Here is a 567565-nt window from a genome sequence, read left to right as displayed (position 1 = left end):
GGAAGTGCCCGATCCTCCGCAGAGCTTTCACAGGGGCAACAGCGAATCAGGGCCGGGCCGAGGCATAGGCTGGAGAGGCTCCAGCTTCAGGGCGCAGTGTAGGAGGGGGCGCACAATTCATTTAGCTGTCATTCCTAATTGTGTATTAAGCAGAAAGAAATAAGAAAAGGGGATACATAGCAGTGACTGCAAGCCAAATAACCAGCTATTAAGGTGTTGGGGAGGTTGTGAGCCATGTAGCCCTCTTAGTCTAATAGCAATCAGTGTGTGACGGCTGGGGTGGGAGGGATGGAGGGGCGCACTTTGGTGTCTCAGCCTTGGGTGCTGGAGGACCTTGTCCCGGGTCTGCAGCGAATTACCGCCGGACTTCCATGACGGCGGAAATAATGTAAGTCAATTGGCGACACATACAATTTAGGGCCTGTACACACTTAGAACTGCAGAACGCTGGCGATTACCGCCGGCGTTTTGCGGGAGTGATTTTCCCGCGATTATCACGGAAAAATCACTAGACACAGCGGCGGTTTTGGAGCGATCGCGATTAGCGTGCTGTGCACGCTAATCGCGATCGCTAATCGCGGAACGCTCGTCGCCGGCAAACCGCTGCATGCAGCGCGGTTGCGGTTATCGCTAACCGCAACCGCGGCAGTGAGAACACTGCCACTCGCTACAATGTGTAGCGGTTCTTGCAGAACCGCTAGCGGTTTGCCGTGAGCGGGAATCGTGTGATTCCCGCTCAGGTGAGAACGGGCCCTTAAAAATGTTAGCAGCGATGTGCATGTGTGGAACAACAGAATACGACGGGGCTCCCTGGAAATCCCAGTGAAGTACTTCCTTTCCAGCAAGGAGTAGGTCACTGGGTGGGGGGGGGGGGGGGGTGCGGTGGTGCTATGCATATGACCCTGTCAGCCCACTCTGCCACAGGGTCATAGGTTTGTGACCGTTGTATGATGCCGAGGGGGACGAGGTATCGCACATTTCAAGTGTACAACCAGCCTTACCTATGATATAAAACAATCCAAAAGGTCCGCACACTCAATGAACCAAGTTCCAGGTTTATTCAAATATAGTGACACAGATCCACTCCATACACCAACGAATCGTTTCGGGGCCCCATGGGGTCCCCTTTGTCATGGCAACAAAATGCATTTTGTTGCCTTGACAAAGGGGACCCCACGGGGCCCCGAAACGATTCGTTGGTGTATGGAGTGGATCTGTGTCACTATACTTAAATAAAACCTGGAACTTGGTTCATTAAGTGTGCGGAGCTTCTGGATTCTTTTGTATTGCACACTGGCCCAGCACCTCCATGGTGGTGTGCGATTATTCATTGACTTGTGGAATTACCTATGATATATGTCACTTGTCGGGGATCGGTACCTGATCCCATTGGGGGACATTGCTGGGCAGGCCAGAACAGATGCATGTTAGCTGTGTAACTCACAGTCCCCCAACCCCATCCTGAAGGCCCACCAACAGTACATGTTTTGCAGAAAACCAAAAACATGCAAAGGTGAGGTAATTAGTGTCTCAGAGCTGATTAACTACCTCAGTGGATTTCTACAAAACATGCACTGTTGGTGGGCCTTGAGGACAGGGTTGGGGAACACTGTGAAAAACGCATTCTGTTGCTATGCGGGAAGCCGGAGGGATGACACATGGCGGGCGGGGAAGAAGCATCTTCCAAAAAGTTGTCCGCCCTAATTATTAATTCGTAACATATGGTAGTTATTTGGTTATGAAAATAGACATATGTCCATCGAGTTCAACTAGTAAATAAAGTACATCAGCCTGCTCCCTCACATATCCCTGTTGATTCGAGTTGATTCGCTGGGCAGATCTCTCACGGGTTGGTGGTCGAAGGCTGCCATACATACAATTGATAATTGGCTGAGGGAGTCGTTATCGGGTTCAATACTCACCACTGACTGAACAATAACTTAATAGCAAAGGAAGAAGAATAGATAATTGACAGATTCAACCCAAGTGGTAAAATGTGCCAATGTGTCTATTGCTACCAAGGCAACAAAACAGATGGTCATGCTACAGATTCACCATACCCAAGGTGGCATGTGACATGGTGAGCTAGACATGTACAGTGCTAAGCATACAAATAACTAGACTGTGTTCCTTTTTTTCCTTTTACCTTTTCTGCCTGGAAGAGTTAACATTTAGGTATTCAAGTAATAATTTCTCTCAAGTTGGGACTTAGTCAGACCATAGCATAACCCTCACTGATAAAGAGTTACAGCCATAAAACTCTTTCCTTGCTTCTGAGAGCAGGGGACAGATTCAAAAAAGGTCGATAGGTCATATATTTTAGCTTCTGGGACACTAAAAGACTTTGTCAGCATATGAAACAATACATCTTAGCTGATACACAGAAAATAAAATTACAGGATTTTATCAAATTCATTTTAAGGAGTAGGAGATAGATACCGTTGTTTATCTCATCAATTTATTTTCACCTTTAGTTTCCTTTAAGGATGGGATCATAAAATCTGCATTGCATTGTGCTGTGTTGCCGCATGTGAACTTGCTGGCCATAGAATTGTAAGGGCGTGTTTACATCTCTGTGTTGTAGCAGACCAGACACTTTTTACAGTGTGTCTGGATAATGTGTTTGAAAACATGGACATTATGTTTTAATGCTTTGTGAATAATGTGCAAGTTTTAGCGTGCCGAGTGAGCTTTGAGTTACACCAACGTTATAACCCGTAAATAATGCAACACACAAGGGGCTTGAGTCACTAAACCGTGATAACTCATATCATGGCCGTGTTAGCGTTTTTGCGTGCGCTTTCGTGCGCAATCAAGAATTGTATCAGCGATTGCGCGCAAATCTGCAAAACTGTGCGCAAAAACGCTAACACGACCATGATAGGAGTTATCACGGTTTAGTGAATCAAGCCCAAAGTGTGAGCTCAACCAAAATGTTGTTTTCTTATTATGTTAGCTCAGGAACAGCTACAAAATATTTACAGAGGGATTAACACAGAGTAAATTATTGAACTGTCCACAATGATAGTTTAATCTAATTCTGCCAGGAGTCCATTGAGGTCCCTTTCACACTTGTACACTTTTTTTTCTGTTGTGTTACCCTTTCTGCAAGCAGGGTAACGCAACAACAAAGAAAGTGTATGGGGTCCAATGCACTAACCGCGTCTCGTCGTGTTGCACCAGAAGCTTCCGATTCACTGCCGACTCACCGCTTCCGTGCAACTTCCGAGGCAGCGACTTCCGATGCAGCGGCAACAGAATTAATGGAAATCAATGAGTGAAGCAAAAAATTATAGTTTGGCAGCAGGGCGCGCTTGCGTGGAATGGCGCAAATACAACAGGGAAGCCGGGAATTCCAGTGATGTACTTCCTGTACAGCACTCTGACGCAGGGTCATATGAATCTATTTTTTGGTGTTGCGATGCAAGGGGGCGGAGCATCGCAGCACAACGCTCTGGCCAGGTATAAAAGCCTAAGGAGCCTCTAACTGATACCCTCTGACGAAGGGACCCCCCGAAACGGCGCTGTCAGGGTATTTCTAACCCCTATGGGACATTACTTTTCTGTATGTATATGCTACTTAAGTGAACTTTTCTATTGTTAAGCAATCAAAGCATCACGCTCCCTGTGGAGGCTGTTTATTCCAAGGGGAATCTTGTTGTTCCACCCCACTGTATGTCATTGTGTACACTGCTGTTTTTGATATACAGGATCTTCTCAAAAAATTAGCATATTGTGATAAAGTTCATTATTTTCTGTAATGTACTGATAAACATTAGACTTTCATATATTTTAGATTCAAACACACACAACTGAAGTAGTTCAAGCTTTTTATTGTTTTAATATTGATGATTTTGGCATACAGCTCATGAAAACCCAAAATTCCTATCTCAAAAAATTAGCATATTTCATCCGACCAATAAAAGAAAAGTGTTTTTAAAACAAAAAAAGTCAACCTTCAAATAATTCTGTTCAGTTATGCACTCAATACTTGGTCGGGAATCCTTTTGCAGAAATGACTGCTTCAATGCGGCGTGGCATGGAGGCAATCAGCCTGTGGCACTGCTCAGGTGTTATGGAGGCCCAGGATGCTTCGATAGTGGCCTTAAAGAGACTCTGTAACAAATTGTTTATCTTTATTTCTTCTATGCTATAAGTTCCTATGCCTTTTCTAATGTGGTCTGGCTTACTGCAGCTTTTCCTAATTGCACAGTAGCTGTGTTATCTCTGTTATATGATCTAATCTTCTCTCTATAGTCGGCACAGTCAGGCTGAGGCAGTCAGACTGGAATGTGCAGGGCTGCTTGTGATTAGCTAGAAGCTGTACACACCCCCTGCAGGCTCTGTGTGACTAACACACTCTGCTTAGCTGAGCCTATTAGAAGCTGGTTAGTTTGTTTGTAAACACTGCCTAAAACTGGCAATTACAAGCCAGGTTTGCAGCAGAGAATGGCAGAAACAGCACAGAGGGGACCAGGAGCACATAATGAATAGAATGGTATGCTTTTTATTGTAAGAATTTCAGAGTACAGATTCTCTTTAAGCTCATCCAGAGTGTTGGGTCTTGCGTCTCTCAACTTTTCTTCACAATATCCCACAGATTCTCTATGGGGTAAACATTGTGCTGGCGACACGCTGTGTGTCGCTAGCAGGTGCCAGGTCGTGCTGTAAAATGAAATCTTCATCTCCATAAAGCTTTTCAGCAGATGGAAGCATGAACCCACTTTTGAACCAGAAACAGCGGCAGAGGCGCCTGACCTGGGCTACAGAGAAGCAGCACTGGACTGTTGCTCAGTGGTTCAAAGTAATTTTTTCGGATTAAAGCAACTTTTACATGTAATTCAGAAATCAAGGTGCCAGAGTCTGGAGGAAGACTGGGGAGAGGGAAATGTCAAAATGCCTGAAGTCCAGTGTCAAGTACCCACATTCAGTGATGGTCTGGGGTGCCATGTCAGCTGCTGGTGTTGGTCCACTGTGTTTTATCAAGGGCAGAGTCAATGCAGCTAGCTATCAGGAGATTTTAGAGCACTTCATGCTTCCATCTGCTGAAAAGCTTTATGGAGGTGAAGATTTCATTTTTCAGCACAACCTGGCACCTGCTCACAGTGCCAAAACCACTGGTAAATGGTTTACTGACCATGGTATTACTGTGCTCCAGGGCCGGCCTTTGACCTGAGCGACCGGTGCGATCGCTCAGGGCGCCGGCTTCCAGGGGGCGCTCCTGTCCCCTGGCCGCATGTTTAAACGTGGAGGCTCCGCTGCGGCCCCAGCTGGGTCCTCCCGCTCCGCCCCCTGGTGCCGCTGCTGGGGGTGATGGGGGGGCAAACATGTCCGTGCGGCCGCCGTGATGGGAGGGGGGAGCCGCGGGGAGGGCAGCCCGACCTCTCCCTCCCTTCCTCTCCGGGCCACCCTCCGTGCTCCCCCCTCAGATGTAGCAGAGAGAACAACTCACCTCCCTGGTTCCGATCGCCGGCGCCTCTCACTTGCCGCTGGTATCTTCTACATTAGTCACTGATGCACACTAAACTTCCTGCTTAACAGGAAGTTTAGTGTGTATCAGTAACTATGTAGAAGAGAGTAGACCAGCGGCAAGTGAGAGGCGCCGGCGATCGGAACCAGGGAGGTGAGTTGTTCTCTCTGCTGCATCGGAGGGGGGAGCACGGAGGGTGGCCCGGAGAGAGGAAGGGAGGGAGAGGTCGGGTTGCCCTCCCCGTGGCTCCCCCCTCCACTATGAGGGGAGGGGAGAGGAGGAGGGGAGGGGGGTACCTACCTACCTACCTACCTACCTTATACTGGGGGCAGCTACCTATCTAGCCAATACTGGGGGCAGCTACCTATCTAACCTATACTGGGGGCAGCTACCTATCTAACCTATACTGGGGGGCAGCTACCTATCTAACCTATACTGGGGGGCAGCTACCTATCTAACCTATACTGGGGGGCAGCTACCTATCTAACCTATACTGGGGGGCAGCTACCTATCTAACCTATACTGGGGGGCAGCTACCTATCTAACCTATACTGGGGGGCAGTTACCTATCTAATCTATACTGGGGGGCAGCTACCTATCTAATCTATACTGGGGGGCAGCTACCTATCTAACCTATACTGGGGGGCAGCTACCTATCTAACCTATACTGGGGGGCAGCTACCTATCTAATCTATACTGGGGGCAGCTACCTATCTAACCTATACTGGGGGGCAGCTACCTATCTAACCTATACTGGGGGCAGCTACCTATCTAACCTATACTGGGGGCAGCTACCTATCTAACCTATACTGGGGGGCAGCTACCTATCTAACCTATACTGGGGGGCAGCTACCTATCTAACCTATACTGGGGGCAGCTACCTATCTAACCTATACTGGGGGGCAGCTACCTATCTAACCTATACTGGGGGGCAGTTACCTATCTAATCTATACTGGGGGGCAGCTACCTATCTAATCTATACTGGGGGCAGCTACCTATCTAACCTATACTGGGGGGCAGCTAACTATCTAACCTATACTGGGGGGCAGTTACCTATCTAATCTATACTGGGGGGCAGCTACCTATCTAACCTATACTGGGGGGCAGCTACCTATCTAACCTATACTGGGGGCAGCTACCTATCTAACCTATACTGGGGGGCAGCTACCTATCTAACCTATACTGGGGGCAGCTACCTATCTAACCTATACTGGGGGGCAGCTACCTATCTAACCTATACTGGGGGGCAGCTACCTATCTAACCTATACTGGGGGGCAGCTACCTATCTAACCTATACTGGGGGGCAGTTACCTATCTAATCTATACTGGGGGGCAGCTACCTATCTAACCTATACTGGGGGGCAGCTACCTATCTAACCAATACTGGGGGCAGCTACCTATCTAACCTATACTGGGGGGCAGCTACCTATCTAACCTATACTGGGGGAAGCTACCTATCTAACCTATACTGGGGGGCAGCTACCTATCTAACCTATACTGGGGGGCAGCTACCTATCTAACCTATACTGGGGGGCAGCTACCTATCTAACCTATTGTTGGGGGGCAGCTACCTATCTAACCTATACTGGGGGGCAGCTACCTATCTAACCTATACTGGGGGGCAGCTACCTATCTAACCTATACTGGGGGGCAGCTACCTATCTAACCTATACTGGAGGCACCTACCTATCTAACCTATACTGGGGGGCAGCTACCTATCTAATCTATACTGGGGGCAGCTACCTATCTAACCTATATTGCAGGTACCTACCTACCTATCTAACCTGTACTGGGGGCACCTACCTATCTAACCTATAGCTGGGACAAATGCCTACCTAACCTATACTGGGGCAAGTATACTGGCTACCTATACTGGGGGCACCTACCTGGCTAAACTATACTGGGGGGAATCTGTAGCTGGCTACCTTTACTGGGTCACCTATGCCTGGCTACCTATACTGGGGGGGGGGGGGCTTATAGCTATATGTCAGGAATCAGGATGATCGGAGGCACGCTGAGTCTCAGGCTGCTGCAGAAAAGCGCGCAGCACGTGTGCCACTCAGCCCTGTGACAATGTCCTGAGTGACGACGAGTCCTTCTCTCCTGCTCCCAGAATCCTGGCACCTACACTGGCACTAAGCCCCCCCCCCCCATTAGTGTATGTGTGTGGTGCGCTCACACGAGAAGAGGATGAATGTGGGGGGGGGGGGGGCAACAAAATCTAGGTTACGCTCAGGGCGCTGTGAAACCTAAGGCCGGCCCTGCTGTGCTCAATTGGCCTGCCAACTCTCCTGACCTGAACCCCATAGAGAATCTGTGGGATATTGTGAAGAGAAAGTTGAGAGACGCAAGACCAAACACTCTGGATGAGCTTAAGGCCACTATCGAAGCATCCTGGGCCTCCATAACACCTGAGCAGTGCCACAGGCTGATCGCCTCCATGCCACGCCGCATTGAAGCAGTCATTTCTGCAAAAGGATTCCCGACCAAGTATTGAGTGCATAACTGAACATAATTATTTGAAGGTTGACATTTTTTGTTTTAAAAACACTTTTCTTTTATCGGTCGGATGAAATATGCTAATTTTTTGAGATAGAAATTTTGAGTTTTCATGAGCTGTATGCCAAAATCATCAATATTAAAACAATAAAAGGCTTGAACTACTTCAGTTGCGTGTATTTGAATCTAAAATATATGAAAGTCTAATGTTTATCAGTACATTACAGAAAATAATGAACTTTATCACAGTATGCTAATTTTTTGAGAAGATTCTGTATATGAACTTGATCTATATGAGGTTGTTTACCCTATGGGGCTTTGTTACTCTATCTTAACCATTTCACCTCGAAGGGTTTTTCAAAATAATGAAAAAAATTCATAGAAAACAAAATTGTTTGAGGGAAAAAAATGGCATACAAGGAAAGCCTAGTTTGTCTTGAAAAAAAAAAACAATATATATTTCATTTCTGTGTCCTAAGTAGGGATAACGTTATTTCTGATTAAATAAGGACATAGCTAAACTGTCAAAACTGCTCTGGTCAATAAGTGGGGAAAAAGTCTGGATGCGAAGTGGTTAATACATATCTTTATGCAACTTACTCTGGCTGGTGTGCGAGTCATTACTTTGTATATGTACAGGTATAAAACTGCCCCAAGGGCCCGTTTCCACTAGAGCGAATCCGCATGCGTTGTCTGCATGCGGATTCGCATAACCAATACAAGTGGATGAGACTGTTTCCACTTGTCAGTTTTTCTGTGCAGGATTTTTCTGTGCAGGATTTTTCTGCACGGTAGGGCCTGCAGAATTCGCCTGCGTGAGGAATGCAGGCGATTCGCAGGTTATGTATTTAATAGGGAAAACGCATATGCGTTTTTTGCCGCGATTTCGAGTGCAAATTCGCACGAAAACTAATGCAAATTGAACCAGGCAGTGACATGGTTAAATTCGCATATACCCTGCCTATGCGAAATCGCATGCGAAATCGCGGCAAAAAACGCACGCGGAATCGCATCCGCATGCGATTTCGTCAGCGGTGGAATCTCGGTGATTCGCACCGCACTAGTGGAAACGGGCCCTAAAAGTAACACTTTAACAGTAACATATAGTAATAATGTATCATAACTGCTGTGTGTGTAATTCCTGAACTGGTTGATGCTACATTGTAGAGAGCAATGTAAACTCCATTCTGTTTGGCATCATTTTTTTGACTGTGAGCCAATCACCTAATGACTGCAAAATAAGAAAAGGAGGCTCTGGTCTGTAAGGGTCCAGAGACGATTGGTACGCAAGTAGGTAAAGGACCACTATCGCAAAAAGTTGCAAAATTTAAGACAACACATAAACAATGTACATTTCTCCCAGAGTAAAATGTGCTATAAATTACTGGCAGGTTTTGGACTAGCCCAGTGATCTGCAAACTTGGCTCTCCAGCTGTTAAAGAGAACCCGAGGTGGGATTTTATTATGTTAGTGGGGCACAGAGGCTGGTTGTGCACACTAACACCAGCCTCTGTCGCCCCATGGTGTGCCTCCAGGACCCCCCTGCGCGCCGCTATACCCCCCGCAGTGCTAGCGACACACAGCGTGTCGGCAGCACAATGTTTACCTATGCCGTGTCAGTCAGCGCCGCTCCCCCGCCTCCTCTGTATCGGCGCTACCCCGCCCACGTCCCTCCCCTCCAATCAGCGGGAGGGAAGGGACGCGGGCGGGTAGCGCCGATACAGAGGAGGCGGGGGAGCGGCGCTAACAGACACGGCATAGGTAAACATTGTGCTGGCGACACGCTGTGTGTCGCTAGCACTGCGGAGGGTATAGCAGTGGGCAGGGGGGTCCTGGAGGCACACCATGGGGCAACAGAGGCTGGTGTTAGTGTGCACAACCAGCCTCTGTGCCCCACTAACATAATTAAATCCCACCTCGGGTTCTCTTTAAGGAACTACAAGTCCCACAATGCATTGCAGGAGTCTGACAGACAGTCATGATTCATAAAGGCAAATGCATTGTGAGATTTGTACTTGCTTAACAGCTGGAAAGCCAAGTTTTCAGATCACTGGACTAGCCCATCTACTCATGGGGGATTCTCACAGTTTTCTTTATTTTTCAAAGAAGTTAGTGAATGGCAGTTGCTCAGTCCAACTGGCAGAATAGTATGCAAATAGGATGAGGTGTGTAAATAGGTATTTTTATATAGATCCTTTCCAGGGGAGTGCTTTTGTAAAGAATAAATGAAATGCAGAGCATCCCCTGAGAAAACATGGACTAGTCAAAAACGAACGTTTCGGTTCCATCAGATTTCCACTAACAACTGTAAGTGACCGCAACATAGGAGAGAAATAATTTATAGCTTATTTTCCTCTAGAAGAAGCATACCTCTTATTTGTATGTGTGTGCATGTATTTTACATTTTTCACGATAGTTGTCCTTTAGGTCCAGTTAGTTGTTTTGAGAATCAGACATTGGTGAGGAAAAGCTGTGCTATGTTAGGCCAACATGATTTTATTATTATTATTATTTATCATTATTTAGTATTTATATAGTGCTGACATCTTCTGCAGCACTGTACAGAATACTTAGCCTTGCCACTTAACTGTCCCTCAGAGAGGCTCACAATCTAATCCCTACCATAGCCTAGGGCCAATTTACAAGGAAGCCAATTAATTTATGTGTAGCTTTTTGGGATGTGGGAGGAAATTGTATTGCCCGGAGGAAACCCATGCAGACATGGCGAGAACAACAAACTCCATGCAGGTAGTGCCCCGGCTGGGTTTAGAACCGGGAACCTAGCGCTGTGAGGCAAGAGTGCTATCCACTACGCCACCATGCTGCCTGGCGATCTTTGCTGAAATCTAATTTCCAGTGGAATACTGTGGCAAGGTAGTAGTTAACCAATATCAGGCAGATATGATTTGTTTACTACATCTTGCAAGTATATGTCCGGCTAAAGACTGCTCGGATTTAGCCCAATTTTCAAGTTCAAGTGAGTTCAGTATCACTTTGAAATGACAGAGCTTGGTAATATGCCTTACTGTGTAAATATATTTGTGCCACACAGTGTAAATATTAGACTGGTACACGTGACCAAAATAACCTTTGCCCACTTTTATAGCTCAACCTTTGGTAGTTATAATGGGTTGTATAAATAGAGATGAAAGTGTCTATTGCTTACAGACAGTCTCATTCTTAGTTGTTTCAGCTCACAGGTAAGATGTCTCTCAAAGCTCTGTTTGTGGTGGGTAACCTTACTGTATAGCATGTAACTTCCAATGCTTTGTTATTATACAGGGAGCTTGTTAACTGATCAGGGATGCTTTGACTAAGCCTGCATGTCTGCATACAGCGAGTTAGAACAATGTGATCAGTTACAATGCAGCATTGTGAACAGGCTCATAGAATTGTATGGACAGTGCATGCAGAATTGTTCTGCAATGTAACTGAGCAGTGTGAACAGGGCCTCAAAGATTTTTATTTAAGTAGCAGGGATATTTCAGTGTACAGTTATATGAATTGTTTGTATAACATATAGATATTTTGTAAGCATAGTACAATTTTATTTTCATATCAATCATACCAACATATCACATCTTTATCAAAATATGATAATAGGATATTAGGACTAGGCCTAATTGCTGAAATGACAGTCATTTATGTAATCTAGACTCTAGATTTTTTATCAAACATTCAAATATAAACCCCAGTAAACAGGGTCTATAAACAGAACACGTATCTAAATAGAGATTACGTTTAGACCAGATCATCTACTTTCCATTATTTAATTTTAATCTTAATGCGGACCTGAACTCAACTTCCTCTCTGCTCTAATGCTAGGTACACACCATACAATTTTCTACCAGATCAATTATTTCCAACATGTCTGATCTGAAGTTTGATGGATTTGTCGATTGTTTTTTTTGATTGTTTTTTTAATCGATTTTCATTCAGTTGTATGAATATCAATTAAGAAAAGATCGAAAAATCGATCTAAATTGTATGGTGTGTACCTAGCATAAAAGTTACGCAACAGCATGATAACCTTTAAAGAAAACATTTCTTTGTTACAGATGATACAAATCCTAAAATAGATCACTGTTTCTACTTCTTGCTTTCATGGAAGCAGATATAATGTTAACACCCTGTGCTTTCAAATGAGCTTATCTGCCATCTCTGCCATGGCAGTCATGTGCCGCAGGGGAGAGATCAAATTACAACTAGTGATTAGACACACAGAGTATATTTCTCTGTGTTTTCCTCCTGTCCTGTGCAAAAGTTCAGGTCCACTTTAACTCTCTGCATGCAGGCTTTCTATTAACCACTTTACCCCCGCCCGTACGAATTTCTCCGTCCCTTTTTCCATCCTTTAACCCCCAGGGACGGAGAAATCCGTACTTTCCGCGCTCCCGCCGCTGCCCGCGCTCCCGCTCGTAAACACGCCACCGGCCGCTCGCCCGGAGATCAATGAACGGGAAAATCCCTTCCCGTTCGTTGATCTAAGCCCCGCAATGATCCGCTGCTTTGCCGATGAGCAGCGCGATCATTGTGAAAAAAAAATACATTACCAGCCTCCTTGTACTTCCTCCAAGCCTCCGTAAGGACGCTTGGAGGTCGCATTAAACAAAAAGTTACTGTTGCCATCTTGTGGCCAAATAGTAAAACTACACCCTAAACATTTTTCACATACAAATGAATTACTTATACACAAAAAATTAACTCATTACCTCCCACACTCCCCATTTTCTTTTTTTTTTTTATTAAAAAAAAAATAAAAAAATGTACAATTTAAAAAATACATAAATAGTTACCTTAGGGACTGAATTTTTTAAATATTTATATCAGGAGGGTGCAACACTGTTACTTTATAAACTATGGGCTTGTAATTAGGGATGGACGCAAAACTGAAAAAAATGCACCTTTATTTCTAAATAAAATATTGGCGCCAAACGTTGTGATAGGGACATAATTTAAACGGTTTTATAACCGGGACAAAAGGGCAAATAAATTTCATGGGTTTTAATTACAGTAGCATGCATTATTTAAAAACTATAATGGCCGAAAACTGAAAAATAATTAATTTTTTCCCACATTTTTCCTATTTTCCCATTAAAACCCATTTAGAATAAAATAATTCTTGGCATAATGTCCCACCTAAAGAAAGCCTAATTGGTGGCGGAAAAAACAAGATATAGTTCATTTCATTGTGATAAGTAATGATAAAGTTATAGACGAATGAATGGAAGGAGCGCTGGAAGGTGAAAATTGCTCTGGTGCTCAGGGGGTAAAACCCCTCAGTTGGGAAGTGGTTTAAGTGTATGTCCAGTCTCTATTGCACTTCAGACTCATTATAAAGCATACATTATGCAAATGACCGTGTGAATCCAGTCAGGGTCATAACTCCAAATCATGGGGGCTCCCGCAAAACTTTGATGGGGCCCCTTTAATGTTCACAACCCTTCTCTTGCCTTCCTTGGTGACTCTGACAACATGGGGGTCCATCATACAAGGGTCATTAAACAAGTGTGGCAATCAGGATCTTCTTACCCATAACAAGTGTAGCCACAAACACCCTGATCTGGAGTATCAGAGAAAGGGAAGGTTAGTAGTTGGGGCCCTCCCACACCTCTGGGCCCCCCCCCCTGCAGTCGCACTGGCTGCTCCCCCCTAGTTACGCCCCTGAATCCAGACTATGCATTATTTTTACATTATTTTTAACCACTTGCGGACCAGGCCCGTTGAATCAACGTCCAGGAGGTGGCGGTACCGTTCTGACCGGTTGTTGATTCAACGTCCAGCGCTAACAAACCGTCCCGACGCAATCGTGCGCACCCGGAGGGGGAGATTAAGCTGTCATATGACAGCTGGCATCTCCCCCGAGTGATCAGCAGCCATCGCGTATGGCTGCTGATCACGTGATCACTATGATCGCCGTCGGATCGTAGTGATCCACTGTGACAGCAGCGATGGCAGGGGGGAAAGAAGAGGATCCACTCACCTCCCTGCCGTTCCAGCGACGATCGGCGCCCCCCTCTGCTCTGGCCGGCATCTCTGCTCCGTCTGACGTCAGCGCCGGGTCCCGGCTTGATGACATCATCAAGCCGCGACCCGGCCTGAGCGTCATTTGGAGCGGAGATGCCGGCTGGAGAAAAAGGGGGCTACTGCGGCTCATCGCTAGAGCCTGGAAGGTGAGTGATGGCTGCTGCGCACAGGGGGGACACCTGGCCACACAGGGGGGAGACAGCCCAGCCAGCCACAGACGGGATCCGGCCGCCGGACAGCTTGTCAGAGCTGGCTGTGTTTATCTCTATAGTGTCAGTCTGCTGCTCTCCCCGCCTCCTGCAGAACTCCAGTCCCCGCCTGCATCCCTTCCCTCCCTGCTGATTGGAGGGAAGGGACGGGGGCAGGGACCGAAGCTATGCAGGAGGCGGGGGAGCAGCTGAGACTGACACTACAGATGTAAACACAGCCTCACAGCACGGCTGTGATTTATGAGGGATTGCAGAGTGCAGGGGGACCTTAGTGGGGTTTGGGATAGCAACAAAGGCTGGGCTGTGTAGGCAGATCCAGCCTCTGTATGCAGATAACATTCTTTAAACACACCTCGGGTTCTCTATAAGGGCGGCCGGCACACAGGCAGCTAACTGGGGTTGAAAAGGTTAATGCTGCTGATGGGTATTATGGGGTTAATGTCTGCCCTGCATGACTTTGCACATGCTCAGTAGCATTTGTATGCTATTCTGTCGGGTATGCTAAAATGTTGGAACACCGGTCCCGAAGTGGTTCACAGTGCTCAGTTATGGTGCAGAATAATTCTGCAAGTGATCTCACTGCCCATACAATATTTATACAGTCTCAAGATGATTACATGTAAATATATTAAGTACCAGCTAATAATCAGTGAAGTACAGTGGACCTCTGAAACATGAGATGCATGGTAATGATAATTTGCCTGCATTACATGTGAAATATATGCGGGTAAAGGATGATGGTTAACTAGATGCATGCTAGTTTTTGATTTTCTCATTAAACATGTATGAGAAATCGGCCGATTTATGATTATTTATTATTATTAGAAATTATTATTAATAGTAGAAATTCTCTGCAGTAACCAATCAAAAGTCAGCAGAAATAAAGTGTTTGTGTTTGGGTGGATGTTGTTGGGTGTGTTATAGGGTGGAGGGTAAATAGGGTGGAGGGGTAAAACTTTTGGAAAATACTCCAGCATGTTTTAATGATCTGTAATGTGAACATAGTTATAAGAAAGTACTTTGGGGGAAAAAAAAGTAAAACAAAAACACCCAAATCCTATTCCTTGTTACATTTCCTTAAACGACAATTGAAATGAGAGGGATATGGGGGCTGCCATGTTTATTTCCTTTTAAACAATACCAATTGACTGGCAGTCCTGTAGATCGTTTTGGCTGCAGTAGTGTCTGAATCACACCCCTGTAACAAGTGGGCAGTTTGACAGATTTTTTTACAGAAACATCTGATCTGCATGCTAAGTCAATTTTTTGAGAGCAACATCTATAGAGACCTCAAGCAATAAAGGAATCATCTGAAATTTTTCATCCTCTGAAACCTTCAAATAGGTTCCCTGAATCAGCAAGTTTAACCATGTGGAGACATCTTTACCAATGGTTTTTCAACTTTCTTGTGAGGAAAATACTCATTGTGAGACTCCCTTGATGTACCCCTCTTTTTCTTCTACTTCTCTGTAGTGTCCTTGAGAGTAATGGGCAGAGTCTCCCATACTAGTGATGTGAAACTGGGACAGATGGTAATTTCGAACCAGGAGGATATGGTCCTAGACTGCATGGCCAAAACTTCTGCAAGAAAATTACATGTAGCACCTTATACCAGTACTAAACAGGAGATTGGAGTTACGTAGTGCATAAGAAACAACATGTTAGGCACGCATATGGGAAGTGACATAACAGTATATCAAACTTAGGTTCTGAGACAAGCCAAACTCAGAAATGTCAAGAAAAATGAAAACGAGACCCCCCCCCCCCCCCCCTGCCCCAGAAGAAAACTCCTACCCAAATTCATCTTGGTGGGTCGGCCAGCACAGTCCTGTTTCAGTATTTCTGTACTCTATACATTATTCTACTGAAAAGTAGAATGAGGATAGATAGTGTTCATCCTCTGTGAAGGTGCCTACAGAACCTGTCTATGTGGTCCAAATTTGGTTAAAAACAGATTCCACTCTGTATTTACACCCGTTTCCTATAGGGCATGGTATCCTTGAGTATTTTTTCCTTTCCGTTAATGTTGGGATTGCCTCAGCCATACAGTGCTTAGCAATTTATTTATTTTTTTGCCTGAAAAAGAGTTTCATGCAAGAAGGTAGCGGGATATTTATCCACCTCAATGGATACAGAGAAACCAAGCAAACACAGTCTGGAGTCAGACATGGCAGGCACTCCCATTTCCTCTCTTATAGAAATGCAAGGACTTGCCACCAAAAAACACAATTTCCCTGTGTTGATACCTGGAAGTGTAGGTAGAGGGATCTCCCTGCCAGAGTACTGTTCAAAGTTACAAGCCTGTAGCTGTACATAGCAGTGGTGGCTGGATCAATTCAGGCAGGTCAGTTTATACTGTGCTTGTATGAGTCAATCAATACATTAGCTAAATATTGGATCTACTATCATAATTATTGGTTGGCAGACATTACTAAGACCTTTCATATTTGTGTTCTTGAAATAGACAGTTTGGCCTAGAGAAAAGCTGCTTTTTATATCTAGAAAGCTCTTATAGCGCTTATCTATGTTTGTGTTCAATAATTGATTTTAGATTTATTTTCTATATTTATATAGTGTAGGCATACTACTAAGTGTTTTCCACAGTACATAATAGTGTTCACATTGGTCTGTTGTTTTAAAGGAGCTAATGTTTTGAATCAGTTCTCTAGTAAGAGCACACAGGACAGGATTTGTGCACATGGAATGGATAGCAGGTTGACTGCTGGGCATTGGGAGTGGGACATGGAGTAGAATGGTGCACTTAGACTGGGCTGGGGTCCATTTGTGTCATTGTGTAACACAACAACATTACTTTTCAATTCAATTGTATTATCCTTTACATGCTATTCAACAAGAAACTTTCCAGTAAGTGTATATGTGTATTGCTCAGTCCTTCAACTGTGGGCACAGTCTGCACTATTGTTTCTTGTATCTTCTCGCCCCTGCGTCCGGGAAGCTCTAGCCGACGGCCTTTGGAACGCAGTGTGGAGCACAGAGGGATTGACGTCATATCCGGCCGCCGTGTTTGGATCTTACAGGCGGCGGTGAACTCTCTCCACGCGCGCGGCTTCTCCGCACCGATACAGGCAGATCCAGGCTCCTCACTGATTAATCCTGCTGGCCGTGAGTAAATTGATCTCATAGATCATTGCATACTATATGGATATCACTGCAGCAGGTATTGTGACTGTTCTTTGATGTGAGCACGCAGGATCTTAAACTTACTTAGCGCTGGGCTCTTCTGTTGTTATTGACTTTCCACCATTACAGGGCATTGGGACTGGCCTTGAAAAACCCTGAGCAGCTTGTTTTTAATGTGCGCCGCCTCCCATATTTTGTGGATGTATCCATAGGGATACATTGCAGCAGCGCCTTGCTGATCACTGGCAATCAGCAATGCGCTGAAGAATCGTCCCAATGTGAACCAGCCCTTACAGATATTTAAACAATTTGTACATAGTGTTAATTGTTTCAAGGAGTATTCAGAGGTCGATGGGAAAAAGCTGGTTTTCAGTCTGTTTGTATGGAGATTGATCTAAAATGTTTACCTGATGGAAGGTGCTCAAACAAGGTGTTTCCACTTGGAATGGCTGGGGGTGCACTTGGAATGGGCTGGGGGTGCACTTGGAATGAGCTAAGGGATGCACTTGGAATGAGCTGGGGGTAAACTTGGAATGGGCTGGGGTGCGTTTGGAATCGGCTGGGGGTGCACTTGGAATGGGCTGAGGTGCACTTGGAATTGACTGGGGTGCACTTGGAATGGGCTGGGGTGCACTTGGAATGGGCTGGGGGTGCACTTGGAATGGGCTGGGGGTGCACTTGGAATGGGCTGGGGGTGCACTTGGAATGAGCTAAGGGATGCACTTGGAATGAGCTGGGGGTAAACTTGGAATGGGCTGGGGTGCGTTTGGAATCGGCTGGGTGTGCACTTGGAATGGGCTGAGGTGCACTTGGAATTGACTGGGGTGCACTTGGAATGGGCTGGGGTGCACTTGGAATGGGCAGGGGTGCACTGGGAATGGGCTGGGGTGCGTTTGGAATCGGCTGGGGGTGCACTTGGAATGGGCTGAGGTGCACTTGGAATGGACTGGGGGTGCACTTGGAATGGGCTGGGGGTGCACTTGGAATGGGCTGAGGGTACACTTCAGTGTTCTCCCCAGATTGTTTTTCCAGCTGGGTGGCATAAAAAAGTAGCTGGGTGGAGCACAAGGGAGAATTCAGTGCCGGTGCAGCTCTGTTTACAACATACTAGGATTAAGTGGCAAACCGATGACAGCCAGGTGGTCACCCAAATCAGCCGGGTGAAGCACCCGGCTAAAAGAGCCTAGGGAGAGCACTGCACTTAGAATGAGCTGGGAGTGCACTTGGAATGGGCTGGGAGTGCACTTGGAATGAATGAGTTGCTGTCTGCTACATAAGGAGGGGTAAAGCTACATAATGATGGACGCCTTGTTTTATTGGTATCATTTCTTATCCACTTATGAAAATGCAGTAGATTAAACATAAGTACCTTGAGGCTGGCTATACACTTGTTTTTTGCTCTTGCCACATCACACCGCAAAAAACCTCTCTGTTATGTGTGCACAGTGCGTCAGGGTCATATGCATAGTATGCATAGTACCAGCCCCCACTCTGGGCAGGAAGTACGTCACTGGGATTTCTGTCAGTCCGCACAAGTGCGACGCACTGTGCACCATTGTTTACACTATGTGTGTCACCCATATTCTTCCAGCACCATGCGTTAAGGTGCTGCTGCCCTTGTGTGACTCAGATACTTCCAGTGGACCTCAAAGAACCGCAATAAGTGTGAAAGTCTCCATAGACTTTCATTGCTTTTGCAGCCCCTTGTGGTAAAATAGGGTTCGCAACGCAGGAATTAGCTGCAAGCGTAAAAGGGCCCTTAATTTTTTTCCCTGCTTTTTTCTAGGTGTAAAATTATGTTTTAAGTGTAAATCCTGTAACTCATCAGCTGTATATTTTTTATTTCTAATATCATGAGCTGGAAAAGAAAACTCCTGCATATCTGCACGTAGACAGCTTCCTCAAGACAATCCCAGAGAACGCCAGTGTCTGACCATTATCCTTCTATGCTTTCTGCTGAATAGCACTCCCTGGAGTTTAATATTAAACTTCCTGGAGCCGTCAAAGTGCTGTGTATGCATGCTAAATCACCCAAGGTTAGATTAAACTTGATTTATATGGTTATTGGCCTTTCATATAAATGACAGACGTTTGAATTGACATATATTAACAGCGTATTGCTGTAAAAGATACATTCTATGACTGCACAGATTTATTCTTCACTACTGACTTCTTACAAAACATGTTTACGAAGTCTGGAATCTGTGTTTATTCTTTTGCATTTTAATCTTTAAACAGAACTCAGGCTCAGGCAGTATAATTACAACACAGCAATAGACATTTCAATGTCAAGTCACTCTTTTCCAACTCTCAATGTTCCTTCACTTGACTGTGGCATGAGCTACAAGACCAGAGTAGGGTATCAGTGATGTTCCACAATAAACCATTTCCACTGTGCTCCTGTTTCGGGGAGGTGCTTGAGTTTTTGAAAGATACAGTATCTGGAGTTGATAGTTTATATTTTATCTGCAGTTATGTGGTAAAACAGGAAGCAGGAAATTTTGGCACCCATTAGCGGCAGAAATGTTGGCGCCCCATGGCGTGGGCATCCATAGAAAATATTGGTAAGCGTGTAAAATTTGGACACCCCACAGCATCTCATAAATATCTTCAGGGCCATCCACAATTAATAATGTGGCTACTAGTAGCAGGCTTGTTCTTGATATTTATCATTTTCGTGCAGCGGAAGGGGAGGGCGGTTAAGGTTAGCCATCCGTGGGGAGGGTTTTAAGGTTAGGCATGGGGGAAGTCTTTCATTTAGGCAAGGGGAATTTAGGGTTAAGCATCGGCTGGCGGGGGGGGGGGGGGTTAAGGCTAGGCATAGGTAGAGGAAGGGTTCTGTGTGAGAATAGGGTTAGGTTTAGTTTTAGTGAAATATCAATATTATTTACTGATACTTCACTATCGTAATTACAATTTAAAAACGAAGAATATCTGTAAATTTAACAATATTTTACTAGCTGAAATTGGACTCCCGAATTTCCCAGCGCCTCTTTTTCATGCATGCGGTATCACATTGCTGTGATCACTTGAGTCATATTGGAATACAATAGGAGTTGCAGAAACGTTAGTAAATTAGCGATTGAGTGATTGCAGTCTCAAAAAGTCACCCTCAGTGTAAACATTTTGTTTAACACACTGCCTCTATATATTTGTTGTATACTACCCCTCCTCGTTCCTCCCCAGTGGCGGTGCCAGGGGGGGGTGCTTGGGGGTGCTCAAGCACCCCCTAAATTTTTCCAAGCAACCCCAAAGCACCCCCTGGCGTGAACTGACTGTCAATTCACAGCGGCAGCCCGGAGCAGCAGGCAGGGCTATGGTAAGATGGCCGCCCGAAGCCCTGCTCTGCAGACTTGGAGTCTGCAGTGCAGGGCTTCGGGCGGCCATTTTCCCGTAGCCCTGCATGCCGGGTAATGCAGGCTGCTGCAGGAAGGAAGAGGATCGTGGGAGCTGAGCTGCGCGCCACAAGGAGGTCGGAAGAGGAGGAGGTCGGAACAGGAGGTCTTCTGACTAGGTGAGTAAATGGGTTTTTCTTTTCTTTTTCAGGTGGTGCTGCTGATTGTGGTCAGAACTGCTGAGCATTGTGCATATTGGGGTCAGATCTGCTGAGCATTGTGCATATTGGGGTCAGATCTGCTGAGCATTGTGCATATTGGGGTCAGATCTCCTGAGGATTGTACATATTGGGGTCATATCTGATAAGGATTGTGCATATTGGGGTCATATCTGATAAGGATTGTGCATATTGGGGTCATATCTGATAACGGTTGTGCATATTGGGGTCATATCTGATAAGGATTGTGCATATTGGGGTCATATCTGATAAGGATTGTGCATATTGGGGTCATATCTGATAACGGTTGTGCATATTGGGGTCATATCTGATAACGGTAGTACATATTGGGGTCATATCTGATAACAGTTGGGCATATTGGGGTAATATCTGATAACGGTTGGGCATATTGGGGTCATATCTGATAACGATTGTGCATATTGGGGTCATTGAACGTGTTTTTTGTTCAAATCTGCTCACATTACGTGTATTTTCTTGAGAAAACCTGCACAATTATGTGAATTTTGTGGGGAAAGGGTCACCAAAACTTGGGCCCTCTGTCTTTGCGTTGCACTTTTAAAGGGAGCCCGAGGTGAGAATAATATTGAGGCTGCCATATTTATCTCCTTTTAAGTAATACCAGCTGCCTGGCTGCCGTGTTGGTCCTCTGCCTCTAATTCTTTCAACCATAGACCCTGAACAAGCATGCAGCAGGTCAGGGGTTTCTGACAATATTGTCAGAACTGACAAGATTAGCTGCATGCTTGTTTCTGGTGTAATTCAGCCAATAGATCAGCAGGGCTGCCAGGCAACTAGCATTGTTTAAAAGGAAATAAATATGGCAGCCACCATATCACTCTCACCCTGGGTTCTCTTTAAATTACAGTTAGCCCCGCCCTCACCCGGTCATGACCACGCCCATTTTTTCGCCGTGGCGCACTTCGTGCGACGCAGGCTGTAGCCACACCCATTTTTTGCCGTGGCGCAGGTCGTCCGCTCCCCTGGAAATTGGTTCAGCACCTGCATAGCACCCCCTAAAAAAATTCCTGGAGCCGCCACTGTTCCTCCCCCATTCCCTTTAGATTGTAAGCTCACAAGGGCAGGGCTCTCTCCCCTTGTGTGTCTTGGAAATCATTATACATTTTATTTATCATGTTACTTTTATCACTGTCATGACCATTTCTGTATTTTGTATTCTGTATTTTGTATCATTTTTTTTATTTTGTCACTAATTATGTATCTTGTATACAGGGAGTGCAGAATTATTAGGCAAATGAGTATTTTGACCACATCATCCTCTTTATGCATGTTGTCTTACTCCAAGCTGTATAAGCTCGAAAGCCTACTACCAATTAAGCATATTAGGTGATGTGCATCTCTGTAATGAGAAGGGGTGTGGTCTAATGACATCAACGCCCTATATCAGGTGTGCATAATTATTAGGCAACTTCCTTTCCTTTGGCAAAATGGGTCAAAAGAAGGACTTGACAGGCTCAGAAAAGTCAAAAATAGTGAGATATCTTGCAGAGGGATGCAGCACTCTTAAAATTGCAAAGCTTCTGAAGCGTGATCATCGAACAATTAAGCGTTTCATTCAAAATAGTCAACAGGGTCGCAAGAAGCGTGTGGAAAAACCAAGGCGCAAAATAACTGCCCATGAACTGAGAAAAGTCAAGCGTGCAGCTACCAAGATGCCACTTGCCACCAGTTTGGCCATATTTCAGAGCTGCAACATCACTGGAGTGCCCAAAAGCACAAAGTGTGCAATACTCAGAGACATGGCCAAGGTAAGAAAGGCTGAAAGACAACCACCACTGAACAAGACACACAAGCTGAAACGTCAAGACTGGGCCAAGAAATATCTCAAGACTGATTTTTCTAAGGTTTTATGGACTGATGAAATGAGAGTGAGTCTTGATGGGCCAGATGGATGGGCCCGTGGCTGGATTGGTAAAGGGCAGAGAGCTCCAGTCCGACTCAGACGCCAGCAAGGTGGAGGTGGAGTACTGGTTTGGGCTGGTATCATCAAAGATGAGCTTGTGGGGCCTTTTCGGGTTGAGGATGGAGTCAAGCTCAACTCCCAGTCCTACTGCCAGTTTCTGGAAGACACCGTCTTCAAGCAGTGGTACAGGAAGAAGTCTGCATCCTTCAAGAAAAACCTGATTTTCATGCAGGACAATGCTCCATCACACACGTCCAAGTACTCCACAGCGTGGCTGGCAAGAAAGGGTATAAAGGAAGAAGAAAAACTAATGACATGGCCTCCTTGTTCACCAGATCTGCACCCCATTGAGAATCTGTGGTCCATCATAAAATGTGAGATTTACAAGGAGGGAAAACAGTACACCTCTCTGAACAGTGTCTGGGAGGCTGTGGTTGTTTCTGCACGCAATGTTGATGGTGAACAGATCAAAACACTGACAGAATCCATGGATGGCAGGCTTTTGAGTGTCCTTGCAAAGAAAGGTGGCTATATTGGTCACTGATTTGTTTTTGTTTTGTTTTTGAATGTATGAAATGTATATTTGTGAATGTTGAGATGTTATATTGGTTTCACTGGTAAAAATTAATAATTGAAATGGGTATATATTTGTTTTTTGTTAAGTTGCCTAATAATTATGCACAGTAATAGTCACCTGCACACACAGATATCCCCCTAAAATAGCTACAACTAAAAACAAACTAAAAACTACTTTCAAAAATATTCAGCTTTGATATTGTAACGATCGGTGTCAGCACACAGAGTGTATCTGATTATTGATGATCTGCAGTATCACCAATAATACAGATATTATACCTGATCATATGGTGATCTGCAGAATCACCAATAATACAAGTATAGCTAGACACAGGACAGCTATGTAATGTGAGTATTTGGTGCAACAGTAAGAAAGGTTATCTCCCGAGGAGCGGAAGATACAGACATTACTGCAGCCAAGGATTCCCTGAAGAGCAGGGAATTGGACTGCACTGCAGCCAGTGGACACCTGAGGAGCAGGTGGCCTCTGACGGTGTAGATATTAATCTCCTTAAGAGGAGGAGATGGAGATTGTACTGCAGCCAGGGATTCCCTGATGGGCTGGGTATCAGACTGTACTGCAGCCAGTGGACTCCTGTAGGTAAAGTCCCCTGACTGGACTGTAAGGAGACTTCCTGAGGAGCTGGTAGCCTTTACAGCTAATGGATACCTATAGAGTTGGTGTCACAAGGAGTACAGAGAGGCTGTGCACTCAAGGAACGAGTGACAGCCAGAAGGGTCATACAAGCCAGGCCGGCAACACACGAGCAGATAAGGTACAGAGACAGAAGGCTGATTCGGTGTCAGGGTACAGGCAAGGTTGGCAACGGGTAATCAAATATGCGAGGTACCGAATCAGAAAGCAGAAGAGAGGTCAGCAAAGCTAGAGATCATAACAAGTATCAATATAGCACAATCCTAGTCTAAGGTGTGAGGTCCTTGGTTTCGACACCCGGGAACTAATCTGAAGTATAACACAGTAATCCTAGACTTAGGTGTGAGGTCCTTGGTCTCAACCCCCGGGAACTAGTCTGAAGTATAACACGGTAATATCCTAGACTTAGGTGTAAGGTCCTTGGTCTCAACACCCAGGAACTAGTTTGAAGTATAACACAGTAATATCCTAGAGCGGAATCTGGCTAAGTGTGAATTCCCAGTTCCAACTGGTTCTAACACACTGTAAGATCTGACTGAGGTCTGAGTGCTCACACGTGAGTATTCGCAAAAGGCAGACAACCTACAACTGACAAGCCAGTCCTATATATACTTGCAGCGCTCCGCAGCACCGCCCCAGCCACTCAGCCATTCCGGAGTCCAGCTGGGATCAGCTGATCGGCCTGATCAGCTGATTCCCCTTCTGCTGGCATAAAGGTCCTGTCGCCTGGCGCGCGCGTAGCTCTCCATCTGTGTGCACTAGAAGAACCAGGCGAACCAGTGACATGTTGCTGCATGGAAAACGCCGCCGGCTTGAACGAGGAGACAGCGGCCCTGCCGTTTGCCCGCGCGGCTGTGTCTCTGCTATTCATTACAGATATTAATGAGTTTTTTGGGTTCATTGAGAACATGGTTGTTGTTCAATAATAAAATGATTCCTCAAAAATACAACTTGCCTAATAATTCTGCACTCCCTGTAATAGTGTACACCATTGTTTGTATTGTTATGATGCCCCATGTTTATTTCTTACTTTGTACAGCGCCATGGAATATGTTGGCGCTTTATAAATCAATAATAATAATAATAATAACACTGTCCTGGATTCATTTGGAAAATAAAAAAACTATTGCTAGGTATCTGCATGCAGCTGCATACTAATCCATAAAAGAGTTATTACAGATAGCACAAGTCCTAATAATAAATTGTCTGCGGTGTCTTTTAATTCTTTTGTTTTTTTCATGACAAAGGTTAATAAACCAGTGCTTTTATTCATGAAAATGAGGCAGTAAAATCCAGCCCCAGCTCTCTTGAAAAGTAAATAGCCAAAACAAGCCAAAACATTTCTATTTAGCTTAGAAAACAGTTCTGATAAGACAAGGGCTGTAAAGTTCAGACTGTTATTTCATTGACTTAGCAGCTGACTAAAACAAAACCAAGAGGGGGGTGGGGAGATGTGCCACGGCACACAAAGTTGTGGGACAGGTAAGAGAGAAAACAAAGGACTGTCTGTGCACAGCTGTGGTGATCCAGCAATATAGATCTCTCGGCGGCACATCAGTATTGACTATGATGGGGATGGGGGTTTGTGGGATGGGGCGAGTGATTGACACCAAAATGGAAGACTATCTTGCTGCGTATACAGTGACACTCAGATGAGGTCCTCAGTAGATGAATATGGGGATGGTGGGGTGTATAGCATCAGGTTAGTTAGAGGAACAAAAAATTGTGCAGTTGGGGTTTTAGACTGAAAATGTAACTTGTATTAGCAGCTAAATACTGTAGCATGTACATATCTTAATGAACTCTTAATATAAGGTTTGGACTGTTTTTACAGTCTTGGTCTTACAATTCTTGCCTGTAAAGTATGATCACTATTCAGTCTAATTACCACATCATAAAAAATGCAAAAAGTAGTGTACTATATTTCGTTTTGCATACATATACCCTTCATTATTTCATTATACAGTAGAGTCTCGGTTATTCGGCCCAGATGGGGATTGGCTCATACTGGATAAATGTGCTTTCTGGTTGCATGAGACTTAATGTTAAAAATAGGCCTAGATAATATACTGCTATACCCCACTCTATAAACATACCATGAATTCTGTATTAAATGTTAAAATACAGTATAGTAACCTTGGGGGAGCCATGGAACCCAATGTTTAAAGGAAAGTTGAAGCTAAAAAAAAAACAATTTACTGCAGTACCTGCTTGTGTTAGTAATCTTGTCAGGCTATGCCCCATTTTCCCCGTTCGCATTCATTCCGCTACTTTGATCTCCATTTTCAGGCCTTGACTAATATTAGTCATGACCATGAGTCTGGAACTAATTGCCCCATGCATGTGCAGTAGCGTCCTTTCAGTTGCACAGACAGTGCTGTGCTCACTCCCGGTGGCTCTTTTCCTCACAGCTGCCTGTAATGGTTTGGAGGCGTGGCTTCACATGCATTGCTTGAAGTGTTGTGAATGAGCCCTGGGCCTGGAGGCAAGCTGCCGGGAGTCAGGACATCGCTGTCTGCCTTTGAAGGGATGCTACTATGCATGCACAGGGGCAGCTAGTTCCAGATCAAAGGTCATGACTAATATTAGTCAAGGCCTGAAAACAGAGGGCATAGTAGTGGAAAATCAGAGAACGGGGGCAAACGGAGGCCACAATCTAAGAAAGTAGGAGATTTTTTTTAGTCTCAAAAGTCCTTTAAGCACAACAGAGCCAACAAACAGCCCAAGAAATTGGCCTTCACCACTGTAAGTACTGCCAGGAATTTGTACTGGTTGGTTGAGACTGCTTGTTAGTTGAATTCCTGATAAAACCGGGATTCTACTGGATACTTATTTGCAAAGCAGAAAAACTTTATACAGTATATTCCAGAAATACTTGTGCCCATGGGTAAAACAGAAAAAAAATAATAAAGCATTCATGGAAAGCAAATTAAAGGAATACTTAAGTCATGTAAAAAAAATGACTTTTACTCACCTGGGGCTCCCCTCAGCCCCCTGCAGCTGAACGGTGCCCTCGCTGTGTCCCTCCGATGCGCCTGGTCTCGCCGGCGGCCACTTCCGGTTTGGCCGTCACTGGCCGACAGGCTGTGAACGCGGCTGATTATCCGCGTCCCCGGACGCAATAGCATTATAGAGGGCGCTATAGCGTCCGGGGACACGGATAATCAGCCGCGTTCACAGCCTGTCGGCCGGTGACGGCCAAACCGGAAGTGGCCGCTGGCGAGACCAGGCGCATCGGAGGGACACGGCGAGGGCACCGTTCAGCTGCAGGGGGCTGAGGGGAGCCCCAGGTGAGTAAAAGTCATTTTTTTTACATGACTTAAGTATTCCTTTAACATAGGTACATCAACAGTGGTGTAGCTAAGCGGCTTTACGCTCACCAAACATTCTATGCATAACAACTCATATGGTGCAACTAAACCTGCCAAGGACATCTACAGTATAAGATGTGTAAGCAGAGGAGGGGACTACCACTATTCAAAGCATATACTGAAATGATCATTACCAGCATAGCACCATTGAAGAGCTAACACTGCAGTTGAGGGAGGGTCCCTAGTGGGCCCAGGGCCGGTTCTCTCATGAAGCAAGGTGAAACATTTGCATCAGGCGCAGAGATTTCAGGGGCAGCATTTTTGTACTGTGTCTACCTTCCTGAGGAGAAATGGAGTGGCTGAGGGTGAGCAGTTTGTTGGTCACAGACTCACAGCCAGCCAGTGTGCTATTGTGTTGAGCTGCAGCATGTCATGTGAGAACATTAAATGAAGCAGAGTATATTGTCGGGTGCTGTGTGATTATTCCAAAACGGGGTGCATCGTCACAAGTTTGCCTCAGGCAGGAAAAAAGTCTAGAACCAGCCCTGAGTGGGCCCCTCTGTTCCAAGGGCCTGGTGCGTTCGCAACCTCTGCATCCCCTATTGCTAGGCCACTGTACTTCAAATTATTCTGAACTTACATTAGTAAGTATTAGTATTAGTAATTATTATTATTTGAAATTACAGCCAGCCAACTTACTTTGGCCCCAAAGTGGTTGAGTATGAAGGGCGGGAGTGTCTTTGTATCTATTCTAACTGATATTCTATGAAATGAAAAGTTATGACTAATGATTCTTCAGTGGAACACAAAAAAAACTGGTCATGTGTGTGAAACTGGATGTTTGAAGAGGATGAATGTCAGACAATGGAGTCTGGTGTGGTTGCTGAGTACATGCTACCTTTGTACTGTATTCGTGTTCTACAGAATAATCTTTATAGAACATCACTAGAAAGTGATTTCCATGCTGAGAGATGAGGTCTGAACTGGTAGGCTTCTTACTGCTGATTATCTGTCCCCAGCTAGCAAACTTGAGCTCTATTGGTACAATTGTATTTATTCCACAAAACTTTTCCCATTACTAATGCTACACTAATGTCTGCCTTTTTGGACAGGTACATTTATAGATTTGCATTGTTCTTCATAGCATGGATGGAGCCATCCTGATTTCCATACACTCTGTAACTAGCTATAAACTGAACATTTGTATGTAATATATATATATATATATATATATATATATATATATATATATATATGGTAGAAATGTATAAGCCACATGAAAATATATAGACAAGGAGCCATGGTAGACACAGTCTTTCATTAGTCACACAGTAACAATCCGAAGTACAAGGTGCAGAGTTAAGACTGAAGGCTCTGAGGAGGTGCCAAGCAGTCTATACTTAGCAGAGATGACCCCGATTGGCTGTCATCTCTGCCAAGAATCTCTTGTGTGTACAACTGCCCCAATGCACTGTAAAGAAAAAAAAAACACAAGTGTCAGTTTATCTCAGCCAAGTGCATTGGTTTTTTTCCTTACTCCACCTGCTGGTACCCGCTTTGTCTTGCGCCATACCTTCACCCTTCTTCCCCTTCCACAGCATAGAACACATGCCTAGCCTACAGGCTAGCAACATCTCTGTTCAGCATTGGCTCGATCTGTTGCCCAAGGAACCTAATCCACATCTCTGCAAGCATCATAATTGTGCACCATGTCTTTGGAACTAGGCATATGAGCCCAATTAATGTGTTGGTGAATAGGTTATTAGCTACACTTGCTTTCAAGCAAATTAGAGAAACACTGAGTCTAAAGATATGTTAAGCATGTGGCATATATGCTAGTTTACAACACATACAGTATTATTTGTGTTATGATGACATTGCGTTGCCATTTTCTGGTGGATGACTGTCCTTGAGTATGAAGGCAATTGGAAGTTCATCTATATCCACACATTGGGATATATTCACCTAACTGCAGTAATCAGAATAAAATGCATAAAGTGTTACATGAGTAGAGCGTAATGTATCGCATATAATGTATTGCATTCTGCTCTACTCATCATCTACTAAGACTTTATGCACCCTTTTCTGCTTACCGCAGTTTAGTAAATATACCCCATTGTGGGAACTTTAGATACCATAAACTAGACTCATGCACTTTGCATTATGGCTTTTTAACTTGTATTGTCCCTGCTTCTCTTATCCTCTGCTTGTGCTGTCACTGTTGCTCAGATATTTGCACAGGGCAAGACAGAGTGGTAAACTGCCATAATTTTGACTTGTACTTTTCACTCAGGCTGGATTCACAGTGGTCATTTGCATAATGCAGTCGGTATAATGAGTATGTACTGCAGTGGAGACTGGTCATAGACATTAATACAAAGACTGCATGCAGCAAATTAGAATAACGCAATCCGTTACAACGCAGAGATGTGAACAGGACCATAGTTTGTTTGGGTAGTGAGTTGACATACATAATTATTCTGCAATGCAACTGAGCACTGTGAACTAGCCCTAAAGGTATTCTCTGTGCAGATGCTGAATTTCCATTGCTGGGTTTGTGACAGATGTTATGAAACTAGTTGTTACTGATTAACAAAAGGTTAATATTATTTTGCTAACTTTAATTTTTGCTTTTTAAACCCTGGAAAGATATTATATAGCTAAGGTAAGATTAGATAACTGTTGTGAACAGATGAATAAGTTTCTAGGGCCTCAATTCACGGAGCATTATCAAACGTTTATCAAACACTTTATCAAACGTTTGATAATTTACCTCATGGGTAAAATCTCATTTTAAATTCACTAAGGTGTTATATATTTATCTAATGTTTTACCGATAAAACGTTCAACAAATATATAACACCTTAGTGAGATTTTACCCATGAGGTAAATTATCAAACGTTTGATAAAGTGTTTGATAAACGTTTGATAATGCTCCGTGAATTGAGGCCTAAGTGTTATGCCAGGGTGCTAGTATATGCAGATAACGACATCCATCAGAAGAAATGGCTAATACTGTTTCTTTAGGCATCTCTCCAACTAATTTGATATTAGCTGGATTTCATACAAAAAGACTCTCCACAACTAAGATCATGTATACCACAACATCCTAAAAATTACACATCGGAGAAGACCACCTAGTTACTGGTTCAGTTACAAGGATAACTCATGTGAAGTCCTTTCTTTTACCTAACACATTAATTCAGTAAGTAACGTGTACAGTTTACACTGGAAGACACACAAAGCAACACATAAGCCCTCTAGGAATGTGTGCTACATGTCAAAGAGAACAAAGGTTTAGATATAAACATCTATAAGAAATCCACCCAGACAAAGCAGTACCTTCCTTTGATTTACACCACCCACTGGAAAATATGTTGGATGATATTATAACTGCTAGGCTGAGAACTGAGATAACTACCAGCAGAGAGGAGCAAAGAATAAGGATTCCTATCACCTCAGAGAAGCTTTAAAAGCTTGTGGCTATCCAAACAAATCTTTCATGAAACAAAAAGCATCAGACCAAGGGCAAGAGAAGCAAAAATCACAGCGCAAAATTGTGATTATACATCAAATCCTGTTTTCTTCAATCCAAGCAACATACCAAGAAGCGTCTCCTAAACACAAGCAAATCACTTTGGTGTCTGTAATGCAATGTACTGAGATGTCCCAAGATTTGTACATCTGGAAGACCAAATAACCCCTGAAGCAGCGCATAGCCCAACACAGTAGAACTAACTCTGCAGGTCAAGATCCGGCACTTTATATACATTTCTAAGTGAGAAACATTATTTTAAGGGTGACAAAGTCCTCATTTTCCACAGTGGAGAAAACTTTACTTTACTTTGTACAGTATATCAAAATGGAATAATAATCTCTAAATAGTAGAGACTTTGACTCAATTTATTTTTATTTATTTATTTATTTAAGTATTTATATAACGCTGACATATTACGCAGCGCTGTACAGAGTACATTGTCTTGTCACTAACTGTCCCTCAGAGGGGCTCACAATCTAGTCCTTACCATAGTCATATGTATGTATCGTGTAGTGCATGTATGGTCTAGGGCCAATTTTTTTTGGGGAAGCCAATTAACTTATCTGTATGTTTTTGGGATGTGGGAGGAAACCAGAGTGCCTGGAGGAAACCCACGCAGACACGGGGAGAACATACAAACTTCTTGCAGATGTTGACCTGGCTGGGATTCGAACCGGGGACCCAGCGCTTGCAAGGCAAGAGCGCTAACCACTATGCCACCGTGCTGCCCTATTTGTCATTAGCATACAATAATTTGGAGTCAGTACACACCTTCAACCAGACACATCATCTGCATTTAAGTGTCAATTAGCTAGGCTATTTGACTGAAGTAAGTAGATAGACTTAGACTACTTATAAAATGTCTAGGGATCTAGTGTCCAGTTAATGCTACTTGAATTTTTCTTTGGATATACCATAACGTGGATAAATACAAGCCTTCACAGACTGTATACCAATACCAATTGACACCTTGAAATCAATTGACAAACACAGAAGATCGTACATTGGATCCACTGTGACTGCCCACATTGTGGCTGTGGTGTAGTGAGATCTCTTGTTAAATTGAGACTGTTTTTATATACCAGGAAACCATAACTGCTGTACTAATCCGCCCACCCTAAGACTGCCCACAAATGTGTAGTCCACACTAAGCCACTGTCCACAGGTGTGTCCGTGCATACTTAAAGTGAACCAAGCACAATTTTTAGCACCCAGGCCATCTCAATAGCACATTCAATATGAATGTGGCTCATTAAAAAAAAACACGTAATTTTTACCTCTTCTTTTCACATTTAAGGTTTATCAGATGCATTTATTAGTATTAGCCTACTTTCACAGCCTGCCCAACCACAGAAGTTTAAGGCAGACAAGGACTAATGTAATTATTTTATTACACACATTAGCAGAGAAAAACGAAAGCATTATTAGTGTGTGTGTGGGGGGTGTTAGATAAAACACTGTGCTTCAAAAATGTTACAGAAGTCACAGATGCTATCTTCACACCTACCCTGGATAAATAATGGGCAACTAGAAAGGGGGAGGGGTGTAGGGGGCATGGCAGCTCCTATAGCTATTAGAAACCTGGAAAAAATGGTGGTACTTGATTCCCTTTAAAGGACCTCTGTCTCAAAAATCTTAAAATGTAAAATACATGTAAACATACACAAATAAGAAGTACGTTTCTTCCAGAGTAAAATGAGCCATAAATTACTTTTCTCCTATGTTGCTGTCACTTACAGTAAGTAATAGAAATCTGACATTACCAACAGATTTTGGACTAGCCAATCTTCTCATGGGGGTTCTCAGGGTTTTCTATTTTTAAAAGCAGTTAGTGATTGGCAGTTGCTCTGTCCAACTGCCAAAAAAAGTGTGCAGCGAGCAGGGAGGCTGGCCAGCATCTTTGTATAAATCTTTTTCAAGGAATGTCTTTATAAAGAATAAAGGCCTTGCTGAGAATCCCCTATGACGATATGGACTAACCCAAAACCCGTCGGTAATGTCAGATTTCTACTACCTACTGTAAGTGACAGCAACATAGGAGAAAAGTAATGTATGGCTCATTTTACTCTGGAAGAAATGTAATTCTTATTTGTATGTGTTTTGAATTTTAAGATTTTTGCAACAGTTCCTCTTTAAGTATACACCTGCAGCATATGCACATCATATCTGCCGCCCACAACTATGCTGCCCGCACTAAGCCACCTCCCACAACTATGCCGCCCGCACTAAGTCACCTCCCACAACTATGCCGCTCACACTAAGCTGCTTCCCTCGCAGGTTCTTCTGGGTCTGTGCATGTTTGCAACCTTCGCTTAATATATAGGATGACCCAAACCCTAGTTCAGCTGTTTGTCTTTTAGAAAATTATTTCACATTCTGCAGCCTAAAATGTTCATTACTTATGAACATTAACGTTTTCCATACACCAGAATACAAACATAAACATAATAGTTTTGTCTTTTTTTTCTGCTGTCCTTTTCCTTTGATATAACAAACAGAAGGCATTGTTGTATTTGGAACAATCAGTTTAGTGATGGCAAGGACATGTAGGAGTAATGTTTACACAGAGTGGGTTTTTAGGTCCTCAGCAATACTCTTTCTTAGACAATGGTATTTCTTCACTGAATATGTGGTACGCTGTGAGTTATCAAACTACATGATGATAATAGATTCATTATCTGAAATGAGTGCAGAGGTGTGTGTTTGTGTGTGTGAGTGATGTGTGTGTGTGTGTGTGTGTTTGTGTGTGTGTGTGTTTGTGTGTGTGTGTGTTTGTGTGTGTGTGTGTGTCCGTGTGTGTGTCCGTGTGTGTGTGTCCGTGTGTGTGTGTCCGTGTGTGTGTGTGTGTGTGTGTGTGTGTGTGTGTAGAGAGAGAGAGACAACCTCATTTTCCATTGTAAAATAGAAAAAATCATTTTTCCTTCTTACATTTTTACATACGCATAGACTCATCTCCTGAATTATCTAACTTTACTTTTCACTTTAACTATGAGGAGAAATTATCAATTCACTTTTTCTCCTTTCCTCCTAGGCAATATTTTCACATCTTATCACTAAATACCTTTTAAGCCATCAGCAAGCAAGAAAATATTCTGAATAATTTTGATGGTACTTTTTTCATCTTCTTTTTGGTACTTTTCCAATTGCAAAGTGCTGAAAAGTTATTTTAAAGAAAAGATGAAAAAGTATCTCCTAGGAGAAAACTCAGGAGAAAATGTTAATTGCAAATGGGCCAAGGAGATATATTTCCTTATATAAGTCAGATAGAGGGTCTGATGCAGAAAAAGGCCAGTAAATTTGGTACCTGCAGAAGGCAACATGGCAATTTGACCGGTGCTAATATTAGGGAGATGAGGCGCCAAAACCGCCCCAGCTTCCAGATCCTCTCCTACAGCACACTAATTTGACCTGAGGAAGTGGTTTGTGCTGTGAAACGCGTTGTCGGAAGTACTTATTGTCAAGTAATAAAAATATACTACATCCAGTTCCCTTCAATTTATTTATTAATGACCTAGTAGATGGAATACAAAGTAATGTTGCCATTTCCCAAATACTGTAGAATTATCAACATTCAGCAAGATAGTGATGTGCTACAGAAGGGTGAAGGAAGCATGGTTATATGGACAGGTATAGGGCAGATTAAATTTAATCTCTTGAGGACCAGAGGTTTATACCCTCCTAGTGACCAGGCCATTTTTTTACAATTCAGCACTTGGCAACGATTGCTCTGTCATACATCTTAGAACCAAATTAATTTTACCTCCTTTTCTTCTCACAAATACAGCTTTCTTTTGGTGGTATCTGATTTCTGCTGCTCTTGTTTTTTTTTTTTTTTATTAATAAAACCCCCTGAAATGTTTACATTTTTTAATCTTCCCCCTAAAATTGCCCTACAGTACACTAAATACACTACACTACACATACATAGACATATCACTATGCAAGGGATTAGATTGTGAGCCCCTCCATGGGACAGTTAAGAGACGAATAAAATCAGAAAAAGATGAAATCCTTCCACATATTAGGCATAGATTAATAACAGATTTCAGCATGATTACTAAGACATTTCAGCATAAAAATCTATAAAAATATCTATTGAACTGTAACATTGCCATATTCAATGCTGTGCAGCGCTATGTGCCATTGATCTGCCATGGGTTCCGACCCACAGCATTAGATATATTTTGTCAGGTATGATTGACTGGTTCCATCGATTTTTGGCCAAAATTGTTCAAATTGTGGATGGCACTTGGAGGCATAAATTTCCAGCAATCTAGATCTGAGTGATCAAATCTGCTGGGAATTAATGAGAAAAATCGATAAGAGTATGGCCACCTTTAGAGATGATCTATTAATATGTATAAATATATTTCTCTAAAAGTATGATAAGGGAAATCCTTTCAGCATAAATCCTTTGTTTTCCTTACATAGTTATAAATACTGGAGACTAGACCTCTGTAGATTATGCAATCAGCCTGACCGCAGGAGTAGAGAGCCACATGCTATATACAAACATACAGCTCTTGGAAGCATGAAGTTGTCTTAGTAGTGATAGAGTTAACTTCCAACTTGCTGCGCAGAAGATGTTTTTCTATTGGTCGGTTCCCCTCTCAGTCTGCTTTCTACACCCAATCACTTTCTCTCCAATGTACTGACACATCTGGAAACTTTGCACTGGCACGTCCTGTTTTTACCGAGCATGGATAAAGGTGACTGAGTAGAAACATAGTTCTGTTTTTCTGCAGCTGTTACTGTATTGTATTTTGAATTCTCTTCCTATTCCACATGCTTGGGTTGCGCGGATTGTGCTGACTTTTAAAGAGACAGTATTTATGTACCATGTATTTGTTTTTAGGGAGTGAAACAAAGATGTGATATGTTTTTTGTTAAGATTATCTTGTCACTAGTAGAGTAGTTATTGCTTCCATTTAGTCAGAACTAATCAGAATCAGAATCAAGTTTATTTCGCCAAGTACAACGTGAGTCCTACCTGGAATTGGTTTTGGTACAAACAGGGTCGGTGGTGGTACAATAGCAGCGTGGTGCATTTAGCATACAATATATACATACAGTACATACATAAATACATACAGGTTAGGTATATACAGTAAATACATACAGTAGGTACAGTGCAATACAAGGCATAGAGATATAGCATAGATAGAGTGATGTGTGAAAGATGAACCCAGGGGTAGGACCAGGGGGGGTAATCTGCTGTCGTCTATGGCAGTGTTTCTCAAAATTTCATGGGTATCTACCCCTTTTGAAAGCCTGTGCTGGCCAAGTACCCCCTGATATGGTAAAGACTATTTCAAGTACCCCTTGATACAGATACCCTTAATAGTGGTACATGATACTCGTTTCTAAACCATTTCCCCGTATTTGCTATAGTTTTTAATTAGCAGAAATACTAGTTTGGCTGTTTATATAGGATTTATTATTTTCTGAAACTATAAATGTATTTAACTTAATTAAATACATCAAGCCCAAGTACCCCCTAGACCAGGCATGGGCAAACTTGGCCCTCCAGCAGTTAAGGAACTACAAGCCCCACAATGCATTGCAGGAGTCTGACAGCCACAGTCATGACTCATACAGGCAAATGCATTGTGGGACTTGTAGTTCCGTAACAGCTGGAGGGCCAAGTTTGCCCATGCCTGCCCTAAACCCATCAGAAGTACCCCCAGGGGTACACGTACCTCATGTTGAGAACCTAGGGTCTATGGCACTCAAAATGCTTTGCAGCAATGTTTTGAATCAGATGCCCCCCAGTCTAACCCTAGGAAAAAGACAAAAAGAGGAGAGAGAAAAACAGGTGAGTCCCCTTAGGATTGTCGCTTAACCTGGTTGGTCAGTTAGTGTCCCACTGGCTGGCTGCGTTGCTTTGTCTGCTGTGGAGACCGGTGCCCGATGTTAGGGGATGTGTCTGCTGCGGATCCTGGTGGGCGTTGGAGTGGCTGGGGTCGATGCGTGGCTGCCTGCAATCGCTGGAACCGCTGGAATCGCTGGAACTCTCCCTGTGAGGCTGGAGGCTGTATTGGACCTGCTGCTAGGGCCCTGGTCTGAGAGTGTGGCTTGATGGAGTGCTGGTCAGTCCCCTGGAGCAGGCTGTGTGACCTGAGCAGCAGCGGATTAGGGACACAGCAGTGAGGGTGGACAAGATGGTGGCAGCAGGCTCCAGGCAGAGGGCTCCAGGATGGAAGCTAGGGCTCAAGCATTTACAGGCATCTGCCCCTATGCAGTGGTGAAGCAGTCCCTGTGCCTTTAATTGCGGGCAGTGTCCTTTGGTTCCCCTGGCAGCGGTGGTGTAGCTGCCCACGTGGAAGTACTGTAGGTGTTGTACCTCCGGTCTGCAGCCGGCAGTGGGGCGAGACGGCCCGGTCCCTGGCAGCAGCCAGTGCCGATGACACACTCGGCCGGTGGTGTCCTGTCCTCCCCAGAGCAGCGCATCAGTGCCTGACCCTCCGCAGCGGTTGAGAGGCCCCTGTGTGTGGTCCACGGGACTAGCCCCGATTCGGCGATGCGATGGCGGCGATCCGGGGTCCTTAGCCCAGTGTGCCCAGGCTCCCCAGGATGAGGAGAGCAGGGGGAACTCTTTCGACCTCCCGGCATAGGTGAGCCACAAAGGGAAGGGGGGAAAGAGTGTGAAGAGCCGGAGCCCTGTGTGCCGAGGCGTCCTACTCAGGCGCCATCTTGAGAGAACTGGTATTATGGTGTGTATGCACTAAACTGCGTTAAGTAGTGGAGCGTGCGCAAAGTCTTACCGCACGATGAGTAGAGCAGAATTCAATACATTACATGCAATGCACTGCGCTCTGCACATGGCGCGTAGCACTTTAAAGACGTAATTCTGTTTAACTTTAGTGCATACACCTCTAAGTCATCAAATTACTTTTAAAGCTGTTATGCAATAAAAAAGAGTGGCACCTTTAAATTCCCTCCGCTTGCAAAGTAGCCTTGTCTGAGAAAGTATTCGCCAGAGAACGGTATTTGCAGCGGACTTGAACTGCTAGATTATGTAAAGCTGCTCACTAATAAATCCCTTCAGGACTGAGGGCATTTCGTACTTTGGTGATGAGAATTTTGTACTCACATACATCTGATAATAACATTTTAGCTCCCTTGTGTAGTAACACAACACTTCCACTGCTTTTTTGGGGGGTACAGACATCTTTCATTAGGCCACACATTTTAAAAATTGGTATTTTATTATTCTGCAAAATTTGAAAAAGGTGAACTTTTTCAGGTTCTTCTACAAAATGTTTTCATCAGTATCACATATTTCCTTGATATGCTGTAAGTTTAAACATATTCCTTTTTACCTCAATTTCTGGGATAAAAAATACAGAATACCCATATAGTGCATGGTGACTCATAACCCTTAGGACAGTATAAGTGTGAGTGTTCTGAAGAACATGGGATAATTACGCCTTGCCCAAATGCTCATGAATATGCATGTTGTGTGCCTGTAAATGGTATCACTAGAAATATCTCAATATGTACTTGATTTACACCAAAGAACACCAAAATGCATGTATCTAAATATTCTATGTACGGTAGCTTTATCTTTTAGGGGGAATACCGCATATTCCGGCGTATAAGACGACTGGGCATATAAGACGACCCCCCAACTTTTCCAGTTAAAATATAGAGTTTGGGATATACTCGCCGTATAAGACTACTCCTCTTCCAACACACACCAAATAATTAAAAAAAATCGTATACTGGTGCTATGCATGAACAGATACTGGTGTTGTACTGTCTGTGGTACCCAGTATATAACAGTATATAGTCAATTGACTGGTTGGATTGGTTAACTCTCCCTAAGTGGATTGGTCAGCTCTCCTCGTCTACCTGTTTATCAGAACGGTATGGAAGAATAGATCGTGCTGTGCCCATAAAACATGCCTCTTTAACCTGTCTGGCCCACCTTCGTATCCTATTTACCTCCTTCTCTGCCACTCAGATCTCACACATGTGCGCCTGCGCCGCTTCACTACAGTACTCAGCAGCGAGATCTGAGAGGCGGTAACAGGATATGAGGTATCACCCGGCATCAATGACACCCGGCATATAAGACGACCCCTGACTTTTCAGAAGATTTTCAAGGGTTAAAAAGTAGTCTTATACGCACTGGTCTTTTTAATTTTTTTTCTATTTTTATTTTTTGTTAATTTTTTTAAGTTGAACCCTCTAAAAAAGTTATATTTCTTGACATGCTCTCCCTTTCTAATGAACCACAAAAGGATAAATGCACAGAAACAATGCTGTATGACATAATGTAGACTTCTCACATGCTCAGCCTGTCATTTGTTATATCAGAGAGCAAAAAAAGAATCAGCTGAAGCATACCTCCCAACTTCCTGAAATATGAGAAAGGGACATCTTAAGACACGCCCCTGACTCCTCCAGACATGTCCCTGCCCCACCCCTAGTCATGCATACCACAAAGAATCCATAAGCAAAAGATGTAGTTTTAAAATTTATACCACACTAGTCCTTTTTATTATCATTAGGTTTTCTTAATAATAATATTTGGAAATAAGAAATGCATCAATTTAAAAGATGGGAGTAACGTTTAGAGTCAATTAAATACATTTTTAAGTAGAAAAATACATATTCACATAGATCTTTACATCAGTCCTGAAAGAGGGATGAATGAGGAAGAAGTGCCCTTTTCCATTAGATGCAGATTTCAGCTATATTGCCGATCGCAAGAGCACTGCGATTGAGTCCCTGAACACAATCACTGGCTTGCATGATTCTCAGCACGGTTGCATTTTGTTCCTGACGGCTTCACGGTGCAAAAGCAGTGAGTGGAAATTGAGGTTTGTGTGCTATCAATCCAGCGCGATTGCAATTGTACTTAGCAGTGGAAAAGGGCCTAAAAGAAGGACAGAGGGATTTGGTTATCAATGAGGGACTGTCCCCTCCGGAAGAGTGACAGTTGAGTGCTGTGGCTGAAGTGGTACCTTTAACCTAAAGGACTACTGTATGGGGCTAGGGGGAAAAAAGTTGAACTTACCTGGGGCTTCTAATGGTCCCCCGCAGACATCCTGTGCCCTCGCAGCCACTCACTGATGCTCCGGTCCCCACTGCCGGCTCACTTCCGGAATTTGCGACTTTAAAATCGCAAACCCACTGCACCTCAGTGGCTGCATCCTTGCTCCCGCAACTGTGAGCAGACTGCGCACTAAGGACGCGGCCACGCAGGCGCAGTGGGTTTGCGACTTTAAAGTCGCAAATTCTGTGAACCGTCAGCGAGGACCGGAGCATCAGTGAGTGGCTGCGCAGGCACAGGATGTCTGCGGGGGACGATTAAAAGCCCCGGGTAAGTTCAACTCTTTTTCCCCCTAGCCCCCTACAGTAGTCCTTTAATGTTTTCATGTAAAAAGTACAGTGGCAATTATTAACCAGCTAGAGAAACTGTGCTGCGATGTTTATTGTGGGTGTGGGTAACTTTTTAACCACACCTTTATCTCATCAGAAGAATTACTGCCCTATTTTTCAGTTAATTGTAGTAAATTTGCATTCACATTATGCAAGTTGCATAATGTATGTGTAATTATTAAGGGCCCTGTTCCACCAAAAATTGCACAATGAAACCGCAAACACAGAGAAAGGGCTGGTGCACACCTAGGGCTCGATTCACAAAAGCGTGATAACTGCTATCACAGCCGTGTGCGGCGGTTTACACATGTAAAGGATTACTTTGCGTGGTAAATGAACGTTAAAACGCGCAAAGGTTCGTTTATCACGCAACGTAATGCTTCAACAGAACACTCCAAAAATTGCTAGGTATAGCTAGAAAATCGCTAGGCACATGCCTAGAATCGCTTAGAAAAACAATGCAGGGTAGAGGAACAGGCAGGCAGGCACTAGACACTGGCTGAACAGATACACTACGGACCACCCCTAATAAGAGCTGTGCTCACGTGTACACCAATCGAAATCCAATAGAAGAGGAACAGTCGGAACACCAGCTCATGCACATAAGGATTTATTGGAGGTCACATAGATAGACAGGCAATCAAGATAGGTAGCAAGGAGAGATACCGGCCTTACAGCCGTTTCAGGACAACTGCCGCTTCTTCAGAGACCAGACCTCTGGTCTCTGAAGAAGCGGCAGTTGCCGTGAAACGGCTGTAAGGCCGGTATCTCTCCTTCCTACCTAGCTTGATTGCCTGTCTATCTATGTGACCTCCAATAAATCCTTATGTGCATGAGCTGGTGCTCCGACTGGCTTAGAAAAATAACTTCTAAAAACGTGTTTGTGATTACTCTAGCGATTTTAGGTGTGCACCAGCCGAGAGAGAGAGTGTGAGAGTGAGAGAGAGAGAGAGAGAGAGTGTGTGTGTCCTCACAGACATGTTGCTGATGTCAATGCATTGAGCAACCACAGGGTGTGTGTTGAAGCAACAGTGGATTTTCACACATGCCTCTTTCATGCAGTGTTTGTTCCCCTGAGACATTATGCTCTGAGTACAGGTGTGCTGTAACTAAAGGCTTCTTTATGTTCTCTTTACTAAACTGCACAAGTACTGAGCTGTTATTATTTCATATATAAGTCACTACATTTTTTTTGCAGTTTGAGCTTTGCTTTCATTAGCTGCCCCAGGTACACACCATGCAGTGTATAAATAATTTGCTGCACAAGGGTGGAGCAATGTAAATTCCTGTGCCTGTTTAGAACAATCTTGCCCATTAGCATATACTGGAGCACTTAGTGAGACGTGTCCTACAAGCGATAAGTGAGTATTTTTATTTTAGTTTTGAAGACTGGACTACAGTATAAACTATGTGCAGGGATGTTACTTGCTGCTGTTTTCTGTGTAATGTAACTTTGTTCGTTTTTGAAACAGGATTAGGGAAATAATGGCTTGATATTGAAGAATTGTATGGGGAATTACCTCTTTCAGTAGGTTTATGTTATTTGTTGTGCAATACTTTTATTTTGTGTTTAGAATTATTTTCTTACTAATTTTTTTACCTTACAGGACCACTATCACAAAAAGTAGGCAGTTAACATCTGAACCAACATGTTTTGGGCCAGTCCATCTCCTCGTGGAGTAGGTATTCTCAGGGTTTTCTTTGTTTTCAACAGCGTTTTCTGAACAGCAGTTGCAAAGTCTAACTGACAAAATACTGTGTCAGTGAATAGGGAGGCTGGCTGGTATCTTACTATTTTGTCAGTTAAACTGCTGTTCAGGAAATGCTTTTGAAAACATATAACACTTTGAGAATTAACCATGAGGAGATGGACTGGCCCTAAACCTGTCAGTTCTGTCAGATTTTAACTGCCTATTTTTTTTCACAATAGTGGTCCTTTAAAGCAGTGGCCCTCAAACTACGGCCTGCAGGCTGAATGTGGCCCCCTGAGGCTTTTTCACTGGCCCCCCATTTACAAAATGTATTACTTATAGATCAATATCTTTAAATATTGGCAGCCGGCATGTAGAATAGCATCCACACAAGGGCAGATAGTATGCCCTGCAACACAGCAAGTGCAGATAGTATGCCCTAGTGATGAGTGAAAATGCCAATATTCTTTTTGCATGAATTTTCACGAAAATAATGTTAAATGAAAATTCCAGCAAAAATGTGTATATTTTTTGCGCTTTTTGTAAATTTTTGCAGCAAAAATATCTAATTTTTGCGGTTAAAATTGTTGCAGATTAAATATTCTTTTTCTGCGTTGAAGTACAAATATCAATTTTTTTTGCGGTAAAAATATCGCGGGAAACCACAAAAAAACAAGCCTGTTTTTCGTGAAAATTTCTTGAAATTAAAAATAGCATTTTTGAAAGTGAAAATGACTGACGAAGATTTGTAAGCAACACTGTTAACAGGTAATAGTTTATACTACCAAGGTTCAACTTTGTTTGAACCTAGATAGTATGTAGGTACTGTGTTATGTTTTCTACATAATTTCATGTATACTCTGGCCCCCCAGTAGTCTGAAGTATGTTGACCCGGCCCTTGACCGAAAAAGTTTGGGGACCCCTGCTTTAACTTATATTCTCCCATGCAAGGGATGAGCTACCCATAGTGACTAGTTGTTTGCCACATTTATAAAGGGTAGGGCTATTTTTGCCCATTTTGCCGCCTCAAGCAAGGCACCTTTTGTGTCCCTACCCCATTTTAGGGAATGGTAATAGCATTCTACATCAATTAGTTTTGTAAGAAATTGATGGTTTAGATAGAAATAATGTTGTTCCTGAAAATACATTTGTAAAGGATACACAACTTATTACCAGGCCATATACATCGCACTGGCCCAAACTCACTGAACCCATATAACAAACCCTCCTAATAATGGTTTTGAGGGGTGTGTATCCACCTTATAACATTATACTGTTTATGTATATCCTAGGTCTTTACAGTTTAGAATATATGTCATGGAAATCTAATCAGAGTTGCAAAAATCAACAGCAGTGCCTAGGTTTAGGAATTAAAATGAGTATCCATCCCTTTCTTAAAGAGGAACTGTCACGAAAATCTTAAAATTTAAAACACATACAAATAAAAAGTACATTTCTTATTTATGTTGCTGTCACTTACAGTAGGTAGTAGAAAACTGACATTACTGACAGGTTTTGGGCTAGTCCATCTCTTCATGGGGGATTCTCAGCATGGCCTTTATTCTTTATAAAGACATTCTCTGAAAATGATGGTAACTCAATGATAGAACAACAGTGACTGTCCAGCTGATCAAATTTGGTCTGTCCACAATGAAGCAACGACCTTATTATCTTCTTGTATGTAGGTAGGCATAGGTAAGTGCCCCAGTATAGGTAGGTAGGCATAGGTAGGTGTCCCAGTATAGGTATATAGGCATAGGTATGTGCCCCAGTAGTTAGCTAGGCATAGGTAGGAGTCCCAGTATAGGTAGGTAGGCATAGGTAGGAGTCCCAGTATAGGTAGGTAGGCATAAGTAGGTGTCCCAGTATAGGTAGATAGGCATAGGTAGGTGTCCCAGTATATGTAGATAGGCATAGGTAGGTGCCTCAGTAGTTAGCTAGGCATAGGTAGGAGTCCCAGTATAGGTAGGTAGGCAAAGGTAGGTGTCCCAGTATAGGTAGATAGGCATAGGTAGGTGCCCCAGTAGTTAGCTAGGCATAGGTAGGAGTCCCAGTAGTTAGCTAGGGATAGGTAGGTGTCCCAGTATAGGTAGATAGGCATAGGTAGGTGTCCCAGTATAGGTAGATAGGCATAGGTAGGTGCCCCAGTAGTTAGCTAAGCATAGGTAGGAGTCCCAGTATAGGTAGGTAGGCATAGGTAGGTGTCCCAGTATAGGTAGATAGGCATAGGTAGGTGCCCCTGTAGTTAGCTAGGCATAGGTAGGAGACCCAGTATAGATAGGTAGGCATAGGTAGGTGCCCTAGTACAGGTAGGTAGGTAGGCATAGGTAGGTGTCCCCGTATAGGTAAGTAGGTGCCCCAGTAGTTAGGTAGGCATAGGTAGGTGTCCCAGTATAGATAGTTAGGCAGGGCCTGGCTGGCACAGTAATAGCAGTTTACCAAGGTCCAGCTGTAACAGATAGGGCTGTATAAAGCAGTGTCAGTGGGCAACACAAAAAAAAACACATCAGGGGAACATTAGCTCTCAAAAGAGCTGTTGAGGGGTGCTATTTTAGCAATAACAATCAGCCAGGAGCAAGCTAACAAGCCTACAAGAGCCTAACTAATCTTTCCCTATGAGAGTCTGTCCCTTCACTAATTAATGCAGGCACACGAGTGAGTGTAAAAGCCAGCGCTGCCTGCTTTTTATAAGGGGGGGAGTGGCTCCAGGAGAGAGTGTAGCCTAAATGGCTACAATGTGCCTGCTGACTGTGATGTAGAGGGTCAAAGTTGACCCTAATGGCGCACTATGAGGGCGAACCGAACTTCCGTAAAAGTTCGAATTACATGGTGAACGCAAACCACCAGAAGTTCGCCTGGAACCGTTCGGGCAATCTCTAATCACACAGCACAACCAATGTGTACAGGCACTTACAGCCACTGATTCGCAGACACCTCTATGCCAGCAGCTGTAACAGCCACCAATTAGCAGACACCTCTATGCCAACAGCTGTAACAGCCACCAATTAGCAGACACCTCTATGCCAACAGCTGTAACAGCCACCAATTAGCAGACACCTCTATGCCAACAGCTGTAACAGCCACAGATTAGCGGACACCTCCATGCCAGCAGCTGTAATAGCCACTGATTAGCAGACACCTCCATGCCAGCAGCTGTAACAGCCACAGATTGGGAGACAACTCCATGCCAGCAGCTGTAACAGCCACCAATTAGCAGACACCTCTTTGCCAGCAGCTGTAACAGCCACAGATTAGCAGACACCTCTATGCCAGCAGCTGTAACAGCCACTGATTAGCAGACACCTCTATGCCAGCAGCGGTAACAGCCACAGATTAGGAGACAACTCCATGCCAGCAGCTGTAACAGCCATAGATTAGCAGACACCTCTATGCCAGCAGCTGTAACAGCCATAGATTAGCAGACACCTCTATGCCAGCAGCTGTAACAGCCACAGATTAGCAGGCACCGCTATGCCAGCAGCTGTAGCCAGAAATGGATTCAACTGAAATGTGGTCCCAGGAGAGATAGCAGTTTTTGCCCACTGCTGATGGTCATCTAGTTTTTTTCAGTAAGATTTGTTAGGGGCTAGCATCCACCAGGCCCCTAGACCCTTGCCATGCCCTAGGCAACTGCCTTGAATTGCCTTATGGATGATCTGGCTCTGGCTGTAACATTCCTTGGTTAGCAGCTGCCATTGTACCAGCAGCTGTGTGTCACAGAGATCTGATTGTTTGGCATGATGTATCACACGTTGTTTTTGAAATGTCCCATTTTTTTTTTAAATATGCTTTGGTGCCAAAACCAATATTTTCTCCTTTATTTCAAATTATTTTATGTGTGGTTTCTCAGTGCTCTCAGGCTGTGGCAATCTACTAGTCTGAGATGACTACTCAAGCTGCTTGCTTTTAAAGGACTGATGCTTTTACAAACATAAATTGTGATAGCTCTCTTGCAACCCAGTAACATTTAATGGATCTCTTTATATCACCAGCTTGCCCTTGCCTGTTATAGATGCTAGGTGAATATGGGCAGTCTCACTGGTGTGTGAAGTAACAAGAAGAAGGCTGGGATTGTGGGCACTGCAGTGAACAGGTTTGTGGCGTGTTGCAAGCTACCATAGAGAGTAGAAAACTGAAAGTGAAACTAACTAACAGAATCACTTCCTGGTTTTGTTGCTGAATGTATGCTGTGTGAGTCTGTAATGAAAACCTCCTGATTTTCTGATACTATGTTCGGGAGATGCATTTCATCATATTTGATTTGTGGCATAAGGTACTGTAGATTCTAAATCAAGTTGTATTGTTTGTGAACGTATTTGATGATTAGTGACAGCCTTACAGCTGAGCAGTGCAGTGACTGCTTTATTATATACTTCTACGGCTGTAAACTCAGGACACAAAGATATTTGATTACAGTTTGTCTTACTATGCATCAATGCACTTTGTATGTCAAACAGGGAAGGACCAGCACTCTTTACAGTCGTGTATAAAAATCTGCGTTATATTCAGAAATAAACATTACATCCAGTGATACTCTGTTTGCGCCAGTTCTAAAGCATCAAGTCCATAGATGATAGTCGATCCTCACATATGGTTGCCCGAAGCTGATTCAATATAAGCAGCAAAGCCAGTTGATGCATAACCATCACTGATGTGGATACAATTGACATGGTGGCAGCTTCCTGCCCCTTCTTAAAGAAAACCTGAACTGAAAATTAAAAGTCAAAATAAACATACACAAGTCATACTTACCTCCTGTCCTGTGTAGTCTACTTCTCAATCTCTTTCTCCTCTCCTGCGTCCTGTGTGCCCACTGTGATCAATGGGATTCTCCGTCCTCCATTTTGAAAATGGCTAGTACCCCATAACAGCTTCCTGGTCAGCACACTGTTAAACTGTAACATCGCCCACTTGAGCCATAGGGAAACATGGACACATCAGTTCTCCTCTCAGCTGTAACTGACAGCAACTGATATATAACTGACAGCAACTGATATATTTCAGTTCTGACAAAATGTTGTCAGAACTGGAAGGGATCACTGTAAGAAGAAAATGGTGCACTTCTGAGAGGAACTGATGGCAACGTAGCTATGTAATGTTCATTTGAAGTTACCTCATGTGTTTATTTTAAATAATTTTACTCAGTACAGGTTCTCTTTAAAGGACCATTATTGCGAAAAAAAAAGTAGGCAGTTAAAATCTGACAGAACCGACAGGTTTTGGGGCAGTCCATCTCCTCATGGGGGATTCTTAAGCTGGCCACTAACGGTCCAATTTCTAGCGAAAAATCGTTCGAGCGATCAGAAATTCTGATCGGATTGGTTGTAAATAATCTCCATTGGTGGACACAATAGATTATGAGCGAGTGAAAAAAATGTCGCCCGAATGAATTTTCGACGAACGAAAATTTGGATTTTCTTGGTGGTTGTGATAGATAGGAAGCAAAGATTGGTTAGTTGAGGGTGTAGTGAACGATTTTTCGTCCGATCAGAATTTCTGATCGCTCAAATGATTTTTCGCTAGAAATTGGACAGTTAGTGGCCACCTTTAGGGCCTGTACACACTGAAAAACGCAAGCAAAATCGCAAGCGCATGCGTTTTTAAAGTGCCTGTAGTTTTAAAAACGCATCCGCTTTTGCCTGCGTTTTTTGTGCGTTTGCGTTTTTCTTGTAATTGCTGATTGGCTAAAGAATCCTTTGTTTTTTTTCTAGTTTACATTTCAACAGGAATCAGGAGATTGCAGAGTCTGCTGGGATACTGACTTCTGAAAAACGCAGGCAAAAACGCAAGCGCATGCGTTTTTAATGCGTTTTTCATGCGCTGCGCTTAAAAAAGCGCAGCAGGCACTGCGATTGCGTTTTTCTAAAAACGCATCGCACCAGTGTGTACAAGTCATCACGATTTTCATTCTTTTTCAAAAGACCTTGCGTTTTTAAAAACGCATGCGTTTTTAAAAACGCAACGCAAGCGCAGCAGTGTGTACAGGCCCTTAGGGTTTTCTTTGTTTTCAATAGCATTTCCTGAACAGCAGTTTAACTGCCAAAATAGCAAGATACCAGCCGGCCTCCCTAATCACTTGCACACTATTATGTCAGTTAGACTTTGCAACTGCTGTTCAGGAAATGCTGTTGAAAACAAAGAAAACCCTGAGAATCTCCCATGAGGAGATGGACTGGCCCAAAACCTGTCGGTTCTGTTGGATTTTAACTGCCTACTTTTTTCCCGATAGTTTTCCTTTAACCATTTCTGCTGCTGGACGTGAGCCACACATCCACAGCGGCAGCTGCTACAGCTGCAGGGACACAATAGTCACGTCCCTGTAGTTTAGGAGGCTGTGCAGGCCATCGTGCGCGCAGAAGCCCGTGATCGCAATGTTGCCAGCAACAGAAGGGATTGGCTGCAGGGGACAAAAGTCCCCTGAGCCAATCTGTATATGTTCGCCGAGAATGAACACTGTTTTAGTTCAAAAACAGTGTTCATTCTTAAATAGAGCCACTGCGCTTCCTCCAGCTCGCCGATTTCCGCTGCTTACTACCGCCAATTGTTAGATTTATGTTCCCATTCATTAATGTCCTCTCTAGGCCACCGTGATTGAAGGCCTGCATCACTTCCCTAGTTACAATGTAGCAACACATTACTTCCTATAGCGTACCTATTGTACGCGAATAGGAAGTACTCAGCGGGGACATCTTGTGACCAAATAGTAAAATTACACCTACTGACTTTAGGGAATATTTTAATTTTTTTTATATATATATGTATGTCAAGAGGGCATATTATTATTAAATTATTGGCTAAAAGTTAGTGATGGATGTAAAACTGAAAAAAATGCACCTTTATTTCCAAATAAAATATTGTCACCATACATTATACTAGGAATATAATTTTAACATTGCAATAACCGGGACAAATGGCCAAATAAAATGTGTGGATTTTAATTATGGTATGAAATGTACACAGCAGCCAGGTCAGTTTGACAGCTTCTAGCAAAAATAAATAATTAGTTTTGAGCCTTGGAGAACTCTGTGGTTATCAGGGATTGTCGGCCAGATAAAAGTTGTTTGGGTTTTGTTTACTTTTCAGGAGAGCACAGGCTGAATTTCACTTGCTGTTTGACTGCCTCATTTTCATAGATAACAGCTTCAGATTTTTAACATTTTACCATGCAAAAAAGAGAGAGAGAGAAATAGATCTCAGGCAAGTTTTTAGATGGACCTAGTTTTTAGATGGTCTATGTACCTTTAGGTCACATGTCTCATCATGTCCAATGTCGGTTCTGCAGTGCAGTTTCTAGGCTAAAATGCACCCAGGGCGAGGGTGTAAAAATTGCGCCCCCCCCCCCCTAGGTTAGATAGGTAGGTGCCTCTCAGTATAGGTTAGATTAGGTAGGTGCCCCCTAGTATAGGCTAGATTAGACAGGTGCCCCCCAGAATAGGTTAGATTAGGTAGCTGCCCCCCAGTATAGGTTAGATAAGGTAGCTGCCCCCCCAGTATAGGTTAGGTAGGTGCCCCCCAGTATAGGTTAGGTAGGTGCCCCCCAGTATAGGTTAGATAGGTAGCTGCCCCCCAGTATAGGTTAGATTAGGTAGCTGCCCCCCAGTATAGGTTAGATTAGGTAGCTGCCCCCCCAGTGTTGGTTATATTAGGTAGCTGCCCCCCAGTGTAGGTTAGATAGGTAGCTGCCCCCCAGTGTAGGTTAGATAGGTAGCTGCCCCCCAGCGTAGGTTAGATTAGGTAGGTGCCCCCCAGTGTAGGTTAGATAGGTAGCTGCCCCCCAGCGTAGGTTAGATTAGGTAGCTGCCCCCAGTATAGGTTAGATAGGTAGCTGCCCCCCAGCGTAGGTTAGATTAGGTAGCTGCCCCCAGTATAGGTTAGATAGGTAGCTGCCCCCCAGTGTAGGTTAGATTAGGTAGGTGCCCCCCAGTGTAGGTTAGATAGGTAGGTGCCCCCCAGCGTAGGTTAGATTAGCAGCTGCCCCCCAGCGTAGGTTAGATTAGGTAGGTGCCCCCAGAATAGGTTAGATAGGTAGCTGCCCCCCAGTATAGGTTAGATTAGGTAGCTGCCCCCCAGTGTAGGTTAGATAGGTAGCTGCCCCCCCAGTGTTGGTTATATTAGGTAGCTGCCCCCCAGTGTAGGTTAGATGGGTAGCTGCCCCCCAGTGTAGGTTAGATACGGTAGGTAGCTGCCCCCCAGCGTAGGTTAGATTAGGTAGGTGCCCCCCAGTGTAGGTTAGATAGGTAGCTGCCCCCCAGCGTAGGTTAGATTAGGTAGCTGCCCCCAGTATAGGTTAGATAGGTAGCTGCCCCCCAGCGTAGGTTAGATTAGGTAGCTGCCCCCAGTATAGGTTAGATAGGTAGCTGCCCCCCAGTGTAGGTTAGATTAGGTAGGTGCCCCCCAGTGTAGGTTAGATAGGTAGGTGCCCCCCAGCGTAGGTTAGATTAGCAGCTGCCCCCCAGCGTAGGTTAGATTAGGTAGGTGCCCCCAGAATAGGTTAGATAGGTAGATGCCCCCAATAATGGAGGGGGGAGCCGCAGGGAGGGCAGCCCGACCTCTCCCTCCCTCTCCTCTCCCGGGCGCCCTCCGTGCTCCCCCCTCAGATGCAGAGTTCGTGAGCAGCAGGGAAGCGCTGTTTACAACTCACCGGCTGCCTGGCTCCAAGCGCTGCTCTCTCGCCGCTGGTCTCCCCTCTCTGTATACATACTGATACACGCTGCTTCCGGTGTGGTGAAATTTTTTGCAACTTTATCAGATTTTGCAACCGGTTGCACTTATTTATACGTATAGCTATCAGAAAGTGCAACCTAGCCATTGACTTTAACCTATCTGTATCAGAAAATGCAACCCAACCAAACCCTATTCTCACACAGAACCCTCCCCTCTTGCTCAACTAATAACCCCCCCCCTGGAGGGAACAATCCCCCCTCTTGCTCAACTAATAACCCCCCCTGGAGGGAACAAACCCCCCTCTTGCTCAACTAATAACCCCCCCCCCCCCCAGGGATCAATCCCCCCTCTTGCTCAACTAATAACCCCCCCTGGAGGGAACAATCCCCCCTGTTGCTCAACTAATAACCCCCCCTGGAGGGAACAATCCCCCCTCTTCCTCAACTAATAACCCCCCACCCCCCGAGGAAACAATCCCCCCTCTTGCTCAACTAATAACCCCCCCTGGAGGTGACAATCCCCCTTCTAGCTCAATGGGATCTGTGGTTGCAAAAAATTACAGGCGTGTTAACAGAGAGGAGCCACGCCTACACAGTCATACACTGTCCTCTATGGCAAGTTGCAAAATATGATAGGTAGCAAAAATTTTCACTACACCGGCTACAGGAAGCAGCGTGTATCAGTACGTATACAGAGAGAGAGAGGAGACCAGCGGCGAGAGAGCAGCGCTTGGAGCCAGGCAGCCGGTGAGTTGTAAACAGCGCTTCCCTGCTGCTCACGAACTCTGCATCTGAGGGGGGAGCACGGAGGGCGCCCGGGAGAGGAGAGGGAGGGAGAGGTCGGGCTGCCCTCCCCGCGGCTCCGGCTCCCCCCTCCATTATAGCGCCCCCCTCCCAACAGCGCCCCGGGCGGCGGCACGCTCCGCACGGGGCAAGAAACGGGGCTGCGGTTCTGGTATGCTTTAAAAATGCCTATGCTGGGGCTTCCTTGTACTGCAGTGGAATGCGTAGGACGGAAAGGGGGGGGGGGGGTGTATTCAGTTCCGGAGCCTGAAAAACCTTGCAGCACAGCACAGGCATTCTTACTCATTTTCAACAACATTGTCAATCTAGAGACTGGCAGCAAACATTGACACTTCTGTCTTTTCTGTTTTAAGCATTGTGGAATGGCTGTAGTTTATATGCACATATAACAATATAATGAAGTTGAAAACGTTTTTTTAATGAATTTTTGCAATATTAAGAACTGAACTTACATAGTTTAGTTGAAAAAAGAAATCCGTCTTTCAAGTGAATGGACTGTGTTTTTTGCAACAATCCTATTGTACCCTGACCCCTTCAACTTCTTTAAATGTAATTATGTACCTTATAACGTGGATACTTCTGATACTTCTGATGGGCAGCACGGTGGCGTAGTGGTTAGCTCTCTCGCCTTGCAGCGCTGGGTCCCTGGTTTGAGTCCCAGCCAGGGCACTATCTGCAAAGAGTTTGTATGTTCTCTCCGTGTCTGCGTGGGTTTCCTCCGGGCACTCCGGTTTCCTTCCACATTCCAAAAACATACGGATAAGTTAATTGGCTCCCCCTAAAATTGGCCCTAGACTACAGTACTTACACTACATAATATAGACATATGGCAATGGTAGGGATTAGATTGTGAGCTCCTTTGAGGGACAGATAGTGACAAGATATATATATATACACTGTACAGCGCTGCGTAATATGTCGGCGCTATATAAATACTAAATAATAATAATAATAATAATAATATATCGAGGTGGGATTTGGTACATCTACAACCTAAATGACATAATGCCTGCACATAGTCTGGAAAGATAAGTTCACCTTCCCCAATGCCCCCATATAGCCTAACCCTAACCTTGCCCCTTCACCAATATCCCTGTGCCTAACCCTAACCAACAATCTCTGCTGGGCACTACCCACACTCCCATAGCTCTATATTTAACTTAGAAACTTAGACTCGGGTCCCACTTGTTAAAAAAAACAGAGTAACCAAGCAGCTCAGGGTGACCCAAACTACTAGGAATGTATAGGGGGATGAAAGGAACCAAAAAGCCCTCCTACTAAAAAAGCAAAGCTTGGTGTAATTGCCTTCTTAAAACAGAAGGAAATTTGCAATAATTCAGTTATAAATGAACATTTGTGGTTACCCACAATGTACACCTACTAAATATGCAAATTATCCCTTTCCGCCCTTGTTAAGCCAAGCAAGCATCCAGAACCGCTGGTTTATTGCAAGGGATAATTTGCATATTTAGTAGGTGTGCATTGTGGGTAACCACAAATGTTCATTTATAACTGAATTATTGCAAATTTCCTTCTGTTTTAAGAAGGCAATTACACCAAGCTTTGTTAAAAAAAAAAGTACTCATTTGGTACATGTTTTGCAACCCCACTCAGTGCAGGAAGTGGATCCTATTGTAAAAAATAGGATCTGCTTCCACTTGTTAAAAAAATGGACCTGTTTGCATTGTTCCAGAAAACTGAATGCAAAGTTCTGACATGTACTGTTTTTCCAGATGAGCGGATGCGTTGCCCATAGCCACCTATGGTGTAATGCATGCGCCCACAGATGTGAACGGGACGCTAAAATGGAGCACAGTGGACGCTGAGCTGTCCACTACGCTCTGTACCGATCGGTCCCATTACGAGTGGGATACCTAGCCTAAGGCCCCATACACACATCAGACCATAGTCTTTTGAAAATGAAAGATCACAGACCAATCTTACCACCCTTCATGTAGTATGAAAGCCATACTCTACACAGTCTTTTCTATGGAGCTGAACTCCACATCAGAAAAAACTCTTTGCAAGATGCTGCACACACAGATGCTGTACAGACACAAAAGATCAGTATCTGCAAAAGATCTGTTCCTGCCAAAAATCCATTCCTGCAAATTGCAATGATAGTCTATGAGATCTGCAGAACATCATACACACATGATTTAACTGACATTCATCTGCAGATCAGATCCACCAGGATGGATTTTCAGATCTGCGGATGATTGCTTGATCTGCAGATGAATGTCAGTTAAATCATGTGTGTATGATGATCTGCAGATCTCATAGACTATCATTGCAATTTGCAGGACTGGATTTTTGGCAGGAACAGATTTTTTGCAGATACTGATCTTTTGTGTCTGTACAGCATCTGTGTGTGCAGCATCTTGCAAAGATTTTTTTCTGATGTGGAGTTCAGCTCCATAGAAAAGACTGTGTAGAGTATGGCTCTCATACTACATGAAGGGTGGTAAGATTGGTCTGTGATCTTTCATTTTCCAAAGACTATAGTCTGATGTGTGTATGAGCCTTTAGGCTCTAACCTAATTGTTGATCTTACCTGATGCTTTTCCAAAACCTTTATGTTTCCTATGTCTGACCTTAAAGTGAACCTTAAGCCAGGAAAAAAAAATGAGTTTTACTCACCTGGGGCTTCTACCAGCCCCCTGCAGCAGTCCTGTGCCCTCGCAGCCACTCACTAATCCTCTGGTCCCCCGCTGCCAGCTAGTTTCGTTTTTGCCGACAGGCCCGTCAGGACTGGCCACGCTTTTTCCGCATTCCCGACTGCAATTAGCGTTATTGCAGGCCGCAACGCGTACAAAAATATGCGTTGCCGCATATCTATGCATTCGTAATGCGGCAACGCGTATTTTTGTATGCGTTGCGGCCCACAATAGCTCTAATTGCAGTCGGGAAGGCGGAAAAAGCTACGCGTGGCCAGTTCTGACGGGCCTGTCGGCCAAATCGAAACTAGCTGGCAGCGGGGGACCAGAGGATTAGTGAGTGGCTGCGAGGGCACAGGACTGCTGCAGGTGAGTAAAACTTATTTTTTTTCTGGCTTAAGTGTCCCTTTAAGACCAGCCTTTTAAAGCAAATCTGTAGCAATAAAAAAGGCATATGTTTACCCAGGGAGAGGAAAACCTCTGGGTCCTATTGAGCCTTCTCAATGTTTTCATTCCCCCGCTGTCTCCAGGTGAAGTTACGCCACCTCCAGGAGTCCTTAGAAGGCTTCCGGAGCACTTGTGTCCCTGAGTGTTCCCGAAGATGTGCGACTCAGTACTAAGAGAGTTTACTTGTGCTTGCCCAGTTTGGAGCCGTCCATATTTGGGGGTGCTTGTGTCCCTGTGTGCTCCAGAACCTTCCAAGGGTCCCCAAAGGCGTATTCAACCAGCTGTTCAAATATGTACGACAGGGGTGACGGCGCTGAAATGAGGGGGCCGAGAGGGGACATGGAAGCTCAATAGAATCCAATGCCTTCTCTCTCCGTAGACAAGTATCAGATTTATTTTTCCTCGCTTCAGTTTTACTAATCGTGCCGTAAGACGTTCCTTCCACACATTATTCTGCTTAAAGAGAACCCGAGGTGTGTTTAAAGAATGTTATCTGCATACAGAGGCTGGATCTGCCTATACAGCCCAGCCTCTGTTGCTATCCCAAACCCCCCTAAGGTCCCCCTGCACTCTGCAATCCCTCATAAATCACAGCCGTGCTGTGAGGCTTTGTTTACATCTGTAGTGTCAGTCTCAGCTGCTCCCCCGCCTCCTGCATAGCTCCGGTCCCTGCCTCCGTCCCTTCCCTCCAATCAGCGGGGAGGGAAGGGATGCAGGCGGGGACCGGAGTTCTGCAGGAGGCGGGGAGAGCAGCAGACTGACACTATAGAGATAAACACAGCCAGCTCTGACAAGCTGTTTGTCAGCAGCGTGGCTGCGATTTATGAGGGATTGCAGAGTGCAGGGGAACCTTAGTGGGGTTTGGGATAGCAACAGAGGCTGGGCTGTATAGGCAGATCCAGCCTCTGTAAGCAGATAATATTCTTCAAACCCACCTCGGGTTCTCTTTAACGCAGTGCACCTCCTAGGACGTGATGCACTAAATTATGGTAAGTAAATTAGTGCAGAAGGAGCACTGGCCGTTAACCCATTAGCAGCATGCGCATCAGGCCCCTGGTCACATGTCATTTCAGGTTGATTTGAAACTATGCAAAATTAATTCTACTCTGTGTCTATGGATGTTTTATCCTGACAGAGTGTAGATTTAGTACACTGGCTTCATACGTTTACACTTAGCCAGCCGAGTTCTGTGCACTGATTGGATTTATCAGTGTATGAGATTTAAAGTTCTGCCAGTGTAAACTAAAGCATAACTTTTATGTGGTGCTAGATAAGGGAGACCTGTTTTTCCATCTTAATGTGTGTACACATGCACAGTTATTGTCAGGGTCATGAGACATCACTAGACTATAAACTCGCAAAATGTTCTGTTGCTATGCAGAATGGAGGAGGGATGTCAGCAGGATGCACAGTGGAGAGGCTCCTGGCAGGTGGGGTAAGGACGGTTACAATGTACTCTGCTGAGATAATCCTGCACTCTAGATACAGTATTTTGGCAATGCATCGGTTTGGTTGTACATACCGGACTGGCTGCATTGGCAAAGAACACTGTAGCATGTGTACTGGCATTAAAGGGACCCTGAGCAGGTGATAAAACAGAATTTACACTTACCTGGGGCATCTTCCAGCCCACCGTAGGCCGCAAGGTCCCCCGGCGTCCTCCTGGCTCCTTCCCTGGTCCCGGCTCCAGTTACATGATGACTTTGGCTACGCGTCATCACGCCATCCGGCGTTAGAGTCCTGCTCATGTGCGGTTCTGTCTTAGAGAACCGCACAGGCGCAGGACTCTCATGTTGGTGTAATGACAGATAGTGCAGCCCCGCATGCACAGTAGGAGCCTGTTTCCCATTTATTGTGCTGCCGCACTAAACACCCCAAATATCTCTGGTTCCACACCACCTACACTCCTGAAATTTTCAGGGTAGGGAGGAGACCCTTGAACTCCCCCGAACCAGCCTCCGAGCTCCGCTGGTTCCAGAGATAGGTTTCTGGAATCTATCTCTGGAATCAGCAGGGCTTGAGGGCTGCAATTTGGCACAGAGGTAGATGGAAGGTCCCCTCCCTACCCTTAAAAATTCTGTGTAGGTGGTGTGGAAGCAGAGATATATTGGGGAAATAATATTTAAGTTCCCACTAAGTACAGTGGTGTGAAAAACTATTTGCCCCCTTCCTGATTTCTTATTCTTTTGCATGTTTGTCACACTTATATGTTTCTGCTCATCAAAAACCATTAACTATTAGTCAAAGATAACATAATTGAACACAAAATGCAGTTTTAAATGATGGTTTTTATTATTTATTGAGGAAAAAAAACTCAAAACCTACATGGCCCTGTGTGAAAAAGTGATTGCCCCCCTTGTTAAAAAATAACTTAACTGTGGTTTATCACACCTGAGTTTAATTTCTGTAGTCACCCCCAGGCCTGATTACTGCCACACCTGTTTCAATCAAGAAATCACTTGAATAGGAGCTATCTGACACAGAGAAGTAGACCAAAAGCACCTCAAAAGCTAGACATCATACCAAGATCCAAAGAAATTCAGGAACAAATGAGAACAAAAGTACTGTAATTGAGATCTATCAGTCTGGTAAAGGTTATAAAGACATTTCTAAAGCTTTGGGACTCCAGCGAACCACAGTGAGAGCCATTATGCACAAATGGCAAAAACATGGAACAGTGATGAACCTTCCCAGGAGTGGCTAGCCGACCAAAATTACCCCAAGAGCGCAGAGAAAACTCATCCGAGAGGCCACAAAAGACCCCAGGACAACATCTAAAGAACTGCAGGCCTCACTTGCCTCAATTAAGGTCAGTGTTCACAACTCCACTATAAGAAAGAGACTGGGCAAAAATGGCCTGCATGGCAGATATCCAAGGCGCAAACCACTTTTAAGCAAAAAGAAAATTAAGGCTCGTCTCAATTTTGCTAAAAAAAAAACATCTCAATGATTGCCAAGACTTGTGGGAAAATATCTTGTGGACCGCCGAGACAAAAGTTGAACTTTTTGGAAGGTGCGTGTCCTGTTAAATCTGTCGTAAAAGTAACACAGCATTTCAGCAAGAGAACATCATACCAACAGTAAAATATGGTGGTGGTAGTGTGATGGTCTAGGGTTGTTTTGCTGCTTCAGGACCTGGAAGGCTTGCTGTGATAGATGGAACCATGAATTCTACTGTCTACCAAAAAATCCTGAAGGAGAATGTCCGGACATCTGTTCGTCAACTCAAGCTATAGCGATCTTGGGTGCTGCAGCAGGACAATGACCCAAAAGACACCAGCAAATCCCCCTCTGAATGGCTGAAGAAAAACAAAATGAAGACTTTGGAGTGGCCTAGTCAAAGCCCTGACCTGAATCCTATTGAGATGTTGTGGCATGACCTTAAAAAGGCAGTTCATGCTAGAAAACCCTCAAATAAAGCTGAATTACAACAATTCTGCAAAGATGAGTGGGCCAAAATTCCTCCAGAGCGCTGTAAAAGACTTGTTGCAAGTTATCGCAAACGCGTTATTGCAGTTATTGCTGCTAAGGGTGGCCCAACCAGTTATTAGGTTCAGGGGGCAATTTCTTTTTCACACAGGGCCATGTAGGTTTTGAGTTTTTTTCTCACTAAACAATAAAAACCATCATTTAAAACTGCATTTTGTGTTCAATTATGTTATCTTTAACTAATGGTTAACGTTTTTTGATGAACAGAAACATTTAAGTGTGACAAACATGCAAAAGAATAAGAAATCAGGAAGGGGGCAAATAGTTTTTCACACCACTGTATGTGTGATACTTGGTGAGGAAGCCTGCTTCCGGGCGGCACTATCTGTCATAGAATCAGAATATGTTATGAAACATGGAATTTGCAAGGGAAGTATACTTGGGAAATCTTTGAAAGAATCTGACCTAGGTCTTTCTTCCACTAACAGCAAATACTCAGTAAGAGCTTAGTAAAAGTACAAACAGTACTGCGCACATCTCTGCATGCCCAATGAGTAGAAGTGACTTCATTCACTATTCCTGCCAATTCTCAAAGCACAGACTGGTAAAGAGAGAGGAAATCTATACCCAGTCTGAGCATCTCCGGGCAGCTTCCTCGCTACTGCTCTCCAGGTAGGTCATTTTGTTGTAGTGGGAGTGTGTGGTGACACCTGACTAGTCACATTTTTATATCTGGTGTCATTCACAATAAAACCAATATATTTTACACACATATATCCATACAAGCTTTATAAACCTCCGGTATGTGCAGCCACATACTAACTTCCTAAATGGCTGCGTTGTTGATTCTTTGTGTAGTCAGCATCTTCAGATATGTTTTTATTAGACAATGTCAGTGTATTTAAATATATGGGCATGATGGATTATATTGCAGTACTGGGCTCTGTTAGACAACAGGGGATGTGTAACTTGGCAGGTATGACCTACAGAGGATGATTAAAGCATACAATGCTTGCGCATGTATGCTTCCTCCATGCGCTGACATGATCTGCATATGGAGGAAAAATGTTTTGAGCCATTTACTTAGGAAAGGGTTCTTTACAGTAAGAGTGATTAAAATGTAGAATGTATTGCCACAGGAAGTAGTTATGGTGAATTCTATATCTGTGTTTAAGGGGGGCTTAGATGCTTTCCTGGTGTTGAAAGCAGGCTCGGACTGAGCCACCGAACCACCGATGGTCCCATCGGTGGGCCCCGACTGCCCCTCCTCCTGGGGGCCCCAGAGCTAAGAGGGAGGGGGGCACAGCCTGGAAGGGGGGGAATTGGGCACAGAGCGGTGGGGAGGGGGGAAAGCACCCCCCCTCCCTCACCTAGGGGCCCCCCTTCCGCGCACCCCCCTCCTCCAGAAGTGCAGCCAGCAGCGAGCGGAGAATAGCTACAGAGATGATGCTAGCTCCGCTCCGCTCCGAGTCCGCATGCCGCTGCCCTGCTGGTCACTGTCTGCTGTAGTGACGCTGTCCAATCACGCTCTCGCAGTACTTCCTGCGAGAGCGTGATTGGACAGCGTCACTACAGGAGACAGAGACCAGCAGGGCAGCGGCATGCGGAGCGGAGATAGCATCATCTGAAGCACGGTAAGCTATTCTCCGCTCGCTGCTGGCTGCACTTCTGGAGGAGGGGGGTCCGCGGAAGGGGGGGGGGGGCCCTAGGTGAGGGAGGGGGAGGGGGGGAGGCTTCCCCGCTGATCTGTGCCCGCTGATCTGTGCCCTCTGCCCCCCCTTCCAAGCTGGGGGGGGGACTTGCATTGTGTGGGGTTATCTCTGCCACCAACCTGATTGCATTGTGTGGGGGTATCTCTGCCACCAACCTGATTGCATTGTGTGGGGGTATCTGCAGCCAACCTGATTGCATTGTGTGGGGGTATCTGCAGCCAAACTGATTGCATTTTGTGGGGGTATCTGCCGTCAACCTGATTGCATTGTGTGGGGGTATCTGCCGTTAACCTGATTGCATTATGTGGGGGTATCTGCCGCCAACCTGATTGCATTTTGTGGGGGTATCTGCTGCCATTTGACTACTTGATGAATTATCATGAGGCATGTAACTACTTGAATATTTTCTCTAAAATGTATCTGGTCAGACCTAATCTCTGTGAATAACACCGCTACTTATTTTGTGTTTTGTATTATTTTTTTAAGTCTGCCCATGACTCATCATGACCACGCCGATGTTCCAGTGCGTGGTGACACCCATTTAGTCTCGCTGCGCGCGCCGCATTTAGACATATCCCTATTGGAGACTGTCCTCAGAATTGCTCACAATCTATTCCCTACCATAAAGTCATGCAAAATTTCTAGAGTACATGTGTATGTGAGCCCAAAATGGGGGGGGGGGGGGGAGGAGGGAGGAAGAGAGGGGGGTGGGCCCCAGGCTGAAACTTCCTTGGCGGGCCCTTGGTGTCCCAGTCCGACCCTGGTTGAAAGACATTCATGGCTATAATTACTAGGTAATTCCCAGTGGTGTTGATCCAGGGATTTTATCTGATTGCCATCTGGAGTCGGGAAGGAATTTTTTCCCATTAGGGGCTAATTGGACCATGCCTTGTAAGGGTTTTTCGCCTTCCTCTGGATCAACAGGGATATGTGAGGATGCAGGCAGGTCTTGTACTTTATTTTCTAGTTGAACTGGATGGACGTATGTCTTTTTTACACCCACATAACTATGTAACTATGTAATTTATACATAACCAGTTGCCATTGCTTCAAGAATTGTGTTTTGTTGCCATGGTGATATTTTATAGTATCAAGACCAAAGAAGTCCTATACAAATGGACAAGGTAAGCAGGGGGTAATTAATACTTAATCAGTCAGATAAAGTACATTAACAGGCAGAGTGTCATAATTGATTCAAATATTTCAAGTGCATGCATCTTATCTAAGTACATCATGTTATAAAGAGCCAATATGTATACAAATGAAATATCAATTCTGAAAAGATTATTGCTGTGCATAACCTACTATTTGTTTTGTTCTGCAGGGGCGTTATAGTCAGGAAAATGCATGTGGCTGTAATAGGAGCAGGAGTGATTGGTCTCTCTACAGCGCTGTGCATCCATGAGCAGTACCACCGCACAGTGCACCCCCTCAGAATAGAGATCTATGCAGACAAGTTCACACCTCTCACCACAAGTGACGGAGCCGCTGGACTATGGCAGCCATATCTATACGACCAAGGAAACAAGCAAGAGACGTAAGGTTTTCTTATGCTTATTGTGCTTTTATAGGCATTCTATAAGTGGTGGAAATTACAACAAATCCAAAGAAAAATGAAATACATTATCTAAGACTACTTCTTTCACAAGAATGCATACTATGTGGTTTATGTGCTAAAAGCTTGGTTGCTGCATTGTGTCCCTCCTCTTACAGTGAAAATATATAGTATACCCTGTTCAGTGGCTTAGCTAAAACCCTAATTCATCAACTTTCTGTTTCAATGTACAACCAGCTGTTCCCAGAACTGACTGTGAGCACATACTGCCTTTAATTTTGTAGATCTTTATTTTGTGCTTCCGTATAAATGTCCCTGATATTTCCTCCTCCTGCATGAATAATCTGTTGCACAATCAACAGTTCTTGTAATTTTTTATATTTTTCACACCTCTGCTGAGCGGCAAAAACATGAGCACTGTTAAGTTGGTGGACTGTCTTAAAGAGAACCCGAGGTGGGATTTAATTATATTAGTGGGGCACAGAGGCTGGTTGTGCACACTAACACCAGCCTCTGTTGCCCCATGGTGTGCCTCCAGGACCCCCCTGCGCGCCGCTATCCCTCCGCAGTGCTAGCGACACACAGCGTGTCGCCAGCACAATGTTTACCTATGCCTGTCTGTTAGCGCCACTCCCCCGCCTCCTCTGTATCAGCGCTACCCGCCTGCGTCCCTTCCCTCCTGCTGATTGGAGGAAAGTGACGCGGGCGGGTAGCGCCGATACGGAGGAGGCAGGGGAGCAGCGCTAACAGACAGGCGAGAGGTAAACATTGTGCTGGCGACACGCTGTGTGTCGCTAGCACTGCGGAGGGGATAGCGGCGCGCAGGGGGTCCTGGAGGCACACCATGGGGCAACAGTGGCTGGTATTAGTGTACACAACCAGCCTCTGTGCCCCACTAACATAATTAAATCCCACCTCGGGTTCTCTTTAAAGAGTAACTGTTAGGCATGAAAAGCAAAATCAATTCTCTTTTTCTAGCTGTTGATCATATAAAAGGAATGCTAAAAAGGCAATGCATAACTTCAAAATCAATCTTACTTTTTGATTGCAGAGATTAATCCTCATGTCCCCAGCTCCTCAGTATGCAGCCAGTAATCAGCCGCAAAAGAGAAGTTGCAGTGCAGGCTGGGTGGGTGGGGGGGGGGGGGGGGGGGAGTTTCTGCACAGACACTCTCACTCCTTTTCCTCTCATTGGCTGCCTCCCATGACTGTCCTCTGTCTGCCCCCCTCCCCACACTCCAGCCCGACAGACATCTCAGCTGATTCATGTGGGCAGTGGCTGCCACCACTGCAGCGCATCGCATCCATGGGGGACACTGTCCCTGCTACCATTTCCTTAGGGATTCCCTGCATTTCCTTAGGGGGTTCCCATGGATGCTGGGGTGCCCTGATATTACGCTCGCTATTGCTGTGGGGAGGAGGGGGAAGTAAGGGAGGAAATGACCTCACCATTGGCTTCAGCTGGAGGGAGTAAAGATGGCCCCTGCCAGCAAACAGAATTCTCTCCATTGACCTTTTTTTATTTTATAAAGTTCACTGAAATCAACACTTGGACCATGCAATACACATGTTATGTAAGTAGAGCTAGTATTTATCTACTTATATACGAACACGCCGAATCCAGTGCAGGAGATTTGGGCGCAGCCTGCGCCACCATAGGCCATAATAGGAATTACGGCTATAGCAGCGCACAGGGAGTAACTTCGGCGCCATCAGAAGACGGAGCTGAAGTTACTTTTAAAACACTATAATTTGGCCTCCAGCAATTGCTGGAAGCCGAATTATTTCATTCCCCACCATCCATGGCGGCCTGGAGGGGGAATAGTATTTAACACGGCCGGGACTTGTGCAGCAGCAGGATCAGCCCTACCGGCTGTATCCTGCGCCCAAGTCTCCAGCGCCGATTCCTCTCCTGCGTTCAAGTCTCCCGAGCCGATTCCTTTCGTACGCCTTATATATGTTGTTTTCTTTATCTGGCATAGTATGGCTGACCGCTCCTCTTTAAGGCTCGTACACATCTTTAAGGCTTGTACGCTTGACTAAAGTCATCTGAGGCAGCCTATAATGACCGCCTCAGCCCAGAGTCAAGCATGTTTACAGATCCTCTCAACCCACAACCGATCTGCCCGGCGAATCAACTCACCCCTTGAGACAGTCGATCCCATTGTCTATGGCGCTCGTGTGACATCACTCATGCAACGCTCCATCGTCTCCCCACCCCCGGCATAGCAGCACAGCGCATCATCAGCTACACAGCTGACTCGCTCTGTGCAGATTGTCCCGATGTCGCCCCAGGGGATTGGTCCCAATTCCCAATAGGTGACATCCATTAATGGTGTGTATGCAGCTTTAGAATCCTGATGGAGGGACAATGATTTGGAGAGGGGAAGGTTTATCAGTGAGTGAAGCTTTTATCTGAATTTGGATTGCCAATAGGGGGAGCAGCCTGTGTGGGAATGGATTTCTCTGTGGCTGTATGCAGTATGTTATGTAAGGAACATTACATTGTTTTTGCAAAATAAAAATGAGAATTTACGCTATAGCACTTTATATTGTACATCTTCATCTCCCCCCTATCTACTTACAGCCACCTCCTTACTCTCAGTCAGTCTTATACACTTTGCCTTTAGTCACAAGGGCATGTGTGGGTGAGAGTAATTGCATTGTGTGCTTAAAGAGAATCTGAACTCTAAAATTCTTACAATAAAAAGCATACCATTCTATTCATTATGTTCTCCTGGGCCCCTCTGTGCTGTTTCTGACACTCCCTGCTGCAATCCTGGCTTGTAATTAACAGTTTTAGGCAGTGTTTACAAACAAATGACTGGCTTCTAACCAGAGTATCATAGGCTCAGAACAGCTTACTGTGTGACTCATGCAGAGCTTGGAGGGTGTGTGTAAAGCTTCTGCCAATGACAAGCAGTGCTGCACATTCCACACATTCCAGCCTCTGCCCGACAGACACGACAGAGGAAAGAAGATAATATTTATTACAGAGACAGTGCAACTAGAAAAGGTTGCAGTAAGACAGACCACATCAGAACAGGTATAGGAACTTATAGAATAGAAAAAATAAGGCTCAAAATTTTGTTACAGAGTCTCTTTAACGGTGAGAGACATCTGGAAGCTGAGATATTTTTTTCCTTTTAAACTATGCACATTGCCTGGCTGTCCTGCTGACCCTCTGCCCTTAATACGTTTAGCCATAGACTCTGAACAAGCATACATATGAGACAAAAGTCTTGATACAATTTACTGCATGCTTGTTTCACATTTGTGATTCAGACACTACGGACCAGCAAGATCAGCAGGAATGCCAGGCAACTGGTATTGTTTAAAAGGAAATAAATATGGCAGCCTCCATATGTTTCTCACCTCAGGTTCCTTTTAATCTCCAGCTGCTGTTACCCTATCATGGCTGCCAGTAGTAGTAGGGAGACCTAGCTTCAGGCTGAGTCGGGGGGGGGGGGGGGGGGTTCAACAGGCAGATCGGGGTTGTTGGAGAGGAGTTTTTTATTTTGCAAAAATTAAAACTTATTTTGCTTACAAAACTTTTGATGCTTAATTTTTTTTTAAATAATGTTCTGTTGCATATTAATAATTTAATAATCTGTCCCTGAAATTGGGCTTTAAACAAAGTTCCAGAGAAAACTCTTAGTTTTTAGTTGTAGAAACTGGATAGACCAGCACCCAAATGGGGACAGATGTGTGCTAGAGTGGATAGGCCCAGTAGCCCTAGGTGGGTCAAGTAGAATCCAACACGAAAGGTCCACAGCACCACGTCAGTGATATATAGCTCTTTTATTGATTAAAAAGACAAAGAGATAGCCATAACAGCAGGCTGTTATGGCTATCTCTTTGTCTTTTTAATCAATAAAAGAGCTATATATCACTGACGTGGTGCTGTGGACCTTTCGTGTTAGTTTTTAGTTGAGCAGGGATGTATCTCTGTTAGGCTGTTATTGCAGTCTTGAGTCCAAAACCCATGTTGAAACGAATTCCATTTTACTTTTTAACTCCAGTAAATCTTTATTACAAACCATGGGGGTCACTGGAAGAGGAATTTTAAGGGAACAATAAAATCCTATTCCGCTCTCTGACTTAAACCAACATTTTGCATAGACGGCCATTACCATATAGTGGTAAAATTCAAACAGAGCTGCCAACAATTTTTTCATGTTGTCCAGTTGATGGACAACTGCATTTTTTTTTTGTGCAAAACCAAATTAAATCCATTTGTTTGGGAAAGGGCTAGAACCAGGGGCATACGTAAAAACCATGCCCTTCAGCAAAATCTCATGAGATCCCCTCCCCCAGCAAGTGTGGCTAGTACAGTGATCTGCAAACTTGGCTCTCCAGCTGTTAACGAACTACAAGTCCCACAATGCATTTGCCTTTATGAATAATGACTGTGGCTGTCAGACTCCTGCAATGCATTGTGGGACTTGTAGTTCCTTACAGCTGGAGAGCCAAGTTTGCAGATCAGTGGATAAGTATAACACCTTTCTGCCCCTCCATGGCAAGAGTGGTTAACATAGTACCTATGCCTCACACAACACCCTCTCATAGCAAGTCTGGGCAGCAGAAAGCCCTTTCCCACTCCCCATAACAAGTGTGGGCAGCACACCCCACTCCCCTGACCCTAGCAAGTTTGATCAGTAAAGCGCCCCCCCCCCCCCCCCCCCACCACCACCACCACCACACACACAAGCAGGACTAGCCCATTCAGCCAGAAACCACCTCACCTTCCTAGTTAGCCCCACCCCTCCAGGCACCCCTTCCCTACCCCTAGTGCACGATAGTTCTTGAAAATGTGGTGTGGGTTTGTGACTAGTTAAATGAAATATATGATACTTTCCTTTTCAGCCGATGGAACAGGGAAACCTTTGATTATCTGCTTAAGCATGTCCATTCAGAAGAAGCGCAACCCATGGGGATATTTCTACAATCTGGATACAATATTCTGAAGGAGCCAGCACCTGTATGTACACAAACTTGACATTCAGCTCTATTCTTATACAGCATAATAACTATAGATGTGTGTGCTTATTTGCAGGATTACATGCATTCTCCATATCCAGTGAATACATGGCCTTTGGTATCCCTTTTCCTGCACCTTAATATTTTTACCTAGTCTATGTTTGCCTGCTAGCATTATCACATCAATGGAAGCACTATGATTAAAGTGCTCATGCATGTTTAGATTGCCACCCAATACGGCAAACTGATCAATCTCTCTCTGATCACCCATACACTGCGCACAGATTTCAAATATAGTTCACCATGAAATCTTGCAAATGGAATAATTGCTGGCTGAAGCTTTCTGAGGCATGTCTCTTCACTCTGCCGCCTCCGTTTCTGCTGCAGTGACACAGCTGTTGCCAAGGCGATTGGTCTATTCAGCAGAGGGAGGGGGCAGAGTGAAAATACATTCCTCAAAGAGTTTCAGCTGGCAATAATTACATTTGCCTTGAGATAACCAAGTTATCTCAACCAAGTTACCTGCTCTCTGCAGTGAAAATAAAGGTTCTTACAAACAGGGAATGTGTTGGAATGTTTTCAAATGTTCTTTTATGTAACTAAAAATAGTTAATGAAATTTTAGTTTTTGGCATATAATCCCTCTTTAACCTTTTTCCGAGTGCCTATTGGCGCATGCATACACACACCTCTGGCAGGTGTTCTTTGTTCTTCCGGCCTACAAAATCGATTATTTTAAAATGTCCTTTTTGCATTGAATAACCATTTACCGCCATCCTAACGTATTAAAACGTCATGCTTACCGCTATTAACAGCAACATGACGTTTTAATACGTCGCGCATTCCCGCCGCTGCTACCGCCGTGTGTCCGCCGCTACCGCCGCCATTACCGTCGGGATCCCGTGCTGGGCGATTGGGGAAGAGGACTGAACAGTCCTCTACCCAATCGCAGTGCCTGGAGTGAATGGACGTGACCGCGAACAGCGGCTACGTCCATTCACATAAACAGGAAATGTAACAGTTTAATAAAGTGTGTAAAAAAAAAAAAAAAAAAAAGTGAACACGTCCTATGAGTGTTCACCAGCGCCATCTTGTGGCCAAAAAGTATATTACACTTACAAAATACATACATTTTCAAGTATATACACATCATTAATAAAATTACACTTCCAACCCTCCCCCCCAAATAAAACACTTGTAAAAAAAAAAAATCAGCTTAAAAAAAAAAAAAAATAGTTGCCTTAGGGACTCAGCTTTTTTTATTCTATATTTTATGGGGGAAAATTAATTTTAATTTATTACATAGGGGCTTGTAATTATGGCCAGAACAAACAGAAAAATAACCACTTATATTTCAAAATAATATACTGTCGCCATACATTGTGGTAGGGACATAATCTAAACGGTTTAATTATCGGGACCACTGGGCAAATAAAACGTGTTTGTTTTATCCACAGGAGAATGTTTAATTTTAAAACTATAAAGGCTGAACACTGAGAAATAATGATTTTTTTTCTTTTTTTTTCTGTTTTTCTCATTAAAATGCATTTAGAATAAAAAAATTCTTAGCAAAATGTACTATCCACAGAAAGCCTAATTGGTGGCGAAAAAAACGAGGTATAGATCATTTTCTTGTGATAAGTAGTAATAAAGTTATTAGGGAATAAAAGGGAGGAGCGCTGACAACTGAAAATTGCTCTGGTCCGTTAGGATAAAAACCCTTGGGGGTGAACTGGATAATCCTTTAAAAATGGACACATGATCTGCAGAGTTTTTTTCTGGCTGTTTAAATTCAAAAAAGGTACATATTAGGGGTAATTAACCACAAAGTGTAATTCATATGTGTTAGGATTCAAAGGGATAAGGTGGCAGTTGTAATTGTTCTCTTTATGAGTAGTGGTATTAATTACATAATAACATACAGAACCTTATGTTTGAAACCACTTTGAGAAAAGAAAAGTCTCATTCATAGCAACTAGTGCAAGTTTTTTTTTTTTTTTGCAGTGAAAACATGAAATTAGACAACCTGTTATTAACAAAGCTCTTATCATTAGCAGCCAACGAGAATATGACAGATTAAGCAGATTCAAGTTCTAATTCCATAGCCCCATCTAACTCGTAACCTACTTTCCAAATCTAGTACACCATTAAATGAAGAGAGTTAAGAGGGTTATCCAAAATACTTAATTCATTGTCCACTTTTGCCATCATACCACTGTAATTAGAATTCTGCTAAATATAAATGTGTCTAATTATGTTTAGCATTGCTATTTTAGTAAGTGGTTCTGGCTCACCGTGACTTAACTGGGTGCACTGTATTAATCAGAAATAGAGTAGAATGGGACCAAAGGAGAGCATACACACAGGACAATTGGTAGCCAGTCCAGTAGAACAGAGTGATTGGTATATATCGAGCTGTTTATCAGTGCTTCAATATGTTGATGACTGCATTTCAGTATCTTCCGGCACTGCGGTAATGGCAGCAGTTTATCTCAGAGCAGTCCTTGGTGTTGCTCTATGTGCAGGATGATTTTGGAAAAAACATTTTGGCATAGATCTGTTCCCCTCAGCTCCAAGGGTTTTAGGTAAAATATATTTGTTTAATTAGTAATTAACTGAATATATTTTTCATGTCTTCCACACATTTAAAATTGAAAGCCACACTCAGAATTTTTGAAAACCTTTAACACCCCCCCCCCCCCTCATTTTCGTCTACAAATAGAAAAGCTTCCCCAACCTCCAAAGCCTCTTTCATATTCACTTGTGATGGGTTTCAGCACTAGCATAGCTTAAATGAAGTTCCTGCTTTCAGAGGTATTGTATTTACATAGTTACATAGTTATTTGGGTTGAAAAAAGACATACATCCATCGAGTTCAACCAGAGAATAAAGTACACCACCAGCCTACTCCCTCTCATATCCCTGTTGATCCAGAGGAAGGCGAAAAACCCTTACAAGGCATGGTCCAATTAGCCCCTAAAGGGAAAATAATTCCTTCCCGACTCCCGATGGCAATCAGATACTTAGAGACCATTTGAATGGAAATTAGAGTATCTATTGATGAGAGCAATAAGTTTTAAATCAGGATGATACCATACTACTGCTACTACTATTGATGAGAGATTGAGTCTTTTGCCGTTTTGATCAGGTTGTGTAGAGTTAAATTATGCTTTTTAAATGTACTTTTTATTTATTAGATGGGGAGTTTAAACTATGCATATTTGGACATGAAACTCATGTGCTTTTCAAGTCATATTTACAATTGTGAAACCATGCATTGTGAGGTGGGATGGTTAGTGTTAGTCGTTTGGTGTTTAGGGTTAGACATAGGAAAAGAGTGGTGGAGGGTAGGTATCAATATAAGAGAGTTAGAGTTATGCACTGCGGTTAGTGCTAGAGAATAATTAAAGTCAGTGAATAATTAAAGTTTACCACTTAGAGAGACGGTAAAATGTTAGGTATGGAGTGGTTTGGGTTAGGCATTGTATCAGGGGTTAGAGTTATGCAAAAGGGAGATTACTGCTAGGCACATATTATAGTTTTAGGTTAATGATGGGCATAGCCTGGAGTTTAATTTTAGAGCTAGGCTTTCCTTTCATGCAGGATGAAAAAAGGGGAAAAATGAAAGTAGAGGTTTGTTAAAAAATACAATACAGTTATGTTTTAAGGTCAAATGCAATCTTTGCTCTTATGGATGGGGTATGGCCTGCATTACCTTATGCAGGGCTGCATTTTTTTTCTTTGTTGCAATTAGTTGGATTGACATTAAGAGGACCTGTTTGGGCACTTGTGTACAAGATGGGCTGCCTGTGAGATATAAGGATCTCAGCTGCAGGAAAAAGTAGTGACCTAATACTCTTAATACTGCCCTGGCATCTTGTTAACTCACAGCATTCCAACCGAGACATATGTTCATACTATTTGTTGTATAAATCAAATCATTCTGTCATCTGGGTATGTCATTGTCTAATGCCACTTCCACCTGTACTGCGGTTCCTGTGAAACAGACAAGCATAAAACTCTGCTCCAAGTTGCTGAACTATATTTGAATCATCATTTTCACAAGTCCACTGCTTCTTCTGCAGCTGATTTATATAAGAGACTAATTCCAGTATCAGCCTAGCCAAGGCCAACCTGAGTTGACCCTTTCTTTTAATAAGCTGTGGAGTTAATTCCTGCATGCTGCCCGATTGGGTTCATGTTGTGTAGCAAAAGTAAAGAGCCTGTTTAACCATTACTTAGAACACAGTTCTGTATTTCACTTTTCCTTAGTCTACGGTGGTCATTTTGTCTTAAAGAGAACCCGAGGTGGGTTTGAAGAATATTATCTGCATACAGAGGCTGGATCTGCCTATACAGCCCAGCCTCTGTTGCTATCCCAAACCCCCCTAAGGTCCCCCTGCACTCTGCAATCCTTCATAAATCACAGCCACGCTGCTGACAAACAGCTTGTCAGAGCTGGCTGTGTTTATCTCTATAGTGTCAGTCTGCTGCTCTCCTTGCCTCCTGCAGAACTCCAGTCCCTGCCTGCATCCCTTCCCTCCCTGCTGATTGGAGGGAAGGGACGGGGGCAGGGACCGGAGCTATGCAGGAGGCGGGGGAGCGGCTGAGACTGACACTACAGATGTAAACACAGCCTCACAGCACGGCTGTGATTTATGGGGGATTGCAGAGTGCAGGGGGACCTTAGTGGGGTTTGGGATAGCAACAGAGGCTGGGCTGTATAGACAGATCCAGCCTCTGTATGCAGATAACATTCTTTAAACACACCTCGGGTTCTCTTTAAGGAGTAAAATGTTTGTACTGACAAATGGTAATGAGCAGGACAGCTTGAGCCAACCCCACACAACACACACTGGTAGGCAGAGGTCTTCTGCTCCTATCCCATTCAGTGCTTCTGGCAGCTGTGGGTTAGAGCTTAGAGGAATGAGGGGGAGAGGGGGGAGAGCAGGGAAAGTGTTTTGCTTGAAGCAGAAAGGGATAGAATGTTCTTGACTTTGATCCAGTTCACTCAGCATTCAATAATCGGTTACTACTTTTTTTATTATTGTTTAGATTTTAGAATTTGTTTTAGACTCTGTGCCAAAAACTTGCTGACATGCAAAACACAGAATAATGGGCCTGTTTTTATAAGCCAGTTCACAGAGCATTATTGATGAATACCCCCTAGCAACCAATCAGATTTCACTCCTTAGCAGGGAAGCACTTTTACAGCAACAACATGTGATTTCTAGTCTCCTTCTGTAGATAAGGTTCTCTTTTACCTTGTGCATTTTAGTGATGTGTTAAATGGGTTCATATTTTCTGCCCCTATAAACAATGTATTATCTGACCTATTAATTTGTCTGTTATCTTATTCCATTGTTTTGTAACTGTCCATAGTTTATATACTCTGTGGTACAGTGCCATGTAGGATACTGGTGCTATATGCATCTAAAATAATAATAATAATAATAGAGTTGTGGCTTCTAACAAACATTTAGACAGGCAGTCATAATTCAGGACAAGAGTCCCCACTTATATTTTCATAGTCATATGTACCAGGAGGAACCTCTGTGTAGACGTTTAAAGTTTTCCCCTTTGGCATTAGGGCAAACATTGTATCCAGATAGCAGAAGGCAAGAGTATCCAACAAAAGCACCAAGCAAATACTACCAATTTTTTGGGCAATTATACACTGGACAATTTGTCTGTCTTTCAATAGTACATACCGTCACACACACACCCTCGTCAGCTCATCACAGCTCTCACAGCTACATATAGATTTTCCAACATCCAGGACCACAATTTATGTACCAGCCAGCTGAGAGCAAATTAACAAGAGAATGGGGGGTAGGGGGTGCGCATACACATAATGTCACTGCCACCACATGTATTATATAGGAACACAACCTAAACCAAAGGATTATACTGAATACTCTGAAAAGTAAATGTTATAGAAAACAACCTTTTGTTTATACAAACGCAATCTATATGGTAACCTTCTTAGAGGCGATTTTTAGTTATTTAATAAATAAAAATATAGAATATGTTTTATATGCTTTCAAATATAGAAAAATAGCAAAAAATTAACAATTTAACAAGATAGTCCACAGTAAAATAAAGAGATTAAAAAAAAATGAAGAGAAATAGTTTTTGGTCCGTTCAGTCCTTTGGATTACTCAGATCTGTGTAATAGAGCACATTGGAAATGAAGAGTCAGATGGTTAAATGTCCTTCTGCGGCTCTGCAGATCGATGTGGTTACAATGTTAAATTAAAAGGTCCAGTACAAGCCTTGAGCATATTTTCTTATAGATTCGGGCCATGTAGGAGGAGTCGGCAGCCCTCTTGAACTGGGTGGAGACCTGCCGGTCCTCAGCATAGAGAAACAGTTTTTTAGACATAATAATAAATACGTTTGAAGTGTTCTCCCCAGAATTTTTTTCCAGCCGGGTGGCATGAAATAGTAGCCGGGTGGCATGAAATAGTAGCCGGGTGGCATGAAAAAGTAGCCGGGTGGGGCAAGATGAGAATGCAGGGCCAGTGCTTCTGTGAGCAACTTACAGCATAGGAGGAGGTGAGCCGATGACAGCCGGGTGGTCACCAAAACTAGCCGGGTGCAGCACCCGGCTAAAAGAGCCTGGGAAGAACACTGCCTTTGTTGTTTCCCCTGACCTGACCCTCTGTATATTAGCAAAAACATAATCTACACATATTTACGCATGTGTAGGTATGAAATATGAATAAAGTAACTAATTGCATCCCTAAAAGAAGAAGTAACCCTCCTTCCACATTGCCTGGAATCAGTTAACTAAAATCAATACACTCGTGGCATGATTCATGTATTTCCTTAAACAATTTAACCTTAAAAATCAGCAATAAATACAAATTACATTACTATGTATATAATATATATAAGCTGGATGTATCTGCTTCCCAGCTGTCTGCTAGGTGTGTATTACAAAGGAATGCAGAGTCAGCCTGTCTGTTATTCAAGGGAAAAAGTTATGAGGGTGACAAGTCTGCTATTCCTCATTCATTGTATTTCAATGTGTATTGACGCTTAGTGTTTCAGATACAGAATATATACAATTTACATATACATACGGTATATATAATATACATACAATATAAATAATATATAGAGAGGAAGTCTACACTGTTGCTTCAGTGGTTTCAGGATGCCATTTGTGTGAAGGCCTGGTCTCATTCTTTCAGTAGAGTGTCTCAGTCCTGTATTTTTAACGTTTGTTCGCATTGGAGTACTAGTTGGTTATCTACAATGGCATATCTGCTGTGTGTGTGTGGGGGGGGGGGGGGGGGGGCTGCTTAAAGGATACATGAGGCAGCTAAAAAAAAAATAGTTTGACTCACCTGAGGCTTCTACCAGCCCTTCTTATTCTCTGTGTCCCTCAGCAGAGCTGGGCAGTCAGCCAGTAGTCAGCTTTTCACCCCGTAATGGTCAGCGCACGCGCAGTGCTAGTGAATAAAGTGCATATGAAACATTTTAAATGACATCAGCAAATCTATAAATCTGAAAAAGTTCAGCAACTAATGCTGAATATAATGGAACAGCAAACAGTTGCAAGCAAGAAGATACTACACTAGTTCCGAGGTCCACAGAGCAGAGAAGGAACAATGGCGTGTGTGTGTGTGTGTGTGTGTGTGTGTGTGTGTGTGTGTGGCGGGGGGGGGGGGGGGGGTTGAGTAACCCCTATGACAGGCTCCACATATATCCCTGGCAGTGCGTCCAGCTTCCTCAAGAGCTGGAGATCATCATTATTTGACTATGTTTTAAAGCAAGTCAGCTCAGGTCAAGGAAATAACACATTCACTCAATCTGTATGTTAAATGAATGCAATACCTGATATTGCCACAGCTGCTCATCCTCAGTTTTTTTACCTTAATATTAAAAATATTTCTTCTTGCTACAGATGACCCCAACACCTGGATGACTACCGCAGCAGCATTCTGTGCCTGTAACTGATAGATCCCTGAGCATTGTCTTTTAGCTCAGTGAATGTAGATAGAGGGCAATATAGGGGTGTGTGGCTTGGCTGCCTTGGATAGAGATTTAGAGGGGATAGGAGGCGTATGGGAGGTACTGGGTGGATTAATTAGAGGATCATAGGCATCTTTTAGCCTCTTCCTGGGCAGTAATATTTGACTGGCAGTCAGTCTTATATTTTTTAACAGGGATTACGTGAGTCTGGAGGAGCAGAGTCGGGAATGGAGGACACAGGAAGGTATGCGAATGTCAAAAGCACATGCCTGTATATGTAGGTTTAATAGGTCCTACTCACTTCAGGTGTGCTTTAAATGAATTAATTGGAGTTAAATAACTAATCAAACAAAATAATCAGTACTCTCATTTAAGTTAAATCAAGGTAACTTAATAAAGTATAACAATATGAGGAAGTAATAGAGTATTGTTGCATGGTAACCATAAGTTAATGCAGAAAGTTTTGAATTAGGATGATACCATGTTCTAGCTAACTTTTAAAGAGTCAAATAGTAAGCTTTCGGTATACAGTATAGTAATATCTTCAGAATACAGTATAGTAATATCTTCTTCAGACGCTTACGTTGTGTACACTGAATGTACGAGCCTGAAGAAGACATTATTGTAAGGAAAGCGTAGTCTTTCATCTTAATGTTAGCCAGTAAATTATATCATTCTGATTCAAAACCTTCAGGCCATAAAAACAAACCCATAATTCTTTTTCCAGGATCCCTCATGGAGAGATGATGTCCTTGGATTCCGCCAGCTGACGCCAAGAGAGTTAGAGCTATTTCCTGGATATAGGTGTGTGAGCGTACCTCAGAAATACCTTCTGTGACTGAAAATCCAGAAGTGTCACCTTGCATTACACAAACACACTTCATGAAGAGCCACATCTGCTTCTGACATTTTTTTCCCATGGCTTCTTGAAGGATATTCATCTCTTTAATTTACTTTCCACCAATGTTTTTATAGTATTACTTTCAGAGACTTCTTCTGGCTACTATAACTATACTTTGCAATCATCATCGTTTTATGGAATGCTTTGTACAGTACATGCTTTTCTGTATGAATTGTAGTCACTTCCTTCTTTGCAATAAAGGTCTGATACTGGATGCCTGCTACACTGGGGAGTGCAGAGAAGGAACGGTTGCTGAGGCCTGAGCCTTTCACCTTATGTTTTCTTTTTCTTGCTTTTTTAACTTAATACACATTACTACTTGACTCCTCAGCTGACCTATTTACAGTAACTGAATTCCACAAACTTAGCATTTTTATGATTTTTTTTTTAGCCCCAATATACAGTACATTTCAACAATGTATTATTATTTATATCCTGCAAACCATTAACCTGTCTACCAAATCACACTTCAAGCTTTTCCAATCACCCTTCTACCTTCCCATTATATGTCACCACTTACCCCCACCTTGCTGAACTGCCCTTCTACTCACATTGGGGTTTATTAACTAAAAAGAGGTAACATGTATGAGCGCACATAGCACATGTAATTTCTGCCAGTTGTTGTAACTTGGCTTTCACAAGCAATGTATGTGTTGTGTGTATAACACGAGTTACAAATGCTACAAAACATAGGTTGTGTAATGCTCAGTAAAATGTAATTGCTCTTTTTGTGCATGTAAATATTTCTGTTTTTTAGTGAATAGACCCTGTTGTGTGCAAACTCCTGCCCTTCTATTCTGCCCTACCTTACCTCCTTACCCCACTCACCCATCCCACCTTCCCCCACAGTCTAACCAGATCTATGCTTAACAGGCTTCAAGCCGGAAGGAGGAAGTGCGTGGTGGTAAGGCCTGCAACGCGTCCAATAGGACGCGTGCAAGCTGTTTGGAGCGCAGGGAGGACGACAGACTTATGAGTAACTAACCCCTTCAGATCCAGTCGCACACCTGACCTGAGGCAATTAAGCCTCATTTAAATCAAGAATTCGTGTCCTTAGGGACTTGTAACTACTCGTGAGCCCATGCCTGTCCATCCGTCATTGCCATCATTTTATTTATTCGCATCAATAAATGCATAATGTTTGATTTGGCCTACTTTACACCCTCACTCTGATGTCACACTTTAACACAGTGTATACACGTATAAAAATTCCCAAGTGATCGGCTTACTACGGCGATTCAACAAATCCCCCCACATTCATTAAATGTCACTATGGCATGGGGTGTAGCTCACTATGCATACGGTCTGTAAATGTAAATGGCTGCATTTCAGTTGTTGGTCACCCCCCCCCCGTAGTTATGGGAGGAAGTCCATGTCTAATATCCGTGATAAATATAAATCTAATTGTTGGGTAAATGTGTGTGTGTGTATGCACCAGTGTACCGTTTGTCAATGTAGAAAAAGACAACAGTGTTAAGTACCCAGGGGCAGAGTTACACCTACACCAATATGTATTAACCTATAAATGAACACAATTCTGTACTTCCATGTAGATAATAAAATAAAAGTAAACAGAAGTGCATTATATACAATCTGTCAAACTCAACATGTTTCGCCCAAATATGGGTGTTGTCAGGAGCACAGTAGACATTAGTGTAGAGGTATCAAAAATAATAATCCCCCCAACAACACAGCATATTATCTACAGCATATAGCCAAAGTCAGAGCTAAAACAAATCTCTGACTTGGGCTACGTGCTATATGCTGTAGTGTAGATAATATGATGTCTTGTTTGGTGGGGAGTTTATTATTTTTGATACGATACCAGTATTCGGGCGAAACATGTTGAGTTTGACGAGTCCTCAGGGATTTGTCCTTAGGACCGTTAAATCTCAGTTGTCCAGTACCAGACTACAGCAACCTCTGATCACTCAGGGAAAACCGTGATAGAACCTGATTTTATGGCTCACACAACTACTGATCACTCTGAAATGATTCCCCCTTTTTTACCTTTTATGGTGGAGTCATTTATATTTTCTCTAGAGATTTCCTATGCAAAGGAACTAAAACAGAACAATACAGTAATGAAAACAGTTAATTTTAGCTTAAGTGATTCTGGCTGAAAAACAATTATTTGAAAATATTTAGATTGGGTGAGACATGAGTCATGTTCATGATATATATAGATTACAGCCTGTGATACCGATGTTGTTTTAACACAGTGTGTACTTTAATGAAGAGAGGGGGCCTCCTTGTTGCAATACAATTAACTACTTTAATGAAGAGAGCCTTTATTTTGTTTTCTCATTGTAGCTTTGGCTGGTTTAACACTGCAATCATGATCGAGGGAAAGAACTATTTACCTTGGCTGACCAAAAGGTGAGTTGTACATTGAAAACACTGCTTATCTTTAAAGCCCAAACTCAGGAATTTTGTTTTTCTACGTTTTGGTGAGTGTGTAGAGGGCCAGAACCTCCATGTCTGTGTTCCCAGTAGTGAGATTTTCCTTCACTTCCTGTATCACCTCATCTTAATCATCCAGCCATCTTAATATGAACCCTATTGAACCCAACAACAGTAACTAAGATATGACAATGCAACTCTTCCATAGTCTATAAAAGATTAGCTGCTGCTTTACCTGTTTCAGATGGAGAGAAATACTCACTTCTTTTAAGGACAGGAAATAAGGGATTCTGCATCTAGTTTCTCATCACATCATTCAAAACTAAAATATAAAAATATTCCAGAACTTAAAGATCTTGTTCAGCCGTCCCTTTTTAATGCATATGACTGTAAATTTACCTTAACAGGAGAGAAGCTGACTAGTGATAGCTGCCCTTTAACTGGGAACACACACTTTGCTGCCAGTTCTTTACTGCCAGAGGCATGTTCATGCTGGAGCCACATGCCTCTGTGCATTGCCCAGTACTCCTTCTCATTCCCTGTAATCACTCCTTGATAAATAATATTTTCGGCTAGTCAGATTTTCAGACTGGAAAAGGTAGGCTTGCAGTGACATTCCCTCCTATCACTCTACCATCTCCTTCTCTAAAGCCCCGTCTACACGAGGCGATCCGGCGGCTCGATTAGCCGCCAGATCGCCTCTTCCGCATCCCTGCGCGTACCCGCCGCGTCCCCGCTCGCCCGCGCGTGTGTCTGATTCGATCCGCCCTCGTCGCCGCGCCGCTTATTTTCCGCTCGATTCCCTGCCATTGTCCCCTCGTGGGGAACGAGCAGGGACCCGGCGGCGGCAAAATCGGACCTGACAGATCTTATCAATCGAGCCGCATCAGCAGCTCGATTGATAAGGAACATCGCTCTGTGTAGACGGAGCTTTAAGGGGAGTGAAAAAGACAGGGAAGAGGAGGGAATAGGATGGTGATAGGAGGGAACATCGCAGCACACCTGCTTCTTCATGACTTTAGCCAAAATTCTAATTTTTCAAGGGTTGATTATGCTTACCCAGGGGAACCAGGAGAGGAATGGGTACTGCACAGAGGTATGTGGATCCAGTAGCTTTGCCTTGGGTGAGGTGGCCATACATGTGTTAATTATGGCCCAATATGCCAAGCCACTTGATCCCTATTCAAATGTAGTTCAACGGGATAATGATTGATTCCTACCCCACATGGCAAACTCAATTTCAATGGATTTCAGCAGGACCCTGTCAAACATTGATCAAACTGCAAACATTAGACTACTCAGTGCAGTGCAGCGCTACAGACCATCGATCCGCCACCACTGCTGTTCTGCCCCAACGTAGGGAGATTTTCCAACATGTCCTATTAGACATTCAAGTAATAAACTGGTCAACATTGATTAACCCTCAATGTACATTGGAATAGCAAATGGGCCTTAATTAATTATACCCTACACTTATCTTTGCAGGCTAGAGGAAAGAGGAGTTACATTTATACACAGGAAGATTAAAAGTTTTTCAGAGGTAAGTTAGAAACCTGCCTGGGGTCCTTTGTGCACTGCAAAGTGAGACAGGTGTAAGGTCAGGTCTGTTGCAATCTTTGTAGTATTCTTGATCATATTGTCCTAAAGGGGATCTGATAGTTTTGAAAATTCATTTTGAAATATCTTCATTTGTCTGACTGATTCTGATTTTGAACAGGATTTGTCTAACTCCTTAACTGAGCACATTCACACTATGGGCTTGATTCACTAAACTGTGATAACTCATATCACAGGCGCGCTAGCGTTTTTGTGCGCAATCGCACATTTTTGTGATTGCATGCGAAACGGTGCACAAAAACGCTAGCGCGGTTTAGTGAATCAAGCCCTATGTGGATTGTGTAATGCATAAACACATAAAATGCACTCTGTACACTCTCTGCCTGTTGATCTCTATGGGCTGTGTGTCTTTGCTTGCATGTTGCCTGGTAACACACCAGTAGTGCATATGCACAAGACAAAGTTGGCATAAATGCGCATGTTCTACCGAATTCAACAGAGAGTAAGAGAACGTATGCATTTACGGCATGCAGTATGCCTTGCAGGCCTGTTACACTGCAACACACATGGGCTCATATGCAATTTACTTTTTCTACTGAGTTTTCTCCTAGGAAATAACTTTTCATTTACTTTATAATAACTTCAGTTCGCATTGCAGCTGAAGTACCATAAAAGTAGGTAAAAAGCACTATCCACATTATTTTGAGTATTTTCTTGCTTGTTGGTGGTTTAAAATGCATTTTATTGACAAGGTGTGAACATATCAACTAGGAGAAAACTAAGGAGACAGAGTTACTTGTATATGGTCCATGGTCAGCATGAAGCCAGCGTCTGTCCAACTACAAAAAGTGGTAGCTATGAAAAGAAATACTTTTCCTTTCCAGTTGAGTATGTTAAAATGTAATCACTGATGCAAATCTGCTTAGTATCAATCCTATTTAGTTTTTATCAGGTTGTACATAGCAGGAAGTTTTGATGATGATACCATTTATTGGCTAAATTAAAAGAAAGAGTAAGCTTTTGGCTAATAAGCCTTCAGACTCTATTCCTCTAGATGTGCAGATAAAATTTAATGTGTTCATGAATGTATTGTCACGCACCTTAGATCTACCAATGGAGTAGCACCTTATAAAATTAATGGCACACAGCTGGAAACATAAGCCTTTGAGAAGGGCTTAAAGGACCCTGAGCAAGTGATAAAAACAGAATTTACATTTACCTGGGGCTGCCTCCAGCCCACTGTAGGCAGTGAGGTGCCCTGGCTTCCTCCTGGCTCCTTCCCTGGTCCCGCCTCCGGTTACAGGAGGACTTTGGCTTGAAGTCGTCAGGTCTGCTTCACGCTTCCGTGGATTGCAACATTACATCGGCCAACTACGCGTCATCACGCCAGATCAGGGAAGGAGCCAGGAGGACGCCGGAGGACCTCGTGGTCTACGGTGGGCTGGAGGAAGCCCCAGGTAAGTATTCTGTTTTTATCACCTGCTCAGGGTCCATTTATGGAGCATACACTCCTCTCGACTTATGTCACCTATCGAGGATCAGGGACACGATCCCCTTGGATGACATCACTGGTGGACCTGTAAAGATGCATGTCAGCTGTGTAGCTGACAACACGTTCTAAAGCGATGCGGGGGTGGAGGGACAACAAAGCAGCATTGTGTGACGTCATGCTGCAGGAAGTGGAGCAGCAAAGACAGTGTGGTTGGCTGTTGCGGGGGTGAGTTGATCACATACGGGTTGGGGGTCGTCGGGGGCTGCTGTACACACAACCGACTATCGGCTAAGGTGGTTGTTATTGGCCGCCTTAGTGGATCGAGTCTACGGGCCTTTAGGAATACAGGTTGATTACAAGTTAACCAACCATATTCAGTACCAACAGCATTAAATATCTGTTATCTGCAAACAAAACTTTAAAAAAATAATATTTAGCGTTCCCACTTAAATCTCTTTAACTGTAAGTGTTGAAATGGGAAGGCATTTTCATTAGAGAGTTGTGGATATTTCTCTCAATACTTTTTCTCTGGATCTATAGTTGGCCAGAGAAGGGGCGGATGTCATCATTAACTGCACAGGAGTTCGTTCAGGAGAGCTGCAACCTGATCCAGACTTAAAGCCAGGCAGAGGGCAGATTCTAAAGGTATGTACAAGTGAGATGAGTACAGCATCATTTGTACACTTTGCTGGGGGAGGTTTTTGTTGTCTCTCAGGAAGTGGCATTACTAGCCACAGCAATTCCACTGAGGAAAAAGATTCAGAGTTCAGCATGATGCATGGAATGCAACACTTGCTTCACTGCAACATGGTAGTATTGAGTCTTAGCATCCCTACTTTACTGTTCATCTTTGATGATGTTTCATCATGTTTTGGAGGCTACCAGGGCATGCTGGTTTTACATGTTAGTTATCTAAAAAAATTGCACCAATTTAAGAGGAATTAGAACTGAACTTCATTCCATTCAGCAGCTGATACACCCTGTCACAGAAGAAATCTTTACCTTTTCTTGAATAGATCATTGAAAGGGGTCTGTGTGGCTGATATTGGGGATGATTCACAAAGCTTTTTCATCTGTTTTCACTTTATCTATGTTATTTTTTAAGCCCACAACGAGCAAAAAATAATATAATTAAAGTAAGAAAACTAATATTGAAATGAAGTTAATTAGGAACAATTTACTTTGAGTGATTATTTTGCATGTAAATGTGTTGAAAGGTTAAGTTTTATTAATCAGGAGAAAAGTCATATTTGAGATGTTTTGAGAATTGACTCCAAAGTGGTGAATCCCCTCACACAGTGTGATGTCATGACCATGGTTCTGTTTTGTAAAGATGGTAGGAAAGTGAGGGTCACTGAAGAGGAGTCTGCTTATGTTGGATAACACCTGGGCATACGGTAGATTTTCACATAAAATGGCCATGAACATTTATAGGTGTGTAATTAGCAAATTGGTGACATGGTATGCAGTGAAAGAAATGGAAGACAAGAGGGCATCTGGCCTGTAGTAGTCTCCCAAGTACTGAGAGATGCTGATCTGGCCACAAGAAGATGGATTATATGGCATGTTGTGAATTATTATATTGGAATGTAAGCATTTGGTTTACTGATATTGAAATGACATTTTATAATGATATGATGTTATTATACTTCCTATTCATCCATGATTAAAATTTATTTCTGAAATAATCAAATGAACATTGATATTTGTAAGTCACATTTAACAGCACTAAGTAAAGTGTACTCCTCAATCTAAGGAAGTAACCCTGCTACTAAAACTAGTGTGGATAGTCAAACATACACCTACACTTTGTTTAATAGAAACAGTACATGTCTGATCAGGTGTAAGCAGTGAGAAGTGTGATAGCTGTGCAAATGTATATCAAACCTGTGTATATTTTCAGGTACATGCTCCTTGGATGAAACACTTCATTTTGACTCATGATCTGAAGACCGGGGTATATACCACACCGTATATTATTCCTGGGTGAGTACAACAGGCTAGCCTGACATATAGAGCATGTTATTATTTTGAGACTATACTTTTTATTCAGGAGACCTGTCTACTGGGTGGCAGGACGACTGCTTATGTTTTCTGTAGCAAAACAGATAAAAAAAATTAAGGCCCGGATTCAATTAACTGTTTCTCTTAAAGAGAATCTGTATTGTTAAAATCGCTCAAAAGTAAACATACCAGTGCGTTAGGGGACATCTCCTATTACCCTCTGTCACAATTTCGCCGCTCCTCGCCGCATTAAAAGTGGTTAAAAACAGTTTTAAAAAGTTTGTTTGTAAACAAACAAAATGGCCACCAAAACAGGAAGTAGGTTGATGTACAGTATGTCCACACGTAGAAAATACATCCATACACAAACAGGCTGTATACAGCATTCCTTTTGAATCTCAAGAGATCCATTTGTGTGTTTCTTTCCCCCATGCACTGAAGTTTCAGGCTGCTCTTTTCTTCCTGCAAACAGCTTTGCCCTTGTTTGTAATTCCTCAGTATGTGAAAGCCCAGCCAGCTCAGAGGACGATTTATCCAGCTTGTAAAAGATAAGAGAGAAGAGAGAAGCTGCTCTAATCTAAATAACACACAGGCAGTGTGCAGAGAGGGGCCTGGAAGGGTGAGTTCATAGCAGAACCACAACACTGAAGAACTTGGCAGCCTTCCAGACACAGGCCGACAAGTCTGACAGGGGAAAGATACATTGATTTATTACAGAGATGGTGATAGTAGAAAGTGCTGCAGTGAGCCAGAACACATTAGAATAGCTTTTGGAACTTGTAGGATGATAAAAAACAGGATGCAATTTTTGTTACGGAGTCTCTTTAAGTTTTCTCCTACGATAGAATTTTTCATCTACTCTTTAAAATAACTTTTTAGCATTCTGCAATTGCAAAAGTACCAAAAAGTAGGTAAAAAGTACTGTCAAAATGATTCTGAGTACCTTGCTGGTGGCTTAAAGAGAACCCGAGGTGGGAATTACTTTTACTATTGGGGCACAGAGGCTGGTTGTGCGCACTAAGACCAGCCTCTGTTGCCCCATCGTGTGCCTCCATGTCCCCCCTGCTCGCCGCTATACCCCCCGCATTGCTGGCTGTGTCGCCAGCTCAATGTTTACCTTGCGCTGTCAGTCAGCGCCGCTCCCCCGCCTCCTCCGCATCGGCGCCACCCGCCGCGTCACTTCCCTCCTATCAGCGGGAGGGAAGGGACACGGGCGGGTGCGCCGATGCGGAGGAGGCAGGGGAGCAGCGCTGACTGACAGCGCAAGGTAAACATTGAGCTGGCGACACGCTGCGTGTCGCCAGCAATGCGGGGGGTATAGCGGCGAGCAGGGGGGACATGGAGGCACACGATGGGGCAACAGAGGCTGGTCTTAGTGCGCACAACCAGCCTCTGTGCCCCAATAGTAAAAGTAATTCCCACCTCGGGTTCTCTTTAAAGAGAAACTCCGACCAAGAATTGAACTTTATCCCAATCAGTAGCTGATACCCCCTTTCCCATGAGAAATCTATTCCTTTTCACAAAGAGACCATCAAGGGGCTCTGTATGGCTGATATTGTGGTGAAACCCCTGCCACAAAGAAATTCTGAGTACGTACTCTTGGCAGTTTCCTGTCTGTGAACCTTGCTGCATTGTGGGAAATAGCTGTTTATAGCTGTTTCCAACTGCCAAAAAAGCTTGCAGCAGCTACATCGCCTGCCAGCAGTAAAAATGTCACCATGTAGTAAATGTCAGAATGTGAATCGGGATTTAAAAGATTTTACAATGGGCAAACACTGACTAAATCATTTATACATAATTATTGTAAAAATGAAGCACTTTTTTTATTACATTATTTTCACTGGAGTTCCTCTTTAAGTTAAAAGGTATTTTATTGAGAAGTGTGAAGGATAGCGGAATAGCCGCCGCGTGCTCTGACGGCGTGGCGGCTGTTTCCGCGTCTAGTCCGGCAGTTTACGCGCGGCGACATGTGTCTGATCTAGTGCAGCCGTCCTGTGCACATAGGCTGAGGAATACACGCGCGCGGAGAGGCAGAGGCTTTATGGGAAACAGAGAGGGATCAGCTGACTCCCTTGGTCAGCTGATCCTAGGATGCATGCGGATTGGCTGGAAGGGACTGGGCGGCGCTGATCAGCGCTGCACTATATAACCACTCGTCCCTCAGTCTCACGTTGTCTGCCGTTGCAAATGCTTAATGTGTTAGCACACAGACCTCAGTCAGATCCTACAGTGTGTTAGAACCAGGACGGACCTGGGAAATCACACTGAGCTAGATTCTCTCGCTTTGTCATGCTATGTTATGCTATAGACTAGTTCCAGGGTGTTGTGACTACGGACCTCATCCCCAAGCTTAGGAAACTGTCTCAATGCTATGTTATGCTATAGACTAGTTCCAGGGTGTTGTGACTACGGACCTCACACCCAAGCTTAGGAAACTGTCTCAATGCTATGTTATGTTATAGACTAGTTCCAGGGTGTTGTGACTACGGACCTCACACCCAAGCTTAGGAAACTGTCTCAATGCTATGTTATGCTATAGACTAGTTCCAGGGTGTTGTGACTACGGACCTCACACACAAGCTTAGGACCGTCTCAATGCTATGTTATGCTATAGACTAGTTCCAGGGTGTTGTGACTACGGACCTCACACCCAAGCTTAGGAAACTGTCTCAATGTTATGCCATGTATGCTAGTACTAGGGTGCTGTAACTACTTTCCTCACACCCAAGACTAGCACTGTGTATCCTTACTACTTTAGCCCGCCACTAGGGTGTAGAGAGCCAGGATCTCTCATCCAGTAGGGCAAGTTGGTTCATTTAGCAGCAGGGCTTCCTGCAACCTAGCCCAGGCCCCTCTCCTAGGGAGCTGTTGGGCTTATAGGGATTCACCCACAGTCCAGGGTGAATTTCCTTCATCTTCTGACCTCCAGTTCCTCTGGTGGTTCTCACTCAAAGTGTTACTGTTACACCAAACGCTCACATATCTATAGGTGTTCAGAGGTTAGCAATATATCTGATTATCGGTGATACTGCAGATCATCAATAATCGGGTATATATCTGCATTCTTGGTGATACTGCAGATCACCAATAATCAGATTCTCTCTGCATGCCGACACCGTTCATTACAAGAAGGTGTTGAAATATCACCTAGGAGAAAACTTTGGAGACAAATTAAAGTGAACTGAATAAGGGTCTAAGTGTGCATGCATTTGCTCATGCAGAGACAACCAATACACTAAAATTCAGCCCTCACCAGGAAAAGTACCTCAAGAACAATCGTCATAATAGTCACAAACAGGTCTGGAATCTCTGGAATTTTTCTTGTCTAGGCTAGTTAAGTGACCACTAGGACTTGTTCCTGATACACATGATTCCGTTTCCCAGGCATATGCGTTTTGCCAATCACAAGGACACCAATTCTATAATGGAAGTCCCTGAACTCCGTTACCACTAGTTCAATGCAGTTATAGCTAAATTGGAAACGCACTTCAGTTCTGCATTTCCGCATCTACTATATGCAATAAAAGTACAAGCATTGCGATTCCACAATTACATTTTTCTAGATTAGTCAATCAGATCAATTTTCTTCACACAGAATGCAATCATAAAAACAAAAAGCGCAAAAACAAAAATGGAAAATCGCTAGAATTCATATGGTACAAAATAGGGGAAAATGCATTGCATTATGGCTTTAGCCATGGGGTCTTCGCCAATTTGGACTTGGGAGCTTGATGCTCAGACATATATGTAGCAACTTAGAGGAAAATTTCAAACTACAGTATTTGCATACTTTTGCTAATTTGATGTCTGCTGTCTGTCAGTGCTGCGCTTATTATCTTTTTTAGAGGTAGTGGGTAGAAAAATCTTGCTCTGATTAGAATCAAGTCCCACATTAAGTACATTTGCCAGAATGCAATACAGATCAGGAGAGTGACTCATCAGCCATGTTTTATGTGTAGTAAATTAGAAGGAAGAATTCATAGCCTTCATTTTTAATGAAAGGACTGAAGTGTGATTACACAGCATGCCTGCTTTCTCCCATGTCATGGTCCTGTATTAAAGAGGCACTGTAGTGACATATTGTATAATCCTAGTTTCATCATCAGAAACACTTCCTATATCTACATATTGCTATGTATTGGTATGTAACCGTACCCTCTCAGTGATGTCCTAGCCATGTCTGTTTAGCTATGTGGAATACTCCCCCTCCACTGATTGATACTTATGATATGTATGTGCAGGTCTCAGATGGTGACACTGGGAGGCATTTATCAACTTGGCAACTGGAATGAAGAAAATGTCTCAGAAGATCACAAATGGGTTTGGGAAAGCTGCTGTGAGTTAGTTCCAAGCCTTAAGGTGAGTATTGCAAATAGATATAGTGGAACATGTAATTGTACAATAATGCCTGCTAAATACCAATTAAACAAAGAGAGACATAGTCCAGCTTCAGCAACATGTGGTGTGCAGCAAAGTGGTAACCATTGGTATATCGTGGTTGCCATCTTTATGGCAACTATTTATTTATTGTATTTATAAAGCGGCAACATATTACGCAGCGCTGGACATTAGTTAAGGTTACAGACAATATTTAGGGAAAAAGAAAATTGTGGAGCGTCCCAGTTGTCAAGCAACGTTTCAGGGTTATCGCCCCTTTGTCAAGCTGGTGCTGCATCAATGTTACAACAGATAATCACCATGCACATGTTATATAGTATTGCTAATCAGTCAAAGCCAATCATTTCAAATCTCACTCTAGCCAATCATGATAGTCCTACAACACATGGACCTGATGGGGAAATATATAGCTATACACTGACTGGGTGCAGACGCAGATACACTCCCACTCCCACGCCCCCTCCGCCCTGCCTTACATCTAGTGACGGATAGCCGCGGGCGGGTCCCGCAACTGCGTCACACAATGCCCGTCTACACGTACGGTAGCTGTGCAGTAGCGCTGCAGCCGGTGTGTTGCTCTGTGGGTTCCCCATCAGGTCCGCCTGCGGCGACCTGTATTGTGGGAGCGAGGGAGCCAGACGGACAATAGGGGCGGAGGAGGTGAATCATAGTGGGAGTGTACCTGCGTCTGCACCCAGTCAGTGTATAGCTATATAGTTCCCCATCAGGTCCGTGTGTTGTAGGACTATCATGATTGGCTAGAGTGAGATTTGAAATGATTGGCTTTCACTGATTAGCAATACTATATAACATGTGCATGGTGATTATCTGTTGTAACATTGATGCATCACCAGCTTGACAAAGGGGCAATAGATCTAAAACGTTGCTTGACATTGCTGTATTTTTGCCGGATATTATGCATTAATATAGAATAAAAGAACATTCAATTAACTTGGATGGTGCCGGCTCTACTCTCTACTACAGACAATATTTAGGGGTGACATACAGCAATAAGACAATACAGGAATGCATGCAAACCAGATCATGCAGCACACTATGAGTACGAGGTAATGCTTAGTCAGTCACTGGATGGGAGCATGAAGATTAGGCAAGTCGAGTTCACTCAAGAGTTCACTCAGATCCATAGGATGGGTGTATGGTGATTTGCAAAGTGCTACATCAGTGGAACCCTATGAGGGTGACTCAACTACGAAAAATGACAGCACATACGATTTAAGCCTTCTAATTAGCAACATGCCTGCATCATTTTGTAATAGTTAAAGGCTCTGCCTCTGACACAGGCGACCTGGGTTTGAATCTAGGCACTGCCTGTTCAGTAAGCCAACACTTATTCAGTAAGGAGTTCTTTGGGCAAGGCTCCCTAACTCTGCTACTGCCTACTGAGTGTGCTCTAGTGGCTGCCTCGCAAGCGCTTTGAGTCCGACAGGAGAAAAGCGCTATACAAAAAAAGGAATTAATTATTTTCAGAGCGATCACTTTTGAAGGAATAAAGGGTAAAATCACAAACCTTCAGATTTCTCTGAAAATTAAATCCAGGTTTTGGGGTTCTTTTTGCAAGTCACAGTTTCTAGGGGGTCCCAGTGACATTGCTAAATCAAGTGGTATAAAAAGTGGCATTATTTCTGGAGAAATATACCTTTTCTCTCCTCCATAAATGGGCTCCATAGCACAAGCTCCTCTTAGCACACTGAGCTATTCAAGCTATACAAGCTGGACACTCTAGTGCCACCCACTGGGGCTTTCTGGATCATTGCAACCACTCTGGACTTGCTTCCATACAGTAAATACATCCATCACCCCCCCCCCCCCTTCTAGCTGGTCCACAAGCTTTAGAAACACTGCATTTCCAGGGGCACACAGCCTGACCCTCAGCTGCAAAGTACACAGCAGAACCCATCCTGCATCCTGGATTATCACCAGGGCAGTTTCTAGGCTAAATAGCACTCAGGGCGAGGGTGTAAATATTGCGCCCCCTTCCCCCACCCTCATGGACTCGCGAACCCTTACTCTTTAGGGACATTCACACAGCCACAGGTCACAAGTAGATCTGCCTACTTACTAGTGAACAGCCGCTTACCTAGGAGGAAGCAGAGACCAGGAAAACACACAGGCGAAGAGAGCCCGGAAAGCCGACTCCTCCATGGGTGCCGCGCACTGACAGCCTGCAGTACCACTACAGGACATCCGATGTCATCACGCGGTGGTGACATGATGATGACTTGACGTCTGAAGCAGGCAGCCCAGGAGGAGACAAGGAAGGTGATCCCGCTGGTAATCTTCTTTCTTCTTCTATTTAGTTGCACCGTGCGTCACTAGCTCCCTAGCAGTTATGTACTTCTGCCTGCGCCCCCCTTCTTCTACTTTAGTGGTCTGCGCCCAGGGCGGTCGCCCTGCTCGCACTGCTCAAGAAACTGCCCTGATTATCACCGTCCATGATGAAGTTAGTCATATTACAGTAACCATGAGGCTTAGTGCCAGATGACTGCTGAAGTTGTACACATGAACAATACCTTTGCAATTTCACACCCTCTAATAAAAATAAACAGAGAAAGTGAAAATCACTGATTCAATAAACTTTTCTCCTGTGTTTTCCCACAAGACTCATGAGCTGTTTTTTTTTTTTTTTTTTTTTTTTCATTTTATCTACAAACTATGTTTTATTTCATTTAACAAGTGAAAAAGTACTAAGAATGGAGATCATAACAAACTTAAAATTAACTTGGGAAAATTTATATCAAGTAAATGTTTGCGTGCTGGAGGTCAAGAAGGTGTTTAATTGACAAAATGAGAAATATCTATTGTGAGAAAACTATGGAGAAAGGTTTATTGAATCTGGCCCATACCATCTAGCCAGTAGATGAGATGTCAAAGTGGAGTTTTCTAGATTGGATGTTCTAAAATATCCTTCCTCTTTGTCCTTGGTCATTTAAAGTGTTTGTGTGATCTGTAATAAGTGTAGTTATAATTAGGCAATTCTTTTCCATTTCTGACATAAGCTAGCATTCATTTGTTGTTTGCTGTTATTATGCCAGGCATCTCTGAACAGGAGTGGGGTGGGGACTGTGTGACAGCTTTGTAACACAGAATACACATATAGCTCATGGTGACCCAGAGCCACTTGGAGAATATAAAGGACTAAAAGAGACCAAAAAGCCCCCCTACTTTATAAGGTTTGCTAAATATAATTGTTCTTTCTTAAAACAGAAGGCATTTGCTTTCAGCTTTAAGTGCGCAAGTGTGGTTTCCCATAATGCATCGCTCCCAGATAAGCAAACCATCTTTGTATGCCTCGGAAAGGCAGACACACATTAGAACCACTGGTGTATAGTGAGCATGCTGCTGTTTTATGGACCGACGCCAATCCAACATGCATACAGCCATTTCACAGTCTCTGGTCCTTATCATTGCATGGCAGGGATTGATATGGATCTATGGGATAGGGCTTGGACCAATACTACAGAGTACTCAGATAGCTGATGGTGACCAAGAACCACTTGGACAGTATAAGGGGCTAAAAGAGATGCACTGTTTATGGGAAGGAGGAGTGATGTCTGCAGTCCGAGAGACACATCTCTTACAACAGAATTAAAATCTCTCCTCTAAAGCCATGTACACACATACTAGATGATTCTTGGTGAAGGAAGCCTTGAATGTAGCCTTTGTGCAGTGGCCCTGATCCCCATCGATGTGTCGGCAAGTGATCAGCCTGGTGGATCGTCGTGACCCTAGGCCAAGGTCATTGTCCTCCTACTCACCCCGGGCACTCTGCCTTGTGCCATACCATTGGCCCTCCTGCATAGCAACAGAACCCATCCCTCTTCTGCAGTCTAGATTTGTGTCTGTACAGAACTCTGCCTATGACTGTCTCCTGAGGTACCGATTCCCAATATTAGCGGGTGACCCTTGAGGATGAAAACCACTTCCTGCTGCACTGCCCCAAATATACTGCAACCAGGGACACTTACTTTAAGAAATTGATGGAACAATTCCAAGACTTTTTCACATTAGAGAATGAGAGAAAAACATACATGTTACTGGGAGAAGAGGAATCCACAGTGACAATCGCTGCACACTATGTCACAACATGCCACAGATTGAGAGGAGCATAACTGAACTGTAAACCTAAAAATGTTCACAGACTGCTTAGCCTTCCATGTCCCCCTTTTCCCCTTGCTTTGGCAATGCCTGTATGAATCTTGGTCATGCCAATAAAGCTATCTTTGATTTGATAGTACTCATCCATGAGTACTTCTTTGTCTGTGCACATTGGATAGCTATACTCTGCTGCACATTTTCTAGTTATTTGTAATTGGAGCAGTGAATTGTGAAAAGGCATATGCATCTGTCACTTTCCATACATGTTTGTTAATTACATTTTTTTTTCATTTGTTTCATGCTTTAGTTCAACTCTAAGTTAAATTTTTTTAATCATTTTCAGAATGCAACAATTGTACACGACTGGGCAGGACTGAGACCATCACGGAGTAAGGTGAGGCTAGAGAGAGAGCCTCTTGCCTGTGGATCTTCTAAGAGTGAAGTAAGTATACATTGCATTAATTGTACTTTGATAATCCCTCTGATAATTCTATTTAACTCTGAAATAAATGTATAATTTTCTGCATTATGTAGTTTATTTGTTTTTTTTTTCTCCTACTACTGCAATAACAAAACATGCCTAAAGGTGAACAGTTTAAACATTGATGACTGTGTGTTGAGTTATTTTGATGTGGCAGCAAATGTACACTGTTATACAAACTGTACACTGACTACTTTACATTATGTATCAAAGTGCTCTATCTACAGAGTTGTCCCATGAAAACATATAGTTTAATTAAATGTATACCAAAATGTGAGAGGTGAACTCACATTTGTAAACTGTAGCTTTAGATCAGGCTTTCTCAACCAGGGTTCCCTGGAACCCCAGGGTTCCTTGAGTACTCTGCAGGGGTTCCTTGGCATTTTCCCCCATTGTGGAGGAAGTATAATGGAGCACACCACAATAGGTGGTACTGTAACAAGAAGCCCTAAATTAGGGGCTTAGGAGGCAGTATAATGAGTGGCAGTGTAATAAGGGTAGTGAAATAAACAGCCACACATACTTTTAAAGACCACGCCTCCTGCAAAATTAATGCAGGGGTTCCTCGAGATCAAAACATTGTTTGCAGGGGTTCCTTGAGATCCAAAAGCTATTTGCAGGGTTCCTCCAGGGTAGAAAGGTTGAGAAAGGCTGCTTTAGATTGTAAACGTTTACAAGTAGGGCCATTTGGATCAATTTGCCTAATTTAGGGCTTGTTCACACTAAGGGTGCTTTCAGGATTTTTTAAGCGCTGGCGATTTTGAAAATGGCCCTAAAAGCGCTTGTGCAATGATTCCCTATGAGAGCGTTCATATCGGAGCGGTTCGATTACGATCCGCTCACCAAAGCGCTGCCTGTAGCATTTTCAGGACAATTTGCCTATAATGGCAGGTATAGGGAAATCGCAAAACACTTTAAAAAAGCACTTTGTATAGCGATTTCCCCAGTGCTTTCATGAATAAATACATTGTATTTATTAATTTCCGAGTGAAAGAGTGAACTTTCTGACTGAGTCGTTCTGCAAGAGGGATTAGAAACGCGTTTTATAAAAAAATTGCAATGCACTGGGAGGCGCAAAAAAGATTGCTCACGAAATCGCAAAACGCTGGCGTCAGCGATTGCGATTTATGATGTGAACAAGGTCTTAGGGCTTATAAAACCTGGAGCTTGTGCAGAGTTCAGAAAATGGTTCTACAAATCCTCTACCACGATACTGTTAATGCATTGTAACATTATGTTTATTTGTTGTAAACATTTCACAATTAATATTCATATTCATTTATCAATTTAAAGGGAAAATGAGATTAAAAGAATAAAAATTCATACATACCTGGGGCTTCCTCCAGCTCCCTCTGACCTGATCGCTCCCTCGGTGCCGTCCTCCACCTCCTGGATCTTCTGAAAGGGCTCCCGGTATCTTTGACCAGTTGGGGCTTACTGCACATGCGCGGCCTGGTCTCACGCACCCACCCCGCCGGGCTCCCATCACCAGGAGCTTTCTGCTGCTGCACAGTACTACTGAGCAGGTGCAGAACTCTCTTGGCCGCTGGAGTGAGACATGGAGCACATGCAACCACACTGCACATGCGCTGATTGGCCAAGATACCTGGAGCCCATATGGAAGATCCAGGAGATGGAGGACAGTGCAGAGGGAGCGATCAGGCCGGAGGGGGCTAGATCTCAATATCTCAAGTACACTTTAAGAGCAATTGTGGTCCTTAAAAATTGGAATGAAATGATGGCATGGCGTATAAAAATGACATATAGAAATAAATACTAAATGTGCTTTTTCTTTACCACAGCTTATACATAATTATGGTCATGGTGGATTTGGTCTGACCATCCACTGGGGATGTGCAATGGAAGCAGCCAAGTTATTTGGACAAATTGTGGATGAAAAAAAACGCAGATCTACCAAGTCTTCTTTGTGAAATGAATGACAAATGTTGCACTCACTGAAATGTGATGGGGCTGTTTTGTTCAAAAGAAGTTAAAGTGGAACAGTTGCCCAGAGGCCAGAGCAACTAATCAGAAAACTGTTCCACTCTTGCTCCAGTTTTCCTTGGAAAATCGTCACTTAGTAAAAATCTCCCTATTTCAAAGACTGATACAATGTTAATGACTAGTCAGAAGTATCTAAAGGATCTCACACTAAACCCTAACCTAAATAAAGAGCACGTCCATTCTTTATTTATTGTCTGTAGTCTGTATTACCAAATTACTGTATGCAAATAGATTAAACCTTCTGACCGGTTGTAGAATTGTTGCTGTACTGCAGCACTGATTGCCAGCATGGTTTACTGTAGATTGTGGCACAGAACATGAATACGCAGTAAGCTATATCTGAAGGTATCACAGAATTATCATACAATTTCAGCATGGCATACATTTGCAAGGTATGAGTTCCTGACAAAGTCAGTTATGTGAAAGCTTGCAACAAACAGTCACAGAGGACAATATTCTGTTTCATGTAAAAATTTTATTGAACATAAAATATTCAACTTACAGTAAAATCCAAGTCAACAAGGCATTGTGGACATAGGAGGAGATCATACAACAAGCTTCTTACACATAAACGTTCAAACATTGAAATGCATTCATCAAACGTCTGTACATTCAGACACACAAACATTCACTTTTCTTTCTGCTCTGTTGCATCTGCTGATGTCATACATACAGTGCCAAGCAGAGATAAGCAATGATTTCCCTCCAGGGCTCAGCCTGGGTTCAACCAACAGTATGAACTGGAAATGATATAATGGTCCACTTTTTACTTCTCTCATAAGACTAGTGCCTATTCTTTCCAGTGGGCTCATACTATCTATGTATTAACATTCTTCCTTTAACCTGAGCATCTGAGCACTGCTGAGTCTTAAGAACCAACAACTGACCATTGCCATTGTTGCTATTATATTTTGTAAAATGCTATTTTATTGGAATTAATCATATTTAAATGGGATGTATAGTGTTCTTCCTTCCATTTTTGTTGTATGTATCAGGTTTAGCACTAAGAAATAATTTGTTTTTAAAAAATATATTTTGTTTTTAAGAAAGTTTTCAATATTACAAACAAAACTTTGATAGCTCTTTAATTTCCTGCTGTGGTGAGTTGCTACCTCTCTATTGGAAAGTAATGCTAGGTACACACGATACAATTTTCTGACAGATTTACAGTCAGATCGACTATTTCCAACAGGTCCGATCTGATTTCCTAACGATTTTCTGATCGATTTTCCATAGAAGTGAACGGAAAAACGATCAGAAATTAGATCAGAACCTTTTGGAAATAGTAGATCTGACAGGAAATCTGTCAGAAAATGGTATCGTGTGTACCTAGCATAAGGCTGCACAGTACCTTACCACCTTTATAACAATGGCTTTTTTCACCAATGAGGCTCTATTGTGCTAGTGTTTGGTTGGACTTCCTGGTTTGGAAACCCAATGACTGCCTCACCCGCCTTTACCAATGCTAGAAGCTTTTTCAATAGAATGGGTTAACTTGAGTTGCTGATAAAAGATACAGATGATGACATTGTAGGGGTAACAGAGACGTAGATAGATGCTAGCCATGATTGGATGGTAACTTTGGAGGGTTACAGTGTCTTTAGAAAAGATAGACAAAATAAAAAAGGAGGAAGGGTCTGTATGCTTGTTTGTTAAATCCTCCTTGTCTCTGGTTGTGAAGGAGGAAATGTGACAGTGGGGAATCCGTATGGGTTCATGCTGGAAGCAAGAATTGTTCATTGCTTATTGGTGTATATTAACCCCCTTGCCGCTATGATTCTTTCCAGATTTTAGGGTCTAAAAGAGGTGCAATTTTTTTCCACTCTTTCAGATCCTAAAACCTGAAAAAAAATCATTCTGGCAGGGAGATCTGCAGCAGAATAAAAAAATTTACCTTCCTGGGCTCCAGTGCTGCAGTTTTCAATTTGTCCACTAGGTGGCGCTAATATACATATAAACGAACTTCTCTATATTTCTCTAATGTAGAGAAGTTTGTTTTACATATTAGTCCCGCCCCGATGACTTCACGCCGCTCCGATTGGCCGCCGGGTCCCCGGAAGAATAGCGGGGATATGGGGATCCCGGCGGCCAGGGAAAGACCCCACACTGCCGGGGAGAGAGGCTGGAGTCCCGCTGCGCAGCGCGATCGCGCGGGGGACTCCACAACTTAAGGTAAAGCGCTGCACTCCCTACCCCGACCTGAGCTCGGGATCACCGATAGCACCTCCTTTTTTCTACCCCGAGCTCAGGTTGGGAATACCGCCAGGGAGGTTAAACCTCCACGCATAAACAGGGAAGAAATACAATTACTGCAGCAGATTGAACAAGCAAAAACAAACACACACACAAACAATTTGATGTTTTTCCTTTATTTAAAAAGGGAAAAAGATCAGATCCAGCAAACTATAATAGACGTGTAAGCTTAACATCAGGTGTGTGTTAACTGAAGGTATTCTAACTGATGGTATACAAGACTTTATAGCACAGAAAAATCTAATTTCACTTAATTAACAGCCATTGTGTACTTGGACTTTGCAAAGACTTTTGATACTGTTCCCCACAATAGCCTTGTGCAGAAGCTGAGGATACAGGGGCAAGGAGAAAATGTTGTGTTTCTTAAGGGATAGAAGGCAAATAGTCATGGTAAACAGGTCATATTCAAAATGGGAAACTAGTGGGATCCCAGGTCAGTACTAGCTCCAATCCTTTTTCAATTGATTTATTAATGATCGAGCAGATGGAATACAGAATAACGTTGCCATCTTTGCAGACGATACAAAACTATGCAGAATTATAAACACTAAGCAGGATAGTGACACTTTACTCAGTAGTTTGCTCAACAGCATGTCTATATGAGCAGACAGATGGCAGGTGCACCTTGGATGTGTCAATGGTAAAGCACCATATTAGATAAATGGTATATAGCTGGGAACAGCAGACTTTAAAAAGATCTTGGTAATAGTGGTTGAAAACAAGTTAACCTCCCTGGCGTTCTGGACAAGCTAGGCTCGTCCAGAGACGCCGGAGGTCGCCGCTCAGGCCCCGCTGGGCTGATTTGAATTATTTTTTTTTAAACACTTTGCTTGCTGCGTGTTGTGCCTGATCGCCGCCGCACGCTGCAAATCTGCCGCTACCCGCCGCGATGCAGCCTCCCCCCCCCAGACCCCATGCACTGCCTGGCCAATTAGTGCCAGGCAGCGCTGAGGGGTGGATTGGGACTCCCTGTGATGTCATGACGTCACGACGGTCGTCACCATGGTGACGGGGGAAGCCCTCCTGGAAATCCCGTTCAGAACGGGATTTCCGGACGGGCCATTGAGCTGGCGGCGATCGGAGGGGTGGGAGGGACGCCACAGGGAGGGGGGAATCATGTAGCTAGCGCTAGGCTAGCTACATGTTAAATTAAAAAAAAATTGCAAAAAACGCTCCCGCGGCCGCAGGGCCGCGGGAATCAGAACGCCAGGCAGGTTAAACAACTGTATTCAATACCAAGCAGCAACTAAAACAAATACAATTCTTGGATGCATAAAATGGGAAATAAAATCGCGAGATGCTAGTATACTACTCACTGTGTATAAATCACACATGAGGGCAAATCTGAAGTATGAGATACAGTGTTGGGCACCACACTATAGAAAGGACATTGAATGGCCCAAAGAATGGCAACTAAATTAATCAGAGGGATGGAAGGTCTCATGAAGAAAGGTTGGACAAACTGGGTTTATTTAGCTTGGGAGAAAAGATGACTGAGGTGACCTGATTAGAAATACATCAGATACAAAAGCTTGGCAGATGGGACATGATCGGCGTATGGAGGAAAAAAGGGCGTTTTCCTTGCATTGAAGGACATCCATGTTTATAATTACCAGGCAATTCACAGCAGAGTTGATCCAGGGATTTTATCTGACTGCCACCTGAAGTCGGGAAGGATTTTTTTTTCCTTTAAAGGGTAAATGGCCCAAGCCTTGTAAGTTTTTTTTTTTTTTTTGTCTTTCTCTGGATCAACTTGAATATGTGAAGGTGCAGGAAAGAAAATTTTACTTATTTGTAATTTCTTTTCTCCAGGTTCGACTTGATGGTTGTACTCTGTCTTTTTTTCAACCAAACTTTAAATGATGGTCATGTCTAAGAGAACTTGTGGAGAAGCATGTGATGTGTTTGATCAGCTGATAGATTTGCAAAGCACTCATTTGCTATGATCACATCCTGCTTTAGCACATGATCATGACTAGCAAATTAGAGACTTAAAGGGAAGGTTCAGGGAGGAATAAAAAAAAATAAAAATCTGCATCCACTTACCTGGGGCTTCCTCCAGCCCGTGGCAGGCAGGAGGTGCCTTCGGCGCCGCTCCGCAAGCTCCCGGTGGCCGACCCGACCTGGCCAGGCCGGCGGCCAGGTCGGGCTTCTTCTGCGTTCCAAAGCGCTGACGTCATCGGACGGCCTCCGGGCTGTATTGCGCAGGCTCAGTAGTTCTGAGCCTGCTCAGTAAAGCCCGGAGGACGTCCGATGACGTCAGCGCGCCGCCGTGAGGTGCATTTTGGAACGCAGAAGAAGCCTGGCCGCCGGCCTGGCCAGGTCGGGTCGGCCACCGGGAGCCTGCGGAGCGGCGCCGAGGGCACCTCCTGCCTGCCACGGGCTGGAGGAAGCCCCAGGTAAGTGGATGCGGATTTTTATTTTTTTTCAACAGTCCCTAAACCTTCCCTTTAAATATCTATCACCTGATCAAACTGATCACATACTTCTGCATGAGTTCTCCTAGACACGACCATCACTACAAACTATGTAACCTGTCTTAACCTGTCCTTTGTCATACCACCACCTGCCCTCCTACCATCTTAGCCACACCTCTCTGATAACATTATCACCTGGCCACATCACCAATACAGATGATCACATGGAGATAGGTGGAACGTGTTAAAAGGCTAGTAAATTAACCCTGTGGGGGCTCACTGAGGTCAGCAGACTAAGTGAGCCTTACTACCAGATAAGGGGGTAGTGGATCATTACCGGGTCACTTTAAAGCTCCATCTGCTGCTTTAACTGGTAAGTCAGATAATGCATTAGGGTTTTGCGTTAGAGATACTGTACACACAAACCTTTACCTGACAGACTTGCGGGTGGATCTCATAAAAAGAAAAAGTTTTGCTTGTAATAATTCATATGTTCCGAATTAAAAAAAAACAACACATCAAAAATGTATTGTTTGAACTGAAACAATTAATAAATACAACAAATATGCTTAAACACTATACAGCACACGTGTCATGTGACACAAGCACAGAAATAAAGAACAGGCTGAGACTGTGGACAATTCTGATACTTTGTACATTTATGCTGCCAGTGCCAAGTAACAGCCATCCAGGGTGTTGTTTCCTTATCTATATATTTATGAATCTCCCCCATGTGTTGGTAGAGTTCAGCCTCCCAGCTTCATAGAAGCTGCATAGAGCTGGACTTCCTGATATCAGAATGGCAGTGCCCACTATTACATTGTTACAGTGATATGGACACTGATAAACTGTACATTTTTCTAAAGGTTGCTACAGACTATACAATCTTGATTGCACAAACTTGGAAGCGATTCTTTAGGGAGGTTCCCATACTATATAGATGTGGTAAGATTGGACAAGATTGTACAACCAAGATTGTATGGTGAATGACCAGTGGTGAACTGGCACTCATCCAACCATTCTTCTGTAATTTACAAATTCTCTTTACACTCAGTATCCAACAAATAGTTTTTCTTAGCCCCAAATATACAAAAAAAAAAAACAATTCTCCAATTGGTCCAGTAAAGGTCATCCTAAGAAATGCAGGATATGTGAACGACAACCTCATAAAGCTTAACACATCACGATGCCCTGAAGCCAGGCAGGCAAAGATTGTCTATAGTGGATAACACGCTAGAAAAAACATTAGAAATGCCCAAGTCATTTACAACATTGTACAGAATTTACCACTTGCTAGCATTAAGGAAAATGGGGCTTGGAGAAATCAGTGTAGAGTTAGATCATCTGCAGTTCCTGCAGAATTTTAGGCTTAAATATTTAAATATCATGAAAAGGGGCCCAGATTGATATCTGCATTGCTCCAAATTCCAGAACCTTATATTCATTCATTAGGAACGTCAGCAGGTGTTGGCATGACTCATGCTGCTCTTGTTTCTTGGAATGTGCAGATCTCAAAGATGACACCAGCATTCTTGAGAATGACACTTCCCGTGAAACTGGCTTATTTTTAGTGTCTGATTTCATACCCAATGCTGATACTTTATTTTTAGCTAAACATACAGGTTCTTATCTAACCCTTTGACTGCTGAAGATGGCATATAATAGCATACTCCTATATCCCTATTGCATTAGAAAAGTACATTTCTAGACCCTTTGCCAAGGCTAAACACACCATTATCCCATTACTTGAATAGTGCTTCTTATGTTAAGCAGCACTTTATCTGTCTATGACCTAACTTTTCCATGTAATGGTAGATGTGAGACTGAAAGCCTATCCATGTGCGAGTGTCTGTGTAGTGGGTGATGTGAGGGGTCACTCTTGTGAGCCAGAGTTAGAAGGAGTGACTCCAGCATTGTGCGCTCCTCTTCCCACCATCTCCTGCCCCCATTCTCTGTGGCTGGACTCCTGAAGACCACGCCCTTTGGTTTCAATTGGAAGGAAGCAGGAAGCCAGTGCAGCTAAAATACAACAGCCACTGTACACCAACACTGTGAGATATATAGACGATTCCAGCATCACCTGAAAACACAGAAAAATATGAATGCATGATATGTGACCACTCACACTTCCAAGTTATTCATTTATAATTAATCATAACAAAAATGATAGTTCTTAGGCAGATGTTCGTAATAGTCCAAATTATGTCAGTTGTAACAACAGGCAATGTTTGAAACATTCGTATATAAACTGTTTTACCTGACCACTTATTAATGATTCTAGTAAGCCACTTGTTTAGCACAAACATCTTTATGGAGACAGGAGGGTTACCACTTACCATTTTTTTCTTTTGCAATAATGTCAAATGTCAATGCATGCTTGTTTCTGGTGTAGTTCAGACACTACTGCCGCCAAATAGATCAGCAGGGCTGCCAGGCAACTAGTATTGTTTAAAAGGAAATAAATATAGCAGCCTACATATCACTCTCACCTCAGGTTCACTTTAAAGGGACCCTCAGCTCAGGCTAAATCCGAAATGTGGACTTACCTGGGGCTTCCTCCAGTAGCCCACAAGGTCCCCTGGCATCTTGACTCCTCTCCCGGTACTGCCGGCAACTCCGTTAATTGGCGAATTCAGACTGAATTCGCCCGTGAGCGGCGGGGGCGTGTGAGAGTCATGCGCATGCTCATGGTTCTGCGCATGATTCTCCAAGACTGAACTGCGCATGCGCATCACGCCGTGGTGGGGGCGTGCACGGCTAACTTCAGGCCAAAGTGGCCAATTAACGGAGATGCCAGCGTGACTGGGAGAGAAGCCAGGAGGATGCCGTGGGACCTCGCCGGCTACGGGGGGCTGGAGGAAGCCCCAGGTAAGTCCAATTTCAGATTTAGCCTGAGCTCAGGATCCCTTTAAACATGAAAGTCTGCACTTGCACTGTTTGAGTTGTTTTATTTAAAATTCATTGTGGTAATGTACAGAACCAAAATTAGAAAAAAAGTTGTCACTGTCCAAATATTTATGCACTTAACTGTATCTCCCCTCCACAACAAACAGGGAGTATGGTTGAGTTGGAGACAATGGGCCTTAGGCGGTAATAAGTACAAATCCAGCCCTGCAAACTGCACCGTCTGATGTCCTTGCAGATTACACTATGGGGTCAATTCATAAAGCATTCACGCATGCAGTAATGCTCAGAACAGCTGACTTTACCGAGCACTTAGCAAAATTTCAATTCATAAACGCTATTACCACATGAAAAGCTGAAATTCCTGAGCAGTGAGGTAAATTACCGCCTTGTGCGGTGATTATCTCAACACATGTCATTAAATGTCGATTCATAAAGATTAGAGCAGGCGGTATTGGGACAGAAAACACTGCTTGCTTTGAAGAGGTGATAAGGGTGCGGAAAACAGCAAAGTTAAAGTGGACCCAAACAAAACTTTTTTTAGTTCAGAATATTTAGTTGCACCACTCTGACACATACAAAGATAAATAAACACTCCTTCAAGCCTATGAGCATTTCAGTGCATGCTTTTCACCCTTCTCTTTTCATAACTAGGATTATACAGGTGGCAGCCATTGACAATTCCTCCATTGCTGGACACCACCTACTTCACCAGTTTGCCGGATTTTGTCCCGGCAATTTGAAAGGAAGGGAGGGGTTCCTCCAATAAATGTAAAGAATTTTATATTTGTCATCATGCAGCTGAAAAAAGGCTGCTATTTATTATTATAATTTAGAAAATAGATTTTATTTCTGAAATCTTGTATTTTTAATTTGGGTCCACTTTAATGGAGACAGACCTCCCATGCAGCAGCGGTGAGAGCAGAACATAAAAGGCTTTCCAGAATACCCCAGGCTGTGTTTTTTAACCTCTTGGGTACCTGTTTTCATATGTTTTTACATCAGAAAGCCTGCATGTGTAACATTTCTTGAAGTTCCTGAACAGTGATTCTGATTCTGAAAGTTCTTCTAAGCTGTGGCAATTAAATAGAATGTTTAGAAAGACTAATAGACTTCTTTAGCACAGATTCTGGGCAAACAGAGGCAGTTTAAAAAAAATGCACATCTAAAGGGAAGTTGGGGATGCCTCTTTTATTGTAACGCTGTCTCTGCATGGAGAAAATGTATCAACTCAGGCAGCACCGCCAGCTTAGTTCGGGAAATCCCCAAACTTCTATCGCAACTGTTAACATTTTTATGAATTAGCACACAAAAGTCTAAAATACTGAATGCGGTATTTTCCCGACAAGATTTTTTTCCCCGCCCAGTCTTTTATGAATTGACCCCCATGTGTTGCATTGTTAAATGTGCAATTAAGGCCCTAATTTAGTTGGGGAAATACTGGCTAATTATTCAAAGGGAGAGCTGGGGGGGGGGGGGGGGGGGGGGGAGGGGGATGCTGTTTCTGATGGCAGCCCTGAATATGGAACAGGAGGAACACAGGAGGACAGCCTGATATCTGTCAGGAGCTTCTGCATGTCAACCAGATGTTTCCGAGACCATGTAATGTCTTAGAGCTAGAACTGGATACATCCATTACTGAGCCCTGGGACTTGGTAATATATAGGTGTGAATGCCTAAATTTAAAGGACAAGGTTAAAGAGAACCTGAACTGAAAATAAAAAGTCAAAATAACCATACACAGGTCATACTTCCCTCCTATGTAGTCTACTACTCAATCTCTTTCTCCTCTCCTGCGTCCCATTTGTCCACTGTGATCAATGGATTTCACCGTCCTCCATTTTAAAAATGTTACCCCATAACAGCTTCCTGGTCAGCACACTGTTAAACTGTAACGTCACCCACTTGAGCCACAGAGAAACATGGACTTTACCTTGCACACTCAGTTATACCTGACAGCTGCTGATATATAACTGACAGCAAATGGTATATTTTAGTTCTGACAAAATATTGTCAGAACTGGAAGGGATCACTGTAAGAAGAAAATGGTGAGCCTCTGAGAGGAACTGACAGTCAAGTTAATATGTAATATTCATTTGCAGCTGCATCATGTGTTTATTTTAAATAATTTTCCTCGCTTCAGGTTCCCTTTAAGTCTGCAGTACACATATACGCTATTATGTAATGCAGAGTGTGCAGTTTTACCTGTGCAATAAAGGGTGTGATTAATGCCCCAACACGAGCCATCCCGCTGCATGTTCCCAGACCTAGCGCTCGCGTAGCTGTTGGATAAACCTGATGAAATATCACAAAATAAAAAATATTGTTAAATCTCCATAAAAGGAAGACTAAAAGAATAAACATATGGGCCCATATGAAATTCACTTTTTCACCTGAGTTTTCTCCTAGGAGATATTTTTAAATGTCAATAAAATGCCTTTTAAGCCACCAACAAGCAAGAAAATACTCAAAATAATTTTGATAGTACTTTTGCACTTCTTAGTACTTTTTCAGTTGAAAAGTGCTGGAAAGTTATTTTAAATAGAGGAGGAAAAATGATCTCCTAGGAGAAAATGTAGGAGTACAGGGGAATTGCATATGGACCATAATGCTTAACTTCAAGACAGCACAGATACTGTATCTCAAGAACATACTTCTATGTATGCCACATTCAATTCAGCCTCTTTTAAACCAGCTACGAAACCATCATTGGTGTTCATTAGCTGTTATTGCATTATTCTAGCTGCTTCTGTATGAATGTGATATTTTACACCATGCTGCCATATTACTGTATTCCATGCTGCTGAATCTGGGTGCCCACGTTCTTACCTCTGGAGTGTAAACATAGGCTGCTTGGAATCCACCTGAAATGAAAGCTCTTGCAATGAAGAGTAAGACTGTGAGGACATTTCTACGGAGGAAACAAGAGAATTAGTACTGGATGGTTATAATCTCTACAAAGAGAAACCTACATTATCCATAAAAGAGCTGGTTTCATACATATAAATAATATACTAAGTCGATCTTCAATCACATTTTTTAAATTCCTGTGGGAAGAAGGTAAAGTCTGGGGTGGCTTTGGCTCAACTACAATTCACCCAAATTCTGGGGAGGACATGTCAAACAACGGTGCACGTCTTATTGCCTAAACTGTACCTGTTTTTTATGTTTATTGTCTTCAGCAGGCTGTTTTATGGCTACTAAAGGAAGAAACTGTATTGCCTGTAGCTGGTTTGTGTATGTATGCACTTTAACAAACCTGTTTGATTAAAGAAAAAAAAATTCTGGAGAGGACCAGGAATCCCAGATTTAGGAACCTGATAGCTAGTCTATTTATTTAGGAACTTGAAGTGGAAGTAAACTCAGAACGCCCTCTCTGCTCTAAAAGATTAGCCACAGTGTAATAACATTTATGGGAAAAAAAATTAATTACAATTTATGGGAATCCTAAAAAACTGCAGTTTAAAGTGTACCTGAGCTGAAGCTCAGGTACAAATTGAGGAATTTACCTAAAGAGAGGAAAGCCTCAGGATCCTATTAAGGCTTCCCTCGGTGCTCTGATGTCCCCCCTCGCTGAATGTGGCCCCCCAGAAGATTAGCGACAAGGCATCTTCAAACTGCAAGAAGAGGAGCTGCTCAGCGATGGGGGACATTGGAACACCGAGGGTTATGTTACCATTTTATTTTGAACCCAAGCTTAGGCTCGGGATTGCTTTAAAGCTTTTAACTTGATTTCACTTTAGTTGGGAGCGCGGAAAGGGTTAAGCCTCAGTGTTTACTGTATGGAGGGAGTTGCCTTGGCAGAGCTCAACTGCAAGTCTGTTCACAGTTGCTGATAAGAACCAATTAGACATTTTGATCTGGCTAAACAAACACAGAGCAGTAAGTTTCTTGAGAAACTATGTGGAATAAAGACTTTTCAATGTGTGCTGTGCAAGAGTTCAGGCCCGCTTTAAGAGCCAAGATAAAATGTTACAGTACTTACTGCATATTGGAACTGTGGGTACTTTTTTGACTGCTACAGTCAAAAATTGACACTTTAATTTACCTCTATTCTTAAAATCTGACTTTGAGGATTGGGACCACTTAGTTCCAGGTGGTCAGCTATACTCCAGGTATAGAATAAATTACACTTTAATAATGTTGGGGAAAAAAAACATGCATAATCAGCCATATGCAATTACCTTCCAACACAGAGGAAGAGAAGAAGTGCACAAAAGGAGAAAACAAAAAAGCAGATGGCCATTGTCTTCTTCCGACCCAGTCGGTCAATGATCCATAAAGTCACCAGTACACCTGAAAAACAGGAAAAAGTTGTTGCAATAAATGTAATTCAATGAAACATACCTTGGTAGGGCAGAACTATCATCAACAAGGATAACTCACACAGAGATACTGATATATTGAGTTTCCTAAAGTTTGCTGAAAAGTATGCTAAAGGTTGCTGAAAATGTAACAAAGGTGCAGTTCTATAATCACAGTTGCATTAAACACAGGTGGTGCTAAAGGGAGTGTGGCCATTTGATGCACTATCTGCCCCGGAGAGAGGAGCAATAAGGGCTTTTTCAGTGGAATGGCTAAACAGTATATTAAACGGTCATTTGCACAGTTGCTGGAGGTTAAAGACCTTCCAGTTGCAAAATAATACAACCAAATGGGAGTCTTAGGGCCCGTTTCCACTGTAGCGTTACGAAATCGCCGGCTAATCACCGCAGGCAAATCGCATGCGGGTGCGATTCCGCATGCGTTTTTTGCCGCGATTTCGCATGCGATTTCGCATAGGTAAGGCTGTATGCGATTTTAACCATGTCACTGCCTGTGTGAATTAACATGGGTACCTATGCGAAATCGCATGCGAAATCGCGGCAAAAAACGCATGGGGAAAACGCATGCGATTTCCCTATTAAATACATTGTGTGCGATTCGCCTGCATTCCACACGCAGGCGAATTCTGAGGCCCCTACCCTGCAGATTTTTTCTGCACAGAAAAACGTGCGGGGAAACGCACAAGTGGAAACAGTCCCATCCACTTCTACTGACTGTGCGGATCCGCATGCGTTGCCCGCATGCGGATTCGCGATAGTGGAAACGGGCCCTTAGGAACCACAAGCATGTCGGCACTCAGCAGTTGACACCTAGTTCGGTTACTGCTGGGTAATAAACTGCAACATGTAGCGTCCAGGGTCAGCTGCCTACTGCTCAGATACACATGCAGAGGCCGCTGCAAGTGGTGCATGCTTGCAGCCGGCTGCGTAAACAGGAACTGCTGACAAGCAATTAAGTGTTCTGCTGTCAGCTGTTCGTCTGAAAGAGCAGTAAGGATAAGGCTGATTTATTGTATGCTTCCATGTTGCATTATGCAAGTTATAGGGCCCGAGTTAGGACACATCCTTACCCAGAGGTGCCTTTGTGTGGTGTATGTGACTATGCAAAATAATGACAAAAACCTCTGCTTCTTAATTAACTGTTGGGATAGCGGTTCCTTATCATTATGTTTGAATGAGTATTTGTGTGTGAGTGTTCAAAGGGTTAATTGGCTTCAAAGTTGCATTAACACACCTGCTGCCAGAATTGTTAAAATACTGTACATCTAGGCTGTTGTGGCTTCATAAGAAAAATATCTCAGAGTTAGGTGTATGAGGTTTGCTGGACCACGTTTGTTATCCAATAATCTCCAGCTCAGAAGATCACTAGTATAGCAGAACCAGTTGTGTAAACAGGTTATATAAGAAAAAAGCAATTTGATATGTAATAGTATCTGAAGTATGGAGCAATACATCATAATCATAAACATTTTATAGCGCTTTTCTCCTGTCATATTGTTACCACTATTTAAACTCATCTAGCCTTCTTTTCTTTCTTCTAATTAGTCACAGTTCCATTTTGCTTATCTGTGGTATATTATGTCCCCCCATCTCCCAGATGGTAGCTGAATTTAACAGGTATCCCTTCCCATTCTGTGCCATAGTTTTTACTTTTAAAAATAATGTTAACATTGGTATAGTGCTTTTCTCTTGTCGGACTCAAAGCGCTTGAGAGCTGTAGCCACTAAGAGTGCGCTCAACAGGCCACCCTGCAGTCTTGCCCAAGGACTCTTTGCTGAATAGGTAACTGACTGCAGCAAGGAGTCAATGGTGGTGTCTTTAACCAGCAAACTATCCAAGTGCCCCAGGTTCCTCAACCGCATAACCTGCTCATTTTACAGTGTAGTATAATATGTTGGTGCTATATAAATAAAAGATAACAGTATTTTATAACCGTGTATCTCTGTATTATGCAATTTACCTTTCTAAGTTGAAACCTAATTTATTTACTTATATTTTTGGGCTTGTTATACTGTATACCACTATAAAAATTAAACTGCAATATTTTAAATAAAAATACTGAAAGAGGAAAAAAATAACATTTTTTCCACTGACGTCAAACATTATAACTTGAAATACAATATTCTTCTTCCATAATTAGCAAGCTTAGACCATGAGCCATCCAATGGCAGATTACCATCCACTGCTGTATTTATACTGTAGTGCTGACAGTTCCAAACCTAGTCCTGTTCCAAACCATCCAGGAACCGCTATACTGAATATGCTTTCTGCATCTCACAGGTTTTATGTACTGTACAGATGGAGGAAAAATGTCCTATCTACTAAAATATACTACTAAAATATATCTTTCTACTAACCAGGAAATTCAGATAGTGTGGTCCATAACAAATCTGTATAATCTTCTACAGTTAAAAATTCACAGGATAGGCTGCACTTTGGCTTCACTGCCTTTCTCCGACTGGAAACTAAAAGACAGTTAAAAAAAGAAAAAAAAAATGAATATTAGTAACGTCCTCTTAATAATGCAATAAGCTCATAAAATAAAACATGAGATAGCATCATAGAGAAATACTGTTTAAAGTGGCCTTATAGTTAGAGGAATATAGCAGATGCCATACTTCTTTCCTTTTAAATAGTATATACTAAACTTGTGTACACAGTGTGCGGTGCTCCACAACTGACAGCACTCTAGTGCACATAAGTGTGAAAGGGCCCTTAGTTACTAACTAAAGCCTGGTACACACAGCCAATGACTGGCCAATATTACCACTTCCATGTAGTATGAGAGCTTATCAACATAAAGGGCTTGATTCACAAAGCGGTGCTAACCTGCTTAAGACTTTTAGGCGTGATAACCTTTGCACAGTAGGTTAGCACCGTTTTAAGGAATAAACTTGCGCGCAAACTTTTGCGCGCAAAGTACGGTGCGCGCGGAAAGTCCCATAGGCTTTAATGGGCGTGATTGCATGCGCAATACTTTGCACGCGACGGAAACTTATCATGCCTAAACTGAGTTTAGACGTGATAAGGGGCCTTTCACTGGTGTGCTAACAGTTAGCACGCTTTAGTGAATCAAGCCCAATATTTTCAAAGTATTCATAATCTGTTGGCCGTCATGCTACCTGGAGGAGGTAAAATTGGCCTGTGATTGACCAATCAAAATTGGTTGTGTGCACCATGGCTTAAAGCACCATCTCACGTGGGGCTTGATTCACTAAGACAAATAGCAGGCCTTATCAAAGTTAACACGCCTTATCAAAGTTAACACACCTTATCAGAGTAGCATAGTGAACTTATGCCTGCTAATTGGCAATGACGAGAGCTCCACTCGTCCTGCCCTGAGCCTCTGTGGGTTTGTAGCACTCGCTATGCTACTCTGATAAGGCATGTTAACATTGATAAGGTGTGCTATTTGTCTTATGAAAAGTGAAAAGATGCTGGAGACACAGTTTCACAGAGCTAAATAAGCCTGGATATTTGCCGGTGCCTGGTCTCTGCTGGATCGCTCACACAGCTCCAATGTCATACAAATCAAAAAGATTGAGACGACACACTACTGGCTGCAAAACTTTGCTGTATTGAGTGGACAAAAACACTACATGTTACGGATATAACTATCCTTCATCAGGTGTCAATTGATTTGTGTGCTATTTGTCTTAGTGAATCAAGCCCATTTCACTATGACAAGTGCTGCCATGGATGTATGTAATAACATAAACCATCCTCAAAAGACATCCATATTGGAATAAATTAAATGTAAAGATATGCAACATCTTGCAATAATCAATCTTTATTGAGTGCCATAAAAACAATTTAAAACATATTTAGTGGAGGAATGACAAGAGACAAATGTATGGCAGTATAATAAACATGTCTTACTTAGAATAAGTACAGAATCAAAGCAAATTTTGATTTCAAAAGGGTGACCTCTGAGGTGTCCTATTTGGGAATTAAGCTCACCTCTTCCTGCAAAACCCTGATACAAGCTAACAACCTACCTTTATTGAGATCTATACAAGGTACTCTTAATGGGGTTTTTCATTGTTTTTTTATGGCACTATAAAGATTATATCCAAATTTCATCACACAAATCCTCAGGAAAAAATGAGTATCACCTCCAAGTGCTTCAGCACATCATGCAGATTCACCACCTGGGATAATAACATACTCACCAAATAATGTGTGACCCAATCAACAAGGTCAGGTGTCTCTTCTCATGGACTTTCAGCATGGGGATGAACTTCTGCACACATTCCTGGACCTCATCTCCTCCAACAGTATAGTTTCTAGTATGCACGATTGGTGCATCATTAGTAAAAAAAAACCTCACATCCAGGATCCGTATGAGGTGACCTTTTAAATAGCAATGTGTGTCAATATATGTGTATATCGACAGTGGAGGTGTCGCCTCCCCAACTATACTTTTTGTTGGAGGAGATGTGGTCCAGGAATGTGTGGAGAAGTGTAATGCTGGAGGGGTCATACTTTCTGACCACCCAGCACAACAAGGCTAAGAGCTGGATAATGGAAGAGGTTACACAGGCTGCCCAGAGCAACTGCAGCTCTGAGCTTCCGATATCTCTACAAATAAAACACAATGCCTAGGCGATAGCAAGTATTCAGACAGGTACAAGACAGGACTATAGATTGGAGCGTAAAAGGTAGCAACCGCAGCTCACAGTCACGTCCACAGAAGCAGAGCAAGCTGGCTAACAACAGTCACCAGCAAGCATCCACCCAGGCAAGACTACAGGATAGAACGTAACTAATAGCAACTGCAGCCTATAGTTACGTTCCCAGAAACTAGAGCAGCAGGAATACTACCAGTCACCAACGTGGTGATGGCAGAATCCAAGCTATCTGGATAATGGACTTCACTGATCCATGCGGATGCAGCGAACGTCCATCAAGCATGGAACTAGGCAATACGCAATAATAAGAAAAATAACAAACAGCTCAATTAACGGATACATATATATTAGCAAGTCTGCATATATATTTATCAAGAACTAGCTAAAGCACAAGTAATAAGGTCGCATAGAACTACAATAACAGAACTATACAGAGTAACAAGGTGCCCAGTAGATTAGCGTAGTGACCACTATGACGGGCGGGGTACGAAATGGGAGGCAGACTTTTATGCCGGCATCAGCCAATGGATGCAGGTATGCAAATCTCCACACAGCTGAATGGTAATCACTCAATCCTGAGCTGGCTTGATTACCATTTGCTAGCTGGCTGTGAATGCAAAGGACACCCACAAGAAATACATGCAGAACTATGTAACAACATGCATGCAGGAAATCCAGGGCTCTCTGGCCGCAGCTCAGCTGCAACAAGCAATTGGTGGAATGATGACAGCATCCTGAGCTGCCCAGAACTGCAGAGCGATTGCAAATGACAATGAGACCCATTGCAAATGCACAACCGAATGCAAGCAGATAAGCCAGAACTGTCCGTTTGCAGCTCCACTGCAACGGACAGAACACGCTACAGGAGGGATCCTTACAAGAAGTTTGATGTCTTTTGAGAAAGGTTTATCACATGGTGTAAAGTCATGGCCATTCCTGTAGGGCTTCTGCATCCAGTGTTATTGGACACACCCACAACTGCCCGCACAATGTAGCCATGTCCACATATGTAATGCCCTGACAATGTGGAACTTGTGCATACAGACACTAGGGATTGTCAGTGAGATGCAAATCATTCCAAGCTGATTCAAAATTCTGCAATTTTGCATGCAAATTTATGCAGCATGAAAAGTGATCAATTGAATCCCACCTCAGCCTTCTTTGATTGGCCCATTTAAAGCTGCATACATTTGCACAATTGATTTATAAAATTCTACATTAACTCAGAATTATTTGCACCTCATTGGCCAAACCTAACAGACAGCAGTCCATGTCCTGTGTTAACCCCTACTGGGTTGCTGTAGTCTGTGTCAGACTCAACTTCTACTAAAATTCACACATGCATGTCACCCTTAAAGGGGAATAACTAAAACCTACAGCTCCCCTGTAAAAACAGACCCTCTCCCTCCCAGAGAGCTCAAATGTTACCTCTCCTATGTGAAATGAGACTTCTGCAGCTAAAAACCCTGTTTTGAAATGTTGATCACATGGCCAGACACTTGCAAGTACAGGCAGTGTCTTTCAGGTTTTGTGGGAAGTGGCTGCTACTGCTGTCTGCATAGCACCATCTTGCTGTTCAGACTTCAAGTGGACAAGCACAGACTCTAAGAAGATTGTAGTTTATATCACTGCCCCTCATACTAGACCTGGCCAGAGTCTGGGCTCCTGATCAGGTGCTTTAAACCTGAAATTATATTAGTAACTCTACTTCTACATGACAAATACAAGCTCTGTATATGCAGGTCTAGTAAAACACTTGTTCCTGGACTGAAACTCAAAAATGTCATAGATACAGTAGGAGTGGGTTGTCTCTTGAAAATGAAAACCTTCTTCTGGGTATAATGAATCCAAAAGGGGTTGCAGAATGTGAATAAATGAAGCAGCAACAATGGCGTATACTATTACTTACTACTACATACTACTTACCACTGCACACATCACCTGCTTGAAATAGTTCTGTGGTTAAGAGAACCAATCCATAGTAAGAAAAAGCATTGGAAAACCTGCAACATGGGAAAAATACTTTGTTAATCTGACCAATACAGTACAGTAGGTATCTTCACTAACACTGCAATGTAAAGTTATATATTTTATTGTACAGTCAAGGTCAATGTACTTTTCAAGTTACCAGTACTTTTCACGTGCACTGTACACAGCCTTTGCATCTCTCCTTTATCATGTCACTAAACATTGTAGATGCAGAAAGCCAAAGTTCATCTTGTCCTTTGTTGCCATAGCCCAAAGTGACATCTCCTGATCCATCAGCTGTCAGCTATATGTATGGCATTCTGCCTGTGAGTAGAAGACTTGTATATGAACTTTATGCTGACTAGCATGCTGAGTAGCTACCATCTTCATCATTATCCACATACCGCTGACGGCCTCTGGACCAGGACATATCACTTTCTGTTTTGAAACCAAGAGTGATATCATGAGATGGAAATAATTCCTGTTTGCATGCTAATTGTAAGTTATATTCAATTTACTTGCATGCAAGCCACAATTATGTACCGGTATATCTCCAGTGGTGAGATTTCCTTTCACTACCTGTCCCAGTGCCACTTTACTATGAACAAGGAGGGGATCTCAACAAAGGACTGGGAAATCCTGCCATGCATAATGCTTGTTGCCAGAGTAGGTGTCCCCAGTGTTGATTGATCAGCTTCAATTGTGGTGATAAATATAATATTGTGCAATTCGCCTCATTTTCTTAAACTTCATATTAACAGTGAGGGAAATCCTCCCCAATATGTACAAGAACAATAAAGACCAGACAGCTGTAACCCTACTACACATTTCTTAATAGAGAAGTCCAGCATATGCTGAATGCAACTATCAACCTGGGTTCATCAGTTATCACAATTTTCTTTATACTTTTTTCCCCTTATGTATAGTTATAGTATGCTTTCAAATACTAATGAAAATAGCCTTTCTACTACTGAAAACACTTCATGGAGTAAATAAGTATACATCAAACACAGAACATTTATATCGCATTTTCTCCTGGCGGACTCAAAGCGCCAGAGCTGCAGCCACTAGAGAGCGCTCTATAGGCAGTAGCAGTGTTAGGGAGACTTGAATAGTAGGTCTTCTACTAAATATGTGCTGGCTTACTGAACAGGCGGAGCCGAGATTCAAACCCATATTTTCTGAGTCAGAGGCAGAGCCCTTAACCATTACACTATCCAGCCACCACTGACACTATCCAGCCACTTTCAGAAAGTTTTTTTTAGTATTTCGTGATTTGGAATTCAGGGTGGTTGCCCCAATAGAAATACACAATGACACAGTTGCTTGCAAAAGTATTTGGCCCCTTGAAGTTTTCCACATTTAGTCACATTACTGCCACAAACATGAATCAATTTTATTGGAATTCCACATGAAAGACCAATACAAAGTGGTGTACACGTGAGAAGTGGAACAAAAATCATACATTATTCCAAACATTTTTTACAAATCAATAACTGTAAAGTGAAGTGTGCGTAATTATTCAGCCCCCTGAGTCAATACTTTGTAGAACCACCTTTTGCTGCAATTACAGCTGCCAGTCTTTTAGGGTATGTCTCTAACAGCTTTGCACATCTAGAGACTGAAATCCTTGCCCATTCTTCTTTGCAAAAAAGCTCCAGCTCAGTCAGATTAGATGGACAGCGTTTGTGAACAGCAGTTTTCAGATCTTGCCACAGATTCTCGATTGGATTTAGATCTGGACTTTGACCGGGCCATTCTAACACATGGATATGTTTTGTCTTAAACCATTCCATTGTTGCCCTGGCTTTATGTTTAGGATCGTTGTCCTGCTGGAAGGTGAACCTCCGCCCCAGTCTCAAGTCTCTTGCAGACTCCAAGAGGTTTTCGTCCAAGATTGCCCTGTATTTGGCTTCATCCATCTTCCTATCAACTTTGACCAGCTTCCCTGTCCCTGCTGAAGAGAGGCAACCCCAGAGCATGATGCTGCCACCACCATATTTGACAGTCGGGATGGTGCGTTCTGAGCGATGTGCAGTGTTAGTTTTCTGCCACACATAGTGTTTTGCATTTTGGCCAAAAAGTTCCATTTTGGTCTCATCTGACCAGAGCACCTTCTTCCACATGTTTGCTGTGTCCCCCACATGGCTTGTGGCAAACTGCAATCTGGACTTCTTATGCTTTTCTGTTAACAATGGCTTTCTTCTTGTCACTCTTCCATAAGAGCCAACTTTGTGCAGTGCACGACTAATAGTTGTCCTATGGACAGATTCCCCCACCTGAGCTGTAGATCTCTGCAGCTCGTCCAGAGTCACCATGGGCCTCTTGACTGCATTTCTGATTAGCGCTTTCCTTGTTCAGCCTGTGAGTTTAGGTGGATGGCCTTGTTTTGGTAGGTTTACAGTTGTGCCATACTCCTTCCATTTCTGAATAATCGCTTCAACAGTGCTCCATGGGATGTTCAAGGCTTTGGAAATCTTTTTGTAGCCTAAGCCTGCTTTAAATTTCTCAATAACTTTTTTCCCTGACCTGTCTGGTGTGTTCTTTGGACTTCATGGTGTTGTTGCTCCTAAGATTATCTTAGACAACCTCTGAGGCCGTCACAGAGCAGCTGTATTTGTACTGACATTAGATTACACACAGGTGCACTCTATTTAGTCATTAGCACTCATCAGACAATGTCTATGGGCAACTGACTGCACTCAGACCAAAGGGGGCTGAATAATTACGCACACCCCACTTTGCAATTATTGATTTGTAAAAAATGTTTGGAATCATGTATGATTTTCGTTCCACTTCTCACGTGTACACCACTTTGTATTGGTCTTTCTCGTGGAATTCCAATAAAATTGATTCATGTTTGTGGCAGTAATGTGACAAAATGTGGAAAACTTCAAGGGGGCCGAATACTTTTGCAAGCCACTGTAAATGAAGGAGGAAACTTACAGAGATGGAGGAAACAGGAACGGGTGGAGGAAACACAAAGAGGTGGAGGATACACAAAGAGGTGGAGCAAATGGGAAGAGGCGGAGGAAACAGGAAAGGGCGTAGGAAACAGGATGATGTGGAGGAAATAGGGAGAGGTGGAAGAAACAGGAATGGGATAAGAAAACACAGAGTTGGAGGAAACAGGAAGAGGTGGAGGAAACAGGGAGAAGTGGAGGAAATAGTTAGAGGAGGTTGGTGCTTAAAGAAAACCTGTACTGAAAATAAAAGTCAAAATAAGCATACACAAGTCATACTTACCTTCCATGTAGTCTACTCCTCAGTGTCTTTCTCCTGTCCCGCGTCCTATTTGTTCACTATGATCAAGTTAATTTTCCGTCCTCCATTTTGAAAATATCCATTACCCATAACAGCTTTCTGGTCAGCACACAGTTAAACTGTAACATCGCCCACTTGAGCCATAGGGAAACATGGACATTACCTAGTACATCCGTTTTCCTCTCAGCTATAACTGACAGCAACTGATATTTTACTGACAGCAACTGATATATTTCAGATCTGACAAAATATTGTCAGAACTGGAAGGGATTATTGTCAGAAGAAAATGGTGAGCTTCTGAGAGGAACTGATGGCAAGGTAACTCTGTAAATGTTCATTTGAAGTTACCTCATGTGTTTATTTTAAATATTTTTACTCAGTACAGGTTCTCTTTAAAGACCAATTGATTGCCTGTTTTATAAATGTGACAATTAATTAGCTTAACAATATTTAATAATTAACAACCTAGGATTTTGCAAAGGACACCATGAATCCAAAGAGCAGCACTGATCAAGGCACAGCTTTTACACCTAGGTTTACACCTATTTACACTAGAGAGCATGCAATCCTATATCTACTTACCATATAAACCAAAGCAACAGTGTTGTACACCTAAATTGAGGTGTAAAAAGATCTCGTATTCTACCACGGTCTTCCTGCAAAACAGACAAGATCGCATTGATGTATGAGAACAATAAGTGTCATAAGATAGGCCCATCTGTCACAATCATTTTTCCTAAGGATAAAAAAGATTTTCAGTACTATATGCCCAAATAAGCATTCATCGCTGCCAGCCAAATGAATGATTAGGATCATTGATTACAACTAATATTCTGCACTAAAGCATAGCAACAACAAGCAATAGTGAGCAGTGCATAGCAAACCCTGGGCTTGAGTCACAAAATGGTGCTAACTGTTAGCACGGCTGTTAGCACCGCTTTTCGCGCTTTTAGCACATTTTCACGCAAAAACGATTATCGCACGTAAAAATGTGCGTTTGCGCATTAACATTAATTTTTCACGCGTTAACGTTTGCATTTGCGCAATATTGTGAATATATCGCATGAACGTGACCATTAACGCGCACATTTTTGCACGCGATAACTGTTATCATGCAAAATTTCGCGCGAAGCACTTTTCACCGTGTGTTCACAGTTAGCACTGTTTTGTGAATCAAGCCCCCTGTCTGCCATTTGTTGTGAGTTTTCATGCAATTATGGACTGTTATAATCTTAATAAAGATAAATAAATGGAAGTTGATGTTCTTGTGAGTGCATGACTGAGGTAAATTTCTTTCTTAAAATGAACCCAATGTGAAAATAAACTGATAAGATAGCTAATTGAATCAGTCCTCTTACTCCTAAAAATAACTTTTTTTAGACATGTTATGGTTTTATTTTATGTGTAAACATTTACAAAGTAGATTTAATGGTTTATTGTCTCTGCTAAATTGCAGTGTCTGAGGCATCAAAGAGGGAAAATACATGAACTATTGACCTTTTTATCTATCCCTTTGCAGTCAGAAGCCCAGTTATCTGCTTAAGGGGCCCATACACCTAACGATTTTCCCGCCGATATACGGCCAATTCGATCACAGTGATCGAATCGACGGTGAAATCGCCGCACACACCGCTGACAGAACGGTCGATTTCCATCTGAAATCGATCGTTCCTGTCGATTCCCGTCGATCCCTCCGTGCTAAAGATTTTTCTCGATCGCCGGCGGGTCGGGAGTGCGTCGATAGCGGCGTTCGAATGCCCGACGCAATACAGCAGGTAAACATTACCTGTTCCGGCCGGCGCGAGCCCCCGCTGTCTTCTTTCCGCGCTGGGTTCCGGACCGGCTGCAGCTACACAGAACTTCCTGTCCCGGCAGGAAGTTTAAACAGTAGAGCGCCCTCTACTGTTTAAACTTCCCCTGGACAGGAAGTTCAGTAGCTGCAGGAACGGTCTGGAGCCCGAAGCAGAGAAGAAGGGGACTTGCGCCGGCCGGAACAGGTAATGTATGAGGGGGTGGGGGGGGCAGCAGTGGCAGCTCCACAGATTGTGATCGGTTTCAGGCTGAAATCGATTCACAATCTGTTTGTAAAGGTGGCCATACAATCCCTCTCTGATCAGATTCGATCAGAGAGGGATCTATCTGTTGGTCGAATCTGATGGCAAATCGACCAGTGTATGGCCACCTTTAGGAAGGTTTTTTTATAGCTGTAATTTGTCATTAGTGAGGGATGGCTATAGCCCGACTGGGTCCCGACTACAGAAAAACTATCAGATGCATAGCTGGATATTAACTCTTTCAGGCAGGAAAAAAAGAACAGCATAAGTGTTTGTGTTCTTGCCACTGTATGTTTGCGTCCATCTCATCAAATCACATGTCATCTCGGGTACGCTTTCAAGTTGTATGCATGAAACCTGTAATGTACTGTAAAAAATATACACACCTGTCTGGATAAGATAAGCTTCCCTAGTGGCATTGGAGCACCGTTCTCAGTTGCGATACGCTTTAAAGTGGCAAGAGCTTTCTCTTGGTTTCCAGATAGGACATCATACCTTGCGCTCTCTGGCAACCACTAAAAAACAGAAGGAGGCAAATGGACTATACACACAGTGATTGAAACAAAAACATATTACCGTAATACAGTATGATAAATGCTGTATTTAGATTGCTACATCAATTTCTTGTCATTTTTTAGTTAAATCAAGGAAGAAAAGATAGATGAATGTGGCTGAATCACACCTGTTTGTGTTACATTTTAGGGAAAAACACTGATGGCTACATTCTCACTCTCCACAAGGTTCATCCTCCCTTACTCAACCTATGGTGACTCTTATAGCAAGGGAGGCCATCTGCTAAGGGTCCTGTAACAAGTGTGGCCACTAAAAGCCCCTCCTACTGTATACAAGGCTGGATTTATACAATTTACGCCCCTAGGCCAACTTCCTTGTGACTCCCCTTCCATGCCATGTAGAGCCCCCACTTCTGCATATAGCATCCATGTGCTGCAGTCCTTCTCCTTCACATGTAGCTTCCTTGAGTGGCAGCTCCCCAATCAGTGTATTGCTCCCCATTTGCAGCCTCATGTTTCATACCATGTTCAGTTGCCCCCTTGGCAAGAGCCTCCCAAAGCCTGGGCCTATGTGGCCTGTCCTGTATAACAGTGAAGCCACCACAACTCCACCCACCCATAACAAAGGTGGCCACAACTGTACGTGTTATAATGGAGGCCCTTGTTTCAGAAAGAGCATCCCCCTCCAATCCTGTGCTGCCTACTGGAAATATCTGTTCTGCATACTAGGTTTTGTCTAGACAGAAGGATGTGTTATTGCTTGTATGTAGAAGTGGAGATGCCTTGCTTTCCACCAATCACACCTAAGCAGACAGCACAAGCAACATACAGTAACTGTTGTATGTGCTTATTAGGGGAATAAACAAAGGAAGCACTAGTGGTCTACTCTGCATATGTTAAGTAGATCATGTCTGATATTGATAAACACTTACAAAGCACATAATAGAAAACAGCATAAGTGGGAGGGCAGACAGTATGAGAAGCCAGCGCCATCCCAATGTGGGCATCACAAAAATAGCTAGTAGAACTTCAAACACTGTGCCAATGGCCCAGAAAATCTGCAATAAAATAAAAGAATGTTATAAAGCAATTAAGTTGGTATGAGAAAAATATATACTTATTCTATACATATAAAAAGTTTCAATAAACCTCAAAATACTTTCTACATCAGCTTCATATCTGCTATCTGGTTGTTGTTTTTTGTTTTGTTTGTTTTTTTACAGATGCTAAAGGTCGCATTCACAGTGGGGCGTTATGGTCGCACGTTATAAAGTCTTATAAAGCAGCTTACCGCACTGCAATGCTAATCCTATGGGCCGTTCACAGTGCGACTTTAAAGCTGCGTTAAAAAATGTTGCGTTGTGGTAGCTCACTGCTTGCAGTGCGTTCTCTTTACGCAGACACGTTGCGACTTTAACGTCGCATTGAAACGCAACATCCCAGTGTGAATACAGCCTAAAAGACTATGGAAATGCTGGTGTCAATGAGTGGTGCTTCTTATGGTGCTGCTGTCATATACAGGCCTTTCATCATCACACTTTTTTTTAATTATATGTGACTCAAAATATACACTCCCCTCTATCCCTACACTTCACCAAATCAAATTGTACCCTAGATAGTTAATGTTCTGTCAGATTGGACTGTTTTGCAAAATGTACCCTTTTTTTTAAAGTACTAGTTTACATTCTATAGTAGCTGTTTATGAAACCTGTACTGCAATATCCAAAGGAGATAGGCCTGAACAGTGCTATTTTAAGGAGCACTATGGCAAAATATTGTAACGTTTAAAATACATGTGTATGAGAAGTTAAATTCTCCCAGAGTAAAATGCACTACACATTACGTTTCTCCTATGTTCCTGTCACTTACAGTAGGCAGCAAAAATCTTATATATCTGACAAGTTTTTGACTAGTGCATCTCATCATGATTATCAGTATTTCCTTTATTCTCTACAAAAGCACTCCCTGGAAAGGATCTATGCAAAGATGCTACTCATTTGCACACTATTTTGGCAGATGGACTGAACAACTGATGTTCAATAAGTGCTTTTGAAAATGAAGAAAACTCTGAAAATCCCCATGAGGAGATGGACTAATCCAAAACCTGTGAGATCTGTCAGAATTTTACAACACATTGCAAGACACAGCAATATAACAAAAAAAAATTATAGTGCATTTTATTCTGGAATACATGCACATTTATACATATACATGCATTTTAAATTTTACTTTTTCGCCAGAGTGGCCCTTTAAAATATGAATGCACTTTTACACTAAGGTGCCCTTATCGATTTGGCTCAACCCCACTTCCAATTACTGAGCTTTTAAACATTGTGAATGGTCAATTACAAGGTTTGTCTGCAGTGACCCCACCACCTCGAAGTGATGGTAATGCAGATGACCAGTCCATGCGTGATCCAGGTGACCACTCCATGGGATATGCACTTCCCATCATGACCTTGCAGTGTTACTCTGCTCCCCTCTCACTACTCTCACCCCTCCCTCCCCTGACACCCGAACTCCTCCCTCCCCCACCCCTACCACCCGAGTGACCGATACACCCCATACTCTTACACATTCCAGACACCTTTCTTAACCTATAACCGACGAACTGACAAAGTGCTGGAATGATACAACTTTATTAAGTATCGGCCACGCACAAAGTGACAATGCAATACAAACAGTTATTAATAACCAAGAACATCAAAGAACAAATCATAATAAATACATACATATATATATATAAACATCAGGCAAAATATACATACATATGCATACAACGTTAACACCCAACCAACCTAAACCCAGAAGTTAATCCCTTTGCTAGGAACCACAAAACTGAGGGGCAGCCACCATGCAGAAACCAAAAGATTCCTAGCCGCGACCTGGGCTCAGAAGTCTCTATGGCCTTACATGCTACCAATTTGTCCAGATTTTCCAATCCCACTTGCTTTGATGGCTTCCCCGCAGAAGCCATCCTACCAACGTTCCTCAGTTGCCCCTCCCACCAGCCCAGAACCACCACCTCTAGCAAAGGCACTTCCGCCACCACTTGTACAATGTCCCAACCTGTTTATAACGAATGCATGTACCCACCAACACACCACGGGCGCCATGGCTTGCGGCAACTAACTGCCTCCACTAATTAAACCCCTATCTAAACCCCCCCAACTGACTCCTAACGAGTGGGTGGGACGTTTGTTCTTGCTGCCTTCCTGGAGGTAACTGACGCTACCTCCGTTCCCGCCTATCTAACCCCCCCCCCCCCCCCTCGCTCTAACTACCCGATCCCCTTCAGCCTGCTCTACATCCCTACCTAAAAAACCTCCCCTCTGGAAACAATCCCCAGCACAAGAGTTCCGCTTGAACTCGCAGCGGTCATGCAGTGCTGGCTAAAGGCTCAGCACTGTACTTTCTCAATAGATTGTGTGTCTACCATAGAGCACTACCTAGTAAACAGGTTGGTCACTCTTTATTGCTTTGCGGCTGCGACTACTCAGCACATCCCATGTACAGGTTGTCATAATCAATTTCAAGGATTTGAGAGTAAATGCGTAATCATTTATAAGTGCACATAATACGTATATTACCCATTAACTATACAATCTACTGTATGATCAATAGTTCCCAATCAGCAGCATAATCGATCGGAAACTATCGGTTGTGCCGACTAACGGCCAAAACCCACCCCAATGACCTGGTTTGCCAAAGCAGCCACTATAGCTGTTCTGGTTATTGCTATGCCTCTGGCTTTCAGTAAAGGCAGCCATACACTGGTCGATGTGCCATCAGATCGACCAGCTGACAGATCCCTATCTGATCAAATCTGATCAGATAGGGATCGTATGGCTGCCTTTACTGCAAACAGATTGTGAATCGATTTCAGCCTGAAACCGATCACAATCTGTTCAGCTGCTCCTGCCGCCTGTCCCCCCCCCCCCGTATACATTACCTGATGCGGGCTCCCGGGCGTCTTCTCTGCATCTTCTCAGCGCTGCACCCGCTCCATCCTGGCGCTTCCTGTGTCACTCCGTGACCAGGAAGTTCAAATAAAGCGCCCTCTATTTGAACTTCCTGGGTCACTGCAGTGACCCAGGAAGCGCCGGGATGGAGCGGGTGCAGCGCTGAGAAGATGCAGAGAAGACGCCCGGGAGCCCGCATCAGGTAATGTATTTTTCATCGGATCGGCCGCCGCTAGCGACGCGCACTTAACCGCGGGCGATCGAGGGTAATTTCCCGCACGGCGCGATCGACGGACCGATCCGATTTCGGGAGGAAATCGGATCGTCGGCGGAGTTTACCGCGAACGATTGGCAGCAGATTCGATCCCAGGATCGAATCTGCTGTCGAAACGGCCGGGAATCGGGCCAGTGTATGGCCACCTTAAGTCTTTCTTACTTCCTGAATTAAGTAACCTTTCCATAATGAAACATTGCCCTTTTATGCAATGAAAACTATGCAGTTTAACCACTGCACCTTCAAGGGTTTTTCCCCTTAAAAAAACAGAGGACTTTTCACCTGTCAGCGCTCCTTCTATTCATTCGCCTATAACTTTATTACTACTTATCATAACGAAACAAACTATATCTTTTTTTTTTTTTTGCCACCAATTATGCTTTCTTTGGGGGCACTTTTTGCTAAGAATTATTTTATTCTATCTGTTTTTTTATGGTAACTGTGTTCCTATCATTAAACAATACCAGCTACCGATCAGTCCTGTGTCTGAATCACATATATGAAACAAGCATTCAGCTAATCTTGTAAGATTTTTGTCAGAAACCTCTGATCGGCATACTTGTTTAGGTTCTATGGTTAAAAGTATTAGAAGCAGAGGATCAGCAGGATAGCCAAGCAACTGGTATTGTTTAAAAGAAAATAAATATGGCAGCCTCCATATCACTCTCTATTAAAGAGACACTGAAGCGAAAAAAAAATTATGATATTATGATTTGTATGTGTAGTACAGCTAAGAAATAAAACATTAAGATCAGATACATCAGTCTAATTGTTTCCAGTACAGGAAGAGTTAAGAAACTCCAGTTGTTATCTCTATGCAAACAAGCCATTAACTCTCCGACTAAGTTTAGTCCTGGAGAGGGCTGTTATCTGACTTTTATTATCTCAACTGTTTTCTTTTTCTCTGCTAGAGGAGAGGTCATTAGTGCACAGACTGCTCTGAAAGACTCATTTTGAATGCTGAATGTTGTGTAATCTGCACATATTATAGAATGATGCAATGTTAGAAAAAACACTATATACCTGAAAATAAAAATATGAGAATATTTTCTTTGCTGCTAATCTTCTAGTAATTATTCATAGTACACAACCAATTCACTATATCATATATTTTTTTTTCGCTTCAGTGTCTCTTTAAGTTTCACTTTAACAAGTATGGCCACTAAAGTATAGCTTTATAGAATGGGGAAATGCATAAAATGATCTGGAATTGCTTACCTCTATCAACAAGATGCACTTAGCTCGTGCTTTCATTGGAAGGAACTCAGCATAAAGTGTTACTCTGGTAAGAGACAAAAAGCACACATTACCGCACATATGAGATGCACCTTTAAACACTCAAATCACCATTTCCTGCAAATATAATTTAGGGTAAATCACAGGCGTCCCTACATAGGGCAAAATGGGGCATCTTCTCTCCCCTGGCCAGCTGCTGCCCCCCTAGCCACCTGAACCCAGAAGTGGCCCCCGCCCGCCCTGGGGTGGCAACGCAGTGAAGAGGGAGCATTGAGCACAGCGGTGGGGAAGGGAGGTTACGTCTCCCCCCCTTCCCTCACCTTGGGGCTCCCCCCTCTCTCGCTCCCCCCCCTTAAGCTATTCTCGCGCCGGGAGAATAGAGTAAGTGTCCCGCCGCTGCCTGCCGCACCAATGAATGCTGGACGGGGGAGCAAGAGAGAGGGGGAGCCCCAAGGTGAGGGAAGGGGGGGGGGGAGACATTCCCCAGCTCTCCACCGCTGTGCCCATCGCTCTCTCTTCTCTCTCTGCTGCCAGTGCCACCTCACTATAGACCTAGCTAACTATCCTAGTTGGGACACCTATAGATCTGGCTGCTTATACTGGGGACACCTATAGATCTGGCTATCTAAACTAGGGACACCTTCCCCACCGCTGTGCCCATTGCTCCCTCTTCTCTCTCTGCTGCCAGTGCCACCCCACTATAGCCCTAGCTAACTATCCTGGGGACACCTATAGACCTGGCTGCTTATACTGGGGACACCTATAGAAATGGCTATCTAAACTGGGGACACCTATAGACCTGGCTATCTATACTGGGGGCACCTGTCACTACCTGAACTGGGGGGCACCTGTCACCACCTAAACTGAGGGGCCCTATCACTACCTAAACTGGGGGGCCTGTCACTATCTAAACTAGGGGCTCCTGTCAGTACATACACTGGAGGGTCCCTGTCACTTCCTGAACTGGGGGGCATCTGTCACTGCATACACTGGGGGGCTCCTGTCATACCAAAACTGGGGGTACCTGTCACTAACTGAACCGGGGGGGGGGGGTACTTGTCACTACCTGAACTGGGGGGCACCTGTCACTACCTAAACTGGGGAGCTCTGCCACTACCTAAACTGGGAAGCCCTGTCACTAACTAAACTGGGGGCTCCTGTCACTACATACATTGGGGGGTCCCTGTCACTACTTGAACTGGGGGGCACCTGTCACTACATACACTGGGGGGTACCTGTCACTACCTAAACTGGGGGGTACCTGTCACTAACTGAACTGGGGGGCTCCTGTCACTAAATGAACTGGGGGCTCCTGCCACTACCTAAACTGGGGGGCCCTGTCACTACCTGAACTGGGAGGCTCCTGGCGCTACCTAAACAAGGGGGCATCTGTCACTACCTAAACTATCCAGGCCAGCCAGCCCAGCATTACCACCAGCCAACCAGCCCAGAATCACTGTCAAAAAAGCCACAGCATTACCACCAGTCAGGCCAGCATTTACTTCAACCAGCCAAGCACAGCCCAGCATCACCGGCAGCCAGGCCACAGCATCACCGCCAGCCCAGCCACAGCATCATCGCCAGCCAGGCCACAGTATCACTGCCAGGCCTTTCAGCCCACACATCATCCCCAATCCAGCCAAAAACAGTATTGCCAGGCACAGCAGCCAGTAGAGGAGAATTCAGAAGCCAGGTGAAAGATGTCTACCATATTAAGGGGGCATTCTGCCTAGTTATGTGAAATGCTGTCTATTTCTGTGCCTCATGACTGCTGAATTTGTCTTGTTGGGGGCTTCATGGGGACTGAATTTGTCTTGTTGGGGGCCTCATGGTTACTGAATTTGTCTTGTTGGGGGCCTCATGATTTGTTGGGAGCCTCAAGATTGCTGAATTTATCTTGTTAGGGCTCACATGATTGCTGAATTTGTCATATTGGGGGTCACATGATTGCTAACTGCGAGACTATGGGAAAACCTGAATCATCATCATATGAGACAATAGCATTAAACCTATTTTTGTTAGCTTTTTAAAACAAAAAAATAAAACTGGGAGGTTCTAAAAAAAATGAATACATTTTTCAGGAGTAGGATGGATGAAATTGTTTATCTTCACATTTTTTTTTCAACTTGGATATTCCATAATGTTCATGTATGAGTTAAAACGTTTGTATTTAGTTTAAACTGCTGTTGCCACTTTGCGATAGATAAGTGACTTTTGGGTTGCAGTTTGGGCACTCGGCCTCCAAAAGGTTCGCCACCACTCTCCTAATCTAATGTCCCACCATTGCTAAGTTCATTTAAATTTGTCTCCACCCGTGACCACACCCACATTCTGGTCCATGACCACACCCATTTTTCAGCGCGGTGTGCTAATTGCGTCGCACGACGTAACCCTATTCTTTGGTGCGCTACACATGCCACACAACATAACCCCGATCTTCGGTGCGTCACTTCCCCCCCCCCCCCCCTTTTTGCCTCCCCGCCCTGGAAAATTTTCTGCGGACGCCCATGGGGTAAATGATCCTTCCTGATGCATAACTTTAAAGTGTACCAGAGACATTAAAGTCTAAAGATTTGATACTTACCTAGGACTTCCTCCAGCCCCATAAGCTTGTCTAAGTCTCTCGCAGTCCTCCCATGGTCTGCTGTTCAGTCCTGATCAGCCTCTGGCCCAGTCTGGGTTTTCTGTGCATGCTGAACGGCAGACCGCCAAAGGACGGTGTGGGACTCAGACGAGCTTATGTGTCTGAAGGAAGCCCGGGTAACTATCAAATCTTTAGACTTTAACGTTTTTGGTTTACTCTAACTTACCTTCTCAAAGTATAAATGACCTGAGGCAATGTATAACTGACCTGAAGCAAAGCTATCTGTGGTAAGCACAGATGGATGTTCATGCTGCATTAACATACCTCTGTGCATTGTCTGTTCCTCTCCTGTTCCCTCCAAGTACCCATAATACCCAATTTTTAGACTCTACCTTTTCCCACTACACTAAATCTTAAATGATGCCTAACCCTAAGTGGTAAAACTTTTGTAGCCGACAATCACTTTCTGTTGTCTTCACCTCTAACGTCTAACCCAAGCACAGTGGGTCCAAAATAATCCTATCCGGCCCTTTAAAAGGTTGCCACCCAATCCAATGCCTCACAACCAAAATTACATTTCCAAAGGCTAGACTCTGGAAGTGGCTCGGTTATAGTTGAGTACTGCTGTCCAAATGTTATGTGTTGTGCTGAACTACTTCAATCCCTTTACCTAACATATCATGGTATTGGTATATGTTGCCTTACCATTTCTAGTATTAATACAGATGTATTATATGACCATAAATGATCTGTATTACCAAATGTAATAGTATGTATACATCAGCTGAACCAGAGAGAATTAAGGTGAAATAGGGCCTTAGGCAAGAAACAATTTTGGGCCTACCCTTGATGGTCACTTGCCTTTTTTTGGTAAGATTTGTTGGGAGCTAGCATATACTAGGCTCCTAGACTCGCTCCAGGCCCTAGGCACCTGCCTAAGTTGCCTTATGCATGATCCGGTTCTGAATATGGAAGACATTTAATGAAAGGAATGCAAACATGCTATGACATCTTTTACTGTGCTTTCTAGGAAAAGAAAGGTCTGTATTGAAGGAACTTACGACTGAGGGACACCACCGATGCCAAAACCAACCAATCCTCTAAGTAGCAGAATCCAGCTGTACACAGGTGCAAACGCACTGAGAATTCCATAATACAAGGTCCAGAATACGCTTATCTTTAGCCCCTAAACAACAGAGAGGAAGTAGATAGAAATTTTAATTAAAACAATGAAATGCAGAACTTGATGCCAAGTCAACTAATGAGAATGTCCATATATTAATCTATCCAGAGAGTTAATAGAATTACCAGGTGACACTGTCACTAACACTTACTGTTTTCCTGCCATACTGGTCTGAGACATTTCCCCAGAGGGATGAGCTAGACATCATTCCTATAAAGACGACCTGTGAGGAAACACAAACAAGCCACCTAAGTGGTTCTGATACTGCAGTATCCTTCAGTTTATGGGAAAAGGACTGGGAAACTTAAAGAGAACCTGAACTGCAAATAAAAAGTCAAAATAAACATACACAGGTCATACTTACCTCCCATGTAGTCTGCTCATCAATCTCTTTCTCCTCTCCTGCATCCTGTTTGTCCACTGTGATCGATGGAATTCTCAGTCCTCCATTTTGAAAATGGCCATAACAGCTTCCTGATCAGCACACTGTTAAACTGTTATATTGCCACTTGAGCCATAGAGAAACATGGACATTACCTTGCACATTCAGTTGTAACTGACAGCAGCTGATGTATAACTGACAGCAACTGGTATATTCCAGTTCTGACAAAATCTTGTCAGAACTGGAAGGGATCACTGTAAGAAGAAAATGGTGAGCTTCTGAGAGGAACTGATGATGAGGTAAGTATGTAATATTGATTTGTAGCTACATCATGTGTTTATTTTAAATACATTTACACAGTTCAGGTTCCCTTTAAAAGGCCGATACCTACAAGCTTAGCAGATCTACATAGAAAAAAGAAACCAGAGGCACAATCAGAAATGGTAGTTCTAGACGTAAAAAAAAAAGCTGTGTATCCTTATTCTAAATGTAAACCTGCCATCAGGGAAACGTAGAGGATGCCACTGCTAACCTGCCCCTAAAAATGTCAGTGAAATCAAATTAGGTGCTGTCTCTATGCTGACCAAACTAGCTGTCGTCTGTAATCAGATTCTCTTCCTGTTGAATGGAAAAACTGTTGGCTACACTGAATTTCCCCACATGAAGGAAGCTGGTGACTAAAGCAGGTAGAGTCTCTATACAGATCACCATCTAGCAAGACTTTGGGGGAGAGGTGCACACTGTTTTCCCTTAGTACATCAAGGCCCATCCGTCTTCTTTGTCAGCATTCTGTCAGTGCCCACTGGTCGTGTTTTCACTATAAATGAATGTATGGATTGTCTAAATGAGTGTAGAGCATGAAGAAGACCCTTTGTTCTGTGGATGCTGATATAACTATATGGTAAGATACATCTGCCATGTTATAGTATCTACCCCCCCCCCACACACACACACACAAACATTGGTAACCATCCAGTATAGATAGGTAGCCAAAGGTGACCCCCCCCCCCCCCCCCCCAGCATAGGTAGTCAAAGTGTCCCCAAATAAGGGTAGCCAAAATGTCCCCACAGTATAGGTAGCCAAGGTGTATGCCCCAGTATAGACAGACAACCCCAGTATAGGTAGTCTAGGTGTGCCCCAGTATAGATAGCCACTCTCAGTATAGGTAGACAAGGTGTTTCCCCAGTATACATAGTCAACCCCCATCCTCAACCCCCACATACCTGCAGATAAGTGGCAGCCTGAAGAGAGGAGAGCAACATACAGTAACTGTGTGGCACACTTCAGATGCAGGAAATGAACCATGACCTCACTTCCATATCTGAAGTGTGCTCTGTGGTCACTGCCCGCTCTCCCCACTGTTCACTTATGGTTGACCGGAGTTCTGTGTGTGAGTGAAGGGATGGCTGCGGTGGCCATACAAGTCACAGGCATGGCGGCTCTGGCGGTATGGGGGGCACCTGCTGTGGGTGAGGCCCCAAACTGCTACTTGGTTTGCCTGGGCCTAGCTGCACTTCTGAGATTCACCAGACTGCGGTAAGCCAAATAACGTGCATAAAGACTTACCGCAAGATGAGCAGAGACAAATGCAATACAGTCAATGTAATGCACGCTCTACTCATCATTCAGTAAGACTGTATGCACATTATTTGGCTTTCCGCAGTTTTGTGAATATACTGTAATGCTAGGGGGTCATACTTTCTGACCACCCAGCACAACAAGGCTAAGAGCTGGATAATGGAAGAGGTTACACAGGCTGCCCAGAGCAACTGCAGCTCTGGGCTTCCGATATCGCTACAAATAAAACACATTGGCAGCGCAGTGCGATGTTGCGCTGCCTTAGTTCGCACTGTGCTGCCTGAACGATAGCAAGCATTCAGACAGGTACAAGAGAGGACTATAGATTTGAGCGTAACTAGTAGCAACCGCAGCTCACAGACAGTCACGTTCACAGAAGCAGAGCAAGCAGGGTAACAACAGTCACCAGAAAGCATCCACCCAGGCAAAACTACAGGATAGAATGTAACATCCAGGATCCGTATGAGGTGACCTTTTAAATAGCAATGTGTATCAATATATGTGTATACCGGCAGTGGTGGTGTCGCCTCCCCAACTATACTTTTTGTTGGAGGAGATGTGGTCCAGGAATGTGTGGAGAAGTGTAATGCTGGGGGGTCATACTTTCTGACCACCCAGCACGACAAGGCTAAGAGCTGGATAATGGACAGTGGTTACACAGGCTGCCCAGAGCAACTGCAGCTCTGAGCTTCCGATATCTCTACAAATAAAACACAATGCCTAGGCGATAGCAAGTATTCAGACAGGTACAAGACAGGACTATAGATTGGAGCGTAACAGGTAGCAACCGCAGCTCACAGTCCCGTCCACAGAAGCAGAGCAAGCTGGCTAACAACAGTCACCAGCAAGCATCCACCCAGGCAAGACTACAGGATAGAACGTAACTAATAGCAACTGCAGCCTATAGTTACATTCCCAGAAACTAGAGTAGCAGGAATACTACCAGTCACCAACGTGGTGATGGCAGAATCCAAGCTATCTGGATAATGGACTTCACTGATCCATGCGGATGCAGCGAACGTCCATCAAGCATGGAACTAGGCAATACACAATAATAAGAAAAATAACAAACAGCTCAACTAACGGATAAATATATATTAGCAAGTCTGCATATATATTTATCAAGAACTAGCTAAAGCACAAGTAATAAGGTCCCATAGAACTACAATAACAGAACTATACAGAGTAACAAGGTGCCCAGTAGATTAGCGTAGTGACCACTATGACGGGCGGGGTACGACATGGGAGACAGACTTTTATGCCGGCATCAGCCAATGAATGCAGGTATGCAAATCTCCACACAGCTGAATGGTAATCACTCAATCCTGAGCTGGCTTGATTACCATTTGCTAGCTGGCTGTGAATGCAAAGGACCCCCATAAGAAATACATGCAGAATTATGTAACAACATGCATGCAGGAAATCCAGGGCTCTCTGGCCGCAGCTCAGCTGCAACAAGCAATTGGTGGAATGATGACAGCATCCTGAGCTGCCCAGAACTGCAGAGCGATTGCAAATGACAATGAGACCCATTGCAAATGCACAACCGAATGCAAGCAGATAAGCCAGAAATGTCCGTTTGCAGCTCCACTGCAATGGACAGAATACGCTACAGGAGGGATCCTTACATATACCCCATTGAGCCATGGTATGTTGTGTGCTGGAATGGTATGTTTTAAAACTCCTTCACATGTACTTTACGTTCCTCATAGGCATAAGACTGTAGTAAGTATTTTTGGCACTAGTCTAGTTTAGGGGACCTAGCAGGAAACCTCATAGGGAAATTCCACTAATGTGATTGGGTGGACAACACCTCTCTTGAACTTCTAGGTTGCAGATACAGTGGTTTGCAAAAGTATTCGGTCCCCTTGAAGTTTTCCAGATTTTGTCATATTACTGCCACAAACATGAATCAATTTTGGAATTCCGCGTGAAAGACCAATACAAAGTAGTGTACACGTGAGAAGTGGATCGAAAATCAGACATGATTCCCAACATTTAAAAAAATAATAATAACTGCAAAGTGGGTGTGTGTAATTATTCAGCCCCCTGAGTCAATACTTTGTAGAACCACCTTTTGCTGCAATTACAGTTGCCAGTCTTTTAGGGTATGTCTCTACCAGCTTTGCACATCTAGAGACTGAAATCCTTGCCCTTTCTTCTTTGCAAAACAGCTCCAGCTCAGGCAGATTAGATTGACAGCGGTTGTGAACAGCAGTTTTCAGATCTTGCCACAGATTCTCGATTGGATTTAGAGCTGGACTTTGACTGGGCCATTCTAACACATGGATAAGTTTTGTTTTAAACCATTCCATTGTTGCCCTGGCTTTATGCTTAGGGTCATTGTCGTGCTGGAAGGTGAACCTCCGCCCCAGTCTCAAGTCTTTTGCAGACTCCAAGAGGTTTTCGTCCAAGATTGCCCTGTATTTGGCTCCATCCATCTTCCCATCAACTCTGACCAGCTTCCCTGTCCCTGCTGAAGAGAAGCACCCCCAGAGCATGATGCTGCCACCACCATATTTGACAGTAAGGATGGTGTGTTCAGAGTGATGTGCAGTGTTTGTTTCCACATAGCATTTTTCATTTTGGCCAAAAAGTTCAATTTTGGTCTCATCTGACCACAGCACCTTCTTCCACATGTTTGCTGTGTCCCCCACATGGCTTGTGGCAAACTGCAAACGGGACTTCTTATGCTTTTCTGTTAACAATGGCTTTCTTCTTGCCACTCTTCCATACAGGCCAACTTTGTGCAGTGCACGACTAATAGTTGTCCTATGGACAGATTCCCCCACCTGAACTGTAGATCTCTGCAGCTCGTCCAGAGTTACCATGGGCCTCTTGACTGCATTTCTGATCAGCGCTCTCCTTGTTCGGCCTGTGAGTTTAGGTGGATGGCCTTGTCTTGGTAGGTTTACAGTTGTGCCATACTCCTTCCATTTCTGAATGATCGATTGAACAGTGCTCCGTGGGATGTTCAAGGATTTGGAAATCTTTTTGTAGCCTAAGCCTGCTTTAACTTTCACAGTAACTTTATCCCTGACCTGTCTGGTGTGTTCTTTGGACTTCATGGTGTTGTTGCTCCCAATATTCTCTTAGACAACCTCTGAGGCCGTCACAGAGCAGCTGTATTTGTACTGACATTAGATTACACACAGGTGCACTCTATTTAGTCATTAGCACTCATCAGGCAATGTCTATGGGCAACTGATTGCACTCAGACCAAAGGGGGCTGAATAATTACGCACACCCCACTTTGCAGTTATTTATTTGTAAAAATGTGTGGAATCATGTATGATTTTCATTCCACTTCTCACCTAACACCACTTTGTATTGGTCTTTCACGTGGAATTCCAATAAAATTGATTCATCTTTGTGGCAGTAATATGACAAAATGTGGAAAACTTCAAGGTGGCTAAATACTTTTGCAAACCCCTGTAGGTTGTAGTAAACTACTCCCACACTATTCCGCCAATCACGATGCTTCGTGTTGTAGACAGTGCTGTGATTGGATCGTGCTGCGTCTTCTAAACTAGACTAGCGATGACTTTTTTATGTTTTCAGAAAAGCATATTCTTGCGAAATTTTAGACTTATCCCAGGTTTTCAAGGTGCTGTGATTATACTTTATAAAATCTAAATTTAAGTTAACCGTACCTATAAAGTAATTCAGTTGCCAAGGGCATTGTGGTATAAATGAGATAAATGCAGCTTCAGCTAGCAGTTTAATATCCACACATAACTGAGCCAGCAAAACTTTGTAATTACATAAGATAAATGCGAGACCTTGGGCCGCAATGACGTTGCTGGAACACCTGGAATGTGATGAAGGCTTGGTCAGCACATCTGCTTACCGATGTGAGCAAGGCCACCTGCCAGCTGGGTAATCTCCATTCACAGTGGAGCTGTGGGGCCAGGATGCTAAGTATCATCATTTCCATGGCATCTGCCATCTGTACAGGCAAAGGATGACAGAGGAAGACAGCATGGGGGATAAAGAAAGAGAACAGTCACATCAGCTGCAGGAAATGAGACTACATTCAAATACACAGTTCAATGTCCAAAAAATTAATATAGGTGAAAATAAAAAGAAGAACTGACACTCTTCTAAAAAAAAAAAAAAATTATAGCGTCTGCTGATAATCGGTAGCCGTAGTTTGCACAGCGGGTAGCCTTGGTGAGTAGAGTTAGGCATCAGCAGGGAATTTTTAGGGTTGAGCGCCAGCGCAGGGGTCCTTATTGTTAGACATTGTGGGGGATCATTAGGATTAGGCATCGCCAAAGAGGTTTTAAGGTTAAGAATTGCCAGAAGGGTCTTAAGGTTAGACATCACCAGAGGGGATTTTAAGGTCAGGAATTGTCAGGTGAGTCTTAGGGCCCTTTTACACTTAATCAGTTGCTCTCAGTTAAAACGGAAAGAAAACTGATTTTCAAAGTAATGCCCATGTTTTCCTATGGCACCTTTCACACTTAACGCGTTTTAACTGAAATATTCTTCCCAATGCACTGCTATGGAAAAAACCCGTACCAACGCGCACTAATGCGTACTAATGCACACTAACGCATACCAACTGATTAAGTGTAAAAGGGGCCTTAGGGTTAGGCACCGCCGAGGGGAGGGGGGGTGGTGGTTAGGGCTAGGCATCGAGGGGGGGGGGGTCTTCTGTGAGGGTAAGGTTTGATAAGGTCATAGTAAAATATCTATAAAGATTACCAATATGTTAATATCGGAATTGGGTAATAGAGTATTGGTGATTTTACCAGTATTCTACTAGCGGCTATCTCCAGCATGTATGGCAGAAAGCACCAAGACCCAAACAAACCTGCACACATTAACATCAATATCATTCATTTGAGTGCAAGCATGGAGCCACTGCTGGAATCAGCTATGTCATAATATGATGCTTGCACTCAAATTCATGGAGCTAATTTTCTGTGTTTGGGTTTCTGTTGCTTTCTTAGCTTTCTTTCAGTTGGCAACGACAAAGAAAGGTGAGTGTTAATTTAGGTTAAAAGTTTGGCTAATGCTGGGAATACATTCGTTTTTGAGCCAGATAGATGGCTCGATAGATAATTTCTGACATGTCCGATCTCCCGTTCGATCGTTTCGCTGCTTGATTTGTGAGAGAAGTGAATGGAAAAAGATTAAAAAAAAAACGACTGCAGAATCGAGTGGCGAATTGATCGACTGGGAGAATCAAGTGGCAGAGACGAACCGTGTATGCCCAGCATTAGGCTTTTAGAAGCTTTAGTGACAGAGAACAGGGTATGAGAGGTTAACTTTATCAGTCAGGAGGTTAGAATTAGGCATTAGAAATGGAATTGAGCCCATATCAGGCTATGTGCTTACAAAGAGAATTCATCCTGCCAGATATGCAGAGCTCTGTCTAGAGAGTTGGGACATACTAAGGTGGGAAGGGGCAAAGTAAAGTTGGGATATTCTACTGGGGACTGTCAAATTCTCGCAAACTGTATTTGGCATGTGTGGCCATGCCCGCTTTTGGCTGCTGATGGAAATTTGATGTTAATTGCTTGATTTTTTTTTTTTAAGTGCTTCAGAAAATGTGCCAGGGCAAGATAAAATTGTAAATAAATAATCTGCAAATAGAAAAAACAAAACCAGAAATGAAGTGTACGCATAATAAGATACAACTGAATATTACTTGCCCAGGCCAGGCCAGTAAGGATGGAGAGTTTCCACTGAAATTTCCCAAAGCCAATAGCTTCCACAGCATCTTCCACCATAAAAGTATCTACAAGGTAAGGGAAACAAGCAGTCGATTATACCAGCATAATTGTGTTGCCTTAATATTGTTACATTTCACATACCGTATTGTATTTCATGTTATGTTTTATGTTACCCTACCTACAGAATTATAGGTAGTTACTGTAGTTAGAATTAGTATTGTTTTGTTTATTTTATACTTCTCAGTGTATCACCATGACTGCAGGGAGTTCCTTGATGCTATGAAGTGCACTGAATGTTACTGTGAAAATAATATCAGGACTGTATATCAAGTCCTGTAGAACTGTGGGAGCGTGAATGATCCAGCAAATCTGGAATGGGTTGCAAGCATTTGTAATTAGGTGGCAAAAGTTTGAAACCCTTTTCTGGGTCTTACCAAAATAGAGCAAGGGCTGTAGAAAGTCTTACCTACCCACACCAAGGAACGAATGTGGGACGGTGCAGATTTTTTAAAAAATAGTTCTTACTGTGGGTGCTGCTAGTGATTGTATTCTGTCAACTGCTAACTTTCCCTGATATGACCCAAGTGAGGGCTGCAAACTTTTTCCAGCTTGTAGAAAATGCATTTTAAAAAGCTCCAGTCCAGGCTTCTTATGATCACCTATGCCCAGTCCGGGCTTCTTATGTAGTAAATTTAGTCTGATTTACAAAACCGAAAGAATGCACCTTGTGTGTTAACAACTCCCCCTCCCTTATAAACGCCACTGGCCAGTTTCAGAGTCCTGGCTTTAAACACTGGGGGTTAAAACCTTTCACCTTGTCCAAATGTTCTGACCTGTCTCCGTATCCCTAATAAGCAGGTGAGGGTAGTACAATTACAATTAGGGAACTTCTGCGGCGATCTGGTCACCAGTTTAATAAGGGTGCCTATTAATGATACAGTTCCCCGGGCGATCCATCATCCAATTCGGTCGTAATGATTGATCGGAAACGATCGTTCGGGTCCACTAATAGAAGGCTAACCAATTTGATTACACTGATGGAATTGATCAGAAAAACAGATCACAGATGGCCAGGAATGACTTGATGAGACATGGCAGGCGCTTTCTTAATACCAGATTAGGAGTTTTTCCTGACTGTGGGATACTGCCGCTTAGCGCAGTGATAACGAATCAGGCTTTACATGTTCTTGTTTTTGACCATGTGATGCATGCAGTAGCTGTAATGTTACTGGGTGCTAGCTGCTAGTAATGCTTCTTACCATCAGTTGGATTGGCAAACTCCTTTGGCACTGTTGTTCCATCTTGCAGCTCAACTGCTTCCAAATCTGTGTGGACAGGTCCAATCTGTATCTCATGCTCTCCTGATATATTATCTTCTTCTGATCTGGCACTTTCCCCAGTTCGACGGAACTTGACAACACTGATAAAAGAAAGCATTAATTTAGTAAACAGTCTCCGAAGCCCTCATTTGGAAGCACATCTCGCACACATAATTGTCAAGAATACAAACACTGAACAAGATTTCTTGCATGGGAATTGTCATCTTGCTAGTGATGTCAACACTATGCGCAGTACAGGAATTCACAGCATTTTTCAGGCTTCTGTGTACAGTCACCTCAGTTTGTCATCTGAAACAGTTAACAGTCACAAAACAGTGATTTCCTATTACTTCCTTGTTTGTATAAGGAAGGCATCAGTCAGTCCTGAACAGATTTAGGGTAAACAGGAAGAGGCCATAAATGCCCCCAGCTGTACTCTTTTGCCCAGGACCTTGTCTAATGTTAATCTGTATTCAGTTTGTTATCATATCTGAAAAAAAGATTCTGGAACAAGGTGTGCTTTAAAATTACCCTGTAGCGATCAGGATATGGAGGCCGCCTTACAGTGTTAGACATTAGGAAGATAACGTTAGTGTTAGGCATTAGGAGGGGGTTAGTGTTAGATATTCAGTGGAAGGGCAGTGGAAGGCCCGGTTCACATCAGCGGTTTTTTATGGAGTTGGCCGTACGGATCCGCCATCAGGGTCAGGTAAAAACTGTCAGTTTTTACAGCCAGTGTGCTGTAAACTGTCAGTTTTCTATTTGTTCCTATTGCGCTGTAAAACCTTCCTTTTCCATTCCGCTGAGCAAAACAGTCCGGAAAATTGGGCTCTGCTGCTATAGCCACAATTCCTATTACAGCCTATGGTGGCGCCAGCTGCACCCAAATCTCCTGCGCTGTTTTTACAGCGCTCGATTCGGAGGTGGCTTTGGGTTAGTGTTAGGCACTAGGAGGGGGAGGTTTAGTGTTAGGCATTAGGAGGGGGTTAGTGTTACACATTCGGAGGGGGTGGTGTTAAGCATTAGGAGGGAGGTAAGTGTTAAGCATTAGGAAATGGGTTAGTGTTAGGCAGTAAGGGAGGAGTTAGTATTAAGGTACATACACACGTCGAATTTGCGCAAATGACCCGTCGTTTGGACGTCAAATCGGGCGTGTGTACAGTCCGTCGTTCAGCTGATAAGACCGGACTTGCGCGATCCGTTAGGTCTTATCAACTGAACGACGGACTGTACACACGCCCGATTTGAGGTCCAAACCACCGGTCGTTTGGACATCCAAACAATGGGTCGTTTGTGCAAATCCGACGTATGTACACACCTTTAGGCATTAGGAGGGGGTTAGTGTTAGGCATTAGGAGGGGGTAGTGTTAGGCATTAGGAGGGGGTTAGTGTAAGGCATTAGGAAGGTTGTTAGTGTTAGGCATTAGGAATTGGGGTAGTGTTAGGCATTAGGAAGGGGGGAGGGGGTAGTGTTAGGCATTAGTAGGGCTGTTAGTGTTAGGCATTAGGAATTGGGGTAGTGTTAGGCATTAGGAAGGGGGGGGGGGGTCAGTGTTAGGCATAAGGAGGGGGTTTAGTGCTAGGCATTTGGAAAAGTGTTGTGTTAGGCATTGGGGGGGGGGGGGGGGGGTTACTGTTAGACATTAGGAAGGGAGTGGGGTAGTATTTGGCATGGGAGGTAGTGTTAGACATTAGGAGGAAGGGTAGGTTTGGGCATTAGGAGGGGTGTTAGTGTAGGCATTAGGAGGGGGTTTCGTGTTAGGCATTTGGAGGGGGGGGGGGGTAGTGTTAGGCATTAGGAAGTAGGTTGGTGTTAGGCATTAGAAAGTGGGTTAGTGTTAGGCATTAGGAGGGGAGGTTAGTGTTAGGCATGGAGGGTGTTAGTATTAAGAGTAGGAGACAGGGTAAGTCTACAGTAAAATATTTGGTAATATTATATTAATAATATGTTAACTATTGTCATGAAGCGGCCCGCAGCAGGGCTGTGGAGTCAATACAAAAATCATCCGACTCCAATTCCTCAGTTTATAAAACTACCGACTCTGACTCCAGGTACCCAAAGTTGGTCCGTCTCCAACTCCTTAGTCTAATTTTTACAAAGGCTATGGATTTGGTTCAAAAATCATCCGACTCCTACGCCTCCTTTTATTGAAACCACAACTCCGACTCCAGGTACCCAAAATAGATTCCGGCTCTGACTCTTCGACTCCACAGCCCTGCCCCCCAGTTCACAATATGTACTCTGATAAACATACCATGAATTTTTTTTTAATGAAAGTTATAGACACATTAAATCAATTTGCTAATAGTTAACCAAAGAGGCTGCCTAGTATTACACTTTAAATTTGGAAGAATGGTTCTTCTGTTTCAAATGATCAAGTGACATTACTCATTAAGATCCTCCACTATTGATTCATTTTAAACAAGGAAATAACAGCAAATAATTTTCCCTTTCCTCCGTTACTTTGCTGTGTCTGTTGTTGTGTCAGGCAATTCATGGTTGTGAATATTTTATCTGTGTTTACTATGTTACATATGCCAGTGTGTACAATTCATGTTGTCGTCTCTCTTCCATTGATGTATTGACTACACATTTCTACTGACAAGGCTAATCCACAACACTTACACTTAAGCAATAAGTACATATGTAGCTGAAGGTGGTTCAATACAAAAGACCAGCTTACAAAAAATAGGGAACACACATTAGAACACAACATTATATCTGACATTTAAAGTGGTAAATGGCTTAAAAGTATTGGCCAGTTTCCTTTATCCATTCAGCAAGATGGGCCACTGATACGTTACATGAAGACTTTGTAGACTGATGCTTTGTTTTGACCAGAACCTTTGTCTATTCTATTTCTGGGTATGTGAAAATGAGAATTTGGCGCAATTGCAACAACCCAATGCTGGCCATACACAATACAATGTATGGTAGATCAGGTAAAAAAAAATGTATATATGTATATAATAATCTATAATAATCTATAAAAGGGCTGAAAAGGCAAGGCCGAAAACTTGAAAGACTGTGGCACTAATCTCAGTCCCCAGAAGACAAACATGCCTTAATCCTCCACTTGAAGAACTACCAAAAGGTAATCACTGAGAAATTCATCCTTTCTGTCACATGAGATTGCAAATGCAGTTAACAAACCAGCCCAACTGTTCCGCACAGTGGAAAAACTCTGCAACCCGGCATGTCAAAAACTTAATATCCAGTCTTCAAAGGATCTCTGTGACCAATTTGCCCATTTCTTTTCAGACAAAGTCTTCGCTATAAGGTCCGCCATACAACTTACATCATCTGAACCTAATATAGAGCCAAAGACCATTAGCAGAGACAACGTAACACCTTGATCAAACTTCAAAGAAATTGATGAAGAAGCCACATCAAGTATCCACCTTCACCTCCTCCAAACTACATGTGACCAGGATCCTGACCCAACACAGTTCATGTTGAACAGCTCCGACATGTTTGTACCAGTATTCCTCGAAATTGTAAACTGTTCCTTTACAATCAGGGATATTTCCTGCTTTACTGAAGGAAGCAATCATCAGGCCCCTCCCTGGACCCAGATGCAATGACAGATCTGTCTCTAACCTTCCCTTTCTCAATCTGGGTAAGCTAACTGAAAAAGCTGTATACCTCCAGCTAGAAGCCACAATGCTAAAAAACAACAGTTCTGACCCATTCCAGTCTGGCTTCAGGAAACATCACAGCACTGAAACAGCTCTCATCCAAATATGCAACCACCTGCTCATGGCAAGAGACAGAGGAGAGTGCTCCATCCTGATACTGCTAGACCTGTCTGCAGCCTTTGATACAGTTGACCATGACATCTTGATAAGCAGGCTACAGGAATACAGTGGCATTGATGGCATAGTTCTTCAGTGGTTCCAATCCTTCTTGAGCGGCAGAACCCAAAAAGTGTCTATGGGGCCCTTCCTGTCCACCTCTGTACCACTTAAGTATGGGGTGCTCAATCCTTTCTCCCCTGCTTTTCACGATTTACATCTTACCGCTTGAAAAAACTAATCCAAAAACATGGCCTAACATACCACTGCTATGCTGATGACACCCAACTATATCTTTCTTTCAAGCCTAGTGTGACAGACCCAAATGCAAATATAAACGCCTGCTTAGGTGAACTACAGTATTGGATGAGTGACAACTGGCTGAAACTAAATGCAGACAAAACTGTAGGGCAGCGCATGACAACAAAACAACTTAACTTGCAGTCTTCACCACTGCGAATAGGAGGCACGGATCTACACAGCTCTGATCATGTGAAATCATCCCATTTTCACCTGAACAACATCGCAAATATCAAGCGCCTCATCCCCCCAGAAGATCTGCCAACCTTAGTCCATGCGTTCATCACATCCCAACTGGACTACTGTAATGCTCTCTACACTGGCCTTCCAAATCTACAGCTGATACAGAATACTGCTGCCAGACTGTTAACCAACCAATCCCGTCACTGCCACATAACGCCAGTACTGCACTCCCTTCACTGGCTACCTATAAAATGGAGGGTCCTATTCAAGATCGGCCTACCGACATTTAAATCACTAAATAATCTGGACCCTGGATACATGAAAGAAATGTTACAGCTGCATAGCAATCCCTGCTTTCTCAGATCCACAGGTCCTAATAATCTAGTAATACCCAGAGTCCACTTGGAATCTTTTGGTCTCAGAGCCTTCTGTCATGCAGCTCCTACGTTCTAGAACTCCTTACCTCAGCAGATCAGGACAGCTCCTTCCCTGTACAGGTTTAAATCCAAACTGAAAACCCACCTGCTCAGTTTGGCATTTGCAGAAATATAACTTTTGTTGTATGAATACTTCATCCTACTACCAACAATCTGAGAGAGCTTAAGCACTTTGAGTCCTATGGGAGAAAAGCGCTATAGAAATGTTATTGTATTGTATTGTATTGTATATATTCCTGATATCAATTGTGTACCTGGTCCACCATCTTGCATCATTATCTCGCCTATGAAGCAGGAGGTTTTGTAGCGCCTGAGTTGGGCGCTGTTATAGCAGTAATGCTATAGTCCACAGCCTGTGCTCAGGTAATTTGGGATTCCGTTGATCACCCCAAATTTCTTCTACCTCCGAGTTGCTAAGATCTGAAGGAGGAATATTATTTACCGCCACCAGGAATTTGAGCGGCAGCAGAGTGAGCTGTCATTTGTCTTACCCTGCGCCCAACTCACCGACGCCCTACATTTACAGATGCCTCACCAGGGCCCCTATGTAATTACCTTTTCTCCTAAAATTTTTCCCAAGATTTTCATATTTTCTACAAAATAATTTTCAGCACACAACAATTAAAAGAATGCTAAAAAAGTAGGTAAAAAAGTAATATCAAACTTTTTTGAGTATATCTTGGATTGGATTATACCAAAAGGATCCATATTCTTTTTTAGAATGAGGTCAGCAATTTCAGCTTCCAAGTTTAACTCATGGTGAATTTACTGCAGGATTATTATTTCCAAGAATGTGCCTATAGATCGCTCATGTCTTCTGTACTCCTATATAAGGTGCCCATAGAGATAAGTAGATTGCCACCTAATTTGATTGTAATCAACTGGATTTGACCTTCACTTCCAGATTTTCCATGCCGATGTCACTGGCATGATGGTGTCAGGACAAAGAAACCAGGTAGGTAGGTATGGAAACCCTGCAGAATTACCACTATGAGCTCCGCCTATCCACTCCAACTTCAGAGGGCAAACAAATGCCACTAGCACAGGTTTTGCAGTCATCAGGACATAGCATGCCATTGGGGAGACTGTATAATATGTCCATCTTGAATAACAGGCAAATGGAGCTCTTAAATCCAGCATCTTACTGCCCTTTAATGCAGGCCAGATATTAAAACCCTGCAGAACCACTGCCAATTTAATCTAACACATTATAAAATTACCCACCCACAGATTCTTACTGCCAAAGAGAACATTAGGTAGAACTGTGCTACCACAGCATACATAGTAGTCTATAGAGATTTATTTATTCATTTTTACCATTTAATCGCTATTCATAATAAGCATGTCCATATTTTCATTTGGCCTGCAATCCATGTCAGCCCACGTGCTAAGATTCTGAAAATCCGCTTAGCATATTCATGCTATCCAGCTGTAATATCTATAGATTTTTGTAATTTAAGAAGGTGTTCGGTGTAAAGACCAGTGAATATGACTCAGTCAGGGAAATGCAGGGACCTCGCTGGAGCTGGCTGAATCATAGTGACAATGACTTTCAGGGCTGCACAGAGGGCAAACCTGCACCGATTGCAGTCTTACCACCTGTAGATTGTAAAAACACTGCTTTTAATGAGATCCTGAGATTCCATGGTTGCTTACTGTTTATAGATCTTTTTTACTTTGACACAATGGGCTCTATTCATAAAACATTTGCGGAGAAAAAAACATTGGAGGGAAAACACCGCATCGGTATTTTAGACTTTTGTGTGCTAATTCATAAAAATGTTTACACTTGCGATAAAAGATCGGGGAATTCCTGCACTTAACTAGCGGTGCTGGCTGAGTTGATACATTTTCTCTGTGCAGAGACAGAGTTACTATAAAGGAGGCAGCCCCAGCATCTTTTTAGATGTGCATTTTTTTTAAACTGCCTCTCCTTGCCCTGAATCTGCTCTGAATCTGTCTATTAGTCTTTCTAAATAATCTATTTAATTGCTGCAGCTTAGAAGAACCTCAAGAAATGTTACACATGCAGGCTTTCTGATGTGAAATTTTTCTGAAAGCAGGTACCCAAGGGCTTAAAAAACACAGCCTGGGTATTCCGGGAAGCCTTTTTTTTGCTCTGCTCTCATTGCTGCTGCCTGGGAGGTCTGTCCCCATTAGCTTGCCTGTTATCGCTGGCTTATCTCCTTTTCTAAACAGTCCGTATTCTCCGCTCCCATTCCGCTTGCTCTAATGAATTGACATGTAGTGACATGTGTTGTGATAATCACCGCACAAGGCGGTAATTTCTCTGCACTGCTCAGAAATTGCAGCTTTTCATGCGGAAACAGCTTTTATGAATGGACACGTTGCTAAATGGTCGGTAAAGTCAGCTGTTTTGAGCATTACCGCATCCGGGAATGCTTTATGAATAGAGGCCATTGTTGTTTCTTCTGGCATACGCAGAGTTCAGAAATGCTTGCATGCTTATTCTTCTTCCACAATATGAAGATGAGCACTCCACCATGCTTGCTCACATGGTCAGTCAGTTTCCAATAGCACAGACAGGAAGTAGAAAGAAGTTTTGCGTGCTTTATTGCCGACTGTATACCCATTGAAAAGAATACTCCTCATTCCCTATCCCCATGACCTCTACTAAACTTTGTGGCTTTAACATAGCTCCCAACTGTACCTCTTTTGGAGGGACAGTGCCTCTTTAGGAGCCCTGTCCCTCTTTCCACCTCATTTGTCCCTTTTTCAGGCCTTTTTCCCTCTTTCTATGTAAATATACATATATCCCTACTAAAAAATGTATTTGATTGACTCTAAACTTTATTCCCATCCTTTAAATTAATATAGTAATAATTTTGAAATGTTACTATGAAGGAAAATGAACCAGGATAAAAAAGACGAGTGTGGTTTGAATTATAAAACAACATATCTTTCTTATGAAATCTTTATGGTATGCGTGACTAGGGGTGTGATGGGGCATGATCAGAGGTGTGACAGGGGCGTGGCTTAAGTGTCCCTCTTCCTCATCTCAAAAAGTTGGAAAGTATGGCTTTAATATGAAAAAAAAAAACTAGTCAGGGTTTCTAACTCTTCCTCACAAAACAAGTTTAGTTTGTTGCTGTCTCTATCACTTTAACCTTCCTGGCGGTAACCCCGAACGTAGTTCGGGGTAAGCCGCGCAGGAGGTTTTCTCAGGCCCTGCTGGGCCGATTTACTTAATTTTTTTTTTGGCTGGACGCAGCTAGCACTTTGCTAGCTGCGTCAGCACATCGATCGCCGCTGCCCCGCGCTCGATCGCTGCTATCCGTCGCGGTGCGTGGCCCCCCCAGACCCCGTGCGCTGCCTGGCCAATCAGTACCAGGCAGCGCCGAGGGGTGGATCGGGACTCCCAATGACGTCACGACGTCGCTGACGTCGGTGACGTCATCCCGCCCCGTCGCCATGGCGACGGGGGAAGCCCTCCAGGAAATCCCGTTCTTTGAACGGGATTTTCTGATCGGAGATCGCCGAAGGCGATCGAAGCAGGCGGGGGGATGCCGCTGAGCAGCGGCTATCATGTAGCGAGCCCTGGGCTCGCTACATGATTTAAAAAAAAACAAACAAAAACTGCTGCGCTGCCTCCTGGCAGAATTTTTTATACCGCCAGGAGGGTTAGATTTGCCCACTTCCTATCTGGACAGGGAGCAATGGAATGTATACTGTACCGGATGAAAACACAGGATGGTAATAAAAATACAGAAGAGGGCCAACATCTAAACCACAATCTAAGTTGAGGGCCAAATTGTTTAAGATATAATATTTATTCAACAGTCACAAACTGTTTTAACCACTGTCACTCGTGTGCTCTTCTGGTGTTCTGCATAGAAGGCAGCTTACACCAACCTATGTTATGTACTTTATTGCACAAATGTGCTCACAACAAACCAGATTATTATTATTTTTTATTATTTGATATTTATATAGCGCACCGCCAACATCTTCTGCAGCGCTTTACAGAGTATATATAGTCTTGTCACTATCTGTCCCTCAGAGGAGCTCACAGTATCATAGTCATATTTCCCTCATAGTCTAGGGCCAATTTAGGGGAAAGATAATTAACTTATTTGTATGTGTTTTGGATGTGGGGGAAACTGGAGTGCCCAGAGGAAACCCACGCAGACACAAGGAGAACATACAGACTCCATGCAGATAGTGCCCTGGCAGGAATTCAAACCGGGGACTGCTAAGCAAGTGTGCTATCCACTACGCCACCCTGCAGATGTTACATTTTATATTGTAGAATGCCCAGGTAGTAGTATGATGGGATGGCAGCTCCAAACAGATGTTTTGTGTAAAACAAATGCTTGTTCATGCGCATTCACGCAAGGGAAAAAAAATAGGCGCGCATACAGTCAGTTTCCAATAGCACAGACAGGAAGTAGAAAAGTAGAAAGAAGTTTTGCATGCTTTATTGCCGACTGTATCCCCATTGAAAAGAATACTCCTCATTCCCTATCCCCATGACCTCTACTAAACTTTGTGGCTTTAACATAGCTCCCAACTGTACCTCTTTTGGAGGGACAGTGCCTCTTTAGGAGCCCTGTACCTCTTTCCACCTTATTTGTCCCTTTTTCCCTCTTTCTATGTAAATATACATATATCCCTACTAAAAAATGTATTTGATTGACTCTAAACCTTATTCCCATCCTTTAAATTGATATAGTAATAATTTTGAAATGTTACTATGAAGGAAAATGAACCAGGATGAAAAAGACGAGTGTGGTTTGAATTATAAAACAACATATCTTTCTTATGAAATCTTTATGGTATGCGTGACTAGGGGTGTGATGGGGCGTGATCAGAGGTGTGACAGGGGTGTGGCTTAAGTGTCCCTCTTTCTCATCTCAAAAAGTTGGGAGGTATGGCTTTAATATGAAAAAAAAAAACTAGTCAGGGTTTCTAACTCTTCCTCACAAAACAAGTTTAGTTTGTTGCTGTCTCTATCACTTTAACCTTCCTGGCGCGCAGGTTTTCTCAGGCCCTGCTGGGCCGATTTACTTAATTTTTTTTTGCTGGACGCAGCTAGCACTTTGCTAGCTGCGTCAGCACATCGATCGCCGCCGCCCCGCGCTCGATCGCTGCTATCCGTCGCGGCGCGTGGCCCCCCCCCAGACCCCGTGCGCTGCCTGGCCAATCAGTACCAGGCAGCGCCGAGGGGTGGATCGGGACTCCCAATGACGTCATCCCGCCCCGTCGCCATGGCGACGGGGGAAGCCCTCCAGGAAATCCCGTTCTTTGAACGGGATTTTCTGATCGGAGATCGCCAAAGGCGATCGAAGCGGGCGGGGGATGCCGCTGAGCAGCGGCTATCATGTAGCGAGCCCTGGGCTCGCTACATGATTTAAAAAAAAAAACGAACAAAAAATACTGCGCTGCCTCCTGGCGGAATTTTTTATACCGCCAGGAGGGTTAGATTTGCCCACTTCCTATCTGGACAGGAAGCAATGGAATGTATACTGTACCGGATGAAAACACAGGATGGTAATAAAAATACAGAAGAGGGCCAACATCTAAACCACAATCTAAGTTGAGGGCCAAATTGTTTAAGATATAATATTTATTGAACAGTCACAAACTGTTTTAACCACTGTCACTCGTGTGCTCTTCTGGTGTTCTTCATAGAAGACAGCTTACACCAACCTATGTTATGTACTTTATTGCACAAATGTGCTCACAACAAACCAGATTATTATTATTTTTTATTATTTGATATTTATATAGCGCACCGCCAACATCTTCTGCAGCGCTTTACAGAGTATATATAGTCTTGTCACTATCTGTCCCTCAGAGGAGCTCACAGTATCATAGTCATATTTCCCTCATAGTCTAGGGCCAATTTAGGGGAAAGATAATTAACTTATTTGTATGTGTTTTGGATGTAGGGGAAACTGGAGTGCCCAGAGGAAACCCACGCAGACACAAGGAGAACATACAGACTCCATGCAGATAGTGCCCTGGCAGGAATTCAAACCGGGGACTGCTAAGCAAGTGTGCTATCCACTACGCCACCCTGCAGATGTTACATTTTATATTGTAGAATGCCCAGGTAGTAGTATGATGGGATGGCAGCTCCAAACAGATGTTTTGTGTAAAACAAATGCTTGTTCATGCGCATTCACGCAAGGGAAAAAAATAGGTGCGCATACAGTACATGCTGTAGCTATGGTCCACCATCTCAATTAAAGCACCAGATGCCTCTGGTACAAACATCAGTGTGACTTACTATGATCTATTTTCCAGCTTGCTGTGAGCATGTATACAGCACAGGTTGGGTCTCCCCATTTCCTTTCCCCATTTCCTTTCCGTCTTTACTGTTTACGTTTATGCACATTTAAAGCTCGCAATATGTTTGTATACTTTTTTTGTGTGTCAGTATAAATAATTTTGTGTTTGCTTGTAGCTTTCTGAAGCTCCATACACACACTCAACAGCGGTCTTTTAAGCAGAACGATTGTCAAACAACTTTTGTTGTGAAACAAGTTGAAACAACTAAAAAAAAAAGTTGCTTGCTATTGTTCAAACATCTGATAAGAGTGCATTTTGAGAAAATATACATGCAGAAGTGCATTTCAAAAATAAAACAAGTATATGATTTGCAAACTACCGTATATGATTTGTAAATGCATATATTCAAAATAAAACAGGACAAAGTGTATTGTGTGAAAAGAGCCTAAAACACAAATGTCACAAGAACAAATAATAAGGAGAGAAATGCACATCAAAGACCCTGTTAAGAAAACGTGGCAGATTTATCTATATATGTTTATTTTTAGTTTCACAAATGTTCCCAATGGAGACAGCCAGATTAGTGGGCACTGTTTACATTTATGAAATGTATATATTGTTTTTTTTCCTCTCGATGTTTAAAATTATGCAAACAACAACAGATGACATGGGAGCCAAGTTCTGCTCATTCGCTTCATTGCAGCCAAGTAACTGAAAACATTGGAAAGAAAACCTCATTTATAGAGAGGGTTTACAATATGCCAAAAGCATATTAACGTAGGAGCTTCTGGATGATTGCAGGATGAGAAAAATCATTCATTTAAAAGGATTCCTCTACCAGCTTTTTGCCATTAGTGGAGTATTTTAAAAGGAATGATTATAGCAGTTTATCTCCTCTAAAAACGGCTTTATATCATCTACAAGCCAAGCTTCCGGGACTGATGTTTTACTAGCCCTGTATGGGCGATCACTGGCAAAACTTGCTTTCTATGGGTACAAGCACCTTGATTATCTCACATCGTATATCAGTTGAAAAAATATGAATGCCTTCAGTTGTGGTTTTCACTAAAACAGACATATGGTAAACGGGCCTTTACTCCCAAAAAGGGGATATGCCCATTTATACATTAACAAGTGACATGGGTAAATGTATACATTACATTGGGAGGTACAGTAATAGCAAATAATGCCAGAACCATTTTCCAAGAAGAGATTGTAATAAAGAGCAGATAAGAAGGAAAAAGACAAGGAGAGAACAAAAAAGAGGAAAAAGTAAGCAATGTATAGATCAATACACTCACTTGCCAAGCTCAAAATTCAAAGGCATCAATACACCACAAAAGTGGTGATACACTCATCCTGAGGATAGGAAATATAACAGTAACACAGCACAGTGAAGGGTCTAGGGCTAGGCAGTGGCGTAGCTAGACATTATGGGGGCCCATAGCAAAACTTTCATGGGGCCATAAAATGTAGGTTTTCTTGAGACATGCCACCTACCTCTCCCCTATGAATATAAGTTAACTGGGAGATTTGTATTCTCATGTGATCTATACTGCATATAGTCCATGGGCACTTAGATAAAATCATAGGGTGGAGGAACACAAGAAAGTTGGTGCAGCTGCTATGGCTGCTCTGACTATTGCTACGCCCTTGGGTCTAGGGGTTAGGGGAGGTTCCACTCGTGCAAAGAGTGTTATTACAGTAGTACAGCCAGACAGACCATTGCATAACAACTTTGTCCATCTATCTTGTCTTGCGCCAATAATACTAATTCTTCCATCCTCATGACATTGATAAATGTATCTACAAAACCTGTAACATATGGAGCGTAATTTGACTTCCAATGCTTGGCAATGAGGAGTCTTACTGAGGTCATAACATGTCGCAATATAGACTTTTTGGATTGTGAGATGGAGCCAGGGAACATGGACAGCAGTGCAATCTCTGGAGAATGTGTGATAGTACACAGGTACAGGATCTCCTCAAGCCATGTGAATCCTAACATCCACATTGGATGAAGCTTCCCATATCGCCACCACATCCTATATAAAAAAAACCTGCGTCCTGTCCCTGAAGTGGCACAGCGCAGCGTGCTATACGATTACTGTACCGGTACCGCTCTGGCAGGCTTTGGTATAGGCTGAATCCAGCATTAAAAAGTATTGCATGGGTATATAGCAGCTAATGCATTGTGCCACTATGATAAAATCTGCTCAGTAGAACAAAGTAATATTATTCCATCAGATGCTGTATCATTTCACATCAAAGCACTCCCACACTGCCTCGATAAATAATCACAAAATGCTGGTGTTAAAAGCCTTTTTTGTGAGCTTTGTGAGTTCATTCTGCATATTTTTGATTAGAGAATGCTTTCATTTGCATAGGCTGCTGATGCAACAGATTAGGAAAGCTGTAGGGGCCCATTCACACTTGAAAGCGCAAAACGCCGGCGCTTACCGCCAGCATTTTGCGTGAGTGATTTTTCAGTGGAAAAATCACTGAACACTGCTGCGATTTTTCCACGATCGCGTTTAGTGCTTCTATAGCACTGAAACGCAATCGTCAGGAAATCGCCTGAAAATGGTGCAGGCGACGGGCCCATAGGGTTTTATTACACTAGCGCTTTTAAAAAGTGCTAGCGTTTGAGCGTTTTTTGCCGAAATTGCGGCAAAACGCTCTAGTGTGAATGGGCCCTTAGGGCTTAAAGCTGACCTGAACTCAGAACTTTCTTTCTGCTGTAAGGGCTCGTTTCCACTATCGTGAATTTGCATGCGTTTTCTGCACGCAGATTCGCATAACCAATACAAGTTAATTATAGAGATGGGCCGAACGGTTCGCCGGCGAACGGTTCCACGCGAACTTCGGTGGTTCGCGTTCGCGTCCCGCTGGTGAACCTTTGCGGAAGTTCGGTTCGCCCCATAATGCACATGGAGGGTCAACTTTGACCCTCTACATCACAGTCAGCAGGCCCAGTGTAGCCAATTAGGCTACACTAGCCCCTGGAGCCCCACCCCCCCTTATATAAGGCAGGCAGCGGCGGCCATTACGGTCACTCGTGTGCTGCCTGCGTTAGTGAGAGTAGGGCGAGCTGCTGCAGACTGTCTCTCAGGGAAAGATTAGTTAGGCTTAACTTGTTCCTGGCTGGCTGCATACCTGTTCTGTGAACCCACCACTGCATACCTGTACTGTGAACCCACCACTGCATACCTGTTCAGTGAACCTGCCACTGCATACCTGTTCAGTGAACCCATCACTGCATACCTGTTCAGTGAACCTGCCACTGCATACCTGTGCTGTGAACCCACCACTGCATACCTGTTCTGTGAACCCATCACTGCATACCTGTTCAGTGAACCTGCCACTGCATACCTGTGCTGTGAACCCATCACTGCATACCGGTTCAGTGAACCTGCCACTGCATACCTGTGCTGTGAACCCACCACTGCATACCTGTTCTGTGAACCCATCACTGCATACCTGTTCAGTGAACCTGCCACTGCATACCTGTGCTGTGAAGCCATCACTGCATACCTGTTCAGTGAACCTGCCACTGCATACCTGTGCTGTGAACCCACCACTGCATACCTGTTCTGTGAACCCGCCACTGTATACCTGTTCTGTTCAGTGAACCCGCCACTGCATACCTGTTGTGTTCAGTGAACCCGCCACTGTATACATGTACTGTTCAGTGAACCCGCCACTGCATACCTGTTCAGTGAACCTGCCACTGCATACCTGTTGTGTTCAGTGAACCCGCCACTGCATACCTGTTGTGTTCAGTGAATTCGCCACTGCATACCTGTTCTGTTCAGTGAACCTGCCACTGTATACCTGTACTGTTCAGTGAACCCGCCACTGCATACCTGTTCAGTGAACCCGCCACTACATACCTGTTGTGTTCAGTGAACCCGCCACTGTATACCTGTACTGTTCAGTGAACCCACCACTGCATACCTGTTCAGTGAACCCGCCACTGCATACCTGTTGTGTTCAGTGAACCTGCCACTGCATACCTGTTGTGTTCAGTGAACCCGCCACTGCATACCTGTTCTGTTCAGTGGACCCGCCACTGTATACCTGTTTAGTGAACCCGCCACTGCATACCTGTTGTGTTCAGTGAACCTGCCACTGCATACCTGTTCTGTGAACCCGCCACTGTATACCTGTTCTGTTCAGTGAACCCGCCACTGTATACCTGTTCAGTGAACCCGCTACTGCATACCTGTTGTGTTCAGTGAACCCGCCACTGTATACCTGTACTGTTCAGTGAACCCGCCACTGCATACCTGTTCAGTGAACCCGCCACTGCATACCTGTTGTGTTCAGTGAACCCGCCACTGTATACCTGTTCTGTTCAGTGAACCCGCCACTGTATACCTGTTCAGTGAACCCGCCACTGCATACCTGTTGTGTTCAGTGAATCCGCCACTGTATACCTGTACTGTTCAGTGAACCCGCCACTGCATACCTGTTCAGTGAACCCGCCACTGCATACCTGTTGTGTTCAGTGAACCCGCCACTGTATACCTGTTCTGTTCAGTGAACCCGCCACTGTATACCTGTTCAGTGAACCCGCCACTGCATACCTGTTGTGTTCAGTGAACCCGCCACTGTATACCTGTACTGTTCAGTGAACCCGCCACTGCATACCTGTTCAGTGAACCCGCCACTGCATACCTGTTGTGTTCAGTGAACCTGCCACTGCATACCTGTTGTGTTCAGTGAACCCGCCACTGCATACCTGTTCTGTTCAGTGGACCCGCCACTGTATACCTGTTTAGTGAACCCGCCACTGCATACCTGTTGTGTTCAGTGAACCTGCCACTGCATACCTGTTCTGTGAACCCGCCACTGTATACCTGTTCTGTTCAGTGAACCCGCCACTGTATACCTGTTCAGTGAACCCGCTACTGCATACCTGTTGTGTTCAGTGAACCCGCCACTGTATACCTGTACTGTTCAGTGAACCCGCCACTGCATACCTGTCCAGTGAACCCGCCACTGCATACCTGTTGTGTTCAGTGAACCCGCCACTGTATACCTGTTCTGTTCAGTGAACCCGCCACTGTATACCTGTTCAGTGAACCCGCCACTGCATACCTGTTGTGTTCAGTGAACCCGCCACTGTATACCTGTACTGTTCAGTGAACCCGCCACTGCATACCTGTTCAGTGAACCCGCCACTGCATACCTGTTGTGTTCAGTGAACCCGCCACTGTATACCTGTTCTGTTCAGTGAACCCGCCACTGTATACCTGTTCAGTGAACCCGCCACTGCATACCTGTTGTGTTCAGTGAACCCGCCACTGTATACCTGTACTGTTCAGTGAACCCGCCACTGCATACCTGTTGTGTTCAGTGAACCCACCACTGCATACCTGTTGTGTTCAGTGAACCTGCCACTGCATACCTGTTGTGTTCAGTGAACCCGCCACTGCATACCTGTTCTGTTCAGTGAACCCGCCACTGCATACCTGTTGTGTTCAGTGAACCTGCCACTGCATACCTGTTGTGTTCAGTGAACCCGCCACTGCATACCTGTTCTGTTCAGTGGACCCGCCACTGTATACCTGTTTAGTGAACCCGCCACTGCATACCTGTTGTGTTCAGTGAACCTGCCACTGCATACCTGTTCTGTGAACCCGCCACTGTATACCTGTTCTGTTCAGTGAACCCGCCACTGTATACCTGTTCAGTGAACCCGCTACTGCATACCTGTTGTGTTCAGTGAACCCGCCACTGTATACCTGTACTGTTCAGTGAACCCGCCACTGCATACCTGTTCAGTGAACCCGCCACTGCATACCTGTTGTGTTCAGTGAACCCGCCACTGTATACCTGTTCTGTTCAGTGAACCCGCCACTGTATACCTGTTCAGTGAACCCGCCACTGCATACCTGTTGTGTTCAGTGAATCCGCCACTGTATACCTGTACTGTTCAGTGAAACCGCCACTGCATACCTGTTCAGTGAACCCGCCACTGCATACCTGTTGTGTTCAGTGAACCCGCCACTGTATACCTGTTCTGTTCAGTGAACCCGCCACTGTATACCTGTTCAGTGAACCCGCCACTGCATACCTGTTGTGTTCAGTGAACCCGCCACTGTATACCTGTACTGTTCAGTGAACCCGCCACTGCATACCTGTTCAGTGAACCCGCCACTGCATACCTGTTGTGTTCAGTGAACCTGCCACTGCATACCTGTTGTGTTCAGTGAACCCGCCACTGCATACCTGTTCTGTTCAGTGGACCCGCCACTGTATACCTGTTTAGTGAACCCGCCACTGCATACCTGTTGTGTTCAGTGAACCTGCCACTGCATACCTGTTCTGTGAACCCGCCACTGTATACCTGTTCTGTTCAGTGAACCCGCCACTGTATACCTGTTCAGTGAACCCGCCACTGCATACCTGTTGTGTTCAGTGAACCCGCCACTGTATACCTGTTCTGTTCAGTGAACCCGCCACTGCATACCTGTCCAGTGAACCCGCCACTGCATACCTGTTGTGTTCAGTGAACCCGCCACTGTATACCTGTTCTGTTCAGTGAACCCGCCACTGTATACCTGTTCAGTGAACCCGCCACTGCATACCTGTTGTGTTCAGTGAACCCGCCACTGTATACCTGTACTGTTCAGTGAACCCGCCACTGCATACCTGTTCAGTGAACCCGCCACTGCATACCTGTTGTGTTCAGTGAACCCGCCACTGTATACCTGTTCTGTTCAGTGAACCCGCCACTGTATACCTGTTCAGTGAACCCGCCACTGCATACCTGTTGTGTTCAGTGAACCCGCCACTGTATACCTGTACTGTTCAGTGAACCCGCCACTGCATACCTGTTGTGTTCAGTGAACCCGCCACTGCATACCTGTTGTGTTCAGTGAACCCGCCACTGCATACCTGTTGTGTCCAGTGAACCCGCCACTGCATACCTGTTGTGTTCAGTGAACCCACCGCATCAGTGCGCATACCTGTGCAGTTAAGTGAACCCACCTACCTACGTGAGTGCACGCAGTGTGATATACCACTCCGTGCATACCCGATATGGACAAAACAGGTAGAGGAAGAGGTAGTGCCAGAGCCAGAGGAAGGCCACCCGGCAGGTCTGCGCGAGGTCGTGTAAATGTAATTTCGTGTGGACCTGGCCCACAGTACAGTGCTCGGAAGAAGGCACGTCCCATCACCTCCCAAGATTGTCAGGACGTGGTTGAGTATTTAGCGACACAGAACACCTCATCTTGCTCAGCCACCAGCGCTACTACTAGCACCACTTCCGCTGCATTTGACACTTCGCAAGAATTATTTAGTGTTGAAATCACTGATGCACAGCCATTGTTGTTACAGCCAGATGAATTTTCACCAGCTCATATATTTGAGTTACCCGGCAACACTATGGATGTAACATGTAAGAAGGATGAAGGACCTACTGATGGTGCATGTTTGGATATGTCTGAGGCAAGCGAAGCTGGGCAGGATGATTACGATGATGATGATGATAGGGATCCTCTGTATGTTCCCAATAGAGGAGATGAAGAGGGGGACAGTTCAGAGGGGGAGTCAGAGAGTAGTAGGAGGAGAGAAGTTGCTGAAAGAAGCTGGGGCAGCTCTTCGTCAGAAACAGCTGGTGGCAGTGTCCGGCACCATGTATCGCCACCTATGTACAGCCAGTCAACTTGCCCTTCAGCATCAGCTGCTGAGGTCCCCATAGTGCCCACATCCCAGGGTGGCTCAGCGGTGTGGAAATGTTTTAATGTGTGTGCCTCAGATCGGACCAAAGCCATCTGTTCGCTCTGCCAATAAAAATTGAGCCGTGGAAAGGCCAACACTCACGTAGGGACAAGTGCCTTATTTTTTTTTTTTTTTTTTTTTTTTTTTTCTTTCTCTTTTTCGAACTCAGCTCTGTAACCATGCTACCAGACTCAGCACATAAGCTTCATCGCGAAACTCCTTATGTCCGGCAAATCAGTTTGCATCATAGTTCGACATTCTCTATATATTTTCTCTTATTTTATTAAATTCCGTATAAAAAAAATAAAAGCATATTTAAACTACAAAAATATATAGGCCAGTATAATCTCATACACCTCATCCCACACATTCAGAGCGACACCGGCACACCCCCATACACCCTACTACACATACAAACCCCATCTATGCCTTCATACACCCATACACACAAACTCCTATACCCTCATACCAACCATACCAACCTAACCACTCTCGTTTAGGCAAACATTTACACAATTTACCCAACTCCTTATTACTTCCATTCTGAGTAGGTGTCAATCCCATCTGAGCAGCCCGGTTTTTCCCCCAGCAGACCAACCATAACATGAGAATATGCTTCCTTGGCACCCACCATGAATTCCTACACCCCTATCAACACTTATCATATCCTGTATTGTTAACAATCTGCCTCTACCACTAGTTCCATCCAACCCTTTTTAAGTTTCCAGAGCCAGTTTTCCTCAAGCACTTTTACATTATATGTTTCTCCATCCGTAGGGGCCGCCTCTTCCCACAGGTCAAACATACCCGCCAGCCACTCCGATATTCTAATGGGGTCTTTACTTTTCCATTTCTGAGCTATAATATTACCAGCAACTAATGAGCCAATTTCTCTCAGTTCTTTTACTAGCGTATTACTTTCAGAATCAACAATGCCAAGAATTGCCTCAGTTCGGTCAATCTGGATATATCTTCCCAAATGACTAGTCCAGAAGATCTCTAATTCCCTCCACAGTCCTCTTACCATCGGGCAGCTCCACCACATATGGATCTCATCGGCACCCCCCTGGTCACACCGCCAACATTGATTCTTTTGATTCCCTGAGAACCTAGCCATCTTGGCCGGTGTAAAATACCATCTGGCTATGGTTTTGTATTGCGTCCATTGTAGTTTTCTAAAAGGATATTTCCATATTATATGTGTCACCTGGCTCCATCTATGCTCATCTAAAGGGATTCTTAAATCATTCTCCCATTTTTCTTGCCATTTAGATAATCTACCTCTGTTGTTTTCCTGAATATACTTATAGCATTTAGATAGAAACTTTTTGGGTTTCTCACTCAAAGCGATCCACCGTTCGATTTTGTTTAGCTGATTACTAATACCCTTTTTTTCCCTTATCTTTTTTATAAAATTCCTTATTTGCAACTTAGCCCAGGGTTTTGCCTCCCAGTTGGTGCCCAGTAACCCAGTTATTTTTAGGCCCATATTGCCTTGGATATCTAAGAGTCTAGTGTCAGGACTGACATTATTGACTCTAAACCAGTCCTTGTCCAGTGCAGGCGGGAAGTCCTATATCGGACATGGAACTTGAAAGGCTGACAGATAGAATTAAAACATTGGAGTTGGTAGACATCTGGAGATTGCAGAATTTACAGGTGAGAGATTATACTTTTGTCTCTAATAGGCACGGGACTGCCTCCAGGATCGATTTCTTTCTAATTTCCCAGAAGGATATTGGGAGAGTGGGGAGGACTGAAATCGGCGTTATAACTTACTCCGATCATGCTCCAGTATGGCTGACCATGGAAGTAGGACAAGAGTCCCCCACGGAGAGACTGTGGAGAGTGGACTCGGCATTACTGGAGGATGAGGAGGTTAAAAACAAACTGTCGGCAAGTATAAAAGAGTTCCTGGAACATAATGTGTCACCAGAAATCTCCCCAGTTATTCTATGGGATACTCTTAAATGTGCCATAAGAGGTACGTTGATTGCAATTAAGAGTGCTAAGATCAAAGAAAGGAAACGTAAGATAGATAGCCTGATTACACAATTGGAAGAGGCGCATAAAGTATTGAAGGTTTGTCCTTCGACTGAAAATGCAATAAAATTTAACAATATTAAAGCAAAGCTTAATCAAATATTAGATAAAAGATGCGAACAAGAATTTAAAAAAAAGAAATTCATTTTTAAGAAAGAAATTAATAGATCGAGTAAGTTTATGGCAGAGTACTTAAAGAAGGGAAATAAGAAAAACTTTATTGAAAAAATTAAGGATGATAGTGGGAACCTTTACACAAAGAGCGAAGAGATTGGCGCTATCTTCACCAATTATTACGAAAAATTATATAATCTAGAAAGTGACTCAACTCTGGACCCAAATGTCTTCCTTGAAAAGGTTGGATTACCAGTAATCAATGAGGACATGAGGTCGATGCTGGAGGCACCCATTTCTGAATCAGAATTTAAAGAAACAGTCTTAAAATTAAAAAAAGGTAAAAGTCCAGGCCCAGATGGGTACACAGCTGAATTCTACCAAGCAGTTTGGGAAGATCTAGCCTCTATATTCTGCAATCTTGTAAATTTTGAAGATTCCGATATCACCTTCTCCAGGGAATCTAACAAGGCCTTTATAACATTAATACCGAAAGAGGGGAAATCTACTGATAAATGCAGCCAGTTTAGACCAATTTCTTTAATCAATGTAGACGTTAAAATATACTCCAAAATATTGGCAACAAGACTGGAGAATATTATGGAACAGTTACTTAATAAACAACAAATTGGTTTTAGGAAAAAAAGATTAATACAGGAAAATGTCTACGCGGCTGTCAGTTTTATGCACGAGTGTAAAAAGGGGAATAGGGAGGGTATTTTGGTAACAGTGGATGCTGAGAAAGCCTTTGATCGATTATCAAGAGACTTCCTTTTTAGAACTTTAGAAAAATTTGGAATAGATACCTCCTTTGTTTCCAGAATTAAAAAACTTTATAGAAATCAATATTCGTGCATAAGGCTGAACGGCCGTGTGGCAAAAGAATTTAAATTACAGAACGGAGTGAGACAGGGATGCCCGCTGTCCCCCCTCCTTTTTAATCTGGGTCTGGAGCCAGTGATTAACTTAATTCAAAAGGAGAAGCTTATAAAAGGTATACCCATGAAAGATTATGAACTTAAACTTCTTGCTTATGCAGACGATCTACTGCTGACCCTGTTAAACCCCTCAATGTCCCTCCATAGAGCTTTGGAATTGCTGGATGAATTTGGTAAATTCTCTAATTTTAGAATCAATAGGGGGAAAACCATGATACTGGATATCGGATGCTCTGAAACAACAAAGTCTATAATAGGGAAAACTGGTCATCTTGCCTGGTGTAAAAGATCAATTAAATACTTGGGAATTGCGTTGTGTAGTGACTATAGGGATTTATACAACGTTAATTTCCCCAAACTGATTGTGGATTGTAAAGCTATTTTAAGATCAGCGGACCGCACATGTTTTGGAGCACTGGCCAGGGTAGACATCATTAAGATGCTGGTATTACCAAAGATACTCTATGTTCTTCAGTGCCTGCCAATTGCCCTCCCAAAAAGATGGTTCCAAGAATGGAAAAGTATTTTTCAAAATTTTATATGGGCAAAAAAAAAAACATAGGATAGCTTATGATTATTTGATGAGAGGAAAGAAGCAGGGGGGTTTGGGGGCCCCAGATATATTGGGATATTATAAATGCATCCACATTTCAAGGATAGTAGATTGGTGTTGTCCAACTGCCCGCAGTAGAATCTGGGTAAAGGTAGAGCAGGAGGAGGTAAGTCTAGAAACAATAAATACATGGATTCCGGACAATATAAGAGTATTATTGGATAAAACCTTACACCCTATTATTAAACCAACACTTAGAACATTATATGAAATGTTAAAAAGATGGACTCTAGACTCAGGAATTTCCCAATTAGTCACACTCAGACAAAATAGGGACAAGTGCCTTATGAAGGCACCTGGAGAAAAGGCACAAACAGCAATGGGATGGCCACCTGAGCAAAAGCAGCAGCAGCACACAAAAGCAAAGCCACCCTCCTTCTCCTCTTCCTCCTTCAGGTGCATCATCTGCTTCTGCCGCTTTCTCCCTTGCACCTTCACAGGCACCGTCCTCCACTCCGCCTCTGCCCTTGAGCGGTTCCTGCTCCTCTGCCCACAGCAGCAGTCAGGTGTCCGTGAAGGAAATGTTTGAGCGGAAGAAGCCAATTTCGGCCAGTCACCCCCTTGCCCGGCGTCTGACAGCTGGCGTGGCGGAACTGTTAGCTCGGCAGCTGTTACCATACCAGCTGGTGGACTCTGAGGCCTTCCGTAAATTTGTGGCCATCGGAACACCGCAGTGGAAGATGCCAGGCCGCACTTATTTTTCGAGAAAGGCCATACCCCAACTGCACCGTGAAGTTGAGAGGCAAGTGGTGTCATCTCTTGCGAAGAGCGTTGGGTCAAGGGTACACCTGACCACGGATGCCTGGTCTGCCAAGCACGGGCAGGGCCGCTACATTACGTACACAGCCCATTGGGTGAACCTGGTGGTGAACGATGGCAAGCAGGGTGCAGCGGACCAAATTGTGACACCTCCACGGCTTGCAGGCAGGCCTCCTGCCACCTCCTCTCCTCCTGCTACATGCTCTTCACTGTCCTCCTCCTCCTTGGCTGAGTGGCAGTTCTCCTCTCCAGCTACACAGCCCCAGCTCCGCAGGGCCTATGCTGCATGCCAGGTACGACGCTGTCACGCCATCTTAGACATGTCTTGTCTCAAAGCGGAGAGTCACACTGGAGCAGCTCTCCTGGCTGCTCTTAAGAAACAGGTGGATGAGTGGCTGACCCCGCACCACCTGGAGATAGGCAACGTGGTGTGCGACAACGGCAGCAATCTGCTTGCCGCTTTGCATATGGGGAAGCTGACACACATACCCTGCATGGCACATGTCATGAATCTAGTTGTTCAAAGATTTGTGGCAAAGTACCCTGGCTTAGCGGATGTCCTGAAGCAGGCCAGGAAGTTCTGTGGGCATTTGAGGCGGTCTTACACAGCCATGGCACGATTTGCAGAAATTCAGCGGAAAAACAACATGCCGGTGAGACGCCTCATTTGCGATAGCCCGACTCGCTGGAATTCGACCCTGCTCATGTTCTCCCGCCTGCTAGAACAGAAGAAAGCCGTCACCCACTACCTCTACAACTACAGTAGAATGAAACAGTCTGGGAAGATGGGGATGTTCTGGCCCGACAACTGGACACTGATGAAAAATGCATGCAGGCTAATGCGGCCGTTTGAGGAGGTGACCAACCTGGTGAGCCGCAGTGAGGGCACCATCAGCGACTTAATTCCCTACGCTTACTTCTTGGAGCGTGCTGTGCGTAGAGTGGCGGATGAAGCTGTGAATGAGCGTGACCAGGAACCGTTACGGCAGGAACAGGCATGGGACCAATTTTCATCAGACCCAGCTGTTTCCTCAACACCTGCGGCAGCACAGAGGGGGGAGGAGGAGGAAGAAGAGAAGTCGTGTGCAGAAGACGAGTCAGACTCAGAGGATGATGAGCAAGGTGTTTCTTTGGGGGAGGAGGAGGAGGAGGGGACGGCGGCAGGAGAACACCCGCAGCAGGCGTCGCAGGGGGCTTGTGCTGCTCAACCTTCCCGTGGTATTGTTCGCGGCTGGGGGGAGGAGGTTGACTTACGTGACGTCACTGAGGAAGAGCAAGAGGAGATGGAGGGTACTGGATCCGACTTTGTGCAGATGTCGTCTTTTATGCTGTCCTGCCTGTTGAGGGACCCCCGTATAAAAAACCTCAAGGGGAATGAGCTGTACTGGGTGGCCACACTACTAGACCCTCGGTACAGGCACAAAGTGGCGGACCTGTTACCAACTCACCGGAAGGTGGAAAGGATGCAGCACATGCAGAACCAGCTGTCAACTATGCTTTACAATGCCTTTAAAGGGAACCTTAACTGGCGAGGAAAAATTAATTCACTTACCTGGGGGCTTTCCCAAGCCTCCTGCAGCCGTCCGGTGCCCGCGCCGGTCCTTCGGTGCCCTCCGGTCTCCCTCCGCCGCTAAGTTTCGTTTTCGGACGACTGCCAGTCGTCCTCGGGCCTCTTCCGCATTCCTCGTCGTAAACTGCAGTAAAGCGCGTCCGCATGACGCCAAACGTGTCATGTGCATGACGCCAAACGCGTCATGCGGACGCGCTTTACTGCAGTTTACGACGAGGAATGCGGAAGTGGCCCGAGGACGACTGGCAGTCGTCCGAAAACGAAACTTAGCGGCGGAGGGAGACCGGAGGGCACCGGAGGGCACCGGAGGGCACCGAAGGACCGGCGCGGGCACCGGATGGCTGCAGGAGGCTTGGGAAAGCCCCCAGGTAAGTGAATTAATTTTTCCTCGCCAGTTAAGGTTCCCTTTAAGGGTGATGTGACAGCACAACGCCAGCAAGGTACCACTGCCACTAATCCTCCTCCCGTGTCCACGCAGTCAAAGACAGGACGCTCCAGCGATCTCATGGTGATGTCGGACATGCGGACGTTCTTTAGTCCAACGCCTCGCCGTAGCCCTTCCGGATCCACCCTCCACCAACGCCTGGAACGGCAGGTAGCCGACTACCTGGCCTTAAGTGTGGATGTAGACACTGCTGTGAACAGCGATGAGGAACCCTTGAACTACTGGGTGCGCAGGCTTGACCTGTGGCCAGAGCTGTCCCAATTTGCCATCCAACTTCTCTCCTGCCCTGCCGCAAGCGTCCTGTCAGAAAGGACCTTCAGCGCAGCTGGAGGCATTGTCACAGAGAAGAGAAGTCGCCTAAATCACAAAAGTGTTAAGTACCTCACCTTTATCAAAATGAATGAGGCATGGATCCCGGAGGGCTGCTGCCCGCCCCAAGACTAAGTCAGTCCCCGCACACACAGCATCTCTGCCTGCACGCCGTGTGATTGGCTGCCTGGCCTGCCCCAAGAAGACTAAGTCGCTCCCAGTCCCTCCACACAGCATGTCTGCCTGCAGGCCGCTTGACTACCTTCTCCGCCACCACCAACAGGGTCCGGGACTCCAGGCGGATTGCTGAATTTTTTAGGCCGCTGCTAGCAGCGGCTGCTGTAATAATTTTTCTGGTGCGTGTACATGACTGCCTAATTTTTCTGGCTGCACTGCGGGCAGCTGCAACAACAAAAGAAAAGGCATGTACATGCGCCCATTCCCCTTCGTGATCATTACCTTGCCGTGGTGAAGGGGCTTGCGTATCACAATGAAGCAATGACCGGCGCCTAGATGAGTGTCTCGGGGGGCACACAAAAGATAATAAGGTCGTTGCTTCATTGTGGTCAGACCAAATTTGATCAGCTGGACAGTCACTGTTCTGTCATTCAGCTACATCAGCCAGGCGACCATATGGGCTGTAAAGCCACCAAAACCTGCACTCTCGCCATGGTGCGCACCAGTCCAGCACGGCCATCACTACACAAACAGCTGTTTGCGGTGCGTTACACGGTGAGTTTGGTGTGTCAGTGTGAAGCAGTACCTTAATTACACTACCTGATTGATGTATACACATGCAAGATGTTTTAAAGCACTTTAGGCCTGTCATTTAGCATTCAATGTGATTTCTGCCCTTAAAACGCTGCTTTGCGTCAAATCCAGATTTTTCCCCGGGACTTTTCGCATGTATCCCACTCCGCCATGCCCCCCTCCAGGTGTTAGACCCCTTGAAACATCTTTTCCATCAGTTTTGTGGCCAGCATAATTATTTTTTTTTTTCAATGTTCGCATCCCCATTGAAGTCTATTGCGGTTCGCGAACTTTAACGCGAACCGAACGTTACGCGAAAGTTCGTGAACCCGGTTCGTGAACCTAAAATCGGAGGTTCGGCCCATCTCTAGTTAATTAGCCTGTTTCCACTTCTCAGGAACTTACCAGTGCAGTGGTGGTAGGTATATTGTAAGGGCCTGTTTCCACTTGTGCAGTGCGAGTTTGTTAGGGAAAATGCAAACACGCATACAGATGCTAATTTGCGCACGTTTTTGCGTATGTTAGTAAGTATGCAAATTTAACCATGTCAGTGCCTGTGTGCTTTTAGGGCCCATTTCCACTATCGCGAATCTGCATGCGTTTTCTGCACACATATTCGCATAACCAATACAAGTTAATTAGCCTGTTTCCACTTCTCAGGAAAACATAGCATTTTGCTGTGCAGAAAAAATCTGCACAGCAGAACCATCAGAAATTCCCCTCAAGCAAGTGTGCGATTCGCATATAGTGTAATTATTAGGAAATTCGCATACGGTTTTGCTATGTGAATTTTCATGCTAATTCGCATACGTTTTCGCGTTAAAATCAATGTAAAAGCACACATGCAATGATATGGTTAAATTCGTATCCTTACACAGGAACTGAGTGACGAACACGCTGTACTTTGTCTCTTGCATGAGCTTAGTGTGATATGCTGTCCTGAAGTTTTGCACAGCAGTGTAGATGATTGTGATGTTGCAAGGTGGGGAGACATACATTTAAAAGCATTATATGCTACTGCTGATTACAATTTTGCCAGACACTGAGCATGATACTGTAAACATGATATTGTGACTCAACATCAAACACTGTTCTCTGTTCTATTTAGCTTACTGAGAAGGATTCTGATATGCATCTAATTGACTGGCGGCTTGTGGTAATTACTGATGGACTGCCGCTGTGGATGTGCTGCAGTACGGCTTTTGGTAATCACTGATGGACTGCCGCTGTGCATGTGCTGCAGTGTGGCTTGTGGTAATCACTGATGGACTGCCGCTGTGCATGTGCTGCAGCTGTGGCTTGTGGTAATCACTGATGGACTGCCGCTGTGCATGTGATGCAGTGTGGCTTGTGGTAATCACTAATGGTATGCCACTGTGCATGTGCTGCCGCTGTGGCTTGTGGCAATTACTAATGGACTGCCACTGTGCATGTGCTGCAGTGTGGCTTGTGGTAATCACTGATGGACTGCCGCTGTGCATGTGCTGCAGTGTGGCTTGTGGTAATCACTGATGGACTGCCGCTGTGCATGTGCTGCAGTGTGGCTTGTGGTAATCACTGATGGAATGCCGCTGTGCATGTGATGCAGTGTGGCTTGTGGTAATCACTAATGGTATGCCACTGTGCATGTGCTGCCGCTGTGGCTTGTGGCAATTACTAATGGACTGCCACTGTGCATGTGCTGCAGTGTGGCTTGTGGTAATCACTGATGGACTGCCGCTGTGCATGTGCTGCAGTGTGGCTTGTGGTAATCACTGATGGACTGCTGCTGTGCATGTGCTGCATTTTTGGCTTGTGGTAATCACTGATGGACTGCCGCTGTGCATGTGCTGCAGTGTGGCTTGTGGTAATCACTGATGGACTGCCGCTGTGCATGTGCTGCATTTGTGGCTTGTGGTAATCACTGATGGACTGCCGCTGTGCATGTGCTGCAGTTGTTGCTTGTGGTAATCACTGATGGACTGCCGCTGTGAATGTGCTGCATTTGTGGCTTGTGGTAACCACTGATGGACTGCCGCTGTGCATGTGCTGCAGTTGTTGCTTGTGGTAATCACTGATGGACTGCCGCTGTGCATGTGCTGCAGCTGTGGCTTGTGGTAATCACTGATGGACTTCCGCTGTGCTTGTGCTGTAGTGTGGCTTGTGGTAATTACTAATGGACTGCCGCTGTGCATGTGCTGCAGTGTGGCTTGTGGTAATCACTGATGGACTGCCGCCGTGCATGTGCTGCAGCTGTGGCTTGTGGTAATCACTGATGGACTGCCGCCGTGCATGTGCTGCGGTTGTGGCTTGTGGTAATCACTGATGGACTGCCGCTGTGCATGTGCTGCAGCTGTGGCTTGTGGTAATCACTGATGGAATGCCGCTGTGCATGTGATGCAGTGTGGCTTGTGGTAATCACTAATGGTATGCCACTGTGCATGTGCTGCCGCTGTGGCTTGTGGCAATTACTAATGGACTGCCACTGTGCATGTGCTGCAGTGTGGCTTGTGGTAAACACTGATGGACTGCCGCTGTGCATGTGCTGCAGTGTGGCTTGTGGTAATCACTGATGGACTGCTGCTGTGCATGTGCTGCATTTGTGGCTTGTGGTAATCACTGATGGACTGCCGCTGTGCATGTGCTGCAGTGTGGCTTGTGGTAATCACTGATGGACTGCCGCTGTGCATGTGCTGCATTTGTGGCTTGTGGTAATCACTGATGGACTGCCGCTGTGCATGTGCTGCAGTTGTTGCTTGTGGTAATCACTGATGGACTGCCGCTGTGAATGTGCTGCATTTGTGGCTTGTGGTAACCACTGATGGACTGCCGCTGTGCATGTGCTGCAGTTGTTGCTTGTGGTAATCACTCATGGACTGCCGCTGTGCATGTGCTGCAGCTGTGGCTTGTGGTAATCACTGATGGACTTCCGCTGTGCTTGTGCTGTAGTGTGGCTTGTGGTAATTACTAATGGACTGCCGCTGTGCATGTGCTGCAGTGTGGCTTGTGGTAATAACTGATGGACTGCCGCTGTGCATGTGCTGCAGCTGTGGCTTGTGGTAATCACTGATGGACTGCCGCTGTGCATGTGCTGCAGCTGTGGCTTGTGGTAATCACTGATGGACTGCCGCTGTGCATGTGCTGTGGTTGTGGCTTGTGGTAATCACTGTTGGACTGCCGCTGTGCATGTGCTGCGGGTGTGGCTTGTAATAATCACTGATGGACTGCCGCTGTGCATATGCTGCAGCTGTGGCTTGTGGTAATCACTGATGGACTGCTGCTGTGCATGTGCTGCAGCTGTGGCTTGTGGTAATCACTGTTGGACTGCCGCTGTGCATGTGCTGCAGTGTGGCTTGTGGTAATAATTGATGGACTGCCGCTATGCATGTGCTGCAGTTGTGGCTTATGGTAAACACTGATGAAATGCCGCTGTGCATGTGCTGCAGCTGTGGCTTGTGGTATTCACTGATGGACTGCCGCTGTGCATGTGCCGCTGTGTGGCTTGTGGTAATCACTGATGGACTGCCGCTGTGCATGTGCTGCAGTTGTGGCTTGTGGTAATCACTGATGGACTGCCACTATGCATGTTCTGCAGCTGTGGCTTGTGATAATCACTGATGGACTGCCGCTGTGCATGTGCTGCAGTTGCGGCTTTTGGTAATCACGGATGGACTGCCGCTATGCATGTGCTGCAGCTGTGGCTTGTGGTAATCACTGATAGACTGCCGCTGTGCATGTGCTGCAGCTGTGGCTTGTGGTAATCACTGATGGACTGCCGCTGTGCATGTGCTGCAGCTGTGGCTTGTGGTAATCACTGATGGACTGCCGCTATGCATGTGCTGCAGTTGCGGCTTGTGGTAATCACTGATGGACAGCTGCTGTGCATGTGCTGCAGTGTGGCTTGTGGTAATCACTGATGGACTGCCGCTGTGCATGTGCTGCAGTGTGGCTTGTGGTAATCACTGATGGACAGCTGCTGTGCATGTGCTGCAGCTGTGGCTTGTGGTAATCATTGATGGACTGCCGCTGTGCATGTGCTGCGGTTGTGGCTTGTGGTAATCACTGATGGACTGCCGCTGTGCATGTGCTGCAGCTGTGGCTTGTGGTAATCACTGATGGACTGCCGCTGTGCATGTGCTGCGGTTGTGGCTTGTGGTAATCACTGATGGACTGCCGCTGTGCATGTGCTGCAGTGTGGCTTTTGGTAATCACTGATGGGCTGCTGCTGTGAATGTGCTGCAGCTGTGGCTTGTGGTAATCACTGATGGACTGCCGCTGTGCATGTGCTGCAGCTGTGGCTTGTGGTAATCACTGATGGACTGCCGCTGTGCATGTGCTGCGGCTGTGGCTTGTGGTAATCACTGATGGACTGCCGCTGTGCAAGTGCTGCAGTGTGGCTTGTGGTAATCACTGATGGACTGCCGCTGTGCATGTGCTGCAGTTGCGGCTTGTGGTAATCACTGATGGACTGCCTCTGTGCATATGCTGCAGTTGCGGCTTGTGGTAATCACTGATGGACTGCCGCTGTGCATGTGCTGCAGTGTGGCTTTTGGTAATCACTGATGGACTGCCGCTGTGCATGTTTTGCAGCTGTGGCTTGTGGTAATCACTGATGGACTGCCGCTGTGCATGCGCTGCAGCTGTGGCTTGTGGTAATCACTGATGGACTGCCGCTGTGCATGTGCTGCAGCTGTGGCTTGTGGTAATCACTGATGGACTGCCGCTGTGCATGTGCTGCAGTGTGGCTTGTGGTAATCACTGATGGACAGCTGCTGTGCATGTGCTGCAGTTGCGGCTTGTGGTAATCACTGATGGACTGCTGCTGTGCATGTGCTGCAGTGTGGCTTTTGGTAATCACTGATGGGCTGCTGCTGTGAATGTGCTGCAGTTGTGGCTTGTGGTAATCACTGATGGACTGCCGCTGTGCATGTGCTGCAGTTGTGGCTTGTGGTAATCACTGACGGACTGCCGTTGTGCATGTGCTGCAGTTGCGGCTTGTGGTAATCACTGATGGACTGCCTCTGTGCATATGCTGCAGTTGCGGCTTGTGGTAATCACTAATGGACTGCCGCTGTGCATGTGCTGCAGCTGTGGCTTTTGGTAATCACTGATGGACTGCTGCTGTGCATGTGTTGCAGCTGTGGCTTGTGGTAATCACTAATGGACTGCCGCTGTGCATGTGCTGAAGCTGTGGCTTGTGGTAATCACTGATGGACTGCCGCTGTGCATGTTCTGCAGCTGTGGCTTGTGGTAATCACTGATGAACTGCCGCTGTGCATGTGCTGCAGCTGTGGCTTGTGGTAATCACTGATGGACTGCCGCTGTGCATGTGCTGCAGCTGTGGCTTGTGGTAATCACTGATGGACTGCCGCCGTGCATGTGCTGTGGTTGTGGCTTGTGGTAATCACTGTTGGACTGCCGCTGTGCATGTGCTGCGGGTGTGGCTTGTAATAATCACTGATGGACTGCCGCTGTGCATATGCTGCAGCTGTGGCTTGTGGTAATCACTGATGGACTGCTGCTGTGCATGTGCTGCAGCTGTGGCTTGTGGTAATCACTGTTGGACTGCCGCTGTGCATGTGCTGCAGTGTGGCTTGTGGTAATAATTGATGGACTGCCGCTATGCATGTGCTGCAGTTGTGGCTTATGGTAAACACTGATGAAATGCCGCTGTGCATGTGCTGCAGCTGTGGCTTGTGGTATTCACTGATGGACTGCCGCTGTGCATGTGCCGCTGTGTGGCTTGTGGTAATCACTGATGGACTGCCGCTGTGCATGTGCTGCAGTTGTGGCTTGTGGTAATCACTGATGGACTGCCACTATGCATGTTCTGCAGCTGTGGCTTGTGATAATCACTGATGGACTGCCGCTGTGCATGTGCTGCAGTTGCGGCTTTTGGTAATCACGGATGGACTGCCGCTATGCATGTGCTGCAGCTGTGGCTTGTGGTAATCACTGATAGACTGCCGCTGTGCATGTGCTGCAGCTGTGGCTTGTGGTAATCACTGATGGACTGCCGCTGTGCATGTGCTGCAGCTGTGGCTTGTGGTAATCACTGATGGACTGCCGCTATGCATGTGCTGCAGTTGCGGCTTGTGGTAATCACTGATGGACAGCTGCTGTGCATGTGCTGCAGTGTGGCTTGTGGTAATCACTGATGGACTGCCGCTGTGCATGTGCTGCAGTGTGGCTTGTGGTAATCACTGATGGACAGCTGCTGTGCATGTGCTGCAGCTGTGGCTTGTGGTAATCATTGATGGACTGCCGCTGTGCATGTGCTGCGGTTGTGGCTTGTGGTAATCACTGATGGACTGCCGCTGTGCATGTGCTGCAGCTGTGGCTTGTGGTAATCACTGATGGACTGCCGCTGTGCATGTGCTGCGGTTGTGGCTTGTGGTAATCACTGATGGACTGCCGCTGTGCATGTGCTGCAGTGTGGCTTTTGGTAATCACTGATGGGCTGCTGCTGTGAATGTGCTGCAGCTGTGGCTTGTGGTAATCACTGATGGACTGCCGCTGTGCATGTGCTGCAGCTGTGGCTTGTGGTAATCACTGATGGACTGCCGCTGTGCATGTGCTGCAGTGTGGCTTGTGGTAATCACTGATGGACAGCTGCTGTGCATGTGCTGCAGCTGTGGCTTGTGGTAATCATTGATGGACTGCCGCTGTGCATGTGCTGCGGTTGTGGCTTGTGGTAATCACTGATGGACTGCCGCTGTGCATGTGCTGCAGCTGTGGCTTGTGGTAATCACTGATGGACTGCCGCTGTGCATGTGCTGCGGTTGTGGCTTGTGGTAATCACTGATGGACTGCCGCTGTGCATGTGCTGCAGTGTGGCTTTTGGTAATCACTGATGGGCTGCTGCTGTGAATGTGCTGCAGCTGTGGCTTGTGGTAATCACTGATGGACTGCCGCTGTGCATGTGCTGCAGCTGTGGCTTGTGGTAATCACTGATGGACTGCCGCTGTGCATGTGCTGCGGCTGTGGCTTGTGGTAATCACTGATGGACTGCCGCTGTGCAAGTGCTGCAGTGTGGCTTGTGGTAATCACTGATGGACTGCCGCTGTGCATGTGCTGCAGTTGCGGCTTGTGGTAATCACTGATGGACTGCCTCTGTGCATATGCTGCAGTTGCGGCTTGTGGTAATCACTGATGGACTGCCGCTGTGCATGTGCTGCAGTGTGGCTTTTGGTAATCACTGATGGACTGCCGCTGTGCATGTTTTGCAGCTGTGGCTTGTGGTAATCACTGATGGACTGCCGCTGTGCATGCGCTGCAGCTGTGGCTTGTGGTAATCACTGATGGACTGCCGCTGTGCATGTGCTGCAGCTGTGGCTTGTGGTAATCACTGATGGACTGCCGCTGTGCATGTGCTGCAGTGTGGCTTGTGGTAATCACTGATGGACAGCTGCTGTGCATGTGCTGCAGTTGCGGCTTGTGGTAATCACTGATGGACTGCTGCTGTGCATGTGCTGCAGTGTGGCTTTTGGTAATCACTGATGGGCTGCTGCTGTGAATGTGCTGCAGTTGTGGCTTGTGGTAATCACTGATGGACTGCCGCTGTGCATGTGCTGCAGTTGTGGCTTGTGGTAATCACTGACGGACTGCCGTTGTGCATGTGCTGCAGTTGCGGCTTGTGGTAATCACTGATGGACTGCCTCTGTGCATATGCTGCAGTTGCGGCTTGTGGTAATCACTAATGGACTGCCGCTGTGCATGTGCTGCAGCTGTGGCTTTTGGTAATCACTGATGGACTGCTGCTGTGCATGTGTTGCAGCTGTGGCTTGTGGTAATCACTAATGGACTGCCGCTGTGCATGTGCTGAAGCTGTGGCTTGTGGTAATCACTGATGGACTGCCGCTGTGCATGTTCTGCAGCTGTGGCTTGTGGTAATCACTGATGAACTGCCGCTGTGCATGTGCTGCAGCTGTGGCTTGTGGTAATCACTGATGGACTGCCGCTGTGCATGTGCTGCAGCTGTGGCTTGTGGTAATCACTGATGGACTGCCGCCGTGCATGTGCTGCGGTTGTGGCTTGTGGTAATCACTGATGGACTGCTGCTGTGCATGTGCTGCAGCTGTGGCTTGTGGTAATTACTGATGGACTGCCGCTGTTCATGTGCTGCAGCTGTGGCTTGTGGTAATCACTGATGGACTGCCGCCGTGCATGTGCTGCAGTGTGGCTTGTGGTAATCACTGATGGACTGCCGCTGTGCATGTGCTGCAGCTGTGGCTTGTGGTAATCACTGATGGACTGCCGCTGTGCATGTGCTGCAGCTGTGGCTTGTGTTAATCACTGATGGACTGCCGCTGTGCATGTGCTGCAGCTGTGGCTTGTGGTAATCACTGATGGACTGCTGCTGTGCATGTGCTGCAGTTGTGGCTTGTGGTAATCACTGATGGAGTGCCGCTGTGCATGTGCTGCAGCTGTGGCTTGTGGTAATCACTGTTGGACTGCCGCTGTGCATGTGCTGCAGCTGTGGCTTGTGGTAATCACTGATGGACTGCCGCTGTGCATGTGCTGCAGCTGTGGCTTGTGGTAATCACTGATGGACTGCTGCTGTGCATGTGCTGCAGCTGTAGCTTGTGGTAATCACTGATGGACTGCCGCTGTGCATGTGCTGCAGCTGTGGCTTGTGGTAATCACTGATGGACTGCCGCTGTGCATGTGCTGCGGTTGTGGCTTGTGGTAATCACTGATGGACTGCCGTTGTGCATGTGCTGCAGCTGTGGCTTGTGGTAATCACTGATGGACTGCCGCTGTGCATGTGCTGCAGCTGTGGCTTGTGGTAATCACTGATGGACTGCCGCTGTGCATGTGTTGCGGTTGTGGCTTGTAGTATTCACTGATGGACTGCCGCTGTGCATGTGCTGCAGCTGTGGCTTGTGGTAATCACTGATGGACTGCCGCTGTGCATGTGCTGCGGTTGTGGCTTGTGGTAATCACTGATGGACTGCCGCTGTGCATGTGCTGCAGCTGTGGCTTGTGGTAATCACTGATGGACTGCCGCTGTGCATGTGCTGCAGCTGTGGCTTGTGGTAATCACTGATGGACTGCCGCTGTGCATGTGCTGCGGTTGTGGCTTGTGGTAATCACTGATGGACTGCCGCTGTGCATGTGCTGCGGTTGTGGCTTGTGGTAATCACTGATGGACTGCCGCTGTGCATGTGCTGCAGCTGTGGCTTGTGGATATCACTGATGGACTGCTGCTGTGCATGTGCTGCAGCTGTGGCTTGTGGTAATCACTGTTGGACTGCCGCTGTGCATGTGCTGCAGTGTGGCTTGTGGTAATAACTGACGGATTGCCGCTATGCATGTGCTGCAGTTGTGGCTTGTGGTAAACACTGATGGACTGCTGCTGTGCATGTGCTGCAGTGTGGCTTGTGGTAATCACTGATGAAATGCCGCTGTGCATGTGCTGCAGCTGTGGCTTGTGGTATTCACTGATGGACTGCCGCTGTGCATGTGCCGCAGTGTGGCTTGTGGTAATCACTGATGGACTGCCGCTGTGCATGTGCTGCAGTTGTGGCTTGTCGTAATCACTGATGGACCGCCACTATGCATGTTCTGCAGCTGTGGCTTGTGATAATCACTGATGGACTGTCGCTGTGCGTGTGCTGCAGTTGCGGCTTTTGGTAATCACGGATGGACTGCCGCTATGCATGTGCTGCAGCTGTGGCTTGTGGTAATCACTGATGGACTGCCGCTGTGCATGTGCTGCAGCTGTGGCTTGTGGTAATCACTGATGGACTGCCGCTGTGCATGTGCTGCAGCTGTGGCTTGTGGTAATCACTGATGGACTGCCGCTGTGCATGTGCTGAAGCTGTGACTTGTGGTAATCACTGATGGACTGCCGCTATGCATGTGCTGCAGTTGCGGCTTGTGGTAATCACTGATGGACAGCTGCTGTGCATGTGCTGCAGTGTGGCTTGTGGTAATCACTGATGGACTGCCCCTGTGAATGTGCTGCAGCTGTGGCTTGTGGTAATCACTGCTGTACTGCCGCTGTGCAAGTGCTGCAGTGTGGCTTGTGTTAATCACTGATGGGCTGCCGCTGTGCATGTGCTGCAGCTGTGGCTTGTGGTAATCACTGATGGACAGCTGCTGTGCATGTGCTGCAGTTGCGGCTTGTGGTAATCACTGATGGACTGCTGCTGTGCATGTGCTGCAGTGTGGCTTGTGGTAATCACTGATGGGCTGCTGCTGTGAATGTGCTGCAGCTGTGGCTTGTGGTAATCACTGATGGACTGCCGCTGTGCATGTGCTGCAGTTGTGGCTTGTGGTAATCACTGACGGACTGCCGCTGTGCATGTGCTGCAGTTGCGGCTTGTGGTAATTACTGATGGACTGCCTCTGTGCATATGCTGCAGTTGTGGCTTGTGGTAATCACTAATGGACTGCCGCTGTGCATGTGCTGCAGCTGTGGCTTGTGGTAATCACTGACGGACTGCCGCTGTGCATGTGCTGCAGTTGTGGCTTGTGGTAATCACTAATGGACTGCCGCTGTGCATGTGCTGCAGTGTGGCTTGTGGTAATCACTGATGGACTGCCACTGTGCATGTGTTGCAGCCGTGGCTTGTGGTAATCACTGATGGACTGCCGCTGTGCATGTGCTGCAGCTGTGGCTTGTGGTAATCACTGATGGACTGCTGCTGTGCACGTGCTGCAGCTGTGGCTTGTGGTAGTCACTGATGGACTGCCGCTGTGCATGTGCTGCAGCTGTGGCTTGTGGTAATCACTGATGGACTGCCGCTGTGCATGTGCTGCAGCTGTGGCTTGTGGTAATCACTGATGGACTGCTGCCGTGCATGTGCTGCGGCTGTGGCTTGTGGTAATCACTGATGGACTGCTGCTGTGCATGTGCTGCAGCTGTGGCTTGTGGTAATCACTGATGGACTACCGCTGTGCATGTGCTGCAGCTGTGGCTTGTGGTAATCACTGATGGACTGCCGCTGTGCATGTGCTGCAGCTGTGGCTTGTGGTAATCACTGATGGACTGCCGCTGTGCATGTGCTGCAGCTGTGGCTAGTGGTAATCACTGATGGACTGCCGCTGTGCATGTGCTGCAGCTGTGGCTTGTGGTAATCACTGATGGACTGCCGCTGTGCATGTGCTGCGGTTGTGGCTTGTGGTAGTCACTGATGGACTGCCGCTGTGCATGTGCTGCAGCTGTGGCTTGTGGTAATCACTAATGGACTGCCGCTGTGCATGTGCTGCGGTTGTGGCTTGTGGTAATCACTGATGGACTGCCGCTGTGCATGTGGTGCAGCTGTGGCTTGTGGTAATCACTGATGGACTGCCGCTGTGCATGTGCTGCAGCTGTGGCTTGTGGTAATCACTGATGGACTGCCGCTGTGCATGTGCTGCAGCTGTGGCTTGTGGTAATCACTGATGGACTGCCGCTGTGCATGTGCTGCAGCTGTGGCTTGTGGTAATCACTGATGGACTGCTGCTGTGCATGTGCTGCAGTTGTGGCTTGTGGTAATCACTGATGGAGTGCCGCTGTGCATGTGCTGTAGCTGTGTTTTGTGGTAATCACTGTTGGACTGCCGCTGTGCATGTGCTGCAGTTGTGGCTTGTGGTAATCACTGATGGAGTGCCGCTGTGCATGTGCTGTAGCTGTGTCTTGTGGTAATCACTGTTGGACTGCCGTTGTGCATGTGCTGCAGCTGTGGCTTGTGGTAATCACTGATGGAGTGCCGCTGTGCATGTGCTGTAGCTGTGTCTTGTGGTAATCACTGTTGGACTGCCGTTGTGCATGTGCTGCAGCTGTGGCTTGAGGTAATCACTGATGGAGTGCCGCTGTGCATGTGCTGTAGCTGTGTCTTGTGGTAATCACTGTTGGACTGCCGTTGTGCATGTGCTGCAGCTGTGGCTTGCATCTGTAGCTAGATTTCAATTTTTAATTTTCAAAGTAGCCCTCAAGCTGAAAAAGTGTGGGCACCTCTCTGTTATGTTCTTCAGAAATCAAAGTGTAGCCTGTCTATAATGTTAATGTTCATTTTTATGACAAGACCATAATAAAAAGAACAAACACCAAATAGACCACGGTTTTGGGGTTGACAAAAGTGTGTGGGAGTTATTAATTTTGGTAAATAGGTGTTACTTTTCTTACATTTGAGTGTTGTGCTGGAAAAGGATGCTGTGAGCAAATCATTTTGCAAACGCACTTGGTTACCCCTCTAATCATATGAGAATGTGAACCTGGTGCAGGGCATCTTAGTACTGAATATTACAAAGGACAATACTTGTTTCGGTTTCCTGCTGACTCCACTTCAGTATTGTATCCAGATAATGGTTATATGATGAGATCAAAAACTGTTGAATGATAAATCCAGTGGATAGACATGTTTATAGCACACCAGCAATTCACAGAGGAGCTCAGAGAAAAATGTCAATTATTTGTGGTAGTGTAGCTTTAGTGGTGTGGCATTTGTATAAATGCAATGAAATAAAATTAGCTTAGACCGAGACATAGCAATAGTCATGTACAAAAATAATAAAACATTAAGTAGCACAGTAATCCCATAATATGACTTATATTAATGCCTAAACCCCAACACATAGCAGCCACAGCAGCACATACCGTAGCAGCCAAAGCAGTTGCTTTGGGGCCCAGAATCAACAGGGCCCAGTTGGTCATTCATGTGTTCACTGCTTTTTAACTCTTTTGTGCCTTGTGCTATTGATACAAGGACTTGCATTTAAATAAGTGCCAGAGCTCAAGGAGCTAAATGTGGTTATGTGTGCTATTGATTGGGGTAATAATCTGTCACTACTCAAAAATGCATGGGAGTGGAAAGGGGGGCGGTACTCTGTAGGCATGATTATTTTGCCATGTCTAATCCTATCTATGTGTATGTGGGCCGGGAAGAAGGGCTCCATTGCTGAGTGGGTCTATACTCAACACGAAAACATAAGGGCACTATAGAAATACAAAGGAAAATCACTTGATTGTATGCCAATCTAACGCTCTAAGGACAGAAACCCACTAGGAGCAGTTTCTAAGCGCTAGTGATTTGAAAAATCTCTTGCTAATGCAATGCTATGGGGGATTTTTATAAAATCAAATCGCTCAAGTGGGATCACACCCATAGCATTACATTAGCAAGAGTCTTCAAATCGCAAAACGCTCAGAAAATCGCTCCTAGTGGGTTTTTGGCCTAAAACCTAACCTTTGACTCCTTTTAAAATAATGCAAGACATTCAGACATTAAGGGCAATATTGCATATACATATAGACCTAAATGATTATAGTGGATCGTTGATGTAGGCTGAATTACGGTTCCTGGTGGGTATACAAACTAGTATCTCAAGAAATAGCTGCGCACAAAGCCACTAGCAATCTGCGTTCCACACTCCAAGTGGTAGGCGTTACTCCTCCTTGTCAGGGCAGGCAAGTTATTCCCCTTCAGTGAGACACCACCACCACACCCCAAGCAGTGGCCACTCACCTTTTAGTTAGATGGGTCCACAGCGCTTGTGGGGTCATCTGGCCGCCCCCTGCCGCTTGGAGAAATAGGTCTCTTCCTCACCACTCACTGTTACAGTTACTGGCTCTTTCACCTAAAAAGACATATACCAGAGCACCCATAGCGTACAATTGTATAAAAGTTTTATTAATTAAAAAAATGCACACTTACAAACATATCCAGGGTATTTTCGCATTGCATTTTTTTTTTTATTAATAAAACTTTTATACAATTTTACGCTATGGGAGCTCTGGTATATGTCTTTTGAGGTGAAAGAGCCAGCAACTGTAACAGTGAGTGGTGAGGAAGAGACCTATTTCTCCAAGCGGCAGGGGGCGGCCAGATGACCCCACAAGCGCTGTGGACCCATCTAACTGAGGGTCTTTTATAACGGTGAGTGGCCACTGCTTGGGGTGTGGTGGTGGTGTCTCACTGAAGGGGAATAACTTGCCTGCCCTGACAAGGAGGAGTAACGCCTACCACTTGGAGTGTGGAACGCAGATTGCTAGCGGCTTTGTGCGCAGCTATTTCTTGAGAATCTAGTGATTTATATTGTATACAGCAGCGCACCATTGAAAGTAGTTACACCCAGTATTGATATCAGCGCAGTATTTGGAGGTTTTATACAAATTAGTATGTATAAAGACCACTTTATCCCTTATTTAGTCACTAAACAGCATACAAGCGAGTCTACCACTGCAAAATGTTTGGGTGGGTGAGACCCAATCCCAGAGTAGGAATTTCTCTTGTGTAATGCCAACATACACTCTGTCTGTTACTAATATATCTTCCCAACTAAATACAAAAATTACACATAAAATTCCCCCCTCCTCCACCGTAAAAAAAAAATCCAACATGTTTTGCCTTTAAATGGGCTTCATCAGGGTAATAACATAACAGAGTAAAAGTGCATAAAGGTGTGACAGAGATTCGTGCTGTCTATAGCTCATGATGGAGACAGTCTCTACTGGATAGCCCCATTAATATACTGCTCTGGGCCCCTCAATGAGTTTGTAGCTAGGCCAGTATATTAACAGACCAACATAGATCTGCTCATACAGGAAATAGTGACAAAGACGGGATTTTGGAAGGGTGTGTTGGATTGTATTAAGAAACTATGGGAAGATTGAGGAGATTGGGACCCATTAAAGGTATTGCTGCACGGAACATCTATGTCTATTGGTAAATATAAGAGATCTTGTGTTCCTCAGCTCCTGAGTGCGGCTAAAAGTTTAATCCCAGTTAAGTGGAGATGCCAGGGTTCTCCAACCCTTAAAGAATGGGTCGAGAGGATAAATATGGTGAAGAGTATGGAGAATCAGATTGCTTTGCAGCAGGACAGATTGGAAGCATTTAATGTTAAATGGGGAAAATTGAATGAATTTCAAGATACTAAGGAATATGGAGATATGGTGGAGATGTAGGGGAAGGAGCTTTCTGTAATCTGAAAAAGAAAAAAGTGTTTATAATTTTTTGTAGTACTTTGGAGGGTAATGGAGGGAGGAGATCTTTAAGAGAGAATTCTAAAGCCGCATCTACACACGTAGATGCGGCTGCAATGCTCCTTATCGATTGATAAGATCCAACAGGATGGATCTCCCCACCGCCGATTCCCTGCTCGCTCCCCGCGAGGGGACAATGGCAGGGAATCAAGCGGAAGATAAGTGGCGCCAGCGGGGACGAGCGGGGAATCGAGTGCGGCGCACGCGCGGCGAGCGGGGACGCGGCGGGCACGCGCGGGTACGCGGAAGAGGCGATCCAGCGGCTAATCGAGCCGCCGGATCGCAGCCTCATCTACGCGTGTAAAAGTCCTAATCTACACGATACGATTCTTTGTACGATTCGATTACGATTCTATGTACGATTCGATTAAATCCGACGTGTCCGATAGGTATTCGATTCAATTCGATTTGCCATTCTTTTGCAATGGCAAATTGAATTGAATCGAATCGAATCCCTATTGGACATGTTGGATTTAATCGGATCGTAAATAGAATCGTAATCGAATCGTACAAAGAATCGTATTGTGTAGATTGGGCTTTATAATGTGGAATTTTTGTGAGATACGGATTTGAGGATGGGGAAGTGTAGAGGGTGGTTTTTCTTTTTCTTTATGAGTTTTTGTTTGTGTATTTGTAAAATTGAAAATTGAGGAAGAGAATATGATGATATTGTTGTATTGGAATTGAATTCAATAAATTATATATATATTAAAAAAAAGACAAAGACTTCAGTGAAAATGCAAGTTCATCTAACCTGTACATCTACTATTCAGCTCACGATGGATGAGATACAATGTCTATGAGAAAGCATTACACGGCATCAATTTATCTATCTCTATTGTTGCTTTACCAGCAGATATGAACAGATATGTAGACAAAATATTCCAACACATAGGAGGTGATTTGCTAATGGAAATGTGTGGTTATCTTTAGTATAATCAGTTATCTGTTTCTCTCTTCACTTCAGTCATCCAATTAGGTACTGAGGAGTTCAAAGAGAATAGACAAACATGTCAGTGAACAATTGTAATGTGTGCAGTGAAATTCTCTGCCTTTCTTCTTGTTTAACTCAACTCTATAGGATCTTTTGCTGAATCAATAACCACATGAATGCATATGTAATGCTGGATCCACACGGTGCGTTCGCGCACTCGATTTCCCGCTCGATTCACGTCGATTCGTTTATTTCCAACATGTCCGATTTGGATTTCGATGGATCGTTAGGTCGATTTGCATGCAAAGTTTGCCAAATCGAACGAACGATCCATCGCAATCCAAATCGGACATGTTGGACATAAACGAATCGACGGGAATCGAGCGGGAAATCGAGTGTGCGAACGCACCGTGTGGATCCAGCATAATACTGATTTTTGCTTTATCACTTGTATTAAATCACATATTTCTTTATGTGGTCACATTTAGAAGTGGTAGACAAAAAAAAGTATTCAACCAACACTAAGGTCATAATAATAATAGCGAACTATCTACAATGAAACAACCTCTTATTCACTAACTTTTTGGCAACCCCTATCCACTGTAATTTATTTATTTAAGTATTTATATAGCGCCAACATATTACACAGCGCTGTACAGAGTATATATAGTCTTGTCACTAACTGTCCCTCAGAGGGGCTCACAATTTAGTTCCTACCATAGTCATATGTCTATGCATGTATCCTGTAGTGCATGTATCATAGTCAAGGGCCAATTTTAGGGGGAAGCCAATTAACTTATCTGTATGTTTTTGAAATGTGGGAGGAACCCGGAGTGCCCAGAGGAAACCCACACAGACACAGGGAGAACATACAAACTCCTTACAGATGTTGACCTTGCTGGGATTCGAACCGGGAAGCCAGTGTTGCAAGGCAAGTGCGCTAACCACTATGCCACTGTGCTGCCCCACACACTGTAATGAAGCAAAGTTAGTAATATTATGTGGTACTGTGCTAGCCATAGACAGCAGAAGAGCAAAAAATGAAATCTTGTTGCACAGGCAAAATTGTCATTTGCAAATTAAATATCTGAAAGCCGCAATTCATGGGGAATGTCAACCTTTATAACAAAAGAAAGACATGGGAATACAAATGAATTCGACATTAGGCTTAATATGGAGTGACATCAATATTGATAAACACTTGATCTGTATTTATTGAAGTTATGTTTTTTCTATAATGCAGAGCCCTGCCCCCCACACACATGTTTCTAGATTGTACAGGCATCCTGATATTGCCTTTGTTTGTGTAGAATTTCCTTAACAAGCTCATGTCAAATAAATCACTTTAAAAGTAACCTGGTTAAGATTCCAGAGACTGTCCACTTCCTGGAAGCAAACTGTCAGTGCAATAGCCTGCAATGTTTAGCCAGGCTGTGTCTGTTCCCTAGGGGCTTGTTCACACTATCAGCATTTGCTGATTTTTTTAAGTGCTAATAAAAACGCTTGTGTAATGATTTCCTATGACAGTATTCACATTTGAGCGTTGGGATTTTTTAAAAATCGCAAACGCGCTAACTGTAACATTTTCTGAGTGTTTTGGCTCAATGGCAGGTATAGGGGAATCGCAAAGCGCTTAAAAAAAAGCACTTTGTATTGTGATTTTCCGAGCGCCTTGATGAATAAATACATAGAGCCATATGCAATTCACTTTTTCACCTGAGTTTTCTCCTAGGAGATAATTTTTCATCCTCGATTTAAAATAAGTTTCCAGCACTTTTCTACAAAAATAATTCCCCAAAATTAGGTAAAAAAGTACTATAAAATTATTTTGAGTATTTTCTTGTTTGTTGGTGGCTTAAAAGGCATTTTATTGACAAGTTTAAAAATATCACCTAGAAGAAAACTCAAGAGAAAAAATGAATTGCATATGGGCCATTGTGTTTATTCATTTCCGGGTTAAAGAGTTAAAGGGGAACTGAAGAGAGAGGTATATGGAGGCTGTCATGTTTATTTCCTTTTAATCAATACCAGTTGCCTGGCAGCCCTGCTGGTCTATTTCTCTGCAGTAGTATCTGATTAAAACCAGAAACAAGCATGCAGCTAGTCTTGTCAGATCAGACTTATAAGTCTGAACCACTGAAACACCTGATCTGCTGCATGCTTGTTCAGGGGCTATGGCTAATAGTATTAGAGGCAGAGGATCAGCAGGGCTGCCAGGCAACTAGTATTGTCTAAAAGGAAATAAACATGACAGCCTCCATATACCTCTTTCTTCAGTTCCCCTTTAAAGTGAACCTTAAGTCAAATGTAAAAAATGAGATTTACTCACCTGGGGCTTCCCTCAGCCCCCAGCAGCCAATCGGTGCCCTCGCAGCTCCGCTCCGATGTCCCAGGACCCGCCGGCGACGACTTCCGGTTTCGCCGTCACCGGCCGACAGGCATGGGAACGCGAGTGATTCTTAGCGTTCCCAGCCTGTATATCGCCCCCTATGCTGCTATTGCGGCCATGAGGCTGCAATAGCAGCACAGGGGGCGATATACAGGCTGGGAACGCGAACAATCACTCGCGTTCCCATGCCTGTCGGCCGGTGACGGCGAAACCGGAAGTGCTCGCCGGCGGGTCCTGGGACATCGGAGCGGAGCTGCGAGGGCACCAATCGGCTGCTGGGGGCTGAGGGAAGCCCCAGGTGAGTAAATCTCATTTTTTACATTTGACTTAAGGTGGCCACTAATGATCCAATCTTTTTCATCCAATCTTACCAAATCTATGTCGTATAAGGGTAAATTGAGTGAATATACTGAATGGATACTTCAGGTAGTTAAGATTGGATGAAAATGATTGGCTCATTAAAGGCCACCATTAAGGATCACTTTAACATCAGGGGGCCATATGCAATTCGAGGAGATAAGAAGCTTAAAACATGCGAGCTTCTTATCTCCTCACATCGCTCAGGATTTACCGGCAAATTCAATTGCCAGTTTTACCTGAGCGATGTCCTTGCGTAAAGAAGCATAACTCAGGCGAATACTAGGTATTCGCTGAGCGATGCTCCTGTGTAGCCAGCGATGTGGAGTGAGGCATTAGTGCCGGGGAGCTGTCCTTCAGCACCACAGCACTGCAGCCTCGCTCCCCGGGAGATGCGTGCGCATCGTCACAAGAGCCAGACTTTGCTCTTACCCGCCGCCCGTCGCCTCCTGCCGCTCATCGCTACCGCGGGACCCGGCAAAAAAACATACCTCCATCGTTCCCGTATCGCCGTATGTCCCACGCCACTCCTTCGCTCATTCTTCCTCCATCTCTATTTATTCTCGGAGCCGGCAAAGCATCTTTGAGTCTCCCGCCGGGGCTCCCCATTCGTCCACTAGGTGGCCCAATGAGAATCATCCTGATTCTAATTGGACCAATGAGAATCAGGATGATTCTCATTGGGCCACCTAGTGGACAAATGGGGAGCCCCGGCGGGAGACTCAAAGATGCTTTGCCGGCTCCTAGAATAAACAGAGATGGAGGAAGAATGAGCGGAGGAGCGGCGTGGGACATGCGGCGATACGGGAACGATGGATTTTTTTTTTTTTACATTTTAAATAGGTAAGGAGTCAAAACTGACTCCTTTACCTATTTAAATCCCTGGCATCTGGGGTTTCCTTAGTAAAGGAGGCTCCCAGATGCCTAAAATGGCTTGCCGACACCGGCGATAGGTCTTTTCGCCTGCTCAGAGCAGGTGAAAAGTTATGATCTATGTTTGGCGGGAAGCATCGCTTCCCTGGGGGTGCAAAATGCAATTGCATTGGGGGAAAGGAACTTGCTGGGCGATTATATCGCCCAAGCGAGTTCTTTTCCGCCCCGGGACTGGGGCAGACTGAACAATGAGTTGTAGGCTCTTGCTCTTTCCCTTTCATTTCTTGAATTCAATGGCTGTTACAATTGGCCTGCAACATGTATTGCTTCATCACACTACGGGTTATAGGAAACTGCCACATATTTTGTGTACTAGTGTGTGTGTGACTGTGTGGGAACATTAAGGCAAATGGGTACAGGATTCACAGCAGCAGTGTTCAAATCATAGCTAGGTGATCTGATAAGGTGAAAGGCCAGGGCTTGGGTTTATTTCATAAAAAAAAGTCTGTTCACAACACTTTACATGTTTTGAAATAATTCACAGGGGAACAGTACAAATGTAAAAATACAGGAGTTAAAGAGATTTTGGTAGCTGCCCTGCTTGGTCTCCTCTAGACATTTTCAGCCAACCATTAATGCGTATGTGTAATAGGGGCACCTGTAAAAATGGGCATAAGATAATACCCATAGTATAATATTGGTAAATTTACCTATATTCTACTATTCCCGATAGTAGAATATCAGTAATTAAACTGATATTCTACGATCACCCTCTGTAACCCCACACTAACCCTCCCCTGTCTGTTCCTAACACTAACCTCCCCCCACCTACTCCTAACACTAACCTCCCCTCTATTTATGCCTAACACTAACCCGTTCCCTTACCTACATAAAGCTTGGAGTTCAACTATAGTGCAGCCAAACTCTGGTGCACTACTGCTACCCGCTGTAGCCACTCAAAACCATACCCCACAAACCGATAATTTACTTGCTCCCCCCACCCAGAGGCCAGGTTAGTAGCGAACCCCCTGCCACAGCCTTATAATTACCGCTTCCAGCCGAGTGGAATGTACTCCAGCACCATCCTTGTAGCGAAAGCAGAGTTCAGCTATAACTCCACCACCCCTATTGGTGCTGTACCTGTAGCAGAAGCAGTGTTTCGCTACAACTCCACCACCACTATTTTGCTGTAGCCAGTAATTAATTAGCTTAACATGGGTGCCTATGGTGGCGCCCAAATTCCTAGGACCTGAATCACACCTGAATTCACTGTTTCAGTCAGTACACTTCCTGGTTCTGTGTAAAGCTCTTATCTCTCAGAGTGACACTTGGTGCCTAGGAAAACAATCTCTAGGTTGGAGCAGAGTCATATGAAAATATCAAATTCCAGATGTTTGGTATTTGCAAATAGGGTATTGAAGTCACTCTAGGCATAAAGCAATGGAACGGAGTGTAACGTGTCACCGGGTGCAGATGTGTAGTGGGAGAGATGTTCTTCATTTATCAATTGCATAATTGCATCACATCAATACTTTGTATACTATTATATTCAATGATTTGTATAATAAAAACATCCTTCATGACACTGTTCTATATATACTGTGTATACTGTATGTGTTTATGTATATATATGTTGATTGTAAGTATACAGAGGCACCAGTAAGGATAAAAACGTTTAAAAGGGGGAAGTATGGTGGACTTACCTCCCTCATAGAAAAAACAGACAGTGAAACGTTACTATAATTCACAGTTACATTTATTAAATACTCCAAAGGTGCAACGTGTTTTGCAGGTCGTGATCCTGCTTCATCAGGCAATGAATTTGGAGAATGCAAAACAGGTCTGTAAAGTGGCCAAGTGCCTCTGTCAATGTATATATATGTATATACTGTATATATATTATTACACCTGACACACACACACACACACACACACACACACACACACACACACACACACACACACACACACACACACACATAACTGACTTGCAGAGTCAGCAAATAGTCAAAAATTGGAGGACTTCTCAAGTCCTGGTCTAAAATATGTAGGCCATATTTATGGCGTTTGGCCCCCTTGGGTCAGCTTTCCTGTTCCAACGCCACACCCCTTAAACATGCGTAGCAACACACCTTCCTATGTCCCTTATCCCTCTGTTCAATGTGTAAACTCCATGTGTAGCAGCCCTCCGCCTCCATGTGTATCTCCCTTGGTCTGCAGGTGGATGTGGCCTTTGCAGAAATCTAGCCCCGAAACATGATCTGAACATCCCAGATCCATTTAAAGGGAAATTCAGCTTCATGTTTTTTATGTGTATATAAAACACAAACTGTTCACAGTGTGTCTAACAGAAACTGGTAGGAGTGTCCAGATTTACTCACATTCCATGGATCAGCCCAGGTGTCCAAAAATTATTTTGTTTCCTGCAACTAATCCTCCTGCAGCAAGGTGTCCATAGCAGAAGCACATATTACTTCTGCCTCTGAGTTGCAAAGACTCGAAGGGGGAATTTTATTTTTATTTCTTTAAAAGTTCTTATGCTGTTGCTTATCTTTTACAGAAGAGAGGAAGTGCTGAGATCAGGTCCACTTTAACAAAAGCAGAATGTCGATTTAAAATGCAGCTGAATGTATAAATGTAGTGGGATCAGCTGTGATCAGGGCTGTGGAGTCGGAGTCGTGGAGTCGGAGTCGTGGAGTCGGGCAATTTTGGGTGCCTGGAGTCGGAGTCGGAGTCGGGAAAAAATGCACCGACTCCGACTCATAATGAATTTGTAACTGTAATTAAAATAGAAAATATGTTCTATTTCTCAGATAATAGTCATTAAAAATAATGTATATATACAGTATATATACAGTAATAGCTGTGCTTAGTCCACAAAAATGAAATAAACCAATCAAAATTAGTTACTTGTGCTGCTTCAATAAAGCAGTCCCCGTATTTTTAAGGTCAGATATACATATCTGATTGTGACTGTATATATGATGTGTACACAGGAATCTCTTATACTGTATATACTAAATAACATCTATGCTGTAAGAATAAAGCCTGATGTGTAGCTGTGTCACTAATAGAGATGGTCAATGAGATGGAAATAATTCTGCACTGATGCTAATTTATGCAAATGTATGCACTCCCTTTGCTGATGAAATCAAATAATTTGATATGTTGTTAAAATTTGGTTTGGTGACTACAAATTAAAGGGTACCTGAGACGGATGAAAAGTAAAGTTTTATACATACCTGGGGCTTCCTCCAGCCCCCTTCAGGCTAATCAGTCCCTCGCTGTCCTCCACCACCCGGATCTTCTGCTATGAGTCCTGGTAATTCAGCCAGTCAGTGCTGTCCGGCCGCATGCCGCTCCCACAGCCAGGAACATTCTGCACCTGCGCAATAGTGCTGCACAGGTGTAGTATGCTCCTGGCGGCGGAGTGTGTGCATGCGCACTACGCCCGACTGGCTCAAGTACCTGGGCTCATAGCAGAAGATCCAGGTGGTGGAGGAGGACAACGAGGGACTGATTATCCTGAAGGCGGCTGGAGGAAGCCCCAGGTATGTATAAAACTTTAATTTCATCTGTCTCAGGTTTACTTTGTTACACAGTAGTACTATACTCTACATATGCACTCCCCACAGAGCTGCAGGGAATCCACTGAGAATGCTGTGCACATTGAACACAGAGGTGTTGTCTGTCACCCATAAACCTTGTTCAGATTGTGCATGAAGAATGTGTAAAAGAGGAAGTATCTCCTCATTGCCCTGCAGAGTACCTGCACATCATTCTTACATGTACCCACACTTACATTGCCTAGGGCCTGATAGATGTTCTTTGTTCCGGTTTGTACCTTTTACAAGTACTCTTACCAAGGACTAGTTTTAGTCTAAAGGGAATAAATATAGTAGTCTACATATCCTTCTCACTTCAGTTGTCTTGTAAAATTCCTAAGCGTTGGCAGTTAAGAGACGAATTTCATGTTACATACTTTTAATCAACAAAATTGTAATATGCAAATTAGAGGAGTCGGAGTCGAGGAGTCGGAGTCGGTGGAATCCTAAACTGAGGAGTCGGAGTCGGTGGATTTTTGGACCGACTCCACAGCCCTGGCTGTGATCACTATTTTATAATGGTGGCCAGCTTTAAATCGGAACTGAGTTCATTATTCGTGATTGGAGTCATTGTTGACTTCCTTTTGAAAAGGCTACTGGCCTCCCTATTGTACTGATCGCACTAAGTGTGATATACAGTAGGTGTACTGAACACCTGCCGTATATAAAACAGAAACTCAAGAAAAAATGATCAATGTTATAAATAGGCATCTAGAATTTAAAAAAATCTTTCAGATTTCCTTTAATCATGTACTTCAATGTGAGTATCAATGTATACTTGATATACTTTCAACACAGAGGTAGCAAGGTAAGCCAAACTTAATCGCAATGTGCAGATGCTTAATAAATCCATTTTTTTCCTTCTTCATGAAAATGTTGGCACCATTGACCAGACTTTTCCTCCAGTACATGCAAAGGCATTATATTATCAGACCTATGTATGCCATAACCCAGGAAACAATGTGCTGTATACAGAAATCCCAAGCAAGCTGAACTGTCATTCACAGGAAACTACCGAAAGAGGACGACTACTTGATCGCTATGAGATTGTGCACTTATTTGCTTTTTGCACGGATTAATTACTCATCACTCCCGACTACTTACAAAAATTATTTATCAGCCTCCAGTGGGGGAATTTTTTCTCTGCAGAATACACGTTACGGGGCTTTGCTTAGACTATTATGCGTCAAATGTTTGCAAAGAAGGGGTTAACAATCCGTTTTCTATCAGAACAGAATCCTGAGTAGCTAATTGCAGACACTGCATTCCAATGCAAATGGCAAACACAGCCAGCAACCCTCAAGCAAGGTGCAGTTCAGCATCAATAAGATGGGATACCTTTAGCAAAACAAAGGTCTCGGCGTCAAAACGTAAAGAAAAACAAAAACCCCGCAGGACATTATAAAAATCCCAGGGCTCTTTACACATCTATCATCTATGATCAACGTTATGCTACTCACGGGAGATGTCTTAACTGGAATAGATCATCCTCCATCTCCGCTGTGTTTGTGTTAGCAATGCCCCGCCGGATCTCATGGCCTGTCACATTGTGCTGGATTCAGGAGGTCTGCCTGCTGGACAGCTCCTGGATGTTGCAGGCAGGCGGCAGGAAAGCACAAACAGATGTGTCACACTTCACTAATGGTTCCTTGCCAGGAGTGCTGCCCACAGAGGCCCTCCTTTCTTTTCATGTGTAAAGCATCCCTCTATTGGCTCTTTCCCATTTACTCTGACTGTTAGCTGCGTAGCAGCCTCCTATTGGCTCTCCATTGTACCCCATCCTATTATATTTTGCAGGCAGTGTTGGTGAAAGATAATTGATCAAATGTCTGAAAATGTGTCCCCTCTAAAGAAATGGGCTTAGCAGTAATACTGGTTAGTGTTTTATTAACATTTAAACTGTAATGTCTAGCAGCATACTATTAGGAGAAAGTCTTTTGTTATTATTTCAGGCTCATTCAATAAGACAAAGAAATGTGTAGAATAAGGTATGGATTGTTTGTTAAAGAGAATGACAATAACTACAGGAAAGCTGTATATTTTGTAAAGGTTTTAGGCTTTTAGCAATCTTTATGTCTTTTATCCAAAGAAAAGAAACAAAAATACAGGTAGACACCATTTTGGTTTTAGTAGATGTTTTGTTGCTGGGACAAACAAATTCTTCAAGCTTCAAAGTCTTTCGATCTGAAGAAGTAGATAGTGGTATCAATGAAATAACTTCTAGAACATACAAAGGAGTTAAAGGAAACCTGTAATAAGATTAAAATTAAAGAGTTTTGCTTACCTGGGGCTTCTGCCAGCCCCCTGCAGCTAGGGTGGCCACTTGCAGAAGCTCAAAAAGGAGGACATCACACCCTGAAAAGGAGGACATCGTACCTAGGACAGTGGCGCACAATAGTTCAATATTCCCCACAAATGGAATCAAATTGGCAGCATATTTCCCCACAATTGCTATGAGATTGGCAGCAGATTTCCCCACAAATGCTATGAGATTGGCAGCAGATTTCCCCACAAATGCAATCTTATTGGCAGCAGATTTCCCCACAAATGCAATCTTATTGGAAGCAGATTTCCCCACAAATGCAATGAGATTGGCAGCAGATTTCCCCACAAATGCAATCTTATTGGCAGCAGATTTCCCCACAAATGCAATGAGATTGGCAGCAGATTTTCCCACAAATGCAATCTTATTGGCAGCAGATTTCCCCACAAATGCTATGAGATGGGCAGCAGATTTCCACACAAATGCAATCTTATTGGTAGCAGATTTCCCCACAAATCCAATGAGATTGGAAGCAGATTTCCCCACAAATGCAATTTTATTGGCAGCAGATTTCCCCGCAAATGCAATGAGATTGGAAGCAGATTTCACCACAAATGCAATTTTATTGGCAGCAGATTTCCCCGCAAATGCAATGAGATTGGAAGCAGATTTCCCCACAAATGCAATCTTATTGGCAGCAGATTTCCCCACAAATGCAATCTTATTGGCAGCAGATTTCCCCACAAATGCTATGAGATTGGCAGCAGATTTCCCCACAAGTGCAATGAGATTGGCAGCAGATTTCCCCACAAATGTAATGAGATTGGCAGCAGATTTCCCCACAAATGCTATGAGATTGGCAGCACATATCCCCACAAATGCAATCTTATTGGCAGCAGATTTCCCCTACAAATGCAATCTTATTGGCAGAAGATTTCCCCACAAATGCAATGAGATTGGCAGCAGATTTCTCTACAAATGCTATGAGATTGGCAGCACATTTCCCCACAAATGCAATCTTATTGGCAGCAGATTTCCCCACAAATGCAATCTTATTGGCAATAGATTTCCCCACAAATGCAATGAGATTGGCAGCAGATTTCCCCACAAATGCAATGAAATTGGCAGCAGATTTCCCCACAAATGCAATCTTATTGGCAGCAGATTTCCCCCCAAATGCAATGAGATTGGAAGCAGATTTTCCCACAAATGCAATCTTATTGGCAGCAGATTTCCCCACAAATGCAATCTTATTGGCAGCAGATTTTCCCACAAATGCAATGAGATTGGCAGCAGATTTCCCCACAAATGCAATCTTATTGGCAGCAGATTTCCCCACAAATGCTATGAGATTGGCACACAGGGGTGATGGCTGATTGATCTGAGCCGTGATCGGAAGGGAGACTGAGCCGTACCTGTGAGACATTTCGGAAGGTCACCTCGGCTGCCGCTTGCCGCCCGCTTGGTGCTCTGCCTTAGTGCTCTGCTCTGCCTTGGCGCCCCCAGTGAGTGAGTCACTCCACGAGCCGCTCTATGAGTCGCTCCATGAGCTGCGAGCGGCCGAGCCAGAAAAGCCGATACTTAAAGAGCCGGAATTTCTATCACTAGACTGAGTCTCAGTCTACTGAGACTCAGTCTAGTGATGGGAATTCCGGCTCTCTAAGCATTGGCTCTTCTGGCTCGGCCGCTCGGCTCCCAAAGAGCCGACTCGTGTTCGGCTCCCAATCGGCTATCTTCACTACCTACCTGGACATTTAAAAAAAAACCAGGACGCCCCAGAGTCCGTAGAGGTCGGAAAAGTGGACCTGTCCGGGCAAAAGAGGATGCCTGGTCACCCTAGTTAAACAATAAAAAATTAAAAAATAAGCGGTCCAAAAAGAAGGACAGGACGGAGGACCAGAAGTCCAAAAACCAGACTGTCCGGCCGAAATCCGGACATATGGGCACCCTACCTGGAGCTGACCTATGCCCGTGCAGTCCTGGAACAATCCTCAGATCTCCCGCCGCGGCTCACTTTCACTGAGCCGGTCGCCATCCACTGCGCCTCTGTGGGCCTGCACAGGTACAGTACGAGGGTCTCTCATACTGCACCTGTGCAGGACGCTACCGGCTACAGGAGAGCATACGAGGATGTGCGGGGCCAGGGCACAGTGGATGTTAACTTGAAAGTTAGCGAAAGCAAAAGTGAGTTGCGGCAGGGGACTGGAGGATCGTTCCAGGACTGTGCAGGCACAGGTCAGCTGCAGGGGGCTGGCAGAAACCCCAGGTAAGTGAAACTCTTTTATTTTAATCTTATTAAAGGTTTCCTTTAGCAGTGTTCCCCAACCCTGTCCTCAAGGCCCACCAATAGTGCATGTTTTGTGGAAATACACAGAGGAAGATAATGAGCTCTGCTGATACACTAATTGCATCACCTGTGAATGTTTGTGGTTTCCTGCAAAACATGTACTGTTAGTGGGCCTTAAGGGTAGGGTTGGGGAAGTGTGCTTTAAAGTGTACCTGTGGGGAAAAAAGTTATCTAAATCCAGGATGCAGAGACTTCCTTATACCAAGGTAAATATCTGTTTTTACTCTTTTTTAAACTTACAGGTTTTCTTTAAGCTGAAACTATCTTTTGTTTGGATACATTATGAGCTGCATACATGTCAACTTGCAAACATACATGTCAATTGTATTTTATCTGCAAGTGGAAGCAATTGCATGCTGTAATCATTCGATAAGAAACACCTAAAGCACACCTGAAAGGAGAGGGATATTGAGGCAGACATAGTTATTGCCTTTAATGCAAATTGCCTGGCTGTCCTGCTGATCCTGTGACTTCTATACTCTTAGCCATAGACCCTGAACAAGCATGCCGATCAGCAGTTTCTGACTATAATCTGACTGGATTAGCTGCAGGGCTGTTTCTTGGGGTGGGCGGAATGGGTGACCTCCTGGGGCGCGGTGAGGGAGAGTGAAGCGCAGAACGGGGAGAGGAGAAAGCAGTGGACCGAGAATAGAAGCATAGGCAAATGCAGGGGGGATTACAGCTGCCCAGAATCCCCCCTCAGACCAGGGTCGGTGCAGTGTCTGGGGGTAAGCACAAGTCGAAACACGAGAATATCTGCAGGCATCCTGACCCCTTTCTTTCCCTGCTACAGTTGACTTTGGATGGAGCTGCAGTGTGTGTATAGAGCATGGAGCAGCAGCGTGTGTACAGAGCATTGAGCAGCTCTGGAGAACTTAACAGAATCAGGTATGAGCACAGCCCTGTGCAATATCAGCTGTCCTCATTATTATCTGTATCCAAACTGCTCCTGATCAATCCCATTGTCGATCGGGAGCAGATCAGATATTTAGAAAATAATTGACAGATCCTGTCAGTCGGATGGGAAATTGCATTATATGTACCCAGCATGATGTCCTACCATATTATTATACTGTATTGTGGGTGGCTGAGGGAGACCTTACAGGAATACCCCCATTGGAAATCCTGGGTTTGCCCCTGAGAAGAGACACTGCACAGAAGAGAGACCATATCAGATAATGTTCCCACTATTGGAAATCAGTGAAATAATTTCCCCTCACCCGCTCGTTTTGCTCGCTGGGCTTCAGGCTTGGTCAAGCTTCACTCGGACATATATAAACTGTAACTATGTCCACTGGGATAGTGAACACTGCACACCAGGACTCTTGGGGGCTTGGCTTTGGGCTAGAAAGTCAACTTGCACATGCATGGGAGCACTATCTGATAGGGAGCACTATCTGATATTAGCTGCCCGACCACTGCAACATCCTGCTGTTGTAACTTTTGAAGTGAAGGTGCTCAAGGAGGAAGCCATTTTGTGTGTTTCTCAGGTAAGGGTCCCTGCCTGGATGGTGGTGAGTTCTTCCTCCTGCTCTTCCCCTCTCTGTGGCTGCAGTCTGCTACTACAACTGACACCTGACCATACTGACCTTACTGTACGAGTAGGAACACTAGACTATGAGTTCCTCGGAAGACAGTAATACATGTTATTATTTCTAGGTACTTTATAAAAGCAGGGAGCAATAACTTCTTGTAACACCATATTAAAACAGAATATCAAGTCAACTTCCCTTTGCACAACATTTTGTGATGTTTAACAGCTGGGGGGGGGCTCTCTGGCTGATGGGGTCTAGGCCAGCAAGGGGGCAACTGGCATCCCCACCTACTTGTATTTGGGGGGGGTTCTCTGGCTCATGGGACTTGGAGCTAGCAACAGGCAGGTAACATTGCCACCTTTACTGGGGGAGGGGGGGGGGGGTCCCTGGCTGAGAGGGTCTGGCAAGGGTGGAGGGCGACCTACACTCAAGCAGAAGGGGGCTCTCTGGCTGCCTATGCTGTAGGGGTCTTTCTTGCAAAGGAAAGGGGGGGAGGGCGAGCTGACTGCCTAGTACTATAAGCATATTGTCATACCTACCCATAATGTGCCAAGTACAGGGAGACTCTGACTTACAAGGGACCTGCCAATATGAACAACCGTCCGATCCTGTCACGTTGGGGCCTCCCCTTGTGCCTCTTCCCCCCCCCCCCCCCCCATCCTGAGACCACAGTATAGCAGCAGAAAACCCGCTGGAATCCAACACTGTGGCAACTTTCCTCTCTAATCACAACTCATTCTAGTGCTGGTATCACCTCCTTCATGTTGCTTGTAATTACACACAGGAGAAAATGCCGACACAAGGGTGAGCTGTGAGTAGAGACTAGCAGAGAAGGCCACAGCACTGGACTCTGGCGGGAGGTGAATAGCTTCCAGCTTTCCTAAGTGAGCCCTAAATCTCCGCTAAGCCTGTAGTCAAGTACAGCTACAAAATAGATTGTTGAATCGCAAAAGTTTAGTTCCAGAAGTAAAAATTATAATTTCCTCTAACTCTCTTGACAGCTGGGAGAATTTGCTTTGATCAGTATCAAGCTTAGTGGAGATGTATTAAATTATAAAGTAATCAAAAGTTACTTTAAGAGAAGTTGAAAAATTATCTCTTAGGAGAAAACTCAAGAGGAAAAAGTTAATTCTGCTTAGGGTCCATATATAGTTAACTTTTTCTCTTGCATTTTCTCCTTGGAGATAATTATTCACCTTCTCTTAAAATAACTTTTCATCACTTTACAATTGAATAAAATACCAAAACATACGGTAATTGAAAAAATACTGTCGAAATTATTTTGAGCACTTTCTTGCTTGCTGGTAGTTAAAAAGCATTTTATTGACAAGTTGTGAAAACATCACCTAGGAGATAACTCAGGTGAAAAAGTTGATTGCACTTGGGCCTAGGAGCCATATGCAATTCACCTTTTCTCCTGAGTTTTCTCCTAGGAGATAATGTTTCATCTTGTATTTAAAATAACTTTTCAGCCTTTTGGAATTAAAAAAGTACCAAATGTAGTTGACAAACTATCATCAAAATTATTTTGAGTATTTTCATGATTGCCACTGATTAAAAATGCATTTTATTTACAAGTTATGAAAATATCACCTAGGAGAAAACTCAGGTGAAAAAGTGACCGTCAGGAGAACAGGAAGGCTCTATAGGACCCAGAGCCTTTCCTCTCCTTAGGTGAGTATCTGTTTTTTATTTTTAAAGTCGCTTCAGACTCACTTGGTGAATGGTGAATTCAGATCATTGCCTGGCGACGGGCACTAGGCTGGCTGACAGGGACCTGCAGGACCAATGAACAAACCAAGAGAAATGCTTGCAAACAATTATCCTACACTTGTCATACAGGTTAATTATCTGCAGATTTGTTTCCATTATTATTATTTATTATCCATTATTGTTATATATTACATGGAGGCCTCAGCAGAGACATGCTATTATTTATGAGTGAATTTATGCACATACAAAAATGTTTTGGAAGATGAAAAATTTTCTTTAGGTTCTCTGACTCGTTAGGCTAAAAATAGCGAGTGATATTGTTTGTTAGCAAAAACATTACAGATGGAAGCTGTTGATAACATCCTGGAAATAGCCGTTAAATCCACCCACTCCTGCCATGTTCAGCTCACAACAAATGCCACAGTTAAATGTATCTCAAATACATTAATTTAAAGAGGAACTCCAGTTAAAATAATGTATTAAAACAAGTGCTTTATTTTTACAATAATTATGTATAAATGATTTAGTCAGTGTTTGCCCATTGTAAAAACTTTCCTCTCCCTGATTTACATTCTGACATTTACCACATGGTGACATTTTTACTGGTGGCAGGTGATTTCAGTGGAAGGAGATGCTGCTTGATTTTTGGGCAGTTGTACCCAGCTGTAAACAGCTGTTATTTCCCATAATGCAATGAGGTTCATTGAATAGGGAGGCTAGCCGAGATCCTTGTCTGTCCTTTCTTCCCTCTTCATGTCCTCTCTCACTTCTTCTCACGTTCTTGGTTCCTCTCATCCTCTCTCATCTCCCTGCATCCTTTCTCATCTTTCACTCTCATGAGTCTCATCCTCTAATGCTCTTGTCCTCATGTCTCCTTGCATTCTCTTATGTCGTTCACTTTTCTCTTCACGCCTTTTTGTCTTCCATGTCAATTTTGACACAAAAGTGAAATTTTCCTATAAGTACATTACAACTAAAAAGTCGCCCTTCCCCAAGTGTCATACTCACTTGGCTCTGCTCCATCCTCAGCGTCTCCTGTGTGTGGCCTTGTCCCTGCACTGGCGTCCTCTTGTCTTTACTGGCCGAGGGTTAACGACGGTGGTTAGGGGCGTGCGTACATTCGTACGGAATGGCGTCAGACCACACGTACACATGCGCAGGGCTTTGGCGGACATTCATACGCATGTGTGGTGTTTGAGATTGCATGCCAACTGCTGTCCTGCCTCTATAAAAGACCGCCCCTTCCCAGCGTCCAGTGCTGTTCGTTGTGACAGCTAGTCTGGTTATTCTGCAAATCGCTCTTGACCAGCCTGTTCCTGTTTGATCTCCTTTTGTGACCCGGCCTCTTTGACTAACCTGAATGTCTCCTCTCATTTGGCCTTCGCTCTGATTACTGGATTCTGCTATTGCCTGCTGCCTGCCCTGACTCGGATCGATTACTGGATTCTGCTATTGCCTGCTGCTTGCCCTGACTTGGAATGATTACTGAATTTTGCTATTGCCTGCTGCCTGCCCTGACTCAGATTGATTACTGGATTCTACGTACCTGGGGAACTCCACTGTGAGGCGTCACTGTTCTCTCAATCCAAAGTACATCGTGAAATGCTAGTGTAAGGCCAAGTGGATCCACCTTCTAATATCAGTCCCTATACCCCAATCTACACCACAGTTTTCACCCTGTGTGGCATGTCCCCACTCAGCCTTGGGAGACAAGTAGCATCTATCCAGCACATGGTTACACCCAGGCCTTAACCCTCCTGGTGGTTAATTTTTTTCTGCAACATAGGCAGAAATCCATTTAAAAAAATAAATAAAATTTTTGTTTTATGTAAAGCTACCAGAGTGGTAGCTACATGAAACACCGCTAGAGGGCGAATGTGTCCCTCTAGTGCGATCGTCGCCAGCATCAATAGCAAACAGGGGAACACGTATATAACGCGTTCCCCTGTTTGGCTTCTCCTGTCGCCATGGCGACGATCGGAATGACGTCATGGACGTCAGCCGACGTCCTGACGTCAGATGCCTCCGATCCAGCCCATAGCGCTGCCTGGAACTCATTGGTCCGGGCAGCGCAGGGCTCTGGCGGGGGGGCCCTCTTCAGCCGCTGCGTGCGGGCGATCGCCGCAGAGCGGCAGCGATCAAGCTGTGTGCGCGGCTAGCAAAGTGCTAGCTGCGCGCACAGCACTTTAAATGGAGCAAATTGCCCCACCAGGGGCAGAGATATCCTCCTGCGCGGCATAGCCCGAGCTCAGCTTGGGCTTACCGCCAGGAAGGTTAATGCGCAAAGTATAAGAACTGATGGCAGTGAGACAGTGGTACTACCAAGACACACTAGGCAGTGATACAGGCAAATATCATAGCAAAAACCTTATAGGAAGGAAAATGGAAGGGTGGATGGTACACACCAAAAAAGCAATAAAGCTAATTTACTTGAAAAACTGTATAAATTTTATTTATCAAAAAAGAAACATTAAAAAAAGCTTTGTCCTATAACCCACTCACTAAAGCCCCCCCCCCCCCCCCCTGGACTCCCATCCCATTCAAACCCCACAAACACTCACTACATTTATCTCCTCAGACACACAAGGCCAGTGATCCAGGTGCACCTTGATCTGATAGGGAAAGGCATAAAATATGTGATCACATATATTCACTGAGAGTCACCTCTGGGGACCAAGAGGTCACAGTGTTCGGTCACAATTCCACAGTATGGTATATGGGGGCAAGTGAAGTATCGACTTCCTAGTTATTCCTCACAAGAGTGTGGTGGTAGCAGTCCCTTACAAGATACAAGCAGCAGGAAACAAGGCACTTGTGAGCCACGGCAGACTATTACAGCAAAGCATAGCATAAGCCCATAATGTCCACAGCAACTAATCAGATTGGTCTTCTAAGCAAAGCATGAAGCAAAGATGCAGTGTGTATAAAGTTCACAGCTGAGTACCTTTCGTACAGGGATACATGCCTTCAGCTGTTAGTCTTGCAGTGAAAAGCAGCTATGCAATGGCTCACCATACCAGATGCCGGATCGTGTGTCCTTGGAACTCACAGGACGACTGTGCGGCCGTATACCACTGTGGCATGAAGCGTTTGATGGATTTGATCGAGGGTATCCGGGTGCAAAGGGACTTCCAGTGAGGCAAAGAGGTAGGGAGGGTCGGACAAGCATGCAGGCAAATATCATAGTCAAACAGTCCAGAATCATACACAGTAATCACATGGCAGTCAATCAGAGGAATATACAATATTGTAGCCAACAAGCCAGAAGTCAATACACAAACAGATAATACCAGGTACAAGCGTAATCACGCATCGTAATTCACTACAAATGCACTGTAAGCGTTACGTGTAAGGTTACGGTATTACACGTAATTAATTACGCGTAGACCGTAGGTTACGTTATTACGCGTAACAAATTACGCGTAAGACAGTAAACTCCTATTGAAATTACACAGTCTGCCGTAATCGCGTAATATTACGCTCCCGTATAATATAAAAAAGCTGCCGACTTTAAGCTTTAATAGCAAAGCCCCCTTAAGTGCTAAGAGCCTCAAATTTGGAGAATATATTAAGGAGATCAGAAGGAATAAAAGGGAATTTTTTTTTTCAAAAAGTCCTTATAGTTTTTGAGAAAATCGATGTTAAAGTTTCAAAGGAAAAATATATACATTTAAAAACCCGCCGACTTTAATGGTTAATAGCAAGGCCTGCTTAAAATTTAGGAACACCAAATGCCCAGGGTATATTAAGGGGATCAGTGGGAATAAGAAGAAATTTTTTTTTTTCAAAAAGACCTTATAGTTTTTGAGAAAATCGATTTTTAAGTTTCAAGGGGAAAAATGTCTATTAAATGCGGAAAATGTCAGTTTTTTTTTGCACAGGTAACAATAGTGTATTATTTTCATAGATTCCCCCAAGTGGGAAGAGTTTTACTTACTTCGTTCTGAGTGTGGGAAATATAAAAAAAAAACGACGTGGGGTCCCCCCTCCCAGACCTCTTTAACCCCTTGTCCCCCATGCAGGCTGGGATAGCCAGAATGCGGAGCACCGGCCGCGTGGGGCTCCGCACCCTGACTATACCAGCCCGCATGGTCCATGGATTGGGGGTCTCGGAAGGGGAGGGGCAGCCAAGCTTTCCCCTCCCCCTCTGAGCCCTTGTCCAATCCAAGGACAAGGGGCTCTTCTCCACCTCCGGTGGGCGGTGGAGGTGGAGGCCGCGGGTGCGGCGTAGTTACAATGTAACAAAGTTGTTACATTGTAATAACTTTGTTACATTGTAACTGATAGAACATTTCCGAGGCTATTGCGAGGGATCATTTATTTAAAGGGACAGGTAAGTATTAATGGTTAATTAAGAATATTAAAGGACTTTTTTCGTGGTTATGTTTTTTGTTCAATTAAAATACTTTTTCTAAGTGTTTGTGTGTTTATTTACTTTTAACTCTTAAAGGAAATGGGTAAGAGGTACAAGTACCCCTATACTCATTTCTCCTGGGAGGGGGGGGGGGGGGTGGGCATCTGGGGGACCCCTTTTTAAAGGGGACTCCCAGATGCCACCATGAACCCCCCCCCCCAGGAAATCGCGGCCTCCACCTCCACCGCCCATCGGAGGTGGAGAAGAGCCCCTTGTCCTTGGATTGGACAAGGGCTCGGAGGGCTCGGGGAAAGCTTGGCTGCCCCTCCCCTTCCGAGACCCCCCAATCCATGGACCATGCGGGCTGGTATAGTCAGGGTGCGGAGCCCCACGCGGCCGGTGCTCTGCATTCTGGCTATCCCAGCCTGCATGGGGGACAAGGGGTTAAAGAGGTCTGGGAGGGGGGACCCCACGTCGTTTTTTTTTTAATATTTCCCACACTCAGAACGAAGTAAAACTCTTCCCACTTGGGGGAATCTATGAAAATAATACACTATTGTTACCTGTGCAAAAAAACCTGACATTTTCCGCATTTAAAAGACATTTTTGCCCTTGAAACTTAAAAATCGATTTTCTCAAAAACTATAAGGTCTTTTTGAAAAAAAAATTTCCTCTTATTCCCACTGATCCCCTTAATATACCCTGGGAATTTGGTGTTCCTAAATTTTAAGCAGGCTTTGCTATTAACCATTAAAGTCGGCGGGTTTTTAAATGTATATATTTTTCCTTTGAAACTTTAACATCGATTTTCTCAAAAACTATAAGGTCTTTTTGAAAAAAATTTTTTCCTCTTATTCCTTCTGATCTCCTTAATATATTCTCCAAATTTGAGGCTCTCAGCAATTAAGGGGGCTTTGCTATTAACCCTTAAAGTCGGCGGCTACCTAACATTGATCCATGCGTCAACTTTTCCGCTTGGGAGCATTGCCTTAAACATTAATTGCTAGTAGGAAATTATGCGTAAGACAATAACATAACAACCTGCATTACAGTATTCTTACGCGTAATTGCGTAAGGGCCATGCGTAATTACAGACATGAACCATAGATAAATGTCTACGCCGTAAGCGTAATTCCGTAATGCGTAATAGCGTAAAATTACACGTAATGATCTGTAAGCGTAGTTTTTTCCACTACGCCCAGCACTAGGTACAAGGGATGAGACAGAAGAGTGGTCAAAAACTAGCAAAGTTTGGTCCAGGCAGCAATCATAGAGATAGTCAGGTACTCAGGCAAGAGACACCGAGATAACACCCAGCAGCTATATCCAGACATAATTGCCATCATGGGCAACTAACAGATCTGACAGCCTGGCTTTTATACTAACATCTGCCAATAAGATGGAGCCACCCACACAGCCAGCCAATGGAATGCACAATCCACCCCACAGTTATTGACTCAGAACTTAATGGACCACTATTGAAAAAAAAAGGTAAAATGTAAAATACAGGTATACATATTAACCACTTGAGGACCCACCCTTTACCCCCCCCCCCCCCTTAAGGACTAGCGTTATTTTTTGTGATCTGTGCTGGGTGGGCTCTGCAGCCCCCAGCACAGATCAGGTTTCATGCAGATCGATCAGATCGCCCCCCTTTTTTCCCCCTTATGGGGATGGTGTGCAGGGGGGGTCTGATCGCTCTGGTGGGCAGGCTAGTTGCGGGGGGGGGGGGCACCTCAAAGCCCCCCTCCGCTGCGAAATTCCCCCCTCCCTCTCCTACCTGCTCATCCCCGGTGATCGGGGCTGCACAGGACGCTATCCGTCCTGTGCAGCCAGTGACAGGACGTCCCCTGTCACATGGCGGCGATCCCCGGCCGCTGATTGGCCGGGGATCGCCGATCTGCCTTACGGCGCTGCTGCAATGTAAGCAATGTTACAATGTAAACAAAGCGGATTATTCACGGAGCCCCCCGCGAGCGGCTGCTTCCTGATTAATCAGCCTGCAGCTGGCGACGCAGTACTGCGTCGCTGGTCCTGCAGCTGCCACTTTGCCGACGCACGGTATAAGCGTGCGGTCGGCAAGTGGTTAAAATAAGAAATATGTTTCTTCCAGAGTAAAATAAGCCATAAATTAATTTTCTCCTATGTTGCTGTCACTTACAGTAGGTATTAGAAATCTGACAGAACCGACCGTTTTTGAACTAGTCCATCTTTTCATGGGGGATTCTCAGCAAGGCTTATATTCTTTATAAAGACATTCCCTAAAAAGGATTTATACAGTGATGCTGGCCAGCCTACCTGCTCACCGTACTCTTTTTTTTTTGGCAGTTGGAGAGAAAAACTTCCATTCACCAAGTGCTTGTAAAACAAAACAAATCCCTGAGAATCCCCTATGAGGAGATGGGCTAGTCTGAAACCTGTCAGTTCTGTCAGATTTCTACTACCTACTGTAAGTTGCAGCAACATAGGAGAAAAGTAATGTGTAGCTTAATTTACTCTGTAAAAAACGTACTTCTTGTTTGTATGTGTCTGCATGTATTTTAGATTTTACGATTTTTGCAATAGTGGTCTTTTAAGAGCCCTGGGACAATTGCCCCCTTTGCCTCTATGGCTGTGAGAATTGGACCATAAGGAAGTCAGAGTGCTGAAGAATTGACACCTAGGAATGGTGCTGTAGAATGCTTTTGATACTCCCTTGAACTGCAAGGAGATCCTATTAGTCAATACTTAAATAAATCAATCCTGACTGTTCATTGGAAGGAGGGAGCAATGCTGAAGATGAAGCTGAAATACTTTGGACGCACAACGAGAGGGCAGGACTCATTGAAGAAGACCCTGATGCTGGCAAAGATCAAGGGCAAAGAGAGAAGGGGACAGCAAAGAATGGGATGACTATATAGTATCATGGAAACAACAAACATGAGCTGGTGATAGGGATGCCTGGTGTGCTGTAGTCCATGGGGTCGCAAAGAGTCGGACAGATTGAATAGCGACTGAACAACAACAACAACCAGGATACTAAGAAAGTTGCAGAAATAATTGCATTATCTGTCCATTTTTTTTAATACTGATATGAGAGGTACATAGCTGTTCCATGACATTGATCACCATTTACCCAGCCTTGATCTGGAGACTTTGAAGGTCAACAAATGCTGTTCAGTGGTTTTATAGTGGTAAGTGCCTCTGGCTTATAGGAAACCAGAGATAAGCAGCTTTTATACTTACCCGGGGCTTCCTCCAGCCGCATGTCGGCTCAAGAACAGCCCGGGCCACGGGAGCACAACAGGGCACGACTGAGCTATATATCATAGGACACAGTGGAGGGACTGAGGGGCCAAGGAAAACGGCGATGGAGCACACGGCCAGCACGGGGCTGGAGTAAGTCCCAGCTAAAATATAAAAGCTGATCATTACTTCAATTCTGGTTCACTTTGAAGGTCCACTATTGCAAAATAAAATGCATTAATATAAGATTTAAATCTGATCCAGAGTAAAATGCACTATAAATTACTTTCTTGGTATGTTGCTGTCAATTGCAGTAGGTATTATTAATCTACTAGAACTGACAGATTTTGGACTATCACAGTGGTGCCCAACCTTTTTTTTTGTCCAAGGGCCGCCCTTTATATCAAGACAAATTTAGTGGGCCGGAACACTTACATACTAAATGTAAATACAAATCTTTTAACATTTTGCTAGTAACAGTTAACATGGTGTTGGAAAAGGAAAGAAAATGGTAAACCAAGAATGGTACTCACCCATGCCCATTTTCTTAATGCAAAGTTTCCAGCTATCTTTCAGAAACCAATTTCTGAAAATTTGGCTCAAAAGTTTACCTGGGTGTATGTGCAGAGGCACAGATTTCTGCAGCAATGTTAAGAGTCCAGCAGGGGTACCTGGGTGTATGTACAGAGGCTTTCTGGCTGATCCCCCCCCCCCCCCCGCCCAGCACAAGTGCTATGTGAACTGCGGGTAGTTGCGGCCTACTATTCAGCAGAAGCCGGGGTCTCAGTTAGTTGCTCTGGCCTAGCCACAAGTGAAGGTCAGCGTGGAGCAAAGTTTTTTTACAGCTTGACTGGCTGGTAGGGTGTGATGTCACACTGTCCCCTGAGATAAGAGGTCGGAGCAACAGCAAAGCATCTGGGAGAGGAGAGCCGGACCATGTGAGGAGAGCTGAAGCAAGAATCCGTGCTGAGGAGGAGGATCGGGGATTACGTCATAGGTTTACACAGCGTACTCGTGTTCTCTGCAGTAGCGCAGTGATAGTTAGAGACCCTCGCCAATTGGTTGCGGCAAGAACCTCCCTCTAATAGGAATAAGGCAGATTCCTATTGGAGGGTGGTTCCTGCAGCAACCAATGGACGAGGGTCTCTAACTATCACAGCGCTACAGCGAAGAATGCAAGTGATTATGCTGTGTAAACCTATGACATAATTCCTGATCCTTCTCCTCAGGACACTTCCACGGGCCACAAAAGTCGGCTTTGCGGGCCATAGGTTGGGCACATCTGGACTAGCATATCTATACAAAGATGTCAATAAGCCTCTCTTCTCATGTGCCACTGCTGTCCATGTACTGCTTTTGAAAGTGGAGAATTCCTAAGAAACCCCATGACAGGTTGAACAAGTCCGGTTCGTCGTATCTTGCATGAGGTCAGAGGGTGGTACACTAGTTTTATCAAAATTACCACTCAATCCTATCTACGTTGAACTAGCAGTTGTACATAAGAATTCCATAAAGTACAGCTTGCTAACAATAGCTATGTGGTGCCTCCATAAAGCACAGTGTGATAAGAATAGTCTTTTTTATAGAAGGTATAAAAGTCCAGTTTTCAGCACAGAGCTACAGTTCCACACATCTCAACATTTTAAAATAAGAAGGGGGGAAAGACACACCCCTGCCCATGGTTGAGGAGACCACAATAATAAGGACTATAGATGTAGGGATATTGTCTGTTAGGGAGGGAGGTAATATTAAATGTACCATATTTTTCGGGCAATAAGACGCTCCTGACCATAAGACGCAACTAGGTTTAGAGGACAAAACCAAGGGAAAAATATATATATTAATCCTGGTGCATTCATGGTGAAGGGGCATCTTCTGGATTATGCACCCTTTGTACCTCATGCCTCCTTGTGTCTTCCCGTGTCCATTTCTGTCCCCCTTGTGACCTCCTGTGTCCCCCATGTGTCCACCTCTGTTCCCCTTGTGTCTTCCTCTATGCCCCTTTGTGTCCCCCTTGTGTCCTCCTCTATGCCCCTTTGTGTCCACCTTCTGTCCTCCTCTATGCCCCTTTGTGTACCCCTGTGTCCTCCGTTTGTCCCCGTGTCCACATCTGCATGGTCACAGTACAGGGAGTCCTCGACATTGCGGCGGGTTGGAGGTTCATATTGGCAGGTGTTCACAAGTCAGGAACTCCCTGCATTTAGACTATAAGACGGAGTGACTTTTTTCCCACTTTTGGGGGAGAAAAAGTAAGTCTTATAGTCCAAAAAATACAGTAATTCAAATAGATACCAGAAATGAGTCCTAACCCACTTGAGGACCAGTGGTTTATAACTCCCTAGTGACCAGGCCATTTTTTTACAATCTGACACTTCACAACATTAGCGGTTTATTGCTCGGTCATACAACATAGCGCCCAAATTAATTTTACCCCCTTTTCTTTTCACAAATAGAGCTTTCTTTTGGTGGTATCTGACTGCTGCTGCAATTTTTAGTTTTTTTTTATTTATTTATAAAAAAGAGCAACATTTCTGTATATTTTTACCCCCCCAAACTACGATATACACACTACACTACACATGCCTAGACATATGGCTATGTCAGGGATTAGATTGTGAGCCCATCCAGTTAAGTGACAAGGCAGTACTCTGCAGCTTTGTTAGATGTCAGTGCTATATACTTATTTTTTTTATTAATAAATAAACAAAAACAGCCTGCCAGCGCTAATCAGCCACTGCAGCCGTCTGTTTACAATGACGGGAGCTTGCGCTTGTGCGAGCTCATGTCTAATCTCGCTCCTTGCCGAGATAACTCCATATGGCGTCCAGAAGGAACAACGGAGCCACTCTGAGGTAGTGATGTCGCGAACCTCCGATTTTCGGTTCGCGAACACCGTTCGCGAACTTCCGCGGGAAAGGTTCGGTTCGCGGAAAAGTATGCGAACCGCAATAGACTTCAATGGGGAGGCGCACTTTGAAAAATAGAAAAAATTATGCTAACCACAAAAGTGATGGAAACCATGTTTCAAGGGGTCTAACACCTGGAGGGGGGCATGGCGGAGTGGGATACATGCCCAAAGTCCCGGGGAAAAATCTGGATTTGACGCAAAGCAGCGTTTTAAGGGCAGAAATCACATTGAATGCTAAATTGCAGGCCTAAAGTGCTTTAAAACATATTGTATGTGCATACATCAATCAGGGAGTGTAATTAGAGTACTGCTTCAGACTGACACACCAAACTCACTGTGTAACGCACCGCAAACAGCTGTTTGCGAAGTGACGGCCGTGCTGGACTGGTGCGCACCATGGCGAGAGTGTAGGCCGTGGCGGTTTTCAAGCCCATATGGTCGCCGGGCTGTGGTAGCTGAATGATAGAACAACAGTGACTGTCCAGCTGATCAAATTTGGTCTGACCACAATGAAGCAACGACCTTATTATCTTTTGTGTGCCACCCCCACCTGAGACACTCAAATAGCCGGCGGTCATTGCTTCATTGTGATACGCAAGCCCCTTCACCGCGGCAAGGTAATGATCACGAAGGGGGATGGGCACATGTACATGCCTTTTGTTTTTTTGTTGCAGCCGCCCGCAGTGCAGCCAGAAAAATTAGGCAGGCATGTACACGCACCAGAAAAATTAGTATAGCGGGCGCTGCTAGCAGCGGCCTTAAAAATTCAGGAATCCGCCTAGAGTCCTGGACCCTGTTGGTGGTGGCGGAGAAGGCAAGCAGCCTGCAGGCAGAGATGTTGTGTGTGGGGACTGACTTAGTCTTCGGTCGTGCAGTAGCCTTCCAGGATCCATGCCTCATTCATTTTGATAAAGGTCAGGTACTGAACACTGTCGTGAGTTAGGCGACTTCTCTTCTCAGTGACAATGCCTCCAGCTGCACTGAAGGTCCTTTCTGACAGGACGCTTGCGGCAGGGCAAGAGAGAAGTTGGATGGCAAATTGGGACAGCTCTGGCCACAGGTCAAGTCTGCTCATCCAGTAGTCCAAGGGTTCATCGTAGCTGCTCACAGTGTCTACATCCACACTCAAGGCCAGGTAGTCGGCTACCTGCCGGTCCAGGCGTTGGTGGAGGGTGGATCCAGAAGGACTATAGCGAGGCGTTGGACTAAAGAATGTCCGCATGTCCGACATCACCCTGAGATCGCTGGAGTGTCCTGTCCTTGCCTGCGTGGACTTGGGAGGAGGAGGATTACTACCAGTGGTACCTTGATTGCGTTGTGCTGTCACATCACCCTTAAACAATGCATCATTGCCAGCTTGTTCTGCAAGTGCTGCATCCTTTCCGCCTTCTGTTGAGTTGGTAACAGGTCCACCACTTTGTGCCTGTACCGAGGGTCTAGTAGCATGGCCACCCAGTACAGGTCATTCGCCTTGAGTTTTTTGATACGGGGGTCCCTTAACAGGCTGGACAACATGAAAGTGGCCATCTGCACAAAGCTGAATGCAGACGTACTCTCCATCTCCTCTTGCTCTTCTTCAGTGACGGCACGCAACTCCTCTTCCTCCCCCCAGCCACGAGCAATACCACGGGAACGTGGAGCAGCAGAAGCCCCCTGTGATGGCTGCTGCGGTTGTTCTTCTTCCGCCGCCTCTTCCTCCTCCACAGAAACACCTTCCTCATCATCAGTATCCGAGTCTGACTCCTCTCCTTCCCCACACGACTCCTCTTCTTCCTCCTCCTCCCCCCTCTGTGCTGCCGCAGGTGTTGAGGAAACATCTGGTTCGGATGAAAATTGCTCCCACGACTCCTCCTGCCATAACTGTTCTCGTTCACGCTCCTCCACAGCTTTATCCACCACTCTACGCACAGCACGTTCCAGGAAGTAATCGTAGGGGATCAAGTCGCTGATGGTGCCCTCAGCGCGACTCACCAGTTTGGTCACCTCCTCAAAGGGCTGCATGATCCTGCATGCATTTCGCATCAGTGTCCAGTTGTTGGGCCACAACATCCCTATCTTCCCAGATTGTGTCCTTCTACTGTAATTATACAGGTACTGGGTGACGGCTTTCTCCTGGTGTAGCAGGCGAGAGAACATGAGCAGGGTGGAATTCCAGCGAGTCGGGTTATCGCAAATGAGGCGTCTCACCAGCAAGTTGTTTCTATGCTGAATGTCCGCAAAGTGTGCCATGGCCGTGTAAGACCGCCTGAAATGCCCACACAACTTCCTGGCCAGCTTCAGGACGTCCTCTAAGCCTGGGTACTTGGACACAAATCTTTGCACAACCAGATTCAGCACATGTGCCATGCAGGGTACATGTGTCAGCTTTCCCAAATTCAACGCGGAAATGAGATTGCTGCCGTTGTCACACACCACGTTGCCGATCTCCAGCTGGTGCGGGGTCAGCCATTGCTCCACCTGTTTCTTAAGAGCAGCTAGGAGAGCTGCTCCAGTGTGACTCTCCGCTTTGAGGCAAAACATGTCTAAGACTGTGTGACACCGTCGTACCTGGCATGCAGCGTAGGCCCTGGGGTGCGGGGGCTGTGTAGCTGGAGAGGAGATCCCGGCACCAGCCAAGGAGGAGGAGGAGGATGACGACAGCGAAGAGGATGTAGCAGGCGGAGAGGAGGTGGCAGGAGGCCTGCCTGCAAGCCGTGGAGGTGTGACAAGTCGGTCCGCTGCGCAGCCACGTACTCCCTGCTTGCTGCCATCGGTCACCAGGTTGACCCAGTGGGCTGTGTACATCCTGACGAAGCTCGCAAAGGGGAGGGCGCAACGCGTTGATGGGCGGGTGCAATTTCCGTAGCCTGTGAACGCATACACGCAGCTGCAACACTGACCACATGTATGGAGGCTGGCGTCCGCTCCCTGCTACAGCGTATGCGGAACAGGTTGAGCTGACTAGCCGACCACCAAGCGCGGAGGCCCCACGCATACTGGCTGCTGCTGACCCTGACCGTCTGTGGGGAACCTGTCTGGAACAGCCTGGCTCACTGGACGACTGGACGGAGGCATGCTGATGCGGTGAGACACATAAATACCCGCTGAAAACAGTTGTCATGTGCTTGCAAGCTGAAGACTAACCATTCACGCTTACTGCTGCTGCAATCCTCTCCCCCTCTCTGAAGAAAGGGACATTGGTACCGGTACCAGAAGGGGTGTATGAGTGGCTATGCATGCATGGTGAGTGGTTGCTGTGGAGCGCTCTGTATGGCTACTTTTAATTGTTTTTAAAGCTGTTTTGCCACACATTTGTCAAACCTCAATAAAGTTCATTTTCTATTTTTGATACCCAAGAGGGACCCAGTTATTATTTATCCAATTACAGATTCAGCACATGTGCCATGCAGGGTACATGTGTCAGCTTTCCCAAATTCAACACGGAAAGGAGATTGCTGCCGTTGTCACACACCACGTTGCCGATCTCCAGCTGGTGCGAGGTTAGCCATTGCTCCACCTGTTTCTTAAGAGAAGCTAGGAGAGCTGCTCCAGTGTGACTCTCCGCTTTGAGGCAAAACATGTCTAAGACTGTGTGACACCGTCGTACCTGGCATGCAGCGTAGGCCCTGGGGTGCGGGGGCTGTGTAGCTGGAGAGGAGATTGCGGCACCAGCCAAGGAGGAGGAGGAGGATGACGACAGCGAAGAGGATGTAGCAGGCAGAGAGGAGGTGGCCTGCCTGCAAGCCGTGGAGGTGTGACAAGTCGGTCCGCTGCGCAGCCACGTACTCCCTGCTTGCTGCCATCGGTCACCAGGTTGACCCAATGGGCTGTGTACGTAATGTAGCGGCCCTGCCCGTGCTTGGCAGACCAGGCACCCGTGGTCAAGTGGACCCTTGACCCAATGCTCTTTGCAATAGATGACACCACTTGCCTCTCAACTGCACGGTACAGTTTGGGTATGGCCTTTTGTGTAAAATAATTGCGGCCTGGTATCTTCCACTGCGGTGTCCCAATGGCCACACATTTACGGAAAGCCTCTGACTCCACCAGCTTGTATGGTAATAGCTGCCGAGCTAATAGTTCCGCCACGCCAGCTGTCAGATGCCGGGCAAGAGGGTGACTGGCAGACATTTGCTTCTTACGCTCAAATACTTCCTTTACTGACAGCTGGCTACTGCTGTGGGCAGAGAAGAAGGAACCGCTCAAGGGAAGAGTCGGTGTGGAGGAGGGTGGCTGTGAAGGTGCAAGGGAGAAAGCGGCTGAAGAAGATGATGCACCTGAAGGAGGAAGAGGAGAAGGAGGGTGGCTTGTCTTTTGGGTGCTGCTCCGATCTGAGACACACATGTTAAAAAATTTCCAAACCGCTGAGCCCCCCTGGGTTGATGGCGCTACGGTGGCATCAGCAGCTGACGTTGAAGGGCATGTTGGCTGGGTGTCCATAGCTGGTGATACATGGCGCCGGACACTGCCCCCAGCTGTTTCTGAGGACAAGCTCCCTCTGCTTCTATCATGGACTCGTCTCCTCCTACTCCTCTCTGACTCCAACTCTGAACTGTCCACCTGGTCATCTCCTCTATTGGGAACATATGTCGCATCCGTATAATCATCATCATAATTCTCCTGCCCAACTTCGCTTTCCTCAGACACCTCCACAACTGCACCAACATCAGGTGGTTCATCATCCCCCTCCTCACACGTTACGTCCATACTATCGCCACCTAACTCAGACGTATGAGGTGGTGTACCTGCGCCTTCTTCTTGTTGTTGCAGTAGTGGCTGTAAATCAGTGATTTCACCACCACCACCAAATAACTCCTGCGAAGTGTCAAATGCAGCGGATGTGGTGCTTGTACTAGCGCTGGTGGCACTGGCTGCGGGAGATGAGGTGTTCTGTGTTAAATACTCAACCACGTCCTCACAATTTTGGGAAGTGATGGCAAGTGCCTTCTTCTGAGCACTGTACTTTGGGCCAGGTCCGCACGAAATCTCAGCAACACCACCTCGCACAGACCTGCCGGTTCCTGGTGGCCTTCCTCTGGGTCTGCCTCTACCTCTTCCTGGTTTGTCCATTTTGTCCATCTCGGGATGCTAGGTATATGCAGTGAGGTGGGTTCACTGAACAATAAAGGTAGTTATATGCAGTGAAGTGGTTTCACTGAACAGTAAAGGTAGTTAGATGCAGTGAGGTGGGTTCACTGAACAATAAAGGTAGTTATATGCAGTGAGGTGGGTTCACTGAACAATAAAGGTAGTTATATGCAGTGAGGTGGGTTCACTGAACAATAAAGGTAGTTAGATGCAGTGAGGTGGGTTCACTCAACAATAAAGGTAGTTAGATGCAGTGAGGTGGGTTCACTGAACAGTAAAGGTAGTTATATGCAGTGAGGTGGTTTCACTGAACAATAAAGGTAGTTATATGCAGTGAGGTGGTTTCACTGAACAGTAAAGGTAGTTAGATGCAGTGAGGTGGGTTCACTGAACAATAAAGGTAGTTATATGCAGTGAGGTGGGTTCACTGAACAATAAAGGTAGTTATATGCAGTGAGGTGGGTTCACACAACAATAAAGGTAGTTATATGCAGTGAGGTGGGTTCACTGAACAATAAAGGTAGTTATATGCAGTGAGGTGGGTTCATGCAACAATAAAGGTAGTTAGATGCAGTGAGGTGGGTTCACTGAACAATAAAGGTAGTTATATGCAGTGAGGTGGGTTCACTCAACAATAAAGGTAGTTATATGCAGTGAGGTGGTTTCACAGAACAGTAAAGGTAGTTAGATGCAGTGAGGTGGGTTCACTCAACAATAAAGGTAGTTATATGCAGTGAGGTGGTTTCACTGAACAGTAAAGGTAGTTAGATGCAGTGAGGTGGGTTCACTCAACAATAAAGGTAGTTATATGCAGTGAGCTGGGTTCACTCAACACAAAGCTAGGTATATGCAGTGATGAGGTGGGTTAAGTAAACACAACAGGTACTGGGTATATGCAGTACTGGGTAGTACAATGTGCAGCTCCCTGTCACACACACAGGTAGTCACTGAATGTGCTGGGCTGCTGGCAGTGGCACACACACTATGAATTAGCAAGGCTATGTATGCAACAAAAGTGTCAGTTTGACACACAGAAAAAAAGAAACAAAAACAAAAAAAAGAACAGGATTAGCTCTGAAAAGAGCTGTTGAGGGGTGCTATAACAGCAATAATAATCAGCCATGAGCAAGCTAAGCAGCTAAGAACCTAACTAATCTTTCCCTAGGCGAACAATCTGCAGCAGCTCGCCCTAGTCTGTCTAATACCAGACAGACGAGTGAGTGTAATGGCTGGCGATCCTGCCTTATATAAGAAAGGGAGGTGGGGCTCCAGGGCTTAGTGTAGCCTGATTGGCTACAATGTGCCTGCTGACTGTGATGCAGAGGGTCAAAGTTGACCCTCATTATGGGGCGAATCGAACTTCCGCAAAAGTTCGCCTGGTCTAGGCGAACGCGAACCACCAAAGTTCGTCTGGAACCGTTCGCTACACCTCTACTCTGAGGCCGTCAATCTGGGTTAGGCGGTCACAGAGTGGTTAAAAAGGAACTTTAACCAAGGATTGAACTTCATTCCAATCAGTAGCTGATACCCCCTTTCCCACTATAAAGCTTTACTTTTTCTCAAATAGATAATAGTCTGTATGGCTGATGTTGTGGTGAAATCCCTCCCACAGTGCGATGTCAGGACCATCGTCCTGACAGTTTGCTCTCTGTGTACTGAGTTGCATTGTAGGAAATTGACAATTGCATTGTCAAGCAAGATCTCCCTCTGTGCACAAAACTTTCAGTAAACAAAAATTCTGTACAGATCACCTGGCAGAATTTAGGATGACACCACCAGTTATACATTTCAGAATGTAAATCAGGGAGAGGAAAATTTTTACAATGAGCAAACACTGACTAAATCATTTATGAATAAATATTGTAAAAAAATAAGTAATGGTATTAATTTTACCATTTTTACTACAGTTCCTCTTTAAATTCACAGAGGTCACATAAATTTGAACACCGTGTCAGCGCAATCGTATTAAATTATAATGTAAATCAGACAAACAAATGAGTCCGAGACTTTTATACACTGACTGAAACAAAAATATCAGTTGCTATAGCAACAAGTCTCAGGCGTCAATTGCGCACTGCGTTCGGTTTTGTGTTCTATGCGCAACTTCCTGGTGCTGTGAATTCGGTGTCGAAAGGAAACGGCAGAATTGACATTTGGTTCCGCTTTGGAGTGACAGTACGGGCGTGATGCTCAGCGGCTCGTCCCGGGCCTCAGAACGGACCTTTGGCGTGTCGTTACGCAAAGGGGCTGGAGTCAGGTCAGGAGAGGCAGCATGCAGGTCGGGAAGGGGCCTATCCTGTGGCTAATTGTTGTTCTAGCGACAGCTGCGTAGACCGAAGCTCTTCCCTTTCAGCAGTAGTCTTGTAGCAATAGCAAGCTCTTCATAGACTATCAGTCATGTGGGCGGCTGTGACCTTCCGCTCCCAGAGCAGCTAGTTCACCTGTAGCTGTCTGCACTGGCTGTATGCTGTAGTGCACTGGCTGCTTTATGTGCATGTTATCCTTTACAGCTGCTTTCGTTATGTACAGATCTCCTAATTTTACAGAGAAAGAAGTTTTGAGTCTGGATGATACCATTTACTGGCTAACTTTAATAGAAAAAGAGCATATCTCCCAACATTTTGTGATAGGAAAGAGGGACACTTAGGCCACACTCCTGGCACACCCCTAATCACGCCCCTGCCACACCCTAATCACGCCCCTGACACACCCCTAGTCACGCATACCATAAAGATGTCATAGGAAAAATATGTTGTTTTATAATTCAAACCACACTTATCCTTTCTATCCTGGTTCATTTTCCTTCATATTAACATTTGAAAATAAGAAATATATCAATTTAAAGGATATAAATAACATTTAGAGTATATTAAAGACAGTTTTTCAGTAGAAAAATACATATATTTACATATTTCTTTACATAAGTCCTGAAAGAGGGACAAATGAGCAAGAAGGAGGGACAGAGGGACAGGGTTTTCAAAGAGGGACTGTCCCTCCAAAAGAGGGACAGTTGGGAGCTATGAAAGAGTAAGCTTTCATCTGATAAGCATTCTTCAGACTCAGTTCCTGTATGTTGACAAGATGTTAGAAAACTCAGCTAATTGTACAGAGTGATCATGACCGTTAAAATTGTTAAATTTTCCCACTTTAAATGCACAGACTCGCATTCCTGAGTTCTGTGCTTTATCCTTAATTACAATTCTTGTTTATTACATTCATGCTTCCAAAAAGGAAGAGAAGCACATATATATTTTAGTTTAATGTAGACACAGATAAAGAAAACAACAGGCACTGCAATAACAGAAATTCAATAGGTATCATCAAATGGAATGCTGTAACACTGGCTGGGTCTGCGATAGTCAAGGATAGCGTGCTCTAATCCGCAAAAGATACAGAATATATATGTCACATTGGAAGAAAGTGCAGATTGGCACATGCAATTCTCCTTTGTTAAAACACAGCTTTATTATGTCCGGCTGTACATCGTTAAGAAACAGGATAAGTTCCTAGTATTGATAAGAAAATTCCTACCCAGTCCAGTATCCGGTGGGGTGAAGTGGGAGCGGTGGCTTGCCTGACGCACGTTTCGCTCGTAAGAGCGTCTTCTGAGGCTCTTAGTTTAAAATGTTAACATGTAGTAAAATGTAACCAAGAATTGAACGTCATCCCAATCAGTAGCTGATACCCCCTTTCCCTTGAGAAATCTTTTCCTTTTCACAAACGGATCATCAGGGGGCTCTGTATGGCTGATATTGTGGTGAAACCCCTCCCACAGTGTGATGTCAGGACCATGGTTTTCACATCACACTGTGGGAGCCTTGTTGCATTGTAGGAAAGAACAGCTGTTTACAACTGCCAAAAAAAAAAAAGCAAGCAGCATCTCCTTTCACTGACATCACCTGCCAGCAGTAACATTGTCACCATGTGATGAATGTCAGAATGTAAATCAGGAAGAGTAAAGATTTCACAATGGCCAAACACTTCACACAAAATAATTTATACATAATTATTGTAAAAATGAAGCACTTTTGTTATTACATTATATTTAATGGAGTTGTTCTTTAAAGGAAAACTAAAGTAATAAAAAGCCAGTTAAACTTACCTACGACTTCTACCAGCCCCCTGCAGCTGCCCTGTGCCTGCACTGGGACAAACCGATCCTCCGGTCCCTCGCAGCGACCCACTTTTGTTTCTTGTGACCCATCTAGTCAATTGGCACTGCACCTGCGCGGCCCTGGCCGCGCTCCCTTCAACGGGAGAGTCCTGTGCATGCGCAGTATTAGATAATCTTGTACTGTATATGCGCAGTACTCTCCCAGTGATGGGAGCGCGATCGAGGACACATGCATCCCAGGCTGCGCAGGCACAGTGGCCACCGACTGGCTGAGTCACCAGAAACAAAAGTGAGTTGCTGCGGGGGACTGAGGATCCCGACGCGGGCACAGAACAGCTGCAGGGGGCCAGAAGAAACTTCAGGTAGGTTAAACTTTTTTTTTTATGACTTTAGGTTTTCATTTGAGGCCTGGTACCCACTAACAGACCTTCTCTAGGGGCCAGTGGTTTGAAAAACTCTTGCTTACGTAATGTGGGATCACACACATTAGCAAGAGCTTTTCAAATCACAAGCGCTTAGAAAAGGTTTTTTTTTTCTTTTTTGCTTGATCGAGCCCAGCAGGAGTGCAGAGAAAATGTAAAAAAGGAGGGAAACTTACACAGACACACAGAACATTTATATTGTGCTTTTCTCCTGGCGGACACAAAGCTGCAGCCACTAGGGTGCGCTCTATAAGCAGTAGCAGTGTTAGGGAGACTTGCCTAAGGTCTCCTACTGAATAGGTGCTGGCTTACTGAACAGGCAGAACCGAGATTCGAACCCTGGTCTCCTGTGTCAGAGGCATTACAGCATCCAGCCACAATTGACCCCCTTAAATACTCTCTCATAATTGGATTCACCTGTGTATGTAGGTCAGGGGTCACTGAGCTTACCAAGCCAATTTGAGTTCCAATAATTAGTTCTAAAGGTTTTGGAATCAATAAAATAACAAAAGTGCCCACATTTATGCACCTGCCTGATTTTGTTTTAACAATTATTGCACACTTTCTGTAAATCCAATAAACCTAATTTCACTTCTCAAATGTCACTGTGTGTGTCTCCTATATGATATATTTAACTGACATTTTTGTTATCGTAACAACCAACAATTTATACTGGAAAATCATGATGATTAACAAGGTTGCCCAAACTTTCGCATCCCACTGTAGTCAATTTCTGATCTAGTAAATTACTTTTCCTGGTCCCTTGGCATCTACTATAAAGGGATTCTACTGTAATGCCCTAGTTTACCTGCTTCATTGCTGGGTCTGTTCTTCTATTGACTACATTTTGCAGTTGACTGCTTACAAACTGTCCTGTACAGCTCTTGAAGTTCCTGCAGGTCATGTGACGTACAGTACAGCTGTGGGTGTCAGCAGGGGGCTGCAGAAGGTAGTAGAGAGAATGAATCCAGCACTGGAGCAGGTAAGTATAAGCAGGCTACAAAATGTCTGTATGAATATTTTGTATAAGGATAGTCTGTATGTAAAGTGTTGGAAAGTTCATGTACATTTCTTGATAATGTATTGAAACAAACAATGCAGCTGTTACAAAGAGAAATAAGTCAGGCATTAATTGTTTAGTATACAGTGGACTACAGACCTTAGTTTGCAAATTATGTGTGTTTGTAACCTATGGCGACACCTCTATCTCTGTAGTTACCGCAATGTTTACATTAGTCATACAACTCTTAATCAAATTCTGTCCTTCAGATATAAAATGATGAAGAACTGGGGTATGATCGGAGGCATTGCTGCAGCTGTGGCGGCTGGAATATACGTACTTTGGGGTCCTATGACAGACAGAAAAAAACGAAAAAAAGGTATCTATCAGTATGTGACTGTCATACGATAAGAATGATTTTAAGGGAACCTTCTTAACTGAGAAGGCTATAGATGTTTCCTCTTGTCAGTCCTGCTGGTCTTTTTGGCTCCAGTAGTGGCTGAATCACACACCTGAAACAAGCACGCAGCTAATTCAGTCTGACTTAAGTCAGAGCACCTGATCTGCATGCTTGTTCAGGGGCTGTGGCTAAAAGTATTAGAGGCAGAGAATCAGCAGGAGAGTCGGGCAACTGGTATTATTTAAAAAGGAAAAATCCATATCCTTCTCAGTTTAGATTGCCTTAATCTCTGATCCAAGCTAATGAGGTATGCTTGCTTTAACAGTGTAAAAATATATTTATAGTTAATAATTCTGCAGTTTTGCAGTGCTCTGAGTAGAGAAGCACTGAGATGTGGTTAAAGCCGGGTTGTAAGAGATCTGTAGTAGATCAGGAAAACGATCGCTTTTCCCGCAGTTGTGGATGCGTGGGAGCAGATGCTAAAGATGTAAATGGCAAGCTGTGAGGAGCAAGTCAAATCATGTAACAGCCTCAAATTACAGTTTCATTTTATGCTGCTATGCTCTTGACACATAAAAGATTTATTTACCTGCCAACACCGTTCCTCGTCATAACCTCCCAAAACCATCAGGTTCCATTTTGTCGCCCTGCCCCCCTGCACCCCCCCCCCCCCCCCAAAAAAAAAACACGCTTTGGTGTTTTCCACACACAAGATAGAAAACTGTGGTTACGCCTTAAATCTGCACTTTATAAAAGAAAAAAAAAATAGTTCTGCCTGTGATTAATACTACTTTGCTTAACCAATCTCAAGTAATAATTTTTGACTTGTGGAGCTAAGCAGAGTCTGAAAATATTGCTAATTAAGCTACATAAAGACATGATACAATTGCTTGTGAATGTTTCAGTCACCTGTTTGTACAGTAATCGTCTATTATTATTATTATTATTTTTTATTTATATAGCGCCAGCATCTTCCGTAGCGCTGTACATAATACAAAGAAATAATGGGGAACAAATATACATAAGACATACAAGACACTGTACAGTCATGACATTGAATAGAATAAATATAGATAAATACATAGTTGATATGTAGTTGGTACATGTACATATGTTAAAATCTATCTCCTGTGCCCACGAAAACGTGGGTGGCAAGCAGTGGGTCATGGCATCTCTATCAGTGTTCTCCCCAGATTTTTTTTCATCTGGGTGGCATGAAAAAGTAGCTGGGTGGCATGGAAAAGTAGCCAGGTGGGGTAAGATGAGAGAATGCTGGGCCGGTGCTTTTCTGCAAAATTCTGCTTACAGCAGAGGAGGTGGTGTGTCGATGACAGCCGGGTGCTCACCAAAACTAGGCGGGTGAAGCACCCAGCAACAAGAGCCTGGGGAGAACACTGTATATATTTCTATTATACTCCTGTAAGGTTGACAAAAATGTTTGAGGGAAGACAGGATACATGTCCTAGATGTATGAAAGGGGTTGTCGATTTCATCCACATGATTTGGTCATGTCCTATGTTACAGGTGTACTGGGGTTGTATAATTAAAATTATGCAAATGATCTTTGATATATCGCTTACTATGGATCCAATTAAGCTGCTTCTAGGGTGTAGGGATGATATTATCACATCCAGAAGAGCTGTCCTTCTATGGTGTATATTATACTTCTATGCAAGAAAGGTTATAATTTTGCATTGGATTCATCCAATGCACCCCCACGACAGGTGAATGGGTCAAGCTGGTTAATTCCTCCCTGCAGATGTAAAACTTACATATATGCAAAGAAACTGTCCTGCAAAATTTGATTGGATATGATCGCCCTGGTTAACCTATCTTAAAGATCAAGGGATTGACTTTGAGATAACTGGCTCTTAGGTGTTGACATCTTAAGCCTCATCTACACGGTACAATTTTCCATCAGATCAACCGGTGATCTGATAAGAAATTGTATCGTGTGTAGACATCCAAATAGTTTCAGATTAATTTTGCGATACATTTTGCATTGATACGTACCCAAAATCTATTGTGAAATCTATTGCAATCCGATTGGACTGTTGGAAATGATCTAATAGATCCAATCTGTTGGAAAATTGTACCGTGTAGATGAGGCTTAATATTGAATAATCTGTACTTCCTCTTATGTATCTGTAATCATCTTATTGGTTTTTGATCTACAGTGGACCGGGGGGGGGGGGGGGGGGGGGGTTGGATTTGTTGTTGTCATTGTTATGTTAAAATCAAGTAAAATGTATTATTTTAAAAAAAATAATGCAAACCTCTCCTAAATTTTGTTTATAAACAAAATCTGGTATAATGCGACACAATAATGTTAGCAACCCTTCTCTGCGTCGACTCATAACAAAGCAGAGCAAAGATTAAAGGTAAAATAGTTTTGGAAACATGGTTCCACTTATGTATTCATATTTTGTAAGGATCACTTCTATTCTCCAATCTCTTGGTGAATTAAAGTGACACTGCCGCAAAAAAATAAATAAATTATGATATAATCAATTGTATGTGTAGTACAGATAATTCATAGAACATTCGTAGCAAATAAGAGTCCCATATTTTTATTTTCAGTTCTATAGCTTTTTTTTTTTTAATAACATTGCATCATTTTTTAATATTTGCAGTTTACAAACTACGCTCTGTATTTTAAACTATGAAACAGAACAGAGCTAATGACCCTTTGAGCGTTCCTGTAGTAAAACCTTAAACGAACAGGAAACAGTGAGAGACAGGTTGAGATAAGTGCTTCAGAAAACAGCACTGTAGCTGACCAAGCTTGGTCGTAGAGCTCAGAAAAGCTCTTTTGCAAGTTTCTTAACGCTTCCTGTACTGGAAACAATATTAGACTCTGTTCTTTGCTAATAATATTATCATTCTTAGCTGTACTACACATACAATTAATTATATTATAAGTTTATTCTCACTTCAGATTCCCTTTAAACCTGTTATGTCTATAGGCTAATATGGATGGTCAGTGAGATGCAAATAATTATTAGATGATGGATTTTTTGGTGCTAATGTTATGCAGCTTCAAAATGAACCAATCAAATGCAGCAGAAGCAAAAATGTTTGATTTGTAGGTGTTCAAGCTGTATAAATATGTGCAACATTTGCATCAACACAGAATTATTTGCATCTCACTGACCACTGGCATTGGCTAATATGTCATCTGAAAACTGAACTTCAGAAGCTTGTCAGAACCAGAATCAAAATCAGCTGCTTCCGATGTGTAATTGTATCAGCGTGGTGTTTTCTTTGAATACCAGAAGTTTGTTATTCTTATCATTGATAATATTGTTTGTATTATTCTGATTTATAGGACTGGTGCCAGGATTGCTGAACTTGGGAAACACTTGTTTTATGAATTCCTTGCTGCAGAGTTTATCTGCCTGTCCATCTTTCATTCATTGGCTGGAGGAGTTTACATCACAGTACCAGCTTGATGAAGGAGACCAGCGACCTCGTTACCTGTCTGTTACATTGCTGCAGCTTCTGAAAGGTAATAGGAAATATCACATATGGTTTAACTGCCATATAGTGATAAAGGAGGAAGTCTGTGTATTATGTACAGTAATGTACACATTGGGGGTATGTCACCCAGCTAATATTCTGTGATTATATCAGCTCACAGTTCACCCATTATCCTCTAGAGCAGTGTTCCCCAACCCTGTCCTCAGGGCCCAACAACAGTGCATGTTTTGTGGAAATCCACACAAGTAGTTAATCAGCTCTGCTGAGACACTGATCATCCCACCTGTGCATGTTTGTGGTTTCCTGCAAAACATGTACTGTTGGTGGGCCCTGAGGACAGGGTTGGGGAACTCTGCTCTAGAGATATGTTGCTCTACTCTTGGCTGACCAGCATGCACAGTCCTATAGAACGCGAATGATGGACGGAGAAGCAAGAGCTGCAAAAAATAGTCGCAATCGGCTAAATACTTCCTAACACAGCACATTGCTGAAAACTCTCCAACATTGGGTGACTTGTATGTACATACAGTAGACTGTACACAAAAGTCTATGTGTATGTATCTGTAATAATTAGAGGTGCACATCTGTACTGCAACATCTTATCCACAATTCCTGTGGACTTAATGGAAACTGTGCAGAAACCTAAAATGCAGGATCAATATCACTACCAGGTCTTAGTACTGCCATGCAAGCAAACATGATTATTTGTAATGCTTGTGTTTTATAGAGCTCATGGAAAGCATGTGACACATTTGATCAGGTGACTGATTAGTGGGTCTTGATCATGTGTGAAAGCAGGAAGTAACTGCAGCAAATCAGAGCCTTACAGGTTTATTACCTGATAAAACTCCTCATATACTTTGCTATGAGCTTTGGTACACACACGTATCATTAGTAATCAAGCCTGCCCTTCATTGCAGTGTTTCCCAGGAATTAGTGATATTGGTGGTTTCTGGGCCTTTCTGTGTCTCTTGTGCACATCTGGTTTCCATACAACTCCCATAATATCTGCAGGGATTGTACCAAGTAGTATCACATAACAGTATAGTCTATAGACTATAGAATTGTGCCATTACTTTTCTTTTAGCTAAAATGTGGTTATAACATCATGACTGTTTTATCTATTTTCTCATTTGATATTATAGCATGTTTGGTTAGTTAATATAGAAAATAGTAGATTGCATACAGTTTCAACCTCCGTTTACAGGGTACACAGCTCCTAGATAAAGATGGTCAAAGAGATGCCAAGAATTCTGTCTTGCATGCAAATTTAATCCAACTTGTATGCAGCTTGGGATTGGGCCAGTTAACATTGGCAGGAAATGGATTTGTTTGGCCTTAGTTAAAGATAAATACAATTTTCATTCACTTTGCATGCAAGACAGAATTATTAAAAACGTATTTACCCTCTCTGCTTTTGGATACTCCAGCTTCATTGCTTAATGAGAGAGATGCCGGTTGTGAGGGGACACTGTGATGCAGATGAAAAGAGATCTAAATGCAGAAAGGTAAGTAACTGCTCTATAACACTCCACTCGAGCCTCTGCCATGGCTTGGGGAGGAGGGACAAACCACACAGTATTCATGGGGCGGGGGGTTCTTGCTGCACCCACCCCTCACAGGAGGCGCTTCTCCAGCCTCTGCACGGTCCTGCTTTGCAATATTATATATTGTACATGCAGTACATTTGAAGAAGACTAGGCAGCTTAAAAATGTGTACCCCCTTATTAGATTGTAAGTCGTATAATCATGATCATGTATTTTGTACTCTGTTTGCCATGTATAGCTTTGTCCTGTTTTGTATAACCTTGTTATGTCTGTCAGCCTTTGTATCTTTGTATGTATTTATTGTCCAGCGCTGCGTAGTATGTTGGCGCTTTGTAAATGCAATAAATAATAAAACTAAATGTACAATATAATGTATAATATTGCCAAGCAAGTGTCTCCCCAATGACTTTGTTTTGTACTATAATTCTGGGAAATGCAGTTTCATCCTGTCACTCCTGATTGATTTACCCACCAGCTAAATCTAGAGATGGCAGGAAGCTAGTGATAGTGCACAGGCATGCAGGGAAAAGATACTTCTATCTGCACTCTCCTTGACAGGGGAACCAAGAGACTGCTCCTCCTACGTCTAAGGACAGGAAACAGTAATAGATATCTAGACATTGGCTCTGTCCCCCCACCAGACTGAGTTTAGGTGCCAAAACCTAGATCCAGGTTACTAATAGGCTAATAACATAGGAAGAGTCTTTCTTCTTAATACCATCATTTTTCAACCACTTAAATATGATTTCACTTGACATACAAAATCCTTTGGTAAAGCATGTTTTAAAATGGATTTTGTGGTGTGTTAATTGATAAGCTAATTGGAGTCACTGGCTCATATGCAATTAACTTTCTCTCCTGAGTTTTCTCAAAAGTATCTTTGCCATGGGAAAAGTACCATAAAAGTAGATGGGAAAAAGTATTTTAAAATAGTATGAGTATGTTTCTTGTTTGCTGGTGGTTTAAAATGCATTTTATTGACAATGTGTAAAAATATCACCTAGGAGAAAACTCAGGAAAAAAGTTGATTGCATATGAGCTACAGTGTTTTCTTAGTTTTAGTGAGGAAGTGTCAGAGTTGTGTAAGCTCTTTGCATAGCTGATGTCACATAAATCACCTGTATGGTTTGTGTGCTTAGCTGGTTTTACCACATTTTCAGTGCATTGCATTTAACAAATGCCCGTGCTGTACTTGACTGCATTTTAAAACAAGAATGAATAAAACCTTATACCACAAACATTGAACGCTGCAGTTGCTGCGTGTTAGTGTGGTTCGTGTGGGGTTTTATGTGTACACAGCCCCTTAAAGTGGATCCGAGATGAAAAACTAACTATAACAAGTAACTTGTCTATATATCTTATCTAAAGTTTAGATCGTTTACACAGCATATCTAGCTGCAAACAGCTTCAAATGTTTATGATGTATTATTCCTGTGACACAATGAGGACAGCCATGTTCTGTTTGTCACATTGGCACAGGCTGAGGGCTGGAGATGCTATCAGCTTGCCTGTGTGTAAATTCAGTCCCCTCTCTTCCTCCCTCCTCCCCTCTGCCTCTGAAATCAATGGCTAGTAACCTCCTCCTCCTCCTGCCCAGACTGAGCTCCTATAAACCCTTGCTACAGTGCCAAGGCACAAAAGGAGCTGTGGGCGAGGCTTGTTTAGTTTATAGGGAATTCGAGTATTAACACAACAAAAAAAAGTATTTGGCTTGAGGAATGCCCTATAAACTATATGAAAGGAACACAATTATGCAATGAGTAAAAGTTTATCTTGGATCCACTTTAACCACTTAACGACCAGCTAACGCCCATGGGCGGCGCCTGGTCGTTAGTGGTATAGCATGGCTTTCCATGCCAGTTCAATGTAAACACGCGAGGAAGAAATCCCCGCTGTTTACATCATAAGGCGCTGCTGCACAGCAGCGCCGTAAGTCAGATCGGCGATCCCCGGCCTCTGATTGGCCGGGGATCGCCGGCATATGATAGGCTGAAGCCTATCCCACAATGCGCAGGACGGATATCCGTCCTGCGCAGCCTAAGGAAAGGAGGGGATGGAGGTAAGCCGGGAGAGGGCGGAAAACGCTGCGGAGGGGGGCTTTGAGGAGCCCCCCCCCCCCCAACTACTCACCAATGGCCGGTGGCGATCAGACCCCCCCCCCAGCAGGACATCCCCCTAGTGGGAAAAAAAGGGGGGAAGTCTGATCGCCCTGGTGTAATCCTGATCGGTGCTGCGGGCTGTAGAGCCCACGCAGCACCGATCATTAGAAATGTGCCTGGTCCCTTAAGTGGTTAAAGTACTTGGTCTAGACCTACTTAGTAAGCAATTTGTTATTATTTAGTATTCCTATGACGCTAACCTCTTCTGCAGCGCTGTACAGAGTATATTGTCTTGTCGCTAACTGTCCCTCGGGGGGACTCATAATCTAATCCCTACCATAGTCATATGTCCTGCGTAGTCTAGGGACAATGATTATAGGGAAGCCCCCTTATCTGTATGTTTTTTAGATTTGGGAGGAAATCAGAGCACCTGAAGGAAACCCATGCAGACACAGGGAGAACATACAAACTCTGTGCAGAAAGAGCCGTGGCTGGGATTCAAATTGAGGATTTCCTACAGCACAGATTCCCAGAGCTTCAGCTTGCAGTCTTCTCTATAAGCTCTGTGTGTGCCCCACTTCCTTACAGTCAGGATAAGGGCAGCCAAGCAGCACCATCCTCATTTCTAAAGCCCAATAATATACAAAATGCTAGCATTTGCACATGTTTACAAAGCCAACAAATTGTATATTGTCTCTTTTGCGATGAGCAAAAAAATCGGTATACAGAGGCGCCAGAGTAGAGTAAAACGTTTTAAAAACCGCTTAAAAGGAGAGGGGGATGTTAAGGTGGACTCACCTCCCTCTTACAAAAAAAGAAAACTCACTTGAGTCTCAATAAAACAGAATTGTCAAATAATTTATTCAACTCCACAAATGCAACGCGTTAACGCGTTTCGCGGGCGTGACCCCGCTTCCTCAGGCAAAAATGGGAGCACAACTCAGTGGGTCAAGCAATAGGTTTGAGCGCCTCTGAGGCAGAGACTCACAGAGGCGCTCAAGCCTATTGCTTGACCCACTGAGTTGTGCTCCCATTTTTGCCTGAGGAAGCGGGGTCACGCCCGCGAAACGCGTTAACGCGTTGCATTTGTGGAGTTGAATAAATTATTTGACAATTCTGTTTTATTGAGACTCAAGTGAGTTTTCTTTTTTTGTAAGAGGGAGGTGAATCCACTTTAACATCCCCCTCTCCTTTTAAGCGGTTTTTAAAACGTTTTACTCTACTCTGGCGCCTCTGTATACCGATTTTTTTGCTGATCTTCTGGTCCACCCTGGGTGGAGGGGTGCATCCCCATCTACTATCTACAGAGAGCGACTTCTTAACCTGAGTGGGGTCAGGTCCTAATGCTCCCCACCTGCATTTAAAGTGGTTGCCTATGGGTAACCCGTGTTTGTGAGTATATATATATACATAAAATTGTATTGAACTCTTCATTTTACCTGACAATACTGCACCATATTGGGCTCTCGATTTTCTTCTGGTTTTTAAGCATACATCTTTTGCGATGGTTTGTTTTTGTATAGATTTTTGTTGATATTTACACTACTGTTTGTCCAGATTTATCTTATCAGGAGACTGCAGAGGATGAAGTCATAGATGCCAGTCCTCTTCTTGATGTCTTGAGATCTTATAGATGGCAGATCTCTTCTTTCGAAGAACAGGTTAGTGATTCTGAGACTTAAGTCTTGTACACATGTACGAATTCTGGCACCCCATAGGGATTGTGACCCAATCCTTCGTGCGACAGTTCAAGGCAAAAGTTATACATTTTCTATCACTATGGTGGGCAGAGGGATGACGTGTAGCACATGCCAGAGCAGTAGGGGTAAAAGGGGAGGACAATGGAGACACCAGGGCTCAGATGATTTGGCAGTCCAGGTCTTTGTGTGTGGGATCAGGGGCCGCTGTAAACATGATAGATTCTTGGCAGAGGCGTGTCCTGAAGAAGCGTGACATTCACGTGAAACAGCTGTAGACTGAGGGGCGTTTTTGGTACCTGTACTATGTGGCGTAAATAAAGAGAAGATTCTGTTGGAGTGCCGGAGTCTGCATGTTTTCTTCTAGAAAGAAGATTCTTGGCAGAGGCAGCCCCAAACAGCCGCCTCGGTCAAGAACCATCTACCGTGAGTAGGGAGGTTTAGAATACAGTGGTGTGAAAAACTATTTGCCCCCTTCCTAATTTCTTATTCTTTTGCATGTTTGTCACACTTAAATGTTTCTGCTCATCAAAAACCGTTAACTATTAGTCAAAGATAACATAATCGAACACAAAATGCAGTTTTAAATGATGGTTTTTATTATTTAGTGAGAAAAAAAAATCAAAAACCTACATGGCCCTGTGTGAAAAAGTGATTGCCCCCTGAACCTAATAACTGGTTGGGCAACCCTTAGCAGCAATAACTGCAATCAAGCGTTTGCGATAACTTGCAACAAGTCTTTTACAGCGCTCTGGGGGAATTTTGGCCCACTCATCTTTGCAGAATTGTTGTAATTCAGCTTTATTTGAGGGTTTTCTAGCATGAACCGCCTTTTTAAGGTCATGCCACAACATCTCAATAGCATTCAGGTCAGGACTTTGATTAGGCCACTCCAAAGTCTTCATTTTGTTTTTCTGCAGCCATTCAGAGATGGATTTGCTGGTGTGTTTTGGGTCATTGTCCTGCTGCAGCACCCAAGATCGCTTCAGCTTGAGTTGACAAACAGATGGCTGGACATTCTCCTTCAGGATTTTTTGGTAGACAGTAGAATTCATGGTTCCATCTATCACAGCAAGCCTTCCAGGTCCTGAAGCAGCAAAACAACTCCAGACCATCACACTACCACCACCATATTTTACTGTTGGTATAATGTTCGTTTGCTGAAATGCTGTGTTACTTCTACACCAGATGTAACGGGACACGCACCTTCCAAAAAGTTCAACTTTTGTCTCGTCGGTCCACAAGGTATTTTCCCAAAAGTCTTGGCAATCATTGAGATGTTTTTTTTAGCAAAATTGAGACAAGCCTTAATGTTCTTTTTGCTTAAAAGTGGTTTGCGCCTTGGATATCTGCCATGCAGGCCGTTTTTGCCCAGTCTCTTTCTTATGGTGGAGTCGTGAACACTGACTTTAATTGAGGCAAGTGAGGCCTGCAGTTCTTTAGATGTTGTCCTGGGGTCTTTTGTAGCCTCTCGGATGAGTTTTCTCTGCGCTCTTGGGGTAATTTTGGTCGGCCGGCCACTCCTGGGAAGGTTCATCACTGTTCCATGTTTTTGCCATTTGTGGATAAAGGCTCTCACTGTGGTTCGCTGGAGTCCCAAAGCTTTACAACCTTTATAACCTTTACCAGACTGATAGATCTCAATTACAGTACTTTTGTTCTCATTTGTTCCTGAATTTCTTTGGATCTTGGCATGATGTCTAGCTTTTGAGGTGCTTTTGGTCTACTTCTCTGTGTCAGATGGCTCCTATTTAAGTGATTTCTTGATTGAAATAGGTGTGGCAGTGATCAGGCCTGGGGGTGACTACAGAAATTGAACTCACTCAATAATAAAAACCTTCATTTAAAACTGCATTTTGTGTTCAATTATGTTATCTTTGACCAATAGTTAACGGTTTTTGATGAGCAGAAACATTTAAGTGTGACAACATGCAAAAGAATAAGAAATCAGGAAGGGGGCAAATAGTTTTTCACACCACTGTTTATATATTTTGGAAGATTGGATTTTCTTAAATTGGGAGTTAAAGTTGGACTACTTTAAAGTGGATCCGAGATGAAAATAAACAGATGAGATGAACAATTGTATTTATCCTCCTATTCCTAAAAAATTACCTTTTTTTTAGATAACCGATGGTTTTATTTTATATTCAAACATTTACAAAGTTGATTGAATGTTTTGTTGTCTCTGCTCAGTGGCAGCCTCGGGGTACACTTTAAGTATGTTTCGGGGATACAAATTGTGAATAGAAATGGAGACCTTTAAAAGGCAGGTATCTAGAAGTTCCTACATGAATCTTCAGATACTCTGCAGAGTGTTGCAGTGAGTCCTGGGACGAGTGACTTATGTTTCACAGTTGTGGTCAGCTCCATCCCATTTGAGTTCTTGTTCTAGTGCAGTGATGGCTAACCTTGGCACTCCAGCTGTGACAAAACTACAAATCCCATCATGCCTCTGCCTACCTCAGTTATGCTTAGAGCTGTCAGAGTATTGCAATGCCTCATGGGACTTGTTGTTCCATCACAGCTGGAGTGCCAAGGTTAGCCATCACTGTTCTAGTGGAATAATTGGAAGCACCTGATATTGTAATGGAGACAACAATCCATAAATATAAAAACTGTGTAATAATATAGTGTGTGCTTTATGGTTACACAGGATGCTCATGAATTATTTCATGTTCTGACATCATCATTAGAAGATGAGAGAGACCGTCACCCTCATGTACCACATCTCTTTGACATCCATGCTTTGGAGGTGAGCATAATCTCATTAAAGCTTGTTGCTTATAGAGAACTAAGGAGTAAAGGATTGCCTTTTCAATGGGAGCATATCATGTTTTTTAGTCAGTAAATATGTATTTTTATAAGCTGCTGTTTAAATATCTGTACAAAACAGTAATTTACAAATGTATTTATTGCTATTTCATGTAGTGTACTTTAATGATAGGTCTAACACTGCTTTCCTGGTTGGCAACAACCAGTATATAGCGGAATAAACCTTACAAATCAATCTTGTTTACTATACTTGGTGAGAGGTGGTGGTGTTGTGGAAGAGGCAACTGAATCTGGCAGCTAAGTGGCATCGGGCCAAGGTGCTCCAATTGTGTGTGTGTGTGTGTGTGTGTGTGTGTGTGTGTGTGTGTGTGTGTGTGTGTGTGTATGTGTGTGTAAACGTGTAAATGTGTTGTGTACGCACTGGGGTTACTGCTAGGACATACAGTATGTAGTATGGCAGCTTACATGGGAAAGGAAATTAAAATTGCTAGGACATGGAGGGGGGAAATAGGGAAATATTTTGTGTTGGGGGGGGGGGGGTACATTTTCAGTGAGGGAGACTGTTAGGACATAAAATAAAGTTCTTTACATTGGAGGGATTGCTATGACATGGGGGGGGGGGGGGAGGGGTGGCAAGGAGTATTAAAAGAGCAGAAATTATGTCTGGGTTGGTGAGTGAGTGATTGAAGGGGGGGCTGCAGTTGTGTAATTTGATCTCAGTGAATAAGCTGGTCTATGTCACCACCAGAACTGCAATTCCCATCTTGTACTTAATCATAATTAAAGGGACTCTGAGCAACTCTCATGGGTATGACTTTCAGCCAGACAACTTCCAACAAAGTTGTGCTATGACCCCTCTGGAGGAGCAATGGCCATGCGTGTAATTTCCTCTTCCTGCTTCATTCAGTGATGCACTTTTCTAACAGAGAAGACAGGGGTGGCCCAAAAGTTATAACATAGCCAAGATGGCAGCTGCGATTTTTAAATTGAAATCGAACAAAAGCTATTTGGTGTAGAACGGCGATTCAGGCATCAAATGAAAGAGTAGAGCACAAGCTACAGAAAGGTATGCATCTTTAAGTACTTTGCGTTACTGGTCGGAGTCTCTTTAAAAAGAACCAGAGATGAAGAAACAATAGATTTATACATACCTGGGGCTTCCTCCAGCTCCATAAGCCTGGATCGCTCCCACGCCGCCTTTCTTCGCTGCCTCTGTCCGCCAGTACTGGGTCCCGTCATTTCGTCCAGTCGAGCCATTTGATGCAAGCGCAGTGCGCTCCCTCCCTACTACGCAGGCGCATGCGTACAGAGCCGGAGGGAGCCCCTGTGGATGCGGAAGACTGGTCGCCTCTGGCGGAAGTGACGGGACCCGGTACCGGCGATAGAGGCAGCGGAGGACGGCGGTTTGGGAGTGATCCAGGCTTATGGAGCTGGAGGAAGCCCCAGGTATGTATAACATCTTTTTCCATTTTTAAGCTTTCCCTCGTCTCTGGTTCCCTTTAAAGGCATACCCATGAGAGGTGCTCGGCGTTCCTTTAACTATTTGCTCTGCTGAGCTCTTGTTTATGGACAGGAAGTTCTTTGAAACCTCACCAGTTGTGATACAGGCTGCAGATAAACAAACAAATGCTCTACCTTTCTCCAGCAATAAAGTTTAGCATTTAAGAACACCTGAACTCTGGTGGCTGGATAGTGTAACGGTTAAGGGCTCTGCCTCTAACACAGGAGACCTGGGTTCGAATCTCTTCCTGTTCAGTATGCCAACACCTATTCAGTAGGAGACCTTGGGCAAGACTCCATAACACTGCTCCTGCCTATAGAGCGCATCCTAATGGCTGCAGCCCTGGTGCTTTGAGTCCGCCAGGAGAAAAGCACAATATAAATGGTCTGTGTCTGAACTGAGAGGGATATGAAGGCTGCTGTATTTATTTCACTTAAAACAACGTTCTGTGGCTGGCCTGCTGAGCCTCTGCCTCAAATACTTTTAACCACAGACCCCGAAGAAGCATGCTGCAGTTCAGATGTTTCTGAGTAAATTATTACTATTACTATTTAGTATTTATGTAGCGCCGACATATTCCGCAGCCCTGTACAGAGTATTGTACCCTCCAATTCCTGTTCCCTTTGCCGCAGATTACAATTTATCCCTCAGGCCCTGAGGGAATTCTGAAGGCATTTAGCACATACAATTTTGGATTTTTTTTTGTGAGTCCACACACAATACAATTTTGATTGTATGTACAATTGATACATTCTGCAATCTCTTATAGAGATTGGGTAAGCTGCCACTAATTTACATTAGCGTGTAAGTATGCATTTCTAACCCTAGCTAGTCCTGTAGGAAAAAGGGTTATTTCAACAACCTCTCTAGGTATAACAATATATATACCAATAAAAACAGTTATGGTAACGTTCACCATGAAAAGCCAGGATTCTTTGCAGAGGAAATTCGGAACAAGCATTTAGACAAGCAATTTTTAATCGTTTATTTTATGATACAATAAAAACAGAAAAATTAGTACCGAATAATATCACAAATTGTCTAACAATGCACAGATTGATATAGTAAAATAATAGGAATAAAAAGTGAAAATGATAACTGGATACAGTCTGAGCAGTCTATGGAATTACCATGTCCAAGAATGTTGGTAGTAAGTCCTTTGTTAATAGTCCAAGATAAAAGCCCTGGTCCAATTGGGCTAGCAAATCCTTTATGGTATGGATTGGCATTAAAGGACCTCTGACAGCCTTTGCGTACACACATTTAAAGGAAACCCGAGGTGAGAGGTATATGGAGGCTGCCATATTTATTTCCTTTTATACAATACCAGTTCCCTGGCAGTCCTCTTGATCCTGTGGCTCTAATACTTTTAGCCATAGACTCTGAACAAGCATGCAGCAAATTAGGTACTCTGACTCAGGTTTTCCTGGATTAGCCATATGCTTGTTCCAGGGTTTTGACTCAGACACTACTTACGCCAGATATTGAACAGGGCTGCTGGCATTGCTTACACAGAAATAAATATGGCAGCATCCATATCCCTTTCACCTCGGGTTCCCCTTTAACCTTCTTTTTGCTAGGGTTGGAGAGTTTAAGGAAAGATTATCCCACCTCTAGCAACCTGACGTCGGGCTGGGTTCAGCCCCATTGCTCAGGAAGAGAGTTTTGGTATTTTTTCAGATTATGCCATAACTCTATGGCTGTCCAGCAGATGATATACAGTAAAAAACAACCGTTTATGCTCTGTAATAATTTGCTGAAATTGTGTTTACCAATCATGCCCTGTCTACCAGATTCCCTGTCTAGGGGATCAATATCTCAGGCTGTGGACCAGCTAGAAGAATTGTTAACCTCTTCAAAGGTGGACATGTTTTCTGTCCCACTATCTGTTTATTGTCATGACTGCATCAGAGAATGTATTGGGTCTGCTGCAGAGAGGTTTTATTGCTTTATTGCACCAAGAATATATACACCTTGTCGATTAGAGCTGCCCCCCCTCCCTTCCCCAGTAAACAGCTACTTCCTATGGAAAGGGCCTGGACTCTAATCCCTACCCTACCATAGTCATATGTCTATGTATGTATCATGTAATTCAATTCAATTCACTTTATTGTCATTGTGTAACACAACAAAGTTACTTTTCATGACAACCCCATGGTGCATACAGTGGAGGAAATAATTATTTGGCCCCTCACTGATTTTGTAAGTTTGTCCAATGACAAAGAAATGAGAAGTCTCAGAACAGTATCATTTCAATGGTAGGTTTATTTTAACAGTGGCAGATAGCACATCAAAAGGAAAATCGAAAAAATAACCTTAAATAAAAAGATAGCAACTGATTTGCATTTCATTGAGTGAAATAAGTTTTTGAACCCTCTAACAATAAAAGACTTAATACTTAGTGGAAAAACCCTTGTTTGCAAGCACAGAGGTCAAACGTTTCTTGTAATTGATGACCAAGTTTGCACACATTTTAGGAGGAATGTTGGTCCACTCCTCTTTGCAGATCATCTCTAAATCCCTAAGGTTTCGAGGCTGTCTCTGTGCAACTCTGAGCTTGAGCTCCCTCCATAGGTTTTCTATTGGATTAAGGTCCGGAGACTGACTAGGCCACTCCATGACCTTAATGTGCTTCTTCTTGAGCCACTCCTTTGTTGCCTTTGCTGTATGTTTTGGGTCATTGTCGTGCTGGAACACCCATCCATGACCCATTTTCAGTTTCCTGGCAGAGGGAAGGAGGTTGTCGTTCAGGATTTCACGATACATGGCTCCGTCCATTTTCCCGTTAATGCGATTAAGTTGTCCTGTGCCCTTAGCAGAAAAACACCCCCAAAGCAAAATGTTTCCACCCCCATGCTTGACGGTGGGGACGGTGTTTTGGGGGTCATAGGCAGCATTTTTCTTCCTCCAAACACAGCGAGTTGAGTTAATGCCAAAGAGCTCTATTTTGGTCTCATCAGACCACAGCACCTTCTCCCAGTCACTCACAGAATCATTCAGGTGTTCATTGGCAAACTTCAGACGGGCCAGCACATGTGCCTTCTTGAGCAGGGCGACCTTGCGAGCCATGCAGGATTTTAATCTATTGCGGTGTAATGTGTTTCCAATGGTTTTCTTGGTGACTGTGGTCCCTGCTAATTTGAGGTCATTCACTAACTCCTCCCGTGTAGTTCTAGGATGCTTTTTCACCTTTCTCAGAACCATTGACACCCCACGAGGTGAGATCTTGCGTGGAGCCCCAGAGCGAGGTCGATTGATGGTCATTTTGTGCTCCTTCCATTTTCGAACAATCGCACCAACATTTGTCACCTTCTCTCCCAGCTTCTTGCTAATGGTTTTGTAGCCCATTCCAGCCTTGTGCAGGTCTACAATTTTGTCTCTGACATCCTTAGACAGCTCTTTGGTCTTTCCCATGTTGGACAGTTTGGAGTCTGCTTGATTGATTCTGTGGACAGGTGTCTTTTATACAGGTGACTAGTTAAGACAGGTGTCCTTAATGAGGGTGACTAATTGAGTAGAAGTGTCTAACCACTCTGTGGGAGCCAGAACTCTTAATGGTTGGTAGGGGTTCAAAAACTTATTTCACTCAATGAAATGCAAATCAGTTGCTATCTTTTATTTAAGGTTATTTTTTCGATTTTCCTTTTTATGTGCTATCTGCCACTGTTAAAATAAACCTACCATTGAAATGATACTGTTCTGAGACTTTTCATTTCTTTGTCATTGGACAAACTTACAAAATCAGTGAGGGGGTCAAATAATTATTTCCTCCACTGTATAGGGAACATAGTGATAGTAACAAGGAAGAGAAGAAATTATACAAGTATGCCAGGTATTACAGATGTTTAAACAATTTGTACACAGTGTTAATTATTTCAGAGAGGATTCAGAGTTCATCAAGTTTATGGCGGATGGGAAAAAGCTGTTTTTCAGTCTGTTTGTGTGTGTGCGGATTGATCTAAAACGTTTACCTGATGGAAGGAGCTCAAACAAGGCATTTCCAGGGTGAGTGTTGTCCTTGATAATGTTTTTGGCCCTTCTCACGCTGCGAGTATTATACAAAAGTTCCAGTGATGGTAGTTCAGTGCCAATAATGGCTTCTGCTGTTTTAACAACTCGCTGCAGGGCTTCTCTAGTAGCCTTCGTGCAGCTGTTGTACCAGGCCGTCATGCAATTGGTCAGATCGCTTTCTATAGTGCATCTGTAGAAATTAACCAGCAGCTTCTGTGGGAGGTTAGCGCTCCTTCGTTTTCTCAGAAACTAGAGGCGTTGTTGTGCTTTGCCAGTTAGAGCTAAAGCATTGTCAGCCCAGGACAGGTTCTCTGCGATGGTGACTCCCAAAAATTTGAAGCTGGAAACTCTCTCCACAGCCTCTGCATTGATCATTAGCGGTAGGTGAGTGGTCTTTTTGGTGATCCTAAAGTCCAGAATAATTTCTTTGGTCTTCTTTGTATTTAATAACAGGTTGTTAATGTCGCACCATGCAGTCAGGTTCCTAATTTCTTCTCTGTATGCAGCTTCCTCATTGTCTGATATAAGCCCAATGACCGTCGTATCATCTGCAAACTTAACAATTATGTTTGAGGTATGGATAGGCTGGCAGTCATGGGTGAAAAGTGCATAGAGGAGAGGGCTTAATACACAGCCCTGTGGCACACCAGTGCTCAGGGTAAGGGTGGAGGATGTCTGTTTTCCTAGTCTGACAGTTTGAGGGCGATTAGTAAGGAAGTCCAATAACCAAGTACATAAGGAGGGAGCAAGACCTAGTGCATGGAGTTTGTTGGTCAGCTGGCCAGGTACAATGGTGTTAAATGCTGAGCTGTAGTCAACAAAGAGCATCCTAACATAGGAGTTGGGCTTTTTCAGGTGTGAGAGGGCAGCATGGAGAGCTACACAGATGGCATCCTCAGTCGATCTATTTGTTCGGTAAGCAAACTGGTGTTGATCTAGATTTGCTGGGATGGAGGCCTTGATGTGTGTGGCTACCAGTCGTTCAAAGCACTTGGCGATGACAGGGGTTAGAGCAACTGGTCGATAATCATTAAGACAGGTTATCCTAGGATTTTTTGGCACTGGCACAATGGTTGTAGATTTAAGGCATGATGGGACTACACCCAAGAACAGAGAGAGGTTGAATATTTGTGTAAAAACTTTCGCTAGTTGACCAGCACAGGCTTGGAGCACACGTCCTTGTACACCATCAGGATCTGCAGCTTTCCTGGAGTTGATATTTGTGAGTGCTTGCTGCACTTCATGTATGTGAAGGATTAAAGGCTGCGAGTCTGTAATGTATTTATCATAGTCTAGGGCCAATCTACAGTTGTGCTTTACAGTTGATGTGTTTTTTTTTTTTTCATAGATGCCCCAGACTACTGAACAGAACATTCACTGCAGGACACAAGGTGGGTTTGAGTAAATAAATCTTCTGTTTTACACATCATCCGAGGCATGCCTGCTTACTCCTCAATCTTTTACCATTTTATATCAAGTTGACATGGATTCGTTAATTTTTTTTTCCTTGTGAAGATTATCAAACATCTCTTGAGTCAACCCTATCAAGTCAAGAGAAGCATAAAGGTTTATAAAACCCCTTAAATGCTGCTTATTTTGTTTGTACATTAACAGATGTAAACCACAGCAATCACATGACTGCTTCTTGCTCTCTCTCTCCCTCTGGGTGTAGTGTTAGATTGATGCCTTCTGAGGAGTACATAGTAAAAAGGGCGCTCGGGTAATTATGGTGCAGGGTGAAAATGCTAAATTATTTCCAATAGTTAGAATATTGGTAATCGTTCTGATATTCAGCTATGGTTGTCCATATCCCATCTCTCACACTAACCCTGCCTATGCCTAATACTAAACCCTCTCCTCTTTACTTATACCTAACACTACCCCCACCGACTCCTAACACTAGCTGCATGTGAAAACAGGCCTGGGTAATTATGGTGCTGGGTGAATACAGTACATTATTGCCAATAAATAGAATATTAGTAACTGTAGCGATATTCAACCATGGCCTTCCCATCCTCTATCTCACACGAACCCTCCCCTGCCTATGCTTAACACTAAACCCACCCTATGAAAAATGTCCAGTGGTAGTTTAAAAATGACAGTAGAATTCCTTTATAGTAAACACCAAGGAACCAGGAAAAGTAGTTTACAATATCAGAAGCTTACTATATCAGAATTGGTCATACATTGTACAGAGGGGTGCGAAAGTTTGGGCAACCTTGTTAATTGTCATGATTTTCCTGTATAAATCATTAGTGGTTACGATAAAAAATATCAGTTAAATATATCCTATAGGGCAGTGGTCCCCAACCTTTTCCGGCCCGGGGACCACTTTCTGACCAAATTTTTCTCTGGAGAACGGCGGGGGGAGGGGCGCGGGTGTTTGCGCGACCTAGTGGACAGTGTCGTGCGCAACGGGTTATGGGGGGAGGGGGGCTGGGGTGCGGCTGCATAGCTAGCATAGTTGCCCCAGTATAGGAAGTTTAGTTGCCCCAGTATGGCTAGTATAGTTACCCCAGTATAGCTAGTATAGTGCCCCAGTATAGCTAGTATAATGACCAGTATAGTTAGTATAGTCCCAGTATGGATAGGTAGTGCCCCAGTATAGTGCCTAGTATGGGTAGGTAGTGCCCCAGTATAGCTAGTAAAGTGCCCAGTATAGCTAGTATAGTGCCCAGTATAGCTAGTGTAGTGCTCAGATAGCTAGTATAGTGCCCAGTATAGCTAGCATAGTGCCCAGTATAGCTAGCATAGTGCCCAGTATGGTGCCCAGTATAGCTAGCATAGTGCCCAGTATAGCTAGCCTAGTGCCCAGTATAGGTAGGTAGTGCCCAGTATAGCTAGTATAGTGCCCAGTATAGGTAGGTAGTGCCCCAGTATAGTGCCCAGTATAGCTAGTATAGTGCCCAGTATAGGTAGGTAGTGCCCCAGTATAGTGCCCAGTATAGCTAGTATAGTGCCCAGTATAGCTTCCTAGTATGGGTAGGTAGTGCCCCTCCCCCCTCCGCAGCCGCTGCTCCTGTTGCCTTATCATGAGCGGGCGGCCGCTTGTCCGATTAGATTCCCCCGTAGCCGCTCTCCTCAGTGGCATCTCCTATTACAGCAGCGCGCTCGGCGGCTGCTGTGATGAGCAGGAAGCGGTACAGCCGCTTCCTGTAGTGGCGATATGCATCGCCGTTACCATGGGACCCGCTGTACCGCTTCCTGCTCATCACAGCAGCCGCCGAGCGCGCTGCTGCAATAGGAGATGCCACTGAGGAGAGCGGCTACGGGTGAATCTAATCGGACAAGCGGCCGCCCGCTCATGATAAGGTAACAGGAGCGGCGGCCGCGGGGAGGAGCGAGAGGCCAGACCTGCCGCGGCCCGGTGGTTGGGGACCCCTGCCGTACGGCACACCAGGCAACATCTCGCGGCACACTAGTGTGCCGCGGAACAGCGGTTGAAAAACACTGCTATAGGGGACACACAAAGTGATATTTGAGAAGTGAAATTGCGTTTATTGGTTTTACAGAAAGTGTGCAATAATTGTTTAAACAAAATTAGGCAGGTGCAGAAATTTGGGCACCACAAAAAAGAAATTAAATCAATATTAAGTAGATCCTCCTTTTGCAGAAATAACAGCCTCTAAACGCTTCCTGTAGGTTCCAATGAGAGTCTGGATTCTGGTTGACGATATTTTGTACTTGTTGTTCTTCTGCATGAATGCCTTAGTGGATTTTGAGCAGTGTTTAGGGTCATTGTCTTGTTGAAAGATCCAGCCCCGGCGCAGCTTCAGCGTTGTCACTTATTCCTGGACATCACTGCTGATACTGAGTGGAATCCATGGTCCCCTTAACTTTGACAAGATTCCCAGTCCTTGCACTGGCCACATAGCCCTACAGCATGATGGAACCACCACCATATTTTACTGTAGGTAGCAGGTGTTTTTCTTGGAATGGTCTGTTGTTTTTCCTCCATGCATAACGCCCCTTGTCATGCCCAAATAACTCAATTTTAGTTTAATTAGTGCTCATCACCTTATTCCATAATGAAGCTGGCTTGTCCAAATGTGCTTTTAGCATACCCTCAAGCGGCTCTGTTTGTGCTGTGGGCAAAGGCTTTCTCTCGCATACAGCATCTCCTTGTGTAAACTACGCTGAATGGTTGAACGATGCACAGTGACTCCATCTGCAGAAAGATGATGTTGTAGGTCTTTGGTGCTGGTCTGTGGGTTGACTCTGACTGTTCTCACCATTCGTTGCTTCTGTTTATCCGAGATTTTTCTTGGTCTTCCACTTCGAGCCTTGACTTGAACTGAGAATGTGGTCTTCCATTTCCTCAAACTGTGGAAACAGACAGCTGAAATCTCTGAGACAGCTTTCTGTATGCTTTCCCTACACCATGATTGTGAACAATCTTTGTCTTCAGGTCATTTGAGAATTGTTTTGAGACTCCCATGTTGCTACTCTTCAGAGAAAGTTAAGAGGAGGGAAACCTACAATTGACCCCCTTAAATACTCTTTCTAATAATTGGATTCACCTGTGTATATAGGTCAGGGGTCATTGAGCTTACCAAGCCAATTTGAGTTCCAATAATTAGTTCTAAAGGTTTTGGAATCAATAAAATGACAACAGTGCCCAAATTTATGCACCTGCCTAATTTTATCTAAACAATTATTATACAGTTGGCACTGCTGAATATAATATTAAAATTGTGCTCTGTGATGTGCCAAAATTAACAGGTGGGAGTGTTTGGCATAATTACCTGTCTCCCTTCTGAGAGAGGAGTAATTATGGAGTGGCTGCCCACCACCACTTGCATAATGTTGGTTGCGGTGTGATCAAGCTGCTGCTTAACCCCACCCTTATTTGGAGGCGGGTATTTCTGACTGTGCTGTAAGGGGTAGGGGGGTATTGTCCCCAATGTACAGAGGGAAGTCTGTCATTCCACGTTTGAGTATAAGGAGCAGTAGTGGTTATGTTTGCAACTGCTTACATCTGAATAAAGGTGTTTGTATTTATTTATTTTTTGTTAAACTTTTTGAAACCTGCTAATCTTTTCTTGCAAGCTTGGTGGGATGGAGCCAGCAGAGTAAAAAACTGTCAAAATGGGCTTTAAAAAGTACATCTTACTTAGTCTCCATGGTAGATTTAAACGTATTCCCATTTTTTATTTTTAGGGGTAGTTAACCCAATACCTAGACAGTGGAAATCTCAGCACCCTTTCCATGGAAGATTAACTAGTAACATGGTTTGCAAGAACTGTCAACATCAGGTGTGTTTGCCTCTCTTTTTGCTACAGTTGTCTAAGTCTAGTGTATTTTAGTGTATAGCACAATTTGCATTATATGATTTGCATAAGAGCCTTCCCAAAAATACAATGTTTGTTTCCCTCTTAGAGCCCTATGCGTTACGACACATTTGACAGCTTATCATTGAGCATACCTTCTGCTGTTTGGGTAGGTATAGTGTTATACCTCTTTTAGATGTATTCTGTTATGCTGTGCATTGTCTGCTGTCATTAGATTTCCTCCACCACTGTACAACTAGTAACAGTGTATACAGTAGCTTTCCAGTTTCCAGTACTCTAAAATAATAAGTATTCTTCCAGCGCAGAATGTCACAGTGATGCTGAGACAAGCCTGTTGTATTTTTTCCCCTGGTACCAAAACTACATCTATTCTAGTGATGGAGTTGCCAATTCCTGCTATACACTATATATAAGTAATCTGTGTGGTGCAAGCAACATGTATATTGCATATAGTAATGCTAATTGGTACATCTATATATTTACGTAGTAAACCTAACCTGTTGTCTGTGGCTTATTTCTCTTTGATTGTTTCCTAATATCAGGGCCGTATTTTGACACTTGACCATTGCTTACAGCACTTCATATCCACAGAGAGTGTTAAGGATGTTGTCTGTGAAAACTGTACCAAAGTAAGTAGCAACCATGAAAAAGCAATCTATGGGGTGTGCATTCATATACCATTATACTGTAGTCCTGAAACTTGCATTTTGTTAAAATAACAAAAGTTGGTAATAGGTTTTAATGGCTGGTTTACAGATGGATAACAGCAGTGGAATCACCATGTGTCAGCTGCTCCTGTGTAATCTCCAGGAATGATTATCATCTTGCAAACCTGGTGTTTAATGGATGTCTTTTTATAGAAAACCTGTAACTCAAAAAAAGTTCCCCTGGGGGGTACTCACCTCAGGTGGGGGAAGCCTCCGGATCCTATCGAGGCTTCCCCCGTCCTCCTGTGTCCCGCGGCGGTCTCACTGTGCCCCTCCAAATAGCGGGGATGTAAATATTTACCTTCTCGGCTCCAGCACAGGCGCAGTATCGGCTCTCCGCTCGGAGATAGGTGGAAATAGCCGATCGCTGTCGGTCCGCTCTACTGTGCATGCACAAGTCTCCTGCACAGTAGAGCGGACTCGACGGAGATTGGCTATTTCCGCCTATCTCTGTGCTGAGAGCCGCAACAGCGCCCCCGCTGGAGCCAGGGAAGGTAAATAAATCAGTGCTTATCAGGCTTGTCGGAGGACGATTCTGGGTCGCTTCGGGGGAGACAGCGCTGGATTGCCTGCAGCTATAGGGATGGGGAAGCCTTATTGGGACCCTAAGGCTTCCCCGTCTGGAGGTGAGTACCCCCAGGGGATGTTTTTTTTTGTTACAAAGACTCTTTAAAAGAGTTCTAAATAAATGTGAGCTTTGATGATGCGGACCTTTAATGATTACTGAAGATTCCCTGTGGCTCCATCCAGGGGCGGTCCCTGCACATCTGACCCATTGGTGCAGCAACGTGGTTAACATGTGTAATCTCCAGGCATTTGCCACTGGATGCAGGCATTCAGTACTAGCCATTGCGCAGGTGTTTTAGCAGTGCTGTACCTCTTGTTTTACATGTGAGCAGCGTGCAATGCCTGTCTACAGCATAGTGACCACACCTCTTATCAAAGGTTCACTTTGAATAGTGCCATTTGGCTTCAGTATACAGCAACAGGATGGCAGCTAAATCCGTCAATCTGCTTTTTGTATCTACTAGTTCATCTGTTTATTGAAGCAAGTTAAAAGGGCACCCTGTCAAAAACGGTGCCGCCGTAGGCGGCAATGTTAAAAGCCTGAATTAGCAACTATAAATGAGTGTTAGTTAGACATAGGCAATATCCAATATGATGCATCTCAATTCATTTGTCTTATAAATATAAATATATTAAATTATCTGACACAGAAAAATTGCAGTTTGCAATAAGATTTTTCTTCTTTGACCAGGTTAGTATTAGCGTGTTATCTCAGAAGCTGTTGTTTTAATTATTTACTATTAAAAAGAAAATTAACTTCAAGTGTGCTGTGGCCAGTGAATAAGTTCACTATTGCTAAACATACAGTAGATACATTTCAATAAAAACACAATATATACAGTGGGATGCGAAAGTTTGGGCAACCTTGTTGATGTTAAGATTTTTTCTGTAAAAATCGTTGGTTGTTACGATAAAAAATTTCAGTTAAATATATCATATAGGAGACACACACAGTGATAATTGAGAAGTAAAATGAAGTTTATTGGATTTACAGAAAGTGTACAATAATTGTTTAAACAAAATTAGGCAGATACATAAATTTGGGCAGCACAAAAAAGAAATGAAATCAGTATTTAGTAGATCCTCCTTTTGCAGAAATGACAGCCTCTGAACGCTTCCTGTAGGTTCCAATGAGAGTCTGGATTCTGGTTGAAGGTATTTTGGACCATTCCTCTTTACAAAACATCTCTAGTTCATTCATGTTTGATGGCTTCCGAGCATGGACAGCTCTCTTTAACTCACACCACAGATTTTCAATTAGATTCAGGTCTGGGAACTGATATGGCCATTCCAGAACGTTGTACTTGTTCCTCTGCATGAATGCCTTAGTGGATTTTGAGCAGTGTGTAGGGTCGTTGTCTTGTTGAAGATCCAGCCCCAACGCAGCTTCAGCTTTGTCATTGATTCCGGGACATTGGTCTCCAGAATCTGCTGATACTGAGTGGAATCCATGCGTCCCTCAACTTTGACAGATTCCCAGCCCCTGCACTGGCCACACAGCATGATGGAACCACCATCATATTTTACTGTAGGTAGCAGGTGTTTTTCTTGGAATGCTGTGTTCTTTTTCCTCCATGCATAACGCCCATTGTTATGCCCAAATAAATCAATTTTAGTTTCATCAGTCCACAGCACCTTATTCCAAAATTAAGCTGCTTGTCCAAATGTGCTTTAGCATACATCAAGCGGCTCAGTTTGTACTGCGGGCAGAGAAAAGGCTTCCTCTGCATCACTCTCGCATACAGCATCTCCTTGTGTAAAGTGAGCTGAATGGTTGAACGATGCACAGTGACTCCATCTGCAGAAAGATGATGTTGTAGGTCTTTGGTGCTGGTCTATGGGTTGACTCTGACTGTTCTCACCATTTGTCGCTTCTGTTTATCCGAGATTTTTCTTGGTCTTCCACTTCGAGCCTTAACTTGAACTGAGCCTGTGGTCTTCCATTTCCTCAATATGTTCCTAACTGTGGAAACAGACAGCTGAAATCTCTGGGACCGTTTTCTGTATGCTTCTCCTAAACCATGATGGTGAACAATCTTTGTCTTCAGGTCATTTGAGAGTTGTTTTGAGACCCCTATGTTGCTACTCTTCAGAGAAAATTAAGAGAGAAACTTACAATTGACCCCCTTAAATACTCTTTCTCATAATTGAATTCACCTGTGTATGTAGGTCAGGGGTCACAGAGCTTACCAAGCCAATTTGAGTTCCAATAATTAGTTCTAAAGGTTTTGGAATCAATAGAATGACAACAGTGCCCACATTTATGCACCTGCCTGATTTTATTTAAACAATTATTGTGATTTGATCTACAGGGTGAACTATGCCACTATGGCTTGAGAACCTGTCCCCTGCATAACTTGCGTTCATTGTGAAGATAACTGTATTCATCCTGCTTGCTATTCTAATAGTATCTATGTTTTATATAATTCGCTACTGTATTTGTCTTATCTTATTTCAATAAAAAAATGATTGATAAACCATTATTGTGCACTTTCTGTAAATCCAATAAACTTAATTTCACTTCTCAAATATCACTGTGTGTGTCTCCTATATGATATATTTAAAAAGAGTCTGAAGCCATAATAAAAATGGCCTTTTACCAACTTGGTCGTGGAATGTGCTGCCCCTGTGCGCTTCCGTGTGAGGCAGGGCTATGAGCTGCAGCCCTGCCTCACACACGTCTGTCAGCGGCGGATCTCCGCCTCTCCCCCGCCCCTCTCAGCGAAGGCAGACTGAGAGGGGAGGGGGAGAGGTGGAGATCCGCCGCTGATAGACGCGTGTGAGGCAGGGCTGCGGCTCATAGCCCTGCCTCACACCGAATTGCTCCCCGGATATAGCAGGGGGGATTTGGGTAGTAAAGGACCCTGGTTATGCCGCGGGATAGCAGCCGCGGGATAGCAGCGTTTTAGTAGGGGCAAACATGCCCCTGCTGAATATAAGGTAAAAAGCCATTTTTATTATGGCTTCAGACTCTCTTTAACTGACTCTTTTTTTATCATAACAACCAATGATTTATACAGGAAAATCAAAACGATTAACAAGGTTGCCCAAACTTTCGCATCCCACTGTATTTAAAGAAAATTCTAAAAGAAAAGCATGTATGTTACAGATTTCTAAACTGTTTTTGGCAACATTAGTTGCAGTCTTTTTTTGTGTCACTGTAGTCCTCTTTCTGACTATCCTTGGTAGATCTTGTATAAGACTGGGAACTATAACAGGCTTTTTCTACTCCTTGCAGTAGTAAATGATTGGAATGGGAGTTTCTTAGGGCTGGAACTAGCCATTCCATTGTGTGACATGCTCAGTAATGCATGACTCCTGTTCTGTTCTGTTTAACCACTTCCCAACTGAGAGGTTTTACCCCCTGACCACCAGAGCAATTTTCACCTTTCAGCACTCCTTCCATTCATTCGTCTATAATTTTATCATTACTTATCGCAATGAAATGAACTATATCTTGTTTTTTCCGCCACCAATTAGACTTTCTTTAGGTGGGACATTATGCCAAGAATAATTTTATTCTAAATGTGTTTTAATGGGAAAATAGGAAAAAATGTGGGGAAAAATGTATTTTCAGTTTTCGGCCTTTATAGTTTTTAAATAATGCATGCTACTGTAATTAAAACCCATTAAATGTATATGCCTATTTATCCCGGTTATAAAACCGTTTAAATTATGTCCCTATCACAATGTTTGCCGCCAATATTTTAGTTGGAAATAAAGGTGCATTTTTTTCAGTTTTGCATCCATCCCTAATTACAAGCCCATAGTTTATAAAGTAACAGTGTTATACCCTCTTGACATAAATATTTAAAAAGTTCAGTCCCTAAGGTAACTATTTATGTATTTTTTTTTAAATTGTAATTTTTTTATTTTTTTTTTAATTACAAAAAAAAAAATTGGGGAGTGTGGGAGGTAAGGAGTTAATTTTTTGTGTAAAACAAGTTTATTTGTGTGTAAAAAATGGTTAGGGTGTAGTTTTACTATTTGGCCACAAGATGGCAACATTACCAATTTGTTTCATGCGACCTGCAAGCGTCCTTCCGGACGCTTGCAGGAAGTAGAAAGAGGCTGGGACTTTGTTATTTTTTCACAATGATCGCGCTGCTCAGCCGAGCGGCAGCAGATCATTGCGGGGCTTAGATCAACGAACGGGAATGGATTTTCCCGTTCGTTGATATCTGGGCGAGCGGGCAGCGGCGTGTTTACTAGCAGCGGGCGGCGTGTTTACGAGCGGGAGCGCAGACAGCGGCGGGAGTGCGCAGAGTACGGATTTCTCCGTCCCTGGGGGTGAAAGGATGGAAAAAGGGGCGGAGAAATCCGTACGCGCGGGGGTAAAGTGGTTAAAGCTGTCAGACAGTTCTGATATCCTCTTGAGGCGATAGATATTTGATTAAAGAGCCACTTTGGGAATTTTTTAAGTTTTTGAAGTTCCTAAAGAGAACACGAGGCGTTTGAATACAGAAAATGAGATGCTTACCCGAGAAGAGGGAAGCCTCTGAATCCTCCACAGTCTTCCCACATCCTCCTCCTGAGTAAATGTCTTTCAGTTTCACTTTGTTCTATGGTTATACTTCTGCCCTCAGTAATCATTGAATAATGGGCACCCACATGCATGGTAAGATATAGTTGTTGCCTTACTTGTAAATAAATGCAAGATAAGGCCACAAATAAAAGGCAGCCCCATTAGATGCCAGGACATGCCACTGCTTATTGTCACAGCCCCTCTGGAAGCCTGAAATCTGCTATGCAAATACTCTCTGGAGTGTAGATCGCCCAATTGCTGTGCATTGCATCCTGTGGAGGGTAGAGATGGAAATTAGGGCTAGACTTAGGGCTCTTTCACATTAGACAACGCGTTGTCTGCCTGCGGCGTGTCGTCGGGTATCTGCGGGGCAACGCAATCAGCGGCGGTAGCTGGTAATTAAACCCGACGGAAAACGCCGGCTTGCGGGTGCGTTGGATGAAAAACTGCGCCCGGGTGCGTCGGAACCGCAAAGCATCGAAACGCAGCGTCGGGTGTAAAAGGTAAAATGAAAGTCTATGGACTTTCATCTTACCTTGGTTAACGCAAACGGCTGCCGTTTGCGTTAACGCACAAAATCTGCCCTAATGTAAAAGAGCCCTTAGGGCCTGATCTGTGACAAATGATGAATGGGAACAGAGGTTGTCAAAGCCAATCAGCAACTAGTCAAACGTCATCTTTCATCTTACTGAAAAAAGAAACACGAATTTTGGTTGCTAAGGGCAACTTCTCATCCTCTCCTCTTTATTATTTTTACCAGTTTTTGTGAAACAGTCTGAGTGTCTGTTTTTTATGTTTTGTAGTGTTGGCCCTTTCATACCAGTGGGCCTTTATTTTCTTGATTTTAGGTCAGACTTTTTCATTATACAGTATGTTTTTCCTACTGTAAGATATTTTTAAATATGCACATGCAAAAGATGATACATTTTTCTAGTTCTAATATTGCTATGACTTGATGATTCCTGCTTATTTTTCCAGATACAAGCTCAAGAAGGACCAAATAGCCAGTTGATAGAAGATCAAAAAACTACATTTGTTAAGCAGTTAAAATTGGGAAAGGTGAGGTGCTAACGAAGCAGCAAATTCATGGATTACTAATAAGCACTTTAACAGTTCACAGAAACACCCATAATCCATTTTTTTCCTTTTAATCAGAAGCCAAACATGGTACAAGTGATTTTTGTTTGTACCATGACACAAGGAAGCTGATATAAGTTGGAAACCATTGGGTTTGACCATGTGTCCTTTCATTATAATAACATTATGAGAGTGTGTTTTAGTTTCTCACATATCCCACGATACAGAACAGCCAAAGTGGAAATATATGTGACCTGATTGTTTAGGTCTAGAGTTGGGATAAGAGCAATAAATGGGTGATGTGATGAAGGTAAGAGGTGCTTATTTTAAGAAGATTGTTATAGACAATACTTTTGCATACTGTATGGTGCTGCTGGAAATTTACTTTTTTTTTTTTTTTTTTACTGGCCATGGCAAGACTGGAACAGTTTTGAAGTATTTTCTTGCAGATAACTTTTTTATACTGGTATGTTCTAAAAAGTAAATACAGTTGCCCATGAAAACAGGTGGGTAAAGAAGGAGGGAAAAGTGCACCTAGAAGGTGAATGATAACTTCCCTAAACCGAAGAGGGTTGGGGACATGGTATTAGTGCTTAAAAAAAAAAAAGATTGAACTGTTAGTTTGTCTTATATGTTTTTACATACGTTTTCACATTTATTTTTCTTCTAGATTGAATTCCCTTTACTTCCTTGCCCATTTGCTTCTAAGGAACTTCCAGGATTACTTGACTGTTTATTTTTTTTTATTACAGATTTACATGCTGTCTATTTCCTTACCACATTGTCACATCTTCTTGGGTGGATATATATTTTTGTTGTGTGTCCTGTCTGCAGCTGTTTAAAGTGATTCTGAAGCGAAAAAAATAGTTAGATACTCACCTATGGAGAGGAAATGCTCTGGCACCTATATAGCTTTCCCGGTTCTGGCTTAGTGTACTGGTTCCAACGTTGTCACCCCTGTTGCAAGTATTTGGCCAACTGGTCGAATACACCTTCGGGGATCCTCAGAAGTCCCCGAGCGTTTCAAAAGAGGAGCAGCTCCGTACTGCCATAGCCCTGACATCACATTGTGGGAGTTGTTTCTCCACAATATCAGCCATTAAGGATATAAATATCCCTAATGATCTATTTCTCAAGAGAAAGGAGGTATTGGCTATGAAGTTCAATCCCAGGTTAAAGTTCAATTTCTGCATTTTTTGTGATACAATTCCTTTGTCAGTATGTTGTTGAAAATGCAGTTATCTAAATAACTGTAAATGTGTTTTTCACTACATACTCAAACCAGATGTCATAACTTAAAGTGGAACCTGTAGGGGGAAAAAACATCTCTGGGAAGCCTCCCGATGTTTCCCCCCCTCTTGTTTACTTTGCAGGTGTCCTCTCACGTGATGCCTCTGTGTATCACTGAAGATCGTCCAGTTGTGTCTTACATGCTGTCCCTTACAACTCTCCTCTTTTAGGAATGGACACAATGGGAATGTCAGGGGAATGACTTTTATTGCCAAGCACACTTTCCTTGTACTTTTCCTTGAGTCCTAGAGACCAGGAACAGCAGCCCTGAAGGAGTGGCCACTACTTGAAATGCCACTGATGTTAGGCAAGAGGACACTTTTAAGGTAGAGAGGAGGACGACTTAGGATTATTGTCATTTAGCCAGTTCAAGGGTCTCTCACCTGGAATTCCTCTTAGCAGTGCACAGAACAGTTATTTGGGAAAGAAACGGGACTGGGTCGAAGCTTACATAAACCCATGACTGCCCAAGTGACAATATGTGCTAGCACAAAATTTCACTAGTGTGTCACTGCTGAGATTACTATGGGTGGAATTTGCAACCCTACTAACAACTTATTAAAGGAAATACCTGCCACTGTTTCTAGGAGCATCAATTATGGTCAGGGCTGTGGAGTCGGTACAAAAATCCACCGACTCCGAGTCCTCAGTTTAGGATTCCACCGACTCTGACTCCTCTAATTTGCATATTACAATCTTGTTGATTGAAAGTATGTAACATGAAGTTCGTCTCTTAACTGCCAACGCTTAGGAATTTTACAAGACAACTGAAGTGAGATGGATATGTAGACTGCCATATTTATTCCCTTTAGTCATAGACTAAAACTAGTCCTTGGTAAAGATACTTGTAAAAGGTACAGGCCGGAACAAAGAACATCTATCAGGCCCTAGGCAATGTAACTGTAGGTACGCGTAAGGGAAGCAGGAGATTTGGGCGCATGAGACAAGTGGACAAAAAGGGCGCCCCATTCACTCCCATTATAAATATCGTTTAATGGGCACCGAACAGGGAAAAAAAGGCGCTGGAGATTATTAACGTTTTAACAAACGGCGCCCGGAGATTTTTAAGGATTTATAACTATGTGATGATTTAACTTTACAAAATGAGCCCGTGGCGAATAACGTTTATAAAGATACTAAATCACTATTTCTAAAACATTTCTAAAACATTATTATCCACCCAAAAAAATTATTTACATTTTTTTATTTACATTTTTTATTTATTAATGTCTGTAAAACATTATTATCCATAGGGGGTCTTAGGTTTAGGCACCAACTGGGGGTCTTAGGTTTAGGTACCAACAGGGGGTCTTAGGTTTAGGCACCACCAGGGGGGGTCTTAGGTTTAGGCACCAACACGGGGGTCTTAGGTTTAGGCACCAACTGGGGGGTCTTAGGTTTAGGCACCGACAGGGGGGTCTTAGGTTTAGGCACCAACTGGGGGGTCTTAGGTTTAGGAACCAATAGGGGGGTCTTAGGTTTAGGCACCAACTGGGGGGGTCTTAGGTTTAGGCACCAACAGGGGGGTCTTAGGTTTAGGCACCAACAGGGGGGTCTTAGGTTTAGGCACCAACTAGGGGGTCTTAGGTTTAGGCACCAACAGGAGGTCTAGGGATTAGGGATAGGTACAGGGAGGGTTTTTAACAAACGTAAATATAAGTTTCAGTTTACAAACGGAAGATTAACGTTTTAAGAATTGCCGATCTCATACACATTATTTAGTGATTTATAAATTCTTAAAACACTATTTGTAAACGAAATTCTACACAATATTTCTATAAACGATAATACTGTTTATCGTTTACACCACGCGCCCTTTTTTCCCGCCGCCCTTTTTTTATGTACGCACATGTAAGAGTGATGTCCAGGTACTCTGCAGGGGAATAAAGAGATTCTTCCTCTATTACACATTCTCCATGCACAATCTGAACCAGGTTTATGGGTGATAGACAACACCTCTGTGTTCAATGTGCACAACATTCTCAGTGGATTCCCTGCAGCTCTGTGGGGAGTGCATATGTAGAGTATAGTACTACTGTGTAACAAAGTAAACCTGAGACAGATGAAATTAAAGTTTTATACATACCTGGAGCTTCCTCCAGCCCCCTTCAGGCTAATCAGTCCCTCGCTGTCCTCCTCCGCCACCTGGATCTTCTGCTATGAGTACAGGTACTTGAGCCAGTCTGGCGTAGTGCGCATGCACACACTCCCCCGCTGGGAGCGTACTACACCTGCGCAGCACTATTGCGCAGGTGCAGAATGCTCCTGGCTGTGGAAGCGGCATGCGGCCAGACTGCGCTGACTGGCTACATTACCAGGACTCATAGCAGAAGATCCAGGTGGTGGAGGTGGACAGTGAGGGACTGATTAGCCTTAAGGGGGCTGGAAGAAGCCCCAGGTATGTATAAAACTTTTCTTTTCATCCTTCTCAGGTACCATTTAATTCGTAGTCACCAAACCAAATTTTAACAACATATCAAATTATTTGATTTCATGAGCAAAGAGAGTGCGTACATTTGCATAAATCAGAATCAACGCAGAATTATTTCCATCTCATTGACCATCTCTATTAGTGACATAGCTATACATCAGGCTTTATACTTACAGCATAGATGTTATTTCGTATATATAAGAGATTCCTGTGTACACATCATATATACAGTCACAATCAGATATGTATATCTGACTTTAAAAATATGGGGACTGCTTTATTGAAGCAGCACAAGTAACTAATTTTGACTGGTTTATTTCATTTTTGTGGACTAAGCACAGCTATTACTGTATGTATAAATTATTTATGACTATAATCTGAGAAATAGAACATTTTATCATATTTTCTATTTTAATTAGTTTAAATTCATTAGGAGTCTGTGCATTTTTTTCCAGACTCCGACTCCAGGCACCCAAAATTGCCCCGACTCCGACTCCACATTATGGTAAAAATAGGGACAGTGACTTGCTGCAGGGCAGCTATTTATCCTGATGAAGGCCGATTGATCAGGCTATAGCCACTGCACCGGAGCTGGCATTTGCTACATCAGTGTGTGGGTTGAGTGTCATGCTGGTGGCACATGCAGACCAGTTTGATCCGATCCTTGGGTTGAGTTTGGTGTTGTAAGAGCCCCTGCCGGGAGCACCATAGTAGTTGGAGGTCTTTGGTAGGGCTGGTTACAGTGTGTGGGTGTGGAGAGTGTTGTACTAGATGTTTTATTGCGGGTTTTAGGACCCAGTAATGTTTTGTATTTTGCCAGTCGGGTGAACACTGCTCAGTTTCTTTTGTAGGTTCTCCTATATAACTTTGCCATCTATTTGGTCATCTACATCCCATGTTTTCACAATGTTGTTTTCTAGTGAATATAAATGCTTCACATTACCATTCTTTTCATTCCAATAGCTTCCTCAGTGTTTGTGCATCCACTTGCAACGACTCAGCTGGTCTAATGAGGGAAGCCCACTGAAACACAATGAACACGTCCAGTTTAGTGAGTTTCTTGCATTGGACAAGTATAAGTACCGGCTCACTGGAAATTCCATTTCTCAGCATCAGGATGGTGCTCCGAACAGATCAGTTCCGGCATCAGCAGATAAATCATCAGGTACATGTATTAGAGAAGTAGAAATGTTGTTGTAATTTGGTGGCTCATGAAGAGTTTGTTTTAGAATTTGTTCCTGTATCTTTGGCGCTTTATTCTTGGTTATTGAGTCGGCTCTGAATTTTGCATTTCCAAGGAGGGAAAGAATTGCCTTTTTTCCATTTTTGCAGACCTGGGATTGATCCAAGTCATTTTAGCACACTGAAACTCCCATTTGGCATTTTCTGTTAGGAGGATATTGCAGTAGTTCTATTAGTTCAAGCACATCAGGAAAAAGTAAGGACCGGGAATAGTAATTGCTAAAATCCAAGCAATGTACTAACCTAAAGATGATTACTTTTTTTTTCTAAGCAAAGCATTTTTCCCCTCACAGTTCCTGGTGGTCTTAATAATTCCAAGGTCCAGTTGTTGAATGGAACATATTCTACATCATTACTGTCATCTCCTTGTACAAATTATACCTCTTCCTCACCAGATTGCTTGTAAGTACTAAACTATCAAAGTTAACTAAAGTTGCCACATATATTTCTAGTAATTATTAGCAAATAACCGTACATAGGCTTTTTTTCACCTTTTCATTTCTTATGTGGAGAAAATATGACTTTTACAGAGAACAGTTTTTACTGTGAGCATTACTATAGAGGACTGTGTCCAGCACATTCAGCATACAGAAATAGTCCTTACTGTCTGTAATCCTGTGACTGAAATGTCTTCAGAATGACAGAAAGCAGAGATATAGCATCAAAATAGTGTGTAAATAACCCATCGGCTGCAGCTCTGTGTGCCTCGGTATCTGCTATCTCTGTTTTACACAGTGTAACGGAGATTACAGCCAGGAAGAGTTCATTCTGAATGGTGGGTGTAAGCATCCAAGAACAGGAATAATGTAAGGGTCCTTATTTTTAGATCCTATTTCTGTAGTTAAAAAATCTCTCAACTGAACTCATATGATTTGTGAGACAGCAGTGTGTGTGGGCAAGGCAGAAACGAACAGTAAATCATTCCTCTGTGAATAGTGACAGGGAAGTGGCACCTATCTACATGGTACTTTTGAAGCAGGGCCCCGATAGACATTTCCTTCACACAGGATGCGATGAGATACTTCTTAAAAGCCTTCTATTACTGGCTAATAGCTGTATAGGTGTGTGGGCTTTACAGAATGACAGTTTATTTGATAGTTGTCCTTTAACAATAAATATTTTGTGATTATGGTGAAGATTGATTTTAATATTGTTTTTTTGTTTTCAGATGCTTGCTTAACCTCCTTGCCGGTTTTCCCGACCTGAGCTCGGGGTAGAAAAAACAAGCTATTAGCGGTGATCCCGAGCTCAGGTCGGGGTATGCATTGCAGAGCCTTACTTGTGGTTGTGGAGTCCCGCGCGCGATCTCGCTGCACAGCGGGACTCCAGCCTCTCTCCCCGACAGTGTGGGGTCTTTCCCTGGCCGCCGGGATCCCCCATGTCCCCGCTATTCTTCCGGGGACCCGGCAGCCAGTTGGAGCAGCGCAGCCGTGGTGGTGGCAGCAGAGCGATGGTGGCAGCGTGACGTCATCGGGGCGGGGCTAATATTGAAAACTAACTTCTCTATATTAGAGAAATATAGAGAAGTTCGTTTATATGTATATTAGCGCCATCTTGTGGACAAAGAGAAAACTGCAGCACAGGAGCCCAGGAAGGTACATTTTTTTTTTTTATTTTGCTGCAGATCTCACTGCCAGAATGATTTTTTTCAGGTTTTAGGGTCTGAAAGAGTGAAAAAAAAATTGCACCGCTTTTAGACCCTAAAATCTGGAAAGAATCAGACCGCCAAGGAGGTTAATAGGGTGTAGTTAAAAGCTGGGTAACCCTGTCACATATAATAAACTCCAGGCAGCTTCAGCTGGGATTGCAAGCTCATTAATGTGTACAGTTTTTACTTTTGCTTTATTGGTTGAAATCTTCTTAGCTGAGCGGCGCTATGCATATGACCCTGTCGCCTCATGGAGGGCCCAGTGTCATATGAAGGCTGGTTTCTGCAGTGAGATGCAGTGCAAGCACTGCAAACTTTAGATGTGCAACTGGCCTAAAGGACAGCTGAAGTGAGAAGAATATGGAGGCTGCTATATTTATTTCCTTTTAAACAATACTAGCTGCCTGGCAGTCCGGCTGATCTATTTGGCCGTTGTAGTGTCTGAATAATACCAGAAACAAGCATGCAGCTAAAATCTATTAACTCTTCGCACTCTTGCATGCAAATGTTCAAACAAATGCATTCACAGATTCACTCATCCAGGCACCACTGTTCTCCCCACAGCTAAATTAAAAGCCGGGGTTTTAGTTCACAGAAGAATGCATTCTCTTGCTTAGTCACCTACACTGCGCTGAATTACCCAGGTAAACATAGGTGTCCTAACTCTGGCCCTGTAACATGCATAGTGCAAACATTAATTGCATCAAACCTATCTAGGGATTAGGAGCACACATCCTGATGTCCTCTCCTGGGACAGATGGCGCATCTTACCAATCGCACAAGGGAGCTAACGTAACTAGAGGCGATGTGCCTGGATATATGTTTTATTCTTACAAGCATGCAGCTAATCTTGTCAGATCTGACAATAACGTCAGCAACACCAGATCTGCATATGCTTGTTCAGGGTCTATGGCTAAAAGTATTAGTGGCAGAGGATCAGCAGGACAGCCAGGCAACTGGTATTGTTTAAAAGCAAATAAATATGGCAGCCTCTTATCCCTCTCACTTCAGGTTCCCTTTAAATGTGGTATCACAATGGGAAATAAAGCATATTCCTAGAAAAGAACACAGTAACCACATATATAAAAGCATACTACTAGTCCAGTTTTATTGAAATATTAAGTTAGCAATCATCATTATTGGGTAACACAAATACCCCAGAAAGGATTTAACACCATTAAAATTCTCCCAAACACATACACCAATAAGAATAACTTCATGTTGTCACCTGTTGGTATCTCAAACCCCCTCAGGCAATATACTTATGTGTGTACATTTCCTGCACTCGCCCCCTTTGGAAAGTTGTGTCCAACATCTGTTGCAGTGCTGAAATAGCAATATGGTGTATATACACGGATTTTTATTTTTTTTTTAGATTTAGTTTCTTGCATGTTGAATTTGCAGGTTAGTAAACTTTACTGATCATCCCTTCTTATGGTAGGTAATCTGCCAATAGCAAGGCACCACTTGAGCTGACAGCAATCACTCTCCCCTCTGCTTGGCTGTATGATTGAAGGGGGCATGTATCGCCTGGCTGGGAGAGAGCAAACCAGCAGCTGCAGTTTACCAAGAAGGAGGCAGATAAGGATCCATTTTCCTTTTCACAAACCTTTCTTTGTAACATTAACCTCCTGGGGACCGGTAGCCTAACTCCGCTTAAAGAGAAATCGTGACCAAGAATTGAACTTCACCCCAGTCAGTAGCTGATACCCCCTTTTACATGAGAAATGTATTCCTTTTCACAAACGGATCATCAGAGGGCTCTGTATGGCTGATATTGTGGTGAAACCCCTCCCACAAGAAACTCTGAGGACCATGGTCCTGGCAGTTTCCTGTCTGTGCACCTTGTTGCATTGTGGGAAATAGCTGTTTCCAGCTGCAAAAAAATCAAGCAGCAGCTACATCACCTGCCAGCAGTAAAAATGTCACCATGTGATAAATGTCAGAATGTAAATCAGAAATTTAAAATTTTTTGCAACACACACTAAATCATTTATATATAATTATTGTAAAATGAAGCACTTTTTTTTTTATTACATAATTTTCACTGGAGTTCCTCTTTAACCACTTGCCGACCGCGCACTCATAACGCGCGTCGGCAAAGTGGCAGCTGCAGGACCAGCGACGCAGATCTGCGTCGCCGGCTGCAGGCTGATTGATCAGGAAACAGCCGCTCGCCCGAGCGGCTGCTTCCTGTCAATTCACGGCGGGGGGCTCCGCGAATAGCCTGCGGGCCGCCGATCGCGGCTCACAGGCTAAATGTAAACACAAGCGGAAATAATCCGCTTTGTTTACATTTGTACAATGCTGCTAACAGTAGCAGCATTATACTAGATCAGCGATCCCCGGCCAATCAGCGGCCGGGGATCGCTGTCACATGACAGGCAGGAGCCTGTTAGAGGCTGCACAGGACAGATCCGTTCCTGTGCAGCCTCTGATCTCCGGGGAAGGGAGGGAGGAGAGGGAGAGGGGGAATCCTGCGGTGGAGGGGGCTTTGAGGTGCCCCCCCCCCCCCCCCCGCCAGCCACACGCAGGCAGGAGCGATCAGACCCCCCCCCAGCACATCATCCCCCTAGTGGGGAAAAAAGGGGTGCAATCTGGTCGCTCTGCCTGGTGTTTGATCTGTGCTGGGGGCTGTAGAGCCCACCCAGCACAGATCATCAAAATCAGCGCTGGTCCTTAAGGGGGGGGGGGGGGGGTAAAGGCTGGGTCATCAAGTGGTTAAGGACCAGAGAAGTTTTACATGGGGGGGGGGGGGGGGGAGGGAGGGAGGGGTCCGTTTAGATAGCCAGGTAGTGGTATCCCCAGTATAGATAGCTAGGCATGGGTGTCCCCAGTATAGCCAGCAGCCATTACCTCCCAAGCTCCAGCGATGAGCAGCTCTACCCCACTCCGCTCTGCCTGGCATCCCTGCTTGCACTGCGGCTAAGTGGGTCCCGGCTTGATGGCGTCATCAAGCTAGGACCCGACATTAGAGGCAGAGCGAGCAGGCATGCTGTACGCAGGGGAGGGAAGATTGCCAGGGGATCGTTAGGAAGGTGAGTGCCGGTACTCTGCTTCCCCTCCAACTGCTGCTGCCTAGGTTGATCGTAGTGATCACGTTATCTGGAGCCAATCGCCATTGCTCCTGATCAGTGAGGGGAGATGTCGGCTGTCATATGACAGCTTAATCTCCCCTCTTAGGTCCGCACAATCTCGGTGGGAGCAGTGAAAGCAAGTGGCATTAATCCTACGACGCATCAGGCTTAGGCAGCCACAAGTGCGGCGTAGGGTTTACTATGCGCGGTCCCCAGGAGGTTAATTCAAGGGACTCAACTGTGAGGTATATGGAGGCTGCCACATTTATTTCCTTTTAAAGGGAACCTAAACTGAGAGAGATATGGATGTTTTCTTTTAAAACAATACCAGCTTCCTGGCAGTCCAGCAGATCTCTTTGGCTGCAGTAGTGGCTGAATCACACACCTAAAACAAGCATGCAGCTAATCCAGTCTGACTTCAGTCAGAGCAGCAGATCTGCATGCTTGTTGAGGGGCTGTGGCTAAAAGTATTAGAAACACAAGATCAGCAGGAGAGTCGGGCAACTGGTCTTATTTTAAAGGGGTACTCTGGTATGTTTAAAAAAGCTAAAACTGACACTTACCTGGGTACTCTATTGGCCCCCTGCAGCTGTAATGTCCCGCGCCATCATACTCCGATGCTCCGTTCCCCAGCGCAGGTAACCTGTTAATTATTCGTCTAACAAGATGAATAGAACTGCGGCTGCACGTCATTGAGAGCTTACTGCTCAGGCGCAGTACAAGAAAACTTCGTACTGTGCCTGCGCAGTTAGCTCCTGATGATGCATGGGCGTGCAGCCGCAGTGCTATTCGTCTAGTTAGACGAATAATTAGTAGGTTATCGGCGGAGGGAAACGGAGCATCGGAGGAGGACGGCGCGGGACATTACAGCTGCAGGGGGCTGATAGAAGCCCCAGGTAAGTGTCAGTTTTAGCTTTTTTAAACATACCAGAGTACCCCTTTAAAAGGAAAAATCCATATCCTTCTCAGTTTAGGTTCCCTTTAACCACTTAAGGACCAAGGGGGTTTCTAATGATCGGTGCTGCGTGGGCTCTACAGCCCGCAGCACCGATCAGGAATGTGGCCGGGCGATCAGACTTCCCCCCTTTTTTCCCCACTAGGGGGATGTCCTGCTGGGGGGGTCTGATCGCCGCCGGGTCTGTTCGTTCGGCGGGGGGGAAGCTCCTCAAAGCCCCCCTCCGCAGCCATTTCCGCCCTCCCTCCGCTCACCTCCCTCTCCCTCTTCATCGTAATGCACAGGACGGAAGTCCGTCCTGCGCATCCTAGGATAGGCTTTAGCCTATCATATGCCGCCGATCCCCGGCCAATCAGAGGCCGGGGATCGCCGATCTACGTCACGGCGCTGCTGTGATGTAAACAGCGGGGATTTCTTTACCCGCGTGTTTACATTTCGCCGGCGATCCGCGATCGGCGGCTCTCTGGCTGTTCACGGAGACAGCCTCCGTGAACTGGCATGGAAAGTTTCCATGCTATACCACTAACGACCCGCCGACGCCTATCGGCGTTAGGCGGTCGTTAAGTGGTTAAACAATACCAAGTGCCTGGCAGTCTCTAAAACTTTTAGACATACAGTGGTTTGCAAAAGTATTCAGCCCCCTTGAAGTTTTCCACATTTTGTCATACTACTACCACAAACCTGAATCAATTTTATTGGAATTCCATGTGAAAGACCAATACAAAGTGGTGTACATGTGAGAAGTGGAACAAAAATCATACATGATTCCAAACATTTAAAAAAAAAAAATAACTGCAAAGTGGGGTGTGCGTAATTATTCTGCCCCCTTTGGTCTGAGTGCAGTCAGTTGCCCATAGACATTGCCTGATGAGTGCTATTGACTAAATAGTGTACCTGTGTGTAATCTTATGTCAGTACAAATACAGCTGCTCTGTGATGGCCTCAGAGGTTGTCTAAGAGAATATTGGGAGCAACAACATCATGAAGTCCAAAGAACACACCAGACAGGTCAGGGATAAAGCTATTGAGAAATTTAAAGCCGGCTTAGGCTATAAAAAGATTTCCAAAGCTATGAACATCCCAGGGAGCACTGTTCAAGTGATCATTCAGAAATGGAAGGAGTATGGCACAACTGTAAACCTACCAAGACAAGGCCGTCCACCTAAACTCACAGGCCGAACAAGGATGATCAGAAATGCAGTCAAGAGGCCCATGGTGACTCTGGACGAGCTGCAGAGATCTACAGCTCAGGTGGGGGAATCTGTCCATAGGACAACTATTAGTCGTGCACTGCACAAAGTTGGCCTTTATGGAAGAGTGGCAAGGAGAAAGCCATTGTTAACAGAAAAGCATAAGAAGTCCCGTTTGCAGTTTGCCACAAGCCATGTGGAGGACACAGCAAACATGTGGAAGAAGGTCAGATGAGCCCAAAATTTAACTTTTTGACCAAAATGCTAAACGAACACACCATCCCCACTGTCAAATATGGTGGTGGCAGCATCATGCTCTGGGGGTGCTTCTCTTCAGCAGGGACAGGGAAGCTAGGGAAGCTGGTCAGAGTTGATGGGAAGATGAATGGAGCCAAATACAGGGCAATACTGGAAGAAAACCTCTTGTGCTACGTACACACATGCGACAACGATCGTTCGTTGAGAACGACGAACGAGCTTTTAATTGATGAAAGAACGACCTGAGTAAAGTTAGTTTTTAAATGTGTGTAACGATCTGATCGTTCGAACAAACGTTACATCAGGTAAAGCAACTATTGCGCCTGCGCATAAAAATGAGAAGTTTCAGGGAGAAATAGTAAAATGCGCATGTCAAGCCTAGTAGGAACGACCGTTTCCAACGATGTACTACTTTTGCAAACGATCGTCGTTGGTTAAAATCCGCCGAGACAGAACTTTCTTTTGTAGCGATTTGGCTCGTTCGTCGTTTGCCTTAATAGTTGGTGGTTCGTTTTTTGTAACGATCGTCGTTGGTAAAGATCGGGGAACGATCGTTACAAACTACTATAGTCGCATGTGTGTACGCACCTTTGGAGTCTACAAAAGACTTGAGACTGGGGCGGAGGTTCACCTTCCAGCAGGACAATGACCCTAAACATAAAGCCAGGGCAACTATGGAATGGTTTGAAACAAAACATATCCATTTGTTAGAATGGCCCAGTCAAAGTCCAGATCTAAATCCAATCGAGAATCTGTGACAAGATCTGAAAACTGCTGTTCACAAACACTGTCCATCTAATCTGACTGAGCTGGAGCTGTTTTGCAAATAAGAATGGGCAAGGATTTCAGTCTCTAGATGTGTAAAGCTGGTAAAGACATACCCTAAAAGACTGGCAGCTGTAATTGCAGCAAAAGTTGGTTCTACAAAGTATTTACTCAGGGGGCCGAATAATTATGCACACCCCACTTTGCAGTTATTGATTTGTAAAAAAAATGTTTGGAATCATGTATGATTTTCGTTCCACTTCTCACGTGTACACCACTCTGTATTGGTCTTTCATGTGGAATTCCAATTGATTCATGTTTGCAGCATTGTGACAAAATGTGGAAACCGTTAAGGGGGCCGAATGCTTTTGCAAACCACTGTATACTCTGAACAAGCATGCAGATTAGAGGTAAGCTGCACGCTTCCCTCAGGTGTGTGATACAAATACTACTGCAGCCAAAGAGTTCAGTAGGACTGCCAGGTATCCAGTAGGGTTCCTCTCGCGGTCCCCTCGTTCCAGCGCTGTCTGCCTCATTCAAATCTCCTGCCACGGGAGGCTTCGGAAGTCTTTGTGAGCTTGAGTGCTCCCAAAGACAGATGGCTGTGCTCTGCACATGATTGCTAGGTGTGGAGCCGCCCATCTTTGGGAGCATTCCCGAAACCTCCAGTGGTGGAAGAGAGTAGTAGTCGAAGACTGCTTATGGGGGGGTACATTGCAGGAACAGGGGGACCAGGAGAGGAACAGGAAGGCTCTAGGACTCAGAGCTTTTCCTCTCCTTAGGCAAGTATCTTTTTTTTTTTTTATTTAAAAATCACTTCAGGCTCACTTTAAAGCAATATTCTATAAAAAGCATATAAAAGCGTTGCCTAAATTGGTGCTTTAAAGGTGCCCATTAACAGTACAATTTTTTCACCAAATGCAATGATCAAATTGTATAGAAAATTTGCCATTTATGAAGGCAGTCAATAAGGAACGATTGTTGGTCCATTGCTAAATAGGATAAAATTGATCCGAAAGTTGGATTTTGTGATCGCATTTGAAGAAAGAATCGTTAAGTAAATGTGCACAACCGATAATTACCTTCTGATTATTTTCGATCGTAAAAATCGAAAGATCGCATTTAGTGAAAAAGTACCGTTAATGGGCCCCTTTAGTTTTATTTATATTACAGAACCCTTTAGACGTAACCTATCGTACTGTATACATCAATTCTGTGCACTGCAAGTGCCCAATATAAGCTGTACACTGCATACTTTGCATTCTCTTTCTAGATGTTCAAGTTAGTTAGACGAGATGACTAGAGCTGTCAGTTCGTGGTTATACAGACTTGCTTTTTGTTGCAGATCTTCCTCATACCTCTTTCGTCTGATGGCGGTTATTGTTCATCATGGAGACATGCATTCAGGACATTTTGTTACCTATCGACGTTCCCCTCCTGCAGCTAAGAGCCAAAAGCCTTCCAGCCAACAATGGTTGTGGGTTTCAGACGATTCTGTGCGCAGAGCAAACTTACAGGAAGTTCTGTCATCTTGTGCTTATTTACTCTTCTATGAGCGTGTCCTGCCAAAGTCACGTCACCAGGGGCTTGAGACCAGAGCAGAAGAATAAAGAGGACAAGGAAGATGTTCTCATCTTACATTTAATATGTGCAGTTCTTATGGTATATAGGCAATCCATATGGCCTGAACATGCAGATGGCTAAAACAATGCTAATCTGTTTTCAAGCCTACACTGCTGGGAATTTTAATTTGGATATAAGGTACATTGACTGCAGACAACATCCATCACAGTGAATAGTGAATGATTTTCAGCACTTAAGCTTGATTCAAGGTACATACAAAAAAAATAATTATTTTAGTGTGAAGAGTATGGAAACTAGGAAAATTTAAAGCGTAAAACAGTAAATTATTATCATTAACAATGAGAAATTAAACCGCTAACGTATTGAAAGTATGAACCACACATGAAGGCAATTTTACACATAGCGTGTGTAGCAAAAGGTAACTTAGAGTTAAGTCATTATTTTTAAATATTTCTGCAGAGTGCCCAAAGTAGACTTCAAACCCATCCCCCCCCTCCCAGGGGGAAAAAATGTAGATCTGGAAAAAGTAGAGAAGGATTAGAATTCGAAAGCTAGTCATCGGTACCAGAGTTTCAGTTGAGATTTCTTTTCCATCTATTTCCTGTCCTAGTGAGATGATCACAAAGAGCAGGAGGTGAGGTTAAACCTGTCCAGTGGGGACACAGATAGCAATAAAACCCTTTTTAGGCTTGTGCAAAAGAATGTGAACACATTTGAAGGTTACATGTTCTGTGTCTTAACTAAAATTTCTGCCACACGAAAACTGGAGCAGTTGCTTGGAGTAGCCGATTAGAATCTCTGATCTGGGCATCTGCTCCACATTTGCAGCAGTTTTGACTGATTTTTCCTAGCACTGGTTTTGGTGAATCTACACAGAGGTAGCGCACTGAGAAGATGAATGAGGACAGATGTAGGTCACCAAGTGTGGAAGGTGCCATGCAGTCTAGTAAATCGGATCCAAGAGTAGGTTGAGCACTGACCGATGTGATGAAACAAAATAGTTTTGTTTTCTGTGATTGTAATATGAGGAACAAATTATTATTTTAATTACATTGGTAAGTGTTCTGCCTATGCTTCTACTTGGCTTGCCAACAGACATCAATAAAAAGAAGAGGTTCTAGGCCTTCTATGCTCTATCGCAAGCTAAAATCAAAAGTTTTCATTCAACTTCCACCTTACTATTGTACTACAATCAACTTCAGGCAATGCTTGTATGCAGCTTATATTTAATAAGATTATACTAATAGCCATCCAAAAGGACGGATTGACAGTTGTTGGCTATACTGTAGACCTCAAATGGAAACTAAATTGCTGCACAGACTTTTCCAGCCCTTCAAGGTGATGGTTTTCAAGAGTTGCCTGTATGAGCCAAATGTTATGCTGTGTATTAGAGAGGATTATATACAGAAATACTATACCAGGCTCATGTTTACAACCCCGGGAATGTTAAGTGCCACAACAAAATGTTTTATTGCTGTATTAAAATGATTTTCATGTATATGTGTACATAAGAGATTATTTATTCTTATCTGGACAAATTGTGCTAAATGACTTGTAACTCAGTATTAAAATTAATATGTTGTATATCAGTTGTAATAAAGACATTTTGCTGAAAAAATGGTTACAGACTATACTGCTATTATACCATTTTATTTCTTAATGTTAAGTATGTGCATGCGTTGTTTTTCTTTGTAATTCAGTTTATCTATCTGTTGAGCAAAAACAGGTTTCACATTATGAAGGATGCACAATAGTGTGTTCCCAGCATATCTTGTATGGATGCGCTAGGTCCTTTGCAGCTGCTCAGGTTGCCCCTTTTGATGATGCCAGGGACAAGTGCTGCAATACCGAGGGGAGCCCCAGGAGAGGCATACTATAGCTCTCCAGTGATCTGAAACAAACTCAATAGGCATTCTCCCCCCCCCCCCCCCCCCCCCCCCCAAGCAGCATGCTTCTGCCAGGACTCCCATTGGTATTGCAGCGCTTGTCCACTGTTTTGCTGGCTCAGCTATTACCACAACAATCTGATTGTTACGCAAACAATTGTACTGCCAGCCATAGATACAGTATGTGTGAGGTCATTGACCCCTAATGAAATGCCACGACTGGAGCATGAAAATCAGAAAGAAATGCATTTGATTGGCCCGATTCCAAGAATGCATACATTTTGCTTGCAATCCAGAATTTTTAGCATTTCAGTGATCTTCTGTATTAATGAATTGGACTTTAAGTTATGGTTCCTTCCCCATCCAGGAGTGCCAATGCCACAGAAGCAGCCATTCTGATTTCTGTGTTGGCACCACGTCTCCCTAATGTGAGCATATTTTCAGCCTGCCTTCTCCACCAATGTAATTTTGTGCCCACACTGTGAACTGGTGTACAGTGGGTGGAGTGAAAATGCCCAGAGCCTACGGGGCTATGGCACTGAGTGCGGTGCGATGGGGCGGGCCCCTGTTGGGATAACGCAGTGGTTGCAGTGCATTTACAGGGTACATACATATTTACAGTGACAGTGAGGCATACTTGCACTGTACTGTATGCCTCACTGTATGGTCACACCCTTAACGCGCCATGCAACTTTTCAGAAATGTTTTGATAGAACAACTGCATCTCAACGTAATCTTCATTGTGTGATGGAGCCTTACAGCATCAGAATTTTTGATTGATGTGACATGGTCTCTTAAGGGCCCATTCAACACTTGCAAACGCAAAATGTTAACGCTTAGCGCTAGCGATGTTTCCTTGATTAACGTGAAAAAATCATTACACTTTTACGATTTTTTAGCAATTGATTACCGCTTTTTCGTGGAAAATGCTGCAGGTAGTGCATTTATCGATCAGTGCTAATCGCAAATTGTCGGCGATCGCTGCAGTGAGATCACAGCCATATAGTTAATATTGTGCTAGCACTTTAAAAATCACTAACCAGCGATTAGTGCCGCCTGCTAATCGTCCCAGTGTGAATAGGCCCTGACCAGGGCTGTGCACAAAGGGGAGGTGGCTGTTGAGGGGTCCTAAAAAAAAACCTCTAGCAGTGGGGAGTGCAAACTTTCATGTCCATCTCTGAAGTATTGGGACTATTCAATACCTATGAAACTGACGATGTGACTGGTGAATGAGATGTTAATAATTCTGGCTTGCAAGAAAATTTTATTCACCTGTTTGGACCTTGGAACTGGGACAATTTAATGTATGTCTCGAGGCCAGACGTACTTTTTATCACCCAAGGCCCACTATCTCCAGCCACCCCATGAATACAGTGGTGTTAAAGTGGACCCAAATTAAAAACACAAGATTTCAGAAATAAAATCTATTTTCTAAATTATAATACTAAATAGCAGCCTTTTTTCAGCTGGATAATGACAAATATAAAAAAAGATGTAATTTGATCCCTTAGCTGTGTCAGCTGACTGCCATGGCAGATAAGGTCATTTGAAAGCACAGGATGTTAACAATACAATATGTCTGCTTCCATGAAAGCAGAAACTCTGCAGATTTATTTTAGGATTTGTATCAGCTGTAACAAAGAAATGTTTTCTCTAAAGGTTATTATGCTGTTGCGTATCTTTTTGAGCAGAGAAGAAGTTCTGAGTTCAGGTATGCTACAAGATAGTTATCCAACTTGGGGGGGGGGGGGGGTGACCAGGCATCCTCTTTTGCCCGGACAGGTCCACTTTTTCCGTCCTGTCCAGGGCGACCTGGCTGGTTTTAGAAATGTCCATGTAGTACGAGCATGAAGAGCCGTTTGGGAGCCGAACGAGCCAGAAGAGCCGATGCTGTCTAAAGAGCCGGAATTCCCATCACCAGAGCCGGGACAAGGTCCTCCAGCACCCAAGGCTGAGACACCAAAGTGCGCCCCTCCATCCCTCCCACCCCAGCTGTCACACACTGATTGCTATTAGACTAAGAGGGCCACAGGGCCCCCAACCTCCCAAACACCTTAATATCTAGTTATCTGGCTTGCAGTCACTGCTATGTATCCCCTTTTATTATTTCTTTCTGCTTCAAACACAATTAGGAATGACAGCTGAATGAATTCTGCGCCCCCTCCTACACTGCGCCCTGAGGCTGGAGCCTCTCCAGCCTATGCCTCGGCCCGGCCCTGCCCATCACTAGACTGAGGCTCAGCCTCGGCTCTTCAGGCACGGCCGCTCGGCTTCCAAACGGCTCTTCATTGCAGGCAATCAATCCCTGGTGCTCTGCTCCGCCTCCAGGAGCAGAGGGGCGGAGTTAGTCAGTGAAGTCAGTTCAAGTCACGCTGGGCTGCTGTGGGAGCACTGAGCAGTAATTTATTTATATAAGCTGCGACACAGACGCAGTGCAGACTAGAGATGGGAAGTTCGGATCTTTTCAATGATCCGGATGATTCGAATCGGATCATTGAAGAGATCCGGATCTTTGATCCGAATCTCGGATCATTTTACTACTTAAGCATTCAGGGGTGAAATGAACAGCAGGACAGGTCTGTGGACAGGAGAAGGGGAGGGGGGTGGACACACAGAGAAGGGGAGAAGATGGACAGAGGGCAGGGAGTGGACAGGGAAGGGAGGAGGGATGAGCAGAGAGCAGAAATGTTTGCACGTAATACCCACATGCTGAAGTCATATGCTTTACATATATTTCACCTATATGTTCATCTGTACACTTTGAAAGAAAAGGTCGCACAGTGAAAGAAAGCATTCCCAGAAGATAAGTGCAGCTGTTTAGTGCCGAGTGCAGGAGGATTATATTGCCTTTCAATCACAGTGTCTGCAAAGTTACTGAGCTATGCTGAGCTGAGCCAAAAGCTTCCCATGTGATCACTGTGCACAACTATGGAACAGCCAGCCTATAATGGGCAGCACATTGCAGCCAGTATGTGTGCTCTACACATATCTGGCAGTGGCACCCATGTCCCCTCTCTCTCATCTACCTGTCTCCTTGCAAGGCTGCCTCCCTTCCAACAGAGCGATCCCTGCTTCCAGGACCCCGCTGACCGCTGAGAGGGGGCGTGTCGCTCCTGGCCCCGCCCCTTTTTCGATCCGAATCGTTCATTTTGATGATTCGGATGATCGACTCATAAAATAGATTCGGATCAAAGATCCGAATCGTTCATGATCCGGACAACACTAGTGCAGACTGCAGAGGCCAGGGATCAGATAGCAGAGAGCGACATGGACAGGGTGCAGTGCAGACTGCAGACAGACAGGCCAGGGATCAGAGCCAGAGCCGGGACAAGGTCCTCCAGCACCCAAGGCTGAGACACCAAAGTGCGCCCCTCCATCCCTCCACCCCAGCCGTCACACACTGATTGCTATTAGACTAAGAGGCACCCCAGGGCCCCCAACACCTTAATCTCTAGTTATATGGCTTGTAGTCACTTCCATGTATCTCCTTTTCTTATTCCTTTCTGCTTCAAACACAATTAGGAATGACAGCTGAATGAATTGTGCGCCCCCTCCTACACTGCGCCCTGAGGCTGGAGCCTCTCCAGCCTATGCCTCGGCCCGGCCCTGATCAGAGCAGAGCAGTATAGCAGGAAAAATGCCGAAGCGTAAGTGCAGCTTCACCGATGAACTGCAACGAAAATTTCCCACATACCGTCCCTGTCGAGACAAGTGGGAGGCGGAGTGCACCGGAGCCCATGCCGATCGTCCTCTTTTTTGGAAATCAAAATATGGTCACCCTACAGTCAGTGACATGACTGTACTCTGTTAAGTGCTGGGGGGGGGGGGGGGTTACAGAGTTCAAGATAGTATAGAAAAGAAAGGGGAAGGAACAGTAAATGGCAAAGAAGAGAGAGGAGGAGGAGAATTGCAGTCTCAGCTGTACTGTTCATGTTGGACATGCTTAGGGTAGGAAAGACAAGTCAGTAATCAGCAGCAGCCCCATCCCTTCTGTAAGTGAACTTATATTTATTGCAGCTATCTGACTGCAGATATCTTTATAATTGCTGTTACAGTACTTGCCTGTGACAGGTTTAAAACTTTTTTTTTTGTGGCATATTTACCACCGATGGCAGCTCTTCTTGAATCTCCCGGCAGTGAGACTGTGTGTGTGTGTGTGTGACGAGCAGGAAGGGGGCGTGGCTGCACAACACACATTCAGCCTCTGCATCAATCAGGCAATCAGAACAGCCAGGCTCTTCCTGCAGAGTTACTAGGAGGACCACACCAAATGTCCTGCACAAAGGGGGTGACAGCCTGGCTGGGGAAGAAACAAAAAGCTGGATTGCTGGAGCTAGTGCCTGATCTGTCTAATCCGCCATAAACAGCACTGTGCACACTTCCGTGCTGTGCTGACTGATCAGAGGACAGGCAGGGAGAAATTCCATTCACCCCCTCCTCCTCCTCCCGGTGCAAGGTGGGCAAGTCTAAAGGACTGGATGTCATGAGAGAAGACACTTCGGAGCTGCAGAGAGATGCAGCATGGGGAAGATAGTGAGTGCTGCTAGGTGTAGAATCGTGTGAGATTTTGCAGATGAGTGCTTTATGTGTGAATATATGCTCGTTGCATGTGTGTAATGTCCCCCTGGTTTCATGTGGTATTTGTGTGTATGTATGTACTGTGATGTAACTAAGGAACTTGGGGCCCCACTGTGAGTTTTACATGGGGCCCCTAGCATTCTATTGATATGGAGCCTCAAAACCTCCCAAGGACAATTGCAGTGTCAGAGAGATGTAATTAGGAAACAGTAAAAGGATACCTTAGCGGTAAATAGATTTTAAAAAGGACACCTAGTGTGTGTATGGGGTGTTCAGCGGAGGCAAATGCACCTCCCGTGTCCTGGCGGCTCCCTCCGTTCTCCTGTACTGATGCCAGTAGTCTTCTTCCTAGTTGGTGAGGTCAGTGACCTCTGACCCGGACATGCTGCCCAGGTGCAGTATGTCTGCTAGAGTGCCTTGTGACCGCGCTCCCCAGTGACGCCATATGACATCAGCGTGTTTGCGTATATGCAAGGTGCTCTAGCGGACATACTGCACCTGCGCAGCATGTCTGGGTCAGAGGTCACCAACCAGGAAGATTACTGGCATCAGTACAGGAGAGCGGAGGGTGACGCTGGGACACGGGAGGTGCCGTAAGCCTCTGCTGAACTCCCCATACACACATTAGGCATACTTTTTTAAATCTATTTACCGCTAAGGTATCCTTTAAGTAATACTGTACTATTATTCATTGCACATATAGAGGTGTTAATTATCAGCATAGCACTAATAAGATGAAGAACTCTAGCTCAGGGGCCCTGGTGTGGTCCTAACCTGTGCATCCCCTATTGCTACACTACTGTGTATATATGTAATGCTTGTGTGATGCATGATGCTCTTATGTGTAGTCTGTGTAAATATATGCTGGTAATGTGTGTATTTGTTTATAGTTATGAAATGTATGTGGTACAGAAGGGGGTTAAGACCGTCATAAGGGAGATTGGGGTTGAGACACGAGGCAGTGGTGGTATTGCTGTGTGCAGACAGTGCACAGAAATACTATCATTACTACCGCCAGGAGTGTACCTTGAGTTACACTATTAGCGTGGCTCGCTGTACTCAAGTAACGCCAGCGTAGCTACAGTCAGTAATAACCTAACTGGCCAAGGTACACTCAATAATGGTACATTTGCTGTGCGCTGTCTGTGTACAGCAATATTACATCTGCTTCGTGCGTTCATGAAGTATGCATGCATGAGGTGGCCATACTTGGGGTCCTTCAACTTCTCTAGGAGCGTGATCAAAGAGGGTGCATGGAGAGGATATAGAATGCAATCTTGCTCATACAGGTTCAGTCAGAGCTTTGAATGGGGACAGAGCTCAGAGGGGAGGTCGGCAAAGCTGAGTGACCATGGAGCTTATGTGGGCAATGAAGAATCCCCAGGTATGGCTATCTGGTATATTTAAACATAGTTCAAGTACCCTCTACAGCTGGTTCAGAGGCGGGCATCAGCACAGGATGCGCGTGTGTGTGTGTGTGTGTGTGTGTGTTTTTTTGGCTGTTGTCAGGCAGACTGTGCATTAAATGCAGACCCAGCCTCTGTGTGCTATTAGGATTCTTAGAACCCACCTCGGGTTCTCTTTAAAATCTATCACCTGATCCAACTGATCCCATGCTTCTCCGTTCTTCTAAGAAGGGCCATCCCTACCTGGCTGGAGATGAGCAAATAATTACAAATTTCCTGTAGACATGTAGGTGCATTCTGTTGCTATGGAGGTGGGATAATGGCTTGGCCGAGTCAATCTGGCTCACCGGATTCTTCAGCAATGCATCAAGGCAGGTTTACACACGTTAGATTCTCGACAGAGGCCGCCGGTCTGGCTACAAGCAGACCATTGCTCTCTGTGAGTGTAACCACTACAAAACTAGTATCATTGAAAGTAGGGATGGTCAATGAGATGCAAATTTATGCAGGTTGAAAATGGACCAATTGAATGTTACCTCAGCAGGATTTGATTGGTTAATTTTCAAGCTGCATATTTTGCAAACAAAATTTTCATTATGCTGCATCAACTCAAAATTATTTGCATCTCAGTGACCAACCCCAATCGATTTCAGCATCCACTTGCCGCCACCGGACATGTCCTCCATACCTCCCCCCCCCCCTTCAAGCCACCAAATGAAGATGAATACTTTATTTGTCGGTGTCCGCTTCACACGTGACCCATGTGGTTGCCTGCGTACTGCACGTGGGCGGGTGTGTGACGCCACACGTGCCCACGTGCAATACACGAATAGCCTTGTGGAGAGGGAGGGGGTGTGTGAGGAAGAGTGCGGAGACATTGGCTGACACCGACAGGCAAAGTATTTTATGCATCGGGGGGTGGGGGGAAAGGGCACATTTTACACGTCGGGGGACAGCGCCGGGGGTTTTGCCACTCGTCCGGATATCGAATGCTGCTACCATTGCACACCTGATTGAGCACGTCGGCCTGAGATTTTACAGGCTGATTGATTCAACCAATTATGGTCCGAAATTGGTCGCATCATCCATCAGGTATGCTCTTGGCAGCACCGATTTTCATCCAATTTGATTTAATAATCTAATTATATGGGTGATCAGCCTACAAGTCAAGTAATGTGTGGGAACCTTGACTGCCAAAAAAAAATGTGCAAACAAGTGGAGAGGTTGGCTGGTATGTTTGTATAAATCCTTTTCAGGCAATGGTTTGGTAAGGCTTAGGCCCCTTTTACATTTGCATTGCGTTACCCTGTATTACCGCAGGTTAACGCAATGACAGGCGATGGGGCCTAGCACACTTACCATGTCGCGCTATAAGTTTCTGATTCCCCACTGCAGAGTCAACAGCTTGTTACCGCCGGACTTCCACGGCAGCAGTAATGTAAGTCAATAGGCAATGCATACCTTTTAAAAAGTGATGTGCTTCCTGTCCAGCAGTGAGTATGTCACTGGGCGAGGGGGTCGGCGCTATGCATATGACCCTGTCAGCACACTCTGCCGCAGCGTCATATGTTAGTCATTTTTTGCTGTGGGATGAGGCAGGGGCATCGCAAAAATTAGAAAAAAAGCAGGGCTGTGGAGTCGGTCCAAAAATCCACCGACTCCGACTCCGACTCCTCAGTTTAGGAATCCAACGACTCTGACTCCGACTCCTCGACTCCGACTCCTCTAATTTGCATATTACAATTTTGTTGATTAAAAGTATGTAACATGAAATTCGTCTCTTAACTGCCAACGCTTAGGAATTTTACAAGACAACTGAAGTGAGAAGGATATGTAGACTACTATATTTATTCCCTTTAGACTAAAACTAGTCCTTGGTAAGAGTACTTGAAAAAGGTACAAACTGGAACAAAGAACATCTATCAGGCCCTAGGCAATGTAAGTGTGGGTACATGTAAGAATGATGTGCAGGTACTCTGCAGGGGAATGAGGAGATTCTTCCTCTATTACACATTCTTCATGCACAATCTGAACCAGGTTTATGGGTGACAGACAACACCTCTGTGTTCAATGTGCACAGCATTCTCAGTGGATTCCCTGCAGCTCTGTGGGGAGTGCATATGTAGAGTATAGTACTACTGTGTAACAAAGTAAACCTGAGACAGATGAAATTAAAGTTTTATACATACCTGGGGCTTCCTCCAGCCGCCTTCAGGATAATCAGTCCCTCGTTGTCCTCCTCCACCACCTGGATCTTCTGCTATGAGTCCAGGTACTTGAGCCAGTCGGGCGTAGTGCGCATGCACACACTCCGCCGCCAGGAGCATACTACACCTGTGCAGCACTATTGCGCAGGTGCAGAATGTTCCTGGCTGTGGGAGCGGCATGCGGCCGGACAGCGCTGACTGGCTGAATTACCAGGACTCATAGCAGAAGATCCGGGTGGTGGAGGACAGCGAGGGACTGATTAGCCTGAAGGGGGCTGGAGGAAGCCCCAGGTATGTATAAAACTTTACTTTTCATCCGTCTCAGGTACCCTTTAATTTGTAGTCACCAAACCAAATTTTAACATATCAAATTATTTGATTTCATCAGCAAAGGGAGTGCATACATTTGCATAAATCAGCATCAGTGCAGAATTATTTCCATCTCATTGACCATCTCTATTAGTGACACAGCTACACATCAGGCTTTATTCTTACAGCATAGATGTTATTTAGTATATATAAGAGATTCCTGTGTACACATCATATATACAGCCACAATCAGATATGTATATCTGACCTTAAAAATACGGGGACTGCTTTATTGAAGCAGCACAAGTAACTAATTTTGATTGGTTTATTTCATTTTTGTGGACTAAGCACAGCTATTACTGTATATATACTGTATATATACATTATTTTTAATGACTATTATCTGAGAAATAGAACATTTTATCATATTTTCTATTTTAATTACAGTTACAAATTCATTAGGAGTCGGAGTCGGAGTCGGTGCATTTTTTCCCGACTCCGACTCCGACTCCAGGCACCCAAAATTGCCCGACTCCACGACTCCGACTCCACGACTCCGACTCCGACTCCACAGCCCTGAAAAAAAGGTCATAAAGGAAATACTGAGAATCCCCGTATTAAGAGGTGGACTAGTCCAAAACCTGCCACAACTGTCATATTTTTACTACCTACTGTAAGTGACTGCAAATAGGAAAAATTTAATTTAGAGTGCATTTTACTCTGGCAGAAATGTTTATCCTATATATGTATGTGTTTACATGCATTTTAAATATTGTAATGTTTTTTTTATTAAGGGGCCCATACATTGGTCGATTTCAGCCTTCGATCAATAGAATCGATCTACAGAATCGATTGATTGGAAATCTGTTCTTTCAAATCAGCAAATTGATCAATTTGGCAGCAGATAGATGGCCCATAGAGTTGCATTGGGTGGTGCAATTATGCATTTAGATCGATTTCCAAAAGATTTAATTCTGAAATCTATTGGAAATCTGTTCCTAGTGTGTGGCGCACATAAAATAGATTCCTGACAGATTAGACTTCACAGGCATCTGACAAAAATCTATCTGATGGTCGAATCTGCTGCAAATCTATAAGTGTATGGCCACCTTTAGTGGTGTTTTTTTTAAAGGAAACCTGAGGTGAGAGACATATGGAGGATGACATATTTATGTCAAGTAATGTCCTTGTCTTGGAGACATGGACATTACTTGACAAAGGAGGTACGCCTCCGAAACGTTGTACCTTAATATGTCTGTTTGTCTTTAATAAAAGTAAAAGAGCAAATTGACATGGATGGTGCCGGCCTACTTTTCATTTGAAGACTATATTTATTTCCTTTGAAACAATGCAAATTGCTTGACCATAATCCTTTTAGCAATAGATGCTGAACAAACATGCACATCAGAAGTATCTGACAAAAATCTGACAAGATGCATGCTTGTTTCAGGTGGGTGATTCAGACACTGCTGACCAGAAAGATCAGCAGGGTTACCAGGCAACTGATATTGCTTATATAGTAGCAAATATATCGGCGCCAAGGGACAATGGAACCGCCGCTGAGAAGAACAATGTCCAAAAGTTCAGAAGTCAGGCATACATCAAAGGTCAGCGCAGGTTTAGAAAGTCATTGTATGTAGGGAATGGTAAATTCTTCACCACAATATATCAAATGCTCAGAGGTAGGTATCCGCCAAACATCAAAACTAGAAAAGGCTTACCAGCTCCCAACAACCCACATTATAAGGTTGTGAAATGGCTCATGTCACAGATAACGTCCAGGGAACATCAGACGTCGTGAAGATCCAGTGGACATCCGTGTGGAGGTAAAGTTTCAGGAATTTATATAGGAAAACAAAAACGGCAATATCTAAGCGTAACCCGTTTATTTAGATAAAATTTCTTTAAAAGGCAGTAGACATAAAAACGATAACTCACATACGGGGCCCATAAACAGGGAACCCCAGAAGATTAGCGCGCATGTAATGGTCAATCGAAGATCAATAGACAATGGTGCCGCCTGTTACCTTCCCTAACTGATATTGCTTAACTACTTTCACCTCCTGGACGTAGAAGCTACGTCCAGGAGGCCACGTGCGCTCCCGCGGCCATCTGCGCGCGTGCACGGATTGTTAGCCCAGGAATCAATGAATCAGGCCATGGTGCCCGATCACTGATTCCTCTCCCCCCGCAGAAAAAACTAGGCTTCTCTCGGAAGCCTTGCTTTTTCTGCCTCCTACGTCCCTCTAAGCCAGTGATGGCTAACCTTGGCACTCCAGCTGTGACAAATCTACAAATCCCATCACGCCTCTGCCTCCCCAAGTTATGCTTAGAGCTGTCAGAGTATTGCAATGCCTCATGGGACTTGTAGTTCCACCACAGCTGGAGTGCCAAGGTTAGCCATCACTGCTCTAAGCGTACATGTTACGCTTAGAGTGACGTCATGTGAACAAGCCTAAGGTTGCCATCTTGTGGCCAAAAAGTAAAACTACATCTACATTAACCACTTTATCCACCGCTACAGTATATCTATGTCATCTGTCGCACCCTTCAAGCCACAATGACGTAGATATACTGACTATATTTGCAGCCCTGCTGTGCACGATCGGGTGCGCTTCAGAGCGCACCACCGGCACTTTCAGCTGCATTACTAATTGGTAAAACGGAACATGTTCCCTTGTAGCCAATTAGTCCACCCCCCTCCCATGAACGATCGCTGCAGTAGTCAACTGCAGCGATCCTTCATCTGTCCCCCTCCGTGCACAAATCATAAAAAAAAACTCCAGCAAGCAGCCTCACTCACCTTACCTCGTTCCTGCGACTATCCTGATGTTCTCCGCTCTGCATTCAGCCGCGTAATGCCGAGTATCCGGGTCCCGGCTGGATGACGTCATCAAGCCGGGACCCCGGTAACCGGCATTATGCGTCTGACTGCAGAGTGGGGACCGGAGGCTCAGACTTCAGGATAGTCACAGGAACGAGGTAAGGTGAGTGAGGCTGCTTGCTGGAGGTTTTTTTTTTTTTTTTTTTAATGATTCGTGCACAGAGGGGGCTGTCTGATGGGGGGGACGGGGACATCTGGCTATCAATAATGAGGGCAGGGGGTAGGATATGTAAAGGGGGGGTACACATTTATTAGGGGGCATCTTATTAACTAAGGGGAGGAGGATTTAATAATTTGGCTCATCTGGGCACCTGGGCCATAATCAAATACTAGGAGCACATCTGGCTTTGATGGGGGCAGCGCTAATCCTGGGGGTACATCTGGCTATAATGGGGTGATCCTGATCCCTGGGACACATTGGCTGTAAAGAGGGGCACTATCCTGGGGGAGCATCTGTCAATCTATTCTGGGGTTGGCAAACACAGGGGGACACATCTGGCTATGCCGGGGGGGGGGGGGGATATTGGGGACAGATCTGGTTATACTGGGGGGGGGGGGGTGATACTGGGGACACATCTGGATATCTATACTGGGGCAACTTTAACTAGTGGCACAGTTTTTATGTCAATAGCACTTTTTATTTTTAAACAGAAATTTGTAAAAATTGAGAGAGAATGCATTTTTTTAAATTTTTTCCCCACTTTTTCCCATTAAAATGCATAGAGAGGAACATTTTACTTGGTACCAAATACCCGCCAATGAAAGCTTAGTTTATCTTGAAAAAAAACAAACCGATATATAGATCATTTAAGTGGCACGAGTACAGATGAAGTTATTGCTGATTAAAAAGGGACACCGCTAAAGCGTCAAAACTGCTCTGATCCATTAGGGGAAAACAAGGTCTGGATGCGAAGTGGTTAAAATATATATATATGTTAAAATATATATATATATATATATATATATATATATATATATATATATATATATATATATATATATATATATATATATATATATATATATATATATATATATATATATATATATATATATATATATATATATATTTACATTAAAAAAAAATTAATATTTACATCTCGCCCTCCCAAAAATACCCAAATAAAATGTTTAATAATAAAAAATAAACATTACAATAAAAAAAACAAATATTTACCTAAGGGTCTAAACTTTTTAAATATGCATGTAAAAATGAACTATTTCTATTTTTATTTTTATTATAAGCTTGTAAATAGTGATTGATGCAAAATGGAATAAATGCACTTTTTTATTTCCAAATAAAATATTGTCGCCATACATTGTGATAGGGACATAATTTAAATGGTGTAATAACCGGGACAAATGGGCAAATACAATACGTGGGTTTTAATTATGGAGGCATGTATTATTTTAAAACTATAATGGCCGCAAACTGAGAAATAATGCATTTTTTTCCGTTTTTTTCTTCTTACTGTTAAAATGCATTTACAGTAAGGTAGCTCTTAGCAAAATTTACAACCCAAAGAAAGCCTAATTGGTAGCGGAAAAAACAAGATATAGATCAGTTAATTGTGATAAGTAGTGATAAAGCTATAGGCTAATGAATGGGAGGTGAACACTGCTTGGATGCATAAAGTGAAAACGACTAAGGGCTGAAGTAGTTAATTAGAAAGTGCTGATGTTTTGCCTTACTGATCAGTACCAGGGTAGTATTGCACCGAGCGTTTAAAGGACCACTCCAGCGAAAAAAAGTAAGCAGTTAAAATCTGACAGAACCAACAGCTTTTCAACTAGTCCATTTCCTCATGGGAGAGTCTCAAGGTTTTCTTTTTTTCAATAGCATTTCCTGAACGGCAGTTGCTAAGTCTAACTGCCAAAGTAGTGTGCATGTGAGTGGGGAGGCTGGCTAGTATCTCACTGTCTTGGCAGTTAATCTGCCTTTCAGGTAATGCTTTTAAAAAACAAGAAATCCCTGAGAATCCCCCATGATGAGATGGACTAGTCCAAAACCTGTTGGTTCTGCCAGATTTGAACTGCTTACTTTTTTCGCTGGAGTGGTCCTTTTAACATCCACAATCACTGCACCAAAATTGATGTACCGAACCAGACTGTTGTTAGCATTAGAATGAAAGGGATTTATTGTTAACATAAATGTCTTCTCCATCTTTAAAGGTATGAATCATTTGGTCAGTTTTGTCCCAATGACTTAAAATCCTGAAGATAATTTGGACTATAAGATGGACGTTGACTGTGAGATGGACATCGCTGAAGATGAAAGCCTTCTTACATTATGGATGAAGGAAAATAATGCAATTGTCAAGCGATGCAAAGTAATGACTGTGCGCTTTATACATTTAATTGCTTAGTCCATACACACCTCCAATTTTTATCTGCAGATGACTGAGCAGTGTTACTACCTCCATGTAGTACGAGAGCCAGCAGATTTTAAATATTAATGCTGGGAATACACGGTTCGTTTTTGGGGTGATTAGATGGTTAGATCATTTCCGACATGTCCAATCTCCCGTTCTATCGTTTTACCGCTCGATTCCGGATAGAAGTGAATGGAAAAAGATAGAAAAATGAGCAGAAGATAAGAGACTCGAGTGGCAAAATTGATCGAGCAGAGAATCGAGCTGAAAAAACGAACCGTGTATGCCCACCATAAAGCTGGGTACACACGGAATAACAGTCTTTGAAAAATGAAAGATCAAAGATAAATCTGCAGATAATCTTTGAAAAAAAAGTTCACAAAAGACCTTAAAAGATACAGACGAAAGATATTTATCTCTAAGGCTAGTTTCACAGTGGTCAGTTGTATAACTAATGAGTTTATAATGACTGTGAATTGCAATTGAGACTAACCATAGACTTTAATACAATGGCCTCAATTCACTAAGCCTAACTCCTGTCTTTTATAACTCTTCTGAGCTGTTTTACAGTTATTACAATTATATCACCATGGTGATAACTGTAAAACAGCTCAGAAGAGTTATTAAAGACAGGAGTTAAGCTTAGTGAATTGAGGCCAATGCCTGCATGCAACGAGTTAGAATAACACGATCTGCTACTGTGCACCGCCCCATAGAATTGTATGAGCAGTGAGTTGACATGCAGAATTATTCTGCAACGCAACTGATGCACTGTAAACAGGGCCTCAATCTTTCAGATTCATCCCAGTGGATCTGATCTGCAGATGACTGTCCGTTAAACACACACACACACCTGATCTGCAGATGACTGTCCGTTACACACACACACACACACACACACACACACACACACACACACACACACACACACACACACACACACACACACACACACACACACACACACACACACACACACACACACACACACACACACACACACACACACACACACACACACACACACACACACACACACACACACACACACACACACACACACGTTTAAAAATCTGTCCCTCCACACCCCCTTTGGTAAAAAGTACGGCCAATATCCACCCATGATTATAAAGCTGGATTACATGAAATTTAATGAAGATGGTTTGCAGACATCATGGGTTTATTTTGGAAATTGTAGTCTCTTATGGCTTTAGTTAAAGGGAACCTTAACTGTGGGCCCAAAAAAAATTCACTTACCTGGGGCTTTCCCAAGCCTCCTGCAGCCGCCCTGTGCCCGTGCCGGTTCTTCGGTGCCCTCCGGTTTCCCTCCGCGGCTAAGTTTCGTTTTCATGCGGGACGCGCTTTACGGCTCTTTACGATGGGGAATGCGGAAGAAGAGGACGCTTTGCCGGAGGATGACTGGCAGTCGGCCGAAAACGAAACAGCCGCGGAGGGAGACCAGAGGGCACCGAAGGACCGGCGCGGGCACAGGACGGCTGCAGGAGGCTTGGGAAAGCCCCAGGTAAGTGAATTTTTTTGGGGGTCCACAGTTAAGGTTCCCTTTAACCTCCTTAGCAGTAATCCCGAGTCAGGCTTGGGATGGAAATCTGCAGCTCAGGGCAGTAATGCCGAGTTGGATCCATTGGAGGTGTGGATGTGCAGGGCTGCCGCAGATCTGTCAAGCGGTATGATTTTTACCGTCTGAAAGCTTATTGGGTCTCTTGAGCTTGTAAGCACATGACCCAACTTAGGTGGGCTAAGTGTAGGCCAGGTGTCACTGTTCTTCAGAAGCCATCTTTGTCAAACCAGAACAGCCACCTCTAAACAGGATTGAAGCAATTAGTCATCACTTATGAGTTTTTACCTGTTTACCCTTGAGGTTTACACCTTCAGCTATGAAACACAGAGGGCTCACAAAGCGGTGCTAACCCAGTAAAAGACTTTAGGCATGATAATCATTGCACCAGGCTGGTAAAAAAGCCAGTTTAGGCGTGATAAGTTTAGATAAGTTTAGATCGCGCGCAAAGCATCGCTATTAAACTCAGCGCAAAACTTTTGATCAGCTGTGCACTGCGGTGCGAACCCAGTTGGTGCTTAAACTTATCACGCCTAAACTTATCACGCCTAAGGCGCCCAGGTCCTGCTGGACCTCGCACTTCCCTCCTGTTAACCTTGGGCAGTCCAAACATACTACTAATTGGCCATTGTACTCGGTCACGAAGGTTCGCCTCATGGGTGTTTGCGGATCCCCACGCCATACGCAATTTTCCTAGACCTTCCACTATAACCGACTATACCATAGAACTGACCGTGCTATGTTTCTTATGTTTTTTCTGTGTTTTTGTTATAGCCACTTTTTTGCTTTCTAGAGCTGATCTTTCTAGAATCTAGAACGTAATTGTAACTTTATACTTTGTGTATTTTATGATCTCTGTTGCCCATGTTGGGCTAACACAGATATGCTAAGTTTTGTTATAATGTTCTCTCTGCTAATTTGGCACTTGACTGCCAAATAAAAGTCTTTGAAACTAAACTTATCACGCCTAAACTTATCACGCCTTTGTTGAACTTTGACACAGTCCGCTTCTGGCCTTAAACCCCCCCCCCCCCCCTTTTTTTCTTTTTACTTTCCCCTTGATGGAACTACCCTTTTGGTCTGGGCAGTGAATCCCCCTGCACTTACCTGCTACATAACACTACCCTGCCTTACGAGAACACACTGGAACTCTCGGGACGGATAACAGTGGCCTACCCCCAGCATGAGTGCCAGTTTTGTTGGGGAACTCTCTGCAGGGAGGGGGGGGGGGGTATGTCTTCTTTTGTGCTTATTTGACAACGCACTTGGGAAGATGCCGGTCTCTTTTTATATTATGGGCGTACCTGCCTAACCATTCGACACCTTTACGAACCGGCTGTTCCTTACATTACTTTGTCTATGCAATTTGGTCTAAGCGGGACTGCAGTTCTCCTAAATGCAATTTTGTGAAAGGGCAGTCGCATATGTACTTATGAATATGTTCTGCTTGTGTGTTTGGGACAAGGGGGGGGGGGGGGGGGGTGGGGGGGATGTAAGTTATGAATCTATGCTGCACTGGGGGCTCCTTGGGCTGGCACGCACGCATGGTCGTTCTCTGTAGTTCTGCGGGTCGGGAACCAAGCACCTTCGAGATTGGGTTGAAGCTGCAGGGAGGGACTGTAAGTATTAGGTTAGGGGAAGGGAGGGGGGGAGGATTAGCGTTTAAAAGGGAACATGGAGTCTGGGTCTCTTTCTCTGCCACTATAATTTCTATATTGATCAGCCGCACACTCTCTTACCACTGTGACTATGGCTAAGAGAACGGAACAGCTCAAAGTCACTTTATGGAACGTTAGGGGGCTGAACTCTGCGATCAAAAGATCCCTGGTTTTTAATTTCCTCAAAAAGCATGCTCCCCAGATTATCATACTAGTTGAAACTCACTTAATGGGCAGCAAGTTACTCGCGCTAAAGAAGCCTTGGATCAGCAACTGCTACAATTCATCTTACTCTTCCTACTCCAGAGGAGTTAGCATACTGATCAAAAAAGGATTACCCTTTCAACTACTTCATTTAGATTTGGATGCTTCCGGCAGATATATACTCATGCATGCTAAGATTCATGAAGTACTGCTAGTTATCGTCGGGATCTACAACCCCCCTCCAGGCAATCCTGACCTCCTTCATGAAGTCGCACAGAAAACACTAGTTTTCTCCACTCCATACAAAATTTATATGGGCGATTTTAATATGGTCCCATCAACTCAGGATGACAGGTTAACACCCAGACCGTCGGAACCGTCGCACTTGTTGGACTGGTCATCAGCGTTCTCACTCTGCGACGTCTGGCGCTGGAAGCATCCAAACACTCCGGGGTACACATGTCACTCCTCCTCATACCGTACACTGTCCAGAATTGATTTAGCATTTACGACCTCGGCAGGTCAGACGCTAGTCCACGACATTGCACTGCTACCTAGAGGGATATCGGATCACTGCCCAATAGAACTCACACTAGACTTAGGTCCGACGCACTCAGAGTTTGTCTGGAAACTAGCACCCCACTGGCTAGAAATTCCTAGAGTCCGCTACGCGGTCATAGATAGGATGAAGGAGTACTGGCAACTGTCCCATGAACCCGTGCCATCCCTGATTAAATGGGATGCTCACAAAGCTGTCACTCGGGGGGCTTACATATCCAGCATAGCTGAAGAAAAGAAACAATCACAGGTCATCCTGACAAACCTAGAGCAAAAGGCAGCAGAGGCAGAAAAACAATACATAATCCACAAATCCGACTCCACATATGACACATGGCAGTCGGCTCTCCTTACCCTTTCTACAAAGCAGCTAGACTATACCAGACAAGGCATTCAGGCTAGAACTGTCAAAATCTTCGAGCACGGAGATAAGACAGGAAGACTTCTCGCGCAACTAGTGAACCAGGAGAAGGCTATTGCTCAGATAGCAAGGATAGTGACAGATACTGGAAGGGAACTAACACACCCGGGAGACATCAATGCCGAGCTTAAAAATTACTATGTCAAACTATACTCCTCCACAGTGTCCAAATCTCCTTCAGAGATTCAGACCTTCCTTGCACAAATCTCTCTACCCCGATTATCCCCCGATAACGTGGAATTGCTGGAGGCTGAAATCACCCTTCAAGAGGTCTGCCAAGCTATCTCTTCACTTAAGACTAGAAAATCTCCTGGTCTTGACGGGCTCCCAGCAGAGTTCTACGACAAATATAAAAAACAGCTCGCACCCCAACTGCTCACGATCTTCAAGGAAATACATGACACAGGTACAATCTCCCCATCCATGTCAGAGACACTAATTACACTTATTCTTAAAACAGGCAAGGACCCTGCGGTATGCTCCTCTTATCGGCCAATCTCGCTTTTAAATGTAGATAGCAAAATTTTGGCAAAAATCCTGGACAGACGCCTTAATGAGGTTATAGTATCCTTAGTACACCCTGACCAATCAGGCTTCATACCTGGTAAGGGCTGTGATATAAACCTACGTAGACTCATGACGAATCTATCCACTCGACACTCCAATGCTGGATCTAGGGTTATAGCATCTTTTGATGCTGAAAAAGCGTTCGATAGTGTCGAGTAGGTATATTTGTGGGAGGTCCTTAAGAAGTTTGGTTTCGGCCCCAACTTTCTAACCTATGTGCAAGCTCTGTACTCTTCCCCTAAAGCAAAGGTCAGGACAGGTGCAAGGATATCTTCCTTTTTTCCCCTAGCACGCGGTACCCGCCAGGGGTGTCCACTTTCCCCGGCGCTTTTTGCGCTGGCGATGGAGCCTTTGGCGGCGCTACTCCGCTCCTCTACCGACATTGCGGGCCTGCGCGTGGGGGACCTTGAAGAAAAGGTCTCCCTCTACGCGGATGACTTGCTTTTATATCTGGCTGATCCTTGCAAATCACTTGAAGTGGCACTCGAATTAATCTCAGAGTTCGGTACCTACTCAGGCCTGGTGATCAATTGGAGTAAATCTCTATTAATGCCACTTGATCCCTACCCTACCATTAATCCCCCTACACACCCACTGAAGGTGGTGAAGGAATTCAAATATCTCGGCATTGTTGTCTCCCCCAACACCCAGGATTTTTACAGTCTCAACTTAGTGCCTACGGTTGAGGTGGTCAGAGAAAAATTACGCGTGTGGAAACCTCTTCCGATATCCCTGATAGGTCGCTGCAACTTGTTTAAGATGTGTGTCTTCCCTAAATTCTTGTTTCTGTTTCGAAATACGCCAATGCTCATTCCTGCCCGCTTTTTTCGGGATATGGATAAACTCATTACTGCCTTCTTGTGGTCGCCCTCTACGCCACGTATAGCCTTGAGGAGTTTACAGCTGCCTGTTGACAGGGGTGGGATCGCACTCCCCAATCTCAAACTCTATTATTGGTCAGCTGTCCTAGTCTCGGTCTACTGGTGGTTCGCCCAATCCCATGACAATCCAGCCACGACCTTGGAGGCAGCTATCCTAGGCTCACATCTAGCTCTCTCCGGCCTGCCTTTCAGAGGACCTAAAGCCCATCCCTCTCTGACTATGCCCATGGTGATAGCTGTCAAAGTGTGGGAATCAGCTGGTTCTTTCCTCTCTCAGGCGGGCCAGTGGTCCCCACACACCCTTCTATGGAATAACAACAAACTAAAAGAATTCATTAGCATACCAGACCCAGCTGTATGGGCAGACAGGGGAATAGTCAAATTACGGGATATTGCTGACGGCAATACAATTAAACAATTCAATGACCTTAAAGATCAATTCTCCTTACCTAACCATATGCTATTCCGTTATCTGCAATTAAGGCATGCCTTTATGGCACAGTTTAGAACAGTTGATCTAAGAGTGCGATCTCACCCCTTGGAAGATCTCCTATCCCACTCTGGCCTAACAGGGCTGGTATCACAAATCTATGCCCTTCTCATAGACCACGTGGCGGGAACGGCTGTCGGGCTCCTCGAGGCTTGGCGGAGAGATATACCTAATCTATCTGAGGAGGAGTGGACAGAAGCTACAGCCCATTTTATTTCTACCCCTATTGCTGCCAAACACAAGCTGATCTCCCTTAAATTCTTATATCGAGCGTACCTGACTCCACACCGCCTCTCAAAAATGGGGGGTGATGCGGAAGGGACATGCTGGCGTTGTCGGGCCAATAATGCTGATTCATTCCACATATTCTGGTCATGTGCTCGTATTCGTCCCTACTGGGATGACATACACGATCTACTTTCATCCCTCTTTGAGGGAAAGATCCCATATACAGCCACAGCACTGCTACTGGGTGCGTTTGGGAAAGCCTCCCTCTCAGAGAGGAAGGTTTTCTTGGCTCGCTTGCTCTTGGTGTATGCCAGAAGAGCTATCACCCTTAATTGGAAGAAAGACGTTCCGCCAGGGGTTTCAGAATTCAAGGCTGGAGTAAATACTGACCTGCCCATCTATAAATCCATATATGAAAGTAGAGGATCACCCAAGAAATTTTATAAAATATGGAAATGCTGGTTGTCACTTTTTAGAATAGACATCTAACGCTTAATGTGATCCTATCCTTGCGGCTCTACACTACGACATATATCCCACGGGGGGGGGGGGACTCAGACTCTGGTGGGTGGTTGGGGGTGGGGGGGGGGTTTGAAATGTTTTGTTATATGTATGCATACGAAAATTCAATAAAATGTTTTTCAAAAAAAAAAAAAAAAACCTTATCACGCCTAAACTTATCACGCCTAAACTTATCACGCCTAAACTGAGTTAAAGCGTGATAAGGGGCTTTTCACCAGGGTGCTAACTGTTAGCTCGCTTTGTGAATCAAGCCTAGAGTCTGCAAATACATTTTGACTGCTTTATTTTCAGGGCTGTGAAGTCAGAGCATTTTTTGAGAACCTGGAGTCGGCGGTTTAATAAACTGAGGAGTCGGAGTTGGATTATTTTTGTACCGACTTCACAGCCCTGTTTAATTTAGACTATGGCAGTATGAAACGTTAGTAAAATCGTTACATTTTTCCACACAGAGCTACATGTTAGGGATTTTCTTCATTTTTTTTTAATTTTGTGTGTGAAACGAAAGCTACTTAGATCATTAGTGAATTAACTCCTAAAATCCTTCATCTGAATTTGAGTTGTTTCTACCAGCTATACCACAACCTGGATAAATAAGAAAGATTTACAAAATGTAACTTACCGTATGTTTTGCTTGCAGGATTTAGAAACATCTGGAGATGCCCATGCTGTGAAGGAGAAAACACTGGAATGTTATTTAGACTTTTCCCACTTGCTTCAAAAAATACAAGGTACTAATTACTTTATATTTGTTTACGCCAAGCTTTTTATGCTCAGATGGACTAGTACAAATAGGCTGACCTTCAAAGGATAACTGTACTTACTAAGTATCGTTATCCAAATGACATCTCAGCCCCCGGCTTCCCACCCCGTATGCTACCACAGGCCTCAAAGGCTTTGTCACCTGAAAAGCTGGGATTTCATTTTGTTTCCATCCAGTGCCACCCTACCATTAGTGCAGGGATGTCAACTTCAGTCCTCGAGGTCCAAGGTTCTTGCACATTTTTGGCACATCTGAAATTACCTGATGGGATTGAATCAGGCAGTGCGTTTACGATTTTAGAAAAATCACAATGTAGGAACACCTTTTAAAAGCGCTGGTGATTTGAAAAGCATTCAGAAGCGCTCTTGGTGTGCACCAGCCATAAGACACAAATGTTCCTGGCTTTTCAGTTCACCTAAAGGGGCACTACAGTGAAAAACTGTAAAATTGAAAATATGTGCAAACATATACAAATAAGTACATTTTTGCCAGAGTAAAATGAGCCATAAATGACTTTTCTCCTATGTTGCTGTCACTTACAGTAGGTAGTAGAAATCTGACAGAAGCGACAGGTTTTGGACTAGTCTATCTCTTTATAGGAGATTCTCAGGGATATATTTTCAAAAGCACTTAGTAAATGGCAGTTGCTCTGTCCAACTGCCAAAAAATTATGTAGGGAGCAGGGAAGCTGGCCAGCATCATTGTTTTAACAATTTTTTGGGAATATCTTTATAAAGAATAAAAGCCGTGATGAGAATCCCCTATGAAGAGATGGACTAGTCCAAAACCTGTCACTTCTGTCAGATTTCTACTGCCTACTGTAAGTGACAGCATTATAGGAGAAAAGTAATTTATGGCTCATTTTACTCTGGAAAAAATGTACTTCTTATTTATATATGTTTGCACATATTTTACATTTTACAGTTTTTCACTGTAGTGCCCCTTTAATCCTGAATCCATTAGGTGTGGGGAAAAGCTGCAAGCATGCAACTGGGATTTTGGGGAAGGGAGGTGGGAGACAAGAACCCTGGCTGGGCAGCAGTGGACAGGCCAGGGGCAGCATTCCTCCTCTGTGGCTGCGATGGGGCAGCAACAGGCCTTCCATTTCCGCGGTGGCAGCGTGGCCGCTCCCATGGTGACTGGGGGAGCCGCTGCGGTTAGGCCTCCTTTGCACGTAGAGGGTGTCCCATGTGCCTGTGCTGGCATCCTGGTCTCTAGGCCCCTGGGTGACCTGTGGTGGAGGGGGTCCGGCAGCCCCAGCAATCCTGAGCTGCAGGCGACGGGTCACCCGCCCGGTGATGGGGAGGTCTCTGGCGGCGGCCCTGGACGGCTGGTGGTGGTGGCAGGTACAGCCGCGGCCCCTGGAAGTGACGGAGCGGAGCCCACGTGGCGGCCTCTTTCCAGGCGGCAGCCCCAGACATCTGAGAGCAGCCGAGTGCAGTGTGGAGCCGCCGCTGCCCCTCTCCATGTGGTCCCCGGCAGGAGAGGCAGAAACATGTGCAGCGTGGAGGCGGCACTGCGTGCGGCGTCCCGGCTCCCCTGGCTCCAGAGCGGCGTCCTGGCTCCCCTGGCTGCAGCGAATTCCCCCAGGTCAGGCGATCCCCACCCCGCAGCGGAGCAGAGCACGCGACCTCCCGATCCTCCAGCAGCCCGCGAGGCACATCCGAGGCCCCTGCATAACCCCCAGGTGGGTGGAGGTGGTCGGGAGGTTGCCAGCGGGGGAGTTAGGGGGAAAAAAAGGAAAAAAGACCGGAGCCCTGTGGCCGTGGCGTCCTCACCCGGCGCCATCTTAGGTGTTTTAACATGTACCAGTGACCAAATATTAATTATTCTTTAAAGATCTGTAATTGTTAATTAAAAAATATGCTGTGCTATGAACATATGGTATGAAGCAACCAGTAAAATGTCACTGTATTTCTTTTTGTTTCTGTGACTCCAGGCTTGCCTTCCACAACCCACAATCTCCTGCCCTTAGAGCTGACGGTAGTATACAACACTGTGATCATTCATATCAATGTCACCAGTGGATTTCTGTGTGAACATCAGAAACAGTTGATTAATGCCCTGAACAGAGGTGAGAAAGCTTGGGTTTAATTTGGCACATACTATGAATACAGTAGATTCCAATAAGCTGCAGTGTCAGTGAGTTCAGAATACCACATGACTTCATAGTTCGGTTGTGTTTAATCTTTATCTCTAAGCATTAACCTCCCTGGCGGTATGATTCCTTCCTGATTTTAGGGTGTAAAAGCAGTACAATTTAATTAGCTTTTAGACCCTAAAAGCTAGAAAAGAGATTGTCAGCATTTCATGACGACAGACGGCAATCTCACCAGAGGGATACAGAGCCACAGAGAACAAGAATATGAATGGCTGCCGGGTCTGGATCCCGGAGGAGGGGAGTTGAAATGCCGCCTGCACGCAATGCTCTGCCTATACCTCCCAGCGGTTACCATGAGTCAGGCTCAGGGTTACCGCTAAGAGGAAGTATTGTAAAATAAAAAATAATATAGGGGAAAACACATACGCCTCTCCGCAGGAACACACTCAGTTGTCCCCGGTGATCTTTACTTTAGAGGTCTTTTCTTGTCTGATGCAGCAGTGGATGTCAAATGGCTGTGAATGTCTTCACAGCCTGCCAGTCAAAACTGCTCTCCTTGCTTTCCCATAATCCTTGTTGGCTGAATGGTCAGTACATGGCAATCACCCTGAAAGAAGAACATGGAAGACTGACCTTTGCATCAAAAACATCTGCATGCTTGTTCAGGGACTATGGCCAAAAGGATTATGGCATTTGTCAGCCTTCATATGTCTCTCACCTTGGGTTCTCTTTAAAAGACCACGATTACAAAACATTATACATCAATGTTATAAGGAATTACAGCCTTAAAATACTTTCCTGTCAGAGAACTGGGCTTCTCAGAGCAGGGAATAGATAAAAAGGTGCAGTTGCTGTGTGAGAACAGATCTGTTAAGTAGAGGAGGATTGGGGACCAGTGTGATCCTCAATGGGGAGTGGAGTAGCTCGGTTTCTCTTACTGCTTAGTATTTCTAGCATGCCATGAGGAATTTAGTCCATTGAAGATTTTGCTGTTAATCACCACAATATGTATTTTTTTTCCCTTGGATTAATTGTAACTGTTTATAGTCTTGACATAACTGTGTATACTTTTGAAATTAGGTCCGGTTCATACAGACGTCCTGTGGCGTCTTGTCCAAATGCTTTTCTGCAAGCTTGCAGAATCTTTCCCCCTCTTCCTCTGACCCGTCATGAGCAAGCTGTGAGCTGTAAAAATGAGGTTAAGCAGCAGGGAGTGAGCGCGGGCCCGGGAGCTTAAGCAGTCTGCGTCCTCATCCGGCAATGAGCAAGCCACGCCCCCGATGATGCTTTCCTCACAAACACATAAAATCGTGAATTCGTGAATTAAATCGTAATCACAATTTTTTACAGAAATCGTGCAATTCAATCTTTTCCTAAAATCGTTCAGGCCTATCACATACAGCTACTTTCTGATTTTGTTTGGAATGGGGGGCTGAAATTTGGCACAAAGGTAGTTCACTAGTATAAGAATATAATACTGTAGAAAATCTGATCAGACGCAGCCTAGTAAAGAGCAGAGAAATGGCAGAAAATAACACGGTGTGAAAACCAGTCTTTCATACTGAAGATTGTAGCAAAATTGCGCCCTGAATGAGAATTGTAAATGGCATTGCTGCAAAATAGCAGGGAGATTGCAGCAATTTTCAGTGTGAAACAGGGGCCTGAGTGATCTGGATAAACTTTGGTGTCTATATGAGAAAAAAGGGGCATGTCTTCAACTAAGGGAATACAAAAAAAACCTCTAGGTCTACATGTCAGTAGTAAACATGATTGCTCCCATACTGCATGAGACACTTTTTCTATACCACACTAACAAGGTAAAATGTTTTTTTTTTTTTTTCTCTTTTGCTTATCTCCCATTATTCTCCCCATAAGACAATCTCTTTTCCTTTGTTTTGTAAGAAAAAAAATATTCTCTCCTTGCAGCTCCTCTTTAATGTAATCTTCCTCTGGGAATTCTGTTACTTAAATCTTTCTATGATGTTCACAGTGCTTGTATCCAGAGGCCAGAAGGAGATGAGATACACAGCCAGCATGGAGCTGTGGGAGAGAGTGCTCAATCTGGACAATTCCCTGCAAATCAATTCTGCTCTAAACAGATTGGCTGCGTTGCAGGGTGCGCTGTGGCTGGCAGACAATCATCTGGACAATGTTTTGGACTTATTTTACATTGTTACCCAGGTAAGTCACCCTGTGATGTGCGCAGCACGCTTTGTCAGGTGTGGAGCTATTTACAAAATATGCCTTAGGCTGGGCTCACAGTGCTCAGTTGCGTTGGGGAATAACTATTTGTGTCAACTCACTGCCCATACAAACTATTGGCCTGTATCGCATTTTTATAACTTGCTGCATACAGGCTTTGCATTTAAGTCTATATCCAGTCTCCATTGCAGTTCACACTCATTTTAGAGCATTATAGCTCATGCGTTATGTAACTGACCACTGTGAATCCAGGTTTAAGGTAGCCATACTGTACATCTAGCGATGATGGGCAGATTCGATCAAGAGACAAATCTTTCTCTTAATCGAATCTGATTAGAGAGAGATCTGTCAGCTGCCCATACACCGTAGGCTGATTCCCAGTCAATTTAATGCTGAAATTGATCTGGAATCGGCCTTGTGCATCACCTCGCTGCTCCCCACAATGTGCGATAGTGGACATGCTGCAAGATGTAGGGCCGACTTGCTCGATCAGGTGCAGGGCGGTAACGGTGTGGGATATCGGGATGAACGTAACCAGACCCCTGGCGCTGCATCCCCAATGGGTAATGGTCGCCCCCGTGCTATATATTCATTACCTGTCTGCCGCTTGTCCTCCTCTTGCTTCCGGCGCACTCCTTGCTCCATACACACTCCCCACGTGGTTGCCGGAGTAGCCAGGCACATGTGACGTCACATATTGCATCATGTTCATTCGACTAATGCGACAAGTTTCGGCCTAAAATTGGTCGCATTGTCGATCAGGCATGTACTTGGCGGCACCGATTTTCATCCGCTTCCGATTATAGTAATTGAATCGGAGGGTCAATTGGCCGCCAAGTCGCCTGATGTATGGCTACCTTTACTCTACCCAACATGTTCACTCTATGCTGCTGGTCATATAGTAATTTTTTTATATTCTGTTGTGCTATTGCTGACTGATGGGCTTTATTTCACGCTTTTAACACTGTTCAGAGGTACTACAGTATTTCTAGCTGCTGGATAATTATTATATACGAGTGTGGAAATATTCATTTTTCTTATTCTTCAAGACTCCTGCTCCGTCAGGGAAAAAACACAGCTTGCTGCAGTTGATGAAAGCATGGAAGGTCCCTAATGATGATGATGAGGAGGAGGAGGTGAACATTCTGCAGAGTGCCAGCCATGTTAGAGACATTCTCTATACCTCTGCGGCTTTTATGCAAGGTAATCATCAGTAATATTATTATTGATAATTATATAGCGCCATCATCTTCTGTGATGCTGTACAGTATGAAGAACAAATACAAATAAAGATTTGGTAGGCAACATAAATGTCATATGGTTAGTTACAAAGTGTACATCAAGGTACAAGAAATAAAAAGGAGGAAACCCTGGCAAGCTCTCTTACACTACATGCTACTACTACTACTACTGCGATTCTGATTTTTGCTGTGACAAGAAAAGTCCTGCATACTGTTTTTTTGTTTTTGTTTTTTTTCTGTGGTTTTCATCTTGTGCTGCTAGCATCCCATGTAAATTGGAATTGCGATTTGCAGTGTAAAAAAGAAGCCTAAAGAATTGGGGAGAAAACAAAAGGTTGGGAAGTGTGTAAGGCAGGGGTCTCAAACTCAATTTACCTGGGGGCCGCAGGACGCAAAGTCAGGATGAGGCTGGGCCGCATAAGGAATTTCACAATCGTGGCGCATCGCCGCCTCTGCCCGCCCCTCTCACTCTTCCTTCACAGAAAGGGGCGGGAAGAGGCGGCGATTGACGTCAGGAGGGGCAGAGCTGAAGCTGAAAGCTCTACCCCTTCCAGGAAATGCCAGCGGATTGCCCCCCAGGAGATTTGGGGGCTCTGCAGCCCTCGTTTAGCGGCAGGGATGCGGCGGATTACTTGGGAGCACTGAAGCGAACTATAAGGAAGCTTTTGCCGGCGAGGGCCACAAAATATATTGTATCGAGGGCCGCAAATGGCCCGCGGGCCGCGAGTTTGAGACCCCTGGTGTAAGATATATGGGGATTTATTTTTAAATCCTATTCCCTTGAGAAGTGAAGCAGAGTTTGACCAGACACCGAAGAGGAATTCCTAAGTTATTGTTTGCCTGAAAAAAATTTATTTCTATGGGTGCACCTAAAGTTTTCAATGCTCTGTAGTCGAACATGTTGCTAGTGAATACATGTACAATAATATGGCGAGATGGAGTTGGAGAGATGTCATCTACATCCTCCCAGTACTCCATATTGGTTTAAATAAAAATTCCTGAATGCCAAAAGATAGATGATTCCGGGTAAAACCTGTTCCCTGAACTCAGCATTGCCACTGGCAAGTGGTACAGACATGCTTTACAGCTCTGCTACTGCTGGAGGAAAGTTTTTGGTTTGGTTTTTGTTTTTTAAGTTGAAACAGAATTTTTTTAGATCTTGGTATTTATTCCCAAATCCAAAAAAACAAAATCTGTGCATCAAATGTTCAAAAACGGAGGCGGATAAGGCCATTGATTATACCTGTAAATTTAGAAAATGCGTTAGCCTTCCATCTTGTATATATTGTATTGTATTTCTACCTTAACGAGGGACCACTTTCTTGAACCCCCCCCCCTTTCTAATCTGTAGCCTGTTTCATATCATATGCTACCCTTCAGAATGTTTCTTGATTGCAGCAGGATGTTTATGCACAGTATTTTCTACTTGCTTTTTTATTGCTCTTGAGTCTAGCTGGTTTCTCTGCTCTGCCTGTGAAGGCTTTCCTGTATGTATGGGGTTGAGCTGTCTTTATAACTTTTCTTGCGTGAATTCTGCAATCCATTATCATCAAGTGATTGTGCTTCTGATCTTCACCAGGGCTGGCTGCAATGGAGGCTGAGGATTTCACCCAGGCAGTATGTTATTTACAGGAAGCCGCCAGCAGCTTGTGTACGAGCAGAGTGCTAGCAGAGATCTACACCTGCCTTGGCTGTTCCTTCTACAGGCTGGTAAGTGTAGTGGATGATCAGGATAACTGAATAACATATTGCTTTGTGTATTTATGTAGCTATTTACTATAGCACAACTTCAAATTACAGAATAGATCATAGGTCAACCATTTTTCTTTTTCTATGCATCCCCTTATTGCATTTAGGTAGAGGCCACACTAGTCCACTTGGGGGGGGGGGGACAGAAAGCTGTCCGGTTTGGGTTTTCTTCTTTTCTTTTTTTTTTTTTTTTTTACTTTGGAGAAGAATGCAAAAACAGAGCGTGTGCAAACACAAAAAAAATCTTGATTCACAAGAAGTGCACAATACAAATGTCAAAGATCTATAAAGGACTACTATTGCAAAAATCGTATAATTTAAAATACATGTAAATACATTCAAATAAGAAGTAAATTTTCTTCCAGAGTAAAATGAGCCATAAATTAATTCACCTATGTTGTTGTCACTTATAGTAGGTAGTAGAAATCTTACAGAATTTACAGGCTTTGGAGTAGATTATCTTCTTATGGGGGTTTTCTTCATTTTCAAAAGCACTTGGTGAATGGCGGTTGCTCCGTCCAACTGCCAAAAAAGTGTGAAGCGAGCATGGAGGCTGGCCAGTATCTTTGCATAAATCCTTTTCAGGAAGTGAGTTTATAAAAAATAAAGGCCATGCTGAGAATCCCTTATAAGAGGATGGACTAGCTCAAAACCTGCCGGTTTTGTCAGATTTCTAGTACCTACAGTAATGCTAGGTACACACAATGCAATTCTCCGCTCCATCGGTCTCCCAGCACCACTAGGAGACTGTTAGATGCAAAACCGCTGTCTTTTTACATCGTACAGCCCTGCGATCTATGGCAGCGCTGTACTGGGGACAGCCATGCCACTCTGCTGTCCCCAGGGAGGCTTAGAGAACGATCGGCTCTCATAGGCTGATGTCTATGAGAGCGGATTTGCTGGGGGAGGGAGGGGTTAAACAAAAAATAAAAATAAAAAATTTGTTTTAAAATAAATGATACATTTATAAAAAAAAAATGCCCGCAGCTATGATCAGAGCCCACCAACATCAAGCTCTGTTGGTGGGCAGAAAAGGGGGGGGGGGGGTCATTAGTGTGCTGCGTTGCTTGGCTCTGCAGTTAGCTCTTTAAGCTGCAGAGCCCTGAATTGTAAAAAATAGCCTGGTCGCTAGGGAGGGAAGCCTATGGTCCTTAATAGGTTAAACACACACACAAATAACCCCAAAATGAATCACTATGAGACTGCTGATGTCTTGATTGCTTACATGCGCCACACTGAAGCTGACTGATATTGTCGGCTGCAGGACGGAATACAGCAGAAGCTTTTTTGCCTTGTTTACACAGTGTATACAGTTCCAGCATGCGTTTACATTCCTGTATGCAAAGTTTAGGGTTTTATGCAAATGTTAATGAGAATTTTTGTATGTGTCTAAAAATCATTTGATGCGAAAATTTGTATTTAATGTTAATGACTCAATTGACATGAATTGGTTTTATATTTAATGCGAAAATTTGCATTGCTGATTTGTACTTAGTGGAAACAGACCTTAATACATGAGTTTTAACCCTTTAAAACAAGTCAGATTGTATTAGCCGTTCATTTTATACTGTTTTTAATGGTTTAGACTATAAATTAAATTTATAGTCCCTTCTGCAACTGAGCATGGATTGTCCCTGATACAGAAATGGTGACTTTTTGTATCCCTCATATGCCACATACTGTAATGTGTCAGGTTGTTTGACCGCATGAAAACTGTCAGCCCGAATATGCACTATGATGTAGATTAGCAATGGGAAAGCCTGTTGAATAGCAAAGTAAGTATTACTCATCCTAAACATTGATGTTTACTCTAGGCAAAGCCACAGACAGCCCTACAGTTCTGGAAGCAGGCCCTGGGTGTAAACTTTCATTGTCTCGCAGCCCTGTACCACACATCCCAGCTGTACAATGACATGGGTAGCATGGATTCTGAACTAGAGGCTCTCACCCTTCTTTATAAGGTAAGTATACATAAAGCAAAAATACAGTAAGTGTGTGGCTGAAACTTTCTCTTAAATTCTTTACTACTGTATTTCCATCTGCTACTAGCAAGATCAAAGCGTAATATTAAAAGTGTGTGTTTTCTCAGTGCAATTTAAAAACACGTATTGGATCTACTGCAAGTCCCCATACTGTGTTTCCAGGTGTGTTTATGTTTTACTTTACTCCATTGATAGTATTCCTTGCCACTACAGCTGCTACCCATAAAAACAACATTGTTTGCAGTATCATGAATCATTTAGATACTTTTCTGGCTTATTTCTATTGCACCGTCAGAATGAAAAGGTCCTTAGCAACTCAGGTAATTTATGTGAACTTTAATTTCAAGATGATTAGAATGTAAAGCATTCTGGGGCCTTGTAATAGGAGGTACTGGTATGGCTTATCATAAGAGATATGAAAAATGAATGGAATTGTGGTATTTCAGGCACTAGAAACCTATCATCTGGAACCCAGCTCAGTGAAAAGCATGTTTCTCTTCAGAGTGGAACTTATCCTAAAGGCTTCAGTTCTAAGCTGCTACATCCATGCACCAACCTCCTGGGAGGTGAAATATCTCTTAGCAAATCACTGTCTCAGAAATAAAAGGTAACGTATACATTAGTTTATCATCCTGGCACTGTACTACCATCCTAATATAAAATGTAATACATTGATATAAAAGCTGCTAGGATAACTGCATAAGGACCCTTTCACATGCAGCATAGCATAAATAAATATAATCCAGCACCACCGGTCTCATTGTACCTCTCGCGTGTGTGTTTTTACAGTGGCTTGCAAAAGTATTCGGCCACCTTGACATTTTCCACAATTTGTCACATTACTGCCACAAACGTGAATCCATTTTATTGGAATTCCTCGTGAAAGACCAGACTCCTAGCGGTTTTCTTCCAGGATTGCCCTGTATTCGGCTCTATCTATCTTCCCATCAACTCTGACCAGCTTCCCTGTCTCTGCTGAAGAGAAGCACACCCAGAGAAGGATGCTGCCACCTCCATATTTGACAGTGGGGATGGTGTGTTCAGAGTGATGTGCAGTGTTATTTTTAAGCCACACATAGCGTTTTGCATTTTGGCCAAAAAGTTCCATTTTGGTCTCATCTGACCAGAGCACCTTCTTCCACATGTTTGCTGTGTCCCCCACATAGCTTGTGACAAACTGCAAACGGGACTTCTTATGCTTTTCTGTTAACAATGGCTTTCTTCTTGCCACTCTTCCATACAGGCCAACTTTGTGCAGTGCATGACTAATAGTTGTCCTATGGACAGATTCCCCCACCTGAGCTGTAGATCTCTGCAGCTCGTCCAGAGTCACCATGGGCCTCTTGTCTGGTGTGTTCTTTGGACTTCATGGTGTTGTTGCTCCCAATATTCTCTTAGACAACCTCTGAGGTCATCACAGAGCGGTTGTATTTGTACTGACATTAGATTACACACAGTTGCACTCTATTTAGTCATTAGCACTCATCAGGCAATGTCTATGGGCAACAGACTGCACTCAGACCAAAGGGGGCTGAATAATTACACACACCCCACTTTGCAGCTATTTATTTTTTTTAAATGTTTGGAATCATGTATGATTTTCGTTCCACTTCTCACGTGTACACCACTTTGTATTGGTCTTTCACATGGAATTCCAATAAAATTGATTCATGTTTGTGGCAGTAATATGGCAAAATGTGGAAAACTTCAAGGGGGCCGAATACTTTTGCAAACCACTGTATGAGATTAGGTTCAATCATACTTAGAAGGGCACACTGCACAGGCTTGAGAATACAACAGATGGGAAACTCCTTTTGCCATGTTGATTTACGTCTAATCACGTGGTTGCTTAGTGTATGATTAATAATGTATATAAGGCTGGGCCTAACAGAGGCATAGCTGTCCTGCACAAATGCATTTTTGGAAACCAGCTACCGACCACTGCACATGGCCATCACATTAGAGAGTTTTTAGCCTATATACCATCCTGTTTTTGCACTTTATGTGAATTTTAAATGCAGGAATAAAGCTTTTGGATTTGAAGGATGTGCTCCTCTCACATCCTTCAGATGTCTCGGCCTCATCTAACACATACTTGTTGCTCTCTAATTGTGTTAGAGTCATTTAATCCATAACTCCTGTGACCAACAGATTCAGTTCTCCCCACTGTCTAGAAATGCACTGTCTTGCCACTGCAAGAATATAATATGTTTTTCCTTGCAGTGTTGAACTAGCAACAGAGCATTACATGGATCTCATGGATGCGCTACTCAATGAATCTCAACCAGAAGTAAGTGCTATTTATGCTGCAATAGTGTGGTGCAGTATTTGTAAGAGATTTGATGGTGGGAGGGAGCATGGTAGCTAATTTGCAGTTGTTCTAGCAGCACTGGGGTTCTAGGTTAATGTTATGCCAAGTTCTCGGTTTGCATGGAGTTTGTATGTTCTTCTAGTGTTTGTGTTGAATTTCTCCTTGTATTCCATTTTCCTCCCATATTCCAAAAAATGTATTTGTAGGTTCATTGTCTTCTCCTGAATTGGCCTTAGAGTGTGATACATCAGGGTGTAAGCCTACTTGATGGCCAGTGGCAGTGAGTGATATAATAGGTGCAATGTTAAAACTCTTGAAAAAAATCCAAAGCTATATACATGTGTAATAGTAACTGTACATCATTTAAATCTTGCTGGCATGTATCCTAACCTGTAACAGCTCACAAAGCTTGTTTTAATTAAGGAAGGAATGCCAAAATGTATTAAAGCATGCTTCAAGCTATTTTAGTCATTGCTGTTATTTGAAATGCCTTTTGCAAAAACTGCAGACTTTTTAGCAGCCATTACTATCTTCTACAGCAGAGCTAATGATATTAAATTCTCCTGGTGAGAGTCCACCCATTCTGTTGTGAGTTGTACTGACTCTAGAGTTGCCAGTAATATCTCTGCTAGTTTCTCAGACACATTATGATTGGCATGCGTCTGATGGAGAACTGAAAAGCATTTGAAGATTATTGAAAACTTTTGAAGTATTTGGTGTCTAATGAAACTTAAAAGATCGCTCTTTTACCACTGCAGAACTAGCAGCCTGACTGTTTATAAGTTTATGACTCCACATGGAATCTATCAATTAAAGGTCTCCATTTCTATTGTTCAGGACCAATACATTTAATTTGATTTTCCCAGCCTGAGTTATCTGCCACCATAGAGAAATGACCTAGAAGTTCTAACCAGATCCTATTTATGTATAGCAGCTGGAAGAAAATGGAATTACACTAGCCTCCTGCAATTTGGTTGGCAATGTGCTAAACTATATATATTAATGTGTTTATCTAGAGTCCATACACCAGCCCTGCTCCTCTACCTAGAATGCCACTCATTTTTCTGGAGGCAGCATCCGCTCTTCTAGAAAGGGACGAGTTTCAGGATGCTATCACAGTGTGTGAAGAAATATTGGGGAAACTCAGCCATATCACATCTGGCATTACAAGCATAGTAGAAGGAGAGACCAGTCATGACATGGACTCCAGCACCGAACAGCTGAACTGTGTCTTGTGGGCATCCACAGCACATTTCTTTCAGGGAGAAGCCCAGGGGAAGCTCGGTAACTGCAAAGAGTCGGTTGCTGAATACACAAGGTATGCTGAATATTAGCCATTTGATATTACTCTCTTTTCTTGGCTGTCTTCTGGGATGTAGTGTAGCATGGCAAAGTACTTGGGTGCCAGCTTATTTACCTTTGTAACACTGTTTGGTGAATCCCCATCTTCCTTTTTAAGTTGGCCACACATTTTGAGTCACACATTTTCTTTTGGAACCATTTATGCAATCTGTTTAATGTAATAATTGTATATGAAAACAGTTGTTTGTGTCAGATTTCCATCCACTGCCCCCCTTTTCCTATCAAGAACCCTATTGGATGAAATGCTGGTTAAAAAAGCAACATAAATTAGATACTTTTTTTTGATAAAAACAGGAATATTAACTACTAGAAGCTGATGTAAACACTGGCCTCAGCCACAGGTGATGTTGTGCTTGCTTCACGTGGTACCTGCCTGTATACTTGCTCTAGTCTTGGTAAATATTTCTGGGATATGGCCCCCTACAATATCTGCAGGTTTAGTTGCTCCTTTCACCGAATACATAAATATTCCTGCATAGTGTTCTGTATGTTGATGTGCTGTTTTTTTGCTTTTTCAGGTGTTTAAACGTGCTGATGAAAATTAAATTTGATGAGTCAGGTGAGCTTTAGAAGTTAAATATAGTGGTGCACCTAGTTGTAGCTATGCGACGGTGGCAAGTGGCAGTCATACCAGCTGATTGCCACTGTTAAAGGGGCACTATGGTGAAAATTAGGCTGCTAGGGCACCCTGGAAGCATGTATCTAATATTAAGAGCATCATTTGCTGCTAAGCCTTTTTTTTTTTTTTCTTTTTTTTCTTTCTCCACGTGGGCTTGAAAGTTTATAGACAGTATATGTAGAGATCCTGCCTGCTGTTTTTTCAAGCTGTACAAGGTACTCCCCCTCTCAGTGCGGTAACAATTGGTTTATCTTCTCCTTTCTCCCTGCTCAAGCTGTACGTGATATCCAAGATCTCTATATATGCTGTCTATAACCTTCCAAGCAGACATTTAAAAACTACTTAGTATCTGATGCTCCTAACATTAGGTATATGCTACCAGGGTTATGTCAGTAGCCTAATTTTCGCCATAGTGCCTCTTTAGGGCATAAGCACACTAATGCACGCTTCAGTCTGCTTTTCAGCAACACTTCAAAAGCTGAAGCGTGCTAGCATGTTCAGGCCCTTATAAATAATGTGATCTAAAAAGTGTTGCTATTTCTTCAGAAATATTGAAGCTCAGCCTAGGCACTATCTGCACAGAGTGTATGTCCACCCCCCCCCCCCCCCCCCCCCGTGTCTGTGTGGGTTTTCTCTGGGCAATCCAGTTTCCTTCCACACCCCAAAAATGTACAGATACTTTTATTGGCTTCCCCATACATTGACTGTAGACTACGATGGACATACACAGTGAGCCCCTCTGAGGGACCGTTAGTGACAACACTATATACTTTGTAAAGCACTGCGGAAGATGTCAGCGCAATATAAATAACTGACAATGGCAGTCTGCTTTTCTGACTAATGCAGGTTTCTCCTTTTCATGTCTCACAGATGTTGGAAAGGCCATTGATCACACCAAAGACCGTAATGTTTTCACAATTCTGAAAGCATCAGCCTTTCTGGGCAGAAGTCAGCAGTTATTAGAGATTGGGGATTCAAAGAGCGCCCTTATAAATGTGAGATTTGCCCTTCAGGTGATACAAGGTGAGACTTGCTATGGACCTCTTTTAAAAATACAAAAGGTGTGAAGGATTATTAGTCAAGAGGAGATAGTACAGATAAAGATTAAAGCAAGAGACCCAGAAGTGGAAGACAGGCTAGCAAATTAAACTCTCACACGGTTGATCAAGTAGCCAGTAGCCAAATGTTTACTTAGGGCTCAGCCGCATTGCTGAAGGTATACATTCTGGGCTCATGTCCTGATTTTGGTGTTCCAGCATGCCCACTGCAATGTCCCAAATGTTGGGTGGGAATGGCATCCCTGGTACCGTGGTGCTGCCATCAAAATGAGCGACACAGGGAAGCTTGGCCACATGGAATACGTATAGCCCAGCCCTCCCCAACGCAATGTATATCCCTGCCTGTGCGTCTGCCCTGCACTGCACAGGGTGTTGGTGAAAGCATTTGTAGCCCCATCCCCTCTGCACATAAGCCATAGTCAATCGGGTCACCGCCATTAGAAGAACAGCTGGCAGTAGCCTAGGAGCAAACCAGATAGCCAGCCCAGGGCAGCTGGACCAGCCAGCCTACCCAGCAAGTCTGCTCAATCCACCAGCCCCAACCACCCAGCAGCAGGCCAGGCCAGTCAAATGCCAGCCCAGCTGCTCAGGAGCCAGTCCTGACCTGAAACTGAAGGGTAAGTAGCTCTGTTTTTCTTACAGGGAACCACTAAATGCCAGTGATTTGGGGGCATCTCAGTTAATAATGTATGAGATATTTTACCAAATTACATAATTTGGTGGTGGGCTACATTATAATTGTTTGTTGTTAAACAGTGAAAGAAGTTGGGCTATTTCAGCCAACATGGACAATACATTAGTACAGTGCAAAGGAACGGTGTTTGCCCTCTTAGGCCTCTTTCACAGTGGGATGGTGTGTTTGATGCGACGTCAAGGTTGCATAACGTGCCCCTAATGAAACGCATTGAAAGACTATAACTTGGACGTTCTAGTACATTCTTTAGCCCCGCGTTTGGTGCGCCGTTTTCGTCGCAGTGATGGAACGAAAATGGCACATGCGTTACATTTTTTTTTTTTTTAAACTTACTGAGCATGTACAACACACATAACGCAGCAAATGTATTGCTAAATGCACAGCATGCAGCACTTTCTAAATATTGCTACACGTTACACACAACGCAACGTGTGCACTGTGAATGTCGCACAGACTTTGTATTGCTGTGCGTTAGTCTGCGCTATTCAATTTTCTAACGTGCGACTTTAACGTTGCACTGTGAAAGAGGCCTTAAGGTTACCATCACTGTGATATATTGTACATTTCAATAAACAAGCACAAATCAACACATTTTGTGATCTGGTCTCTACAGGATTTCCTGATGCAGTCCTCTTTCTAATTGGATTGTTGTGGAAACTGGAGCGTAAGAAAGAAGCTGGCATGGAGTATAGAAGGTATAAAAGCAATAAAGAATTCCTGCCTGATCAGTATGAGGCAATGTGTAGGTAAGTGTCTTTCTAAATGTATGTTATCTGATTTAAACTTCACTTTAGGTAGATTTTAAATGTTGGCACCTTTGCAATTTATTCCTCCCAAATGATCTACTAGAAATATTACTAAGATTATCTGAACCCTTGTTACCACCAGCCTCAGCTTGCCTGAAAGCCATTGTTTTTTGTTTTGTATTTTTACCCTAGTTTATTCCAACAGTCTGGCTAGGTTCACAGTGGTGTGTCACATAATGCACGCGTTGTGTGTGAACTGCTGTGGATACGGGACATAGACTTTGATACAAATCCTGCATGCAGCGAGTTAGAATAACGCAATCCGTTACTGTGAACAGGCCCATAGAATTGTTTGGGCATACAACATACATACCTAGGTAGCTTTGCCGCGGGTCAGGTGTAGTATAAGTTCAGTGTTGTGCACTCAGACACAGAGAAGCCGAATGAGAGAGCAGTGATTTACCTGCCATAAGGCTGCAGGTGCCCACAGCACCGGGTATAGTTATGGCCAGGGGTGCCACTGTGGTGCTCAGTCACGGTGTTCTTCTACCTGGGACCTTTTTTCATAGTTTGGGCAAGATTCAGGAAAATAGCAGCAGGCAGGGCAGGGGACTGTACTACCTCCTGCACTAGATGTTGTAACCCTCCCCCTTCCTGTCCTGTGGGCAATGTGTCTCCTCGCTCTCTACACACAGCCTGCAGTGAGTGATTGTGCATAGCAGCAGGGTGAGTAGAGAGAATGATTGCTGTGCTGCAGCTGGGATGTTAGCAGGGAGAGGTGGCACAATGTGTTTAGTGCTTCAGAAGTTGTCTGTCATTAGTAGCCATGTGCACTGGCTGCTGTAATACCAGAGTGCCCTCGACTATTGATTATTTATCCTGATCAGAGTAATTTATCAATAATGCAGAAAAGTTTGCCAATTATACAGGTGTTGACAGCCGGCTTCTGTAGTGAGCAGAGAAGCAAGCTCCAAACAATTTAGATTAGCTTGATTGCAGGTAATCTTATTCCAGCTTCCACCCTGTTTTCTCTCATAACCCTTTCCTCTCTTCAGATTGTAGTGGCTTCTTTTAATAGCATGTCCCTGCCAAACAGCACTGGTGATGTCTGCAGTCCTGGTGAGAGGTCTTCCTGCCATTTCTCCTCTCTCACCAGGCTCTCTGTCTTGAGCCTCTTGCTCTTTATCCCCCTTTCGTATGTCCCCCTTTTCTGACTGTCCTCAGAGGAGCTCACAATGTAATTGTACCATAGTCTAATGTCCTACCATATTATTATTGTGTATTTATATAGCACTGTCATCTTATGCAGCACTGTATAGAGTACAAAGTTTCATAACGGTTAGCTCTGTCTGGGGTGTCTGTAAATAATCAGCAATGGGATCCATATGCAATTCCTTTTCTCCTAGGAGATCATTTTTCCATCTTCTATTTAAAATCACTTTCCAGCACTTTTCAACTGAAAAAGCACTGAAAAGTAGGTGAAAAGTATTATTATTTTGCGTATTTTCTGGCTTTCTGGTGGCTTAAAGGGCATTTTATTGACAAGTTTATACATGTCACCTAGGAGAAAATTTAAGAGAAAAAGTTAATTGCATATGGGTCGGGGTGCCAAATTCCCTAGGTATGCCACTGTGGGAGAGAATGTTTCCTGACTCATTCTGGACAGGTGTGTGCTGCTCACATTGCAGGGATCTGCAACTCCTCAGAAGAGTAGAACAGAAAATATCTAATTTCAGCGTAACAAGAAATGAAAAAGCCTGCTGGCAAATCAGGCTGCCTATTAATTACCAGGCATCTGTTGCTTACTTATTTCACAATATGGAATTGTCTGTTACTCATTGAGCAGACATTGGCATATACTGTATATTTCTGCTTTGGTCACAGTGGGCTTACTTACAAATTAAACCTGAAATCCTACTATTTCTTGCAACTTCTAAATGATAACAGTTGTGTCCGGTCCATTGCAAAGATGCCAACATCCACGTGTATTATTCATTCATGTGTATCTGCCGGTTTCATATAACTGATGCATACTGGCCAGTCACGTGCGCAATCTCAGCATGGTGGCATAGTGGATAGTACTCTGGCCTTGCAGCGCTGGGACCTCGGTTCCAATCCCAGCCAGGGCACTATCTGCACGGAGAATTTGTATGTTCTCCCCGTGTCTAAATAAGTCATGTCATGCAATCTATCCTAAGTTTGACAATGAATCATTTCCTGGATAGGAGTGGCTTTTGGCCTTCCAATTTCTCTAACTTTGCTCTGTGTGTAAGGATGTGCCACTGGTCTGTGTGGCTCCTCATAACTGCTCTGCTTTGTGAGCACATTCCAAACATTGAAATATGTCTGACAAAATACATTTTTTTTCTACCCTCTCTCAGGGATCTACCACTGCACTTGGCTATACGCATCAAAAAAGACTCCTTGCTGGACAAGTCATTGATTAAAGAATTGGAAGAATTTTTGGAAAAGGAAGAGCAAACAAATATTGGTGGCTTATGACAAAATTAAGTGTAGAAAAACTATGTTTTGTCAGTAACTGCAGTTGCTGTAAGTAATACCTTTAACCCTTTAGCAACCAAATACAATTAAACTTTGCCTGCAGGGCCGAATTCTTCCTACCGCTGGGGAAGCGTGCCTTCCTCAGGCTTGACAGGGCATGCAGAGTGGGCAGCAGGGAGCTTTCATAGTTACCTGTCCGGGCGGCTGGATTAGTTTCTTCTTCCTCCACTGCGGTGGCACTGTAATCCGTACATGTCTTCTCGGTTCCGATCACGTAACAGCGTCACCCCTCTTCGACCACCTCCTGGATTGCTGATCACATCATATCATGTAATTGGGACCCAGAAGCCCTGTCGGAAGTTCAGAGCCACCGGTGGAGGAGGAGTAGAAGCCATCCAGAACAGGTAACTATAAACGGCTCCCTGCCATGCGGTCGTTTGGCTGCACCAAGCAGCCAAACGAGATATGCAGACAGTGGTTTAGAATGCACCAGCAGCTTTCAAACGAAAAAAAAAAATGCTTAAAGCTTCTAATGGGTTAATGAGTAGCTGTAGAAATTTTTTATCAAAGTTTTCGAAACCAAAGTTTCTTTTTCAGCCACGATCCAGAACTGGGTGCGACATGCACAAGTTTATATATGACACATCAAAAAGGCAGTAGAAATAATTATATAGCGTCTGGTATTTGATATATAAGCTTGAGCCTGTAACATCCAGTTCCGCACGGTTCTGATTCTGATCTGTAACATGCATGAAGAAGATTGGGTTTTGAACCTAGCAGTAAAATGTTATTTTTACCGTCGAACGTTATTGCCAAAACATTTTGTTGTTTTGACACACAGTATATATTTTTTTTATCTTCTTCATGACTAGCGCCAGACCAAACCTCACGTGTATGAAATGTACAGTAATTTTGTAAATATATTGACTTGTATCACTTTTACATTATATGCTGTTTAAAAAATAAATATTTTTGTAAAAGAATTGAACTGGTCCATTTTCAATCTGCATGAACATTAAATGATTTTCATCTTGTTTACAATCCCTAATAGTGACAACTTCTCAATGGGCGTTATTCTTACAGCAGAGATGTTATTTATTATATATAAAATATTCCTGAGTATACATCTGTTACATAATCACAATCAGATGTGATTCTTATTTTAAACATATGGTGACTGCTTTATTGCAGCAGCACAAATAACTGTTTTGGATTGGTATAATTTTTGTGTAATAAGCACTGTTATTACTGTATATACACTTTATTTATGATGATTATCTGAGAAATAGAACATTTTGATGCAGTGACTTTTTCTCCCCAAAATAAGTGTCTTATGGTCCGAAAAATATGTGGACAAGGAGCCCCCAACTTATGAACGCCCACCGAAGCAAATGCCTGCCGCAATGTCGGGGACTCCCTGTACTGTGCCATGCAAGGTATTGGCAGCAGAAGCGGCAACGCAAGTCTCGACTGCGGCGATCAGATATTTTCTCTCTCTCACAGCTTCCTATAGTGTCGACTTCTGCTGATCGCGTCATTCCATGTGACCGGCACTAGGGGAAGCCGAGAGAGAAGATAAAGCAGATTGCCGCAGGTGCTTATGGAGCAGGTGAGATGACACTTCTGCTGCATAACTCTGCATGGGGAGCACTAGGGGGACAAAAGAGGACACAAAAGGCACAGAGGAGGATAGAAGGGAGACAAGACACAAAAGGCACAGAAGAGGATATAAGGGGGCAAAGCAGGACATAGGATGACACGAGGAGGACACAGGACAATACAATAGGCACGGTGGAGGACAGGAGCATGGAGGAGGACACAGGATGACGCAAGGGGAACAGAGGAGGACACAGGCTTCAGGATCACACGAGGGACGGAGGACGACATAGGGACAAAAGAGGACACAGGCACAAAGGGTGACACAAAATGACAAGGTGGAGAGGGGAGGACACCGGATGATACAAGGGGCATAGAGGATGACACAAGGGGGCACAAAAGGTACAAGATTGAGATTGTAAGCCTTTGGCATCCCCCCCCCCCCCCCCCCCCCTAGTGTTTCCAGCTTGATTATGCAATCTCACTGTCTGAGACCCCTCTAGTGGACTACAACAGATTATTTTGACCAAAGACACTGAACTACTGTTATCAAATCATTCTCTGTGTATGTTAGCCCATTTACCTATTGTGTAGTGCTGCGTAATATGTTGCGGTTTTATAAATACAATAAATAAAAAAGGGGATGACATGCCTCATACATGTTCACAAGGCTTTAGAAACATGGGCTCTCTGATATTCTGATTGGGCAGACTGTCTCTTACTGTCGTCACCAGGAGTTAACTTGTGAAAACATTTATGTAATCGAGGCTGCAGGCCGGGAAGATGAGGTTGATTAGAAAAAGATCATTTTAATATCGACTTACTTAAAGAGAACCCGAGGTGGGTTTAATAAATCGTATTAGGACACAGAGGCACGTTCTGTATACAATGCCCTGCCTCTGTGTCCTTCCAGCATTCATCCAGCCCCCCCCCTGCTGTCCCCCATTAGAAAAAAAAAAAAGCACCAGGCTAGCGACACGCAGATTCTCACTAGCCTGTTATTTACCTCTGCCTGTCATTCACCTGCCACTCCCCATGCCTCCTGTATAGCGTGGCTCCCCTCCTGTGTCCTTTCCCTCCCCGCCTCTGTAAGCTTCTTCCAATCAGCTTACGGAGATCGGGGAGGGGACACAGGCGGAGAGCAGCGCAATAGAGGAGGCGGGGGAGTGGCAGGTGAATGACAGGCAAAGGTAAATAACAGGCCAGCCACAATCTGCGTGTCTCTAGCCTGTTTTTTTTTTAAATGGGGGACAGCAGAGCTGGGGGAACGCTGGAAGGACACAGAGGCTGGGCATTGTATACAGAACGTGCCTTTGTGTCCTAATATGATTTATCAAACCAACCTCGGGTTCTCTTTAATATTTAAATATTTTATCTGCAGCTCTGTGGTATAATCTTACGGAAAGTTAAATTGATTCTGGGAGCGAGCACCCTCTTCCTTACTGGCAGGCTGTGGTACCAGTAAACATTGGTGGGGAAATTCATCATAAGCAAGCTGCCATGTTCTAGCTGTAGTTTCACAGGCTCAATGTGACATCCAGACTTCTTGATGCGGGAGTCTCTGTGCCGAAATACAAAATCCCTGCAGGCTCCAAAAGACACAGAAGCAATAGGACTCTGTGGGACGAGCTCCTTCTCATCATCTCGGTGTTCTCCCATATGATCATTCCCATCTTTGTACCTTGTGAAGAACGAAAGAATACACAACCTTATAAATAAATATAACATCATACCACTTTAGCCCTCAGTCAAAGCAGGATTCTACTCAATGGAACTGATCCAAAAAAAAAAAAAAAAAAAACCAGATGGACAGAACAATCAGTAAATCAATTGTCTGTCACCGATCGGTAGCAAAGACTATGCCCGATCCCACTCATCTGACAGTTGGACAAGAGATTGTACCATTAATGGACACGTTAAGGCTTTATGCATCAATAGTGGGTTACATTTTATTAAATGGAAACTGAGAAGGATATGGATTTTTTCTTTTAAAATAATACCAGTTGCCTGACTCTCCTGCTGATCCTCTGCCACTAATACTTTTAGCTGCAGCCCCTGAACAAGCATGCACATCAGGTGCTCTGACTGAAGTCAGACTGGATTAGCTGCATGCTTGTTTCAGGTGTGATTCAGCCACTACTGCAGCCAAATAGATCAGCAGGACTGTCAGGCAACAAGTATTGTTTAAAACATCCATATCCCTCTCAGTTTAGGTTCCCTTTAATAAGCAAGTTATTGGAGCAAGTGTTCTATGCGAGTCTTGCACCTTTCAGTTTGAATCCTATCCTGATCTGGAGCTGTCACAACTGGAAAGGATGTAAACTACCGTATATGGACAGTTTCCTGTGCTTTGTCCTTGTGCCCTCATAAGGTTAATCTATCATATCCAAGAGGAAAAAAAAAGATCTACAAGGCTTTTGTCACTATTAAGGAATTAGGTCACCAAATTTCAACTAAATGGAAACTGGGAATGTCCAGAACCATGCCAGAGGAAAGAGAACACATCAAAATTCCGTTAGTGAACTGGTATTGTTTAAATGAAAGTAAATATGGCAACCTCCATATCGGTCTCACTTCAGGTGTCCTTTGATGCAAACTGTATGCTACTTGGAAGTGGGCCAAATAATTAAAAAAAACCCACCAATTTGGATTGGCTCAGTGCCAAGCAGCATACCGTTTGCATTAAATTTGCATGCGAGCCAGAATTATTTCTAGAGTAGCTCTACTCCTTGGGATAGCTTACAAATGCATGGACAGACTAATAATTGAATATTAATTTTAGAGCTAATAAACAAAAAATTTTAATTCAAAAAAGAAAAAAAAGTTTAAGTTCAGCGATTGTAATTCCAACCCCCCTTTATTGGGGAACTATGGAGGATAGTAGTACAGGGTCAAGGTTACCACAGCTTTGTGCTTCTCCAAGAACAAGATGGTGTCTGGCTGATCAGGATTCTAGTTTGGAGTGGTTCAGGTGGTAAAAAGATTGATGTTTCTTGATTGAGTTTACACTCAGCTAGTGAACTGGAGCCTGCCCATGCAGTACTGTCCTATTACAAGGAATGGAGGGACTCTAGGATTTACTATTCTTTGTAGAAAGTGATAACTGCTGTCAGAGAAGCACCAAAATCTGCTTCTCATATCTGACAGGATGAATAATACACAGAGCATTTATTTGTGTCACATATTCCAGGAGTGCTGAAGTGAGAGGGATATGAGGCGGACGTATTACTTTCCTTTCAAAACAATGCAAATTGCCTAGCTGTCCTGCTGATCCTCTGCCTCTAATACTTTTAGCCATAGACCCTGAAGCAGCACACAGCAGATCAGGTGTTTCTAACATTGTCAGATCTGACAAGATTAGCTGCATGCTTGTTTCAGGGGTGTGATTCAGACACTACTGCAGCCAAAGGGATCAGCAAGACTGCCAGGAATCTGGTATTGTTCCAAAGGAAATAAACATGGCAGCCTCAATATACCGCTCACTTTAGAAGCCCTGGCAGAGATAGAAAATGACTTTAGTGAGTTTGCTTACTTAGCTTTTTTAATATAACAGAAAGATCCCTGGATGTACCAACCCAGAGGCATCCCACATATACAGCCCACAACATACAAAGACAGCATGATGTCGAGAATGTCATACCTGTTAATAAGTACAAAGTTGAATGAGTGTCCTGTGGCCATTTTCACTCGGCCCCTTATTTGATCAAGTACAGGAATCCAAGGTTTCGGAGACAGTGTGATCCCAGAAAATGTGTAGGTTAGTCCGTCATCCCCATAGGTCACCTGCTTTCTGGGAACACTGTGCCATTTTCCAAATACCTGAACTTTACTCAGATCTCCTACAAAAAAAGTACAGTGTGGAATACTGTTTAATCATTTAGGCTGCCATTCTAGATATTAATGTGTTTGAATTAAGACAGGTGAAAGTTTCATAAGATCCAAGACTGGATGAAAGCATCAACGCAACTTCACCTTTATGGATACAGAATTTAAAAGTGACACCAATGCTTCATTATACGCTTCATGTCATGCAACAATACAGGTGGCCGATATCCACTTCCTAACAACCTGTTTGATTCTTCCTGCTATAAATCAATAATTCAAGGTCACTGTCCCGCCCATAGAGCCATCCAAGGCAGAGAAATAGCTGCAATAACCGCATCATAGACAATAGCAAGCTTTGTTCCCTTCTTATCTGTCTAACAAAGCAAAAGGTTTTCTTCTGAAATCGGCAGAAGTAGTATCTATACAAGCATTTATATTATAGATGTCCACGAAACATGCCTTAACCTGTAATTATAGCATGTAAAAATGCTTCCTGACCGTTGTCATTGAAATCTATGCCCTGCTTATTCTTGTCAGGGCATAGATTTCAATTACTGTGCTTGCAGGGACCGAATCTCTTGCTGCTCCCACCTATCTCTCCATCGTTGCAGGCCCCTGACTCTGCTGTCGCTATCGGCTCACATTGATGACTGGGGCAGGAGCCACTGAAACTGGCTCACAGAGCTCTGCCGTCATAGCGAGGGGCTTGCAACAATGGGTGACCAGCGAGAGCAGCGGGTCCATGCAGCAATGAGTTGGTAAGCCCCATTTTTGGTACCAGCAGTCTCTGGTCCTTAAGGGGCCAGAGACTGCTGGTACGGAAGTGGTACGGAAGTGGTTAAAGAGTTCAGAGAGTTTCCATAAAGTTCATTTTCCATATGCATAACAGAAGTTCCATCTCAAGTTAATGAATTCCATGGATGGAGCTGTGTCTGGGGCAGAGATGATTTAAGATGTAATGAGGCCCTAGGCAAGGTAGTAGATTTGGGGCCCCTTTGTGGCCCTTTTGGTAAGCTGAAGTGGAGAAAAGTCAAAGAATTTCCTAATACAATAAAAAGTTCCTTCCACTACTGCACATCTGTGACATACTGTGTCCTGGATTCCAGAACAACCACCAACACAAGCTACACCAAGGTTCTTCCCATATTTTTATGTAGAACCTACAAGGTACCATAATACTTTCACCAGGTTTAACTGGTGCAGTCTTAGTTTGCTCCAGATATTTTAATAGAAAACATTGTACAATGCTGGTTCCAACTGGTCTGCCATAACACAGTGTATCCCAGCATCAGTAGTAATATGTCACAGCGCCCAGCTGCCTCGTGCACCTCACCTCCCTCTCCTCTACATGCTGCACTCTGACTACAGGCACTTCCTCTACTTCCCGTGCCTGCCCTACCCCCCCTCCCAACTATGCAATAAGTGAGGACACAAAAGTGGTGCTCTCTAACTGGGCCCAAGGAGAAGAGGCAGACACAGCCTCAGGAAGATCTGAGTCAGTAAAGGGCAGTGGCATACCTAGGGCATTTAACACCCGGTGGTGGGTATTAAATGGCCAACATCTCACCCTCAGCCCCCCCAAAAAACAGAAAGGAGTGAGTGCTGGCACAGTGGGTAATGGGTATACCCTAAAAAATGGTCGTTAGGCGTAAGTGGGGGAGTGTGAGATTGTTAGGTGCGAGTATAGGGGAGCTAAGTGTTAGGCGTAGGTATGAGGGAGGTTGGTGTTAGGCGTTTGTGGTGGGGGAGTTAGTGTTAAGCATAGGTGGTAAGGGGTTAATGTTAGGTGCAGGTAGGGGAAAGGTTAGTGTTAGGCCTATGTGGTTAGGTGAAGGTGGGCAGTTCAGACATAGGTTGGGTGAATGCAGGAAAAAATGCCAGCACTAGGGGGAGAGCTGAGCGGTGACAGGAGCATGCATCGTGGACTCCGCCGTGCAGCAGCAGGTGAGATCTCACAGCACGGCTTCTGCTTGTACGATATTCTGAATTGCTCCAGGGCGGCTGCACAGCACTCCAATGTCACCCCCTGCCATGGTGACATCACCCCCTTAGTTCGCCACTGGTAAAGGGTGCTAAAAATAAGGTAATGGGCTAGCTGCTGGGCATCTTTCACTGAGGGATTTGTCCCTCATTGTGCACACTTTCACTTTTTATTATGGCGGCAGACACATTTTTAGTTTCTAAAATTAGGATTTTAATATATTTATTTCAATTTTGCTTAAAACATATGTCTTGAAGTGATGAAAGGTCAAAAAGAATGGGAACAACTCGTCTACAAAAACACAAATCAAAGTCTGAGATTTGTTTAGGGTATATTACATTTTTTAAACACAACCTCTGCTACCTTAACAGACTCCCAGCAAGAAAAATGTCTGTATAGAGCTTGCCCATTCTTCCTATCTTCAGTGCAGGGGTTAGACAGAAACAAAATACAAAGGGAACAGGAGAGATTATTTAATTTATACATATAATAACTTGATTCAGACAACAAAACACTATCACATTGCCATGCTTCTTAACAGTCTGGTATAATATACAATAAAAACATTTTCTTACTATTCAGTGCTCATGCAATCATCTTACTGGCTTTGTTCCTTAGGCAACTTCATCCCTATAAATATCATATATCCTTCAGCTCAAAGTATAGCAGTGCTAGGAACTATAATTGCAAAGGTGGGGTATCTATGAAATAAATTCAAACAATCATTTGGTGTGGAAGATCCTGCCTCCCATGCTTACAGAGCTGTTCACAGTTATTGAGGCTACATTCACAGTGGGATGTTGTGTTGTGTTGTAATGCGACGTTAAAGTCACAATGCAGCATTAAAATGCAACGCAAAAAAAAAAGGTGGCAACGCACATTAACGTTGCGTTACCATCGCATATAGTAGGTACAGTAAAGCATACAGGACGCTACACATTACAATGCAACGCTAATGAACCTACCATAGGATTAGCATTGCAGTGCTGTAAACTGAGTTAGAGTTTATAACGCAGCTCCTCAACGTCCCACTGTGAATAAGCCCTGAATCCTGCAAAAAAGAAAACAACTCAGTGCTGTGTCTTATCAAGTGCAATTAGTGCTAAAAGAACAATCTGGGGAGCTTCAATGCAGCACTTATAAGCTGCTCTGCAAAAAAGGAACCGTTCAGTAACTTTTTAGGGAAATATGGTTTGTCTCTAGAGGTTTTTATGGTGACTAATATTTTAGAGTAGAGGGGAAATTCTGACTATAGATCCACTTTAAAGGACAACTGTAATGAGAGGGATATGGAGGCTACCATATTAATTTCCTCCTAAGCAATACCAGTTGCCTGGCGGCCCTGCTGGTCTGTTTGGCTGCAGCAGTGTCTGACTAACACCAGAAACAAGCATGCAGCTAATCTTGTCAGATCTGACAATAACACCAGAAACACCTGATCTGCTGGATGCTTGTGTCAGGGTCGATGGCTAAAAGTATTAGAGGCAGAGGTTCAGCAGGATAGCCCGGCAACTGGTATTGTTTAATAGGAAATAAATATGGAAGCTTCTATATCACTCTCATTACAGTTGTCCTTTAAGCTCAGCATGGAGGCTTTATAAACCGCAAGTGTCTTCCAGCTCATGTAGTAACAAGAACAGAGCATGAGGTTAACCACTCTACTTCTGTATGTGCTCTGTGTCTAAAGCTGTGTACACACCTATGATGCATGTCAGCCGTCTGGGATCAGGAACTGATTCCCTTGGGTGACATTGCTGGGCTGGCCAGTACAGACACGTGTCAACTGTGTAGCTGGCGACGCATACTGTTGCTATGTGTGTGTGTGTGTGTGGGGGGGGGGGGGCGGGGCAGACGGGCAACAGAGCAGCACACGCGCCACGTGGCGGTTGGGGGAGCGGCATCTTCAAAGTAGTTAGCCATCCGTTGGGTAAGTAAATCCAACGGTCGAACCGTTTGTGGGTTGGGGGCTCCCGTACATATGTTCGATTATATAACGTCTGCCTCAGCCGACTTTAGTAAAGCGTGTGCACAGGCCTGTTTCTGCCCACAACACCATAAAATGGGCTGTAGAGTGTTGTAGGGGCATTATAGTGTGAGCCCTCTGAGGGATATACAGGCCCTGGATAAAATTGTAAAGCAGCTATACAAGACAATATGAAGGTAACGGGTACAATTTGAAGACTACAATAAAAACAATATTGGTTAATCTTATATGTATGTTATGAGAATTTCCATTACCTGAAAAATACACCAATTCCTTCTCCAGTTTCTGAAAGATCTCATTTGCTTCTGCCTTAGTGAACAGAATAGTATAATCACAACTCAGGTTATCTGCTTGTATTCTTTTCCACACATAACTCTGTTCTGGCAGCAAAGCATCAGCAGCCTCATGCTTACTCTTCTTTACCACATCATTCTCAGAGGAGCCGGCGTCTGAGCGCGCCACACTCTCCTCTTCATGACATCTTTTGATGGGAGGACTCTTTATTATAAATGTATCCATATAAAAATGTCACAGAGTAAACCTTCAAATAAAGAATGGCCTTGTGCAATTCAAATCTCAGCGTTGAATTCTTATTTCAATTGCAAGACCTGCAATTATAAAACAATGCAATTAACTGATGACAACATTGTTGGAAACCCTACATTAACAAAAACGAGAGGGGAATACAAAAAAAAAAAAAAACAAGAAAAAAGGTCCGTTAAAAACAAGTAAACTTAATTAGCATAAACCAAAAAAGTTCCAAGGTCCTATTTTTAAAGCAGCCAAATGTTGTAGAATGCCAATATAGATAAAAATTGATGTACAATGGTGACAACACTAGTCCGTTTCGGGCCACAACAGGTCCTTTATCAAGCTTACAGATATCAGTATATCTTGCAAAAGTATATAGTACAGGGTATAAGTCTTAAAGGGAACCTAAACTGAGAAAAATATAAATGTTTCCTTTTTGTTCTGAAAAATTGCTGCTATCAGAAGAACCGTTGTCCTGCTTCCTTCCTCTTCACAGCAGCCGTGGGTTGCGCTGCTGTGACTGAAGTCTATGTCGGAGGAGAGCCGGCCAGGTACTAGCATAGAGGAAGTGGCCATCAGCTCAGAAGGTAACACGAGCAGCAGCCGTGGAGAGGAAGGGATGGGGGAGCAGGCTGGCCACCTACCTGACTAGCTATCTATACTGGGGGCAACTATACTATCTATACTGGAGGCAACTATAACTACCTAAACTGGGGCAACCATACAATCTATACCTAGGGCAACTATACTAGCTACCTATACTGGGGGCAACTACACTAGCTACCTATACTGGTGCAACTATACTACCTACCTATAATGGGGCAGCCATACTGGCTACCTATACTGGGGGCAACTTTACCTGGCTACCCTATACAGGGGGCATCTATACTTGGCTACCTACCTACCTAATTTTTAGGTGCTGTGCGATCATTCCAAAAATGGGGGGGATAAGCTTGCATCCTAACAAGTTTGCCTCAGGCTGTACAAGGTCTAGAACCGGCCCTGAACAGATGCAGTATACATACATGGACTGGAACAAGGGCTTTAATAATTTTAGTTTTTATGAGAAATGTGTTGGAACAAATTATTATCATTGTAGTTTGTTAAACGTCTATGAAAAAGGAAAAAGCAAGAGAATAAGCCATGATGAAAGAAGAACCCCAAAAAACTTTTTGCGAAAAGCTATTATAAATACACATTTACACTGCTCCATAATACACTATTCACAATACAAATACAGTATCAGTGATGCTCAAATCCGGATCCGGGAGATACCCGGATGGTTGCTATCTGGATATCTCCCAGTAAACCTGTGCGGGGCGGGTGGGTCAATCTTACCTGTCTGATGTCTTCTTTGTCCATCCCTGGCGTGTCCCATGATGCGGTCCACGTGCATCACGTGACTACAAACATTTCCTCCTTCAACCCGGAAGTGACCGCCGCTTGGACCACATCGCGGGAGATGCCAGGGACGGACGAAGAAGACGTCAGACAGGTAAGATTGACCCCCCCCAGCCCAGGTTTACTGGGAGATATCTGGATAGCAACTATCCGGGTATCTCCCGGATCCGAGCATCACTGTACAGTATTTCCCTTCAAGGTCATCCAGAATTGCTGCCCTTTTTCGACTCTCTGAGGCTTTACCTGCAGTAAGGCCCAGTGCACACCGAGCGGTTTTAGCAGCGATTTTAGTTTATATGAGAAATGTGTTGGAACAAATTATTATCATTGTGGTTTATTAAAGAGAACCCAAGGTGTGTTTAAAGAAAGTTATCTGCATACAGAGGCTGGATCTGCCTATACAGCCCAGCCTCTGTTGCTATCCCAAACCCCACTAAGGTCCCCCTGCACTCTGCAATTCCTCATAAATCACAGCAGTGCTGTGCGGGCTGTGTTTACATTTGTAGTGTCAGTCTCAGCTGCTCCCCTGCCTCCTGCATAGCTCCGGTCCCTGCCCCCGTCCCTTTCCTCCAATCAGTGGAGAGGGAAGGGATGCAGGCGGGGACCGAAGTACTGCAGGAGGCGGGGAAAGCAGCAGACTGACACTATAGAGATAAACACAGCCCGCTCTGACAAGTTGTGTGTAAGTAGTGCTGGCTGTGATTTATGAGGGATTGCAGCGTGCAGGGGGACTTTTGGGGGGTTTGGGATAGCAACAGAGACTGGGCTGTATAAGCAGATTCAGCCTCTGTATGCAGATAACATTCTTCAAACCCACCTCGGGTTCTCTTTAAACGTCTATGAAAAAGGAAAAAGCAAGAGAATAAGCCATGATGAAAGAAGAACCCCAAAAAACTTTTTGCGAAAAGCTATTATAAATACACATTTACACTGCTCCATAATACACTATTCACAATACAAATACAGTATCAGTGATGCTCAAATCCGGATCCGGGAGATACCCGGATGGTTGCTATCTGGATATCTCCCAGTAAACCTGTGCGGGGCGGGTGGGTCAATCTTACCTGTCTGATGTCTTCTTTGTCCATCCCTGGCGTGTCCCATGATGCGGTCCACGTGCATCACGTGACTACAAACACTTCCTCCTTCAACCCGGAAGTGACCGCCGCTTGGACCACATCGCGGGAGATGCCAGGGATGGACGAAGAAGACGTCAGACAGGTAAGATTGACCCCCCCCCCCCCCCCCAGCCCAGGTTTACTGGGAGATATCTGGATAGCAACTATCCGGGTATCTCCCGGATCCGAGCATCACTGTACAGTATTTCCCTTCAAGGTCATCCAGAATTGCTGCCCTTTTTCGACTCTCTGAGGCTTTACCTGCAGTAAGGCCCAGTGCACACCGAGCGGTTTTAGCAGCGATTTTAGTTTATATGAGAAATGTGTTGGAACAAATTATTATCATTGTGGTTTGTTAAACGTCTATGAAAAAGGAAAAAGCAAGAGAATAAGCCATGATGAAAGAAGAACCCCAAAAACTTTTTGCGAAAAGCTATTATAAATACACATTTACACTGCTCCATAATACACTATTCACAATACAAATACAGTATCAGTGATGCTCAAATCCTGATCCGGGAGATGGTTGCTATCTGGATATCTCCCAGTAAACCTGTGCGGGGCGGGTGGGTCAATCTTGCCTGTCTGATGTCTTCTTTGTCCATCCCTGGCGTGTCCCATGATGCGGTCCACGCGCATCACGTGACTACAAACACTTCCTCCTTCAACCCGGAAGCGACCGCCGCTTGGACCGCATCGCGGGAGATGCCAGGGACGGACGAAGAAGACGCCAGACAGGTAAGACTGACCCCCCCCCCAGCCCAGGTTTACTGGGAGATATCTGGATAGCAACTATCCAAGTATCTCCTGGATCCGAGCATCACTGTACAGCATTTCCCTTCAAGGTCATCCAGAATTGCTGCCCTTTTTCGACTCTCCGAGGCTTTACCTGCAGTAAGGCCCAGTGCACACCGAGCGGTTTTAGCAGCGATCCGACAACCACATCCGCCTATGAAAACGCTTGGCTAATGTATTTCAATGGGATGGTGCTCACCAGCGGTTTGAGGTTTTTAGCAAACCGCAAACGTGCCTCCTGCTGCACGTTTGCGGTTTGCAGATGCTATTCTGCCTCAATGTAAAGTATAGGAAAAGCTCAAACCGCTCTGAAAAACGCTAGATTAGAGCGGTTTTCCAGGCGTTTTTGTTACAGAAGCTGTTCAGTAACTGCTTTACTGTAACAATATTTGTAATCTGCTACACAAAACCGCTCCCAAAAATGCTAGGCATGTTTAGAAAACGTCACTAAACATGCCTATAATCGCTCTGAAATCTGCTCCAAAAACCTCTAGCGTTTTGAGGATCTGCTAGCGGTTTTGGTGTGCACTGGGCCTAAGAGTCCTTGTAAGAACGCTGAGGACTTTAAATGTGCAGCGGAATGAGAAATATAGCCTAGTAAAAAAAAATACATATATATGGGAAAACAAAAGAAGGTGGCTTCCGGTATATTGTAATATGTGATTGATATGCTAATAGTTTTGAGTTGATATAAATTGTATTCAAAATATATGCAGCTTAAAATTTGAACAATTAAAAGCATCAGGTAAATTGGTGTTAGGCTCGGTTCACATTTGTTTTAAAAACGTATCAGTGGCTTTGTTTTTGGGCCTGCACCAAAACCAGAGCCATGGATATTAATGCTAAAAATAGCGGCCGTCTTTAACTAATTCAAAAACGGGTCCATGGGATCCGCTTTGAAAAACTGAACGGGCCCCAGATACACAAAGAGGTAGGGCAAGACAATACTGAAACTGAACTCCCTCTACACAGGCTATTGTGTACACAGAAACGGAGGGAGATCCGGATTGCCTACTCCTCCCCTTAATGTCACCCCCATAGGTGTCCTCCGGTAGCCTGAGGGGGTAGCAGCCAGGAAGGGGGGCAGCGGGCATAGTGGCGGGGAGGGGGGGGGTGTCGCCCCCTCACCTGGGTCCCCCTGTCCCCGCTCTCCCTCAAGCTATTTGCGCAAATGTAATTGTATGCAGTGAGCGGGGAAGCTTACCTTCCTTCCTCCGCTCGCTGCGTGACTTCCTGCAATGACGCCCACTGAAGTATAGTGGGCTGCACTGCAGCAAGTCACGTGGAAAGCGGTGGAACGCAAGGAAGGTAGGTAAGCTTCCCCACCCGCTGCGTAGCCACTACATTTGCGCAAATAGTTGGAGAGGGAGTGGGGATTCCCGCTCAAGTAAGAACAGGCCCTAAAAGCACTCAGCCTATAAAGTGTCCGTAAATTAAAATACATGAACTATTGACCTTTTTCTATCGCCCTCTGCTCACAGAAGTTTTATTCTGCCAGGAAAACTTTTATGGCAGTAATTAGATGTGAGGTTTACTATACTCCTGACAAGGCACTGACAAGACAGAAGCTGTCACTTCCATACCTAAACCTGACTGTCTTTCAGGCAGCAAAATAAAACAAGTAAAACAGCCTGGTTATCAATGTTTTGCACAGTACATACAAGTTTATCTCATGTCACATGTCGCCTTTTGGTACATCAAGTATGACCAAGCTTTTTGCTGTAGATAACTTTTTTTCTGGTTGTAAAAGTACTGCATGCTACTTTTTTGTAGTTTTATTATTATTTTTAATCACCCGAGACAAGTTTGTTTTCTGGAGCAACAACATATGCTTGGCAAGTTGTACCCGGCCACTGGATCCTCCTCCTAGAAGGCAGGGCAAAGCCTGTGAATTCTGGCGCCAAATATTTCCATTCTCCAGTTAACAGCAACACCGTGAATTCCACTACACCGCAATGCTGGGGAAGAAAACCATCAATGATTTCTTCACGCCGGTCTCCAGGAAGAGATCTTCCACGGAAGCCCGGCTAGAGGCTGAAGACTGTGGGGGAGAGATAAAACGAGACAGATGCGAGGTATTGGCTGGGCTTCGTGTCACATTTTCTCATCGATAACGACAGAATGCTCATGTGTCAAACACGACTATGCTGGCCACGTGTCTTTAGTGTGAGCCTCATTACACCGCTTCTGTGTTTGTACATGCATATGCCTTATGACACCGTGCATTAGCGTAGCAGCGTGTTACAATGCAAATCAAATATACTCTGTATTACCCTTACATCATGTACACGCTAAGTATATTACGTAATCTTACCGATGATCTGGCCGAATAGCCTATCGGAGTCCTGCAACCGACCATAGGGCGGGGCCACAGTGTGCCAAGTTCTGCCGCGAAAATTCAGCGTGTTTCATTTAGTGATGTCCAGTTCAGGAATGATTGGTTCATTTGAGTCGGTTCTTTCCTGTGAGTTGAGTGATCCAACTCATCACATTGAACCTAATCAGTTCAGTGAACGAGACTGCAGCTGCATAGCTGAAGGAGGAGGAATAATAGATATATGTGCCAATTAGCAGAGGAGGGGAGTGACTAGTAGCGAGTTACTGCTAGCCACACCCTCCCCAGTGACATGAATCAAATGATTTGGTTCATGATCCAGTTCTTTTTTAATGAATTGAATCGATTCATTGAAAAGAGCAGGACTTCCCATCACTATGACTTCCGGGACTAAGTGATAACGTGACAGCTAGGGGCAGGGTGGAAGCCTGATTTGCTAGATGCAGTAGCTGTCTGAGCAGGCTGATTTGCTAGGCAAGCTGAGTTTTTGTTTAGAGATTTATTCTGAAGCCAATTAATGGCTTTGAGTAAAAATATGTCATGTATTTAAGTTAATGGTTCTGCAGAATAATATACTTCTCTCTGAGGAGGAGAGAATGCTAGTGTTAACCAGTCAGAAACGTTTGGTGACATGCTCACAGTGGAAACGTCTTCTATCAAGAGGAAGATTAAACAGCATCGTGCTGTTTAAGAAGCAGTCATTGTTGCATCATACTTGCAGTGCAGAACCGGTGGGTCCTTTTGTATTATACACCCCTTTCACGTGCCTCCTTGCAATAATCTACTGAAGATTTAGGATGCTATATTCTATTTTGCCTTTAAAATGCTTGCCTTTTTTAACTTAAAGCAAAGGAAAAATATAATTTAGGTGGTGTGAAAAATTATTAATTCCAGAGTACACCTTCAACTTTGGCCACCTGAAATGATCATTTGTGTTAATTTAGGCTACTTGCACACCAAGACGTTGCGTTAGGTGCTACGTTAAGGTCGCATAACGTGCACCTAACACAACGTATGGTGCTGCAAGAGAGGACGGTAGAGTGAGCCGCGTTAGGCGGCTCTATCCCTATAAGGTCTCCCAGAGTGGCGCTGATTGGCCGGCGGGACCACGTGATGCGGAGCGAGACACTCTGCATCACGTGGTCCCGCCGGCCAATCAGCAGCTGCCAGTGCAGTGAATATTAAGTAGCCATGTGCGCGGCTACTGTAGCTGGCTCTCTCCGCCCCCCACTGAGAATGTGCAAACAGTCTAACGCGGCTATAGCCGCTCTAACGCCGTAGCATGCTGCACTTTCCGGACAACGTGCAGCGTTACATGTAACGCAACGTGGGCTGTGTGAACAGCCCATTTGTGTTACATTGCTGTGCGTTGGGGGAGCGTTACAGGCGCACTAACGTGCGCCTGTAACGTCCCTGTGTGTAAGCAGCCTTAGGGCAGGGGTGTCCACACGTTGTCACTAGTCTAGTTTAGGGGACCCAGCTTGAAACCTCATAGGGAAATTCTGCTAATATGATTGGGTGGACAGTGCCCTCTCAAAACTCCTAGGTTTCATATATGTTGCAGTAAACTGCGCCCACACTGTTTGGCCAAAGCTTTTTCACCTGTTTTCACCTTATCTGTTACTTTTTTTAAGCTCCAAAGGAGCAGAAATAAGAAAAATATATAGAATTGAAGTGCTGGAAGGTTATTTTTTTTTTTTTTTAATCAATTATTAGGTGATAAGTCATTTATAAACAGTTTTTTGAATAGAGCCCAATGTGCTGTAAGATAGTGGATAACTATGAGGGTTTCTTCTGCGTCCCCTAAAGTAGACACCAAAACCTTTTAGGCCAAGGGCCATATTGCTGTTCTTGAGTGCTAGGGGGGCTAAACTGGTGAAATTAAGCACAGTTTTTGCTAATTGCTGTTAGGTACACTATAGCTGTGACATTTTGTTGAATAAAACATTTCTACGGGAAATAACCTATATACCGAGTGCGGTTAGCCTAGTGGCATTAGCTAATCAGTAGCTGGTACTGCTGCTGGCATAGTGGCGGCTGCTAATCAGTGGCTGTTACTGTAGCTACAGCCCCGGGCACATGGAATTAGATAAGACACAGAACATTTATATTGCGCTTTTCTCCCGGTGGACTCAAAGCACTATAGACCTTTAGGCTCATCTGCCTAGGTTTTATATTGCCTTCTGATGTATTTATACATGTTAATTAGATCCCCTCTAAGGTGTCTTTTTTTTTTTTTTTTTTTTTTCTCTCTAGATTAAATAAACCCAGTTTATCTAACCTTTCTTTGTAAGTGAGACCTTCCATCTCTCATATCCATTTAGTTGCTTGTCTCTGCACTTGCTCTAAAACTTTCAATATCTTTCCAATGTAATGTGGTGCCCAGAACTGAATTCAATATTCCAGAGGTGGCCTTCCTAGAAACTTAAACAATGGCAATATTATGCTAGCATCTTGAGTTTTTATTTCCCTTTTAATGCATGCCAAAATTTTATTAGCTTTAGCTGCAGCGGCTTGGCATTGAATACGATTACTTAACTTGTCAATGAGTACTTCTTAGGGCTCGTTTCCACTATTGCGGTGCAGAATCGCCTGGATTCCACCTCTGATGAAATAGCATGCGGATGCGAATATTTTCGCGTTTTTTGCCGCGAATTCGCATAGGTGAGGGTAAATGCGAATTTAACCATGTCACTGCCTGTTTGAAGTTACATTGGTACCTATGCGATTTCGCATGAAAATTCGCATACCATAGCCGCAGGCGAATTCCCTATTAAATACATTAGCGGTGATTCGCATGCATTCCACTCGCAGGCCAATTCTGTGGCTCTTTTGTGCGTTTTTCACTGCTGAAAAAAACGCACCTCAACAACGCTACAGTGGAAACAGGCCCATCCACTTGCATTACATGTGCGAATCTGCATGCGTTGGACGCATGCAGATTCGCGATAGTGGAAACGAGCCCTTAGTCCTTCTCCAAGTTTGGTGTCCCCATCTGTATCCCGTTTTATTTTGTATGGTGCTAGATCAGGCATGGGCAAACTTGGCCCTCCAGCTTTTAAGGAATTACAAATCCCACAATGCATTTGCCTTTGAGTTATGACTGTGGCTCAGACTCCTGCAATGCATTGTGGGACTTGTAGTTCCTCAACAGCTGGAGGGCCAAGTTTGCCCATGCCTGTGCTAGACCATTGGTACGACCAAAATGCATGACTTTACATTTTTCAACATTGAATTTCATCTTCCATTTATGTGCCCATATAGCCATCCTATCCAGATCCTGTTGCAATATGTTACCATCTTCCTGAGAGTTGATGATTCTGCACAATTTTGTATCATCTGCAAAAATAGCAACATTGCTTTCTACTGCATCTACTAGATCATTTAATAAATAAATTGAAGAGCACTGGACCCAGTACTGACCCCTGTGGGACCCCACTGCTAACAGTCACCCATTTTGAATATGATCCATTGATCACAACTCTTTGTTTTCTGTCCATTAGCCAGTTCCCTATCCATGCACACAGACTCTTCCTCAATCCTTGCATACTCCACTTTTGCACCAGACTTTTGTGGGGAACAGTGTCAAATGCCTTAGCAAAGTCCAAGTATATCACATCTACAGCATTCCCAATATCCATATTAGCGTTCACTACCTCATAAAAGCGGAGCATGTTAGTCAAACAGAACCTGTCTTTAGTAAACCCCTGCTAATGCTGAGAAATAAGATTTTCTACACACACAAGCAATAGAACACAGCAGTACATGCATCCAGCTACATTTAAGTGGTCCGGGCACACCTGCACTCCCCTCCAGGTATTGCATATTGGCCTTGGGGCCCCGGCCAGTGAGAGAGGTCTGGGGCCCCTGGCCATCGTGCGAACCAATCGTGTGTTTTTAAACGTTTTCTTTCAGCTCTAGGACATGGCGGACAGGTGTGCGGTTAGGGAGGGACCCCTGTGGGAGGGATGCCTGCACAGGGCGGTCCTGCTAGCGACGCAATCTTGCGATGGCGTCCAACTGAAGCCTCCCACCTGAATGCTAATGGCTGCTAGATGTGGTATGGCAGGTAAAGGGTGTATGACAGTGCATCCTGATTGGCTGACGAGCACCTGCTGACCACTTTAAATGTAGCTGGATGCATGTACTGCTGTGTTCTATTGCTTGTGTGTGTTGAATTTAGCATTCAGTATAGAGGCAGTGTTGGTGGGTTTTCTGGATGTGAGAGGTCCAGAGCCTGGGTGTGAGAGGTCCGGGTCCACCTGCACCCCCCTCCAGGTATCGCATATTGGCCTTGGGGCCCCGGCCAGTGAGAGAGGTCCGGGGCCCCTGGCCATCGTGCGAACCAATCGTGTGTTTTGAAATAAGATTTTCTACTATAAAATCTTGGTATAGTATCTCTTAGTAACCCCTCAAATAGTTTGCACACAACTGATGTTAAGCTTACAGGTCTATAATTTCCCAGATCTGATTTTTTTTTTTTTTTTTTGCCCTTCTTCAATAATTGGAAAATGTGGGCTGCACGCCAATCTACTGGAACTCTGCCAGTTGAAAGGGAGTCGCAAAAGATAAGTTAAAGGGGTTTATTGATAACTGAACTTAATTCCCAAAGATTGTTTCCCTGGGTAACCTCCTCCACAGGCCTAGCTCAGCCTGGGTTGCCGGTGCTCAATCCTCCCATGGGTCACCACTCCACAAACAGTATAATCTTTATCAATAAGGAGAAGGCACGCAACTGGCTTCCAAACTTGCGTTTATCGAATCATTTAGCAGTTACACAACATGTTTCGGGGAAATCCCCTTCATCAGGTGTACATCACACTGTATGTTTCAATAAATTTTTATTGGAAAATTTTTCTTAATTTACAACAAGGCATAAATAGCCATAATACAGTAATATCAATAAAGGTGTACATTGGTAATACAAAGAATAAGATGAACATATAAATGTATAACATAGTCATTTTAAACCAGGTACGTTGAAGTAAACTGATGATGGGTGGTATAATAATTGGATACCTAATTGGTACTGATTGTTGTGACTTATATGGAGTGGTCACTATCCGTTGGAGCAGTACTTCCGGGTAACTGGGGGAATTAACCCTCCTACAAAGTTCCCAGGAGTCGCATCCTGTAGTTGGGATGTCACAATCAGTGTTGCAGAGCTTATTGATATTAGAGCTAACTTGGTAAGAAAAACTTTATTAGCCATGTATTCATGTAGTCTGTTAGATGTCTTAACCTAAATTAAACTAAGACAGAACTAAACAAAACTAGACTAAACTAAACTACACTAACACATACCACACTTGTGTATCCAGTGTTATTTTTCCTAGGCTGTGAATCAGAGGTGGTTATTACAGTGCCTGTCATATGGTATATATTCAATATATGGTTCAAGGTATAAATCTCTCACTGTGAGAGGCTATATGTAGTCAAATAGTTTAGTTTCTGGAAGCAAGAGGGACCAAAGACTTGCTCTGACCAAGAATGACCTTACATTCCCTGATTTGATAGCCCATGTTTTCTCTGCTTGTAAGTTAAATTCAACAGATTTTAAAATTTTTCCAATAGGTGTACATCACACTGTACACCTGATGAAGGGTATTTCCCCAAAACATGTCATGTAATTGCTAAATGATTTGATAAACGCAAGTTTGAAAGCCAGTTGAGTGCCTTCTCCTTATTGATTAAATAAAAACTGAACTTAATTCCCTTAGGACACGAGGATGCATGCCATCCGGGCCAGGTGCCTTGTCTATTTTTAATTTATTTAGTCTTGCCTTTACTACTTGCTGCGTTAAGTATTTAATATTACAATTGGAAGATTGAGACTATTCTGCATCTTTAATTTGCAACAGTGATGCTTTCTTTGCTCTGTCTTCACAAGGGAAACATTTAATAACTCTGCTTTACCTTGGTCATCCACCATTGAGTGCCCACCCTCCATCCTTTAGGAGTCCAATACAGTCAACCTTTCTTTTTTTGTTTTATTGTTTGTTTTTGAGTTGATGTACTCGTAAAACTTTTTTGGGTTAGATTTGACATCCCTAGCAATTTGATTTTCAGCTTCAATCTTTGCCAGCCTAAGTTCTTTTTTACAACTTTTATTGCACTCCTTGTAATTGCTTAAAGTGGATCAGAGATGAGGTTTTGCTGTTCTTATTTATGAACCCCTTGTACATAGTTTCTTGGGCATTCTTCTCCAAAAATCCTTTTTTATATTCTTATGCCCAAATATTCTCATCAGAGCATGATGCCACGCCCCCCATCTCCTCTAGCGCCTCGGCGTTCGATCCTATGCTGAAAGGAATCATGAGACCTAATTCTGGGGAAGAGGAGGCATAGGCATTTCCAGGCAGGGGCTGCTGAAGTCACGGGATACTAGGGTGAGCAACACAGTGGCGTTTCTAGGGGGAGTGACACCCCCGGAGTGACAGAAGTCCAGTAATGGCACGGCAATGTAGTGAGGACCCAGGGAGGGGGACCCGACCACCAGATCAAACGTTATCATGTTGTGATTACTATTTCCCAAATGTTCTTGAACCTGCACATTTTATACATTATCTGGTCTATTTGAAATGATCAAATCCAGTAACGCATTCCCCCTAGTTGGTTCAGTTACCATTTGAGTCAGGTAACTGTCCTGTAGTGTTGCCAGAAATCTGCCTCTTTTACCAGAATGGGTAGCCTCAATACTCCAGTCAATAATTGTCTGGAAAGTTGAAGTCACCCATAACTATGACCTCATTTTTACTCGCAGCTTTTTCAATGTGCTGTAGTAATTGCAGTTCTGCAGCTTCATCAATATGTGGTGGCCTGTAGCATACCCCAATAAGCAATTGGCAACAGTTATTTCCACCATGAATATTTACCCAAATGGACTCCACATTTTCACCCGTCTCATGGTTCATGACCGCTGTAAAAGATTTCTTAACAAAGAGACAAACCCCTCAACCTTTTTTCCCTGCTCTATCCCTCCTAAGCAAATTGTATCCCTCTAAATTCGCTATCCAGTCATGGCTTTCATCCATCCATGTTATTCCCACATTGTCATAGCCTTTGTCAATCAGAATGAATTCTAGTTCGTCCATTTTATGTGCAAGTCTCCTAGCATTGGTTACCCATGCACTTTATATTTTTACCACCACAATATGAGGCTGTCTTCAGGGGTGCCCCTAGCCATTTTGTCACTCCAGACGAGAAAACCTGTGGCGCCTACCCCCCCCTCCCCCCCAAAAATAATCGTAATGTAGCCGCATTTCACCAGAAAATACACGTATTGCAGAAGCGTTTCACCAGAAAATAATCATAATGTGGCAGTGTTTCACCAGAAATTACACTTATTGTGGCAGCGTTTCACCAGAAAAATACATGTAAAGGCTGCAGCATGTCACCAGAAATACACAATGCAGGCAGCGTTTCACCAGAAAATACACACAGGCAGGGTTCCACTTTCATGAGGCACAAAGGGGAACAGAAGGAGGCACAGGGGGACTGAATAAGGCACACAGGATGACATAGGGAGGCACAGGGGGACAGAAGGAGGCATGAGGGTCAGAAGAAGTCACACAGGGGGACACAAGGAGGCACAATGGGCAACAAAAGGAGGCACAATGGGGGACAGAATGACACACAAAGGAGGACAGAAGGAGGTACACAGAGGGGCAGCGGGCGGTACAGGGGGACAGAAGAAGGCATGAGGGACAGAAGGGGACAGAAGAAGGCACAAAGTGGGGCAGAAGGAGGCACAATGGGGGACAGATTGAGGCACAAAGGGACACAAAAGGAGGCACAGGAAGAAATAAGGAGGCACAAAGGGGGCAGAAGGAGGCACAATGGGGGACAGAAAAAACAGGGAGACAGTAGGATGCACCAGGGCCGGGCCGAGGCAGAGGCTGGAGAGGGCGCAGTGTAGAAGGGGGCGCACAATTCATTCAGTTGTCATTCCAAATTGTGTTTGAAGCAGAAAGAAATAGGAAAAGGGGATACATGGCAGTGACTGCAAGTCAGATAACTAGAGATTAAGGTATTAGGGAGGTTGGGGGCCCTGGGGCGCCTCTTAGTCTAGTAGCAATCAGTGTGTGACGGCTGGGGCGGAGGGATGGAGGGGCGCACTTTGGTGTCTCAGCCTTGGGTGCTGAAGGACCTTGTCCCAGCTCTGGGAGGCACAAAGGGGAAAGGAATTATGCACAAAGGGGGACAGAAGGGGGCACAAAAGGGTGACAGAAAAAGGCAGAGGGGGATGTAAGGAGGCACAGGGAGACAGGAGGCAGAGGGGGACAGACAAAGCCACAGGGAGACAGAAGAAGGAACAAAGGGGCACAGAAGGAGGCACAGGGAGCAGAGGTAGCACATGGGGACTGAAGAGGCACATGGAGACAGAATGAGGCACAAAAGGAGACAGAAGGAGGCACATGAGGACAGAAGGAGGCAGTGTGGGACTGCAGGAGGAACAGGGGGGCAGTTGTAGCACAGGGGAACAAAGAAAGGCACAAGGGGACATAAGGAGGCACAGGGGGACAGAAGGAGGCAGAGGTGGCACAGGGGGACTGAAGGGGGCACATGAAGATAGGAGGAGGCACAAAGGGAGACAGGAGGCATAAAAGAAGACAGAAGGACAAATAGGGGGTCAGACATGGCACAAGGGACTGAAGGAGGCACAAGGAGACAGGAGACACAAAAGGGACAGAAGGAGGCACAAAGGGGGGGGGGGGGGAAGGATGTACAAGGTACAGAAGGACACAGTGGCAGCTGCCTGCAACTTATGCTAAGCAGATGCAGCAGAAGCAAGTAATAAAACACCCGTGGGGGCGGGACTTAGTCAGCGGGCGTGGTTTCAGCCAGGAGGCATGGCTTAGGCCAAGGGGCGTGGCTTAATCCAGCAACATGGCGCCCCTAAGACCAATGGCACTCCAGGCAATGGTCTGTACTGCCTTTGCCTAGAGGCTCCCCTGGCTGTCTTATTCTTCTTAGTCCGTAACCAGTTTTGTTTCATGTCAGGGGACCTTAGAAATGTGCCAAACATTATTTCCAATGACAGATTTTGCTGGTGTGTACAAGTCTCCTCTGTGATGAGCTAAAACGGTTATGGTACTTAAAGCAGTACAGGATATTGTGTATTGGTATATGGAATGGCTTCTCATCACACTCGTTGGACTTTAATCCAATAAGGAACTGCAATTTCTTTCTACACAGATGACATTACTTAAAAAAGTGGGCTGAATTACTATATGGGCAATAAGCAGCTGGAAGTTATGTGAGCATTATTTACCTATGGGGTGCTGCCCCTCCTCTCTGTATGGGATTCACCATTGGCACTAGTCTAGTTTAGGGGACCCAGCATGAAACTTCATAGAGAAATTGTGCTAGTGGGCTCTATTCACAATATTTCTCATAAATGACTTATTTCCTAATTGATAAAAATAACCTTTTCAGCACATTTAAAAACAAAATAATCACTCAATGTAAGTTGTTCCTGATTAACTTCATTTCAATATTACTTTTTCTTACCTTAATTATATTTATTTTTGCTCTTTTGGAGCTTAAAAAAGTAACAAAGATAAGGTGAAAAAGCTTTGTAAATCATGCTCAATGTGCTTGGTTGGAAAGCACCCTCTCGGACTTCTAGGTTTCAGATAGTGTAGTACACAACGCCCACGCTATTTGGCCAATCACAACACTTCATGCTGTAGAGGGTGCTGTGATTGGAGAATAATTCCCTATGAGGTTTCCTGCTGGTCCCCTAAACTAGACTAGCATCCCATTATCTTCCAGGGAGAGACTACTGAGCTAGTATGGTTGAGGTGAGCCAGCGTGAAACTTTATAGGGAACGTTTCTCCAATTACAGCAATGTCTACAGCTTGACGCATTCTAATTAGCCGAATACTGTGGGATTATTATTATTTACTACTACAATTTACCTGAAAGCTAGCAGTATTGGTTTTTGTAGAATATGTACTTTTTATGTACAGTTTTATAGGCTACTGTTTCACAGTCTGGCAAAAATGCAAGTTTTAACCTTCACCTGCTTATTAACCCCCTTGGCGGTATGAAAAATACCGCCAGGGGGAAGCGCAACAGGTTTTTTTAAATTTTTTTTTTTTTTTTTTTTTTTTTTTTTATCATGTAGCGAGCCGAGGGCTCGCTACATGATAGCCGCTGCTCAGCGGCATCCCCCCAGCCCCGCCGATCGCCTCCGGCGATAGGCGATCAGGAAATCCCGTTCAAAGAACGGGATTTCCTGGAGGGCTTCCCCCGTCGCCATGGCGACGGGGCGGGATGACGTGGGACGTCATTGGGAGACCCGATCCACCCCTCGGCGCTGCCTGGCACTGATTGGCCAGGCAGCGCTCGGGGTCTGGGGGGGGGGGGCTGGCTGCGTCCAGCAAAAAAAAAATTAAGTAAATCGGCCCAGCAGGGCCTGAGCGGCACCCTCCGGCGGCTTACCCCGTGTCACACACGGGGTTACCGCCAAGGAGGTTAAAGCGGATCCGAGATGAAAAACTAAATATAACAAGTGACTTGTCTATATATCTTATCTAAAGTTTAGATAGTTTACACAGCAAATCTATCTTCAAACAGCTTCAACAGTATATTAATATTTTTTCCTGTGATACAATGGGAGCAGACATGTTTTCTGCTTGTCACTATTACACAATCACACACACAGGCAAGCTTATCTGTATCTAGGCATGCTAATCTGCATATTCTGTGAAAACTCCACTCTTATCTCCTCCATTACACAGGCAACTGATCTGTATCTGCACTGCAGCTCTCAGATTGTGAAAACTCTGCCTCTGAAATCTATAGCTAGTAACACCTTTTTCACCTGCCCAGACTGAAATCCCACAATCCCTTGCAAGCGCCAAGGCACTCTGGAGAAGCTGTGGGTGTGGCTTATTTAGTTTATAGGAAATTAGGGTATTAAAACAAAACAAGTATTTGGCTTGAGGAATGCCCTATAAACTATATGTAAGGAACACAATTATGCAACGAGTAAAAGTTCATCTCGGATCCACTTTAACTGTGTAAATCATCTTTTATGTTGGGAAGTTTTGCTAAGCAGTTATGAAGCTATGTTTGACTAAAATCTTGTACACATGAGCCGACCTGTGGATGACCTCTTGGGCAATCAATCATTCAGAAATGCCAAAACAATATGAACAAGACTGGGGTAGCTCCTGTAACTAGTCCTTTTTTTTTTTTAACTAGCAAGATCCTAATGGTTCATTTGCACATCCGTTGTTTCTGATTAGTCTGTAAAAGTAATTTTGGATAATGGGACAAACCAATATTTTTTCTTATCAGCATGTCCGTCAGTTGGAAGTAAATAATGGCTCAGGTGTACAAGGCCTATGCTGTTACCCTTTGTGGATTTTAACCCAACTCTGATCGCTATGTGCTAATTACAATCCACAGACGACTCCTGTTAAAAAGACAAAGGGGAATGAGGAGAACAAGCCATTAATCGTGTCACCTCCACTAAGCCCTGAACAGCTGGATCGTATGCAGAAGAATAAGGCGGCAGCACTAGAAAAACGTGCCGCCAAATTTGTGCCAGAAGGATTTGGTGAAAGCTGGAAGCAGGAATTGGTTGCTGAATTCACCAAACCATACTTCATAAAGGTAATGTTAAAAGTCGACCTGAAATCTTGCACAGGACTGAAGTAATGCATACAGAATTGCACCCCGTATGTATTTAGAGAGTGTTTAATTCCCCCTCATTTGTGTCTGTCTAATCACAAATTGTAATCTGATCTTTCCACTGTGCCACATGACTGCATGTGGCAGAGATGGCAGGTAAGGCCATTTGAAAGTGTTGGATGTTAACAATATGTCTGCTTCCATGAATTAGGAAATAGAAAAAGTGCAGGATTTTTTTTAGGACTTGTATCAGGTGTAACAAATGTTTTTTGTGTAAAGATTATTATGCTGTTGCATATCTTTTAGAGCAGAGTGCACGTTCTGAGTTAAAGTCCGCTTAAAGAGACACTGAAGCGAAAAAAAAATTATATTATTTGTATGTGTAGTACAGCTAAGAAATAAAACATTAAGATCAGATATATCAGTCTAATTGTTTCCAGTACAGGAAGAGTTAAGAAACTCTAGTTGTTATCTTTATGCAAAAAAGCCATTAATCTCTACAACTTTCAAAGTCCTGGAGAGGGCTGTTATCTGACTTTTATTATCTCAACTGTAAGTGAACTAATTACTTTTTCTCTGCCAGAGGAGAGGTCATTAGTTCACAGACTGCTCTGAAAGAATAATTTTGAATGCTGAGTGTTGTGTAATCTGCACATATTAGAGAATGATGCAATGTTAGAAAAAACACTGTATACCTAAAAATAAAAATGAGGATATTTTCTTTGCTGCTAATCTTCTAGTAATTATTCATAGTACACAACCAATTCACTATATCATATTTTTTTTTTCGCTTCAGTGTCTCTTTAACCCTCCTGGCGGTTTGCTAAAAATCCGCCAGGGGGCAGCAAATCCTTTTTTTTTTTTTTTCTTTTTCATGTAGCGAGATAAGGTCTCGCTACATGATAGCCGCTGCTCAGGGTCATCCCCCCAGCCCCTCCGATCGCCGGAGGGAGATCCCGTTCAAAGAACGGCATCTCCTGGAGAGCTTTCCCCGTCGCCATGGCGACCGGGTGGGATGACGTCATCGACGTCGTGACGTCATAGGTGACTCCGATCCACCCCACAGCGCTGCCTGGCACTGATTGGCCAGGCAGCGCACAGGGTCTGGGGGTGGGGCGGCCGCGGCGCAACGAATAGCGGCAGATCGGCGGGTAGCGGCAGCGATCGCATTGCACACGTAGCAAAGTGCTAGCTGCGTGTAGCAAAAAAAAAATTATGCAAATCGGCCCAGCGGGGCCTGAGCGGTGCCTTCCTATACAGAGGCTCCCTATGCTACATGATTTCTGTCATTTGGCACTGTATTGGCCTGAGGAAGCGGGCTCAGACCCGCGAAACACGTTGCCTGTGCTCAAATAAAAATCTTTTGTAAGTTTACAGAGATTTCGTCATTGAGGTAAGATACCTCGTTTTTCTTTTTTGTTTTTAAACTGTTTTTAAAAGCTTTTATTCAAATCAGGGCGCCTCTTTCCCTTATTGTTCAGTTATATCCCCGTACATGTTTGTCCGAGGGGTGGTGACAGAACACCCGTTTTACCACGGTTAATGTTTTGTCCATCCTTTTCGTCTAAGAGAGCGACCGCAACCAGGTCCGTCCAGGACCACCCCGAGTGGAGTCGGGTTTATGGTCTCCACCTGCTTCCTGTGGTCGGTTGCCCCTTGCAACCCTCCTTTTGTGAGTAGCCCTTTAAATCAATTGATTTCTCCACACACCTATTATTGACATACTGCACTATCTGGCTCCCTTTTTTGTCTCCTGTATTTTTTTTCCATAGGGTGCCAAGACACCCCAACCACGATTTGCTGCCTTAATTTTTCTGCCCCTTGCATATAGTTTATTGGGTATCCTTCCCCTCCCCTCCTCATGCTCTTTTACATTTTATTTATTACCTAATTGCATGTAAATGAATGTATCCGCCCACAGCTCCTCCAGCGCCTAGGCATTCTGGGTCCCATGCTGCATGTGCTCATGTGAGCTCAGCCTAGGGAGGGGTAGGCTTTTGCTGAAGCATACACAAGATTTCAGAGGCAAGAAGGCAGAACAGGGAGGAGAGAGAGGAGTGGAATTTTCACAGACTGAGGTATGGAGATGCAGAGCAGCTTACCTGAGTGATGACAAGCAGAATATGGCTGCTCTCGTATCACAGGAAGAAATATTCATATACTGTTGAATCTGTTTGCAGCTAGATTTGCTGTGCAAGCCATCTACACTTTAGATAAGATATATAGACAAGTTACTTGCTATAGTTAGTTTTTCATCTCTGATCCCCTTTCAGGGGCTAGAGACTGCTGGTACGCAAGTGGTTAAGAAAAGTGGTGTTTCAGTTTAAAGTGTCTCTGTAAGGAAAAAAATAGTGCCCAATTTTGGGTACTTACCTCAGTACAGGGAAGCCTGTTGATGGAGCACTGCACAGGTGTAGACAACTTGCACCTGCGCAGTACCCAAACGGGTTTGCCTTTTTCGCATGAACGGTGGCTACATGCTACTGCGCAGGCAAAGGATACGAAAGGAAATGACAGATTGATAAGGCATAGAAAACCATGACTTAGAGAGTGGATGTTATGATTTCAGATAGGTCCTGACTCCTGAGTATTGAACAAAATACAGCAGGGGTCAGGAACCTTTTTGTCTGAGAGAGCCATAAACGCCACATATTTTAAAATGTAATTCCATGAGAGCCATACAATATGTTTCAAACTGGGACAGTAGGGCTCGGGTCCCTGTTGCCATGGTGATGTGTATACAGTTGGTCTGCCGGGCAGCGGAAGTGTCAGACGCGTCTTCAGCTTCTCTTGGGTTTCAGCAACATCATCAAGTGACAGTAAGCCTATTGGGCCAAGCAAAGTGCAGGGATCTTGTTCTACAAAGTTACTGGACCTGACAGGATCCAGGGTGGGACAGTTGTAGCAGCTGTTTGTTTTGGGGGGAGCGCGCGTAAGCTAATAGCGCATGCTACAGCAGTAGCATGCCTACTTAAAACATTTTACTCGCACTGCCACACTAAGCTGCGCTGCTTGAGCAGTGTAGCTTAGTGAATCAACCCCTACTGATTTGTCTGTGAGCCAGATGCAGCCATCAAAAGAGCTGCATATGGCTCCCGAGCCATAGGTTCCCTACCCCTGAAATACAGTATAGTGGGGATTGACTTGTGTATTGTTGCATTTCCATGGTTTTCTGTATCCTAATAGAAGTTGATTTTTTTTTTTTTTTAATGCTATCACTGGACACACTCCCTGATCTTGTGTTGCATGTGTGATATCATGTTAACACCTAGTGAATGAGAGGGTTGGGGGGAGTGGTCAGGCCATCTGTGTGCACCTCATTGACTATCTCAGGTAGATGATGTGATGGGGAAAGTGTTTTAACCTGTTCCAAAAAAATTACTTTGTAATCTCAACTCAAAATGGAGCCAGACTGTCAGGTATTTTACACACATTTTTTGAAATAACTGAATTATAATTAGATAATTACTGATTGTTGCTACTAGTTCTTAGCTATCCTGCATAAAGGCATTATGCACTTTTAAATACCATATATACTTGCTTATAAGCCAAATTTTAGCACAAAAAAGTGCTGAAAAGTTGCCCCTTTGGCTTATATGTGAGTCAGACAGTGGAGTGATGTATGTGTGTCTCTCTCTCGCTCGCTCGCTCTCTCGCTCGACACCACTAGTGGGCGTCATAGATATTTGACATTGCTACAGTGCTCAACTTGTTGCAGGGTCTGATGGGCTTCTGATAAGGGGGGTTTGCCTTCAACTAGGGGGCACATCTGGCTATGGGGGGCTGCCTTCAACTAGGGGGCACATATGGCTAGTTATACTAGGTAGGAGGATGTCTCATACTGGAGGCACATCTAGCTATTTATACTGTGGAGGGGCTATACTGGGGAGGTAGCTTATATGCGAGTCAATCACTTTTTTTTTTGGGGGGGGGGGGGGGGGGGGGAGTGGGTATCTTGGCTTATACACAAGTATATATGGTGTTAGTGAAAAGATAATTTCTGATTTGGTTTCTATAAATTTATTTCTTGATTTACCAGTTTGTAGAATTTCTTTGCTGTCCATGAATTGGCTGAGATTATCATACAAAGCAAAAACTTCTCCGTGCACTGTTGCAAAAACTCAAATTTTTCTAGACCAAGAAGTCTTGTACTGGACAGCCGCTAACACCATTACCTGTGTGTAGGTTTTAATTTTTCATCTATCTTACTTGTGTTTGCTGATAGAGGAAAATGTATAGTTCTAGCCACACTCGACACTGCTTCTGGGGTCTAATCTGTCTTATTGCATGGTGTTTTGAAACAAAGCATTTTTCTTTTCCTTGTCTACTTTAGTCATCTAGTATCACAATCCATTTCTCTATCTCTCTTTTAGTTGTCAAATTTTACCTCTGAAGAACGAAAACGATACACGGTGTACCCTCCACCACATCAGGTGTTTACATGGACTCAGATGTGTGGCATAAGAGATGTAAGTGTCATTATTTATATGCAGAAAACGAAAAAGATGACGAGAAAAATGCTGGGAAACAGTCTGTAGAATCTCCACGACTTCCCGTTGAAATACCGGGGATACCAGTAGGCACAGTAGCATCCTGTATAAAAGCTCTAAGCATGTGAGCCTGCTGGTTTGTCTACACACCTTTCAAGATAGCAATCTAATATCTGGAGGAGGAAGCCACAGCCAATTGTTTCTTACAAGCAATAAGTTATTAACATAGCACTTTCTTTCAGGACTGTTCAATGTGCATATTCTGCTCTGTAGGTTTTGCTCACTAGTGCATAAAACAGAAAACTAAGCAGAGGAATTTATGGATATTCCTTCAGGTACAATGCAGACCACACAGGCATCGCCTTTGTTTTCCTTTTTTACCCACACAGAAGCGGGTAGTCTAATGCTCATCAGTCAGCTAGTTTTGTACACCCATTGGGTCTACAAAACAAGTGAGCACAGGAGTTCAGATGCAAGGGATGGAGCCAGGGACACCAGGAATGCTGATAAAATGTAATTAGCGCATCCCAGGTAGGGAGTGCCAGTTAGAAATTAGCAAAACTAGTGGGGGTCAGTGCAGTGGCATAGCAATAGGGGATGCGGAGGTTGCAACCACACAGGGGCCCCCAGACCAGAGGAGCCCATGAAGGGCCCTCCTTCGTCCACCTTAACTTTTTATTGGTGCTATGCTGATAATGAACACCTCTATATGTGCCTTACTCTGCCTCTCTGACACTGAAACTGTCCTTGGTTGGTTTTGGAGCTTCATATCAAAGTGCTTGTGGCCCCATGTAAAACTCGCACAGGGGGCCCCAAGCTCCTCAGTTATGCCACTGGATCAGTGAGTATCCACCCTGCACTTTAAATGCAGAGTTATCCTTTAATATAAACTGGTATTGAAAGGAGGGGGTAAATCTGAGAGTTAAGGGGATGGGTGGCAAGCAAAGAACACTTGCCCATCATTTGTGCAGAATATGGCCTGTGGGCTAACAGCTGGAAAGTGATGTATTAAAAAAACAAAAAAAACCTGATACAGTAATAAGCTTTTGTTAAACTCCTTTACACAATAATAGACTGAGTTTCATGCACTTCTGTGACAGGTAGTCCACTACACTTGTGAAACTTTTTCATGCCATCTAATAAAGGAAATTCCTAACCCTTCCTGATGCTTTGACTGTACACCTCGTCATAAATAATTTGTTGTTTAGTGCCCTATTTGCATGATTGTTAATATGTATGCCTGATAAATGTGTTTTTAATTTTGCTGTAGGTGAAGGTTGTGATTTTAGGGCAGGATCCTTACCACGGACCTAATCAGGCTCATGGATTGTGCTTTAGTGTTCAGAAACCTGTACCACCCCCTCCCAGGTGTGCATATTTACTGTTTTATACGATTATCTTGCTTATACGAAGTTTACTTTCATTCAACAGACTAAAAAGGCACAGTTTGTGTAACCTAGACATGAGCTCTGTTCATAAAACTTCTCATAAATGACTTATCACCTAATTGATAAAAATAACCTTTCAGCACGTTTTTACAAGCAAAATAACCACTCAAAGTAAGTTGTTCCTGATTAAAGATGAACTCCAGTGAAAATAATGTAATGAAAAAAGTGCTTTATTTTTACAATAGTTATGTATAAATGATTTAGTCAGTGTTTGCCCGTTGCAAAATCTTTCCTCTCCCAGATTTACATTCTGACATTTATCACATAGTGACATTTTTACTGCTGGCAGGTGATGTCACTGGAAGATGCTGCTTTATTTCTTTATTTAATTACAAGAGGTCAGCGCTCACAGCCAATATAGAGCCAATCTGCCAGTTCACCCTCTCTTCACACTAAAATCAATATAAAACAAGAGATGGCGCTCTGGCATATAATATGCATAAAAGTTGTCACTCAAAAGTCCTTGTGCAATACACCTAAAATTATAAAATGTCCATAAACATTTAAAACTTTGTTATCTTCATCTACTATGAGACTGTGATCTGCTGCATATCCTGTCAAGGTTGCATGTGAGTGGACCACCACCAACACCCTTTGTGTGCCACTCACCGCTGTAATAGACCAACTAATGGTCTATATGCACCTTGGGACCGTTCCCGGGTCGTCCCCCACCACTCGATCACAATGGTCTCTATATCCAGATATATCTTCTTGAGCAATAGTATCACCTCAATGAAAGATACTCCACATAGCGTAATACTGCTAAAAACGTTTTAATGTATAAAAAGCAATTGCACTTACAATCTCCAATAGGTCATAAAAGCATAGAGTGATTTTGGCACGGGCTCTCCCCCTCATTGATGGCCAGGCTGGCAGGCTTTAGACCCTTTTGCTCCTCCGCTGCGCACACGGTAGGCTCTGGGAGACCTATTTGCCTGTCCTCACCACCTCAAGCCACTCTGCACCACGCCCGCTTCCGCTCCAGACTCCGCCCTATCGATTTCGTCACTTCGTGACTCATCAGGGGCACGGAGTCCAGGGCGTATGGCGGCAATGTTATAACGTAACGTACAACATAACTGTATTATTGGAGATTGTAAGTGCAATTGCTTTTTATACATTAAAACGTTTTTAGCAGTATTACGCTATGTGGAGTATCTTTCATTGAGGTGATACTATTGCTCAAGAAGATATATCTGGATATAGAGACCATTGTGATCGAGTGGTGGGGGACGACCCGGGAACGGTCCCAAGGTGCATATAGACCATTAGTTGGTCTATTACAGCGGTGAGTGGCACACAAAGGGTGTTGGTGGTGGTCCACTCACATGCAACCTTGACAGGATATGCAGCAGATCACAGTCTCATAGTAGATGAAGATAACCTCAAAGTTTTAAATGTTTATGGACATTTTATAATTTTAGGTGTATTGCACAAGGACTTTTGAGTGACAACTTTTATGCATATTATATGCCAGAGCGCCATCTCTTGTTTTATATTGCTTTATTTCTTTGGCAGTTGTAAACAGCTGTTATTTCCCACAATGCAACAAGGCTCCCACAATGTGATGTCAGACATGGTCCTGACATCACACTGTGGGAGGGGTTTCACCACAATATCAGCCATACAGAGCCCCCTGATGATCCATTTGTGAAAAGGAAAATATGTCTCATGGGAAAGGGTATCAGCTACTGATTGGGATAAAGTTAAATTCTTGGTCATGGTTTCTCTTTAACTTCATTTCAATATTACTTTTCTTACCTTAATTATATTACATGTTTGCTCTTTGTGAGCTTAAAAATGTAAAATAGATAAGGTGAAAAAGCTTTGTGAATCATGCCCATTGTCTTAAGGTCTGTACACACGCCAGACTGGAGGCAACGACGGGTCCGTCGGCGCCTCCCGCTGGGTGGGCGTTCCAACGACAGTCCGGCGTGTTTACGCACTGTCGGCGGACTGATACGGCTGTTTCTGAGCGATTCGCCTGGCGGATCGCTCAGAAACAGCCGTATCAGTCCGCCGACAGTGCGTACACACGCTGGACTGTCGTTGGAACGCCCACCCAGCGGGAGTTGACAACGGACCCGTCGTTGCCTCCAGTCTGGCTTTGAGGATTTTTTGGGGTGATGCTAGAGATCTATATCAGCAATCCACATGCCCGATGCTGGGAATACATGAGATTTTTCAGCAGATTTACTGTCCGATCGGTTTTCTGATCGATTTCCATTCACTTCTATGAGAAATCGATCAGAAAATAAATTGAAAATCAGATCGGACCTGTCAAAAGTTATCGAACCATCTATCTGCCACAAAATCTCATAGTGTATTCCCAGCATAAGACCATCAAATGTTAAATTGCTACAGGTCTTGAGGATGTCTTTAGGACACCTTGTTATGATGGCCACATGTGTGGCTGATTTTCAGTTTTTGATTCGTTTGTTAGAAAAAGCAGAGGAGTTGCTGTCAACCAGTGTGACAGTTGGATCAAAAGTGGTCCATACATTCCATCCATGGCAATTTCTTTTTTTTTTTTTTTTTTTTTTTTTAATAAAAGATTAAAATGAGCATCAGATCAAATACAATCAACAAGTCCCACTTTTAACACCTTGGGCATGTTCATTATGTACTTTTACAGTGCTGTGAAGTGATATTGACAGCCATTGTGCTGGCCAGCCTCTCCATTCTATTAAATACAATTAAATAGGGCTAGCCGCAGCAGTAAGGTGAGAATTGTGATGTGTGATCCCTTACCTTAGTAAATATAGGGCTAGCATATTATAGGTTGCTGGTCAGCTTTAAAGTTTTTAAGCTCTGTTATATTCCCAGTCCCATGTTAGCCACTTTCATTCATAAATAGAAACATTTGTGTTTTTCTGCTAATTCTTTCTGTCAGTTTAGCAGCCTAATGCACCATGTTACTTTTCTGAAATGTGGCTAAAATACATAATTTTTTTTTTTTTTTTTTTTTTTTTTTTTTTTTTAGTTTGGAAAATATGTACAAAGAACTGCAGTCTGATATTGAGGGTTTTGAGCATCCAGGACATGGAGATCTAACTGGGTGGGCCAAACAAGGTACAGTACTGCTATAAGTATGTATTGATGCCTGCATCCATTATTTGAGCTTTCCATTAAAGAAAATGTGCAGAGAAATAATTAAAAAGTCAGATACTTATCTATGAAGAGGGAAGGCTCTTGATCTCATAGACCCTTCTCCCTCCTCTCTTGGTGTCCTCCTCTCGGAGTTCTTGATCCAGCGCTGACCCCCATTTAAATTGCCTCCAGGAGCCCCCAGAAGGCTTCGGAAGCAAGCCTGTCCTCGAGTGATTCCAAAGATAAGTGACTCTGTACGGAGTATGCCTATAGAGCCCTGAAGGCTTATTCAACCAGTTAGTCGATACCTGCAACAGGGTTGATAATGCTGATACAAAGACACTGAGAGCTGACCAGGAGGGCCCCTATGATCCAGAGCCATCCCTCTCCATAAAGGAGTATGTGACTAAAGCAATTGAAAAAAACGGGGGGAGAAGGCTTGTGTGGGAAACTGTCCTTATGCCCACCGCGTCCCCATCATTTGTTACCTAAATGCCCTCCTGCAGCCTATTCTGGTTTCGCGATCTAGGATGCAAGCAGCCGGGCAAACCACTGCGCGCTATTGTGCAACTGGCCAACCTGGAAGAGGCTGCAGGGGGACATTTAGGCAACAAAGGAAGGGTTAGAAGGAGAACGTTTTTCCAATTGCTTTCGGCTCTGGTATCCTTTAAGAGCATGTGTCAATCATTGTGTGCCTGCAAATTTCTGTTTTTCCAACACCTCTTCTATGTGTCCAGAGGTTACTGTAGGCACACAAGGTCAAACAAGCCAAAAGATCAGCTCTGATGTTAGTTTTTTCAGTTCTGCCCGCCACATTGCACTAAAGCCACCTTATCTTCTACTCAAGGAGAGCTTACATAGTGATGATATGGTGGTTAGGTCATAAGTCAGGACTCACATTAGCGTATCAGGGATTGTGTGCAGTCCTTTATTTATATCGAGCACCCTCATGCTACCTGCAGACTAGCGACGTGTTTTGCGTGGGCGACAGTGGCATATATGTCACATCATGCAGGAGCTGGGTGAATGGGGAGAACAATGCCCTTAGCCGTCCGAGGGGGTTGGAGCTAGCTGTACACTGGCTGGATTCTTGGCAGAGGCAATGGTTATCGGCCAGATTTCATTTAGCATGTGTACAGAGCTTCATGTCATGAGCATGCATTCATATGTATCTTTTTGTCAGGGAACTGTTAGTGCTGTCCAGCCAAATCAAGGGACCATAAGAATGTGCTTGTAAAAAGTATTTGGCTTTACAATGTAGATTCAGTGTTGGCCAGTTACAGGGAAGGGGGTGGGGTTTGATGGAAAACTATATTATTTTAATCTCTTAAGGTGGCCACTAACTGTCCAATTTCTAGTGACAAATCGTTTGAGCGATCAGAAATTCTGATCGGATTGCTTGTAAATAATCTCTATTGATGGGCACAATCTATTACAAACTATTATAAAAATAGTCATGTGATTGGATTTTCGTCAAATCAAAATTTGGATTTTCTTGTTGGTTGTGATGGGAAGCAAAGATTGGTTTGTTGATGGTGTAATGAATGAGTTTTCTTCTGATCAGAATTTTCTGATCGCTTGAATGATTTTTCACTAGAAATTGGATTGTTAATGGCCACCTTTAGGAGCACACACTTTTATAAATGTAGCTTTGGTAGGTAATCAAACTATGTACCAGTATTTAACCAGACGGCTCTGGCACCTCTGCTTCATTTTTGCAATAATTACGTATAAATGATTTAGTCAGTGTTTGCCCATTGTAAAATCTTTTAAATCCCTGATTTACATTTATTACATGGTCACATTTTTACTGTTGGCAGGTGAAGTAACTGCTGCTTGCTTTTTTAGGCAGTTGGAAACAGCTGTAAACAGCTATTTCCCACAATGCAACAAGGTTCACAGACAGGAAACTGCCAGGAGTACCACGGTCCTCAGTTTCTTGTGGGAGGTGTTTCACCACAATATCAGTCATACAGCACCCCTGATGGTCTGTTTGTGAAAAGGAATAGATTTCTCATGTAAAAGGGGGTATCAGCTACTGATTGGGATAAAGTTCAATTCTTGGTCGGAGTTTCTCTTTAAGGACCAGTGACCTTTTTGTTTTGTGCCTTGTGATTACTGTGATTGGCTCACAGTAATCACATGGTCAGGAAGGTCTGCTGTCACTGAGAAGGCAGAGCGAGCAGGTGCAGTGAAAGAACGGCAGCGAGAGGGATTTGAGAGCACAGAGGTGAATAGCTGGAATCTACTTCCTGTCAGAGCCGAACAGCCACCCACAAGACGTAGATTTCAGCTACGCTGGTTTGGAAGTGGTTAAAGATTGATATTTTTGTGTAATATTTAATGGTGAATGATTGCAGTTAATAGTGAAAGAGATAATTTTGTCCCTCAGGAGTACTCCTATTAAATGCAGTACTGACAGTGAGGGCACATAATGCCAACTCACATAAAGATCGAGGCTGGGAGCAGTTTACAGATGCAGTGGTTTCCTGGCTGACTAAGAACCTTGACGGCTTGGTCTTCATGCTATGGGGAGCCTATGCACAGAAGAAGGGAAGCAGTATTGACAGAGTAAGTAATCTTTCCATTATCGCATAGCAAGCATCACATTATTGGTATTTTCCTTAAACAAGTTACATTATAAATCAACAGGTTACAATCAGGACCTACAGTGGATGCATTATAAGCATACCTACCACAGTTACATTTCCTTTCCCATTGGACATCAAGGAGGGCTTCCTTAATTAGCTCAATGAAACTCTGTGGGAGTAATGAGCATAGACACATGCTGGCACTCATGCTTTACCCTTGAATAGGTACTGACAACTCATCTAGAAGGTTAAACCTGCTTGCTTATATCAGCCATGCAAAGTATACTTTGTGTAATTTTAACTTGAATCTTTCAGGTTAATCTCTCTTCGTGTGCTGGTTGTCACATGACTGTAGTACGCTAGTAACTGCTTGTTTAGCAGCATTAACATAAAACCCAATCCCAAATCCTTCCAACGCATAGGTAAGGAGTGTAATGCTGATAAGGAGATTGAAACTCTTGTAAAAGATGTGTTAAATGTTAAAATAAAGGATGCAATTATGTGGGGAAATACCATAGACACATCTTGTCTAAAATAAAATGTTTTTAAATTGATTAAATGATAACTCTTTATTTTCCGGATAACCCTCAAATCTACAAGAAGCACATATGATGTCGTTTGGTTTTAAAGGTGTTTTGGAAACTTTTTTAACCACGTTTTTTATTTACAGGACTTTTTTAGTTTGATTTTATTTATTTTTTAGGTAGCCTTGCAAATTTTCCATCACTTTTTTTACTAGTCAAAATCAGGAGTGGGAAATGAAAAGCAAGTAATTCTAAGTTACTTCAGAATTATGAAAATGTATCCAGCTTGAAAACGGACCAATCAGATCCCACCTTGGCTTCAGTCACTTGATCCATTTTCAAGCTGCATTAATTGCAAAATATTCTATTAAACAGTATGAAATGTACTAGGTGAGTATTAGCAGTATTGCTGTACGTGTTGTTGGTGGAACGCTTGGTGCTGTTCTCCGTAGGTAGTTGCTCTATCTAACTAGTGATGAGCGGCTGCATCTGAGGCCACATTTGGAATCTCTACCTGCCCTCCACACACAGAATAAAATAGTGATACAAACCATATTGTGCCTAGTGTGTTGGAGCTGCTGTATGCATAATGGGGTTTGCAGCTCACCCCATCCTCCCACACTGGTTTACCATATTGCATAGTTTACCCCTTGAATAGTCCTGATTGTCTGGATTAAAAAGGGGACTAAAATGGGTATTTCTGGGCAGCTTAATTGTGATCCATGAACCCCTGCATTGGTTAATATAGCTAGGCAAGCTTTGTAAAAAGAGGAACCTAAATGACAGCTTGTCTGCTTTCGTGCGAGTTTTCTGTACAGAAAAAACAATTTCACCTGAGAACTCATGTTAATCAATGAGCCAAGTCACACTTCACTGCTATTTTTGCGCACAGTAAAAACTGACATCTTGCAGTTTTTCCTATCCATTACATTAGCTGCTATGAAAAACTGTGTGCATTTTTCTGCATATAAACACACATGGTGTGCAGAAAAATGTGCACAGAAAACTGAAAGACAAGTGTGTTCTCTGCCTGAATCTATGAAAATCCAAAATGAATCATAACAATAAGTCTTATTAGTAAATGTATGTGTGGAGCAAGCATATGTATTGCATGCTACCTAGTATTAACATATCATGTTTTACAGAAACGCCATCATGTACTACAGACTGTACATCCTTCCCCTCTGTCGGCTCATAGAGGATTCTTCGGCTGTCAACATTTCTCTAAAACCAATGCTTACCTGCAGAGTATGGGGAAAGGCCCCATTGACTGGAAGAAACTGTGATCTTTGTAACTACAGCCAGAGGCGTCAGACCTATCGCATAAGCATTAATCTCAACTTCATTAGCAAACTACAGTTGGCAGAAATGATTCTGTTATAAGAAGCTAATGAGTGGGACTAGGTTTACATTTTCATGTTATTATGATTGTTCTCATTACAGGTGACTTGAAGCTTGTTTACACAAAACCTCTGTTAGTTTGATTGCCTTGTTCTAAACACTGAAAAAGCTTATCCTTGGTTTGAAATGGGTCTATAAATTCTTGTGATGTGCCTTACCCAATTTTATAGCAAGCTGGTATAACCCCATTATCTACAATTTTATTAGAAGTAAATGTGCCTATACCATTTCAGTACTGTTAGTATCCCTGTGACCCACTTCTACAGCCAACACTGTCGTTACCATAAACATGTTATATTTTAAGTGTATGTTTCAACTTCTGCTTGTTGCGTTTTTCAGATTTTCATATTGTAAAATGTATGCAGATCAGTATTGCTGGGACGTTTCCAGGAGACAGACCTGTTGAATACATGTTGAGTGTACTTGAGGCCTGGAGTTGATAAACTGCAGGCATTTTGATAGATGAAATGGCAGTTAAGAGCAATGTTGACATTTTGCTTGTTCTCATCTGGGTCAGTTTTTAGACTCTGTTTTGAATGGTTATTAATGGATTGCAGGTTCCAGATGGCAGCAGTGACATTTTAGTTGTTAAGCACAATTTAGTATTCAGGATAATCTACAACCACAGGGCGGTTGGTTGGGTCATAAATTCTGTTTCTATAGTTCTAGAGTGGTGGCCTACTTTAAAGTATTTAGCTTGTTGGACAGGTGGGGTTAAAGCCCCATTAAAACATACCACCTGTCAGAGGTATCTTATTAGCTGCTTGAGGCTGGGAGCATACTAGGCAGTGCAGAAAACCATGTGTTTTCTACACTGCATTTGTGTTTTGCTGCATTTGCGGGGGGGGGGGGGGGGGTTGGTTTCACATCTGCGTTTTTTAGTTCCCTAAGTTTTTTTTAAAGCAGTGATATAAAAAAAATCAGAAATGCATGTAAAAACACATTCCTCTCCATTGAGATAACATTGTTTGTTTTACAGGTGTTCTTGAAAACATGCAGCAAGTTGTAAATTTAAAAAAATGCACAAATACAGTATATGTGCTAGCATTTCTGCCTATTTTTTCCTAGCCTGAAAGTCCCCAACTAAACAGTGCTTTAGATGTGCTACCTTTTCATTGACGTAGGGGCAGTAGTTATTGGCGGGCAACTGAAGTGTAGTAAACCAGAAAGTGGTCAGGTTAAGGAGCGGTACAAGGAAAATTGGAGCAGAAAAGTCCATGTCATTGCACACTACAGCCATCTCCTTGCGCCATCAACTGGCTCTTGGTGGAATTGGCCTTTACTAATTAAATCTCTGTACGCCTTACACTTTTCACTGTCCATATGATTTGATGTTGTTTTATAGACATCAGTAAGTGCCTCAAACTGTTGTGTTTTTGTTTTTTTTTTTCTCCTTTTCGGGTTTTAAATGCCAAAAATGTTTGAGTATTGCTTGTAAATTGGAAATATTTCAGTGTTGTACGTCTAGTTTATAGAAGCTAAAGGACTAGTGTGAAAGATTGAATAAGCTAAATGTTTAAATTCACTAAATGTTTGTTTATTTTTATAGTTTTTTAATAAAGGCAACTTTTAAAATGGGTTTAACTTGTTTAGATTCATTGATTTTTTTTTATTTTTATTTTTTTTTATTTTTTTGTTCATGTTTTAAACAAGACACATTCCTACCATTATGCCAATATAACTAAAAATGCTCAGTGACATATACTGCTGGAGGAAGCCCCGGGTAAGTATCAAGTTTTGCATTTAAATGTGCTCCCTGAATGAGTTTGCCACCTCCATGTAGTATGAGGGCCAACAGATTTTGAATGCTATACACATATTGGGCTTGATTCACGAAAGGGTGCTAACTTAGTTAGCACGCCTAAAGCCCTTTAGGACACGCAATGTTTTGTGTGCAAAGTTTAGCGCTGTGCTCAAAATGTCGCACCGGGTAGATCAAACCATCCCACCAGGTGCGCGCAAAACGTCGTACGGTGCGACGGTTTAGGCGCACCCGGTGCGACGTTTTAGGCGCACCCGGTGCGACGTTTTCGTGCGCAGCGCTAAACTTTGCGCACGATCAATAAAAGCTTTGGGCGTGCTAACTGCTTAGTACTGTAGTTAGCACACCCAAAGCTTTTAGGTGTGCCAATCAATATTGGATGTATGTACACTCTTAGGGCCTGAGCCCACTAATGCTATTGTGTCCGCTTTTAGCATCTGTATCATTGATGGTTAACTGAAAAGTGACACAACTGTTAGTGGGCTCAATCCCTGAAGGCCCGAACACATGCCTGAGTCTGGTGGCCGATAACGACTGCCTAAGCCAATAGTCAGACGTGAGTGCAGCGGCCACCAACCAGCAAGCGATCCGCCCGGCAGCGACATGCTTGCGCCGCTCTGTCATCTTTATGCCCCCCCCAAATAACAGAACATGACGTCAGCTCTAGGCTGGCCAGCATTATGAGCAACATAAGATCAAAAGGTCTGTATGCACCTTTAGAGGCAGATGATCAGGACAGGCAGGTAATTTGCATTGTTTAAAAAGAAATATTATGCTAGGTACACACCATACAATTTTGTGTTAGATGGTTTGATAGATCATTTGTCATGTCAGATATTATTTCTGATCGTTTTTCTGGTCGATTGAACGGAAATTCGACCGAAAAAAACGCATCGTGTGTAACTAGCACCAGCCTCCAAATCTCTTTAACCTCAGGTGTGCTTTGAAACCGAAACAGCTGAATAGGAAAGTTTGTTTTGCAGGACTGTTTAAGGATATTTGTTTAAAAAGAAAAACATGTTGCTTACTAATATACCAGACTACTCTGGCCCTGTTGTGTGTTTTATGTTGAGTTTAGGATTGTATTTTGGTTTCCAGGTTTTGTGGTTGTTGTTTTTTTTAGATTATTTCACTGTTATTTACCAAATGGTCTCTCTGAGCAGCTATATGCACTGGATAAACTCCTGTGCCCTCCTTGAAATCTTCCAATAGTGGTTTTATTTCAGGTACAGTCACAAAGGCTCTGGTTGGTGACCCATTTTTTTTTTTTTTATTTTTTTTTTTTAAACCACAGAATACTTCTGAACATTTTCTGTTTATTTTAGTACAGTATTGGCAGGGAGATTATTTTTGAAAGTTTAGTTATTGTTAAATAGCTGCCTATTTCATACTTCTATTTGATTTTCTCCATCCTGTAGGCTATTGTAATACAGGAGCACTGTACTCTTCATATTCAGGAAAATTGTGTAATCAACTTGAGAATGTTCCATATGGGCAGTGTAGGATGTGTGTGCGTATTTTGGACCAGTTGCTTGCCATCATGGTATTGTTGTTTCCACCTGATCTTGAGCATTGCTGCGTTGCACTGCATAGTTACCTCTTTTATGATGAATGTGGATGTCCGTAATTGTAATTGCTGTGTGCTAAACACTCCAAACATGGAGCAGACAGCAGCTGAGATGCATCTGGCTGAATTTAACAGTTCATCATTTGACCACAAGATCGATGCTCATTAGTGGTTTTATTACACTGCCTGGAAACAGCTTAACGCAGAGCTGTCATGCACAAGATTTGTATTCATGGTGAGCATATTGATACAGGGGGCATCTCCAGGTCATTTAACAGGGGTCATCTATTTAAAAACAAGGAGAAAACATTTTTGCTGCACAGGAGAATGCATGTTGTGATAAGATCCTATATACAAATACAGAAAAATGTTCTTTACCTTGTATACTTTATACAGAAGAAAGAGTTGCTATTTTCAGGATAATGAGGTGTGTGGAAGATATTGTGCTCAAGAAAAGAACTGTAATTTTTCCATTAACAAACCAACCCTTTCTGTGGTACGTTTGCAGGGCAGCTCATTTAGAGGGATGTGTGTATACTTACTGTATATGGTAGACACAATTTGCATACACCTTCTCAGAGCTCTGTGAGGCTAGTGGCAAAGAAAATGAATATTACTTGTTCATTGTGATTGAGAAAAGGCACCAATATCACGCATTGGTGCTCTGTTAGGGCTGGTTTACACCTAATGCACTATCTCAGTGTATCTGTTGTTGCACAGATGTGCCATTTGATATGACTGCCATTTTACAAGTGGCGAAGGACGCTCTTGTGGATGAGAACGTGGGCAAGGGTATGCGTTGCCAGGACTGCGCAGGCGCAGTGGCCCACCGACTCGGAAAACTAAAATAGCTGGCAGTAGGGGAACGGAGGATCCTAGAGGACCGGCGAGGGCACAGGGCAGCTGCAGGGGGCTGGTGGAAGCCCCAGGTCTGTGGAACTTTTTTTTTTTTACAGGTGACTTAAAGGACAGGTCAAATGAAGAGAAAGATGGGCACCGCTGCATAAAATACCCTTTATTGTGACCGGGCTGACACAATAGTAACAGCAGTGGGGGGAGGAAAGTTGTCTGACAACTGTTTCGCAAGGATTAACCTTGCTTGCTGAATGGTCACAATGGGTATTTTATGCAGCGGTGCCCATCTTTCTCTTCATTTGACCTGGACTGTGTACTGTATTGGAGCACGCTGCAGGTAAGCCCAGTGTGACCTGGGATCCATCCCTGCCGCATTTAGTGCCAGTTTTTGCTCTCTTTTTATTTGAATTGAGTTAAAGGACAGATGCAAGGTGAATTTAAAAAAAATATATATATATATATATATATAGTTACCCGGAGCTTCCACCAGCCCCTGGCAGCCGATATGTCACTCGCCGCAGCTCCGCTCCCATCCACTGGACCAGAGTCCCCTCCGGTGTAGATGCCGCTGCGCATCTACTGCACATGTGCGAGAGCATCTCTCGGTCGTTCTGAGGTCATCTGGAGTGTTCACTCAATGATCCTCCGGTTCCTGTGCCGCGGATTACTTCCCAATTATTTGTCTAGCTAAACGAGTGCCACTGCGTCTCGCTCCCGCTTGCGTCTCTGGGAGCTTCTTGCGCAGGCGCAGTATGAAGTTTTCGTATTGCGCCTGTGCAGGAAGCTCACGGAGGCGGGAGCCTGCGCGTGGCCATACCGACTGGCATTCGTGTAGTTAGACAAATAAGTGACTAGAGATGGCCCGAACCTTCGATTTTTTTAGGTTTGCGAACTTCTGCGAAAATTCGATTTGCGTAAACTTTCGCGAACCGCAATAGCCTTCGATGGGAAGGTGAATTTTGAAAACTAGAAACACTTATGCTGGCCACAAGTTTTGGAAAACTTCACAGTACAGATTGGGTATTGCCTTTTTAGAGAAATAATTGCGGTCTGGCATCTTCCACTGTGGTGTCCCACTGGCCACAAATTTACGGAAGGCCTCGAGTCCACTAGCTGGCATGGTAACAGCTGGTGAGCTAATAGTTCTTAGATGCTGGGCAAGGGGGTGACTAGCAGACATTGGCTTCTTCCGCTCAAAGATTTGTCCTCACTGACACCTGGCTGCTGCTGTGGGCAGAGGAGCAGGAACAGCTCACGGTGAGAGGCGGAGTGGAGGAAGGAGGCTGTGAAGGTGCAAGGGAGAAAGGGTCTGAAGATAATGCACCTGAAGGAGGAAGAGGAGAAGGAGGGTGGCTTTGCTTTTGTGTGCTGCTTTTCCGCAGGTGGTCTTCCCATTGCATGTTTGTTTTTTCTGCAGGTGCCTTTGTAAGGCAGTTGTCCCTACGTGGGTGTTGGCCTTTCCACGGCTCCATTTTAGGTAGCAGAGAGTACAGATGGCAGTGCTCTGATCTTTGGCATACACTCTAATAAATTTCCACACCGCTGAGCTACCCTGGGGTGTGGGCACTCTGGTGGCCTCAGCAGCTTATGTTGAAGGGCATGTTGGCTGGCTGTCCATAGGTGATGCTACATGGTGCTGGACACTGCCACCAGCTGTTTCTGACGATGAGCTCCCCCTGCTTCTTTTAGGAACTAGTTTTCTCCTACTCCTCTCTGACTCCCCCTCTGAACTGTCCCCCTGGTAATCATGTCTCTTAGGATCCCATGTGGGATCCGTATCATCATAATCATCCTCCCCAGCTTTGCTTGCCTCAGTGTAAGGCTTGGTGGTGTATTCTCCACAGTCAGCATGCAACGCATGAGCTGACGTGGAGGAGGTACACACACTAGCACAAGGAAACAGGCTATCCCTAGTATAGTGGAGGGGAGGACTGACCCCAAAAGGAGATTGTGGTGCACAGAGCCGGTGCAAATCCGACAGCCACAAACAATACTTTCGCGATAACGTCTCAGCGCAAGGTAGCGCTGAGCGCATAAACCAGAACTGAGGAGATCAGGACAGGTAAACAGAATGAACGCTTGCTAGCTAGCCGCTACTTAGTGACAGCAAGCGTCCACAACAAGACAGACTGGAATGCGGCAGCCAATGCGTTTGCAGCGATGGCGTGCCTCACAAAGACAGGATAGTCAGGAAATAGCAGGATCAAGATAGATGAACGTAACACAGATAAATATACAATAAGTATGTTTCCTAGCGTATTACAATTACAGCTATCATTGAAACTATTTGTAACATCTGACTAACATATGTATATATCGGCAATGAACCGATATATGACATAAGCAGGAACACTGACTAGGACTGGAACAATACAGGGAACAGGACTCAAAAGGATTCGCTATCTCTTTGCAGAGATGAAAGCAATCCACAAACGGTAACAGGACAGGATTCAGAAGGATTCGTTATCTCTTCGCAGAGATAAACGCAATCCACAAACAGAACCAGGAGCAGGATAACTAACTCAGCACGGGTGATCACGATACGCGCAAACTACCAAAACGTGCTGGAAAGCTGACTAACTGAACACAGGATATAAACAGTTTGTGTACGTATACATCAGCGACACTGATGTATCAACGTAACACGAATACAAGGAAAATAATAAACGTGCTGGTATGCATATATATTGGCAATGAACCAATATATGATGCAAGACCAGCAAAGTATCTTTAGAACAAGAAACACGATCAGGAGCTGAAGCAACAGCAAGACAGGCTTAAGCTGAAGCTATGATAACCCGAGGAGTCCTGCAGGAAGCAGATCTTTATACTGAGGTCATCCAATGGGAGCAGACATGCAGATTCCCACACAGGTGAATGATAATCAGTCACAAGCTGACAGCAGGGAAAGGCAGACAAAGCTATGCAGCTTGCATGGAAAGAGATTAGAACTGCCTGAGCTGCAGCACTACTACTGCCAGCAGCACCTGCTGCAGCAGCGATCATGACACTCAGACACCTCATAAACTGCACCTACAGCAGGTACTTCATCCTCCTCCTCACACGTTACGTCCATAGTGTCGCCTAACTCCGACATATGAGGTGGTGTAACTTGATTTGCGCCTTCATCTTGTTGTAACAAGAATGGCTGTGCATCAGTGATTTCCCCACCAAATAACTCCTGCGAAGTGTCAAATGCAGCGCATGTGGTGCTAGTAGTAGCGCTGGTGGCTGCGGAAGATGGTGTTCTGTGTTAAATACGTCCTGACAATCTTGGAAGGTGATGGGACATGCCTTCTTCTGAGCACTGTACTTTGAGCCATTCTCGGAGTGGTATATTACACAGCGTGCGGTCACACAGGTAGTGTGTGAAAATTATGCAATGACTGGTATTACAAAAGTGCATCTGTCACACACAGACAGGTACCGGACAGGCACAGTGACACTGCCTGCGCCCACGTAGGTGGGTGCACTGAAGTGAACAACAGCAGGTAAGTATATACAGTGATGGGTATTACAATGTGTACCTGTTACACACACACACACACACACACACACACACACACACACACACACACACACACACTGAATGTGTTGGGCCTGGCAGTGGCACACACAGTAGGAATTACCAAGGCTGTCTATGCAACACAAGTGTCAGTGGGACACACACACACACACAAAAAAAATAGATCACAAGAACAAGAGTAGCTCTCAAAAGAGCTGTTCAGGGGTGCTTTTTTTTGCAATAAGAATCAGCAAGGAGTAAGCTAAGAAGCCTACAAGAACCTAACTAAGCTTTCCCTATAGCTCTCTATGCAACAGCTCTCCCTTCTTTAATTACTGCAGGCACATGAGTGAGTCCAAAGCCTGCTGCTGCCTGCCTTTTATAAGGGAGGGGAGTGGCTCCAGGAGAGAGTGTAGCCTGATTGGCTACAATGTGCTTGCTGACTATGATGTAGAGGGTCAAAGTTGACTCTCATGATGCACTATGGGGGTGAATCGAACTTCTGGAAAAGTTTGAACGCGAACCACCGAAATTCGCCGGTTCCCGTTCGCCGACAAACCGTTCGGGCCATCTCTAGAAGTGACCCACGGCAGGGGCCCAGAGGATCTTTATAAACCACAACAAAACTCTTTTAACAAGTAAATGAACAGACATACCTAATAAAGTAAAAATCAGTAACCCTTTGCACACTCGCATGCAAATGTTTAAACAAATGCATTCACAGATTCACTCATCCAGGCACCACTGTTATCCCTACAGCTAAGTTAAAAGCCGGGGTTTTAGTTCACAGAAGAAAGCATTCTTATGCTTAGTCACCTATACTGCGCAGAAGTACCCAGGTAAATGTAGGTGTCCTAACTCTGGCCCTGTAACATGCATAGTGCAGACATTCATTGCATCACACCTATCAAGGGATTAGGAGCACACATCTTGATGTCCTCTCCTAGGACATATAGCGCATCATACCAGTCGCACAAGGGAGCTAATGTAATGTATCCATGCGCATACACCAGCATAAACTTAGCTGTAGGGGATAACAGTGGTAAAATCATAATTAAAATCTCCCAGTTAAAACTTTTTAAAACACAAATAGAAATGAATAAATAAGTTTTGTTTAGCTAAGCAGGTCAGCTAACAATTTTTTGAAATTGTATAGATCAAAGGATCTTTTTCGCTCATTACTTTAGTGGTATAGAGTGTATATCTCTGGCCAAACATTATTGATCTTATTCCTTATCATAGTTGACTAAGCATTTCTACATACTTTATTATGTAGACGTTTCTGTTTATCTAAGCCTTCAAACAAATACGTACTTTAAACTATTGCATTTGGCCAGCTGTCCACCCCATGGCCAGTAAGTATTTGTACGGTTTCCCTTAAAGCGAACCTTAAGTCACCTAAAAAAAATGAGATGAACTCACCTGGGGCTTCCCTCAGCCCCCAGCAGACGATCGGTGCCCTCGCAGCTCCGCTCCGATGTCCCAGGACCCGCCGGCGACGACTTCCGGTTTCGCCGTCACCGGCCAACAGGCATGGGAACGCGAGTGATTGTTCGCGTTCCCAGCCTGTATATCGCCCCATATGCTGCTATTGCGGCCTCCATTTATTGGGAAGACATTTTCCAGCTGCATTCGTCCATACTTAACCAGCCTGGCGTTCTATTAAGATCGCCAGGCTGGCGACCAGACTGTTTTTTGTTTTTTTTTAATTAAAAAAAAAAAACTATTGCATGCAGCCAACTGAAAGTTGGCTGCATGAAAGCCTACTAAAGGGCGCTCCTGATGCGTACTTCTGATCGCCTCCGGCAATCAGAAGTAACAAAGGCTGCGATGAGTGGCCTTTCTTGTTTTGCTTTCCTGGAGTGACGTCATGGACATCAGCCGACGTCCTGACGTCAGCCGCCTCCGATCCAGCCCTTAGCGCTGGCTGGAGCTGTTTGGTCCGGCTGTGCTTGGCACGGGCAGCTGGGGGGACCCTCTTTCGCCGCTGCATCGCCGCGCTGCGGCGGCGATCAGGTAGCACACGCGGCTGGCAAAGTGCCGGCTGCGTGTGCACCCTTTTATTTGATGAAAATCGGCCCAGCAGGGCCTGAGCGGCAGCCTCCAGCGGTGATGGACGAGCTGAGCTGTGGAACTGTTGTCAAAATGTTTCTCTCTGCTCTAAAGGGAAAAAAAAAGAAAAAAAAAACTTACACCGTGATATGATTTAGTGCCCAATAATTTTTACTTGCATATAAGGCCATCGACCAAGCATCCTCTGTATTTCCCTGCTGAAAAGTCTACCATCAGATCGGTGACTGCAGAGCTGGAGGTGACTGCACTGCATAACATCCAAAAAGGCTTAAACAGCTGATCCAGAGTCCTACCATCTTCACCTCATACAAGTTGAACCTGAGGCTTTATTTCTGGCCTTTGTTTCTTCAAGTCATCTAAAACTGAACCTCGCAGGCTAGTTTTTGGATGTCCCTCCTGGTCTCCAGAGCAGACAGCTGAGCTTTGGTGTCACCATGACCGTCTGCTATAATCGCCTCCAACTCATGCTGACCATTTACACCAGGCTTTCTCAACCAGGGTTCCCTGTGGACTCTGCAGGGGTTCCTTGGCATTTTACCCGGTCGTGAGGGAAGTATAATAGAGCACATTATAATAGGGGGTACTGTAAAAAGCACTAAATTGGGGGTAAGAATAATAATGAGCACAGTATGAGTGTCAGTGTAATAGGAGGTAGTAAAATTAACAGCCTTGCCTACTTTTAAAGACCATGGCCCATATGCAATTCACTTTTTCACCTAAGTTTTCTCCTAGGTGATATTTTCATAAGTTGTTATAAAATGCTATTTAATCCACCAGCAAGTAAGAAAATGCTCAAAATAATTTTGATAGTACATCTTCACCAACTTTTTGGTACTTTTTCAGTTGTAAAATGCTGTAAATTTCGTTTACAGAGAAAATGAAAATTATCTCCTAGGAGATAACTCAGGTGAAAAAATTAATTGCATATGGGCCTATGCCTCCTGAAAAATAAATGCAGGGGTTTCTGGAGACCAAAAAATTGTTTGCAGGGGTTCCTTGAGATCCAAAAGTTATTTGCAGGGTTCCTCCTGGGTAAAAAGGTTGAGAAAGGATGATTTACACTATAGCTCCTTGGTGTGCTGTCAAGTTGCAGTATCACCGCTGCCCGAGCCGGGACAAGGTCCTCCAGCACCCGAGGCTGAGACACCAAAGTGCACCCCTTCCTCCCTCCCACCGCAGCCGTCACACACTGATTGCTATTAGACTAAGATGCACCCCAGGGCCCCCAACCACCCTTGCACCTTAATCTCTAGTTATCTGGCTTGCAGTCACTGCCATGAATCCCCTTTTCTTATTTCGCTCTGCTTCAAACACAATAGGTAAATAATAGCTGAGTGAGATGTGCGCCCCCTCCTACACTGTGCCCTGAGGCTGGACACACTCTTGCCTCTGCCCAACCCTGACCGCTGCAGATGGTTCAGCTGTTTGAGCTTCAGCAGCAGAATATTTATATTACGGTAATAGTAATGGGAGGTGCTCATTGCTGCAGATGAGTTGAGAAAAGGAAGGCTAGAAATTAAGCCTCAGTGTTTTCCTAGGACAATGATAGGCAAACTTGGCTTGCCAGCTGTTGAGGAACTACAAGCCCCACAATGCATTGCAGGAGTCTGACAGCCACAGTCATGATTCATAAAGGCAAATGCATTGTGGGACTTGTAGTTTCTTAACAGCTGGAGAGCCACGTTTGCCTATCACTGCTCTAGGAGGAGGTGGGGATAGGAGGACTCTGGATCAGCTGCTTGAAACACTGTGAATGTTATGCAGCACAGCCATGGCCAAATCAGCTGATTGTTGTGTGACAAATCAGCTTCCATATGATCTTATGGTGGACTTTTCTGCTGGGAAAATAGAGCAGCCAAATTAGCAAGTACCTAATTTTTATACTGAAAGTTAATATCATTTATTAAAGAAAAACAAATAGTGCATTGAATATAATCAAACAAAATAACAAATAAATAATACACAGCAGGGAGAGGTGGCAGCACTTCCCAAGACAGGCTGCATCTGAATGACTAGCAGCATAGATGTGCAGAACCTAATAGGCAGGGTTACTTAACTTGCATTCAAAACAGATGCACCAAAATTAACATAATGGAGGATGTTCGCTTCCATCACAGTTTGCATGCAGAGGGTTCTGTACTAGACTGATCCTTCATGGAAGGGACCATAATCTCTAATTACCAAATGTAGTATGAACTTGGGGACAGCTGGCCATAAAATGGTTTACACATTTTATAGACAACAGGAAAGAATTGGCAGCAGCCTGGTTCAGGAGCGTTGCCAATTCTTCCCTGTGGTAATAAAATCTTTTTCACTATTTTATTCCTTTTATGTTAGTGAAGCTGGTAACAATCCGTCAATTATAGTTAGAGTTCTTCCTTAGCCTCTGCTGGGACTCCACTTCAGCTTTATTCGCGCTTTGATGTTATCTAGTGGCCAAGCAAACACTAAGCATACACAGCCTATTACAAGCTCCACAAGACAGGGCTGCTTCTGGTCGACTAGTGGTGGGGATTTCCTGTAATTACCTTCTGCAGTTCAGCCTAAAATGCATTTTCTATATTTTGTCATATTTTACCAGTTCTACCGCTGCACTACATCCATGATTTGCATATAAGATGCTAATAATTCTGGCTTGGGTGCAAATTTAATACAAATTATGTGCAGCTTGGAGGTGGGATAGTCAACTACACCTCCTGCCTTTTGGCTGTGACTGGCTTACTTCCAAACTGCATACAGTTTGCTGTAAATTTGCATATATGTCAGAATTATTAGCATCTCTTTGACCATATTTAATCATGAGATTAATTTGCTTTGAAGGGAAGCTTGATTTAGATGTAGGGCCCCCCTGCAAAAATTATAGCATGGGAGCTCCCTTTATCCCCGAACCCTATGTGATCGGGAGCCGGCGAATGGCAGCAGAGAGTGTTGTGCTGTGACGTAGCGTCTGGAAACAGGAAAAAAATTACACCCGCTCCTGCATGTGGTTTTTGTGAGCAAATGAGGTTTCTGTCAGGCTTGACAAATTATCGTCTCACCCTATGTGGCGCGTCCCCGCTTGAACAGAAGGTGAAGAGCAACACCTGCCCGACTTCGGGTTCCACCCAGGCCTTGTAGGTGCAAGGTATAGGAGCTGAACGTAGCGTGAACTATGTAACTCACCAGAACCTAACAGGAGATAGCGAAAGTCCAGTAACAACTAACAAGCTGAGGTCATACACGTTATATCAGAAGTATTGAGGTACACTAGGAGCAGGCAATATCGGGGTCAGGCTGCTCAGCCAATCCAAGGTCGATGCAGGCGGCAGACAGAGAGTGGTCAGATTCCAGGCAGAGGGTCTGTACAGGCGGCAGACAGAGAGTAGTCCGATTCCAGGCAAAGGGTCGAAACACGAATAATCCAATACAAGTAATCACACCCAGCAAAAGCACACAGCCAGAGCTATCACGGGCAACATCAAACTGTCAGAGCAGGCTTTAAATACAGACAGCATCCAATCAGTGGCCGGTCACACAATGCAGCAACCTTTCATACACACTGCAGCCCTGCCTGAGTGTCAGCTGACTAACAGATCAGCTGACACAAAATTACAAAGCCTACCTATGTGTCAGCTGACACTAAGTCTTAGCTCTCCTAAGGGAATAGGACGGACGTCTGCTCCAGAATGTCCGTCCCCTACCAGCACTGGAACGCAGAGTTCCAGGAGCGGTGCGCCCAGCCCTGTCGGGAAGGACGCCAGCGTCGCTAGGGGCTGCGCGCGCAGATGTGGAAAAGGACGGAGCGGTTTGACTGTCGCCGCGGGAGCGAAAAAGGTAAGTCCCTGACAGTTTCTTTGATAATTGGCTGCACTTGTGGTTAGGGAGAGGGAGGAGGAGGGTCGCAGGAGTGATTGCTACGCCCATGGATGTATATATTATAGTTTGCAGTTCACTTGTAACTGGATCTGGTGTTTTGATATTAACATAAAAGTTGTGTTTTGTGATGTGTGCAACTGAATCGGGGTCAGTGTGTCTGGCTCTCATGCCCAAGTCATTTCAGTAGCTGCAAACAAACTGTAAACCTACAAAAAAAATAAAAAATAACTAAGCTCTGCATCTATGTTTTCCTGACCCACAATTAGCTACATAACTTCATTTTGTTCCCGTGAAGCCCCATTCCTAATGCTGGGTACACACGTTGTAATTTCCTGCTCGATCCGCGGAATCGATTCCATTATTCCCACATGTTCGATCGGTTTTCGATCAATACAGCTGTCTTTTGCATACTTAAAGGAGTTATCAGGAGAAAAATAAGAAAATAAGTGCTACTTACCCGGGGTTTCTTCCAGCCCGAAGCTCCCAGCATGTCCCTCGCCGCAGCTCTGCAGTCAGCTGTTCGCCGCAGCTCCATCCCGGTCCCTGGCGATGATGTCAAGCCGACCTTCAGGTCCTGCACAGTCCGCTCCGGTCCAAGTGGCGGTGATTGACAGCACCGCTCGCGCAGGCGCAGTACAGGCCGACCTGACGTCATCGCCTGGGACCGGGACGGAGCTGCGGCGAACGGTTGACTGCAGAGCTGCAGGGAGGGACATGCTGGGAGCTTCAGGAAGCCCCGGGTAAGTAGCACTTATTTTCTTATTTTTCTCCTGATAATAACGACTTGAACATGCAAAATTGATGGCTGTATCGATCGAAACCCGATCGAACATGTCGGAAATAATCAAGTCGATGCCGTGGATCAAGCAGGAAATTGCAACGTGTGTACCGAGCATTGGATATTCCCATTTGCGGCCTGTAGACAGGCTGCTAGTGTACAGGCAGAAAGTGGACATATTTCAGGGGTGAGATTTCACACAGACAATGAAGGGTATGCTGTTAATCTTACTTCTGGGAATAAAATATAAGTTCCTAAAAAGACATCCATACTTCTGGTAAATGTGTCCATGGGACTGGACTATTTTAATTCTGTAGTATCTACATGACACTGTCACCTTTCCATGTATCTTCTACTTTCATTCTGATCATATCCTGTCCTGTAGCCTTCTAAAAGGAGATCTATTCATACAATGCTAATCAGAAGCTGTCTAATAAACTCCCTGAATTTCCTACAGCTGAAGTGAAAATGCAGCCATTTTCTCAAAGACCAAAGATAGTACGTGCTGTGCAGCTGAAATGGCTCCATGAATGGAGACAGAAGTAGGAGGCACTGTATTCTGGTACTTGAATCTCTGCCAAGACGTCTTCTATTAGTTCCTGTTGTCACAGTAACGAGGACTTGCTGTTCCTCCTCTCTCGGTGCTGTGATTGGTGAGAGGTACACTGAAGGCGGGTACTTTCAGCTGTCACTCAACTCTGGCTGAGCTGTAGTAGCAGCTACATGCTGTACAGAGCTGAGGGTGATAACAAGAGCAGAGGAATGCCTAGGTAAGATGCCATAAACATTATGAATAGGGTGGAGGGGGAAATGTCCACTTGCTGGAGAAGACACCTGTATTGTTTATAATGTAAGACAGGATATACTGTAGTGACAAGGAAAGTATCTAGGTGTGACTCATTACATGCTGAATAACTCTAGGTCTACATGTCAACAATGATGTTTTGTTTTTGCAAATCCTGTCAATGAGTAAACACGCCTGTCTGCTGTAATGGGTGTCTGCAGGTGTCATATTTGCTTAAAAAATAAATTAGTCATGATTATTCTTTGGCCATGTTAGATAAACAAACACTGTTTTGAAAGAAGTTATTGACTGTGTGTATCTGCTATGGACTATATATGTAACTTTGGCAAGCACAAATCTTAAACTTTTTGCTTTGGTTTTAAGGTGTATTTATTTGTGTCTTTGCATTTTCATGTTTTATTTGTAACAACAAAAGTTTGATAACTGTCAGTAATTTTAATTTTCCTGGCAAGTTAACATTTTATTGTAAATAAAGTTAACCAAATCTTATCAGAATCTATATGGTAAAAGGAAAGTATCTTGCTCTAATGTAAATATAGCAATCTGCATGTAGTTCATGTTCATATAGAGAAACATTAAAATTGTTTTGTTATTGTGCTGTATGTTTTAAACTTCCCGTTATAATTAGTAATGGCATTCATACAGTGAGTTCAGTGACCCTGTCTGTAGGCCACGTTCCCAGCGGCTGTGCTAGCAGGAAAACAACTATAGGACGGGATGACCTTTGTCCCACATAATTTTGCTTCTCAGTAAGGAGCCCTGTATTTTGGAAACCTTGGCACACGCAAAGCCTGGAGGTAAACCATTCCTGGCTAGCTGTATCTAAAGCAGGGGCACGCTGTCCCTGCCTAACTTGGTTCCTATTAGTAATTTCTGTTGACACAGCCTGTAATTTTAACATCTATTCTTTTCTGAACTTGGGAAAATGTATGTCAGAACTTTTGAAGCTAGAAGCTTTGAATCAGGTTGATACCATTTATTGGCTAACTTAGAGGTAAATAAAAAGTAAGCCTTCAGCTAATAAGCTTTCTTCAGACTTAGTTCTTGTAATATTGACAAAATGTTAACAGCTTAAATACACTGGACATTCGGAGGAGAAACATTCTTTTGCAAATATAAACAAATGTCATAGGATGCCTTAATTACAACTTCAGGAGGGTCTCATAGGGAAGTTAGATAACTTGTGATAGTCTTTAATGCCACTATTCGTTGTATGTCATGGGTTTTAAATGCCACAATTCTTTAGCTTATACAAATGGTGTATGTACTCTGCCTAGTCATGTTTGAACTTTGGATTACACTGTCTTCCCATCACCCAGAGTCTGTGGTATGTGATGCTTTAGCAAACAAGTGGTCTTATCTATCTGTCATAAATTAGCTAGCATCCCTGTGAGACCCTCCAGAAGTTGTAATTAAGGCAGCTAATGATATCTATTCATGTTTGCAAAAGAATGTTTCTCCTCCGAATCTCCAGTGTATATAAGCTGTGTGTTTTAACATCTTGTTAAAGGGACCCTGGACAGTGGGAAAAAAAATCTGAACTTACCTGGGGCTTCTTCCAGGCCCCATGGCCTCACTGGTGGCTCGCTCCGGTAGGCGCGCAACTTGGGCCAAAGTCGCACATGCGCACCCGCCATGATCATGCACCCGTTGCCGTAAGTGTCCTGCACATGCGTGATACTCGAAATACTTTGACTAAAGTCGCACACCTACCGGAGCCACCAGCAGGACCACGGAGGGGACCCAGAGGACGACAAGGGACCTTGCGGGCTACGAGGGGCTGGAGGAAGCCCCAGGTAAGTCCATATTTTTTTTTCACTGTTCAGGTTTCCTTTAATATTCAGGAACTAAGTTTGAAGAAGGCTTATTAGCCAAAACCTTACTTTTTATTTACCTCTAAGTTAGACAATAAATGGTATCATCCTGAATCAAAACGTCTTCTTGCTATCTAACTTCCCTATGAGACCCTCCTGAAGTTGTAACTAAGGCATCTAATGACATTTATTTATGTTTGCAAAAGAATGTTTCTCCTCTGAATGTCCAGTGTATATACTGTAAGCTGTGTGTTTGAGGGCCGGCTCACACAAATGCTTAGCGGCGATTACCGCTAAGCGCCCGGGACCTGTCGGCTAAACGTTCCCATTAAAGTGAATGAGAACGTTTAGCATCGCGTGGTTACCTCCAATTACTGTCGATTGCGCAAACGTGGCATTCTGATCCCGATTTACCACGTTGTTTCAGGCGACCCTAGAAGCCACATGCGTCTTCATGTTGTCTTGTCTTGCGGGGCCAAAAACCGCTGATCGCAACGGGACGCCGGCAATCGCCACAGGAAGCCTGGCTCCACCCCCGGAAGTGATGACGCAGAACGGAAGGCTGGAGGACGCCGCCAAGCGTCCGTGTGAACTGGCTCTTAACATCTTGTTCATATTCAGGAAGTAAGTCCTAAGAAGGCTTATTAGCCAAAAGCTTACTTTTTATATATCTCTAAGTAAGCCAATAAATGGTATCATCCTGATTCAAAACGTCTTCCTTTTATCAGTAAAATTACTGAGATTCTACTACTTAAAGAGGGACTGTAGTGAGAATCACAATTAATAAAATTGCTTACTGCTTACTATATTCATTTATAGATTATTTAGTCAGTGTTTGCCCATTGTAGAATTTTTCCTCTTCCTGATTTACATTCTGACATTTATCACTGGTGGTGACATGTTTAGTTCTGCCAAGTGATCTGCACGGAATGTTCAGAGCTTTAACTACCCAGGCAATTGCTGGGTTAAAGAGGAACTTCAGCCTAAACAAACATACTGTCATTAAGTTACATTTGTTATGTTAATTAAAATAGATAGGTAATATAATCTCTTACCAACCCTGTTTTAAAAGAACAGGCAAATCAGGGGCGAGCCTGGGGTGCCTGGCACCTGGGTGCAAGATTTTCTCTGGCGCCTATGGGAGTGGTTAAATTTACCGCGCCCAACCACATAACCACACCAGTGTCCTGCCTAATCACACCCACACCTTCCACCTCTTTCCGCATGCATGTGATACCCCATTCCTACCCCTCTTCCATGGGCTTGCTCCTGGCTGGCTTTGGCTTCCTGCGAGTCTGCTAGTCTCTGGACTGACTCAGGCTGAGAGGCTCTGCGAGTGCGACGCAGTCACACACTGCGTATTTATGGCTGCCTGCGGCCACCCTACTCTCGCTGTCGTAGGCTCCTCCCCCCGCCAAGCCCAAGCGTGAGGTGGGCTGCCTGTATCTTTCCCGTTGCGCCACGCAGCCTGCCAGTGTTACCAACCTTTCACGTTATTTTTTTTACTGACAAATACCTAAAAATTTACTGACAAAAGATTATTTTTACTGACAAAATTTCCCCACTAAATGCACATAAGAGACAGCTTTTCCCCATGTAAATGCACATAAGAGACCGCTTTTCCCCAGCAAATGCACATAACAAGAGACCGCTTTTCCCCAGCAAATGCACATAACAAGAGACCGCTTTTCCCCAGCAAATGCACATAACAAGAGACCGCTTTTCCCCAGCAAATGCACATAACAAGAGACCGCTTTTCCCCAGCAAATGCACATAACAAGAGACCGCTTTTCCCCAGCAAATGCACATAACAAGAGACCGCTTTTCCCCAGCAAATGCACATAACAAGAGACCGCTTTTCCCCAGCAAATGCACATAACAAGAGACCGCTTTTCCCCAGCAAATGCACATAACAAGAGACCGCTTTTCACCAGCAAATGCACATAATAAGACAGCTTTTCACCAGCAAATGCACAAAGGAAGACAGCTTTTCACCAGCAAATGCACATAAGAAGACAGCTTTTCACCAGCAAATGCACATAAGAAGACAGCTTTTCACCAGCAAATGCACATAAGAAGACAGCTTTTCACCAGCAAATGCACATAAGAGAGATTTTCACCAGTAAATGCACATAATGACAAACAGACAGTGTCCCCAGAATATGTAGCCAGGGATATATGTCCCCAGGATAGGTAGCCAGGCGGTATATGCGCCTAGGATAGGTAGCCAGGGGGTATGTGCGCCCAGGATAGGTAGCCAGGGGGTATGTGCGCCCAGGATAGGTAGCCAGGGGGTATGTGCGCCCAGGATAGGTAGCCAGGGGGTATGTGCGCCCAGGATAGGTAGCCAGGGGGTATGTGCGCCCAGGATAGGTAGCCAGGGGGTATGTGCGCCCAGGATAGGTAGCCAGGGGGTATGTGCGCCCAGGATAGGTAGCCAGGGGGTATGTGCGCCCAGGATAGGTAGCCAGGGGGTATCTGTGCCCAGGATAGGTAGCCTGGGGGTATGTGCGCCCAGGATAGGTAGCCAGGGGGTATGTGCGCCCAGGATAGGTAGCCAGGTGGTATCTGTGCCCAGGATAGGTAGCCAGGGGGTATGTGCGCCCAGGATAGGTAGCCAGGTGGTATCTGTGCCCAGGATAGGTAGCCAGGTGGTATCTGTGCCCAGGATAGGTAGCCAGGGGGTATGTGCGCCCAGGATAGGTAGCCAGGTGGTATCTGTGCCCAGGATAGGTAGCCAGGTGGTATCTGTGCCCAGGATAGGTAGCCAGGTGGTATCTGTGCCCAGGATAGGTAGCCAGGGGCCAGGGTATGTGCACCCAGGATAGGTAGCCAGGTGGTATCTGTGCCCAGGATAGCTAGTGAGTGACAGGAGCGCGCCCCGCCGCCGCCGCTCCCTCCTCCGCTCCCCCCTCACCTTTCAGCAGCCCTTAGTCAGACCTCAATCAGCGGGCGACCCGACCAGGAAAAGGGCGCCGGACGCACCCGCTCTATATGCGGAAGTGATGTCACTTCCGCATATCAGTGCGGCGTGCTAGGTCCTAGCGCCCGCCCGCCTGATCGAGGTCTGACGCGGCGGCTAGAGGGAGGGAGCTTGAAACGGCGGCGGCGGCGGCGGCCACAGGGGGAGAGCGAGGCCGGGCGAGCGGGGCCGGGCGGCGCCTCTCAGAGGCAGGCGCCTGGGTGCCTTGCACCCGCAGCACCCGCCTAGGCTCGGCCCTGAGGCAAATGTTTGATTTCATGAGGGCAGCCATCTTTTTGGTTGAAAGGAGGTGACAGGGAGCATGAGACACAGTTCCAACTGTCCTGTGTCCTGAGCACCTCTCCCAGTTGCTAGGCAACATAAATAACAACATAGGAAATCCCATCATGCTCTGCACAGCATCAGGGAAAAAAGCCTGGGCTTTTTTTCTTTGATGGGTGGAGCTCAGGTAAAAATGCAGCTAAAAATGATGCTTTCGTAAGAAAAACAAAGTTCTGATGCTGTGAAACTGTTAAAGAAACACCAAGCCTTTTCAGTTCTGCTGAGTAGATTTTTAGTCCGTAGGTTCACTTTAAGAATCTCCAGAAAACACTGCAAAAATCACTACAAAAGTGCTTCTGATTGCAATTTCTGTTTGGCCCCAGCCCTTAATTTAATCTTGAAGTTACATTTATTCTTACCCGATCTTTCCTTCACACACAAAGCTTTGAGGTGTTGATTGTGACTTATACATATACTGTGTGGTACTTCTGGTTCAGCAGGCTCTTTAAAGAAGTACTCTACAAACTGTCATTTGGCAGCTTGAGTAGAGGTAAATGCAGGTATACTTGCTATACATACAGTACCTGTCCAGCTGTTGTCAGTAGATCTTCTTGATCCAAGAGACAGTTAAGTAGCAGCTGCGAATGCATACCTGTGCCACCCTTCTAGTTTGTGGTATTATTTAAACCGGAAAATTGTATACTTACCTTCCGTAATTTTCCTTTCCTGGATCAGAAAATGGCGGCATACTCCTGGGTTCAACTCCTCCCCCTGAACCCTGATGGACAGATCTTTTTGAATAAATTAAAAGAACCCGCCCCCCCTGCCATTCTCGTGAAAATCAGTCCTCGAATGGACAAGAGGGAGGGATTCGTATGCCGCCATTTTCTGATCCAGGAAAGGAAAATTACGGAAGGTAAGTATACAATTTTCCGGTTTCCTGGACAGAAATGGCGGCATACTCCTGGGATATAACAAATCAGGAAGCGAGGGTGGGAATGCAAAAACACACAATTTATTTAGTACATTCCCTAAGCCTGCAATAGCCCAAAACACTTTATGCATTCATAGAAAGTGAAGTCCTCCTCATACCTCTCCAGAAGATTTCAGAGATGTGACCCAATGGGGAAGCGAATCTCCTTGCTCAGACCCCAGGAGGACGCCAGCTGCTCAGGACGATTCCCGCCTTTGCCTGCGCCGACACCAGAGCTACAGCAACGCTGGATCAGCTGTGACCGCTCTGGCGTCTGGCGTATCCTTTCAGATATGCCGCTCTGGCCGGAGATGACGTCAGCGGAGCCGCCGGCCAATCAGGATGGGGCACGCGAAGTCTCGCGGGATCTCGGGCAATTGGAGGAAGGAGGGAGGAAGCATAGGGCGGAAGGAATCCATCATGCCGCCGTATGAGAACTAGGTAGGGCGCATCTCTAACCGCCATTTAGGCAGCGCAATGCCAGCAGAGCAGGAGAGGCTGAACCTGCTTGAAGAAAAAAAGGTAATAGGGCGCCTATAGAAAAAAACAAAAAACGGACACCCAAAAACAAAAGACCTTGTCCATCGAGGACAGAAAAAAAAGAGAATGGCAGGGGGGGCGGGTTCTTTTAATTTATTCAAAAAGATCTGTCCATCAGGGTTTAGGGGGAGGAGTTGAACCCAGGAGTATGCCGCCATTTCTGTCCAGGAAAGAGGAATTCCAGTGAAAAATTATGTAATAAAAAAAGTGCTTCACTGTTACAATAATTATGTATAAATGATTTTGTCAGTGTTTGCCCATTGTAAAATCTTTTAAATCCCTGATTTACATTCTGACATTTATCACATGGTGACATTTTTACTGCTGGCAGGTGATGTAGCTGTGGCTTGCTCTTTTGGCAGTTGGAAACAGCTGTAAACAGCTATTTCCCACAATGCAACAAGGTTCACAGACAGGAAACTGCCAGGAGTATCATGGTCCTCAGAGTTTCCTGTGGGAGGGGTTTTACCACAATATCAGCCATACAGAGCCCCCTGATGATCCGTTTGTGAAAAGGAATAGATTTCTAATGTAAGAAGGAGGTATCAGCTACTGATTGGGATGAAGTTCAATTCTTGATCACGGTTTCTCTTTAAATCCATTTAGATTTAAATGATGCAGACTCCCATGTTAGTTAATAGTCATTCATGTGGCTTAAAGCCACAAACTAGAAGTGCAGCGCAGTCGCAAGTAATTGCTGGTGGCCTGTCTCCTCAAAGAAGCAGTTCTGTGAACTTTCTTCTCATGCTGCTATATGGCAGTAGGTGGAGTTCTTTTATTTCACGAACAATCATGGCACGCCCCATTCATGTGCAGGCAAGCTCCCTACTTCAGCATTATTCTCTGTGCCACAGCAACTGATTGTTAGTTCTGTGTGTCCTCATGCGGGGTCAATGGCAGCCTCCAAATAGCCAGAGGTTACAGCATCTACACATTAGACTGGTAGAGTGGCAGGGACTATGAGCAGCGGGGTAATACGAATCCAGTAGGCTCCCCTGCAAAATCATTACGGGGCACTTTGGAATCCTACTCTTGCTGCCATAACCAATCTCCAGTCAACCTCGCTCCCCACCCCCGTCACCTTGTCCCCGAAAGAACACAGAGTAACGCAGGGGGCAGGGATGTACTGACCTGGTTCCAGCACAGCTGGTCTCCGCCGTACGTCTTGGCAATGACTTGCTCTATGCTGCCATCCTCTGGCTCCCAATCATGTGACTTGCAATCATGTGACTGGTGATGTGATTGAGAGTCAGCAAATGGCAGCACAGTGTGTGTGGCTGTAAAGCATGGAGAAGACCCACAGCACTGGAGCAGGTAAATATTACACAGCTCCCTGCCCTATTCCGCATGCGGGTGGGGACAGAGGAGGATATGGCTGGTTTGATAAATCAGGAAGTCAAAAAACACTGATGCAGCACTTGCTAAGGCTCAAAGCATCATTAACGAGAACAGGCAGTACTACAGCTGCAGTAAGATTGCATACTACCAGGGATGGGCAAATAAATCTAAATTGATGTAAATGTTTGTTATGTTAATTGTAGACAAATTTATGCAGCTTGAAAATCAATCATGCCATAGCATAAGCATTTCTTTGGTCTGTTCTCGAGCTACATAAAATTGCTTAAAGGAAACCATAGACGAAACCTCAAAAAAAAAATCATATATACCTGGGGCTTCCTCTAACACCCTCCAGCCCCCTCTGGCCTGATCGATCTCTCGGCGCCGGCCTCCACCTTCTGGATCTTCGGTATGGGGTCCTGGTATCTTAGCCAGTTGGGGCTTACTGCGCATGCATAGCTGGCAGCACACGTGCGCCCGCCCCTCCGCGCTCCCATTGCCGGGAGCTTTCTGCCCTTGCACAGTACTACTGTGCAGGTGGAGAACTCTACTGGCCGCAGGAGCGAGATGGGGAGCACGCTCAGCCACACCACGCATGTGCCAACTTGCCCTGACAGGACGAACATACCAGGACCCCGTACCAAGGAGCCAGGAGGTGGAGGACAGCGCCGAGAGAGCGATCAGGCCAGAGGGGGCTGGAGGAAGCCCCAGGTATGTATGAATTTTTTTTTATAGGTTTCGTCTCTGGTATACATTAAAATTAGCACAACACTTCACATCAACTCAGAGCTATTTGTATCTCTTTGGCCATCCCTACATGTTACAGAACCTTGTTGAGAGATAGTGAAGTAGAGGCCCCACTGCATGGTTCCTTTGAATCTGAACAGACTAATCTCATTGCAGTAGTCCAAGCCATTTAAAGAAATTTAGAGATTTTAGGCTTGAGCTACAGTGTGTGATATCGCACTCAGTTGCTCCTGAGGAAGTGAACATTGTTTCGCAAAACAAGTTGAGCTGATGACTGACAGCATTGTTTGAAACTATTTTACAGAATTATAGTTATTGATCCATGTGTTACACATACTTTACACACCCTCTTGCTATCCGTTAATGGTTTTGTTCTCCTGCAAGGAATACTATTGTTAATAAATATTGATTCCATTATAAATGTAAAAGAAGGCATTGTCTGCTTACCACCCTGTAGGTGGACTTGTCATGCCCACCTTTTTTATTGTGTCAATTTATTTCTGATTATGTGTATGTTTTGACTCTATTAAATATTAAATGTTTGCTTCTGCTTTTTTTTTTTTTTTTTTTTAATACTAAATGTCAGTGGTAATATATACCCTACCTTATCCCCATTAAAGTCCCCTTTTTCTTCTCTTTGGCCTTTGCCTACATTTAACACAGTTGAAAACGAGTTAAATATCTTGCGCAATTATAATCACCTATCTCGCCCTAGAATAACACATATAGGGGTTGATTCACTATCACTATAGCTCCCCTTACTGCTCACTTAGCGTGCCTTGTCAGAGTTAACATGCCTTATCAGAGTTAACATGTCTTATCAGAGTTACAGAGTAACCAAGCAGCTCAGGGTGACCCAAACCACTAGGAATGTATAGGGGGATAAAAGAGACCGAAAAGCCCTCCTACTAATAAACAATGCTTATACATAGCGTTAGCATAGTATACGCAGAGTAGCATAGTGCTACTCTGATAAGGCACGCTAACTCTGATAAGGTATGTTGACTCTGATAGGGCACGTTAACTCTGATAAGGCACCCTAAGCATGCAGTAAGGGGAGCTATAGTGATAGTGAATTAACCCCATAGTTCCTCTATGGCTTGTTTGGCGTACAGGATATGTAGTCAGTAATAAAGCTGCTTGGTACTCGGAGCATTCAGTTGGCAATAAACATGGTGTTACATGGTATTTCTAAGCTGGTCCTGTAGGTTGTACTTCTGGGTAATGTTTCATCCTCCAAAGTCCACTGATGATCATTCTGGGTGATACTTCAGACTTCCAGCCTGCATCAGAAATAATAAACATAGTGAAACCCAAACTCCTCTCTAGATCATTTGCCCTCTGCTCCTTGTCTTCAGGCACCAGCAGCTTCTTGGGTCTGCTGACTCCTCCAGCATTATATGGATCCTAAATTGTGGCTGGTTCTGTTCCACAGTTCCACAGAAGTTGTATCGTTAGATGCTAAGTGTAAACTGACTAATATTGGAACTGCATTACCCATTCTTTCCAACCTTCAAGATAACACATTCTCTAAAATTAAACTCCACTTTTATTGACCATTGGTACAAAACTGTCATGTTTTTTTTTTTTTCTACCAATGTTGTTGATAGGATCTTAGACTACACCCCCCCCCCCCCCCACACACACACACACACACACACACACACACCCCTCCCCCTTCCCTGGTCCCCTTATAGAAAAATTATCAGTTGCCCCTAAAGGAAAAAAAAAATAGTCCAGCCTTTCATTTACTGTCAGGCAGACCACTTCAGGCTTGCATCCCTCCCCCTTGCCTTTTAGGTACCCTACTTAAAAACATAAGCAGACCCCCCAGAGACAGCTAATGACAGCGCAGCTGGCCTGGAAGTGGACATGGCTGATCCATGGTTCAGAGCCGTGGAACCATATTTTTTATGGAGGTGCCAACAATATTAAAAAGGTTTAATTCCAATTAAAAAATTGTGGAAAGAGGTGAACGTTCCTCCATTGAGAAACCATTTATTAGTTTGATAGACCTTTTATGTGGGCCAAACAATCCCACTTCCTAAGGTCAAAGAAGAACCTGTGGATTAAAAGCACTTAGTATGACCACTGTGCCAACGTTTACATTATTTGTCCAAATTTGTCATGCAAAACAAACTGAAAACAGATAATCATCATACGTATAAACAGTTTTTTGTATGGTTAATGCGTTAATTGGTATAAAGATGTACAGTAATTCACAAGTTACATTCCCCTCAAAACACCTATCAGGGCTCTGTTCCTCGAAAACCTTATCAAAGGCTCTAAATTATATCAGGCAATAACCATCCTATTCACAAGATTGTGGGGGTCAACAGGTGCAATAAAAAGGGCCAGAAACATCACTGCATGAGGGGCTGGTGCACACCTAGAGCGCTTCTGAGCAGTTTTCACGATGCTAGTGTTTTAAGAAGCGCTTGGCTAATGTATTTGAAGGGGATGGATCACACGAGAACGATGTGATTTTTTTCACAAACGCAAAAACGGGTCCTGCAGCATTTCTGCGGCGATTTTTTTTTACAAATGCTGCACACTGCTGTACAACAATAATAATGAAAAAAGCTACACCAAAACTTTTCAAACATCGCTAGGCATACCTAGAAAATCACTAGGCACATGCCTAGAATCGCTTAGAAAAATCACTTCTAAAAACGCGGAGTGTTTGCGATTACGCCAGAGCTTTTAGGTGTGCATCAGCCCTAACTTTGATATCTCATCCAGCACTTTTCTGAGTATACAATTGGCAGATGGCAGATTGCCATGCCGATTAATAATATCCAGGATGTCTGATCTGCTTCTGATCAAGAAAGGGGTCAATTTTGAGACCAGTACTGCACAAAATCCATCCCTTTCTTGATCACAAACAGATCCTACATGCTGGAAATTATTGGCCCGTCAATCTCATGGGAAAATTGGATGGTGTGTATATAGCATAAATGTTGTAATTCTTGACTTGCTCCTTTCAGATCATAGTGAGGATTGTGAAATGTCAGGGAATTAGCAATTGTGTGACTGCAGTCGTGTGCATTTATGTTAGCATAGATAACATAAGTTACTTGTAATATACTGTATATACAATAAATGCATTGTAAAAGGTATGCATTCAGACTGGCCTTTTTCTCACATTCATTATCTTGTTTTACAACATCTAACGGTTGCAGGAGGGTCATGGGTGAACATCTTTGTGCAATCCAGTATTTGTCAATGTGTTTTTTTATTTTTTGTCTGTCATGCTGACGTTTGTGTGAGTTTATTGCCTGTTTGCAAAGCTTGGCATCTGTGTCCTATTGAACCTTTCTAGGGCTGGTAGCACACCTGTCTGTGCGAAAAAAACGCGAGTTTTCTGCCATGAGTGTCTCTGCGGTTTTCCATGCATTTGCATATTTTGTGAGTTTGTTTTTAATAAATATTAACATTCTACAAGTTAAAAAATTACATTACCAGATATTTTTTTTCTTCCAAAGTGCATACAAATCACATATGATTTGCATGCATTTTATATTTCTCATTGGATAGCATTGTATGCGGGAAGAAGGAACTTATTGTGAAATTTTAAAACACATAAAATCACACACTTTTGAGATTTTTGTTCAGCCCATAGACTTACATTATGTGTGATTTTGCATGCCCTTTCACTGTATGCACTGTTGCCTTCCTGCTTTTACAGGGGATGCAACACCCCCTGTGAACCTAGCCGTAGTGTGCTTTCTAAGTTTGTATATGCACACAGTTGTGCTTCTGTCATTTTGATACTTTTACAATTAATGTATTTAAGATTTAAAGGATTCTGTAGGGGGGGGGGGTGTTTGAAAATAAAATTGGACACTTACTTGGGGCTTCTATCGGCCCCCTGTAGCTGTCATGTACCGTGCCGTCCTCCAACGATGCTCCGTTCCTCACCGCCGGTCCCGGTCTGATATTCGTCTAAGAAGATGAATAGTGCTCACTCCCGAGCACGACATCGGGAGCTTACTGCGCAGACGCAGTACAAAGTTTTCTTGTACTGTGCCTGCGCAGTAAGGTTCCGATGATGCGTGCGAGAGCGACCACGCGCGCGGCCACAGTCTAATTGGACCGCAGGTTAGACTGGGACTGGCGGCGGGGAACGGATCGTCGTTGGACACACACACACACACAACTCCTTTAAAGAGCAACTGTACTAAAAATAGCATAATGAATAAAACTGCTTATTTTTTTTTACAATACTGATTTATGCATTATTTAGTCTGTGTTTGCCAATTGTAAAATCTTTCCTCACCCTAATTTAAATTCTGAAATTTATCACAGGGGGTGACATCTTTAGTGCTGTCAGGTGCAGCTCAGCTCAGAGTGTTTGTTTATTCTGTAAACCAAAACAAAAGGAAGCAGGCGATTGGCACTACAGCGATTGCGACAAAGACTACTCAGTTAAAAGGACATGCAGTGTGCACTGGAGGAGACGTATACACCTCTTCTCTGGAACCTCTTCAGCGTGCTCAAGCTAGGAACATCAAACAGCAAGCAAGAAGAGCAGGAAAGCTGGCACTGCTGCAAGTGTTCAATTTATTGTAGCATACATAAAGTGCAGGCGTGCAACATCTTGCAAAATGGCATAAAAAGTCTTCAACATACCCTTGTGAGAAGAGGCATGGGTGGTGGTGGGTGCTGGGCAATAATGCCTGACGGCCGTTTCACGCTGGGATAACGCTTCTACGGAGGCAGAAGCGCTATCCAAGCGCGAAACGGCCGTCAGGCATTATTGCCCAGCACCCACCACCACCCACGCCTCTTCTCACAAGGGTATGTTGAAGACTTTTTATGCCATTTTGCAAGATGTTGCACGCCTGCACTTTATGTATGCTACAATAAATTGAACACTTGCAGCAGTGCCAGCCTTCCTGCTCTTCTTACTTGTTTGCTGTTTGTTTATTCTGTGTTCTGAAGCCAGTAGAAATAATTCAGTTTCCCAGAATGCTCTGGTGGAAGAATTCCACATAGCTAAACACGAGCGCTGTTAAAACAGCGCAGGAGATTTGGACGCAGGCGGTGCCACCATCGAATGTAATAGGACTTCCGGCTATAGCGGCGTACAGTGAGTAACTTCGGCGCCGTCAGGAAATAGACCCATAGTTTATTTAAAACACTGTAATTTGGCCTCCGAATTACCTAATTCCCCACCATCCACGTTGACCTGGAGGGGGAATAGTAATTAACACTGCAGGGACTTGTACAGGAGCAAGGTAAACCATATATCGGCTGTATCCTGCACTCAAGTCTACTGGCGGCTATTTCATAGGTACGCAGCTAAACAGCCTAGGCTTAAGCCTCATACACACGTACAAGGCATGTCACGTATCTGGGATCAGTACCTGATTCCTTGGGTGACATAGCTGGGCTGAGGCTGACAGACGCGTCATTAGCCTGCAGGCTAACAACGTGTTCTCATCCTATATGGGGGCAGAGCGATGCGGGCATGATGTCACACGGCAGGCGTGGTTAGTGGAGAGAACAATGTTCTCGGCAGAGGCAGCCTTTGGGGGAGGCAAGTGGGGCGATCGCCCCAGGCCCCGCACCTCAAGGGGGCCCCACAATCATGCCTGCCATGCCCATTTGGTGGTAGTGCAGGAAAGGGCTACAGAAGTATAGCTGCTTGTGATTTGAATAGTAGTAAGTAATTTACAAATTCATAGTTCTTTTTATTTTGTTTTATGCACTTTATATTTTGCACCGACCTCCCTTTTATTGCTTAGGTTTTTGTCTTCAGCATGCTTTTTGCATTTTTGTAATGAATTTCTACACTGACATGAAGCTTGCCAAATGTCAGATTAAGTTACGTGCAAGAGCCTCAGCCTGAGGGGCCCAGGGGCTTTTAGGTTAGTCAGTGGAGCATGGCTTGGAGCGTGAGGGGGCTCAGGCTTGAGCCTCCAGACTGGCTGGGTGCTAGGCTTGATGGGGAGCTAGGGATACATAGAGGCTGGCTGGGGAGATAGGGGTGTGTACCAGACTGGCTGGGGATGGGTGCTAGGCTGGATGGGGAGCTAGGGATACATAGAGGCTGGCTGGGGAGATAGGGGTGTGTACCAGACTGGCTGGGGATTGGTGCTAGGCCGGCTGGGGAGCTGGAGATGGGTGCTAGGCTGCCTTGGAGAGCTGGCGATGGGTGCTAGGCTGGCTGAAGAGCTGGGGTTTGGTACTAGGCTGACTGAAGAGCTCAGGATGGGTGTTAGGTTGGCTGAGGATGGATGCTATCCTGGCTGGGGAGCTGGAGATAAGTGCTAAGCTGCCTTTGAGAGCTGGGGATGGGTGCTAGGCTGTCTGCAGAGCTGGGGATGGGTACTAGGCTGGCTAAGGAGCTGGTGATGCGTGCTAGGCTAGCTGGGGAGCTGGAGATGGATGCTAGGCTGCCTTGGAGAGCTGGGGAATGGTGCTAGGCTGGCTGGGGATGGGTACTAGGCTGGCTGCGGAGCTGGGGATGGGTACTAGGCTGGCTTGGGTGCTGGGGATGGGTAATAGGCTGGCTGGGGATGGATGCTACGCTGGCTAGGGAGAAGGACCCACATACTTTAAGGCTGCCACTGTTCTTGGCCATCGGCCAAGAGGGGTCAGGGGCTGCTGTACATGCTGGATTCTCGGCAGAGACGGTCCAAGTTTCATCTAGCGTGTTTATGGGGCTTAAGCTTGGATCGAAGAACATTATCTGGGCTTGGTGGTAGACAGGGAAAGGAGCAAGAACCGGAAAGGCTATATGGGATCCAGAGCTTTTGCTCTCCATAGGTGAGTATTTAACTCAACTTTTTGCAGCCTTCTTCAGCAGAGCTTTAAGTTTGGGGGTTTTTGTTTTTAAATTTAGTTTGTGTCTGTTTTCCCTGATATTGGAGCTGGTATTGAAAACTCAGTTTCAGAGCAAATTGCATGGAACTAATTAAAGAAGCAAAGAAGAAGGTGGGACAGCAGGAACTGTATCCATATAATTAGAATAGTCAGATACCCAGCACTCAAATTACCAGATGATAGGGAGATAGGTGCGCTCCCACAGCTTAATACACAACAATATACAGGTAATGTCTGTGTGCACTTACATAGTTACATAGTTATTTGGGTAGAAAAAAGACATACGTCCATCGAGTTCAACCAGAAAAAAAAAAAGTACAACACCAGCCTGCTCCCTCACATATCCCTGTCCAATTAGACCCAAAATGGAACAAATTCCTTCCCGACTCCAGATGGCAATCAGATAAAATATTTGGATCAACATCATTGGGCATTACCTAGTAACTGTAGCCATGGATGTCTTTCAACGCAAGGAAAGCATCTAAGCCCCCTTTAAATGCAGGTATAGAATTTGCCATAACTGCTTCCTGTGGCAATGCATTCCACATCTTAATTCGAGATGGCATGAACGGTTCGCATGCGAACGTATTCGCGCAAACTTCTGTGGTTTGCGTTAGGCTCAACTTTGACCCTCTACATCACAGTCAGCAGGCACATGGTAGCCAATCAGGCTGAACTCCCTCCTGGAGCCCCCCCCCCCCCTTATAAAGGCAGGCAGCGTCAGCCATTTCACTCACTCGTGTGGCTGCAGTAATTAGAGAAGGGAGAGGAACCTGCTGTGCACATAGGGAATGCTTAGTTAGACTCTTGTTGGGCTTATTAGCTTGCTCCTTGATGATACTTATTGCTAAAAAGCACCCCTCAGCAGCTCTTTTGAGAGCTAATGTTGTTGTTGTGATCTATATTTTTTTTTTTGTGTGTGTCCCACTGACACTTACATATACAGCCCTGTCAGTCAGTCGCAGCTGGCCCTTGGCCCCTTGCTAATTCCTACTGTGCCACTGCCAGGCCCAGCACATTCAGTGACTACCTGTTCACGGTACCTGTGTGTGTGACAGCTGCACATTTGTAATACCAATCCCTGCATACCTGTTCAGTGCACCTACCTACGTGACAGCACGCAGTGTTATACTATATACTACCAGTCACTGCACCTGTTCACGGTACCTGTGTGTGTGTGACAGCTGCACATCTGTAATACGGATCCCTGCATTCCTGTTCAGTGCACCTACCTACATGACTGCAAGCAGTGTTTTATTATATACCACCAGTCACTGCACCTGTTCACGGTACCTGTGTGTGTGTGACAGCTGCACATCTGTAATACGGATCCCTGCATACCTGTTCAGTGCACCTACCTACATGACTGCAAGCAGTGTTTTATTATATACCACCAGTCACTGCACCTGTTCACGGTACCTATGTGTGTGACAGCTGCACATTTGTAATAGCAATCCCTGCATACCTGTTCAGTGCACCTACCTATGTGACCGCAAGCAGTGTTAAATTATATACCACCAGTCACTGCACCTGTTCACGGTACCTGTGTGTGTGACAGCTGCACATTTGAAATACCGATCACTGCATACCTGTTCAGTGCACCTACCTACGTGACCGCAAGCAGTGTTATATTATATACCAGTCACTGCACCTGTTCACGGTACCTGTGTGACCGCACGCTGTTTTATATACCAGTCCGTGCATACCTGTTAACTGCACCTGTGTAACCGCACATTGTTGTACCAGCAGTCACTGCAACCTGTTCACTGCACCTGTGTAACCGCACATTGTTGTACCAGCAGTCACTGCAACCGTTTCACTGCACCTGTGTAACTGCACATTGTATTAGTCAAGTCAGTGCATACCTTTCACTTCATCCCCCCAATATGTACAAAACAAGAGGCAGGCCACCTGGCAGGTCTGTTCGAGGTCGCGCTGACGTATTCTCGCAAACTTCCGTGGTTTGCGTTAGGCTCAACTTTGACCCTCTACATCACAGTCAGCAAGCACATGGTAGCCAATCAGGCTACACTCCCTCCTGGAGCCCCCCCCCCCCCTTATAAAAGGCAGGCAGCGTCAGCCATTTCACTCACTCGTGTGGCTGCAGTAATTAGAGAAGGGAGAGTAACCTGCTGTACACATAGGGAAAGCTTAGTTAGGCTCTTGTTAGGCTTATTAGCTTGCTCCTTGCTGATACTTATTGCTAAAAAGCACCCCTCAACAGCTCTTTTGAGAGCTAATGTTGTTGTTGTGATCTATATTTTTTTTTTTGCGTGTGTCCCACTGACACTTACATATACAGCCCTGTCAGTCAGTCGCAGCTGGCCCTTGGCCTCTTGCTAATTCCTACAGGCCCAGCACATTCAGTGACTACCTGTTCCCGGTACCTGTGTGTGTGACAGCTGCACATTTGTAATACCAATACCTGCTCTGCCTCCTGCTCTGATTCTGGCACCCCACTTAACACTCCGTCGGCAGCCATCACCAAAGTGCCACCATCCCAGGGCTCAGCGGTGTGGACATTTTTTTGTTTGTCTGCCTCAGATGAGAGCAATGCCATCTGTACTCTCTGCCGCCAAAAATTGAGCCATGGAAAGACCAAGACCCGCTTAGGGACTTCTACCTTACAAAGGCACATGATTACAAAGCACAAACTGCAATGGGATGACCACCTGAGGAAAAGCAGCACACAAAAGCAAAGCCACGCATTGCAGTGTAAGATACCATCACGCAACTATTTCTCAAAAAAGGTGATACCCAAACTGTACTGTGATGTTGAAAGGCAAGTGGTGTTATCTCTGGCACACAGCGTGGGGGTCAAGGGTCCATCTGACCATGGATGCCTGGTCTGCAAAGCACGGTCAGGCCTGCCCGAAGACTAAGTCAGTCCCCACATAGCATCTCTGCCTGCACGCCGTGTGACTGCCTGCCCCAAAACTAATTCGCTCCCCACACAGGCTCTGCCTGCATGCCGCTTGACTGCCTTCTCCGCCACCACCAACAGGGTCCAGGACCCCAGGCGGATTCCTGAATTTTTAAGGCTGCTATAATAATTTTTCTGGTGCGTGTACAGGCCTGCCTAAAAACAAAACAAAAGGCATGTACATGTGTCAATTCCCCTTCGTGATGATTACCTTGCCACGGTGAAGGGGTTTGCGTATCACAATGAAGCAATGACCGCCGGCTATATGAGTGTCTCGGGGGAGGCATACCCAAGATAATAAGGTCGTTGCTTCATTGTGGACAGACCAAATTCGATCAGCTGGACAGTCACTGTTCTGTCATTGAGCTACCTCAGCCCGGCGACCATATGGGCTTGAAATCCGCTATCGCCTACACTCTGGCCATGGTGCGCACCAGTCCAGCACGGCCGTCACTACACAAACAGCTATTTGCGGTGCATTACACAGTTAGTTTGGTCTGTCAGTGTGAAGCAGTACACTAATTACACTCCCTGATTGATGTATACACATGCAAGAGGTTTTAAAGCACTTTAGGCCTCCAATTTAGCATGCAATGTGATTTCTGCCCTTAAAACACTCCTGTGCTTCAAATCCGGATTTTTCCCGGGGACTTTTGGCGTGTATCCCACTCCTCCATGCCCCCCTCCAGGTGTTAGACCCCTTGAAACATCTTTTCCTTCACTTTTATGGCCAGCATAAATGTTTCTAGTTTTCAAATTCGCTTCCCCATTGAAGATTATTGCAGTTCGCGAAAGTTCATGCGAACCGAACTCTTGCGGAAGTTCGCGTTCGAGGTTCGCAAACCGAAAATCGGAGGTTCAAGCCATCTCTAATCTTAATCACTCTTACTGTAAACATGGGCGTCCGCACATATGGCAAAACCGGGCATCTGCCCGAGCCTGACCGCCCGCTGCCCCCCCCCTGGCCGCGTGCCCATGCAGCCAGAAGGAGAGGAACAGCGCAGAGAAGAGAGAGAGCTATGGGCACAGTGGGGAAGGGCGGACATCTCCCCTTCCCTCACCTTAGGGGGCTCTCTCTCCCTCGCTGTCCCCTCCTGAATGAAGTGAGCAGCGGCTGGGCAGCGGGCGGAACTTACCTCGTCTCGCTTCTGCGCCGGAAGTTCTGGTGCCGCACTCTGGTCTGGATCAGACCAGAGTAGCGGCTAATCCATCCGGCGCGTGCGACGTGAGGAGGTAAGTTCCGCCCGCTGCCCAGCCGCTGCACACTTCATTCCGGACTCCGGAGGGGAGAGCGAGAGAGGGAGGGAGAGCCCCCTAAGGTTAGTGCCCATAGCTCTCCCTCTTCTCTGCGCTGCTCCCCTCCTGCTGGGGCACACATGGTCACCTTTTCTGGGGACATATCCCCCTGCCTACATATACTGGGACATATACCCCCTGCCTACATATACTGGGACATATACCCCCTGCCTACATATACTGGGACATATACCCCCTGCCTACATATACTGGGACATGTACCCCCTGCCTACATATACTGGGACATATACTGTGACGCCGTCGATATGACATATCGAATGCGTCATGGAGTTATGAACGCTAGTCTTCGCAAACCAACCAAACTGACAGTTTTTGGTTTAAATACACTTTTTTTTCCCTTCGCCAAAGGGCTGGAGAAATCTTTTCATGGTCAGTTAATTAGCCTCCTGTTGAAAAGATTCTCTGCCAGCACAGGGGACCCCTGAGGTGTTTATGACCTCATCCATCAGGTGAAGGGTAGATATCAGCCTGACAGAACCAATCTATGCATCCACTTGTAGACAGCCGGACACATAGCTGCCTTGTGGCCTGAGTTGAAAGGAGACAGGAATGATCCTTATCACGCCATCTGGCGGCACCCAAGCATTCAACAAACTGAAGAACCTATATTTAATAAATAGGCACAGTTTGGTAATATTTCTGGTGTTCCCAAGATCGCAGTTCCCTCAAATTCACGGAGTTTATTAGATTCCACATGACACTGGTCCTGAGAGATTTTCAGCCCTCTGGATCTTTAGGAACCAGTGCCAGTAAGGTGAAAGGGGGGGGGGGGGGGGCGGTGCTATTAGCGATCCAGACTCCTCGTGTTTGGTATTAGCAGATTCACACACTTACGCTGATTGTGAATATTCATTCGGGTTCTTGATATTACCTACGGGCATGCTGAGAGCGGGCAAAATATGAATTGGCCCAAAACCTCTCCCTGCCTAAGGGGGCATTGCCTTATTCAAATTGCAAGGCTGGACTTGTATGTGTCATAACTCCTCCCACCTACAGTGAGGAACAAAACTGACATGATCCAAAAGTCCAGGGTCCTTTACCTTCAATCTGATGCCTAGTAACATCCTGGCAGCCCGCAAGGACACGGGCCAAAACCTCCATCTTTGAACTTTCTAACAAAGGCCTGTTGGCCGCATGGCAACCGCCATTTTGGGACTTTCGCCAAAGACTTGCGATTGCCGCATGGACTACCAATAACGGTATTTGAACTGTATATAATCGGACATTCTGTTCCTTTTCTTCCCTTCTCTCTGTCAATCAATCTGTTCTAAAATAAGCTGTGTGTATGTAGTTTAGAAATAAACTAACGATTTTATCGTTCAGTCTTGTGCCTGTTCTGGTCATCTGATTGCTGCTATAACGAATCTGCCCTCTGAAGAGTCAGTCATACTACCGCATTGTTTTATGATTTGCTTATGATTGTTGATTTGCTAGCTAGGTTGTAAATAACCGTTTCTTCCTTCTAGGATTAGCTAGTACCAGATTTCCTGTGCGAAATCGATAACTTTCGTTCCTCGATTGTAAATACAATTCGAGATTGCATCATATAGGGACCCAGCAACCTTTCTTTAACGTCACATTGCTCACAGTCTTTAAGCCGTCGGAAGTGACTATTCCCCGAACGGTGACTTGAGCGTGTTGAACGTGATTGGGCTGGCTACCGTATTATGATAGCGGGAGTCTCTTTCCTCCCTGAACTTGAGAGAGTGGTGGCAGTTTACTTTATTTACCCGATTTCCAGCGCGAAATCGATATTTTTAGTTTACCGATTGTATATACAATCAGAATTGTACATGTATGGACACCTCCAACCAATCTTAACCGTTTACTACGCACACAGTGAATTTGCCTCCAGCAGTCTCTAGTGCATGAGACCTGCATGGCAACAGTGGCCTAGTAATACGGGATTGGTGGATGTTTGTCCCATTACATATTGTCGGCAGCTGCGCGACCAATCTTTATTGTCAGTCTGTTCACCGTACTTCCTGCGTATGCTAACGGGAGCAGATTAGACGGGATTGGCACGCTCTTTCGCCCTTTTCTTTCTTCCCTCTGACGATCCAGCAACCGGTCTCGTTGTCCGTCTGCGCCCGTACTTCCTGCGTACGCTAACGGGAGCAGATCTCGACGGGATCGCGGGGCTGGATTGTCACATATACCCCCTGCCTACATATACTGGGACATATCCCCCTGGCTACATATACTGGGACATATCCCCCTGGCTACATATACTGGGACATATCCCCCTGGCTACATATACTGGGACATATACCCCTGCCTACATATACTGGGACATATACCCCCTGCCTACATATACTGGGACATATACCCCCTGCCTACATATACTGGGACATATACCCCCTGCCTACATATACTGGGACATATCCCCCTGGCTACATATACTGGGACATATACCCCCTGCCTACATATACTGGGACATATACCCCCTGCCTACATATACTGGGACATATCCCCCTGGCTACATATACTGGGACATATCCCCCTGCCTACATATACTGGGACATATACCCCTGCCTACATATACTGGGACATATACCCCTGCCTACATATACTGGGACATATCCCCCTGGCTACTTTTTCTGGGGACATATACCCCTGCCTACATATACTGGGACATATCCCCCTGGCTACATATACTGGGACATATACCCCCTGCCTACATATACTGAGACATATACCCCCTGCCTAAATATACTGGGACATATACCCCCTGGCTTCATATACTGGGACATATCCCCCTGCCTACATATACTGGGACATATACCCCTGCCTACATATACTGGGACATATACCCCTGCCTACATATACTGGGACATATACCCCTGCCTACATATACTGGGACATATACCCCTGCCTACATATACTGGGACATATACCCCTGCCTACATATACTGGGGACATATACCCCTGCCTACATATACTGGGCACATATACCCATGCCTACATATACTGGGCACATATACCCCTGACTACATATACTGGGCACATATACCCCTGGCTACCTGTTCTGGGGACATCTCTACCCCTGGCTGCCAGTTCTGGGGACATCTATACTGCTGGCCACCTATTCTGGGGACACCTATAGACCTGGGGCTACCTATTTTTGGGGAACCACTGCTGTCAGATTGAGTGTATTTTGGGGAACTGCTGCCAGGTAAGAGGTGTCTACATATTAAGGGGGCATTCTGCCTATTTATGTGAAAAGCTGTCTATTTATGTGCCTCATGACTGCTGAATTTGTCTTGTTGCGGGCCTCAGGGTTACTGACTTTGTCTTGTTGGGGCCTCATGATTTGTTGGGGGCCTCAAGATTGCTGAATTTGTCTTGTTGGGGGCCTCATGATTGCTGAATTTGTCTTGGGGGCCTCATGATTGCTGAATTTGTCTTGTTGGGGGCCTCATGATTGCTGAGTTGGTCATGTTGGGGGCCTCATGATTGCTGAATTTGTCTTGATGGGAGGAAGGGGGGGGGGCTCATGATTGCTGAATTTGTCTTGTTGGGGGTCACATGATTGCTAACTGCGAGACTATGGAAAAAGCTGAATCATCATCATATGAGACAATAGCATTGAACCTACTTTTTCCGCTTTTTAAAGCAGAAAATGAAACTGGGAGGTTCTAAAAAAAATGAATAATTTTTTCAGGAGTACGATGGATGAAATTGTTTATCTTCACAGTTTATTTTCAACTCAATTTTCCATAATGTTCATGTATGAGTTAAAACGTTTGTATTTAGTTTAAATTGCTGTTGGCACTTTGTGATAGTAAAGTGACTTTGCCGTTTGGACACTCGACCTCCAAAAGGTTTGCCACCACTGTCCTAATCTAATGTCCCACCATTGCTTAGTTCATGTAAACTTGTCTCCACCCATGACCACACCCACATTCTGGTTCATGACCACACCCATTTGTCGGCGCGGCGCCGCATGACGTAGCTCCATTTCACCGACCCAGATTTGCGGCTCTTTTCGCTCCCCACTTTTTGCCCCCCCCCCCCCCCTGGAAAAAAATTTGCGGACGCCCATGACTGTAAAGAACCCTTTCCTTTGAGAAGGCCTAGGGACAAAAAGCTCATCCGCCAAGCTTTTATATTGCCCTCCGATGTATTTATACATGTTAATTAGCCCCTCTAAGGTGTCTTTTCTCTAGACTAAATAAACCAAGTTTATCTAACCTTTCTTGGTAAGTGAGACCTTCCATCCCTCGTATCAATTTTGTTGCTCGTCTCTGCACCTGCTCTAAAACTGCAATATATTTCCTGTAATGTGGTGCCCAGATCTGAATTCCATATTCCAGATGTGACCTTACTAGAGAGTTAAACAGGGGCAATATTATGCTAGCATCTCGAGTCTTTATTTCCCTTTTAAGGCATTCCAAAATTGTATTAGCTTTAGCTGCAGCGGCTTGGCATTGAATACGTTTATTTAACTTGTTGTCGATGAGTACTCCCAAGTCCTTCTCTAAGTTTGATGTGCCAGCTGTAACATATTTATTTTGAATGGTTCTAGACCATTGGTACGACCAAAATGCATGACTTTACATTTTTCAACATTGAATGTCATCTGCCATTTATGTGCCATCTATATATAGCCATCCCACTTGACATTAATCTCTACAGTTCATCAATATCCTTATGGCTTGCCACATCTCAGAATTGTTACACACCGATATCTAAATGCATCCAAACTCCTATCAAGTGAAATGTGCTTCCCGTAACACAGTTTCCAATTCACGCTGCACAATATCCGTCTCTTTACGCCCCTCTCCATCAACACCTTTTAAGATCTTTTATGGAAGATCTCAGAATAAACAGACAATAACCACCACAGCGCAACTCTATTGTAATCACAGGGCTGCCACTGCGGCACTGTGTGTTTTAGTGGGTTGTCCCTGTCTTCACATGTGCTGCTGCCAAACCGGCTAACCTTTCAGTTCGCTGCTCCAATCAGTAAGACAGAAAATACAGCCTGTGTTTACTATATAATAGAGTTGCACTATGATGGCGATTGTCTGTTTATTCTCAACACTCAATGTACTCAAGTCTTAACAGTACTGCATTGTGTTTATAAAGGAAAAGTAAGCATGACCTTTGAGTTCTCAATGACACAAAACACTAGATTCTTTAATATACAATGCTGGCTGAGATTTAACTCTAAAATCAGCAGTTCAAGCTTACAATCATATCCACATTTGTATACATCAATACAGCCAATAGGCCAGAACCCAGGTTTATATACTATAAACAAGGAGTTCTCAAGCCTCACCTGCCAAACCTTGGTGACCCTCATGGCCTCAGCAATGGTACATTTTCAACTCACAGCTAAAGCATTTGATCAACTTTCTTGTAAATGATATCCACTGTAACCATAATCTAGCCCTAACAGAAATCGGCGGTAACACTGAGGCCCCTTGCACACTGGAATACTGATTTGCACTACACAGGACCAGAGACTGCTGGTACGAAAAACAGTTCCTACCAACATCACGCCGCATGGATTCGTAGATCGTGCTGCTCTCCCATCGCTGAAGCTCACTCGCTCTGCCGTCGATATGACAGCAGAGCTCTGTGAGACGGTCAGGAGCCGATTTCATTGGCTTCTGACCCTGTGATAAATGTGAGCCAATGAGATTGGCTCACAGTGTTCACGGGTCAGGAGCCAATAAAATCAGTCCTGACCGGATCACAAAGCTCTGCTGTCGTACCGACAGGTGGACGAGTTGGTTGTAGTGTTGGGAGTACACCACAATCGGCGGTAGCAGCAGGTCGGTGCTGCGCACTAATTGCACTCTATGTCCTGGCAAGGAATGGATAACAGGTCCCAAACCAGGGCGTAGATTTCAATTAGCGCTGTCTGAAAACGGTTAATAATAATATATGAGGAGGCCTTAGCCATATTAGTAAATATCTTATTCCAGTCTAACTCTCGATCAAGTAAAGAGTATGCTAACCACTTTGCCATGGGTGGTATAGTAGAAGGGAACCATAATACCAAATATGCAGTAAGTAAGTATAAGGCCAAGTTTGTCAGATTCCATGTTCAATAGGGGACATGTCCCTAGTACGGAGTTCTTTAAGTATGGAGTTAACATACCATGCTGGATTTTAAACTCGTTTTTACTTAAAAGACTGCCTAGGAAATAATAACTTTTCCAGCTGTTAAGCGGTAAGTGGCCCAAGAGCAATGAAAGTTCACAGAGTTTATACTTAAACGACCACTATCGCAAAATTTGTAAAATTTCAAATACACGTAAACACATCCAAATAACAAGTACATTTCTTCCAAAATAAAATGGGCCATACATTACTTTTCTCCTATGTTGCTTTCACAGGGGTCACACTTGTCGGCTTTCGTGCGCGTTTTCTGCACAAAAAAACTGTTTTCAACTGAGAACTCATGTTAATCAATGAGCTAGGTCACACTTAAAGGGAATGTCCAAGCAAAATAAAAAAATGAGTTTCACTTACCTGGGTCTTCTACCAGCCCCATGCAGCCATCCTGTGCCCTCATAGTCACTCACTGCTGCTCCAGTCCCCCGCTGGCAGCTTTCTGACCTCGGAGGTCGGCGGGACGCATTGCGTACATTTTTACGCATTCCCACCAGTGCAGGAACATTAACACATACATTTTTACGCATTACTGGTTTAATGCGTAAATTTTTACGCATTAAACCAGTAATGCGTAAAAATGTATGTGTCAATGTTCCTGCACTAGCGGGAATGCGTAAAAATGTACGCAATGCGTCCCGCCGACCTCCGAAGTCAGAAAGCTGCCAGCGGGGGACTGGAGCAGCAGAGAGTATATACCTGATTATTGATGATCTGCAGAATCACCGATAATACAGATATATTGCTAACCTCTGGACACCTCTAGGTATGTGAGTGTTTGGTGTAACAGTAGTACTTTGAGTAATGCACCTGCAGAGCAGGTGATCATAGGCAGTAAAGGAATACTGCTCTTGAGGGCACAGGAACCTTCCAGCAGCCTGAGACTCTCCAAGGGGTGGAGTCAGGCTGGAGACAGGAAGGGCCAGAGAGTGAGTGACACCTGAAGGTGGATGTCACTATCTGATCTGGAGACTATCTCTTAAGAGGAGAGATAGCTCTCGAGGTTGGGCACGCCTGGTCGGCAACACACGGACAGATAAAGTACAAAGACAGAAGGCTGATTCGGTATCCAAGGCAAGCAGGGTCTGGCAACAGAATATCAGATATGCGAGGTACCGAATCAGAGATCAAAGGGATAGTCAGGAAAGCAGTAAGTCATAACAGATATCAACAATGCCTAGTCTGGGTGTGAGGTCCTTTGTCTCTACACCCTGGAACTAGTCTGATGAATAACATATAGATAACGCAAGTCTGGGTGTGAGGTCCGTGGTCTCTACACCCTGGAACTAGTCTGAAGTATAACAGATGGATAACACAAGTTCCCTAGTCTGGGTGTGAGGTCCGTGGTCTCTACACCCTGGAACTAGTCTGAAGTATAACAGATGGATAACACAAGTTCCCTGTGAGGAAACGCGGAAAAGCCGCCGCATGTGCCAAGAGCTAGGCGGCTGACTCCGCGTCCTACGCAGCGGTTGCACGCGTCTGGCGGTGTGGTGGAACACAGAAAAGCCGCCGCATGTCTTGACAGCAAAGCGGCTGTTTGCATGCAGCAGCATGTGCTTGGTGTGGCTGGGTCTGTTAGTGCACCTAGACAGATGGAGAGCTATGCACGCGCGGGCCTGAATGCAGGACCTTTATACTAGCAGGGGAAGGGTCAGCTGATCAGGAAGATCAGCTGACTCTTGCAGGACTCATGATTGGCTGAATGTTTTGGGCGGGGCAGCAGAGTCCAGCAACTATATATTCTGCTGCTTGTCAGTTGCTGGTTGTCTGCCATTGCTAACACTTGCGTGAAGGCACTCAGACCATAGTCAGATCCCAAAGTGTGCTAGAACCGGCCGGAGTCGGGGATCCACACTTAGCCAGATTCTGTTGATAGTTTAAAGTACTAGTTTGATTGTGATTATTGTCATGACCTGTTTTCCTGTCTGACCATTCTTCTGAAACTCTGATCTTGTACTTTGCTATTCTGATACTCTGTTGCCGAACCCCGGCTCGCCTCTAGACTCCGCATCTGCACTCCTGATTCTGTACCTCGATATTTCTGATACTCTGTTGCCGAACCCTGCCTGTACTTTAGACTCCGCCTCTGCCTTTTGAATCTGTACTTTGTCTGTCCGTGTGTTTTCAACCTGGCTTGCCCGACCGCGAGAACTGACCTTACTGTTAGAGGCAGTTCCCAGATCCGTTAGTGACACTACCTTTGGTGTCACTCACGCTCTGTCCTTCCTGCGCTCAGCCTGACTCCCCCCTCGGGGAGGTCTAGGCCTTCGGAAGGAATCTGTACTTGCGCAGTACTCCTTGCTGCCCTGTACCTGCTCTTGAGGTGCAGCCCTCAAAACATTACTGTTGCACTAAACACTTACACTCTCCCTGGTGTCTAGAGGTTAGACATATCTGATTATTGACGATTCCGCAGATCCTCAGTAATCGGGTATATCTGTATTCTTGGGGATACTGCGGATCGCCAAGGATCGGATTCCCTCTGGTTGCTGACACCGATCGTTACAGAACGCCAGACCTGTTAGTGACACCCTCTATCTGGTGTCACTCACGTTCTGTCCTTCCCTCTCCCTGTCTGACTCCTCCCCGTGGAGAGTCCAGACTACGGAAGGAACTTGTTGCTGAGACTGCAGTAAGGTCTGAATCACCTGCTCCACAGATGACCATTAGAGTCGTGTCATTTGTATCGCTGAGACTGCAGTAAGGTCTGAATCACCTGCTCCACAGATGACCATTAGAGTCGTGTCATTTGTATCGCTGAGACTGCAGTAAGGTCTGAATCACCTGCTCCACAGATGACCATTAGAGCCGTGTCATTTGTATCTCTGAGACTGCAGTAAGGTCTGAATCACCTGCTCCACAGATGACCATTAGAGCCGTGTCATTTGTATCGCTGAGACTGCAGTAAGGTCTGAATCACCTGCTCCACAGATGACCATTAGAGCCGCGTCATTTGTATCTCTGAGACTGCAGTAAGGTCTGAATCACCTGCTCCACAGGTGACCGTTAGAACTGTATTTATCTGTCTGTACCTTCCAGCCCCACTGAGGGGCCTTGTGTCTGGTCTGTTCTGTTGGTGTCCTGAGTGTTCCTTGCCAACTCCTGTGGTAAGGTCCTGTAAAACCATTATTCCGCAGATCACCAACATTCAGTCATCTGAGTAGTGGCATAATCGTTACAGAATGGCAGACCCAAAAAACATGGTGACACTTGATGAACGGATCGATGTGTTAACCGCTACTCTTAAGGAGGTTAGGGAAACGGTTGATACATTACAGACTCAGGTTAACCAACTGACTGAGTCAATTAAGTGTATTTTAAACTCTGTTGCATCAGTGTCACCCTCCTCTGTAATTCAATCTAGAGTACCCTCACCAGGGAAATTCATAGGGCACCACTCTAGGTTATCTGAATCAGAGAGGACGCGAAGACGCCTAGAGGGTCTTTGCTTCTATTGCGGACAACATGACCACTGGGTACGAAATTGCAGGAAAAAGCCAAGAAAATTTTTTTGGGGACGGTGAGAGGCCCGAGTTCTAAGGAGTCTGCTGCGCCATCCCCGGGAAATAAGGGTTCTGGTGCTAGTTCAGATCCTGGCCTCCAGAAACCATGTGTTGGTGTAACTAAACTTATGGTGGGAAATCTGTCGCTTAAATATCACCCCGATTTAGATATCTCCCGTCCGTCTGAAAAATCTTTTCCGTGTTCACAGTGTAAACAGGATTTTGTATATTATGCAGATCTCCTCAATCATAGAAAGTCCCACGTACATCTTGCACCCCCGATTATTCCTGAGGAATTGCATTCTGATGAGAACTCGTATAGGGGAAGTGCGACCTCACTGGGATCAGAGATTAGTTTTGAGGAACAACAGATAGAGAGCTATTATGCGGATAACATTTCCGAACTTTATGAGAGTGATGGCTCTATCTATAGTCATGAATCTGCTGTGCAAGGGTCAAGCTTGCTTATGGCAGCAAATCGAGTTCAGGAGTCTGAAACCGTACAGTCTTCAGCTCCATCATCTGACCAGGTTCTAAGTAACAAGAAACCACATTCAGGTTCTGAGCATGGTTTGGATCTTGTCAACCATAGTAGGCCCCACTTTAAGGGATACATATATTCGTGTTCTGAGTGTGGGGACTCTTTTGTACCTGAGGGACAACCTGTGACTAATGGGGAATCTCACACAGGTGAGAAATTATACGTGTGTCCTGTATGTGAGGAGAAACTTCTCAGTCAAGGGAAGTCTCACACCAATGAGAAAAAGTATTCATGTTTTCTGTGCTGGGCCCCTTTTGTATCCGAACTACCGCCTGTAGCCCATGGGAGATCTCACACCGGTGAGAAGCAGTACTGGTGTTCTGTATGTGAGGAAGAACTTCTCAGTCATGAGGAGTCTCACATTGATGAGGAATCATATTCATGTTCTGAGTGTGGGGACTTTTTCGTACCTGAACTGCGACCTGTTGCTCATGGGAAATCTCACACTGGTGAGAAGTTGTACTGGTGTTCTGTATGTGAGGAAGAACTTCTCAGTCATGGGAAGTCTCACACTGATGGGAAATTACATTAATGTTCTGAGTGTGGGAAATGTTTTAAACATAACATAAATCTTGTCAATCGTAGAAACTCACACTGCGGGGGATAGCTTTATTCATCTCCTGAGTGTGTAAGATGTTTTGTAAATAACACTGAACTTCTCAGTCATTGGAAGTCTCACACTGATGAGAAAACTTATTCATGTTCTGAGTGTGGGAAATGTTTTTCGCCTGATGTACCGGTTGTCACGCATGAGAACTTTCGCACCTGTGAGAGCTTGTATTTATGTTCGGAATGCGAGAAATTTAGTGACTGTTACATTTATACCTTGTTCCAAAATTCTGAATCTGACACAGGACGGTCCTCGACTTTGGTATCTGATCAGGTGAAGAGTGTGGGTATGAGATGAGGACGTCGCTATCATTGTCTCCTGGGGCGTGTCCGGAGTCCACGCCTCAGGGGGGGGGTACTGTGAGGAAACGCGGTAAAGCCGCCGCATGTGCCAAGAGCTAGGCGGCTGACTCCGCGTCCTACGCAGCGGTTGCACGCGTCTGGCGGTGTGGTGGAACACAGAAAAGCCGCCGCATGTCTTGACAGCAAAGCGGCTGTTTGCATGCAGCAGCATGTGCTTGGTGTGGCTGGGTCTGTTAGTGCACCTAGACAGATGGAGAGCTATGCACGCGCGGGCCTGAATGCAGGACCTTTATACTAGCAGGGGAAGGGTCAGCTGATCAGGAAGATCAGCTGACTCTTGCAGGACTCATGATTGGCTGAATGTTTTGGGCGGGGCAGCAGAGTCCAGCAACTATATATTCTGCTGCTTGTCAGTTGCTGGTTGTCTGCCATTGCTAACACTTGCGTGAAGGCACTCAGACCATAGTCAGATCCCAAAGTGTGCTAGAACCGGCCGGAGTCGGGGATCCACACTTAGCCAGATTCTGTTGATAGTTTAAAGTACTAGTTTGATTGTGATTATTGTCATGACCTGTTTTCCTGTCTGACCATTCTTCTGAAACTCTGATCTTGTACTTTGCTATTCTGATACTCTGTTGCCGAACCCCGGCTCGCCTCTAGACTCCGCATCTGCACTCCTGATTCTGTACCTCGATATTTCTGATACTCTGTTGCCGAACCCTGCCTGTACTTTAGACTCCGCCTCTGCCTTTTGAATCTGTACTTTGTCTGTCCGTGTGTTTTCAACCTGGCTTGCCCGACCGCGAGAACTGACCTTACTGTTAGAGGCAGTTCCCAGATCCGTTAGTGACACTACCTTTGGTGTCACTCACGCTCTGTCCTTCCTGCGCTCAGCCTGACTCCCCCCTCGGGGAGGTCTAGGCCTTCGGAAGGAATCTGTACTTGCGCAGTACTCCTTGCTGCCCTGTACCTGCTCTTGAGGTGCAGCCCTCAAAACATTACTGTTGCACCAAACACTTACACTCTCCCTGGTGTCTAGAGGTTAGACATATCTGATTATTGACGATTCCGCAGATCCTCAGTAATCGGGTATATCTGTATTCTTGGGGATACTGCGGATCGCCAAGGATCGGATTCCCTCTGGTTGCTGACACCGATCGTTACAGAACGCCAGACCTGTTAGTGACACCCTCTATCTGGTGTCACTCACGTTCTGTCCTTCCCTCTCCCTGTCTGACTCCTCCCCGTGGAGAGTCCAGACTACGGAAGGAACTTGTTGCTGAGACTGCAGTAAGGTCTGAATCACCTGCTCCACAGATGACCATTAGAGTCGTGTCATTTGTATCGCTGAGACTGCAGTAAGGTCTGAATCACCTGCTCCACAGATGACCATTAGAGTCGTGTCATTTGTATCGCTGAGACTGCAGTAAGGTCTGAATCACCTGCTCCACAGATGACCATTAGAGCCGTGTCATTTGTATCTCTGAGACTGCAGTAAGGTCTGAATCACCTGCTCCACAGATGACCATTAGAGCCGTGTCATTTGTATCGCTGAGACTGCAGTAAGGTCTGAATCACCTGCTCCACAGATGACCATTAGAGCCGCGTCATTTGTATCTCTGAGACTGCAGTAAGGTCTGAATCACCTGCTCCACAGGTGACCGTTAGAACTGTATTTATCTGTCTGTACCTTCCAGCCCCACTGAGGGGCCTTGTGTCTGGTCTGTTCTGTTGGTTTCCTGAGTGTTCCTTGCCAACTCCTGTGGTAAGGTCCTGTAAAACCATTATTCCGCAGATCACCAACATTCAGTCATCTGAGTAGTGGCATAATCGTTACATTCCCTAGTCTGGGTGTGAGGTCCGTGGTCTCTACACCCTGGAACTAGTCTGAAGTATAACAGATGGATAACACAAGTTCCCTAGTCTGTGTGTGAGGTCCGTGGTCTCTACACCCTGGAACTAGTCTGAAGAATAACAGATAGATAACACAAGTTCCCTAGTCTGGGTGTGAGGTCCGTGGTCTCTACACCCTGGAACTAGTCTGAAGAATAACAGATAGATAACACAAGTTCCCTAGTCTGGGTGTGAGGTCCGTGGTCTCTACACCCTGGAACTAGTCTAAGCATAAACAGAATAACAGTACAAGTAATCTGGCTCAGTGTGAATTCCCAGGTCCACCTGGTTCAAACACACTGTTGGATCTGACTAAGGTCTAAGTGCTTCCACGTAGTGTTCGCAACGGCAGACAACTTGAGACTGGCCAGCAGTAACTATATATGGAGTAGTGCTCTCCGGCACCACCCCTAATTGATCAACCAATAGTAACCTGCTCTGGAGTTAGCTGATCGGCGTGATCAGCTGATCTCTCCTTGCCCAGTATAAGAGTTCTGCCTCTCAGCGCGCGCGCGTGTATTCCTAAGCCTATGTGCACTAACAGACTCAGCCACACCAGACACATGCTGCCGCGTGCAAACCGCCGTGCTGGACACGGAACCAGCCGCCTTACTGTTGTTACATGCGGCGGCTTTTCCGCGTTCTGCCCTGTCACCAGACGCACACTTCCGCGTGCAAACCGCCGCATTGGACGCGGAATCCGCCGCCTCCTCAGCAGCACACGCGGCGGCTTTTCCGCGTTCTCTCACATACCTCACTCTGATTCAGTCTTCTGCCTTTGTACTGTATCTGTCCGTGTGTTGCCGAACCTGCTTGTCTGACTCTTCTGCCCTCACCAGTGAGCTTAGTTCTGGTGAGGGATTCTCAGTTTAGTAATCACCTGCTCCTCAGGTTGATAGCTGCAGTATAGTCTGAATCACCTGCTCCTCAGGTTGATAGCTGCAGTATAGTCTGAGTCACCTGCTCCACAGGTTGATAGCTGCAGTACAGTCTGAATTACCTGCTCCTCAGGTAGATAGCTGCAGTACAGTCTTAATCACCTGCTCCTCAGGTAGATAGCTGCAATACAGTCTTAATCACCTGCTCCTCAGGTGACTAGCTACGCGGTACTGTCTGGATCTCCTGCCCCTCAGGTGATCACCTGCCGCAGTACAGTCTGAATCGCTCGCTCCACGAGTGATCAGTATACATTGTCTTACTGTGCATCACCCGCTCCTCGGGTGAACCTATCACTAACTCATCTGTGTCTCCAGCCTGCTGGAGTACTGATTACAGTTTTCTTTAGAGATACCTCCTTTTACCAGCTCCTCTGGGATAGTGGGTATCTCTATCTATATTTACTGTTGCACCAAACACTTATCTTACAACTGGGTGTCCTGTGTCTTGCTATACTTGCATTATTGGTGATTCTGCAGATCACCACATAATCAGGTATAACATCTGTATTATTGGTGATACTGCAGATCACCAATAATCAGAAAATCAGTTCTTGCTGACACCGATCGTTACAACCATAAAATGATTTTAAAAAATATAAATATACGGTATATGACATAGAATACTTCTGGTTCTTCAGGCTTTATCTGTAATACTGAAGCATTTTTATTATCTTGAACACAGGTTTAGATTATAAACAGCTAAAATAAACTGTGTTTTTGTATGATGCTATTTCAGGATTTTGTTTGGGGGGAATCCTGTTTCACAGGTTATCATGTTCTGAAGCTTGATAGCCAAAAGAAGTGATGAAGAATATCTATTTACAATTCCTAGAAAACAGCTGACCACAGACCATGAGCTGTGCTAAATGAAGGTCAAGTCATTGTTATTACCTATAACAACATTGACAGAGGACCTATAATATCACAATATGCCATCCTTCATTTTAATGCATTTACTATGTATAGTGCTGTCATCTTCTGCAGTGCTTTCCACTGTACAGAATCAACTGGTAGTTGTGTATGTGTGACTGGGGAGCACAGGAGGGGGGGCAATGAGAGGGGGGAAAGGGAAGTAAGAAGTCAGGCCCCTTCCCTGGTAGTCATGCCTATGTGTATGTGTAATCATAGTATTACTACATTGGCTATCATTCATAAAAGCAGTGCGGGAAAAAAAAACTGTGCGGGAAAATACCGCATTCGGTATTTTAGACTTCTTTGTGCTCATTCATAAAAATGTTTACAGTTGCGATAGTACTGCAGTGTTTTCCTGAACTAGGCTGGCGGTAGGCTGGCGGAAACATGAGAAGCTGCCGAGTTGATACATTTTCTCCTCCAGAGACAGCGTTACTATAGAAGAGGTGGCCCCAGCATCCCTTTACATGTGCATTTTTTTTTAAACTGCCTCTGTTTGCCCTGAAATAAAGTCTATTAGTCTTTCTAAACAATCTATTTAATTGCCACAGCTTAGAACTTCAAAAAAAGTTACACATGCAGGCTTTGTGATGTGAAATAAATCTGAAGACGGCTACCCAAGGGGTTAAAAAACAGCCTTGGTATTCCGGCATGCCGTTTTTTGCTCTGCTCTCACTGCTGCTGCTGCATGGGAGGTCTGTCTCATTAGCTTAGCTGTTCTTGCATGCTTATCACTACTTCAAAGGGAGCGGTAATCTCCGTGCGATACCGCTTGCTCTAATCTTTATGAATTGACATATGGTGACATTTGTTAACATAATCACTGCACAAGGCGGTAATTTATCGCTCTGCTCAGGAATGTCAGCTTTTCATGCAGAAACAGCTTTTATGAATAAACACTTTGCTAAGTGCTCGGTAAATTCAGCTGTTTTCAGCATTTCCGCATGGGGTAATGCTTTATGAATGATACCCAATTTGTGCCATGACTCTGGATTATGGTCCATATCCTATTAAATTTTCTCCAAGGAGATATTTTCAAATCTTATTAATGAAATACCTTTAATGCTCCCACCATGCAAGAAGATACTCAAATACGTTTCATGTTACTTTTATTCCTACTTTTTAGTACTTTCTCATTTGCTAGGTACTGAAAAGGTATTTTTAGAGAAGATGAAAAATGATTTCCTAGGAGAAAACTTAGGATAAAAAGTAAACTGGATAAGGACCTATGTCTTTCCAGATAACTGATATACAACTCAGCAAAATGTTCTGATGTTTATTCCTTTCATGGCCAGTACTCTTTCATACATTGGAGTCCAAAAAAACAATTTTATCATCTGACATCACATTTTAATGGTTTTGCATACAAAATATAAATCCTGCAGTGTTTTTTTTGTTTTTCTTTTCCACTGCAGAAATGTGAACAGTGACATGTAATAACCACAATTCTGAACATACTGAGCTGATTCCTTTCAAATCAAAGTTCCACAGATAAATACTTTTGGGTGTTCACTTTTTTAGATAAAGCACCACTTATTCTGCTAAATTTTTCCACTTAAAGGGTACCTGAAATGACATGTGACATGATGAGATAGACAAGTCCTACAGTGCCAAGAATACAAATAATAGGCTGTTTTTCTTTTCTTCTTTTTCTGCTTGAAAGAGTTAACATTTAGGGATGCGAGTGACAGTCTCTCTCTAGTCAGGACTTAGTTGGACTATAGAGTAATCCTCACTGATAAGGAACAATAATAACCTTATTTTTATAGCGCTTCTCTCCCTGGGGACTTAAAGCGCTGTGACCACAGCCATAAAACTCGTTCTTGCCAGAGGAACATTTCTGAGTGCAGGGGATAGATTTAAAAAATGTACCGTAATAGTGCATATATTTTAGCTTCAGCAACACTGAAAGACTACGCTCTCCATCTGGAGATCATATGCAGGTTCCACATACACATTGACATAAGGTTGTTACTGGCCATTTTGGTGCCCCAAGAAAGGTATCTTTCTCCCCACTTGGGAATAGAAATCGTAAGACCATAACCTACATTGATTAGATTTTCACCGGGGGAGGGGGCCAGCATATGTAAGTTGTGCCCCTAAAATATTTGCAGCTTAATTAGCACATTAATACCACCTGCCTCATCATTATGTTATTTAGGGCTCCTTTGTTATGCAATTTAGCAGTGCCCATTTAGGTGATTCATTTACCATCCATTACTCTCTTAATGGAACTAGCAGTTGTGCATAAAATTCCATAAAGCAGTGTTCTAAAAATAGCTACGTGGCGCCCCATTCTGCATATGTCATCTTAGGCATCTGCCTGGAGTGCCTAATACTAAAAATGGCCCTGACATTAGGGATAGTGTGGATACAGTTGTTTAGATAAGAAACCTATTTCATGGAGCTGATATTAATTACAAAGGTTATCTGGAACGTGCAAGTGAGTGTTGAAACCAAGTTGATTACATGCAGCAGAAATCGGTGTTTAGTGATCCCATCCTGTCAGAACTTTGTGATTGAAGTCTTATTTCATAGATGCTTCAGTTTCATCCTAACAGAATAAATAATTCCCTAGTTGAATTATAGCAGGGAATACATTCGATAAATTAATTTCTAGGGAAAAGAGTCTTATCATAGTTCCACTCAGCGCTTCAGGATGACTCACTCTACTATAAATGTTTAGCTAAATAGAATGCTTGGCTGCACGTCTGTGTCTGCCTGTTATCAACATATGTGGCTGAAATAGCTAAATTAAAAGAAATATCCACATATTCATACAGTAAAATCCCCCTGCAGTAAACTTCAAGGGACCTGGGCAAGTACCGGTAGTTTACTACTGTATATCAGGATTAGTCATACACTAGGTGACCTAAGCCAGTTTTAAAACGAGCTGTAGGTCTGTCACTGTCACATTGTCAGCGTGCATGCGCCCGCTGCGCGCACACACATCCGCCACGCGCGCTCATGTCTGCCAAGCGCGCGTGCATGTCCACCACTGCGCACATGTCCCACATGTGCGCGTGCACGTCCACCACTGCAGACACACGCCCACCCTTCCTGACCCTGTCCTCCACTGCAAGCCGCACGTGTCTGCACATGCACAGAGTGGGAAAACACACACATGGACATGGGACGCAGAGACACTTAGGTTTTATTTGTTAGGATTGCATATCCATGCAGGCACAGACCGCTTACACACTCACCATGGGCCTGGGAGGTACACATTACATGGGGAAAACCTGGGGGGCCTGACAGGTGGAGGTGGCTGCACAGATTTCATGCTGAAATCTATTGGAAATCTGTGTGCCCTGCTCTGGCAGCAATAGATCTCTGGTCATATTCAAGTTTTGTAGTATTACTTTTACTGGATGGTGTCAGAAAGAGTATAGATTTCACACAGGATCTCTGGCTGTCACTCCGGGCATAAAACAGCACACTCTGTACACTGACACCTCAGCTACCATAATTGTGGTGTCCAATAATATCTCAGTATCACCACAATACAAGTCAGTTGACACTATGTAATTACTGGGCACCCAATACACACAAAACGTTCCAGAAAATAGCTACACAACACACTAGTCGGCAGTGAGTCCAACAACAGATGAACAGATGAAGTTCAAGCACTACAGTGAATTAAACACAAATCTAAATAGTCCCAGAGGCAAGCTTTAACATTTCCACAACCCACATTCTGTTCATAGCTATTGAACAAGTGTTGGCATCATGGGCACATAGGGGCAAAATGGGGGAGCTGCCCCCCCCGGACAAACAAACAGCATGTCCGTTCCCGCTGCCTATCATGTAACAGGCCACGTCAGACCTCCTATCAGACGACGACCAGTGAGAAGCGGGCGCTAGTACCTCGCGGACACCGCAATGATATGCAGGAAGTGTCGTCATATGTAACTTCCGCATATGCAGCACGGTGTCCACAGGAGGTCTGAGTGACACTGCCTCACTTCTACATGATAGGCAATGGCGACGGACGGGACACATCACAGTGAGTGTGGTGGGGGTCCCTGTCACTACCTAAAATGGGGGGCACCTGTCACCACCAAACTGGAAGAAGTCTCTGTCACTAAACATGGGAGGTCCCTGTCTTTATCTAAACAAGGGAGGGGGGTAACTGTGTTAGAGGCGCTCACAATCCGTACCATAGTCCTAGTCTAATTGCTAAGTCCTACCATTGCTAAGTTCATGTAAATTTAGCTCCACCTGTGACCACATCCTGGTCCATGGCGGACACCCATGGTTGGCGGCTGTCTCGGGACTCTAGTGGAAAACTGGCTTAAAGTTGACCATACACTTATCAATTTTCCCATTCGATTCCCGACAGATTCTAACCTGCCAGAAATGTATTGCACCAACATGTCTGATCAATTGATTTTGACCTAGAATCAATCAAAACTATTGATTGAACAGGAAGGAAAAGTCTGGTCCATCGGGGGTGAGGAGGAGCAGGGGTTGAGTCATGGACCACTCCGCTGCAGTCCAATCGATCTTCAATAGATTTCCTGCTGGAAATATGGAATATAGAATGTTGATGTGCTGTGTATGGTAGTGTAGATTCAAAATTTAACGGAGCCTGGTGAAGCTAAGGGGCCACTCGGTTTATGGGGAAACTGAAGACACCCCAGGTTTGGCTATAGTGTACATATTCACTTAGTTCAAGCGTTCTTTGAGGACATCCACTGCTATTATTGCTAGAAACAGCATTTTTAAATGAAGTGTCAGGGTCAAAAAATATTGACCTATGTGGATTTTTCCTTTCTCGGGATCAAAGTAAAAATGTTGACTTTGATGGACGTTTTTTTTTTCTCATCAACATAGATAAATGTGTAAATACACCTATATATATATTATGTATAAAAATCATTATATAAATAAACATGAAAGACCCATTTACCCATTGTTAATTTGGCATGCAAATGACAATCTGTATCAGCCTCGCTGATACAGTATGATACCCCACGTAGAAACTAAGATATTAAGCATTGTTTGTTTGTTTCCCCCTAGGTATCTGAATAGTGATCTGACTATTGCCATTACTACTGGCTATGTGATAGTTCTTTTGGAAATTCAAAGGAAACATTAACTATAAGAAGGACAAAGCATCTTTGCATATCAGTGACAGCATCATGGAGCCTGATACAAATTATACTGAACATTCTCAGCAAGAGGAGGCAGAAGGTCCCTCCACATCTGAAGAGTGCCTTGGAATTCTAACAGGAGCCACCTCTTATGTTCAGACACAAGCTGCAATGTCAGCAGTACCTCTAAAAAATGCATCTACTAAAATAGCAGAACAGAAACAAGTAAGATTTGGGCCTTCACAAGGGAACCTTTCACAGCCTGGGAATACAAAGGTTAAGAAACCTCCCCTCTCACGGTTTATTCTGGGGTCTTCTGAGGACAATTCTTCTGATGATGAGTCTACTGCTGGCTCCTTCAAAAGCCCTAGAAAGAGCAGTCTCACCAGTAGCACTTCTCAGACTCCATCCTTATCATCTTTACCAGAAACAGAACCGCTGCCCACAACAATCAGGTGAGCATGACTTTTTTTCAGCTGTTCCAAGACTATGCACACACTGGCTAATGACTACCAAGAATTTTGGGCAAATTCAAAAACTCAACACAGATGGTAGTAATTTGCATAGTGCAATAATGATGGGCAGGAATGTCTAGCACCCAGTTAGATCTTGCGGACACCTGTGCAAAAGTCATATATGAAAAATGCTGTAAAGCAAGGATGTTGTGAATGTTTGTTTTTTTTATTCAAGAACCTGCACTGAAGGTGCAATACTTGAAACAATATAAATAGAATTAATATTTGGTGTGGGGGGAAAGGCTGTGCATCCCTAAACACATGTTGCAATTGAATGGTTAATCGCACAGGCATACACCGCCTCTGCCAGACTGAAAAATGCATGCCCTGCATCCAAGACAAGTGCTAACATTAATTAAACTAGGAGGTACTTTAGCTTCCAATATGGTTTGCATGCAAAGTATATTATACTAGACACTTGTGCCACGGTGAGGCAGACCTCCGGGCAAGTGACCTAACCTAAATTGAAAACCTCGGGAGCAGCTATGCAAAAAAATTGTGTAACTTACATTTGGTAGAACAGCAAGGAGAACGCCAGCGCATACCACTAAGGCTGCATCTGAAATGACCACCAGCTCAGTGTGTAGCACTGCAGATACATTTCAGAATTTGAGCGTGTCATTTGCTTCTGCAAGTAAATCCCGCTGGCTCACTGTAGAGATCTGGCCTGTGTGAGAACCCTTCCATCTTTTACAAGATTATTGTCTGTAGGTACAAGTGAGGCAAGGTGCAGTCTTTATTCTGAATTTTGGTAGTGTTACTGAATTGGTAAAAAAAAAATAAAAAAATAAAAAGATGGCAACTGTACAACTGTACTGCTAACCAGTACAGGCAGAAAGATTTATTGTGCAGGTCCATAGAGGAAGGTATCTGGTCAGCCCCTACTTCATTCTACTGCATGAATGCATGACATTGGCACTAAAAATACATGGCCAGAATCATAAAGAACAGTATTCAGCAAAATAAAAAAGACGTATGTAATATCAGGGGTCCCCATCCCCCGGTCCGTGGCCCAAAAAGAGTGCGCACACTGAAATAGCATCATAGATGTGGGGACAATGCCCTTTTGAGAAGGTCTCATCTCATATGTGGGGCAAGGGACACACATAAGTTGAGCTCACGTCCCTCTTACCAGCCAGGGACTGGGTTTAAACGGTAGACCCTCTTGTTCCTGGGCTGGCCGGAGTAAGCTTGTACCAAGTTAAGAAAGCAGGGAAGTGCCCTGTGGAACGCGTGGCTAATAAAGTATACTCCTATTACTGAATCTGTCTTACTGCAGCCATTCACCGTTGTGTTTAATCCTCTTACCACACGCTCAGCTGGTGGACAAGCTTGTTAAGAGGGACCCAAGCTCCACTGCTGACAACCCATACGGGTGTCCCTAGCCCCACATACGAGGTGAGACCTTTCCAACAGGGCATTGTCCCTGCATCTATACCAATATTTTAGTGTGCGCTTTCTTATTGTCTTCCTTCACTCTCCAGTATTTGGTCTATTGTACAAATCTGGATAAATAAATGTCTTTATCCCCTACAATTGTTACATCGTGCTAGATGTCCTATGTCCAATCTGTAAATGATTCCCTTGCTTATCTGCAGATGCTAATATAAAGGAAGTTTAAGGATAGACGAAAGGTCTAGTATCATTTGAAAAAAGAAAATGTCTTTTACTCATAAATTCTTCATGGTGTGCCCGACTATAAAGAATGGTACACACTTTCAATTATGATTGGCTAATCACTAACAAATGTTACCACCTCCATGTAGTATGAGGGTTTACCTACACAATCTGCTCATAGTATTCAATATGTGTAGACCCTCATATTACACGAAGGTGGTAAATTGGGGAATGAATGGCCAATTATCATTAAAAGTGTGTACCAGGCTTAAACAGAAAACAAGGTGGTTCTTGGGGGGAGGGTTCAGATGGGACACAGAGGCATGTTCTCTGTCTCTGTGTCCCCACACCACCGCTCTCCGTACTCCCAGCGCTGCGCTATAGCCCCTCGAGTTTACACAGGAAGAAGCTCTTAGAGATCGGAAGACCTCCAGCGAGAAGGAGGTAATGTGTTCAGCCTGCCGCCGCTGCTGCCACCAATGATTGCAGGAGGGGGAGCGCTGAGAGGAGAGCCCGAGGTGAGGGAGGGGGGGAAATGTCCCCCCTCCCCACCGATCTGCCACACTCTCCTCTTATGCTGCAACCCCTCCTGCCCCCAAAAGTCCCTGAGCGGGACCCCCGCGACAACAGGAGTCGCATCCCCTATATTTACGACAGTGTCTTTAAGTGTGATGAAGGTGTGATTGAAGGTGTGGTGTAGGCATGTGTTTTACCAAAAATATGTTTTGTACTAAACGATATCGGCTTTTGATAAGGAATGCAATCCTTAGTAAAACTCATGGAGAAGCATGTGACCAGTTTGATCAGCTGATAGATTTGTAAGGTTCTGATTTGCTGTGATGACTTACTGGTTTAACGCATAATAGTGACCAGCAACTAAGAGCCTTACAAATGTATCAGCTGATCAAAATGGTCACATGCTTCTCCAAGAGTTCTCCTTAGCAGTGCCACCCCTACCATCTGATCACTGCAAATTGTAGGCTGAGACGTTTTCAAGCACAGGCTACATACATGTGTGCCTTGAGTGCCACTTAGTGGTCAGGATAGGAATTGCACTCTTTAATTGCGAAGCTACTGCTGCCTGCTCAAGCATCTACCAGATGTAGTATCAAGTGTAACTATCCATTCTTGATTACATTTTGGGGATTTAGGTCTCTTTTACACTGTGTCCATTGCATTGCGATGCAACGGACAATATCATCACATCACAACGTGATGCAATAATATTCCTAAGGCGCTATCACATTGATTGTGGTGCGTTACGGCAGGTTCTGCTGGGATAAAGCATTTATTAAAGTGCGTTTACAGAGTAACATGCTTGTTTACAGTGGCAGTGAAGCATAGTTTAATGTTACTGTATGTTTCACTGTACGGATTGCAATTCACCAGTAACATACGATGTGAGTTTTCAGCAGCATTGCGTTGCAATTGCATAGAATTGCATTGTAACGCCATGTGTAAAGTGTGAAAGGAGCCTTAGGATGGCAGTAAATCAGCAGGGGCCTGTGGTGACCGAGCCTCATAATTAATATAATGAGCATAACAGGTTACTTAAAGGGACTTATAGCCTTATTATTATTATGCATTACTATAGTACTGACATTTTTTGAAGCGCTTTACACAGCTCACTGTCAGAAGAGCTCATAAACTAGTATCGCTACTATAGTTATAGTTTAATATCTCTACCGTGTTTACTATAGTTATAGTTTAATATCTCTACTGTGTTTACTGTAGTTATAGTTTAATATCTCTACTGTGTTGGAGGATGTGAAAGGAAACCGAAATTCCTAGAGGAAACCCCTGCAAACACAGGGGTAGTGCCCTGGCTGGGAGATCAAATCTGGTATTCTTGTGTTACTAGGCAAGAGTGCTAGTTACTTAGTTTTCATTGATTTACTTCAAACCTTCTCAGTTAAATTGAGATTAAATCACTTTAGTATGGGACTGGCTTCATTTGAGCTACCAGGGTATTGTCAGATTCATAGGATAGTAAGCTACAGTTTCTTCAGGGTTAATATTAGCCCTCTATACTGCCAGTCACTACTTCACGTGTAATAAAGGTCATAGGAAACTTCTAAACTTTTTTTTTGTATTTTAATAAATAAAGTTTTAATAATAAAGTGCAGATACCAGACTGACAAAGAAGTTCAATTTCAGCTTCAGACAGTTTTCCAAATTCAGACCTGGCTGCAAAGGGAAAGGGAAAGATGCTTTTAATTGCATTAATTTAATAAAATAAAATGAAATCTTGTGGAGCACTTATGTACAGCTGAAAAGGCCAGCAGAAAAAGCTTTCCTTCTATAGTTGGTATTATATGAAGAGGACAGCACGCTCTATATTTGTGTCTATGCCTTCTCATTGTATGTTATTGTTTGTCAGATAATATTTCAGGACTGTCCAGATGGCGTTAATCACAATTCCCTATTGGCTGGATAGCTGTATACGACATAGGGAACATGAAGATATAGCAGTTTGTTTTCCTGGCTGTAGCGCACGCTGTTCCCTCTGTACTTGTGTCCCTATTTGAAATCAACAAGGTTATCCTAAAGGTTAAAAAACAGCTTTTCAGTTCTTCATTGCACAACGTGTCACACTTGGCATCTTGCGTGTAAGAATGATAAATTCCAGCTGGCTGATCATGCCTGGGATTTGTTGCCAGTAGGGAAAGATCATCAAGGCCTCAGCTAAGGCCTGTGTGTTATTTTGGCCCTTATTAAAAAGCTATTAATGTTCTCTTTTATTTTTTGTAATGCACATCATTCATTGGCTGCTGGTCAGTAAGGAGTTTCATCAGGCAGAGGCAGCAAACATTCCAATGCAATTTGCGGCTATGGAGTTGGGCTTTTTTTTTAATAGCTGAACTCTGATTAGTGGCAGTGATTGAAGAGGTATGTGCAGCTGAAGTTCGGCTTGTATAGCCAAACTCAGGCTCAGGCATAGTGGTGGTGATTTAAAGGGACCTCCAGTGTACATCAGACATTCCGCAGGTCATCTTCTAGAAAGTTACAAGTAATTGCTTTGTCTTTTCCCCCGAATTCCTCCCCAAGCACCGTATCTGCTGGCTTCCAGTACATGACCCCGCCCCTGCTAAAAAACACCATGATGTTTTCTCTATCTCTAGTTTAGAAAACACCATGACATTTTCAGAATTTGGGCAGGGCTACGCACTGGGAGCCAGCAGATACTGAGGAATTGGGGGGGTGGGGGCTATAGGATAAGACAGGTAATTATAACTTCCTATTAAAAGAGGACCCGTGGAATGTGCAATTTACATTGGAGGTCCACTTTAATAGGTGCTCGTGCCAGGGGCTACTTACGGCACTGGGAGTTTGGCTACAGCAGGTGGCATCATGACAGTAGCAATGGTCACTCGGCTCTCAGGTATGGCAGAGCGCCAGGGGGGTTACTTACGGTTACAGCTGGCACCAAGTGTTCAGTTACACTGTAGGTTGGGGGGTTAGTGTTAGGCATAGGTAGGGGAGGGGACTGAAGTCAATAGTAGAATATTGGTAACTACTGATATTCTACTATATAGGCTTCATCCGGCGCCAAAATTACCAGATGCATTTTTTTCATGTATGCCATAAGTTGAGTTTGTGAGCAGCGAACTGGAGTCTATGGCGAGGAGACCAATTTAATGTATTTATTTCCTCATTAACACTGTTAAGGGAAAAAAATTATGCATGTTTCAATTAATATATTATGGTATAGTATTCTGACAGAATCCATGTACCATACTTAAATCAAAACATTAAAGTGGAGCATGCAGTAGTCCTTCCTGGAGTTCTATTGCTGCTCCTTTTGGAGAGATCTATGCCTGTGACATTTTGTCAAAGAAAACATTTCCACAGGAAATAAGTTATATACCTTTTGCAGTTAGCACAGTGGCAGCGGCTGTTACTGCTGCTGGCCCCTGCATGTGGCACTGAAACTACAACCTGCGGACCGCATGGAATTTACAACTGTAGAGAGCTTTGGAGCCACCCGAAATGGCTGGACAGGCTGCATTTTCCCCGGGCCAGGCTTTGGACATGCCTGATCTATAGAGTTGCTCGCATGTAGAAAAATATCATGGTGAAGCATGTAAACATTGTGATCAGGTTATTGATTAATAAGGGTAAATTACAATCATGTGTCACTTCTGTTTCCTGTCTGTCTCAATCTCCATACACACACCAGATGAAACTCGGTCAAGGTGGTTGATAACGACCACCTCTGACGAGAATCTATCATGTCTTTGGCAGCTACTGACCCCTCTCGTCTGCTTGCCCAACAATCTGTATTCGATCACTTCTGCCTAGCTGTGGCCAATAGCATTGTTCTTTTCACTTACCTTGTTACCACATGACGTCACAAACGTGCCGATCCGTCGTCCCTCTGCCCCCCACATAGCAACGGTATATGTTGCTAGCCTACAAGCTCAGCCCAGCAATGTTGCCTGTAGAATTAGGTACCAATCCCTGCCGGTTGACATTGATTTTGCCTGTGTATGGGCCTTTACACACCCCTGTGAATCCTGCTTTGCCACCAATGGGTGATGTGTTCAACTGTCAGCGTAGCACCACAAGTGTTTGTAAGTGTGCAAGTGGGGCATGTTATGCTGCAGGCACCCACATTGTGGCATTGCTTGTATATTGCCAAGGTGAGGGCATCATTAAGAGGTGGGGAGCAGAGACAAGAAGGAAAGTTGATATACAGGGGACACATACACACAGCATGGCAACTATCATCACGATTGCCACCTTGCTAAGGAGCAATAGCGTTCTGCATGTCCATCCACATAGAATGGATAGTGTGTAGAATGGATGATCTGACACACAGTATGAGCATTATTATAATTAAGGCCTATCATAAATACACCATGTCATAAATACCCCCCCCCCCCCCCCCCCAATAAACCCCATCACTGGTGAGAGATCACCATGGCGAATCATAGGGGAAGCTTTGGCACGTGACAAATCGGGCAGGGGTGCTGGCACCAGACCCGCCAATCACAGCCGCCCACTGCTCCTGTTGCTAACTGGTGCCAATGGTTTTGCGGGCATTAGGCCAGTCCCTGCACTTATCAATATCAGCTTCCCCTGGGACTGGTTATGGTGATCTCTCGCCAGTGATGAGGTCTTACTGTAGCAGGCCTTAATAAGAGGCATATATCAACATTTCACCTGCTTATGATGTCACAGGAAAGGGGGGTAGGTGCCACCGGTTGAATGAGTATGGGGATGTCTGGATGAGGAGGGTAGTGTGTGTGCCAGGAGGGCGGGTGGGAGAGCAGAGAGGAGGCAGGCATCAGGTGGCCCAAACTGTTTGTCTAATCGCCAGCCCCTAGATTTTGGCGCCTGAATCACGTGATTCAGATGGCTTCATGTTAGGTCCGCCACTGTTTGCATTGCAGAATAATTCTGAGTGTCATCTTACTGCCCATACAATTCTGTGGGGCTGTGCACATCTCTGTTTTGTAAGGGATCATGTTATTCTAAGCCACTGCATGCAGGCTTTGCAGTGCTTTGCCCAGTCTCAATGCAGTTAACACACATTGTAACGCGTACATTATACAACGCACCACTGTGAATCCAGCCTCAGATTCTAATCTGTGTAAAGATTCTTGGATGGTTACAGATTGAGGCTAGGTTCACAGTGGTCAGTTGCACATTAAAATGTGTGTGAACTGCAATGGAGACGTGACATAGACTTTAATACAAAGCCTGCATTCAGTGAGTTAGAGTAATGCAATCCGTTACTGTTAACAGGCCCATAGAATTGTATGGGTAGTGAGTTGACATGCAGAATTATTCTGCAATGCAACTGACCACTGTGAACAGGGTCTTAACCTCCAAGTTTCTGTAATGAGAGAAACCAGGAGCCCAATGGTGCAGTGTCGTAAAATTATCTATAATCTGAATAAGGTAGTAAGTTATACTCACTATGGTGGTTGCACTCCTGAAACCACTGTCAGAGCCAACAGGAAACTCACCATTCCCGTTCGGTATCCCAGGTCTGCTGCGCAGGTTCTGGTAAGTCGCTCTCCCTCAATTATTGAAAAACGGTGATGTTCAATACTCTACCCCGAAGGGTAGGAATAATATTATAGATAAACAGTGGGAGGGTAGGAATAACACCATTGGGAGGTGCACTTTAAATTGCTAACAACTTTTATAATAATATGATTAGGACTAGTTTGGTCTTTCCTCCTTCTAGGATCAAACCACATGAGGTAGAAATGTTTAATAGGAGGCGCCCACACTCTTGACTGCTGCAACTTTATATTAATCTGAGGAAACGGGCCAGTACCCTTAAAATGCGTTGTCTTTCTGTGCATCAAATAAATATTACTTTCTACCTCATGTGGTGTGATCCTAGAAGGAGGTAAGACCAAACTACTCCTAATCATATTATTATAGAAATTGTAAGCAATTGGCGCCCCCCACTGTTTATGTATCAGATTCTAATCTGTTTGTACTCACCTTCACTATAAAATGTGCATTCTCCATCTGATGGAAATGAAACTACAGAAAACCTGCAAATGTTGCCTGCAGATGCTTTGTACTCTCCTTCACTATAAAATGTGCATTCTCCATCTGATGGAAATGAAACCACAGAAAACCTGCAAATGTTGCCTGCAGATGCTTACATTATATTTCGTGATTTGTATACACAATTTAGGGCTGTTGTGTACAGATGTGCCCCAAGGGAGAGCAGTAGAGAGTCTAGGTGAATCAGCACGCTTGGGCTGGAGGCTGTCAAAAACTTAATTGCAGCAAGCAAAGAAGTTAGGACATACATTAAGGGCTTGTTCACACTATGAGCATTATCGGATTTTTTTAAACGCTGACGATTTTAGAAATTGCCCTAAAAGCGCTTGTGCAATCATTTCCTATGAGCACGTTTATATATGAGCGTTTCGATTTTCAGCAAACCATTTTTCTGAGCGCTTTTGCTATAATGGAAGGTATAGGAAAAGTGCAAAATGTTTGAAAAAGCGCTTTGTATAGCGATGTTCTGAGCGGTTTTAAAAATAAATACATTGTATTTATTCTTTTTCGGGTCGAAGAGTTCACTTCCTGACGAATTGCAGTTGCTTAGCAAAAGCGCTTAGAAAAAAGCACAAATCGCAGGGAAAACCACTTTGAAAAAAAGCTGAATAAGTCGCTGAGCGCTTGCGATAGTGCTGGTGATTTATAATGTGAACAAGGCCTTACAGAAACCCAAAGGAATCCAGTGTACTGTTATACATCATTATAATTATGTTGTGCAGAGACGTGACAGACTGCCATGTGGTTTGCCAGCTTATCTTTCCGTGGAAGGGAAGCCTTAGTTGAACTTTTAAAGGTGGAACATCTTTCACACGCATGCTGTACGGGCATTTGAGACTTGATGCCACTGTACCTTTAACTTGTTATCAGTGCACATGAACGTATGATGGTTGAGAGAGCACAGATTACTGCGGTGACAAAGGTGAATACAGATGGGAAGAGGTGTTGCTGGCTTATTCCATAGAATGTGCAGTATCAATGGCCACAGAGACACCAGCCATGGAGGAGCCCATGTTTGTTTTAGGGTGAGTTGAGGGGAGTTGGGGCACTGGGAGAAATGCAGAATCTCATTGCTATTATTAGCAATATCTACCATCCTCTCTGCTATCATTGTTCAGCTTCAGTACTGCCTGAGTCATGTTTCAGAATCAGAAATAAGCATACGGCCAGTGAACCCAGAATAACGTTGCAGAATGTGACTTGCGTCAGGGAGTGAATTAAAAAAACGGGAAAAGTGCTTAGCCCAACGCTAACGCGAGCGGAACGCAATGTGAATGAGGCCTAACCGATTCTCTTTCATTCGGCTGGTCTCTCTTTTACATGTGATTGCCTTCTTCTTAGCAAGTATTTGAGGAAAAGTCAAATATTTTAGACATTTAAAATGTTATTTTTAAGCCACTAATGTTATTTGTAAACACTGATATTTATTTTGGATAAAATACAGCCCTGAAATATGTAATGACGATGATTTATTTGCAAAGCTTGTAGATGTATGTAACATTGATTTTTACATGACTGGTATCAATGAGGAGGAGATTTAAGCCTGGTACACACTTTCAATTATGATTAGCCAATCACTAACCAATTTTACCACCTCTGTGTAGTATGAGGGCTTACATACACAATGGGCCTGATTCACAAAGCGGTGCAAACTTTTTCGCGGACTTTTGCGCGCGCAATTTGCCGTGATTCGTGCGATCGCGGACTTTTGCGCGTGCAAAAGTCAGCGATCGCGCGAATCGCAGCAAATTGCGCGCGCAAAAGTCCGCGAAAAAGTTTGCACCGCTTTGTGAATCAGGCCCAAAGTGCTAATAGTTTTCCACATCTGTTGACCCTCATACTACATGAAGGTGCGAAAATTGGTCAATTAGCAAAACATCAGTGCCTGTAAAATGCTTTCACAGTCTATTTACAGTATTTCCTTCTTTTTCACGCATGCCCGTGCACACAAAAGTTAACAAATATCTGCAGATCTCATACACACCTTGCTTAATGAACAATCGTCTGTGGATCAGATCTACCGGGATGGATCGGAAAGATTGAGAGACACATATTTTTCGTTGCTATCTTTGGAGGCCTTTTGTGAACTTTTTATTTTTTTATTTTTTTTTTACAAAGATTATCTGCAGATTATATTTGATCTATCGTTTTCAAAGACTTTTATCTTGTGTGTACCCAGCTATAGTATTCAGGGGCAATTTGCCTCAATGGAAGGTATAGGGAAATCTCAAAACGCTTGGAAAAGCGCTTTGTATAGCCATCGCTTTTAAGAATAAATACAATGTATTTACTCTTTTCTGGGTCAAAGAGCTCACTTCTTGACTTGCGTCAGGAAGTGAAAAAACAGAATCATTCTGCAAAAGTGCTTAGTAAAGTGGTTTACAAAAAATCACAACGCGCAGGTAAGCCGCCGGGAGGCGATAAAAATAATCGCGCACAAAATTGCAGAAAAGCTGGCGTCAGCGATTGCGATTTTAGATGTGAACAAGGCCTGAAAGCACGTGTGCAATGTTTTCCTATGAGAGTGTTCACATGTGAGCGTTTCGATTTCTTTGAAATCGCAAACGCGCTAAAGTACCATTTTCTGAGTACTTTGGCTCAATGGAAGGTATAGGGAAATCGCAAAGCACTTGAAAAAGTGCTTTGTATAGCGATTTCCCAAGCGCTTTTATGAATAAATACATTGTATTTATTGATTTCTGGAACAAAGAGTTCACTTTCTAACTGACGTCAAGAAGTGAAAAAAACAAATCGCGCAGCAAAAGTGCTTACAAAAGGGCTTTTCTAAGCACAAAGCGCAAGTGCTTGGCCTTTAAAGCGCTTTTTAAAATTGCTAGCACTTAAAAAAATCTCAAAGCCCTCATAGGGCTGGTTCACACTTGGCGATTCTTCAGCGCTTTGCTGATCGCCGGCGAGCAGCAAAGCGCTGCTACTAATGTACCCTATGGATACATTCACACAGCAGCGGTTGGGATTTCAATTAATTGCAAATGCAGCATTCTGGGGGGGGGGGGGGGGGGTGGATGTGTCGGATGGGGCGATTGCGCTGTGAGTCTCGTTCTATTGAACGGGAATCACAAGAGCAAATCACGCTGAATCACGAGATTTGGGCAGTAAATCGCGATCGCAGAGTCAAACACGATCACGGGCTAGCGGCACTCCAAGCGCCGAGTGTGAGCTAGCCCTAATAGTGTGAACAAGTCCATTGGGAGCTTTTTTAAAAAAGAAAACTTGGATTCAAAATCATTTAGCTCCACCAACTGGTCATTGCATGGTAATATTCTCTACCTTCTCTAACTTGTTCTCAGGCCTCACTAGTTTCTAGCAGTAAATGTTTGATGGCGTTTCCCCAGAAAGCAGCTGGGTTAATCAGTGCTTCAGCCAATTAGCTAGTTATCCCTGTGTCTTGTGTACAGGGAGTCTGGAAACATGAGCATTTGATTAGGCCGGAGTACAGATTTGAGGTTCCCTTCCTCTGGGGGATAGAACTAGCTACAATTGTTAGGTAATTTTTTTTATACATTTTAAACTAACCCCACTTTCAGACTTCACCCTTGTATGATAAAAGGATTCAGTATTCACATACATCACAAGAACGTTGATGGAGATGCAAGGTAAGAGTTTAGGTAGATAGGCCATTACAAGCTGTGACAGCAGTATATTTGTCTGCAACTGTGTAGAGATCTATATAAATCAAGTTAAACTTGGTGGTACACATTTAAGATAATCTTTGCAAACTGAGCACTCAATCTGGTGCATATGTTTGTCAGGAAGGTTTGAACAATGGATCTCTCTACAGATGCTATATACATGCAAACAATCGGTTCATGCAAAAGACCCAAGAAATACTCTTGTAGTCCATTAATTTCCTTCTTTTTCATTCATGCACTGTGCTTATGCCTGGTACACCCCATGCAATTTCCCATTAGATAGATGGGTCGAATAAATAATTTCTGACAGGTCTGATCTGATTTTCGATTGTTTTGCATAGAAGTGATCAGAAAAACAATTGGAAATCTGATCAGATCTGTCAGAAATTATCTGAAAGATCTGATCAGATTTCCGATCGTTTTTCTGATCACTTCTATAAAAGTTGATCAGAAATCAGATCAGACCTGTCGTAAATTATTTATTTGACCCATCTCTCTGATGGGAAATTGCATGGTGTGTCCCAGGCTTAAGAAATATCTGTGATCTCTCTCTATCTTTGGAAGTCTTGTGAACTGTTTTTGGTACTTATCCGTTAGCTGGGCGCATCCGGCAGGTGGCGCTAATTACTATTCCCCCTCCAGGCCGACATGGATAGTAGGGAAAGATGTAACTCTGGTGGAGTTTTGTCGCCACCCAGAGGATGCGCCCGGCTAACGGATAAGTACCCTGTTTTTACAAAGATTATCTGCCGATCAATTGTTGATCTTTCATTTCCCAAGACTTTTATTTTACGTGTTTTGTTTAGGCAGTGATCACACTTGCAAAGATTCACATGCATTTTCGCTGTTCAAAAACCGCATACTTTAATGCGCTTCCCTATGGAGAATCACAGGGAACTGGGGGGTAATGTGCATTTTCCCGCTGTGGGGAAAAAATTCTGGTTATTTTCTGCAAATTCAAGTGTGACCCCAGGCTTAAAGTATCTGTAGGGAAATAAAGGGCCCCTTGGGGGTACTTACCTCAGGAGGGGTAAGCCTACAGATCCTAATGAGGCTTCCCCCATTATCCTAAGCTCCTTCCAGCAATGGCACCCCCGTTGCAACACTGACATTAATATCTACAATTAGCAGAGCGTGCAAGCGCACTAGCCGCTTCCTGCTCGGGCTCTGGAGGAAATAACCGAGCCCAATCAGGTCCCCTGTACTGTGCATATACTGTGCATATCTGTTGGTCCTCATACTACCTGGAGATAGTAACACTGGATGTGTGTACCAGGTTTTACTCACTTTTGTGAGTAGCATCACCTCAAATACTACCTGACACACAAACACACATTTGTATAAGCGCTTCATAATTGTGTATATTTGTGTGTCAAACATTCCCTTATTCTATAAATTAACTTTGAGGCTGGGTTCACAGTGGTCAGTTGCTTAACCTTTTTTTTTTTTTTTTAAACACGCAGCTAGCACTTTGCTAGCTGCGTGTGGGGGACGATGCGCCGCCGATGCGCCGCTACCCGTCACGTAAGGGCCCCCCTCCCGAGACCCCTGAGCAGCCTGGCCAATCAGTGCCAGGCAGCGCTGCGGTGTGGATCGGGACTCCTGATGACGTCGATGATGTCATCACGATCGTCACCATGACGACGGGGGAAGCCCTCCAAGAAATCCCGTTCAGAACGGGATTTCCAGATGGGCTAATGCGCCGGAAGCGATCGAAAAGGCGAGTAAGACGCCGCCGGGAGGGAGGAATCATGTAGCTAGCGCTAGGCTAGCTACATGGTTTAAAAAAAATAAAAAATACTGCTGCGCCGCCACCCTGGCGATCTTAATAGAACGCCAGGGTGGTTAAAGGACAACTGAAGTGAGAAGGATATAGAGTCTGCCATATTTATTTCCTTTTAAACAATACCAGTTGCCTGGCAGCTCTACTATCTATTAAGCTGCAGTAGTGTCTAAACAACACCAGAAACAAGCATGCAGCTAATCTTGTGAGTTCTGACAATAATGTCAAACACCTGATCTGCTCTGTCAGGAACCGACCCGCGGCACGCCTGCGTATACGGTTCCCGACTGCGGGTTTGACCAGACTGAGAGGGGAAGCAGCCTTAGTCAAGCTAAAACAAGGCTGGGACCCCTCAGAACACCTCTCACTGCCACCACTAGCGGTTCGCTAGACACTTCCACTCTGCTGTCGAGTCCTCAGCGCGCACTCCGCGTTTTCGTATTTGGGTCAGCTTTGCGCTTAGGCCAAATACGGGAACGCCACGCACCCACACACACACACAGTTGCAATCTTACACTGTCGTGAAGCAAAGACCCACTAACAGTCGTTCCGAACGATACTGTTAGCCACTCTGCTGTCGCTACTCGCACTGGCGTTGTTCGTACGTTGGGTCAGCTGCGCGCTTAGGCCAACGTATGACAAACGCCCCCACACACAATGCAATTACAATTTCATACGGTAGTGTTGCTTAAGCGTACAATTAGGCATGAACTTATACACGGTTACACTTCAGTCTCTTCTAGGCTATGAGTGTTAGTTTAGTACGGCAGAAGTCAAGCTTATTAAATAATAATTTAATATTCCAGAAAAACATAGAACAGTGCAGAACTTAATATATACAAAAAGATTACAAAAAACTAAGTAAAAATAGTTACAAGATAAAAGTTACAAAGATAACAGGTTACAAAGATACAACACCAAGCAATTTGCTTACCAAAAATACAGGAATCCAGATAGAAGAACCTTGGACTTTTGTGGACGGACACAATTCTGGTTAGACCAGGAGTTCACTAGCTTGGGCCAGGAGACCGGCTGCCACTACCGTCAGAAGAGAACTGATTTGAGGTAGATGTCCCCTGGTTTTTATAATGAAATATTCGCCTCGAGGCTGTAAGCCTGTGTGGACGGGGGGAAGCTAGATTTAATTACATCCTCAGTCATAATTGGATCTCCAGAGATCTAACATCCACCTGCGAAAAATAATAATAATGGGACAATAGCTGACACCAGACTCAAAAGCCATGCCGACCAGCCTATTCTTCCTCAATTGGCCGCTAATTAGCAGTACACACAGTTTCCCCGGCTGGACAATGAGGGCAGAGGTAATGTACATTTACATGCAGACTTACATTATCCTTCAGATTACTCTGGCCAGGTGGCCAATTACTACCAAGCACAATACACATCTGAGGTTTTACCCAGTAGACAGAAAAAAGACAGAAATATGTTCTGTTATTATCCTTAACATTATCAGCACCCCAATATATCACCACATGCTCCATGCTTCTTCAGGGTCTATGGCAAAAAGTATTAGAGGCAGAGGATTGGCAGAATAGCCAGGCAACTAGTATTGCTTAAAAGAAAGTAAATATGGCAGCCTCCATATACCTCTTACAACAGTTGTCCTTTAAATTTTAACCTGATCTGCTGCATGCTTGTTCAGGGTCTATGGCTAAAAGTATTAGACACAGGATAAGGACGACTGCCAGGCAACTGCTATTGTTTCAAATAAGATAAATATGGCAGCCTTCATATCCCTCTCATTACAGTTGTCCTTTAACACGTTATGAGTGTGAACTGCAGTGAAGACTGGACATAGACTTTAATGCAAAGCCTACATGCAGCAAGTTAGAATAATGCATGGCAAGGAAATGAACAGCGCTACTTAAAAACAGCATTTCCTTGCCATGTACTAATTTAATTCATTTTTGGTCAGCTGCTCCCACTTGACAGCCTTGCTTTTGGTGTATATGCAGAGCTTCTGTTTGGGTTCAAGGTGCGTTTGCAGTCTCTGGGGGGGCTCAGCGCACCTCTGATTGGAGGCCATTCGGAGGCGGCCTGGTGATGCGCTGATCCACCTTTTGCGCAAGTTAGAATAATGCGATCGGTTACAATGAAATACTGTGAACAGACCCTTAGAATTGTAGGGGCAGTGAGTTGACATGCAGAATTATGCTGTAAGGCAACTGAACACTGTGAACTAGCCAAAAAGTTATTTTTAGGGCTAGTTCAGTGCTCAGTTACGTGGCCAAATAATTCTGCATGTCAGCTCACTGCCCATACAATTTTATGGGCTTGTTCACAGTATTGAGTTGTAATGACTCATGCCATTCTAACTCGCTGCATGCAGGGTCTGTATTAGAGCTAGTTCACAGTGCTCAGTTGCATTGCAGAATAATTCTGCATGTCCACTAACTGCCAATACAATTCTATGGGGCTGTTCACAGTGCTGCATTGTAACTGGTCATGTTATTCTAACTTGCATGCAGGCTTTGGATTAAAGTCTATGTAAGTCTCCATAGCATTTCACAGTGATTATAACGCGTGCGTTATGCAACTAACCACTGTGAATCCAGCCTTAAAGGAAACCAGAGATTAAATATATTGAACGTTTTATACATACCGGGGGCTTCTCCTCCAGCCCCATTAGCACTGATCGCTCCCGCGCTGCCATCCTCAGTCTTCTCCGTCTTTTGTACCGGGTCCCGTAAGTTCAGCCAGTCTGAGCGTGCACAATGTGCTTTCATCGGCGGAGAATAGTACTGCGCAGGCACAGTCTATCCAATCAAGTTGGCTTTAAGGCCTGGTGCACACCAAAAACCGCTAGCAGATCCGCAAAATGCTAGCAGATTTTGAAACGCTTTTTCTTCTTTTTCTGCAGCGTTTCAGCTAGCGTTTTGCGGTTTTGTGTAGCGTTTTTGGTGTAGTAGATTTCATGTATTGTTACAGTAAAGCTGTTACTGAATAGCTACTGTAACAAAAAACGCCTGCAAAACCGCTCTGAAGTGCCGTTTTTCAGAGCGGTTTGCGGTTTTCCTATACTTAACATTGAGGCAGAAACGCCTCCGCAATCCAAAATCTGCAGCAGCCCGGGAGTATGCGTTTCTGCAAAACGCCTCCCGCTCTGGTGTGCACCAGCCCATTGAAATACATTATCCAAGTGGATCTGCACCCGCAAGCGGATCGCAAACTGCAGCCAAAACGCTCTGGTGTGCACTAGGCCGAAGTGTTTTTTTTTTTTTTTGTTGTTTTTTTTGTGTGTGTTTTTTTTTTTTTTTCATGTATTTGTTGTTTTACTCCTATTGACATAGTATTTCTGGTTTTGTTAATACAGAATATGTGTTGTTTTTATTTATGTATTTTTTGTGTGTGTTTTTGTCGTGCTACTTTTTAGGTTCCTGTAATTAGACACAGCTGAGAAGTAATAGTCAGTGTGAATGTAGTGATGCCGAACACTAACATTGGTTAATGAATCAAGCTGTCAGGTATTCAGTCATTACTAGAGATTAAGCATAATTTATGACTTTGTAGTGAAATACAGTATTTGCAAACAGGAAATAAATAATAGATTAAGCCTTCAGACTCTTACTAGTCCTTATTAACATGTAAATATCACTTGTACCATCATTTTTTGCTGCCCCAATCAGTTGCCTATCGCTGGAAGCCGAATTACACCTTACCCCCACTATTCTTGGTGACCTTGAGGGGGAATAGTAATTAACACTGCCGGGAGTTGTGCAAGAGCACGGTAAGCCATTTACCAGCTTTACTCTATGCCCAAATCTCCCAGTGGCTGATTCATATGTACTCATCTCCGTCTGCTCTCCAAGTCTGGAGACATCCTCTGTACCTGGCAATTCTCCCCCTAGCACCTGAGAATTAGAAGCTAGGACCTCTAGTCTGATTCATTCACGGACGCTAGAGGGAGAAGCCAGGAAGAGAAGATGTCTGCAGGATCTGGAGACCAAGCAACCGGAGGTGAGTACTGCTGCCCACTGCCTGAGGGTCATCTGGGGGCACCTCAGAATGGATCGGGACTCGTGCCACTGATCTTTGGGGCTAGCAACGCTAAACAAATCTTTTTCCTGGATTTAGTAAGTAGGAGTCCAATACTACAGACTGTGTATTACCGGTATGTTACTTTTCCTGCTTCTCAAGGAAGAGGTCCTGCTTTTTAAAAGGATTCTTTCTACTCATGTTTTCTTCTGGCATTACATACAACATGCTTTCTCAACCAGGGTTCCCTGGAATCCCAGGGTTCCTTGAGTACTCTGCAGGGGTTCCTTGGCATTTCCCCTATCTTGGGGGATGGGGGAATTATGATAGAGTGCACACTATAATAGGGTGTACTGTAAAAAGAAGCACTAAATTGGTTGGCATAATAGTAATGAGTCCATTAAAAAAAGTGCTAGAACAGGAAGACATTATAATGAAGGGCACTGTAATAAGGGGTAGTGGCATAAACAGCCACACTTTTAAAGATCATGCTGTACTTATCCGTTAGCCGGGCGCATCCGGCAGGTGGCGCTAATGACATTAAAACTTCACATTAACACAAAAGTGTTAATGTAACCACTTGTCGGCAGGTGGCGCTAATTAAATGAATACTTTACGTAACCTAAAATGTTAATGTCACCGAATGTATTGTGTTTAACCTCTTGAGGACTGCAGGGCTAACCCCCCCCCCCCCCTAGTGACCAGGCCATTGTTAGTGAAATTGGCCACTGCAGCTTTAAGGCCAAGCTGCAGGGCCGCACAAAACACAAGTGATTTCCCCCCCCCCCCCCCTTTTTTTCCCCACCAACAGAGCTCTCTGTTGGTGGGGTCTGATCGCTCCCCCCATGTTTATTTTTTTTTTAATCAATATTTGTGTTGCTGCTTTTTTTAAAAAAACAAACTGTTGCTTTAAACCCCTTCCCTCCCTCCCACCCCACAGCTGGCCAATTACGGCGATCGGCTGTCATAGGCTTCTTCCTATGAGAGCCGATCGCTCTCTTGTCCCCCAGGGGGACAGCCGTGTCACACGGCTGTCCCCAGTGCAGCGCTGCTGCTGATCGCAGCGCTGCACAGAGTAAATAGACGGCGATCCCGCCGTCTAACAGTCTCCCGAGCGGCAATAGCCGCTCGGAGACTGAAGTCGGGGCGGAGCTCCGCCCCTCAAGCAGGAGATGCGCGCGCAACCCCAGCCCCAGGACTTTACAGGGCGTTAGGCGGGGACATGCGTGTCCCCCCAGAGTCATTTGTCGCAATAAAACAACCAGGATTCCCTGCCGCGACGAACGACTCTGGGAGGACACGCATGTCCCTGCCGGCTGCCAGTATTGTATAGGAGAGAGGGCAAGGGGGAGGAGAGCGAGAGCCGAAGCCGGCGGCTTGATCTGTTACATTGCCGCCGGCTTATTTTCAATTCAATTCACTCCCTTTTTAACCACTTGCCGACCGCACGCTTATACAGTGCGTCGGGAAAGTGGCAGCTGCAGTACCAGCGACGCAGTACTGCGTCGCCAGCTGCAGGCTGATTAATCAGGAAGCAGCCGCTCGCGCTTCCTGCCAATTCACGGCGGGGGGCTCCGTGAATAGCCTGCGGGCCGCCGATGGCGGCTCGCAGGCTAAATGTAAACACAAGCGGAAATAATCCGCTTTGTTTACATTGTACGGCGCTGCTGCGCAGCAGCGCCGTAAGGCAGATCGGCGATCCCCGGCCAATCAGCGGCCGGGGATCGCCGCCATGTGACCGGGGACGTCCTGTCACTGGCTGCACAGGACGGATAGCATCCTGTGCAGCCCGGATCACCGTGGAGGGGACAGGTAGGAGAGGGAGGGGGGAATTTCGCCGCGGAGGGGGGCTTTGAGGTGCCCCCCCCCGCAATTCGCCTGCGGGCTGGAGCGATCAGACCCCCCCTGCACATCATCCCCATAGGGGGGAAAAAAGGGGGGCGATCTGATCGCTCTGCGTGCCTGCTGATCTGTGCTGGGGGCTGCAGAGCCCACCCAGCACAGATCCCATCAAACAGCGCTGGTCCTTAAGGGGGGGGGTAAAGGGTGGGTCCTCAAGTGGTTAATATGCATTTAGCCGCAGCGAGACGGCCACTTAAAACACAATACCATCGTTTACATTAACACTTTTGTTACGTGAAGTATGAATGGAATTAGCGCCACCTGCCGGATGCGCACGGCTAACGGATAAGTACCGATCATGCAATCTGCAAAATAAATTCAGGTGTTCCTTGAGATCCAAAATATGCTTTTAGGGGTTCCTTGGGATCCAACAATTACTTGCAGGGGTTCCTTGTGATCCAAAAATTACTTGTAGGGGTTCCTTGGGATCCACAAATTACTTGCAGGGGTTCCTTGGGATCCACAAATTACTTGTAGGGGTTCCTTGGGATCCACAAATTACTTGTAGGGGTTCCTGGGGATGCACAAATTACTTGCAGGGGTTCCTTGGGATCCAAAAAGTATTTGCAGGGTAGGGTAAAAAGGTTGAGAATATGATCTGAATCGCCCAGTTGAATTGCTCAGTTGCGTTCATATCCTATGTTTACAAATGACATTTTCCCAGGATAAAGCTTGTACAGCTCGTGGTGACACCTAATTACTGCCAGTCTGCTTAGAAGTGAAGTTTCCTGTTTGCTTTCCACCACATGAGGCAGCTGATGCCACCGATCAGGCTTGGATAGGAAACTGTGCAGGGGAAGGGGAGACTTTGACAGGCTGTCTGTGAAGTTACTGGAGGGGGAGGAGAAGAAGGGGGCAGGGTTTAGGACAGAAAGCCATGTTACAGAATGGGGAGCCAGGAGGAGAACAGCCGGTGGTTTCCTTTCATAATAAGGTCAGTAATTACATGTTTTTAGCCCGGGTTTCCTTATCTGCAGAGCACACACACACATATGTAGTGCTCTGCTGTAATGTGCGGGGCCCAGGGGCGAGGGAATGCATGCAGTGACGTGTGGGTCAGTGTAACTGTGATCTGGCTCAAAGCAGGACATACAAGTTAGAACCAGCAGCCTTCTTTGTTCCTTGTGCTGACCATCTGCAGTAGTTGCAGGTAACATTAGCCCAGTCCCTTTTCTGGGCTTACTTTGTGTAAAGTTTCAACGGCAAAGCTTGAGAGGAAGTTATCAATGTTTACAAGATAGTGGGCCAGTTATTTTTTGTTTTGTTTGTGCACACTCTTACTTTTTATTAGTATGTATTAGTTATAGCTCTACATTTTACCTTGTGATGTGTACATTAAGTTACTAAGCGGTCTAATTTACAAATGTGAGGCAACCACACAGGAGGGGAAGAGAGGCCTTTCCTATCAGGCTTTTACAGCATCGCTGGCTGGCAGCTGTTTTCTAGCATTTGCTGAATTCCCACCTGTAAGATAAATGGATAAGTTACATAAAAAGTAATAAGTAGAGTACAGAAGTCAGCAGAAATCCAGCTTGGTCCACGCTATACTGGATTTGCGCAGTGCACAGTGACAGCAGATGCGCTGACACTGCCCACTGCAGGAATCCTTCATCAGTGTCACCATTGTGCCCAGTTTGCCAGTCATGTCATATATAGCATTGCTATTTGACATGTCCAAGTTTTGTGCGGTGCCCTTGTTTATTGTGCAACGCATAGGATTGTGTTCCGTGGGTCCACAATGGAGATAGCGAGTCTATTGCAAATAAGGATGTATAAACAGGTCCTACACATAACACAGGATCCGGCAACATGTCAGTTTATTTGCTGCTCTCCAGTGCGGAAAACTGACCTTTTTTTTGGGGGGGGTGGGGGGGTTATTTATGAACCAAGTCTATAGAGTTATACTTAGGCTCCTTTTAAGCCCCATATACAACATACGATTCTTTGTGCGATTCGATTACGATTCTATTTACGATCTGATATGTCTGATCGGGATTTGATTCAATTCGATTTGCCATCGTTTTGCACTGGGCACATTTGTGTTATTGAATGGTTGCATTGTGCGATCATACAGTGAGGCATGCAGTACACAAAGTATGCCTCATTCGTATTGTAAACGCACACATTGTCCTGTAAGTGCAACGCATGCTGTGCGTTACCCCAATGAAACGCACCGCAATCAATGTGATAGCCCCATATAGTTATATAATTTAATTAGGTGGTAATGCAATGATCCTTTCCGTTGTAACGTAGTGAACGTTGTCTGAATGTCCCCTTTTTCTACCGGAGACTGAAGGTGGGGAATTTACTGGCAATCAGCTGCTCCCATGCATGGATCAGGTACTTAGTTGGCATGGACCATAGGCACTGGAATGGTGGCCCCCTATGGAGTCGCCCCTGATGCTGCCGGTTTAACGCCACAGCAGGTCATAGAATGTCAAGTGGGGTGTTACAGTCTCTGCCATTCAGCTGCATGAAATTGCAGCCAAAACGTTCCCAAAGCCGACAAGCATGCAGTTTGTGCCAAAGGGGGTCTTAGTAAAGTAGTGCAAGGATTAAAAGGACCATAGCCATGAGGGCTGGGGCCCACTAGCAGCCACTTTTCTGGTTCGGAAATCACAAAGCACCAATAGGTTTATTTGTATTTTTTTTTCATTTGTTTGTTTTTAAAAATAAGATGATATTCTGTGCTTATACTGGTAGTAAAGCGTGTGGTGCAAAATCTGTTTCTAAAATATTCCCTGCTTGAGAATTGTGGTTTAGGTAAAACTTCATTTTTTTTTTCAGCTTTACACATTGATGGGATTAATGGCCAGCATTGTTTCAATTTGCTTAAATTATTCTTTTGCAAGTAATGCACATCCACTCCACATTGAGAATGTCAAAGCTGTGACAGTCAGTGTTATTGCCTATATGGTAAATAAGTAACCCCCTTCCTGTTCTGTGCAGCTAATTATTAGGGCAGGAAGAGGAAAATATCTGGGCAGTCTGTAAGGCACATAGGGGTTGAAACACTGAAGTGCGGTAATATTGCTGTGCGCAACCAGTGCACGGCAATATTACCGCTACTTCCAGCACTTTGTATAGCAAGTTACACTATTAGCGAGATGGTCGAGTGGCTTCCCGGATCCTCCTGCAGCCCAACGTGCCAGCAAAGGCTCTCTGAACCTATGTGTTAGGGCCCGTTTCCACTATCGCGAATCCACATGCGTTGCCCGCATGCGGATTCGCACAGTCAGTACAAGTGGATGGGACTGTTTCCACTTGTGCGTTTCCCCGCACGTTTTTCTGTGCAGAAAAAATCTGCAGGGTAGGGCCCTCAGAATTCGCCTGCGTGTGGAATGCAGGCGAATCGCACGCAATGTATTTAATAGGGAAATCGCATGCGTTTTCCCCATGCGTTTTTTGCCGCGATTTCGCATGCGATTTTGCATAGGTATTAATGTTAATTTACACAGGCATTGACATGGTTACATTCGCATATAGCCTTACCTATGCGAAATCGCGGCAAAAAACGCATGCGAAATCGCACCCGCATGCGATTTTGCCTGCGGTGATTCGCCGGCGATTCCGCAACGCTATAGTGGAAACGGGCCCTTCATTTGGCTGCGCCTCGGCCCCCTCCAGCTGGTAACAAGGACCTTCCAACTGGGCATGTCAGAGTAAGATCCGCACATGCCCAACAGAGTAAAGTTTTTTTTTTTTTTGTTTTTTGTTTTTTTGTTTTTTTTTTATATGCATTAAGGAAAAAAAGCCATGCATGGGCAGCTTCATTCACCTGGGCATGCACAGACCTGACTCGCACATGCTCAATTAGGATGCTCTCTTCTGTGGCCAGAAAAAAAAAATGAGACTTGTGCTGGTCAAATAAGTTTAGAGGGACCCAGTGCTGTCTAAGCTGCAATAGAATACGGGAAGCCTCTGGGCCATGCACTGTTTAAAAGAAAAGGAAAATGTCAGCCTCCATATCCCTCTCACTTCAGGTAAACTTTAAAGGACAACTGTAGTGAGAAGAGTATGGAGGCTGCCATATTTATTTCCTTTTAAACAATACCAGTTGCCTGGCAGCCCTGCTGATCTATTTGGCTTCAGTAGTGTGTGCATGGAGTAGGACTTCCCTAGGACTGCACTAGAATGGAGTAGAACTGAAGCAAGGGGGATATGGATGCTGCCACATTTATTTCCTTTTAGACAATACCAGTTGCCTGGCAGTGCTGCTGATCCTCTGCCTCTAATACTTTTAGCCATAAAACCTGAACAAGCATGCAGCAGATCAGGTGTTTGGCCTGGTGCACACCAAAACCCGCTAGCAGATCCGCAAAATGCTAGCAGATTTTGAAACGCTTTTTCTTATTTTTCTGCAGCGTTTCAGCTAGCGTTTTGCGGTTTTGTGTAGCGGTTTTGGTGTAGTAGATTTCATGTATTGTTACAGTAAAGCTGTTACTGAACAGCTACTGTAACAAAAAACGCCTGGCAAACCGCTCTGAAGTGCCGTTTTTCAGAGCGGTTTGCGTTTTTCCTATACTTAACATTGAGGCAGAAACGCATCCGCAATCCAAAATCTGCAGCAGCCCGGGAGTATGCGTTTCTGCAAAACGCCTCCCGCTCTGGTGTGCACCAGCCCATTGAAATACATTACCCTAGCAGATCCGCACCCGCAAGCGGATCGCAAACTGCAGCCGAACCGCTCTGGTGTGCACTAGGCCTTTCTGACATTCTCGTCAGATCTGACTGTGAATAACACCAGAAACAAGCACGCAGCTAATCTAGTCAGATCTGACGAGAATGTCAGAAACACCTGATCTGCTGCATGCTTGTTCAGGTTTTATGGCTAAAAGTATTAGAGGCAGAGGATCAGCAGCACTGCCAGGCAACTGGTATTGTCTAAAAGGAAATAAATGTGGCAGCATCCATATCCCCCTTGCTTCAGTTCTACTCCATTCTAGTGCAGTCCTAGGGAAGTCCTACTCCATGCACACACTACTGCAGCCAAATAGATCATCAGGGCTACCAGGCAACTGGTATTGTATAAACGGAAAGAGATATGGCAGCCTCCACATTCTTCTCACTTCAGTTGTTTTTTAAGGCACTATCAATCTGCGTGCAATGCAAGTAGCTGTTGCAAGAGCAACACAGCCAGATGTGCGTTTGTGATCCCATTTATTTATAATAAAGGAATCGCAATGGGAAAATGCAGCAATGCAAGCAATCATGCATTGCCATTCCGCAGGGAATCGCAGCCTATGGATGGGGACATCAGACAGTGCAGTCTATAGCTTTCTGATGTCCCTGCGCATTGCTGAAATAAAAAAAATAAGGTGCAAGAAATGTTCCTTTTTGATATGGAATGTATATAAGCTGTGTTTTCTAACATATTGTCTGGTCAGTCTGCAGGAGGCTTATCAGCCGAATTAATGCTGGGAACACACAATGCAAGTTCCCATTCGATCGGTGGTAATCGGGCGAATATTTCTGACACGTCCGATCTGTATCTGATCAAGATAGATCGATTTTGTGAAGTTATCATTGGAAAATCGATCCCTTTATCGATCATGAGCAATTTGGACATGTACACACGCTACATCTTCTTGTCCAATCACCCATCGATCACACGGGAAATTGCACCGTGTGTTCCCAGCATTACTTTTTTTTTTTTTTAGTTAGCCAATAAATGGTATCATCGTAATTCCAAACTTCTTGCTTTAGGTGGCCACACACGATACAATAAAATGATCCGATTTTACAGTAATTCGATAAAAACGATCGTATCTCTCGAAAAAATCGAAAGCTTTTTTTTCATTCAACTGAAAAATCCGATCGGATTTCCCGTTTTTTTTTTCAATTTAAATCGATCCGGAATGCCAGATATTTCTCTTCAATTTCTACTAAAGATTGTATAGTGTGTGTTGGATTGTTAATTTATTAATATGCACACCCTAGCAATTTTCTTTGAGTTTCCAATCATTTTTATCATAATTGGGGAAAAATTGAACATACGTGTGTGGTACATTGGTCATATTTTTGAAATGTTACAATCAGTCAGAAAAAATTGATTGCAATTCTTAAATTGAACAGATATTTAAAAAATTGCATGGTGTGTGGCCACCTTAATACTGATGGCTAACACGGTACAATACTCTACTGCGACTACTAAAAGGTGTGGTGCAGCAGTGATCTACATTGTAGTAATTGTCAGTAAGGCCTGGGGCACACCAGAGGAGTTTTTCTGAGCGTTTTGAGTTTTTAAATCTGCTGCTAATGTTATCCTATGTGTCTGTGCACACTGGAGCAATGAGGTTTTGTAAAAAAAAAACCATAGCATTACACTGGGAAGAGCTTTTGAAACCTCTAAAAGCTCTTCCAAATGTAATGCCATGGGTTTTTTTACAAAACCTCATTGCTCCAGTGTGCACAGACACATAGGATAACATTAGCAGCAGATTTAAAAACTCAAAACGCTCAGAAAAACTCCTCTGGTGTGCACCAGGCCTAAAAGAGGTGCTTATTCATTTTTTAATTATGCAAGTGTACTGCTTTTATTGATCAGACAAGGATTTTTATTTGAACTGAGTACATGAACATTTAAATAAGAGGTCTTAAAGGAGAACTGTAGAGAGAGGTGTATGGAGGCTGCCATATTTATTTCCATTTAAGCTATACCAGTTACCTGGCTATCCTGCTGATCCTCTGCCTCTAATACTTTCAGCCATAGCCCCAGAACAAGCATGCAGCAGATCTGGTTTTTCTGACAATTTTGACAGATATGACAAATTAGTGGCATGCTTGTTTCTGGTGTGATTCAGCCACTACTTCAGACGAATAGATCAGCAGGGCTGCCAGGCAACTGGTATTGCTTAAAAGGAAATAAATATGGCAGCCTCCATATACCTCTCACTACAGTTCTCCTTAGCTGTAAGATTGGAAGAACAGTACATTACATACTTGTGTAACGATTTATCTGCAGTTGGGTGTCAGAGGATTCCTGGAAGGGTACATGCTGGAAAAGAACCCACATGTAGCATTTTATCAGAATGTTTCATGGTTTGTCACTTCTGTAACCAGTCTTGGCTTATAAGGTAGAGCTGCGGATCTTTTGCTTCTTCAGTATTGGGTTATGCACAGCAAGCTCTGCCATCCCTACAGGCAGGCTGATAAACAGCCCTGTCTTCTGTCTTAGTTATTGAGTTCCTGCTTACACCATACTCCTAAACACTTTTCATAGCACGCTGCCATTTCTTCTATCTCCACTTCTGAAAATGTGAATGATGCTTTTATATCTCTAAAACCGACCTTTTATAAATCTAGCATTATAAAAGATTTTGTATGAAGACTTCTAGCTCCATGCACTAGAATAGAGTTGCAAGTTGCTAGCCAGATCTTTTAGTTCTTGTTACAAAAAATGGGGCCATTCATAAAGTTGCTTTATAGCCATATATAGATACTTTTTAAAATGCTACTCTGAGGCAAACTGGTGAATGGGATATTTGGAGCAAAACTGCGCTCCACTTTATCCTATGACATTCTCCACTGGCATTCAGTCTGATTAACACGATGATCTTCATTAACCACTTAAGGACTGCACTGCTGTAGCCCCTCAAGCAGTGTCGGCTCCAGCTCTAAATTTCGGGGTTGGGGGCCTAAGGGCTGGCTGGTGGGGCCCACTTGGGTGTTCAAAGACAATGTTATACATAATCTGGTATCAACTTAGATTTATTTGTATCTCATTGACCCTTGACCCATTGATTCCTTATGCTGATCATTTAAACTGCCTGACACTTTATAAATGTGGAGAAGTGAAAAATTGTAGTATTTCTGCAGACACAAGCTACTGTATTTCTCTGGTAAATACCCTGTTGGTCCTACTGTAAACAGGCCCTGAGTTTAAATAGTCAGAAAGCACATTTTGACATCACATTGGGCTCAGTTAGGGTTTTTTTCCACTATGAAATGCAAAAGCGATTGCGATCGCGATTCTGATCGCAATCGCGTTTCAATTTCCACCATGCGATTGCGATTGAGCTACTATACTCATTATAGTCCAGCTCAATCGCATACAAAACGCGGCAGGATGACGATTGCGCTTTGACCAAAATCGGATCGCACTAATGGAAATTGCTGCTGCAGTTTCCATTAGTTTAATGTACCTTGCGATCAGAAGCAAATCGCAGGCTAGTGGAAAAAGGCCCTTAACATGTGTAATTGTGTGATACAGAGTTTGCAGCTAATCTGTTGTGATGCAAATGCAGAGTTTGTCTGATCTTCTGTGTGCGTAGCCATTTCTGTAACTTTCTACTGTGGTGTTCTTTACACAGGTCCAGCATGTCTGGGTTGCACCTTGTGAAGAAGGGCAGAGAACACAAGAAGCTGGACCTCCAACGAGACTTTACCGTGGCTTCTCCGGCTGAGTTTGTAACACGGTTTGGAGGCAATCGCATCATTGAAAAGGTTTGTTTAACTTTCTCATGTTATAACTTAACCTCTTCACTATCATGTTAATTCTCCTCACCTTCCCTATTATACCATTTTTACTATTTTGGTGCTGTGGTTGCTTTACATGAACCCTGTTATTATTACAGTCCCCCACTTACAAATGACCCGAATTATGTTTGAGAGCTACAAAGCTGTCTTCGAGTACAAAATATACAACACTTTTTTTTTTTTTTTTTTTTTTTTTATTACACTTTTTTTTTTAAGTACTTTTGAAACACTTTAAAAACAACCAAAAAATATGTCCAAATCCAGATGCTATAGCAGCATAGAGGGCGCTATTGTGGCTGGGAACGCAAAGAATCACTCGCGTTCCCAGCCTGTCGGCTCCTGTCGCCGAAACCGGAAATGGCTGCCTGTGGGGCAAGCAGCATCTGATGGAGTTGGCGTGGGCACGATACAGCCCCAGGTGAGTAAAACACTTTTTTTTTTTACAAAGACTTAAGTGTCCCTTTTAAAGTGAACCCGAGATGAGACATATGGAGGCTGCCATATTTATTTCCTTTTAAGCATCATTCTATCAGTTGCCTGGCTGTCCTGCTGATCCTCTTCCTCTAATTCTTTTAGCCATTAACCCTAAATAAGCATGCAGCACATCAGGCGTTTGACAAGATGAGCTGCAGACTTGTTTCTGGGGTGATACAGACACTATTGCAGCCAAATAGATCGGCAGGGCTGCCAGGCAACTGGTACTGTTTAAAAGGAAATAAATATGGCAATTTTATTTATAATGTAAAAATATCACCTAGGATAAAACCAGGGCTGTGGAGTCAGTCGAGGAGTCGGAGCAATTTTTGGGTTCCTGGAGTCTGAGTTGGTCGTTTCCTGAACTGAGTCTGAGTTGGATGATTTTTGTACTGACTCCACAGCTCTGGAGAAAACATAGGAGGAAAAGTGAATTGGATCAGGCCCATTCTGGGTTTTGCTATTTTATGTAGTGTGTTTTATTTGTAAAATCTAGGTGTTCTAGTTTATGTATCTGAATAATGAGTACCCATCCCCTGCACAGAACTCAAGATTTTTATACTGTCAGTGCCCTTGGTCTCATTCACATTGTGTGCAGTTTTTCATGTTTTAGCGTTGGTACCGACATCCCTTGTAAATCATTCACATCTAATGTATCTCTGTGTTCGCTTTAAAAAACAGCTTGCTGCTTCTTTTTGCCGAACCACCTGTGTTTAGTGTATCTATTTTATGTAGCCATGGACCCAATGTAAATACTACAAACATGCATGTTAAGATTTGGAAAATAAACAAGTGAAAGGTATATTCGAACGCTGTAAATGGTGTGACTGTAGCCTTACATACTGGGTGACATCACAGTGACACCTGCTCTGCACAGTCTATTCAGCGTTAGTGTTTACTGGTATGCAGGGAAGGAATGGGAGCGTGCTTCTTGGTTGGGCAGCCTAGAGTGTTTTGAAGCATGGATCAGAACTATAAATATAATTATAGATATGCTAAATCATGACAAAATTGCTGATTAATATTGCTATTCTAATTCATGACTTTATTGTGCTTCCCTGAAGAGGTCTAAAATTGGCTGCAGGTTTCCGTTACCAGCAGTCTGTAAATCATTTACAGTAGTACTGTGGGTGCTGCCAGATTACCTTGTTTTCCCTTTGACATCCAAACACCATGCCACTGGATTTCTAAGCATTACTTTTCTAGGATCTGAATCCCACCTCTGTGATCTATCTGCATGTCAGTTGTGAAACAAGAATAGGCAGGAAGTAAGTGGCCCTGGTCAGACTTATAACAAATCACTGACATGAGTAATGTTTCTATTGTACTGTTGGGCTGCTTGGAGGGTAGATGGAGAGAGAGGTGATAGGCAGCCAATGAACCCTCTAAGCTTTTCAGGGAGCAAAATCTGCTATTCTTAATTATCTCGTAATCATTTCATAAGTAAGCATAGTAAGCAATAAAGCCCCAATGTATATTCTAATGCTGCATACACACTTGAGATAAAAGTCTTTGGAAAAGGCAAGATCGCAGACCAATTTTACCCCCTTTCATGTAGTATGAGAGCCATACTCTACACAGTCTATTCTATGGAGCTGAACTCCCCATCAGATAAAATCTTTGCAAGATGCTGCACACAAAGATGCTGTACACACTCAAAAGATCATTATCTGCAAAAGATCTCTTCCTGCAATAGATCCATTCCTGCAAAATGCATTCATAGTCTATGAGATCTGCAGATCATCATACACACCTTGTTTAACAGGCAATCATCTGCAGATCAGATCCACCAGGATGGATTTTCAGATCTGCAGATGATTGCCAGATATGCAGATGAAGTCTGTTAAACAGGGTGTGTATGAGGATCTGCAGATCTCATAGACTATGAATGCATTTTGCAGGAATGGATCTATTGCAGGAAGAGATCTTTTGCAGATAATGATCTTTTGAATGTGTACGGGCATCTTTGTGTGCAGCATCTTGCTAAGATTTTATCTGATGGGGAGTGCAGCTCCATAGAAAAGACTGTGAAGGTATGGCTCTCATACTACATGGAATGGGGTAAAATTGGTCTGCGATCTTGCCTTTTCCAAAGACTTTTATCTCAAGTGTGTATGCAGCATAACCCTGTTCCATGCTGCCCATAACCAAATCTGGTTCTAGATTCAAAACCTACATAAAACACAATTTCCCCCCCCCCCCCCTTCCTCTTCCACACTTCCTGATGCATACACCCTTGTGCTGTTTTAAAAGACATTTTCTGAATAAATGATATATTGTATGTTTGCAGGTACTTATTGCAAATAATGGCATTGCAGCAGTCAAGTGCATGCGCTCCATCAGAAGGTGGTCCTATGAAATGTTCCGCAATGAGAGAGCGATACGTTTTGTGGTTATGGTTACCCCAGAGGATCTCAAAGCTAATGCAGGTATATTGTCTGATTTTGTTGTAAGAAATTCTCAACACACTGTTACTTTTCCTTATAGTTATTTCTGATATCTATTATTATTACTATTATTTTTTTGTTTACTTCCATGGTAGCTGCTGTCAGTACCAGGGCTGTATAGTCGGTAAAAAAATCCACCAACTCCGACTTCTCAGGTTAGGATTCCATCGACTCCGACTCTAATTCGCATATTACAATTTTGTTGATTAAAAGTATGTAACATGAAATGCATCTCTTAACTGCCAACGCTTAGGAATATTAAAATACAACTGAAGTGAGAGGGATACGGAGGCTGCCATATTTATTTCCTTTTAAACAATACCAGTTACCTGGCTAGCCGGCTGATCTTCTGCCTCTAATACTTTTAGTCATAGACTAAAACTAGTCCTTGGTTAGAGTACTTGTAGAAGACAGGAACAAAGAACATCTATCAGGCCCTAGGTAACGTAACTGTGGGTACATGTAAGAGTGATGTGCAGGTACTCTGCAGGGGAATGAGGAGATTCTTCCTCTATTACACATCACACCTCTGTGTTCAATGTGCACAACATTCTCAGTGGATTCCCTGCAGCTCTGTGAAGAGTGCATATGTAGAGTATAGTACTACTGTGTAACAAAATAAACCCGAGACAGATGAAATTAAAGTTTATACATACTTCCTCCAGCCCCCTTTAGGCTAATCAGTCCCTCGCTGTCCTCCTCCGCCACCTGGATCTTCTGCTATGGGTCCAGGTACTTGAGCCAGTCTGGCGTAGTGCGCATGCACACACTCCGCCGCTGGGAGTGTACTACACCTGCGCAGCACTATTGCGCAGGCGCAGAATGTTCCTGGCTGTGGGAGCGGCACGCAGCCGGATTGCGTTGACTGGCTGAATTACCGGGACTCAGCGGAAGATCCAGGTGGCGGAGGAGGACAGCGACTGGATGAGCCTGAAGGGGGCTGGAGGAAACCCCAGGTACAGGATGAATAAAACTTTTCTTTTCATCCATCTCAGGTACCCTTTAATTCATAGTCACCAAACCAAATTTTAACAACATATAAAATTATTTGATTTCATGGACAAAGGGAGTGCATACATTTGCATAAACCAGCATCCACGCAGAATTCTTTCCATCTCATTGACCATCTCTATTAGTGACACAGCTACACATCTTTATTCTTACAGCATAGATGTTATTTAGTATATGATTCCTGTGTGCACATCACATATACTGTACAGTAACAATCAGATATGTATATCTAACTTTAAAAATACGGGGACTGCTTTATTTAAGCAGCACAAGTAGCTATTTTTTGATTGTTTTATTTCATTTTTGTGGACTAAGCACAGCTATTACTGTATACATAAATTATATGATGACTATTATCTGAGAAATAGAACATTTTATCATATTTTCTATTTTAATTACAGTTTAAATTCATTAGGAGTCGGAGTCGGTGCATTTTCTCTTGACTCCGACTCCAGGTACCCAAAAATTGCCCCGAGTCCAACTCCTCGACTCTGACTCCAACTCCACAGCCCTTGGTCATTACTATGTGCTGGAGAGGGGATGATTCATGTCATTTTTAAATTGTTTTTTTTTTCTGTGCCAACTCGGCCTGAAATTTTTTTTTATAAAGGAATCCATTTTGAGCTAAAGTTAAACACCTAATTTGTTTCCCTAATGGTGGCCACACATAATACAAATCTGATTTTACAGCCATTAAATAAAAACGATAGTTTCCCCCCAAAAAACTTTTTTTTTGTCAAGTGAAAATTCAGATTGGATTTCCCTCCTTTTTTTTTTCATAATTGGTGAAAAATTGAACACACTTTGTAACATTAGAAAATCTGACCAATCAATTAAAATTCACTATCTGCTTCTGTCCAAGACCTGGACCCACCTATTCAGTCTGCTTTCTTGATTGAAAATATGTTATGGTTTTTAAAGGGAACCTGAAGCATGTAAAATTATTTAAAATAAACACATGACGTAGCTGCAAATGAATATTACATACTAACCTCACCGTCAGTTCCTCTCAGAAGCTCACCATTTTCTTCTTACAGTGGTCCCTTCCAGTTCTGACAATATTTTGTCAGAACTGAAATATACCGGTTGCTGTCAGTTATATATGCTGCCATGTTTCCCTATGGCTCAAGTGGGGAATATTACAATTGAACAGTTTGCTGACCAGAAAGCTGTTATGGGTTAATGGCCATTTTTAAAATGGTGGACGGAGAAATCCATTGATCACAGTGGACAAATGGGACACAGGACAGGAGAAAGAGATTTAGGAGTAGACTACACAGAAGGTAAGTATGACCTGGTTATTTTGACTTTTAATTTTCAGTTTAGGTTCTCTTTAAAGAGAATCTGTACTCTAAAATTCTTACAATAAAGCATACCATTCTATTCATTATGTTCTCCTGTGCCCCTCTTTGCTGTTTCTACCACTCCCTGGTGCAATCCTGGCTTGTAATTGCCAGTTTTAGGCAGTGTTTTTAAACAAAAAACATGGCTGCTAACCAGCATGTGATGGGCTGAGAGAAGCTCAGTCTGTGACTCCTACAGAGCCTGCAGGGGGCGTGGAGAGGGTGTGTATAACTTCTACCCATCACAGCAGAGCAGCACATTCCTGCCTGAGCCAACAAAGCTGACAAAGGAAAGAAGATTAGATTATATAACAGATAATACAGCCCCTGTGCAACTAGGAAAGGCTACAGTAAGACATACCACATTAGAACAGGTATAGGAACTTATAGGATAGAAGAAATAAGGCTGAAAATTTTGTTACAGAGTCTCTTTAACCATAAGAAGGATTTACCCCAAAATACAGTTAATGCAGTTACATGTCCACAGTGACCATAAACTGTCTTTGTCAGCTTTGTCTTATGTGAGTGACAAACCTAGCCAGCGTCCTTGCCAAGTTAAATGAAACCACAGCCAAATATTAAATTGTAAGTGGGTTTTTTTTGTTTGTTTTTTTAGATTTGTAAAAATACCAAAAACCCCAAATCGCACAGAACTATTGTATTTAAATATGAAGCAGTTTTGTTACACTATTTTTCATTGCCTGCTATACTTTCATGTATCCTTTTTCTGGGGCCCAGTTTTTGGTAGTTAGCTATTTTAGGATTGTTTGAAACCATGTCTAACATGCCCCCCCCCCCCCCCCCCAGTTCTTTATTTACATATTTTCAATATTTCAACGGAAAAGGTGGACCTACATTTCAATGTACAAAAACCTATGCAATCTCTACATCAACTCTGCAATAACTAACTGAACCGTACTTTGACATACAATTAAGTATTAATACATCTGCAAATATAATCAATATTCTTTGCTGCTAAGGAGATCCATTCAATACATTATTCTGTGTCTAATTTGACAGCTAAGGACTCACTTGTCAGGTTCTCGGAGTGCCCATGTACCACAGGGAAGATTTCTAAATCTACTTGTGCCCCCAGCAGTCTCGCCAAGACAGACTAAAGCAAAGTGAGAATGGGATAAGATGAGGAAGGGTAGGAGTAGAGAGGAGAAAAATGGAGGGTAGATGGGTACTTTTGGGTTTCCTTAAAGGGAACCTGAAGCAAGAAGTATATGGAGGCTGGAGGCAGGTGTCCTTTAAATTTATTCTAAGCTATCTTGGCCGTACTTTAATCTTTGCTTTTGCCGGTCTTGTTTAATGTTCCAAGAACAGAGACTGGATTTTTACATACAGCAAAGGTGACATAAAGGAAAAGTAAAGCTTGCATGTAACATTTGCATTTGTCACTAGTTGTTTACCTGGTGTGTTCAGCTGTTCCAGGTTTGTTAGTACATTAATAGTAACTTGTCTTCACATATCTCATCCACAGAGTACATCAAGATGGCAGATCACTATGTGCCAGTTCCAGGGGGACCAAATAACAACAACTATGCCAATGTGGAACTGATTGTTGACATTGCCAAGCGGATTCCAGTTCAGGTAATGCACACATGATCTATTCATGCTTTGTCCTGTCCTTTCAGCCTGGTGTTCTAAGGTAACAGCAAAAGGCTGTTCTTAGGTTATGCTATGGTAATTTACAAATTCTTTTTAGCTTAAAACATCTGGAAAAGTATTAAAGGTTAAGTGATATTGTATTTCTTGTTTTGTTAAGATGGAGTCAGTATTTTCGTTAATTGTACCTTTTTCTCATTCTGTAGGCTGTGTGGGCTGGATGGGGCCATGCTTCTGAAAACCCTAAACTTCCCGAACTCCTGCACAAACAGAACATTGCTTTTATGGGTAATGTCAAATGATTTGGTACTAATGCCAAAAGCCAGAATCCTCATTAAATTGCTATTATTCAGCTTTTAATTATGATAAAGGCACCAAGTAGTCTTAAGCCCGGTACACGCCTTCTATTTTGATTAGCCTATTTTAGCACCTCCATGTAGTATAATGGTCAACAGATATTAAATACTATGAACCAATTGTGTAGGTACCAACTACTACATGGAGGTGGTAAAATTGGTTAGTGATTGGCTAATTCAAATTGGATGTGTGTACAAGGCTTGTACAACGGTCACAAAACTAGGACCATATATGGCCTGTAATGGTACAATGAACCAATCAACCATCTGATCAGAAACGATCATTTGGGCCCACCAACGGAGGGGAAAATGATGATCAGTCCGATTAGACTAATATAATCAATCCAAAATTTAGATCGGCAGAATGATCATGTATTGTCTATTGGCACCATTGATGGTATGTGTACACACATCTAATTTTCACTGACCAATTTTACCACTTCCATGTGGGCAAACAGATTTTGAATATTATGATCAGATTGTGCAGGTAAGCTGTCATACCACGCAGAAGTGGTAAAGTTGCAGGTAGGTAAAAAGGGCACCGGACATTTGGGCCATAGACTTTAATGTAATTTAGGGCTATATCGGCGCTCAGCATAATTTCGGCGCTGGCAAAAGACAGATCCCAAATTACAAAAAAAACCCACAAAAAACGTTCAGTACAGCCACCAGCAATAGCTTTCAACCGAATTGCAACTTACTCCTTTTGGTGGCCTGGAGGGGGAATAGTAATCTAGGCTGCCGGTAATTTGCAATAGCAGGGTGAACCGTTTTTTGGCTTCACCTAGCACCTACATTTCCCGGCGTCCTTTTTACACTCAAAATTGGGTGTTTGTATTTGGCTTAATACAGCAATTGTTTTTGGGTTTGTCCCCACAGGTGACTGAATACCGCAGCACATGGTATCTTTGCTTTGCTACATTTTTTAGTGCAAGCCCTATTCATAACGCTGAATGAAGCAAAGCCCAGAAGTGGAGAAAACGTGCCTAGGAGTGTTTGTGAGAAATGCACTGCATAAAGTGGAACTGTTAGACATTGCTTTTTTTTTTTTTATCCATTGTCTGTGGTCTTTGCTGATTTTCCCTATGCTTATGATAAAAAAGCTGCGTAGCAACACATCTAGTGGGAATGAGGCTGTTCTGAGTACACAGCGACTTATGCAACATACAGCAGTACACATACAAACATGCAGTCTTGTTTGCAAAACTAGACATACAAAACCCTGAGAATCCCTGCTGTAGTGGTCCTTTAGGCCCATTTTACACTTGCACTGAAAACCTACGTTGCGTTATTCTGTTTTACTGCAGGGTAATGCGATGGGGCCTAGCACACTTCACACATCGGGTTGCATCGGAAGTGCCCAAGTCGACACGGGGGCAACAGCGTGTTACCGCCGGACTTCAACAGCGGAAATAATGTAAATCAATGGGCAAAAAAAGGTTGCCGACATTGCAGCACACGGGGAATGAGGGAATACAAGGGGGATCCCTGGACATCCCAGTGACAAATTTCCTGTCTAGCATAGAGTACGTCACTGGGCGAGGGGGGGGCGGTGCTATGCATATGACCCTGTTGGCATACTCTGCCGCAGGGTAATATGTTTGTGATTTTGTTGCTGTCAACTTCATAGAGAGGCACAACAGTAAAAAATAATTTTTAGTTATCTGATTGGTTTTGAAAACCAAATGTGTGCAGTGGAGTTCCTAATTTCAGGTATTCTGTATAATAGTTCCTAATGTTGTTCAATAATTCTTTGTTTTAATGCTCTTTTATGGACAGGACCCCCAAGTCAAGCAATGTGGGGTTTGGGAGACAAAGTGGCTTCAACAATTGTTGCTCAGACTGTAGGAATCCCTACGCTCTCTTGGAGTGGAGATGGTAAGGCTTTTCCTTATTCTTTAGAGAATGCCTAGATTATTTGTAGTCTGTTCAGACATTTTTGGGGGCAATTATTTAGCTAGTTGTGCTTTTCTGTTCCAGGTCTTGTTCTAGAATGTGACATTGAGGATAAACAGCAGCAAAGCATTGTCTGTGTACCTCCTGATATTTATGACCGTGGTTGTGTTAAAGATGTAGATGAAGGATTAGAGGTAATGTTGAAAACAAGCCTTATTTGTGCGCAGAAAGTACTGTACCTGTCTGCACTTGTTTTGATATTGTCATTCCATTGTTGAATAAAGTATATTTACTTTCAAGTCAGGACTATGAAATTGGAAATTCAGTTTTTATATGAATTGCATGACTTAAAGAGAATCTGTATTGTTAAAATTGCACAAAAGTAAACCTACCAGTGCATTAGGGGACATCTCCTATTACCCTCTGTCACAATTTCGCCGCTCCCCGCCGCATTAAAAGTAGTCAAAAACTGTTTTTAAAAGTTTGTTTATAAACAAACAAAATGGCCACCAAAACAGGAAGTAGGTTGATGTACAGTATGTCCACACATAGAAAATATATCCATACACAAGCAGGCTGTATACAGCCTTCCTTTTGAATCTCAAGAGATCATTTGTGTGTTTACCTTCTGTCCCCCTGCAGCTCTCATCCACTGAATACTAGTGACAGGCTGATTGTTTCTTTCTGCAGACAGCTCTGCCCTGTCTGTAATTCCTCAGTATGTGTCAGCCCAGCTCCTTTCACAGCCTAACAGAGGAGGATTTTTATCCAGCTCTCTTCTGTCACTGATAAGAGAGCAGAGACGCTGCTGGCTTATGTAAATAACACGCACACACTGGAGTGTGCATAGAAGGGCCTGGAGAGGTGTGTGCATGACAGATCAGCACAGAAGAGTTGGCAGCCTTCCAGACACAGGACGACAAGTTCGACAGGGGAAAGATGCATTGATTTATTACAGAGACGGTGATCGTAGAAAGTGCTGCAGTAAGCCAGAGCACATTAGAATAGGTTTAGGAACTTGTAGGATGGTAGAAAAAAGGATGACATTTTTGTTACAGAGTCTCTTTAATGATGTAACCCAGTTTTCTGTGACAGGTTATCTCAGGACATGGTATTTGCATTGCCCATGGACCTTATTATTTTCTAATGGAATGGGAAATTAAGGAAGACCTAATATTGCGTTGTCCAAACAGGCAATTGTTTTATGCAGTGTATTTCAAAATCGTTTCAAAAGCATTCATTTATTTGCTTTCAAAAAAATCCTTTGGCAGATTCCACTTAAAATAATTATGCTTCCCTCATTCTATAAATGATTCACATTCCGTTGAAAATCCTGATTGTAACTATTCAGTGTGGTAATTTTATTTTTTATTACTCCAGCAGGAAAATTAAGAGATCCCAGTACAGCAATAAATTAAGCTTTACACAATTCAGTACATGATTTTTATCTTTTTATATTTGGCTCCGTGTTCCCAGGGGGAAAAATGCATATATAAGTAGATAACTACTTGTTCTTACATAACAGATGTACTGTACACAGTTTGTGTTCATTCATTCATTTGCCATTTTGGTTCCTTCTGACTGAAGCCAATCCTGATGTCATTTCCTCCCTTACTTTTTTCTCTCTCCTAGAATCTGACCTGGCTAGCTTGCACAGCAAGATCATATATTTCAGCCTCGTCACACTGAACTGCCCTCAGCCGTCAATGAGGAGCAGGAATATGGGAGGGGTGATAACAAGCTTCTTTCTGATCGGCAATGTACCAAATAGCACCAGGCTGACAAATGAGATTTATTATAGCAGAAACATTTCTGATTAGATTAAAGTGCTTGCAATACAGGGTAAAGTTCCAGGTTGTATAATGAACACAGAGCAGTGGGTAAATGGAATTAGATTTTGTGGCGGACCATCCCTCTTTAAAGAACAACTATTAGCCATACTATGCCAGGGGGAAAAAACACTATCTAAGCTCTACTTGCTTTACAGATGTATTGCTCTGTACACGTATTGATTTCTGTGTATTTTGTAGTGTGAAATGGACAGAATTCTGTCCATGGCAGGGCCATCTTGGGTGCCACAGGCTTCGGCATCCCCCCTCGCATCTCCTCTCCTCCCCGCTGTATTACTCAGCGAAGCAAGGAGGAATAAAAGCAGTGCGCACAGACTCGCCTACATATGGTTACACGTGCTGGAGTTTCCGTCTATACACTCTGCAGTACCGCCGGCGGTAGTGCAGAGTGTATAGATGGGAACTCCAGCGTGTGGAACCATATGGAGGGGAGTCTGTGCGCACTGCTTTTATTCCTCCCCGCTTCGCTGAGTAATAGTGCGGGAAGGAGAGGAGATGCAAAGGGTAGGGGGGGGGGGTTGCAGTGCGAGGGGGGATGCGGCAGTAGTACAGAGAGAGGCACACAACAGGAGGGGGGGCCGAGATCCGTGATGGAGGACAGCTTCTGGCCCCCCTCTCTGCGCCCTAGCAGCTGCAAGCAGCTAAACAGGCGGCCAATCAGAGAAGAGCAGAGGTGAGGGACAGAGGCTTCAGCCAATCAGGCTGAATTAGCATGCATTACAACTTCTCTTTTGCCATCAGTGTACGACAAGAGCCTGGGGACTAATAATCTATTGAAAAAAAGTTAAATTGATTTTAAACTTTAGAATTGCCTTGCTAGCATCTTTTTTACTTAACAGTTTTTATTAGCGCATTGATTATTAATTTTATGCCTGACAGTTACTCTTTAAAGGGACCCTGAGCAGTAAGCATCCCCCGGCATCCCCGTAGCGTCCCTCTGCATCCTCTTTGGCTCTTCCTTGGCTCCACTGGCGGCTCCGGTAATCCGACAACTTCTGCTGAAGTCGCAAGTGTGCGCCCCTGTAGGCCTGAATGATTTTAGGAAAAGATTGAATTGCATGATTTCTGTCAGAAATTGCGATTTTGATTCGATTCACGATTTTCAATACACAACGATGGATCAGCACACTGATGGTGAATATGAGTTCCCCCACTATAGGTAGCCACGTATAGGCCCACCTAGTATAATTTAGCTAGCTATAGGTGTCACAGTACAGGTTAGCCAGTGTATAGGTGTCACAGAACAGGTTAGCCAGTGTATAGGTGCCACAGTACAGGTTAGCCAGTGTATAGGTGCCACAGTACAGGTTAGCCAGTGTATAGGTGTCACAGTACAGGTTAGCCAGTGTATAGGTGCCACAGGACAGGTTAGCCAGTGTATAGGTGCCACAGTACAGGTTAGCCAGTGTATAGGTGCCACAGTACAGGTTAGCCAGTGTATAGGTGCCACAGTACAGGTTAGCCAGTGTATAGGTGTCACAGTACAGGTTAGCCAGTGTATAGGTGTCACAGTACAGGTTAGCCAGCTATAGGTGTCACAGTACAGGTTAGCCAGTGTATAGGTGTCACAGTACAGGTTAGCCAGTGTATAGGTGTCACAGTACAGGTTAGCCAGTGTATAGGTGCCACAGGACAGGTTAGCCAGTGTATAGGTGCCACAGGACAGGTTAGCCAGTGTATAGGTGCCACAGGACAGGTTAGCCAGCTATAGGTGCCACAGGACAGGATAGCCAGTGTCTAGGTGCCACAGGACAGGTTAGCCAGTGTCTAGGTGCCACAGGACAGGTTAGCCAGTGTCTAGGTGCCACAGGACAGGTTAGCCAGTGTCTAGGTGCCACAGGACAGGTTAGCCAGTGTCTAGGTGCCACAGGACAGGTTAGCCAGTGTCTAGGTGCCGCAGCTATCCAGATTCCCACCCCCTTCCTCGTCGCTGCTGTTACCTGCTCTGCTCCCGAGCCCCCTCCTCAAGTAACTTCCGATTACATTCGGCCTCACCGCATTGTATTGTCGCACGGTGAGCCGCAGGGAAGAGGCAACGAGTCTTGCCTAGTAACGGTAGCCGCCAGGAAGTGATGTCACACTTCCTGGTACAGGCCCCGAACACTCGCCGCCTCTTCCCCTGCTGCTCACCGCATGGCAGTGCATGCGGTGAGGCCCAATGTAATCGGAAGTTACTTGAAGAGGGGGAAGGGAGCGAGTAGTGCAGGTACCAGCAGCAGCGCCGAAAGCCGCCGCTTTGACGATCCCCCAGATTGTCATTCTCCTGATCACAAAACTCTTACGGCTACCGGCGTGATGACAAAATGGGTGCACGCCAGGGGTGCTCACACGAGACTTCAGCCGAAGTTCACGGATTGCCAGAGCCGCCAGCAGTGGTGGTGAGAGGTCCGTGCATGCACAGAAGACCCTGACTGACGCGACTGAGCCAGTTACGGGGGTTGATCGCGGTTGAACGGAGGACAGTGGGAAGACAGCGAGGGACTCAGACGTGCTTATGGAGCTGGAGGAAGCCCTGGGTAAGTATCAAATCTTTAGTTATATCTGTCTCTGGTTTACTTTAAAGAGCCCTTTCAAAGGGTTCAGATTCTTAGCAAAATATTGGATAATGATGCACTGTATGGCACCGCTTACACAGCAACCACCAGTGGTGTTAAATGGAATAGTCTTTCATGCATACATTGCATGCAGAAAGTATAAACTGCTACTGGCCTCTGAGGAAGCTTATTGTTAAGCAAAACGGCTGTCAGGCCTCCAACGCACTCCCGCTGTCTGAATACCGTTGAGTAAAGGTACCCTTTTTTGCAAGTTACAGTGCCTCAAGCTTTTTCTCCTGTTTTACATACAAGATATTCACAAAGATGTGCACATAGCCTTGGGTAATACTCCGGTAGTGGAGCCAATCTACCTCTGATTAACATCTAGTGCCAGTAGCTTTTCTCCCTAACTCACTTTGTATCAAAGTTTGCTGCAGTGTACTACCCATGTAACGCTCACAGTGATGCAGGTGAGTTGCGGTATAAGTGTATGTTGCATCGTAACGTATACTTTCCTGCTGTTACGGGCAATGCCTACTGTGAACCTGCTATGTTAAGAGAAATAATTTTCTTGAGCTAATATATTTGTCCTTGGAGCTGTCTTGCAAATAATCCTGGTGGTTTTCTGTTATCTCCAGGCTTATTCAAATAAGAGTCAGGCACCCGGCTAGGTAGAGAGAAAACTTCTGCAGCTGATAAGTTGTAATTGATACCGTTCTTAAAATATTTGTCAAGTTATTTCTATTAAGTGCGCAATTCAGTAACGCTTTTGAAGAGTTTTCTTCTAAAATTTATGAAATCTTGAACCAAACGTGCAATAACCTTTTTAAGTGCTGTAATAGTTGTCTACTAACCTTGATGTTCTGAATATGGAATTTTCAGTATGAGCGTTCACCTACACAATCATTGTATAGTATTCAAGATCTGTTGGACCTCATACTACACGTAAGTGGTAAAATTGGCTAATCTCTGATCAAACTTGGATGTGTATACATACCATATTCCTCTGTACACACACTTGACCGCTGAGAAATTAACTATAATCAGTGTATTATGCAGGAGAACAGAGGCGCCAAAAGGATAAAAGGAAGCTAAATGAGCTTAAAAACCAAATTCTTGGTAAATAGAGGAGGTAGTGGTGGACTTGCCTCCTCCAAGTAGACACACGACGACTGTAGTAAAGACAGTCAATATATTTTATTTATGAACTCCAAATATGCAACGCGTTTCGCAGGTTTGATCGCGCTTCATCAGGAAATAACGGAGCAATAGCATATGTGGTCAGTAGAAGAGCCAGGCACCTCTGTCACAGAGGTGCCTGGCTCTTCTACTGACCAAATATGCTATTCCTCCGTTGTTGTTGCCTGATGAAGCGGGATCAAACCTGCGAAACGCGTTGCATATTTGGAGTTCATAAAAAAAATATATTGACTGTCTTTACTACAGTCGTTGTGTGTCTACTTGGAGGAGGCAAGTCCACCACTACCTCCTCTATTTACCAAGAATTTGGTTTTTAAGCTCATTTAGCTTCCTTTTATCCTTTTGGCGCCTCTGTTCTCCTGCATAATATTGAGTCCACCCTGGGTGGAGGGTTGAACCCCCTTTTTTCTCATCTACAGAGAGCAACTTCTTATTCCTGAGTGGGGTCAGGAAAATCTCCCCACCTGCCTTTACAGTGGTTGCCTAATGGTAACCCTGGATTGTGAGTATTAATATTTACTCTATCTAGTAACCATTTACCAGTACATATTACACTATTGGGGCTCTTGGTGTTGCTTGTTTTTATAATCAGTGTATTGGCCAAGGAACATAGTGTCCCACCAATGGTTAAAGACAGTGATTATCGTTAATGTAACTATCCATCCGGCGGATTGGTTGGGATAATAATCTGTGTTATCATTAGTATCAAACGATACCAAATTATTGTTCCATTCAAACTACTCACGTGAGGCAAATTTACTTCAGGGTCTTTCTTTTCATGATTCCACTAATGATCCAATCTGTGTAACGTCGTGCAGTCGTTGAGTTCAACTGTGCTCCAACATCGTTCATCGCTTTTTTTTTTCCGAACGTGAGTACAGAGCTTCTAGGTTATCCATTTACCTTTTGACTATTCCTTGCCAGGACAGAAAAAAAGATTTTAAGCAGAATAAGCAGAAGCATGAAGACAAGGCTAATTAAGGCCGGACATGTCCTAAGGGTCCTTTCACACTGCGTCCATTGCTTTTCATCACTGTAGACAATTTCAGTAGTGCTTTGGCGCATCAGCAGTGTGGCGCTTTCCGTCAGAATAATGCACAACATGTTGTGCGCTTACCTGACAAAGAGAGCGTTTAGTTGCAGTAAAATTTACTTAAAGAGAACCTGTACTGAGTAAAAATATTTAAAGGGATACTGTAGGGGGTTCGGGGGGAAAATGAGCTGAACTTACCTGGGGCTTCTAATGGTCCCCCGCAGACATCCTGTGTTGGCGCAGCCACTCACCGATGCTCCAGCCCCGCCTCCAGTTCACTTCTGGAATTTCTGACTTTAAAGTCAGAAAACCACTGCGCCTGCACGCCCGTGTCCTCGCTCCCGCTGATGTCACCAGGAGTGTACTGCGCAGACACAGACCATACTGGGCCTGTGCAGTACGCTCTTGATGACATCAGCGGGATTGAGGACACGGCAACGCAGGTGCAGTGGTTTTCAGACTTTAAAGTCTGAAATTCCAGAAGTGAACCGGAGGCGGGGCCGGAGCATCGGTGAGTGGCTGCGCCAACACAGGATGTCTGCGGGGGACCGTTAGAAGCCCCGGGTAAGTTCAACTCATTTTCCCCCGACCCCCCTACAGTATCCCTTTAAAATAAACACATGAGGTAACTTCAGATGAACATTACATAGTTAGCTTGCCATCAGTTCCTCTCAGAAGCTCACCATTTTCTTCTGACAATAATCCCTTCCAGTCCTGACAATATTTTGTCAGATCTGAAATATATCAGTTGCTGTCAGTTATAGCTGAGAGGAAAACTGATGTACCAGGTAATGTCCATGTTTCCCTATGGCTCAAGTGGGTGATGTTACAGTTTAACTGTGTGCTGACCAGAAAGCTGTTATGGGTAATTGCCATTTTCAAAATGGAGGACGGAAAATTCTCTTGATCACAGTGAACAAATGGGACGCGGGACAGGAGAAAGACACTGAGGAGTAGACTACATGGAAGGTAAGTATGACTTGTGTATGCTTATTTTGACTTTGAATTCTCAGTTCAGGTTTTCTTTTAAATGTACATCATGCACTGTAACTGTCTGGCATAAAATCAAATATCAATTCTTTAATTTTATCTGGTAAACAAGTAATAACGATGCCCATCCAGGCAATCCTAAAGTGAAAAATCACTTACTTTTGTTGTTGATAAAAGATCATTCCCCAGTCTACCTGGCTCGTATTTAGTACATCTGCCGCACAAAGGAAGTTGCAGGGCATGCTGGGTTGTCAATGACAATGCACTTTCTATTGCAGAGCTGTGTGGGAGTGTCTGAAGACTGTCTGTGTTTGCATTGGCCACCCTCCTACCAGAGTAAGGGAGGAAATGACATCAGGATTGGCTTTAGACACTGGAATTCCAAAATGGCAAATGCCTGAAACAGTTTTCTTTTTATTTACTATATAAAACTCAATGAAATCAAAATGTGGACAGTGCAATACATATGTTATGTACACAGAGCAAGTATTTATCTACTTATATATGTATTTTTTTTTTTTTTTTTTTTTTTTTTTTTTTTTTAGATAGTATAGCTGACAGCTCCTCTTTAGCATCACACTTGTCCTGCACAATGCGACTTTTCGTCACATAGTGTGAAAGGACCCTAATGCTGGGCATACACGGCTCGTTTTCTTATCAATCGAGCCGCTGATGGCTCGATTGATAATTTCCGACATGTCCGATCATGCGGGGGATTGATTCCCGGCTCGATCCCCGCTGGCGGACAATAGGCAAAAATGAAACGCTGATAAGCAAGTGCCCGCGGGGATCGATCCGCGCGAACGAGCGGTGAGACGCCGACCGGCGCAAAAATGAGCCGTGTATGCCCAGCATAAGAATAAGGCTGTGAAAGCTCTCCAAAGAAGATTACAGCTGGCTCCTAACGTTTGAGTATTTTCTAATTCTAGTCAATGAACCTTGTCCTAATCCTTTCCTACTGGCTTTTGATTTCAAATGAATTAGTCTACCTGAGTCTAATCTGATCGGTTTTGTTTGTGAAATGAATTCGGTATTCTTCTTTGTGCTCTACTTGGCCTTCTAGGATTCTTAGCATTCTATTTCTAATCTTGCTGTTGAATGTCACCTTGCTGAATGTATTCATTGTTTTGAGCTGTGTGTAGTTTATAAACCCCTGATTAATAAATGTGACTTATGTTTTTGCTCTGTAGTGTGCAGAGAGAATTGGCTACCCAGTAATGATAAAGGCATCTGAGGGTGGAGGTGGCAAAGGCATTCGAATGGCAGAACGGGCAGAAGATTTCCCAAATCTTTTTAGACAGGTAAGAATTTGAGCAGAAAACTTTGTGTTCCATTAATCAGAAGGCCAGTCCTCTCCATTTCCGAGTATGTTAGATTGGCAGTAGGGCTGCATTCCACGCCGTGCAGTTTAAATACATAACCTTTGAAGTTTGAACTGTTTGTTTAATTTGGAAATTAAACACCAGGTGAATTTGCCAGGAGTGACAAATGTAAATTATTAAAGACCAACATCACTGGTTTGATGTTTTTAATTGATGAAGGTAAGGTTAGAACTTCTGCCATTGGTGCCCTGGTCTTACCTCTAGAAAGGTGACCATCAGCACTTTAATGTGAATTTTGGTGGTTCACTGGACTTGAACAGACGGCAATACAAACTAGTTTATGCTATTTCCCATAATACAGAAAGTGTGTAGTGGGAATTTTCTGGTCTCCTTCTCTTTTTTTTTTTTTTTTTTATTTCCCTTTTTAGCTGGGTAGAAAGTGAGGATTATTAGAAACCTTCTTGCAGAGGTTCTAATGACAGGCCACATTGTCCAAAGGTAAAATAACATCTGTCTGGGGTTGAGATCTGGAATACTGTAATATCAAAAGCCGCCTGGAAAGGGATTTTTTTTTTTTTTTTAAATATCTTTATTTCAAATTTTTCCAAATATAAATAGCATACAAGTACAGTAAAAAAAAAAAGTCTAAGAAAATAGTCTCCATATTTTCCCTATCACTCGCTTACAATATAATGCCAAGTACACACCACACAACTCTCCGCCAGACTCCCTCCCAGACCCACCCGCCAAATAGCCCCTCTCCATGCCGCAGGCAAATCCACCAGGAGAATCCAACAGAAAACTGAACGGCGTGCCCCCAGCACAACAGGTGTCCTTCCCCTTCCCTATAGATCTGTTTCACACTCTAATGTCATACCTTCCACCATGGATATTAATTTATAGCACTGTGTCTTTTATGTGACCTTTCTCGTATCTTAAGTTCCTATGCCCCCCACACGCAAGTGCCAGTTACCACCATTCAAGCCTCCATTCACTCCCCCCCCCCCCCCCCAAGGGTCAGTCCGTCTCGTTGTTACTTTAACTTCTCCTCATTTCCTAATTCCTGTCCATCAAAACCCCAGGGGTCTCATCTCATTCCGATTTCCTCCTTATTCTGTCATATTCATCTAAGGCTTTGAATTCAAACCATTGCCTCCATCTTTCCTCATGTCTCCCTGTATCTCCATGTACAAAACTAGTTAATTCCTCCATCTTCCAGACCCTTTCCAGTTCCACAAACCATTCCCAGACACTTGGGCCTTGTGTCGATTTCCAGTGCCTTGCTATGAGGGTCCTTGCTGCATTAATCAAGAACCCCACCAAAGACCCCTCATATTTCTTTGATGGCCACTCATTGCTATGTAGTAGAAAAAAGGCGGGGTCATCCGGGAGCTCCTCTCCCGTTATTTGGGAAGTATAGTTTTTCACAGCCTCCCAGAACTCTCGTATTTCTTTGCACCCCCAAAAAATATGTAATAGATCTCCCTTTTCCTTTCCACACCTCCAACACTGTGCTGAGGTACCTGGGAACATCCTACTCAGCCTCTCCGGGGTGAGGTACCATCTAGCAAATATCTTATATCCTGCTTCCTGGCCCCTTGTAGATATAGATGACTTGCTTGCCATTTTAGTTATTTTCTTCCACTGTTCCTCAGTGAATGGTCTTTCCAGGTCCTTTTCCCAACCAGCCCGCACTGAGGCCGCAGGGTCTTCTGTCCCATTCAATAATGCATATATCTTTGAAAGGGTCCTTCTTTGTTGGCCCCTTCCCCTACACATCTCTTCAAATGGGGTATTTTTCCTGCTTAGGGCCTCTTTAGTACCACATCTTTTCAAAAAGGATTTAAATTGGATGTGGCTCCATTCATCTAGTGTTCTCCTCTCCCCCTTCCTTTGCAGCTCCTGCAAGGGGACCCATTCTCCGTTACTCACTAGATCTCGGGCTATTAATTCCTTTTCTCCCCTCCAATTGGGATAACTACTTGGGTGTATTCCTGGAGGAAAATTTTTATTTCCCAGTATTGGTATAATGGGCGTTGGCCAGGGGGAAATCTCTTCCTTTACCCTATATTTTTCAAAGGTCCCTACTGTATATTTTATAATTTCTATTTCTTTGCCTTGTATATTCTTTTTATTTTTCTCTGAAGTCCACAGTAACTTTGTCAGAGGGCATCCCGCTATATCTTCCTCTAAAGATACCCATCTCTTTTCTTCTGCATGCTTATGCCAGTCTACTATTTTTGTCAATATCGCGGCTTCATAATAGTACTTGAAATTTGGTACCGCCAACCCCCCCTTTTCCCTTCCTGCTGATTGTAGTCTATAACTTATTCTCGTCTTTTGGCCCCTATTTATAAATCTATTGATGCAACTTGTTAGGTTTTTAAAAAAACAAGATGGCACTGGTATGGGTAGGGCCTGGAACAGATACAGTAACCGAGGAAGAATATTCATTTTAATTATAGCCACTCTGCCAAACCATGAAAATTTTGGTTGGTCCCAGGACTCCAAATCCTTTTTTACCTGTTCCAGCATCGGGTAATAATTATATAATACCATATCCTTTAAACTAAACATCATCTTCACTCCCAGGTACCTCAGCGCTTTATCTGGCCACTTAAACGGGAAATTCTCCTTCAACAGGCTCCTCTGGTTCTCCTCCACCCCCCAGGCTATTGCCTCACTTTTGTCAAAATTAATTTTTAAATTTGAGACTAAACCAAAATCATGAAATTCCCGCATCAAGTTTGGGAGAGAAATATGCGCATCCACAAGATAAAACAACATATCATCGGCATATGCTGCCACCTTGTACATTTTTCCCCTTACCTCAATGTCCCGTATGTTGGAGTCCCGCCTAATCCTACACAAGAAGGGTTCCAATGTCAGCGCAAAAATCATTGGGGACATGGGGCACCCTTGTCGCGTCCCATTCTTTATACCAAACGCGTCCGATAAGACCCCGTTTGCCCTTACCCTCGCGTTTGGTTCTGAGTATAGTGCCATGATTCTGCTTACCATGTTCTCCTTTATGCCTATATATTTCAGTACCCCTTCAATGAAGGCCCACTCCACCCGGTCAAAAGCCTTCTCAGCGTCTGTAGATAGAAACATGACAGGGTTGGAGTGGGCCGTCACCCATTGGGCCAAGTTAATAGTCCGTATAGTATTGTCTCTTGCCTCCCGACCTCTAACAAACCCCACTTGGTCTGGGTGTATGAGATTATTTATCATAGGGGATATTCTATTGGCTAATACCTTTGCATATAGTTTGACATCCACATTTAACAAGGCAATTGGCCTGTAACTCTGACAGTGTTTAGGGTCCTTTCCCTCCTTGTGCAGTACTGATATAAAGGACTCCAACATACGGTGGGAAAACCCTCTCTGTGTCCCCTCACCTGTTATATTGTTCATTGCCTTTATCAGATGTCCCACCACTTGATCCCCAAACCTCTTATAATATTCACTTGTAAACCCGTCGGGTCCGGGGGCCTTTCCTGTCGGTGTCTGTGTAATTGCTAATTTTAGCTCTTGTAGTGAAATAGGGAATTCCAGGGCCGAGGCCTCTTCATCTGACAGTCTGGGCATTCCACTTTCTCCTAGATAATCCAGTATCTTCCTATTCTTTACCTCCATATCTCTCTCATGCATTGACCCTTTTAAATTATATAGTTTTTTATAATATTCCTGAAATTCTCCAACTATGTCTTCCAACTTGTAACATTTCTCTCCCTTCGTGTTTTTAATACATGCTATATAGTTACTTTTCTGCTGTCTCTTGAGGGATTTGGCCAGTAGTGAACCACATTTATTTCCATACTCATAAAAGGTACGTTTACATCTTATAGCCATACACTGAACTTTATAAAAGAGGAGATTTTCCAAACGTTTCCTTTCCTTAGTTAATTCTTCCAAAATGTTCTCATTTTTATCTTTTTTATGTTGTTGTTCTAATTCTGCTATATTATCCAATAAAACCTTTATTTCTTTATCTCTCTCTTTCTTTCTCCTGGCTCCTTCTTGTATCAAAATACCCCTTATATAACATTTATGGGCCTCCCAGACCGTCATATCCGAAGCCTCGCCCCTGGAATTAAGAAGGAAATAGCTTTCCAATTCTTCCCGTACCCTCTGGGTCACTTCCCCATTCCTTAATAATGCGTCATTCAAGCGCCATATCATTGGGCCCTTAACCTTTTCTCCCCACCTCAATTCCACCGATACTTGTGCATGGTCTGAGAGTGTTATAGGGCCTATATTTGGGGACCTTGAAATAGAGAGCAAATCATGTGAAACAAAAACATAATCTATTCTAGAATATCTATTATGTACCTGAGAATAATATGTATAGTCTCGTGCAGTGGGATTGCATATGCGCCAAACATCCACCAGTTGCAGTCCATGCAATAATCTTTTACTCTTCCTTTGTATACCACCTGAAATGGTCGATTTACCAGCAGAGGTGTCTATCTGCGGATCCAGGGCTACATTCAAATCCGAACCAATAATAACACTTCCTTCCGTGAACACCTCAACCTTTTTCAAAAATTGCTCTAATGTTTTTGCCTGACCGGCATTTGGCGCATAATACGAACCCACTGTGACCGTTCTATTAAACAATTGTCCTTTTATTAAATTAAACCGACCCTGCGGATCCGCATATTCCTCCCCCAATACAAATGGCACATCCTTTGCCACTAGAATTGCTGTTCCCTTGATCTTGGATGCCTGCAGGCCACTCATATATATTGTTTTATAGTACTTATCAAACATTCTTGGGGCTGTAGGGCCTTTAAAATGCGTTTCCTGCAGGCATACAATTCCCGCCCTTTCTCTACGACACAGACTCAGGGTGGCTGATCTTTTTTCTGGTTTGTTAAGCCCCCTGACGTTTAACGACAGGACCTTAAGATCCATACTCTTTATCTATTTTGTAGCTTACAAAATCCGGACTGACCTCCCTTCCATTCTCTCCCCTCCCTCCCTCACACTCACTCCGAATTTCCTTTCCCATTACCCACTCGCTCTCACTTCCATACATTCCCTCTTTCCCTTTGCAACTTTCCCTTCTTAGGGTCCAGGGCCATATTTCCCATCTTCTCCTTCCCCAGGCCCATTCTCCCTTTCCCTTAAAAAGGAACAATTTCCATCGGGTACCTCCCTCTGGTCCCTTTGGTGCGTTGCAACACCTCTTAGGGTAATAAGCTGCCATTCACTGGAGCATAGGTCCCTCCCCGGCCCCCGATCTCGGCTTTCATTACTTTAAGGAGGTGGATAAAACAGCGGAGAGTAGGAAGGAGAAAAAAATAAAAATGAAATAAAATAAATAAAGAAATCAATAAATACATTTCCCCCCCCCTCCCCCCACCCCTTCCTACCCAGTGTACCCCATTCCCCAAAAACTTGTCTGGAGGGGTCGTGGGGGCTCCTCTACTTCCCGCCTCCCATCCTCCCTCATGTGCTCTGGTGCTCCTACCCTTGATTTCACCCTCCCACCTTTTATACATTTGTGTATTCCAACATCTGTGAATGAGGGCCGGATCTGCAATGCTAGTACCTTTTTCGTGTCATCTGTGTCCACCCTCTTGTGTCTCTAATCTGTGAACCCCTAAGCCCGTTCACACCTGAGCGGCTATTCCTGGCCGAGCAGATGTGTCCGAGACCTCAACCTCACCCGATGTCTCCCCCCTCCCCCTTTATTCTTCCCCTTAATATCTGTTATTACCTTCAGTGCAAGTCCGGCCCCCTTAACATTCTTATATAAATCCTGTGAGGGGGAAAAAAAAAAAAAAAAAAAAGACACACCACCCCCACCCCTACACCCCTCCCTTCCCCCGCTCCTCTCCACCACCCCCCACTAAAACCACTTGTATATTCATCTTATTACTCTTTATTACTTCTAAGACCTCTTTGTGTGCTGCCCATATTTCCCGGTTTCCAATCTGGCAGTTCTACTACCGAGATAGACAAGTCCTTACAGAATGCAGGTACTTCATCTGGGTGTCTCAATATCAGTAGGCGATGGTCCCTTTTAACTATCAGGGCAAAAGGGAACCCCCATTTATAGGGTATCTCTTTTTGCTGCAGCAGTGCTAATAGTGGCCTCATGGCTCTACGCTGCATCAATGTTGTAGGTGCTAGGTCCTGATAAATGCTAATTGCAGCGCCCTGCCATTTTATCGGCCCTTTAAGTCTTGCTGCCTTCGTTATGTCCTCTTTTTCTCTGAAATTATGTAACCTGCATATTATATCCCTGGGGGGTTCCTTTTCTTTCGGTTCTGGCCACAGGGCCCTATGTGCTCGGTCAAACTTAATCTCACGTTCCTCTGGCTGCCCCAGTAGCTCATTAAACAAGGACTGTAGATATTTCTCTATATTATCTCTTTGCACTGACTCTGGGATCCCCTTCAACCTTAAGTTGTTCCTTCTTTCTCGATTTTGCATATCTTCGATCTCGTATTTCAGACTGATATTGATATTCCTTTGTTCCTCACTCGTCTTCTTTAAAATGTCGATCTCTGTCCGCAGCGTTTTTACCGATTCTTCCATAGCTCCAGTTCTCCCCTGTAGCTCACCCATTTCTTCCCTGATCTCTGCTATCTCTGTCTTCATTGAGGCCACTATTTGGGCCGTTTGCGCCTCTAAGTCCTGCCTCGTTGGCATGCTCCGCAGATATCTCCATATCTCCTCAAGATTGTTACTTTGATTAGCTTCAGACCCTGGAGAGCTTGCATTAGATGGTGGTAGGGTAGTTTCCACTGATCCTTTCCCTTCTGTAGACATTCTACCTGTTGCTGATCTATCTGAAGCTGAAAAAAACTTGCTAACTGACCGCTGATTTGTATTTTCTGACTCTTTGAGGGTAAGGTTTTTTGCTTTCTTATCCTTATCCTTAACCATTTTTTCGGTCTGAGCCACCAACGCTATCACTTCACGGTGTAGCAAACTTCCCCTTACAGCAAACTCGTTGCTTGCTTCCCTTCGCAGTACAGCAAAGTCACAATACGCTTCCCTTTACCAGGTAGCAAGCTAACAGATTCAAGCTTAATCCGGTCAGTTCACTTCCCGTTATAGTAAGCTTCACCGTTTAATAAACTGATGCTACTTCACTCCACGATTTGGCAGGTCAGCAGCTCACTTCCTTTTTACGGTACAGTATAGCATTTTATCGATCACGTTCATTTCACAGCGTAGCAGGCTAGCAGGCTTGTAGTTCAATACCCTTTCAGTATATCAGAGTCTCTCTAAGATTTCACACTTTACAGCATAGCAGGGAGTCTCTAGGGATGCACAATTTGCCAGACTAATTGTTCAAAGCAGTTCACAGTACCACAGGGAGTCTCTATCAGTTCACCTCTTAGCAAGCTAATAGTTCAGTGTGCTTCATAGTATAGCAAGCTATCCAGTCCATACACTTCACCACATGGCAGGCTAGCGATTCAGTTATACTTCACTGTGTATTCAACTAATGCTTCAACCCGCTCCACAGTACAGCAAGCTAGTAGACCAGTTCACTTCGTACCAGGCTCAGCAGTTCAGATCACAACACCATGTAATGAACCAGTGATTCACTTCGTTTCCCAGCAATACAGTTCAGCAAAAAAAAGGTTATTAAAAGTTGTTTGTCTTACCAGCTCAGTTGCCATTCATCACCTGGGTACTGTTGCTTCTCTCCTCCACTAGTTGGCCTGCTTTCTCCCTATGCGTCCACAGCCATTAGTTTCTGTTCTCAAGAAGCAGATTTCCACCACTCTGCCTTGGTGTGTTTAGTATACACCACCGACCAGGGGTCTCTGGGGCTGCAGGTCGGCTCTTCCTCCTGCTGTCAGTGCTGTGTCCTCTCCCTCCCCCTCCTATGCTATGCCTGCACGTGTCTTCGCCTGCTTGTTACCACCCGCTGCTGGTCTCTGCATATCTTCCAGTCACCATCTGCTTATCCTCCAGCCACAGTTCACTTCTCCTGCTCCATCCACAGGGGGGCCGCCGGGATCTCTCTCAAATGATCCGTGCTGAAATTCCACAGCATGGGTCAGCACACAGGGTCTCTGCTACTTGGCTGCATACTTCCACGCCGAGCCGAGAGACCAGGAGCACACTTCCTCACTCCCTCATGACACGCCCCTCCCCCTCTATGTGCCTCCGGAAAGGGATTTTTTTTGTAACAGATGATATCTCTGATGTGAGTCAGAACATAGACTGATATCCCCCATTTTGTGATTCTCCCTAGCTTACCAAAATCTCATTCCGCTTCACCTGTAAGACTCTGTTTTTCTGCATTGACTCGGTATTTCTATATAAAGGACCTGCTATTTTTACAAGCCAGCACATATCTTAACTACTGCCTTAGGAATCCATGTAGCCTGGCTGGATAGTGTAAGCCACTTTTCAGTAAGCCAGCACCTATTCAGTATGAGACTTTGGGCAAGATTCCCTAACACTGCTTTTGCCTATAGAGTACGCACTACTGGCTGCAGTTCTGGTGCTTTGAGTCTGCCAGGAGAAAAGTGCAATATAAATGTTATTTGTCTTTTATGGGGAGGAATAGTTCACTCTAGCCAGCACTCCAATTACAAACGGTCATTTAGATTTATCCATAGCACTGTAGGAAGCCAGCTTTTTGTGGTCCCTTTTATCAAGGTAATGATAGGATGGCTTTTTACAGTGCTCTAAATTAAAGAAAGTCTATAACAATCTGCATCTGGAGTTTTGGCATACGTGTTCTATTGCTGATTGTATTGCTTATGAAGCTGAGCACCCTTCTCTCCTAGAGATCTGTGAGATTATGAACATTTTCTTTCATTTGTAATTGAATTTTAATTAACTCCTATGTTAATTTTAGGTCCAGACAGAGGTGCCTGGTTCCCCTGTCTTTGTGATGAAGCTAGCACAGCATGCCAGGCACTTGGAGGTTCAGATCCTTGCAGATCAGTATGGAAATGCCATCTCACTCTTTGGACGGGACTGTTCCATACAGAGACGTCATCAGAAGATCATAGAGGAAGCGCCTGCCACTGTTGCTGCCCCGTCTGTGTTTGAATACATGGAACAGGTAGAACAGAGCAGTGCATGTTTACTGGTATACTACTTTAGATGGTAACTGTGAATCATTTTTCTTGTGCTGTGTATAATACCAACGTTTTTCATGCTAATGGGCACCACGTTACAGGAGAAACCTTTCAGTTTTAGAGCAGGTGCAGAGAGGAGCAATGCTGTTGATTAGAGGGATAGAAGACCTCACTTACCAGGAAAGGTTAGATAAACTGGGCTTATTTAGTCTGGAGGAAAGGCGACAGAGAGGTGACCTGATTGACATGTACAAATATATCAGAGGGCAATATAAAAGCTAGGCAGATGAGCATTTTCTCCCTTGTGTAACGGACTAGGTAAGGGGGTAACAGGGGAATGGGTGATTTTTATATCCAACTCAAACTTTCTGCAAAGAATGCACAAATGGTATAATAGTTGTGTATATAGTTGTATAATAGTTGTGTAACAGACTAGGAGTAATGATCTGCTCATGGAGGAAAAAAGTTTTGCCATCTGTTTACAAAAGGGTTATTTTACAGTAAGAGTGATTACAATGTGAAATATATTGCCACAAGCAGTAGTCATGGCAAAATTCTTTGTCTGCCTTTTAAAGGGTGCTGGAATGCTTTCCTTGCATTGAAGATGCAGATGTGATATAACCCACATTTCATAATCTAAATAAAAGAATCTGAATCGGGCAGCTAATTTCTATGATGTTTGTAATGGTGATATCTCTCGTCTCTTCCTGCTGATCCATCACAGATCACTGCTCCACCGTACATTATTCATGTCAAACTCTGGCCCGCGTGCCAAATCTGGCCCTCAGAGCCATTCAATTTGGCCCTTAAAGGGACACTTAAGTCAAACAAAAAAAATGAGTTTTCCTCACCTAGGGCTTCCAATAGCCCCCTGCAACTGTCCGGTACCCTCGCCGTCTCCCTCCGATCCTCCTGGCCCCGCCGGCAGCCACTTCCTGTTTCGGTGACATGAGCTGACAGGCTGGGGACGCGAGTGATTCTTCTCGTTCCCAGACACATTAGCACCCTCTATGCTGCTATATGGTATATGATATATGCTATAGCAGCATAGATGGCGCTATTGTGGCCAGGAACGCGAAGAATCACTCGCGTCCCCCAGCCTGTCAGCTCCTGTCACCGAAACAGGAAGTGGCTGCCGGCGGGGCCAGGAGGATCGGAGGGAGACGGCGAGGGCACGGGACAGCTGCAGGGGGCTATTGGAAGCCCCAGGTGCGTAAAACTCATTTTTTTTGTTTGACTTAAGTGTCCCTTTAAGTGGGTTCCCGACTTTGCATTAGGTTTGGCCCACTCTAGACCACCACAGAAGCTATATTGGAGGTGAAGCCCTAGAACACCAGGGAAGCTATGTAGGGGGAAAGCACTAGACCATAGGGAACTGTATAGGGGTTGGAGGGGGACTATTAGACACCATGGAACTTTGTAAGGGAGGAAGGTGGCCAGTAGGCATTGAGGTTGACCCGTGACTGTGTCCCAGTGTACAATATCAGCCCACTTTGGATTTGAGTTTGACACCCCTGCAGTAGATACTCAAATATAGGTTGGCATTTTCTTTTCTCCTAAAAATAAATTGATAAATAAAAAAAAAATTGTGGCTTATAGGCTGGACCACCAAAGTGGATCAACATAGGAGGTGCAGGGAGTAGGAACTTGACTTCTCTGTTCTCTTCTTCTCTTAGGGCCTCCTCCTGTGCTACCCTAATAGCAGAGAAGTCCCATTTGTTATTTTATGCTGCCATCCTGTAGACAGCTGCCCCATTTTATTCTACCTCCCTTCCCACCTGACTCAGCTGTTGCTATCTACACTTTGTCCTGGTGCACACCAGAGGAGTTTTTCTGAGCGTTTTGAGTTTTTTTTAAATCTGCTGCTAATGTTATCCTATGTGTCTGTGCACACTGGAGCAATGAGGTTTTGTAAAAAAAAACCCATAGCATTACATTGGGAAGAGCTTTTTAAACCGCTAAAAGCTCTTCCCAATGTAATGCTATGGGTTTTTTTACAAAACCTCATTGCTCCAGTGTGCACAGACACATAGGATAACATTAGCAGCAGATTTGAAAGCTCAAAACGCTCAGAAAAACTCATCTGGTGTGCACCAGGCCTTTCTAACTAATAAGTGTGCCTGAATCTAGGGCCCAGCAGCGCAAGATATGACTTTCCATGTTGTCTCAATCCTTTTGTTACCCAAATGAGCACGTTTGTTTGTACGCCTAATATAGTGCATAACCAAGGTTTTATGGAAATCCTTTCCTAATTGCATAAATAGTAGGCTTAAAGACAGCCTTCTTCAACTCACAATGGTTTTTATTTTTAAATCTCAGTAGAAAATATGAGTAAAACATAAGAGTTTTGGATGTTTGGGTTACACAATGCATACTCAGCAGTTTGTAATAAATCTCTTTTCCTTTTCAGTGTGCAGTGCGTCTGGCTAAGCTGGTGGGCTATGTCAGCGCAGGCACAGTCGAGTATCTTTACAGCGAGGACGGCAGCTTCCACTTCTTAGAACTGAACCCAAGACTTCAGGTGGAACATCCCTGTACTGAAATGATATGTGACGTCAATCTTCCTGCTGCTCAGCTTCAGGTATGATGTGGCAGACTGTGGTTAGGGCTTCTGGAAAATACGCAAGGCACTGGAATTGGCACATTATGTCATATGATTGGTGCACCATCCTAAGTTATATTGTTACTACAAAGCAATGCAGTTGGGTGTAAGCGGACTCAAACTGGATTGGTAGTAAGCGCTAAAGTATTACTGTATTACTGAATCTGACTGCAGTATAATATTGTATTTTGAAAAATAAAACACACTAAAAATTATAAGCTATCTAACCAGCACTGTTTCCCCTACCAGCATCTTAAAGTGTGCCCGAGGTGACCGATCTGATGCGCTAGACGTGTTTGTGCATTGCTAAGCATGGAAATAACTAGGCTGTATATAATACAAATATAAAAATAGGATTTGGCCCTACCTTAAATAAGGACTTACTGTTAATTCAAAAAAGCACTGGACCATGCGTTTGGCTGCTATACGCAGCTTCCTCAGGTCAATAGTAGTCCAGATAAGCAAGAGTGAATTAATCGGAAGCACTGTTACACCCTGTTATATACTGATTTTAGTGGACGCCTCCTTACTAATGAGCAATCATTTAGTTTATTTTGGAGCAGCGACCATCATCTTGAACCAAAGGCGGAGCGGGGAAGGTACTTCCTCTTACGTGCAATTAGTGGTTGCATAGTCTAGCAATCCAATTCTGTGAGTATTAATTTCTCACCTTTTCTTTACGCCTATCACATTACATCATGTACTACACCAGATCGGGCTACCGGTACCTTTGAGGTACAATACAGCCATAAAACTGTTTCCTGGAAGAGAACAGCCTCTGAGTGCAGGGTATAGATTACAAAGGTCAATAGTTCATTACTTTAGCTTAGAACTATTTCAGACTGTGTAAAAGACTGTATCCTTCAATTCAGACAATATAACATTCATTTATTTATTTTTTATACATTTTTGAAATTTAAAAATAGGGATATATATATATATATATATATATATATATATATATATATATATATATATATATATATATATATATATATATATATATATATATATATATATATATATATATATATATATATATATATATATATATATATATATCATTTATTCAGCATAGAGCCATTCAATCCATTTTGGATTCTATGGAAAGGTGAAATGCTGCTTTATACAGTATAACTCTGGATTCAGAGGCATCCTTCCAACTGTCTCTCTGTCAGGCCTTGCTTCCTTCTCAATAGTCTCTCTGTCTGGTCTTGCTGCTTAACTGTCTTTGTTAGCTACAACCAGAGATGTTTTTACATTAGCATTATTGAATTTTTACACAGAAGCAAACAAACTGAGTACATAGAGATACATGTGCTCAGTTATTTCAACCTTCATTAGAAATGCCCATGTATAGCATACTGAAATATCAACAGCAAAGCATATTTGTAGCAATAAAATGACTCATATATTATAATCAGTCTTTAGTGCCAGTGAGATGACTGTAACTAAGCCTGAAGAGAAAAAGAAAAGGTCAGAAGGAAGAAGAAAAAGGAGGGAAAACCTCTGGCCACAAACTCCTCCACTACTCAGGTTCATACCTCTTACGAAGGGTTAGTGTCCATGCGCTTTAAAGGGAATCTTAAGTGAGAAGTATATGGAGGCTGCCATATTTATCTCCTTTTAAACCCCAGTTGCCTGGCAGCCCTGTTAATATATTTGGCTGCAGTACTATCTGAATCACACCAGAAACAAGCATGCGGCTAATCTTATCAGATCTGACGATGTCAAAAACACCTGATCTACTGCATGCTTGTTTAGGGCTAAAAGTAAGAAAGGCAAAGGACCAGTAGGACAGCCAGGCAACTGGTATTGCTTAAAGGAAACCTGAATTATGTAATAAAAATAATAAAATGTAGTATGAAATAAAAACGGCGTGGGCACAAGACGGCTGTAGGGGGCTGGCAGAAACCTCAGGTAAGTGAAACTTTTTTTTTTTATTTATTTATTTTTTTTACATACTTCATGATCCCTTTAAAAGGAGATAAATATGGCAGGCTCCATATACCTCTCACTTCAGTTTTCCTTTAACCATGGTGCTTACACTTTTCAAACTTGCCTGGGCAATTTCAATTGGCACAAGTCGACTGGTACAAGGGTAGCTCCACATTGATTGTATACTTGAGTTTAAGGTTGGACTGGTACACAACATCCAAACTTTATAAATGTATTTTATAGTGTAAAAACATAAGTCTAGTTCATTCTTGGGTGTGTTTTCCAGCAGGGAACACATCCAGCAACCCCAGCAGCACCACCCTACTAGAGCAGGTAATGAGTGGATACAGTCTTGTTGATAGTGGATATAATTTTTAGTGATGGTCAAGTAGATGCAAATAACTTCGAGTTGATGCAAATGTATGCAAATTTTGATGCACATTTATGCAGCTTGAAAATGAACCAATCAAATCCTGCTGAGGTAAAATTCGATTGGTTCATTTTCAAGTTGCATAAATTTGCATAAAAATTTGCATAAATGTGCATCAACTCGAAGTTATTTGCATCTACTTGACCATCACTAATCTTATTCTAGAAGGCCTATATAGTCAGCTTAATTCCATGCATTCTTACATGGGTTAGGTATATTCTATATAAAAATCTTATTTGTATCATCCTGTCCTTTGCTGATTGTGGAATTCTCTCCGTGATCTGCGGAAATCCTCCACAAGCGTGTAATTTGAGGGAACCCAGCAAAAGGTGCAATGCACCTGTAGAGGGAAATTCCTGTTGGCAGGTGGAGCTGTGGAGTGCAGAGAAACAGCTCCTCTGCCCTGCCACAGACGCAAGACAGAAATTGCACGAAGGGAAGAAACGCAGGGCAATATAGCCCTGAAGGAGAGAGAGCAAAGCGATAGAGGGTATGTGTGTGCACCAATCTAGTCGCCACCCTGCGATGATGAACACACAACCATGAAGAACAGGAGAGAAGGCAATCGCCAGAGATGGCGATTGCTAACAGCGACACAAGACCGAATAAGCACAGATGAGGAATGTATGTATGTCCACCAATCTAGCCACCACCCTGCGACGGCGGACACACAACAAAGGAAACCAAGTAAGAACGCAATCGCAAGAGAAGCGATTGCGAAAGAGAATGAGCACAGGGACAGATTGTATGTGTGTGCACCAAACTAGTCACCAACCCGCGACGGTGCATACACAACAGTAGATATGAAGTAGGAACGCAATCGCGAGAGAGGCGATTGCCAGAGGTGACACAAGGCTACAGCAAGGCAGAGCACGAGAGTAGCAAAGGCACAGCAAATCATACAATGAGAAGATAAGGAAAATAACAAACGCTAGCTAAACGCGAACACCGCACTCATTCGCAACAGTGCACGCGTTTATGCGCGGTCTCCGCGTGATAAGCACAACAGAGACTAGCACGCCTAACTAACCACCGACAGACAAACATGAAACAGAGGACGCGAGCGCTTGCTTAACGGTTACCTCACCGAGCCTCCAGCAAGCGTTCGTAGCAGACAAGACAGATACACGAAAACAGGAATAAGTGAGAGATACGATCCACTGCTCTTTCCGCCTGTTACGGAACAATAAGCAAGGAATGACCACAGTTTGCAGAAACACTGATACTGAGACAGGAATGTGCAAAAAGGTGTTTTATTAAGAACCAAATAATGCAAATAACATACAACCATATGCAAACAATATATACAGTGAATCTCCCGCAAACCAAACAAAACAGTGTGCACACATATAACCAAGACCCTGACTATCTATCTATCTACAAACGGCGTGCAGGAGATATATATGTACAAGCAAATATAAATATATATATATATATATATATATATATATATATATATATATATATATATATATATATATATATATATATATATATATATATATATATATATATATATATATATACAATAACGCGGTATCAAAGGGGGCAGGCGGAGACAGGTCAAAACGGAATAACAGAGTCAGCAACGGGTAATCAGATACATGCAAGGTACAAAGGAATAAACAGAAGCAGAGTCAGGACAAGCAAAGGGTCAGCAGCAGGTAATCAGATAACAGAGCAGGGTACAAGAAACCAGGTATCAGGAACAGAGGTGACCAGAGACCTGTAACATAGGAAGTTCTGGCAATGACTTGCAGGAAGAGGCAGACTTATATAGTCCATGTAATAGGAAGCATCTGGTGGTAATTGCTCAGAGACACATTAGAGGCCTCTGCAGGCCATACAAAGAACTGCAAGTCCTTAAATGTAATGATAAGCCACCTGCTGGTGGATAGTGGAAGTCCAGGGCAGTCCAACTCAATACCACCACCAGCAGGCAGGAGATGATACAGTATGAATCGTAACACCGCCAGAGCGAGTGCGATCCAAGTATAGCAAGAGAGATGGAGATCAGACGGATCCACCGCACTAGCGCAAGGCGAGTGCGATCCAGGCAAGACAGATCAGAAGGGGCTACCAGTAACAACCGCTGTTCTGGTTAGCACCCAGACACACAGAACGATTTCCTGTTGGCCACCGCTGGGACAGGACAATCGCAACAGACAAACAAACAGATATGCAATCCTAACTGCACTAGGGAACCTGCCTAGTGCAGTCCCAGGAATTACTCTAAGCTAATCTTAAACAATGAGCAAGGCTGACACTCCAGGAGTGTTTCACAGGACTAACCCTTATGACCAGCCCAGATCTGTGATATCACATGGTATATATAGAGCAAGCCTACAAAGGATGTGGCTAGGCAATCTGCATGACAAACGTATGCAAATTCCTCAGCAGCAAGCTGCCAAACTGACAAAAGGTCTCTCTTCCAGAGACCTGCAGAATGCAGACCTGAACAGTGGTCAAAAGGCTGCCTGCCTGCGCAGGAAGCCGAGCGGATCCTCACACTGATATTTTTTTCCAAATGTGTCCAGAACCTCCTCCCAGTCCTTCTCATTTGAGGTCTCTTCATTCCAATTATTCTGAAATGTAAACATCCCAAGGCTTTCCCCACCCATGATATCATGTTTTTCTAGCCTTTCCATGAGCAATGTGTGTTCCAGCTTACTAGACCTGACCTGTCGTACCCCAGTGGGGAACTGTGCTTGAAACACATGCCTCACTTGCAGATACCGAATTGTGGTAGCCATTGGTGGTTGACTAGTGATTTTGAGCGTATTGACCAGAGTTTCAAGCATGTAATAAGATGGTGGTAGGCACCCAGTTTAACCCAGTGCTCTATTGTCCAGAAGTAGCAGATAGGCCAGAAATAAAGAACTTGGAAAGCATAGAGAAGTATGTACAATGCAGCTTTAAGAATGTGAAATACGAACACCCATAAGCATAACCCAAACTCCTACATCCTTTGCCATAACCTTGGTGATAAGGATGTCTACATCCTAATTTTCTAATGTTATACAGAGGCAACCTAACTTCTAGCTAGCCAAGTAACCAGATGGAAACCCAGTATTGTTTCCCGCAGAGACAATGCATCTGTAGGGGAAGCAACCACCCTTGTCTTACCTCAGGAGGCTTAGGCCTGCTTCCACATTCTTACTTTTCATCGTCAGACATTTGGCAAGCTTTAATGGCTTCTTTGATATTGGCTAGGCATTGCTGCAGAGGGATTTCATCCAAAATTACTTCATCCTGTTCCAAGTCTGTTGTTTAGTGTGGGAGCTTGCATGCTGTGAGGCTGGTATAGGCACTTGCCTGTCTGGGGATTTTGCCTTCTCCCTTTTATCTTTTCCTCCGTTGTTCTTTTGAGACATAAGCTTCAATTCATCAAAGGCTGTTCCATAACAAAATCCAAGTCGTTAAAATACCGCATTCGGTATTTTACACTTGTGTGTGCTAATTCATCAATATTTTCACATGTGCGGTAGATGTTTAAGTTACCGAACTACTACGGCTTCAATTCATCAAAGGCTGATCGATAACAGCGGAGCAGTGCAGAGCAGCTTGGAGTGTCTGTGTTGTTAAAAGCTGCTGTGAGGCATTTACAATAGAAGGCATCCCGACATCCCTTTAGATGTAAACATTTGTTTACTGTTTTTTATACTGCCTCTGCTGCTCTGAATCTGTCCATCAGTCTTTCTTAACATTTTATTTAATTGCCACAACTTAGATGAACTTCCTGGAGACATTACAAATGCCTTGCTTGGTGATTTCACCACTAGCAACTTTGCATTTTCAAACAGGGACTCAATGGGTTACGCCACCAAAGGGCTGCCTGCTCCTGTCACTCAATCATGGGAACATCCACAGGAAGGCATTCAAAGCTAGTTACCGACAGAGGAGAGCTGGAGATAATCACCGAATGTGTTAGCGAATGCTGTAACCTTGAAAAAATTGACATTTGCTGACATGTGTTGAGCACAAGTCAGTAATTTATCTCTCTCCTCTCTTCATCAAGTCCACAAAGAGAGGACTTGTGGACTTAATAAAGAGAGGAGGGTCCTCTCGAAACGTCATCACTGCTTGCCCTATGTTATATCCTGCTATGCCTTAATAAAAGAGCTTAAAGCGGAATATAACCCTGCATTTCAACTTTGCTCTAAAACATTATTTACAGCATATTATATGCAACCATTTTTTTTTTTATTTTTTTTTTTTTTTTTTATACTAGACCAGCATTGGAAGGGTTACACACAGAGCTTTAAAGTTCCGTGGATAGAAATGCAGACGCATCCGAAGTTTAGATACATTTAAGTAAACACAATGTAACAAGTGGTGAATGTTACACACTCTGGCTGTCCTCCAGCTCCTACACAGTCAGAGAGTGTGTAACATTCCACACTTGTTACATTGTGTTTACTTAAATGTATGTATCTAAACTTCGGATGCGTCTGCATTTCTATCCACGGAACTTTAAAGCTCTGTGTGTAACCCTTCCAATGCTGGTCTAGTAAAAAAAAAAAATGCTGGTTGCATATAATATGCTGTAAATAATGTTTTTGAGCAAAGTTGAAATGTGGAAAAGTGGAGCTCCTGAACACCCATCTGCTCAGATCGCCATCTTGTCCATGCCCCCCTGGCAGGGTTGTAAGAATAGTGTGCTAATGCATTTAATAAAAGTTTTGTGAGCTGAGCCTCATTTTACAGTTCTTTAATGCTATATTGTTTTTATAATATAACATTTGTTTATTTAGATCTCTATGGGAGTCCCACTGTACCGAATAAAGGATATTCGAGTTCTCTATGGAGAATCACCTTGGGGTGACTTGCCCATATGTTTTGAGAATCCCACAAATGCACCAAGCCCAAGAGGTCATGTGATTGCTGCAAGAATAACCAGTGAAAACCCTGATGAGGTAGGAATTTGTATGTGTTTATTTTAGTGTATTCTGTTTGTAACGTCTAATAAAGACCATGGATGTGTATACTGTAGATCTCAGGAGCCTATAGGCGCAACCAAACCTAGCTCCTTAAACCTCATCTATCAGTACATACAACTCTTCAATGATACTTCTACAAACTGGGCACTCACTGAAAGGCTGGTTAGCACAGTGAGCACCAGGCAATGCAGAGCAGGTAGAGTGGCGTGGAAAGTGGGGAAGAAACTATTGTAAGTGGGACAGATTATGAAAGGGAAGCAGCAATACTTGCAGTAATTAGGGGTAGGTAGCTGGACTAGCTGTGATGTGGGAGGTTGTTCCTGAGAATGTCCCCTCTAGCTATTAACCTTAATGGTGGCGACTGTAGTCACGTGCCTAATGGTAAATCTGGCCTTTAGGACTCTTTATTGGTATAAACCCCTGTTCTGTGTTTCTAAATGGCTCCATTATTAAAGAAAGAATAGTTTTTTTTATTTATTGATTGTATTTATAAAGCGCCAACATATTAAGCAGCACTGGACATTAGTTTAGGTTACAGACAATATTTAGGGGTGAAATACAGCAATATGACAATACAGGAATACAAGAAAGTACAATACAAGAATAGTTAGCTTTTTTTCAATGCTCTGTTGATGATGACAAACTGTGCTCCTTATGTCTTTTTTTTTTTTTTTTTTCTTTCACTACAGGGGTTTAAGCCAAGCTCAGGGACAGTCCAAGAGCTCAATTTCCGAAGCAATAAGAATGTGTGGGGATACTTCAGTGTGGCAGCCGCTGGCGGTCTGCACGAGTTTGCAGATTCCCAGTTTGGGCATTGTTTCTCCTGGGGAGAAAACCGTGAAGAGGCAATCTCGTAAGTAGGAACATGCATATCTGTACTTAGAACTACTCCCTGATGTTCCTGGATCTACTTCCTGCTTTTAACAGTTGTTAAACTTAATGAACCACAGAATACACTTTATTAATCTGTTATTTGCTGTGATGAAAAAAAAAAACGACTTTACCATCTTATGTCTGGGGAATGCATTGACTCATAAATTCTATTAGTTATACAGAAACAGATATTTGTTGATTCTCTCACTAATAATTTAATCAAGGTCGCATTTTGCTATTCCAGTGTCACATACTATATATATTTTTTGTTTACTTTACAAGTGTATCAGGTGCTTGTAAATCATTTGAACGTCCAGAACTGATTGTAGCACACCTTTATTAATTTCTCATTTATATACTGTAACAGTAGACTGCTGTTTTAAAGTGCATTATGGTGAAACTAAATAAATAAATGGTGAACTATATAATGTAAAATGCATATTTACACACACATATGAGATTTTACTTTAGAGTAAATGTTCTGTAAATTGCTTCCTATGTAGTTGTCACTTACAAAAGGTGGTATAATCTGCTGGCCCTGGGCCTCTTACTGACAGGAAGTGAATTAGTATATTTTCAATGCGCCAACATTTGTCAGAGGTTTTGAGAGATCAGATTAATAACTATTATAAGTGTCAGCTCCATAGAAAATCAGTCATTTTACAGTGCTTTTTAAAACAATGCTGTTTTTTTTTTTTGTTTTTTCATGAGAGGTTTTCAGGTTCCTTTTGACCCACTTCAAAATATCCTTGCTCTCTATAACTTAATTGGGTATCCTGTGAGTTATAAGCAATCCTTACATACCTTGCACTTTTTAACCTGCTCCAAAAATACTGATGGTTCTTGCTCTTCATAACTTACAGGAGACCTTCACCCACAGTCATGTCCGTGCAGGCAAGCTTGCCAAACACATTGTATGGTGGCTGTTGCTAGATCTGCTTGATTGAAGACTGGGTCGGGGCCAATCTTTGGGTTTTGTGGTGTCATTTCAATCCATTTATTCAATCACAACTACAGACTCCCATAGAGGTCTATAGTCCTTTGTTTAATTGGTGTAGTCAGAAGCCACCAACCTAGAGGTGCAGTGTGGATGCAAGTAACATCCAAAGAACTCTTTAATCAAGTAGATCCACTGACACCCCTGCACAGATATTTAGCAAGCGTACCCTTCCAACCAGGCTGATATTGAATTATTTTATAAAGGAGTGCCTCATACCCAATTTTAGAAACCCTTTTCATAACGAATTAACCTTGCATACTCAAATTTTCTAGTCTATACCTGAATCTCTGGCTTGCTAGAGAACTTCCTTATCGCTAATTGGTGCTTACAAAAAAAAGAGCACTGTGTATGTTACGGTAACCTATATTTACATGAAATCTGTATGTTACAGGAACATGGTTGTAGCTCTTAAAGAGCTGTCTATAAGGGGAGATTTCAGGACGACCGTGGAATACCTCATCAAGTTGTTGGAGACGGAGAGCTTTCAAAATAATGAAATTGACACAGGGTGGCTGGATCACCTGATTGCTGAAAAAGTTCGGGTAATCTGAACATATCTTTAACTGTAATGAAAGTAAAATTAATAGCATGAGAGTGCTATGGTGCTTTTTACTGTCTGTCAGACTTAAAGGGACACTTAAGTCAAACAAAAAAAATGAGTTTTACTCACCTGGGGCTTCCAATATCCTGCTGCAGCTGTCCAGTGCCCACGCCGTCTCCCTCCGATCCTCCTGGCCCCGCCGGCAGCCACTTCCTGTTTCGGTGACAGGAGCTGACAGGCTGGGGACGCGAGTGATTCTTCTCGTTCCTGGCCACAATAGCGCCATCTATGCTGCTATAGCTTATATCATATACCATATATCAGCATAGAGGGTGCTAATGTGTCTGGGAACGCGAAGAATCACTCGCGTTCCCAGCCTGTCAGCTCCTGTCACCGAAACAGGAAGTGGCTGCTGGTGGGGCCAGGAGGATCGGAGGGAGACGACGAGGGTACCGGACAGCTGCAGGGGGCTATTGGAAGCCCTAGGTGAGTAAAACTCATTTTTTTTGTTTGACTTAAGTGTCCCTTTAATGATCTTTGAAGCTTTCTAGACTGGGGTTCTATAGAAAACTACTTGTTGTCTGAGTGATTTAAATGTGATCAAAGCTCTCTTGTTTTTCCCTCCCTCTTAAGGCGGAGAAACCTGATACAATGCTTGGAGTAGTCTGTGGTGCTCTCAATGTAGCAGATGCCTTATTCCAAACCTGCATGAATGAATTTCTTCACTCTTTAGAAAGGTACAGTAGTTTTCATCCTTTTCTGTATGCCTGTATTATCTCCTGTTGAAAGAAACCACCATTTGATTTCATTAACAGCTGTCTGCAATGTTTATCCATTTGGGAAGTATTCAATGTTTATTCAAATAAACCTCTCTCTGCTCTAAGCCTGTCTGACTTTTTTTTCTTTCTTTTTTTCAATTTTTGAAGCTATTGAAACCATTGAATCGTTAATACACTGTGATAAAATGACTACTTTTATGGGTATTGACCCTTAAAGATGAGAATGGAGTTGGCCGTCACTAGGGCAAGTTGACCCACCGGGTGGATCACTTGCGTAGCGGCAGGTGTGGATCGCTTTACACGCGCATAACTATCGGCTGAGGCAGTCTTTATCAGCCGCCTCAGACGACTTTGGTCATGCGTGTGTATAAGCCTTTAATTGTAATAGTTGTGTTCATCTTATATATGGCAAGTTTCCACTTATCTGCTGCTATCTGCCATTATTTTATAGTATAGCGTCAGTAACATTGTTGTTCCTGGTTGTTCCATGTTTCTGATTGTAAGGAAGCCCTGGTCTTCTGTCAATGCAGTTGAAGCACAGCTAATGCAAAATAAGTGCAGAACTGAAGCAGATGGCTTCAAATGACCAAAACCAGTGAAGAAATTGAGCAGATGCCAAGATCGAAGATTCCTAAGATTAAGTTACGTCCTCTGTAGTTATTTTCACATGCAGTTAATTAACAGCCTGTCTTTAACTTCTTGAGTTATTTTAAAGATTCAAGAGTTAACTTAAAGGATACCACAACTGACATGTGGCATAATGAGATAGACCTGGGTATGTACAGTGCCTAGCACACAAATAACTATGCTGTGTTCCTTTTTTTCTTTCTCTGCCTGAAAGAGGTAAATATCAGGTATGTAAGTGGCTGACTCAGTCCTGACTCAGACAGGAAGTGACTACAGTGTGACCCTCACTGATAAGAAATTCCCCCTTTTTTATCTCTTTCTTGCTCTCAGAAGCCATTTTCTGCTAGGAAAGTGTTTTATATTTCTAATTTCTTATCAGTGAAGGTCACACTGTAGTCACTTCCTGTCTGAGTCAGGACTGAGTCAGCCACTTACATACCTGATATTTACCTCTTTCAGGCAGAGAAAGAAAAAAAGGAACACAGCATAGTTATTTGTGTGCTAAGCACTGTACATACCCATGTCTATCTCATTCTGCCACATGTCAGTTGTGGTATCCTTTAAAGACAGAAGAGTTAACGTTAGGTTTGCCTGAGGTAAAATGTTTCCTGAATACTACATGCCTTATCACCATGGTGATACCTATAGAAACGTTATTAAAGACGGGAGATAAGCTTAGTGAATTGAGGCCACTGTTTTTGATAAATCTGCCTCAATTAATGTTTTGTACATAATTGTAATCTGGAGCACTTGTTTAAAATTCTTGTCATTTCAGAGGCCAAGTCCTTCCTGCAGATACACTTTTGAACATTGTTGATGTTGAACTGATCTCAGAAGGAGTAAAATATACACTAAAGGTAGTATTTTCATGGAGTTGTGCTCTTTTTGGTTTTAATTAGTTTTTACTACACATTATTTTAGACTGCAGCTGGTGTGTGTGGTTTTTTTTTGTTTTTTTTTAATGGCATGCATGATTTACCCTTGGTACTGTCTGATAGTATATATTTTTACAGGAGTATGTCGTTTGAGCATCTTATATCATTTTATGTGAAAAAAACGTGAAAAAATAATATAACAAATTCTTGAGAAAATGTTTGCTTAGTAATTCCTTACCTTACGCCCAGTACCAACCTGCAAATGTGGTCACTGAAAATTTACACCTGAAACTGGGAGTACTCTACTTGCAGAGGGTGAGCGGAGGGGCTCATTGTCAGCAGGAGAAAGGATGCTCTACTTGGGACCTGCTCTGATTGTAGCAGTGTCCTGATTGCATGCATGCTGTCTATGGTGGGGATAGGGAATACTGAATGTGGGAGTGCTCTGATTGTGAAGTGTGATGTAAAGGACCTTTGCTGCCTGTGTTATTGTTTTTTTTTTTTTGTCTTTTTGGGTGGAGGTACTCCCTCCCAGAGGTTGCTCTGATTGTGGGGGTGCTCTGATTGAAGATGGTGGGAAAAGGTTTGAGGGAAGGGAGCTCTGCATTTGTTGCAAAGACTGCACTTGTTTGTGGAAGCAACAAATTTAGTGTTTGACATGGGCACTATTTTCTGTAGACATGGCACTACTTTACACACAGTTTGAGCGATGCTGTATATACATGCAGATAAACAAACATTTATTACACTGAAATTATGTTGTTTGGCATCGGCTTATCTGCAAGTTAAGAGTTAGACCATGATTTAGCTTATTTGAGGGTTTGCCTCCCCCATGTAGACAGGGCTGTGGAGTTGGAGCAATTTTGGGTAACTGGAGTTGGTGGTTTTATAAACTGAGGAGTCTGAGTTGGATGATGTTTGTACGAACTTCACAGCCCTGCATGCAGAGCACACATTATAAGTGTGTACATGCTGTGCAGAGTATGTGTTGGAATCATGGTGGTAACCATAGCTAGCTCTTATGGCTCTGGCAGCAGTTCTTCCATCTCCCTTGAAGCTTGGAACTCAACGCGAGAGGGGATTGATCTGAGGGTTTGTCTCTGTTTTTCAGGGGAAAGTTAGTGGGTGGGCTTATCTGCAGATGAGTCTATTCATGAGTATAGACAGTACTCAAAATATCACAAATAGTTGTTTTAAAATGACAAAAGTTGCAGGTTTGTACAAGCTCATCTGCCATGTATTTCTTTAGAATGCTCTTTGGATGTCTTTGAGCTGGCCCTTAAGGGCCATTTCTTTATCTTTTCTGAAGTTCACCCGACTCTTTAACGCAGGTTGCTCGTCAATCTCCCACTACCTATGTGATTATTATGAATAACTCTCACATTGAAATTGATGTACATCGGTTGAGTGATGGTGGCCTGCTTCTGTCTTATGACGGGAATAGTTATACTACGTACATGAAAGAGGAGGTGGATCGGTAAGTCATGAGCTGTCTCCTTGTTGACTAGTTTGCAATAGACTTAGGACCATGAAGGATGTCTTTTTTTTAGATAACGGTCCTCTTGAGATCATGTTAAGTTACCTATATAAAGTTTAAAATACAAAATTGAATCTAAATGTTAAAAAAATTAAAAATAAGGTTTTAACTTTCAAAAATTGATTCTAAAGGACTCTTCTTATTCTAATAGAGCACGGAAGGAAAGTGGGGGGCTGCCGGCAGGAACGGTTTGCAATCTGTGGCATTGGGCAGTACAATGCAAGCAGTGGTGGAATGTTATTTGATATTAGATCAGGTTTCTGCCAAGATTATATTTAATATTGAGTGGTACAAGGCAAACCATTTCTATTTGGTAGTTATCTTTAATTTGTCTGTACTTTAGTAAACTGCGATGTGTGTGGCTACCTTAATGTGGGAAATCTGTATATCTGTACTGTAGATTTATGTTCAGGAAAAGGATAGGCTGCAGAGTGTCAGTTCAAAGCGTTGCTTGTTCAACATGACGTGCCTCAGCCTAGGTTCCTGGCATATATAACTTACAAATCTCTGTTTTAGCAGTAAAATGAACAGAGAATGCATCTGTAAAACGCTACCATATAAGATCAGTGGATAAGGAACTCTATAAGATTATGCAGGTTTTGAGTGTTTGGTTTCAAATTGCTAATCATCTGAGAACACTATAGAATTGCTGTGCATTTTAATAAAACGCATGGTGTTTGCAATGCAGTGCTGACCCCATTTACGTATATTGATTTAGACCCCACTGCTTTGCGTACACAAATGCATACAGTGTGCCGTCAGTTGCGCAGCGCATTAGTGTGCCAATTCAATTGTGTTGTCTGATGTCCATGGGTGTCGCACACTGAGATGCATTGCTAAAATCCGTTCTGCTACGAGTAAGTGTGCTCAACCACTGAGGCCTCTCCACTATGGAAACTGTGCTAATGTCAAAGTATGAAGCATCTATTATTAAAGCTACTTGTTTTAAAGGGATACTTAAAGGGACACTTAAGCCAGGAATACAAAATTCTGCCAGCCCCATGCAGCCATCCTGTCCCACGCCGGTCCTCAACGATCCTCCGTTCCCCCGCCACGGCTTAGTTTAAAGCTTGCTGACTGGGAGTCGGCGGGCCACTGCGCCTGGTCACGCTTATTCCTGCTTGCGTTCCTGTCCGCAATAGCGTCCTAGCGTAGGTCGCTATTGCGTATGGGAAACGGAACAAGGATACTCCCAGTCAGAAATGGTTTTTTTTTTTTAATTTTTATTATTTTTTTTATTTTTTTTTTTAGGTGGCTTAAGTATTCCTTTAAGCTACTGTACATGGGAAATTGAGGTGTAGCGAGAGAATATTTTGCATAACTAATTCCATAAGGGCTGGTCAACAAATCAACATTGTGGTAAACTAGTAATGACATGAGTAATTACCATGACATACTCCTAACATGCAGATCTTAAGTGATCTGGGGAGGTAATAAACCTTAACCATGAATTAAGCATCTGTCAGCTAATGGAAATTTACATGGCAGGAGAATTGTGTTCTCTATACTACTGCTGAGCCTCAATATACTCAGGTTGCAGGACAAAGAAATCCTGATCACTACACGGTTTATTCCAGCACAGTAGAAATACTTTCTGCCTGGTACATCTTGTTTCTTTACCATGTTCCCTGAATACAGCTACAGTTGAAGATGCTGACCATATACTGCAAGGTTATGTGTTGCTAAGCAGCACAAGATACAGTATATTTGTATGCTGCCTAATGTGAATGGGCCCTGACTGAGGAACATAAATTGCGTGGAGGTGTTTGTGCTCTTAGATTTTGCATAAAGAATAGAGCAGTGTAAGAATATTTAGCATTTTATGTATTTGTTTCTTACAGGTATCGTGTAACAATAGGCAACAAAACCTGTGTTTTTGAAAAGGAAAATGATCCCACAGTGTTGCGTTCTCCCTCAACTGGCAAACTACTTCAGTATACAGTGGAGGATGGTTCCCATGTTAATGCGGGAGAATGCTTTGCAGAAATTGAGGTAGATTTGCACAAAGTATGGCTTAAAAATAAAAAGAAATCTAATTCCTGGTTAATTTTTCTCACAATTTAAACAGATCTAGCAATTTGTGATTTTAATATTTTAAATGACCACAATTTTTGATGGTCATTTACAAGCAAAAATAAATGCTGGTATTGTTAAGTCAGGTCTAGGAGAACTCATGGAGAAGCATGTGATCAGTTTGGTCAGGTGATAGATTTGTAATATATAGATGATAGATCAGTTTGGTCAGTTGCGATGTAAGTTTCTGATTTGCTAGTCATGATCATGTGCTAAAGCAGGATGTTATCACAGCAAATCAGAGCTTTACAAATCTATCAGCTAATCAAACATATCACATGCTTCTTCATGAGTCCTCCTTGACAAGACCATCACTAGTTGGTACACATCTGGTCCATACTCCTCTAACCAGCACAGGGCTCCTCGCTGCAGTTTCCAGTTGTAGTATCTCATGCTCATGGCTTGGATTTAGGCCATGTATACATAAGCTGATATTTATTCTTCGGCAACAACTGGCTCAAATTGATTGACAGTGAATTCTGATGCAGGCTGATCAGACAAGCATAATCTTTCTTGGTGGTCTAATGATCACAATTGCTGGTGAATACTGATTGATACTGCACAGTGTCAGCCATAGGCACTTGCTCATACAAGTCTTTTCCAGCTGTTCATTTGTTCTGTGTGTATGCTGTTTTTGCTTATTCAACTGATCAATGATCTGGAAAACAATTAAGATCGATTTGTTTAAAGGGTTGCCTGCAGAATTGTCTTGTGTGTACATAGTTTTGATCTCAGATTGCCCATGTTTCTAAATCGGTTTACTTGTTTGAGCTTCACTGATCCTAACTACACTGGAACTTTCATTTGGGCTAATTGTTAGGTTTTGCGCCTGATGTTGGTTCTACATTTACAACTTTAGAGTTTAAATACACTTAAAATAAAAATCATATGGCAGCTGCCATATTTATTTCCATTTAAACAATACCAGTTGTCTAGCATTCTGCTGATCTCTTCGGCTGCAGTAGTGTCGAAATCGCACCTGAAACAAGCATGCAGCTAATCCAGTCACACTTCACTTGAGCATTTGACCTGCATGCTTGCTCATGGTCTATGGCTAAAAGTATTGGAGGCAGATGATCAGCAAGACAGCCAGGTCATTTGTATTGTTTAAAAGGAAACCAATATGTCAGCCTCCATATTCCTCTCACACGGCATGTATGGAATTTTTTATTTTGATTTGTTAAAAAGAATGTGATCTAAGCAATAGAATAACGGCAGGGCAAATGAGCACAAATGAACAGGGACTATTCTGATGTGCACTGTGGTATATGGTTTCCTGTGTGGTGGTTGATGGATAAGCTTACTTGTATGTTGTAGGTAATGAAGATGGTGATGACCCTTCTGGTGCAGGAACCTGGTTATATTCACTATGTGAAGCGTCCCGGAGCCGTGCTGGAATCAGGCTGTGTGGTGGCTCGGATAGACTTAGATGACCCTTCCAAAGTTCACCAGGTAACTAAATAGTGATGAAGTGCCACTGGCCAACTTAGTCAATCAGTTATTTTTGTTTTTTGATCCAAATGCTCCATTCAATTCTTTATCAATGATTTTTGTGTAGATGACTCAATAACTGCGAGCAAAAAAGGTCACAATATTGTTCTGCTTCACTTCTTCTGCTTCACAAGTCACCTGCCTTTTTAAGTAAATAATTTCATTTTAAAAATGTTTTCTGTTTTTTTTTTTTTTTTTTTTTTTTTCATTCCTCTAATATTACTAATGTAATGTGAAATTCAACTAAACAGTTTCTTTTGCTTTACGGTGAGCATCGGCTCCACCGGGCTTAACAGGAACTTTGCATCAGACTACTCAGATTTAGATGGCTTATGACTGATACCTGCTAGACTGATTAATGAGTACTGTAGTGTAAAACCCATTTAGCCCCATGGGATTGTTTTTATTCTGCCCACAGGAGTGTCTCACTTCATGTAGAGCAAATAAATCACCCACAGTCTAATTGTCAACTCCTCTCTACTCCTATGTAGGGATTCATTGGATCTTCACAAACGCTGGTTCGCACGACAGCCGGGGGCCCCAGCCTCTCTCACTTGCTGGGGCCCCCAAACCACCATGCAATACCCAGAGGGAAATGTGGGCGAGCCCTGGCTCTCTCACCTCCAGGGACTTCACCTCCAAACTGAATGCAAACTGCAACACACACAAATGCTTACTACCAGTTCAGGCATTTTCCTACCTCTATCTGGCCAGCAGGCGCCAGTCAGCCAATCAGGTGCACTGTCATACACCCTTTGCCTGCCATACTGATCTAGCAGGATCTGCACAAATTAGCATTCAGGTGGGAGGCTTGGTTGGACGTAATCATTGATTACATCTTTTACAGGGACCGCCGCGTGTAGGCATCTCCTACACAGTCCCCTCATTGGATCTTCTTTGACTGCATTATAATGTTCTCTAATGGAGGATGTTGTGTTGGAATGGAACATGGCCCTCCTCACTATGACACCCCTCTTAATTTAAGCTGCAGCCTTGCTATAATAATAATAGTACCTTGTTATTGGCTTCTCGTACATCGTTAAAGCAGAAATAGTAATTGCTAGTGGCTTATTTCTGCATTTGAGGATCGGCCATCCTGCTTATAATGTATGGTGCTCATCCAAAACAAGTGCCATCAAATTCAGTGGTTAGCTGAGTAAACTTATCACCTGGAGTTGTCCTTATTAACATGGAGGAAGATCTACTCCATTTTAATTCAGAGTTGCCACTTGCTAAACCTTTTAGCGCTTCCAGAATGGGTTGACTGAACCAGTAAAAAAGGAAAATCTGTGTGTGTGTGATTCAGTGTAAGTCATGGATAGAATCTGAAGACATAACAAAAAAAGTTGTTTAGCTGATCTCTAACTGTCCATGGTTTATTGCAAGCTTTCGAAACGTTGTTTCTTCTTCAGGCATTATACAGAACTGGGTCAGAACCTGAAGAAGAAACTTGGTTTCGAAAGATTGCAAATATATATATATATATATATATATATATATATATATATATATATATATATATATATATATATATATATATATATATATATATATATATATATATATATATATATATATATATATTCAAAATTATTCCACTTTCCCTAAATTACAGTGTTTAAGTGTTAGTAAGGAGAAGGGGCTGTGTTCATTATTACTAATAGTAACTTGTTAAGCTATACTTGGTACTTGGTAAAACATTGTTTCAGCTTCCATGGCCCTTTCACAGCCAAACAGATTTTGTGCAATGGAAACAGACCTGTAAATATTACACTTCTATGTTGTGATTCTCATCTATTTAGCTATCATCTGTATCTAGCAGTTCTTTGTTTTATGTTCTTAGGCAGAGCTGTATACAAGATACCTCCTACCTCAGCAGAACCTACCAATCCTAGGAGAGAAGCTCCACCAGGTGTTCCATAATGTGCTGGAAAATCTAAACAATGTGATGAATGGGTACTGTTTGCCTGAGCCATATTTCACTGCCAAGGTGAGTGATACAGTTGCATCACAGAACATTCTGCTCTTATATTGCGGTTCTGCCAGTGGTGCACACAACAATATATATTCAAAAGTTTTACTGTTTGTCAAAATTTACGATGTGGCAATTAGTGATGATAGCTATGAATATGTAGCTACTCGTAATCAAAATGTAAATTTGATAACACTGCCCAAAGCAGAGGAGGGTGGTGGTGGTGGTGGTGGTGGGGGGGTTGTTACGGTAACTTGCCTATAGCCCAATAGCCGCTGTGGTCCACTCACGATCAACGTAATTCCACTACTTCCTCCTTCCTGGTTTGAAGGAGGAAGTAGTGGAGTTACATGGACTGCTAGTGAAATGCATTGGCTATAAGCGGTGGCATAGGTAATTTGAACACCCCCCCCCCCCCCCCCCTGCTGCAGGCAGCACTAGCTAATTTAAATTTCGATACAGAGTAGCTGCATACTCGTAGCTAGTATCACTGGTGGCAATGGTTCTGGGCCATGCATAGTCTTTGTCAGGGTAGTTCAAGAGACATAGACTTTTAGTGCCCTGGTAACTTTGTGCGGTTCCAAAACAATTGTTTGGTTTTACTGCAAAATGAATGATCAAACAGTAAAACTCTTGCCTATATACCTGATATGTTGACTACTGCAGAATACTTACTTGAGTGGGTGGCTTGCCAGCCATTATAATCAAGCACCCTCATTAACAGATTGATGGTGTGCCACCCCACTCAATTGTTTTTTCTATGACGATTTATTTCTTTCAGGTAAAAGAATTGGTTCACAAACTAATGAAGACTCTACGGGACCCCTCCCTTCCTCTATTAGAGCTGCAGGAAATTATGACCAGTGTGTCTTCTAGGATTCCACCTACTGTGGAGAAAGCCATACGTAAAGTGATGGCTCAGTATGCCAGCAATATCACCTCAGTCTTGTGCCAGTTCCCCAGCCAACAGGTATGTGTTTTGGATACCCCTATGCATCCACTACCCTGGCCATGGTTTGGCTTGTGTTTCTTTAGTACTCCAGTGGAAATGTTTCCTGCTGTAGAAAAAAAATTCCCAATAAATGTGGCCATTGTACAGCCCTGTTATAATCTTAAATTGTGCATACGCTTAGAAATGCATGGTCGATCTGGAAAACAGTATTTTTCTAATTGACCTGTAACACAGACTATACAGCTAACATACAAGTTAACAGATCAGTAATTCTCAGCCTGTACACACGTAGGTGCAACCACATTATTACTGTGCCCGAAGGTCAGACTTGCCACTGTGGTTAATATCGGTCACATTCTGACAGGGATGACCTCATTTACTTTTAGGCAACGTTCAATTCACAGGAGTCTACTGTTTTGTTCAGAGCATCCAGAGCTTATTTTCAACATTGCTTGAAGAACTTAAAGAAAAATTACACAGAAATATGAAAGCTTAAAAAAAATGCAAGGCAAACAAAAGCAGCACAACAGATGGTGTTCATCTTGGTCCCTCTGCAGTTATCAAGTCCTAGGTGATAAGTTCAATCTATTGTGTAGGGTCACAGGCTCTCTGTAGCCTTTAAGGTGGCCATACATCAGGCAAATTGGCGGCCAATCGGCCATCCGATTTGATTATTCTAATCAGATCAGATAAAAATCTGCATGCCTGATCGATGATGCAAGCACTTTCAGGCCCAAACTGGTCCTATTAATCGGTCAGACATGCTGCAAGATGTTGGGTTATCGTGGTTGGGTGTGTAGCGGTAACAGCGAGCGTTATTGGTATTAACGACAAACACCCCCCCAATGGTCAATGTGACTCCACCCGATGCCCCAATGCACTATACATTACCTGTCCTTGTCTGTCGCTGGCTCCAGGTGGGGTCCTTCGTCCATACACGGGCCCAAAGTGGTTTCCGGCATACACGTGGGCACGTGTGTGACATCACATGCCTACGTTAGTCTGGCAACCACGTGGCACGTGTGTATGGATGAAGGACCCAGCCTGGACGTGGACAGGTAATATATACTGCACTGGGCATTGGGGTGGCACATTGACCATTGGGGGACAGTGTTGGACTGGCGAAGCGGCAGATACGGTGTCACAATGCCGATTCCAGATCGATTTAAGCATGAAATTGATCGAGAATCAGCCTGTGGTGAATAGGCAGGCAACAGAGCTCCCTCCGATCAGTATACGGAGACACAGTGAGTGTCTGGTTAATCTGCTGCATACAGCGTGTGGGGCAAATAGTCTTCCTCTACACATTTACATCAAGCAGCAGGTGAGTCTAGAACCAACCCTGCATGATGGATGGGTTTATAATGCACGCCGACCAATCATGGGAGTGGGGGCGGGGACTTAGCAAACAGTCCACCATATTTAAATCCCATGTTAACATGGTCATTCAGCTCTGACTTGGGCTTTTTGGGGGTTACTCTATCTGTGTACAGCGGTGGGGGGAGTACTTGTATATATTGTAAATATGTGTGTTTGCACTATTGTCACCTCCTGATGAAACCATAAGGGTGAAACCGGTCGAGGGTTAGGCTGCACTGTATATAATATGAGCACTTTGTAAGCTTCACTGTCCTGTCTTAGGACCCCCTTTATATCACTGTTACCGTTTGACGTGGGTCTTTCCAATGTGTACTGACACAGCTACAGACTGGGGGGTCACATTGGATTTTTGATGGCCCAAACGGTTCATACTTAGTCCGATCTGGGATTTACGAGGGAATAGCCACACCACGCTCAAATATACTTGTGAGCAGTGGGGGATAGGCAAAGACCTCCTTTGTAGCCCTGAGTGAACTGAGTTTATTTGACTCAGCGGATTAACAGTGATCTGTTTGCTTTTCTTACAGTACAGTGACAACTCTACAGAGTAGAGTCCTGTACAAACATTGTTTTTAAACATTTAATAAAAGTATCTCTTTTATTGTTATTATGCTTGTACCGTTAAGGGCCTGTCAGTGTATTTGACAAGAGTGTATGGTATCAGTTTCCTGGGTACCCCTTCGGAAAGTGTATAATAGGTGTTTTTATGACCACACTTGTTATGGGTGTGATGACAATGATGGCTACTGGTTTCAGGTGCATGATTCAGATATTACTGCAGCCAAAGAGATCAGCAAGACTGCCGGGCAACTGTTATTGTCTGAAATAAACATGGTGGCCTTCATACACACACACGCACACGCACACACACACACTCACACTTTCTGCACAGGTAAATTTAGAACCAATGGTAATCAGTTGGCTAGTGCACACTTGAATGTGTTTTCCCTGTGCAGATACAAACTGACAGCAGTTCTCCCCCCATGGAGTCCCCCGTGGCTGCATCCTTTGCAGGGTCTATTGTTGCGCCCCAGTATACAGTACCTCTCACTTCAGGTATCTTTGAAGGTCGAACTCGTGACTTCTGGTTATGTCCATTTTAAAGAGCAATTCAGACAGTTTATATGACGCCTCTCTGTCATCACATTCCTGAAGACTGATACTGACATTGGATGAAATATTCATTTCAGATTGCCATTATCCTGGACAGCTACGCCGCCACTTTGCAAAGAAAAGCAGACCGAGAGGTGTTTTTCATGAACACTCAGAGTATTGTGCAGCTTGTGCAGAGGTACTTTAAAAATCATCCTATATGTTTTGGTTTTTTTACATTGATGTTCACTTATTGCTATCTCTATCCCCTTTAGAACAATTTCTAAACATCCTGTCAAGTTAGGGAGTGAAGGATATTGTCCCAATTGGAAACACAGGCAGCAGTAAAAAACAAACCAGTTCTTGGCTTTACTGTATAAATTAAAATTAACATTTCGGCTGGAGATGGGCAATAAGCATGCAGAAGCTTCAGCTTTCAGCTTTCTGATCAATATGCACTATATGCACTATATTTATGCTCTTGACGGTGACAAAATAAATGTCTCATATGAGACCGCTTCATGACTTGCTATTGAATAGAAAGTTAAAACAAACTTGAATCCATTTTAAAATGCAAGTGGAAGCATCCCTATTTTTTGCATTGGACCAGTTTGCTGCGCTTCAGAAAACCTGCTGAAGGGGTATGTTTTCTGTGCAAGTGGGAAACAAGCCTTAGGCCCGGTTCAAACTGGCAATTAAGTGGCAAACAGATTGGTGAAAAAGGATCTGATTATCAGTCGACTGGATCAGTTTTCACCCCGTTACCGTTCAGCTGTTTCCATTCCATTTCCCCACTTAGCCCCACCACCAAAGTGGATTTTGCTGGCTAGAACTAGAACTTCACTAGTGTGAAGAAAAATTGCTGCAGCAGGAAATTAGCGGTCTGTTAAGTAGATCGTGCAGAACGGATGCAATCTAACAGACCAATGTGAACGGATCCATAGGTTAACATTGGATCCATTTGCATCTGTTAGAATCCGTTCCGTTAGGATTCGCAAACAGATCGTTTTTTTCTGCCAGTGTGAAACAGGCCTAACACTCTTTAACAGTCTTTTGCACTGCAAAAATGTATGCTGTAAAAAAGTGTTATATAATGTGACCCCTCCCTTGCAGAGATTAGCATCTTAAATAAAATTAATAAACAAGTCCTGAACTTTAATGCAGTGTTCTTCTATTTGAGGACTTTAGCATGATTCTGTTCCCCACAGAATAGAGACTGTTTGCAATTGGGCCATTGCGCTTAATCTAATGCTGGGAATACACGGAGCGATCCGGCGGATCGACTCCCGCTGCGTACCCGCACGTCCCCGTGGCCAATTCCCGCCCGATTCCCGCCCGTATCGAGTATCGAGCGGGGAATCGATCTGTCCGGTCATCAGACCTGTCGGATATTATCAATCGAGCCATTAGCGGCTCGATTGATAAGGAACTATCGCTCCGTGTATTCCCAGCATTAGAGACGTCTGGAGATGGAGTGATCCTGAAGAAGTGTGGACTACCGTAATATAACCAAATATAAGTTGACTTTATGTATAAGTCGATCTCAATATTTGACCTTTTTGAGCTGGAATTTTTAAATTACTCAAGTATAAGTCTATCCATCAGTTATTGGGGGTATAGACATAGGTAAAAGTGTTACTACAGCAATGAGGAAAAGGGGGATCAATCCCTTGAATACAAGTCGAGGGCACTTTTCATCTTGAAACTCCTAATTCAAAGTTATTATACATATATATTTCCACTCTGTCGCAAAACATGGACAGCATAAATTTGTAAAGCAGGAAACCGTTTGACAAGCAAAAAACAAATGCAGTTCAACCTTGCAAAGGGTTTATGGAAAATTCAATTTAGTGTTCTCAGTGTACCAAAAACAACCCCCTCTTCCTCCACCAAACTTGGAAAGAGAACCTTTGTCAATTAGTGCCTTGTCAATCCTTGCAGAAAATCCCACTTCTTATATTTGTAATTAAAACAACTGTCACCAGTGCAGACCTAACGCTCAATACCTGTAATGTTGTTGTCCAAGCCGTCACTTGATGTAGTATTTTGCCTGGTGTGGTGTATGGGAATGAGAGCTGTGCAAAAAATTACCTGACCAATGTAATGTCTGTGATCCCACTGAGTTTTCCGTCTTGTCAAAGTTATGAATGAAAAACCTTGATCACAGTCACATGTTGTGTAATTCCTTGCATTCCTTCACAGGTATCGTAGTGGTATTCGTGGCTACATGAAGTCAGTGGTGCTTGATTTGCTGAGAAGATACCTGCAGGTTGAAACTCAGTTCCAGCACTGTGAGTATCTGGCACCTAAAACCTTCTACAAGTGAAATCCAGTTCTTAGTTTGGTATATATGTTATGGCCAGAACCCGATGTCTGGTTACTTCGGGTTCTGGCCGGTCAAAACTAGAAGTGGCCGTCACACTGCGGCCGATACCCGGAATGAATTGTTTCCTGCTGGCTCAGTTACTGTTACTGCTCCGGCTCTTCCCCTTGGCCGCCTCCTTTTGACATCTGCTCAGCCAGAGACACATGTGCAGCATTGCCAGCCGGGGACACATGCATGCTTCCAGTCGTTCGTTGCGGCAGAGAAGCAGAGCAGGAACGCTGCAGACATTGCTTCTGCCAGCACCCGCTCTGCAGGAACAAACGGCCGGAATCCATGCTTTGACGAACGACTAGGGGAATGCGTGTCCCCGGCTGAACAGATGTCAATAAGAGGGCGGCCAAGGGGAGGAGCCGGGGCAGTAACTGAGCTGGCAGGAAACAATTCATTCTGGTTACTGGCCGCAGTGGGACATCCACTTCTAGTTTTGACCGGCCAGAACCCGAAGTTGCCAGGCTTCGGGTTGTGGCCGTAACCTATACACTGCTCAAAAAAAAATAAAAGAAACACAAAAATAAGACATCTTAGAGAGATCTCTTGGCTGCTATAAACCGCAGGCCAATTAAAATTCAATCTTCCGAATTTGAACTTCAGCACTACTAATGAGAGAAACCTTTTTGTGCTAAGTATGTTTTGTTTTTTCTTTTGAAAATTGAAATGGTAATCCAATGTTATGTCATACCTCCATGTCATTTATTTAGCCCACTATGACAAATGTGTAATAAACCTGCGAGAGCAATACAAGCCAGACATGACTCCTGTGTTGGAATGCATCTTCTCTCATGCGCAGGTGGCCAAGAAGAACAACCTTGTCACTATGTTAATTGTGAGTATGGGCCACCGTTTCTCATACATATTAACTGACAACAGTGTTGTCAGTTAAATGCTAGTTCTTTATGCATTACCATTCTATGTTTAGTTTAGAGTACCATCAGGTTCTACATTGACGATTCCTAAAGTGAAATGCTTAGATCCAGTGGTAAGCACTGACAAAGCAGAGTTCAATAATGATGTTTCTGTGTATGCAGTTGTAAAAATAGACAATTCATTTTCAGCATGACCACATTGCCCTCCATGTAGTAAAAGTTCTGTGGAAAGAGGAGCCAGACACAGGACTGTATGGTTACAACACTGTAACTGTGGTAAAATAATAAACTTTTGAAATGACAAACCACCAGTGATAATAAACTTGGAGAAGTTCAGTGAGGTTTGCAGAGAAGCATATGCAGTGCGAAAGTACGCTTGAGTTCATACAACAGTGGTTACACTAATCCTTAGGACTTATTTCCACTAGTTCTGCATCAGTTTTTCTGCGTCCAGATTTCTGGTTTTGGCTATTTGGCGCCTGATTCCACTACACTTGGATTCTGGATGCAGAAAAACGCCAATGAAAGCCTATGGGCCGGTTTCCACTAAACAGGATTTGCAGATTTCTGCATCATGCACGATTTCCCATACAATAAAAATGTTAGACATTCACTGGAGTCATTTTTTCTGCATCCAGAATCCGTGTGTAGTGGAAACAGGCCCTAAGAGGTCTCTGAACATGTAATTGTAGCCTATATCCATATAGCTTGAAGAAACTGAGCTGTAAAAATAGAAAGACGCATATGGCGTAAGCTATGTTCTCCTGAACACTATTCAGATCAAACTGGAACGGCCAAAACCAAGGAGAATTCCTGAGTAAAGGGTTGTGTTGTGGATTGTGTTTTCTCCTGTACCTCAAAATGGTTTGCAAGAAGTGATTTTACCTGCCTGGTTACAGTACATACTAAGGCCCAACTTCAAACACAAATCAATTTTAAATGACCAGCTCATGATCTCTTCTCTCCACTTACTGTGTGCATAGCTAAATGTTGACAATATATCATCATGTTGGGGGGAGATCCTGAACTAGGGCTCGTTTACTTAGATTTAAGTCCCACTCTATACACAGTTTCAGAGCGAAGAGGGGTTGCTTTTTTTGTTCAAAATTGGCCTTGATTCCAAATATAAGTGTATATTTCCCCTATTATACTTGCAGGATCAGCTTTGTGGACGAGACCCAACACTGACAGATGAGCTTATGAATATCCTTAATGAGCTGACACAGCTGAGCAAGACTGAGCATTCAAAAGTGGCACTCAGGGCTCGACAGGTAAGAGAATGATTGATGACTTCTAAAAAGAAAAAAACTCTAAGTGCCTGTTTTATGCACTGAGGAAATGATTGAACTCTCAATTATTACATGAAATATTCTGTAGTCTCTCCAAGAATCCAATCATTAGTAATAAAACAGAATTTTATCTGCACAATTGAATATGTTTGAATAGATCAAAATGTAACATCCTTAATCCCTTCCACCCCTTAAACACCAGAGAAATTTTCACATTTCACGCTTCTCCCATTCATTTGCCAATAACTTTATCGCTACTTATCTCAGCTGAATGATCTATACATTGTTTTTTGCCACAAATTTGGTTTTCTTTGAGTGGTACTTTTTGCTAAGAATTATTTTATTTTATATGCATTTTAAAGTGAATCTGAAGCCAAAGCCAAACAAAAAACAGATAATTACCTAAGGAAAGGGAAGGCTCCTATTGAGCCTTCACGTTTCTCTCCTCATCCTCTCATTCCCCCGCAGCAGGCTCATACATTGAAATCTCCTGCTGCAGGAGGTTTTGGAAGTCTTGGGTAGCCAAAATGCTCCCAAAGACGGGTGGATCTGTTCTACTACTACGCACGCATGTGGAGAGCAAGAGAGAAGCCCACCTGCAGTGGAAGGGAGCAGTCTCTGACTGATGGGTTGGAGACTGCAAATGGGGGAGCCAATGCAATAACAACCAAGAGCCTTCCCTCTCCTTAGGTAAGTATCTGGTTTTTGTTTTTGGTTTCAGACTCCCTTTTAAAGGAAACAATAAAAAAAAATAAAAGCTTTAATAATTTATTTTCAGCTATTATAGTTTTTAAATAAAATGTGCTATGATAGATAAAACCCACACATTTTATTTGCCCATTTCTCCTGGCTATTAGTGTTTTAATTATGTCTTTAGTACAATGTATGACAACAATATTTTATTTGGAAATACAGGTGTTTTTTTCAGTTTTGTGTTTATTTATATTGTAGAGACAATTACGAGCCCTCATTTGCAAAAATAACAGTAATGTACCCTAATGACATACATATAAAAAATGAGTCCCTTAGGAAAGAAAACACACACAATATATATATATATATATATATATATATATATAGATAGATAGAGAGAGAGAGAGATGTGTATATGTATATATACTATAATTTATTTAACAAGCGTTTTATTTTGATGATAAAAATAAAGGGTTAATAATTAAATGAGTTTATTTTCATAACTTATTTGTAGTTCGCTTGTATTTTTCTTCTTTTCCACTAGATGCCGCGACACTTGCCTGTGTACTGAATAGTACACATGAAGTAATGTGCGTCTGTGTGTTTACTTTCACTTTGATCATTTGTTACATGCAATTTGATCATCTTTTGGGAATATGTTCCTGTCTACCAATCAGTGTTCATGCCCGGGGTGGGGTGGGGGGGTGTATCACGGCACGCATGCGGGTGCGGTGTGTAAACAGACGATACATGTGTCTACGCCCCTGGTTTTTAAATTAAGTCAAAGTTAAATCTAAGAATGTTTAAACAAATTCTCACACATTCCCATTTATATCTTACCTTATCCAGTAGCACAAACAGGTAATGGATATTTTTTCAGCTGAAATCAAGTCTAGTGTTGATTACACTGCCTCTAGTCTTGAGAATGTAGCTTGTGTGGCTCTGCACAAAACAGCCCCACCCCACCGACAGAGTAATTTGTTTGGTTATTTTGTGCACATCTGTAATGTAGTAATGTGCTTATTTATGCATTTAGAGCTTCTTCTAATCACTGTCATAATAGGTCTTGATCGCATCTCACATGCCTTCATATGAGTTGAGACACAATCAAGTGGAGTCCATTTTTCTGTCTGCTATAGACCTGTATGGACATCAGTTCTGTCCAGAGAACTTAAAGGTCAGTTGAAGACTTCATTATGTAATACTTTATTATTAGCCTAGTAAACATTGTCACAAATGACAATAGCAGACATTATGGAATATAATGGTGACAGTCTATGTTCCCTTTCCAGAAACTCATTCTTTCTGAGACCTCGATCTTTGATGTACTCCCAAATTTTTTCTACCATGTTAACCAGGTTGTTCAAATGGCTGCCCTGGAGGTAAGAAATTATCTGATCTCACTTAAAATGTATGCCTTCTTATTTTATCTATTTTTGAAAATGATTGACATTGAAAATTATTTATATCTAAATGACCATCTGTAGTGTTAAGTAGCTGTAAGAGGCAAGAGAAATAGACACAAAAGAGACAGATACCCGACACTATGCAGTTTAATTGGTGAAAGCAAGCAGCATACAATGAAGCATAAATGCAGAATGCAATACAAAGACAGCCCAAGCTAATGCTGGTAGTGACTTCTCTGTATAAAGTGAGATGCTGCTGTGCTGAGATCGTGGAGGTGCAGTGGGCGTCTGTGATGCACGGCCTAACGACAATTTTGCAGAGGGATTCCTAGCTTCTCCCAAGGCTTGTGCACAAATGTGTCCATGTGAGCAAAATTTAAGAGCGTCTCAGGTGAGACGCACTGCTGTATGTCCTGCCCCCTCAGGGGAGCAAAGAGAAGGGGCTATTGGTTAGAGGCTCGGATCATTGCAACCATGTCATAGATGGCATGGGAGGAGCGCCGATTGGGGCTCTCTACAGGGCAGTGCGCGAACCATTATTATGGATAGCAGTGCAGGGACAAAAAGGGACAAGGAGACCCAGAATACTGGCTCAGCCAAAAGCCGTGTCTGCAAAGAAGAAAGGAATAAAAAAAAGAAGCAAGCGAAAATGGGCACACAGAGCTGTACTATTAGTTTTAATTTCAGAATCAGAATCCGTTTTATTCGCCAAGTGCGATGGGAGTCGTACTTGGAATTATTTTTAGTTCACATGGCATAGGCAAGTTCAAAGACAGGCAAACAGATACACAGGCAGACATTACAAGTGTACAAAGTATATAAGACAATATCAACAGTGTGAGCAGGCCTGGGAGGCCTGCGTAGAGTCGTTAAGATCAAAGGGTTTATAAAAAGTGTAAAAAGGAGAGCTGGCTGCGTGGCCTTATTGTCCCAGGTGGAGTGAGGCTCAGTAAGAGGGTTCTTGACCTGAAGGTGAGTACTCCCCTAGTTTAGCATCAGGACTGCTTGATGGAAGAAGGAGTTCCTGCGCCTGGTGGTTTTGGATGGGATAGTTCTATAGCGGCGACCCGACGGGAGAAGATCAAAGTAGCGGCTGCCAGGGTGGGAGGGATCGAGAGAGATCCTGGTGGCCCTTGTCTTCATCCTAGCAGCGTGGAGGAGGTCGAGAGCTGGCAGCGGAGATCCGATGACTCTCTCCGCATCATTGATGACTCTCTGCATCTTATACCTATCCCTGGCTGTCGCGCCAGCATACCAGACAATGATTGAAGAACAAAGGATGGATTCGATGGTTGCAGTATAGAAGCTGGTCAGCAGCTCCCGTGGCATGCCAAATTTTTTCAGCTGACGCAGGAAGAACAACCTCTGCTGTGATTTCTTTTGAATTTTGCTAGTGTTCTGCCCCCATTTCAGGTCTCTGGTGAGGGTTGTGCCAAGGAAGCGCACAGATGATACCCTAGAGACTTCAGTGTCACTTATGAGGACTGATTGGAGGAGGGGTGGGTGCCTCCTAAAATCGACAATCAGTTCAACAGTCTTTGCTGCATTGAGTACTAGGTTGTTATCCTTGCACCAGCTGCAGATTTGCTCAACTTCACTGCGGTACTCGTGCTCTCCATTTTTGCCGATCAGGCCAATGATGGTGGTGTCATCCGCAAATTTGATGACCTTCACCGAGTCAGTGGACGGGGTACAGTTGTTGGTGTACAAGGAGAACAGGAGTGGGGACAGTACACATCCTTGCGAGGCGCCAGTGTTGGTGGTTCTCACACTGGAGAAGCAGTTGCCAAGCTTGACCTGTTGCGTTCTTTCTTACAGGAAGTCCTTGACCCATGCCCGAAGAGTGGAGTCAGCCCCAACCTGTGCAAGGTTGTCACACAGGATGTCGGGACAGATTGTGTTGAATGCTGAGCTAAAATCCAGGAACAGGATCCTGGCGTAGGAGTCGGGTCTGTCCAGGTGCTCTGTGATATATTCCAGGCCGACATTGATGGCATCTTCCACAGACCTGTTGGCCCCATATGCAAATTGGTGCGGGGTCGAGGAGGGCATTGGTGGAGTTCTTGAGGTGGGCAAGGACTAGTCTTTTTAGTATCTTCATGATGTTGGAAGTTAGGGCCACAGGCCTAAAGTTGTTCAGATCCGTGCTGCCCGTTTTTTTGGCGACTGGTATAATTGTTGACCTCTTGAAGCAGGAGGGGACGGTGCCTTCTGATAGCGATCGCTCGAATAGGGAGGTGAGCACAGGGGATAGCTGGACTGCGCAGGTTCTTAGACAGATCGATGACACGCCGTCCGGGCCAGAGGCCTTCCTGGGGTTCAGCTTACGGAGGTGCCGGAGAACTTCTGCCTCCTGGACTGCTACTGGAGCTGAGGTGCCAAGTGTCCTCTGTGGGGGGGGGGGGGGCACCCCTGTCGAGGTTGCCGTGACCTCGAGCTGTTTGGCCTGGTGCTCAAACCTACAGTAGAACTCGTTGAGCTCCTCGGCTAGTTGGAGGTTGGGGGTCACAGGTTGTGGAGGGGGTTTGAAGTTCGTGGCTGCCCTTAGGCCTTTCCATACCGCTCGTGTGTTGTTGGACTGGAGGCAGAGTCTCAGCTTGTCAGAGTATGCCCTCTTTGCAGTCCGCAGTTCACATTTCAGTGGTTTCCTGGCTTACCTAAACTCCTCCTGGGAGCCAGACTTGTGTGCCACCTCCTTGAGATTCCGGAGCCGGCAGGGCTTATCGTTGAACCAAGGCTTGTTGTTGGGGAAGACCTTGTAGGTTTTGGTTGGGATACATGCTTCTTCGCAGAAACTGATGTAAGAGGTCACATTCTCTGCCCATTCTTCTAGAGTTGGTGCCTCCAAGGTCCTCCAGTCGGTGGAGTCAAAGCAAGCTTGCAGCTCCAGTTTTGCCACTGCTGTCCACTTTTTGACAGATCTGATGGTGGGCTTAGCAGTCTCCAGGAGCCTCCTGTATAGGGGGATCAGATGGATTATGTTGTGGTCGGAGTACCCCAGGGCGGCTCCTTGGGTGGCCTTGTAGGCGCTCTTGTGGACTGTGTAGCAGTGGTCCAGGGTGTTGTGATGCCTTGTGGGACAGGTAATGTGTTGCTTGTAGCGAGGCAACTCTTGTCGTAAGTCCGCATTATTGAAGTCTCCCAAGACAATGAAGAGGGCCTCCGGGAGGGCGGTTTCCCACTGTGAGATGCTGTCGCTGAGTGCTCGCAGGGCAGTCTTGATGCATGCGTCGGGGGGAATGTAGACCCCAATGAGGACAATGGAAGAGAACTCCCTGGGGGAATACAGAGGCCTGCAGTTAATGGCAAGGAACTCAACTTATTTGAAATGGGAATTTATTATAATTCACATCAATCAACTCAACTGCTGTGAGAATTTGCTTTTAGTTTTGAATTTATTCGGGCATTACATTCCTTCTTGGCCTGGTGGTCACATGACAACCTCAAGGCTTTCCTTCTGTGCCATGTCCATTCTGGAGGTAAGGTCCTCCTGAATTAAAATTAATGACATGGCATACCTCTGGATTATCACAAGGTTTGTGGACAAGGCTGCCACTCACACTACCATTGACAAAATTCTGTGGGAAGAGGGCATGATCTTGGCTGCTTTTACTCGTAGTGAAAAACCGTTACAAAGTTAGATACTTAACTCAATAGTGGGGAGCCTCTGGAGTAAGGTCCATGTATGTACAGTAGAACAAAGCACTTGTGCACAGAGAAAAAAAATCAGTGCACGAGTGGCTTTGTTCTACTGGGCATGGGCTGACCTTACTCGCGCATTCCCAGTCTGGATGAGCTAGTCCACAGTCAGAAGATGGACTCTGTGCTGGAAGGATCTGACAAGGATCTGGAAATCCTCTGGACAAGGGTTGCCCATTAGGTTGATCGCAATCTACCAGTAGATTACAACTGTCTGCTGAGTAGTTCGCGGCTGCATGGCTGCATCCCATCAAATATTGTTGTCACGGCTGTCAGAATTTGCTTCCCTGTAGCTTCGGCTGTCAGATTTTGATGCTATAGCTGCATCATGAAGGACAGAGGCGCGGCTGAAGAGGAGTGGTGCGGCTGAAGGGGAGAGGTGGAAATGATGCAACATTGTCTCCTCCCCTGCAGGCTGGGAGACATACTCAGCATCTCCTCCCCTCAAGGCAGTACACAGGCAGCAATGTGGCTGTGGGGCTGCCAATACTGGGGCAATGTGGGGCTGCCAATGGGGGAGGCTACGTCTGTGGTGGATTTTTAAGTAGCTCTCTAGCTATAAAAGTGTGGGCACCCCGGCTCTGGACCATCCAGAGGCTCCAAACTACTGGGGTTAACCCCCCCCCCCCCTCATTACATGTATGCTTTAAGCAAAGAGCCGAGCAGCTGTCTTGTGGCATTAATTTCAATTGTGGTGTTTGGACAGATTTTTATTTCAGTATGCTGCTCTGGAATATTTGGGAGGTGGGGCAGGAAATCGGCTTAAACAGCTATACTAGAGAATACTTGGAAATTAAGCCCACTAAACAAATTGTGTTTGTGAGGCAAGACTAAACCTATTAAAATCTGGGTTGGGTGTTAGCTGTTATTTTGGCAGGTTATTCCCCAGCTTGCCTAGAGACAGCCATTTAACATTGGATTTTTGCTTCCATTCTGTTCTAGTGCCAGCTGTCAAGGTGACACAATGGCTCTTCCAAATAAGAATAAAGATAGGACCTCTAAGAGTTTTGTCACCTTCCACTCTCTGTCCAACGTGTGCATTAATTACCTAACGACTATGTCACGCCAATGGGCGTAAAAGCAGCAACTCCCCCAGGACCGCGTAACGCCAATTGGCGTCAAGTCCCTGAGGGCATGTTTTGCAGGAGATGCGCGCCCATCTCCGCTTGAATGACTGAGCTCCCAGCGGCGATCTATTTACATTGTACAGCGCTGCAATCTACGGCACCGGTGTACTGGGGACAGCCTTGTCACTCGGCTGTCCCCCTGAGAGGCACAGGAGCGATCAGCTCTCATAGGCTGCCTATGACAGCCTTTCGCAGTGATTGGCTGGCGGAGGGAGGGAGAAAAAAGTAATTTTAAAAAGCTATATTTATTAAAAAAATAAACAAATATAAAAAAATAAACATTGGGGGAGCGATCAGAGCCCACCAACAGAAAGCTCTGTTGGTGGGTAGAAAAAGGGGAGGGAATTCATTTGTGTCCTGCATGGTATGGCTCTGCAGCAAGCTTTTAAAGCTGCAGAGCCCAAAATTGAAAAAAATAGCCTGGTCATGGGGGGGGGGGGGGTAAGCATATGAAGTCCTGAAGTGATTAAAAAAAGGAGACAAAAAAACTTCCACTTTCAAAAGCTCATAAATCAACTCTGAAAATCATGCAACTTGTAAACTGGTCCTCTTGTTGTCACTTCTGCATGTACAGCTTTTAAAGGCTCGTACACATGCTTCACTAAAGTCCGCTTAACTATTGCCTCAGCCAATAATCAAGTGTGTGCACAGTAGCCCCCGACCCCCGCTTCATGAGCAATCCTTCCAGCGCATCAACTTGGCCAAGCAGTGGGTAACTTCTTTGTCCATCGGCTCTACTGCCTGCTGCATGAAGCTATGTAGGTGCTGCTCCATTGTCCCTCCGTCCTGCATAGCAACAGAACATGTCAGCTACACCACTGACACGTGTCTGTACAGGCCGGCCTAGCGATGTTTCTCAAGGGGATCGGGTCCCGATCCCTGACGAGCTACATTTGTCAACGCACCTTTGTGTACGCACCTTAAGGCAAAAGGATTGGTTTCTCCGGTTTGTAATTAACGTAATCTCTAAAGAATAGAGGAATGGTTTAGCCAGGTTTAATATAATGTATTGTTACTGTGACCTGTGTTTCTAGGTATATGTAAGAAGAGGCTATATAGCTTATGAACTGAACAGCCTGCAGCATAATCAGCTCAAGGATGGCACATGTGTGGTGGAATTTCAGTTTATGCTGCCTTCTTCTCATCCAAACAGGTATAATAATGGACTTATTCTAAGCAGTTAATCGCTGATCAACAGAATGACCTTTAGTACATGATATATGGTTGCATTTCCTATCTGTTGTTCGCAGCAGAGAACTGTTTCATACTGTGTTAACTAAAAGAAAAGCAACTGTTGAAAAACGATCCCTTTTAATATCGAGCTAAAGTTTTATAATGCTAGGTTTCAGAGATCTATGCTTAGTAAACATTCACCTTACTTTCCTTGCATGATGTCACCTTATCTACAAAATAACCTTTTTCAGTTTTGTGGAAGTCAATAGGTACTAGAAAGTAGGTAATTGTAGTAATATTAAACTGAAGTTAGTTTAGGACAGCTCAACAGTTTGAGTCCTTTTTAAGATTTGAAAAAGTTTTTCCAGTATGGTGTGACCTCACTGGTGAGAAAGTTTTGTGCTATCAGGGCCCTAGTCTCCCATAGGGCATTTATACGGATCTCTAAATATGTCCAAAGGGGTTGATGCATGATGTAGTGTCATTAAGAAAGCCGTGTGTAGAGGGCACACAGCAATATTATCTGTAGTAAAGCCAGTTGTGTACTGTGTGTTGCATGTACCATGGGTCAGCTGCACAAATGTTACGGTAATGCATGTGAGTGTTGCCCATGTTTGTCTACCTTTTTTTTTTCTGTTGCAGCAGTTGGACCACATGGGGGAAGGAGTAGAACTTTTTATATTCTCATTGTGGTGTTTGAATCTTCTGGGGAAAGCCCTTCATTTTTTTTTTCTTTTGACTTGGATGTTTAATTTTTTTTTCGCCCTAAACCATCCTAGTGATGCTTTACAATATGGTGTACTGCAGAGGTGCCCATATTTTTACAGCTTGGAAGCTACTTCACAAATAAAGAAATGACAGTTGCAAATACAAAACACAACTGCAGCACATAAACAGCGGCAGTCCATCAGTGATTACCACAAGCCGCCAATCAATAAGATGCATATCAGAATCCTCCTCAGTAAGCCAAATAGAACAGTGCTCGACCAAATAGTCACAATAACATGCTTACAATTCCATGCTTAGTTTTTGGAAAAATTGTAATCAGCAGTAGCAGATAATGCTTCTAAATGTATGGCTCCCGGACAGCATATCTCACTAAGCTCATACAAGTCAGAGACAGAATATGATGTGTACGCCACTCGTGCAGCTGGTATGGGATCTACCCAGAAGTCCTTTGAGATCTATCGGTAGATCATGATCTACACAATGGGCACTCCTGGTGTGCTATATCCTTTTCATACAGTGTCAAATCTCACAAGATTGGGTTATAAGCTTTGTTATAACAATGCCTGTTTTATTTACCCTAAATTAAAATTTTATTTGACTGTCTTTTTAAACTGTACTAAAGATCTACAGGGAAGACTCCTGAAAATGCAGTGATTCCAGAAGCTGTAGGTTTCATAAATGTGTATATATAGGTGTTTATTTAAATAAATCATTCTGATTGGACTTCTTGTGACACTGTCCTGTTATTTGCCCATTTGATTACAGAGAGAGCAGCCCAGCACTGAGCAGGTATGACTGCAGAATCCTCTCTATAGCATGGAAAATATTTTAATTCAACGTACAATCTCTTCCAATAATGCTGTCTTGTGCTTTCAGCTCTTGCTTTGAAATGCTTTTTTGAAGCCAATTGTCAGAGGGCTTTAGCAATGCATTTCTTATTGACTTTTGTCCTCCTAGTTCCATTATGTGAAAACAAAGTAACTCTAACAACTAGTCTTTGCTTTCTCTATTGCTAATACAATTCCTTCTCTGCCAGAAAGAGCTGCTGTTCACAGGGGAATCTGGAAGACCAATCTGAGGTCAAAAAAAAAAAACTTCTAATTTTATTGCCAGACCATTCGTTTGGCCATGGTGCAGTTGAATAACTTTCAGCCACAAACTCTCTAGTGTGCATGTTTTTCAATGTATTTTCCAATAGAAAACTACAACTATAAATTGTACATTAAGCTGCATGTGTCAAAGCTGGAATAATTAAAAATGAGTATTCCCCATAATAACCAACAAAATGTGCATTTTTTCCCCTTCTAATTTTGGTTAGAACATGAAACCATGTGTCCACCTTATAGTTGAGGACGTCACATAATTTATTTTTGTATGTGAGGCCCAATGTGTTTTGATAGAATGTTAGCAGTTGACTTTCTTGCAGTTCTTGTACATCTGTTTGCCAGTCCCAGCTCCTCCTTTGTACATTGTGGCTGTTTTTCAGTATCTGAGAGGAAAGGAATATATCTTTGCCGTCTATAACAAACAGTCCAACACAAGGTACAAAGTAAAAGCTGTCCTGTTACGTGTTATGTATAACACTCTGTTGCATTTCTTTTTTTTTTTTTAAACGGTTTGTATTTCCTAAGGGTGCACCAGTCTCTTATTATTGGTCAAAATATGAAACAAAAATGTTAAATGCAAATTGCTCCACAATTGGCTCATTTCTGTTAAGTACTCAAATCAAATCAATTTAAAAAAAACAAAACACACATTTATGTAACAATTCTAAAACATTCTAAAACTTTTATTTTTGTTATAATTTTCAAATATTTTTCATTTTCAGCCATATGTCTATTTCTAGAAAGGGTGGGGAAAGTGGCATTAATTGTATGTGATGTTTTCTGCTTTACCTTTAATTACGCCTAAGAAGGCAATGCATATAGGAAGAGTTTTTATATAGACCTCTTACAGCTGTTAGACTGGCCATACACATTTAGATTACCACCCAATGTGGCAAGCAGATCAAACACTCTCTGGTCTGACTCTGATCAGACAGGGATTGACTCTTCCCCCCCCCCCCCCCCCCACTGTGCGATGCACTGCAGCATTATGGGCTATCGATCTAGCATGGCTTTCCCACCATGTCTAGACGTTCGACTCCTTGTCAAAAAACATGGTCCTAGGTAGTTAATGAAACATTGGCCTCGATTCATAAACAGTAGTGCGATAAAAAAAAAAAAATCTTGTCGGGAAAATACCGCACTCGGTATTTTCCCGGCCTGTGTGCGAATTCATAAAGATTTCCCCAGCTGCTGTTGGAGGTCGGTAAATTACCGCAGCCCCTTGAGAGGTAGAGTAGAACAGTGTGGCGATTCTCTCTTTTGCCCTGCAGAAATGACTCGCACAGACGGCTCTCTCCAAAAATGACTCACTCAGATGACTTGCACAGACTTTCCCTGACTCGCACAGACGGCTCTCTGCAAAAATGACTCATTTAGATGACTCAGACAGACGACTTGCACAGACTTTCCCTGCCTGCTCAAATGACTCACACAGACAGCTCTCTCTACAGATGACTCAAACAGACTTCGGCTCTCTGCACTTTGCATTCATCAGAGCTGTCGGTAACTTGTTAATGCCTCACTAGAGGTGTCGGTAACTACCGCCAGGCTTACCGCTTGTTGAAGGCTTTATGAATTGGCATTTGCTGACAATTTACTGACATGTGTTGGCGGTAACTACAGCCAAGTCGGTAATTTATCTACCTGGTCGGTAATGTCAGCTTCTCATGCAGTAACAGCCTTTATGAATTGACAAATTGCTGAGTGCTCGGTAAAGTCTGCTGTTTTCAGCATTACCGCATGAGGTAATGCTTTATGAATCGAGGCCATTGTGTTAAATACCGAATGTCCAATATTTTTCCGGCCAGCATAATCAGGTGCAAATATTGTCATCACACAGACATTGCTGAACTTCATCAGAAAGCTTGCTGCTTTTGCAGTTTGAAAAGCGTGAGTTTGTATTGCAGGTGTAATTCTTCTCTGTTCACTAAAAACCGTGAGAGGTGAGGATGAAGCTGTGCATAAGAAAACTTTTATGCACAACCTTATAGTCCAAGCAAAATTGTTGTCCCTTGATCCTTTTTTTTTTTTTTTTTTTTTTTTTTTTTTTAATATATATACAGCAGGGAGTTTGACAACCAGGAATGTAATTGTGGTCCCCACAGAGCTGGAGAAAAGCTGCATCCATTGATTAAGGGCCCATTCACATCAGAGGCTATTTTCTACGTTTCAACGCATCGTATTTTTTTTTTGCGGTAACCAAGGTAAAATGAAAGTCCATAGACATTTCATTCTACCTTTCACATCTAACGTCGTGTTTTTGTGCGTTGCGTTACAACGCTCCGGGGCGCATTTTATCATCCAATGTCGGCGTTACGCGTTGCAATTCTAGTAAATGTAAAACACCAACTTTCTAAAAAGTGGGTGTTTTAACTACGTCGCAACGTATTGTTTCTCTCCCAGAATTCAATTAAACTATTTCCTGTGCATCACTTCCTTTTTACGGCTGGCTGAGGAATGTGGAAATGAGGTTGTGGCGCAGTTCTAGGGCAATCAAATCACCTCAAATTGCATTTGTACATTTAAATAATATAAAAAACCTACCACCATTTGTTTACTTTTCAGAACCAATCACTGCATTTGTCCAAAAGATGCAAAATTTTTCACTTCATTTTGCATCTTTTGGACAGTCGAAGTCAGCGTTTTATAGACGTCAAAACGCAATTAAAAACGCACAGTAAAACAGAAAACAATTGCAGTGAAAAGTACTGTGACGCTTGCAAAACGCAGGGGAAAAAATGTTGTTAAAAACGTTGACTTCAGCTATCATCAGCATCCTGTCAGATGTGAAAGAAGCCTAAGAGGAGTGGGATGGGGGAAGTCTCTACAAACAGTGCTTCCAAAGTGTCAATTATTATATAGCTTAAGTCTATTGCTTCTTTATGTTTGCTAAATGCCCGGATGTTTAACTTTTTATATCAATTTAATAATCAATATCTCAAGTATAAAGCATACCTAAAGTTTCCACCTTTAGTCTGTGTGTAATTCATGACATTTATTTGTTCATTTGGAGTTTTTTCCCTTTCCTTGAGATTTCTTTTTTCCCTCTTTGGAAAGCTTAGTCTGTATGTTTTATGGAAAATCTTCTGATGACTTTGTCACCAGTCCATGGTGGATACGGTTTAGAAATATTATATATGTTGCATGTACTCTGAAAATAGAAGGCATCAGTTCATAGCAGAACCTTTGGTGAAGAGAAAAGGACATGTTGGAATATGGCTGATTGTGAAAAAAAAGTGCAACAGTTTCCTGCTTGTATCCATGAGTATTCCTTAAGTATAACTTACAGTGTATGTGCTAAACACTTCCATGTAGTAGTGGTGCAGGTGCAGATATTTGTAAACTTTCCACGGTTTCCACACTCCAGTTTAGAATGTTGGTTCTTAGCATCTTGGCAGTGTTCTGGGCTGAGAGATATTGGCAGAGAGATGCTGACCCTGAACTTCATTTATCCCCCTTATCCTAACCCTAAAAACCTGCTATTACTTATTTCCCACCCTTTCCTAATATCCTCAAATTAATTTTTTGTGTTAGGTTTGTTAGTGTTTCGTATAAAAAGGCGTGACTGTGGGGGCGTTGCTAGGATCCTAAGAGATCCGGGGCACTTTCAGGCACTTGGGTGGAGCCAAATTTATAAGAATTTAACGGCGGTCTAAGTAGGCCTGCCCAGAAAAATGTTTGAATTCCCCCTCCCCCCCTCCATTAATACTAAAAAAAACCAATCGACCAATAAATGCAGCATATCACATAACACATGTTAGGATTACATAAATAGGCAGTGCCACTTAAACATAGCTAGGCAGAATAACTTCTGCTGGTCTGGCTTTCTGCTGGGTGGGCTAGCCTGCTTCCAGGGTTGTCTGCCAGTCCCCCAAACCATACCCTGACCTTCTAGTGGACCACCTTGCTTGCTCCCATGGGCCTTCCATTGAGGCACCACAAATCCCCGCTTGCCCCATAGAATAACCACAGATCCCTGCATGCCCCCATAGAGGCACCACAGCACCCAACATGCCCCCTTAGAGGCATCACAGCTCCCAGCATGTCCGCCATTGAGGCACCACAACTCCCAGCATGCCCCCATAGAGCTCTGCCTGGGGAACATCCAGGGAACCCCAGAATAGACCTGTGGCACGTGCCACTGATCTTTGGGGCTAGCAACGCCCCTGGCTGACTGACCATTGTTAAGGGCCCTTTCACACCAGAGGGCTTTTTCGGCGTTTTAACGCCACGGCTGAAGTTGGCGTTTTGCTAGGTAAAAGAAAGTCCATAGACTTTCATTTTACCTTTCACATCTAACTCAGCGTTTTGGAGCATTGCGTTTCAACGCTCCCAGGAGCTTTTTCAGGGCTGTTTACAGCCGAAGTTGGCTGTTGGCGTTTCAATGATAGTCAATGGAAAACGCCAACTTCAGCGTTTTCAAAGCGTTTTATAGCTGACTTGTTCACTTATTTTTATAGAAGAAAAAAAAGACGTTTTCATATGAGCTGTAAAACTCTTTCAAAAGGCTTTGAAAACGCTATGTATTGGCGTTAAGCAAAAGGCTGACTTTCATCCTTTTCTACTGCAGCCTCTAGTGTGAAAGAGCCCTAAGTGGTGCGCAACGCTAGGCTTTCAGGTAGCTACATTGTTGCAGGCATTTGTATTGCTGACCATGCACCTTTTCCACTATGCCTGTACATTGCATTGAATTAGACCTCAAAACACATCATTCTGCAGTATTGCAGATGCAGTTCTTTTTATCAAATGGCAACACCTCCATTGCCTGCTAAAAATGCATGCAACAGTACCTGCTGTGCTGCAGTGGCAGGCTTGAGAGTGGCCGTCTTTTATTGGGAAAGAAGTCTTAGTTGCAATTTTACAATGAAACCATTGAATCAAAAAAAAAAAAAAAACTCTCCAAGGACAATCAGATAATTTAGACATCTTTTCTCATCACAAGTGATGAGAAATAAATGAATGGGAAAATTAAAACCTAAAGGAAACGGGACCTCCATATTAGACACAAGTCTAATCATGAACTCTAGTGTTGCAAGGCTTACCACATCGCTGCTCTGCTGCCCCAGTTCATTCCATAAACTTAGATTTTTTTTCATTTACTTTTTATGAGTTCATAAAAAACAAGCGATTTAACTTGGTTCATGTGGACAAGCAAAGCTCTTAAAGAGACACTGAAGCGAGAAAAAAAATGATGATATTATGATTTGTATGTGTAGTACAGCTAAGAAATAAAACATTAAGATCAGATACATCAGTGTAATTGTTTCCAGTACAGGAAGAGTTAAGAAACTCCAGTTGTTATCTCTATGCAAACAAGCCATTAAGCTCTACGACTTTCAAAGTCGTGGAGAGGGCTGTTATCTGACTTTTATTATCTCAACTGTTATTGAACTATTTACTTTTTCTCTGGCAGAGGAGAGGTCATTAGTTCACAGACTGCTCTGAAAGAATCATTTTGAATGCTGAGTGTTGTGTAATCTGCACATATTATAGAATGATGCAATGTTAGAAAAAAACACTATATACCTGGAAAAAAAAATAGGAGAATATTTTCTTTGCTGCTAATCTTCTAGTAATTATTCATAGTACACAACCAATTCACTATGCCATATATTTTTTTTCGCTTCAGTGTCTCTTTAAAAGTAAACACATTAGCTATATTTCTCCATCGTGTTTGTGGAGAGAGCGATAGAATATAGTTGGGATCTTTAACCCTCCTGGCGGTTTGTCAAAATCCGCCAGGGGGCAGCAAATAGGTTTTTTTTTTAAAAAAAAATTTTTTTCTTCATGTAGCGAGACGAGGTCTCGCTACATGATAGCCGCTGCTCAGCGGCATCCCCCCAGCCCCTCCGATCGCCACCGGCGATCGGAGATCAAGAGATCCCGTTTAAAGAACGGGATCTCCTGGAGGGCTTCCCCTGTCGCCATGGCGACGGGGCGGGATGACGTCATCGACGTTGTGACGTCAAAGGGGACTCCGATCCACACCACAGCGCTGCCTGGCACTGATTGGCCAGGCAGCGCACGGGGTCTGGGGAGGGGGCGGCTGCGGCGACGCGTATAGCGGCAGATCGGCTGGTAGCGGCGGCGATCGGGCACTGCACGCAGCTAGCAAAGTGCTAGCTGCGTGCAGCAAAAAAAAAATTATGCAAATCGGCCCAGCGGGGCCTGAGCGGTGCCTCTCGGCGGCATAGCCCGTGCTCAGCACGGCTTACCGCCAGGGAGGTTAAAGGCAGCTTGGAAAATGGCTGTCCTCATTGTTCCTCACATGCTTCTGCCTGCATGTAAACTCTATTTCTAACCATGTATAGCATCCTAGAAGTTAGGCTAGCTTACAGTTTGCCAAGTAATGGGTAACATATCATCTGCACTTAATTAATGGACTTTGGTGTCATATGTAGCCGACAGGATAAAAAAAAATGTATGTATATATATATATATATATATATATATATATATATATATATATATATATATATATATATATATATATATATATATATATATATATATATATATATATATATATATATATATATATATATATATATATATATATATATATATTTTTTTTTTTTTTTTTAATACACTCACACAGTCTTCGTCCATTAATATTAATCAAGATAGTTCCAGAGCTATATACAGCCATGCAACCTATTCCTGTTGTTTGTATGCCAATATATATGATGCTGCTTTCTTAGTAAATTAACCCCAGGATGTATTGCTAGATCTCATCTCAAACCTAAAAAAACTAAGCCATTTGCAAACGGAATGTGAAAATTGGTATTGGTGTTAATGTTCTGTTTTTCTATCTACAGGATGTCTCTGCCAGTTAGTGCCTCACACTTAGAAATAAACCGCCAGAGCAGTGAGCTCTTTATGGACAGTGGCTTCTCACCTTTGTGCCAGCGGATGGGTGTGATGGTGGCTTTTGATAGATTTGAGGATTTCACCAGGTGATTCATGAATGGGGAACAATTTTTCTTTTGAAGCAAATGGCTTATTCAGGCTCTGATTACATATATTTTTCACTTGGAATTTACAATTTCCTCCTCAGTCGTAACGCCATATATGCAGACTGGTTTACAAATCTTCTAGCTACTATTTATTTATTTATTGATTTTTTTTTTGTTTATTTTTTTTTTTTTTTTAGTTTAAAGACAAAAAGGCAACTCTACCTCACCATGTATAGATGTGCTGTGGATACAATGGAGGATGCTCGAAAAAGAGTTCTACTCGAGACGTCCTCAGCAAAAATATTCCGTACTTGTTTGTCGACATAAACTAAAGCCCTTATTGGTCATCCATTAAAAGCTACAGCTAAGGCCCAGTAGGGTTATAAATGCGCCAGCTTCTGTTGTTGTCATGTACCTCTGCTGAACTTTGATGACCAATAAAGGATTTCTTTTATATTGTCAAAGGAGTGCAGAATATTTTTTTGCCATATTTTTCTTTGTTTTTAAGGTGAAGGCGGCAGATTTGAGTGAATGTGTCTAAGCTCTAAGGCTAAATCCTGAAATCTAGCTTGTCAGAAACTGATCTTGAATAAAAGCTTGAGAGAATTTTAGATTTTTTTTAATTTTTTTTTTTAGGCTCCGCTGGCTGCACTGTTATTCCTAGTCAGTGACTCAGATGGTTCACTAGGTTCAGAACAGCAGCTTTTAAGCTTGCAAAAGGGGGGGGGGGGGGGAAGTATTATCATACTGATTCCCTCCCAGTTTTACACCAATTTATATTTTTTTTTTTTTGCTTAGGGGAGTGGTCAGTTTCCATACAAGCAACCGTTAACCATCTGCACTTAAAAAATAATACAAACTATCCCCTACTTACAAAGACTTGAGTTACAATTTTTCTTACATACAAACAAAATTGACTTCATGTACAGAATATACATTACTACTGGGGATTATTTTTTTTTTTTTTACTTATTTTTGTTGTCGAATTTATGTATTAACTGTTGTAAGCAGTTTAAAATGAATTAAGTACATTAAAAACCTAAAAAAGTATTATACCCGTTCATAAACAGGCTAGGTCTGTCAGTAATCCGCCGTGGGTACGCTCGCCCGCCGCCTTCTGGCCCCGTAGTCCGGCTCTCGGCAGTGTCTCTGAGTCTTGTCCCTGCACATGCGCAGTGCTAAAAAGAACTGGCACACGGACAGACGCAGGGACACTTGCCTATTAGGTAGAATGTCCAATTCCAGAATTATCTAAAAGTAAATAATTTATCCACATTTCCCCATGTATAACATGACTTAAAGGGAACCTTAACTGAGAGGGATATGGATGTTTCCTTTTAAACAATACCAGTTGCTTGTCAGTCCTGCTAATCTCTTTACGTGCAATAGTGGATGAATCACACAGCTGAAACAAGCATGCAGCTAATCCAGTCTGACTTCAGAGCACCTGATCTGCATGCTTGTTGAGGGGCTGTGGCTAAACGTATTAGAGATGCAGGATCAGCAGGAGAGTCAGGCAACTGGTATTATTTTAAAAGGAAAAATCCATATCCTTCTCAGTTTAGGTTCCCTTTAAAAACAAATTTAGCTTATAAGCAAACTGTAGTTTGTCGCTCACTGGAGAAATTGAATTGATTTATGTATGTGTCTGCATGTCTGGTACAAAATCATTGCAGTGCATTTTGGATGCGAAGATCCTCCGTTTTTGCAACCTAGTTGTTTTGATCACTACTAGAGTCCCAGCTTATTGAGTGTTTTGAGTGCAGAGAGTTAATGATTGCATGCAATATATTAATAATTCATCTATGTAAAACAACTGCTAAATAAACAAAAACTCTTCTAAATGGTATATCCTTATAATACATTTCTTCTCTAGGAACTTTGATGAGGTCATTTCCTGCTTTGCAGACCCTCCTCTGAATATCCCCTTGTTCAGTGAGGCTCGGTCCAGCTTCTATGATGAAGATGATAACAAGGTTGTTAATGTACATTTTTTTTTTTAATCAAAAATAATTAGTCAGGCCGTTTTTAAAAGGGTACAATGAAGAAACGGAACTCTGGCACTATACAGTTTAATATATCAGATGAAGCCAGAATACAACCAATCAAAAATAATTAGTCAGGCCGTTTTTAAAAGGGTACAATGAAGAAACGGAACTCTGGCACTATACAGTTTAATATATCAGATGAAGCCAGAATACAACCAAATGTGAATGCACATAGCAATGTCAAAAGTCCAAGCAAACGTTTGTAGATTACTTATCTGTAAGGTAATGGTGTGATGCTGTGCTGGGATCCAGTAGAAGGGTAGTGGGTGCCTGTGGTGAGGGACTCCTAGCTTCTTCCGAGGCTTTTTAAAAGGGATGGATTCAAAATGAGTAACAGCTCGAAAAGAAATTCAGTAGTTGACAGAGCCCAACTATGGCAATAATATTGCTGATCCCGGGTTGGGAGAGCATCCAGAAGTGCTAACATTTAGCTTACAGAGCTCTGACAGGGACAACACACTTGGAAAGCCACATAATTTGCAGTTATGCCCCTGAATTAATGTGTTAATTTGCGTGAGCATCAGGGCAGTTCAAAATGAAACCGCTCAACCAAATATTCACACACTCTTTACTGTTTTCTTGGCAATATTTTGTATACAGCTAAACAGAAAAATCAAGCATTTGAGAAAGGAAAGAGGCTTGAAGGCTATCATATTATGTTTTTTATAAGCCGTACATAATGTTTTCTTGTGGTTAGTATTTATAGTAGTGGGTCGATCCCTCTTTGTATGATGTACTCACGAACACTAGTTGCTATCATGGTAGCTGTGTGCACTGCCATTTATATGCACAATTCTATTTTATTAGATCATTTTGCTTTAGCCAGCATTTTTCTTCAGGTGGCTCTACAGTGTTGAATAAATTGGTAGTAAGGTTTTAATTACAGTACTACTAAAAGCCCATAGACCTTTTTCATGTATGGCTTGTTAGGACAATAAACTGTTCCTCTTCTTCACCAGCGAGAGGTACGTGTACTGGCTAAGGGCTCTGCCTTTGACATGTGAGATCAGGGTTCAAATTTTGGCTAGGGTCAGTACCCATTCAGTAAGGAGTCCTTAGGCAAGACTCCCTAACACTGCAGGGTGGCCTCTTGGGTGCGCCCTTAGTGGCTGCAACTCTTGAGCACTTTTGAGTCCAACAGGAGAGAGGCGCTATACAAATGTTAGGATTATTAGAATAGGATTCTCCTATAAGTATTACCACAGAGTATCCTTATGCCACTGCTGACAAAGCAGTGCAGCAGGATACGTTTTGTTTTGCCTTTGTTTTTTTTTGTTTTTGTTTGTTTGTTTATCCACTTCACCTCCAAGAGTTTTTTCCCCTTAAAAACCAGAGCAATTTTCACCTTTTAGTGCTGTGTCCATTCATCTGCCAATAATTTTTAACAGTACTTATCATGCTGAGATACATTGTTTTTTTTTCACCACCAATTAAGCTTTCTTTGGGTGGTACTTTTTGCTAAGAATTATCTCATTCTAAATGCATTTTAATGGGAATAAAATAAAAAAAAAATCATTATTTCTCTGCCATTTTTAGTTTTAGGCCAATATAGTTTTAAAATACATGCTACCGCAATTAAAACCCACACATTTTATTTGCCCATTTGTCCCAGCTTTTGCAATGTTTAAAATTTTTCCCTAGTACCATGCATTGCGCAAATATTTTATTTGAAAATATAGGTGCATTTTTTCAGTTTTACGTCCATCACTAATTACAAGCCCATAATTTAAAAGTAACAAAAGTGTAAGTGTAATTTTACTAATTGGCCACAATATGTCCTCTTGTATAACTTCCTTGTGCGTTCTATTAGTATGCACACAGGAAGTAATGCGTGGATGTGTAAATATTGTTTTTTGTGAATGATGGCAGCGTCTCATTGATGCCGGCGATCATCCACATGGGGAATTAGATCAATGAATGGGAACTGCGTTCCCATATATTGATCTCCCCTCTAATGATGGGCGGAGAGAATAAGTGCGGGAGCAAGCAGAAGTGTACACAATCAAGGGACGAGTATTTACGTCCCTGCGCGGTGTAGATGGATTTTGCAGGGACGCAGATGCACGTCCCGAGGTGGAGGGAAAGTGGTTAAACTATGAATCTGCTGTTTTCGGATACTGTATTAAATAGCAGCTTGTATAAGTCAATCTAAATTTTTTCTTTACCTGATTATGCCGTAATCCAATTATTTTCAGCTTTGAATATAGTCTTTGCTGTCTGCGCTGGATTTTAACAATATTTAAATTGTTACCTTGAGAACCTCTATCAAGTTTTAATACATGACTCCTATGGCCCATTCTTTATTTAATGGCTCTCCATTAACTAACTTAACTAACTTAATAAGGAACTATGTTTGAATATAATGTCCCACTCATTTTATTGTAAAACTATTATTTACTTGTTATACAAAAAAACGCAATAAAAATTCAAATTAAAAAAAGTTATAAGGATGGTATACTTTGTGCCCAGACAGAGAGACACTAATTGAAGTTTAAAAAAAAAAATCATTTCTGTTAATCCTTTTATAGAGTATCCGAGAAGAACCCATTCACATTCTGAATGTGGCTATTAAGTTTGCAGACAACATGGAGGATGAGGAACTGGTGGCAACATTCAAAGCTTACTCCCAGTCAAAGGTAGTTACAATCTAATATTGAATCCTTGCAAAGTTTCTGTTTGGCTACAGAGGATAGAAAAAACAAAGATGTTCAATGGTCAGCTCTGATTGGCCTGCTGCTCCAGCCAATCCATACCTTTGATAATACCAGCAGCCATTTAAAGGGAACCAGAGAGGAACGAGGGGTGAAAAAAGGCAAAGATTTTATACATACCTGGGGCTTCTTCCAGCCCCATAAGCCTGAATCGCTCCCATGCCGCCGTGCTCAGCTTCCTGGATCCGCCGGTACCGGGCCCGTCACAATTGTCCGCATCACAGGGGCTCCCTCCATACATGTACGCATGCGGCTGCGCAGTAAGCAGTCACATGCGTATCTGTATGGGGAGAGCACCCTGTGATGCGGAGAATTGGCCGCGTCCGCCGGCCGACTTGCCGACTCGCGGCAATGACGGGACCCGGTGGCGGCGCATCCAGGCAGCGGAGGACTGCGGCATGGGAGCGATAGGTGCGTATGGGGCTGGAGGAAGCCCCAGGTATGTATAGTTCATCCTCTCTGGTTCCCTTTTAAGGCATTTTTGTTCCTCTGAATATCCAATTATGTGTAAATCATTCAGCTCTACTAGGGTGAGGTTACAGGAGGAGGGGCTGCTACAATTGTTTATTTTCTCATAACTGTTCCTGCTGGCTGCATCGGTAAGAAATTATTAGCCTCTCTCCTGATCTGTATTTTTTTTCCCTGAACTTTTTGTGGAATTTCATTTAAACCAAACTGCTGTTTTTCTGTCATACAGCTAATCTGACCTGACAGTTTTGTCCCCAATACACCGCTTGTATATTAATATATCCAAATATGGTGAAGTTACTCATTACTTTGCATTATTTTGTCTTGTCCACACAAAAACTGATATGATGTCTCTGCTCTTACAGAAAAACATTTTGGTGGACTATGGACTACGAAGAGTCACTTACTTGATAGCACAAAAGGTTGGTAAAAGTACAGTCTGTGTACTGATCTTATGGCTTTGTTTCACTATGACAAGCCTGTTGCATATATTTTGAGTGGTGGGTTGGTGTGACCCATGTGGCAAGTATGGTTAGTAGAGTGACTCCGTTCCAAGCTATGTCTATATCGTGTAGGACACAACACTTTAAACGTGACTACACTGATATGTAGATTCTTGGGCACTAGTCTAGTTTAGGGGACCCAGCAGAATACTTCGTAGGGAAATTCAGCTAATGTATAATAATATATATAATAATAATAGGGTGGATGGCACCCACTCGAACTGCTAGGTTTCCATTAGGTTGTAGTAAACTACACACACACTATTTGGCCAATCACAATGCTTTATGCTGAGTGTAGAGGGTGTTGTGATTGGAGAACTGTTCCCTATGAGGTTTCCTGCTGGGTCCTTTCAATTAGACTGTCACCTTGTTAATAACAAGGGTTAGTTTCTGTTTATCGGTTGTCACTTGATCATTGTGTGCTTGTTACTGAATAAACCCCTCATTTTTGTTTTCTCTTTCAGAGGGAGTTCCCAAAGTTCTTCACTTTCAGAGCAAGAGATGAGGTTTGGCTGTTTTTCCATCTATTTATTTTTATTAGTCACAGAACCTTAGTCTTTGTATATTGGAGTGGAGACTCTTTCTGCACTTCCATATAATATATCATACCGTAGGACTACATGATACAATGTGACAGTGGAGACCATAATAACATTATAAACTAAAGTGCTGCTATTGCTTCTAAGTACTGATGAGCAAAATACTCTAACATTCACATTTCCACTGACCCAAGGAGGAAGTTATATTTTGCCAATCAAAGTCATTGGCAGTATATTTAACCAGATGAAAGGTAATTACCTGACTGGCAGCTCCTGGCTTTTATTGTCACTTGCTAAGTTAGTGGAAATTAGTGGGTCAGGAGAATGTTTTGCCAATATCTTCTTAAAAGCAGTCGTAGTGAAGAGTGGTGCATATTTAACTATGGGGAGAGAAACCCAGCAGCGGAGCAGTGCTTTTCAGCCATCCGGGACAACATGAGATCCGGTCCCGCCCCGGATCTGGGGAAACATAACCCCAAGAAGATTAAAAGCCCCCGCCCTCCCTCCAACCTCAGTTCATCTGTGTTTCCGTGTCGGAAACACCTAAGAAGAGAAGCTCCAGCTTTTTATTTTTTTGTTATATATTACTCACCAGTGTGTGAGTTCGTTCTGGGAGGTGGTGGCCTGGGCAGCGCAGGAGGCAACGCCGGCTACGATCCTCCGGCTAATCCGGCATGCGGCCTCTATGTAGCGTATGGCCGACATGCCGAGCGTTCCCCTTCAGAGCCGGCTCTGCAAGGCGCATCCGCGCTCTGTCCGGCGCATGGTGATGACGTCAGCTGGCTGACGGCCGGAAGGGGGCGGACTAAGGAGACCCAGGAAGAGTGAAACGTGTTCCTGGCGTCTCCGTCTCACTTGCACTATCTCCGCAGTGGGGCTACGGAGAGGAGGATGTCGCAGAAGGGAGAGCAGCCGCAGCAGCGGGACTCTGAGGCGGCAGGTCTGACTGCAAAATCCTCCGGGCAAGTCCAGCCATCAGGGTCAAGTACGGTAAGCCCTCCAGTGGAGGACAGGTTTGGTTACCTTACTTACTCAGCATTGATGGCTTATCAGGTCTTTTTGTCTGTTTCTATCTTTTTATGTGTTTAGACAAAGACTGATCCTAAGGCTGCTGGACAAGTTAAGACTTATAAGAGATGTGGCTTGTGTAACAGCAAGATAGCTTTAGAAGCCCCAAAGAATTTGTGTCAGTCCTGTACCGATGATATTGTATCCTCCCATTCTTCAGATATTTTAAAGGGGGCAATGGAGGTAGTTAACAGGAATATGCAGGAGACTTTGGACAAATTTAAAGAATCCTTTGTACCACAAGCTCCTGAAACCCTTCCAGGACCCTCCTCAGGGTTTTTGCCCCCCCTTCCACCCTTTTTGAAGGTTTAGGTGCAGAGGAGAAGGAGGGAGAGGAAGAAGAGGAGGAGGAGGGGGTGTCCGTCTCTCACGAGGAAGGGGAACAGCCTCATTCAGAGGGTTCAGAAAAGGAGGAGAGGGTTAAGACTCCGAGATTTTTATTTTCTCCGGACGAATCTTCTGAGTTACTTAAGGCTGTATACACCACAGAGCAAATTAAGGAACCAGTTCCTGAATTAACCCCGCAGGACCAGGTATATTCGGGTTTAGGTCAGTCTAAGGGTAGAGTGTTCCCTATCCATAAGACCCTCCAGGATATTATCACCTCGCAGTGGCAAAACCCGGAGAGGCCTTTGTTCATCCCCAAATCAGCTAAAAGGAAGTATCCCTTTGAACAGTCTGATATTGAAAAATGGACAAAATGCCCAAAATTAGACGCATCCTTGTCGAGGTATTCCAAGGACGCTGATTTGTCCTTTGAGGATACGGGGGTTCTCAAGGATGTAATGGACAAGAAAGTTGATTCCCTACTTAAAAAAGCATGGGAATCGGCGGCGTTTGGTTTTATCCCAGGAATCTCAGCCACTTGTATCGCAGGTAACCTTAGAATCTGGATGGATAATTTATTCGAACAGATTGCTAAGGGAGTTCCGCTGAAAGATTATGCAGCCTCACTACCAGTAGTATTGAGGGCAGTGGCATTTTTAGCGGATTCGGTTACTGAGCTCATTCGGGTTTCGGCGCGTACTACAGCTCTCGTTAATGCTGCTAGAAGAGCAGTGTGGCTAAAAACCTGGGAAGGAGACCAGACGTCTAAAAATAAATTATGCTCAATCCCGTTTGAGGGGAATCTCTTATTCGGTTCTGGACTTGATGAGGTTCTATCTCGTTCAGCAGAAAAGGGCAAGCAGTTCCCGAATAAAAAGAGAAATTTTAAAGGGAGGAAACCTTTTGTCCCTAATAAACAGTCTTCTGATCAACCGAAAAATAGGAATGTGCAGAAGAAATGGTCCTTTCCTAGAGGGAAAGGTAGAGGTGGGTTCACTCTCGGGAAGACTGAGCCCCCCAAAACCAATAAATGACTCATTACCAGTGGGGGGGAGACTAATTTATTTTTGTTCGGAATGGGAAAGGTTAAACCCAGATACTTTTGTTTTTCAAATTATAAAGCGGGGTTACCGGCTTCAGTTTTCAAGGACTCCCCCTCACAGGAAGTTTGTGAATCCCTATCCAAAGGACCCAGAGAAAGCATGGGGCCTGGAATCAGAGATTCAGAAGTTATTAGAGAAAAGGGTAATTTTGCCAGTCCCTCAGGAAGAGGTATTCCAGGGGTATTACTCCCACGTTTTTTTGGTAAAGAAGGCCAACGGGAAATTCAGATTTATTCTGAATCTCAAATCTCTCAATCCATTTTTGATTTACAAAAAGTTCAGGATGGAAAGCATCTATTCTGTAAGAGCACTATTACAGGGCAAGGAGTTCTTTGTTTCAATAGATCTCCAGGATGCCTACCTGCACATACCCATTTTTCCAGGTCATCAGAGATTTTTGAGATTCGCAATCAGGGTCCGCTCCCAATTGCGTCATTTCCAGTTCCAGGCGCTTCCCTTCGGGATAGCATCTGCCCCACGAATTTTTACAAAAGTATTAGCAGAGGTCATGAAGGATTTGAGATTACAGGGTATATCGATCGTCCCGTATCTGGACGATCTTCTAATTTTTGCAAAGACAGAGGATTTGGTTTTATATCACAGGGACATTGTAATCAAGATCTTGACTCAAGTAGGTTGGATTATAAATTACGAAAAGTCCAACCTGACACCTTTCCAGGAGATCACCTTTCTGGGGTACAGGATAAACTCTTTAGACATGAAGATTTATCTTCCATCGGAAAAGATTGTGAGAGTTCAATCCGAGGTGGAGAAACTTCTCACCCAGGAGGTTTGTTCACTTCGGCAGATCATGAGAATACTAGGTCTGTTCTCCTCTTCAATGCCAGCAGTGACTTGGGCACAGTTCCATGGCAGGGAACTACAAGCCCTTCTTCTAGACAACTGGGACAAATCTCAAGAGTCCCTAGAGGGATCAATCTCGATTTCAGAAACAGTCTAGTTTGGTGGCTGAGTCTCGAGAACCTGAACAGTGGGAGAGTCTGGAGACAGGCCAGTCCAGTGAAAATTTTCACGGACGCAAGTTCCTGGGGCTGGGGAGCAACAACAGAAGGTTTTCATGCCCAGGGGTATTGGCTTCCCTTGATAAGAAAGAAATCTTCCAATTTCAGGGAGTTGCTGGCGGTTCAGAAAGCGCTTCAATCTTTTCAATCTCTAATACAGGGAAATCATGTGCTGATTTTCTCGGACAACGTCACCACGGTGGCATATCTATCAAAGCAGGGAGGCACAAGATCTCGGGATCTGATGTTTCTCGCGTCGGAAATTTTCAATTGGGTGGAATCGCGAGTTCTATCCTTAACGGCGGTTCACATAAAAGGAATTCTCAATATAGAAGCAGACTTTTTGAGCCGCCAGCAGGTCAGTCAAGCAGAGTGGGAGTTACATCCGGAGGTATTCCAAATGATAATAGAGAAATTTGGGACCCCGGAGATCGATCTTTTTGCTTCCCCAGCAAACGCAAAAGTAAAACAATTTTTTTCCCTACGCAGGGGCCAGGGGTCTCTGGGGCTGGATGCCCTAAGTTTACCATGGGGGTTCAACCTGAGTTATGCTTTTCCCCCTATAGCTCTGCTTCCGCAGGTTTTGGTGAAGCTTCAGGAAGAATCGGGGAAACTGATTCTCGTAGCTCCTTTTTGGCCGAAAAGGCCATGGTATGCAGCCCTGCTAAGGATGGCAATGAGCCCACCTTTTATGCTACCAGTTCGTCCAGACTTACTAATGCAGGGTCCTCTACTGCATCCCAGGCCCCACTTGTTCAAACTGGCCGCATGGATCCTGAAAGGGTGATTTTGAGGAACAAAGGGCTTCCTGAGAAAGTTATTGAGACGCTCCTGAAGTGTAGAAAGCCAGTGACTCAGAAAATCTATCGTAAAGTATGGAAGGTATATTTAGCGTGGTGTTCATCTCGTTCCAGGGATAAGAATTTGACTCCTTCAGTGTTAGAATTCTTACAGGACGGATTTGATATGAGACTAGCACCCAGTACACTAAAGGTACAGTGTTCAGCATTATCTATTCTTCTAGATAGACACCTGGCACAGGAGGAGTTGGTTAAAAGTTTCTTTAAAGCCTTACAGAGATCTACACCAGTCAAGCAGAAAATCTTTCCGCAATGGGATCTATCCCTTGTTCTTAATGGCCTCATAAGAACCCCCTTTGAACCGATCGAGAAAATTGACATAAAATTTTGGACTCTTAAACTAGCCTTTTTGATTGCAGTCACGTCGGCTAGACGGCTAAGTGATCTACACGCTTTATCTATTAAAGACTCTTTCCTAATTATATGTTCCGATAGTGTTAGGATGAGGACAGACCCGGCCTATTTACCTAAGGTCGCGTCGGAATTCCATAGAGCTCAGGAGATTATTCTGCCCTCTTTTTGTTCCAATCCTTCGGGGGAGAAAGAGGAAGGTTTCCATTGTTTAGATGTAAGAAGGTCGCTGTTGGTTTATTTAAAGAGGTCAAGAGAATTTCGTAAATCCAGCAGTTTACTAGTACTATTTGCAGGGAAGAATAGGGGTATGCAGGCTTCAAGACAAACAATTGCCAGATGGGTAAGGCAGGTTATTACCTTGGCATATGAGAGTAGTAATTGCCCAGTACCAGTTAACATTAAGGCCCATTCTACCCGGTCACTATCCACTTCATGGGCAGAGAGAGCAGGAGCCACCATTCACCAAATATGCCAAGCTGCAACGTGGTCAAGTGCATCGACCTTCATCAAGCATTACAGGGTGGATGTGCTGTCCCAACAAGATCAATCGTTTGGCAGAAAGGTGCTGCAGGCGGTGGTCCCTCCCTAGGTGAGTCTTTAAGTTTTTTAAAGACTTTCTCGCTTATCTCTCATGTTGTCCCGGATGGCAATTAGAGAAAGACTACTATTAGACCTACCGGTAATGGAGTTTCTGATTGGCATCCGGGACAACGGCTATAACCCTTCCCTTTCCTGTCAGGCACCTTTCCTTGACGATTAGGAGCACGGGGGGGGGGGGGGGTATATTAAGCATCCACGAAGGTTGTTTGTTCTCTCTTTTTTTCCTTCCTTCATCTTGGTGTTTTGTTATAGTTACTTTCAGACGCACTGAGGTTGGAGGGAGGGCGGGGGCTTTTAATCTTCTTGGGGTTATGTTTCCCCAGATCCGGGGCGGGGCCGGATCTCATGTTGTCCCGGATGCCAATCAGAAACTCCATTACCGGTAGGTCTAATAGGAGTCTTTGCCAATATCTTCTTAAAAGCAGTCGTAGTGAAGAGTGGTGCATATTTAACTATGGGGAGAGAAACCCAGCAGCGGAGCAGTGCTTTTCAGCGCTGCTAGATTTAGGCGCAGCCGGCGCCTCCATAGACTACAATAGGAATCATTCCTATTGCAGCGCTCAGTGAGTAACATCGGCTCCGTCAAAGGACGGAGCCGAGGTTGCTTAAAAACATAATAATTCGGCCTCCAGCAATCGCTGGAAGCCGAATTATTTCATTCCCCCACTCAGGGGCAAACCCAGGATTTTCAAGGGTTCGGGATTCCTGAAAGGTCTCTTTTGGCAAGCTGTGCACTGCAGCGCATGCGTTTTCCTACAAAATACACATGATGCACAGCATTTCCCCACAAAATACACACAATGGGCAGTGTTTCCCTACAAAATACACACAATGGAGTAGTATTTTGCCGAAATATATATAACCTGCCACCTAAACCCTAAATTAAAGTAACCCTGTGGTGGAGTGTTGGTAGGCATTGGGGATCTGCACGCAAGGCGGACATCTGAACCATAAAAGTGACTGGTGGGGGAGGGGCATGTGGGGATATGCATGAAAGATGAACTTGCAGCCCGGTATCTAAATCCTAAAAGTGAACCTGTAGTGTGTGTGTGTGTGTGTGTGTGTGTGTGTGTGTGTGTGTGTGTCTCCCCACTCCCACACACTACAGGGTCACTTTTAGGGCTATATAAATGCATAATAATATGGTAGGACATTACACTATGACTATGGTAGGATTAAACTGAGCTCCTCTGAGGACAGTCAGTGACATGACTATGTATTCTGTAATGTGCTGCAGGAGATGTCAGTGCTATATAAATACATAATAATAATATGGTAGAACATTAGACTATGACTATGGTAGGATTAGATTGTGAGCTCCTCTGAGGACAGTCAGTGACATGACTATGTACTCTGTAATGTGCTGCAGAAGATGTCAGTGCTATATAAATACATAATAATAATAATATGGTAGGACATTAGACTATGGTTATTGTGGGATTAGATTGTGAACTCCTCTGAGGATAGTCAGTGACTTGAATATGTACACTGTAAAGTGCTGCAGAAGATGCCAGTGCTATATAAATACATAATATTAATATGGTAGGCTACCATATATGACTATGGCAGGGACATGACTATGTACTCTGTGAAGTGCTGCTGAAAATGCCAATGCTATATAAATACATATTAATTATATGGTTTCATATTAGACTAGTAACACAGTTATGTACACTGCAAAGTGCTAGGGACATGTGCTGTTTAGATGCATTTACAATGAGCCATTGCTGATTACTTTTTTCAAGGGGGGGGGGGGGGGGCAAAGGGAGGAGGATTGAGGAGGGTATAAGAGAGATAAAAAGAAATGGACAGAGTAGAGGAAGACAGTAAAGGTAGCCATACATCAGGCAACCTGTCGATCGACCATCCAATTAGATTATTATACTCTGATAAAAATCAAGAACGTGTTCGATCGACGGACGATGTGTCCAATTTCTGTCCCAAATTGGTTGCATCTATCGGTCGGACATGCTGCATGATGTAGGGCTGACATACTCGATCAGGTGCGTAACGGTATGCAATATCGGGATGAGCAACAAAACCCCCCTAATGTAAAAAGTGCCCACCCCATCCCCCCCCCTCCCCCCCCCCCTCCTGCAGTATACTTTACTTGGCGGTGTCCACCGCTGGCTCCGGGTTTCGTCCTCAGACACACAACCCGCGTTGTTGCTGGCGTATTTGTGACATTACACGCGCCCACGTATATGCCGGCAACCACGTGGGGCGTGTGTTTTGGAGGCAGACAGAGCCATCGGCAGAAAACCACAAGTAAAGTATACAGCATGGGGCCCAGAGGGGGGCACATTTTACCTCAAGGGGGGGACAACGGTGAGGTGGCGGATGCGGCGTCACGAGGACGATTCCTAAGAGATTTCATACTGAAATCGATCAGAATTTTGGCCTGTGGTGTGTGGGCAGATAACAGATCTTTCTCCGATCAGAGAGAGATCTGTCTCTTGTCTTGGCCGCTCTGCCCATACATTGGCACCTTAATAACAATAATAGGGACTGTGTGAAAGTAAAGAGGTATGAGAATTGGGAGGGAGATAGATGTGGAAAAGAGAAAAGGGGGGCATAAGAGAGAGGGGAAGATAAAGTTGAAGAGACAGGAGAGCTTGGGGGGGAGATGAATAATGACAGGGCGATTTCTAACCAGGCTCCAGTCTTCACCTCTCTGTTTGGCTGGGACATGCAGAGGAAGCTAATTAAGACATGAAAGAGAGGGAGGGGGTCAGGGGGACACAGGCAGAGATAACAAATGAAAGTCGCAGTTAAATAAACAGTTAATGATCCAGCTTACACAGTGGGCTCTGCTCGGCTGTCACCTCTCCCTGCTAGAGACGCTCCCAGCTGCAGCACAGCACTCCCGACCATCTCTAACCCTTCTGCTCTGCAGATCCATTGCTGGAGGAGGGAGTGGCTGTCTCTCAGAGAAATCCAAACTTGCCGCTCTGCAGCCAGACGGGGGAGGGGCGTCACACGAAGAGCAGGAATTAGAACAGAGCTGTGCTGTGCTCTGGCTGCGATGACTGTGACATGACCTTCTGGTCATACTTCATGGGCCCCTTTACAAAATGATCTTGCTGCACAGCCGTTTGTCTGCCCTGGGAGGCGATGCCCCATGGCTGCATACACGGCAGCCCCACTTCCGGTCTAAGTACAGGGGGGAGGTTCCAGACACCCGGAACACCCCCTTCCGTGCGCCAGTGCCACTATCCATGGCGGCCTGGAGGGGAAATAGTAATTAAATCGGCCCGGACTTGTGCAGAAGCAGGATCAGCTATATACCGCTGAATCCTGCGCCCAAGTCTACCGGCGCCGATTTCAAATGTACTCACCCAGCAGAGGTTAAATTTTATTTTGACGTCCGTCTGTTAAAGCTTATTCTATGTTTATGTGTTTACTTAGTTTGCAGAAGATCGCATTTATAGACACTTGGAACCTGCACTGGCATTTCAGCTGGAGCTGAACAGAATGAGGAACTTTGATCTGAATGCAGTTCCATGTGCCAACCACAAGATGCATCTATACCTCGGAGCAGCTAAAGTGGATGCTGGCATAGAGGTCACAGATTACAGGTTCTTTGTTCGAGCCATTATACGACATTCTGACCTTGTCACAAAGGTAATTCTTTCACAAAGTATTGCCAGTTTGAAAACTTAGGTGTAAGAACGATACTCTTTGTTCAACCAAATAGATGTAAAATGCTTCCTTAAGGTTTTTTTACTCCAGTTATAAAGAACTGGTATAAAAAAAAAAAAAAAAAAAAAAGATCTTTGAATCAGAAAACATGAAGCCCACAGATACACAAACAAGTTTTCCCATTCATCAAATATTTATTGTAAATACTTCTATATGAAGAACTAGTTTTGACATCTTTCAGTAACCGAATTTTGGAGGTTGATTTGAGACTAAATCGCCTAATTACACGGCTGACTTCCAATACAAGATAGCTGGTATAATGTCTTAGCTCTTAGTTTTAAAGGTATGTCTGCTAACAACTTCATTGCCATCATAATCGGCCATTGGAGAAGCATAAAATGCAATCGGGTATAAATATTAAAATAGCAATAACTCTTATGATTTTTTTTTCCTTTGTAGGAAGCATCATTTGAATACCTCCAGAATGAAGGGGAGCGTCTTTTGCTAGAAGCTATGGATGAATTAGAAGTTGCTTTTAACAACCCTAGTGTCCGCACTGACTGCAACCACATCTTCCTGAACTTTGTGCCCACTGTCATTATGGACCCTTCCAAGGTGACCTCTCAGCTGCTTTAAAGTGAACAGAGGCAGAGTCATATAAAAAGATACCCATTACCTGAATCCTGCAGAGGCTTCCCACGTCCTCCTGGACTCCAGGAACATATCTGACAAGTTATCACATACGTTATCACTGGCGGGCTTCTCTTCATGCACGAGTGCGAGTGCAACACAGCCGCACTTGCGCACAAAGGGCAGCAGGAGTGTGAACTTCTAGAGAGTCCCGTGACAGTGGCGGAGAGCTGGAGGAGGAAGTGGGAAGCATGTACAGGATCTAGAGCTTCCCTCTTCTTAAAGGGACACTTAAGCCAGGAATAAAACATCAGTTTTACTTTCCTGGGGCTTTTACCAGCCCCCTCTAGCTGTCCCGTGCCCTCGCAGTCACTGAGCCTCCGGTCCCCCACCGCCAGCTAGTTTTGCTTTTGCTGACAGGGAGTCGGCGGGCTTTCTGCGCTTGTGCAGGCCTGGCCACGCGTATCCTTCTTCATGCTCCTGACCTCAATAGCTATTGTGGACTGGAACGCGTATAAAAATACGCGTGGCCAAATGCGAATCGCCGACGTTATGCGCAAACCCGATCCTCCTCATAGAGAGACCAAAGCTGTGCAGGGAGGCTGTGCCGATCGCTGGATCCAGGCTGGGTAATGTATTATGGGGGGGGGGGGGAGCTGGACACATGTGCTAGCTAAAGGTTTTGCAGCCATTGGATCACATTAATTATGCATGGGGGACTCCTGAGGCCAGCAAGTGGTATGCCCGACACAGTGTCCGGCTTACCGCTAAGGAGGTTAAGCTGAATACTGAATACCGACGAGCCTGCAGGCACATGGTAGGCGCGGACGGTAAATCAATCGATCGCGATACTTTGTATGGAGTCGTTGGGGATCTTAAAGATCCAATCCACCATGACAGCCGTTTACCTTGGGTTCTCTTTATTAACTATTTTCTGATGTGTATCATTTAGAAAACTGAAATTTTTAAAATGTGTTTTCTCTTTGAGAGAAATTCACTCTTCTAGAAATGTATTCTTAAACTAGTTTCATACAAAAGCCAAAAGTTGTAAGAAAGTAGTGTTGTAGCAGCTGTAAATTATTTGTGTGATGCTTTAGTAGTTAGTACAGGCATAAGTTGTTATAGACTTTAGCAAAGCAGGTGAAGGAGAAAGAAATTGGTAAGTGATCATTTCTGGCACGTTTTTGTATGAGTTTGCAGAAAGGAAATTAAAAAAATTCAAGGCACTTATTTTGACGCTTTATGGCAAATTATATATGGTAAGTTGTGTTAGAATCCAGTCCACAAAGGAATTTTTCAAGACCCGGTCTGGTAAAACTGTTAGTTATTGTGTATTTTATTAAAAAGGCTTTATTACTTATGAATAAAAATGGTAAATTCAAAACTTCTTGAACGAATGAAAAAAAAAAAACTTTCGATTTTTCAGGACAAATGATCGTTTTTGTTGAATTGCCGTAAAATTGGATCATTGATTTGTGCTTACCATTGTCAACCTTTACTTTTGTTTGTAGATTGAGGAGTCAGTTCGTTCTATGGTCATGAGATATGGCAGTCGTTTGTGGAAGCTGCGTGTACTTCAAGCTGAAGTCAAGATCAACATCAGATTAACTCCAACAGGCAAAGCAATACCTATCCGTCTGTTTCTAACGAATGAATCTGGCTACTACCTAGATATCAGCCTGTATAAAGAGGTGACGGATCCTAGCACTGGACAAGTGAGTCGGTTTAGCAAAGTGTCATCTACTGCATCAGTACTGGTCTGGTGGCCTTGTGTATTTGTAGGATAATGAAATAGTATAGACTACACTGCATGTACAAATATTGAAATTCAACAGATTTAAACAAATTTGTCTCCTGAACGCCACATCATTTGCCTTTTATGGATGATGACCTCTGTAAAATTGTATGCCGTTGTTGTTCTGTGAAGGTCTTGCGCACATACCATTTTTTATTCAGCTGATAGCAGCCTATGGTGTCATGCACATTATATGAGCTGTAAAATGCTTTAAAAAATCCCAAACCAACATCTTCCTCTGTTTCATCATGCCACTGCTTACATCCATTACCATGAGTGGTGTGTGCCATCATTTGGTTTAAAAGTACAGTTTCATATGACCAGTGGTGGAGAGTCAATGCTGGGCAAACGTGAACTGGTATATAGAAAAAGAAGAAAAGTTTTGCCATCAGCATTCTGTTACCAAACCTCCCATGTAGTTTGAGTTTATCATTTTCTTTTTTCCACTTAAAGCAGCAGGGGCAGCCATACTATCCCAGGAAAAAAAACACCTATATAAGTAGGTAACTACTTGTTCTACTTACATAACAGATGTATTGTACTGTCCACATTTTGAGTTCAGTGAATTTTATATAGTAAATAAAGATAATTCAGTTTGTGGCATTTCTATCTTGGTTTCCTCTAACTGAAGCCAATCCTGATATCATTTCATCCTTTTTTTTCTCCTAGAAACTGCACGGTCAAATCTAGCTTGCTTTGTAAACACATGTGAGCGCAGCATAGATCAGATTTCAGCAGCTCACTGAACTGCCCTCAGCCACTCAGTGAGGATGAGGAATGTGAGAGGGGTGATGAAAAGCTTCCTTCTCATTGGCAATAGCAAGAATAGAGCCAGGCTGACTGAGGTCAGATATAATACAACAGAAACATTTCTGAATAGATTGGAGTGCTTGCAATGCAGGGTAAGGTTTCATGATGCATATTAAACACCGAGCAGTGGGTAAATGGAATTTGATTTTGTGGCCTACAATCCCTCTTTAACCAAACCCTTCTCAGACGCTCTCCCCCTTTCACGTTCAGTTTATCACTATTCTGCTTTAAACATACAAAAACAGCATGCATGTACCACTGGTGGCCATAAATTACTCTGCCATCTTTAATCAGTGGCAGTATTTAAAGCATCTAAGTTTATTTATATTTAATCAGTTGCACAACATACTGTATACAGAAATGTATCCTTCTGTTATCCAAGAATACCTTCATCTGGCTAGTGACTTACAGCAGATAAGGATCTCTTTTCCCACCTCCTTTGCCTGGAACAGCTTGGGTTTAATTGACATATTTACTTGAAAGAATGCCTGAGAATATCTAATCCTCTTTTTGTATTTCAGATTATGTTTCATTCCTATGGAGACAAACATGGGCACATGCATGGGATGCTGATTAATACTCCTTATGTGACCAAGGATCTGCTGCAGTCCAAGAGATTCCAGGCTCAGTCTCTGGGGACTACATATGTGTATGACTTCCCAGAAATGTTTAGACAGGTAAGACAGAAGGTGCTCGGTCAACTGTATATATAAAAAGATGGAAGCAGTTAAAGTGGACCTTGTACCTAAAGTTGTTCTACACAAGAATCGGAAGTGCAAAATTAAGAAACCCACAAATAGTCAATGAACATCTAATATGTTATAAGTGTTCAGAATATCACATGAACATTCACACAATTGTCACTTTAGCCAATCATTCATCTTCATCACTTATCTTCCTATTGCACATTATTATCAATGGTTAAGGGTGGAGTCTGCACATACACTAATGATGTTTGGTCTTGTGTACGCAGCTGAGTCTTATTCAGACGTGGATACACATTTGACAAAAAAAGCAACCAAAGAAAAAATTGTTTAGACTTAGATTCTTCTAGTGAACAATCTCACTGACAAATTTGCTTGTTTGCCTTTATTACATCTAATGTACTACCTGCAAATTGTCAGTGATCGATCATTTTGTGAGATATTAGATTCTAGCATTGCTTTGTGGCGACAGCAGTTTTTTGCCTTTCTTATTCTTTAGTGCATATATAATTGGAGCTAAAATACTGTTTATTTAGGAAATATATCTAATTGAAAACAATAGTGAACATCCACACCACCATGTTAAAGAGAAACTCCAACCAAGAATTGAACTTTATCCCAATCAGTAGTTGATAACCCATTTTACATGAGAAATCTATTCCTTTTCACAAACAGACCATCAGGGGGCGCTGTATGACTGATATTGTGGTGAAACCCCTCCCACAAGAAACTCTGAGGACCGTTGTACTCCTGGCAGTTTCCTGTCTGTGAACCTTGTTGCGTTGTGGGAAATGACCCGCCAATGACATCACCCGCCAACAGTAAAAATGTCAGCATGTAATAAATGTCAGAATGTGAATCAGGGATTTAAAAGATTTTACAATGGGCAAACGCTGACTAAATAATTTATACATAATTATTGTAAAAATGAAGCACTTTTTTATTACATTATTTTCACTGGAGTTCCTCTTAAGTTTCTTCAGTTTATTGTGGTTCCATAAAAACAACAACATTAAACCGGCTGTGTGGCAGTGACAGTCTGCTGTTTCGGGCTATTGCCCTTTTTCAAGCTGCCCAGATCTGGGTGGTTTGAAAAGGAGAAGTAGCCCAAACCAGCAGACTGTCATGTCTCACCTGAAGTACATTTGTTGGGTGGATTTAGACTTTAAGGTGTAGACATTAACTGTTTCAATCCTGGATGCAGCACAGAGCCATATGTCTTATGTTTTGTCCCTACAGGCTCTTTTAAAGCTCTGGGGATCAAGAGAGCCACGTTCCACAGAGATACTCACTTACACAGAATTGGTCCTTGACAGCCAGGGCCAGCTGGTTCAGATGAATAGATTACCGGGAGGAAATGAGGTAATAGAATAGCACATAATGGCTATTATTTTTAGAGATCCAGTACTCGAAGTTGCAGCTTAATTAAAAAACATTTTAAGAATAAGATTTTTCTGTTTTTCTCTAATATGCAATCTCTGTCTTTAAGGTTGGAATGGTGGCCTTCAAAATGAAACTTAAAACTCAAGAGTATCCAGATGGCCGTGACATTATTGTGATCTGCAATGATATCACATATAAGATTGGCTCCTTTGGCCCACAGGAAGACATGCTGTTTCTTCAAGCCTCAGAGCTTGCCAGAAAGGAAGGAATCCCACGAATTTATATTGCAGCCAACAGTGGTGCTCGGATAGGACTGGCTGAGGAGCTCAGACATATGTTTCATGTGGCTTGGAATGATCCCCGTGACCCGTACAAGGTATGCTGGAAAGCTGACCTCACACATCATAGATTACTTTTACTATCCAGGTTTTTTAAACATTTTGTTTGCAATTTCTGTAAGAGAATTGCCGCTACCTAATTGAAGTGTTACAGATCTCTGTAATCTCAATTACTTTTTACTGGCTCAGACAGTCTGTCTTGTTGGACTAGACCAGAGCTTGTATAAAGGTAGCTATAGAAAACCTGCTATCTGATAACAATAGTAGCTGTGTTTGTATCTGTAGGTATCATAGGTTTTCCTCCGGCCACTCCGGTTTCCTCCCTTACACCCCCAAAGAAACATACGGATGGGCTAAATGACTCAAAGCAAACGGTTTCAATGCCGTGCGCCTGAGTTGGGCACCACTATAGCAGCAATGCTATAGTCCGCGCATGGGTACTTCTCCCTTCAGAATGCTAATTGGCTTCCCCCTAACAAATAGTCCCTAGACTGCGAAGGACATAAGACCATGGTGGGGATTAGAGTGTGAGCTCCTCCGAGGGACAGTTAGTACCAAGCCTGTATACACTGGAAAACACTGCATAAGATGTAGGCGCAACATAAATACGAAGTTATAATCATAAACTTGACATAGTTAAAGCTGAAATCCTAGAAAGTAATATTTCTTCAGAAGACAGTACTAGCAGAAGTCATTTTTGCAGCAGTTAGAGCCCTTGATCACGAACACTTGAAATCCAGCGTAGGAGGTTTGGGTGCAGCCGGCGCCACCATAGACCGTAAAAGGAATTACAGCTATAGCGGCACACATGGAGTAACTTCGGCGCTGTAAGACGGAGCTGAAGTTACTTAAAATGTTAAAACGCTGTAATTCGCCTTCCAGCAATTGCTGGAAGCCAAATGACGTATTTCCCTACCATCCACGTCAACCTGGAGGGGGAATAGTAATTAACACTGCCGGAAGTTGTGCAGGAGCAGGGTTAGACCTATACCAGCTATATCCTGCGCCTATCCCTCTAAGTCTCCCGGCGGCAATTTCATTGCCTTGATCATGTGGCTGCTTTCTTACCATTTAAGGAATCCCTTCTGGTACTGAAGGAGAAGCAGTGCATTCAGAGCAAATGCTACAGCACTCCCTGACCACTTATGAGGGCTGGAACTTGCCTGGCAGCCTAGGATCAGGTGCATATAATTTCTACTCTCATTTATTGGACCAATCATAATAATGTCCTGTCAGTTTTTATTGGGCCAAGTTCAAGCTGCATACTATTTACATGCAATATGAATGGAAGTAGAAATAATTTGATTTTGATATTGCCTACAATGTAACTCTAGCATGAATACAGGTGTTGCTGGAAGTCTTTGGCCTACCTTTGTGCAAGCATCATCACATTAGATTGCTAAAACTGCTTTTGCAGTTCTTGTTTTAATTCCTCCAGTGCAACAACTGCTGTGCATCCCCCCTATTCTTTCAATAGAACCAAGCAGGCTGCTCTGCAAATAGCCAGCCAGCAGTATTTTCCATACAAGGATTGTGTTTAGAATTTCTCCCTAAACAATGACTACTTTTTCGGGGTGACATGTATGGGAGTGTATGTTGCATAGCTTAGGTCTTTAAAGTTCCAAACCTCAGTGAGTTTTCAATAAACCGAGTGCAGCTCTGCGGAGGACTTGCTTGTGCTTTCCTCAGACTCCAGCCTCTTATTCTACCGATTCGAGTAACAAAAAAAATAGTGTGTTCTTTCAAAAAAAATTCTGGGGGTTGGGGTGATTGATAGTCTTTCTGGGAATCCTGTGAATTTGGAGTTCTCCTCCCAGTCTGGGGTGTATTTTTTTTTCACACTTGTTTACTGGCAGATATAGTAGTATTCGACCTTCATTGCTCCTCCTCCTTCCTTGCTGCAAATCTGACTTTCTTGGTTTGAACCCCCTTGGCAGTTCAGCTACCCAGACTTCTCTGTTCTTGCATTTGTGGCTTGTTTTCATCAATATTTTTTTTTTTCCTCTTTGTTTTGTTCTTTCCTTCTCTTATGGGCAGTCTACATCCTTCTACATAGGCTGGTTTCTTCTGTAAAGATGTAGGTAGAAAAAAAGTCTTGTACAAGTAATACCTCTGTAAAGAAGAAAATTATGCCAATAAATTTAACAAGAAAAGACAAAAAAAAAACCCTGTAAATTGGGAACACATTGTAAGCTGTATATATCATTGCTTATTTGGGTTTATATTTTACTCATACTGCAATAAATCTGTTTCATTCTGTCTGTGTCTCTCTCAGGGTTTCAAGTATCTGTACCTGACTCCTCAGGACTACACACGGATCAGCTCCATGAACTCTGTGCACTGTGAACATGTAGAAGAGGCTGGAGAATCTAGGTACCGTTTCCTCAAAGCTTCGTTTGGGGGACTGTCATGGGCACACACTCACTAAGGGGTTCCTTATCTGTTGGCCATAGTGGATGATCACTATTTCAGTTTGCTTACAGCAAGCCTGTGACGAGGAAAGGGGATAACATCTGGATGGGTACTTCAGCAGTGTGAAGCCTCTGTATTACCCAGAGACTTCCCAGATAGTCTTCTAGTCCACAGTTCCTCCACTGGATCCTCTTCTTTATGTGGCCATGTGCACTTGTGTGGCCTAGAAATGTGACTTTATTTTGTGACCTTTTTTACCTTTATAAATACAGTTACAAATCCAATCTACAGTGGGAAGATTGTTTACTGCTTTCTCTCATTTTAAAATATGGCCCATATGCAGTTAACTTTTTCTCCTAGGTGGTATTTTTAAACTTGTCAATAAAATGCCTTTTAAACCACCAGAAAGCAAGAAAATACTAAAAATAGTTTTGCTAGTCCTTTTTTTACCTACTCTTTGGTACTTTTTTAGTTAAAAAGTGCTGGAAAGTTATTGTAAATCGAAGAGGAAAAATTGTCTCCTAGGAGAAAACTCAGGTGAAAAAGTGAATTGAATATGTCCCCATATGTCCTTATTTTGCTGCACCTGCACACAAGATCTGTTAGAGCAAGTGTATCCAGGTGTTTGAACACCACCCCTTCAGCAATGCACACAGCCTGAATGGCAGCTAATGGTTATTCAATTGCTTGAATGCCATTAGTAGTGTTGAAGTGATGTAGATTGACATTTCAGATTGCAGGTCAAAAGATTTGAATAGGACATGTTCTATTAAACCTGCTTTGTACCATGCTCTGAATTGCCAAACTCATATCGGTGCTGCTAATTGGTGCTCAGAAAACCTTAAAAGCCACAGATCAGAGCAACACACAAGTGCCATTGAAGCTTCCCTGTACACATGCCCTAATAGTGTGTGATGTTGGAGAAAAATGTATAGCCGTTTTACTAATGTAATGTATTTGGTTTTATTTCTTAGGTATATAGTGACAGACATTATTGGAAAGGAGGAGGGTATTGGAGTGGAAAACCTGAGAGGTTCGGGGACAATCGCTGGGGAATCCTCTCTAGCATATGATGAGATTGTTACCATCAGCATGGTATGTGTTCACATAGCTTTAACCTGAACAATCTTGCCATTCGTATTGCATGCATACATGTTCACACACATTCAAAAGCAGACTGTGCTTCACAATCTTATTCATAACTTAGTATGTATTAGTGTTTATAAAGTGAGCATAGGCATTCCAAACTGTAAACCATGTCTAATATAGCACCTGTTTGACAAAAATAGTTGTTACATTTGTTCTACAACTTTTTTCAGAGCAAATCCTTTATCTTAAACCTACACAGACTTCTATTGTTTTTTAATATTTAACTCTAGGTTACGTGTCGAGCGATTGGGATTGGGGCCTATCTGGTAAGGTTGGGTCAACGTGTAATACAAGTTGAGAATTCCCATATAATCCTGACAGGAGCTGGCGCTCTGAACAAAGTAAGTATCAGTGCTGCAATGTGACAAAGAATGAAGGCCACTTAATTATATTTTGTGACTGTGCACAAGACTTAGAATTATCCAAGTCTGGATGTATTATTAGTTTTTTTTTATTTTCAGAAGAAGCTTACAGTCTAATGTTCTGTCAAACACAGACACAGTATGGCATGTGTACTGTTTTATATTGTGTGGAAATCTCAAGCAAAATACAAACACAGATAAACTTAAATAAACTTAAACTTAGATAAAAAGACATCTTAATTTCAGAGTATACAAAAGTTAATAGTAATGTTCATCCTGTTACAGGTCTTGGGACGTGAAGTGTACACCTCAAATAACCAATTGGGAGGCATACAGATCATGTGTAATAATGGGGTGTCTCACACTGTGGTGCCTGATGACTTTGAGGGCGTGTATTCCATTCTCCAGTGGCTCAGCTATATGCCAAAGGTAAGTTCTCTATATATTTTTTATTGTCAGGTGTACTGTTATGCCTTTTTGTTAAGCCTTACTCTACATACACAGTTTAGATATTCCTCAACTGAAATTATTATTCTCTATTGCCTTGCTAGAAATCTAAAGTCTATTAGACAGTAAAGGATTAATGTTTAGCCTAGTTAAGGGCAAATGGTTATTGTTAGGTTTAGAATAAGGGTGAACCTTAGCGCTGGGCTTGGTATTGTAATTTAATGTCCGAGTAGGGGTCTCCAAGATCTACTTAAAAGGTCAACAGTTGCGTTTTTTTGGGACAAAAATATCTGGAGGCAAATGTGCACTGAACATTTCTGCCAAATGTGATGTACGAAAGACAAGACAATCATTTCTAGAGATTACTTACATTTTTTAACCAGAGGCCCAGAAGTCACCTCATTACCATTTGGTAAGATTGTTGTTTGCTTTCATGAAGTCAGTTTGCTGGAATAGTATTTGCCATCTGGTTACTTGTCTTTGAAGGATAAGCACAGTCCAGTTCCTGTCATCTCACCTGTTGACCCCATTGATCGCCCAGTTGAATTTATGCCAACAAAGGCTCCATATGACCCCCGATGGATGCTGGCTGGAAGAATTCATCCCAGTAAGTTAATAAATATACCCATTATGTCCTTGTATTGCCATTTGCATATATGTTTTAGTCCATATCAATTTTTTTCTTTCTATTAAATATTTTAAGCAATCAAAGGGGCATGGCAGAGCGGATTCTTTGACCATGGAAGCTTCATGGAAATCATGCAACGCTGGGCTCAAACAGTGGTGGTAGGACGTGCAAGGTAATTGGGGCATAGAAGATGTGCAGTATTATCGATAGGGCACAGAGGGTACTGTATTAGCATTTTTTTAAACCTCCTTTCCATTGCAGACTAGGGGGAATACCTGTTGGAGTTATTGCTGTGGAGACACGAACTGTGGAGATGGCCGTACCCGCCGATCCAGCCAATCCTGAATCTGAAGCGAAGGTGAATTTCCCAATTCTTACACCAGCAATCTAGTGTGGTATATGGTAGTATGCTTCCAGAAGTGTGATAAAATATTCGGGCATACATCGGATGGGTTCATGTGTCATTGGAAGTTTCTGTTGGCTTAAGAGAGCTAAGCTGATACCTTCTATAAATTGTGCTCGAGATGTGTTCTGTTTCGCGTCTACAATTTGTAGCTACAGATCGCATAGCGGGCAGTTTCTTATATAGGACGCGTCCAGGTGGTAAATATTACCAATATCGGTAAATATTACCAATATTTCACTATATGAATGAAGTAGTATGAGTAAAATTACCGATATTCTATTGCAGCTATCCTGCACACTTTTAAACAGGTGCCTATTTAAATGACAACTGAAGCGAGAGAGATATGGAGGTTGCCATATTTATTTCCTTTTAAGCAATACCAGTTGCCTGGCTGTCCTGCTGATCATCTGCCTCTAATACTTTTAGCCATAGACCCTGAACAAGCATGCAGCAGATCTGGCGTTTCTGACATTATTGGCTGATATGATTAGATTAGCTGCTTGTTTGTTTCTGGTGCGAGTCAGACACTACAGCAGCCAAATAGACCGGCAGGGCTTCCAGGCAACTGGTACTGCTTAAAGGGAAATAAATATTGAAGCCTCCATATTCTTCTCACAGTTGCCCTTTAACATGTACTTTTCTTATAGTATGGTACTCCTGCAGGACTTCAGTGGAAATGCATGTGCAATTGTGCATTCCTTTTTAATAATTAATAATTCCTTTTTTTGTATAGCGCTTTTCTCCTGTCGGACTCAAAGCGCTTGCGAGGCAGCCACTAGAGCACACTCAGTAGGCAGTAGCAGTGTTAGGGAGTCTCGCCCAAAGAACTCCTTACTGAATAAGTGCTGGCTTACTGTACAGGCGCAGCCAAGATTCGAACCCAACTCTCCTGTGTCAGAGGCAGAGCCCTTAACCATAACACTATCCAGCTACTACATTATTCCCTCTCCATATAAAGTACATCATTTTCTGAAGCTGCTGCCCTAAACAATCCTTGACATTTGTTTTGTTTTTTTTATAGTGGATGGCTTTTAATGTTGGACCCTTCCCTCCATCTTTCTTCTTATCAAGCTCCTTGACATTCCTCTTTAGAATGTAAAAATAAAATCATTGCTTCATACCATGAATGCTGTTTCTGTGACTTTTCTTCTAATTAGGAATGATTATTACCCACCAAACGATGACCTCAGTCAATTAATCGTGACTGTACAGAGGCTGTTACCTGCTCAGGGTTGTAAAAATTTGTCAAAAGAACAGGGCGATTTAATTTCAGGGATGGTGAAGGTTAGGGAACTGCTTAGTGTATGGAAGTGAATGAGTGCCCAGAACCACTAGGAAAGTATAAGGGGCTTACTTAGAGACCAGAAAGCCCTCTTACAAAAAAAATGTATTTGCAATTATACATCTTTATTTCCTTTTAAACAGTGAAAACCAACAGTTTGTCCTGCTGATACTCTGCTTTTAATACTTTTAGCCATAGATCGTGAACAATCATGCAGATTAGATGTTTCTGAATGAATTTTGACGTGATTAGCCACATACTTGTTTCATGTGTGTAATTCAGACACTACTGAGGCATGAAAGATCAGCAGGACTGCCAGGCAACTGGTATTGTTTAACAGGAAATAAATATGGCAGCCACCATATGCCTCTCAGTTCAGGTGCACTTTAAGTTAGTAAGAACGATCTACCATGATGCATCACTGCTGAATATGCAGATCATCTCTTTATGCAGATTATGGGCAGCATGGTGGCATAGTAGATATCACCCTCGCCTTGCAGCGCTGGGTCCCTGGTTTGAATCTCTGCCAGAGCACTATCTGCATGGAGTTTGTATGTTCTTCCTTCAACATCCCAAAACACAGAAAAGTTAATTGGCTTCCCCCTAAACTGGACTTAACCATTCAAGGACCAGGGGATTTTCTAATGATCGGTGCTGCGTGGGCTCTGCAGCCAGAAGCACCGATCAGGATTGTGGCCGGGCGATCAGACTCCCCCCCCCCCCCCCCCCCCTCCCCTTTTTTTCCCCATTAGGGGGATGTCCTGCTGGGGGGGTCTGATCGCCGCCGGCTATTACTGAGTAGCGGGGGGGCTCCTCAAAGCCCCCCTCCGCAGCCATTTCCGCCCTCCCTCTCCTTACCTCCCTCTCCCTCATGTTGTGTAATGGGATAGGCTTTAGCCTATCAGAAGCCGGTGATCCCCAGCCAATCAGAGGCCGGGGATCGCCGATCTGCCTTACGGCGCTGCTGCGCAACAGCGCCGTATGATGTAAACAGCTGAGATATCTTCCTCGCGTGTTTACATTACGCGTGCGAGCCGTGAACGGCGGCTCGCACACTGTTCACGGAGACACCCTCCGTGAACTGGCATGGAAAGGCCGCTTCCATGCTATGCCACTAACGACCTGTAGACGCCTATCGGCGTTAGGCGGTCGTTAAGTGTTAAACTATGATACATACATAGATGTGACTATGGCAGGGATTATATTGCGAGCTCCTCTGAGAGTCAATATACATTCTTTCCATTGTTGTGGAACATGTTGGCGCTATATAAATACTAAATAATAATATGCTAAAAGCCAGAGAAATCACTGATTGCAAAGAAAATCTGAGACTGACAGTTCAGTTATAATTGCAGGGTAAAGGATTAAATGAGCCCACTATTATTATGAACACGTTGGCCTCAATTCACTAAGCTTTATCAAACGTTTGATAATTTACCTCATGGGTAAAATCTAATTTTGAATTCACTAAGGTGTTATATATTTATCGAATGTTTTATCAATAAAACGTTCAATAAATCTGTAACACCTTAGTGAATTAAAAATTAGATTTTACCCATGAGGTAAATTATCAAATGTTTGATAAAGCTTAGTGAATTGAGGCCACTATGTTTGTGGTGTTGATGTGGTTATTGTTCTCTGTTTCAGATCATCCAACAGGCGGGACAGGTTTGGTTTCCAGATTCAGCATTTAAGACCGCCCAAGCAATCAAAGACTTTAACCGTGAGAGGCTGCCACTGATCATCTTTGCAAACTGGAGAGGATTTTCTGGGGGTATGAAAGGTAAGTCCCAAACCACATTATTTTTATACACCTTTTGTAGACACTGCCCTGTCTGGTTACGTCAGATGATTTGCTTGTGTGCAAATCTCCAGCTGCACATACTGATACACAAGTTAGGTATAGGGAAACCCAGATGAGAGACATATGTAGGCTGACCTATTTATTTCCTCTTAAACAATGCTCATTGCCTGGCTGTCCTGCTGATCCTCTGCCTCTAATACATGTAGCTATAGACCCTGAACAAGCATGCAGATCAGATGATTCTAACAAAAATCTTACAAGATTGTTTCAGGTGTGTGTGATTCAGGCACTGCTGAGCAGAAAGATCAGTAGGGTTGCCAGACAACTGGTATTGTTCAAAAGGAAATAAATATGACAGCCTCCATATGTCTCTAACCTCGGGTTCCTTTTAGTGTCCTTACACTTACCCTGTTCTGTTGCTTTGCACAAAAATCTCATTGCAGGAGCAGTGATAGTATAATGGGGCTATCATATTGATCGCAGCTTTTGGGTCCGGTCATCACAATGCAAGCATAATAGTGCATTTGCACGTTCACGCAGAAGTGAGGCATACTTTAGTTGTAAAGTATATCTCACTGTATGATTGCTCCGCAGTGGTAATGTACGCTGCGACCTTTCAGGGCCATTGTGTTGCAACTGCAGAAATCTTGCACAGCAATGGACTGTTTAAAGTGTGGAAGAAAAAATGCCAAAAGAATTTTTTTTTTGTTGGAAGGGAAATTAAAGGAACACTATTGATTAACATTTTTTTTTTTCAATTGAGATAGGAATGGTTTGGGAAGTGCTGGTGTATACATTTCACTGCTTACATCTTTGTTTACCGTTATCAAAATACTTTCACACAAAACCAATGGCCAAGCAGAGCAGGGTGACGGGCCAGTAAATCATGAGGGCAGGGGGAATCCCTTGCACTACATCTGTGTTAACCCTGTGTGTGACTGCAGCTGCCTGTCTCTCTGACTGAGCTGTCTGCAGGAGAGCAGAGTAAATGTTTCTTGCTTGTAATGGCCTGTGAAATCTGACATCACAGCTTCATATAACTCTGTAGTCTCACCCCATGCAAAGAACAGCACTTGCAGTGTAAAATTGAAGCACCCCTTCGCCAATGAATTGTTCCAATACTGCTACAACCTATACATAACAAATTACAGCTTTTGCCTCTGATATTTAATATGAAAAGTAGGAAAATGTTTACACAGCTACTTAGACGTTATTTGTACTTTGTCATTTTAGATCACTTGGGTATTGATAGTGTTCTTTTAAGTTGGTCTTTTAATGCAGTAAATCGTGTGCTATAATTGGCTTAATAAAGTATCGGCTTACAGTTTACTGCCACTTGCAACAACATCTGGTGATCGTTGTCATGGACATTACTGGTAGAGGGTGAAACCTTCCCTCTTCATTCTTATATAGGTAATGCTGTACTGTATTTGACATATGTGTGCTATCTCTTACAGATATGTACGATCAAGTGCTAAAATTTGGTGCATACATTGTGGATGGTCTAAGAGAATTCAAGCAGCCTGTTTTGGTGTACATCCCTCCTTTTGCTGAACTCAGAGGAGGTTCCTGGGTGGTCATAGATCCTACTATCAATCCTCACTACATGGAGCTTTATGCTGACAAGGACAGCAGGTCTGTGACTGTCATAACCACTCCTTTCGGCTAGATGCTTCGCTTACAACCGTGTGTGTGTGTGTGTGTGTGTGTGTGTGTGTAATACTATTTTATGCCTCCCCAAAAAAAACTAACTTAAGAACTGAACAAGGTTCATTCTAATAGCAATCAAGCTAAGTGAATATAAGTGGTGGATAAAGTACCTTTTATCATGAGTCAAGTGTGCTTGTCAAACTTCACTACACCTTGTTTTGAACCCTCTGAATTAGGCTGCTGGGAATGTCAATCAGGACCGACAATGTAATTTCCAGCGTAATAAGAACAGCAGATGGCAGATTACTGTTACAAACCCCACAGGACGTGTACAGGTGATCACTGCAGCAGGATGTAAAGAGGCAGGACACCGAAATAAGCGAATGGTGCTTATTAACTTTTTCCGGACCGCCGCAGTATAAATCTACGTCGGGCGGGGGACGCTGCGGTTCTGACCGGACGTAAATTCTACGTCCCATTCACCGCGCGCCCCTGCCCGTTCTCGACGCCCTGTCCCCGACGCAATATGCTGCCCTGCCGCCTCTATGACGGCAGAGCACTGTGAGCTGGGCAGGAGCCATTTTCATTGGCTCCTGGCCCTGTCATTACTGTAAGCCAATCCCATTGGCTTACATTAAGTGACAGGGTCAGGAGCCAATGAAAGCTGGCTCCTGACAGGCGCACAGCGCTCTGCCGTCATAGAGGCGGCAGGGCAGCATATTGCGTCGGGGACAGGGCGTCGAGAACGGGCAGGGGCGCGCGGTGAATGGCGGTGAATAGCGACGGCAGAGAGAGCAGCCAGCGGCGGGGACAGAGCGGCGGGAGCGACGGATTATTGGGGCGATACGTCGGAATGCGGCATTTAGTGTACCAGAAGCCTCTGGTCCTTAAGGGGGCAGAGGCTGCTGGTACCGAAGTGGTTAAGCACAGCCACACAGTGTATAAATAAACAAGCAAAGAGTGCAACTAAAACCTTAATTAGTCTTAGTAGTAACGAACAAATATACAATATTTGATTGTGAATACCCACACCCAAAGAAACAAAATACAGGTTATAAATATACATATTTTTCTCAAAGATCACAAGGTACAGACAAGGTCAGGGATTAGTCAGTAATCAGATATCAGGGAATCTGAGAACAATATGACCAGGAATACAAGAGACGAGAGTTGTTCAGCGAGCACAGGAAAAGCTATGTAATGTTTTGACACCTGCTATAATGAGAGCTGGCCTTATATAGGGATGAGAGATGGGTGTGTCAGCAGATAGATATGCGAAGTCTCAAGCAGGTTGACCTCTGCTGGCAGGAGGTGGACGTCCCAGAAAGTTTAGAAGTTTGATGCCATTTGTAGATGAGATTGCGAATTGCCAGTCAATCCAAATGTAGTCAGTAGCCCCCTGCTGGAATATATATAAAAGTACATCAGTCCTGCACACACTGCCACCAGTAGGTAGAGCAAGTCTTGAATGGGCTCCAAATAATTAAATTTACCAGCATTGCAGTAGGAAATCTGACCGAAATTAGTGGCAAGAAACAAGTGCGGCACATAAAAAATGGTTTATGCTTTTGCATTGTAGCACATCCTTTCCAGGTCTAATATTACATATTTAAATGGTCATTTGTATTTTTATATTTTCAGAGGAACAGTGTTGTTGTGTTTTTATTACCTGAAGAATAAATCTAATCCTGTTACATGTCACTTTCCCTAACCATTCAAGTGTATGGCTTGAAAGGAGAGAGACTCCAGGCTCCTCCTCCTGGGGAAACACAATTAGCAAGAAGATTAAAAGCCCCCACCCCTCCTCCTGAACTCCAGTATTCTTGTGTTTCCGGCCAGCCTGGGACACAGTTAGCAGCAAGCCAGTAAGGCAGGATAGCGGGCTAGACAGGTTTCTTTTTGAGGGACTACTCTCCTTTCCTGGCCTGTGATCAGGCGTTGGGGGAGGATTCCTGGCCTGTGATAGTTTGCTATCTCTGGATTTTCTGGTAGGCGGTGCGTGCATGGAGAGAAACACTCACATTTGCTATGCAGCACGGCGCTTATCTCCGCTGAGAAGCCGCTTGGTCCGGCGCTGGGGAGTCTGAGGCTGGTAAGAGCGGAGGCAGCCAGGCACCTGGGACGCTGGAGCGGTATGGATGTACGCGCGCGCGGGCGCGTGACTGACGTCATTTACGAGCGCGGAGGGCGGAGCCACGCAGAGATCCCAGACCATATATGGAAAACGCTGTGGACTCTGGTGGGGAAGTGCGTACTGATAACCAGGTACTTCCGGCAGCTCGCCCCGCACAATGGAGGAGGCACATGTGGGAGCGGAGACTGCAGCAGCTACAGGTGCCCTATCTGGCGGCTCGGCAGCGGTAATGTATATGACTGCCTTTGATGGGGAACGATGTTTTTTTGTTTTGTGGGGGAGGGATACGTGCTAGAGTTATGAAGTACTTAGCCAGCACCCTTCTGTCTGCTTTCTTCCAAAAGGCCAAATCGGATAGCAAAGGGGAAAGACCAAGAAGTAAAAGATGCCCCAATTGCCAAACGAAGTTGGATTCCAACTGGCCAAAGAGCTTATGTCTAAAATGTTCGGATAGGATAATGGCCTCAGAATCCATAGCTTTAGTAAAAGAGTTTATGGAGGCAATGAGGCAAGAGATTAGAGGGGAGTTGAGAGCTCTTAAAGAAAGCCAGGCACAGGCAGTACAGCAGAGGGAGGTTCAGTTACCTGCGGAAACTGCTGGGCCCTCTAATGTAATTACGGCAGATATAATACCTATAATTCCAACACCTCCAATTGTCTTGGAAGAGGAAGAGGAGGAAGAGGAAGAGGGGGAGGAGGAGGAGCAGGAGGCAGTATCAGTAGAGGAGTCAGAGGGACACTCAGAAGAGGAATCCGAAACTGAAAGTATAAAATATAAATCGCCAAGGTTTCTGTTCGCTCCAGAGGAGACACAGGAGCTGTTAAAGGCAGTGTATACCACTGAGGATATTAAAGAGGAAACACTGCAGACTACAAAACAGGATAAAGTATATGGGGGTCTTATTCAGCAGCAAAGCAGGTCATTCCCAGTACATCAATCCTTGAAGGACATAATCACAACTCAGTGGAGAGAACCAGAACGTAGATTATTTATACCCAAATCTGCAAAACGAAAATTCCCGTTTAAAGAGGAAGAGCAAAATAAATGGGTAAAATGTCCCAAATTGGACGCCTCTTTGGCAAAATATTCTAAGCAGTCTGACTTGTCCTTTGAGGATGCAGGCCTATTAAAAAATCCAATGGATAAAAAAATTGAGTTTCTAATAAGGAAAGCGTGGGAGGCAGCGGCATTTGGTTTTAAAGTAAATTTATCTGCCACATGTATTTCCAGAAACCTAAAGATTTGGCTGGAGAACTTAATGGAAAAGATAATTAAGGGTGATCCCCTTCAGTCTTATTCAGCCTCCATTCCGGTTGTTTTAAAAGCTATCGCTTTCCTGGCAGACGCAACGGCAGAATCTATTAGGATTACGGCCCGTACTACGGCGCTAATAAATTCAGCCAGGCGAGCTGTCTGGCTTAAGGCTTGGGAGGGGGACAGTACCTCAAAGAATAGGCTGTGTGCACTCCCCTTTGAGGGGGGCCTACTTTTTGGGCCAGAGCTAGAAAACATATTAAAAAGGTCAGCTGAAAAGGGAAAGCAATTTCCGGATAAGAAAAGGAAGTCGTTTTTTCCAAAAAGCTTCCAGCAGAGGAAAGATAGGAAAGAGCAGGTTAAAAGTACGCCCTTTCAGAAAAGGTGGTTTCCCAAGGGAAGAGGAAGAGGGGGCTTCGTCCTTGGGAGATCAGAGGACTCCAAAGGTCCCAAGTGACTTGGAGGTGGGAGGGAGATTGAAGTTTTATCTGGCACAATGGGAGAAGTTAAACCCAGACATTTTTGTTCTCAACATTATAAAGGAAGGCTACCGCCTCGAATTTTCGGTTCTGCCGCCAGACAGATTTTTTCTCAATCCTCTCCCAAAGGATCCAGAAAAGGCAATAGGGATGAGAGCAATGATCTCTTCCCTATTGGCCATGAAGGTAATAAGGGAAGTCCCGTTAAAGGAAAGAAACGCGGGCTTTTACTCCCATATTTTTTTGATAAAAAAGCCGACAGGCAAATTTCGTTTCATTTTAAATCTAAAGAAGTTAAATCCATACTTGAAGTACAAAAGGTTCCGAATGGAGAGCATCTATTCGGTTCGCCAGATTCTAAACAAAGGGGACTTTTTTATAAACCTGGATCTACAAGATGCTTACCTCCATGTTCCGATTTGGGAGAAGCATCAAAAATATTTGAGGTTTGCAATAAAGGAGGGGTCTCAAACGAAGCAATTTCAGTTTGTGGCCCTGCCGTTTGGGATAGCTTCGGCACCACGTATTTTTACAAAGATAATATCAGAAGTAATGGCACCCTTGCGTCTGCAGGGAATTGCAGTGATACCTTACCTAGACGATTTGCTGATACATGCCCGGTCGAGGGAGGTGCTGGAGGAACACAAAAGGGTGGTCATCCAGACTTTCTCTCGACTAGGATGGATAATAAACTACCAAAAATCGGTATTAATACCAAGCCAAGAGATAAGGTTTCTAGGATTCCAGATAGATTCAAACCAGAGAAAGATTTACCTACCACAGGAAAAAATAGACAAATTAAGAGAGGTGGCGACACAAATAACACAAAAAAGGATGGTGTCAATTCGCCAGATTATGAGACTAGCGGGATTCATGACGGCGGCCATCCCAGCAGTAACCTGGGCTCAACTGCACAGCAGAAAACTGCAGAACTTTCTACTAACAGTATGGGACAAAAGGCAAAACTCACTAGACTCAGAAGTCCTGGTCACAGAGGAGGTGATCGGTTCACTAAGGTGGTGGAGACAGGACAGCAATCTGAGACAGGGCAGGTTCTGGGCACAACAGGCAATGGTGACTATCACAACAGATGCGAGCAGCACAGGTTGGGGAGCGATATGCAACTCGCAGCATATACAGGGACGTTGGAACAAGGAACAGCAAGCAGAGTCATCCAACGCAAGGGAGATGACGGCAGTGTACATGGCGTTAAAGGGGTTCCAGAAGCTGATCCAGGACAGAGACGTACAGATACTGTCAGACAATGTCACCACGGTATCCTATATAAACAGGCAGGGAGGCACCAGAGTTCAGAATCTGTTGGAAATAAGCAGGGAGATGCTAGAATGGGCAGAGTCCAGGGTAACGTCAATATCAGCCACACATCTAAAAGGCAGCTTAAACACAAAGGCAGACTACCTAAGCAGAAATATGATAGAACAGGCGGAATGGTCTCTAAATCAGGAGCTGTTCGAACAGATACAAAGGAAATGGTCAGTAGCAGAGATAGACCTCTTTGCAACCCCAAAAAACAACAAACTGAAAAGCTTTATGTCTCTATACAGGAACAGTCAAGCTGTAGGCATAGACGCGTTGTCTCAACCATGGCCATACCAGACAGTTTATGCTTTCCCACCAATACAGTTGATAGCAAGGACAATAAGGAAATGGGAACAGGAGAGAACAAATCTCATTCTAGTAGCTCCTTGGTGGCCCAAACGAGCATGGTTTACCCAGCTGTGGGTGAGATCAGAGGGTCAGTTTTTCAGATTGCCAGTGAGGAAAGACATGTTACTGCAAGGTCCCATGTACCATCCAAATCCAGAGATGTTCAATTACACAGCATGGTATCTGAGGAGCAGGTTTTAAGATCCAAGGGACTTTCGGAAAAGGTAGTGCAAACTTTGTTAAAGTGCAGGAAGCCAGTGACACAAAAAATTTACAGTAAAATGTGGAAGGCATACTTAGCTTGGTGTAGGAAGAAGGATAAGTTCAGGCACTCCACCTCAGACATCTTAGATTTCTTTCAGGAAGGGGTAGACATGGGCTTAGCAGTAAGTACACTAAGGGTTCAGTGCAGGGCCCTGTCCTTTTTTCTAAACAGACGTTTAGCCAGAGTAAGACTAATAAAGGATTTTTTTAAGGCTGTCGAAAGATCAAGACCAATAAAAGTGAAGGTGGCACCTCAATGGGACCTGCCCTTTGTTCTACAAACCATGATGGAAGAACCATATGAGCCCATAGAGGAAATAAGTATAGAAAGACTGACGCTCAAGGCACTGTTTCTTACAGCTATAACTACAGCAAAGAGGGTAGGTGATCTACAAGCCTTGTCCATCAAGGAGCCCTTTTTAGGAATATTTCCAGATAAGATAGTCCTGACACCAGACCCGAATTTTCTTCCAAAAGTAGTATCGGACTACCATAGGTCACAACAGATAGTGTTACCTTCTTTCTGCAATAACCCAGCCAACGAAAAGGAAAGGAAATACAATTTCTTGGATGTCAGAAGGACAGTTCTACAATATTTAGATAAAACAAAAGAATTTAGGAAATCAAGTCATTTATTTGTAACATACAGAGGCCCAAATAAGGGGGCGCAGGCGTCAAAGTCGACTCTAGCAAGATGGATAAGGAAGGTCATAACTGACGCATACCTAAGTAAGGGGAGAAAGACGCCGCCAAGAGTCACGGCGCATTCCTCGAGGTCAATAGCTACGTCATGGGCAGAGAAAGCGGGTGCATCACTGCAGCAGATTTGCCAGGCAGCAACATGGAAGGCCCCAACAACGTTTATGAAGCATTACAGAATAGACGTGTTGTCGGGACAAGACATGGCGTTTGGGCGTAAGGTTTTGCAGGCAGCAGTCCCTCCCTGATGTAAGTGTGAGATTACTTGCTTATCTCTCCTTTCAAGCCATACACTTGAATGGTTAGGGAAAGTTTAGTTTAGACTTACCGGTAATAGTGTTTCTAACCATTCTAGTGTATGGCGTACATCATCCCTCCCTATCTTGGGAATTCTTCCTTCATGCTATACACACATTGGTGTGGAATGAGGAGTAGGTCAGCAGCAGGGGCACTTATGGTATCTTGGTGGCCGGTTCTTGTTGACATACTGGAGTTCAGGAGGAGGGGTGGGGGCTTTTAATCTTCTTGCTAATTGTGTTTCCCCAGGAGGAGGAGCCTGGAGTCTCTCTCCTTTCAAGCCATACACTAGAATGGTTAGAAACACTATTACCGGTAAGTCTAAACTAAACTTTTGGTACCATTTTTAATCCTTATCTGTTTGGTTTACTACATTTAGAGGTGGTGTTTTAGAAGCTGAGGGCACTGTCGAAATACGCTTCAGAAGAAAGGATTTAATCAAGACTATGCGAAGGCTGGACCCAACGTACACCCAAATAGTGGAACAGCTTGGTAAGTACAATGTCTTTTCATACCTAGGGACAATTTTCCAAATTAAAAGGAGAACTTGTAGCTTCTGGTGGTCTTGCTCATATGTGCCTCTGTTTGGTTTGAGTTTTAGTCAGATAGTTTTACAGAGAAAATTATAGCAGTCAATAAATACATACAGTACTGGTTTTCATTAAAGAGAACCCGAGGCGGGGTTCTTACAACGCAATCCCCATACAGAGGCTGGGCTCTAAATACAGAGGCTGGGTCTGCCTATATGGCCCAGCCTCTGTTGCTATTTAGATTCCCCCAAAGCCCCCCCCCCCCCCTGCGCGCTGTGAGACCCCATTCATCACAGCCGCGCTGTGCGGGCTATGTTTACCTCACTAACGTCAGTCTCTGCTCTCCCCCGCCTCCTGAATTGCTCCGGTCCCCGCCCGCGTCCTTTCCCTCCAATCAGCGGGAAGGGATGTGGGCGGGGACCGGAGCGATTCAGGAGGCGGGGGAGAGCGGAGACTGACAATAGAGAGATAGACACAGCCCGCTGCGACACTCTACGTGTCGACACCGCGGCTGTGTTTTATGGGGTCTCACAGCACGCAGGGGGGGCTTTGGAGGAAGCTAAATGGCAACAGAGGCTGGGCTCTATAGGCAGACCCAGCCTCTGTGTGCAGATTGACAAGACAAGACAAATAACATTTATATCGCGCTTTTCTCCTGGCGGACTCAAAGCGCCAGAGCTGCAGCCACTAGGGCGTGCTCTATAGGCAGTAGCAGTGTTAGGGAGACTTGCCTAAGGTCTCCTACTGAATAGGTGCTGGCTTACTGAACAGGCAGATCGGAGATTCGAACCCTGGTCTCCCGTGTCAGAGGCAGAGCCCTTAACCATTACACCATCCAGCTACCAGATTGAGTTGTAAGAACCCCGCCTCGGGTTCTCTTTAAAGAGACTCTGAAGCGAGAATAAATCTCGCTTCAGAGCTCATAGTTAGCAGGGGCATGTGTGCCCCTGCTAAACCGCCGCTATCGCGCCGCTAAACGGGGGTCCCTTCACCCCCAAACCCACCCCCGCAATAGTTGGTCGTAGAGTTGGTCGTTCGTGGAGGCAGGGCTAACTGCTGCAGCCCTGCCTCCAGTCGAGTCTATCAGCGGCGCATCGCCGCCTCTCCCCCGCCCCTCTCAGTGAAGGAAGACTGAGAGGGGTGGGGGAGAGGCGGAGATACGGGCTGACAGACGCGCGTGGGGCAGGGCTGCGGCGGTTAGCCCTGCCCCAACCAGGAAGCGCTCCCCCGCTGCACCGAGGGGATTTGGGGGTGAAGGGACCCCCGTTAAGCCGCGGGATAGCGCCGTTTTAGCAGGGGCACACATGCCCCTGCTATCTATGAGGTCTGAAGCGAGATTTATTCTCGCTTCAGACTCTCTTTAAGAAGACCAGAAAGTGCAATATCAGTGAAGCGTACAATTGTTTGGTTTGAGTTTTGTTCGAATGAACTGGACACAATATTGAGATGTTGGTAAAAACTGGGCACAAAATTGAGATGTTGGTAAAAGCTGAAGTCCGTCTCATTTAGTCAGTGGAGACTGTGTTTGCTTGCTGGCATGTCTACTAATACTAATATTTCAGCCTTTTATTTAGTAGGGCTAGGTCTACAGAAATAAACAAAGTCCCTGACTGGCTGCTGCTGAGCAGGAAATGAGGTGGCCAATCATGGGCTTTGTTTACCTCTGAAAGTCCACCTCTTGGGTTTAGGAGTGAGCCAATACTATTTTAGTATATACTGTATATCCCTACAGCCTGCATTTTTGGTTTTGTAAGTAGGCCACAGTTCAAAATTTAGCAAAATAGGGGCTTTTAATGTGAATGGGGTGTACCCACTGTTCACATTTAAAAGCTTTCCATTTTTGGTAAATGTTCAGAGCCTACAAGCATTTGGATATGCCATTGGAGCAGTTCTAGCCTGTTTTGTCATAGGAAGGTACCTTACAAGGGGATAAGAGGTGAGGGCAAATCCTCTCCCCTTTATATCATTTCCTGAAACCCACCTCCATGTGTCCCTGAAAAGGAGGTAAGGATAACTTGTCACATGCACGTAGTGCCTGATTTAAGGGGTTGCTGATGGTGGAATCAGGAAGCTTCCTTTAATAATGGGGCACCCACTTATATACTATCAACCTCCTAAATGGAATTTTTATACTGGTAGAATTGTACCTGTTAACCACTGCCCCAAAAATGTGTTAATAGTTTAAAATATAGTACTAGTATAGTAATATAATAACCACCAACACCGATAGTGGAATAAAAAATATATAGTTAAACCATTTCATAATCAAACAATATGAACATGGAGAAATGTATCAAGGTTGTCACATTAAGCTGGAAGATATACCGTATTTTTCGGCGTATAAGACGCACTTTTTCTCCCCCAAAAATGGGGAGAAAAAGTCCCTGCGTCTTATACGGCAAAGGCAGGGAATCCCCAACTTAATAACGCCCGCCGTTCCGAACCGCCGACCCGCCGCCATGTTGGGGATTCCCTTCCTGCTATCCCCATGCCTGCCCGAGTCTCCTGGCCCCCCCCCGGATGGAGTGTTAATAGCGGCGGCAACTTACCTTTGGCAGGCTCCTGCGCTGATCCTATATCATCGCGCTGCCCCCCCGCTAGCCTCCTCTGCCTCCCCCCTCTGTATCTGGCCCCCCCGGGTGAATGAATAAGTATCGGCAGCTTACCTCCACAGTGCGCCCGCGATGACTGCAGACGTCCGTCTTCCAGGCACTTCTCGCTCTAGTGGCCGGCTTTGAACTGCGTGTCATCAGTTCAAGCCGGCCACTAGAGCGAGAAGTTCCTGGAAGCCGGACGTCTGCAGTCATCGCGGGCGCACTGCGGAGGTAAGCTGCCGATACTTATTCATTCACCCGGGGGGGCCAGATACAGAGGGGGGAGGCAGAGGAGGCTAGCGGGGGGGCAGCGCGATGATATAGGATCAGCGCAGGAGCCTGCCAAAGGTAAGTTGCCGCCGCTATTGACACTCCACCCGGGGGGGCCAGGAGACGCAGGTGGGAGGGAGGAAGGCTGGGGGGGGGGTAGAGGACATATGGGGGGCACTGGAGGACGTATGGGGGGCACTGGAGGACATATGGGGGGCACAGGAGGACATATAGGGGCACAGGAGCACACATGAGGACACATGGGGGGCACAGAAGGACACGTGGGGGGGCACATGAGGACACAGGACACATGGGGGGCACAGAAGGACACATGGGGGGCACATTAGGACACACAGGAGGACACATGGGAGGTACAGAAGGACACATGGGGGCACAGGAGGACACATGGGGGCACAGGAGGACACACAGAAGGACACATGAGGATATGGGGGGCACAGGAGCACACATGAGGACACACAAGGATATGTACAAGACGCTCCTGGAATATGGACGCACCAGGTTTAGTATTTTTTTTTTCCTGGTTTTTGCCCTCTAAACCTGGGTGCGTCTTATATTCAGGAGCGTCTTATACGGCGCGAAATACGGGTAACATCCCTCAACAATATAAACCTGTATTTTATTGAATATAATATATATTATTAATACATATTAGACTAAAGAGATCCACAGTTAGGTCGTGTCAATATTGCAAGATGTTGGAGCGCTTCCTTCTTGTATCCAATAAAGCTATGTAGAAGGGAGCGATACGCAACCAGATGGCCATCAATAAGTTCAACAGAAGATCAGTGTCTTTAGATGACCGCTGGGAGTCAGGAGAGAGTGGGGTACAGTGCAAGCTTTTAAGCTGCTAAATTGTAAGTGCACAACTATACTAAATACATTTTATACCGTTTTACACTGTTGGAGGCTTTTGTAGTTTGAGGAGTAATGCCACATGGACACATGATTGAATTTATGAAGAGGATTGCTGTTATCTGCAAACCTAGTGTCCCAAGGCACATGCTGACCTACTTATAGGTCCTTTGATCAGGTGAGTCTGTATACATCGGATGTGATGGTGGTCATTTGCGTACTTGACAGCTGTCATCTAGAGAGACTGATTTTCTGTCGGACTGATTGATGGTCATCTGGTTGCACACACACACACACACACACACACACACACACACACACACACACACACACACACACACACACACACACACACACACACACACACACACACACACACACACACACACACACACTTTGTAACTCTTCTTTTGTTAATAATTACAAACCAATCTCCTCTCTGACCAATCTCATTTGTCTGCCATACCCCTCCGTTTCTTGCCTGCTGCTGTACTGCCTGTGGCTTTGCATCTGGGAAGACTACAGTGCATCTTGTATCAGAAGAGTGGACCTACTTCTAAAGATGGCAGCCGCAGGCATGCTTACATTAGTTAGGCTCTCCGCTTTAAACCTAGGGCTGGTCCCACATAAAGTAGGCAATTGGAAGCTTTGCTTACCTCTTTAATGGCTTTCCCCTTACTAAATATTCAAACTAATTACAAACCGCAACTGTACCTCCTGGCTTACTCTGCTATTCCCTTTCAGGTACCCCAGAGCTGTCAGAGGCTGAACGCAAAAGTTTGGAAAAGAAGCTGAAAGCTAGAGAGGAACAGCTACTGCCCATCTATCACCAAATTGCAGTGAAGTTTGCTGATCTGCATGATACCCCTGGGAGGATGCAAGAGAAAGGCGTTATTTCAGTAAGCTTTCCATGTACACCCACTCTTACTCCTAGATGGCGTCACTGAGAGCTTTTACACAGTCATACAACTTCATTTTTAAAGCCTAACTCCAAGACAAAAAAAATCTTTTGTTGGATAGTTTGGAAAGGGGGTCACAGCCTCTGGGAATCTGAGTGAGTAAACATTCTATTGATTCTGGTTCCTGTGACACTTATGGCTTCAATGCAAACTTTGGTAGTTCCTGGGACAGAAAGGTTTACACCCTGAGTTTCAGCCATAGTCTGACCTAGATGACCATGGAAAGACCAGGAAGATATCCTGCCCCTCAGTGAAACTCCTGTGGATGCTGGATACTGAATACTCAATATATACAGTTCAGTGTAAAAATTTTTTATCTATCTATCTATCTATCTATCTACAGTGGAGGAAATAATTATTTGACCCCTCACTGATTTTGTAAGTTTGTCCAATGACAAAGAAATGAAAAGTCTCAGAACAGTATCATTTCAATTGTAGGTTTATTTTAACAGTGGCAGATAGCACATCAAAAGGAAAATCGAAAAAACAACCTTAAATAAAAGATAGCAACTGATTTGCATTTCATTGAGTGAAATAAGTATTTGAACCCCTACCAACCATTAAGAGTTCTGGCTCCCACAGAGTGGTTAGACACTTCTACTCAATTAGTCACCCTCATTAAGGACACCTGTCTTAACTAGTCACCTGTATAAAAGACACCTGTCCACAGAATCAATCAATCAAGCAGACTCCAAACTCTCCAACATGGGAAAGACCAAAGAGCTGTCCAAGGATGTCAGAGACAAAATTGTAGACCTGCACAAGGCTGGAATGGGCTACAAAACCATTAGCAAGAAGCTGGGAGAGAAGGTGACAACTGTTGGTGCGATTGTTCGAAAATGGAAGGAGCACAAAATGACCATCAATCGACCTCGCTCTGGGGCTCCACGCAAGATCTCACCTCGTGGGGTGTCAATGGTTCTGAGAAAGGTGAAAAAGCATCCTAGAACTACACGGGAGGAGTTAGTGAATGACCTCAAATTAGCAGTCACCACAGTCACCAAGAAAACCATTGGAAACACATTACACCGCAATGGATTAAAATCCTGCAGGGCTCGCAAGGTCCCCCTGCTCAAGAAGGCACATGTGCAGGCCTGTCTGAAGTTTGCCAATGAACACCTGAATGATTCTGTGAGTGACTGGGAGAAGGTGCTGTGGTCTGATAAGACCAAAATAGAGCTCTTTGGCATTAACTCAACTCGCTGTGTTTGGAGGAAGAAAAATGCTGCCTATGACCCCCAAAACACCGTCCCCATCGTCAAGCATGGGAGTGGAAACATTTTGCTTTGGGGGTGTTTTTCTGCTAAGGGCACAGGACAACTTAATCGCATTAACGGGAAAATGGACGGAGCCATGTATTGTGAAATCCTGAACGACAACCTCCTTCCCTCTGCCAGGAAACTGAAAATGGGTGGTGGATGGGTGTTCCAGCACGACAATGACCCAAAACATACAGCAAAGGCAACAAAGGAGTGGCTCAAGAAGAAGCACATTAAGGTCATGGAGTGGCCTAGTCAGTCTCCGGACCTTAATCCAATAGAAAACCTATGGAGGGAGCTCAAGCTCAGAGTTGCACAGAGACAGCCTCGAAACCTTAGGGATTTAGAGATGATCTGCAAAGAGGAGTGGACCAACATTCCTCCTAAAATGTGTGCAAACTTGGTCATCAATTACAAGAAACATTTGACCTCTGTGCTTGCAAACAAGGGTTTTTCCACTAAGTATTAAGTCTTTTATTGTTAGAGGGTTCAAAAACTTATTTCACTCAATGAAATGCAAATCAGTTGCTATCTTTTATTTAAGGTTATTTTTTCGATTTTCCTTTTGATGTGCTATCTGCCACTGTTAAAATAAACCTACCATTGAAATGATACTGTTCTGAGACTTTTCATTTCTTTGTCATTGGACAAACTTACAAAATCAGTGAGGGGTCAAATAATTATTTCCTCCACTGTGTATATATATATATATATATATATATATATATATATATATATATATATATATATATATATATATATATATATATATATATATTTATGTATGTATATATATATATATATATATATATATATTATATATGAGCTGTGTTCAATTCCACTTACTTAGCCGTTCTCGCTCTAGCTATATCCAGTTACAGCATATATTTAGTGCCCAATGTATTTAGTCAGTGCTTCAGGACCAAAGAAGCTTCTACTTCAAAAAGACACCACCAAGGTCTCAAGATATAAGACTTTATTAAAGCCAACTAGGTCTGATAAATGTTGGAACTCACTTCAGCAATGACAGACGTCAAATATGTCACAAAACTTCATTGGATGGAATATGAGAATAGTTTATTTGAAGTTTGTAATTTGTTCCAGGGGTAAACTTGATGACATTAAAAGGAAGGTCCAAGCAAAATAAAAAAATGAGTTTCACTTACCTGGGGCTTCTACCAGCCCCATGCAGCCATCCTGTGCCCTCGTAGTCACTCACTGCTGCTCCAGTCCCCCGCTGGCAGCTTGCCGACCTTGGAGGTCGGCGGGCCGCATTGCGTACATTTTTACGCATTCCCGCTAGTGCAGGAACATTAACACATACATTTTTACGCGTTAGTGGTGGAATGCGTAAAAATGTACGCATTGAACCAGTAATGCATAAAAATGTATGTGTTAATGTTCCTGCACTAGCGGGAATGCGTAAAAATGTACGCAATGCGGCCCGCCGACCTCCAAGGTCGGCAAGCTGCCAGCGGGGGACTGGAGCAGCAGTGAGTGACTGCGAGGGCACAGGATGGCTGCATGGGGCTGGTAGAAGCCCCAGGTAAGTGAAACTCCATTTTTTTTAATTTGCTTGGACCTTCCCTTTAAATGGTTCCATTAAGGCCTCTTGCACACTGCAAGTGATTCCGATTCAGATTCCACTTTTTAATCAGTTTTTACATCCGATTCAGATTCCGATTTGCAGTGTGCAGAGAGCAAACTGCAAATCGGAATCGGATGTAAAAACTGATTAAAAAGCGGAATCTGAATTGGAATCACTTGCAGTGTGCAAGAGGCCTAAGTGTACTTGACTCCCTTTGAATTAGGTTATATTGTGCACTGAAATGTTTTATTTTGTAATCCAGTTAGAATAGTAAAACAGTCTTTACTTCACATACTAATCACAACCCTTTGCCTTTTAGGATGTCTTAGTGTGGCAGGAAGCGCGGACCTTCATGTACTGGAGGCTGAGACGCCTTCTTCTGGAAGAGGAGGTGAAGTGGGAGATCCTTCATGCTAATAGTGAGCTCAGTGACATCCACATCCAGTCTATGCTCCGTCGCTGGTTTGTGGAGACGGAGGGTGCTGTCAAGGTATAACACCTAACCTCATTGTTTTATAAATTATAATTACTATAAAGGCTGCAGACTTCACTTAAAGAGGAACTCCAGAGAAAAGTGCTTAATTTTTACAATAATTATGTATAAATGATTTAGCCAGTGTTGCCCATTGTAAAATCTTTTCTCTCCCTGATTTACATTTTGACATTTATCACATGGCAACATTTTTACTGCTGACAGGTGATGTCAGTGGAAGTAGCTGCTGCTTGCTTGTTTGGCAATTGGAAACTGCTGTTATTTCCCACAATGCAACAAGTCTCCCATAGTGTGATGTCAGCACCATGGTCCTGACATCACACTGTGGGAGGGGTTTCATCACAATATCAGCCATACAGAGCCTCCTGATGATCCATTTGAGAAAAATAAAAGATTTCTCATGGGAAAGGGGGTATTAGGATTGGGATGAATGAAGTTCAATCCTTGGTTACAGTATCACCATTGTATGGCTTTCCATCATTGACATAGCATGAATTGCTAAGATTGGATTTTAACCATTTCACCACGCCGGATTGTGTATTTACGCCCCCCTGCACACTGCTTCACAACCAAGGGCATAAATACAAGTACCCGTGTTGTTTACGCCACCGCTCATTTCCGCCGCTAAGGTGATCAGGGACTACTTGTTCCCGTCCCGATCGATGTTACCGCGATGAATGAAAACCCGGCATCACGCTGATGCCGGCATTTCATTCATGTAAACCAGTGGTCCTCAAACTAAAGCCTGTGGGCCGAATGTGGCCCCCTGAGGCTTTTTTACCGGCCCCCCACACACAAAATGTATTACTTATAGATGTGGACAGCTGCATATTTAAATGTTTATGGTCCCTATATAGAATAGCAGTGCTGGCACCACCCATCCACATGGAAGCCAGAAAGCAGTAATTTGCTTGTTTCCAATCAAATTCCACATCAGGTGACACTGCTGTCCAATTGGACTGCAGGTTGTCATCTGGGTATGCTTCACTGTCTGGCCCGCAAAGTCTTCTACAGCATTTTATGTATACTCCGGCCCCCCAGCAGTCTGAAGTATGTTGACCTGGCCCTGATGTAAACAGATACACTAACTACTTCTGAGTACTGTTCACGTACTCTGAAGTTAAGTGCAGTGCCATCTTGTGGCCAAAAAGTAAAATGCACTCAAACATACACCCACACATACACTTTATATATAGTTATACATACATTTTATTACATTTTAACTCATTATATTCCTACCCTATAGTTACCCAAATAAAACACTTATAAAAAAAAAAAAATTAAAAAGACAATTTAAAAATATTAAAAAATTGTTAACTTATAGACCTTTTAATATGTTAATATCAGGAAGTAATATTACTGTTAATTTTGCAAATAAAGGATTTTAATTAGATATATATAATTAGAAATCACTAAACTGAAAAAATGCACCTTTATTTCCAGATGAAATATTGGTGCCATACATTGACCTAGGGAAATATTATAAATGTTGCAATAACCGGGACAAATGGGCAAATAAAATGTGTGGGTTTAAATTACGGCAGCATGTTTTATTTTAAAACTATAATGCCCGAAAACTGAGAAATGAATTTTTTTTCATTTTTTTTCTTATTATTCCCTTTAAAATGTATGTAACATAAAATAATTCTTAGCAAAAAGTACCACCGAAAGAAAGCCTTATTGATGGCGAAAAAACAATATATAGATCATTTCTATGTGATTAATAACGATAATGTTATTAGCGAATTAATGGAAGGAGTGTGATATGAAAATTGCTCTGGTTTTTAAGAGGAAAATAAACTGTGGTTGGGAAGTGGTTAAATGATTCTGGTTTGAAAGCTGGCTTGCATACATAGTATTTAGTTTAGAAATAGTAGCTAACATTTGTTAGGAGGGAATGTCCAATAATTAGTGTGGAAGGCACTTTACACAAGTGACATCTGTTCATCTTCCCAGACATACTTATGGGACAATAACCAAGTGGTGGTGGAGTGGCTGGAGAAGCACTTACAAGAGGAGGATGGTACAAAATCTGCTATTCGAGAGAACATAAAGTACCTAAAGAGAGACTATGCCCTGAAACACATCCGAGCGTAAGTATCCATATTCATTCTGCCTTTATTTGACCACAGACTCTGCTGTGAGGAAATGTTACTGATCACTAGTCGAGGTCTACAATCTAATGCATTCAGGTTGTCCACAGCATTGAACCCTAATTCAGAGCCTCCATTGTTTCAGGAGCTATGTATGACCTGTACATTCTCCAGAATCATCTGTACCGCACAACGGAGCCTTCACACAGAGACAGCATAGCCGTTCACAATGGACATATATTAACAGAGCTTTTACTTAACATATGATTAATCCACATGTCTGTTGATCTGCTTCAGAAAACAAAACGTTGCTATGTGAAGTGTGAATCGAGCATTATGGCTGTGTGAAGGATCACGTGATTAGCTGAGTAGCCACTGAAAACATTGCAGAGGCTGCAGGGTGGGATATTTGGCTCTAAAATGAAACCCTCTTGGTCAGTCCTGTTCAGAAACAGGAATGGTTAACTGGTTAGTGGTGGATATTATGAAAAAAGCACATAACGTAATAAGTACCTTCCATGTAGTTCAAACCATTATTTTATATAAGACCCTGATCACAGTGGGGGAGTTGCATTGCGACTTTATGGAGGCATATTAACTCGGAAAGTTGCACTGGGATAGTGTCTATGCGACGTTCAGAGTGCAGGTGTGATGCGATCCACCGGACTACAGTATCCCAATGCAGTGCGTTACTGCATAATGTGTGCGTTTACAATGGCAGTGAAGCACACTTTTCATTAACCGTATGCATCAATGTACGCACAATAGTCGCATAATGTGCGGTGCAACTTTTTTGGTCGGTTGCATTGCATTCTTGTTTTTACAGAGAATACATTGCAGCTCCCATTGTAAACGGTCCTTTCCATCTTATGCATTATTGACCTAACATGAGCACAACATATACCTCCACTTTCATAGCCTTTCACTCCTGGGTGAGAAGCCCCTCCAGGCACCCCCACTCCAGTTTACGGTTATTCGTATTAATGTAGGGAAAGGGATCAGATCTGATTCCCGGCACTCAGCATCATAGAGATGCCTTCATACTTAATCTAAGTGTATATCTTTAGGCATAATAACCGTATTAGAGCAACCTTCTTTACGCTAAATTCTTGCCCTTCCATTTAATCCTTTAACACCTTACTTACGAAATCCATAAATAGTTTGTCTCAGCATTATTCACCCAGCTACCACCTTACCAGATTAATGTTTTTGATGATGGGGGAAGGGGTGTGTGTGTGGGGTGTAATTAATATATACACATTCACCTCTAATCCTAGGAATGGCGTTGGAGCTTTATGTCTACCAGTAAGGGCTGGTTTACACTACAAGAGCTTTTCTAAGAACTTTGTAATTTTTAAAAGCTCCTGCTAATGTTATCCTATGTGTGTGTTCACACCAGAGCGGTGCGATTTTGTAAAAATCCCCCATAGCATCAGTCATGATAAGAGTTTTAAAAAGGTATTAAAGTGACAGTGACCCCTTAAATAATTTCTCTCCCCCTCTAAGTAAAATATTAACTCCTACCTAACTAATTAACCCTTTGTCACCTATACTTAGCCCTAAGATTAGTGGACACCTCTAATGGCTGACGCCTGTTGCGACGGCACGCGATCGCGAGGGAGACAGCTCCGAGACCCAACACTATACATATGCATCGCTGTGCTGTTGCCTAGCAATGTATCTTTACTGCACTGGGCTCCCCAAACTGTGCGCCATAGTGATTGGATCAAGTCGCTACAGACGCACAAGCTTGGGATAATGGTACGCCACATTCCCAACTAGAGATGAAATATGTCATGTAGGGTATTATAACCGGGAAAGATGTTTTATAACTGTGGCACTTGTCATGTGAAACTTGTGAAGGCTGAGAAATGTGTGATGGCTCAAATGCCAAGTGTCAGGAATCTTAAAGGGGAAGAAACCCCAGGATAAGAAGTGGTTAAATAGCCCAGTTTCAAGCTGCCTTCAATTTGCATGCAAGCCAGAGTCATCTCACTGACTATACGGTTAAGATACTGCACAGATCTTTCCATGTGTGTTTCTATATAGTGTGTGTATATTTGTTTGCAGCCTGGTAGTATGTTGCTCGTTTACAATTTTGTGTTTATAGCCTGTCCATCTTCTTTTATAGCCTTGTCCTTGCCAACCCTGAAGTAACGATGGACTGCATTGTGCACATGACCCAGCAGATCACACCCACACAGCGAGCACAGCTGACGCGACTTTTATCCACTATGGACAACACACCTTCCAGCTGACATCAATCTCAGGAAATGCCCACACTACAATAACCACAAACTGCAAATGGCAAGCCTTGCCAAGAAGTGCCTTTCAGGAAAGCTGCCCATACAAGGCAATGCTTAGTGTCTCCTCTGGACTAAGACTTATACACCACTTATCTCACCAAATCAGGCGATTGTATGAACTGTTCTGAATGACTGTCTCCATCCCGTCGTCGTGTTTTTAACTGTACGCTGCACGTAACTATTGAACAGAATTGTTCGTGGCTGTTGATTAATTCTAGAATGCACTTTGAACCACACTGTACAGAATTATGCATTGATTTTCTGTGAGGAGTTAACAAGGGAAAAACGGAATTATTATACGCACAAACTTAATCTGATGGTGCTTTTATGAATTCATCGTCCGTTAAATAGATTAAAACCGCTATCACTAAAGCATATTGATGTGAATGGTAGAAATGTTTCATGTTCAGTCATTGAACAAGTAACAGCAGTATTCTGTATAATATTATATACAGCTAATATCTCAGGCATCACATTTCTATATGAAAACCTCATTATCCACAGAGATTTATTTTAATCCTAGATTTTACTTCAATTTTTGAGTAATTGTATGCCTAATCCTATATTCATGAATGACACATTTTTATAAAGTACATTGATGTATGGGTTTAGTATTTGAACACATTTTTGTCAAGAAAATCTTGTGAATTCTGTCTAAAACCTCACATGAACCCTAATGTGAAACCTCACCCAAAGGGTTCTATGTTTGTGTTGGTAAGAGTGGGGAAGGGCTGGAACTGCTGTTGGTTATTAATTACGTATTTATTGGTGTCATTGTCCATACTTAAAGGGAACCTGAGATGGTTCACTAGCCTGTATTTATACTTACCTGAGGCTTCCTCCAGCCCCATGAGCACTGTGGCCTCCCTCGCCGTCCTCTTTGGCCCCTCCGTCCTGGCACTACGACTCCAAGTAATCCGGTCAGTCGTCGGCTTCTGCGCATGCGCGGCTTGTCTCACTACCATCCCCTCGAGCGTACTGCGCAGGTGCAGAATGCTACAGGAACAGGAGAGCATGGCGGATGCGCACATACACAGAAGCAGGCGACTGACCGCGTTACCGGGAGTTGTAGCGTACACTTTAAAGAGACTCAGAGGAGTAAAATAAAACAAAATTGGAACTTACCTGGGGCTTTCTCCAGCCCACCGCAGGTCGGGAGGTCCTCCGGCGTCTACCTGACAGTACGGCCGCCGTACTTACACGACGGCCGGCGTGACAGTACTGCGCATGCACGGTTTTCTAACTGAAAACCGCGCATGTGCAGTACTGTCACGCCGGCCGGCGTGATGACGACGAGCATCATCATTAAGGAAGTGTCAGCCCGACACTCGACCCCGGTCGTGATTTCTGCGGGGGGATCGGGAGAGGAGCCAGGAGGACGCTGGTGGACCTCCCGACCTACGGTGGGCTGGAGAACGATCCAGGTAAGTTCCAGTTTTGTTTTATTTTACTTCTCTGAGTCCCTTTAAGAGGGCACTATGACAAAAACTGTAAAATACATCTTTACATATATGTATTAAGTGTACAATTTGTTCCCGAGTGAAATGCACTGAAAATTACTTTCTTTCTAAATGGCTGTCACTTACAGTGAGTGTTATTTAAATCTGATGGTTCTGACCTCTAATTGACAGGTTTTAGACTAGTCCATCTTATGGGGGTAGTCTGCAAGTTTTCTTTATTTTCAAAAGCACTTACTCAACAGCTCAGTCCAACTGCCAGGATAGGATGCGAACAAGCAAGGCTGGCTATCTGACATCTCTGTGAAGATTCTTACCAGGAAGTGCGTTAAAAGAATAAAGGAAAACCTTTTTAGATTCTCCCATGAGATGGACTGTTCCAAACCTTTTCAGTAACAGGTAAGAACCATCAGATTAAAAAGACTTGCTGTGACAGCTACATAGAAATAGTCTGTTACAGGGAATATTTCTTTGGAACAAATATACATCTTATCTAACCATGTACATATGCACTTTAAATATTACAGTTTTTGTTATAATGCAATTTTAATAAATGATCCTCACGTCTTCTCAGACCTAGACGGCAAGAAAAACAACACGGATGCCCAGATTTGTCTGCATTTCTAGAAAGATAGTTTTTATTGGAGAGATTTCACATAGTTTCTGTTCTTTGTGACCTCATCAATGGGTCAAGAAGTAAGGAGAAACTCCCTCCAAATAGGTCCCAACCAGCAGTAAAACATTGCCTGTAATTCAAGCCCTTTCCTGCTCTGTCCAAACTTTACATTAAATGTCTTGGCTGGAGTTCTGCTTTATAAAATGTTTGGCTTTTTTCAGGAAAATGATCATATGTCTGCTTTCTGCGCATTTCATGTGTGTAGAGTTACCCAACACTCATTTGTGCATCCTGGGTTGTTTTCAGTTCTGTTAATTACTGGAATATTTACCCTATACGTTCTAAAACATCAATGGGGCTTGTGGAAAATCACTGTACTGCGCAGACAGCAGCAGATTGACCACTAGGCTTGCAGTGCTGCTGCCCCTATGTATGACGATGGCCACACACATCCTAGTCACACGGAATAGGAGCAGGAAAACTGTGAGCCTGGCAGTCAGCTGTGTGTGCAATGGCCTTTATTCAGCCCTAGCGATCAACTTACAGACCTGCTCCCTGGAAATCTCCTGTGGGCAGATGGTTCCAGGGTCAGTATTCTACTTCTTGTGTTTTAAAATAACTTAAAAGTTGTCCTTACCATATCTCTGTTTGAGCGTCTGATAACATCTGCATACAGTGAGCGGAAGGCCTACTCTAGGCTCATGCTTTGTAACATCAACTTTGCTGGAGACAAGGTTATATTATATTATACAAGGTTATATTATATGCGAGCAAAATTGGTACTATAAAGGTTCCCATGCACTTATCGATTACCCCCACATAATGAATCACCGCAAAAATTAACCAGAAATTTACCAGATTTATCTATCACTTAAGATCTCGCTCAAAAGGGGTGGTGCCACAGTGGTAACTTGACTATCAGCGGACACACCCCCAAGGGTCTCCCCTTAAAGCGGAATATAACCCTGCATTTCAACTTTGCTCTAAAACATTATTTACAGTATATTATATGCAACCAACATTTTTTTTTTTTACTAGACCAGCATTGGAAGGGTTACACAGGGCTTTAAAGTTCCTTTAGATTTCTGCAGACGCATCCGAAGCTGAAAAGAGATACATTTTGTTTACAGAAATGTATCTAAGTGTTGAATGTGACTCACTCTCTCTGACTGAGAAGGAGCTTGGAGGACAGCCAAAGAGTGTGTAACTGTTTAGCAATAGATACATAGAATGTAACAATCTGAACTTCTGCATATCTCTCCACGGAACTTGAAACGTCTGTGTTTAACCCTTCCAATGCTGGTCTAGTAAAAAAAAATTGCTTTTTGCATATAATATGCTGTAAATAATATTTTAGAGCAAAGTTGAAATGCAGGGTTATATTCCGCTTTAAGTTTCAATAGTGCTCCACCTGGGGCCTAGCTTCAATGCAGAGTACTCTTAGCAGAGCGCACTCGCCTGTTCAGCTGGCACACTTCCATCTGTGTCCTCCTCTCTTCACCATTGCGGCATTTCCGTTACCGTGACCTGGAAGCATGTCACATGAGCACCGACATGTCTCTGAGTCACATAGAAAAGGCGCCTGTGGGAATAGAGATGGAAGAACACAGGAGGGAGCATGCCGGCCAGAAAGGTAAGTGCGCTGCGCTATGAGTACTCTATAGGGCCACCTGGGCAGCGCTATTAAAGGAGCCTAAACTGAGAAGGATATGTATTTTAACTTTTAAAGTAATACCAGTTGCCTGACTCTCCTGCTGATCCTGTGTCTTTAATACTTTTAGCCACAGCCCCTGAACAAGCATACAGATCAGGTGCTCTGACTGAAGTCAGACTGGATTAGCTGCATGCTTGTTTCAGGTGTGTGATTCAGCCACTACTGCAGCCAAAGAGATCAGCAGGACCGACAAGCAACTGGTATTGTTTAAAAGGAAACCTCCATATCGCTCTGTTAAGGTTCCCTTTAACTCAGGGGAGGCCTGGGGGCTGCCAGCCGGCCCTGCTGTGGTGGTACCACAGATTTATTTTCATAGAATAGATCAGAGCGGTATCTATCTTGGGTGTATGGCCACCTGAAGTATACTGCATTATTCCTTAAAGCCCTGGAGCATCACAACACCGGGCACGTTCCCAAGCATATCTAGGGAGTGTGTTCCAGACGCTGATGATTTCAATGGAAAAGCTTTAATAGCGTTACTGGTGTGACTTTGCTATATACTGGGCTGCTTTTTTCCCCAAACTACAGATCCACTTTGGACATCCATTAGGGCCAATTATAAAGAATGAGTTTCTAGATTCTGGCTGTTGTACACCTGTAACTGCATGCTTGCCTATTTTCTGCATCTGGAACAATATGTTCTGTGGAAACACCAACTCTAAGCCTAGATCTCCATAAATGTAATACTGGCAGTGGCATAGCAACAAGTGATAGAGGTTGCGATTGCACCAGTTCCCCTGGACCACAGGCTCCTTTGACCACTGCATTAGCTCTTGATTGGTGCTATGCTTGCAGTGATCACTTCTATTTGGGCATTGAATAGTGTTTATCATCAACACGCTGTTCCCTTCCCCCGTTTAAATCCCTCTGACACTGGGGACATCCTTGGCAGGTTTTGGTGCTTCAAATCATTTGTGATGTATGAAGTTCTTGAGGGGGCCCAATGTACACCTCATACTGGGGACTATAGGCCCTTAATTACGCAGCTAAATGTTGGGATGTGTTTTTGATCCCCTCTTGGCAAGGCTGAAGTGTTAGTGGGATTCCAGCAGCATGCAATGTTACACTGTTCAGGTGACTTTTCTGGCATAGGAGGTGACACAGCTTTGTTGTGCCTGCTGCTATGGATCACACCGGACAAGGATTATAACTGTTGCATGCTGGTAATCAACTTCCAAGCAATACAACATATGGGGGCTGAGGTACGATGGTTCTCCTGGTCTGAAGTTTGTACCCCTCACCTCTGTCACATCAGTCCATATTGAGGATTACCAAAATGTGTAAATGTGTATGTTGTTTTGGGCACACATTTTGCACCAGCCAATGCATATATATGACTGTAATCATATGACCACCACTTCAGAAACCTTTTAGTAACCCTTGCTATAGTTACTATGACTTTTGCCACATAAATTCTGTAAGTGGACCAATGAATGCTGCCACTGCTTTTAAGGTATACGTTCCAGGCTGTCACAAGAAAAAATCCTAAAGCTCCATGTGACCCGATCCCTACAGATGACAGTTGTACAGTGTGCACGCACCTCAGCAGTGCCAGCTTTCATAATCAACTGCATTGAAAAGATCTAAGCTAGTAATTGCTGCTCCACTTTTGGTTGACACGAGTAAATCAGGTGCATTATGTTAAAGGCCCTTTTAGGTGCACAGTATGGGTCATGAGAGGCCTTTCCAGGTTTCCAAGCACAAAAGGCGCAAATTATCTTGGTTGTTGGACATCAACTAATGTGAGCATGCTTCGGCCCCATTCACACTTGCAAAACGCTAGCACTTTTGCTAGCGTTTTGCTCAGGCGATTTTTGGTGATTAACCATTTAAAAATAGCCATTCACACTTGGCGATTTTTTTTTTCACGTTTAGCGCTTCCGTAGCTCTAAATGTAATCGCGGGAAAATCGCCTGAATATGGTGCAGGCTACATGTTTGCGTTTGGCGATTTGCCTTAATAGCCGGCAATTAACGCAAATCGCCCAAGTGAGAATGGGCCCATAGGGTATTATTGCACTAGCGCTTTAAAAAGCGCTAGTGCTTGAACGTTTTGATGAAATTGCTGGCAAAACGCTCTAGTGTGAATGGGCCCTGAGTGTGAGAAGTAGGCCTTGTCCTTTGTGGCCTTGTGTACACAAAGGGTATATTGTGTATTGTACCTATGTTATGATACAGTGTAATGTGGAGAAATGGTGTAGACAGAGCACATAGTTGATGCCTTGTTTCCTAGGTAACCTTTTAATGTACATTATTGGACATGTTTACAACATTGGTGAAAACGCAGTAAATTGCGTGCTGATATGTGTAAACACATGGAAAACTCAGAAAAGCAGCAGACCTGCATAGAAAGCAAAGCTGTAAAGAGCAGAACAAAGAAGCACTGCTGTCCCAGAGGAAGCTGCAGCCCAGGCTTTGGGATTACAGACTTGTAAAATGGTGAGCCAAGAAACCGTCCATTTATTAAACTTTGTCAGCAGAAGAAGCTCCGGCATTTCTCCATTAACTATTTTATTGTCTTGTAATTGGAGCACAGTGTGAATCATACACAGAATAATGTTCATTAAAGAAAAACGAGAATACGATTTGGTACTGTCATTCTTGCATTCTTTAATACTGGGGAAAAAGGAGTGATGAGTAAAAGAAATAGACAAAGGATTATCTCTTATGTACTGCTTGCTGTCAGATGATTAAAAATGGTAATTTTTCTGTTAGGTTTAGGCTCCCTAAACCTAACAGAAAAATTACCATTATTTGGCTGTGAAAAATACTGTATGCAGGAAGTTACAATCTAGCCACCACAATCTGCAAGACACTACAAACTACCCATCACAAAGCCACCTTAAAAGATACCAGAGGCAATGCCATTTGTAGAAATGATGTAAGCAGGCATGTATGGGCAGCTGTCCCCATGCCCACTGCTCCCCCTGTTCCTCTCTGTCCCCTTTCAGTCCCTCTTAATTGCCCTCATTTATTGCTCCAGGTCACACACTACTGTGCAAGCACTGGGCCTGTGGTGCGCAGCCCTGATATAGCTGTGCGTCATTGCATAGTGCTCCTGTGCAGAGCGCAATCAAAGACTTGCGGTGCTGGCTGGCACTTGTGCAGTAGTGCGTAAACTGGCGAAACATAAAGGGGCGTTTACTAGGAAGTGGATGCTGCCCATACATGCCTGCTTCCGCTTGTACAAATGGCTTTGCCTCCTGTATCCTTTAATAATTACTGTACATGCAGCATATCTCTTCCCCTCAGTCATAAAACAAATGTTGCCTTCAAAGCAAAATCAATGCTGCCTGACACTACCCCCCCCCCCCCACACACACACACACACACCACACACACAAACAAACAAAATTGTACCACCAATTCGGGCTGGGCCGCGGCAAAGGCGAGAGAGGCTCTAGTGTAGGAGGGTGCGCACAACTTACTCAGCTATTATTCCCCTATTGTGTTTTAAGCAGATAGAAATAAAAAAAAAGGCATACATGGCAGTGACTGTAAACCAGATAACTAGAGATTAAGGTGTTGGGGGCTGGAGGGCCCCCTGGGGCGCATCTTACTCTAATAGCAATCATTGAGTGACGGCTGGGGTGGGAGGGTTGGAGGTGCGCTCTTTGGTGTCTCAGCCTTGGGTGCTGAAGGACCTTGTCCCGGCTCTGCCACCAATACATCTGTATAGAAACACCACTGGTGACATCTCTGACATGTGGTTTTCGCCGGGGGTCTCGGATTTGAGGTCTGAGTGCTAAAACCACCACCAGAATCATTAATCAGGGCAAGAATGGGCCACAAGTTGGACAGTTTAGCTCTACGTGCACTGAGATGTGTAGGAATCTGCAAAATAGTAGACATTTGTATATTAAAATAATACTACTGATAATTTATTATACTTCGTATAGGTGAGTTAAAGAGACTCCGTAACAAAAATTGCATCCTGTTTTTTATCATCCTACAAGTTCCAAAAGCTATTCTAATGTGTTCTGGCTTATTGCAGCACGTTCTACTATCACCATCTCTGTAATAAATCAACTTATCTCTCTCTTGTCAGACTTGTCAGCCTGTGTCTGGAAGGCTGCCAAGTTCTTCAGTGTTGTGGTTCTGTGATGCATCTCCCCCTCCAAGCCCCTCTCTGCACACTGCCTGTGTATTATTTAGATTAGGGCAGCTTCTCTCTTCTCTCTTATCTTTTACAAGCTGGATAAATCCTCCTCTGAGCTGGCTGGGCTTTCACATACTGAGGAATTACATACAGGCAGAGCTGTCTGCACTCTGCAGGAAGAAACAGCCTGACACTTCAGTGGAAGATAGCTGCAGGGGGAAAGAAACACACAAATGATCTCTTGAGATTAAAAAGTAAGGCTGTATACAGCCTGCTTGTGTATGGCTGTATTTTCTATGTGTGGACATACTGTACATCAACCTACTTCCTGTTTTGGTGGCCATTTTGTTTGTTTATAAACAAACTTTTTAAAACTGTTTTTAACCACTTTTAATGCGGCGAGGAGCGGCGAAATTGTGACAGAGGGTAATAGGAGATGTCCCCTAACGCACTGGTATGTTTAATTTTGTGCGATTTTAACAATACAGATTCTCTTTAAAGCACTTTGGGCAGGAGATGGGGTGCCTCAGTCACGTGACCAGCCTGCAGCATCTCCCGCACGCACAGCTGCATGGCCACGCGTCATAACAGTTGCTACGGCAACTTGGTAAACTACCTCTGACGAGCGGGCAAGGAGACAGTGATTCTACTAAAAAGAATATCACTTTAAATGTATGCTATTTTGTCAATGTATGCTAAAATGTTGGAACAATGTCCCCGACTACTCAGTAGAGGCATCACACGGAGCAGGAGGGAGCAGCGCACATGTCTGACACAGGAGACCAGGGTTCGAATCTCGGCTCTGCCTGTTCAGTAAGCCAGCACTAATTCAGTAGGAGACCTTTGGCAAGTCTCCCTTAGGCCCGGTTCACATTAGCGGTTGTTTGCCAAACGGACCGGATGACCTGACCGGATCCGGACCGGATCCGGATCGGAACCGTACGGTTCTGATCCGGATCCGATCCGGTCAGGTTGCATCAGGTGGTAATCAGGATGCGATCCGGATCCGTTTGGCAAAGTTAACGTAAAAAAAAAAAAAAATGTTGGGGTCTGGGAGGTCAGCAGAAGGGGGACCTGTGGAATCAGGCCCTCTGCTGTTTAGCACTCACCTCCACCTCCGACATGCTGCCAACATCCTGCCAACACCTCCAGCTCGTGCTGCTCCACTCCAAAATGCTTGCCCATGTGTCCCCAGCCAATATCGCCGCAAAAATCCGCATAGGAAGTGGGGTAGAACATCCGGATTTCTCAGCCAGTGTGTTGTGCGGCCTCCGGTTCCCATTTGTTTGTATTGGCCGGATGGTGCAGTCCGGCTCCGCCCCGGATACGGCTGCCGGAGGGGCCGGATGAAAAAATAGCGCATGTTGGAACGGAGGCCGGAGTCCGGATCCGGCCCGGATCCGGTCCGGCTCCGGTTCTGCAGAACGGACCCATGTAAACGGACGCATAGGCTTTAATTGCTATGCCGTGCGTCCGTTCCGTCCGTTCTGCAGGCGGTGCGGCTCCGGCACGGCGATTCCGGAGGGCCACCGCAAGTGTGAACCGGGCCTCACACTGCTACTGCCAATAGAGCGCGCCCTAGTGGCTGCTGCTCTGCTCTGGCGCTTTGAATCCGCAAGGAGAAAAGCGCAATATAAATGTTATTTGTCTTGTCTTGACATGTCGGATAGAATTCTCTGTGCCCAGAGCTCCACCTTGTGGCCGTCAGAGAAATTGCCTGTGAAAATAACACGAGTTGTAGGTCTGTGAAAACATCTGTTTTAGTTAAGCATGCTGACAGATTTTGAGAATGCAGAGATTGCTACATGTAATATAGCTGCAAATTAGGGATGGTCAGTGATTCCTAATTGTAACTGCATTACACCATCTTATTTATTTTATGATTAATTTCAAATGCCATTCTTGATTTTGAGTTTTGGGTATACTTTATACTATTCCATTGAACTCTGTACAAATGGGTTAGGGAAACCCTTATCCCAATCCCATCCTATTTATCAATCTAATTGTAACTTATTTTTGTGGTTTTCATTTATTTTTCAATTTGTTATTTTGTTGGTACTTGGTTTTGTTCACTTTCATTAGTGTGCCCCGCATTGTCCTTTCATCCGCAAAATTTTTCCCTTCCATGTTTTTCAGCTACTACATCCTTTGGAGTGTTTTTTGTATGCTGACAACCCTGTTACTATTACAATATGCTTTGCTATGGGGATGATGGGCATGCTGAGTATGGTGTGTGTTGGTAAGGGATGTGCCTATCTACATGGGTGTATCTAATGGTCAGTTGCCATGCGCTTTTTCCAGCAAGCGCAACTTAAGGACTGCTATAGCGAAAAAGTAAGCAGTTAAAATCTGACAGAATCAACAAGTTTTGGACTAGTCCATCTCCACATGGGGATTCTCAGAGTTTTATTTGTTTTTAAATGCATTTCCTGAATGGCAGTTGCTAAGTGTTAATTGCCAGAATAGTAAGATACTAGCCAGCCTCCCTACTCGCTTGCACACTATTTTGGCAGTTGGACTTATCAAATACCATTCAGGGAATGATTTTAAAAACAAAGAAAATCATGAGAATCACCCATGAGGAGATGGACTAGTCCAAAACCAGTCAGTTCTGTCAGATCGTAACTGCTTACCTTTACCACTGTAGTGGACTTTTAACATGTCTGTCTAATGGACATGGTGGCCATGTGCCCTTTTTGGAGCATTGGTCCTGAGCCAGGTGACGGCCGCAAGAGGCGTGGATTAGCACAAATGTCTCTCACTTTCACGTAGCGTCATTGGTGATGGTGGATTATTTGTAGAGTGGAGCAGCGCATGGTTCCTCATCAGGTCCACCTTGGTTGGCTGGGCCTTATTGGTCGCTCCTGGTTCTGGGGGGGGGGGGGGCAGTGGCGGCACACGGATGAGGTATAACTGTGGGTGGCATTTTTAGGTCTAGCACCAGAGGCGTAGGAATAGGGGTTGCAGAGGTAGCGACTGCATCGGGGCCCTTGGGTCAGAGGGGCCCTCCCTCAAGCACAATATTAGCTCTCTATTTGCCCTGTGTTGGTAATAATGACTTCTATAGGTGCTTTAAAAAGTAGTAATCATTAACAAATGGTTTCCCATCCCCTACTTGCACCTCTGACACTGTGGTTTTCCTTGGCAGGTTATTGTATATTCCTTGGCAGGTATATTGTGCAATGGTGGCGTCGCTAGGGGTGCCCTGGACCAGACTGAGCGGCGTGGGTAGCAGGCATAGTGTAGTTAAAAACTCGCCTTCCATTCCGATCCCCGCAGGCAGCCTTCATCTGCTACCTACTTCCTCCCCCAGCGTCCGTCGGCTTGGTTACAGCACCCCCTGTGATGACTGTTACAAATGTGAGGAACGCCAGGGGAGGAAGTAAGGAGATGGAGGCTGCCTGCGGAAGTTGAGTTTTTAACTACACTATGCCCCCCCTACTCAGTCTGGCAACTACTCGGGGCACCGTACTATTTTTTATTTTTTATTGTATTTATAAAGCGCCAACATATTATGCAGATAGGTAGGGGAACCTACCTATCTAACTATACTGGGGACACTTATCTAACCTATACTGCCAATTAACTTATCTGTATGTTTTTTGGGATGTGGGATGAAACCATAGTGCCCAGAGAAACCCCCTGCAGACACAGGAAGAACATACAAGCTCCTTGCAGATGTTGACCTGGCTGGGATTCGAACCGGGGACCCAGCGATGCACGGCGCTGGGTCCCCGCTGGTACTACGCCACCGTGTTGCCCTACCTATCTAACCTGTAAAGGGGGAACCTACCTACCTATCTAACCTACACTGGAGGGACCTACCTATCTAACCTATACTGGGGGCACCTATCTAACCTATACTGCCAATTAACTTATCTGTATGTTTTTGGGGATGTGGGAGGAAACCGTAGTGCCCAGAGAAACCCCCCGCAGACACAGGAAGAACATACAAACTCCTTGCAGATGTTGACCTGGCTGGGATTCAAACCGGGGACCCAGCGCTGCAAGGCGAGAGCGCTAACCACTATGCCACCTATACTGGGGGCACCTACCTATCTAACCTACACTGGAGGGACCTACCTATCTAAAATATACTGCTAATCAACTTGTCTGTATGTTGTTGGGATGTGGGAGGAAACCGGAGTGCCCAGAGAAAACCCACACAGACACGGGGAGAACATACAAACTCCTTGCAGATGTTGACCTGGCTGGGATTCAAACCGGGGACCCAGCGCTGTAAGGCGAGAGCGCTAACCACTACGCGCCCATGCTGCCCTTCCTATCTAACCTATACTGGAGGAACCTACCTACCTATCTAACCTACACTGGGGGAACCTACCTTTCTAACCTACACTGGAGGCACCTACCTATCTAACCTACACTGGGGGAACCTACCTATCTAACCTATACTGGGGGAATCTATCTACAGTGGGATGCAAAAGTTTGGGCAATGTTGTTAATGGTCATGATTTTCCTGTATAAATAGTTGGTTGTTACGATAAAAAATGTCAGTTAAATATATCATATAGGAGACACACACAGTGATATATGAGAAGTGAAATGAAGTTTATTGGATTTACAGAAAGTGTGCAATAATGGTTTAAACAAAATTAGGCAGGTGCATAAATTTGAGCACTATAAAAAATAAATGAAATCAATATTTAGTAGATCCTCCTTTTGCAGAAATTACAGCCTCTAAATACTTCCTGTATGTTTCAATGAGAGTCTGGATTCTGGTTGAAGGTATTTTGAACCATTCATCTTTACAAAACCTTTCTAGTTCATTCAGGTTTGATGGCTTCCGAGCATGGACAGCGCTATTTAACTCACACCTCAGATTTTCAATGATATTCAGGTCCTGGGGACTGAGATGGCCATTCCAGAACATTGTACTTGTTCCTCTGCATGATTGCCTTAGTGGATTTTGAGCAGTGTTTAGGGTCTTTGTCTTGCTGAAAGATCCAGCCCCGGCACAGCTTCAGCTTTGTCACAGATTCCTGGGCATTGGTCTCCAGAATCTGCTGATACTGAGTGGAATCCATGCGTCCCTCAACTTTGAGAAGATTCCCAGTCCCTGCACTGGCCACACAACATGATGGAAGCACCACTATAATTTACTGTAGGTAGCAGGTGTTTTTTCTTGAAATGCTGTGTTTTTCCTTCATTCTCCCTTGTTATGCCCAAATAACTCAATTTTAGTTTCAGCAGTCCACAGCACCTTATTCCAAAATGAAGCTGGCTTGTCCAAATGTGCTTTAGCATACCTCAAGCGGCTCTGTTTGTGCTGTGGGTGGAGAAAAGGCTTCCTCTGCATACAGCATCTCTTGTGTAAAGTGTGCCAAATGGTTGAACGATGCACAGTGACTCCATCTGCAGCAAGATGATGTTGTAGGTCTTTGGTGCTGGTCTGTGGGTTGACTCTTCTCACCATTCGTCGCTTCTGTTTAGCCGAGATTTTTCTTGGTCTGCCACTTTGAGCCTTGACTTGAACTGAACCTTTGGTCTTCCATTTCCTCAATATGTTCCTAACTGTGGAAACAGACAGCTGAAATCTCTGAGACCGCTTTCTGTATCCTGTATCTAACCTATGGGGGGGGCACCGACCTATCTAACCTATACTGGGGGAACCTACCTATCTAACCTATACTGGGGGCACCTACCTATCTACAGCCAAGCAAAGCTCCAGGGCCCTAGCCCAGCAAAGCAAACCCCCCAGCCTAGCAAAGCCTCCTGGTCCCAGCTCAGCAAAGCATACAGCCAAGCAAATCCTAGTAAATCCCCCAGCCCAGCAAAGCCCCCCAAAAGGCCCCCAGCCAAGCAAAGTCCCCAGCAAATTGCCCACTACAGCAAAGCCTCCAGCAAGTCACCTAGCAAAGCCAGGCCGGCTCAACATCACCGCCAGCCAAGCTGGCACAGCATCACCACCAGCAATGCCAGCACAGCATCACCACCAGCCAGGCCAGCACAGCATCACCACCAGCCAGGCCAGCACAGCATAGTTATAGTATAACCACCAACCAGGCAGCCCAGTATAACTGCCAGCGAGTACAGCACACAGCCCAGCCAGCCGAAGACAAGATAGAAGCCAGGTGAGGGGCTTATTTATGTGAAATACTGCTTATTGAATATATTTAAGTTACGCCACTGCTATGTTCATGTACATTTGGACCCACCTATGACCACGCCCACTTTCCACAGCATGACCAGGCCCATTTTTTTGCCCATTCCCTCTTGGTGCCCCAGATCCCCCAGGAACCTAGAAACGTCCCTGTTGTGCAATGTTAACATTGTCTTTTAGAGAGAGCCAAAGCAGCTTAAAAAAGGTCAATGCCGAAACAGTGTCTGACGCTGTTCGCTACCCCTCTCATACCTTTCTATTAACCACTTGCCGACCGCACGCTTATACCGTGCGTCGGCAAAGTGGCAGCTGCAGGACCAGCGACGCAGTACTGCGTCGCCAGCTGCAGGCTGATTTATTTAGGAAGTAGCCGCTCGCGCGAGCGGCTGCTTCCTGTCAATTCACGGCGGGGGGCTCCGTGAATAGCCTGCGGGCCGCCGATGGCGGCTCGCAGGCTAAATGTAAACACAAGCGGAAATAATCCGCTTTGTTTACATTGTACGGCGCTGCTGCGCAGCAGCGCCGTAAGGCAGATCGGCGATCCCCGGCCAATCAGCGGCCGGGGATCGCCGCCATGTGACAGGGGACGTCCTGTTACTGGCTACACAGGACGGATAGCGTCCTGTGCAGCCCCGATCACCGGGGATGAGCAGGTAGGAGAGGGAGGGGGGAATTTCGCCGCAGAGGGGGGCTTTGAGGTGCCCCCCCCCCCCCCCGCAACTAGCCTGCCCACCAGAGCGATCAGCGGCTCTGTCTGATCGCTCTGCATGAAACCTGATCTGTGCTGGGGGCTGCAGAGCCCACCCAGCACAGATCACAAAAAATAACGCTGGTCCTTAAGGGGGGGTAAAGGGTGGGTCCTCAAGTGGTTAAAAGAGCTTTCTTACTCCTATGTGGTGGAGAGCCACAAATAATTCATGCAAATTATACAGGACTAAGCATAGTTTGTAAGAAAATGTATGCTGCTTGGAAATGGGCCAATCAAAATTAACCTGGGTGAGATTGTACTGGCCATTCTTCAAGCTGCATACATTGAACTGACAAGTGAAAAGGTTCTGTTATGGCAAATTAAACAAGTATCTCTTCTGAAGTGAAAAGATATTTAGAGCGTACATTTGAATTTCACTGTACGCTGAAATCCGGCGGTGGCAAAGTCCGGGGTGACATTAATTCTATTCCTCCTCCGAGTTGTAGAAACTCAGGGGGACATGTAATTCAGGCACCAGCAATTGCCGGCTGTTGAATTACTTATTTTTTTCTAATTTGAGTTCTATCAATAGCCGGCGTCTAGATTAGTCACTGAGCGCCGATATAGCCCTAATTCCCATATTACGGCCTATGGCAGCACCCAAATCATCGTAGCAGCTCTGCGCCGAAATTAGCTGTCTCAGCCTAGAATGAGACACGATGTTGTTAGTAGGGATGGTCAATGACATACAAATAATTCTGAGTTGATACAAATGCAAATATATGCAGCTTTAATAAGGACCAGTCAAATCCTGCCAAGGTAGAATCTAATTGGTCTAGTTTACAGCTGCATACATTTATACGCAGAATTTCCATAATCCTGCATGAACTTGGAACAATTTGCATATCATTGACCATCCCTATTGGTGAACATTCATGAATACTTTCAGCAGGCATTTCATGACTTGCACTGACTCATATTGAACACGTTTTAGCAAATATATTTTGTGTTGTACATTTTTATGTTGCTTTTACAATATATGAAATGCCATTGTGAAAACTCTTTTGGTTTTCAAAATTGCATTTCATATATGTAAAAAAGTTCAACACAAAATACATTTGTGGATACGTAAAGAAGAGCGTTGCCACTGCATTACAGAAGGAAGATGGCTACTGCACCTAGGGACCAGTAGGCTCAAAACCAGGGGCATGTCCTGACCTTTGTAGGAATCTGCAGTATCGTTACAGAATGAAAGTGAAGGTCAGCAGTGTTGAGTGCCTGAGCTCACTAATGCAGTTGTCCACTTCTGTCCGCTTTTCAGCATCTGTAACATTGTGCAACTGAAAAGCAGACACAACTGCTTCAGTGGCCTCAGGCCCTTAATCAATATAATGCAGCAGCATGATTCACAAACAACATGAGTCTGTGAGACAAATAAAGCGTGGATGCACACCCTAGTGAGGAGACTCCAAGATCCAGGAAGTAGACTTCAGTTAAAGGTAGGAGGTAAGTACCTAATGAGGCAAAGCAGGCAACTAAGAGGCGTATCCTGTATCAAGGCAAAGGTTCAGAGCAGGGGGCTAACAGAAGTATCCGGAATCCAGACAAAAGTGACAGCAGACAGATCTATTGCCTGGATCTTGGAGTCTACTCACTAGGGTGTCAGCATTCTTCTAACTACTAGTCAGAGTTATCGTATGTGACCTGGTGGAAATAGGCAGCAAAGACCATCACCACAGTGAGGTAATTCCAAGATCCAGGAAGTAGACTTCAATAAGAGATAGAAGATAGTGGTGTGTACCTAATGAGAAAAGACAGGCAAATAGTAGGCGTATCTGGTATCCTAAAATAATACCTGTTGGACACTACAATTTAAAAACAGTTTACCACGTGTCTTGAACCTTGCCTGGATACAGGATATGCCTGTTTAGCACATACACTTTACTATCTGGTTGAGGTAGTACAAATGGTTGTTTTGTTTTGTATTTTATACTTCTTTTTATTATCTTTTTGTTTCTGTAGATCTTTGCCTCAGAGCAAACATTGCCTTAAAGTGAACCTAAAGCCGGTTAAAAAAAATGATTAACTCACCTGGGGCTTCCCTCAGCCCCCTGCAGATGATCGGTGCCCTCGCAGCTCCGGTCTGATGCTTCTGGACCCGCCGGCGACGACTTCCGGTTTCGCCGTCACCGGCCGACAGGCATGGTAACACGAGTGATTGTTCGAGGCCGCAATAGCAGCATAGGGGGCGATATACAGGCTGGGAACGCGAACAATCACTCGCGTTCCCATGGCTGTCGGCCGGTGACGGCCAAACTGGAAGTGTTCGCCGGCGGGTCCTGGGCTATCGGAGCGGAGCTGCGAGGGCACCGATCGTCTGCAGGGGGCTGAGGGAAGTCCCAGGTGAGTTAATCTCATTTTTTTTTTACTTTAGGTTATCTTTAACAAAGGGGCCCTACATGGCTCCGAAACGTTGGCCATATTTTTACATGGAACTAATAAAGATTGATTTTGGATGTGCCAGCTTTCTTCCTTGTTAGTCCCAACAGGTGTGACCTGTTGGGCACTAGGCAGCAAAGACCATCATCCCTTGCGGGGTGCTTTGGTGAAAACCTGTGGTCACTTAGACCCCACACCTAGGTAACGTTTCACTCACTAGTGGGAGGATCAATGGTCTACTGAACGTAACAACAGTCTACCCATCACTACCTGCAGAAGTTACAATTTTCCCATCACTGCCTGCTGGACACTACAATCTAGCTCTCACAATCTGCCGGACACTACAATCTAGCCATCATTACGTGCATGATGCTGCAATCTACCCATAACTACCTACCAGATGCTACAATCTATCCTTCACTACCTGCCCAACACTACAATCGAAAAACTATTTGGCTGCCTGCCCTGAACCCTTGCCTGGATACTGGATACGCCTGTTAGCCGCCTGCTCTGAACATTTCCTCGGATACCGAATACACCTGTTATTTGCCTGCCCTGAACCTTTGCGCTGTATACTGGATACGCCTGTTAGCCGCCTACCCTGAACTTTTGTCCGCATAAAGGATACGCCTGTTAGCCCCCTGCCCTGGACCTTTGCCTGGATACCGTTTATGCCTCTTAGTTGCCTGCCTTTCCTCTTTAGGAACTTACCTCTGCTATCACCTATTGAAGTCTACTTCCTGGATCTTGGAGTCTCCTCACTGGGGTGTCACCGTTCTTCTAACTACTAGTCGGAGTTATCGTAGGTGTGACCTGGTGGGCTCTAGGCATCAAAGACCATCACCTCAGTGAGGAGACGCCAAGATCCAGGAAGCCGACTTCAATAAGAGATATGAGAGGTAAGTACCTAATGAGGAAAGGCAGGCAACTAATAGGCGTATCCGGTATACTAAAATAACACCTGCCGGACACTACAGTCTAAAAACAGTTTACCACAGGTCCTGAACCTTGCCTGGATACCGGATATGTCTTTTAGCCGCCTGCCCTGAACAGAGGCGGCCTTAGATTACGCGTGGCGTGGGGCGAGTGTCATAAGCGGGGCCTAGAGACATATGCTGTGGACACACACACTCACACTCACTCTCTCTCTCTCTCTCTCTCTCTCGATTGGATAGGTAGGTGCCACGCAGTATAGATTAAATAGGTGCCTGCAGTATAGGTTAGATAGGTAGGTGCCCCGCAGTATAGATTAGAAAGGTAGGTGTC

General features: G+C 43.9%; 8 protein-coding genes across 19 annotated transcripts; 6 read left to right on the top strand and 2 right to left on the bottom strand.

The window, feature by feature from the left end:
* The first annotated feature begins 11149 nt into the window (after nt 1-11149).
* On the top strand, nt 11150-93775 carry DAO (D-amino acid oxidase). Of its 5 annotated transcripts, none has more exons than XM_068239563.1 (11): nt 11150-11171; nt 61041-61253; nt 66138-66252; nt 74961-75037; nt 77448-77513; nt 79023-79077; nt 81127-81231; nt 82490-82572; nt 86832-86949; nt 91448-91546; nt 93388-93775. In XM_068239563.1, exons 2-11 carry the CDS (start codon nt 61060-61062, stop codon nt 93514-93516), a joined length of 1041 nt encoding a protein of 346 aa, XP_068095664.1. In that variant the 5' UTR covers nt 11150-11171; nt 61041-61059; the 3' UTR covers nt 93517-93775. The 5 variants fall into 5 exon arrangements, with proteins under 5 accessions (XP_068095664.1, XP_068095648.1, XP_068095674.1 ...); XM_068239547.1 differs by lacking the exon at nt 11150-11171 and adding an exon at nt 35559-35632; XM_068239573.1 differs by lacking the exon at nt 11150-11171 and adding an exon at nt 41591-41674.
* A 4506-nt stretch (nt 93776-98281) lies between these two features.
* Nucleotides 98282-187150, bottom strand: SVOP (SV2 related protein). Its single transcript, XM_068239533.1, has 16 exons — nt 186937-187150; nt 136061-136221; nt 134781-134866; nt 132968-133066; nt 127308-127379; nt 127035-127159; nt 123372-123435; nt 118850-118975; nt 117792-117920; nt 115934-116007; nt 112046-112122; nt 107846-107953; nt 105348-105459; nt 103993-104074; nt 103369-103458; nt 98282-100339 (listed from the first exon to the last, which is right to left on the bottom strand). Exons 1-16 carry the CDS (start codon nt 186969-186971, stop codon nt 100133-100135), a joined length of 1647 nt encoding a protein of 548 aa, XP_068095634.1. The 5' UTR covers nt 186972-187150; the 3' UTR covers nt 98282-100132.
* A 23875-nt stretch (nt 187151-211025) lies between these two features.
* Nucleotides 211026-260134, top strand: USP30 (ubiquitin specific peptidase 30). Of its 2 annotated transcripts, none has more exons than XM_068239519.1 (13): nt 211026-211145; nt 214694-214803; nt 218153-218332; nt 223509-223612; nt 226302-226400; nt 233281-233323; nt 237093-237187; nt 237312-237371; nt 237766-237852; nt 244001-244081; nt 248784-248985; nt 249356-249464; nt 258301-260134. In XM_068239519.1, exons 1-13 carry the CDS (start codon nt 211075-211077, stop codon nt 258563-258565), a joined length of 1506 nt encoding a protein of 501 aa, XP_068095620.1. In that variant the 5' UTR covers nt 211026-211074; the 3' UTR covers nt 258566-260134. The 2 variants fall into 2 exon arrangements, with proteins under 2 accessions (XP_068095620.1, XP_068095612.1); XM_068239511.1 differs by having other exon boundaries at nt 211026-211166.
* Nucleotides 260135-264580: 4446 nt separating this feature from the next.
* Nucleotides 264581-301596, top strand: FANCG (FA complementation group G). Of its 3 annotated transcripts, XM_068239480.1 has the most exons (15): nt 264581-264958; nt 273982-274139; nt 281924-282014; nt 283986-284120; nt 286138-286328; nt 287399-287552; nt 289170-289300; nt 291154-291300; nt 291768-291928; nt 293545-293611; nt 294649-294950; nt 295513-295553; nt 296484-296636; nt 297979-298111; nt 300493-301596. In XM_068239480.1, the coding sequence occupies exons 2-15, from the start codon at nt 274047-274049 to the stop codon at nt 300611-300613; spliced, it is 1920 nt and encodes a 639-aa protein (XP_068095581.1). In that variant the 5' UTR covers nt 264581-264958; nt 273982-274046; the 3' UTR covers nt 300614-301596. The 3 variants fall into 3 exon arrangements, with proteins under 3 accessions (XP_068095581.1, XP_068095590.1, XP_068095599.1); XM_068239489.1 differs by lacking the exons at nt 291768-291928; nt 293545-293611; XM_068239498.1 differs by lacking the exons at nt 293545-293611; nt 294649-294950.
* Nucleotides 301597-303307: 1711 nt separating this feature from the next.
* Nucleotides 303308-316262, bottom strand: ALKBH2 (alkB homolog 2, alpha-ketoglutarate dependent dioxygenase). 2 transcript variants are annotated; one of them, XM_068239456.1, is made up of 4 exons: nt 316159-316262; nt 310254-310607; nt 305850-306048; nt 303308-303890 (listed from the first exon to the last, which is right to left on the bottom strand). In XM_068239456.1, exons 2-4 carry the CDS (start codon nt 310516-310518, stop codon nt 303581-303583), a joined length of 774 nt encoding a protein of 257 aa, XP_068095557.1. In that variant the 5' UTR covers nt 310519-310607; nt 316159-316262; the 3' UTR covers nt 303308-303580. The 2 variants fall into 2 exon arrangements, with proteins under 2 accessions (XP_068095557.1, XP_068095567.1); XM_068239466.1 differs by lacking the exon at nt 316159-316262 and adding an exon at nt 315691-315750.
* Nucleotides 315726-342222, top strand: UNG (uracil DNA glycosylase). Of its 2 annotated transcripts, none has more exons than XM_068239441.1 (7): nt 315726-315919; nt 327602-327808; nt 332200-332295; nt 333587-333684; nt 336748-336836; nt 339247-339425; nt 341115-342222. In XM_068239441.1, the coding sequence occupies exons 1-7, from the start codon at nt 315800-315802 to the stop codon at nt 341253-341255; spliced, it is 930 nt and encodes a 309-aa protein (XP_068095542.1). In that variant the 5' UTR covers nt 315726-315799; the 3' UTR covers nt 341256-342222. The 2 variants fall into 2 exon arrangements, with proteins under 2 accessions (XP_068095542.1, XP_068095532.1); XM_068239431.1 differs by lacking the exon at nt 315726-315919 and adding an exon at nt 316546-316910.
* A 14233-nt stretch (nt 342223-356455) lies between these two features.
* On the top strand, nt 356456-549562 carry ACACB (acetyl-CoA carboxylase beta). 3 transcript variants are annotated; one of them, XM_068239406.1, is made up of 54 exons: nt 356456-356535; nt 396148-396676; nt 424531-424663; nt 427461-427599; nt 431458-431567; nt 431789-431870; nt 433718-433816; nt 433919-434028; nt 442632-442742; nt 451606-451815; nt 454242-454412; nt 461556-461717; nt 462431-462594; nt 464006-464156; nt 464789-464892; nt 466337-466418; nt 467768-467913; nt 469815-469965; nt 471364-471498; nt 473381-473527; nt 474291-474479; nt 477032-477132; nt 479136-479224; nt 480018-480142; nt 481340-481453; nt 483228-483341; nt 483457-483546; nt 489431-489549; nt 491064-491087; nt 498223-498360; nt 500237-500336; nt 502937-503044; nt 503953-504009; nt 504555-504596; nt 513372-513587; nt 514065-514220; nt 515747-515950; nt 517362-517517; nt 518784-518906; nt 519034-519303; nt 521541-521638; nt 522652-522772; nt 523057-523167; nt 523474-523617; nt 524122-524242; nt 524339-524435; nt 524525-524621; nt 527599-527734; nt 529213-529390; nt 536581-536693; nt 541213-541367; nt 544594-544764; nt 546724-546860; nt 548992-549562. In XM_068239406.1, the coding sequence occupies exons 2-54, from the start codon at nt 396270-396272 to the stop codon at nt 549116-549118; spliced, it is 7155 nt and encodes a 2384-aa protein (XP_068095507.1). In that variant the 5' UTR covers nt 356456-356535; nt 396148-396269; the 3' UTR covers nt 549119-549562. The 3 variants fall into 3 exon arrangements, with proteins under 3 accessions (XP_068095507.1, XP_068095514.1, XP_068095520.1); XM_068239413.1 differs by lacking the exon at nt 491064-491087; XM_068239419.1 differs by lacking the exons at nt 356456-356535; nt 396148-396676 and adding an exon at nt 417093-417152.
* On the top strand, nt 386058-387002 carry LOC137525909 (zinc finger protein 84-like). The gene has a single exon (XM_068247148.1). It carries the CDS (start codon nt 386058-386060, stop codon nt 387000-387002), a length of 945 nt encoding a protein of 314 aa, XP_068103249.1.
* Nucleotides 549563-567565: the final 18003 nt, after the last annotated feature.

This window comes from Hyperolius riggenbachi, chromosome 1 (genome assembly GCF_040937935.1).
Source record: "Hyperolius riggenbachi isolate aHypRig1 chromosome 1, aHypRig1.pri, whole genome shotgun sequence".
NCBI classification, from domain to species: Eukaryota; Metazoa; Chordata; class Amphibia; order Anura; family Hyperoliidae; genus Hyperolius; species Hyperolius riggenbachi.
This window is presented reverse-complemented; position numbering and strand designations above follow the sequence as displayed.

Bases quoted from the DNA above. Each gene is read 5' to 3' on its own strand.
- DAO (XM_068239543.1), top strand. From the start codon at position 46,234: ATGTTCGGGAGATGCATTTCATCATATTTGATTTGTGGCATAAG. The intron at 46,278-61,040 runs GTACTGTAGATT...TTTGTTCTGCAG, and splicing joins TATTTGATTTGTGGCATAAG to GGGCGTTATAGTCAGGAAAA. The intron at 75,038-77,447 runs GTGTGTGAGCGT...TTCTCATTGTAG, and splicing joins GAGCTATTTCCTGGATATAG to CTTTGGCTGGTTTAACACTG.
- SVOP (XM_068239533.1), bottom strand. From the start codon at position 186,971: ATGGAGGATGATCTATTCCAGTTAAGACATCTCCC. The intron at 107,954-112,045 runs GTAAGTAGTATG...ACTGTCTTTTAG, and splicing joins AGCAGGTGATGTGTGCAGTG to TTTCCAGTCGGAGAAAGGCA. The intron at 100,340-103,368 runs GTAAAACTGCAC...CTGTGTTTTCAG, and splicing joins TCACACCCTTTATTGCACAG to GTGATGCTGGAATCGTCTAT.
- USP30 (XM_068239511.1), top strand. From the start codon at position 211,075: ATGCTCAGCGGCTCGTCCCGGGCCTCAGAACGGACCTTTGGCGTGTCG. The intron at 237,853-244,000 runs GTAAGTAGCAAC...TTATTTTTCCAG, and splicing joins TCTGTGAAAACTGTACCAAA to ATACAAGCTCAAGAAGGACC. The intron at 248,986-249,355 runs GTACATGTATTA...TTCCCCTCACAG, and splicing joins ATCAGCAGATAAATCATCAG to TTCCTGGTGGTCTTAATAAT.
- FANCG (XM_068239480.1), top strand. From the start codon at position 274,047: ATGGACGTTGACTGTGAGATGGACATCGCTGAAGATGAAAGCCTTCTT. The intron at 282,015-283,985 runs GTACTAATTACT...CTGTGACTCCAG, and splicing joins CTTGCTTCAAAAAATACAAG to GCTTGCCTTCCACAACCCAC. The intron at 287,553-289,169 runs GTAATCATCAGT...GATCTTCACCAG, and splicing joins CTCTGCGGCTTTTATGCAAG to GGCTGGCTGCAATGGAGGCT.
- ALKBH2 (XM_068239456.1), bottom strand. From the start codon at position 310,518: ATGGATACATTTATAATAAAGAGTCCTCCCATCAAAAGATGTCATGAA. The intron at 306,049-310,253 runs GTAATGGAAATT...CTTTTTTTGTAG, and splicing joins GGAATTGGTGTATTTTTCAG to GAGATCTGAGTAAAGTTCAG. The intron at 303,891-305,849 runs GTATGACATTCT...GTTCTTCACAAG, and splicing joins AACTTTGTACTTATTAACAG to GTACAAAGATGGGAATGATC.
- UNG (XM_068239431.1), top strand. From the start codon at position 316,734: ATGGTTCTGCAGAATAATATACTTCTCTCTGAGGAGGAGAGAATGCTA. The intron at 316,911-327,601 runs GTGGGTCCTTTT...TACAATCCACAG, and splicing joins ATACTTGCAGTGCAGAACCG to ACGACTCCTGTTAAAAAGAC. The intron at 332,296-333,586 runs GTAAGTGTCATT...ATTTTGCTGTAG, and splicing joins AGATGTGTGGCATAAGAGAT to GTGAAGGTTGTGATTTTAGG.
- LOC137525909 (XM_068247148.1), top strand. From the start codon at position 386,058: ATGGTGGGAAATCTGTCGCTTAAATATCACCCCGATTTAGATATCTCC.
- ACACB (XM_068239406.1), top strand. From the start codon at position 396,270: ATGGAGCCTGATACAAATTATACTGAACATTCTCAGCAAGAGGAGGCA. The intron at 466,419-467,767 runs GTAGTATTTTCA...TCTTTAACGCAG, and splicing joins GAGTAAAATATACACTAAAG to GTTGCTCGTCAATCTCCCAC. The intron at 536,694-541,212 runs GTAAGTACAATG...ATTCCCTTTCAG, and splicing joins CCAAATAGTGGAACAGCTTG to GTACCCCAGAGCTGTCAGAG.